At 40.5% G+C, this 522,259-nt stretch overlaps 2 protein-coding genes, 1 long non-coding RNA gene and 1 pseudogene across 6 annotated transcripts; 2 read left to right on the top strand and 2 right to left on the bottom strand.

The window, feature by feature from the left end:
* Window positions 1-60,228: 60,228 nt before the first annotated feature.
* Window positions 60,229-151,520, bottom strand: RPGRIP1L (RPGRIP1 like). 4 transcript variants are annotated; one of them, XM_031458434.2, is made up of 26 exons: window positions 151,456-151,520; window positions 148,774-148,865; window positions 147,020-147,164; window positions 143,586-143,884; window positions 140,335-140,437; window positions 138,870-139,013; window positions 129,840-129,945; window positions 127,683-127,829; window positions 126,299-126,372; window positions 120,789-120,928; window positions 115,876-115,982; window positions 115,604-115,654; window positions 114,753-114,932; window positions 114,094-114,211; window positions 108,576-109,028; window positions 106,102-106,253; window positions 103,049-103,427; window positions 99,650-99,840; window positions 99,453-99,533; window positions 95,988-96,089; window positions 95,397-95,559; window positions 94,303-94,373; window positions 78,366-78,549; window positions 71,930-72,014; window positions 66,975-67,108; window positions 60,229-64,714 (listed from the first exon to the last, which is right to left on the bottom strand). In XM_031458434.2, the coding sequence occupies exons 2-26, from the start codon at window positions 148,856-148,858 to the stop codon at window positions 64,602-64,604; spliced, it is 3,807 nt and encodes a 1,268-aa protein (XP_031314294.1). In that variant the 5' UTR covers window positions 148,859-148,865; window positions 151,456-151,520; the 3' UTR covers window positions 60,229-64,601. The 4 variants fall into 4 exon arrangements, with proteins under 4 accessions (XP_031314294.1, XP_031314295.1, XP_064345232.1 ...); XM_031458435.2 differs by having other exon boundaries at window positions 95,397-95,469; XM_064489162.1 differs by having other exon boundaries at window positions 95,397-95,463.
* Window positions 151,521-151,689: 169 nt separating this feature from the next.
* On the top strand, window positions 151,690-497,147 carry FTO (FTO alpha-ketoglutarate dependent dioxygenase). The gene is made up of 9 exons (XM_010990070.3): window positions 151,690-151,880; window positions 241,005-241,082; window positions 251,747-252,374; window positions 267,103-267,246; window positions 287,862-287,941; window positions 295,506-295,649; window positions 302,924-303,043; window positions 343,506-343,630; window positions 494,767-497,147. The coding sequence occupies exons 1-9, from the start codon at window positions 151,836-151,838 to the stop codon at window positions 494,918-494,920; spliced, it is 1,518 nt and encodes a 505-aa protein (XP_010988372.1). The 5' UTR covers window positions 151,690-151,835; the 3' UTR covers window positions 494,921-497,147.
* LOC105097535 (large ribosomal subunit protein eL34-like) lies at window positions 264,877-265,790 on the top strand (annotated as a pseudogene).
* On the bottom strand, window positions 403,765-404,901 carry LOC116154871 (uncharacterized). The gene is made up of 3 exons (XR_004138927.2): window positions 404,884-404,901; window positions 404,410-404,507; window positions 403,765-403,824 (listed from the first exon to the last, which is right to left on the bottom strand). It is a non-coding gene; the product is annotated as an uncharacterized LOC116154871 (long non-coding RNA).
* Window positions 497,148-522,259: the final 25,112 nt, after the last annotated feature.

The raw sequence follows: 522,259 nt of genomic DNA, 5'->3' as shown, positions 1-522,259 counted from the left end.
ACTAAAGCTACCCTGAAAGAAATCTTAAAGGTTCTTCTCTAAGTGGAAAAGGAGCGGCTATAACAAGAAGTATCTATAGGAAAGGAAAAACCCACCAGTAAGGGGAAATATGCAGTAAAGATCAACCCCTTAAATAAGCTAGTACAAAGACTGAAAGACAAATAATTGTAACGTCAACTCTAACTACAATAATCAGTGAAGGGATAAGTGTGAAGATGCAAAATACGACATCAAAAACACAAAATGTGGGGGAAGGGAGTAAAAATGTAGATTTTTAAAAGAATGTGCTTGAATTTAAAAGACTACCAGTTTAAAACAAGTAGATATAATTTTAGGTCAATAGGAACCCCATGGTAACCCCAAATGAAAAACCTAAGAGAGATACACAAACATTAAAGAGAAAGTAACACATACCACTAAGAAAATCATCAGGCCACAAGGGAAGAAACTAGAAGAAGAAAAGAACAGAGAAGAACTATAAAAACAGCCAGAAAACAAGTAAGAAAATGGGTAATAAGTACATACCTAACAGTAATCACTTAAGTGTCAATGGAATAAATGCTCCAATCAAAAGACAGGGTGGCTGATCGGACTAAAAAGCCAAGACCCATCTATGTGCTGCTTACAGAGAGACTCACTTCAGAGCTAAAGACACACACACTGAAAGAGAGGGGATGGAAAAAGACATTTTATGCAAACAGAAATAAGACCATGGGGACAGCAATACACAGACAAAATGGGCTTTAAAACAGAGATGGTCATTATATAATGATAAATGAATAAATACAAGAAGAGGATATAACATTCATCAACAAACATGCACCTAATACAGGAGCACCTAAATATATAAAGCAAACATTAACAGTCATAAAGGGAGAAATTGACAGTAATGCAAAAAAGTAGGGGACTTTAACATTCCACTTACATCAATGGACAGATGATTCAGACAAAGACAATATGGACACAGTGGTCTTAAATGAAACATTAGACCAATTGGACTTCATAGACATCTACAGGACATTCCATCCCCAAACAGCAGAACACACATCCTTTTCACGGGAACATGGAATTTTCTGCAGGAGAGATCTCATACTAAGCCACAAAATGAGTCTCAACAAATTTAAGAGGATAGAAATTATATCAGCATTTTTTCTGACCACAATAGTAAGAAACTAGACATCAATTACAGGAAGAAAAATGAGAAAAACACAAACATGTGGAGACGAAATGACTAAACAACATGCTATTACAAAAAAAAAAAAAAGTCAATGAAGAAATCAAAGGGGAAATCAGAAAATACCCAAATGAAATGAAATAAATGAGAAATGAATGAATGAATGACTGACAAATGAAGATGGGAACACAACTTTTCAAAATCTGTGGGATGCAACAAACACAGTTCTAAGAGGAAAGTTTACAGCAGGCCTACCTCAGGAAACAAGAAAAATCTCAAACAACTTAATCTACCATCTCAAGAATTAGGAAAAGAAAAACAAACAAATCCCAAAGTCAGCAGAAGGAAACAACAAAGATCAGAGAGGAAATACACAGAGGTCCCTCCCTCCCCTCAAAGACAGTAGAAACGATCAGTGACACCAAGAGCTGATGTTTCGAAAAGATAAACAAAAACGATAAACTGGTAGCCAGGCTCATCAAGAAGAAAAGAGAGAGGACCGAAATAAACAAAATAAGAAAGAGGAGAAATAACAACCAATATCACAAAGGTACAAAAAAGTCATGAGAATACTATGAACAGTTATATGCCAACAAATTGGGCAACCTAAAAGAAATGGAAAAATTTCCAGAAATATAGTCTTCTAAGACTTAATCAGGAAGAAATAGACAATCTGAACAAACCAATCAGTAGTAATGAAACTGAATTTGTAATTTAAAAAACTCGCAGCAAACAGAAGTCTGCAACTGGACAATTTCATAGAGTAATTCTACCAAACATATTAAGAAGAGTTAATATTACCATATGACCCAGCAATTCCACTCCTGGGTATATAGTTGAAGAAAATGAAACCACTAATTTGAAAAGATACATATATGCCAATGTTCACAGCAGCATTATTTACAATAGCCAAGACATAGAAGCAACCCAAATGCCCATCAACAGATGGATGGATAAAGAAGATATGGTATTCATATGCAGTGGAATATTACTCAGCCATAAAAAAGAATGAAATTCTGCCACTTGCAATGGTGCAGATGGATCTAGGGGGTATTATGCTTAGTGAAATACATATGACAGAGAAAGACAAATACTGTATGATATCACTTATATGCGGAACCTAAGAAATAAAACAAATGAATGAATATCACAAAACAGAAACAGACTCACAGATCTAGAGACCAAACTAATGGTTACCACAGGGGAGAGGGAAGTTGGGGGGGGTGTGCAAAATAAGGGGATGGGATTAAGAGATACAAACTACTATGTATAAAATAAAGAACAAGGATATACTGCACAGCACAGAGAAATACATCCATTACTTTGTATTAAGTTTAAGTGGAGTATAATCTATAAAAATGTTGAATAACTTTGTTGTGCACCTGAAACTTTTATATTATAAATCAATTATACTTCAATTAAACAAAAAAGTTATGATCATCATGAACTACAGTCCAAGATACCTCAGCATGTATCTCCTAAGGTCTAGGACATTCCCTTACATACCTACCAAGCCACAATCACACTTGAGAAAATGCTCTGAATTCCTAGTCTCATTGAAAGATCTAATTCTTACACATCATAAAAAAGCTTTTATAGTTATTATTTTCCTAAGCCAGGATCCAGTCAAGATTCATTCATTACATTTGGTTGTTATGTCTCTTTAGTCTTTATTACAGAACAATCCTTTCCCCTGCCCCACTAATGTGGACCATTTGAACACATTCTTGTGATGTTGTTTAGCTTGATCCTCTGTCCCTGTGTTTCTTGGATACAGTAAGTTCTGAACACTTGATTGGATTCGGCATTTCTGGTAGGAGTAATTTGTGGGGGAGGAGCTTATTTTGACTCTTTGGACTGTTGGATTAGAATTGCATCTTAATGATTATGCATGAACAATTAAAGCAGAAATATTGTCTGGGCTGACACAAGGTCCTTGAGTCTCTGGCACTGTGAAGAGTAGTAAATTTCGAAGTTTCCAGCTGGATAGTTTGGCCATTCCTACTCCCCACTGATTTACTGTCAATGACTCTGTTCTCACAAATGACAAACCATAAATTAGACTCACTATTGTGGTCACTTGCTGGCTACTTGATGCCAGTTAAGTGGAATCCAGTTGAAAAAGAAACTGAACGTGGTTCAGAAGACACTAGGTGGCGAAGGGTGGTTGCTGTACTAGCAAATGTTAGTAAGGGGAAGCAGGGAGGTCTTACGGACGATGTTCATGCATTTCACACTTGAACATTTTGCTACATTCCACCAAGCCCCTGCTTCAAGTTCCCGCTAACGGGTACAATGTAAACCTTAAGAACACTCACTTATTGCTCTTTCTCTGATGTGACAAGGTAGCAAACATTCCTTCATGTGGAGAAATGAGAAAATAAAGACTTCTTGGAGGAATTCTAAAGCCCGGTGCACTGCTGCTTTCTTTGGGGATGTGACTCTAAAGAAAGCTGGCCGCACAGACCATGACTGTATACCCTAATGGGCTCGTGTGAATGTACTTGTATTTCCCCCAGTACCAGGCAGCAGTTTCTCCTGACACCATTTAAATGGCCCTTCCCTTTCAATTACACTAGCTGGCAAACCTTGCCCTGCTGGGCTGATGCAGCTCCAAGCCCCCGAAGGCGCTGGGTGAGCAAATAACCCAAGGGGAGTCGACCTTAACGCTTCCTGTTGGAGGGTCGAGTGCCCTCTGGTGGGCAATGGGAAGAATGCATGCAGCAAAGCAGGAATGAATTGACCTAAGGATGTTGTTCATAGAGAATATCATATGTACATTTTTAACAAACCCATGCTCTTTAAATCCTGTGCCTATTTCTGTGTTCCTGAAAAAATTCACAGCTAAGAGAGTTATATTTCCCTTACACAAAGTGCTTAATAGTCTCAAGCAGGGAAGCACCGCCAGCAGAGGGGTTCAACTATTCAGAGACATGTTTACTGAACATTTCCTCTAAGGTGCCTTTAAACACCCTGTAAGTGTCATGAAGCCATTCCCCAGGGCTGCCCCCACCCACCAAGAAAGTTCATGCCTTTGACCCCCAGCGTCTCCTCATTGGTATTTCTGCACTTGGCTTGATCCTTCTACGACCAACTCCTCCCACCGCCATCAAAACCAGAACTTGGACTCTACATTTCCTAAAACGTGAATGAGTAATGAAAGTTTAACCCTTCACACTCTAGGACCCAATGGACGAAACTAAAGAGATGAAACGTAGCCCCGAGCACAGAGAGGGATTCTACCTTCCGTTGGAGATGGTCTGGGGAATGAGGGGAGGCGGGGGTGGGGTGGGGCAGGATGAGAAGGTGGTCTCTGCATCGCCTCCCCAGGGCTCCACACTCAGCGGCTAGAGGGCTAGAGGGCTGCAACATTGCCTAGGAAAGCGCCAGCCCCAAATATACCCACGTGTCTAAGGACGAGGTTGACTCACCTGGGTGCAGGCAGTATCTCTGACCAAGTTTGTGTTTGGGTGGCAACGCGGGGGCAGAGGTGTCCCCAGGGAGGTGCAGCACCCCAGGTGATACGAGTCACTCAAGAGTTAGGCCATCACCCGAGAGGACAAGTATTTACATGAATCACTGACGGAGGAAAAGCTGCTCTGGTTGTACTGGTCTGGTGGTATCTGCAGGCTCCTTCCAGAAAGTAGGTTAAGCCGGATGAGGAGCCCTCGGAGTCAGCTGGGGAAGTCCCAGCTTCCCAGGGGGTCTGGGAGAAAACCCGCAGCCCCAAACCGGTGAAGGACACAGACCAATCTCTGGGTAAATGAAGAAGGGCCGCAGCTGTTGGGATGGATAAAGACCGGCTGGAACCAGCTGAAACCAAGGTGGCTCCGAGAATCGGCTGGTCATGACCTTTAGCTCCTGACACCCTCAGTGTAACAGTAAAAATCACTCCCCTTTATGTCAGGACAGTTCTGAGAAAGACCATAAAAGGCCAGAAAATCAGCAGTGGCACAATTCCTGGGAAATCCCCACCCTTTCCTGAAATAGCAAGAATATCCCTCCCACTCATTAGCCTGTGAAATGAGACAAATCATAAAACCTGGGACCCCCTGCCCTAGGCTGCTCTCACTTTCTGCCTGTGGAATGTGTGTCTATTTTACTTTTTTTTTTTTTTTTTTTTAATGATGGTACTGGGATTGAACCCAGGACCTCCTGTGTGCTAAGAATGCACTCTACCACTGAGCGACATCCTCCCCCTGGAATGTGTTTCTCTAAACTTGCTTTTCCCTTTACTATGGCTCCCTCTTGAGTTCTTTCCGGCTCAAAGCCAAGGACCCTCACTTGGCGGTCCATCGTAAGGACTCCGGCAGGTCCCAGGATGTGACATGTCCCTCTTCTGCAACAAAAGGAGTCTTCCTACCTCAAAGCACAGCGTGGGGTGCGGCGGGAGGCCTCCCCTTCCCCGTCCCTGCTAAGAGCCACAGAGACTTAACACTTAGCCACTTGTGCCAAGTGCAGCTCTTTGGGCACTCAGCTGAGTAGAGGGCGTGTTCTATTGCTTCTTGACCAGAAATAACACAATAGCTCTCAGCGGTGAGATGCAAAGTCTCACACACACAGAGAGGAAGGCAAACAAAGACTTAGGCCAAAAAAAAGAAAAAAGAAAAAAAAAAAAAGCCAAAAAAACAGGATAATCCGTACATCATTCATATACCCCCACCATGACCTCTGACCTCTCACCTGGATGACACCACCAGCCTCCCCGCTGGGCTCTGGCTTCCCCTGCCTCCTCTCAGTCTGTTCTCAACATCACAGGTAGAGTGAGCACGTTAAGCCTCAAGTCAGGCCACATCACTCTGCTGAAACCCGCCAGTGATTTCCCATCTCTTGTAGACTAAAGGCCTAAGAGATCCTGCCTCATCTAGCTGCTGCCACCCATTCACCTGTCCCCACCTCCTTCCCTGGCCAGCCTCACCCCCTAGTACATCTCCCCTCTTCACCCCACCCCAGCCTTGATGGACTGTGCTGTTCCTGGAACATTCCAGGCATGTGCCTGCCTCAGGGCCTTTGCACTTGCTGTTTCCCCTCTACCTGGAATGCTCTTCCCCCAAATATTCATACAGTTCACTCTCTAACCACTTCAATTTTCCCCCCATCCATATATGGTATTTATTACATTGTGGGCTTTCAGTGCTGATACAGGGAGAATGGTACAGCTAGTTATCTTGTTCTTAAACGTTATCAAGAGTTGTGCTAAAATCTGCCCACTCTCAGCTGATACAAAAATACTACAGGTACAAAAGTATAATTATTTTTGCAGTGCTAGATTTCCCTTTATGATGATAAAATGCTTAGCCAGCCAAGACATAATTGTGAGTGACTGGATTTCTGTTTTTCAGTGCAAGATTCATTATACTGGGGAACTAGAAGATGGTATATTAAAAGTAAAATTTCTATGAACACATATGGAGGAAATGTCATTCTCTGATTTGTTTTTTCTTTATAGGACATGGTTTCCCTTTTTAAAAGAATCACTCTAGTTTAGAAATGTGCCCTGTTCATATTTAAGTGCTACAGAAATGTTTTTACTATAGTGCAAGCTCTGGAAAGGAAGGGATTTCTGAGAGTAACTGGCATAGAGTAGGCACGTAATAAAAACTTGTCAATTAACTAAAAAAAATTTAAAAATCACTTCACTGAGGTATGATCAACACTTAAAAAGCTGTACATATTTAATGTGCACAACTTGATGAGTTTGGAGGTAAGTGTACATCTGTGAATCCATCACCACAATACAAATTTTATACCTAAAAATATATTGTATCATTAACTGTGGACTGTATTGTGCAGTAGATCTCTAGGACTTATTCATCTTGAATAACTGAAACTTTGTACCCTTTGACCAACACCGCCTTACTCCCCCTCTGCCAGCTCCTGGTAAATATCAGATTCTAAGAATTTGACTATCTTAGACTCGTAATATTGTGGTATCGTGTGGTGTTTGCTCTTCTGTGTCTGGCTTATTTCACTTAGCACAATGTCTTCTAGGTTCATCCATGTTGTTGCAAATGGCAGGATTTCCTTCTTTTATGGCTGAATTGTATTTAAATACGTATGGCTCCATTGTATTTAAATACCATATTTTCTTTACTCATTCACCTGTCACCAGGCATTTAAATTTCTTCTGAGTCTTGGCTATTGTGTATAATGCTCCAGTGAACATGGCAGTGCAGGTATCTCTTTGAGATTCTGATTTCAATTCCTTTGGACCTCTACCCAGAAGTGGGATTGCTGGACCATCTTTTGAGGAACCTCTGTATTGTTTTCTGTAGTGGCTGCACCAATTTACTGGTGCCTCGGGGAGGCCCCCGTCCACCAGGGTCTGCTGGCTGGGTAGGTCACCGCTCTTCTGTCTGCTTACACGGGAGATGGCTGTTGGCGTGTTGTGACGAGGGAGCATGAAGCAGATGGATTTCTGCACAAGACAGTGGTACAGTAAGGCCCTGGGTGGCCCCAGGTTTGGTTTGATGGCCACAGGGACCGTGCGAGGATGTTTCGCTGACAGCCAGCACGTCTGCTCGTCCCCTCCCTTTTGCTAACTACACACCTAGGAAGTCCACCTAACAGCGGAGGGAAGGGCAGGGCCGCGCATCAAAGGAGCAGCCCCGCCTGAAAAAGGATGACGCACACTCTGGCTCCGGGGAGAGACAGGCCAAGGGTCAGGAACGACTTCTGCATTATTTAGGCCAGGTTGTGGCTTTGGCTGGGTGGTGCCAAGGGTTATTAACTTTGCAGCTTGAACTCCTGCAGAGTGGGGACTCTAGGCCCAGGGGTGCTTCCTGGCACACCCGCGCTGGCAGGAGCCTGGCCGAGTTGGAGCCATGCTTCCCATTCTTCCATGGTCACGCCCTTTGTGAAAGCGCACACAGCCACCTACATCCTCACGTGTCATTTGTATTATTTTCCAAGACACGCTGCATCTTATTCGTGTTTCTTCACCCAACCCATCGCTCCGGGGCAACAACTGGACACCTGACAACGTGGTCACTTGCCTGAGGGTTCCCAGAGAAAAGTGTTTCTACAACTTAAAGTCTTTCTGCTCCTGAGAAAGAGAAGAATAACCCCAGGCTACAGGAAAGGGGGGCGGGGTGGGTGGTGGTTGTGGCGCTGTGGTCAAGAAGTCCACTTCCAATCACGGGCTGGCCATGATTGCTACGATCAGCTGGGACGCGGGTCCCATCTCTTGCAGGAAGAGCCCCGGCTTCCCACACTGTGAAGCCAGGAGATTGGTTTCAATTCCTTCGCCCCTTCCAGCTCTCAACTTGTCAGTGTTAAAGATCTCCAGTTAGAAAGGTCTTTAGAGATAAAATAGTGTGATCCTCTGATTTTGCAAAAGAAATGGAGACCTAGGAAGGGGAAGTGAGGTTCACCATCTCACAGCTAGTCAGCTGCACGTGTGGTGGTGTGGGGGCCCGGGTGTGCGTGCACGTGTGCATGTGTGTGTGCAGGGAAGGGTCAGAGGGGGCGGGAGGTGGACAGCCCAGCGCAGAGAAAACATCTCTTTCCCTGCACAGACCACCCCAGAGATTTCCCTGACTTTACAGATGGAACTGAAGATAAATGGATTAGCCAGGTGAATAAAACTGTATTAAAAACTATCTGAAAATCAATTTGAGAGAGAAGATTTGGGAAAATAAAATATGATCAACTGTGTCAGGTAGCTGGAATAAATCGATGCCTGCAAGCCTGGTAAGCAATTTCTGATCTATGGCCCCCATGGTCTCCTCACTGGTGATAGTTACCTCAGTAATTGGACCGTGGGATGAGGCCAGGCCAGAATGAAAGGCATTAAAAATGATGTTTCTTCAAGTGAAAATTAATTTATTTGCTGACCAACAAAGACCAAAGTAATTTCAGGATTTTAAGGATGGTGAGACATCGTAAGATTGTTTACACCTTTCACCCCCTCCTTCAATTAGACGTAGAACTCGCATGGAAATGAAAAAGAAATGGAAAAACCTCTCCATCCCCATGCGTGATATTCCAAGCACCGGGGCAAAGGGCTAATGTTTAGAGGAGCGTCTGACAGCTCTGGGAGCAGAGGTGGGGGTGGGGGTGGGCAGCATTTCACACCTGGCGACACTGAACCAGTGTCCCTGCATGTGGCAGGAGGGAAATCAATATGGCAAGTCAGAAAGGGCGTTCTCTCCTGCTCTGGACTTTCTCTGCACAGTAGTTGAAGATAAGTCACTTTTGGGCCCTGGAATGAATCAGCCTACAAAAAAAAAAAAAAGAAAGAAAGAAAGAAAGAAAGAAAGAAAGAAAGAAAGAAAGAAAGAAAGAAAGAAAGAAAGAAAGAAAGAAAGAAAGAAAGAAAGAAAGAAAGAAAGAAAGAAAGAAAGAAAGAAAGAAAGAAAGAAAGAAAGAAAGAAAGAAAGAAAGAAAGAAAGAAAGAAAGAAAGAAATCCACTGTCGAAATAAAATTAAGACCTAAGGCTTTGGTGTGCACCTTAGCAGAAAAAGAAGATGGGATCTAAGAAGGAAATGCCGAGGAGTGATACTGTTGGCCCTGAAGGTGATGCAGGCAGGTTTCAAAAAACCCAAAAGGTCCACACAGCAGCCAGAATAATCTCCTTGATGTGATTCCAAGCATCTCATTCTCCAGCTTAAACCTGTGCTGTGCTACACAAACTACAACACATGAAATAGATAAACAGCAAGGTCTTGCTGTAGAGCACAGGGAACTACATTTAGAACCTTGTAATAACCTACAATGAAAAAGAATATGAAAAGGAATATATATATGTGTATAACTGAATCACTCTGCGGTACACAAGACACTAACACAATATTGTAAACCAACTATACTTCAATTAAAAAAAAAGACAAATCCCCAAAATGCCAGTGGTGCGCAGGAGCACCCTCGTCCCAGCCCAGAATGTTTCATTTTGTAAAATGCCCTATAATGTGTGAGCAGAATACTTTCAGTAAAATAAACCCTGAGACACAAAGAGCCACCATTTTCACCCAGCGGATGGTCTTTGGTGCACGGCCCCGGGTTCGGTGACCTCACTCTAGCAGTAGAGACTGGTTATGTTGGGAGCGTTTCCACCACTGAAATCCGCCGACACTGCAAATCAGCCCCCACGCCCAGCCGACGGCTGCATGTTTACTAGCACATCATTGCTTAAAACCTTCCTTATGCTTTAAACTGCCACTAAAGACAACCCAATCCTTCAGGGTGGCCTCAGGGCTGACCTCTCCATCATCAGTTGGTGTTTCTCCCCCTTTCGCCTACTCTGCACCAGCCCACGTGCCTTACACCAGCTCCTCTCTGCTCCCTTGGAAAGCCTGTCCCTCCTGCCTAGGGAGCTCCTATCCCAGACGCTGGCGTGACTGTCTTCCTTCTCCTTCAGGCCTTCGCTAAGATGTCACCTCCCCAGCGGCCTCCTCTGACCTCCTCCTCTTCACGCACTGTTACGGCATCCTGTTTTATTTTCTCCACAGGGTTCACTACTCCCTGAAATCCTCATTTGTTTGCTTGGTTGTCATCAGGCCCCTGCTAGGACATAAGCTTCCTGGAGAGTGATGGTTCTAACTTTGCCCTTTCCTCAGAGTCCAGCCCAGGGCCTGGCACAGCCCAGGCTCTCAGCCAATAGCGGCTGAGTTGAATGAATGAATTAATGAATGAAGAGCACAGCACCTCAGACACCACCGTGGACCAGACACCCCTTTGGGGGAAGCATGGCTCCTCCATTTCTGTTCTGAAAGCAAATAATTTCAGGAACACTCCCACTTCCAGTCACTACAACTCTTGAGGGAGTAAGTTTCTTAATTTATTTCCTCCTGGGCAGAGGGGCCCAGAATAGCTTAGGCTGTTGGAAGAGGCCAAGCCAAGAAAAAGGCATCAGATACAGACTTTGCTCATGTAATTCATCTGCTGAGCGCCATTTCCGGCTGCCGTGCTGAGAGGCACGGGCAATCCCACCTGTAATAAGACAAATGCAAATGCAAATGCAAAACTCCATTTTTAAAAACTCTAACATTGGCGAGGATCAAATAACTGGGTTACAGACTGGGTTGGAAAATGTTTCAAAATAGACACTCTCATGTATGGCTTGTGGGAGCTTAGACTGGTACCACCTTTGGCAATATCTATTTCAAAATCCAAATGCACGTGCCCTTTGACCTAACAGTTTTACATCCAGGAAGTTATCCAACAGATTTACGTTCACATGGGTGCACAATTCCAAGTGCACGAGGTTATTAGTTGTGGCAAAAGATTGGAAACAACGTAAAAGTCCCTCACTGACGGCCCAGTTAAGCAAATGACATTACCCCTGGAAAATGAAATACGACAGAAACAAAAAAGAATGAGGAAGTTCTTTATGTGCTAATGTGGAACAATCTTCAGGATATAGTAAATGAAGACCCGCAGGCCTATGATACCATGTGTGTAAAAACGGGCAAAGGGACAAGTGTGGATACAGACAGACACACAGATGCTCACATATGCGGAGAGCCTCTCTGAAAGGATGTATGAGAAACTGGGGCCTTGGCTGACTCTGGGTCAGAGTCAAGTGGACAAGGGTAAGAGGAACAATTTTCGAGCTTGGAATCTGCAGATACTAACTACTATTTACAAAATAAATAATCCACAAGGTCCTACCATATAGCACAGGGAACTATATTCAGTAATCTTGTAATAGCTTAAAGCAAAAAAGAATGTGGACAGGAATATATATATACACATACATACACACACATACATATATACACGTATAAATGAATCACTTTGCTGTACGCCAGAAATTAACACATTGTAAACCAACTATACTTCAATTAACAAAAAAAGTTTAAGCTATAGATTTGACACCAGAACAATTAAAAGATAGAAAGCCCTGGATTTCAGTCATGTTAATAAGTCAACAGAGGTTTCACACCCAACTTTCCTCCCTGTAAAAGATGAACCAGATGTGGAACATCTTCTTTGCTGGTTTCTCCAGGTGTCCTTGGCCTCAGGTCCAGGACCTCTTCTCTTTCCTTCTACACCCACTTGCTTAGTGACCCCATCCGGCTGACACACTGAAGGCTCCCAATCTGAGTCTCCAGCCTGGACCTCTTGCTTGAACTCCAGACTCCCATCACCAACTGCTTCCGTTAAATTGTACACTTTAATGGGAGGGTGGTATGGTATGTGAATTACAGCTCAATAAAGGTATTTAAAAATAGAAAGGTTGGTGGCACATCCATGGAAGATTCACAATACACCACGGTGACTTGCCCACCAAAAACCACAGCCTGAAGGCATGCTCAGGCAGGAAGGTTGGGCTGGACTATGGGGCAGGGTGGGAGCGAGGAGGGTGGGGGTGATGGATGAGAAGTTCCCTTGATGACCCCCACTAGGATCTGTGAGAAGCACACCAGCCCCTTTGGCACACCACAGGAGGGAAGGATGGGGAAACAGAGACATTGGCAGCATCCTCCCCTGCAGGGCGACCCCCTCACCCCAGCCCCTCCACAGCAACCGTGGTGGCTCTGTCTTCCACAAACGTGCTTCTGTCTCATAAACTCAGGTTAGCACCCAAGACAAAATGTGTGCATTTAGACTTAAGGCCCTTTTAATATGAGAGATTAGGGGGATCAGCTGAGAGGAGAGGGAGGAGGGCACAAAGGCTCCTTCTCTCCTTGCAGGCGGGCTTGAAGCCTGAGGACGGGCATCAGAGTGGCTGTGGGGGTTGTGCGTGGTCTGGCTGGGGGGCCCAGCTTAGCCAGGACTGATGTGAGGTCGGGACCTACTGGGTCTATGTCCAAGCACGGATGCTTTTCAACGAAGAGCAGAGAAAGGGTGTTGGAGTCCTGGGCCTCAGACCTTCAAGTGTTACTGACTGAGGCCATGGCACGCACTCTCCTTGGGGCTCATCTACACCTGGCTTCCTTGAACACTGGACCTTCTTGGAGGGCAAAGAAAGCCTGGGTCCTGGGTGGCAGCCCAGGAAGAAGACCTTGGTCCCAGAGCTGCAGCTGGTGGCTGCCTTTCTCCCAGCACCGCCTTGCCCTGGGGCCTCCTCCTGGCACACCTCCTTCTTTTGCTCCCCTTGGGCTAGACCTGGTGCTTCCAGAGCCTTCATCATCGCAGCCGCCTTACATCTCCGACTCTTCATTTTTTTATCAGCAGGACAGATATGCTGCTTTTCCCAGGTGGCGTCTTCACCACCGTTTAATGAGCAGATTCACAAGAAGCACCAACCATAGGGGCTCAAGGAGCCCTTGGCCTTGTCAGGCTGCTGTGGGAACTTCGCTCCCACCTAAACATTATACTGGGCATGAGCACCTGCAGAGGGGAATGTGGTACTGGAGATGAGAGCCGCCCATGCGACGGGGCTCTAACTAAGTCAATAAAGCTGCCCAATGCTTGTTTTGTGCTCCATGAAAATGGTGTCCTTTGTGGGAATACCAATGCATAGGCACAAGCAACTTGAAATCTAACGTTGCTTTCTCCCCTGCCACAGCCTGGCAGCCCTGGCTCCTGGGCGGGGAACAGGGCAACCCCCAGCCCAACATCAAGTCACTCCATGACTTTGGCAGGGGGCATCTTCCTTGTAAGCCTCCCTCGGCCAGCCACCGGGTCCCCAATGCGTCCCTCCAGCAAGGGGCTCCCGCTCAGGGCAGATGCCCAGGGGACTTGGAGTGCAGTCCCAGGCTCCACTCTGCCTAGACACCCCTCTCTCTATACATGCCCAGCTGGGTGTCTGGCCACCACCGAGGCGATCAGGGAGTACTAAGGCTGTGCGCTTCCCTTTCCAACCCAAATAATCACCGGGAGCCCCTTTGATTTGCAAGGAGATCGGGGCTTCTTAATGCACTTGCTGTCAGGCCGGCCCTTTGAACAAGCTCACTCCATAATTTAGAGTTTGAATCTCGTTTTAAATGGCAGTTAAAAATTGTATGTGGCAGTTCACAATGAAATTTGGCTTGACAGCTTGGACATAAAACTAAAAATAAATGACTTCACATCCAAATAATAAGTAATAACAATGTTAGCCTGCATAAGAATAGCAGGGCTGGATTCAAATACAATATTAATTTTAGGAATATGAGTGACTGGGGAGAGACAGAGGCAAAGAAACAAATCCTTCATATAGCAATCGTCTGCTCTTATCCCCCAGGCAACGGGCTGCCTTTCACCTCCGCGGCACAGCAATTATGTGGTGTAATGGAGGCAGCGCAAATAAGCAGAAAGATTTTATTAAACCAAATGAGCAAATCATCTGCGTATTATTGCGATTTGATTGACACTGACAAGTGTCGAGCAGACGCGGATGTGAATATGATAAAGAAGCTTGCAGCAAAGCTCTCGATAATGTAACTCTTGATAAAGTTGCCCGGCCACCCTCTCTAAGTAAATAAAGGGGCGAGGAATATGACGCATATTAATTCTCCCAGTTTGCAGCCGACAGGAGGACGAGAGGGGGGGAAAAGTTGCACTGGGTTCAGCGTATGGCATTTTCTATGAATACCAAAATTGCATTCATGATTCGCATAGACTTTATGATAATATATTAATATTAAAACTAAAGGTCATTCCACATAACAGTTAAGCTGCCTGAGCTTCAACCTTTATACCAATAACAGAATCTGGAAAGTAAGTGAGAGATATTTGAATACTCTAAAAAAAAATTTTTTTTTTTATTTGGGAGGATTGCCGGCTAACATTAGCTCAGGTGGCCCCTCACCCACCTGCCTTCTCCGGGGACAATTAAAGGGCTACCCGGAGGATGGCTGCATCTGAGACAGCTGGTGCTGCTGGGGAGGAGAGGTGATTAATTGCCACAGGCCTTCGGGCCCTCGCAGTCGGCCGCGTTTCACTAATGATTCCCTTATGAGCTGGCGGTGCCCGCTGCCACCGTCGGGGCTCCACGGAGTCAGCACAAAACTTTAGTCGGCTGCTCAGGGCGCCTGGAGCCAACGGCCCGGCATGAGGCAGGCTCTGTCGAGGACGATTTATGGGAGACCTGCCTGGAGGCAGGGGGCTGGCCGACATGACCTGGGAAGCGCCCTCCAGGGGCTAGTGTGCTCTAATTCTGTCAGCCAGGCTGGTTCTGGCAAGAGCATCCTGGCTGGCTGGGTGCATGGACGGACTCTGAAGTTCTCCTCCAGGAGAAGAAAATGGACAACTCCTAAATGAAGGGGCTGTCCTCATGGGGTAGAGCGCCATTTCCATAAAGTAAGCTAAACAAACTGTTTTCCAGAGAAGGGAATGTTTGTTGCTGGGAGGTTTAGCTTGTTCTCGGTCACGTGGGCAGGTGCACAGGTCTGGTCGGCGAAGACAGGAGGACAGAGACCCTGATGGCCCAACCTCACCGGCAGCTTGAAATTGGTCACTGTTGGGAGTGTTTCCACCACAAAAACTGGCAAATGCTGTACACCGGGGCTCCCCCTCCACCAGCCAGTTTGCAGGCGTTTCAGCTGTGCTCCACTAGCTGACTCAGGGCAACAGACGAGGGCGCTTTCCCTTCCCCCGAGAAGCTGGGTTGTTGCCATGTTTACTGGCTCAGATGGGCACAGAACACAGTTTCTTTTTTTGTAGAAAATCCATCTGGGGTCTTCTTGAATCCCCATTTGGTGCAAAGCAAGAGGTGGGGAAAAGACTAGATTAAACCCCTCCAAACATGACAATTCTAAAAACTTCTCTAGATGATTTTCTGCCTCTTTTGAGTAATTAGTTCAAGCTCCCTGGCTTCTTCGTCTTCCACCGAACCAGCGGGCTCCTCTCCCAGGCGGCGCTTGAGTGAATGGCAGGGGCTATGATAGGAGTCCCAAGTGCTTCTCTGAAAGGGTCTTTTCCCTTGACCATTGGCTCCTGTTCACCTGGCTGGCATTTGAAAAAACTTCATTGAAGTGTAGTTGATTTACAGTGTTAGGTTCAGGTGTACAGCAAAGTGATTCAGTTACACGTATACGTACCGATATATTTTCTTTCCAGATTCTTTTCCGTTACATGTTTTTACAAGAAACTGAATATAGTTCCCTGTGCTCTACAGTAGGTCCTTGTTCTGGCTGGCATTTTAAGTGTTGGAACTGGAGGTCTGGTCTCCCTCGGCCTGGTCAGTCTCCCCGACAGCCTCGTCTTTGGCAGGTGGAATCCCCTCCCACCCGCCACCTTCTGGCCTAGGTGGGCCTCTCATCTTCTGCTGTGGTGCCGCCTTGCCGCTCCCGGATGAGGGAATTCCTGGTGCATCCACTCCAGCAGGGACTGGAACGAAAGGCAGCTCTGGACAACCGTGCTCCTCTGCCTGGCCGCATCCTTTCCGCCTTCCCTTGCGGCCTCGTCCAGATTGGTTCAGTGGCATGTGATTGATTTCTAGGGTTCTAAGGAGAGCTGAGCTGGGGCAGAACTACCTCTCCCTGTGTCCCCATCCCTCCTTCCCCTCTCCAGGCCGAAGTATGGAGTGAGGACAGAAGGACGCACATCTGACAGCTTCCCCACTGCCGTCTCTCCACTTTCCTCTTCCTCCCGCGCCTGCCAAGACCAGTGCCTCTACCTCAGCGCTCTCCAAACCGTGAGTCATGGCCCACCGGAGGGGATGAAATAAAGGAAGTGGGTCATGACCAGTATTCATTAAAAAAAAAAAAAAAAAACAAAAACCATAATTTTAAAACTGAGAAAATACCATATATAACAAAGAAAAATAGTGCTCTCTGGAATTGGATTATCGCTGCGTGCGCATGCGCACGAGCGCCCCTGGGTGTTTCTCAATTAAAAGGTAAAATGAAGGTGTTGGGGGTCACGGAAGAAGGTGTTGGGGGTCACGGAAGAACGTGTTTGGAAACCAAAGCTCTGCTTCCTATTCTCCTGTCCTAGAGCAACAGGCGCACACCCTAAGGACCAGAGAGGGATGTCCTTCCCACACCAGGAGATCTCCAAGCACTGCCGCTTTCAAGCTTGGCTCTCTGTACACTAACCGGAGATAAAATAACCCAGAAAAATGTTCCAGAGACAAGTCTGGCTTTCCAGGCAAAACCAGTTTTGAATGTCAAACCCTGAGCATAAATTCTTTCTCTTGAATATTTCTGTAAACAGCGGTGACCTCTTCTCCCTCCCCTAGGGAAGGTTGATGCCTCCAGCCCACTGGGAAGAAAACACATCGTGAAAGGCCAAAGAAAAGAGGGGACGCGTATTTCCAGAGACATTTCTCCTGTTGCATGCTAATTGTCCAAGGTTCTATTTTGCCGAACCCTGCCTCCCTACCCCAACCTACTGGACCCTCCTCTCTTAGCCGGCCCTAAGCTACACACTTTCTCAAGAGTTACTCAGAGCTAAACTGATCTGCTGGTGAGAAACCTCTGTGATTCACCCTGGTTTTGGATGCCTAGTGAGCCACACTTGGCTTCGATGAGCAAGTCCATGTGAGATTATGAAAAAGCCAAACAAACCTCATCAAAGGTCTTGGAGGTCCTTCCACAGGGACTAGTCCGGGGCTGCCCGTGCCATTACTGCAGACAGAGCTTCTGGAGGGCAGAGAACATCCCTGCTCTACCCACTGCTGCTCCCTGGTCCTAGCAAAGTATCCGAGGCACCAGGCTGGCCCGTGGTTAAACTGTGTGGAATAAATGAGAGTGGACTTACGTGGGAGAAGTGCCAAACTTCCTCTCTTGTTTTCTCTTCTTCTTTTTTAAACAGAGATTCTTTTAAGTAATTGGTGCATTTCATCTAAGTTATCAAATTTGTGGGCAGAGTTGTTTGTATCACTTTACTATCATTTTAATGTCAATAGTAATGGCCCTTATTTACTTCTGTCTTAGTATTTTGTGTCTTCTCTCTTCTTTTTAAATTCTTATCTTTTATTGAAGTGTAGTTGACTTACAATGTTAGTTTCCTGTGTACGGCAAAGCGATTCAGTTAGACATGTACATACATATGTATTTTTTTCAGATTCTGTTCCATTACAGCTCATTACAAGAAATTGAATGTAGTTCCCTGTGCTACACAGCAGGTCCTTGCTGTTTATGTCTTTTTTTTTTTTTTTTTTAAAGTATCTCCATCACAGTTTCCAGGGAATATTGTTCGTGGGCTGCTCCAAACGTGTCACCTCACTGCCCTAAGTCACCAGAAACACCTTTTGTGTATTCTTTTATGGATTTGCAAATCAGGCAGAAACCTTAGAGACAAATGAAGTGATTTCTGGTTTGTCTATTAATCTCTTAATAAAACATTATCACTGTTGTTTGTTGTTGCTTTGCAAGAGTCAATTCTAAGAGCTCACCACTTAAAATAAGTGTACAGCTCACAGTGTGACACACCAGAGTACTGCGTGCACATTCTTTATGTCCTTACACACGTACTGTTACTGCTAGTAAAAATGAGATACACACCCATCAGTGTATTTTATGCCCTTCCGTTTATGAACACACACAATGACAGAATCATTCCCTATTTAATTTTGAATACTGGTCTGAGGGTAAAATAAAACAAGGCTATACATATTTTTTGGAGTAATAAGTCTTTAAATTCTTAGAAGTTTCAAGGGCTAAACATCAATTAGATCTATCTTAATTGTTAACTACCATTTCCCTGCGTTCTTCTGTTAACAGCAGTGGAATTCACTGCTGTAGGGTATTTCATGTCTGTAAGATGTATGCGTACCAATCCCTGCTTTCTTTACAGCCCATGGTAACCAGAACTTTATTTTGAGTGAACAGAATTTTTCCAAGTTACCACTTTCATCACGATTTTCCCAGTGCCTACCCCCAGAGCAAACTTTTAACCTGGCACTCAAGCCTGATGTAAGTTGAAACTACAAGACTCTCCCAATCTTATTTTTTTTTAAATGTAGTTGGTTTACAATGTTGTGTTAATTTCTGGTGTACAGCATAGTAATTCATATATTTTTTTTGTTTTCTTTTTCATATTATTTATAGGCTATTACAAGGTATTGAATATAGTTCCCTGTGCTACACAGTAGGGCCTTGCTGTTTATTTTATGTATAGTAGTTAGTATCTGCAAATCCCAATCTTATTTACTCATTCATACAATCATTCCATCAGAAAATGCCTAGAAAGTACCAGAATATGTGCTAAGACTTTGGCAAGACAGACAAAGCCTTTCTCTTCCAAGAATTTATACTCCAGTAGAGGAGAGAAAAAAAGTAAATGAACAAATAATGCTAGATTGTGAGAGAGAATATAAATGAAGTACACAGGGAGGAGGGTAGATGAGGGGGTGACTTTAGGTGGAGGTGTCAGGGAGGGCCTCCAGGAAGGGGGCACTGGATCTGACAGCCAGTTATGGGAGGGCCAGGTAAAAGTGAAGAGGACAGAGAGGCCTTTGGGAGGAGAGCACCTGGCCTACAGACAGCTCAGGTGAGCAGGTGGGAGCATCCTGAGACAAGGTGGGAGCGGACAGCCAGCTCACCCAAGGCCCAAGGGTCACAGTGAGAAATCCATGTTATGTTAAGAGTCTTTTGGAGTCAAAGATCACTCTTCTTGGCTTTATTCATAATTGCCCCCAAATAGGGGAAAACTCACATGTTCCTCAGCTACTAAATGGATAAATGACAGCACATCCATTTAAAGCTGTGCTACTCAGCAATACAAAGGAACAAAAGGCCAACTCGTGCAGCAAGGTGGGTTGTTTAAGACACATACCGAGTGTATCTGTTATCTACTGCTGCATAACAAATTATCCCCAAACCTAGCAGGGGCAGGGAGGTACAATCTTACCACATATCTGAAAGGAAAATTGGAAAAGTGAATGAGTGGGACAACAGCCAGTTGTAGAAGCTGTAGCTTTGCTGTTTCACTTCCAGAGAGGAAGAGGAAGTTCTATCACTCTTCACAAATGAGGCTGCAGTGGTCGAGACAGAACCATGAAATTCACAGTTCTCATCAGTGGAAGCAAAATGCACTATTTTGTTGGGTCAGCTGGAAGAAGAGAACGTCCCATGACATGACACAGCTGGGATACGCATGAGACAGCGTGCGACTGATATGATCTGTGGCAGCAGGTACACAGCCAGGGAGCCCAGTGCTGGTTCCCCACTGACACCTGTGGGACCCCAGACCCTTAGTGCTTCAGAGCCTCAGTTGCCCTCACCTGCAGAAGCTATGGCTGGGACCCAATCTCTAAGGGCTTCTTCCTTCTGTAAGTTCTTAGCCATCATTCTGTGATTTAACGACATGCTGCTTCACGTGTGATGCTCTCTCCCGCGTTTCCAGGCAGAGCAGAGGGCTTCTGCACCCTTTTGAGGACATCCATGAGATTTCCTGGGGCCATTTGGAGACCACCTGCACGATTCCTGCCACATTTGCTGGCCACCTGCTCTACTGTTTACTTAATCTTTTCCATCAGATAAGCTGCTTTTTAAAAACTTAAATTTGAGTACGTTTATTTTGAAAGTCAAATTTCTGTTACAATGGCAAATAAACAAAAAATCGGAGAGACTAGTCAGAAGCCAACTGTAAAGTAAATACACCAAAGGCAAAGTGATGTTGCCAACTGCAGCTGGAAACTTGAATCTATGTCTGCTTTTTTTTTTTTTTAAAGGGGATGTCTCTGTATGCTTAGTTTTTAAAGTGATTTAAGAGAGGCGTTAAAGACCTGCTAGCACCAAACTGAGACATCCTCCGTGCTTTATCTAAAGGCTTAAAAGATAATTGAAAAGGGAATGACTTTGTCCTTTGGTGATTCAGTGTTATTTAATGCCATGTCTATGTGCCATCTAATACCATTTCCCATCGCACACCAGTATGTCCCCTGTATTTTGGGAAGTGTTGAAACTGGCAGGCATTATAATTATTTCAGAGTTGGTTCCCTTGCTTCTCTTGACTGAGCTCCCAGAGACCAGGCGGGTTCTGGCTTATCCATCTCTTCATCCCTACAAGTCATCCCCTGTTACCTCCACCAGAGGGCTTATGGCAGCTGGCACAGGTCAAGCCCTGAGGAGGTGTGAAAAGAGACAGCGAGAGAATGAGATGAAGGCAGCCACCATCATCAGTGAGGGATGGTACTTGGGTCCCGGTTACTGTTGTTACTACATCAAGAGCTTTGTCTGAGGTTCTAAAGAGGGGAAATTAGCACACCAAAGGAGGAGTTGGCCCAAGTTCAGGTACTGTTTTGAAGTGACTTTCAGACAAATGTTGAGTCTCCAAGTGGGTTAAAGGCTGCAAAACAATAGCTACACAGAACACACACTTAAAAGCAGCAAACATTTTGGAGAGGAAATTTGTTTAAGTGAAAAGACATGGAGTTTAGAGTTTCCAGTTTTTTTTTTCATGAAAAATTAGAGCTGAGCCTCCCCTGTAGTGGGACAACACTAGGTAAGAGGTGCCTTAAAAGACTTGAAGGTCCACACGATAACTTGTACACATGTGCTCATGGCAGCACCATTCATCACAGCCAAGAAATGGAGGTGACTCAAATGACCATCACCTGATGAACAGGCAAACAAACTGTGGTCTGTCCATACACTAGAATATTATTCAGCCATAAAAAGGAATGAAGCACTGAAACACCCTACAATGTGGACAAACCTTGAACACACTGTGTTAAAGAAGTCAGACACAAAAGGTCACACATTGTATGATTCCATTTATATGAAGTGTCCATAAGAGACAAATTCATAGAGACAGAAAGCAGATTAGTGGTTGCCAGGGGCTGGGAGGAGATAACAGGACTGAAGGATGATGGGGTTTCCTTAGAAGGTGATCAACATGTTCTAAAATTAATGTGGTATGTGAATGATATGACAATAAAGCAGTTACCCCCACCCCCCAAAAAAAGTTTGGAGAAGCACAGATTTGAAACCAGCTGGGAGGGCAATGGGTGAGGCCTGCTGATGAGTTTGCCTACAGCAGTGGTCCTCAGCTAGTCCTCAGCCCTACTGCCCGTGAACATCACTGGGGAAGCCTTAGAAACGACGGGTGCCGGTCCCACCTGGACTGCCCACGTCAGAAGCTCTGGGGATACAAACTGTCTTCATAGCTTTGAAGTCTCTCCAGGTGATTCTGATCGGCAGCAGAGGCTGGGAACACTGGCTCAGGAAATAGGCAAATAAAAGAGGTAGACTTGGCCCAGATGCATGCCCTTGCTCATTACCAGATTGGCCCCCTTTGTCCTGAATAATGTCCTGTCCTCCTCAAAACCTCTTCTCCATTTTGTGACCTTTAAAAATGAGTCCACTATGCAAGGAGCTACATGTTCAACGTTCATTAGTCACCAGGAAAACACAAATCAAAACCACAATGAGATACCACCTCACACCCATTAGGATGGCTATTATCAAAGATGAAATTGTAAATCAACTACAATTTTTTAAAAAAGGACAAAAAATGTTGGTGGAAATGCAGAGAAATTGGAATCCTTGTGTACACTATTGGCAGGAATGGATGGTGCAACCACTGTGGAAAACAGTATTGAGGCTCCTCAAAAAGTTAAACTTAGATTCCTATATATCCTCACAATTCCACTCCTTGGCATAGATCCAAAAGAATTGAAAACAGTTACTCAAGCACATACACGTATACACATGTTCATAGCAGCCTTACTCACAATAAGCAAGAGATAGAAGGAACCCAATTGTCTACCAACAATGAACAGTTGAACAAAATGTAGCTTACACATACAATGGACTATGATTCAGCCATAAAAAGGAACGAGATTCTGACACCTGCTACAACACAGATGGACCTTGAGGACATTATACTAAGTGAAATAAGCCAGACATAAGAGGGTAAATATTGTATGATTTCACTTATAAGAGATACTCAGAAGAAGCAACTTCATGGAGACGGAAAATAGAACAAGTTACCAAAGGCTGGGGGAAGGAGTGAATAGGGGGTTATCTCTGAATGGTTACAGAATTTCTGTTTGGGATGATGAACAAGTTCTTGAGAGAGATAGTGGTGATGGTTGCACAAAAATGTGAATGTACAAAATGCCACTGAATTGTATACTTTAAAATGGTTACAATGATAACTTTTGTGTTACATGTATTTTACTACAATTTAAAAGACTGAGAACTGAAAAAAACAGTCAGCTACCGTAGCAGGCACAGGGAGACCTTTCTGAATTCCATAGGGAACAGACCCATCAGAAGCAGTGGAGGGAAAGGGCATGCGCCCCACTGCGGTCGGACCCCGTGGTGGTAGGCTGCTACCTCCATCTCTCGGCATCTGGCTCCCTCATCAACAATAAGGGCCGCCTGTTTGGGGGTGGGGCGCACATTGAATAGAGTAATAGGTAAAGCACCGAGCCCAGCGGCTGGCATACACGAAGTGCTCAGTGATTGCTGCTGGTGTCACCACCACCACCACCATCGTCATCATTATCCAGACCCACACTGGTGTGTCTACCTTGAGTCTGACCTCCATTCAAAAGGCAGAGTCAGGGGAGGGTACAGCTCAGTGGAGGAGGGTGTGCTTAGCATGCACGAGGTCCTGGGTTCAATTCCCAGTACCTCCATCAAATAAATAAACCTAATTAGCCTGTTTAAAAAAAGGCAGAGTGTATTTTGGGGGTGACAAAAATGTTCTAGAATTAGATAGTGGTGATGGTTGCACAATCTTGTGAATATACTAAAAACCACTAAATTGTACACCGTAAAATGGTGATTTTACAGAATGTAAATTATATATATATAATATATATATAAAACAGAGCAGGGTATATATAAGCATGTAGTAACCTAGATACACGATTGAGCCTAAGAAATAGGTGTTTGCTGAGCGGCGAAGTCGGGACCACAAGGCAGAGAGATATCTGAGCTGCGTTTGGTAAGAGACCCCTCCCTGCTATCAGTGACCAGCTGGGGCTAGACCTTGGGACCGTGGTCACCTCTGTTCTCTCTGGAGCTGCCCTGCCACAGCCTCGGGGCCAGCCAGCTCCTGAGAGGCACACTGAGAGGAAGGGAGAAGTCTGGACCTTCCATGGCAAATCCAAGGCAGAACCCCCCGGGGAATGGAGCTCGTGCTGAAATAGACTCAGGTTCACTGACATCCCGAATCCACATCCGCCCCATCCCATGTCTGGAAGCTCTCCTTACCTGAGTCATCGGGACAAACCTGCAGGGCAGAAGGGATGGAGGAAGGTGGAGATAATAGCCCTTCCAGCCTCGGTCTCCTCGTTCCTGACCAGAGGCTAACAGCATTGGCCTTGAAAGCCTGTCAGGAGGAGGAGGGATGACAGAGATCGCTGGGAGAGGGCTGCAGGCCCCAGGTATAAGCTCAGAAGTGGCAACTGCTTCTTGATGTTAAGTGGGCAGCACCTGCTTGGGCAGCGTGTCTCCCGGGGCCGCGTCTGCACAGTCAGCACCTCCACCCCAGCGAATGCTGGGCAGATAATTCCCACCTGGGAGACTCAGCAGCCCAAACCCAGGATCTGAGAGCCCAGCGGGGGCGTTGGGTGTGGAATCAAGCACCTGGCAGGTTGTGGGAAGAGGGGAGCTGGAAGTAGAGGGCGGATTCTCGGGTTTCGGGAAACTCAGACTCTGGAACTCCACCAACGGGCTCGAACAATTTCCTTCTAGCAGTGATGATTGTGTGATAAGGTGGAAACTTAGCAACACCCACCCTGATTCCACCCAGGGAGCAGCTGATGGAAAATGTGCAAACTATAGTAACAAAACAAATATGTGGGGTCTCAGGAGAGAGGACGAGAAAGAACAGCCAACAGTCTGTTCAGTCTGGAGGATGACCTCTGAGGCCCAAATACAGGAATGAGGGAAGATTATCCAAAGCAATGAAAAGTTCAACGTCACTGTGATGATTTAGGAAAGATACGGAAGTATGCTTTAAATATGCACAGTTTATTGTATGCCTATCATGTCGCAATAAGGCAGTTGAACTTCAAAAGGTAAGCTATGGTAAGTCACCTAACCCTTGTAGTTTCCCTATCAGGCCTCATTTCCTTCTCGAAGCAGGGTGAAGGGGCAGGGATAATCTGCACCTGAGGGCTGAGGCTCACGGTGTTCAGGTGATCTGCTGAAGCTCAAACAGCCAGAGTGGTGGAGCTGGGCCTCTAATTCCAGCCCCTATGAAGTTTCCACAAATATTCATGAACCTTTTGTTGGCCAGATGGTGGTGAAAGTGTTGGGAAAAATTACAGGGAGTGTTTCCATTTGGGGTTTGTCCCAAACTTGCTGTGTAACTGACCAGCTGATGTATCTTTTTCGTGGGCCCCTGTACAATTTCCACATCTGTAAAATGGGGCCAGGAAAGAGGCTCTCTAAGCCCCACTTCTGCTCTGAGAACCCAACAGAGGTTTGTGAATAGTTTTTCTAATTCAAAAGCAATGTAGCTTCTCTTTCCCACCTAAGTCCTGGGAAGAAAGACTCAGCTGTTTCCCGAGTTATGTGGCACCTCCCCCACCCAGAGAACTTTGATTCTGCCCTAAATCAGCTCCCTACTTCTCTTATTCAGGACCCCAAAGTTATGAATTTTCTAATTCCAATGTCTTGGCTATTTAAGTGTTAGAGAATTATATTTATATGAACCAAAGCAGGCTTTTGGCTTTAAGACTAAAAGGTTTGAATATCCGTTGTTTTTTTTTATAAAGAAAAATGACGGATATCAGCCCTTAGAAAAATCAGCTCACTTCGAGACCTCCGTAGCATTATTGCCTCCTTTAATATTGCTGACAGTCTCTTGCAAATGTATCACAAGCTGGCATTTATTAGTGCGAGGCACAAGTAAGGGGCATGTTATTTGATTTGAATAACAGCTCGGAGCTACAGTTTGAGTCCAGAAATATATTAGTCAGAAACAATCTCATTTAATAACACAGAAACTAATAAAAGAAAAGTATTCCAACTGATTCAGAATTGAATTTATGAATATTGCTTTAGCAGGATTAATGATCAAAACCCCAACCTGTTTGTCACGTTATAACTGACTTTTCCATTTAAATGCAAAACCCGAAGTCAATGAGTCCGAAGGATTGTATATTGCTTTGAAGAAAACCAGTTCATTTTACATGTAAGCTTCCAAATTGGCAATAAACTTTAATTACAGGGTCAGATAATCAAATTATAATCAAATAGCCTCACATAAAAATCTATGTTGGAAATTAATGAGATACAAGGCTGCCACTCAGTATCCGTGCACCTCTGTAACTTACTAACAGACATTTCATTTTCATTTAAAAGTCACCTTAAGGACTTTCTCCTCAATTTTCACCGTGTAGCTTAATTTGATTTGGAAAACATTTCATTCTTAGCCCATACGGTCCTTTGGATTTTCATACTCACCTCTGCATTTCCCCTCCTCCTCTCACCTCCCGGGAGGTCTGTTGTATAATTGACAATAGGATTTCCAAATTGGCGCTGTTGTAAACCTTTCCAGTTGCGGGGTGAGGACATATCTATCTGTGTTGGGAAGAACCCTGCCCTGGTGTCAGGTGTCATCTGACAGAGGCAGCTTCTACACCAGGGGGCTGGGTGGCCCCAGAAATTTTGCCAGAGGAAAAAAATGTGTTTAGCTTAGAAATACTTATTTTGAATACAGCCAATCCATTGGCAGGTGAATAGCATTAACACTCATACCTGCCTGTCTCATTAGCTATGAAAAAGCAGAATGTAAAGTTGGGCTCTGTATTTTATCTTTAAAAGTGATTTCTTTGTCTTCATCAGTAACAGGAGCGGTTTTTTTTTTTTTTTTTTTTTTCTGTCAGAATGATGAGGAGCCAGCTGCTGGGGCTTCTTCCTGGCAAGCAGGCGAGTTGGGACCAAGGAAAAAGACTGATGTGCTGAGAGGCGCAGAGAGAAAGACGCAGAATGGACAGCCTTCTACCACTGACATGCTTTCTCATTCTAAAAATTAGACTTTTCTTAAATGCTCAATATCGCTGATTATCAGAGAGATGCAAATCAAAACTACAATGAGGTATCACCTCACACCAGTCAGGATGGCCATCACTCAAATGTCCACAAAGGATAAATGCTGGAGAGGGTGTAGAGAAAAGGCAACCCTGCTACACTGCTGGTGGGAATAGAGTTTGGTGCAGTCATTATGGAAAACAGTATGGAGAGTCCACAAAAAGCTAAAAATAAACTTACCATGTGACCCAGCAACCCCACTCCCGGGCATATAAATGGAGGGAACTCTAATTCGAAAAGATACATGCACCCCAAAGTTCATAGCAGCACTACTTATAATAACCAAGACATGGAAACAACCTAACTGTCCTTTAACAGAGGACTGGATAAAGAAGCTGTGGTAGGGGGCAGGATATAGCTCAAGTGGTAGAGCTCCTGCTTAGCATGTACGAGATCCTGGATTCAATCCCAAGGACCTCCTCCAAATATAAATAAATAAATAAACCTCATTACCTCCCCCTCATTAAAAAAAAAAAAAAAGAAGCCATTGTACATTTATACAATGGAATACTACTCAGCCATAAAAAATAATAAAACAATGCCATTTGTAGCAACATGGATGAATCTGGAGATTGTCATTCTAAGTGAAGTAAGCCAGAAAGAGAAAAAAATACCATATGATATCACTCACATGTGGAATCTAAAAAAATGAAAAGACACTAATGAACTCATCTACAAAACAGAAACAGACTCACAGACATAGTAAACAAACATAGTTACTGGAGGGAAAGGAGGTGGGAAGGGATAAATTGGGAGTTTGAAATGTGTAAATATTAACTACTATATATAAAATAAAAAAAATTTCTTCTGTATAGCACAGGGAACTATATTCAATATCTTATAATAACCTATAATGAAAAAGAATATGAAAATGAATATATGTATGTATATGTATGACTGAGCATTATGCTATACACCAGAAATTGATGGTTGTAATTGACTATACTTCAATAAAAAAGAATTCGACTTTTCTTGAGCTTTTCCATATTATATAATAAATGGGGTGCATAGCATCTAACCCCTTTGCCAGATAAAGATAAATTTTTAGTATAAATATATTCCAAATATTGCATGGGACATACTTATGCTAAAAAGAAATCATTCCTTATTTCTCTGAAATTCAAATTTAACTGGACATCGTTTTTTTTTTTTACTTGCATTCTTTTTTATTAAAATATAGTCAGTTTACAATGTTGTGTCAATTTCTGGTGTACAGCATAATCTTGTATTTTTATTTGCTAATGCTGGCGATCCTAGTCTGTAGTAATAAATGATAATAAACTTTAGTGTCTTGTAAACCATTAAAATGATTTGATGGGGGCTCCCTCAGCATTGCCCAAACTTGCTTGATCACCCAATCACAAGAATCAGCTGGGAATTTTTTTTAAAAACTAGAGTTTCCCAGGCCCATCCTAGAACTGCTGACTAAGTCAGTCCAGGGTTTGGCCTGGGAGTTTTGTATCTTGACAAGTTTCCTAGGTGATTGTTGGCATCAAACAAGTTTGGAAAATACTGCAAATATCTCTTGTCACCATATCCCCGAGAAGCAGGTGGTGATGGAGTACAGGAGGTCAGGCAAAATTCTTCACCTTCATTTCCAGCTGGGGAAATCATGACCCAGGAAAATACAGGGAGTCCTCAGCTGTCTTCAGAACCTTGGACCTATTGAAATGCCAGCCTCAAAATATTTTAATTCATTGTTTCATAAAGTAAGGTTATTTGGCTTCGAGATGAACAGGGAGACAATATGTGATTGTGTAAGTCAGTTCCATCAATGTAATTATGACCTTTGCTGTTTTGTCTGGCACGCTTGAGGGTCCTACTGTGAGCTACTGAAGTGTGGGGCATTGATCAGGTCCGCCCTGGGTTTCTTTTAACTGTAATCAGAACATCCTCCCCGCCTCAAGCCTCCCCTATGGTTTCACCACTGGGACAAAAAACAAAGAGAGAAATGAACGGAAAGCCTGTGAGAAGCTCCATCCGTCAGGGCCCAGCCCCAGTGTGAGCGCAGAGTGGGGCACCAGGCAGGTGAGCAGCTCTGCCCCTCAGGTGCCCCTCTATCCCCTGCTCCACTGCATGCCATGGGGACACAGGGAAGATGCTGGCTGACATTGCAGTGCAGGGAGAAGACCATTTCAGTGTGAACCAGAGCCCCTGCCTCACCCCCACTCTGCATGGCACACGTGCATTAGAGGGAAAATGTAGGGATGTCTAGGCGATGAGAACATTCAGTAAAACAGAGAGGTCCTTGGGTCACACTTATGCTGCCCTGCTCTGCACAGTTACCTCCAGGGCAGGAACTGTGGGTTTGAGGTCAACCACTCATCTCCTCCTCCTGTTTGCCAGCAGAACTATGAGTCAACGCAAAACAGCAAGGTCCGGTTTCTCGTGCTCCTGGCTCCCCTTTTCCACCTCCCCTTTTGGGTGTCTTCTTGCTCCCCAAGAACTAAGGCAGTTACATTTCACTTGCATAGTAAAAGCACCCTCTTTTGGTCAACACGGAATGACCACTGGGCCAGCAAACAGAAGGGGAGGTCTCTACCTGGTCTCCCACCATGCCTGTGACCTTGGGCAACCTTTGTCTCTGCCTCACCTTCCACTCAGGTTACAATTTGTTCTAACGTTCCGGAGTTCTCTGTTGCATCTTCCCTTTTTGGTGACTGCTGAGAGAGAGTCAATTAGGCAACCTCTAAGATCAAAGAAACAAAATTTAGTTTCTCCTTTTCACTTGAAGCTGATTATTTCTGCCCATTCTCTTTTCCAAATTGACCCCCAAGTGACTTTTCCTGTGCACCCTTGTCTTGTAAGATCTGCTTTTCACCATCCCTCAAATTGTTTCCACCCTGTATGAACCCCACAACTCACGGGATAGTAAGGAAAACGTTTCAATTCTAAAGAAAATGGTCACTGACACTGCAGATCACACCGTACATTTGAGAGGTGCCAGGATTTTTCCAAAGACCTGATGAATGTAGTTGCCTCTTACACTGTTCTGTCTCCAGAGGAATCTGGCTCAACATTATAAGACGTGCAGGACAAGGCAGAGCACCTTCAGGAATAAACTGTGGACAGGATGTGGGAGAAGGAAAAACAAACCAGGGGTGATACTAATCATGGCAAGTGGTTGGGTTTGGGTGATGATGAGGACTTAAATGATCCTCTATGCCTAGTCTGAGCCTTTGGTAACGCTCTACCTGTTACCAGGTCTGAAACGTGTCTTGCTGCCTGCCTTCTGGAGGCATCTCAGTCTACATCACCCATGAGGTAAAGAATTTATTGAAAACTTCTGAACCATTCTCACTCCCTGCAACTGTGACACTTGGCAAAACCCCCCTTAACACCGGGAAGCACCACTCACCATCACACCAAGCTCTTTCTGGAATGCTCAACACTCAGGGCCCCTAAAGTTAGATTTTGGTTCAGATGTGATGTGGAATTCTAGGAGGATGACGCCGGATGGGTCTCAGAGGCCTTGAAGGCACACACCCTCTTCCATCCAGAAGTTCCATGGCTAGGGGTTCATCTTAGGGGATATGTGTATAAAGCTTATAATTATGAAAAATTGGGAATCTTGCATGGAGTAAATTATGGTTCATTCCTATGAAAGAACACCCTGCAGCCATTCAAAAATCACATGTAAGAACACACAGTGACACTGTTGGTGGGAATGTAGTTTGGTGCAGCCGTTATGGATAACAGCATGGAGATTCCTCAAAAGACTAAAAATAGGCTTATCATATGATCCAGCAATTCCGCTCCTGGGCATATATCCAGAGGGAAGCTTAATTCAAAGAGATACATGCACCCCAATGTTCATAGCAGCACTGTTTACAATAGCCAAGACATGGAAGCAACTTAAATGTCCATCGACAGGTGACTGGATAAAGAAGTTGTGGTATATTTATATAATGGAATACTACTCAGCTATGAAAAATAATAAAATAATGCCATTTCCAGCAACATGGATGGACCTGGAGATTTTCATTCTAAGTGAAATAAACCAGAAAGAGAAAGAAAAATACTATATAATATCACTTACATGTGGAATCAAAAAAAAAAGACAAATGAACTTATTTGCAAAACTGAAACAGACTCTCAGACATAGAGAACCAATTGTGATTACTGGCGGGGAGGGGGGTGGGAGGGGATAAATTGGGAGTTAGAGATTTGCATATACTAATATATATAGAATAGATAAACAAGTTTATACTATATGGCACATGGAACTATATCGATATCTTGTAGCTTATGGTGAAAAAGAATATGAAAACAAATATATGTATATTCACGTATGACTGAAGCATTGTACTGTACACCAGAAAATGACACAATGTTGTAAACTGACTATACTTCTGTGTACATATATACACAGAAAAAAAAGAACACACAGTGACATGGGAGAATGTTCGTCTCCTCTGGGTTAGTGACAATTCAGTACCAGTTTTAAAAAGAAAAATAGTGCAGGGCCACTTTAAACAGTTAACAATGGTTATCTTTGGTTGATGGGACTATGAACACCTTAGATTTTTAAATTTCTTTTTGTCTTATTTTCCAAGTTTTCTGCACAAAACTAATAGTTATTTTTGTATTTTTTTAAATTAGGAAAAAGTTAGGCACTTCTGAGAGGAAAAAAAAAATAGAACAAAACAAAATCTTACTGACGTGATGGAACTGACTTCCAGCCTCCATTTTGTCATGAGTCAAAGGATTTTATATTCCCTGTGTATCAAAGTTGTTCCAAGCTCTACATCCACTGGTGACCTTGGACTTTCTCCTTTCCTCTTTCTTGATCTGTGTGGAAACATCCTGGCCAACAAGAGGAAGTAGCAAAAGTTCTCTCTGATGAGTCAGTTATGTGATGCATTCAGACCTGACTTATCCTTGTGTTTGTCACGGAACCAACATGGGAGGCGCTGACTGTTTGTTGAATGAATGAAAGAAAATGCGATCTTGCTACTTTGAGGGCTTTTATTTGTTTCATGGTTAAAATGGGGGGAATGGGGGAACCCCAATTAACTCAATTCAAAACAAACAGTGGTTTAAAATAGAAACTCCAAGCCAATTTTGGCTGAAAGGTTTCTAGAATAATCTGAGCAGCTGCTGTTGGAGACGCAGCCTGAAATAAATAACTTCCAGCTAGTTCCAGGTCTGCGCTGAATAAACGCACAGACAGGGGAAAGGGCTTTATTAGCACTAATTGCAGTGAGCTGGGGAAGCTGGTGGGCTGGCTGTGGCTCCTAGAGAAATCTCGGGCGATGGTCCTTCCGCAGGCTGTAGATGGAGCCATAACATTACTAAATAGCCTCCCAGTGCACGGGGTGGGGGTTTTGTGCCGTCAGAGCCAGATATTTGGAACTTTTTCGGCTTTCGTTTCTGAGTGTGAACAACCAGCACACGCAGGCCTTCTAATTTTCTCTGGAGCTGACTGCGATTATAGAAGCCAAGTTACCAGCTTTGGGGTGGATTCAGCTTCCATCCTCCCGGCAATTATCACCTACCCACACCTCCCTCCCTGACGATCTCTCTGCTCCAGGGCGTCCCGGGGCTGTCAGTCCCACCTGGGCTGGTGAATTCATTTAGAAATCAGACCCAGTTCTGCTCTTTGCAATCTCTTGCCTTCTTTTCACAAGAGCCACTCACCCAAGGGGCCCGGGCCTCACCTGGCCTCACCTAGCATCCTGGCCAGAGCGGGGCTCAGGGCGGTTTCATACTCACAGACAGGGCCTTGGTGAGCTGGCTGGGTGCCACCTCCCCTTTCCTACCAAGGAGCCCAGACTTAATGAACTGGAGGACCCCTGAATCGTCTGGCTTCCAAAGCCTCTCTAACTTGGTTGATCTCTCAGATTTCTTATTCTTCTGACTCCTGTCTTCCCTCTGTTGATTTCTTCTCCCCCATGTCTTCTTTTCCCCTCCTCTTTTCTCCATCCCACCTTGCCTTTCTCCGCTCTCCTCTTTCCCACCTTCTCTCTCTACACACAAATCTTTGAAGCCAGAGTCTCAAGACAAAGGCCATTTCACATTCATCGCACAATGTCGTCCCACTGGCCTGCCACATCTTATCATGTCACTTCTTTCCTCCCAAATATTCCATGGCCCCCGCCCCATTGTCATTCTGGGAAGTCCCACCTGGGCCCAACATTCCCAGGAGTATCGATCTCCTTGCCTGAGCGCCCTAAGCACAGGCCATGGGAGGGAGGCGGGCCGCCCCGGGCTGCCCCCATGCACCTGCCTTGATTCACAGCCCCCCTCCACTGGCTGGGATTCCACTCCTCCCTCCAGGCCCACGTCGTGTGCTCCCACCTTTCATGCAGCCTCCTTTGCTTGCCTCCAATGAGCATTTATCTGATTTCTGTGGAAGGACTTCACAATGGCACATATGAGATTTGCCTTGGATTCTGGCTACTGGGGTGTGCGTCTCTGTGATAAGATAATCCTTTAAAGGGTTTTCTGGTATTTCCTTGTATACTCTTTCCAGGCTCATTGCTGCAAGAGAAGGAGGGCTGCCTACCAGGGTCATAAGCTGCCAAGGTGACTTCCTATCCCCTGTAGGGGGTGGAGAACTCCCTGGTAAAAACAACAGCTTCAGGTCACTACCTTTTGGGAAAGAGGGCATCTTCATGTCCCTGAGGTGAGATGGTGGGTCCTCTGGCCAGGTAGGCGGAGGGCAGAGGAAGAGGTGAAGAAAATGGGAGTTAGAAGCTGGCGGGTCCTTGAGAAGGGGCGTGTTCCCCAGGCAGCTCTGTTGGATGTGAGAACAGAGGGCCCCTGAGCTTGGCTTCCGGGGTGAGCTTGGAGAGCCTAGTGGCAACCCAGCTACAGGATGGGTGTGGGCAGAAAAGGCGTTAGATAGCCTTGCAGAGTCTCCAGTCTCCCAGCCTGGCACAGCAGAGGCTCGGCGACACAGAGGCAGGCCGTGAAGCAGAATCAGTGGGTGCCCCCCGGCCTCTGTGGCCCTTGGTACCTCCTCCTTGCTTGCTGGCCTGTCAGCTGCCAGCCCATACGTCTCTTTGCCAGGATTTTTCTGGTTGCTCTGCCCATGCATATGGCAAGTCAAAGTGCAGGGAGATTGACACTATAGAAGCCCTGGCCTCGTGACTAGTGGAGTTGGTGTATCAATACCCCAGCTCCCTTGTCCCTCACGTGGGATCACTCTACACTGTTTCCCAGAGTTCTCCAGCCAGGCTGAGCCCCACCTGCCCAACAGGTACAGGTGATAATACGCTGTGTGGCAGCTTCCCTCCCTTCCCTGTCTCACTCCTGTGCCCCCAGACTGGTTTGGGGGATCGCCTCCAAATAAGCTACCTTGTGGTTTGATTCTAGAGGAACCCAAATAATACAAACTCGAAACAGGCTCTTAGGAAGGACCAGAGAATGATACAGTTGGAAGCCACAGGGACTGACACCAGCGTGGGAGTGGAACTCCCCCAGATGATTCCATCACATGCAGGTAACACCCTGGGCCAGATATGCCCCCCTTTCCCAGAGCCTGTGTCTCATTAGGCCCCTCTCCCCTTCAAAAAATTCAGGACAACCAGGAAGAAAAGGAGTGGGGGTTTGTGTTGTCAATGAAATTGATTTGTTGAAAGAGGAAAATTGCACATTCTTTTCATCTGAGCTTGTGAGTGCCTCCTCCACCTGTGTCCCTCTTCGTCTGCCTCCCTCTCTGTTTCAGCTGCTTGAAGGCAGGGAATGCACCTTACTTGGCTTGTGGCATCCCATCCACCAGTGTCTCCCACCAGGGAGGCTTGTTGAGCAGATTCTGTTCACCTGGCAATACGACAAGAAAGGCAGGTGGCCTTAAGGAGCTGAGCGCAGCCCCCAGCTGATGGCCGGCAAGGAGACAGGGACCTCAGCCCTACACTCGCAAGGAACTGAATTCTGCCAACTGAATGAGCTTGGGAGAGGATGCTTCTCAAAGTCTCCAGGTGAGAACCCAGGCCGGTCGATACCTTGACTTTGGTCTTGGGAAACTTGGAGCAGACGACCCTAATCAAGCCTACCTGGAGTTGTGATTTCACTACAACTATGAGACAATAAGTTGGGATGGTTTTAAGTCACTACGTTGGAGTAATCTGCTATAGGAGCAATAGGAAACTAATAGCTGGATTATTACGGCCAGTGAGTGCTACTGTTTGTGGCAACTTTGAGTGAAATGTTGAAATGCACTCTCTATAGAAATGCCCTTTGTGCCCTGTCCATCCTACAAAGCCTGTAGGTCGCACATGGAGAATCTCCTATCACGATGCTTGTTAAGGATAATAAGTGAATGAAGAAAGTTGTAGGTTCCTTTGGGTCTTAAGAGGGGAGACATGGATATGTATTTGGGGTGGCTTTGATATGATGTGGGGTTGAGGTGGGACATGAGGCGACCTCTGGGGTGGCCTTTGCATCACGGAGCTTGATGGCCCTTTTCTGACTTTACTGACTTCCTCGGGGCTTGGGGGTTGATACAGCCTTGGACTCTGCCGGGAAGTCTGATTGTGTGCTTGTAAGAAGTGGCCCGTGGGCAAGACTGACAGCACCCTGGCCGTTCACCTCTCTGTCCAGGGGGGATGATGCCCCGAGGTTTCCCTTCAGGTTTACCTAGGGTTTACTTTTGCTCCTCCTCATCCATGAAAAGGCACTGGGAGGTAGGGCTGGAATTTTCTTTTCCTTCCCAATTAAACTTCTCTGTTTCAACAGGTTTTAAGCTAGTAGTTGGTACAGCTGCTAACTGGACCGTTCATGTATGTCTGGGGGTTGTGGTAGGGACGGGAGTTACACTCTGATCTCTGCAAAGAGCACAGACAGCATTTTCAGCCCCCAAATGGAGGAAGAGGGAGCTGGTTTCCTGCCTTAATCACGGAGCTCTGTGGAATCAACTTCCTGTCTGGGATGGAAACCCCTTGTCCTTTTGACTTGACTGTCATGTCTCTTCTTTCTCAATATAGAAGGACTATGACCTAGGGAAGTAACAAAGTGTGTTCTGTAAAACCACCTCTCGTGAGGTTCAGGGGAGGCTGATCGCGAGGCGGGAGACCTGGACTCCAGTTTGGACCCGGCCTCACACTCATTTGCCCTCTCCGGCCCTCAGCTCCCTCACAGGCGAAAACACTGGACCTCCTTAGAGAGCTTCTAAAGTTCTTTTTGACTTTCAAATTCTAGGATTGAAAAAAAAATCCAGTAGAACAGACACCAGCTGTTTTATAGCAGTAATCTCTGGGTGGGGATGGGGGATAGGATTTCTATAATACATTTTCAAGAAATATTTTATTACACTAATAGTGCTCTGAAACCAATTCATAAAATTTGCAAGAGGAGTTCAAAAAAGTAAGCTCAGCAGTATTTGGGGGCTTCAAAAACTGATGATGCAACTGACCTACTGGAGACAAAAGCAGGAGACGACTAGCTTTCCCAGTCAAATATTTTTTATAATTTTTGGATATTATGCAACAAAAATATGCTAATTTTTTATTGTGGCCTTATTGTTTTCCTTTCTAAAAATACTTTGTTATGGAAAATTTCAAACATGTATGAGTAGAGAATATGGGATAATAAACTCCCACATACACATCACTCAGCTTCAACTGTGATCAGCTCATAGCCAGTCTTGTTTCATATATATCCCCACCTACTCTCCCACCTTCTGTCTTATTTTAAAGCAAATCCAAGATATTATATCATTTCATTCAGTACTGCATGTGTCACTTTTGTAATTAGAAATAAAAAAAATTACCTGAGTCATTCTGAAACTAAATACCCCATAGTCTCCTGGAGAAGCACCACAATAATTGGCTGGAAATAAAATGTATATCTTAGTCTTTGGGGGATTTGGAAGAAATGTGTTCTTCACCCATGATTGTTAACTATGTTTAATCCAAAGGAAAGAATCTCTAACGGTGGAATTTCACATGTCTGTGGGAATGGCTATACTGAGGGGAAGGGAATAGAGGAATATTGTCAGCTACTCCACTGTGTGGTGCCAGTCCTGGGAGGGAAATTGCTGTCCATTATTTTCCCCAACACTTCTTGCACCATATACATCAAATCCCATAGTAAGTACTGAGAAAATTATCTTAAATGATCTCTCAGCACCAGCCTCTGTCTTCCCATCAGACAATGGGAAGTTTTGGAATTCCTGCAGCTACAGTATACCATCATCTTCATCAGATTGTGCTCATTAAGTGTCCACTGGGGCTCACAGCCCTACTGTCGCCCCCTGAGATCTCTCTTTAACTTAATTTCAGGGGTGAGTTGTTCTCCTGCTTTGTTCATTTGGATTAGAAACCCCGTGACATTCAACCTGGCTTACATTTTTCCTTTTCTTTTTCGAAACAATAAAAACATTTCGCAGGGATTCTGGACTAGATTAGCTGATCATTTTCAATTTTCATGCGAGACATATGGAAAGACTCACCTCCACTTACAGCTTATTCTCTGAGACGGTCTAACCCATGGCCGACACTACAAAATGAAAAAGACCTTCCAGGCAGTCAGTGTTTAAGCGCATTTCCCGCCCTCGTCCTGCACTGACCTCAGCTCAAGTCAAAACTTACAGGAACGCTGGACTTTGATGATCTGGGCCATGGAAATTTTCAGTCCTGGAGCGTCCCCCTTCCTCACTGACGCCGTGGCTCCCAAAACTCTTCAAGTGAGACTGGGTCTGAGCCACGGGTGGGGAGTAGGGTGGTACAGGTGTTTCTTTTCTTTTCTTTTTTTCTTTCATTTTCTTTGGTAGAGGGAGAAAGACCAGTAGGACTTGCATATGGTTGGTGGTGCTTCCTTTTTGCCTGCTTGAGTTAATGGAGAAAAGCCATAAAGTGCTGTCTGCTGGGCTAGTTGTTTTCCTTGCAAATACAAATGTAAATTGCTCTAGCACAGAGATCTTCAATGGCTCAGTAAATGACTGACCTTCGGTAAGTTTCCAGAACTAAGGTGCATCATTAAAAAACGTGCTTGCACATGACAGGTGAGGGGGTGACAGCAGTGAAGACAGGCAAGGTCACTCACATCAGACGGGAGTCACGAGGTGGGAGCTGGAAAATTCGGTGCTTGCGGTCAAGGCTCTTGAGCCTTTTGATATGGGGATTAGACTTAGCTGCAGAAGCAGCCCGTAATAGGGAGATTTTAAAGGAAAGATTCTTCTGGTGGAAGGAAAGACTGGATCCGTGGAAGCAGATCTGGCGAGGTAGGGGGAGAGGTTTTGAGAGTGGAGAGAGGAGAAAGAAGAGACTTAAGGCAGTTTTGGTGTGTGGGGACTTGGCCGGGGATGGGAGGAGAGATAGAGGAATGAGTAGCGGGAAGTTTTGCTGTGGGTAAGCCTGGAATCTCTTCGGCCGTTTTCCTGGGGGCTCCGATGAAGATTTTACTTTCTTCTCAATCGCTCTCGGTTGTTGCACATGATACAGATGGGCTGTGATACTGATGGCAGCCTGGGGCCTCAGGTGGTCCTGATCTGTTTGGGTCACAGAAGCTGTGATGGTGCATCCTCTCGGGAAGAGGAGGGGAGGAAAACAGAGTGCATCCTGGGAGACCACAGAGCCCGGCTTTCACCAAGAAGTGAGCCGTGGCCTCTGGTTGGAAGACTAGACCTCTCTGTCCTTTCTGAGAAGGAGCAGGTCACGGGATGGCTGCTTGGATCCAGGACCATCCAGTGTGTTCCCAGCAACATGCGGAGAAGGGGCATTGCAGGAAACCAGCGGTCCACTGGAGCAGCTCTCCCAGGCTTATGTTAGGAGCTGCGTGAACTCAGCCAGCTCTGCTGAGCTGCGGTGCTCAGTGCAGGCAGGGAGGGTGGGAGAGCCGAGCAAGGCAGGACAAAGACACATGTCAGCAAGTCCTCCATCCCGCAGTCCTGGGGACTTGGCAGGCCAGCTGGAGTTTCCTGGCATTTGGATCTGGGGTAGGTGAGGCCAGCTGGCTCCAGCGAGTTTTGTAGGGCTTATGTCAGCCTGCATCTTGAGGTCCTGTTTGCTGCCTGGGAGGTGATGGTGCTGGCTGGCTGAGTCCCAGCTGTTCCTTTGGGGGCCCATGTGGAGGCTCTGGACTCTGATATAATCTTTCAAGCCAATGGGGGGCAGGAAGGTAGGGCTGGGGATAGAACATGGGGTGGATTGAACAGCCGGAGCTGGTCGCCAGGGCTTAAGCAAGTCAAAGAATTCTCACTGAGCTGGAGGACGGACACGGAGTGGTCCCCCTTTCCCTCCTACTGCGAAGTATTCTGCAGGAACCCAGCCCTCCCGGGGGGGCACTCTTCCGTTGGGGTGGGAGGCATGCTTTGAAAAGGCATTCTTGACCCAGCACACCCACAAAGTTTTTTTCTCTGGAAACAAACAGAAAAATGTTCTAAAGCCCAAGTTTTATGCAAACACTTAAGAAGGCAGGCTCTCTGCCTCTTTGCATTACTATCACTAGACAGACTCCATTCCAGGCCCAGCCTGCGGGAGGGAGTTTGGGGTTTGCCTCTGAAGGCAGAGATCTGTTTCAAGTGATGTGCGTGCACACTTGACTCCCACTGCTCCGTCCTTAAAGGTCATTTACACTTGAAAACCTCAAGATTCTTCTTCTCTGGAGCAGAAGGATCTTTTTGTCCAGGGGCCTCCCCATCCCTTCAGTGCTGCTGGAAATGGAGAGGCCCGTGCAACCAAGGGGGAAAGGGAGAGCACCCCCAGCCGAGGGTCTCAGGCACACTAAGCTGCCTTGTTACCCTGAAAAACAAGCCCACCCCAGGCCAGGAGGTAACGGGAGTGGCTGACGTGCCCTGAGTGCTGACCCGTGTGCCCCGCGGTCCTGAGCGCTTAGCGTGGGGCAGCTCGTTTAAGCCCCAAGGCAATGACGAGCAGAGGTCGTACTATTTATGATCCTCACTCTGCAGAGGAGGAACTGAGGCCTGGGGAGACGGTGAAACGGGCACCTGTCATGCAGCCAGAGCTCAGGGGGAACTGGGATTCGGAGCCAGGCTCGCGTGGCTTCTCCCCTGACCTGCGCAGACTCGGGGCTTTGACTTTGTGCTGTGGAATCAGGAGATAAGCATCTTCTGCGGAGGAGACTTGATGTGCTGGGGAGGGCAGGGCTGGGGCACAGCGATACTCAGGGGGGAGGGTGTGGAACTAGATTCTTCCTGGAAGGCCCTGGGGACTCTGGAACTGAAGAGCTCACAGAATGAGCATCATGGCAGCCGCGGGCTTGGGCCTAATTTCCCACTCCCCCTGGGCGCCCCAGCACCGGTGGGCGTGTCAGCTCTGAGCACCTTCATCCTGCGTTTGCCCCGTGCCAGGCCCAGCTGGGGGAGCTGAGGACAGAGATGAAAAAGACACAGCCCTCAGTACCACAGCTGACTCTCAGACCTGTGCACAGGCCATTCAATCCTGTATTTGATGGGGAGGGATAAAAGAAGGGTGGTGTAAAAGTTGCTGCAGTTGCAGTTGGTCCTTTGGGAGAATCCCACACAGAGGGAAAATGCTTCTGGTATTTGGAGAGACCCCCTTTCACGGGCCTGCTCCAATGGGAAAGGCATATGCCTCCGGGGCATGGCCTAGATGAGGAGGTTTAGAAAGAAGAGTTCACCTGCGCACCCTAGACAGGTGAAAGCGTTTATGGAGTGATCTGCTGAGATCGTGAGGAGTTTGGGGTCCTGGAAAAACAGCCCCCAATAATGTCTTATGTTGCTAGGACCTGTGGAGGGTCTGTGGCAGGCAATGGCTGATGAGACGGAGGAAAACTGAGGACTAGAAGCTTCCAGTTTAGGGTTTTCTGCCAGTGCAGTAATTATTAACTGTGATTCCCTGCTGCCTCCCTGATCCTCTCTCCCCAAGACCTTAAAGTAAGCAAAAGTTGGCCACATACAAATAGCATGCTGGGGAAATGCCGGTGGCGAATCCAGGCAGTGACGTGCACGAGGGGTCCGAGGCTGGGCCAGAGGGACAGGAGGAGGTGAGTAACAACAGAAGGACTGGCTGCGGGCCCACTGACCAACCCTGTCTTCCTCCACCATCTGGGAAAGGTGACTCTTGAAAGCGTGGAGGGTGGATGGGAGGCCCGTCCTGTTACTGCAGAGCGTGGGGCTCACGGCTGGGACAGGGCGAGGAGAGCGAGGCACCACCTCAGGCACATTTCAGGTGCACCTCCAAACTCAGCCATCCAGATAAATCATGTTTTAATGCAACATTAAAAAAATCAAAATACCAAAATCTATGATGAACAAAATATCAAACATTTAAGTAAAGACAGAGCCAGTATATTACTGATTATTCCTTTTTGCCTCAGGAATATGAACAATGCATTCCTGTGGGTCTTGCCTTTATTTAAAATGTTGATAGTTTATTCATCATGGATTTTCTTTTGCATTAATTCATGATTCTTAAAACATGGCATTAAAATAGGACTGATCTTGATGGCTGAGTTTTTGGCACAGCCTGAAACGCTGTGCCCAGGGCGAGTCCCTCCCTCACCTTGGTCCTAGCCCTGCCTGGGGGCTCAGGATATTTTATTTGGTTTTAAAGAAAAGAGTAATCCACAAACCTGTGGTTTCCGAGGAGAGGGCCGCACCTGGGTGATCCACTCCAGCAGGGTACCTTCAGAGACTCCGGTTCACCTTTGATAAACATCTCTCCTCCCGGCTGAGACTGATGTCAAATGACAAAAATTAAACAACTCAGTAATGAGTGTGATGTCCTTTATTCATGGGAAAGTAGTCCATGGATTGAGAGGAGGGTGGTGTCTTACCAGCACTCCTTGCAAGGGATTCTGGGCAACAGGGAGTTTTCTGGATATTAGAAGAGGTGACGTGGAGACAGGGCATGACTGACTAGGACGTCTGGGGTTTCCTCATAAGGCGAGCGGGTCCTATTTTGCAGGGTAGAGTGAGCTAGCTGCAGCCAGGCTGGAGGACCCTGACCGGTGCACATTAGGTTTCCTGAGACAGCGAGGCGTGTTCTGGGCCACTGGGGCAGCCTCTGTTCTGTGGGTCTCGGTATACGAATGAGCTTTATCAGTGCCCTGACTGGGACAAGCCCATGTTCACACATCACTGCAGGCAGCAGGGCAGGAGCCTCCCTGGGCACGGATGGTGGGCACAGAGCCAAGGGGCCCAGTGGTCCAAGAGGGAAGTGTTGCGGGGAGAGTGTGTGGGTTGATTTTATTTTGTCTCAATGGGAACTTTCTTTGAATCTCTCTTCCCCGACTTCACTGCACATTTCAAAACAACATTCTTTTATGAACAAGCATCAGGACATCAAATACTTCCACACCCTTTGCTAGAAGTGCTTCAGGCCATGTTGCTCTTTTTCTTTTAAATAGTTCCATGTAAAATCAGATGTTAACTCTCTCTGAATAAACCCAAGTGGAAAGGCTTTTTTTTTTTTCTTTAATAACACCAGTGACAGAACAGGTGGAAGGAATATGCGCCCCTTAACTGTAGAGCATGATGGTTTAGAAAGGAAAATGCTAAATTGTTACATCTGTAACAAACAATTCTTATTTATTGATGGCGAGAAAAATGAACAACAAAGCTTCCAGGGAAAGAATAGCAGGAAATATATTAGCAGGAAGAATGATTTATGTCCTTGAATGGGGCCCATTTCTTTTATAAATGGACTTTGTTTTGCATCTTGGTCAACACCAGCTCCGCTCCACTTTTTAATTATTAAAGACTGTGTGGGGTCCATCACAAATGGCAGCTTTTTGAAACTTCTCTTCAGCCAGCAAACCATGAAATAGACAGAATTCCAGGATTTGCAACCCAAGCGGTATGTTTGTATGTCTCAGGGTCCTGAAATTACAGATCGCTGGAGCTGGATGGGGTCTTGGAGGTTGACAAGTGCAATGTTATAAGCCCTGCTTTGGCCACTCCACACCCCCTCCATTTACTGTGAGGAAAATGGGACTCAGGCAGAATCACACAGCTGGTGGTGGAAATGAATTATTATCTAAGAGATTCTTTGTGGGAAGACTCAAGTCCTAGAATTCTCGACTTGGTTTCTTTTCGTTGTTTCCTAAAGTGCTGAGTGAAAGATCGTGGTTAATTGGTCTTGAGTATTGCGTAGTTGGTTTTGACAATAACCTGTAAAATACTCAGGAGCACCCAAATCTTTGTTTCCTCCCAGGTTAGTGTTGCCTTATGTTTTCAAACACTTGAACTTCATGCAGAGGGCTGGAGGGAACCTTAAGAAGAAGTGTCAAATTGAGTGTTAAATGCTGTGAGCCACTAAAAGGCAAGCTAAGTAGGATGATCTTTCTGTCCACAGGTCTGGGCCTGACAGAGCTCCACAAACGTTTGTCTTGAACATTGTTGAATCTTGAAAACGTCATGCTCAGAGACTGGTAGTGACACACGTTCTCTCTGTAGATACACAGAACTGGAGAAGGAAAGTCCCCACCTGCATCCTCCCAGAATGCTCCCATGCTTGGAGGGTGGTGTGCCTTTTTCCCAGATAGCATTCATTTGGTTCCTGACTTTTCAGACTTGCTCCCTTCCAACCTTCTGTTTGTGTCGTTGTTGCATGTTTATTTGTTTCTTTTTTTTTTTTTTGCTGTTTAATTTTTATTTTTTTAATTCTTTTTTTTCAATTGAAGTGTGGTCGATTTACAATGTTAGTTTCCAGTATACAGCAAAGCAATTCAGTTATATATATACATACATATGTATTTTTTCAGATTCTTTTCCATTACAGCTCAGTACAAGAAATTGAATATTAAAAAAAAATTGAATATTGTTCCCTGTGCTATACCATAGGTCCTTGTTACCTATTTTATATAGTGATGTGTAACTGTTACGTTTAGTCTTAAAGCTTTTATTTCACAAATACTATGGATTCATTTTAGAAGAATGAAAAAGTACAGATAAAATAAAAAAGAAATAGACACCACCCATGCCTTAGAGGTAGCCAACCACTGATATTTTAAAATATGCATCTCTAGACTTTTCGTATAAATAATTATATCTTCTTAAGAACAAAGGTGGGATTACACAGTATATGCCACTATACTGCTTGTTCTTTTCACACGATGTATCATTGTTTTGGAACCTGCCAGTGTTGGCGATGACTCTTCTCTCGGGGGTTGGCTCTTATTTTAATTCTTTTCAATATAGAGAAAAGAAGTTTCAAGGTTATCAGAGTTGAGCATTTGTCAAGTGGATTTTCTTCTGCCCTTCATTCTCTGCTCATGACAATCCTAAGCATTGCTTTTAGTCTTTTGTTGGAAGTGGGGTTATTTCCAATTTCAAGCAGCCATAGATGGTCCCACAGTCCTGGATGCCTACCTGCCTCTGCTTTGTTGGTGTTAGCGGAAAGCACAGGGTGGTTTGCCCACCGCCCACAGCCACACTCCACGCCCACGACTGGGCAAATGATCCGAGGGTGCAGTTGTAGTGCCTCTTTTTGTTAACAGTCAGAATGGGTTGATTTCTGCTGCGATAACAAAAGCCCAAATCTCAGTGTCTTTAAAAAAAAGTTTATTTCTCATATCTGTCAGGTTCCACATACTCTCACTGCTAGGATGTGCTGACAGCACAACCACTATCTTAAAAATTATCTGCTGGTTTCCGTGTTGCAAGGAAAAAGAGTTTTCACTGGATAAATTATCTGCCTTCCAAGTGATCACAGGTGACAATTTATACCATGTTTTGCCACTGCAAGTCATATCACTCCACATCAGCCTTCCAGGCACTAAGAGAACAGTTTCTGTACATTTGAATCCCTGTCCATAAGCCAGTGCTGTGTATTTTATTTTGTGTTGTTAACATTTTTTAGGTACTAATTTCTGTATTAGTCAGGATAGGCTAGGTTATGCTGTGGTAACACACAACCCCCAAAATCTCATTCATACTCTATATCCATTGAAGGGTGGCTGGGGTCTATGCCATCTCTGTGTTTTTACGATTGCTAGGGCTGGGAAAAGAGAACATGAGGCAAATTGTGCACTTTGATAAAGTTTCTGCCATGTGTTGTGAACTAAAGCAAGTTATATGACCACAGCCAACTTCAATAAGTGGAATGGGCAATTCTTCTATGTGCCTAAAAGGAGGAAAAGCAGAAATATTTGGTGAAAAGCAGAAATATTTGGTGAAAAGCACCAATGATTATGTAATATTTTATTACCTCCATGACGGTGATGTTTGGTTATAAGTCTTTTACATTATTGGCAGTTTTAATGGAGACTTTCTATACAGTATTGTTTTCCCTCCAGCCCAAAGAACTTCCAGTAGGATTCTTTGTAGTGCAGGTCTGCTGATAGCAAATTCTCTAACCTTTTATTTATTGAAAATATTTTCATTTTGCCTTACTCTTGAAGGATATTTGTAGATACAGAATTATGAGTTGGCAAGTTTTCCCTCAGCATTTTAAAGATGTGCTTCCCCTGTTCTCTGGCCTCCATTTTGTCTAATGATAAGCCAGAGATCATTGGTAACATTGTTCACTGATATGTAGTATGCCACTTATCTTTGGCTGCTCAAGATTTTCTCCGAATTTTTGGTTTTCAGCAGATTAACTACGATAACACCCAGGTGTAGTTTACTTTTATGTGTCCTATTTTGGTTTCTTCAAATATTTTTTCCATTTTTGTCTCTCCTCTCTGTTTAGGATTCCAATTACATGTATACTAGATTCTTTTTTCATATTTTCCCACAGATCACTGAAGCTCTGTTCACTTTTGAAATCTTTTTCCTCTGGGATCCTTAGATGAGATTGTTTCTATTGATATATTTTTAATCTAACTCTTTCGTTATCTACAATCAGCTGTGCATTTTATTTTTTGTTTTTTAAATTGAAGTATTGTTGATTTACAATGTTGTGTTAGTTTCTGGTGTACAACATAGTGATTCAGTTATATATATGATATATATGTATATCAGATATATGTATATTCCTTTTCATATTCTTTTTCATTATAGGTTATTACAAGATATTGAATATAGTTCCCTGTGCTACACAGCAGGACCTTGTTGTTTATCTGTTCTGTATATAGTAGTTTGTATCTGCTAATCCCGAACTCCCAATTTATCCCTCCCCACCAGCTGAGCATTTAAAATTTCAGGTTTCAATTTTTGGTTCTAGAATTTCCACTTGGGACTTTTTCATTGTTTCTATTTGTCTGCCTGGATTTCCTATTCGTTCCTTTATCACACGCATGTCTTTCTTTACACTACTGAGAATAGTTATAATAGCTGCTTTAAAATCCTGTCTGAGAATCTCAGCTTCTGAGTCATCTTGGGGTTAGTGTCTCCACTGGTTACCTTCTCTCTTAAGTATGGATCACATTTTCTCGTGTCTTTGTATGTCTAGTAATTTTGGATAATATCCTGAATATTATGAATGATATTTTGTAAAGACCCTGGATTCATTATATTCCTCTGAAGATTCTTGATTTTGTTTGCTTTGTTTGTTTGTCTGTTTAATGAGCAGTTAATTGGGTGAATTCAAACTCCAAACTCTCTTTTGTGGTGGGCAGCAACTGAAATCTCAGTTCTTTTATCCTTAGTTGGACTGCTTGAAATCTGCCCATGGGTAGGTCAGAGGCAGCCAGAGATTTGGGCAAAGTTTATACACTGAATTTAGGACTCCCCTGCTGTGGAGCTCTTCTTTTTAAGATGTTCCCCCAAACTTCCTGCTTTCTAGCTGCTCTGGTTATCCTAAACTCCTCTGATTATTCATGCCTCTTAGGCTGAGGGTTTGAGTTGTAGCCAGCTGTGTGGTAGCTAAGGCCTGCCCTCAGGCAAAAAGTTCTGTGTGTGTGTGTGTGTGTGTGTGTGACAAAGAGAGAGAGGGAGAGGGAGAGAGAGAGAGGGAGAGAGAGAAAGAGAGGTTTCTCTTGCTTTTACCTGCTTTGGGACTTTCTCCAGTGCATTCAGATTTTTGCTTTTTATGTTTTATCCAGAGGTTTCAGTTGTTATTCTGCCATCAACACAGTGTAATCCTCTTTTTAACCTTTTAAGAAAATAAAATCTGATCAACGTTCACAGTTCTTTTTCCTTCTATTTCATGATCTTCTCTGTGTCTCTCGTGTTCTAGCTGTGTCCCTTCGGAATATCTGTACTGAATCATTCGATTCTTCCTTTATTGGGGAGAAATCTGTGCTTGAGATCCTCACTGTGTAAGTCACAACAGATCTTCTGTCAGCCCCAAATCTCTCCTCCGTGAAGGACAGAGTGCTGCCAAGTTCGCTGGCTGATGTCTCTCTCTGGTCCTGCAACATCTTTCCTCTTACTTATCCAGTACAAGTACCTGCCTGGCTTCCAGAGTTAATCTCTCTCTAGATTAATTGGGTCCAGTGAGGCAGTGGCCTTGAAACTTTACCATTTTTGACCATGGAAATAAAAAATGGAAAATAAAAATGAAAGAATCACAATTTCAATGTGCAGGTGATTTTAGAACCATCAAGTCCAATATGCTCATATTCAGATTGAGGTGAAAGGTCCAAGGAAGTTGGCCTGATTATGGACATGTGGTCAGTTAGTAGCAAAAGTGGTGAACCTCACTCAGTGGACTCAGCTGTCTCCATTTTCATGTAGTTGTAAGCTATACATTTCTACTGTCATCCAAAATTCTTATATGAAAGAGCTTCTTAATATCTAAACAGCTCCAGGGTTTCAAAGAAGCAGAAGGTGAGGAAAAAAATGTAAGGCTCTTCTGTAGTTTTAAAAATAGACTTTATTTTTTAGAGCAGTTTTGGGTTCATAGCAAAATTGAGTGGAAAGTACATAATTCTCTTGTCTTCCCCCATCCCCCCAACGCCTTGCACATGCAGTCTCCCCTCCCTATCAACATTCAGCCCTTGAGTGGTACATTTGTTGCTTGGTAAACTTACATCCACACATCATTAAGTCCATAGTTTACATTAGGGTTCACTCTTGCTGCTGTACATTCTATGGATTTGGACAAATGTATAATGACATGTGTCCACCATTCTAGTATCATACAGAATAGAGTCACTGCCCTTACAATCCTCTACATGCCACCTATTCATCCTTCCCGCCTCTCTTATCTCCTGGTAACTTCTGATCTTTTCACTTTCTCCACAGTTTTGCCTTTTATAGGGTATCACATAGTTGGAATCATACAGTATGCAGCCTTACAGGTCGGCTTCTTTCGCTTAGTAATATGCATTTAAGTTTCCTTTTGTGTCTTTTCATGGCTTTCACGATTCATTGCTTTTTTGTACTGAGTAACTTCCCATTGTCTGAATGCACCACATTGAAGGGCACCTACTGAAGGGCATCTTGGTTCCAAGTTTTGGCATTTATGGGTAAAGCTCCTATAAACATCTGTATGCAGGTTTTAGCGTGGGCATGTTTTCAACTCATTTGGGTGAATATCAAGGAGCTTGATTACTGGATCGTATGGTAAGAATATGTTCAGCTTTGTAATAAACTGCCAGACTGTCTTCCAAAGTAGCTGTACCATTTTGCATTCGCAACAGGAACATTTGAGAGTTGCTGTCGTGTCATTCTTGTCAGCGTTGGTGCTGTCAGTATTCCAGATATTGGCCATTCTAATAAGAGTATAGTGGTATCTTGTTTTAATTTGTGATTCCATAATAACGTATGATGTAGAGCATCTTTTCATATGCTTACTTTCCATCTGTCTATCCTCTTTGGTGAGAGGTCTTTTCAGATCTTTGTTCCATTTAAAGATTTTTTTATTTCCTTATTGTTGAGTTTTAAGAGTTCTTTGTATATTTTGGATAATAGTCCTTTATCAGATATCTCTTCAGCAAATATTTTCTCCCAGCCTGTGGTTTAGCTTCTCATTCTCTTGACAGTGTCTTTTACAGAGCAGAAGTTTTAAATTTTAATGAAGTCCAGCTTATCAATTATTTCTTTCATGGATCAGGACTTTGATGTGTCACTGGTTTTAATAACAAAAACAACGACCATAACAAGGCTAACCCAAAGTGGGCTGTTAATTGCCATGTAGACAATGATTTTGTATCCACTAAAGCTCCACGGTAATGTTTTGTTTGGCATTTGAGGATGCTTCCGTGCAAATCATTCCCATGGACATGTACCAGGAAAACATGTATTTACAGTTACTTTGTAAATAGCCTATTTATTTCAAGTGAGACGTCTGCAGTAGGAACAGATCAGGCTGCACGTATGAGTCCTGACTTGGTATTAGTAGGTGGCAACCACCCTCTGAGCTGTTGTTCCTGACATTTTGCTTGAACTGAAAGCCAGGTATTATCATCAGAGGTGTCTCTCTGTTCCCTGGAAACTAGTAATAGTGTTCCATGGGACAGTGCCCTCCGTCACCGCTCCCAGCAGCAGAGACCAAAGCTGCTAAAGACATGCTACACATCAGGACTTGTACTAGGAGTTGCCGTGGCAAGAAACGGTGATGACAGTGACAAGATAGTCACATTCCAAGGAGTTGGACTCCAGTGAAATACGTGTCAGGGACAACTCTGGGGAAAGAGATTGGCATTCCTGATCTAACAGATACCACAGTCTGTGAGTTTACCAGCCAATGAGCTCAGATGATAGGTAAGTGACAAACTCCTCAGAGGAACTGGGGGACTTATTAAAGGCGACATCAGGCACCACCATCGCATCATGGTCGCTGTATTCTCTTGGTGAAGCAGTCACAGGCACGGCCCGGATTCAAAGAGTTGGTAAAATAGATCCTATCTTTATGGGGGGAGTTTGTGGCCACCGTTAATCCACCACATATAGTTATTTCTTTTTACCCCCCCCCCCCCCCCCGCCTATTAGTCCATGGGCATGAGGAGCCCATTATTTTGGGCTCTTCAATGGGACTCTTAATGGGTTCCCTTGGGTGAAATGGTTCCCCTCTCAGGAACCAGGACCTTACAGGACCTAAGACTGTGGGGATGGGAAACACATATTCTGCAAGGGGGTTACTGGGAGTGGTGGTGAAGGGGGCACCTCTACGTCTACCTTTTGGTTTCTGGATCTGCCTATTTTAGCTCCTGGGGACAAAGCACCATACCAGCTGGAGAATCAGTACATAATTTATATCCTGGAAGACAGTACCTCAACTAGCTCAGTTGTCTCTAAGCAGGCACTTCAGCTGGGCCCAGGATAGGTCCTTCCTTCATTCTATGAGGACGGCTGCTTCTGGGCACTCCAGTACTTGGTAGAAACAGTCACATATTCTCTTCTATAGAAGGAACCCCTTGAGCTGAGGCAATGTATGTGGGATCTCATTTGGTAAATCAGACTTTGTTATCCCTCCAGTGGTGGTATTGGTGGAGGCATTGTGGACAGAGAAAACAAATACATATCCAGAGGAAGTATTAATTCCAGTAAGAATAAATTCTTGCCCCCTCTGAAAGTAGGAGTCCAATGTAATCAAGTTGCCATCAGTGCATGACTGGCCTCCTTGAGACATGGAACCATCTGGTAATGGGTCTAATTGGCCCAACACAATAATGGCAATACTTTCCTCACTTCCTAGGTTACTTCCCTTGAGGCTAGAGGTAGCCATGTGACCCAGTTTTGGCTAATGAGATGTTAGTGGAAGTTAGCTGCGTGGGGCTTCCTGGAAAAGTTTAGCTGACTCATCTGCCCTTTGCTCTTCTTCCTGCCTACAATGTGCATATGATGCCTGTAGGTGCCACGGGCATCTTGTGCCTTGCAGTGATAAACCAACACATTAAAGATGGTAGAGAAGACATATAGAAAGGATCTGGGTCTTTCAGGGCCGTACTGAGCTATTGAACCAATGCTAGGAACTGTCTACATTCAGACTACCAATCGTGGAAGAAAAATAAACCCCTATTTGTTTGAACCACTGTTAGTCTGCTTTACTGTCACCTTGCATGCAAAAGCATTTATAATTTATACAAGTCGCATCTGCATGCACACACACAAATTTTTTAGTCTTCAATTTATAAATGTATGATCATATTATATATATCTTTCTCTTACTTTATGGTATCATGCTTTAGATCCTTCTTAATACATACCAGAAATCTCTCCAAGTCAATGGGTATAGCTCTAATTTATTATTTAACAATATCTTATTAATTCTTTTGGACAAGTAATACTAGCACATGGTTCAAAATTCAAAAGGTATAAATAGAAAATGGTGCAGCCCCTTCTGAAAACTGGAAGTTCCTCAAAAAGTTAAACAGAATTGCCATATAACCAAGAAATTCCACAGCTAGGTATATACCCAAGAGTAATGAAAACATACATCCATGGAAAAACGGGTACACAAATGTTCATAGTAGCATTATTCATAATTTCCTCAGTGGAAAAAGACCTAAATGTCTATCAACTGACGAACGAATAAATAAAATGTGGTATATTCATACAATGGAATATTATTTAGCAACAAAAATGAATGAAATACTCATGCACACTACAATGTGAATGAACCTCAAAAAAATTTTGCTATTTAGTGGAAGTAGCCAGTCAGAAAACCACATATTATGTGATTCCGTGTATGTGAAATGTATATTTCTGTGAAATGTATAGGCAAATCCAGAGAGACAGAAAGTAGATTAGTGGTCACCTGGGGCCGAGGGCAGGGAAGCTGGGAATGGAGAATGATTGCTCTGTATGTGTGTTTTCTTTGTGGAGTGCTGAAAATGTTCTAAAATTTGATTTTGGTGATGGTTGTAGAACACTGTAATATATTAAAAAGCACTTAACTGTACACTTTAAATGGATGAATTTAATGGTATGTGAAATATATCTTAATATAGCTGTAAATAATATACAAATGTAAATACAGTAAAAAGTAAGTTTTTCTTCTACATCTTCTCCTAGCTGCCAGTTCACTTTCCCAGAAGCTACCATTACCAACGTTTTAAGCATAGTTTCAAGGTATTTTATTTACATTCAAACACATGTACATGTATGTTTTTACATAATTTACTGCATAAACCACACACTATGCTCACTTTACCTTTTCACTTGAAAATGTATTTTGGAGACACAGACACAGAGAGGAGAATGCCCTGTGAAGACAGAGGTAGACTGGAGTGATGGGTCTAGAAACTAAGGAATGCCAAAGACTTACCAGTGACCACCAGAGGCCAGGAGACAGGCCTGGATCAGATTCTTCCTGGAGCCTTCAGAGGGACTATGGCTCTGCTGACACCTTGGTTTCACACTTCTAGCCTCTGAATAAATTTCTGTTGTTTTAAGGCCAAAATCAAACAAAAATCTATCTTGGAAATTATTCCATATAAGTCAGCTAAGGTTGACTTCTTTTAAACAGTAGCAGAATATTCAATTTCATGAGCATAACATAGTTTATTGGGTGAATTTCCAACTGGATAATCAGGGTGTTTCCCATTTTTGCTTTCTTAACCAATGATGAAATAAATAACCTCGTCCATACATTATTTCTTACATTTGCAAGGACATCTTTGGGATAAAGTCTTAGAAGTGGAATTATTAGATTGTAAGATAAGTGTATTTTACATTTTGATAGAACTGCCAAATTGATCACCATAAGGTTTGCAGGAATTACCCTCCCACCAGCAACGTGTGAGTGTGCCTGCTTCCCACAGCCCTGCTGGCACCGTGAATGATAAAATTTTTGCTCTTGTCAATCTGTTAGTTGAAAACTTTTATCTCATTGTGGTTTCAATTTGCATTTTGCATTTTTGTTATTATGAGCAGGTTGAGCATCTTTTCCACGTTTGATACCATCATCAATATCATCACATTCAATAGCATGAATGTTGTATTCACGTCATTAAGCCAGTTGAATTTTCTTTTCTGTAAATTGTTTATAACCTTTACCCATTTTATTACGGTTGCTTTTCTTATTGTTTTTAGGAGCTCTTCATGTATTAAAGAAATCAGCTGTTTACCCCATTTTTAGCAAATATTTTCCTAAGTTTTTCATTTGCCTTTTGATTTTATGATATTTGCCATGAAGAAAATTTTATTTTTTGCGTAGTCAAATTCATTACTTTTTTTTTTCCCCATAGCTTCTGGATTTTGTGTCATACTTACAGAGGCTATCCCCACTTGAGATTTTAGCTAAAAATAATTATTTGTTTACTTCTAGTGCATTTATGGTTTCATTTTTTTACATGTAAATATTTATAGAGTTTATTTTGGTTCAAGGTATGAGTAGGGATCCGATTAATTTTCTACTTCATGCCTTTTTAGTGGCTCCAACATCATTACTGAGTAGTCCACTTGTCTCCAATAATTTGATATGCTACCTTAATTTGTATGTATTTGGGTCTGTTTCTAGACATTGTGAGCCTCATTGCATTCCTGAAATAAACGTCTCTTGATCATAAATTGTAATAAATATTATAGATATCATAAATATATATATATATGTATAAAATGTGGTGCTCAGTTCTATTTGCTGATATTTTTCTTAGGATTTTTGCTTCAATATTCCTAAGTGAGATTAGCCTCTAGTTTTCTTTTGAGTATGTGCGTGCAGTGTTTTTTTTGGTTTGTGAAACAATGATATATTCACTTCTTTAAAAGAGTATGGAAGTTTTCCTCTTTACCTCTCTAAAGCAGTTTGAGTAGCATTAAAATGATCTAGTCTGTGAAGACCCACAAAACCTTCTGGGCCTAGTGCTTTTGGGGATTAGCTCCTTAATAACTGTATTTCCTCTATGGAAATTGATCTTTTAAACTTTCTATCTCTACAAGGTAAATTCTGGTAAGTTGCATTTTCTAGAAAATTATCCATTTCATCTAGGTTTTCAAATGTATTTGCACAGAATTGTTCAACTCAGATTCCTGGTATCTTAGAATAACCACTGATTCAATAGTTCATCTCCATTCATCATGTTTCAATTTGTATTTGTGCTTTCTCTCTTTTGTAATGATTAGATTTGTTTTGTTAATTTTTTTTCAAAGAAAGATCTTTTTATTAGTTCTCCAGTTTGGTTTTTTAAAATCAATTATTTGTGCTTGTATCTTGCTATTTCCTTCTCTCAACTTTCATTAGTTTTCCTTTTTGTTCCTTTTCTAAGTTTTGAGACAGATATTTAATTCGTTTATTGTTACACTTTCAATTCTTATAAATATTTAATCATGCACTCTCCTTTCAATCTTTGCTTTAATTTTATCTCAGAGACTTGCTATATAGTGTTTTCATAATCATCATTTTTAAAAGAAATTATTCAATTTCAATTTATATTTCCCCTTTGACTAGAGAATTTTTTTAATACTTTAAAATTTCCAGATGGAGAAGACCTCATGCCTTTTGATTTTATTTATTTTCAGTCTTCCTGCACTGTGTTAAGACAATGTTGTTGGTTTGCATTATTTTTACTTAAAAAAACTTATTGAAGTTTCCTTAGTGACCTCACATATGGTTAGTTTTCATGAATGTTCCATGTGTATTTGAAAAGAGGAAATAATCTCTTGAGTAAGGGTGAAGAGTATGAATAAGATCTACCTTGGGATTCTGTTGTTTAGATTTGCTATATTCTTATTTATTTAATTAGCCCGTTTGCTCTGTGTTGAGTGAAGAGTAGATCTTACAATTCTCTTCTAAATGTATCTCCATGTATTTCTCTTCTATATGCTCTATGAAGTTTGCTGCTATGTTATCTGATCATAGTTATTAATAACTTTTATATCTCCACTGTGAATTATGGCCTTTAGTATCATAGAGAGTCCTTTGTCTCATTAAGTCCTATTTCCTTCACAAATTTCATCTTGTCAGATATCAAGTTCACAATCTCTGATTTTTTTTCTTTGAGTATCTCTTACAGTATAGAGTTGAATTTTGCCTTGTAAGACAATCTTAAATTCTTTTCTCATAAGTTAGTTAAGATCATTTACATTTATTGTTGCAACTTAAATGCTAGATCTTAGCTCTGTCCTATTATTTTATATTTACTATATGTTTTTCATTCTCTGGTCTGTTTTCTTTGCTTCTTAGTTAAAAAAATGTTGGTGATTAGAATTATTTGTGGGTTTTGTTTTAGTAATCATCTTTTCACTACTATCTTTATATAATGCCTGCTTTCTTTTTTTAGGCCTCTACTACCTGATTTGTCTGCTTTAAATGATATCTTTGACTCTGACCCATAACCCATGTGAAACCAAAATGAACTTGTTCTACTTTCTCATTTCTATTTATCTTTTCCTCTCATTAAAAAAAAAAAGGTGTTATATCTACTTTCTTAGAGCACATCACATCTATGTACTAGTCTTCCGTCTTGTCCTCACTTTTGGTTGGTCTAATCTCTATAGTTAAATATAGTCAGTGCTTACCACGAGGCTTTTAAACAGTTTCCTCATTCATCTGTTAGTTGGATGAAGGTGGTCTTCTAATAGATTCCTCATGAAGGACTCATTGGTACAATACTCCCTGAATTCTTGTCTAAAATTGTTTTTCTATAAACAAGCACATGAAAAGATGTTCAACATCACTAGTCATTAGGGAAATACAAATCAAAACCATAATGAGATATCACCTCACACTCACAAGAATGACTATTAAAAATTTAATATTTGAAATCCTTGCAAGTTTTGCAAAGTTGTGGAGAAATTGGAAACCTTGAATATTGCCAATGGAAATGTAAGATGGTTCAATTGCTGTGAAAAACAGTTTGTCAGCTCCTCAAAAAGTTATATAGAATTGTCACATGACCCAGCAATCGCACTTCTGCTATATATATACCCCCAAAGAGCTGACAACAGGTACTCAAACATTTGTATCATAATGTTCATAGCAGCAATGTTCACATTAACCAAAAGGTAGAAACAACACAAATGTCCATCAATGGATAAATGGACAAACAAGTCATGGTTATTCATACAATGGAATATTATTTAGCCACAAAAAGGACTGAAACACTGATACATGCTACAAAATGGACAGACCTCAAAAACACTATGCTAAATGAAAAAACCCAGACACAAAAGGTCACATATTGTATGATTTCATTTATATGAAACATCCCAAATAGGTAAATCCATAGAAACAGAGAGCAGATAAGCAGTTGCCAAGGGCTGGGGAGAGGGTAATAGGTTATAAATGCTTAATGTATTCAGAGTTTTATTTTGGAGTGATGGAAGTATTTTGAAACTAGAAAGAGGTCATGGTTGTCCAGCATTTTCAATGTACTAAATGCCACTGAATTGTTCACTTTAAAATAGTTAATTTTATGTTATGTGAATTTCACCACAATAAAAACTGGTTTGCTATATAACCTTCATATTTGAAGTACAGCTGAGTTGGAAAAAAAAAATCCATGGTTCACACTTTGAGTTTTTTGATGAGTATTTCACTACTGTCCTGCTTTGTAAGTTGCTCTTGAGAAATCTAATGTCAACTATATTTTGTTTTCTTTATAAATGCCTTTTTTTTTTGGTTTGGAGAACCAGAGGGTATTTTTTCTTTAACTTTAATGCCTAGTTGTTTTATTAGGATATGTTTTAGAGTTGACAGTTTTGAAGCAATTTTCATACATGGTGGACACTTTCAATACGTAGAATCAGTTCTTCTATTCCAGGAAAGCTTACTTATGTTTGCCTAGCTATCATAGCTAATATTTTCTCATGGATTCTTTCTACCTCTTTATTTTCTTGGCTTCTTTCATTTCTGTCCACTATCTTCCTTAGTCTACTTTCAGTCATATTTATTTTTTCTTAAGTACATTATAATTTAGTCATTTCAAAGTTAATTTTTTTTTCTTTTTTTCCAATTTCTTTCCTAACATCATTTCCCATTGTAAGTTCCACTTTGCCTATGGTGAGTTTTTAAATTCCTGATCTGTTTTTTTCCCTATCTGCAATTGCTTTTTAAGTGATATTTAATTCATGTTGGAATACTGTGTAACATTTTCTTTTGAATCAGGGCTGGTTTTCTTTATTTCTTCTGTAGTTTTTCATCTACTGAAAAGGTTTTCTTAAATAAAAAAAAAGTGAAATATAACAAATTCAGAAAAGTAAATAGCTGATAACCATGTTTCACTTTTTCCCTACCATCTTAATCCACCGTCAAGAAACTGACTTTGACACAACACTGTAAACTGACCGTACTTCAACAACAACAAAAAATTTATCATGTGTGTATCTTAATTCACCATCATTAAGATCTATCACGTGCTAGGGTTTCTCACAACACCACTTACCATAAATAATGTCATCCTTTTTGCCATCTGATTAGTGAGTAAACCAGTTTCAGAATCCCATCCTGATGTTCTGATTTCTAGGGCCATTCCTGGTATCTACTCTTAGATACCAGGGATTCCCTCACAGCGGGGTCTGAAACAAGAGCTTACATGCAGGTACTTTATTTGGGAAAAGATCCCAGAGAGAGGAGGGAGGGTCTGGGAGGAGCAAAATAGAAGGAAAAGCAGATGCAAAGTTGTATTAGCAAGTTGTTCATCTCTATGAGTGATGGGGCTTACTCTTGCTGGAACCCTATAGGATGCACCTCAGGGTTGTCCATCAGAGGGATGAAAAGGGGGAGTATTTATTTATTCACTGGCTCCTGACTCTTGCTGGTCAAGAGTTTTCCTGGGGAGTTAACTTCCTTGTTTGTGAATAAAAGATGGGGAAGGAGAATGTGAGGTAGGGCCCTAGAAGTGTTTTATACTATTTCTAATGGCTTCCTCTGCTTCAGTTAAGAAGTCAGCTCTCATCTTAGTATTGTTCTTGTCTCTGAATTTAAAAATTTTCTCTTTGTCTTTGGTTTTCAACAGTTTTTCTATGGCATGCTTTAAGTAATTTTCTTTGTTTTTCCAGCTTGGGCATGCAGCATTAATTCATTCTTATCACTGTGCCTTTTCTGTATTCTGGAAAATTCTTAGCCATATCTTTTGGAATATTGATTCTTATTCTCTTAGAACTTGGACTTCAATTATGCTTACAGGTCTACCTAGTTTTATGCACTTTGATTTATTGTGCTTTGCAGATTTTTTTTTTTTTTTACAAATTGAAGCTTTGTGGCAACCCTATATTAAGTAAGCCCATCAATGCCATTTTTCCAACAGCATTGTCTCACTTCGTGTCTCTGTATCACATTTTGGTAATTCTCATAGTATTTCAGGCTTTTTCATTATTATTCTATTTGTTATGGTGATTTGTGATCAGTGATCTTTGGTGTTACTATTGCAGAGAGATGACTCACTGAAAGCTCAAATGATGGTTAGTATTTTTAAGTAGTAAAGTGTTTTAAATTAAGATATGTAAATTTTTTTAAGATAATGCTATCACACACTTAATAGACTACAGTGTACTGTGAACATTAACTTTCATATGCACTGGGAAAAAAAATTCATGTGACTTGCTTTATTATGATGTTCGATTTACTGTGATGGTCTGGAACCAAACTTGCAATATCTCAGTGTGTATAACTTTCCACACAATCCCTAGTCTATTAACCACCCTGCCCTTTTTCCTTCAGTATTTTCCAGTTTTCCTTCCATGCATTTTAATGAGTATGTTCTTGATTTTTATATTTACAGTTCCCTAAGTCTCTCTTCATTTGTGTCTGATTTGTGGTTGGATAACCACATAATGTATTCTTAATTTCAGTTACTTTAATTTTCATTTATAAAACTTCCAGTTGGTTCTTTTTCAAATAATATCCAATTCTATGTCAAAATTCTCAAGATTGTCTTTTAACTCTACTAACATATTAAACATTTTTTTGATTATAGGTGATAATTCTATTTTCTGAATTACTTACAGGTGTTTCATCTGTCTGTTGTCTTAGTCTTTCAGTCATGTGGTTTTGTCTCCTTATGTGCATAGTTAATTTTATATGTGTACCAAACAGTGTACATAAAAAACACAGGAATAATTTGAGCCTGGGGGATTTACTGGGGCTCCCAGTCTTCAGTGGACCCTAAATTACAGTTTCTGTTCTTCAAAGCCCTATGAATCTGTCGGAAGATCTGTTCAGCTTCTGAGCCTCTTATCGATGCTTTCAGATTGGCAGCTGCATCTAGGAGAAAATCGGCCTTCAGGACTGACGCATCTTCCGGCTTTCCTGTTTCCAGATCTTGTTCCTGTAATTTCTTACAGCTGAGATAAAATTAGTTTTCCAAGTTGTTCTTAATAGGAAGGGTGGTCCAAACCATCAAATTCACCATTACTGGGGTAGAACTCCATCCTGCTGAAAAGTTTTCTCATTTTGTTTTCTTACAGAAAATGGATCCAGGATTCTCTTTTTAAATTAAAAGTTGTTTTAGATTTTCCTGGACGAGCCAGGGCAGGAAGTCACATGGGTGGGGCGGGGGTTTGGGTGGCTTATAAGGTTTGTTAGCTCAAGAGTGTCCTCCGTTGCTGCTTCAGTCAAGTGTAGTTTCTTTAATGAATAACTGTGTATTGATATTGACACCATTTAACGATAGTACCTGGTTTCTCTGGGGCCCACAGTTTCAGCTGGTTCCTTGTTTCATTTCATTATTATGCCTCCAAGGGAGATCTCCTCCTTCCAAAATGCCCCTTTCTCTTCCGGAAGAGGTATCTTTCCAAGGCTGCTACCTCTGGTCCTCTGCATTTCCAAGCCTCTTCCTTTCCCTGTCCCAGTAGCCAATACTCTGATCCACCAGGCCTCAGACCCGTCCTTAGTACTTCCTCAATCTGGGACAATCTTAGTTGATATTATCTGTGTTGTGCCGCCACTAAAGTCCTGTCACAGGCTCCTCTCTTGCGCTTAAACCTTGCCTTGCTCCCTGCTCTGGTGTGGGCTCCGGAGCTGATGTCTGTTTTCCCCACTTACACGTAAAGTGAAGTTTGCAGAATTTTCTGTCTCCTAGTTATGCTGGAGGAGTGGGTTATTTCTTGTCCTGTTAGAACTCAGAATAATAGTAACAACAGATATTTTTAACTTTTAGATAAAATTATTTTTTAGCTAGCCTTTTATCACTGATTTCTAATTTCATTGCATCGTGCTCACAGAAACACACCCATAAGATTTTGATTCTTTGGAAACTGAGACTTCCTTTGTGGTTGAGAACATGGTTAATTTTTTTGTTGAATGTTCTTCATGCATGCTGTATTCATTTCAGTTTAGTAATGATCTTAAGCAAATCTTCTAGACTTTCTCTTGTTTTTTGATCTATAACTCTCTAAGAATTAAATTCTATCTTTTCTTGTCCCTTGTTTTCCACCTTGGATTCTATGTAGTCTGATATTAAAATTACCACCCTCCCTTAACACTTACATATTCAATACATCTATTATTTTACTACTATTTTATAGCATGTCTTTCCTCTCTTGGTTAGAAAAGTCTTCCTAACCTCTAGGTTGTATGCAGTCTTTTAAGTTTTCTTCCAAAATTTCTCTTATTTTTCCCTGTTGTTAAAGACATGTGTAACTATGACAAAACACACTTACACCAAATACAGCTTGATTTTAATGACATATTTCCTTAACATTTCTTACAAACTCATAATGCTTCAGCTCCTTACCAGTGGTTCCTGCGAGCTCTGAGTTTCAGCCTCTGTTAGTTACTTCACCATAAAAAGGTACAAGAAGCACCAGACACAGAAATTATCTTGCTGTTTCCTTAGTTTCCTGATGGCTAAAAGTGCCCCTGTCATGTTACATTAAGAAAAGCCTTAACGCAAAGGAACATTTTGGGGAAGGCCACTGGAAATGTCAAAGATGCTGCTCTCTAAAGAAGTGGCCATAGCACCAAGAGGAGGGAAAAATGTGTGCTCTGATTAACTGAAAATGAGGAGGGGACAGACAGGTGGGAGGAGATGCTGCCGCTGAACACAGGTGTGAGGAGAACAGATGACAGAAACATAAAGATCAAGATGTAAATCTGATTTAAAAAGAAATCATGATGATGTTCAATGAAGGGAGATGTGATGCTGGGACGGGGATGAGAAAGGCAAACTCAATAAAGAGTGAGAAAGGGCAAAAAGCAGAGGAACAGCCCAAAGGCACCTACCAAAGAAAAGAGGGCATGTTCTGAGTCTGAGGGAACCAGATCTGACTTCAGAAAAACTGAAGGAGAAATGCGGCTGAAATGTATTAGTCAATGTTATACAGAAAAGGAAAGGGCAAGAACAAAAGGTGTAACGACACCAGGAACACGGGCCCAATTTTGCAGGAGGTCAGACTGCAAGGTGCAGTCCACTGGTGCTGCTTTGAAATGGAAGTGAGTGTTCTATCTTGCAAGATAAAAGAGGTTGGGATGAGGAGATGTTTTCTAATTCTATATTTCCAGTTTCTAAAACACTTGTTTCTATAGCTTTGATTTTTTTTTTTTAGCTTTCTGGCTGACCTGGGGGTTGTTTTTGTTCTGAACAAAGGGGATGTAAAGCTGCGTTTGCTCCCATTCATGGATCTAATTAGGCAGGTTGCCCAATCTGTAATAAATCATGGGTTTGGTTTTCCTTTGTTAAGGTAGTCACAGGCCTTCAGGCATGAGTGACTTATTAAAATGTCCTCTCATAGTTGGGGATGAATGACCATCCTGGTATTGTCAATCACGCAGTAATTTTATATCCCCAAAGCTCTCCCTTGGTTGTTCTGTGCTACCCGAAGACGGTATTTTATTCTCATATTTGCTCACAGACATGATGCACATTTTGCTGTCTAGAGCATAAGGAAATCATTCTAAATTCAGCAATAGTGCCAGTTTGACTAAAAAAACCCTTATTTTCCACATCCACAAAAATGTTAATCAGATTCTTGTTAGAACATGTGTAAGAAGTGGTTTTCATTGTCACAGCTCTTGATGCCAGATTACTAAAATAATTTATGTTTTGTTGTGGGAACATGGGTGCACACAGAACCTCCCCAATCACAAGACCACTTCTCAGCCCACACTTCTTCATAATACGTAGAAATTATTTGTGTTTTGTGGTAACGAGTGAATGGCAGGAACAGCAGAATGTCAATGTGGCTGTTCTTTATTTGATTAAATATATTCTCTATTTATTCTTAAAAAAACTAATTTAAGTTAAATGGCAATAAACCGTGATAATTTAGAAAACATGTTGAAACTGAGAGTGAAGAGAAATGTTCTCTACGTAAACCACACTGTAAACCATAAAACTTATTTTTGTCAACTGCTTCTCATGACAGTGGCTAGGAATTTGACATTTCTACTACAGTAGGCAAAAAAACATGTAAAATACACTCTCCCGCACACCACATCACATCTCTATTTATACTCCCAAACTAAAAGCATTACAACCCCGAAAGTGCTGAGTGTACTGTGTTCATTTACACCAAGAGTGGTAAGTTCACACAGGCTTTACCTAAAGCTGGTGTATCTGGGTGGCAGGGCCACTGTTGGCACCCCCTACCCTCAAACCGTACTTAATGGCTCAGGCTTGGGTCACCAAGAGCAAACCACTGCTCTGTATCCTGAAAGGTACTGACCTTTTTAATGAAGTCTGGTCAACACAAGACAGAAAAAAAAAACCTATTCTCAGACAGATTATGAAACCCATTTGAAGCATCCAATACCACTTACCCACTTCAGAATGTGTCAAGCAGCTATTTAACTTCTTATGAGGAGTTTTGTGAAAATTCATGTAGTTTGAAGCTCAGTATTTTAAAACTAGAAGAGGAATATTTAATAATCTGTTATGATACACATGAAAGTCACAGAAAGACGGCTAATTCTCCAATGTAATCTGAGGTACACATTCCACACAGTTGACTAGATCTCAGAAGTTTTCTAATAAAAACTTCCCCTTTCCACTTAAAGATCATAAGAAGTCAGCACAATCCGGTCTTCCCTGCAGAAAGGGTCTTTAGTTTGGGATGTAACGTTTTAAAACAATAATACAAACCTCTTGGGAGAATACCACAATAAATGTCTTAAAAACCACTCAGTTAATCCCAGGGTATAATCCGGCTGTTTTAAATTAGTGCAGGGAATATTATGGGCCTTAATGACACTGTAACTGCTTAAAGCCAAAGAAAGCTAGAAAGAGGGGCCAAAAAGATGAGCTCAGAGCCAGCTGAAGTGACAACAAACATGTGGCTGTTTACTAGGGTTGGAGAGGTTTAGTCCACAGATGTTTGTGGTCTCTAGAAGGTTCCAGAGGAATGAGTTGTTATGAAGATTCTCAGAGTTTGAAGAGAGCAAGATTCTTCTTGGAGATGGCAGGCCCCAGACAGGGAGGCCCAATGGTAGAGACAGAATTTATAGATTTCTGCGGTCAGATCATACTCTACTGGTCCCACAATGTACATCAACAAATTAATATTGTACGGATGTCATTTCAAAGCCTCCTAAAGACGAGAGTCATTATTGAAGCCATTAGAGCACAGATGGTTCAAACTATATGCAGATATTCATACTTGCATTTTTGCATTATGGCTGCTTTTTTTTTTTCTGTTGAACTGTAATGAATTGTCTCATAATCTATTCCATCTTCTTGCCATTAGCAGGCTTTGAATGTTCACAAATAGGAGCAAAGAACTCATTTTCCAGAGCTTTAATCACACAAAGAGGGAATGCCTAATTCTCTAAATGAAATGGTCTGTGATCACTGAAGCAGAGATTTAATATATCACGGCAAATTAGGTAGATTTTAATAAATTACTTATCTCCCTGAATACTTTACATATGCTTAAGAAGGAACATAGCCTGTTTGCAAACAGTGAAAACCCACAGCCTATAAAAATCCTTTGAAGAAAATGACAAATAAAAAAGTAAATTAAAAAATGAAATGCATTATATCCCAGACCTCTAGAGACAATTCCTTTGCAGCATTGATTCACAGCTCCATTAAAAATATCAATTAAATCCTTCAGTGAGATTGAGTAAAAGCTAGAAAATTAACTTTCTGAGCTGCTTTTCGAGGATCTGGTTATCCAGATACACCCTAGCATTGTACCAGCTTGATGCAAATTTTAAAAAAAGATAAAAAGATACTCCTTTCAGGTCTAACTAAGCGTATCAGAATTTGAGCCACATTTTTAGTATTTTCTTTCTATGTCATAAGCTAAGTTTTCGAAGTGTGAATTTCATATACATCTATGTATCTATCTCTTTACCTACACACAGCCCTGGGTCCTATATTACCATCACAAACACATGAAAATCATACAAATAAGAACTGTAATGTTTAAGAAGAAAAACAAAAAAACTTGCAGTAATTTAATAAGTTGGTGCCAAGTCTCATTCTTTATATTTAATTGATAGAAATGGCATGCATCAAAGAAAATGCATACTGAGCTTTAATGTGCATAAAGTGGATATTAGCATTTTAAAGAGGAAGATTAACACATTAATCCAAGTAATTTTCATATATTGCTTCTAATAAAATCTTCACAGTATAAAACTCTTAATGAGGCTAATCATAGGCGTTCCATTTAGTGGGACAATTAGGGATAACATAAAAGTATTTCTTTTTCATAGGTTTTCTAAGATTAATGCTTTTTGCTTATTAAAAATAAAAATGGGAATTGCATTTCAGTTCTTCATAAGAAAATGTTGAAAATGCAAATAGACTTTCTCATGCTATCGTGTAGATATAAATTATTGAGAAGGTGTTGCCCACTGTGGAGAACTTAAGTCCTGAGGGGTGGCAGTCATGGGAAGGAGGGAATAGAAAAATAAACAAATGAAAAAGTATACAAAACTTGAACACTTTAAACCCAGGCCTCCTCCTTTCCCCCAGCCTCCCATGAATTATAGATTATATACACCAGAGTAATTACAGAGATCTCATCTAAGTGCTTTCATGTATGTGAGCATTTACTCAGGAGTAGGAGATGCCTCTGGAGCGGTTTCTTTCAAGCCTCCAAGTCATCTCTGTATTGCTCGTAGACAGACCGTAGGGCATGGAGTGCTTCCACTGTTACCCTGAGCTTGCCAATACTTCCACCATCTGCTCGTGTGTCAAAAACTAGGGAGAAAATAGCGGAAAAGTGTTAGTATCACTCAACAGATTTTTCTTCAGATAGGCTAGCTGACACAGTAGTTGAAAAGATGAAAACAGCTCTCTAAAAGTCCAAAATTTACTGGCAGCTTAGACATCTAAAAATTAAGCTTGTCTTGTGTGTATGAAGATATGCATTTTAGATGTATTGCATGTATACATACACATTGCTTGTGGAGTTAAACTAAAGATTTAATTCTGACATTTACCTAGTGGAAAGGATATAGGATAATGATTCCCACACAGAATCAGAATTTCTTAGTAAGAAACAAAAGATCTAAAAAGGATCAATATCTGACAACGAAGAATTAGTTCTAACATACAGTGTTAGTAACAGATATCAGAATGGCAACCCACAGTAAAGAAGCTACATAATCATAACTTGCAATGTTATTTATCTTTCTAAGGAAAGCATTCCATTTAAAATAGATTATGTGTGAGATTAGAAATACTTAAAATGGCAGAGCCTGAATCTTAAGGTCTATGGACTGGATTTGAGGGTCGATGAACTGATGCTGTAGGAAGGCAGATATAAAATTCTGAGTGTCTGTGCATTTTTCTGGGAAAGGGACACAGCTTTCAGTGATAATTCTCTGAGCTCAGTGGTGGGGGCCAAAGGGGATGCTGATTCAGTACCTGTGACCCCATCGCTCTGTGGACGGTGATACTAGTAACTCAAGGCCAGAATTTTGGACTTTGTAAGTTTGATGGCACTTACATAGTTTCCTGTTTACTTTCCTTGTGGTTTTACTTGAACTTTCACTATGTGTGTGTGTTTAATTCCAAGAAAATCTGTAAAGAAATCTTCAAATAAAACTTAGTATACAAAGACTTAAGGTGGAGAAATGAGCAGGCAGGGAGATTGCAGGGGCACAAGGGGTCCCCAGATCATGCCCCAGTCTTCCCCTCTTCTTTGGGACTTCTCACTTCCATGCCTGGCATGGAGCAAAGCATTAAAAACCTGCCCTGATCAGTGTTTAATTTTCTGACTCTTTCCCAGCTCAAGGCCACAAGAGCTGTTTGTATCAGATCAGTATGCTCATATGTGGTCTTGCAGAATGAGGAGATGGGTTGGTTGTGAAACAGAATGGATTGGAGAAAAGATTAACAATGAAAAGCACAGATAATTTTGGTCATTTTTGTCAGGCTTTCTTGGTTCCGGGTGTCTTTAATGGGATTTAGGTTGGTATTTTAATCCTTCTATCTTTTTCTTCTGTGCCTGCTAAACAAAGTTGTGATTTGTATAGTTTATAACATTTCCCAGAATAGGTTTCTAATTTGGTTACCTGGGCTGATTTGGTTAATCACTTGGCTTGATCCTGACTTTCGAGCACCTGACACATACCCAGGACAAGCAGCTTGACATACGAACCCCAGCTGAACTGTGGTGTAAGCAGAGTGCCTGGCACTTAAGAGGTGCTCAATTAAGTGCTTGTTTAATGCACGAATAAATGAGTGAACAGACTCTGTACATGTTCCCAATGGTGGCCCTGCTACCTTAACAGATGAGACAAGGATTCAGCCTCATTCCTCCATTTACTATGTATAGCCCAGGCCATGCCTGATTATGATTAAAGAAAAGTCTTGGTTTCATAAAGCATGATTCCTTCAGCATGTTCTAAATTTGTGACACAAGGATAAAGGGTAGAAATAAGGCCTCGTGGGGACTCCACCTGGTGAGCTGAAAATCTAGGAGAGCATCTCTTGTCAAGAATTCCTAACTCCTGCCTGAATCCTGATGGGAAACAAGTGATCAAAACGACTCAGGGTTATTTGCAGTGACTGTATCACTGAACTGCAACACTGAATCAGAGAGAAACCTTGCAAAAGACATGACAATGATCACCCAGAGTAACATGCCTTAGCTGAAATAAGGCTTGACCGCATGAGCCTTCCATAAACAACATTAAAAAAAATCCAATAGCCAAAAATCCAATTTTTATCACACCATCCCCCAATACGAACAAAATGGAAATTTTTTTGTGAAATGCAAGTAATTATTTTTAAATTTCTGTTGATTCAAAGGAAGGCAGAAGGAGAGGGTAAGGAGGGTGGGGGAATGCAGGGAGGGGATTCCAGATTCAACAAAAGAGTCAGCTTGAGCTGCAAAGGATCCCACTAATGTGTGACTCAACGTCTTTGCAGCCAGCAAAAAGAAGGTTTTAATAAAGAACTTGGATTTCAGCAGTTGCTGGTTGTACAGATTGAGCAATACTTCCACTCGTACCGTCAATATTTTGCTCGATGATGTCTCTCCCTTCCTGAAACATGTCAGCGAGGTCAACGTCAGCGATGCCGATGTCCTCGCACTCCAGATCCTGCTCATCCTCCGGAGGGTCACTGACCACAGTGAAGCGAACACTGAGGAGGGAGGGGACAGAGAACATCACTGCAAAGGGAGAAAAAAATCACCGCGAAACAAAACTCCCATCATGGGCTTTTATCACTAACTGTTAAATCTCGAAGTTTCCAATTATTCCAATAGAAAGAAAATTATATTAGGTGAGATAAGTTATTACATGAACTGTTAGAATTATTATAGTGCACCCAGCCTTCACATGAACACTAATCCACTTTTCTAAGCCCTGATGGGCATTTACCTCTAGAATCTGAGAAAATTACTAGGCGAAGAGAAGAACCAGATGTCCACTCTATTATACACTATCTGATCATATTTTGACACGTCTACTTTTAAGGCTAAAAGGATCAAGTGAATAAAGACCCTAGAGGTTAGGGCAGTATTTCAAGTAGAAATGCAAGCTTTTCTATAGAAATGCACAACTTTGGAATTGCTACTAAGCAATTCAAACAACTGTGTTCTATATATTCTGAATTATGTCAGATAAATGTTGTAGCTCTGCCCAACAGCTATATGAAATGTTTGTATTACTTCAGCAATCTTTTAACCTACAATCATAACATCCAAGTTTTATTTTACTTTTAGACATATAATTATAGGGTTCTGATGGAACTGATTTGAATTAGTGGCTTGTGCTGAGGCCAAACACACTTGGACTGACCAAATGACAGAAATTTACAGTTAAGAACTCTTTTGATATGTCTTGGCAGCACAGCTTAAACCATGAATGCTTGTAAACTACCATTTTAACCATTTTCAAAAGGTATCCATTCCAAATCAGAAACAAAACAAGAAATCTTGTTTTTTCAGATAACATGCTTAGATAAAAATCTAAGTCTCTGAGACATCATGCCTTGAACAATATGCACAAATAAAATTCTTTCCAAATGCTTACAGGTAAACATGACAATATTTTTAAATAATTAGCTAAAAATAAGTATTCAACATTTCATTCCTTTACTAAGTCCTGTTTTTAGCTAGCAATACATTTTGATTAGAAAATAGAAATCCTTTAAGTTGAAACCAAAGGTAGTATCTATTCACACAATAATTACATAATTGTGAAGAGTGCAGATCCTGGTCTGCAAGTGGATAAGATGGATATTTTATACGATGCATAAAACAGAGGGATTAAGATGGAGTGGTTAAGGGCATCCATTCTGGGTTCAAATTTCTGCTTTCCGACTTATTAGCTGTGTAACCTTGTACAAGTTACTTAACCTCTCTGATCTCAGTTTCCTTATATGTAGACTAAGAATAATTATACCTATCTCGTAGGGCTCTTGTGAGGATCAAATGAGATGATACATGTAAACAGTGCCTGGAACATAGTAAGCACTGAGTAAATGTTTGCTCTTTTATTATTACTGTTTTTAATCTAGATAGAGCTCCTTAAGCTTCTACATTTCTAAGGGGAGAGAAAAAGAAGGCATGGGAAAGGCTTGCTTCAATTGAAAACTGAGACACTCAAATTATACAAGGACTATATCACTCAAATAAGAACGATGATGAAAGAAATTGTCTTAAAATGAATATGTTTAGATGAGCAGGAATTAGAAGTGATATTTGATGCACATTTTATACTCACAAGACTTACAGAAAAGACAGAAGGTTTCAGATTGTAATGTTAAGTGTTATCCTTATATAATGTCTCATATCTAAGGATCATATTTATATCACTTTACAAATGCAGACTATTGCCTGCACTGAATATGTGGGAACTAAGACAAAAAGGAAAAAAAAAAAGCCCTTCTAAGTGCCAGAGAAAGCGCTAAAAACAAAAAATGCAATATTCTGGCTTTAAATTCTATAAAGAGCAAAATGAGATGTCAAATATAAAATTAAGAAATTAAAGTTAAGCAGAAAAGGGAGGAAGACATACTAAAATAATTTAAAAACTATAGCTTGGCTTAAGCTAAACTGTATGTACACATACATGGAAACACAGACACACCTTACCTTATCTTGAACAAAGAGGTGAAACCTTGCTTTATGTGCTGAAGAGGCTGACAGTCTAGTCTGAGGACCTGGATATACACACAGGTGGATGCCAAGGACCCAAGGGAGTTCCAAACAGGAAGTCCCACATGGGCTGCTCCTGCCTCCTCTTCCCTTCTCTCCCTCCTGCAAATGTCCCTTGCCAGGTCCTAAAAACACACCTCTATCTTCCTTCATGTCTGGAATTCCCTCTGCCTGGAACCATCTTCCTTGGGCTGCTCACGACTTGACTGGGTCCCCTCATTCTTCACTAACCAGCTTAAATGTCACCTCCTCGGGTTTTCCTGCACTGTTCTTTTCTATTTTAGCAGCTCGTTCAGCTTTTTCTTAGTACTTATGGTAACATGGAATTGGTTTCTTGGTTTACTCGTTGACCATCCTGCTCAGTGGGATGTAAACTCCATGAGAGAAGAGACTTCCCCTTGCTCACCATTTTAGCTCCTGATACGTACGTAGGGATCATAAATATTTGTTGGATGACTATGTGAACTGCAGCACTGAAGTCCTAATTGAAGGCTGGCTCATTTGGGGAAGGTTTACTGCCGAAGGCAGGCCTTGGGCTGGGTCTCAAGATTTAGACCTCAAACGTCACTTGCTGTAGTTTAGGAAATCACAAGGCACTAAAACTCCTTAGCTCATTTAACATTTTTGACTCTTGCCTCATTCTGGAACACTTCATTTTTATATGAAACAGGACAGAAGAGTCTAAGGGTCACCTCTGGGTCTTACGTGTTGGAATGCTGATGGTTCTCTTGGATCTGCACAACAGAACATGGTTAAAGAAACAAAAAAGGAACCTTAAGTCGGTGTCAAAACTGTGACGTCCAATAAATACTTTTCAAATTCCCATTTCAGTGTGTTGCCTCCCCTTTAAGGAGACACTTGTATATTTGCAAATTCAGCCTGGGTCAGAATGCAAAGGTACTGTATGTAATTCATGATATAATATACATAATTTTATGCAAGTCAGGGAAGATTTCTCAGACTTCTCTAACTGTGGCTCTATAAGTTATCACCAATATTCAACAGGGCTGCTGTCTGAGAAAATTAATTCTTATAAACTAGCAGGTACTTTAAGTAATGTGACCTCAGAGTATTTTAAAAAGGTAAGAACATTCACTGGAGTAACAACTGCCTTTTGGCCATGGAAAAATGTAAATGTAAACTCTCTCTCTCTCTTTTTTTTTCCTTAAGAAAGAGATACTTTTGAGGGAGAGAAGTGGGTCAGGGCATTCTCTCCCGCGACGGCCCCGTCCCTCCCGTGGCAGTCAGAGGAGCGCGCAGCCGGCACTCCAAGCCCTCCCTCGGCTGCCATCATCCCTGTGTCAGTCACTCTGCACCTGCACTACCTCTCTCAGTTTTTCTCCTAAATGACAAGAACATCTGTGTCTCTGTGGAGCGTTGAGAGATTTTTTTAGGGAAACAACGATGGGAGAGTGGCAGTCATGACAGTTATTGTGGACTTTTTTATTTTTTATTTTTAAGACTCAGTCCTGGCCAGTGATGACCCAACTTGTTAACCGCAGAGAGCAGACGACATGGCCAGTGCTGTTTAAACTAGTGGGATACCCCTTGAAAGAAACTGAAGTATACAAAGTAAGCAAGTAAAACTTGAGTGATTATCTACTGTCCTGGGAAAAACAGAACCTGAGGGTAATTAACAGGGTTTTCTCATTCTTTCTTCAGAATTAAGATCCAAAGAAATAACACATGTATTTCAAGGAACCAATGAAAAAGCTACTATCAGATCCTAGGAGCTAAGAATTCCAGTCTCCTTTCATGAAACAGAAGATTAGTTGCTAACTGGAAGCTCTTTTGAAAAATATCATGTCTTTTTCATTCACTTCATGATCTCTAGGAAAGAGAAAAATTTGAGTCTTTCTCAGATGGCAAGGTAAGCTCCATTTTTGAGGCAGTAAGACGTTGTTATCCATGGGCCATAAAGGCAAGGAGAAGAGGACAACGGAGAGATAAAGGGTCCACCCAGGCCAAGGGGGACGAGCCAGCAAAGGGGCGCTGGCGAAGCCCAGCTCAGGGGTTAACAGGCAACACTTAGATAACACCTCCGCCTGCACAAATGGGAGCTCACTCAAAAGCACAAACTTACTAAGATCAGGTTTTCTTCCCTCTCAAAAGGGTATAATTTCTCTACTGACCCAAATTGCAAAATGTCCTCTTCAAATTTGCCCCAAAAAGCATAAAAAAAAAAAACCAAACAGGAAATGATGAATTATTAAACAGTGACAGTAAGGTAAAAATTAGTCTGAAAGGCTGATGAGCTATTACAAATAATAATATTAATATTACTAGTACTTACAATGACCGCAATGAGTACTCACTGTGCACTTACTATGTGTCAGATGCTATTCTATCCATCTTACATGTATCATATCATTTAATGCTCACAACAACCCCATATGGTATTATTATCTCCATTTTACAGATGCAGAAAGTGAGGCACAGGGTGGCTGTCTGAAGTCAGACAGCTAGTAAGTGATGGAATGAGAATTTATACTCCAGCCATCGAGTCCAGAGTACATCTTCCTTGCAACCACTGTTAAGCGCTTTACAGTTAGAATTGAACGTCAATGGGATACTCCATATACTACAATATAGTCTTTTGGTTTGCGAAGCACTATAGGATCTTTACAGTTACTGTGTATGAGAGGCAAGGAGGAAAGAGACCCAGAGATCACATACTCATGCAAGAACATAGAGTGAACTGGAGAAGTCAGGTGTTCCGCTTCCTCATCTTGTAACTTTTTTCACCACGCCATGCTACAGAGATCGGCTTTATATAAACCATTCAGAACACTTAAATGTACCTTCTATTGGGCATCTCTTGTTTTAGTAGTATCGCTTTTAAGATGTCTCTCTTTGCTTGGTTGTTTTCTTTATCCACATAGATCACTAAACCAAAAAAAAAAAAAAAAAAATCCACAAAAAGAAGCCACTCAGGAATAGGCTACATTTAGTACCATTCTGTATTTGTATAAATACCTATTTTTAGAGACGCAAGTCATGCCATCTCACTTGTACGCCTGGGAAAAGAGCGCAGCGCTGGAAACCAGAATCAAATCTGAATAGTCATGTGATCTAATGTCATGTCACTGGCAGGTTTATGTGCACACTGTCAGAAAAGATACAAGCAACATCTAAGAGTGCCACATCGCTGTCACTGCCTGTTAATGGCAGTGGCAGTCATGACAGTAAAAGCCAGCGGTCTTTATTGCTTTGTATTTGAGGGATTTACTGCATTTTCTCTCACCCAAGAAGCAAGTGATAATGATAATGTATGGCAGAGAGCTTGTCCTTCCTGACAGCCCCGGTAATTTAATCCTTCTCTCCTGCCACAACATGCAATAAAAGAGGCATCCTAGTGCACTGGGCTGAGGCAATCCACAGGCTGACATTTGCTGGTGTTTGGGTGGTGGGTACGGGAGAGAAATGTGGAGGAAGGGAGAGAGAGGCTTTTCAGGGTGTGAAGTCTGTCTTTGGTTTTTAAAGCTACACGTTGGCAAGCAGGAATGTGGCTAGACTTTACTTAGCTGAAATACAAGATTAGATAACTGATCTAAAGTCCCACCAGGAAGGTGGTGAACACCTGAAACTGTAAATAAGTGTCTGCACTTTGGGAAAATGGCATCTCAGAGTGCAAACACTCCAATTTTCATCCTGGTTATTTTTTCTCAGCTCGGCAGCCTTTCAGCCATGCCTTAGCTTCTGAAGACACTTCTTTTTCAGATGTCATTTTGGAGTTGAAGCCTCTCCTTTGACCAGATCTCAATTTAGAGATTATCCCTGATTAAAAAAGTATACAAAGGGTGAAAGATACCATGACAATTCTAAAGCCAGACTCCTCTGGGAACAAACATATTTTCTACTGAGAATGCTTCCCTGGAAAATGAGTTCAATCTCAAATTACGATGCTATGAACTCATTTAATTGTTGGCTCAGTTGAGCAAATATTAACTGAAGGCCAAAAAGGCACATGCCAGGCACCAAATTAGGCATACATGGTAAGAGACACAAAGCTCTGTAGGAGTGGACTTGTGGTTTAAAAAAAGGAAGAACCAAGGTCAAACAGCAACTCTAAGCTTACTGCTCCTTGGACAATACCATATTAGTAAATGTGACCAATTATATAGATTACTGAAATTCATAGGAATCAAAAAAGACAGAGTTCTTGTAAATTTTGTAAAAATAGTGTTTTACTTATCAGTGCTAAAAAGTCATGCTTTTCCACCAATGCTGAGAGATGGGACCTCATTTTGGCTACCAGTATACCACGCTAAATTTGAAAAATTTTTTCCCAAATGGAAATTTTTTGTTTTTGCTGTTAATCACTGATTAAAGATACTATAGATCATATCCTTTTTGACTTTGGAGTTCTACAGCTTTTAAGCCATAGTGGTCTACATTCTCTTTGCGATAATTTTTTGATAATTCTTCCCAGTTTTATTGAGATATAACTGACATATAACATTGTGTAAGTATTAGGTGTACAGCATAGTGATTTGATGTACGTATGTACTGGAAAATGTTTATCACAGCAAGTTAACATCACCTCACATGGTTTTAATTTTTTTCTTTATTCTCTTAGCAGCTTTCAAATATACAATACAGTGTTAACACTGCTTGAAAACAAGGGTAAACTCAGTGATTTGAAAAAAAAAAAAAGACAATTCAAAGTCTAACATCCAGATAGTCTTTCAATTAAATGAGACCAGTTCTGATGAATCTCAATAGCTTGGACATTTTTTTTTAATGTGGTAAAATATACTTAACATAAAATTTACCATTTTAATAATTTTTAAACATAAAGTTCAGTGGCATTAAGTACATTCACACAGTTTTGCAACCATCTCCGCTATCCATCTCCAGAATTTTATCATTATCTCTAACTGAAAGTGTAGTTTGAGATTAACAAATCTACATTACTATATATAAAGTAGATAAATAGCAAAGACCTACTGTATAGCAGAAGGAATTTTTTAAATATCTTATAATAAATCATAATGGAAAAGTATATGAAAAAGAATATATATATGTACAACTGAATCACTTTGCTGTACACCAGAAACTAACACAACACTGTAAATCAAATATACTTCAATAAAAAACAACAAATAAATAAAATAAAGCTAAATTTGAAAAAAAAAAACCTTATCAAAAAAACTCAAGCTACTTACCAATGAATTTGGTTCTCCAAAAGTGTACCGAGTTAGAACGACAGCTCTCCTGCTTGCACAAACAAGGCCTAGAGTGGGCATCTCAGTGTAGCCTAATGGTTGCTGGTCTTTAATGTGCATCAGAATCCCTGGAGGGCTTGTTAAAATGCAGGTTACTGAGCTCACCTTCAATTTCTAATTCAGTAGGTCTGAGGTAGGGCCTGCGAATTTGCATTTCTAACATCTTCCCAGCTGCTGATCTGTTGGTCAGGATACCACTGAGAACATGTTTAGTCCAACATTCCTTTGCCTGATTTTTGAATAAGATCAGGAACTAGTGAACATTTTTGTGTTAATCATGTGGGAGATAGGGCCACTCTGGCCACCTATAATGAGGTCATGATCCTAAGGACATCCACTTGGTGTTCTGAAATCAGATCGTTAAAAATAAATCTACACTTTAATCAAAACTTCAAATATACCCTTTAAAAAGTAATTCTGGTGATTATGAAAAGTATCAGAACTCTCCAGAAGTCAACCTATTTAGCTTTCATTCTTGTTGGAAATCACATTTGTTTAGGACTTGCCAGATCTTGACATAATATACTGGAAGTTTATGTCTCAAAAAAGATACAGACCAGAGTCCAAATACTTGAATTGATCTCGAATTGCCTACCATTAAAAACATATCCCTCACTTCTGCAGGCTGGAGAAACCCTTATATTCTTTATCAATGTCATTTGGCAGAAGTGAGAAATGCAGATGGTTTAATTATATAAAGGGTTGATAGCCTTGAATCTCAGATAACTGTTGTGTTAAAGTGTTATCATCCCCCCAGTCCTTATGTTTGCCACGTTTTTCCTCCCATTAGTAACAAAATCTAAAGCTCTGCATCCTTTTCATCTCCTGAATTAAACTTTGATCCGAAAGATAGACTCTTTAATGCTCAGAGTTAGTAAAGGCTTAGATCTGTATAGGTTTCATAAAAACTTTGGGCGATTTCATTAATCTTTTTTCTTCCCACTGTCAATTCCCTAGAAGATTTTATTCAGCTCAAACAACATTCTTTAGACCTACCATTAATCTTACTTTTCCCCCAAACTATTTTCTTGCTTTCTCAGCATTCTCCGAGCAAAATTTTCAAGCCCAATAAAATACAAATGTTTTGTTCTTGCTACCAATGTCTAGAAGTAAATTTAACTTTGTTTTTTTCAGTGTTAGTAGTCCTAAGAAGGTATATATTTTGTGTAGGTGAAACTGATATTAACACTTCTTAATAAAGACTGAATTAAGCAATGAAAAATCCTGGGGATCACTAGTCTAGATCTCTCATTTTATGTACCTCATTTAGGCCTCAGCATTGAAATCCCTTTTGAATAGGTTCAAGTCGTATTCAGGGTAAAAATCATTGTGAGGTTCAGTCAACCTCTCAACTGGAATGGTGTTCAAATAGGAGACAGCACTAATCGTCCTTTAAATTTTCTGTGTGAACTGAAAAGTCAGTTTGGAAATAAAGTTAACTTTCATTAACATGTAATAAGATTTGGAAGACGTAAGGCTACACTATATTGACCTTTTATATCAAGTAACAAGTGAATAGTAAATCATTACACTAATTAGATGAGATAGTTACTTATCAACTAAAGATTCAAGGAGATTCCCCTGCAATGAAGGAGATGCAAACATAATAATTTTAAAATAAACATTTTCAATATGTCCTACTTAAGTGAAAAATACCAGGTTAATATGAATTATTTTTCAAATTTGCTGATGACTTAGGACTTCACTTTTTCAGATGCAGTAGATATAAAACAGCAGTATTTTGCTTCGAAGCACAAAGTACATTCCTCTCCCTTCCCACCAGATAAATATCCTTAAAATCCTTTTCAATTAACCTTGAAAATTCTACATAGTTAAGTCTCAATATGTAGAAAAAGAAACTTCAGAAAGATATAGTAAATACTTCCAATGAATTCAATTCTAATAGGTTATTGGTTTTCTTGTTGCTGTCAAATGACTAATTCAATCAGAAACATAAACAACTCTTAAAATACCAATTAAATAGTAGGGTATCTTGCAGTAAAAGGAAAAAAAGTTAAAAATAAAAAAACCCAAATCAATGCCAACCAACCAGCAAAAAGCCTCCAAAAGACCTAGGTCATTATGTGAGAATGTACAAAATTCAGGATGCTTCAGCATGTATCACAGGTTTCATCCAAAGTATGATGTGCATTGCTCCTTAAGCAAATGGAAACATCTGTTCTGCTGCATGGCCAAGTTCTCAATGCGCAACCAATTTCTAAAAGACAACTTTGTTGTCAGTTCAACCAAACATTCTACTGCTGACCTTCACAGCAAATAAAACAAAAGCCAGAAGAGCTTGCCTCTTTTCTTGGGGTATCTTCATTAAAATTAGTTGACTAAATATTTCTTTCATTACTAATAATATTGTAATTATGGCTTACTTTTCTGATACTTTGCAATTAAAAGGTCTCTAGGAAGCTTGAGAAAATAGTTTTGGAAATGTTCTATTAGATCAAATCAGTGAAAGGAAGGAGGAATCAGACTCTTGTCCTGACCACACTACTTATTTCCCATGTGATTTCTCAGTCTGCCTGTTATTACAGAATTATAGAATTTGAGCTGGAGGGTTCTTAGTACCTTATTCAATAGATAAAACATGGAATCATGAAATTTAAACACCTTGCCCAAGTTCCCATAACTAGCAAAGAATTGTGGATACAGGGAAGACTAGATCAGCTATCTAGGTACTAATGATTACTGTCTCAAGAAATGAACATATTTCTAAAAATGCCAGTTGCAAAACAAAGTAACCATTAGCATTTCTAATCCTACTGGTACAAAAGAATGATTATACATGTTGATTAAAATGCAACTTATAAAACTGGTGAGAAAAAATATTGGTGTTCAACTAGCATGGGATGGCCTGTTTTGATAAAGATAATGTAACACTCCATCCTTATAGTTTGTTTTAATATAGGGATTTGGGAGAACTTAATAAGCAGTTTTAACTTAGGGTCATGGCAGCTTGATAGGATTTTTTTTACTCCTCTCTAATTATACACTGATGCATACTATTCTTAAACATGTCTTAAAGGTGGTTGATCTAAGAATTTACAGGGTGCCTATTGGGTTTGTACTGGTCCAGCAGACTTTCATGTCAACTAGTTGATAGGTAGTGTTTCCAAAGAGAAAACCTGTCTGCTGCTATGAAGGGATGTGTGGGCTAAAAAATGAAAAGGTATTGTAAGAACTTGTATCACTCGATTAAAATCCTGAACATCTTGACACTGGGAGAGATAATACACATATATTGTAAAAAAAAAAATCTATGATGACATTGAGCAGAAACGTAGAAAAAACTAGGCCGTTAAATTGTTCGAATCATGTAATTAAAAAAAAACAAGTATTTTTATTCCCCTTGAAATATCGTATTATTCAATTAAATTCAATTGCAGACCTAGGTGGCATTTTTCTACTGATAGCAGGAACATCTAGAAACGTTGTTTTCTCACTGTTTTTGCTCTCTTTTAATTTTAGCATTACAGTTGTCCCTCAGTATCAGAAGGGGATTGGTTCCAGGACCCCTGCAGATATCAAAATCTGAGGATGCTCAAGTCCCTTATATAAAATGACACAGTATTTGCATATAACCTGTGCACATCCTCCTGTATATTTTAAATCACCTCTGGATTACTTGTAAAAACCTAATACAATGTAAATACTATGTAAATAGATGTAGATGAAATGTAAATGCTATGTAAATAGTTGCTGATGCACGGCAAATATAAGTTTTGCTTCTTGGAATTTTCTGGAATCTTTACCCCAAGTATTTTCTATCCGCATTTAGTTGAATCCGAACATGTGGAACCTGTGGATACAGGTGGCCAAATGTGCTTTAAATTCTTAATCCTTATGCTATAGGTTTGAGTTTTATTAATCTATTCTGACAATACTGGATGATTTACATGAACATTACAGATTTGTATGTTCTCCTTGTTCCTTTGGCTTCCTTCATAGATGAGAAAGACAAAAATAAGTCCATTTAAAACAAATGACTCATACATACCATTGCTATAGTTGTAGTAGACCCACTGCCCACTCTTGGGTTTTGGCAGTGACACAGGTGTCTCTTCAGCAGGAAGACTGTAGAATCTGCACTCAACGAACAGCCGTTGGATAGTGTCATCTGCAGTTACTCGAGAATCATTAAGGCTCAGAGCTATGATCTCAATTCGAATTTTTTCTGATGGCTGTTTAAAGCACAAAAACGAAAAACAATAAAGAAACAAAACGAACAAAAAAATCCTTTACTCTTTTTCACTATCAATTTTAAATAAAACATGAAGGCATTGGCCTTCATTGATTTCTTTTTTGGAAGGCACTGAATACTACTGTATATTTACACATGATAGATTATTCTCGACAGACAGAGGGAGAATGAGCTTCTAATGCCCCAGGGTGTGAAGTTAACAGCGTCACGGCAATAGTCTCCTGATTTACATTTGAGGCTATAAATACCGCACTAGCAGTCTATCAGGAGTGAAGATTATGAGATCTTCATCTCCGATTGTTTTCAGAATGACATGTATCAATTGGCCTTGTTTCAAACTATGTAATGAAATACATGTTTTTCACTGCTTTTATTTTATCATAGGTACCTGAGAAAGTTTTGGTTATTCAGAGATCAAAGCCTGTTGAATACTTTATAGCTATTATGCTAATATATGTAGCTATATGAATCCGTATTAACTGGGGCAGAAACTACAGCTCATTCTCTTTATATATTCTGCCATAATATATTTCATTCAGTAAGTAAAAAGTTTTCAGACAAAAGAAACAAAAATTTTATCTAATTTAACACATAGTTTCATCTCATTTTTACAGAATTAACACCTAAAAAATGCATTTGTTTGTGTAATTTTTATCTCAATCCTTTTCTAATAGATTTTGGTGCCACAGACATTATATGAGTCACATATGTTTCCTTGAGTAATAATTTAAAACAAATAATAGACTATGACTTAAACTTAGATCACACCAAAATAACTCCTCAGTCAAATGTCTGCATTTACAATTTTAAATTTGTTCTTTATTCTCCCTTTCTAAATCCCTCTTTATGAAATTCAGAGGCATGCTACTGTAAATTAATAACTCAAAATAATTAAAAATCCTGATGCTGACATGTTTATATGAACAACTTTAAGGAATTCATTGTTAAAAATAAATCAGTGTGTAAATTCACCATAGTGACTACTACTTAGATATTTCAAAGTACATAATTAATCAAATTGAAAAGCATAAGTACCCCATTGTAAAAATATCTCCATAAAGAACGATTTCCATTGCTGTCAAACCCCCTCAATATTTGATGAAGTAATTTTGCCCCCTTCTTTCAAAAGACATTTTCTTTTATTATGTATTCTAAGACACTTTAACTAAAAACCCAAATCTGAATATTTCAATAAGGTTATTTTATTATTCAGTAGATTCATGGAAATTTTACTAGGATGACAGAGAAAATTCCACACCATTCTGTCTCCACTAATACAGGTACAAGGCTGCAGCTGGCAATATTACTAGGATTAGCATAGTATGATGAAATATTTAAAGGAAAATTTTTTCTAAAACCTAATAAATCAAATGACTGCCAAATGTCATTAAAGTGATGGTCTTTGACTTGAATATGCTTTTCATATTCAAATTTGAAAAGAAAGAGATGAAAGCTTGGAAAGGTTACTCGGTTTCAACTAATAACCTCAAGCCCTCTCCGTTCACGTGCATAAAAAATGAAGTTGGCTCTATTGTCTAATCTCACTTCAGAAAAGCCCTTCTCTGCTTGCTGAAGACTAACACGTAAAGAAAATATTTTAAACGATATTATTTTTTCCTTAAAATGTACTGTGGTTGTAAAAATGCCACACACACATATTTTATAATTCTGGTTCAGATGCAGCACAATTCATAATTAAGTCTTTTACATAACTTGCAATTTGACAAACTTAGAATTGTTATGACAATAACATAAAACATTCTTGCTTTTGCACAAAAGAATTAAAAGAAAATAGCTATAAAAAGGCAAAAGAGGAATATATGATTATTTCTACATTGTGAAGAGAGGAATTTAAAATTTATCACAGAATCCAGTGAAGAGACAAATGAACTTTTAAATAGCAGGGGAATCAAATTTATTTAAGTGGTTTTTTAAATTAATAATATATTAACTATACAATCCCCATATGAAAACTTGCATTATTATAAGAACAAAATTAGGGTGTCAAATAAGACTATATACAAAAATATAGTTCTAATTAAATGTAGATACTTAGATCACAAATGAACAAAATACCAAAACCAAATAAACCAAAAGAAAACCCAGTATATTAACCTAAAAAAAAAAAAAAAGAGCTTTAAAATTCTTTTAAATGATGTGTGTCTTCTTTCTGGGTTTTTGGGGGGTGGGGGGGTGGTTATTCCTTCCCACCAGCCTCATTACTTCTCATATGTCCTTTTTAATTCTCTAACTTAACTGAGTTATCAGTTATCACTTCTTTATTCCTTTAATGCTATATGAAACAATTTAAAATAAATCCCCAAAGGGATAAGTTCCAAATAGTATATATCTAGGGAAGCATGCCCTGAATAAAGAATTTTCCAAATACTATAAGTTTTGACTAATGGGGCTAACCAACTTATTTTTCAACATTGGAACAATTCTGATTGTGTTCATACCTCTGTGAATCAAAAGTTCAACTAGATTATTTAAGATTTTGAAGATTAAGAAGCACATCAACTACATAGCAGACAACTCCAACTTAGTGTCAGAAATGAACTCATGACGCCTCCTCTTTCCTCCCCCCACCCCCAATCTCATTCATCCTCTGATATTTGCTATCTCATGTGATATCACCATCCACCTGGTCACCAACAACCCGGGGACCTTGGAGCTATTCTTGGAGTCTCCATTTCACACCCACCGTGTAGATCACCCATTCCTCTTAATTTTACTTCCTAACTATTTCAATGGTTCACTGAATTATTGAAAGCTTATGATATTTCAACATTGTGTCAACTATTGGGGATAAAAAGACAGTACAAGACATGGTTTCTTTTCTCATTTTTATCTCTAGAGAAACTTCTTTAGTTTCTCATCTGATCTCATCCAAACTAATCCAACAGCCTCCTAGCATTAGAAAGTAGTCTGATAGAATAAGGAGGGAGAAATCAGAAGGAATCATAGAAGATAACTGGTTGGCAGAACTGTGAGCAGACATGGGTGGTATGAGACTGAGTTCAGTGATAGAGGGACTATTATCTTACTTGTTGTATCACTTGTGTGGTATGCAGTATACACTCAAAAAATAAGTGGTTCTATTCTCATGGCTGTAAGGGAGGTGAGGCACTCCTGCCCCTAATCCCTTGCCTGCAGCCTCAACTATTCTTCTGGTGGCAGAATTCTCTCCCTAAAAACAAATCAGTTATCACCTTTCTACCTGAAAACCTATTAACCTACAGTCGAGCCATTTCCCCAGACTGGTGGTGTTCTGTTTATATAGCTCAGCTTTGCATCTGAAATCTCTACTAGACAAAGTCCACTGATCTGGGCCCTGGGCCATGCATGCTCTCCTTTCATGAGAGCATTACTGATCTCCAAGAGTGAGTTGGTTCCTCCTCTGGGCCCTCACTGCACTTCTCAGTCACATTGTATTGCATGGGTTTGTTTACATACCTGCCTCTGTAGACTGTGAGTTCCTGGAGGCCAGGACCATATCTTATTCATCCTCTGCTATTTAACATCCTTTCCAGGGTCTGGCATGTAGGAGGCTCTCAATAAATACTAAATGATACAGAGTCAAGGGAGGCTGAATATCTTCCATATATTTAGACTATCTTTTATAAATTGCCAGAAGTACGTGAAGCTGCAATTATTAGTGTTTTCTCCTTCAACAAATATTTATTGTGTTGACTATGTTTTGGGAAGTTGGTAATTATTAACTGTTGAAAAATACAGAGAAACCTTGCCCATTCTAGATTTTAACTGAATAATACTATTTCAAAGACAGGTCAATACTGTAGAATCTAGGTGGTAAGGTACTGTTATTTCAACTTTTCTATATGTTTGAAAATTTTCATAAGAGAATAATAAAAAAAGAGGACACTAATGAACTCATGTACAAAACAGAAACAGACATAGTAAACAATCTTATAGTTATTGGGGGAAAGGGGAATGGAAGGGACAAATTTGGGAGTTTGAGATTTGCAAATATAAGCCACCATATACAAAAATAGATAAAACCCCCTGAATTTCTTCTGTATAGCACAGGGAACTATATTCAATATCTTGTGATAACCTTTAATGAAAAATAATGTGAAAACAAATATATGTATATGCATATGCATGACTGGGACATTGTGCTGTATACCAGAAACTGACACATTGTAACTGACTATACTTCAATTAAAAAAAAGAGAAAACAATGAAAAAAAAGTTCAATTAGGAGAACTGGAAGGGGTAACAATACACTGATTCAAACGCCAATGACCGAAGCAAAGCCTTTCAGACGCATGCAGAATAATACCTGTTCAGAATTACTAGAGCAACATAACCAGTCATACCCCTGTATTAGCGCCCTGTACACTTGGTAAATTGACCAGCAGGTACCATAGCTTTAGGCTTTCCCTGTTTTGTTTCTTGTCTGTATGTGTGAACATTTGTTAGGTATGCTGCTAATTCTCAGTAATTTTTTGTCTTGTTCACCAGCTGCCCTAGTTAGGAAGATATTGGCACCAGCATATAAAAAGAGGATTCAGTAGTTATGACTGTGGTGAACAGCAGTAATAGAAGTCTCTCGAGTAAGAACTGTATACAACTTCCTTTTAGCTGTCTGTATAGATGGACACTATACTTTATGTGACTGAATGATCTAGAAATGTGACGACAGCTTGTATTACTCTCAGAGAAAAAAAAAAGAATTCTCGTGATTTTGGCTCAATTCCACTACTGCTTCCTGGCTGATGCTATAATTTACATTTTAGGCCGTATTTTTCTATAGTATTTACTTGGGCTTTTATTGGCATGCTTAAATTTTTTATGTTTTACTTCAGAAGATCATGCTGAATTCTTCTCCTGGTTTTAACCATCATAACAGCCACACTGGGGTTGGGCTGTTAGGCTTCTAAAAGCTAATGCAACCTGACAGCCCTTAAACATGATGTTGCTTAACTGAGAATGGCCTCTGATAAAGATTTGGAACTTGTTTCAGTCAGTTAGATTTAAATCTCACTATGGTGAGATTGCATGTGAGTTTAATTTCATTCTCGATTCTACAGTGAATAAGCATTTCTTTAACTTTTCAAACTATAAAGTATAGATAATAATTTGGCATATTCAAGTACTCAACATCTTAAACAGATGTTACCAGTTTGCTGTATCTGATTCAAATCTTTTTGTTGTTATTGTGGAAGAAATAAAATATTTCAGATACAGGTAAAACCCCCACCTCCCAGTTTCTCTCCCCTCCTTCCTCATTCTCCCAGAGGTAATCACTATCCTAAAGTTGGTGTACATTATTCCCAAACATGCTTTTATATTTTCTAATATATATGTGTATATGTGTATATATATATATATATATATCTCCATAAACAACACATTGTTTTCTGTTTTAGGTTTTACACCAGTGGTATCATCCTCTATTAATCGTTCTGCAATTTTTTTCACTCAATACTATACTTTTGAGATTTATAAATATTTATAATTAAAATCTAATTTGTTAACATTAACTGTTATATAAATTTCATTTATACTGTATATATATAATCTACAGACCATTTATTTATTTCTCTATTCATGAACAATTAAGTTGTTTACAATTTTTTGTTATTATAAACAATGTTGCATTGAATATCTTTTTATGTTTTCTTGTGTATGTGAGTGGTTCTCTTAGAAATGCTGGGTGTTAGGTATGAGAAATTCAGCTTCAGAGGATTATCAAGTTACTTTCCAAATGGCTATATGAATTTACATGAGTATTATTTTTAGCACCATAAAATGTTCATATATGTATACATGTATGTGTGTATAAGTACAAATAAAACCTACCTATAGGAGCCACACTATGTAAAACTTGGTACTTTATAGCAAAAATAGTAGAAACAAAATGGAAATGGAAGGTGATGATCTAAGTCTATGCCCTTTAAGAACAAAAGTTTAATTGGGGTGAGCTCTAAGACAAACTCAAAATAGGTGGTTCAAAAATTCAAACTCACCATTGGCACTGACAGGTAGGAATACATATGGTGGTGTATTACAACTTCCCTTCTTCAGGGTAGGAGTGGGCAGGTTCATCTCAAAGACTCAAAAAAAGTCCCCTAGACCTCACACGAGGCTCCAGAGCTTCCTCTTATTAGGAGTTATGTCCACTCTTCATATAAGTTTTGACTGAGAAATCTTTGATTTTTTAAAAACAATAGCTCTTTGAGAGAAGTAACAGTAAAGAGAAACTCAAATTGTTGAGGCAATAATGTTTTTTAACAACAAAACACCGTAAACCCAACCCACTTTTTATCAGTGGGCAGTAACCTTTTTTTTCTCATATGTTCTGTTAAAAGGTACTACGTTGAACAAATAATATAAATAGTGAAAATTCAGTGATAGAGATCAAAATGGTGCTAGGGTTAACAGTGCTTATTTTCAGAACATTGTCTTCCTTATATACAACGTAAATTACTGCATCTGTAATGGTAAGCAAATTATAGAAGCTTGTTACCACATGTTCGAAAGCAATGGTCGGAATATTTTTTCCTGTCCTAGTACACCTGAGGGATATGACACATTTCTATCATTAACTGTAGCTTCCTGTGAAGGAAGGAGAGAATTTTAAAAATGACCCTCAATTTCAGGTGATTTTGATATGCTATTCCACTTCCACCATCATTGAGAACAGATGTTATAGTACAGTGGTTCTCAATTTTGTCTGCACATTAGTATCACTGGGGGAGCTTTAAACAAAATTCTGATTTAATTGATCTGAGTGGAGCCTGGGCCCTGGCATTTAAAAAAGTTCCCTAGGTGATTCAAATGTGCAGCCACAGTGAGAAGTACTGACTTTCCCTAAAGTTGTGGTTCTTAGACTTTAGCATACCCTAGAATGACCAGAAAGGCTTGACAACATACAGATGGCTAGCCTCCAGTCTCAGAGTTTCTGGTTCATTAGGTTCAGCATGGGGCTCAAGAATTCACATCTCTCACAAATTCTCAAGTGATGCTGCTGCTGCTGGTCTGAGGACCACACTTTGAGAACCACCGTTCTGAACCAAAAAGGATTCACCCCATGTTTGTTGACCCTTTCTAAGATATTTATAGAAAAGCTTCTACAGTTTGTATTAAACTGTTCTTTAGTTATTATCTAACATTTTAGTACAGAATTAGCTAACAAATTATTTCTTTTTTAGACGCAATCTATTCATCACTAAAAATAATCCAATAATATAAATCCTAAAAAGTAAATATAAAAGTTCCTTGTTTCCTCCCATTCCCTAACTCAGAGGTTAGCCAGATAGCAAAATTTTTTTTCTGTAAAGGCCAGATAGCAAATATTTTTTGCATTGCAGAATATCTGGTTTCTGTTGCAAGTACTTAACTCTGCTCTTGTAGAGTGAAGTGGCCACAGACAACATGTAAATGATGGGTGTGGTATGTTCCAATAAGACATTATTTATAAAAATGGGTAGAGGGCTGGATTTAGCACACGAGCCATAGTTTGCTGACCCTTGTCCTGACCCATGATCCCGAAGTACGCACTGTTAACAGTGTTTGTATTACATACTTCCAGAGATTTTTCTTTGGTTACATAAACCTAAATGTTATGTCTGTAAGTTCACATAAAAATACACATGTATGCATTATGAATGTACTATTTATGTACAAATATATCTTTTTGTTTGCTTCTTTTTAAATGGAATCATCAATGAGATATAATTTCTTATCTATTTGTTTGGCAAAAAGTGTGATGTGAAGAAACAGTAATTTCCACATATTGTTATGTAGAAAAACATTTCAACTGGAAATGTTTGTATTAGCAAAACCTGATAGAAACTAAAGGGTCCTCCAAAAAGTGCTTCTTAAAATAAATATGGTACATCTATATGATGTAATATTATGCATATGCTAAAAGAAATATACTGTTATGAAAGGATGTCCATGGTATATTAGTAAGAGATAATTTGCAAAATAATGTAATAATAATGTAAAGTAATAAAATGTAATTTAACATTTCTGGTTATCTAACATCTAGTATCTGGCTCCCATATGTAAAACAGTGGGAGCGGCTTACTTTACCTACCAAGAGGCTATCATATTTGATTCTGAAGTGATTTGATAACTTTTATTACATGAATGCTAAAAGTAGCATGTTGCTTTATGCATTTGCCTTTCAAAACTTTAAAGCATATTTTCCTGAACATCATTACTGTGATCACCTGGGAATGTCAGCTCATGTTGTTCAAGGGAACCTGGCTTCCAGGTGGAATTGTATTTCGTCCAATTGAACATGGCAGCTTTTACAAAACTGCTATTAGTAGGGACAGAGAAAGAGAAAGATGTAAACATGCACTGACCATCACTTTTCCAGCTTGTGGTTGCCCACTCTCACCTGCGGGCACACTTTTAAGAAATCTGTGAGTTGAAGGCAATATATTTAGTTGTGAAAACTGAAAGCTTCATTGCTTAAATGGTAAAATTAGAAATAATCTGAGAGAAGGATTGATCATTCTTTTTTTTTAATGCCATGGCAGATGCAAATTTTCGGTTTTGATGTCTATTTTTGAGGACCTAAAACAAGGCTTTAATCAATGTATTATACATCAAAATTGATACTGTTAACTTCTGATCATTCAAATTAATAAAATATTCATAGAGTAATGTCCAAAGTTTTACATTTCTCAGACCCTCCCCCCCCCCATTAATTATCATGCCTAGAAGCTTTTTAGTAAAAGCAGCAGTCATCAGGCTGACGGAATCTGACAGGCCAGCAAGGCCCAATTACACTGGTGTTCTGTGGCACTTTGATGTCCTGGAAACGAAGAGAGATAGGGGCAAATTGGGTAGCACATTATGTTAATGACTTGATTTAATCCAGCCACTAAACTTTATGTAGCCTGTTAAAAAAGATGCTAACACTAATTATACCACTTTGGAAAGGAAAGGAGGGGACAAGCATTTCACTCTGACAAAGTGAAGCTCATAAATGTTGTAAATGAAATGAAACAAAATGAAGTAATCTATGATTAATTATACATCACAGACATGAAGAAAAGAAGAAGACCCAAGTAATATGCCTAAGTCTTGGGAAATCTGTTAGATTCCTTTTAAGGATCAACATTTCTAAGAAGTAACTAGGAGCTGTCAGATTTTGTAACATGAAAAAAAGAAACTGAATGATCTTAAATTGCTTACATACTGTAGCAGATAATTCAAATTCATAGTGTAATTGGCATAAATGATGTTTATCTAGGACACTACTTCCCGTCTCAAGTTGTGACATTATGGCTATAGGTAAAGGAAAATTTAAAAATATCTACAAAGTGGAGATAACCACAGAGTAGGGTTATTTAATTACTTTTTACCTAGTCTCTGTGGTTTTAATCTATTCTTTACATTATTGATAGCATGATTTTTAAAAATGTGATTCAAGAGTGTAAACTCCATAAGAGCAAGAGACATTTCTCTTATTCACTGCTAATTCCCAATCCCTAGAACAAGGCTCAGAACACAGTAAATGCTCACCAAATACTTGTTTAATGAATGACTGATCTTCTCTCCCCTCCCTTAAAAATCCTCACTGGCTGTTTAAAGAACTTCAAGGTAGACTTCAACCTCACAGATGATACAGAGAGTCCTCCATGCTCCGGACAGGCCTATTTTTCCAGCATAACCTCTGAGGCTCCCCATGTGTGCCACAGGCTTGGCCCATCCTGATACCATTCTGATTCCCAGAGCAAGTCATGCTCCACATTCTCTCAAATTCTCGTGCTTTTGTTCCTTTGGCCTATAATGACCCCACTTCTGCTTTCACTAACTCTTAGCCATCTTCGACACTTGGCTCAAGCTTCACTGAGTCTAGGAACTCACCCTTGATGAGGGGCCCTCAGGCTGAGTGAGGCACCCCTCCTGAATGCTCCCACAGCACCCTGTGCATTCCCTTCTCCTAGCTCTGACCACTGCACTGTAACTGTTTCCCCGAAACTGAATTCTTTGAGGCTGGGTTTTGCTTCTCGTATGACACAGAGCAGATGCTGATGAGTGAAGAATTATTGTGAGAACTAAAGGAGATATTACATAGGATGTGCTTAGCAAATACTGGCCATTCAGAAATGCTTCCCCTTCCAATGAAAGCCATGCATTACTGTCTTGAGATTTCTACCTGAAGTAGTTCTTAAAGAGGAGACAGAAGGAGAAACTAATGAGCCACAAATATTTTTATGCTTAAAAAGTTAACATCAACAGTCAGACAAAATGACATCCTGGGCCTCCTGGTGTCATACACTGAAAAGTACAGAGCATTGCTCCTGTAGGATTCCTACTGAAAGCAGGAACCTGAATCTAACATGGGGATGAATCACACAAATCCAAATTGAAGGATATTCTATAATATAAATGGCCTGCATTCTTAAAAAATGTTAATGTTATGAATGCAATGAAAGGCTGAGGAATCATTATGGATTAAAGGAGTCTAAACAGACATGAATGCAGTGTGCGATCTGGATTTGATCCTGTAAAAGAACAAATAAAATGCTATAAATGAAAATACTGGGAACGTGGCAAAATTTTAATGAGAACTATAGAATAGATAATAGCATTATATTATTATTGTGAAGTATTCAGGGGTAAAGGGGCATGGTTTCTGCAAATCTCAAATGATTCATTATAATTATGCATGTAAGAATGTGTGTATATAAATACATATATATTGCACATATATAGGGGAGAGAATAGATTTGACTAAAAAAAAACAAACAAATATAGCAAATGTTAACAACTGATGAATCTGAGTGTATTCAGGAGTACTTTGCACCACTTTTACAATCTTTGTAGAAAAAGGTTCCATGACATATTAAATGATTTGCAAAAGTAGCACACAGGAAAACTGGTACACTTGAAAATGTTATATTTCCCCATTATGATGATCCCTTGAGTTTTGTTCCTATGCTTACAGATTATGCTATTTTACTATATTTGTTATAAAATTGAACAAAACTAAATTTCACCTATTAACATAAGAAGATACTGGTCAGTACCTTCTGCTAAAAGCAGCATTTTAAAAAGCATATGGGAACAGATTAATGGCTACCAAGGAATAAAGCAATGCTTAGAATAGTTGCTTGCTTTAAGTGATATTCACACTTTTGAGATGGCATCTAAAACTGTTCTAAGAAATCACATTTTGGAATGGGAGTGAAGGCTGTATTTCAGCAAAGTAACACAAATTACTTTCCTGGAAATAATAAGGGAAAAAAACCCAGTTTACTCCAAAGGAAAAATATATGTGTATATTAGAGTTAGTTGAACATTTTAGAGGAATAGTTCTTTCACTAGACTTTGTTAAATCAAAGTCCTTTATTCTTAGTTAAGAGCATCTCCACTGAGATGCCAGCAATGTTGTCAATATACACATGATTCTGCTGAAGGTCTGATACAGGATTTCTCAACCTCAGCACTATTGTCTTTGGGTGGAACAGTTCTTTGTTATGGGTCCTGTGCTTTGTAGCGTGTTTAGCAGCAACCCTGACTTCTATCCACTAGATGCCAGTAGCAGTCCCTCCCAGTGTGACAACCAAAAATGCCTCCAGACTGCCAAATGTCCCCTGAGGGACAAAACTGCCCAAGTTAAAAATCAGGAGTCTAAGCTGATATAATTTAGATAACACTTTCCCATGCTTTGAAAGTTACTTTTAGATGATGAATACAGTCTTTAGACAATAAAATTATTTACTGCAACGTCTCCTTAGTATCTGTTGGATAAAATCCAAAACATTTAGTCTTCTCCATTGTACCTGAAGCCTTCTATCCCTTTATACAGAAAAGCTGCTCTAGTTAGTGTATTCTTGACTCCTGAGACGTAACGAGCATCCCTGCTAGTCCTAGAAGTGTACGTGCAGGGCTGCCATACAGCCTCCTCTTTGAGATGTCACAGTTAAAGCAGGACACTCCTTTTTACTTCATGACTGGCCACAGCTAAATGGATCAAGGGTGCACAACTGATAAAGATGGACCCAATCCAGAGGCTAGATGTGGCTGATCAGATCTTTCTCCTTGGGGCTGTGCATTTTTCTGTGGCTATCTTTGGGCAATAAGCAAGTGAAACAAGAAAAAGTCAGTTTAAAATGAGAAAACAGACATGAAGCTCATGAGAAAGGGCAGGGGTGGGGGTGGGGGTGAGCCAGCTCATTCCATGAAGTCTATTAAAAAAAAATCTCTCCAAATTTCTCTTTCCTCTGAACTTCCTTAATGAGCAGCACGATTGTCAGCAAGTCAATTTAAGATCGCAGTTTACTCATTTAGAAAATGAGGAGGATGGGCCCCAGTTTTACACTTCAGCTCAAATACCTGACTGTTAGTTATTGGTACTGTCTCTTGACATTGTTTTATATTGTAATTTAACTGCTGAATTACTACTTGACTTTTCATGAACACATCTTCCCAATTAATGTAATGTTCCCTGAGGTCAGGGCCAGAACACTGTATTTACCTCCTTAGGGAGGAGTGATCACAAACTGCAGATGGTAAATCCCTGGGAATCTCTGAGTTAGAACAAGAGAGATGAGTGCTGGCTCACACAGGCACTCTCGTCTGTGTGGCCCGCTGTTGTCTATGGAAGTGTAACCTAATAAACTTCTTTTCTAGTCCCATCCTTTGCCTTTGGTAAATTCTTTTACCAACCCGCGTCACTGGCTCACCGACCGCTGTCGTGTCCCACAACAACAATGAAGTTACCTGAGCTACTAGGCCCTGGGTGGATGCTGCAGTGTGCCGCCTGGATCCCCGGAGCTCGGGCATTCAGTCTCCCAGCTGCTTTGAAAGTTGCTGACTACTCATTTTCCTTGCCTGTCAGAACTAAGGCTCCTGCCCAGGTGGAGGATGGAATGATGTGTTGACCCCAGTTACTTCAATTAACTAAAGCTTGGACTCTGTTGACCTCGGTCCTAATTCTATGCTGAATTCTCCTCTGCTCAAGCCTCCCCATGGATATGCATGTATCCTAAGCTTAAAAATTCCCCAGTTTTGCTGTTGGGGGGACACTGCTTTGGGAAAGATCCCCAGCCAGTGTTCCCCTTACTTTCTTCAAGTAATAAATCCTTCCATTTTTTTTTAAAAGAGAGAGAGATGAGTGTTGTTTGTAGACTGACTAGATAAATATATCCCTTGGTATCAGTCCTTGGGTCTAAGGGGGAGATCTCATGGTGTCCCTTAGACCCTTGGACTGATTCAGTATCTCATTTTTCATATTTTTATGTTCAAAAGGCTAAGTGATACAAGGTTTCCAGAGATCCTGATGAAGTAAGCAAAGTCTTGCAGAAGAACTATTGAGGAAGAAATGTGAACTCTGTGAGAAAGAAACACCTGAATTAAGCTTGCAGGCTTACTACTCTTGATGTAATGAATGGAGTGTTCTTAGTAAAATGATATGATGGTTAATTTTATGTGTCAACTTCATTGGGCCTTGAGGTACCCAGACATTTGGTCAAACATTATTCTGGGTAAGTCCGTGAAGGTGTCTCTGGATGAGCTTAACATCTGAATGGGCAGACTTGAGGAAAGCCGATTATACTCCCTAATGTGGGTGGGGCTTCGTCCAATCAATTGAAGACCTGAATAGGACAAAAAGGCTAAGTAAGGGGGAACTTCTGCCTGACTGCCTTGGGTTGCGACATTGATCTTTTCCTGCCTTTGGACTGAACTGAAACAACTACTCTTCAGGTCTCCTGCCTGCCTGCTTTCAGACTGGAACTTACACCATGGGCTCTCCTAGTTCTGAGGTCTGACGCAGACTGGAACGAAGCCGTTGACCCTCCTGGGTCTCCAACTTCATACTCTTGACAGTCATGTAACCCAACCCCCTATAATAAATCTCTTTCTTTTTATATATATCTTATTGGTTCTGTTTCTTTGGAAAACTCTAATACAAATGGCTAGAGAGCTAAATCCCACACAAGCAGCTCATTTTCCCATCAATTCCCACTATCAACATTTTCTAACAGAGGGTAGAGAATTTCTATTCATGGAAATAAATTTGATTTATTCTGATAAAAATAATGTAACAACTCTCAGATTTGACAAAGCAAAAGGATTAAACTGGATTGAACTAAGTGCTATAAATAAAAGTCTTCAGGCAACCATATGCAAGATTCCTTCCTTGATTTATCAATTTTGAACAATAAAGATTCCATGAATCAGGAGGCTATAGGTTAGATGATGTTGTTATAATTAATAATTATATTATAATAATGATAATAAAACTTTGGATAGATGAAATGTTCTGTTTGTATTTATCAAGCACAGAAACTATGGATTTCTCTATTTTATGGAGGTATCTCAAAACTGAAATTTGCTGTGGGTTTGTTCTGCAAAGAGGTCAAGCTAAGAATGTGAGTTTTTTTTTTTTTAAGTTAACTTTTTTTAAATTGTCTTAAAATTTATTGGTGGTAGTTCTTCAAAACATTTCTGTACCTTATAAACACACAGTTCCAATTTAAGGTTAAGAAAGTTATTATCATGTTCTCTCTATAGTTTGTCTTTTTGCACACACCCTCTTTAATCGCCTGAAATTGTTTTTTCTTTCTATTGAACTACAGTTGATTTACAGTATTATGTTAGTTTCAGGTATACAGCAAAGTGATTCAGTTATACATATATATTCCTTTTCAGATTCTTTCCCATTATAGGTATTACAAGATATTGAATATAATTCCCTGTAGTATAACAGTAAATCTTTGTTGTTTATCTATTATATATATTGGTGTATACTTGTTAATCTCATACGCTAAATTTATCCCTCCCAAGAATGTGAGATTTTAAGAGTTGAAATAAGTATTGCAATTTTTACAAATACAGTAGAAATTCTAAAAAAAGATTACAATTAATCATTTCGGGAAAATTAATGTAGATGAATAGAAGAAATTAGGGCTTTTTATTTTACTTACATTTTCTTTACAAAAACTTTTCCCACCCTCACAATGAAAAATGCTCTGGTAAGTGGTACCTATGTAAATTAAAGTATAATTTTCTTTTCAAAATTTCAGTTTACATACTACTTTTCAGCAATGTGCTACAAAACAAGAAAGCACACCTATATGAAATTAATTACCTTCTAAGAAGATTTAATTTTTTTGGCACAATGAAGTAACTTTAACAGCTTACCACTGGACATATTTAGATATGAAGAGTCTTTGAATTCACATATGTAAATTATTATAGTTTTAGATGCAATCTCACATTTTTGAATTCTTTAAAGCTCAAGTGATTTAACACATCTTTGTATAATGGTTCTGAGGATGAGATAAGTCAACTGGTTTCCACAAATGTCTACTGAAGCTACTGATGTTAGGTACTCTTAACACGTTAGCATTATTTTTGCAAAATGCTTTTAGTAGAAACAAAGAAAATAAAAACATAGCTTGTTCTAGCATGAAATTAAAAAAAAATTTTTTAAAGAGAATAACATGGTAATGTTTTCTGACAGCCTAACCAATACTATTGTGTAAAAATCAAGTTAAAAGCATTAAAAAAATTTTTGCAAAAATAATGCTTACATGTTACAGCCCATTACATAACGAAACTGTAAGCCAAATGTCCTTGTACTAGATGATTCCTTGGATAAGATTATGATGATGTATTAAAAATTTTCCAGAAATATTTTGCTTTAAGATCTTCATATATGAAGACTGATATACTATGAATGAAAACAACCTTATTTCAGAACATTTCTAGTTGATATAAGGTTACAGACCTGTTTGATACTGGAGATAGGACCTGGAATAATACACTCATCACTGTCAGAAGCTGATCTGTCTTCTACATCTGTTAAAAAATACAATTTTATTGGTTTAAATCTGTTAAACCAATTATATTTGTGCCTTGTGAAATGGAGAGAAATAAGCTTACATTATAAGGATAACCTTTAAAGAACAATATGATAATCATGTTTGTATTCTTTTTAGCAGCAAAGATATTTACATTTACATTACATTTTAGAAAAGAGGAAAAACTGACCAAAAATTCTGAGTTTAGTTTTAGTAGAAACAAAGAAAATAAAAATATAGCTTGTTCAAGCATGAAATTAAAAAAATTTTTTCTAAAGAGAATAACATGGTAATAATGTTTTCTGACAGCCTAACCAATACTATTATGTAAAAATCAAGTTAAAAACATTAAAAAAATTTTACAGCTTTATTGCAGTAATATTCCCAAATAATAAACCACACAAATTTAAAGTACAAAATTCATAATTACAATATGAGAATACATATTTTGACAAATATCTAATTCTGTGAAACTGTCACCACAATTAAGATAGTGAACATCGCCCCCAAAAGTTTCCTCCTGCTCCTTGCAATCTCTTTCCTTCTGCATCTTTCTATTCCCATCCGTTCTTCCCTAGGCAACCACTTAAATGCTTTCTGTCACTATAGATTAGTTTGCCTTTTCTAGATATTTATATACATTAAATCATGTTGTTAGTTGCCTTCTTTTTGGGTGGGGGGGTCTGAGTTCTTAGTTTTAATTTTTAAAAAGTCAAGTCCTGTAGAATAACCCAGATAACAGTTCTGAACCCAAAGAGAATATAAAGCCATTTAAAGTATCAATTGGAACATGGCCAGCAATAATACTTGCATTCTGTGGTGCTGCTCCAAGTTGAAATAAGGAGATATGCAACAATTCCACCTGACATAGCTGACCAGACTGAACTATATCCCATCATTTCTGTCAAGAAACAGCTATCATTAAATAGAGTCGCTATTAAATGAAGATGCTCTATGAGGCATGCGTGCTCAGACAGATTAAGTAAAGGAGAGTTGAATATAATTTTAAAAAGAAAGTCACCTTCTGGTTCCAGTTCTTCAGTTATTTCTGTTTCATCTTCAGAAGAAGTCAAACTTCGTTCTGCAAGCTGACCCTCAGATAGTAAAGACACATCATCATTTTTCCCTTGTTGCATTATCTCAGTGTTTTCCTTTACCTTACCTACACTGCTTTCCTGAAAAACCTGAAGAAACACGAGCACACTGATATATTATGCTTGGATCACATTTATAGCATTCTTACACCTGAATGATAGTGAAGCATGTAAATATACAGACATGCAATATACATATGATTCATTAGAAAGTAATCCTTCAACTGGCAAATAAAAATTTGCAGATAAATTAAAATCTGATTATAAACTAAGAATTAAAAGGCATTAATCTCAAAATGAATTTTACATTATACTTTAATTCACATATGTATTTACTACTACTACTGCCTGCATAATTGTAGCTGTTACACTTGCCATATTTTTGACCTTTCTATTCCAAGGACATCATATATAAAAATAGGATAAATGATATGATTTCTTGACCCATGTCAGAGCAAAGACAAAGTCTTTAAAAAACAAATTATACCTTTCAAAATAATTTTAATACAAGCACATACCTCAGGAATATGTGAAATAGTTGGCATATTAATTTCTGTTTCTGGCATATGTTCCACTTCTGGTGAAATTTCCTTTGTATCTTCAGCAGGAATAGAGATCTCCTTATATTAATGTGAAAACATGCATGTATGTTATTTTGTATTTATTATTAAATCCCAAATCATCCTAAGACTTTTACACACACACACACATTTACTAATAAAAATTAGGAGCAAATATAGCAGTTACTTATATGACACTGAATTTAGTTGGTACATTTCAGTAACATGGTTGCTACTCTTTATGGTATATACATGCAATTGAAGAACTGCAAACATAGTTCACTGAAGCATTGTTTATAATCACAAAAAAAGTAAAAACAATACAATGTCCAACAAGAGGGAGTTAGTTAAATAAAACAGGGTACATCCAAACACCTGAGTTCTCTGTAACCATGAAAAATAATGTAGACCTGTATTTACTGACACTGAAGAGAATATACAATATACTGCTGAGTAAAAATGCTAGTTATAGAACAATATATGTAGTTGCATACTGTTTATTAAAAACAAACATGGAAATAAACAAACATTTGTATGTACATTTCCATGGGAAAAAGTACATAAGAAAATTCACCAAATTTCTGTCTCTGATATAGAGACTTGGGGAAATTTTATTGTTTTATTTTTATTTGTTGCTTATTTTTATTTTTTAATATTTCCATGATGATTATGCATTATTTATGTAGTTTTAAAAATTTCAAACACTTGAATAGGCTTGTACTTTCCTATAATCAAAATTGTCTTTTTACTGTGTCAATTTATAGTTAACCAATTTTCCAGGGCTCATAAACTGATGTTTATTTTTAAAATATAGTTTATCATTTTTGCTATTTTAAAAGTAAACATGCCTAAGACAGAAAATATGAAAGACAAATAACAAAACATAAATGAATACACATCAGTATATTTCCATAACCCAGTAATAATATCAGTTAATAAACAGTTAGATTTTATTTCTTTATAATTAATTTTTAATACAAATAAAATGTTTTGGTTACACGGTGGAAATTATATTGTAAATACAACATATCCTGTTACATTAAAAAAAACATAAAATTTTCTCTTGATAAAAAGCTTTGGGTAAACATTTTTAATGACAACATATTACAATGAGTGGATGTATCATTATTGACTGAATCATTTTACTAGTGTTGAACGGTTTAACTAGTTCATAATTTTTAGCTATTATGACCAATATTACAACAAACATCTCTATGTATATGCCTTTTTATATTAATGATCATTTACTTAGGATCAGGCTATCTGTGTCCGAATCCCAAATGTAATATTTTGATCTTGAGCAAGTTACTTAACCTCAGCAAACATTACAGGAAAGTAGTGTTTACTTTAAATGGGAATAATTCTAGTATGAACTACAGTAAGGTTGTTGTAAAGATTAAATGAGTTCAATGGATATAAAGCATTTAGCTCAGGGCCTGGCACATAATAAACATTCAATAAATGCTAGCTGTAAAACACTGTCTAAATAATAACTACTGATTTATTAATTTAGCACACATATTAAATGCTCTGTATATACCAGGTATTATTTTGAGTCATGGGGAGCAAGAATATTTTGATCTGGGTGGTTACATAGGTGTATACGTGTAAAGATTCATTGAGCTATGTGCTTAAGATTTGTGTCCTTTACTATACAGAAGTTATATCTCGATTACAAAGAAAATATATTTATTTTTAGAGTCCACAAGATGATGGTGACGAGTGATAACAGTGGAGATGATCTGAAAGTGTAGTTGACAGGTTTTATGAATGAACTGGATGGGAGAAAAAGAGGAATCGAGGAGATACCTTCAAAGTTTCACGTCTGTGCAAAGTGGGTGAATGACTGTCATATACTGAGAATGAGAGAAAATGAAGAGAGAATAATTTTGAAAAAGGGTCGGTGAAGTCAGGTTTGGTTTTGGACATACTAGGTTTAGACTCCTATGAGACATCCAGTGCACATGAAATAAGCAGTAAGAAAATAAATATGGGATTCAGTAGTAAGACCAAGACTGGAGACTATTAATATGAGAGAGTCAGCATATAGATGCTTTTTAAAACAAGGGGATTTGATTAGGTATTTTCTTTCAGTTTTGTTGAGATACAATTGACATACAGCACTGTATATAAGTTTAAGATATACAGCATGATGATCTGACTGACATATCTCTTGAAATGATTACCACACAAGTTTAGTGAACATCCATCATCTCATATAGATACAGAATTACAGAAATGGAAGAAAATATAGTTTTCCTTGTGATGAGAACACTTGGGATTACTCTCTAAACAATTTTCATATATAACATATAGCACTGTTAATTATGTTTATCATGTTGGACCTTACATTCCTAGTACTTATTTATCTCTTAACTGGAAGTTTGTTACCTTTTGACCACCTTCATCAAACTCTCCCTCCCTGATGCCCTGCTTCTGGTAACCAGAAGTCTGACCTCTTTATCTCTGAGTTTGTTTGGTTCTGAAGGATAACTGACCTATAACACTACGTTAGTCCTTGTTATACAACACAGTGATTCTATATTTCTATATATTTCAAAATGGTCACCACAGTAAGTCTAGTTATACTATGTCACCATACAAAGATACTATATAATTACGGACTCCATACATTTCATACCCCTGACCCATTTATTTTGCAACTGGAAGTTTGTACCTCCTACCTCTTTCACCTGTTTCTTTCCTCCTCCCACCCCTCTCTCCTCTGGCAACCATGTTTGTTCTTTGTATCTATAAGTCTATTTCTGTTTTGTTATGTTTCTTCATTTGTTTTGTTTTTTGGATAAGATCTCTTTGCGTACATATAGATAGAGAAGAAAAGAGGTCCAGTTCTGAAGTTTGACTGCTGAGGTAGTTCAACATTTAGAGATATGGTCCAGGAGAATGAGAAGAATAACTGGTAAAGTTGGAGGAAAATCAGTAAGGCATGGTGTCCTAGAGGCCAAGAGAAAAAGGAGCAAGCACTCCACTGTGTCAAAACTTACTAGGAGATTAAGATGGAGACTGAGAGTTGATTACTGGATATTGCAAAGTGAAAGTCATTGTGACCTTAGCAAAAGTAGTTTTAATGAGGAAAAGCTTTACTACAGTGGGCAATAAACATTATGAGGAAAGGGAGACAGAATTACGACAACTTTTTGAACAGTTTTGTTTTGCTTTTTGGTAAATGGGGCAGAAGATTAGGGCAGTAACTGGAGAGAAATATGGGGCCAAAGGAAGGTTTAAATTCAGAATTAAGAACATTTAACACTTAGCACAGTGCCAAATTACAAAGCTAATATTTTAAAGGAAGAAGTATTTTATTTATCTGTTTCCATTTAAATCAGGTAGGATATACTATACCATTTATTTCAAATACTTGTTATGAGAAAAAAATCAGTATTTTGAGTGTTTACTACTTACAGAATCCTGATGTTGTGTGATATCCACAAATGATACCTTCTTATCTTTAGGTGTTAAACGTCTTGGTTTAGGTGTTGGTGCCTAAAATAAACCAATAGGTCAAACTGAGTACAGTGAACATACCTTTTAGATATTTTTTCTCTTTTATTTGACTGTCTTTTAAGTTTTATAGGAAATTCAAAGTCACTGTTACTTACTACAACTAATGTGCTAGCAGAGGATGCTGGAGGTAGCCTTTGAACAACTTCTGACTCTTCTTTCTGTATGAGATTTCCTAAGCCTTCAGTTGTGATGGATCCACTTGGAGGAAGGTAAGCAAATTTCCATTTCAATATTACATGGATGGTTCCTGCAGGATGCTTTTTGTGATCTGTTAACTCAAATATTCCTGTCAAATTACAAAAATAATTGCAATTAATGCTAGAAGCAAGCTTCATTGCCATACGAATTAGAAAAGAGCAAAGAACTACACACAACTTTAAAAATAAGTTTGGCTTTTACTCACAACTCAAATGACTCAAGAGAATGAAATAAAGACAAAAGGATCTATAACGGGTTCATCTCTCAAGCAGAGAGATTGAGGCCTTAAAGGTAATACTGATTCAAAGAGGAGAAAACTGACTTATAAATATTTTAATCACTGAAATTAAATTCAGAAATTCTTCAGAATTCTTAGCTTTCCTCTAAGATATTATCTTGGTTATAGCTCAAATAACAACCTTCATTTGGATTTGATATTCTTGCCAAAATTAGTCTCTGTAGAAAAATATATTAAAACTTCAAAATTTCAAATAACTTATATATCTAAAGGAGTCTTTTTATTACTATACAATTCTATTATAATTTTAAATATACTTTACTGAGACTTGCTAAATTACTCCAAATTAATAGTAGCTCAGCAAAAAATGTCCATAAAATAAACAAACCACCCAAAACATATAATAGTGACAAAAAGTATCACCAAGCTGAATCTATAATATTGAGTCATGCATTTTAATCATCACATTAGATTTTTCAGTATGAAAATCCCTGACTTGAAAAAAAACAAACCTATATTGCAAGCATAACTTTTGTTTAGGGGTATCCTTTACTTAGTTCTCAAGTGTTGGACACTTCTTTTAATGGCTGGCTGGGAAAGAAAAAACTAAAGAACTCTAGACTTCAGGTAGAAAAAAGATATAGGTGGAATAGAGGGAGGTGAAAAACTTCTATTATAGGCACAGGTGGGATTTACAGAACAGCTGACTGAAGAGCCAGTAAATCTTTACCACAAAAAGCAATGATAAAACTGAATAAAATGATAAAAAATAACCATTTAAGAACTCTGGAAATTGATCGAAGGTGTACAACAAATTGAAAACCATTTACTCAAGAGAATCAGCTGAGCCTCAGTAAGAACAAAAGGACTCAGAAAAATCCCTAATAAGCAACTTGCCCTGACTGAATATGAGATTTGTAGATTGTCTGAACTTTGAATGTGTTACCCAAGCCATACACTGACCCATAGGCAAAGGGTGGAAGCCTGCCAGCTCCAGGTGTTTAAATCCAACTTTCAACTAACCATTGACTGACCACTAAACTATGCTCATGCTTAACATTAAAACAGAATAAAACAAACAGAAACTTAGCAGAGACATCAGTGGCTACAGTGAGGGAAAAAGACTATAGAACTAGTCCAGGCAAGTCACCAAACAAACCACAACAGCAACAGTAACCACCCTGCGAAGGGCTGGAATCTAGAGTTGCTATGATATGATGTCCCAAATGTCAAGTTTTAAATAACGACAAAAATTCATGAGATATGCAAAGAAACAAGAGAATGTTGAGCTACATATACAGAAAAAGGTCATCCATAGATACTTTCTGAGGGCATACAGATATTAGACTCAGCAGATAAAGATCTCAGAGCAGCTATTACAAATATGTTCAAAGAGCTAAAAAAACCCATATTTAAAGAATTAAAGGAAAGTGTGATGACAATGACTTATAAAACAGAATATAATAAAGAGCTATAAATTATAAAATGGGAACTAGAATATATTGTACAACATATATATTTCATAATAACTATAAATGGAGTATAGCCCTTAAAAATTGTGAATCATTATGTTGTTCACCTGTAATATATAATATTGTATATCAACTGTACAATAAAAAGCAAAAACTAAATAGGAATTCTGGAGTTGAAAAGTACAATCACTGAAATGAAAAAATTCAATAAAGGGGCTCAATAGGAAATTTGAGCTGGCAGAAGAAAGAATCAATAAACGTGAAGATTGATCAATACAGACTGTCCAATTTGAAGAGGAATAATGAAGAAAAATGAATAGAGCCTCAGAGACCTGTAGGACACCACTAAATATACAAACGTATATGTAGTGGGAGTCTGAGAAGGGGGAGAAAGGGCAGAATAAACAACTGAAGAAATAATGGCAGAAAACTTCCCAAATTTCGTACATAATGGTCCCCTACACATAAAGAAGCTCAACAAGTTCCAAGTAACATAAGCACAAAGGGATCCACACCTAGACATGTCATAGTTGAAATGTTGAAAGCCAAAAAGAAAAAGAAAAAAGAAAAAAAGGAAATCTTGAAAACAATATCATATACAAGGGAACCATAATGAGATTAACAGATGACTTCTCATTAGAAACAATGATGCCAGAGTCAGTTGTCTGATGTACTCAAACCGACTAAAGAAAATAAACCTGAAAACTAAGAATATCATATCCAGCAAGACTACCCTTCAGAAAATAAAAGCTAAATAAAGACATTCCCAGATAACAATGATTAAGTGAATTCATTGCCAGCAGACCTGACTTACAAGATGTAGTAAAGAATTTGAGGCTAAAAGGAAGTGACACCAGATGGTGACTCTGATCACTATGAAGGAATAGAGACAAATAAAGGTAATTACATAGGTAATTATAAAAGACAGCATAAATATATGTTTTTCCTCATTTCTTGTCTTAACTGATTTAAAAGACAGTTGCATAAAACAATAATTATAAAATTATAATGTTGTACTTACAAGATAAAATACGACAATAATAGCACAAAAGAAGGGGAGGAAATGGAGCTAAGAAAATGACACCAGAGAGTAACTCAAATCCGTATGAAGAAAAAAGAATTCCAGAGATGGTAAATATATAAGTTAATATAAGTCTTCTATAATTACATATATATTCTCCCTTCTCTTAAAAGAGATAAAGTTACATAAAGCAATAATTACAACACTGTGTTGTTGGGTTATAACATATACAGGCATACTATGTACATATATATGGCAATAATATTACAAAGGAGGGGGAGAGAATGGAATTATGTTGGAGCAGACTTTCTAAATTTTAATAGAGTTGTTAGTCTTAAATTCAAGTTGACTGAGGTAAGTTAAGATGCATATTATAATCTCTACAACAACAACTAAGAAAATAACTGAAAAAATATAATATTATACACCCAAAGTTTAAGATTACCTAAGAAGGCTAGGAAGATTAGTTATAAACAGATCACATCCAAAATGCTGAGGTATAATTTTGTTGTTGTTGTTGTTGTTTGCTTTTTTACAATTTCATGGATTCAAGAAATATGCTTACCTGAAATACACTTGTCATGTGCCAGTGAAATCAGAGGCACATTGACTTTTCCTATGTAAATATTCTCCTGGGTATCACTATCATCAAACACATAAAAACTCAGAGACTCTGACTTAAGGTATCGATCCAAATCCATATTCATTGGCACTGGGAAACACATGTGATCATCAAACTGTGGATCATTGCTACTGGGAATGATGGCTGTATCATGGTCTGCAAAATCAAAAAACTTGTACACAACATATGGGTGTGGCTGCAGGTGGCTTGCTCGGGACTGCAGGTGGTTGCAGCATCTTACTGTAATATGAAGTTCATTTAAGTTGCCATCTGCGGAATCAGTAGAACTGAGCTGAGCAGTTTTGGGTGCTTGCTGACTTAACTGGAAAAACATACATATTTATATTATAGTAATAATACAATGAAAAGATAAAAAGCAGCTGCCAACCCCCAAACAAAATAGTTTCACAAATGAACAAAAAGCTGCATATTTTTATTTCATAGTGAACTTCTCACTTAAGGACTCTTAACTCGTATTCAAAACCAATATTCTCTAGAACATGTGTACAGATGTTATTAGCAGCAAACATCAAGACTGAGCAAACATGTAGAGGTTGCTGTTAAAACCAAATAAAGCCAAGAAAATAGCTAATCTCATGTTATTTAATTCTATTTAATAATAAACAGGTAAAGTGTTAAAAGATGGGTCCAAAGACAAATGTCTCCTGGTTCACAATTTTATTTAGAGCTAATCCTTCAACCATTCCAGTTATTCCTATCATATCCCATTCTTAGGTGAGAATCCAATGAATTTGATGGTACCCATCCACAAAGATGATTTTGTTATATTTGGGTTGGCCCTCATCCTGAACCAATGGGGTTTGGGGGAACAGATACCTGAGGCCAAGGTTAGCTAGTATATCAGATTTCAACTGCTATATAAGAACAAGGGAACAGAGTGAGAGATAAACCCTGCAGAGGTAAAACCTTGGCTTGGGAGGACATTTCAGAAGAGAGATGAGCAAAGGGAGTTATCAGGCAGAGTCAGAAACTACTTCATGGCCCTTTCTTGAACTATTACTCAGGTAGCCGGTGCACAAGTATCACAGCAAACACCCACACTGACTAACTGCTAAGTGCACCACGGCTGACGTGATCTGGGACCAGGAATGCAGTGTTGCAGGGCCTTGTGGTGTCAGAGAATTCTCCACCTTCCACAAGGGGACCACTCTTTCACTGAATTTTTGATACTGGATTCAACATCTGGAACGTCTGACTCTAGAGAACTTTATTGGAGAAGGAAAAACAGAACTATAGTCATAATCTCCTTAGTGGAGACATCTGGTGGTGTGGAGAGGGGAAATCTGAGAAGGGAATCATAATACTGCTTTCCCAGGGCTAGTCTGCATCTGGCAATAGAAAGCTGAGTGGAATGATTTACAAAGTACCTTCTCCACTTCTCTTCCCAAGTCTACCCACAAAAGGTGAAATTCCAACAGTAAGTGACTTATTCAAGCCATGAACTGGGAGTCCAAAACCCTTTAAACTACAAAACCAAATAAATACAGTGGTTTCTCTATTTCTAATTTCCTTTTCTGTAACAGCATTTCCCAAAGCATGTTCTGAAGAATATTTGTCCAGAAAGTTCCCTCTGGGGAATGGGTGCCATTCTTGAAGTTTGGGAAATCAGTGTTATATTAGTCACGGTTCTTTAATTGGAAGTCATAGAAACTAATTCCAGTCAGCAAATACAATGAAATGAGACTTTAATATAAGGTTATCGGGTTATTTCGTAGAACTACATAGCAGAAATGTGATTCAGTCTTAGGAAGGTGATGGGACTGGAAAGCTACCAGAATTTACTCTCCATCTAGTTTCCAGTTTTCTCCCCTAGTCCCATTTTCTTCCTTTGCCATTTAACATGGTAGCAGATGGCTGCCCCACAGCTCCCAACCTTACATGTTCCAGGCATGGAAAGTTGTGCTTTCTCTTGCTCTCAAGAAGCAGAATCTGATTGGCTCAGCTGGGGGCAGGTGGACATTCCTGAATCATTAGCTATAATTGGGAGGAGTGGGAGAGAGCAAGACGAACAAACGTAAAGCTGGCCCAGTCCCACGGATCAGGAGAGAGGGTAGCTCCAAACGAAAAAAGAGAAACATGACTTGAGCAGACATTCCAAAATGTTTCTACTATATTCTATCCCTTTATTACTCAACATAAGTGTATACTTTATGCTTCCTCTTGAGATTCATGTTATACATGAGAAGTCCTAAAGGATCCCATTTAATTTTGCTCAATTCAGTGTTTTCTACATTTATTGGATCATGGAATTCTTTTGGAAATACGGCTATTAAGACTCCATGAAACAAAGTTTGGGAAATGCCTGAGGGGTTGCACTTTAACTTCCAGTTCTCATGTAAAAGAACATTCATTTTATATTCTACTTTGCATTTCAGAAACCTAACAGTTTCTGAGACAGCTGGAAAGAAGGAGAATAACTGAGGGTCCAATAATAGTTATTAATTCCCTTAACAGGAGAAATTGCAATGAAAGTCACTTGATGTGTAATAGTAGTACTGCAATTCTATTTCTCAAAAATGTCCTGGCTAGCACAAGGGAGTTCCTTTGTGGTGACAGACCAATTCTGTATCTTGATTGTGGTGGCAGTTACATGATTATATATACATGATAAAACTGCACAGAACTCTGCCTCCTCCTATACACACACACAAAAGTGCAAGTAAAATGTACAAAATCTGAATAAAGTCTGTAGCTTAGCTGATAGTGTTGTACCAATGTCAATTTCCTGGTTTTGATATCATACTATAGTTATATAAAATGTTACAATTGGGAGAAGCTTGGGTAAAGGCTACACAGGACCTCTGGACTACTTTTGCTACTTCCTGTAAGTCTATGATTATTTCAAAATAAAAAGTTTAAAAAAAAGCCACTTGATGGCTGTGAAAGAAAATAATTCCAGTTTAAAGCATGATAATATAAAAAAACACTATAAAATTTCTGTGTCATAAAAGGGTCTTAAAGTCAAACAAGCTTACCTGCTGCATTTGCTCTGGCCCCTTAAAATTTGATGTTATGTATCCCAAAGCCTTTGCCCGCTCTCGATAAAGTCGAATTGCTTGATCCATGGGAACTCTTAATCGGAACCAGTATTCCACTGTGCCAAAATTTGGGATGTCTCCTTTAGTTCCTACAAACCAATACGTATCTCACTGTTAAAATAGTCCCATAAATCAAAATATATACCAGTAAAAATACATCAATGGTATTATGCATGGAAACAATACATTTTATACTGAGTAAAAAAATACATGACTTGCACAAATGATGTGTGATTGGCAAATAACAGAGATAAAGAAAATAAAGTTACTCCTGCAAGTATGAGTTTCACTGTGTGTTAAATATGATTAAATAACTATATCAAACTAGGTTTGAGAGAGTCAAATTTACTCTATTTCAATCCTTCTAAAATAGAAAGAAAAATCTAAACATTGAATCAAATACTCCACAGATTCTTTCTGATGCTATGGTATTTTTTTTTTTTTTTTACTAGTTGTACTCAGTGTAGTCTGACACATACCATATGAAACCTCAACTTATAAATGTGATATTCCACATTATAGTTCAACTTTCAAGAAATCTTTGACACCTTCCCATTTTTGTACTGTGCCATAAGCACGGGGAAAAGCACCATAGCTCTGTCATATATAAACGTTATGTAATACCCACTTGCGTGTTTGCCCTGCACACCTTCAGAACTCCTTACAACTCAGCAGCTCAATTCTCTCCCTCTGTGAAGACTGCCTCTATGGCTTCTAGGAGCAATCGTTAAGAAAAAGGTCCTAAAAGAATGTTGACACACACATATATTTGTTTGTATATGCATAAAATTCTTTTGGAAGAACGCACAGCCTTTGGTGAGGGAACCCAGGGTAGGTGGGGGACAGGGGTGGGAGACAGACATTTTAACGTATAAACTTGTGTTTTTCGAATCATGGGAATGTACTGCCTATGCGATCAATAAAATAAAATTCCTCTCCAGAACCTAAGTCACTCTCCTTCCTTCTTGAAATGGTTTCTTCACTTTGCCCTAGGATATTATATGCTCTTGGTTTGTCTCCCACTTCACTGGCCACTCCTCAGTCTCCTTTGTTAGTTCTTCCTCTTCTTCCTGAACTCTAAATTTTGTAGTTTCTCAAGGCTCAGTCCTTGGCTACCTTCTCTTCTTCACGTATGTTCACTCTGTATGTGAAATTATCATAGGTCCAAGGCTTAAAATATATTGTATGCTAATGACTCCCACTCTCTTATTTCTGTCCCTGACCTTCAGAGCAGTGCATCCAACTGCTGAGGTGACATTTCCGCTTGGCTGTCTAACAGGCAGATCGATCTAACTTGTTCAAACACCATTTTTAGTTTTCTTCTTGAAATCTGTTCCTTTTCCAGGTCTATCTCAATAAATGGCCTCAGCATTCTCCTAGTTACTCACACCAGAAATTCTCACCTCCTCTTTTCCCTCATCACCTTACATTCAACTGATGAGCAAGTCTTCAAGGAATAGTTAATTAAATAGAGACTGAATATAACCACTTCTTGTCACCACTTTCATTACCATCTAAATCTGAGCCACCACCATCTTTTCACAGATTAATGCAACAGCCTGATAATGGTCCTATTTTCCCTCTTGGTTCCTATAGACTCTTCTTCCCACAGCACCCAGGGTGGTTTTCTAAAAGCTATGTGTGATCGTGTGGCTACCCTCCTCAAAATTGTCCAATGACATGCATCAAGCAGAGGAAAAAAAAGTCCACACTCCTCACCAAGGCTCTGTGGTGTGATCTGGTCCCAGTCTACTGCTTTGGTCTCATCTCTGCTCTAGCCACTGGCCTCCCTGCTGACTCTCCAACATGTCAGGTTTGTTCTTCCCTTGGGCCTTTGAACTTGCTGTTCCCTCTGCCTGAGACATTCCTCCCCTGGGTCCTGGCACGGATCTTTATTCAGGTCTTTACCAGTGTCACCCCCTCAAGGAAGCCTTTATCTAATTAGCAACCTTCCATCTCTCTCTTTAACCTCTTGCCTTGATCATTTTTCTTCGTATCTGATGATATGGATGTTTGTTTTATGGCTTGTCTTCCCCTCTAGAAGGAACACTAAATGGGGGCTGGGGCTTTGTCTGTCTTGTTTATCACTGATCACTGTATTCCCAGTGCCTAGTGAGTGCTAACATGATAAGCTCTTAAAAAACATTTGATAAATGTACTATAATTAATGTTTAATCAAACAAAGTATAAATACAGTGAATAAACATTGCACTAATAAGCTTTAAAAATTAATAGCCACTGTATTGACATTATCAATGACACTGAAGATAGTCCAAACAACTGTGGGCAACTCAGAGAACGCTGTCCTTACCGTAAAGGCACGTGGAATCAGTAAGAGACGATACTAATGTGGAACGCCATATAAACTCACCAGTAATTCAAACATTCTAAGCTTATAAGACTGTACTCACCAACTAAACTTGCTGTGCAAAATATCCGACCGCTTTTTTCTAGAATTTCATGGAATCTCAATTGACATGCTGCAATTGTTTCATAATCTGTGCTGTAAGCTTGGTGGACCTCTAGAGTGATAGCATTTTTCTGAATATATTGTAAGAATAAGTCGTTAACATGAACAAGATATTGAGAAGTAAAGTTATATTCCGGATGAAGGCCCCGCACTATGGGAGTTGCCTGTAGTTCAAAATCATAGAAAGCGTAAGTACAGAAGGTGACAGGCTCCTTATCTCCAGATGCCTGTAAAACTTCGGAAGAAAAGGTTACTTTGCTGATGTGGATTTCAAATAGGTTTTCGCCTCGTTCTAAGTGAATGGTTTCATCAATTTCATCAACAGAGTCATCTGGCATGATTTCCGGTTTAAATTTGTACTGCTTGGTGCCATAGGCAATATCCTTTAATTGGGCTGCAAGAGAAGACACACAGTTTAGAGGTTTTAAACCACTGACGTATAAAGACACAAGTTGGCTTTTAAAGTGGTAGAAAGTCTGAGTGCTTTTGGTGAGTAGTCTCAATCTAAAATTCTGTGACTACACTATTTTTTCTGTAAACAATATTGCATTATAAAGAAATTCATCATTTATTTTGACATCACTTGTTAAACAAGAAAATCACAACTTAAGTGGTAATACAGGCTAAACTAGGGAAAAGAAAAAAGAAAAAAAGAGAAAAAAGGCCTTTGAATGAACAGTTGAGGTAAATATTTAGACTCCACCTGCCCCTTCGGCTCTCTGCTCCTATTATATTCTCTCCTGTAAAGTCAATTTCTCTTTCCACTGGCTCCTTCCCTTCAGCTCATTAAAGTACATATATTTTTCTGCTTTGGGGGAATAATGGATATGTTTATTATCTTGATTACGGTGATGGTTTCACAGGTATACACATAGGTCAAATCTCACCAAATTGTGCACTTTAAATACGTGCAGTTTAAAGTATGTTAACTGTATTTCTACAAAGCTGCTTTTTAAAAAAGGTATCTCTTTTTAGATTAGAACATTCCCTCACACCATATACAAAAATTAACTCAAAATGGTTTAAAGACCTAAATGTAAGACCAGAAACCATAAAACTCCTAGAAGAGAACATTAGCAGAACACACTTTGACATAAATTGTAGCAATATTTTTTTGGATTTGTCTCCTAAGGCAAAAGAAATAAAAGCCAAAATAAACAAATTGGACCTAATTAAACTTAAGAGCATTTGCACAGCAAAGAAAATCATCAACAGAATGAAAAGACAACCTACTGAATGGGAGAAGATATTTGCAAATGATGTGACCGACAAGGGATTAATATTCAAAATCTATAAACAGCTCATAAGACTCGATATACAAAAAAAAATAACCTCGATCAAAAAATGGGCAGAAGGCCTAAACAGACATGTTTTCAAAGATGACATACAGATGGCTAACAGGCACATGAAAAGATGCTCAACATTGCTAATTATTAGAGAAATGCAAGTCAAAACCATAATAAGATATTACCTCACACCTGTCAGAATGGCTATCGTCAAAAAGTCTACAAACAACAAATGCTAGAGAGGAGGTGTAGAAAAGGGAACCTTTGTACACTTTCACTGGGCATATAAATTGGTGCAGCCACTGTGGAAAATAGTATGGAGGTTCCTCAAAAAATTAAAAATAAAACTACCATATAATCCAGCAATTCCACTCCTGGGTATATATCTGGAAAAAATGAAAACGCTAATTTGAAAAGATACATGCACCCCAATATTCATAACATCACTAATTACAACAGCCAATACATGGAAGCAACCCAGGTGTCTATCAACAGCTGAATGAATAAAGATGTGGTATACCTACACAATAGAATATTACTTAGTCATGAAAAGAACGAAATTCTGCCATTTGAAGCAACTAGAGAATATTATACTTAATGAAATAAGTCAGAGAAAGACAAATAGTGTATGGTGTCATTTACATGTGGAATCAAAAAATGATATGGTATCATTTACATGTGGAATCAAAAAATGATACAAATGAATGTACACACAAAACAGAAACAAACTCACAGATACAGAAAACAAATTTGTGGTTACTGAAGGGGAGAGGGAAGGAGGGAGGGACAAATTAGGAGTATGAGGTTGGCAGATACAAAGTATGTATAAAATAGATAAGCAACAAGGATATACTGTATAGCACAGGTAATTATAGCCATTATCATGTAATAACTTACAATAGAGTATAATCTGCAAAAATACTGAATCACTATGCTGTAGACCCAAAACTAATATAATGTTGTAAATCAACTATACTTCAATAAAAAATAGACAAAAAGATATTATCTCTTTCTAGATACACATTTCCCACCATGTGACATCCAAATTTCTATAAAGAGTAACATATACTTGTGTCTCCAATTCCTCATCTAACAGACCCTCCAAACTTTATTCATGGAACTACTCCAGGAAAGGTCACCTTTGCTATCTGCTAGATCGAATGGACTTTGGTCTTTGTATTACTTGATTTCTTTGCTTAATTGACCCGGATGACTTCTTTGCTTAATTGACACTCCTCTTTTGTGAACTTCTGTCCTGACTTGGCTTCCATGACATTGTCTGCCCTGCTTCTCCTCCTACCTCTCTTCTCATTCTTTAAGGGTTTCTCTTTTTCTGCCAGCTTGCTGGGGTTCTTTTTATCCTCTTTTTAGTCTACATATTCTCAGAGGTAATCTCATCCTCTTTTATGACTTCTGTTACTATCAATATACTGAAAACTCATATTTCTTTTCATTTTTTAAAAGAATACACACACACACAAATATATATATAACGGAGGTACTGGGAATTGAACCCAGGACCTCACGCATGCTGAGTATGCACTTTAGCACTGAGCTATACCCGCATCCCTTCATATTCCTATTTTTAATTTAGATTTCTTTCCTGAATTCCAGACCCACACATCTAGTGGCTTACTGAGCCCTCTGTCTAGATAGCCCCTAGGCTCATCAAACTCAGTATATCCAAAGCAGAATGTATCATATTCTCTCCTAGTTATTTCTGTATTTTGAATTTCAAGTGATGTTGTTAGCATTCATCCAGTTGCCTAAGCTACACACCACAGAGTCATCCTAGTTTCCTCTTTTTCTTTTATTCTCCCCACATCTGTAGTGTAACTGTTATTCAAAACCATTTCCTAAGTCTTTATCCATTTGTCCCTGTCCTCTGTATCTCCACTGATGCTACCTTACTTATACTCTGAGTGTTTACTACCCAGTTTATTAATGGAATCCAAACTGCTTCCTTCTTCCAAATTTTACTCATTTTCCCCAATACCTCTAGCAGAATCTCCAAAATGCAGTTTTGGGTGTACTACTCCCTACCTTAAAAATTCCTTGGTGCTTCTCTAGGTTAATAAGGTTCAAACTCATCAGGGTGGCACACAGGGCCTTCAAGACTTGGTTCTCTCCAGCCTTATTTCTAGCTTCTCCTCCCTTTACTAATCCTGAATTCCAAATAGATGGATCCACAGGCAGCTTTACAAATGAATGGCAGTGTTTTACAGTTAGGGCATTTTTACAGGGCTTCATCTACTGCCTGGGGAGCCTTTCATTGCTTTTACTCAGTGGTGAATTCTGTCATCTTTAAAGACTCCAAACCTGCTCTGTGCAGTCTTCCCTGAACCTTCAGGAATAAACAGACATTCTCTCCTCAAAGTTTCCATGGTAGCTCTTGCATTTTCCTGGCCTCACACCCTTCACAGTAAAGTGTGATTGTCTACTTACTTGTTCACATCGCACGAGTTTCCGGAGAGGGTGCCTGAGCTTTTTTCCTATTTGTATTCTCACTGCCTAGCACTTTGCGTAGGATGCATTAGGAACTTGAGCATGTTTACGGAATGAATCAATGAATTTAGGAGATACATAAAATATATTGGTAAAGATTTAGTGGGACTTCAAAGGAATGAAGTCTCAAACTATGTGATCGCCTTGTTATTCAGGAAAATTACATTAAGCAAATTTTTATTGAGTACTACTTGAAATAAAAGGAACACACTGCTCTTTAACTCTGGAAAACCTTGTTCAGTCAGATAAAGATGTTTTTAAACCCTTCTGCTTAGAGTAATGGTTCTCAAAGTGTGGTCCGGGAACCCCTGAAGGTCCCTAAAACTATTCTGGAGGTCTGTGAGGTCAAAACTATTTTTAAAATAATACTAAGATGTTATACATCTTTTTCATTTTTATTCTCTTACAAGTATATAATATAGTTTCCTAGAACCTATATGATGTGTGATTTCATTACAGATTGACTGCAGAAGCAGCTATAAAAACCCAGCTGTTTTCTATTAAGTTGAGACACTAAAAAGATTTGCAAAAAGGTTAAACAATTAAAAAAATTTAGAACAATAGCACTCTTGTCACTTTTGTTTTGTATGGAAAATACAGCTTTTAAAAAATAAATACTGCAATCTGTGTTAACATGTAAAGTGCTTAGTATTATTTTAATATGACAAATATTGTTTAAATTTCTCACTTTTAATTTCTAATATGATAAATATAAATATAATCTATATAAACAAAAGGCCTTTTGGGTTCTCAGTGATTTTTAAGAGTGTAAAATTACTGCTGGCGTAGTTCATTGAATTCAGGTACTGCATGGCAGAGAACATGAAGAGAGACAAAGTACTTATCACTGTAGAACTTATAATGTCGTCACAGAGAACATACAAAACTCCGACAGTGAAAAACACTTAAATAATAAAACCCTGAAATATATTTTTTGATTACATGAGAGTATCAGTGGTAAGTGCTAAGGTAGTGTTTTTCAAAGTACAATCTTGCACTTGCATCTGAATTGCTTGGAGTTGTTGCAAAACACACAGAATCAAGGGCCCCAAGATCTCCAGGGGTAGAACCCAGGAAGCTACCTCTGAAACAAGTTTCCCATGTAATTTTCATACTTGCTAAAATCTGAAAATCACTGTAACGGCATTTCAAGTAGAGGGACGGATAGAGTAATTGGAGCCAGATTCCTGGCACAGGTGCACATTTATGTAGAATTCATAGCAGGGAAGGGTGTATCTTGGAGCCAAGGTAGAAAGGAGGTTCAGGTGGAACAGACAAAGGCCTGGTGGTGGGACTGAGCAAGATGAATCTGACAAAGAGCAAGCAGATTAATTTAACTGAGATGCACAGTTTGCTGAGAGGAGAAGTTAGAAATGCTGAGAGGAGAAGTTAGAAATGACGTGGTTACGTTTAGTCTGTAGTACTGTATAAAGTACTTTGAAATCTTGCCTGCAACACCGAATTCAATAAGTAGCAGGGAATTACTAAAAATTTTTGAGTAGAAAATTATCAGATAAAAGCAGCCTTTCTGATAAATTATTATTATAGTTAATAAACTGGAAAAAAAAGAGCAAAAAGAAATTGTGAGTGTACATTTGGATGATATTTTCAACTCTTATAAATATCATTCCTCTAGTAACTGTGGACAAAGAATTGTGCACATTGTACCTTCTAGTTTCTGGATGCGTGCAGCTCTGATATCAAGAAGATGAACATACTGTTCCACTTTGAGTTCATAATCTTGCTGCAAATTTTCCATCTTCTGGGTCACTGACTCAACTTCCATCTAAAAAAATAGAGATAACAAGTTTCATTACTTACAATTAGTTCCACTTTCATTTTTTAAAGCAACTAAGATTCAAGCATTTTCTAGATCCTAGGCATACCAGGAGCTGTAAGCCATCGTTTCCTGACTTCAAAGAGCTTACAGTTTAGAAAATTATACTTGGCAATGGTCATAAATCAGAAGTAAAATCAACAAAACTCTGGATTCCTTTTTAAGGAGGTAATATTCCCATTTGTTAAAAGCTAATATAACATGTGGTTGTGGCAGGACTTCAGGAGAACTATAACCCATTTGCAGAATGAGCTAACACTAGTCGTAAAGGGGGAATTCATTGCCACTATTCATTCTCTAAAACCAAGGACTCAAAAAAAAAAAATTTGTTTTTAAACTATTTAGTCTAAGTATCTAGCTACAAGGCTAAACTCCAGGCATGTGGTAATATATGATAACAGATTGAGAATACATGATACTGTTGAGAAATATCAATCATTAGTAGAAAATTATAAAAAACCTACCCTCCCAATTTAGCGTATTACATTACCTGATAATCTTTATTAATTTTATGTTGCATGATTAGCATGTTTCTTGTCTTTTCCAGTTCTTGCACTGTTTCTGCATGAGCCGCTTGCAGCTCTTTCATGGAACGCTCTAGATCTTTATTAATTTTACTGTCTACTTTCTCTAAAAAAGAAAGGTCTCCATTTTTTTGTGATTTTTGAGCCTAAAATAAAAACATGTTTTATTACCAAGAGTTCTAAAATGTAATTGTGAATTAATACGGATGTAGCAAGAAAACAATCATTAATTGAAAACAGATATATTTCCATTTCCTATCAGGAATAAAATAGTCCTGATGTAGAATATATGTTTGGGGAGATATTTGGAACAACTACAGAGAAATAAAAAAGTTTATTACTTCATGACTTAAAGAATCATGAACACTTATTCCTATTTTTTCATTTGATTAAAATCTACACTGTGATAATCTAAAAGGAAAGATATATATTTTCTTGTGTCTTTTTGTAAATAACAGAATATCCCAGAACTGGAAAATTTCTTCTGGTGACATATATAATTCAATATTTTACTTAAGATAATAGGGTGCACCAAGGTGTCTCAGGAAAGAAAATTGTTGATTAGTTTTACAGTGGGGCACATAAAAGTAAAATGTTTGTTACACTTGGAGAAAGTGCTTTAAATAAGAGTTTTTGAGGTCTACTTTAATGTAATTTTGATGTCATTATGAAATATGTATATGCTGTAACTAAATGTCACCTGACCACTTTCCTGAATAATTCATTCTCTCAGTATAAAGGTTACAGATAAGGGTCAGCATTATGCTGAAACAGTTATATGCAGACATGAAAATCATAGTGACGTTCAGAAAGTTACCTTTATAAGCAGGAGAGCTTCACTCAATTCATCAGCATTAATATCACTCTCCTGCAAAAGACACAGTCAGTAAAAGCTCACGATATTAATGGAAAGTACAAGAGATATTCCAACTATGCAGATCACCCTCATGGAACATAAGCTGCCATAGCATGAATTAATCAACTAAGTAATATATTTGTATTCTTTTGCTTTGTGGTATAGTGTTTTCTTTACACAAAATATTTAGATAAAAATTTGGAGTTCATTTCCTAAATAAGAAAATAGTTCACCTGGTTGTAAAACTTCATGCGGTTTTTAAGTTCATCAAGTTGTTGCTTTTGTTCCAGGTACTGTAACTGCAGTTCTCTATTTTCTTGAATAACTTTCTCATTTTGGTCTTAAAAATAAAGTTGACACAATTAGGAAGGTAAGTGAGAATGAGGTATAGGAACACATTTTAAATTAACTTAATTCATGACACACACCAAGCTCGATCCAGCATTGTCCTGGCCGCAGGGGAAATTGAGCTAGCACCTAGACAAAGGCAGCAGGGGAGTGAGGAACAAAGGAACACTATCATGTGTCCACCATATGATTCACTTGCTTATCAAAAACTTAAGACTTAGGTTCACAGTATTAATATAAGGAAATTGTGGCCTCTGGGACTTCAAAGGAACATTCTATCTAAAATACCTAAGAAAATATGTTTCTAAATCTATGATTTCTACTTACTTATTAAGGGTCCTGAAAGGCATGCAAAAAAAATTTTTGTCTTTTAGTTTTTTTAAAATTGACTTCCTTGAATTTTCTTTTCCCAATTTAGCATAAAGTCTTTTTGTTAAAGCAAGATAATTTCTCTGGTAATTACTCTGGATCCATAATTTTCATCAACCCTGCTTTTAATAAATCCGTTAAGGTAGGAGAAGTGGATTCTCAACCAGTGCATGGTAGAATCAATAATAATTCACACGTGTTCTTTATTCATTGCGTTCATGTTATTAATTAGAACGTGGACTCAGAGCTATCATTAAGGAATGGAGACGGGTTACGTTTGCCTACGTGCTCATTCGCCATGACCCATGAGCAGGGGTACAGGGTAGAGCTACAGAAGACAGCAAATCCATAAAGAGACTAATTTTTCACTCCCTGCATTAAATATGCTTAACTTAAAAAAAAAAGCATAATAGCTAGCTAACAAATCAGTTCTTTGGTCCCACGTTCTTAAGTATACCCTTCACTAGAGTTCACTGTGGTGGTCAAGTGTTCCCCTTTGCTGGTTCCCTATGGACTAACTCTAAACCATGTCATCCCAAGTGTCTTTACTAATTTCATCCTGCTCACAAAAGATTTATGATTATCTTAAGTCCTCAATTCAAGTTGTACATTTTTGTTTCCTTTTCTTAAAAAAAGGGGTATCAACATATTTGCCAAGAATTCTTTACATGAATACATTTGCACACTGACTGCATTTTATACAAAAATGTCTCTGGCTTTTATAAAGCTTTGTGTTCCCAAGCCACAAATACTACATGTAAGTAAAAACTGTAAATTACACACAGTTAAGAAGACATGGACTAAATGTGAATATTTTTAATATCACATATTTCCTGGCAACCTGAAAAGTTAAAAAAAAAAGTAACCCTAGGGAATGTATAGCCATTTTAATATCAAATACGTAAATATTTTTCTTATTGATGAAAGGTTAAAAGGTTATCCTAGAGTATAAATATTAAGTGAACTAAATGAAAGAATTTCCAAATGTGAACAATACTTAGAAATTTAAAGGTCAAATATTTGTCTCTAAACTAAAACTTAGGATAACAATAAATATGAATTCTTACGAGATAAATTTGCTCTTTTGGTTAGAGAGTAGAATAAGTATGTAGAATCCTTTGTTTTATGTTGATTAGGTTAAAACAACATCCAGATAGAATGATTAGGTAACAAAAAAGAAGGTAAATATGGTCAGAAAGATGTGAAATCAAGGTCCCGAGGATAAAGTAATTTCCTTCTCTGGTCAGTGAAACTTTTAGGGGTTCTGAGGGGACCTAAAGTGTAAAGATGACTGCTCCATCTTCAGACACAGCATATTCTGCCTATTATTTCTGTGCTCTAGTTTTTCTATTCTTTCAATTTTTCAGAGCAGGGTCCTAAGAATAATGTACTACTGGTATAAATAAGCTTATTCAAATATTTCTTCCTTTACTGATTTTTGTTTCAATTTCTATGTTCCCACTTCACTGATATTTTTAAAACTAGGGCTTTATTAGTGGGAAAATAACTTATTAGTGGGAGAAGAAAGATATTACTGAATATCAGTAACTCTCCCACTGAATTTTATGTAGAATTATCTCCTATATTTTTCATTTCTTATACTGTTAATTGGGGATATAACTCCTGGGTCTTTAAAAAGTACGGAGACGCTACAGTTCAGAGAGGAAATAGACTTGCTGAATTATAATATGAAAAATCAAAGCACCCTGTACAAGATGAAAAATAACCTCTTTACGGAATGATTTGACAAAAAGCAGGTTAAGCTAAACAGCATTTTATCCAAATGAGATAACATTTCACTCTTTTAAAATTATGTTCTTCAAGCACACCATTAATAAGCAGAGTGCAGAGAACAATTCAACTAAACAATTTTCAGAGCTCCTTTGTGCTAATATCTTCAGCTGTGATCAATATAACCATATGCATTATGCTGAATTATGCATTTCAGCTAAAGATAGAAAGGAACGTTCAAAAGCAGGCCCTTAAACACATGCAGTTAATTTAAGCATTAACCAAATGCAAACTGCATTTACATATCCTTCCCCCACATATTCACACAATCTGAAACTAATTTGTACCTTGAATAAAGAGGTGAGTATTCTTTAAAAATAATTTGCCAGTTAGATGAATGACTACAAGAAGCCAGGGAAACATCTTCTGGCAAAGAACACTTGATACATGAAAAGGTAAATGTGTGAAGAGACTTCAAAGTAAAATTAAATAATTTCAAAATCTGTAATACAAAAAGGAACTTTCTAAATATTAAAAGATTTCCTTAAATAGACAGTTTCAGTTTTTTGTTTAGCATTTCCCTGGGGAAAAAAAAAAACTGGTTTAGAGGCTGTGCTATTTTTCTTATAATCTATTGTAACATTTTCACAAAGAAAACTTAAATTATCAGACCTGTAAATTTCAGGTATTCAAGCAAAAATAACTAGAATCACAGTTGCATTAAAAATAAAGATTCAGTTCTAGCAATTTTTCTTAAGAAAATAATTGGATAGAAGCATAAAGATCTGTGTAGAAAGATGTTCATGATATTTAAAAAAACTGAAGCTATTTAAAAATTCATCAATAGAAGATTGTAAAACAACCTATGGTACATCCTCACACTGGAAAACTATGACAGCCATTATAAATGATGACGTTGTGAATTTATATTTGTACTCAAGGAACAATTTCATAATAAATAAAAAAGCACATTATAAAATTATATGTATACATACAGAAACAACTCTGGAAGGATACACATAATAATATTAATTGTGATTATCTCGAGGGTTGTGGGATTGAGTGATTTTTCAGAATTTTTTTGTTTACTGGACTCTTTAAAAAAAGGGTACATGAGTTATTTTTATTACTCAAACAATCTGAAAAAGACATAAAAAAAGTAAAAAAAACAAGATGAGGAATGGACTAGTTGCATTAAAATAACTTAGCAACTGTAGTTTCAGTAATTTAAAAGAACCCCCAGAATTAATCCAACAGCAATAAACAGGTTATGTAAAAAAACACTGCCAAGAGTCTATCGTCTTACAAGTTTCTTTCCAGAGACCAATTCAAATGTCTAAAGATAAGAGTTTTGGAATTCTTGATACCTAGGGAAGTACAGAAAGCACAGAAACAAGAAAAGTTTATTTCATTTCTCTTTTCTTTAGAAAGAGAGAGGAAATATCGAGCAATTCCACTTCAGTGAAAGAATTTATTGAGCAACTACTAAATAAGGCACTCTGTTAAGTAATCAATACTACACATTAAAATCAGGACGATGGATCTTTGACATAAAAACTTTTAAACATCTACCCAGTCAGAAATCATGTCACCATTTTATTCTCACAGTCTTCTAGAGAAAAATTCATAAACCATCTGTCATCAAATTTAGGCACTTGGTAAATAAATATTGCACACATATTTCATTGAAATTAAGACTATCGATTATTAGATGCATTCCAATTTCAGACTTCTTAAAATGTTGAAAAAAAAGTCAGACCATAATTTAAAAAATGTTATCAATTATAAGATGCCTCCCAATTTCAGAGTCTGCATTAAACTTTTACATGTTCTCATGCAACTGTTGGGAATGTTCAAAAGGAGCAACCTTATTATTGTATCACTGGATTTATCTAGTGGATGAGCAAACAGATACAACCCTTGGAGCAAATAATTCATGTCCCTGGTTGTGCATTTGTGTGTATGTGAGTGTATGACAGAGTAAAGCAGACATCTACTTTAATTATAACTATTTTACTTCAATGAGACAAGAGGGGTGAGATCTGGGATTCATGACCTGAAACTTATTAATGATTATTATTTTAGCTGGGGAATCTTGACAAGGCTTCCTGGTATTTAAGTTCTCTGTCACAGAGTAGAATTAGACATCTCACTGTCAGAGAGATCTTCCCTGTTTGCCAGATCAAAAACATCCAAGCAACGATTTCTACCACTTTCTGTTGTCTTACATTGCCTTTTTTCCCCCTTTTAACCCACTGCACTTGCCACCACCTGATGTATCACATATTTATATAATTATTGTCAGTTTCTCCCTATTGAATGTATGCTGCATGAGGACAAGGTTTTTGTTTTACTCACTGCTGTATCCCCAGAACTTAAAACAGTGCCTAGCATGAACTGGTACTCACTTGTTGACTGTTGAATAAATTTAGGGAAATTAAACAAATTAAAGACAACCTGAACAGGATTAACTCAGAAAAAACAATTCCTTTGGCACATATGCTAAACTGAGTAAAGAGAAATTCTGAGCAATCAATAAACTCCTAAGAGTGGATGGCTGTTAACACAGGCTGTGTCCCCCGTACGTAGCAAGGTGCCCAGCAGAACAGTAGGCGCCAAAGTACTTATCGAGTCAGTGACTAACAGGGAATAACACGCATGTCTGAAATGAATAAGTCAGTAGTCATTTTACATGTACCTCTTTCAGTTTTTAATCTGTCAAGGATTTCAGTTTTGTCTGTTAAATCAGATTTCAGAGCAGTCTCCAGTTGAGCAATCTGTACTCTCAGCTGCTGTTCCTTTAACTTCCATTGCTCTTCATGGGCAGCACTGAAGGCACTGCAAAACACACGTGACATGCAAGGAAAGCTTGGAAATCAGCTTCAACCGAAAATAATAAAGAGAAAAGCTTTTAGTGGCACAGAGACCACTGTCATCATGTCTTAGGAATTAAGTAAACATATGCTGGTCTGCTGCTGTTGAAACCAAGGCGCCTTTCTCAGGCTGCGGTTAGGGAACATGAAAGAGTTTGTGGGATGAGCAAAGGAACTGGCCTTAATTTAGAGCTCTAAAGTCAGAAAAGTTGGCAGTGAGCAGCTTTTGTGGGACTAGTAAAGGAATTCAGATACCGTACATACTCCAGAGGAATCCGCAATTTCAAACCTCAGCAGTAGACATCGGACAAAACCATTCTCTCCCACGAATAAACCCACTTAATGTGGAGAAATGGAACTCTCCACCTGATCTCTAAGTCTAGAATCTGAAACTTTTAAAGAGTCTGTGATAATAACAAAGTTACAAAATACTGGCCACAAAATGACAGCATATTGAACTGTAAGACGGCAATTCTGATTATCAAGAAGCAGTGATAATGCAGTTTTTGTCCTAAAAAGCAAAGAGCAATAGGCTAAGCACAAATAGTTTTACTTTAACACATGGTTGGGGTGAAAACCAAGTAAGAACACCTTAATAAGAATGATGTAGACAGAATTATTGTTCCTTAATAAAAGTGGAGCAGTTTAAACTATGATTAAAATCTACTAATGGTCAGGACCAGCATATTGAAAGAACCAGCTGCAAATAACTAAATGATATGCAGGAGGTATACAGTAAACATTTGTTTAGGCCAGTAGGTTCCTGAATGCTGAATGCTGGTCTAAATGAGACACTGGTGCTAGATTAAAAACGAAGGTCCTGGGGCCCAGGAATTCATAGTTTTATAAAGCCCCCAGGTGATAGCCAGGTTTTAGAAAAACTGGTCTCGATCTGAACTTCAGCAGAAAACTATTATCTGTGAAGCTTGATATGACTGAATAATTATCAGCAGCTTTGACCCTACTACTTATTTTAAACCCAGTAAATGAAGCAGAAATATACAAAACCTGGTTTTGTACTGATGAAGTAAATGGAAAAGAAGCTTGTTATTGAAAATTGCCCTTCATGTTGCTTGCAGCTAGTCTGAGGTTTTATTGCAAAAGAGATACTTTTCTGGGAGGCACAGCTTTCAAAAGAATAAAGCTGTGTATTTATTTTATAGTTTGAATGTTTTTATTGCATTTAGAATAATATGTTCTTAAAAATAAATGGAATTATAGAAGTTTCTCTAAATATGACATCTGTTTCTTCTATCAATGTTCTCATTTCACATATGGATACGGAACCTTAAAAAATGCATGAATCTGATATACCAATATTTAAAGTTAATTTTATCAAAGGTGGAATTACCTAGGTTTAAATGAAATCCAAATAAAATATGTACTTTAAATACTAAAGAATATTCCCTTCCATTTTCATTTTTTAATAAAGAACAAACATATTTCCATGCCTGGTCAAATTATATACACCAAATACATACATATATATGCATATTTGTGAGTGTATATGTGTGTATGCATGTGTGTGTCTCATATTATTAAAAACATGTACTACCTGGAAAAAAAAATTAGCATGATGAAATAGGCACAACCATACATTATATCAGCCACCAAAAATTAGAAACAGTAGTGTTCCAATAGCATTAGTACCAGCAAAAAGATCACCAACAGTTAATCTGGCAGAAACATCAGAAGCTGTATGTGTTTAAATTAAGAACAATTTAGCAGCCTGGTTTTTCCAAACCCACAAAATACTAGTGTAAATCAGCATAAGTCACTCTGAATTTAGTCCACTGCTATCTTCCCTCTAAATTTAGGATTACATTCCACTGGAGTTTCATGAGGAATTCCTTTTGAATTTACTGTATTCCTCTATGCTTGGAGCCATCTGTGTAACTATAAATGGTAAACCACATCTGGCTCCATTTTCTTTGTAGAGGCTGTGTACATGATTAAATCTGCATATGAAAACAGTCTTTGAGAACCTTTTATTCATGAAAATGTTTTTGTATATTGCCTACAGTGACAACTGAGCGGGGAATCATAGTTGGTCTTTGTGCACAATTCATTGTTGTATTATGTTGCAGGAGTGATAAAGTTATCAGCCTACGGTGGAATGCCCACCATGGTCAGCATACTGTAAACACACACCCTTGGTCAACAACATGATAAGACTGAAAAAAAGAGCTGAAGAATTCATCTCCATCCTAAGATCTTTTTGCAGAGAGTCTATGGGTGGTCAGTAATGCTCCCTTAAACTTTGATAATAGATGACTATCACACTGTAAAGACTTGAATCACCCAATTCCTAAAACAGTTAATATCATCTTCAAAAACTGGACCAACTCTTCTTTTAAATAGGCATTAGATTAGTATCTCTCAGGGATTTAATATTTTAAAAATCACTGAATTCAAACTCTGAGTCTCTGAATTCAAACTCAAGTTGACTGAATCTGAACGGGATGGTATCGGGGGTTGGGGGAGGGCAGGTGTGGAAGTTTCACAGGAGTGGTGACACCTACATTTTCCGGGCTACTGATCTACATCACAGTTGAAGGACTATTACATTCATCAGCTAAAACTATATTGTTCATCATCCTATAACCATATTAACTTCAAAAATGGGACACAACATAAATATATTATAGTATAGAATGTCTCTCTGATCAAATAGATTTAATTGCAAAAATTTTATTCTGAATTTTTTAAATGAACATTCCTTAAAGTTATACTTATTTCTTGGCATTGTATCAAAAATATTTTAATACATTAAAAACAGTTCATACCAAATACTTACATGAGGATTTTATCTTACCAGATGATTCTCTAATATGTCATATGTCAAGTAATAAACAATTTCAAAATATCACTTGAAAAAGGAAGATGAGAATGCAATCTGCAAATCACATTTTTCTCCTGAAAACTTGCCAATTTTGAATAACAAACAAATGCTTTCCTTTAAAAACATGCTATCACTATGACTAACCAAGCAAGGAATAAGTGTAATTTGTGATGAGCATTAGTTATTGGTAATGATGAAAAACATCGCCATGAAATACAAGAGCTGTAAAGAATCTTAGGGAGGATGTTGATTTTTGTAAAGTTTTTCCAACCATGCTTCTGAAAACATATTATATATGAAAAAAATTGTGTCAGAGAATTTTATAGTTCTATTTACTATCATGTGTGCTTGCTGGGTTTTGTGCCTAAGTGACTTTTTTTGACACAAATGTTTTGACACTTATTATACACATTTACTTCCAAACACCTCACACAAAATTCAAGTATAAGCAGCATAATGAAGTCTGTTTTTAATGTGACAGGAAAAAAAGGTTGCTCAAGCATAAAACATTAAAAAAAAACAACCCTTCAAAGTCAGATTTACACTCTTAGATCATCTTCTAATATGGAAAGATAAAGTTTCATGGTGATAAACTACATATGAGAAAAACATGTCTTTCTTAAAATTTCATTTATGCACCATTGCTAGCTAAGTTTAATGTTTTTAATTACAAGAAAGTATGTTCAGTAAATCCTCAAATTGGGGGTAAGTAGAAAATGTATAAGTAATGATTAAATGGCACTTATTTTCATATATTAAGACCATGTTAAATTATTTGAAATTACAAGATGTTGAAGATAAATATAAATGAATAAAAATATGTGAATTTATGACAGTTGTTATTCCATGAATGTTTCCCTTTCTCATACACAATTTTCCATTGCAATCAAAAATCAGAGGGATAGTAAGGTGCAGGGAAAAAAAATTCAAGTTTTAGAGTCAAAAGAAATAAGTTTTAGTACTGTGCTAGACTCTCAGCAAATGCCACATGACTGTCAAGTCTCCTAATTTTTCTTGAGTCTCAGTTCCCTCGTTTATAAGAGATGGGGATAACATCATTTTCTCTGTTATATATAATGTGGTGGCTGTGTGATTTGTACACTGAAATTTAAAATTTTCAAACACGTAACTACCAAATACTTAAGTACATAACAATATAAACCTATGTGTTGTTCTATAGAGATGGAAATACTGTAAAACAGGAGGTGTAAGAAATGCTTTTGGTAAAATTAACCAAGGCTGATGAGAGATGGACCAGAACAAAGCACGAGGGCCAAATCACCTGGAAGGGGGTCCAAGGCAAATCCCACCTAAAGATTTTCAGTCAGTCTAGCCTTGCTGGAGAGCCCCAGGTGTTACTTTAAGTGATGTCTGAACCTGCTGTTAGCCACCCTTAATATAATGAGCCACTCTGCAGAGATAATTAACACTAGTACAAGCGACATAGATGATGCATACCACTGGAATGAGATGTAACACTAATTTAGGTGTCTTTTCAAAGTCAACCAAAATCAGAGCCTCCCCTTACACTTTTTAGGTATGATTTCTTTAATTTACCAAAACTAAATTTAGTTTATAAAACATATCAAACATAAAACATAGACAATTAAAAAGTTAAAGGTATATCTGTAGATCAGATGGCTATTTTCTGGTGTTTCAAATATGATCCATGAGAAGTAACTGCTGAACACCAGCTCTAACATATATATTTCAATATATATAAAGTTTACTTTCATGTAAACTGATATGTATCATTTATCAGCATCATACACTGAAAAGACTTAAAAATACACACAGGCACACATCTGTATCACTTAACTAAATTTAACTGTGAAGCCGAATTTTATTGCTAACTTTATCAGAAGGGATTAATTTTTAAAATACCATAATTATGAAGCAGATTTAAAAAAGTGAAGCAGCTTTTTAACATTTATCTTAAGATAAAGATGCTTGTGTTTCTCTTTATAAGACACAGAAATAACTGTAAGTGAACACCTCTGCTTTTCCACCAACAGAATCACTCTCAGCTAATAGGCTGGACAGCCCAGTGGAGGAAACACAGGCTTGGAGAGACCAAAAGAGGTTCAAATACAAGCTTCATCACTTCCTAGCTTTAAGAACATAGGCAGATTTACTTAATCCTGTTTTCCTTTCATTGTCTGCAAAATGGACATTTATAAAATCTGCATTTCCAGGTTGTTGTGAGAAAGTTACAACAACTTATGTATTTAGCTTACAGTTTGTGTTCAATAAATGACAGTAGTTGTTACTGGCAACAAAGGGATATGGTTTTCTTAGTAACAGACTGCCACTCAGGTTAAAGAACTTACTACTAGGGCCTAAAAAAGCTTATTTTTCTTTTATAACATATATAGATTTCCTGCAATCATCTGTTGCTAATTGTTTGGTCAATATGAGGTATTCTGACATCCAATGCTTTGACAGAAAGATCTCAAACAAGAGAAGGAGAGAGCACATGGAATCATGGTTTACCTGTTATAAAGTTTATCATAGTTTTCCTTTAAAAGTTCCCGTTCCTTTTCCAAGTCATGAATTCTATCCTGAAGCTAAAATGAAAAAAAAAAATTACACATTAGGTGGTTATCATATAAAACCATGTGGGGGTTAAAAAAAAATGCAAGGAAGCTAACATGTTTCAGTCTTGATTTCTAACTTGCAGCTGCGAACTAGCCCACTTATATTGTCTGTATTTAATTTAGCACTAATTTTTTCCAAGTTGTTAAGTAAACATGAAATTAATATTTCTGTTTTAATTTAGTAGGAACGTATGCACTGCTTTATAGCAACATGTGCCAAAACTCAATAAAGAACGTGTTAAAAGCTTGCTGTTAAGTCTGAGGAAACATAATATTTTTTACTTTCCTCTCCAATGAATTTCATCATTACATTCATTTTGTATTTATTTCCATTTGGCCCCTCAAAATAAAAGGATGAAGTTTTCTTTTGGCTCATGGTTCAAAGTGTGTCAATTGCTATTTACTCTGAAGATACAATTTCTCATTTCACCTAGAATTTATTAAGAGCCAGTAGCACATCTTTTAAATGAACGAATAAATAAAATTGTACACCTTGTTTCATCCCGATGAATAATAGTTCTAGAAATAAAATCAGGGTAATAATTATATCTTTATGACTAAAAGGTAGCTTTCTGTATTTATTTCTAGTATTTAAGTTTCATTCACCAGTATATTTTACTGTTACAACCTTTTCCCATGGATCAGAGTACTCTTAAAATTCATTCCATTTTCAGAATTCTCTTTTGATGCTAGTATACGACACCATAAAAGATTCTTCCAAGACGAGAACAGAAGGTAGGCATCTTATTTCATTTCCATTCTCTTTAAGAACAAGTTTAACAGCCTACAGAAAAAGATTGTGCTGGCTGGGAGACATGAGAAGCAACACGAATAGGAAGATGAGTTTTTAAACAACTTCCTAGAAAAAAAAACAATTTCACAAACTTGCTGATGCTGGGAAGAACATCCTTCTCCTTAGAAACAGACATATTCCTATAATTGTTCTGATATCTCCAATGACTAATAAGTTGTTAAGGCTGAGAAAGTTAAGTTCCACAGGTAATCCTGCAACCATTTAAAAATGTTATGGGTTTCTTTTCCCTCAAGGATCCTTAATCCTTTAGATAAATAGTGGGTCTCAGCACACTTGCAAGGATTTTTAAGCACCAATTTGCCATGCACGTAATATACTGACTATATTTTGCTGTGCTCAGAGTGTCATGCATGTAATTTAGGATTTTAAAGCCAATGTAATATTTGAAATGTCTCTATTTTACTTTTCCAAAACAGTTCCAGAGAAGTTTTAATGCAATGGATGGCTAAACTCTTTCAGAGCTTACCTCCTCTATTCTCCTTTCAGAAAACGTTATGGATCGCAATTGTTTCTCAAGACTGCAGCATTTTAAACGCTGCTCTTTAAGTTGCATATTTAGCTCATCTCCATTTGCCATCAAGGCATCATGGCTGATCCTGAGAGTTTTTTGCTTCTGAAAAAGAAAAAGGAAATCCTTTCAAAATTATTTTCAGATTCTGCTTTGAATGAACGATTACCATTCCATAAATGAATTTACTCCTGAAGTTCATGTTACACAGTTTATCTCGACCTCACAATGTATATATGTTACTGTCTTAATATGCTATTATACAGTGTACAGTTTCTCCGTAAAAGGCACTCTTGACCAAAGTGTATCATGAGGAAGAAAATAGTTTAGCACAGAGTCATACTATGCAAACTGTTTTTGTCTTTGTTTTATTTCCTACTCGTTTTTTGACTTGTTAATAGTGACTACTGAGTAAATTAGTTTTAGTAATTAATTTTTTTTTCTTTTTGCTGCGCTCAGAGTGGCTGGACATGCTGTCTAAAAATGTTGCTGCATGGGTTAAAAATAAATGCTGACCACAGATATTCAAACTGAAAAGATTTGTCACACCATAAAAACAGCCAGCTTCTAATTTTAATACACTTAAGTCAAAAATTTCAATTCAGTAAAATAGTTACTGAAGTCTCCTTAACTTTTAAAATTGACTTGGAGGGGAAGGATATAGCTCAACTGGTAGAGCGCATACTTAGCATGTGTGAGGTTCTGGGTTCAATCCTGGTACCTCCTCTTAAAAAAGTAAATAAATAAGCCTAATTACTCCCCCTTCAATTGACTTATTTATGAATATGTCTTAAATTCAATTTTATATACTTAAATGCCACATACTTTTTTTTTTTACAAATAAAAAGGTGATTATACTAAAGTATTTTCAGAGTCCATATGACCATAACATATAATATCTCATCTGCTAATTAAAATCACTAAACTACTGAAGTTCTTCAATTATTTAAAAGAAACATGGGTGTTGAGCCACTTAACTGCTATTTTTGTTACTCTTGGTATGATTATAGAATACTACCTTTAACTAGCTTTCTCTGGGCTTTCTGCCTTATTGAAGCTGTTGGTCTGAACTTCTCAAATCTTTACCCACTGTCAATCCCAAAAGAGGTACCTGTGCTATCGAAGACACTTGCTATTCATGGTATTTAAACAAATACCTTGAGTCACTGTTAAATGGAAAGCAAAACAGTTGAAGTGATAAAAGAATGCAAAAATCACTTTTTAATTCCCTTCTTTTTAGATTTATTTCAACTATCTGTATTTTTAATCTTTTTCCTGCAAGGATGGAAAACACGACCCAGAGCACGGTTTAAAAATATTTATCTCATTCAATAGTGAATTTAGGCTTCAGATGACCTTATGCTTTGCAACACTTTACTGCTTTCCTTGTTTCAGTACTTCAAAGAAAGTACTGCTTAATATGAATTCTGCTCATCTGGAATGTTTTGGAGTTCATTAATTCCAGAACCCATGTTAATTATGCAGTGCTAATAAATAGGAGCTCTCTGATGGCACATTCCTGTGGGGCCACAGTTCTTGTTAAAACAACCATGGGGATAAAAGTCCTAAGTATTGTCAACCTGAAAGGTTAGGATTAAAAAAAATAATAACACTAACAGTTGTCAAGATGGGTATTCAAACATTTTCTGATACTGGTAGTGACAAAACAAAACACCACATATCAAAAAAGATTTAACAAAACCTGATTACTGACCTACTCATTACCTGGATCTATCTTGGATATTTCAGAAATGCTTAGAACTGAAGATATATGCAAATACATCTAAACCTTCAGTGCTATGTGCCCACAGGATTTCAGTCAAAAGGAGTTAAAAATAACTTTTCTGGACATGAGATGATTTATGATAAATGTGCTTATTATTTTAAGATGACACAGCTATTTATAAAAAATCCAAGCAGTTAGTTATTTCTTTAGTTACTAAGTAATAAATAACTAACAATATATGAAGTGAAATTATACACACTCGAGAATAAGAAGGGCAATCTTTAAAAGTTACTTTTTAGTGTTATGACCATTCTACTTAAAAAAAAACCATGAACTCTATTTTTGAAACTTTGCATCTATGTATCACCATAATAAAATAATCACAGTACCTCTTGAAGCTGAATAAATTTTCCTTCCATTACTGAAAGAGCATTGCTTTTCTCCACTAGCTGCTTATGAAGCTTAATCATTTCTACGTTGTCCCGAATGTTTGACCTTCAAACGATGTATTTAAGAAAAAGAGAGAGAATAAAAAATGTAAGACAGAAGGAAAATAGTCTGTCGTGGGACTACAATTTTTCACTGTACGTTACCTAGAAAAAAATTTACACTTGCATTATCAGTCACTGAGGTTTTTAGCTTATTACACCTTCTAAGGATAGATTTATTGTTTAAAACCAACCAAGAATCATTCTTGAACTTTCCTTAATTCATAGACTCTCAGAGTTTGAAGGGAGCCCCAAATTTAATGACTTCTATCACCTCTACAACAAGGGATAATACGAATTTAAAATCATTTTCCAGTGTCCTGAAAGATGGCGCAAAAGGCCATCGGTCTTTAGCACAGCCATTGTTCCACCACCAAACTGCTTATTTTAAGGACGACTATCATACCACTTTTCACTAAATGAAAACGTGCAATACAGCCACTCATCTTCCCACCACTCCCTCAAAACAAATGGTATCATAAGATTACCATTTATTGGCGTTTCCTCCTGGAGTTCAGACTTTCCAAAATATTTCCAAAAAAAGTGACTTAGCATTTTATACTAATAATGCCCAAAGCTGGCATTTAAATATGTTGCAGATGTGCCTTTAGCTGTAAGAGATCATTTAACGTCCACAGGGTATATAGAAACTCTATATCCTGCAATACTAGTTTGTATTTTTCCTACTGAGATTAAAGCAAATGTAGAATTTAACAGGAAGATCTTGTTAAAGGTTAATCATAGATCTAAATGAGTCCCTGTTTTCAAAAGGCATTTATTTTCCTGACAGAGAAAGGTTCCTTAATTTCATATGTTTTACATTCAAAAGTATTTTAAAAATTGTGAAGCTTGGTTTTAGACTTCATCTTTTAAGAAAAAATAAACATAAAAATTTTAAGTTCAGAAAATTATTTCAGTATTTAAAGTGAGCAATTTTACTTCCAAAACTTACTAGTATACACATATTGGAAAAATTGTCACAATGCCCTATTGGAGCCAGAAAATGGACTACAAAGCTCACACATCTGTAAACCAGCTGAGGACTTGAAATACTTAATTTTCCTCTTTGATATTTGAAAGTTCATTGTATTTTGGCATCGGACAGTTAGTTGTCTTCACACAGAAGATAAACAAGTCCAAGAACCTGGATCTTGCCCAGGGTACAGTCTTAACACAATGTTAAAATAATTGTGTGTCTAAAACATGTTATCTAGTAGTTCTGAGCACACAGTCAACAGTGCACTCACTAACATTCCCTCAGTATTATTTTTACTCACTAAAAAAACTATGAAGGGAAAATATATTGTGAATAGGAAGAAAATATTCATATTTTTCTATATTAAAAAGTCAAAATAGAATTTATCTGTCTTCCCCAGAACTACTTGGTTTGACTAATCCACAGAGTGACATTTATTGATACAAAAGGACAGAATACTATTCAAGTAATTTCAACTCTTATATTTTCAGCAGTATCTGATATTTTATTATACTTGTTTTTAGCATGTAAATATTTTCAAGAAGATATATATATAAATGAGATATGTTTGAATAATAACTATTACTTGATGATAGTAACAAAAAAGCCCCAATAACCCATCTGCCACATAGGGTCATAGAAATAGCAGGTTTTCATTTTGAATTTTCTTTGTAAGGCAAAGGCTAGTAAGTATCTTTCAAAAATTTTCACTGGTCTAATTGGTGGATACTTTCTTAAATATTTTCCTAAAGTCTCTGGAGTTTAAACTTTTCAAAATATTGCCAAGAAAGCTGACTTAGTATTTTATACTAATGAGGCCCAACAAGTGGGCACAAATACAACAGAAGTTGTATTTAGGAAACAGCAATAATAATGCGGTACTTTAAAAAAAAAAAGTCAGTTTGCTAGATTGCACCTATTCTGGGTCAATACAACACTTGAAAGTCTTTAAGTGCTGTAAAGTGTCAGTTTTAGGGGCTTTATAGATAATAGCCATTATTATGATTTTTGATGGAACAATGAGAAGAAAAGGATAACTTGCTGTTAAGCTGAAAGTGCTGAGTCAATGATACAAAGTACATTAAAGTTAAAAGCAACAGTGTGAAGAATGTGGTTTGGTCTTCAGGAAGGTGTACAAAGAAAAATGATCTGAAGCCTGCCAATCAATATTTTACATAAATGAAATGGTGAAAGAATGAGGGTGGATGTGAGAGAGGAAAGAGGGAAGGAGATGTCAGAGAAAGCTGACAAGGAGCGTGAGAAGGATGCTGGAGGCAAGAAGGGGCTAGAGTCATTGCTAAGTGGCCCATCCTAGATCTCTCCGCATGTAGAGGAAGGCCTCCAGCTGGTTTTCTTTGAAGGACAGAGACAGGGCGAATTTTACGAGCAATATTTCAAGTGATTGCCACATAAGATTTTCCTGCCCTGTTCCACGCACTATGAAGGGAACATCAAATCTTCAGGATGAAGACATTTGAACAGCAAGAACAATGCATAGTAAAAACAGTCAGATGAACTCTGACAGTCATGCACCAAATCATACATGCTGCATTACACATGGTGAAATGATCTGCAAACAGATATCAAGCATACTAATTAAATACCTTGTAAAAATAAATTTCTTCTATTTTTCAACAAAGATTTTGAAAAAATTATGAACATTAAGTTGGAAAGTATAGTTTCTTTTCTTTCTTTTTCTTTTTTTAAAAGACATATTATTTAGAATCATAATCATATCTTCTTAAAACTATGAGAAGAGCTGTTGGCCCATCTCTAAGATTAAAAACAAACTGAAATAAATTAGATTTTATGTTGAAAAAGTAATCCAGCTCAAAAACCTATGTGCCAAGTTTCTCTCACATAATTTGAAACAGTCAAGTAATAAACTCTGAAAGAGGAATTTCTAATGGAAGCCTTGAAAACACTTGACTCCGGCTTTGCTACTGGGTGCCATAATAAATCCAGAAACTTAAAACCTCAGATACACTGGAGAAGGAAAAACTTTCAGTGCTGCTATGTAATGTATAGTCTAATATGAAAGCTTAAGAAGCCAAAATCTTTTGCTCCAGTGAAAGTTTCTTATACTTCATTTCCCAGGCATAAAACTCTCCCCAGGCCCCCAGTCAGAATTTCATTCTTTGCTGCAGTACAGATTATGAATGCTAAAAAAAGGCTTCTTGATTTTTTTGAGGCAAAATATTATAATGTAGTACTTAACACCATTTAGAAGAGAGGGCTTTAGAATACAAAAACTAGGCTATGAGATTCTGGAAAGTTGTTAGGTAAGATATTTATAAGACAGAACGAAGAGGTCCTTTTCGAGTAACAGTTTTAGGCTGACTAAGTTTAGGGCATAAGGCTGAAACAATCTAAGGATTAAGGAATCCTATACGGTTTTTTTTTTTTTTTTTTAATAGTGGCAGACATTCTGCAAGTGTATTGTTGAAAGAAGTGTCAGTCATTCATAGCTCTTACTAGGGATACACAGATAACAATCAAGGTATCACTTCTGAATAGGATTGCAGGAGGTTGCTAGTAAATTAAATGGAATAAGCTTCACTAAAATAGCTAAGAAGTCTATTTGAAAGGTAATGACTTTGCTCAAAACTGTTACTTTAGTTCCTAGATGAAAATAATGCTCTCTGATTTAAGATTGTGTAAAGGAAAAAATTTGTCTCTATGTTTATTTGCCTCTGGATTATATCTTTCTTGTGCTGTTGGCTAAAAATATAAATCAGAACTCAGTATTTTCTTATTGTCAACCTCCCCCAGCTCCAAGGAATGGAGGGGAACAGTTATGCAGAGCTTTCTACATATATATAATTACACTCTTCTGAAAATTGAGGGAGCACTCCCAAGGACAAGTTGGGAACAGGAAGAACCCAAATCCTGGCTCATCTTCTCAAGGGGATCATTTTGAAGATCAAGTTTAATGGATTCCAACTAGAAATGGGAATCTGAGAATTATATTCAATATATCAAAAAGCCCAACGGGAAATGTAGATTTACTGGCAATTAAGTTACAAAAGTGAACTCAAGGTTTATATTGTTTTTATTTTTTGACAGAATTATACCAAATCAGTGCAGTAACACAGGCTACTTCTCAATTATCAGAAGCAATGATTGGCATCATACAGGTCTTGGATGAAAAAAAGAAGTACAAACTGACTGAATTAATACAAACTGCTTATTTAGCAGACAAATCTTTCAGAATCACAGGTCCCTGGAGATAAAAGCTGCTGTTTGTTTAAAGGGTAAGGAACCATTTAGTCATTTCAATCTCTTCATTTCACAGTTGAGGTAGCTAACTGAGGCTTAGAGAAGGAAAGAATTTGGCTAGAGTCCTTATGGGAGGGAGCCAGGCCTAACAGAGAAATTCTTCCCACTCCTTTGAGTTGCTTCCTTCCTCCAAGATGTTCCTAAGTTTTAGCTTTCTCTCCACTCTCACATACACAGTAATACTTTAGTTTCTATTAAATGTGATAATTTCTGTGGTTTAAATAAAGTGCTTGGAAAATATGCCAGGCAACTATCACACACACAAAAATCTTAGATAACATTAATAATAAAAAAAATAGGATAAAAGAAATAGTATTTGAATGTGATATTTTTCATTAGGCAAATTCGAAGGTATTCAAAACAACAGTAAGAACTTGAATATATTTTTTTTAAATGACAGATCACTTCCTTGTGTAATAATAATGTTTGCATGGTTATCCCTGGCCCCAGTTATCCTTCTATCCGAGAACCAGATGTGCCCTCTAAATTAGGGGGCTGGGCAATCAGACAAATCCAAACTGAGGGGCATTCAGCAAACAACTATCAATGGGCTGAAAAAGACGGGGGAACCACTCTAGAATAAGGGAAACCTAAAAGACACAATAATTAAATACAATACATGACACATGATTGTATATGAGACCAAAACAAAGCAAAACAAAATAAAAATAGCTGTTTAAAAAAAAGCTATAAAGGCCATTATTGGGACAATTGGGAAATTTGAATATGGTCTGTGTAGTTAGATGATCCTACTGTTTCATTCCTTGTTAAATGTCCTGAATGTGTGATAGTTGTACTGTGGTTATGTAGGAGGATGTCCTTGTTCCTAGAAGATGCTTTGAAGTGTAGAGAAGCAGATGTGATAAATGCGCCTAACTCTGAGAGAGAGAAAGAGAGAGAGACTGAGAGAAAGAGGAGGAAGTGTGAGGGAGGGAGATGGGCTTGTGCCTGAGCTGGCAGAATGCAGAGCAGGCTGTGTCATTCACAGACATGCCAAGGGGTGAAAGGTATGTGAGTCTTCATGCTACTGTTCTTACAACTTTGCTGTAGGTTTGCCATTTTTCAAAATGAAAAGTTGGGGAGGAACTCAGAGCGCCAGGAAGTAATCCACGTCTGTGCACAGCTGGAAAGATGGAGCCCCTAAAGCCAAGCTGCTTCTTATGCTGTGTGGCTGCAAAAGGCCTCTGTGTCTTAAGATTTGACAGTGTGCTGTCAACCAAAGGGAATAGGGCAAGTCAGTGCCTGAAATATTTATGGGTTAAATTTCCTCCATTGGGACATTATGGCACTTACATGATTTTTAATTAAGAAGGTAAACATCCTAACATTTACTTTAAAAAAAAATAACCACTTAGCACAAACTAGTTACACATTTGGTAAGAGTATAAATATTTTTGGAGTTGAAAAAGTCAATAAAAGGTAAAATCATCCTGATTTTAATGTTCATGTACATGTGTTCACTGGTTACTGCTTTGCATTTAATTTAAGACGGCCTTTCTAATAAGCAGAAAATGTGCATTTTTATATTGTTTAAATTTTAATATGGATTTTTGTTCAAAACAGCACAGACATTCAGGCTACTTGTAAATGATACAAGATTTTTTGCTAATGAGGCATTATGTAGAACATATGCAAAAATCACAACTCAGTCTTCCAAAATAGACCACAATAACAGGAAAAAACATGATTTTAATAAAAAAGAGCAGCACTAGGCTTTTACTTCAAAGCAATTAAGGGCTTTGGATAACCAAAAGTTTATGTCAAGCCGATGCCAAACCAAACTGGTCTATTAAACACATGCTACGAAGAGTTTCTGTAATATTCTGTGAAAAGGCTCTTTGCCATAAATATCCAGCACCGCACTCTGAAGACTACAACTACGTTAGGTTCATGTTTGAGAACAAGGAGTCCAACATTCAGATCAGACTTCTAGAGTTTCAAATCTGAAATAATGTATCCATGAAAGAGAAGTTTAAATATGTTTTCCATTTTGTGATTTTTCTCTACAGTAAATTATATCAAGTTTTATACTCTCCCCAACATTTTTCAACAGGTTTCCATTAGTCTCAAAAAAATTGCTGTTACACATAAAATTTTGAGCTATGTGTAAACATATAAGAAAAAAAGACTTGAAGGCCCTAATTTGAAGTCATTCCTTCAGTTTTCAACAACTGCATTTCACGAAACAATATGTTATTCACCACTGGTACTGTCCTTCTAAGCAAATAACCTGTAGTTTTCAATTTTATAAAATCTGTGAGGTAGGGTACAAATTGGTTTATTTCTTTGGTCTCTGCAACAAAAGTTTCTTTACCTGTAATACTCATTTTGTCTCTACTTCTAATTTTTGATGTGACAAAAAATAGACTACTATGGAGTGAATAATATAGTCCCCTCTGTAAGGCCTCAGTTTAATTTTTTTCTTTTTTTGTGTGGGGGAGGGGGAGATAATTAGGTTTATTTATTTATTTGTTTATTTTTAATGGAGGTACTGGGGATTGAACCCAGGACCTCCTGCATTCTAAGCATGCACTCTACCACTTGAACTATACACTCCCTTTGGCCTCAGTTTAATTTTTAAGGTAAACCCTTCTATGTGTATATATGTTGATGTCTCTTGCTGACAATATTTACAGTTTAAAATATGTGGGCCCTTCTATCACTCTATTTCTTCTGCTGTTCGAGTCCTAGGATTGAAGGCCTTTTGGATCTCCCTTTTAACTAACACTGAAAACTCTAGTTCTCAGATGATCATACCCCTTTGAAAGAAGGAATGGCCAACCCAAGGTCCATCTTACTCTTTGGGAATTTAAGAAATAAACAGAGAAAGTAGTCTGATAACTGTACTCAGCTGTTGAGGAATGGGCTCCAAGCTTGGACTTGGCTTAAGTACAGAATTTTTATCTTCAGATAATATTTTAAATACAGGCTATTGGCAATTTACTAATAAGATCACCATATTCAGTGTAGGGTCTGGTCCTTCAGTACTGTTCCTCACAAGAAACCATTTCTGAGTTTTTCCAAGAAGGCTAACTTTAAATCAGTTCTTCTTAGGGGAATATGGATAATTTCTAGGTATTTAAAACCCTGGTTCAAAACCAGCATTCAAATTATATCCCCTAATACAAGTATAATTCTCAAAATTCATTTTTTTGTCTTGCACTTAGAAGGGTATATAAATGTCACTAAATATATAGAATTTCATTACATAATTTAATTTTACACATAACTTTTTTAGGAACAGAAATTATTAGAGATAATATTAACCTTTTAAATCTCTGAAATATAAAGCTTTATATATATTTTTAGCCCTTTTTTTTTTTAAAACAAACCTTCTATTATGCATCTTTTCTTAGCTTTTTAAAGTACTACCATGTAAGGTTAGCTTGTTGAAGGTGAATTAAACTCTTTTTTCAGAAGTGAAAAAGTGGAAAATCATACTTGGTTTTTCTAAATGGGAATCTAGCCACATGAGCCTGATATCCCTTGGAAAGGGAAAAAACAAATTAAGGATCTAGGTCTGGTTTTAAGAAATAGTAAGAGAGAAATAAAAGACACGTAAAAGAACAGTCAAATGCAACGTGCAGACCTCATTTGGATTCCAATTCAAACAAACAATAGAAATATATCTTCAGAGAAGTCTGACTATAAACAAGTTATTAGCTGATATTAAGGAATTGCTGTTAATTTCATGAGGCGTGATAAAGGCATGGTGGTTATGTTAAAAAATTCCTTATCAGACATATATATATATATATAATATATATAAAAATAAATATAGATACTGAAGCATTTACAGGTGTGATGACATGATATGTGGCAGGGGCTAATTAATTTAAGAAAAGGAAGGTGAAGGGATTGATGAAACAAGATTGGTTAACATGTTGGTAATTGTTAAAGCTGAGTGATGGGTACATGGGATTTCAATACACTACTCTCTCTACTTTTGGGTATGCTTGGCCCAAACAAAGAAACAAAAAGAAAAGAAAAGGGCTGCAAAGGAAGAAAATAATTCAAGAAAGAATATGGTAGAAAGATAGTCTTGTTGGAAGTACAAGGTGGAAGTACAAAATGAGAGAAGAGGTATCAGGAACCAAAAAACAACAAGGAAGGATGGGAAAGAAAATATTGTATGTTATCTCACATCAAAAATGAAGAGGCAGCAAGGAGACTGCGGAAGGGCCCCACTGTCTCCCTAACGATCAGCAGAATTCAATGCAAACTTTGAATATTAGGAGAGCTGATATCTTTACAGGATGTAAAAAAAAAACATGTACTGTATTATGGAATTTATTACCTTTTAAGGTTGAAAAAAAATTTACTATCTTATTAAGGTTTAGTAAGGCTGGACTTCTTCACAAGGTATGCCAACAACTAAGTCTTTGTCACACACATTTTTCTTGGTAGGTGCAATCAAATGGTATCAGAACTTCCTACAGGCTTGGCAAATGGAGCAAATGAGCAGAGGAAACAAGATGAGGCAGAGTGGGTTAGGGAAAAATGTCCTTACACTTGAGTTGCTGATAGTAGTTAGCAGGTCCTGAGCAGGCTTATATGAAGAATGTTAAGGAAAAACATGATTTTTAAGTAGACTAGACTTATCCTTCTATGGCACATGATAAAGTATTTTAAACTAATTTTGACCTTATCAAAGTGATATTTCTGTTTTAACATACCTTTGATCTGTAGCCTGCTGTTCTCGAAGCTGAAGAAGAGATAACTCAATTTCATTTTCTTTCCTCCTCAACTGAGTTTTCAGGATCTCAGCCAAGTGCTCTAACTCTTCTATCTGGCCTCTCTGTGACTGAATAACATTTTCTCTGAAATAAAGAATCTTTACAAGAATTTGTAGTTTGAGGAAAAATCTGCAGTATGTAAGATCAGTACAAAGAAAGTGTTTCATAATAAAAAGCAAGCATAAGTTAAAAATTTTAGCTTAAGTGCCTCTGGACATGGTGAAATAGTAGCAGATTAAATGTGATGATCTGGAAGTATATACAGAAGAATTCTACGTGTTGCTCTGTATAAGATAATGTCCTAGGTAACGGACTGGACTTCAGTTCAATTCAATTCAGTATTTATTGGCCACCTGCAATGTGCTCTATGACCTGGTCATCTTCAGATAATTCATATGCCTTTGTTCTTTCAGTATGACCACACAAATGAACTAAATGAACAGAACCAGTTATACCACGCAAATAAACACTTCACAGAGAGATGGCAAGAAATTTGCAAAACACAACTAGCTTAGTGGTCTCTGGCTTCTATTTCATTTCTACCATGCCTGGCAGCATCCCAGTGTAATGAGCCTCAAAAAACTGGTCTGAAATCTGGCTTTTCAGCTAACTAACCAGTAACATAATTAGGTCTAGCCTTTTAATTTTATTCTCTTACAGGTTAATCATGATTATACCTGGTATTTAAAATATTCAAAAGAAAAAAAATTCAAGCCTATTTTATTCCCAAGCAGCTATTCAAAGTAGGATACTCTTTGTCTCATGTTTTCTTTCCTCGCTCAGAATTGTGACTTTTTGATGATCCAGGCAAAGGCCTGTAGATAAGGTAGAACCTTATCTTCATTTGTGTGACTTACGGACACTGAAATCATCATAAGGCTTTGATTAACTGGAAAAGTAAGCTCAATGTGGCAGAAGTAACTTTTCTGAAACCACAATATGATGAAGAATGCAGTACCGTAGAATCATAGTGAAACAAAATCTGAAATCCATATGTATTTGATAGCTCCAAACTTTTAAGCCACTCCCAATTTTTTTAAACACAAAAAGGCCAATTAATTTGTGATCTAAAAAAAAAAAATTACCTGCAATTCTTCTGAGAATGAAAATGTTGCCTCTAAAGCTTATATACTATGCTAATGACTGGGCTTTATGCCATTCCTTTGGGGGTAAAATTATAATAAAGAGAACTATTCTCTAAAGGCGTCCATTGATGCAGTAGGTTACGTTGTTCATTTTCCTCATTTTACTGGAAACATGTTATGTAATATCTGTTCTTACCCCACAGATCTAGCTGTACTTCAATGGAGCAAATTATCTGTACATAAACCAATTTCGTTTAAAACAAAGGGAAGGGAGGGATCAATAGGCAATGTTCTATAAAGACCACAAAAAGAATACGTACAAATTTCGTATTTCTCCTCTGGCTTCTTCAAGTAAACTGTTGCCATATTTTGTAGGCATGGGTTGCAGAGTTTCTGCTACATCTTTTTCTTGGAATTTAATACCTGAAGATAATAAGATTACAGAAGTGAAGTTAGAAAGGAAAGACCCTTGATTTGCTATCATAAGGACATGTGTAACATAATAAAGTCTCTTAAGTACTGTGAGATATGTACTCTATTTAGTACAGAGAATCAGACATATGTTGCCAAAGGAACTGTTAGATCTCAGGCACCAGCTGGCGTTAAATAAAACATAGCAGCAAGTATTGGCCACTTAACAAATTCTACTGTAGAAACCAAATTACCCAGAAATAGGTTCACTTACCTCAGATTTAGGACTCCTGAAGTAAATTCTGAAAGAACTAAAGTTTTAACTTTAGGTCTTTATAATATAAACTGAGGTGTGAAAGAAAAAGTTTTCAAAAACTTAATCTTTTTTTTATTATTTATGATAAAGGTTTTTTTTGATTTTTAAATTACTCACTCACACCCCTTGAACGTACATTTTGAACCTTATTTTCATTTGTGTGATTCATAGATACTGCGAGTGTTAAGTCAAAATGTCTCCTGTACTTTGATTTATTCTAACTCAATAAGGAAATCCATATTTAAACAAAGGTAATTTGAGAAAGGATCATCAATAGGATTCCTTTAAATAAAACATTTTGCTGTTGCACTTAAAATGTAATTTTTCCTATAAAAATAGTTACATGCAATTTTATAAGCCTGGTCCCATTGTTAAAAATGAGACATACTTTTATTTATAGGAGTTACTTTACACTTAGAAGATAACGGAATTACTAGCTTGAGGTAAATAAAATATGACACATAATTTAGATTTTTTTAAATGTAGAATATAAAGGTCAGAAAAAAATTCATTCTCTTAAGAAAAGTTTACTTTTTAAAAATGAAAACTGTAATTAGGAATGATGGAACTGTTATTTGCTATTTCCAAAACTTTCAATGTTTATTGCTATAATCCAGTCTAAAGAACAGAACAGCCTTTGCCTAAAACATTACAGTAGCTTACTGTGTTAAAATTCGCCAATTATATTATTTTGGCAGTAATAGTCATTCTTAAGCTTTTCTACATAAATCATGGAAACACTGAACATCACTACTGGAATTAAAAAAAAACACTATACTCAAAAAATTGCTTAGAATTTATAGTATCATGGTGATTTTCCAATAGTTACACTTTAAAATGTATACACTTTGTACAAATCTTTCTATTGGTTCTTCACAATAAGAATTGTTTCTACATTACATTGATCACATCTTAAGCGAGTATTTCCTGTTTATCCTATTTATCCCAAGAAGCACAAGCAGGAAAGGACATTTGCACAGCAGCTTTAGGGGTAAGGCTGCTTGTGGCCCAAGAGGGTCTGGGTTCTCATCCAGCCCCTAGTTCTGACAAGTCTGGCCTAATTCCCAGCCCCAAAGGTGATTTTGAAGAGTCTATTAAGGCTACTAAGATATCAACCTTGATAATGATGCCTCAAGTTTACCCAGAAAGACAGTACTTAGGAAAGTGTTCATCACTATTTAGTGCTTTGTGCAACTTGTATGTCCTGGACTCCGTACCAAACAGTGAAAAAGGTCCGAATTACTAAGAGTGTAAACACGAGGAGAAATTTAATCTACACAGTCACATTTTAAGAACTCTCTTGTTCTGTGGCTCTTCTATAGGCAGGAACTTCCATCAAACTCTCCTGTTTAAACAGCAACCCACAGCCCTAGTTAGCTGGCCATGCTCATCTCATATTTGGGCATCGCTTTTATTTAGCATAAAAGACCCTGCAGACCGCAGAGGTCATCTTTATCAACAACAGTCAAAGATGATAAAACTAAAGTTCAGAGACGATAAACGACTTTTAAAAGGTAAAATATATTTTTGTACGTTACTGTGGACCTACCATCTCCTGCCCTTTTTTCTAATCTGGTGTTATCACTCCATTTTACAGACAAGGAAGATGAGGCTCTGGGAAGTCAAGTGCTCCCTTCCATGTAGAAAGTTAATTAGTGGCAGAATGTATTTTCTGATTTATAATTCACTATGATTACTTTGGTTATATTCAAAGTCCATTGCCAATCTCACATAGCTGGGAGTTGCCAAGCCCTTTCATCCTGCAGCTGCCTCCTGCCTGCGTGGAGGCCTTATTGACTTCAAAGGGACTCTGTCTAGGGAACAGATAGTGTTAACATTTTGGCTTGGAAAAAAAAAAATAGAACAAATTTTTCTTTCTGTTCAGATGGTGTTTTTTGTTCTCTCAATGAACTGAAAGTTTTACATGATTTTTTTATTTCCTTAGAAATGTTTGGTTTTTATGTGAAGCATATTCCAAACGAAGATGAATTAGAGCTAAAATCTTATTTCCTTCCCTCGTAGTGGAAATGAAAAAAACTTACTTAAAAATATTTATTGACTTTTGCTTCATTATAAATAAAGTTTGTGTGTGGATGGAGAGGATCAGGAATTTTTATTAGAAATATTTAGGTTCTGTCTATAGTATTGAGTCTTCTCTATGCAACTGAATTGCTTTGTAAGATGGGTAGATTTTAGGTGATTCATTTTCAAGATGAGGAAAGGGACCTACGATCATTTTTTGGAGATGGAAGAGAACTTTATGGTCACTTGCTTAAATCCTTTTATTTTCACATGTAAAGAAAACTCAAGTTCAGAATGATTAGGCTTGTCCAAGGTCACCAGATAGTAAGTAGAGGAGCAAGAACCCAACTTTTTAAAACCTTAATTGTGTGCACATTCCACTGTCAAGCTGCCTCCACACAATGAGAAAGATTTAAATAATTCTGTAAAATTTATAGAAGGCGTTTGGATGAAGAACTTAAGTGTGATCATTCAGAACAATACTGTGATCATGTAACTAGCTAGTGGTTTCTCCATTTGCCTAAGTCAATATGATTTACACCCATAATATAAAAAAAAAACTTCAACTCAATTCATATTTTAGGTAGCTTCATACATGCCTCTTCTATGAATTAGGATGAATTGTTATGTTCAATGTTTTAACTAGACAAACTTGAGCATGATCCAGTGACTCTTAACATGATTTTATCAAAGTCAAAAAAACCAATTTTTCTGTCCCTTTCTAAAGACACTTACAAACATGAATAATACAGCAACAAATCTGTGTGTGCAAAACAACCTGTGAAAACTTAAATTTAGGACTTAATGTAAGCTTTGCTTTACCTTTCCTGGGGCATTCCTGTAAGCCTGCATTTTCATTCGCTTTTCTACGCCCAGTGTTAACACGAGATTGCACATAACTGTATGGAGTTTGCCTGTAACCCTGGATCTGAAGTTGCTGTTTGGCTGAAATTAATCTGTTTTTGAGGGCTTCATTTTGTCTTTCAAGCTCATGAACTTTCTCTTGCAGCTGCTCAATCATTTCTTCCATTTCCACATCTCTTCCCAGCCGCTTGGGGCCGCCACCAACCCGCTCATATCTTTTCTTGTCATTAACTAGCCGTATTAACTTGGTGGCCATTCTAGGGAAATAATAAAAAGATGAAAAGGAATGTGAGAAGTCAGCATAAAATGCATTCTGTTGAAAGGAACATAATCACTGTGAAGACTTCAGTGCTGAACCTGAATAATAAATTTCAGGTTTTGATGTAACTATTACTGCCTGTGAAGAATCCTTTGATGATAATTGAAACCACTGGGCAACAATCTGCTTTATAGCACTGACAAATAACAGTTTCCTAAGGCTTATCATTTAAGGTTAGTAAAGAGAGGACACATATTTACTCCATATGTTTCTCAAATGCAATTTTTAACGCATGACCTTATGTAGGAATGCTGTATGCACTTAAATGTAGCTACAGATTGTGGATGTGGTGGGTTATATTTGCAAGCCACAATAAGTTAAAACTTTTCAAAAGTGTATTAAGGCTATGCAGCATTTAGGTGATACACTGTTTTCAGTTTCTCCAGGATTAAGATATATTACAAATACAAAAATATTAAGAGTGCATAGATAGATACGCACATATTAAAAGCCCAATGAAAAATTCAAAAGAAACCAAAATGCACCATTAAATGTTGCTTAGAGCTCGAGAAACATGCGAGTTTAATGGTAGAAAATAATTAGATACAAAAAGTATTATTTCAACGTTACTTTTAAATTTAGACGTACATTGTGCTTTTGACATCTCAGAGGTTTATACCTTTGATTCTTTTAAGTTTTGATAAAAACTGGTTAGACAGAACAAAAGACAGAAAGGGCACATGGGGGTGATGTAATATACATGTAAGGAAAACATGCTTGACAGTGAATGGAAAAATCTTGGCAGTACAAGAAAGAAAAGGTGGCTTTGATGAGAGACACAAGTTCAAGACTTTACAAAATTGGTCGCACATCTTCAATAGCTGATTCTAGTTTACAGTGAATCTATTTTTATAAAGACCCAGACAGGAGATTGAAAATAAAAACACACTTCATTTTTCTTTAAACGGGGTTTGCTTTATTTTAGCATGGTTATGGACAGAAGCTTTTACTTAAGAGAACAAAAGTGAAATAAAAAAAAATCCTTAATAGCTTTGGGATGTCATAGAACAACCTTTTCTTGCCCTAAGCAGAGTCCTCTGTAAAAGCGGTAGTCATACACGTCTATCTACACTTCTGGCTGTTCGGCCTCCAGCATGTGGCATCAGGGAGAGCTATGCATAACATAATCAGTTAAGATTGTTTTCTCTTTCCCTTGAGGCACATGCATTAAACATGCTTTATAAGGGATATAGGATAATAAAAACCAAGATCCAAGAGTACCACAAACACTCTAGTAAAATAATCAGTGGATTAGTTCCTCTTCCACCTAATCCAGACAATGATATATCATTGGGATATCTGGGCAGGTATCATAGCCCAACAGAGCCACACACTTACCTAGACCTTTAATGAGTTTAGGACCCTGAGCCCCTCCAAATGGCTTATCCAGAGAAATACGGTAGCCAACTAAATAAGATGTCAAGCTAAATATCTGACTCTTCTGTTACAGAAAAGACTTTCACAGAGATTACATTCAGAAGAAAGACACAGATTTAGAGCAGTCAACATCTAGAGAAAAATAAACAACCCCAATTTTTAAGGAAAGAAGAAGCACATCAATAGAGAGGCTTAAAATTCCTTCAAAGATATTCAAGTAAACTTTGTCAGGAAATATAAGATTGCATCTGTTTGTCCAGCAATAATTTTCATTTGATTATTTTATGATATTAATGAAATAAGTGATTGGGTAAAGTTTGAGTACTTAATTAGAAAGGTGTTTTATGAAATCTACATTTGTACTAAAGTAAGTGATTCTAATTATATCCTAAGGATAAATTTAAAGGCAATCCTTCCCATGTATCTAGGTAGTGTCAGTGGTGTGAAATTGAGAAGGAATTTAGAGCTTTGGGTCATAGTGGTCATTGGATCACTACTCTCAGGGCTGAGCTGAATAAAATCCCAGGAGGTTAAACAGCTTGAACATACCATAGGCTAGTGGCAGAGAGATAAAAGATCACATGCACACAACTTGACTCCTAGCCTAGTCCTTTTTCCATTAAACTACGTAGCTCATTATGATTTTCTGTTTTTTGGCTAGGACGAATTACTAATGAGGTCAAGGTTGTGAATTCAACTCTTTTACTCACCAATTAGGTTTACAACAAAAAGAATTGTTTAGTGGTCACAGACTAAATGTCTCATTCTGACAGGGTGATGGGCATGTTACTGGTCAGAAAAGGAACTGGGCAAGTTGAGTCACATGTCTTGAAAAAAGCCAGCATCATGACTCAAAATCCAACTCAAAGGAGAAGCCCTACACAAAGCAGGTCAGTGGGTCCTTGAAACAAAGTCCACAGAGTAGAAACTGACTAGAATCACTCCTTTAGAGGCTAAGTTCTAAGCAGAGAAAAACCCCTATCTTCTTTCTTCAGTGGCTACCTCACCTTTTCATTGAACCTAGAACAGGAATATAAGTCCCGACCTGTTCATGCTTATAAATGAGAATGAACTTTCAGTGCCACACATTCAGTAGATAGTCATAGTGTTTCTGAACAAGAAAGAATTAAAAATATCTATTCCTAATAAATAATCCCTGCAGAATTTTTTTGCATACAAAAGTGACACTATTAGTTCAGGAGCAGTAGACTCATCAAAATAAATACAGATTCTAGACTAATCCAAGGAAAGTTAAATATGTTCCAGATAGTGAAATGATGTTTTCATTAGGAAACCCCAAATCTTAAAGGAATATGCATTCTAACAAGTTAGAATAGCTAATTAGTTTTTAAAAGTTTCATTTCAAAATCAAGACTTGTAAAAAACAGATGTTTTGGCCATTTGCTTATTAAACTATAAATATTAAAGCAAAAGTTATTTAGAGATATGATACACTCATGGCACAACTATTAGCGCTTTCTCCAAATAGCAACTTCAGACATAATAAACACTCATAATCTTTTTGGTTTATGATTCTAGTTTGTAAGATTTTCCATTTTTAAAAATTGTATTTATTTACAACCTGCCTTGCTCCAAAAAAGATTCAAGGTGGGGTTTCCAATTAAGTTTATAGAAAAGCATATCCTCCAAACTTTACAGAGTCAGGAAAAAAAAGCTAAAAGCTTTTTATCATAACCTTTTAATTTTATCCTCTTGCTTGCGGGCATGTTGTTTAAGTAAAATGTTCTCATCATGCAAACGTAAAAATCTGTCTTCCAGTTCCTCACGACTGATACGTGACACTGCTTGGCGAGACTTCATTGTCGGTGTTGTTGAAGTTTCTGCAAAAATGCCAAGGTAATTAATAGTAGGATTACTTAAAATAGTCCCTAAAAATGATAACTGTTGATATTAACATAATCTTTGATGTACTCATCTCATATATTTTTCCTTTGTGACCTACAATTAAGACTGCTTTAGAAAATGTTATAGCATTGCTCATTTCACCAATTGGAGGTAAGAATAAAAATCCTTACTATTAATACTTTTATGCAATATTAAGGATTTGAGCAACAATAGTATCCAATCAAAAATGTATTCAAATAACCATCTTTAAGAATGTAAGATGGAACTCTGATTCCAAGAGTACTTTTCAGTTTATATGCTGAATGTTGAAAATACTAAAACTAAAAGTCAGGGTTTCTAAAAGTACTTTTTTTCCTCAGAAGGTAAGAGTTGTAACAATAACAGTATGATGAATATATTTTCCTGAGCTATGGGTGCTGGGTTATAGAAAATAAACTATAAAATCTGCAAGACCAAATAAACAAACAAAAACCTTCATAAATCATTCATAAGCTATTATATGTTTTTAAAGAACTTTTACACCTTTTAGCATGTATGTGATATTTTTTTACATATGCCTAAATTTAGTTTTTTCCTGTGAAGCTGGTCAATTTTCAACAATCCTCCAAAAGAAACAAAGAATCAATGGTCAAAGATTAAAGCCCTATGAGGGGGTTACAGAGGGTAAGAACTGAACTTAGGGTATCAAAGCCCAATAAATAGCTCTACACACTTAAAATTTATTTGTACTTGAATCCCTGATACTCCACCAAAGATCTGAAGCAAAGCTTATACATTCTTTTTTACTTTCAACAGTAAAAGCTCTGTAGTTAAATTTGTCTTTTTCAATGACCAACACTTTGACCACCCTTCTGTGGTAGTCAGGGCGGCTGCTCACCGTGTTTTAACAAGGGTCGGAAGAAGTCTTAGTGGAATGTATTTTACATCACACCCTTCTCAATGACAAATGCTATGGCATGACAGCATGGCTGACATGCTGGACACACAAAGAAAAACACAGCTCTACACTCTAAATTATTCCTTAAAGCTATACTTCTCTTTCTTAATTTGAAAGTGCTTTTCAGCTCTGCAGCAACGACCAAGTGATAAAAGGACAAAGAAAACCTTTAATGTGTATTAATTTGATAAAACAAAGTCAATATCACTTGGATAAACAAACCATTTTGAGATACTCTACTTGAAAGGCAAAAAATTTTTAAATATGGCATTTCCTCCCATATAAAATTTAAGCATAAAGAAACATTTTAATGGTGAATGTGATTTAAACCAGGCAATTCGGTTTGGAGGCTTGGATACTCTCTGTGTAGTTTCTACTGATGTGCGGAATTTTAAAAAGATGATTTATAACAATTCTTTATCAGAACAGAGGGGGATTTTACATTTTCTATGAGCTGTTGATAATTGATGCGTGCAGTAAAATACCATATGTTGGTCTAAATTCTCCATCTTCTTGTTTAGTCCAATCAAGAGCTATATAGTTACTTAAATGGCTTTGTTTGTATGAATATCAGAAATACTTTAAATTAAAAGTAAAGAAGTTACTGATCAAAGTTCATAACTGTAATAAATAACAGCTGGCCGTACCTTGTAACCCTCCCACTCCAAAGAGATTCAGACCTATATCTTTCACAGGCAGGTCTCCTGCAGTCTCATCAGCTGGACCAGACATTGCCTATCTGCGGAGAAAAGAAAATTCAAATAAAATCTTTCCAGGTTGTAACATTAACTATGCAATGGAATGAACCAAATAAAATGAGTAAGTCACTAGAACGTTAATGGACATCTTATTGCCCACATGTGCTGCTCAAAGAAGATGAAAGCGTCTATTTTAAAAGTAATACTACATTCAATCATGGAGCCAGTGTTCCTTTCAACAGTATATTTCCTATAGTTTGCTTAGGAAATGAGGTAAGATTAGCATTCTTCCTTCTCTCTTCTTCTAATACTCTATCTGAAACAAAAACCAACTCCCTCAGATTTAAGAAATACCTCCTCTCCATCCTCCATCCCCTTCTTTGCTCCCCAAAGAAAGCAGGTATCTTGGAAAAAGCTCACGTCAGGAACTTGATTCAAATGTTTGTTCTACTACTTACTGGCTGGTCAAGTCACCTTGAAGGAGTTTCAGTTCCTTCACTTTAAAAATGGAGAAAACAATACTTATCTCAGTTATTTTAAACATAATAGAGATTAAAAGCATTTAGCACATTTGCCTGGGATGTCAATATTACGTGAATATTAATTTTCAGCTTGATGCACAAAGAAATGGGTGGTTCCAGGTTCTGTGAAAGAGGTTTCATAAATTCAACAGCTGGGTTTGTTTTTGTTGTGTCCTGTCTTTGTTGCCATGAGGCCCAGGTCCCAGGGCTTCCTACCTCCACAGACAGGCTCTCCAGCTAATTCTGGCATTTTTAGTTTCTGTTCTTTACAGAAATGCACCACAGTAAATTAGTTTTACATGTGGATGTGAGCGGCCCATGCAAAGCCTAGTATTGCAAAAAAAAAATTATATTCTCATTTCAATCTACCCAGAAAGTCAAATGCAAATTACCAATGAAGATGCCCTGCAGCAGAGGTTCGCAATCTCTAGCATGTTGGTCCTAGAATGTAAAGTCTGAGAGTAGCAAGCTGCTTTGTCTTGTCCACCTCTGCAGTCTCAGAGGCTGGCACAGAGCTGGGTACATAGCCGGCATTCACTAAACAGTTGTTGAGTGAATGACTGGAGTCCTTGGGGCTTCAGGGTCCATGGATCCAGAGATGGCTTTCAGAATCTTGTATGCATATGTATATATGCATTCTCTTTTAGGGAGAGGGTTAATAACTTTTATTATAAGTCATCAAAGGTTGCAAACTGTTGCATTTCACTGTGACATGAACAGCTAACAGACATACGACTGGGAGATCATCTACTCCTTTTGGAAACATTGCTACAGGAAAGGTCAACTTAGGAAAATTAGCAAGAAGTTTAGACACAGAACACTTGTGAAAATGACATCTTTTCCATGAGTTATGGTAGCTTTTATAATAACAACAACAATGATGATGATGGTGTTAACATTTATTGAATGCTTACTAAACTGTGCCAGGGGACTCTTCTAAGTGCTCTACTTATATGGATTAATTAAATATCTCACAATATCCTCGTGAGGTTGTTACTCAAATGGTTCCTGCTTTACGAATGAAGAAACTGAGATGCAGCTTAGGTAACTTGGCCAAGGTCACACATCTAAGTAGTTGTCTGGTCCTATTTTTAATTGTCACAGCTGGGAAGCAGGGGGGCAGGGTTACTGGCATCTAGAGGCCAGAGATGATGCTCAACATCCTACAGGGCACAGGAACCACAACAAAGAATTATCTGGCCCCAAATGTTAACAGTGCCCGGGCTGAGAAACCCTGCGTAGTGCTGCAGTGCCTCCCCAGGAACTGTCTGTGCGATCCCTCCTTGCTCACTATGAGCCGCACACACTGTTCTCCTTTAGGTTCTTCAAATCCACGGTACCCTTGTCTTGTTCAAGGCCTTTGCATTAGCTGCCACCTCATTCTTTGGGACTCCGCTCAACTGTCACTTCCAGAGAGGCCTTCCCTGATCGTCCTATGTTAGCATATTCTTCCTCCCAACTTCAGCACTGTTTATTTCTTTTATAGCTATCATCTCGATCTGAAATTATCTTATTTACTAGTTCATTACTGCTTCACCTTTACTAATAAACTATAAGCATCTCGAGAGCGTTATCAGTCCTGTTCATAGCTGGTCGGCAACAGTGTTTGGTACGGGGTGGGCACCAATACTAAGGTTAATTGGATGAATAAATGAATACTGGCACTGAGACTAAAAAGGTAAACAAAGTCTCCACCTTCATGGAGTTAATAGGCTACGGGGTAATCACGATAAACAAATAATTGTAAATAATTAAGCAAACAATAGGTTACTCAGGAGGCTTAGGGTTTCCCAACCAACTCCTAACCCGGGGCAAACGAGCAAACTGTTTATGTGACCCTCTACTTGAAGAAGGACTTGGACAGGCACGGCAGTTACTCTCATCAGCTAGGGTTTAGGGCTGGGATGGAAAATTTCAAACCGGAGTGGGGATAATGGGCGGGCTCTGAGTCAGGCCTGAGGAGGTGGAAGTGTCTCGTGCTGGGCTGCTCTTCACGCGAGCAGAACTCCAGGGCCTTCTCCAGGCCGTAGAGCAGACCCCGGGACCCCGGCCCGTGCTGCAGGTAGAGGGTCGACCACCTGCACCCCCTCTTCTCCCCCGGAGTACTCACCGCCACTCTCTCCCCGCCGCTAGCTACCGTTGCTATAGCGCCGACGGCGTGTGGGGCGGCTGGCCGAGAGGAGCACGGGAAAAACATGGCAGGCCCCGTTGCCTCCTGGGAAGTGTAGTTCTCTTTGCGCCCTAGCCAGTCAGCTTGCTGCGCCGCGGACTACGCTCATCCAGCTGTTGGACCTGGGACATTCTCTTGCTCCAAAGCCCGAGGCTCATTTCGGCGTCGCCGCACTGCATTCTGGGAGTGGTAGTTGTCGGAGCTCGAAGGAGAATGGCACCAGGCGGGAGCAGGACGCGGAGAGAACTACATGCAGGAGGCGGGGTTCAGGGCAAAGAATCTACGCGTCTAGCAGTGGCGAAGGCAACTACAGCAGCAGCATGAAGCGAACCCCGACCGCGGAGGAACGAGAGCGCGAAGCTAAGGTATGTCGGGCTCTCCGGAATCTGGGATCTTTCGTGCGCTTGTAGCTGGGGGCTGGGAACCGGAAGGGCTTAGTTGGACCGCGAGCGGACCCACGGTCTTAAGCCAAGGGATGACAAGGCCTTGTCAGTAAGGGAGCTGGAGACTTGGAGGTTATAAATTCGTGCAGCTCGGAATGCAGGCCTAGTCCTGTTGGATCAACTCACCTAAGAATCAAGACACATTTCATTGCCCTGCTATCTGCACCCAATTCCTTGGTTAAACTTGTAGCTACCCTTGTGCCTCAGTTTACCGGACTCTAAGCTGCCTGTGATTAGACCAGTTGTGCTGTCCTCTTCGGTAATGGCTTTTGACGACTGTGACCGGTTTAGGTGAAATATCTGTGCGGTCAGATGTGTTTATTTGGAACAGTTGTCTATATTGTGCAACGGATATGGACCTTTAACTACAATCCTATTTCCTACTTTTGAGTTTTCATCCTCTCGCAGTTGCCATTCCATGGGATGACAGTAATCATAGAAATAGCGTGTTTGTGTGTGTGTGTGTGTGTGTGTGTGTGTTAGCATTTATTATGTCAGGCTCTGCGTTAAGTTCGTAACATTTATATTATTTCATATGCTTATCACAGCAGATTGTAAGATAAGATATTTCACAGATGGAGTATTAACAGTACTGTTAAACCGATGAAGACTTGAGGCTCAGAAGAATTGAGTGTTTCCTTTTTTCCCCAAATCAAATCCTATTGATTTGTCTAAATACATTGGTACTCTGTTCACTTTTTTCCATCTTCACCACCTTGGCCAAGCTACCATTCCCTTTTTAGTGAACCATTCCAGTAGTCTCCTTATTGGTCTGTATTCAGTCTACGCCCTAATACACCTTGCTCCCCTTATGTCCCTCCTCCCGCACAACCAGTCTCTTCTCCACACTGCTGTGTGTGAGCTTTTCAAAATGCAGGTCTCATCATGGCCCTTTCCTTTCTACCTCCTCTGCCAAACACCTGTTTAAAAATCTTCCATGGCTTTCTGTTGCTCTCAGAGAAAGACAAAACTTCACGTGGCCTACGGTGTTTTGCATGGTCTAGACCCTCCCTGCATTATCCACAGTCTCAGTGGACATGACTGCTTCCCTGCTCTGCCCATCAGCCACTTTGGCCTTCTTAGAAGTCCCTCTTTACTGTGCTTTATCTGGTTACAGGGCCTTTACACATGCTGTTTGTTGACTGCTCTGTATTAGGCAGTTATTGGAAGTGGGAACTATTGGTGAATGAAACAGACATAGTTTGTGCTCTCATAGAATCTTTAGTCCTACAAGTGAGTTTGTCTTAGGGCAATACCTCTATGGATTTAAAACATAAAATGTGCTCTCTTTGACCCGAGTTATAACAAAGTTTCACCAGGGACCTGGAGTTTCCATGGTTGCATCTGTATTTGATAAGGGCAATGTATATATACATATATATTTTTAAAATTTTAATTTTTTTACTAAAGAATTATTGACTTATAATATTGCAGTAGTTTCTGATGTACACCAGAGTGATTCAGTTATACATATACATACATATTCTTTTTCATATTCTCTTCCATTATGGTTTATTACAAGATATTGAGTATAGTTCCCTGTGTTATAGATTAGGACCTTGTTGTTTATGTATTTTATACATAGTAGTTTGTATCTGCTAATCCCAAACTCCTAATTTATCTCTTCCCTACTTTCCCCTTTGGTAACCATAAGTTTGTTTTCTATATCTGTGAGTCTTTCTGCTTCATAAAGAAGTTCATTTGTGCCCCATTTTGGATTCCACATATAAGTGGTATCATATTGTATTTGTCTTTCTCTTTCTGGTTTACTTCACTTATTGTGACAGTATCTAGGTCCACCCATGTTGCTACAAATGGCATTATTTCATTCTTTTTTATGGTTGAGTAGAATTCCATTGTATATACATACCACATCTTCTTTATCCGTTCATCTGTTGATGGACATTTAGGTTGCTTCCATGTCTTGGCTATTGTAAATAATGCTATTATGAACATTGGGGTGTATGTATCTTTTTGAATTAGAGTTTTCTACAGATATATGCCCAAGAGTGGGATTCCTGGATCGTATGGCAACTCTATTTGGAGTTTTTCAAGGAACCTTCATACTGTTTTCCACAGTGGCTGCAAACTACATTCCTACCAACAGTATAGGAGGGTTCCCTTTTTTCCACACCCTCTCCAGCATTTGTTATTTGTAGACTTTTTAATGATGGCCATTCTGACTGGTGTGAGGTGATACCTCATTGTACTTTTGACTTGCATTTCTCTAATAATTAATGATGAAGGACAGTGTATAAAGATGGGTACAAAGATCCTTCTGCATCAGTCTACAGTGGTACAAAAACAAGTATCACACAGTGGTATTGTGCCTGATGTCATTATCTTTTGAGTTGACATTTAAAGTTACTCATTTATTCTATAAAGATTTATTTAGCGCCTGTTGTTTGCCAGACACTGGAATTATAATTTTGGCTAAGGTAGAATCCCTGCACAAAGGCGCTTTTGCTCTACTGAGACTATAACCATTGTTTATGAGGTAGTTGTTAATGTCATCTGCATTTGGTGGATGTTGAAACCGAGGCATGTAGAAGTTACAACTTGCCCGAGGCCACTTGGTTGCTATGTGGAACTAGGGCCCAGAACCAGGTCTTCTGATTCCAAGCTTTTTTCCATTTTCTGCTTGTGAAACTTGTTGAATTGATAGAGCAAGTTGTCTGCCTGTTTACTTAGAAAAATTTCTTTGATCTTTATTTAAATTTTGTTTATTTATGAAATACTACTAGTTAGAACAAAGTATAGGGAATTAAGTTTTTAATCTTAAATATAAAAGATTCATTTGCTCATGGATTATTTTACCTTTTTCTAATTAACTTTACTGAGGTGTAATTTACATACAATAATTTGCACCATTTATAATGTATGGTTTGATGAGTTTTGACAGATGTATATACACCTGTGAACCACCACCGCCGTTGATATAGAGAACATTTCAGTCCCGCCGTTGATACAGAGAACATTTCAGTTTTCTCCTGCTGATTTACAGTCAGTCTGTTCATCCACTTTGGATCCCCAGCACCACGGATAGATTTTCTATCACTGTATTTTCTAGAATTTCATATAAATGGAAGTATACTATATGTACTCTTGGGTCTGTCTGCTTTCACTCAGTATAATGATTTTTGAGATTTATTTATGTTGTCTGTATCAATAGTTCCTTCCTTTTTATTGCTAATTAATAGTCTACTATGTAGATCTACCTCATTTGTTTATTCATTGACTTGTTGTTGAACATTTGGATTGTTTCTGGTTTTGGGCTATTATGAAAAACTGCTATGACCATTCGTGTGTAAGTCTGTGTTTCCATTTCTTTTGGATAAATACCCAGGAGTCCAGTTGGTGAGTCATATGATTGCCCTATGTTTAACCTTGTAAGAAGTTCCTAAACAATTTTCCAAAGTGATTCTTCCATTTGTATTAGTTTTCTAGGGCTGCTGCCACAAGTTGCCACAAACTTGGTGTCTTAAAACAAGGCAAATTTATTCCCTCACAGTTCTAGAGATGAGTCTGAAATCCAGGTATTGACAGGGCCTGTGAAAGCTCTAGGGAGAGTCCTTCCTTGCCTCTTCCCACTTTGGGTGACTCTTGGCGTTCCTTGCCTTGGGCTTTATAACTTCAGTCTCTGCTCCTTTCTTTCCTTGGCTGCCTTCTCTGTGTTTCTGTGTCTTACAGCTCTCTCTCTTTCCTCTTGTAAGGACACCAGTCATTGCATTGAGGGCCTACCCTAAATCCAGGATGATCTTAATTTCATGATCCTTAGCTTAATTACATTGGCAAAGACCCTTTTCCCAAGTAGGATCACATTTACAGGCACCAGTGTTTAAGACTTGGACATATCTTTTTGAAGGATACCATTCAAACCCACTATACTACTTTACATTTTCATCAGCTGTGTATGAGAGTTCTAGTTGCTCCATATTCTCACCAATACTTGTTATTGTCCATCTTTTAAATTTTAGCCATTAAATTTTAGTGGACATGTAGCAGTATCTCATTGTGGTTTTAATTTGTATTTCAGTGATGACTAATGTGGGTGAGTATCTCTTTTAAAAGCTTTTTTCCGGGTTGTAGCATGTATCAGTACTTTGTTCTTTTTTATTACAAAATAGTATTCCCATGTCTGAATGTACCAATTTTTTTTTTCCAGTTTGTTTTCAAATTCTAGGCATTGGTTTTTATTTTATTTACTAGTTTCATGTTTTTTAAAAAAATTTTTTAAAACAACTTTATTGTGGTATAATTTCTGTGCAGTAAACTACACATATTTCAGATGAGAATGTACCACATTTTGTTTAATTCATTCACCAGTTGATAGATACTTGGGTTATTTCCACTATTTGGCTATTATGAATAATGCTGCTATGAACATTTGTGTTCTACTTTTTATAAGTATATATTTAAAAATTTCTTTTAAGTAGAGATCTAGGAGTGGAATTGCTGGGTCATATGGTAAATCTCTGTTTAACTTGTTAAGAAACTGCTGCACTGTTTATTATGGTCTGAGTGTTTGTGACCATCCCCCACCTTCAAATTCTTATGTTGAAATTCTAACCCCCAAGGTCATAGTCTTGGGAGGTAGAGCCTTTTGGAAGTGATTAAGTAGTTAGGAATGGAATTAGTCTCCTTTAAAAGAGGCCTGAGAGAGCCCCCCACCCCTTCTGCCATGTGAGGATACAACAATATGTTGGGAGTCTGCACCCGGAAGAGGCCCTCACCGGAGCCCGATGGTGCTGGCACCCAGACCTCAGACTTCCAGCCTCCAGACTGTGAGCAATAAATTTCTGCTGTTTATAAACCACCTAATCTAGTATTTCGTTATAGCAGCTTACATGGACTAAGACATTGTTTCCAGTGTGGATGCACCATTTAATACTCATGTTTGAGGGTTCCAGTTTCTTCCCATTTTTTCATCACTTGTTATTATTGTCCATCTTTTTGATTCTGTATCCTAGCGGGTGTCTCATTTTGGTTTTGACTTTTATTTCCCTAATGTCTAATGATGCTGAGCTATTTCTCATTTGTTTATTGACCAGGTATAGATCTTCTCTTGTGAAGTATCTGTTAAAATCTTCTGTCCATTTTCCTTTTTGTTGGGTTATTTGTGCTCATAATGTTAAATATTATGAGTTCTTTATATTTTCTAGATATAAGTCCTTTGTCAGCGATATGTATTGTGAGTACTGTGTCTCATTCTTTTCATTTACTTACTGCTCCTTCGAAGAACAAAAGTATCTAATTTTGATAAAGGTCCAAATTATTGATATTTCTTTTTATGATTCATGCTTTTTGTTTCATATCTATGAAGTATTTGCCTATTCCAAGGTTACAAAGATTTCTTGTTTGCCTTTTAAATTAAACTTTGTTATCCCCATAATGGGTAATTGCTTTTGGTTTTCCTTTTCTCTTTGATATAACTTAGATTATATATTCTTCTTGTGATTGCTTATGTCATAGACTTTAATACAGTTTCCAAGTCTGGAGGTTGAATAAAAAGGTTGGAGTAAATAGCTTTTCATTTGTGTTAACTTAATTTGTGTTAAAACATAAGTGGGTACCAAAGTGTATTTATGCATTTTTAAAATGAAAAATTTTTAATAAGGCATATAGTGGAATAGTGCAGATTAACATTTAATAGGCTGAGTTAGAACCTTGGCATCTCAAATTTTTTTTGCTGCCTGGACAGAGAGTTGGCATCCTATGCCTCAGTTTCTCCAGCCAGTGGAGAAATGGGAGTTGAGAATAGCTGATTAAGTTTGGCCGCTGTGCCAGGGACAGAATAGCTATGGCCTTGATGGAGTTTGGTTGCCCAAAGAATCCTTTGCTGACATAGGGCTGCACCCATGCTTTATTTTTTTTCAAGATGACATAATTTAATTTTTGGAATGATTTAAAATTTGTAGAAGAGCTGCAAGAATAGAATAAAAAGCCATTACTGCCTATCATCCAGATTAAAGACATACTAACATCTTGCTACATTTGTTTTATAGCTCTTGCCCTCTCTTCCCTTATTTATATACACAAGCTATTATTTTTTATGAACTGTTACAGAGTAAATTGGAGACATTAATTGTCTTTATCCCCAAACACTTCAGTATATAATTCCTAAGAACAAGGACACTCTCTTATATATAAACATAGCCAATTATCAATTTCAGAAAAGCTAACATTGATAAAATACTCTTATTTAATCCAAAGTCCATATTTAAATTTTGCTCATATTCCTAATAATACCTTTTATAGGATTTTTATTTTTCCTAGTCCAGGTTTCAATCCTGGGTCATACATTACCTTTAATTGTCATGTCTCTGGTTACTTTTAATCTCCTTTAAGTTGGTTTCTCATCCTTTCTTTGTCTTTTAAGACACTGACATTTGTGATGAGGACAGGCTATTTGTTTTGTAGAATGTCCCTGTATTCTTATTTGTCTGATATTTCCTTAGGATTAGATTCAGATTATGCATTTTTGGCGTGTATATTTTTGAGGAAAGATAGGGGCCACTAGAGATCACAAATTTACAACTTGCATATTCATCCTGCCTATAAATGTGTTTTGTTTGGCCCAAACGAAGTATGTTTGAAAGTTTCTGAATTATTTTCTAATATTTAAAGGTTGAGAGACTTTACATAAAAATCTGGATGGCTGGCATTCTTGAAAAACTAGATGAGCTGGTAACACTGGACATGCATTTCACTAACTAGAGCTGAGTTGTGGCTGCCCCTTTAGATGAGAATGTACTTTCCCTTCTGCCACACTCAGCTTTGCTCCGTTAGTCACAGTACCTCAGTTTAGAGTGTGGGGCTTCAGAGGCAGATCCCGAAATTGAATCCTGCTCCATCACTTGCTTTAAGCAACGTAAATTCTCTGTGCTTCAGTTTCCTCATCTGTAAAATTGTGGTGATATTTATGATTGTGATGAAGGTTAACTGAGATATAAAGCACCTAGAACATTCCTGGCACATAGTAAAAATAAATACTGTTATTATCACCGTCATCTCATTGTCATCATCATCACCTGCCTGATACCAGTAGCTGTTAAGTCTATATTCAGGATATTCATTCTGCAAACTTGAATTGAGTGTCTGATCCGACAGATTTTCTCAGTTGGGGTTCCACTAACTTCTCGCTCATTCATCCCAAATGGTACTAGTTATGTACCTACCACCAAAATGGTACTAGTTATGTACCTACCACCCATTGAGAAAATGGTGTCAAACCATTTTCTGTGTTCCTTGATTCAGATGAGGATCCTGGTTAAGTGCCACATCGGGTACTCAGCACTGGAGACATATAGGTAAAGATGGTAGATTTGGTTCCATGAAACTGGCTGCCTTTCCATGGAAGGTAGGATAATTAAGCAAGTACCAGCAGTAGAGTAGTGAGTTTTATCATAGGAACAGGACATGGGAGCAAGGAGGATCTAATGTGGTATAGGGGTCATGGAATTCCTTCCTCAGGAAGATCTATTTAACTTGGACTATGGGTCATGGAATTCCTTCCTAAGATCTCTTTCAGAGTGTATCCTTATGAGAGGCCCAACCTGTAACTCCTTTAGGGGTTGTTCATAAATATTAGAACTGTTCTTCAGTCCTGGAATGAAAAGATGTGGATATTGAATTCCAAGCTAGCTTCAAAGGTTCTTAGGCTGGCTTGAGTTGCATCATCTTTTTTAAAATTATTGAAAATGGATACAGTTTAAATTTATTGCTGAGAGGGTTATATACTTAATAGGAACATAATTATTTTGTTTAAGAAGTGTACATTTTTATCAGTGAAGGAATATATCCAGAATAGATAAACCTGTTGTTTCAAAAATCATTTTAAAAGTTTTCTGTTTTTGACAGCAATTGTCTTACTATCATTTAACACCCTAAACTTTAAGTTATAAGAGCTAATGAGTTATAAATAAAATAACTCAATAAAAGGAAGTTTGTTATTTATGTATGTTCCCACTGGTGCTCTTTACCTCAGTTTATTTTATTTTTTGCAGTTTGGCACTTTAGTGAAGTTCTGAGAAGGTTCTTTTGGCCCCTATCTGCATCATGAGCCTCCTGGATTATTTCTCTAGTATATCTGAAGGTAATTTAAGAAACTAAATGTAGGTCATTCTTGGTGGTGGGCCAATGACCAGGGGACTTAAAAAATTAAAACTTTACCTGACAAATTCTACTGTGTGTATTTTCCCCCCAAATCCATCTTTATCTTTTTGCTTGATCTCTCTTTCAGTGTATAGGTCAGCCTTTAATCATTATTTAGTAGTTTTGATTGCCTTCTTTAGATAGAAGAAGGGCTAGTTTATTTGCTCATAGCTTCCAAACTGCTATAAGTACCTTCCTTGAAAATTAACAAGTTAAACCATTGAGTTCTTTTTACTTTCTATTATTGCCAGTATTTCCAGATCTGTTTCTTTTTCTTTCTTTCTTTTTTTTAACTGACATATAGTTGATTTACAGTGTAGTGATAGTTTCAGGTGTATCCAGGTCTGTTTCTTAACCATCTTAGTGTCCGTTTTGGAAACTGAATTTGCCATTGGAAAGAAGTCTTAGACACTTTAAGCAACCATTAGTTTTTTTGATGACAGCATTGCTGTCTAATTCATCCTTCTGTCTTTCCGGTGTACCTGCTGGAGGGCCTTGCACAGGAAAGAAATTTGTAGGTATCTCTTGAAAGATTGAATGGTTGAGAGTCTCCAGCATCTGATACATGTTACACATGACCCTTAATAATTATCATACTGGCTCCCTGACTGTTGATTGGATTTGTTGTTGGTGAGTTTAGCAATACAGGTTTTGGCATTTAGACTGTATGCATCAAGAAAGTTTGAGACCGTGTCTTTTTAGTTTTGTTATCACTATTTTACCCCTAGGACTTAACATGGTACCAGGCACATGGTAGATATTCCATAAATATTTATCAAATGGATGAATGGATTCCCAAGAGTATCACTTGTTATTGGCTGTTAGGCTTTCTAGTAGTGAGAGATGGAACCAGAACCTAAATGAAATAATGGAAAATGGTTAAATATTTATGGATTTCAAATTAACTAACATCCACCATAAATATAGGTATTAATTTTGAGACACAAGACTCTTCTCTTCAACACATACTTTAGCAACTGTCAAGAATTGTTTTCTAGTGTTCTCTTTCCAATTTAAAATGCTAGCTTACCTTCCAGGTTTAGTGTATTTTGTTGGGGTCAGCTTATTATGGTAGATTTCTTGGTTAAAGTTATATTTAGAGTGTGACTTTCTAACTTCTAGAAGGAAAAAGCTTTATAGTTGAGATGGTACTTTTGGAACCTTAAAAAAAAAAAAAGGCACGGGTTGGAGAAGTTGAATTTAGAGTTCTGTTAACCTCATTTACTTAACCTTCTGTTATAAACTGATTTTGTATTATCTTACAAGATTGTTTCACCAGTTGATTTTCCACTGTAAGCTGGAAAGAATCTTGAGGACTGTTGGGTTGGGTCAGGACGTGTTCAGAAGATTAAGATTTGCATCGGTAGGAACTTGTCTCCAAGCATTTGTCCTTGGCATCGTGTTTTTCTCCAAGACCAGCACCTGTTTGAAAGCTGAACCCTGAGTGGGTGCTATACAGGCTTGCATTTTCATGGATGCTACAAGCATCTGTCCTGTTGCCATGCTCATCAGGTATTTGCCCTGTAGTTTTGGAAGTGACCTGCTTGTAAAGCAATGTGCCTTCCTTTCTGTCAAAGAACCGCCTTGTGGAGAAGTGTTCCAGTTGAGACTTTTATAGCTGGTAGAAACCACGTAGAAAACTCAGTTTGCAGGCCCAAATTATCTTGCATCTGGGCTGCGGAGGAGATTTGTTGCCAGCGTGTGAGTGTTTTCATAACTGCTTGTGATCAGAAAATTCAGAGCTCTGATTTCTGCATTAGCCTTAAGTCTGCCCTTTGGCATCTTCATTTAGCGACTGGATCATTCAAGGCTGTGCCTCAAGGGCCAGCATTTCTCCAGTAATAATATAAAATGGGCTGATGTGGCTGCTTTAACCCACTCTGCTGAATTGGGCATGATTAAAGTCTCAAGGCTGCATTAATATGGATTTTCTGTTTCTAGGTACTGCAGTCGATTATCTCACTGTTTCCCAGTTTGCCGTTTTTTGAAAACAGAGATGGAAAATTTTGCCGCTGAATTTTTTTTTTAATTGGCATGAACGTTCTGCCTTTTTTTTTTTTTTAATGCTTGAAAATAGCAGCAGGCAAATGAAGGCAGACCTTACAGTTTCCACGGACTCCAGACTGTCGTCATGTCAATCTCGTTATTTAAGTAAATAGTGTGCAATTTTTCGCCGACTCAGCAGCCAGTATGCTACGAGCCATTTTTATTTTAGTCACATTATTGGCTGGTAACACTATTAATGAGACAAATAATTGGGAAATCGTAGTCATTGTTCTCATAAAACATGATCCTGGCGTTGGAACGAGCCAGGCAGAGGAGTTGCATATGCAGCCCGAAAGGAAAGGATGGGTAGCCAGGGTGCCCAGCTTTTAAATTCATCAGACCCCCGCTGCTTAAATTGCCCCAGCTGTTAATGCTGGGACCATTACGGTAATGGACTCGGCAAATGAAGGGGAACGAAGACACGCACTCTTTATTACCAGAGGGGCAATTTTCTTTTCATCTGTAATAGCAGCGGTGCCTCATATTGATCAGCCCATCAAGATACTAATCCTCTGTAAAATTACTTGTTATAACTGAAAATGTGTTAATCCAAATCAGTCTGTGTCCCGACTGTCTACTTACTATTGAATACAGACGATCAGATGGTTTATTTTTCATGATTTAAAGCCTCTGCCCTGAAAATGGTTGGCGTTTCCCTTGCAACACTGAGTGCTTAATCTTAGCTCTAGCCCAGGGTTGTCTTTTTGTTTTAAACAGAACATCACCCACTTAATTAAGGAGTGAGTGTCTGTCTTGCTGTCTGAGTTATGCTGGTGTTTTATGTGCTTCTGGATTTATTAAGCATCTTGTTTTACATTCAGCCTGTGGTGTGTGCTGTAAATAAAAATAGACCCATCTCGCACATATTAGAAATTTGCAGGTAGCAAACGTCAATAAGTAGCAGGGATGGAAGGTCCTTTGATTTATATTTCAGGCGCCAGGTTGTGCTTCGTCGATTGAACCCATAGGCAGGATGCATCCTGGTGTCTTCTGTGCAGCAGATGTGTTTTTGCATCGTTGTCTGAGAAAGTTTATGGTTATTTCTGCATCCTTGGTTCGGTAGATTGCTTTTTAGACAATGAGGCATATCTACTCCCCACCTTGTGTTTTGTGAGAAATGACTCTAGCTAGATATTACTATATTAGAAGAACTGTTAAAAACTGAGTTCTATCTTCCTTAGCATTCAGAAATTTAGGAATTACTCCTTAAAACTTTCATTTTTTATTCCCTCTAGTCTCCATATATGTTATATATTTATTTGTACACAGGCTCAGTTGCCCTCTTGGCATTATTTTTATTTATTCCAATATATTGCTATTGCTCAAAGCATTTGTGTGGCATTCTTCATAGAGTTACTTCAGATATACTTAATTAGTCATTTTTTGTTCTGGGGACTGTGTTAGGGACTGGAGACTGAAGGATGAAAAAGATAGCAGTCTTTGCTGTTGAGGATCTTAGTCCGGTAAGAAGATAGGCAGGTGCACGAATGATTACAATAATGCAGCATAGTAAATGTTAAAATCCACTTGTGAATGTAGTTCCTGGGAGCAGATACGAGTTATGGGCATAATAGCAAAATCAGCTCATTGATTTTTCTTGCTGTGTTACCGAAAGCAGAATTGGGCAGTTTAATCACACTTTAAGACCTACATCTGAATGATTCCCAGCTGTTTGAAAGAAATCTCATCTTTCCCACGGGAGACTTGTTTACTGCCCCCTGAGGACAGTCAAAAAGATTTCCAAAAATGTTATGATCAGTGACCACATCTTTGGATATGTATAGAGTTTCCCATGGAGGCTGCTTTAAAGAGGGTAGTGCTATTTGATTGCTTATGTGCTGGCATTAGATTGTGAGTCAGTCTTGGTACTTTAGTTTAAGAGAGACTGTAGCTTGTCCTGGTTAAGAGAGTATGGATTTTGGCCAGGCCGCCTTGTTTTTCTCCTAGCTTTCCTTACTAGCTAAGTAGTCTTGGGTGAGTCACCTAATCTTCCTGAGCCTCAGTCTTCGTCTGTAAAATGGGGATAATAATAGTCATGAGAATTAAATGATTTAATATATACGTAAAGCATTTAGAATAGTGATGGGCGTATGTTAGTACTGTGTATATAAGCATTAGCTATTATTACTATGGATGTACCTATAGGTAATGAAATTATTTTCCACATGTGGCTTATGAGAGGCAACTTTATAAATGTCTGACCACAATATGTATAGCATATAAGATAGTGAAGCATTTCTTATTTAAAATATTGTTCCTGATTACATTATTTGTTATTTTAGAAAAATTAAAAAATACAGAAAAATACCAAGCAGGGAGAAAAAAAATCTCATATAATCCTCCAGAGATAACCACTGTGTTACTTACTGTATTGGTGTATTGCTTAGAATATTATTATTATGCCTATTATATATGTAATATATGCAGTATGATCCTAATTTTATCTAAAACATGTTTATGATACATATTTATACAAAAGGTATTTTATAGAAAAATTCGAATCATAATATGCATATTTTGTATTCTGCTCTTTTTCAGTATCCAGTATATTGTGAATATTTTTCCATGTTATTACAATTATAGTATAATATTTCATCATATGGATTTTTTTCTCTGCTATTATAAATTATGCTTCAGTGACCATCCTTGCACATAAATCTCTGTGCAAATCTGTGGTATTTTCCATAGTGTAAATTAAAAGAAGGTGACTTGTTGGGTTAACATGTGTAATGATTTTTGGTTTGCATTGTCAGATTGCCACCCAGTTTCTACTCTGACAGGCAGTGCATGAGGATGCATGTTGGTACATCCTCTCCAACACTGGGAATTGTCATGAGATAAAAATATTTGCCAGTTTGGAAGAGATGAGTAGGAGCTCATTGTAGAACTAATTTGTATTTTCATAATTACGAAGTACTATGTGCTTGAATTTCCTCCTACCGTGTTTATTGGCCAGTTATAGTTCTTTTGTGATATGTTTATTCATCTAGCCTTCGTTCATTTTACTAATGTATGTCTTTTCTTATTGATTTGTAAGTATACATCATAGATGAGGGATATTATTATTTGTTAATCACGTGCGGGAAGTATTTTTCCTACTTTGTTTACTGCCTGCCTTTTACTTTTGTATTTTTGTTATTCAGAAGTTTCCCTTTATCTATAGAGAGACTTTTCTCACTTAAATATTAGATAAATGGTCACTTATGTGTCCTTCTGATTATTTTATATTTTGATTTTTTCATATAATTCTTGTACTGCATCTAGAATTTAGTTGGTGTGGGATATGGGGTAGATGTCTAATTCCTCGCAAATGGTTAACCAGTTGTCCCTGCTGACTAGTTTGAATGGCAAAATACTTGGATCTGCTTTTTACTCTCTTTTTTTTGTTTTGTCTGTAATTCTTTTGACACATCATTTTAATTAACAGAATTTTATGATGACTTTCAGTATCTGGCAGTAGTCTCCCATGATGATTCTCTGTTTCAGAAGGTCCTTGGCTCTTGCACTGAGAAGACAACTTAAAATTTTTTCCAGAGAAACTTAAAAATATCATTTTTTCAAGGTCTCCTGTGTATTCCACCAACCTTTGGTATTTTAATTGTTACCGCATTAAATTTATTACTTAATTTGGAAAGAACTGTATATTTATGGAAAATAAATATTCTAGTTCAGTAGAGTTATCTGTCTTTATGTTTATTTAGGCTTTCTTTTATGACCCGTTGAAAGTTTTGTGATTTTCCATTAGGTACTGTTTATTACCTTTTGTATTTATTTCTGAGTATTTTATATATTATATTACTATTTTTGGTTACCGTTGCAAATGGGATATTTTAAATTATATTTTTTAAGTGGCATGTGAGACTCTTTTTGTGTGCTATTTCTGTAATTGGCTGCCATATAGAATGCATCCTATCATTCTAACCTTTTTTTGGTTGATTTTCTTGGGTTTTCTAGATATTTACTAGATAATTACCATTTGCGAATATAATTTGGTCTCCCCCCTTTCAGTAATTATACCCTCCTCTCCTTTTTTTCTCTTGTGTTATTACGTTGTCTGCAACCTCTCAATAGTGGTGATAGTGGATAGTCATGCCTTTACTAGTGATGCTTTGGGATTCCTGTATTATGTATAATGATAGTTGTTGACAATAATAATCTTTGATTCTTAGTTTACTTTTTTTTCTCCCCTAAGGACTGATGTTGACTTTTTATTGAATTTTTTGACATCTATTTAGATGATAATACCTTAGTTCTTCTACTGCTAGGGTATAGTCTTTTAATACAGTTTCTAATATTGGTTCCTTGCAATAAATCCTGCTTGCTCACATTATATTGGCCTTTTAGCATGCTACTGAATTCAACCTTCTTGTATTTCAATTAGGAAAGTAAGATGGGTCTGTAGCAGTGATTACCAAGGAATCTAGAGAGTAGTACCCCTAGAGGGTATGTCAGAATCTTCAGTGAGGCATATTTAATATATATGTTAAGGTCATAATTCATACTAGTGTTAATAAAACTTAAATCTCTTTTCGCTAATGTAGAAGGAGGTAAAATGGGTAAAAATATTGAGAAATATTCCTTCTTGTGCTTTGTTTTGTCAAGTTTTGATACATACGTAAACCTGTGTCATAAAATGAATTGCACCACTTTCTTCCTTCTGTCCATTTACAGAACATCAGCGTTATTTGTCCCTGGAAGTTTGAACTAAATTAACTTGTAAAACTCTTTATGTGATGTTGGGGAAGATAATTTTTGGATAACTTTTTTCAATGTCTCTCTGGTTAATGGTCTATTTAGTTTTCTTCTTTAGTAAATTTTGGTTATTGTGTTTTCTCAGAAAATGAGGTTTCAAATTTATTGGCATGGCATTGAGCATAACATTCTCTGGTTTATTAAGATAGAGTTGTGCATAGTTTCATAATAAAAAATTCCATATTCACTTTTTGTATCTCCTTTTAAATTATTACTTTCTGTATACATGAATTCTCATCAGAAATTGACTCTATTTACCTGTTTTAAAACTAACTCTTGAATTTGTTTATGGTAATTCATTTATCTCTACCTCTGTCTTTATTGTTTCCTTCCTTCTGCTTTGCTTAAAACTTCTTTTGTTTTTATTTTGCTAAGTTCTTGAAATGAATACTTAGTTCATTTACTTTAATTTTTTTTAATATGGAAAGCACGTAAAAAATCTTAAAAATAATTTTCTGTGTTCCTGTAGCAATTTGTGCATATTTTTGTAGCACTTACCATTCAGTGTTTTTTTTTTTTAATATGTGTATTTTTATTGAAGTATAGTCAGTTTATAATGTTATATCAATTTCTGGTATACAGTATAATAGTTCAGTCATATGTGAACATACATATATTTGTTTTCATATTCTTTTTCACTGTAGGTTACTATAAGATATTGAATATAGTTCCCCGTGCCATATATAGTATGAATTTGTTGTTTATATCATTCAGTGTTAGAATGATTTCTTTGTTAATCTTTTTCTCCCCTCAGTTATACAGACATTTTATTTATCTTTTTACATCAGCGCATGTAGAGTCTTGAACACAATATGCACTAAATAATGTTACCTGAATGAATATCAACTTCTCTGATCACACATGCACCTCTCATATAGGAATTAACCAACCCCTAAACTTTTCATTGTGTTGTGTAGACTTCTGTGGCTCTTTACGTGCCGTGATAGCTGCTATAGTGAAAGAAGCACTTTACTGATAGTCAGGAGGCTAAACTTCTGGTCTTACATCTGTCACTTACTAGATGTTCATTACCCACTATGAGTCCCTCAAACTCAGTGATGTTTCCTCATCTGTATAATGGGTATAATCATCAGCTTCCCTCTCTGCTTTGTCAGAGTTATTGTCAAAAGAAAAGGAATGTAAAAGAACTAAAAAAAGTTTTTTAGGTATGAATATGATTTAAAGTTAAAGGGTTTTAGTATTCTTGTCTTATCTACCACTCCACTAGCTCTACTCCCCAGTATAGAAATTATCAAGTTTTTTGGAGCAGAAACTATTAAAAAAATATAAATATACATACATACTGTGTCCTCTGAAATATCTACCACGGAATTTTGTGGACAGATACACAGTAAATATTTGTTGATTGAATTCTTTCTGAGACTCACTTTTCAAATGATCATTACATTGACTAAGACCTAGGAGCCCTGTACCCAACCATGGAATTTCTAGTTTACTGTGGAAAAAAAAAGCTTCTGGTTTACTTGGGGTGACCTTGACAGCTACATCAACACACAGTGAAATGGGTGTGCATCCTTTGAGGACATAAACCTGGTACAATCCTGTTTCCTCTGCAGAAGAAAGCTGGAGACATACTCTCTTTCCAAAATACAGACTGAAAAGCTCACATAATTTACATAAATTGATAACAAACGGTAAAACAGATAAAGATTCTTTTTGATTTTCATAAGTCTGAGAGCAACTTTTTAAAAAAGTTCTTATTTGAAGGAAAAATAAATATATGATTATTCATTCCCTTTCAGTTAGTGTTGCATTACAATTTCATTGCTTCCCTTGCACTGAGATTTATTTTTATTTTTAACTTACTTTGTTTATTGCTTTGGCTGGGTAATATTGTATTATTGTCTCTTTTCCTTAAGACTTTACATGTTTTTTGAGGAAATGGATGCCATCTAATAAGTCAGTGTTAGATTGACAGTTGCTTTTCAATTGCTAAACGCCATCCAAATACAGAATTGTAGTACTTTTTCTGTGTAATTGTTAAATATTCCCTTTCAGAACAGTACTCACTGACGGGCTTCGCATAACCACTGACATTTTGGTATCATGGCTTCTGGTAGAGCATGTGAGTGTGCGGTACCCATCCTGTGCCCCCCACTCCTCTTTTTTTTTTTTTTTTTAACAGTTCATTACAGCTAGAAAAGGTTGGTATAACTTTAAAAACACAGATACCCTTTAGGCTACTTTTAAAGATTCCTGTGAAACTTTATATCTCAAATAATTAATGGCAAATTCTATTTGGTTGTTTCAAAGCTCAAACTATGAGGATTTACCAAAAAAAGTTTCATCTCAGAGAACGAAAAACTAATGCGATGATGTTGTGTTAGATACGCCAATCCCTGTGGAATTGTTTGACTCCCCTCTCTTCCATGAAACTTTTGAGGATTATTCCTTTCATCTCTTTCCTTACTGTCATTGTTTCCTATGTCCAAGGATACGGTAACAACGGTAAGTGTGGTTATGGTACCCTACATGCAAATGTGACATTTGGTCATATTAAATTTAGCGTTTTATTACTGTTTATAACTATTAGTGTTTTATCTAATGATCTTTTCCCTAGGGAGGTTATAAATGCCCTCTGGCCAAGAACCATGTGACAAATTTGTTTTATGAATCTAATAAGACACTAAAGATAGGGTTGGCTTTCAACATTTCCAGTCAAATAGAAGCTTATATAGACTGGAAGGTGAAGGTTTTTTTTTTTTTTTTTTTTTTTAACTTTACAGAGCATTTATTTATCTTTAACTCTTGATTTGTCCTCCATCAACAATTGAAAATATTTTGCTTAGAAATGTTTCGTGCAAAACCATATAAAAAGAAAAGATCTCAGGAAATTGCATTTGGGGACCACAGGAAAATCTTAGAGTTTGGTGGCCCTTTACCTATCACTGTGTTTTTTAAGAGTTATATCTGACCCGCCTGTGTGTCCCGATTCATTTTGCCGTTCCATCTACTGCTCTTCCTCCTGTTTTTATTTAAGACTATAAAGTTACTTTAGTGTAACTGCTGCTGTCACCTTTGCCCTTAGCTAATCAAATAGTTTACCTTGAGGGAAACATTTATCTCCCACTTTCATTATTATTATTTTTGTAGCTGTAAAGATATATATTTTATGTCTGCAGAAGGCTGTAACAGTGAAACGAGGTATTGATCTGCTGTATTTAGCAATTTCTTTCCACCTTGCCATCAATAGCATGTCAGCATCCGTCTGTACCGTGGTTGACCTCACAAATAGCTCTTTATGCTCCCATTGGATTCAAATGATATAGTATGCTGAAAAAGAAATCAATGAATGATTATAAAGTTTTTAGTATTATTTCATGACCTAGAGGCAACTGGTGCTCCTAGCAGAGTACAGTTCAGTGTACAATGAATATGGTCAAGTGAAGGTGTCTGGCTTTTATTCAGCCGAAGGGAGGAAAGCAGGGCACCAGCTTGTGTTAGCTCATCTTCCAAACTGATGATCTCAAAGCACTTAGGCTCTTCAGCGAAGCACCTTGTCTTACAGCATCAGGCATGGGGGAGAGCGGTCCCTCCATTTAGAAAAATACCCCGCTCACTCCCCGCCCCGGCATATAGCAATGTTTCTAAAATCATTTGAGCTTTCAGCATGCAGGCGTTCACTTTCATTTACAAAAGAAAGCTAAAATGAAATGCTGTGTCACTATGTCATTGAGGACCTAAGAAAAAAGGCACATAGTCCGAGGAGGGAGAATAAGCTTAGTCTAGGTCTGATGGGACTCTGGGCTGCTATCAGCACCTGGAATGAGTGTCGGGATGCTGCTGTCGAGGCCACATTCTTCAACCCTCATCCTACTTGTGGGAGTTGTGCTTACCTTCACCGATCTCTGAAACTTTGAAATAGCAGAAGTCACTCATTTGACTGCCTGTGAAAGCTGCTGAATCCAGTAACGTTTAAAAAAATCTTGCAAACCATTTATGTGTGTGTGTGTGTGTGTATGAAAGAACTCTTTAGATACCAAAATTTGGGATATATGAAGAAAGGTAGAGGGGTTAATAGGGAGCAAATGGGGAAAGTGGAACACAGCATTTGTCCTCAAGAGATCAGGGTGTGTTCCTCTCCAAGAAAATGCCATTTTGGTGCATTCCTTTGTCTGTCAACCCATGAAATTTTGACAAGGAGTATTGAGGAATTAATTTATTCATGTATTCCTTAGGCATTTATTGAGTAGCTACTACGTTCTGGACTAGAGAGATTGACTGTGAGCGCGAGTCCTGCTTCTTGTATGTCCGTGAAAGTCTGTCATGCTCAGCTTTATCAAAACCAAAATGTGTCTACCTGTCTTATCCCTCCCAACTTCCCTTATTCCCCCTCTCCCCATAAGATACTTGAAGAGGGGAAATAAATGATGAGCTTTATGACCACAGATTGATAGCCTTTGTGTCACTGCATAATAGTGGGAACCCCTTCATGCAATGTCACAGAGCAGGAAGGCCTGAGGAGGGAATTTAGCTTAGCCCTCTGAATCTGGGGTTGACAATGACAAATTAAGGCATTACACTTTTTTTTCCCTCTAGTATTGACTTTGCTGATATTAATAATTTGAGCATTGGGCTTACCCACGTAAAGTTTTTCTTGGGATCTGCTAAATTCTTCATTTACTTTTGCTGCAGTTATGAATCTGTGACTGATTTAATCAGCCAATCTGTTTTTGAAGCCATTTAAATTTTTGTTCTGTATTATCCCATAAGTATATGAGTGCCATTAATTGATGCTGTCGTATTTAAAGGGGTAGTTCCTTTTATTTGTTCTGTACCAGTTCACAATCAACTTTGGGGTTTGCAACCCAGGTCTAAAATAAAAGGATTTGGGGAAGAAGTTTCCATCTCTGAATTCAGTTTTGGTGATTTTGAGTACCATACATGCCTGAATGTGAAGTAAGGAATTTTCCCCTTAAAATTAACCCTCAGGAAAGAGAAGTCATTTCACACTCAGATGCTTATCAAGTCTCTTGTATTACAGAATGTTCACTTGGTACTTTATTTTGAACAGTGGTATGTGAATAGGTACTTGGGGCTTGAGATCTTTTTCTTGATCAGAACTGCATATAGTAATCTAAGTCTGTACACCATAATTTCTGGTTTTGCCTGGGCATACATTACTTAAAATAACTTACATTTGGTTGTCTGCATCTCTGTATGAGATGAGCTATGTTCTTGTTGCTAGAGCAAATGGTGATTAGTTGACCTCTCTGTCTGTACAAGCTTTAACAATGAGATGTCTTTGTTAGCTCTGCCTCTTAGAGTTATAGGTTATCTCTTCTCCCCAGGTTTACTTAAGGAAGGGTGGGTAATAGTGATCAGGGCTTAAAGAGTGATTTTAGTGCCTCAGTTGGTGTAGACCAACGCCTTTATTAAGGTTCATTTTCAAGTTCATACCTCTAAGGCTGTCTTTGATGACGCCCACTTATGGCTCTCTTTGTGGATAGAAATCCTATTGTTGGTGAAAAGGGCGTAAGAAGACCTGTCCAACTTAATTTTCAGTCCTAGCGAGTCACTTTTAGTGACAGTCATATGGCTTCTAAATAAATTGAGACGTTTCTTTTTTACTCAATAAAGATAAAGAAGAAAACCCCTTTTTAATATATGTTAATACACACATCTGAGTGGGATCATGTAATTCCATTCTGTAAAAAAGCTATAAAATCTCAAACTTAGAATTGTAGGATGTATTTATATCGTATGCTAAACTCTGAGTCATTTGTGAACAATATTCTTGTAACAAACTCAAAAAATTGTAAAATGTATTGATAAGTTACTGTGTGCTTAAAATTATAGTGCTTTCATTAAGTAAAATTCTCTGTATATACAGTTACATTCTTGTACTCTCAAAGTAATATGATATTAAGATGAAATTAGTTCCCTTTTAAGATTGTTTTCTTTTGTAGACACTTAGGAACTTCCCTAGATAACTGACATCTGGGTTCTTCTGTGCCATTTTGAATGATATACTTTATTAGAAACTCCCTAAAGAAGAATACATTAATTTTGCATTTCTTTTCCTTTTTTTTAGGCTCTGAGAATGTGTATGTGTCTGAGTCTACATAGGTGTCTAAAAGCCCAGCATGCTTAAAACCATGGCTGAAGAGTTAGGCGTAACTGTATACTTTGCATGCATTTGTGATTTGAAATAGGAAAAAAAAGTCCAATCGGAGACAGCTTGAATGGCATGCTGTCAGTTTGGAGCTTCATGAATTGGCAATGGTCTCATTTAGGACCTTCAGATGTGTCTCTGCCTGGACAGAATGAGAACATTTTGCATGTTCTGGAGGAGACAGCCACTCCTTGCTGCTTCAGAGTAGGCAGTGGTGCATGACAGTTGCCCTTCATCGCTGGCTTCTTGGAGCTTAACCTCTGACCCTCCACTTAGTCGCTGTGCAGCAGTTGGAGCAGGTTGGAGATGCTGGTGAATGACGGGCATTGGCCTGCAACGTGCTTGTCATTATTTGACTGTCAAAAGGAGCCTGCCATTGGTTTCCATCAAGGTTTGAAACCTCTGTGCAGCAGTCCATATTACTTAACTTCCAAGGCTGTCAACAGCATGATCAAATGTGCATAAAAAATCAGAGTGCTGAATATATCTTCAATCAGAAGATAGGAAGTTTTTTCCCTCTTCTTTTCTCTCTCTCTCTCTCTCTCTCGCTCTTTCTCTTTTTTCGTTTTTCTTTTGGTTAAATATATTCAGATGACTTTCACAGGGCCAGGAGGTTGAATCTGTTGCCACGGTGAAAAAAGTGAACTGTTGTCTCATGTGGTCTGAGTTTCAAATAGCACAACGTGGATCTGAGCAGCTCTGCCAGCTAAACTCTCCGACTTGTCTTGCATATTCTATCAGCTTCCGGCCATTGGTTTAAGGGACTAGATGCCAGCCCAGTGGTACCTGGGGTTCGCTGACAGGATGAAATGTTTACTTTGGTGTTTATGTAATTTTGCTAAGGGATGGAGAGGTCGGTTTGTGTGATTTGTAAAGTGGAAATTGAAATTTAAAATAAATAACAGAGAGGGGAGATTGAGGGTGCATGATTATTATTCTCATTTAAGACATTCTTTTTCCCCCGTGGTGAAGAGCTTCAAACACCAGGAGTTGAATTGGCTATGATCAAGTCTTAGAAACTTCAGAGCTCGGTCTTAGGCAAGATGTTTCTTAGACAGAGGAAAAATATGGTGGTAAAATCCATCTTTTCTGATAAATCTGGGATGCAATTAAAAAGTATTCTGAGGTGGAAATGGGGGAGGCAAAGCCTAACTGTATTCTTAAAGCAGAGGAAAAACTTCTGGTGACTGAACCTGGTTTGCTTCTAGTGTTGTGTAGTCGATAGGGTAGGAATTTTTAGTTTTGTTTCTGCCATACTCAGCTGGGTCACCTTGGGTACCAGTTAACCCTTTAGTCTCAGTTTCCTCATGCATAGAAATAGGGATACTATGTCCGGTGAGGATGGAGGGAGATTCTGTTTGAAAAGCACTTGCTTTTGTGCAGTGCTCCAGGCCCTCCACAGGTACCTCCTCATTTCCTCTTTGTCGTTTTCTTAGCAGGAAAGACTTAACTAAATAGTGTTCAGGCAGTGCTTGGGCAGATAACAGACTCTCAAACTGAAGACAGGTAATCTTTGTGTTTCGGCTCCCTGCCACCTCTCCGCCCCATAGTACTGGTTTTAGTTTATAACATCATGCGTTAGTCAAGCACTTAAACCAGAAATCTGAGTGGCCTGCCCACCTGCCTTTTCCCTCCTTCTCTCCTTCACTCACTCCGCAAATATTTTTTGAGCTCTTACGTGTTCTGAGTTCTGGAACACAGACATGAACCAAACAGACAGGTCGTACCTGCCTTCATGGAGCTCGGACTCCGCAAGGAGAGAGAAAATAAACAAGTAAGCAAGCAACGACTCTTTGGTAGTTCGAAATGCTATGAAGAAAAATAAAGCAGGATAAGAGGAGAAAGGGCTACTGGGTGGTCAGGGAGGAGCTCTCAGTGGATTCTTTGTGGCAGAGAACTGACCTGGGGAGGGAGAGAGCCCTGGGAGAACGCAGGAGGGGCTTCCAGATGAAAGGGGGCCGCACTTCTCTCTCCTCAGCCAGTTGGTCACCAAGTACTAGCTCTGTCCTTGTCTGTCTTTCATCTCTTCATCTTCATGCCGCTCCTGTGTGCACACCTTTTTTTATTTCCTCAGGCTCCCAGCCTGCAGTCTCCCTTCCATCAAGTTCTTTCTTGCCGTCTTTAGACATGGAAAGTGACCACATGACTACACTCTTTACAATTTCTTAGAGATTTGCCACTGGCTGCAGGTTAAAAATGCAGACCCCTGGGCTTGCCATCTGAGGTCTCTCTTATTCATTATCTGTGGCTGACCCCTTACCCCCACCTGCTCCCCGCAACAACTCACACCTGATACTCCTGCTATAAGAACATGGGGCCTCCCTGAGCAGATGTAGGCCTCTGTGCCTTTCTCTCCCTGGACTCTTCTCCCACCTCACTGGCACCTAGAGAATGAGAAAATGACATAGCTTACAAGTCTCCTCAAATGCCAGCTCTTCTGAGACTTCTCTGGTTCTGCCGCCCTCAGTGTTTCACGCACTTCCTTAGCTTTTACCTCACTGTACCTGTTCATCCATTCACGTGACTAGTCTGTGAGCTGCGTGAAGACAAGGGCTGAGTTTTCATTTGTCTCGTGTATTTTTCATTATCTGGCACAGTGTCTGGAACAAAACAGACCCTCGGTAAGCTGCCACCTGTTGTGGCATAGTCTACAGAAATATTTAGGGACAGATTTATCATGGAGTTTAAATATAATCAGAGTGGATCTATGTCTTTTGAAGACATCTTAGGTCAAAATATTCCATTATTGTTAGTGGGATGTCTTCCCTTAGGCCTACCTCAAATAGCTAGCATCATGTTAAAGGGAAAGGACGGTGGAACATGAACACATTAGAAAAGAGAATATTATAGCAACTTCCCAATGATTATAGTAATACTAGGGTATAGTGTCAGTTAAGTTCAGATAAACTTTTATGTTGCCTTTTTAAATAAACCAACCTACTATGTGTCTTTTGCTAAAGTAAATAGAACTAAATTTTGTATCCGATTCAGGTAGTAAGTAAATTTTATAATTTGTCTCTCCATCCATTTATCTTTACGTTTCCAGATGGTACTGTATAGAGTTACCACTAGTTTTTGCATTTTTTATTATATTAGAAACATTTTAGTACCAAAGCACAGTCAGCCCATCAGATAGCTATAATAATTAATTAAACAGTTCCTTATTGTTGACCATTTAACTTGTTTCATTTATTTTTATTAGTATAAATAATGCTGTATTGACTAGTTTATTAACAGACATCTTTATGTGTGTGCGTGCTTGCTTGCTTTGTTTGTTTGTTTATTTACAATGAATAAATTCCTAGAAATGGAACAAATCAGTCAAAAGATAGGACTATTTTTTAAGGCTCTCTGATGCACATTGCCAAATTCCCTTCTGGAAAAGGAATATAAATCTTTGTCAAGATAGGTTGTAAAAAAGTACCTTGTTTTATTTTATAGTGTGTTTCTTAGATTACCTGCAGGTGAACTGGGGACTCTCATTAGGGGTTTTAAGTTTAGGAGGTGATCGAGAGGAGAGTTCAATATGGCCATTAAGAGAAGAAAAAAAGAAAATAGAATGAAAGAATGGACAACAACATCTCAAGTTTTGCCCTTTTCAAAATGGTGTGTAGGCTCTGGTGCACTGATTTGCAGACTGTGCCCTGGGCACTCCTGCTGCAGGAGGTGGGGGCCTGTGAATAGCCTGACTTATTTTTATGTATTTTATATGTTTATACTTTTGGCTAAGATTACTTTCGAATTAATGGTTTAAAACTTAAAAAAGTATGAAAGCTACGGATTAGTGGATCTCTAAGTTCACTAGTACTGTTTTCAGACACATGATCCAGAATGGATCTTGTTCCTGCCTCTGCTTTTTTATCTGTCAAGTCAGTGTCCTGATTCATTGTTGCTTTCTTAAAGGAACCATCTTGCTCACCTGAATGAGAGAGGGATAACCTCTTCAGTTAGGTGTCCGACCTGTGCTTTACCTGGTTGAGATCTGTGTGGTTAAGGCAATGTGGTGTCAAATCACTTTCCACTTCCAACTCCAGTGGAGGAACTGTGAAATAGCTGTTTTCGGTAAGGTGGAATTTAAGGCACCTTAAGGGCAGCGACTTCATATCTTGCTTTTATTAGCAGTGGTGTCAGCATGCACTAAAATGCGATGACCTACCCTCCTTTCTGATAAAAGGAAAATGACCTGCCTGGCATGGATGGATGGAGAGGTGCCTGAGGGAGATCACATTGTCACCTCTCATAATAACAGCAGGCATTAAAAAAACAAAACAAAACAAAACAAAACAAAAAGGCTTGCAGATTTCTGTCTACCCATGGAAATGTTTGACATTTTTGGCTTCTGATGAAATGTGCTTGGTCTAGGGGAAGAGGGAACATCGTGATGGCGGAAGAAGTGAATGAATAAGGAAAGAAGAGAGTTGAGCTTTGTAAGAGAGATTTGTAGACTCAAAGGGGCTTAAATCACAACCGGGTAACAGTCTGTTGGCAGAGTCCTAAGACCTCAAACTCTAGAGGGAGCTCCTCTTTCAGTCTGTGTTTTATTTAACCTTCATTTATTTAGAGCCAAGATCTCTAACATGGATGGCTTGGCTGACTTCTCTAAAGGTGAACTCAATACAGGGTTACCTGTAGAGTTTACAGTCCTGGAGGAGATGCCCCTATGGAAAACTAGAGAGCAAATTACCCACTCTTCAATGATGGAGGATTTTCCCCTCAGTTAAATGTGTTTTCTTACTAGGGTTTGAGGACAGAGTCTGAGAACTCTTGGAAAAAGTTGTTATTTTGAGATGTTTGATGTAATTGAAGGCTTTTTAAAGACAGTCGTTGTGTGATTTAACCTGTCATCTTGAAATACAAATTATATGAAGATAACATAAAAAGTTATATGTGACAGTTCTAAGCGTCTTGGAAAAAGGTTGAGTTGGTCTCCCGTCTACCATGGCAACACTCCTGAGGTATTACTCAGAATGTTATATAAGGATTTCCTCTAGAACTTTAAATCTTACAATGAAACTTACTTTAGCTAAGAAAACAGTTCTATATTAATAGGAGACTGATTGGAAAGAAGGTAGGAAACACGTAACAATAACAACAATAAAACAAACAGTAGTTAAGCCACGTAATACCAATACACAGATTCTACAAATTGAAGATATTTTTGGAAATTTGTTCAATTCCCTCATTTGAATCAGCTCATGACAAACCATTTGTTAAAAAGTGTACAACATGGAGAAGTAGTAAAAAAAAAAAAAGCATTTTGGTGTAGTGGTGTTACCAGGTCAAATCTAACAATGAAGTTCCCTGCTGGACCTTTTCTTTTTAAGATTTTGGAGTTTTGCACTTGTTAACATCATTTGCAAATAGTAAAAAAGCTGAATAATACCACAGCCTCAGATTCTTCAGATTTCTTCGGATTTCTGGTCTATTTATTTAGGTTTCTAGTGAATATGAGATCCAATCTCTTTTTTTTTTAAAAGGAAGTAATTTCTATTCCCAGAATTGTCTATTCTTTTCTGCATGTTATGAACCCTTCATACAAAATCTAAGAGGAAGAGACATTCTGTGGTGATGTAGAGATTCTCTATTGTTTCCAAAATGATAGTTCTCTTCCGCTAGAATAGATAAGTATGGTGTTCACTTGACTGCAACTCCTGAATGTCTACAACCCAGGTTGGGTGGCCAATATCACATTAGAGTAGAAGCACATTAATGAGTTTTGTGCATTTGCTCAGAATGAATTTGAAAAACATTGGCTGCAAGTAACAGAATTCCCACTGAACAGTTGATTAAACATGACTTTTCTCACATCTTAAGTGGTCTGAAAGGAGGAAGCTCATCTGGAGCAATGGCTAAATAATATAACCAAGGATGCTGGTGCTTTCTAGTTTTCTGCTCTCTGTCTTTGGCACATGGACTTTTTGGTCTGTTGGCTTAACCCAGTGATCACAAGATGGTTGCAGTAGCACCACGCATCATGTCCTCATGTAACTGTTCAAGGCAGGAAGAGGGTAGGAAGATCAAAGGTAGTTTTTATATTAGGAAGAAAGTATTCCCCACAAAGCTCCTAGCAGACTCTTCATTATGTCCTATTGGCCAGATCTGGATTGCTTGGCCATTCCTGGTTGCAGGGTAGGCTGGGAACTCTAGGGTCTGACAAAGGGGAATGTATCTCCATGTTGAAACCCTAACCTTCAATATGATGGTATTTAGAGATGGGGTTTTGGGGAGGTAACTAAGGTCAGATGAGGTCATAAAAATTGGGCTTCACTCGTATCAGAACAGAGACTAAGACTCATGACGCACACAGGAAACAAAGAGATTTTCTTACTGCACGATAGCCTCCAGAGGGCTTCCCGTCCCTTTACGGGTAGCTGGTCCAACCAAACAGCCAATTGTCCAATCTCATCTGCTACTAGAGAATCAACTCAACTTAGAATACCAGTTGCCCAGTCCAGTTCTCTAGACAGAGGTCTGGCTCAAGCCAGACGGCTAGCATCCTGTCCCTTAAACAGCCAGCCCCTACAACCAACATCAGCTTTAACCTTCCCCTCCCAGCTCTGCCTCCCTTCTTCCAGGCCCATCTATTTACTATTTATTTTGTCAGAGATACCTCCTTCAACTTCGCTTCATCCATCCAACCCACTGTCCTCCCCGCTCCCCACAGTTCATCTAGGGGAAAATCCACTCCTTCTCAAGAGTTTGAAAGTCTCTGCCTCTGCAAATCCTTCCTTCCATCATGCCCACTTATCAGTCCAGTTTCTGATCACTTTGCACTTCACCATTTCATTGGTCTAGTTGGTGGCTCTTTGATGGTGAGTCCCTGGAAAGCAGGAACCCTGTCTGCATGTCTACAGAGCACAGTGCAATTTCTGCCAATGGAAGGGCTATCCTGATACTTAGGGAAGGGTTGGTATGATGTCCTGAGAATATATTTTTAATTTTGCATAATGGATATACATTACTTATTTCTCTGTGTGAGGGAGATTCGTATGTGTGTACACACACACACACACACGCGTGTGTGTGAGGGTGCTTCTTGTCACCCAGCAGCAGGATGACCCTTCACTTACTTTTTCTGTGTGATACCTAGTAGGGAACATAGATTGGTTCTCTTAGGTTGACTTTATGAGGAAAGAGTGTGTCTTTAGTAATGTCTGTACAGTTTTGCATGTACTTTTTCTAATAATCATTTCTATTTTTCCATCATATTAATAACATTCACATGTTAAATATAATCACATTGTACAAAGGAATTATGATGGAAAAAAACAACTCTCCCCCATAGTCCTCCCCAACTTCCCCACTTAGAGATGACTGTTCTTTTTTTCTAAAAAGAAATTCATTGAGTTATGATTTGCATGCATACAGTTTACCCATTTAAAGTACACAACTCAGTGTTATTTTTTTTTTTGATGTGTTCACAAAGTCGTACAACCATCACCACTGAAATCTAATTCTAGAACATTTTCTTCTCCTCTGAAAGAAAGCGTGGACTCATTAGCTGTCATCCCCTATTCTCTCTTACCAACCGCTCACCCCTAGCCCTCAGCAACTACTAATCTACTTTCTGTGTTTAGACATTTGCCTGTTACAGACGTTTCATATAAATGGAATCATATAATATGTGGTCTCTTGTGATTGGCTTCTTTTACTTAGCATAATCTAAATGTTTTCACAGTTCATCCATGTTGCAGAATTGTATACGTACTTCATTTCTTTTTACAGCTGAATGATACTCCGTTATATGGATGTACCACATTTTGTTTACATATTCATCACTCGAGGGACATTTGTTGTTTTCTTTTTTTGGCTACTGTGAACAATGCTGCTGTAGACATTTGTGAACAAGTTTTCGTAGAGACATGTTTTCATTTCCCTTGGGCATATATCTAGGAGTGGAATTACTGAGTTATATGGTAACTCTATGTTTAACTTTTTGAGAAACGACTAAACTGTTTTCCAAAGTAACTGTACCATATTACATCCCCACAACAATGTACAAAAGGTTCCAATTTCTTTACATCCTTGCCAACAGTTGTTATTGTCCATTGTTTATATCTCTCATTTAATTCCCATAGTTCTATGAGTTAGCCAAAGAAAAGGGTTCTTCCTATTATTTTATACATGAAAACTCCAAGTCAGAGGACAGATGAAATGAGATGCTTAGTATGTGTGTGCATGGAGGGGAAGAAGAAGGAGAGTTCAAACCAGCAAATCATCCAAAACTAATTTAAAAGTTTTTGAATTAGATACTTACATTGGCGATTATATTTCCCACTCCCACATTTTCTTTTATCAGTATGGTTGTATTTCTTTTGCCTGTATTAAAAAAAAATAGGGGTATAATTTACCTAACACAAAAATTCACAATTTTAACATGTATGAGATGACAGTTCTTATTCATGCCTATTTCTTAGTGCTTCTGGTAGTTGTATGGTCTAGAAAAATATTTACATATGCTTAAAAATACCTTTTTCTGTATTAAAAAGAGAGAGAGAGAGAGAGAGAAATATAAAGGTGGATCTCCAGGGGGCTATCCTAGATGTGCAGAAGGAATGAGAATAGAAGGACCAGAAGGCAAACAAGTCACCTGCTTTGGAGTCATTAAGATAATTATGTTGACTTTCTTCCGTACTTTAGGGAGAGCCTTTTCAAAATTAGAGAGAGATGCCTGCCTTGTATTCAGACATGAATATTTAGCAGTGTCATCTCTAACCCTAGGATCATCTGGTAAATGTTAACAAGAAACACCAGAACTGGTGTTTTCCCTGTCTTACTGTTTTTCTACAGGAATGGTGACAGCTAGAATGGCTTTATGACATGGTGCCTACAGAGCTGACTGTTACATGTGTATTTACCTGGGTAGGTGTAGAATGTATTCTTTTAAGAGCCGGGCATAGTGACTGGATGTCATCAGTTACATCTGTTTTATAATCCTGAAGAATTTCACCAAAATTGCAAAGAAGAATTTTATTGTAAATTGTATTTCCATGTTATATTTCTGTAAAGTGAATAGAATATTTTCAGAAAATATGAAACGTCTAATGTACACATAGGATTGAAGAAATGCTTTATGTTGTATTTCCAGGTTTTTCTTGTGTTTCTTTTTGGGGGGGCTGGCAAAGAATTTCTTTGATTGAAGCATAGTTGATTTACAGTGTTGTGTTAGTTTCAGGTGTACAGCGAAGTGATTCAGTTATACACACACAGACACACACACACATATATATATTCTTTTTCAGATTCTTTTTCATTATAGGTTGTTACAAGATATTGAATACAGTTCTCTGTGCTATCCAGGTAGGTCCTTATTGATTCTTGTGTTTCTACTCAGTGTGGTACAGTTTTATTTTTTGTGGGAACACATGCACATTTCACAGTAGTTCCCTCAGTCTGTCTCAATTCTCCATTTCATATCACTTGTTTACAAATAGATACATGGTTTCTGTCCACTTTGGAGAATCATTAGGGCCACTGAAAATGTTTTCTCTGGCTTAGCTGACAGTTTTTATTGTATTACTTTTTCAGTGCATTTCCAATTCCCAGTGTCCCCCAAGAAACTTTTTCTTCCTTCCTGTGCCCACCTCAAATGAACAAAATTTCACTGCATGTTCTGATTATAAAATACATGCTCGTATATTCAGACAATGGTGAGAAGTTTCAAGAAGAAAGTAAGAAGGTCTTCCTCAGTATTACTTCCCAGGCAAGCACAGTCACTGTGATGGTTTTGTTCCATAATAGAGGTTAGTCAACTGCAGTCTTTGGGCCAAATCTGGCCTGTTTTTGTACGGCCCCTGAGTTAACAATGGTATTTACATCTTTAAATAGTTGGAAAAAAAAATCAAAAGAAGAATAATATTTTGTTACATATGAAAATAATATGAAATTTAAAATTTCGTTTCCATAAATAAAGCCTTCTTGGAACATAGCCATGCTCATTCGTGCCCATATTGTTTCTGTCTGCTCTCGTGCTCCGGCAGAGTTGAGTTGTTGTGACAAACCCGTGGCCTCCAAAGCCTGGAGTATTTACCATCTGGCGCTTTATGGAAAAACATTTGCTGACCTCTGGTCTATAACCTTCAAGGCTTTTTGTCCTGTGCGTTTGCGTGAGTATTTGTGTGTCTGTGTGTCTTTTTTAAACAATGGGGTCATTCTGTGTCCTTTTGTAATCTACACTTCTGACAGAATACTGTGTTGACCAGTACCTTCTGTTGAGTTCTTTTTTTTGTTTGTTTATTCCACTGAATTAAACTCTTGAGAACCACTACTTTTCTTTTTATGTTTGTATTATGTAAACCCATTAGATGTTACCTGGGAACAGCCATAACAATAATAGTACTTATTGTATCACTGAGAATCGATTTAGATTGTTTAATGACAGAAAGGTTTATTTTTCTGGCCTGAATTAGGAGATGGGTGGTGGAGGAGCTGCCCTTGAAAGTGCCCGAGCACCCAGCATCTTTTAGCGCCCTGTTCTGCCATTCTCACCAGATAATTCCATTGAAAGATGGTGAAGAGGCTCTGTCATTGCCATGTGACCGATTACCACAAAGCTTAACAACTTGAAGCAACAAATATTTCCTACCTTACAGTTATATTTCCGTGGGTTAGGAACCCAGGCCCAGCTTAGCCGTGTGCCTCAGACTCAGAGTCTCTTCTAAGGTGTCACTCAAGGTGTTGGGCGGGGCTGCAGTTATTTTCAGACTTGACTCGGGGCGGAGGGGGATCTGTTTCCAAGCTCAGCCTTGTGGCCGTGGAAAGGCTGCAGTTCCTCACTGGCTGTTGGCTGGAGGAGGTGTCACTTCCTTGCCACATGGGTCTCTCCATAGGGCAGCTTACAACATGGCAGTTTGCTGCCCCCAGAGTGTCTCTGAGACAGACAGATGGACACACACACACACACACACACAAGAAGTTACAGTCTTTTTGTAACCTAATCTTGGAAGTGCCACCCCATCACTTCCGTAGTATTCTGTTTAGTAGAAGTGAGTCACTAGGCCCGGTCTACACTCAAGGGGCGGGATTACAGGAGGTAGAGGAGCAGGAGGCAGGGATTATTAGGGGCCTTCATAGAGGATGCTCACCTCATTCTGCATGAGGTTTCCTTTAAAGGTGGTGGGTAGACCATCAGGCTTTGGTCCAGGCTGGAAGGGGAGGGGAGAAAGGCTTTTTTTTTTTTTTTTAATTAAGAAAAAAATAAATGAAAAAATTAAAATCAAGAGTAGACTTGCACCTCAGTGTTATCAACTAGGACAGTGCAACATGGCTACTCCTGCTGCAGGGAAGTCCGGGAAAGCAAGCCTTTTGGGTGCACCCAAGGTTGCCCCGGTCGAAATCAGGATTTTGTCAACAAGAAAAATGGTCAGAATCGATACTGGGTGGGCAAAAGATGGTATCTACTATGCCTGCTTTCTAATGTAGTTTCAAGGGTTCAGTGAGGTAACAACCCAGCACTTGTCTGGTTTATAATATACACTCACTTAAACAGTAGCTATGGTTATTGTTACTTTATAAGTTATATAATATAGTTCTAGAAGCTAGCTTGTTGGTATAACAGGATCTTTGTGCATTGCTACTAAAAGAGGTAGCATACAAAGAAGAAAACATTTATTGAGTACCTAGTATGTGACAGGCATTTTATTAATATGTTACCTAGTTTAATCTTCATAATAAACCTGTGAAATAGGTATTATTTGCCCCATTTTAGAGATGAGGAAACAAAGACCCATTAATATTAAGTAGATTGTTTAAGGAGTACATCCCACTGATGTGCCTTGAATGAGTTATCGATTGTGGAGATAATGGTCCTCTTAGCTCTTGGAATGGGCAGGTGGGTCCTCTTTCAACTCTGGCCCCAGCAGCCTCTTCTGGTTACTCAAATGTACCTTGCAAATATCACAATTTTCTACATGCTTCGCGACTTGGAAAAGCTTAGAAAGTATTGCTCGATCAACGAGTTGGTGACAGAGTTTGAATCTGAACCCAGGTGTGTTTAACTCCAGAAACCTGTCTTCTTTCCACAACCGAGCCCTTCCCAATGTATAGAAGCAGTGAATTTTATTCTGAAATAGGAGTTTAAAATGCAGCTTTGTTTAACACGTGAAGTATTATATTTCTTTTATACTTAACATTTCTCTCTCTATTGCTTTTAATTGACATATCACATGCTAAAAAGAGGTCTTCTTGGCTTGTAAGGTTATTTGACATTACTTGCTGTTTTACTATAGTCTGAGTGCAGGTTTACTAGCTTACTTGGCCACTAGGTGTCTCCTTTTGGTTCTGTCTGTTCTCTTGTTGCCACACTCTTAGAAGGAATCTGAAATGGATGTAAGGAGGATTAGGCAACAGGGAAATTAAGAAATGAATGGGACCAGCAGTCTGCTGGCCCCAGGCGCCTTTTTTACCCTTTCCTCTCTACTTCTGTTCCTCCTTGCTCACACGCTGATGTTTAGGTAATAGGTTAATTCTCTGGAAGCCGAGATGAGTCTTTGATATCTCTTTCTCATTTTGACAGTGGTAAAATGAGGGGGAGGAGAACTGTGCTCATCTTAGATATGTTCAATAATAAAATAATTGTAAGATGTTTGCAGAGAATTTTAGGAACAATTTTAGTATCATGGGAATACTTGTGTTACTAGGCAAATAATAATTGTATTAATAATAGTAATTGCCCTGTTCTTTAATGTAATCATCCTGGCTATCATTTACATGTATTATCTTCTGTAATTCTCACAGGAACCCTACGTGGTTGCCATTCTCCCCTGATTTTAGAGATGAGGACATTGAAGCTTAGAAAGATCGGTTAATGTGCTCCAAGTTTAATAGAGCTTGCTTACTCTCAGGTTTTTTTCCCCCTCCATTTGTGAAACGGGGCAAGACCCTGTCAGGCCATCCTGGGTATGAATCCTTTGCATGTCCTCCACTTCTTGTTTGTAGGAAATAGGCTTTATTCAGCCTCCTTGACCTCTCCTGAGTTCCAAAGGACAGATTCAAACAGTTGCTTATTAGCTGCAGACATGAAGGAGGAACAGTCAAGAAACAATAGTGCAGCCATGGGGCAGGGTCCTGGTTCCTCAAGGAATATACATAACAATACCTTTGAGGTCTTTTGTAGGAACTAAGACCCTCACCCAAGTGGAGGATGATAACTTCAGGCTGAGCACAAGATTTCTGGAATACCGCCTTTTTACCTCACCACCAATCAATTAGAAGAAAGTCTGCCCACAGTGGAAGATAACGAAGACTGTGATCCCCTCATTAAATAATTGTCCCTTTAAGAACTTTCATGGTCGAGCAGACTCTTTGGAATTGGGTTTTGGACACGAGTCCGCCTTCTCCCCAGGCTGCCAGCCTCTTGACTAAAGCAGCCTTTCCTTTCCAACCAACACTCGTCTCTCGAGTATTGGCTTTCGAGCAGCAAGCAGCCGAACCTGAGTTTGGTAACGTTTGAAAGTTGTTTATTCATCTTAGAGATGGGGAGAGCTTGACTTAAGTACTACAATTTAAACTTCCTATAAGATAATTCAGAAGAAAGCCCTTCTCAATCCGTGGCTTGGTTGTTAGGGCAGAAATCCATTTTCTGCAGTTATAGAATCGAACCGTGTCCTCTGGATGTGGGCTCCCTTCAGGAAGGCTACAGGCTCTTTGCAGAATTACAAATTGCGTACACTCAGGGATCACTTCCTTTCAGTTGCCCTACATGTGCATGACCCATTATCAGAGAAATGACGTGGCATTTGACAGCTCAGATTCAGACCTGGAGCTTCGTAGGATGAGATGTTCCTCTTATTCAGTTAGGGGCACACCAAAAAGATGGGGATGCAGCTAGGCCTAGGGTTGTCTTTGAGACTGCTGGCTGATAGGCTCTCTTTTACCTGAATTTAGATTCTGCACTAATTTCCAGATTTCTCCAATTGTCTTTAAGAAAAATCAGCTCCTGCTAGGTTTCCTGTAGTCTCAAATAATTTAATTGTGCGTAGTATCTCTCCAGTTGACTCCCCAGTTGTGGTGGTGATTTCTGCAGACCACGGGAAAATGTATAACAAATGTGAGATGAGAGAGCCTTGTCAGGCAGGGAGCACTCTTTCTGGGACGTTGGAGCCTGGAGTGGGAGCGGTCCCCAGCACTAACAGGCACACCCCCAAGAGCTGCCTCCAACACTGTCAGGCCTCTCGCTTTGTTCCCTTTCCCGACTCACTTTCTGCCAGGGATTTGTGACATATTCCAAGCAGATCAAATGAGCCCCTGACACCTGATTGCCGAGTGCTTCTTGTTTACAGTTGCTTCCCAAGGACACCTAGACAAGATGGAAAGCTTAACGCACGGTAATTAAATTTGCATCTGCTCTGTGACAGGACTCAAAGGAGTTTTTTCCCCCTCCACATATGAATCTCATTGTAGAGCTCCTACTGTCTTTGACCATACAGTATCGAAAAAGGCGAGATGTGGACAGGTAAACAAACACTGGTTCAGTCTACTGCCTGTCATTATAATGATGAATGTTAAATACGATCGCAATTATCCTTTTCTTACTTGACTTTCTACTCTTCACCTACTTATTTAGCCAGATTTATAACTTGTCTTAAATATAAGAACTGTGGCTTGGAGGTGATTTCTTTTTTTTAAAATGTTTTTAAAGGAAAACAAACATTGCTAAACAATCTGGATTGGTTTAACACCCTTTGGATTGTACATTGCTCACAAATGCTAATGAATAATTCAGCAAGGCCAAACACAATCTGCTGGTGGTATCTAGTGTTATTCACACTTGCTAATGAATAATTCCTTTTGGCTTTTACAGAGCAGCTCTAAGGAGTGACTTCTGAGACCCAGATGGGTTATTATTGGGCTATTTGTCAGTGTCCTTGGGGCATTGTGAGCCCAAGTCCAACTTGACTACCCAGTCCACATACCTTCTCTGATTCTTCTGGGAAAGATGCAGCTCTTTCTGTCCCAGCCTTTTAGCCCTCCAGTGTTGCTTTGAAAGAGGCCATGCTGTAACCAGATTCAGCTCCACTATGATTTCATTGACTCAGTTCCTTCAGTGTTTCATTCAAATAAAGAAGTGTTTATTGAGCCCCTTACTCAATACAAAGTACTGAGCATGCCATTATGTATATATTGAGGTAAGGTAGATTTTTATGTGATATGTTCTTAAAGAGAATATAAGATACATAGGAGAGGCGTGGGGTCCTGCAAAAGATGCTCTGTGTCTTTTTTTCAAAATGATCAGTTACCATTTTCTCATCATGTTCTCAGGTATGCATTTCAATGCATATTTGCTATTGATGGTCTTGGGTGAGGTTTATATTGCTTTGGATAAGCCTAAAATTTGCTTCACCTTAGAAGTGCTTACAGGATATGCCCTATAACCTGACCCCAGAAACAAACTGAGTATGTGACTCTAGTTCATTTCTGCTGCACTGAAGTCACAAATGTGTTATGACCCGGCTTTACTAGCATGGAGAGTTTGAGGGTGGTGAGTGGAGGTTTATTTGTGCCTGAGTAGTCTATATACCATACCTTAGCAATCATGCTGCGTAATGCATAACTGTGAGATCAGTGAGGCACATCCAGCCATCGTGAGGTTGTTGCTGGCATCCTATATCTGCTTCAGCTTTTATAGTCAACTCCTAGTTTTTGTTCTTCTTCCTAAGGGCACTGGAAGGTCACAACTCCCAGCTTCCTTGCAGTTAGATGGTGTTACATGATTAGTTTAAGCCAATGAAATGGAAGTGGCAGTGATAGGTATCGTTTCCTGGTCAAGACGTTGAAGAGCTGGTGTGCTACTTGTGTGCTTTCTCTTGCCCTGCCACGGAGCCCGTGGGGGCTGTGTGTTCCAGATGGTGGGCTCTGCATTAAGCTGGGTCCATGGGTGACTGTAGAGCCCTCATTGGCCCATACTGGACAGGGAACTGGAGCAAGAAGGAGATTTCAGTATGAAGTCCCTGAGATTTGGGAGTTTATTCACGGTGTAGCCTAAACCATTCTCACTACTACAGAGGGATTAGTGTAAGAAGAGATGTGTTTGTGTGTGTGTGTGTGTTTGTGTGTGTTATCTAGGGTCTGGTATTCAACAAGATGTCAGCTAGCTCTGCAAAATGCAGTTTCAGTTGAGAATTGAAGGATAGACCTAATTTCGGGACAGAAAAGAAGTTCATTTCATCAGTTACCAAGGCATCTGTAAGAGAAAAAACATTGTTATCAACAGAGTCATGGAAATAAAGAAGAATTAGTGAGAGGAACCAGAGTTGAGCTGAGGCTATTATAACTCATATAAATGAATTTTAAATTGTATCCAGCATGTTTAATTGGTAAGATAGTGAACCTGTAATTTTTCCCTTTGCTCATAGTTTGTACCAGGGGCTGGCTCTTGAGCTAAGAATGGTTTTTTACATTTTTAAAGGATTTTTAACAAGAGAAAAAAGAAAAAAAATAAGAAAAGAAAAATGAGAATATTCAGTAGGGGCCACATGTGGCCTACAAAGCCTGAGATATTTACTGTCTGGCCGTTTATGGAAAAAGTTTACTCTCCCTTGGTTTATACCCTTAAAATCTCTGCATACTATTACCAAAAAGTATCACACTCATTGAAATGTGAATTCCTAGAGAATGAGAACTCAAGGGTTTTATTACTCCCTGTGTCTTTCGGGCCTAGCAGGGTGCATGGAATGTAGTACAAGCTCAGAACAAGTTTCCTTTATTGACTTGTACCCAAACCCTGGGAGTTCAGACATTTCAGAGGATGAGGATTGAGAAGAAATCGTGGAAGGCTGTAGATCTAAAGGAATAGAACTTCATCTTCTCTATTCACCTGGCTGGTGACATTTCTGGATTTGTTTAAACCTAAGGTGTATAGACATTTATTTAATCTTCATACTCATTTTCAAATAAATGCCATCTTACTTAAAATGTCATTGTAAAGATACTGACTTGTACTCTGACAACAAAGTATTGTTAGAGTCTTCTTGTTAATCTGTGAAGTGTCAGTGTTGTGTTTTCTTCCTTGGGCAATACTCACATTAAAAAAAAAATTTCTTACACACGTTTCTGTAAGTTCACTCACCTTTTCACTCGTTTGTTCACTCATAGATACATTCTCAAAGAAATGAAAACGTATGTCCACACAAAAACCTGTACAAAATTCTCATGGTACCATTGTTCATAATAGCCCCAAAATAGAAACCACCCCAAATGATCCTCCACTGATGAATAGATCAACAAAATATGTGTAGTTACATGGAATACTATTCTGCAATAAAAAAGGATGAAAGTACTGATATATTCTACAACATTGGTGAACCTTGAAAGCATTATGTTAAGTGAAAGCTAAACGCAAAAAAACTACGTATTATGTGATTCCATTTATATAAAATGTCTACAGTTGGCAAATCTATAAAGAACAGAAAACAGGTTAGCAATTGCCTCGGGCTACGAATGTGGTGAGATGGGAGTTGGGAGTGACTGCTAATGGGTACGGGGGTACGGGGTTTCTTCTTAGTATGATGACAACGTTCTAAACTTAGATTGTAATGACTGTTGCAAAATTTTGTGCATATACTAAAAACCATTGAATTGTGCATTCTAAATGGGTGAATTTTATGTATGTGAATTATATCTCAATAAAGATATTAAGACAAATTATTATGCAGCAGACTGCTCATTATCTAATAATGCTGCTGATTAGAGACCCTCTTTATTAAAGCAACAGTCAGGATTTCCATCTCTTACATTTTATCTTCTTGAATTAAAATCTTCTGGAAACAAGATTTATTTATATTCAAATCCCCTCTGACCCAAATGTTCTACTTACATGAATTGATTCCACTTTGTTTACTGGCACGTGTGTACAAAGACTTATGTACAAGACTATTCATTATTTGCTATTTGTAGTGGTAACACTTAAGAAACAACCTAAAGGTCCATCAGTAGAGGACGCATTAAAAGTATTAAAGAAGATGTACTACTCTCATACCATTAAGAAGAGACAGTTCTGTATGTACCAATATGAAGTAGTCTTTAACATATTTAAGTAAAAAAGACAAGGTGCAGAATACTTGTAACTCTTTGTATAAAATGCTTATGTAAAGATAGAATATCTTTGGAAGGACTCACAATAGTTATCTCTTTAAGAGGGAAAGTTTGGGCTTCCAAGTAATAGGAGAAAGATAGCCTTTTGCAGCGTTACACTTTTTTTATATACTTTTTTTCCCCCTATAGCAGCATTATTCATAATCACCAAAAAGTGGAAACAAGACAAAGTCCATCAGTGATGAATGGATAAACAAAAATGTGGTCTATCCATATAGGTGTGTCAACAGAAGAGCTGGGTCAAAGGGGATTTGAATATAAATCAGTTTTGTTTCTAGAAATTGTAACTCAAGAGGGTAGTGTTCAAATAGTACCGTAACATTTTTTAAGAAGTTGATTTCTATACTGTAACTCAGCAGCCAGTCTTGCATCTGTCAACATCCTTTTTCAATCCATGTGGAATAATTTGTTTTAAGACTCATCCCCCCAACCCCCTCCCCCCAGCCACTAATGATGGAGCAATTATGTGGTTCCACAGTACTTTTAACACCATCTTGTAACCCAGCTGTGTGGTAGCAGTGTATCTGCCGGGCGGGAATGTGGCTTGCAAGGGACAATATTAGATTGCCCACAATTATTTTAATGTCTCCTGTGAAATGATAAATGAAGTTTACAGTTATAATAAAAGTAAGCCCAGTTCCCCCCAAGATTCCAAGAGTTTGCAAGCAAAATTCACATAGTCAGATAAGACCTTTTTTTTTCTTTTATTTTAAGGTATCCTTCATTGAAGGCTTTTAAAAACACAAACCCAAAAAACCCGGGGATAGGTTTTCAATGTAAGCATTTATTTGATGAAGCCCAGTAAAGATGAATAAAGTATGAAAATGTTGTGAGATTTATAGCTGCTCCTCTTGGAACTTACACTTTTTTGTTGTTGGTATAATTGAAAAAAATTCTTCCGAGTTTTGTATCTGTGCGCATGCTTTATAATGCTCACTTCATGTAATTTACAAAATATTTGTGTGGATTTTGCCTGGTTCTCAGAGGCCCCATAATTTGGCTGTAACTCCTGCTTTTATTATTTGGTGCTGCCACTTGGGTTTGTGTCTTTCCCAGTCACTGTAAATCCTCCGCGGGCCCCACATGTACTTGGTAAGACTGCCATCTTGAGAGGTGAGCGGTTTCCGTTCACAGTCGTGTTTGACACAGTGCCCACGACTGTAATTTAGATGTCTCTTTGAAAGGGAGTGTGTTGGGCTCAATCTCACCATTTCCTCAGCTGGGAAGTGTGGCTTTGTAGAAGCAACCCCCCCCCCCCCCCAACGTCGAACGCTTTCTGCTCTCACATAAAGCTAGGGTTTCCATGCTGGCTTTCCAACTGTAGGAGATCTGGCTGCTGAGTTTTTATTTGAAAAACACTCCACTTTGTTCATGTTCCTGCTGCTAGCTACCTCCTGACCCACAGCTAGATGCTACTCCTGCTGTCGTTTATCCATTTGCATGATAGGGCACCTGCCTTTATGCCACTGATGTCTTCGTTTAATTTTTACATCATGTTTGTATTAGTGAACTGGGTTTGGAAGTGTCCATGACTTAAAGAAACTCTGCTGTGAATCCTCTTATCAAATCCCTCTTTCAGGTGGGTACTATTGATGAATTTTATGTTTAGATAATTGTTATTCTATTATTATTAAGTGATATCACTTTATATGGGTTTATACAAACCCACCCATGTGTACTGTGACTCTCTGAAGAACCACATGGCTTTTTTGAGTCAGACTTCCTCATAGTTCAGCTGAGGCCCAGTGAAGCTCAGAAAGTTTGTTGGCTTCTTCAGGATTACAAAGCTGCTTAATTACCGAGCTGAGTCTGTAGTTAAAAATTCCAGGTCTTTTCCCACTAACTAGACTGACTGACAGTTTCAAAGGTACCTTGAATTTAAGGGGGAATCTAGAAATTAATGGTGAATTAGGACAAACAGCACCCCAAAACACCTCAACAACGAAATAACTTCTGAACAAAAGAAGAATGCTTAAGTAAAATTTTATTTACCTTCATTATAATCAAAGGAAGTAACCAATCTTATAAAAATATTTCTGATGGTGTTTAAATCCTCTTCCAGGTACTTCTACAACTTACAGACGGCCTGACAATATTGCTGATAGTGGGTCTTTCTTTTGATATCATTGTCAGATAAGACTCGGGCTGGAGCAGTTGTACAGACATCATTTCAGATGGCTGTAGGCAAGCCAGGGGCCGCATCTTTCCTGGGTGAAAAGGGCTGACGCGTTACTACTGCTAGTTGGTGTGTACAACATGCGTTAGAAGAAGTAATTATTTTTAGCCGACTGACTATGACCAAGATTAATAGCTCTTGAAAGGGCTATAATGAAAGTCTGCCCTAACTGGCTTCTACATTATTCTTTATTTATCCTGCTCTCATCCCTGTCACCTTTGGGCATCAGCCAAATGTCATTTGTGTGAGATTTGCCCCTTGGATGTGAAAGGCCTCTCTTTCTTAATGATGGGAGGTGATTGGGCTGCAAGGCTGAGGAACCTGGGCAGTTACCACGACCCAGAGGAGAGTCTTCCAGGTCCGTGGGAGTCACAGGAACGCTCACTCCTGGGGGAGAAAGCACAGGAGAGTATTCAGTTGTCTGCTCCAGACCCTTGAGGTGTGCTTGAAAGATCATAGCAAGTCATTCAAGGGCTCCGTTGTCAAGTCTGTATATTTTAGTGACTCTTCTGTTTGGAGCATTTGCAAATTTCTTATTCTGAAGAAGATTTTTTTGCCTAACATCAACTATTTTTAGTTTTATAAAACTAGGAGCTCTCTTTGCTGTAGAGACTGCAAGTTAACTTCGAAATTCCTTCTTGCCTCCTTCTGTCATGGGCTTTTCAGGGCAATTAGCTCCCCAGAGTACAGACTGCCTTTCCCAGCCTCCCCTGCAGCTGGGTGTGGCCATGTGACCAGGAGGACGTAGCCTAGGGTAGTTTCTGGGATGCTTCCATGAGAGAAAGCTGCTGTATGTCCTTTGCCCTTTTCTTCTTAGGTCCTTCCTTTTATCCTGCTGCCTGGAATGGAAATGCTGCATTTGGATCTTGAGATGAGGGCCAGTCCTTAGGGGTAGCAGAGGGATGAGCTGGAAGGGGGCTTGAGTCTCTGCGGACAGCATGAGACCCACCATACCAACCTGGTGACGCCACTGTCATTTTGGATTTTCTGTCACTTGCAGCCAGACCTCATCCTAGATAATAACATGGTTTCTACATGTTGCAGAAGAGGAAAATAAACCCCAAGTCCTTAGATTTCCTTCTGTCTTGAGGTAGCAACCGCTTATGTGGGCTCAGGCTTTCCTGACTCTATTTATTTTATGGTGGGGGGGGTAGGTAATTAGGTTTATTTATTTATTTATTTTTAGAGGAGGTACTGGGCATTGAACCCAGGACCTCATGCATGCTGAGCATGTGCTCTAGCGCTTGACCTATATCCTCCCTGGCTAGGCGTCCTTCTGTCATCCTGAAAATTAATCTCAAAATTGAGTTTCCTCACTCTTCTTTTTTTTCAACGCCTTCAAATTAAAACAGCCTACAACAATGATAATGCATTAATTTATTTAAGAACTAAAGAATAAATGAGAGATATACTAGTATGAGAGATACATGAGAGATAGGTTAGCAAGAAGGCTGGAACAGAATATGACTCATTTAGGAAAATGATCTTAATGGTCTTCTGTAAGAGTCAGGTCAGGGAGCCCTCACCACCTTCCAGTGTTGGTGGCAGCAAGAGCTTCTTTCTTTAAATTGTTAGAGGGTCTTAGGGGTGCAGCTCCATCTGCTTTCTGAAGGACTTGGGGAGCTTTTTAAAATTTCATGTTGCAAATGCCAAGTCTGTTCAGCACTTCCAGCTCCTTTGCGTGATACCGCTGTTTATATTTTACCTAACTCATTGGTTTTCGGCCACAATATTTGCAGGTAGCCATGCTTTCTCTAATAGTATCTATATTAGATAACGTGTACTATATTTGCTACTGTGGGTTGTGAATTATTATTAATACAACTCTTGTAAAATAGATGCCGATATGGGTAATTATTTTTTCACGATTTTTTAAAACTTTTGGAGGAGAAACTATTTGGTTCACTTGTCCTCATTAGCATTTGTAAAGTGAACCCAGAGAGAGGTTTTTCTGTGCCATGTTTTTCCTTGCTGTTTCTTGCCTTTTCATTGGAAGAATAGCAGGAGCTTGTCTTTTGTTCACACAAGTAAAAGTCCATTCAGCTGGAAAACGGAACAGTGTGCTCTTTGTGCACTCAGAGCATTTGAATGCTTTTGGTCACACACTAGTTGCTGTTTAACTACAATAAAATTGTGACCAAAGGAGATAAACATTTAAAGGATAAATGACAGGGCTGTTAATCCAAAAGCGAGTTTTGTAGCATTGTTGTTTTTAGCTAATAGGTAGATAGGCAGGAGTCATGGGCATGACTTTTAAGTCTGACACTGAATCAAGCCTGTTTGCCAACCAGTTAAAAAAAAAAGAATATCGCTGGATATTTTTAATGGCTGATCATCTTGTGTTTTAAAAAGTCATTTGAACACATCTAAACTGTCTTTGGACACTTCTGGGAATTTTCCTGATGTGTTTGCTAAGCTTGGTCATGACATTCATACCATATAAAATATTACATATTCATATATAATATGACATATTTTCTCTCTCTCTCTCTCTATATATAAGTAATACCAAGTATATTATCTAGGAAGAGACTTTAGGGCTTTTATAAGTCTATGAATTCAAAACTTGACCTATCTTTACCCCTATAGAACAGGATTTGCTGCCCTTTGGTGGAAGACAAGTGTTTTTGAGAATTTCCTTTCCCTTTTGGAATGCATGGGACAAATCTCTGTTCTTTTCTCTCAAGCCTCTGTCTCTCTCATCACTTCTCTCTCCTTCCCTTCCCTTTCTGTCTTTCTCTCTTCCCTTCTCCCATCTCTCTCTCTCTTCCTCTCTCATGCTGCTGAAACCCGGGTATGTGACCCTTTGTGAAGGGCTGACTTTGGGAGTGGTGAGGGCACTCAGATGTTGGCGTGAGGTGTATTGTCTAAGGTACGAAACAGACAAAGTTCCACCTGTCTGTTGAGTGCTGGGCTCTAGTTTGTCCTATCTTACTGTTGTTCCATTGGATTATCCAGCCCTTTGCCAGGATACCCTGAAAGAAAATAAATAAAAGTATATTTTACAAATGTATTTTCCTTTTATGTAGTCACATCTCATTAGAGCAGGAAACTTAACCTTGACCTCCCTAGGAGCAGACAGCAGGGACTGGTGGTGCCAGTGGTGAAATAAGAAGTACACCTACCACCTAAAGGGGCCACCTGCCTGGAACTTAGCTTCACAGTGTGAATGTGGGTCTGGTGTTTGCAGATACTCTGATTTTTTAAAAGAACCTGAAAGTGTGGGGTTTTATTTGAAAACTCTTTATTGTAAAGAGCAGTCTGCTCATTAAAATTTAAAACCTATATGGTCCAAATATACCAAATTTACCTCCCCCCACTGAAAACATCTGAGGGTCTGCCCTTTGTGATCTCTGTTATTTAGAGAGATTATTTAACTAATGTAACCAGAGAAGGAAGTGTGAGGATTCCTCTTCAAAGAAGTTGATCAACCCAAAGAAAAATAAATAGGTTGACTTGTGGGGAAATCTAAAGAGGCCAGGTTTCCATCGTACTACCCTACAGTGAGGCCCATCAGTTGATAAACTCAGTTTCTGCACATAGAGCTTCCAATCTCATTGTAGTGCCTCACTTGAAGTTATGAATTGATAGGCAAAGATCACCAAACATTGGGGAATCCTCCAACAAGAATGAGGGAATGAAGACCAAACAATGAAACAAAACAAAACAAAAACACACAAAAAAACAAAAAATAGAAGGAAAGGAACCCAGAGAAGTAGGACAATGTGGAGAAGACAAAACTTCAAAATAAATAATGGTTATTATTCTTAAGGAGATGAGGAAAGATATCCCATACATGAAACAGGAACCAGATGTTAATAAAAAGGAACATTCCTGTTGTTAATTTTGTTAGTTGTGATAATGTGTTATAATTATATTTTTTAAAAAAGGTTATCCTTAGGCATTAGAGATACATACCAGAGAATTACAATTGAAATATAATGCCAGAGGTTTGTTTTGAAGTCATTCAGAAGAGAAGGCAGGATAAGGCAATGGACGGGTTAAGATTAGCAAAATGTTGATAATTGTTGAAGCCTTGTAATGAGCACGTGAGGGCTTGTTATATAGTTCTGTCTACTTTTGTGTGTTTGAAAAAGGGGCGCGTTAGAGAACAAGAAAGAGCTCTTGGAAATTAAAAATACAATAGTAAAAATAAAAATTTCCATAGGATTAGAAAATAAAGTAGAACTCAGAAAGTACAATGCAAAGACAAGACACTGGAAAATTAGAGAGGAAAGATGCAAAATTAGAGGATCAGTCCATGTGGTCCAATATCTAACTCTATGAGTTGTAGAGTAAGAACCAAAATACCACAAGGGAATAATACAAGGTGATTTTCTTGATCTAAAAGACATGAGTTTGTTGTTGTTTTTTTTTTTTTAAAACATGAGTTTTGTAATCAAAAAGGCCAAGCACAAGAGCTGAAGAATGACCCCACCAAGGCACTTCTTCATGAAATTACGGGACCCTGGAGAAAAAGAGAAGGTCCTAAGAACTGACTTGCAGCACTCACTTCTGCTCACAGCTGGCCTGGGAACTCCAGGCTCCAGAACTCCCTGGGCCACCTGCTTTCAGACAGTAAACCATCTTTTGCTTGATCAAGGCTATGCTGGTTGTCTGATGGTTGGGACTGAGAGAAAGGATGTGTTGTCCAACCTCTTTTTGTGGACTTCTAACCCGGCTTCCTGTTTTCAGCTCCACTAGTGAAATGCACCTGCTGCCAGAGGTACCTGGTTTCTGTACTTCCTGAGCCTTTCTGGAGATGGTGGCATGAAGCAGCTCATCCGTCTTCCCCGTTCCTTCCTCAGCCCCTGCCCTGCCAGTAGGCTTCAGCTTTTCCTGTTCTGTTACAGTAGTTAACACTCCCTTTTCATCTTCCAGTATGTGGGATTGACATCTTTCTGCTGTTATCTTTTCTCTCATTTTGTTTGTCCTTGAAGATTGATGTGTGTGTTTTTGTTGCTGTTACTGTTTTAGTTTTTTGACTCATTTTAATTTCTTTACAGGCGTGTTAGTGAGGTTTTGGGAGAGAGCTAAGTGCGTGTTTTGTATCTGCCCTTGTTTAACCGGAAGTTAATTTGTGTGTTGATCATTCATTTGGGTATCAGAGTTTCTTTTCCTAAGGTTTATTTGGAAATCAACTTAAGAAAACAAAATTTAATATGTAGAAAATTGTTCCTTCCTTAAGGTCTTCCTTGACTACTGTCACTCAGATTCGCTTGTCTACCTTCTCTGAAATATGGTGGTCCCTGAAGACTCCCACTCAATTTTGCAATGCATTTTGTACTGATTTGGGTCTTCGTCTATGTACTCAGTGTGTGCTTTGTCACCCAACTAGGTTTTGTAGCCTGTGAGCACAGGACAATGTTGAAACCTGCTTATGTTTTCCCTCTGGCTCCTGATGAATTTGAATTCAGTACTTGCTGATCGAAGTATATATACTCAATATTTTATTACTTTGCTTTTGCCTGAATTTTATGGGATTCTGTCTCAGTGTCTTCTCAACTTTTTTGCTCAGAGATCAGTAGGAAAGAATAAGTGTAATGAGTAGACTTTGAGAGTAGTATCATTAAGTTAAAAATGTCATTGGCCTACAGCTTCAAAAGGACTTGACTGAAATTGCAAATTTTCAGTTGTATTTAGAAAGAGGAGAAATGGAGACCCTGACTAGTCATTATACTGCAGAAGTGGAAATCTGGGACTTGAGTTCTGATTTTAGACTTCTATTAGTAGTCTGTTTCACAGTGTGTTTGCGTAATGACTGTTACCTGTAACCAGGTACTTCTGCTCATTGTAAGCCCTTGCCTCTTAGCCTGGGGTAGCTTCAGCTATTGAGGGTATGCCCCTCTGGTGTAAGTAACAATGCTGTCATTTTCTCTAAAGTCACCTTTTTTATTAAAGAAACTTTTTAATAGCTCCACATATTCCGTAGTTATGCATTTCCACGAGTGCTTACCGACCCCAGCACAGTGTTTAATAAATTATTGAACTTTGAAGAACCTTTGAGAAGCAAGGGCTTTATGTGACTGAGCAGCAGACATGAAAAACCGCTATCCTCCAGAGTATCTAACAGACAGAAATAGAGGCTTGATCAGACAATATAAGCATCGGATGAATGATGGTAATACCATGAAATATTTACACCCGGAGAGCGTGCGAGTGTGGGAAGGAGGGTGTGTGGGTTTTTATCATTTGGGGTTGAACCTGATGCCATACAACTCACCACTCTTATGATCTTAGAAGCAAAACAGAAAGGAAAAAAAAAAAGAGAGAGAGAGAAAGAAACGAAGAAAGGAAAAGGAAAATAAAGATGGGAAAGAAGAGTTATTGATCTGGTGCTGTATTGTTGTTTGCAGTAGCTTTTCACAAAAGCAAGCCTCCTTTTGTAAACAGAACCTCACAAAAAGCCAAGTTTTAATCAGTCCGTGAAAGAGACTAAAAAGTCCTGGTTTCTTGCCACCACAGGCTTAAAGTTTTGATCAATATCTCACGATTTAATACGCCTTAAAAGCCCTCATTTTATTATCTGTAAAAAATAGAGATTTGAATAGCCAAGAACCAATGAGCCTCATATGTTCTTATTTTCAAACACAATATGTGATTTACTTATTTTTTTAATGCAGTGCTATTTTAAATTGCCTTGTGTTGTATTTATTTAATATTGATCCACAGAGAAAATTAATAAAATGGAGGAAGTGTCTGGATTACTTAGGAAAGGTTTGGAAGATATTTATCTGAGCTGATGTATTGAGAAGATTTCAGATATCTCCCAGTATAGAAAAGGGCTAAAACGAACATGCCAGACTAATTTGTTTTGTCCCTCTGTGGTATTTTGTCTGTAAATTTTTTTATAGTGAGAAATGTTTTTCAATTTCATGGGATTATATGGGTATTATTGAAAATGTTTACTGTTGATAACTAAAAGTTGACAAGAAATAATTTGATTTATTAAATTTAATTTTACTCATGATTTATGTAATAAAAAAAAAACCCTCACTGATTGTATTGGGAGCTATTTAAAGTAGTGTTTTCGCTTTTGCTTTTTGTTGTTGTTTTAAGGGGGGTGATTAGGTTTATTCATTTATTTATTTTGAAGTGGCAATACTGGGGATTGAACTCAGGACCTCATGCATGCTAAGCATGTGCTCTACCACCGAGCTTTACCCTCCCCTGCTTTTGCTTTTTAGCAATGGTATAAAGAATCAAATTATGTATTAATAAGGAAGCTCAGATTGACCACAGACATTGACCTTTCAAGGGATCATCTGGCTTTTCAGAATTTGTTGTCTGTCATGAGCTATGCTAAACTAAATCATGTGTCCCCATGATCACATCAACCTAGACTGACAAACTTCTGTCACTTGTAAAGTGGAAGTAATAATGTTGGAAGGGAAACTTTGGTGAGACTCTCCTTTGGAACTGTTATATCTTGTCTGTAGATTATAAGTAAGGGAACTTTTAGAGGGTTTACTGTTTGTAATGAGGGAACCCACTGCATTCACAAAAGTTCGTAGTCTAAGGACAAGATTATCAGTGAAATGTGATATAGAATCTGTGGTGAAAAGGTGTATTAATCCCCAAATGGAAACAGTAGAAGTAAGATAATATTGGAATGTTCATTATTTTTGTTGCTAAAATGATGACTTGGCAAGAATTGGGGCTTTAGAGTTTGCATGATGTGGACTTCAATCCTGCCTCTGCCACTTACTTGTTTGACTGGCAAGTCACGGGCCTAAGACTCAGTCTTCCCATCTCCAGAAGTGAGGCTGAAGATAATTTATGTCTTAGTGAAAAAGCTTCTAAGCATTTAGCACAGTAGTACGTGAGAGATACTCCACAAATATTAGCTTTTTTTCTCTTCCTCTTCAGTTAGACCACAAAGGTTTTATTTAGAAAGTGAGACTTTTAGAATCTCGTGATTGATGGAGGAGAGAAGTGATGAGACAGAAGGGCAACTACATGAGATTGTTGAGAAGCGTCTGTATGTGTGTTTGTGTGTTGTGATGGACAGATTGGGAAAGGAAGGATTGAATGCACTGCTTGTAGAGGCCAATGTGATATTGGCGATTTGGGACATCATCTGAACTTCCACTGTCATTATTTGCTGTTCAAAGTTGGGCTAGAGAGCATGTGCACAGCTGAGAATTTATTTCTTCTCGCTTCTTGAACTTCTCACTCTTTCAGACACAAGATGTTCAAAATGTCTGATCCGACGTAGGGCCAGTCAGAGGTCTATCTGTTCTTAAATTCTGTCTCTGACCATATATGCTCAGTGCTGTACTGTACTCTGAGGGGTTCAGGGGTGCCAGGCAGAACCAAGCCCCTCCTCTTGTGGAGGTTAACATTCTGTTAGAGGAAGAAAGGCAGTAAACAATATTTAAGATGATAATAAATAAGACCATATTTAAGAGGTGGCTAGTATGGTTCAGTGACTGATGGGAGGGGCCTACTGTGGAGAAAGTGGTGGCTTTTGATGTGAGATTTAAGGATAAGGAGGGTTTTCATTTCTAGCTGTGGGGATGTGACTGAGCCAAGTAGGCGGAACTCAGAAGCTCAGTGGCCAGACCTTAAGGAGACAGAGACAAAAGGAAGAAGGAATGAGGCCTCTAGGCTGTGGTAAAGATTTGAGTTTTATGCCAAGCCTGATGGGAACCCATTGGTGGGTTTGACGATGGAGAGCGTGAGTGTGCGGCGTGGCCGCATTTGCTCTGCATTTTGTAAGGATCACTCTGACTGCCATGTGGGGGATACTGGAGAAGAATCAGTGGGAGAACTCAGCTGATAGCTTGGCCCAGGTAGTGATTATGGAGGTGGAGAAGAGCAGGAAGGGTTTGGAATACATTGTAGAGGCAAAGCCAACAGGATTTGAAAGAGTTTGGAAAGCAAAGAGAAATCAGGGATAAATTCCGCCTTTGTAGCTTGATGGACTGGATCGTGACCATTTACTGAGATCAGAAGACTGGGGAAGAGGCCGTCGTGGATATGAAATCTGGTGTTCTCCTTTGGATGTTGACTCATTGGGGGCCATCACTTACTGTGGGGAGAATCAGGAGGTCAGGGCTGGATTTAGAAATTTTGAGAGTCAACAGCACAGAGTTTACACCTTGGAACGCCTCTCGTCGTGAATCCTTGTTCTTCCTTAGGTTGTGATGAATTTTGAGGCCCAGCTGTCCTCACCTTTCCTGTCTCTGGGTTGTGGTGCCGGACAGTCTCCAAGTCTCCAAATGCATTCCTCCCAGGCAAAAACAGAAGATGACACACATCGTGAACCAGATTTTCCATAACAGACTTGTAAGGAACAAGATAATCTCATTGTTCCTCCTGCTACTTAAAATAAAGGTAATACTGATTTCAGAGTATCAGTTCAGGTTCTAAGACATGATATTGGTTAGGAGTCTGATGAGAATTTGCAGGGCAGCCTTCCAGACCTGCGGCTACAGGGCATCTCCACTGGGTCGAGCCTCCATGCTGACCTCTGCTGTTACAAGTGGTGTTTTTCTTAGGAATTCTTGGCCCTGTTTAGTCTAGGCACTGTCCAGAGGCATTTATTTTACCTGATGGATGGCTCAATCCAGCCTGTCTCTTACCTTAATCTGACCTTAAAGATGGGAACTCCTTTGTTCTTAGTAAAAGTGAAGACTAATTTTGACACTGTTTAGAATTATTTTCTTATCAGTAGATTTCATGTTGAATCTTTGGCTGTGAAACTTCCCATTAAAATGCTATAATCTGACTTTCCTCTTTTTTTTTTTTTGAATGCTACTTTGGAGCAAGGCTCTCTTTATCTTTAAGGATTTTTTTTTTTTCAAACAGGAGAAGGTACCCCTTTTAAAGGTGCATTATTAAGCCCATGAGACTCTTCAATTTTAATGTTGCATTGAGGAAAGTAATTTCCATGAGATTACTGTGATGTGATGCATTCAACACACTCCGTTTACAGGTTGGGTTTTATGCTACTTACAAGTCAGTTTCTGAGGATATTTTGAACAATTTAATAACAAGGGGTAAGTTGTTTACTGGCCTAAAGGATATGAAGAATCCCCAGAAGTCATCCAAAAATAACAGTTGCATATAAAAAATTTTGATTCTCTACTGCAGTAAGACATGTATTTTCCTCCTGTGTCTGGAAATTCTGGCTGAATTGTTCAATTGAGGTTGCTTTGAGGTTTAAGTGAGTTAATACAGGCTAAGGCACTTAGTATGGTGCCTGACACATAGTGAATGCTCAATTGATATTAGTTATCATTAGCTGCTACGATGAGATGTTAGCTGCAAAGTCCGTTTCTGTTACCCACAGTACCCGGTACAGGCCTAGGCGCACAGAACAATATTTAGGTAGATGCTCAGTGACTGACTAATGTCTGCAACAGGTAGGCTTCCCTTCCACACTTGCAGTGTCGTAGACAATCTCATGTCTTTTCCAAGATGCTCTAAGTACCTGACATCCTTGGATCCTTCACGTGGTTACTCACCAAAACCGCTGCATGGATCGTGACCATTTCCATATTTGCCTGTCTTCTTTGTTAGCTGCCAGATAGAGCTCAGGTTTTAAATTCTTTGCAATTTATAGAGATACAGATACAGCAATAGGTTAGATATAGATACAGATATAGAGAGGTAGTAAATGTTAACATTTTGAGCTTAGTACTTGGCACAGCATGGGTAAAGCCATTTGACTTAGCATCATAGCTCCTGGTCAGTCCTGCCTTTAGGGAGACAATGCTGAGATGTGGGGTTGTGGCTCCTTCTGAGGTGGAAGGTGAGATAATTCTTTCTTATCCTGTTAGTTGGCACCCAGGGGATCTTGCACATCTTTTAAATTCTCTGGTTGTTGCACAAAGGGGCAACTCTGTGTATCAGAACCTTGGCAGAATGGACAGGCAGCTTCCTAAGTGGAGAAATGGCCTCTGTTTGGCTCCTGAGTACAGAGTCATTTGGGGGGTGGTTCATGAGTCATCTGAAATATGTGTTTAATCTAGACTTGTGGCCTGCTGGTGAGGCTGCTGCTTTTTTACAATCTCAAATGTCTTGTCCCTGTCAAAACTTGCCTTGTTTCTTTGTTTACTTTGAATCGGCAAAGCGTTTGCAACCACATGCGGAATTCCTCCTCAAGTGTGCATTTGGTCCCATCACCACTGGCTGCCACCAGGACATGACTGTTTATTTTGGATGTCCTTTTCTGATGTTCAGCTCATTTAACCCACAGTGAAGTTAATCCTTGCTTCTTTGGAAAAGTACAGCTTTACTTATTAGCTGCTTTCGGAGACATTTGCATTTTTGTGCAAGTGAACATATAACTCCACTGACTTTTGGACCCATCTGCTCACATAGGCAGTGGATGCCTTTTTAAAGTCAGGATTTAGAGAGAGCAAATTGTAACTGTCCTGAGTTACCTGAAGTTCTTTTGAAGGTTAATAATGAACATACAGATGGGACAGACATGGAGAGGTCGTGTTGAATATTTTGTTATGTCCATTTATCTTGCCTTGTTGGGCATCTAGAGAAGAAAATCAAACTATGTTGGAATTCAAGTTTTTACCTCTTTCTTCATGTTTATAGCATTCTGACTAAGGGCACGGATGCTACTTCCTTGCAAGCTGGGCTTGAGTGCTGGCTCTGCCACTTACTAGTTGTGTAACCTTGGGCATGTTATTTAATTTCTTCTGACCTCAGTTTCATTATCTGTCAAGTGAGGATAATTGCAGTAACTACCACGAAGGTTGTTATGAGGATCAAATGAGTTAATTTATGTAAAGCATTTAGAACCGAACCTAATGCATAGTAACTATTATCCAGTGTTAGCTGTTACTTTTATTAGGAATTAATAATTGCGCAAATAAAAAAGATGAAGGGATAAATCACTAAACAGGGCCATTTACCTATGGGACACTATAGGCAATGCGTCTACCCTTGTGGATTTATATTAGTTTGGGTAGGTTACTGCTGTAACAAAAATTGTATCATAATACTGTATAGTGGCTTGAACAGAATACAGATTTATTTCTTGCTTATATAACAGTAATGAGTAGGAAAGGAGGTTGGTGGGATGGCTTCCTCCATGTGTTCATTTTGGGGTGCAAACTGTAGGAGGTTCTGCCATCTTCTGAAGCAGAAGAGAAGATGCAGAAAAGTGCTTTGGAGTTTTGTATGGGCCAGACCTGGAAGTGGCACTCATCGCTTCTGCTCACAGCCCATTCGCCAGAACTCAGCATCTCCCAGTCTTGGCCCCAGAGGTTTTCAGGGGTCTATAAAAAGGTACAAGACTTGAAAATAATGTGTTGACTCCAGATTCCAAACATTATATGGCAGAATTGAAATGAATCAATGTTTAGTTCAGTATTTAGAAAATGTAGCCTTATTTCAGCTCTGTAAGTTGTTACTTTTTAGTATTCATCAAATATTATTAGATTTGAAATTAATTTATAGGTTGGGTTTTCTGATTGCTCAAGAATTCCCAAGTACACCCAATGAGAAATTATAGCCAATCATAAATGGGCTTCTCAAAATCCAATAAATTCAAATGGAAAGTGCCAAAAATCCACTTGTCGTTTTCTATTGCAAAGAAACTTTAATGTGACACAACTTAATATGTTTATTTCGATGTTGTGTGGGGCCTTCAGAAGTAGCAGTGACCATGGCTTCCATGATTCTGTTGTTGAGTCTTAGTGCCTGTAGACACATTTTGGTTGCTTTGAAAAGATGTGTGATGGGGATGACTAGACACATTCTGAACTCGTGCTTTCTCCCTCCAGCTCTTTTTTCCCCATCTCCCCTCTTCATTTCTAATTAAGTATTTGCTGGTATGATATCGAAGAACATAAATTTCCCTGCATTTCACGACCCAGGTTTTTGGTCTTGGAGATGCCAGAGAGGAAGAGTGCCCTCTCTTTTCGCCTGCCATGTTTGAAGGCAAGAGTTGGATTGGTCTTCCTTTTGAGTTATCCCTGGCCTCTTGGACCATGGCTTCCTCTTCCTGAATTTTCCTGTTCTTCTAAAGTGAGGCACTTTTGAATGGGCATTCAGGAGATAGAGTTTCAAAAACTGCTTCTCATGATAGAGCTTGTCAAGGGTGATTGCATTCTATTAGCTTTTGTTTCTTTTGGGTTTTTTGCTCAGCTCTGTCAGTTGGAATTTGATTTGTTGATTACAAAAGCAGAATGTCCAGAATAGCTCTGGACCTTTGATGTAGGTTGGGGCTGTGGTATCTTGAAAGAGATAGGCAAAATAAGAAATATGGCTGTTGATTCAATCAGGCCTTGCAGGGACCCCCTGAGAGTGGAGTGTGGGGGGACCCCCTGAGAGTGGAGTGTGGGGGGAACTCCAGAGCTGGAAGGGAATGAGGAGGGAACTCATATTTATTCTTCCTTCCACAGTCATCTCCACTTTAGTACAGGGCACTTCCATCCTGGATCAGGCCAGAAATCTCAGAGACATCCTTGACTCTTCTTTTCACATTCCACATCTTATCTGTTAGCAAATTGTCATCTCTATCTTCAAAATGTATTTAGAATCCAACCACTTCTCACAACCCCTCCTTTTGCCAGTCTTCTCCAAGCTACTGGCATCTCTCCCCTGGATCACTGCCATGTCTTCCTAACTAGTCTCCCTGTGTCTTTCCTTGCCTCTCTCTATGGGCAGCAGCCGAAACAGATATTAAAAAAAAAAAAAGTTCACATCCTATCACTGTTTTGCTCAGTCCTTCTAATGGTTCCTCATAACATTATAGTTACTATCTAATCGAACAATTCCACTCCTAGTTACTTACCCAAGAGAAATGAAGACATATGCCCATACAAAACTTGCACATGAAGGTTCATAGCAGCATTATCCATAACAGCCAAAAAGGGGAAACAACCCATATGTCCATCCAATGATGAATGGATAATCAAAATGTGTTGTATCCACACAGTGGAGTATTTGGCAGTAAAAAGGATAACATACTGATACATGCTGCAACATAGGTGAATTTTGAAGACGTTATGCTAAATAAAAGAAACCAGTGATGAAAGGTCACATATGATAGGATTTCATATCCAGAATAAGCAAATCCATAGAGACAGAAAGTAGATTAGTGGTTGCCAGGAGCTGGGGAGGGGGAGGAATGAGGAATGAGAAGTGACTGCTAATGGGGACAGGGTTTCTCTTTGGTGTAATGACAATGTTCTGAAATTAAGTTATGGAGATGATTGCATAAGTCTGTACATATACATTCTGAATTGTAAACTCTAAAGGGGCAAATTATATGGTATGTGAATTATATCTCAATGAAGCTGCTATTTAAAAAAAAAAAAAACCAAGAGTGAAACCCTTCTGACTTTCTGTCTGATCTGTCTTTCCATTCTGTTGTCAGACAAGGCAACTGCTTCTTGCCTCAGGGCCTTTGTACTTGCTGCTCTCTTTTAGAACTTTCTTCCCCTAGATATCTGCATGGCAGGTTCCCTTACACCCTTTAGGTCTGTATTTAAACGTTACTGTCTCAGGAGGCTTTCTCTGATTACTCTAAAATACCCTAAAATACCTAAAATTACCCATTGCCTGCTGGCCTTCTCTGTTCCCTTTACCTCGTCTTATTTTTCTCGATGTCCCATACCATCATCTCATTTACTATATATTTTCTTGTTTGCTTTTTGTCTCTCTTCCTCTATTAGAGTGTGAACTCCAGGAGACAGTGACTTTGCTTTTTGCTCATTATTGTATCTGCAGCAGTTTAGTTCTGATCTCTTTTCACCAAACCATTAGCAGGAGAAGGACATGGATATCTGTGGCACCGGTGTGCTGTTTTGGGAATCCACTATATTTGTATGGAGTGTTCAGTGTATCTATCTGGTACAGCAGTAAAAATTAACAGCCTGGAGACAGGCTCTATGGGAAAATTTTGGTTCATAGGGTGGAATGGAACTTGTCAAAGTTACTGCTCTTGCTATAGATTGGTGAGTTTATCTACCTTAAAAAAAACCATTTGCATTATGCTAATATATTCTGTAGAATATGCTAATATTCGTATATGCCTATGGATTCAAAGCCTTTGGTTCTATTTCGTTTTAATTTACTACCCGTCTGCTATCTGTTCCTACCTTGGACGTTCTTAAGTTTTAACTCTGAAGACGTTCTTCTGCCAAAAGATGCTTGGCAAAATAAAATATATTTCTGAAATGTATAACTGATTAGTTTGGGGCTTTGGCTTGGTTTTAGATGAGTTTTTGTTGAGATATACCTGCTTTGTGGTTATTTTTAGGAATACAAAGGTGGGGGAAAAGAAAGGAGTATCTGTATTTTTTTAAAAAGCGAGTATTTCCATTGAGTAGCCCTCCAAATTCCGTTTCTTCTACTCCTGTTTCCTTTTCTTACGTCTGAGCTTAGGTTAAAGATAAGGCCCCTTGCCCTAAGTCTGTTGGCTAAAAGGCACACGTCACTGTCACTAGGTGGCACTGAAGCATCGCGTTTCACCCAGCAGAGCCCTGGAACACTTGTGTTCTCTTGCTCAGCTGACTGGCATGCTAGGTGTCAGGGAAATTGTTTTATTGGTAGAGGGCATAGTGTAATATATTCATCTCCACCCTAGGCAGCTATTTAATGCCCTGAAACATGGCCCTCTTGTGGCCATGGCCTGTTAACTATGCTTATTTGGTGTAATAATTAGCAGAATTTCTCACTAACAGGGGTACTTACCAACACCTCACCTCTTCCCTGTGCTTTGGTACGTGATGGATTGTACATTCTGCAGAAAAAGTTGAGAAGGTCAAAGCTTAACCTCTTTCTAACAGGGCTACTTTCTGCACATTTGCTCCAAATAGGTTTATATTAACTTGCTTTTGAGCTTCTTCAAACCAGAGTTGTGAGGAAGGTAAACATATTGGAGCTTTTATGTAATAGCCCAGTGAAGGTTTGTAAACACAACACTGTTAATTTTCCAACTCTTAGCATGATGGGAAAATAAATGAATAGCTGCCTGAATAATTGGATGCCACTTGCTACCCAGACTGTGTGTATTGGAAGTGTGTCATAGGAACAGTGGGTCTGCCACAGGCAGCACATTTTAGGTTAAAATTGGAGAAGAAAATTACACATGGGATTTTAATTTTTTCCATGGTTGTAAGTTAGGCCCCATTTAAGCCTCTGTGGTTTTACAAGCCCTCTCAGTCTCCTAATATTTCCACACCAACAATTTTAACATTTACTTTAGAACGTGGTTAGGGTTAACTGACAGAAGACCGAATGGGAGAAAATAGGTTTGAAGCAGGAAATACTTTAGTTGGACCATTGACTCACCACCTCCGTGACCTTCAGCAGATTGTTTACCTTCTCTGTGCTTTGGTTCTCTCATTTCTTAAAATTAAGTTAGTGTTACCCACCCCTTTGGTATCCTGTGCCAGGTAAAATCAAGCGAGAACTCTTCAATATACCTTTGCTCAGAGTCAAAGCTCCAGATAAATGTAGGATGTTGTCATAATTACTTACGAAAGCTAAGAGGATTTTTCTTTGTTGATTCCAAAGATGAGTTGTGGGAATTTTAGAGACAGGATTAACATAGTCTGGGGTCTCTGACTGCTGCCTCTGTGCAGATAATTCCTATTTTCTATGCTCTGCCTGGCTTTGTTCCCAAGTTTTACTTACATTCTTTTAAACACACATCAAACATTTTCTCTCAGTGGTTCTGCCTTTATTTAAACCCACTTATGTATCTGCATTTAGTGAGAGGCAGGAAACAGAAACTATGTCAGATAGGGAAGTCAATTCTTAACAGTCATTAGGAGGACCAGAGAAATGGGCTCAAGGCTGAGCCTCTAGAGGTGCACTTCTGAAACAGACCAGCTTGCCAGGTGGGCTGCAAATCTGTCACACTCCGGAAGGCCAGGAATCAGGAAGCCATGACTAGAACTGTCAATATTGAAGAACACACCACTGTCGCTGCAATCCCGGGGACAGGAAGGCACCACCGTTCTAACGGGCGTTGGATAACCTCACAGCTAATGGCCAGATCCTGGAATGTTACTGCAGAAGTCTTCAATGTTTCCATGACTATATTGCCTATAGAAAAAGTCAAAACAGCAAGAAGATGGCCTCCATTTGATTTCTGCCTCCTGAATCTCAAATGGAGCTGTTTAATTGGCACAGCCATATCCTCACCCAGAACCTTAGCTGCAAAGAGGTCTGGGAAATGTAATTTTGGGCTTTCCATTCCTCTGCTGGGTAGAAAGGCACCATAGTAGGAGATGAGAAGGAAGCTGAGTGCCAGTCCGTCATATCCACCCCTCTGTCTCAATGTATTTAAGATCACGTATCTTTACCTCCAGATCAGTCTTCAGATCAGTATTTCATTTACAGCCTAGCACAGCAAGAAGCTTAGTAGGCCTTCAGCAGATGTGTTGTTAATGACCTTGACTTCTTCATTTCTGTGTATGGTCCTACTTTTTTTTTTTTTTTTTTACAGTCTTGGCACCAGGTTAGATTCCAGATCTACCTGCCTTGGTGTAGCTCTTGGTACTTTTTCATTTCCATCACCATCTCCCTGTTCAATCCCAGCTCATGTCTGTCCCCGCTTTTTAGTCTCCTTATCTGGCCCCCTGGCCTCTAGTCTTGGTTTCTCTTAACTTGACCCTATTATTAATAGACTAGTGTGTGAAAAACAAAACAGCAAATAACACATAGCACTCTTCCCCTGTGTTCCTGTCCTTCTCAAAAGCCTTTTGTGGCTCCTCATTACATGTAGGACAGACTCTAGACTGCTTAGCTTGAGTTTCAGGGCCTCTCATAATCAGGGTCCGATCTATCTTTCTAACGTCATCTTCCATTTTCCCACCTGTTGAAACTGAACTTTAGCCAGAAGTTCCAATCACTGATGTCTGAGAATGTCTCGTCTTTTACTAATTTTTCAGCTTTGCTACTTTTACTACCTGCATGTAATTTTCTACTTTCTTCTTCCCATTTATTCATGCCCTTGGTCATGTTGGTGCTTTAAAAAATTTTTTTTATCCTTTCTTCATACTGTTTACTCGGGCATTTTTGTTTTTTACCTGTATTCTTAGTTTTCTTTTTGTGGCTATATATATCCTCTTTTTTCACGCAGACTGTATAAATATTTGTTATGGATTGATTGACTTGTTGATTCTTCATGGTTTAGACATTTGCTTGCTTCGGGAAAGGGGGATGGTGAAGGGTTAGTGTTGGGGGCTGAAGCAATGCTCTAGCTGTGTGATTTTGTCCTTTTGATTTCTAGTGAAAGGACAAATTAACTATTTGCTTTGAGCTGACTAATGCGGTGTTTTGTGGATTTAGTGTTTGAAAAGGGCCCTTGGCTGGCAAGCCCTGGAGCTGAACTCCTTCGCCCTGTTTGCCAGGCTGGATGAGCTCCATGTCTATACCACCGCATCGCAGTTTGCTCAAGAGGGGGTTGTGAAATAGCAGTGGAATTTATTTGTGGTTTCTTGCCTGAGAGGAGGAGGAAGAAAGGATTCTGAGTAAATCAGACATGCAAATTAGCAAGGCCCATGGGCCTTAAGTAAATTGCACAATAGAGTCCAAAGAAATTCAGTTTGTCTTCTTTCTGCTTTTCCTTTGTGCAGGGTGTGTGTGAAGAAGGCAGCCATTATATATTTGCTCTAACTTACTGGCTTCAGGACTTTCCTAGACTTATACAGTCATCCCTCAGTATCTATGGGGGATTGGCTCCAGGGCCCCCTGCAGATTCCAAAATCCAAGGATGCTCAAGTCCTTGTATAAAATGGGGTGGGTTTTGTATATAACCTACACATATCCTCCTGTATTCTTTAAATCTTCTCTAGATTACTTATAATAACTAATGCAATGTAAGTGCTATGTAAATAGCTGTAAATACAGTATAAATGCTATGTAATTAATTGCTGGCATGTGGTAAATTCAAGTTTTGCTTTTTGGAACTTTCTGGAATCCTGTCCCCAATATTTTTGAACCATGATTGGTTGAATCCACAGATGCAGAACCTGTGGGTATGGAGGACTGACTTTACTGCTATAAGTTATTGAGGACTCCAAAATGCTTTTGTTTGTATGGGCTATATCTATTAATATTTAGCATATTAGGAACTAAAATTGAAAAACATAGAAATACTTATTAATTCATTAAGAAGAGCAAAAAAATTCACCACATGTTAACATAAATGATCTTTTTATGAAAAATAGCTATTTTTAATACAAAAAAATTAGCAAGAAGAGTGGCATTGTTTTATATTTTTGCAGATTTCTTTAATGTCTAGCTTAATAGAAGCTGGCTTCTCTTTAAGTGTGTTTTGTTGCTGTGTGTTGGTTTGGTTGCAGTATATGAACAAAATCCAGCCCTACACAGACACTAATAGAAAAGGGATGTATTTTAATTGCTTCTTCAGCTATGAAATGTAAAGAATTCTTCTTTGATATTACACCAAAATTCAACAAGTCATAGTTTCTGAAAGATTAGTGGCAGTGTAGAATCTGAGACCATATTAATTATCTTCTCCTGTTCACTTCTGTTGTCTTTTGATCTGTTTTAGACTTTGGATGGCTCTCTTACTCATATACATGATTTTGTAACATCAGGCTTTAGTCATTTGGAAAATTATCGGTTCACTGATTTGTGCAGCCACATGCCTTGTGGACATATTTCATTATACAGTATCAAAAATCACATTCATTAATATCACCGCTGATCCTATCAGAAAAGTCTTTCACTGTTAGGAAACTGTCCAGTGCAAGGTGGCAAATACAGATTTTCAAAGTTGCCAGTTTTTGCTTGAAAACTCAGATTTCATCATTGGCAGCAGATATGGCCAGTGGAAATGGCAGGCTCACTTCATTAATTTTTGAGATGCCTGCCACATGGCAACGCCTGACTCAGCATGTTTTGCTTGTCAGTCAGTTCCACAAGTAAAAATGGTGTGCCAAGAAAACAGTGGCTAGTTTAGTCCACGAGGCAAATAATCACACACATGCTCTCTTCTTTAAGACAACCATTTTATTTTGAAGGGCCTTATGTATACTTCCCGTTGTGTCACACAGAGCACTAAAATGACACCTTACTTAACATTCGAGATTTAATAAAATTACTATTTGTTACTGCTTCATCAGGGCGTTCTTTTCAATTTTTTCTTTTCTTTTTTTAATAGAAGTATAGCTGGTTTACAATGTTGAACTCATTTCTGGTGTACAGCATAGTGATTCTGTTATACATATATACAGATATATTCCTTTTCATATTCTTTTTCATTATAGGCTATTACAGGCATCCAGGGGTATTCTTAAGTGAAACTAACTTTTTTTTCTTTTTTGTTTTTTCACTGGACTGCCTGGTGTAAAGAATACAGTGACTGCTTGCACCATTTGGTGCCACTGGCTTGATCTATGCCAAGGTACCTGCGACCCTACCCACCATTCTTTTGAACCATTAGTGCAAACGTCAACCCAGTTGAAAGAGCAAATAATCGTATCATAGTGAAAACCGTATTGATCCTGCGGACCCTTGGTTGAACCACCGCACTAGAGCAATTAGGAAGATTTGAATGGTTAAAAATTCAAAGAACGGAAAAAGAGTTTCATTCATTTTAGCTTCAAGGGTAATTTCTTCTCCACTCTGGAGCTCTGCCTGAGTGAGGCAAGGCAGAGGAGAAAATTCCTCTCCTATCCTGGGCTTGCTCTCTGCTGAGGGTCTGATGCCTGGGGCTTGAGTTTTTTGAGTTTAGGAAGCTCAGGGAGATTCTTTGCTGGCGTTCGGTGATGATTAACATTTAACTTTAATTGACTGATGATGATTTTCATTGTTGTTAAAAAAAAGTATAAAAAGTGCTGTTTTTGAGATGGCTGAGATAACCATAGGACTGCTTGTTGGGGACATTTTTGAGGAAAGGCTTCTCTCAGAAGAGCCTGTTTAAAATTATTTCAGTCATTTGGCCTCATTGACAAGCTCCCGACTGTTTCATTAGTTAGCTTGCTTGTGTCTTTTTTAATTTATTTTTTTCATCCTTGGAAGGTAATCTTCATGCTTCTTGAATCTCTGTCAGACTGTCAGATCTCCCAAAGAGCATCATCCCATCGCTGGGATGAATATGGCCTGGACTTGAGACGGCAATGAACCGATCCTGTAATAGAAGAATCCCAATTTTCCAGTTTTTTCTTTCTTTCTTTCTTTTTTTTTTAACTTCTTGGGTGGTTGGGGCACATTATTGAAACAATTATTACATTTACTCAAGAGTTTGTCTTTTCGATGAAAAAAAATTCCATCTAAGTGCCTCCCGGTGAAGAGAAGGAGATTGTGTAACCGGAGTCTCCTCTTAACTGGTCTTTATTGTTGAAGAAGACTGATCCCTTTGTGTTTCTGCTTGGCACACAGCAACGGTTTTAATTTAACAGTCCAGCTCCTTTAACAGATCAATTCTCCATTGTGTTTTAAACTTGGTGCATTCCCAGCGTACTCTGAGCTGTGGGCTCCTTTGGGGGAATTGGGGTGGGGGTGACAGAGAGACTTCGTCACTTGAGATCTGATTTCTAGTTTTATCCCAAACCGCTTATGAATTATTGTTAGACAAGGAAGGTAATTAATGTTTGTAAATGCCTGCTGTGGGTCAGATACTCTCCTAGGTGTTTGTCCATCCTTGTCTAATCCTCCTGGGGGCCCTCTGATCCATCCTGAGCCCATGCACTTTCTTCCCCTCTGTTACTACTGCCGTTGGCCCTTTATCTCTTGCCTGGACTTCAAATTGCTCTCCTTGCTTCAACTTTTCACAGCCCCCTCCTTCTTATAGTCCTTTCTCCACACATTGGTTGGACTCGGCCTTTAAAAATGTGTCACCTTCCTACTTATAGCCTGTCGATGACTCTGCGTCTCACACAGAATGAACCCTGTGCTCTGGCCGGCAAGGCCCCACAGGGTCTGTCTTCTGCCTCTCTGAGAACTCATCTCCCGCACTCCCCAAAATCGTCCACTGTGCTCAGACCTGCTGGCCTTCTTTCTGTCCCTGGAAGCCACCAGGCAGGTTCTTCCTCAGGCCCTTTGTACCAACTGTTCTTCCTGCTTGGAATGCACTCTTTAGATCTTTACTCTGGCCTGGCTGCTGCTTGTGATTTGTGTCTTACCTAAAATGACACCTGCTGTTTCCCTGACCAGGCAAGCTCCCTCTGTTGCACCATGCATTTTACTTTCATGAATTTACTTGGTGTAGAGTGAGGTTCTGCTGTCAGATTGTCTGGGCTTCAATCTTAGTTGGCCCTGCCACTTACTGGCTGTGTGACTTTGGGGCAATTACTTAACCTTTTGGCTCTTTAGTTTTCTCCTCTGTAAAATAGATATAGTAATCTTATGCCCTTCCATTATGAGAATTAAATAAGTGAATAATTATCTCCCAATAGATTTATGACACATTGTATATGCCCAAGAACTGGTAGCTATTATTATTTTAATGTGATTAGTATTATTAAAATGATTTCATATTTTTTTTTGAGTAAAGGTAGATTTATGTAGAGATACATACTACATAGAGCATAAGGCAAGAGAGGTGGCCACGAGATGTGGTGTTGCCAGTTTTCATGGGCTCAGTAGTTCCATGCCTACAAATGGGAGCACTATTCCAGCTACTCTGAGGAAGATTTTGTAGTTTCTTATTTATTTATTTGGCTATTTGTCTCTTCCATCTAGACTGTAAGCTTTATGAACGAAGGAACCTTATCTGTTACATTCACAAATGTACCCCTAAAGCCTGGAACAGTGCATAGCATGAGTAGGAACCCACTGAAAGTTTGTTGCTTATTAAAATCTGAAATATCAGTATCTCTATTTTAGGAATTGTGTCACCAGGGTTCAGAGAGCTAAAGCAGCTTACCCAAGGTTACACCGTTACTAAATAGCAATCCTGGGATTTAGACTGAATCCTGATTCCACAGACCACGTTCTTTCTTACACCACAGTACATAAGTGTATATGTCTTTAGTCCAAATTCTGTCAGATTTGATACGTGATTTTCAAGTTGCCTTTTTATATACATCCTGATATGAGTCATGAGATGGAAACAGCCACTTGTGTGAATATGACGGGTCAAGGCCAAGAGTTAAACCCAGAGGAAAGTTCAGAAAGTGAGATGTATCCAAACCCACCGCATTCAAGGGGTGGGAAAAATGTTACCCCGATGCCTGCCTTGGGAATGTGCATGACAGTGACCTTGGGACTGGGCTGTTTGAGGAGACTCACATGCTTTGACCTCTTTAGGGAAAGACTCTGAAGTCATAAACCTTTACTTTGGGCCCTTGTACCCCTTCCATCATCTTATCCTCGTAGGGTGGAGGCAGAAGTTGAGAAATGGGAATCTTGGCTCCTGCAGCCTATAGGAAATAGTGGGTTTGACTCTGCCTTTGTCCATGACAGCACATGATGCGGGGGCTTCACTGACTTATTCTTTTAAACAGTCTTTTCCTATTTGTTTTATTTTTATTTTTAGTAAGCTCTGAAAACAGTGTGGGAGTGCATGACATGCAGGAGAAAATGCAGCCTTGGGAGACTGGCAGATCAGGGTGCAGATTTCTTTGGGGCCACTTCTTGGCTGTGTCTTGGCACCTGAACTTCTCTAAACCTCAGTTTCCTATTTTATACAATGGGGTTCGTACGACAAGTCAAAGAGACACTTGCCTCAAGTGTCTTGTGTCGTGTCTCTAGTTTGAATCATTGACCCTTCTGAGAATTTAGTACAAGCTGTGGACTCTCTCCTTAGAAATGTGCCCATACACCCCAATTTTGGCATTTAATTTGATTGGGTTCGTGGAGCCTTTGAAACCCAGCTTAAGCATCTCTGCACCGAACCAAGGTCCTTATGGTTATGGGAAGAGCCTCTGTGTGTGTGTGTGTGTGTGTGTGTGTGTGTGTGTGTGTGTGTTCCTTAGGAACTACACCAGTGCTTCCTGCAGTATCTTATTAATGTTTGTTGAATGAGGGAGTTTAACTAATTTCTGGATTCCTTAATCATCTTGGGCTTGATCTATGGTTTCCTTTGCCCTGGGGCATGTGACAGTGCCAACTTCATACCTTTGTCCGGGCATGCCTGTAGCCATCGCATTGTGGCAAGAAATATCCGAGCCGGTGGTTTTGCCTTACGTAAACTGTAGGGGTGGACTCAATGAAACTCTTGGAAAATATTTTCAGTTTGTAATAACGTGTGAACGTCACGAACCAACCATTGAAGGATGGTACCTCTAAGCATTTGGACGCTAAACTGGACATGACCATCACAGGATGTGAAGTTTTGCTCATGCAGCTTTACTAATAGAATATAAAATCTTAGGGCTAGAAAGTCTTAGAGATCATTAAATATAGTTCCTCCAGCTTGGTTAAGTAATTTGTCCTATGTCACTCAACTGGTGTGGTGACAGAGCTCAGGGCAGGTAACTTTCAACCTCTCCTCCTCCTCTGACCCCCGTCAAGTGGGTGTTCTTCAACTCCTCTGAAGTCAGTAACTTCCACTGATTGTCTTGTGGTTTGACAACCTTTGATACTCATTGCAGCCATTTTAATGCTGAATAACATCACTTTCAGAAACTGGCTTATTTATGAATGTTTATTTTCTGTCTCTTTCTCCTTCCGCCCCAAATGTAAACCCCACATGGACAGGAGTCTTGTCTATCTTACTCAGTTCAGTATCCTTAGAGCCTTACATACGTAGGAGATGTGTAATAAATTTTGCTTGAATGAACAAAGGAGGAGGAGTTTCCCCGGCAGTTCTTTTAATGATGTCAGAAGAGGTGGGATTTCACCTCATTTTCATCAGTAGTTTAGCAAACATCGATTGAACCTCCTGTATATCAGCACTATACTGGGCACAGAAATGAATGAGATACGGGGTCTAGCTTCAAGAAGTTATAATCTGAATACAAAAATAGCAAATTTGAAAGCAGGAGACCAAATTTGGCCCACAGTAGGTTTTTTTTTTCCTAATATAATTTGAATGCATACTCCATTACTCCCTGTGTCTTTCACTCACCTGCCTTGTTTATTCAACTGTCTGGCTTCTGGTGGTATTTGAGTTCAGGTTTTAGGTTCTGTAGATCAGTAGTTTCTAAGGATGGTTGATCATCACATTACCTCAGAAACAGTATATACACATATACATCCATACCCTACCCCTGGAGGTTCAGAATCAGTAGGGCCGGGCTGGGCCATCAGAAGCTGTATGGAAACACAGTAACTCCGTAGGCAGTTGAAATAAGCGGCCAGTCTAGCTAGATACCTCTGTGTTATAGGAGGTATTGAACGTGACTACTTGGTCTTAGAATCCGGACCCAATATTCTACATTAATAGCATTTCCTTTTCCTCAAAGATTTTTATGCTCTTTTCAGTACATGCTTCTGTTCCAAGGGGCTCTAGAACAGCCCAGTAGTGTATTTGCTGTCTTTGTACTTGCACTCTGAAAACTCCTTGAAATCAGGTAGACAAATGAATGTAAAACATCAGACAGATAATACCTGCACTGGTTAGAACCCCATCTGACTCTCCTTGTGTCTTCTCATGTGCGTTGGGTATCTCTGAGACTAGATGCTGGCATGTAAATTGAGTATGCGTTGGTTACCTGGTAACTTTCAAGAGTGAATACTTTTTTGTGGAACAAGGGAGCTGGATTTGTGGTTTTCCAGGATTCCTCTTCTTGGCTTGGCAGGAAGATAGCCAGGCATATCTCAGCAGACCTCAAAAGAGGTAAGCTGTCAAGGTGTTGGCAGTGATGGGTCCCTCTGGGTGGAACTCAGGGCATCCCACCAGCCAAGAAGAGAGGAGGCTTAAGTGATTCCACATTAGGGCTTTACTTATTATAATTGCTTGAAGCGCTAAATTGGGTGTGACACATCTAACAAGTAATTGCCAAGGATGTTTCATTACCAGCCATTCAGTAGATAAATGAGGTTACTTATGTTAAAAAAAAAAACCAAACTAAAGAAAAAAAATTAGACTATATCTGGAGTTGGAATTCAGAAATTGTAGATATGTTCACATATATCAAAACTGTTTCAGAACTGTCAGTTGACTGGTTCACTTGTCTCTGTTAGAGCAGGGGAGTGCAGACTGGGGAGAAGGGCAGAGGGGTTGTGATTTATGAGAAACTATGAAAGGTTAGGAATCGTAAGCAAAGTTTTTTTCTTGTAGGATTGGTACACGTTAAGCACATTGGGATAGCACTCAGCTCTAAACACCTGTGTTAAAGCTAGGATTTTTGACACATTGACTGTATTTTGCTTATATATATATATATATGTGATCAGTCTGAATAGATTTCATTCATTAGTAACTTGATTAGTTTAATGAGAATATTTTTAAGAGGCATAGTGAAGCACAGCAGTGAAACTTGAGGATCACATCACTGCTATGTGTCATTCATTCGATAAATATTTGTTGATCACTCATGTTATCCTGGGGATACAGTGAGGAACAGGGCAGGATGGCAGCACATAAGGAAAGAGATTTTTGCCTCATTGGTTTACGACATCCTAGTAACCTAGCCTTGCACAAAATAGACACAAAATAATTACAGATGGTCCCTGACTTATGATGATTCAGTTTAGGATTTTTTTGACTTGACGATGGTGCGAAAGCCATATGCATTCAGTAGAAACTCTACTTTGAATTTTGAATTTGGATCTTTTCCCAGTCTAGGCATATGTGAGATGGTCCTGTCTTGTGATGCTGGACAGTGGCAGCGAGTCCCAGCTCCCAGCCAGCCACTCTATTACAAGGGTACACAACTGATACATTTACAACCATCCTGTACCTAGACAGCCACTCAGTTTTTCACTTTCAGTACAATACTCAATACATTACATGAGATACTCAACACTTCATTATAAAATAGGCTTTGCATCAGGTGGTTTTGCCCAACTGTAGGCTAATGGGTTTTCTGAGCACATTTAAGGTGGGTTAGACTAAACTATGGTGTTTGGTAGGTTAGGTGTATTCAATGCAGTTTTGACATGATATTTTCAGTTTCTAATGAGTTTATCAGGAAGTACTCCCATCAGAAGCCAAGGAAGAACTGTACTGAATGAGAGAAGAGAGGAAGAGATACTTAAATCTCTGCTTTCATGGAGCTCACAGTCTAGTGGGACAGACAAAAAAAAAAAAAAGCACAAATAGATAAACAGAATATATGATACATAGTGCCTGGAGCAAGGATGTGGTTTTTGCTAGGATGGCCAGGGTTGGGCTGGTTTGGGAATAGACGGATGAGAAAGAGACTGTCTTGCAAAGCAGGGGAGGACAAGTGTTTAAGGAACAGGGAGAAGACCTGCTTGACTGGAGAATAGTGAATGAGGGAAGGCTTGCTGTGGCTTGGAAAGATAGGCAGGGGCTGGATCACAATAAGGAGTTCGGATTTTGTTCTGTGTGCAGTTGGAGCCCGTTAGGAAGGTAGAAGTTTTTAACCAAGGGAATGACATGATCCGATCTCCTTTTTAAAAGAGGTTGCTCGGACTGCTGTTGGAGGATAGACCATAGGCAGGGAACAAGAGGACGATCAGGAGGAAGCTGTTGGAGTTTGAGTGGTGAGAAGTGATGATGGCTTGCTCCGAGGGTGTAGCAATGGAAATGGAGAGAAGTGGATGGATTTGGCATGTATTTTGCAATAGACAGTATTGTATAGTGGTCTCAGAGAGTTGCACACACACATACACATTTTCTCTTCATGATGAACATTCTTTGAAAAGAGTTTGTTGGATTATGAGATTATTGGCCGTAAGTGAGAAAACTACTGTTTCTGAAGTACGGGAGTAATAGGAGAGGGGAACGTGAACTGTGTGTGTTGCTCAGGGTGGTACAGGGCGACAGTTCTGCAGTTCCAGCCATTTCTGACAGTGCGGCTTCAAGGCAGAATGGCAACACAGCCTGTGTATCTTTTGGCAGATCAGAGCGTAATGAAAATAAAATCAGAAAATTCAACGCTGGCTCTTGAAGGAAATAGGATTCAGAAGAGATTATCTCAAATCTAGTTTATGAGATAATGTGCTTTCTTATAAACACAGACATTGGTTATGCATTTCGAATGTCTGATTTATTATTCTGGATTCCTTTTGACGGCTGTGAATTCAGTGATCCACTTGGATAGTCTCTGTTACTGTGAAGTTTTAATAGGTAACAGTCAGAAACGAAGGGGCTGAACATAAAAGCAAACTGAATTGCTAATAGCTGGCACTCTGCAGCTATTAACTTTAAGCCGGTGATTCCTGACCTAATGTCGCAACATAAGATGGCAGGGAGGCTGCGTGTAACTTGGGCGTGGGTTCTTTAGAAACATCATCCTCATAAAAAACAGGCACTTTCAGTTTCCAGGGCAGCAGCATTTACTTTACAACCTGCATGTCTTTGGGCTTGCAATCCACACCATCAGTCTAGGGATCAAAGGGTAAAGGTGAAAACGGCCCTAATGTTGTTGGAAGAGGCGAAGCAAGACTAGGGGTTCGTCTTAATGGAAAACGCAGCCACTATTTGCTAGCTTGTTTTGATTTGAGCGGTCATAATATCACCCTGGAAGGGTCCCTAGTTAGATGCCATCTACTATTACACATTTCACAGATAAGGAAACTAAAGGTTTGCCTGACATTAACCATCTAGTAGAAATGCACCCATTGGCCCAAGGAAAATCGAGCAAGTAGAATTTTAAAAATGGAATTAATTTTCTTTTGTGTTAGGTTTCAGAACAGCTGTTGTCAGTAAGAGAAACCTGGCTGTTCATTTCAGGCTGAGGCATGTAGCCTCAGCAGATTCAGTGTGAGACTTAGTGTTGAACAGAAAGGGAAAGGACATTGGTAAAGATGGATGAAATTAATGCTCTGATGGCAGGTGAAAATGTTTTCTAAGCTCTTGAGTTTTTCTTTTCCTCTCTGTTTTAGTTCATCTGCAAATCTGGTATGCTAGCTAGCCATATAAACATCTTTCATCTTAGACTGTATCGTGTGTCCGTAGCAGAGTTGGTGAGTCAAGTGAAATTATAGTTCCATCAAGCCAAAAATTATATTAGAGAGAGGGCAAATGAGTCGAGACTCCATAGTTGAGTTGTGGAGGTTCAGACCAGTCAAGGACACTGAATTATTCATTGCTGCCGGTTTATGATGGAGCAAATCCAGAGATGTTTTACGCTGATTCCATGTGATTGGATAATTCTAGGGCCGGCCCCTATACTTCCTGTCCCACTCAAGTCTCCTTGCCTCCCTTAACCATGAATTGCGGGTATTCAGAAATGCCATGCTTTTGTTTAGAGTCTCAGGATTGGTGTGACGATTAACAGGAAGCAAAGTAGCTCACATTTTTTTCCCACCATGGATGCTCTGTCAACATTTATAGAATACGTGCACTGAATTAGGAGTAAACTATGCAGATTCCTGAGTTTTGGAAATTATAATCTGATGGGTGTTCTTCAGATTTAAACCTTAACTAAAGTTTGTAAATTCTGCCTTTTTTTAATCTGTGGGCTTTCTTTACTCTTGACCTCCTTTTCACCTCTTTGACCATGCGCTATTCTGTTTTTAATACAAAACTGACCTTATTTGTGCTCACCCTCTACCTCTGTTTCTTTGTCTTCTTGGAAAATACTTGTCACAATGCTTCTATAGTCTCTTGGGGACAGTTACCTCCTGAGGAGTCGGGAGAGCGTGGCCATGTGTCTCTGACTTGCATATATACTGTGCTGTCTCTCAGTAAGTGTGCATGTACATTGTATTTTCCTATTCAAGCATATTGAGTAAGTAATAAGAACCAGGTGCTTGAATAAATTAATCACATGCCAAATTTCATTTTGAAAATGAAATATTTTAGTTCAAGACTAGTACATTTGTAAAAGCTCTAATATATTGCAGTGATGTAATCTTATTAAAATCTGTTATAGCAGTGCACCTTAAAATTATGTATTATTACCTGTGTTTTGTGTGTATGTGTGTGTGTGCTTATTTACATACATATAGATACATGAGTATGTATATACTCATTTACATACTACAGATAAAAAGATAGTCTCTGAGCCAGGACTTTGTGTGCCAGGTTTTAAGCCTGAATTGAATTTTATGGATGAGAAAGATACCCTGAAAATGGAACCATTAGCATAACCTTGTGTATAATCCTACTCACAGGCAGAGCTGTAATGATTTGCAACATGAACTCAATCTACAAAATATATGAGAACGCAAGCAAAAGCATTTTGTTTTTCCTCTTCATGAGCTAAGTTGTTCTCCAAAAGCAACAAGTACTACTTGTCTTTTCAGAGAGCTGTGATGGAGCCCTAAGCCTCTTTGTGGTTTAACTTAATGTGAGTAAGATTCCTCTGCACCCTCAGCCTAGCAAAACTTTATAGTGCTGTTGGAATTTGAGGAAAGTTTCCTAACTTTGAAGCTTGAGAAGGCTCTCATTTCTGATTAGGCAATTGTTCACTTTTTTTCCCCTCTGGCTTAATTCCATGATGCCCAAACATCATATGCGGTTGCTCTATTTGGAGAACAGTATGTGGCTTCAGATGCTTAAGATCAGATCCAATTTAGAAATCATGTCAACTGCGAATGTGTGTTTTTGGTCTTTTCTCCTCAGCCTTCCTGAACTTTTTGATTTCTTCACATTCTCCGTGTTTGATTTTTTTTCTTTTTTTTCTTTCTGACCTTTACTCATACCGTTCATTGTGTCAGGAACACTTTTAAAAAATTGTGGTTAAAATACACATAACATAAAAGTAACCATCTAAACCATTTTTAAGTATACAGTTCAGTGGCGTTAAGTACATCCGCATGATTGTGCAACCATCATCACCATCCATCTCCTGGACTTTTTCATCATCCCATACAGAAGCTCTGTACCATTAAATGCTAACCGTTTCCCCTCTTCCTTGGCCCTGGAAACCACCATTCTACTTTCTGTCTCTATGAATTGGACTCTTCTAGGTACCTCATCTAAGTAGAACCATACAATAGTTGTCTTTTTCAAATGATTTATTTCCCTTAGCATAGTGTTCCTTAAGGGTCATTCATGTTATAGTATGTATCAGAATTCCCTACCTTTTAAGGATAAATAATCTGTTATATGAATATGCCACATTTTGTTTATCCATTCATCTATTGATGGACGCTTGGGTTGCTTCCATCTTTTGGCTGTTTTGCATAATGCTGCTATGAGAATGGGTATGCATATATCTCTTGGAAACCCAGTTTTCAGTTCTTCTGGGTGTATACCCAGGAATGGAATTGCTGGATAACATAGTTATTATATTTTTAATTTTTTGAAGAATGACCAAACTCTTTTCCATCATGACTGCACCATTTTACATTCCTACCAATAGTGTACAAGGGTTTGAGTTTCTCCACATTCATGCCAACACTTGTTACTGTCTGTTTTTTTTTTTTTTTTGGCAATAGCCTTTATCTCTGGAACACTTTTGACTCCATTTCTTGCTGCTTGGCTAACACCTACTGCTGTTTGGTTTCTCAGCTCTGTTGTCACTTCTGGAAAGCCTTCCCCGAGAGCTCCGTATCCTGTCTTTTAAGTTAAGTGCTGCAGTCTTTGCTTTCTGCATCATAGAACTTCCTGCCTTTGAGTATAGTTTGCTTGTTTTATTGTCTAATGCTTCTACCATTTGCTGACTTCCATGAAGGCAGGAATATCTGTCTTGATATATCCGTCATGGTCGCTCTTGTCTCCTTGGGACCTGGGAGGGGTAATGGTTGGAATGTGCACCTTTATGTTTAAATAAATATTCCCAGGGTACTGTATTGTGCAACCTGGGTTTAGTAGATAAACCATGTGAATTCAAATCCCAGCTCTAACTTTTATGAGCTTCAAGATTTTGAACCAGGTATTTTATTTCACTAAGTTTTGGTTTTCACTTCTTTAAAAATGGGGAAAATGACATCTGCTTCATCCTCATAAGATTTTTGTAATGATTAGGAGTTAGCGTAGATACAAGTATCTGCTACAGTCAGTAAATTTGATCAAGTGGGTGAGGAGAAGCAGGGGAGCAGAACTCCCAGATTTTCAGTCTGGTTGGTGATGCCATTTAATGAAAAACAGGAGACACAGACTTCAGAAAGTTGAGAAAGGAAAATGTTGACTTTGATTTGGGGCTTACTGCATCTCGGGGTGCTGGTGGGGACTTTCATATTGTGAGATCCTGGAGATAGTTTAGATGTAGGTTTGGGTTAGAGATGAGGATTTGAATGTTGTCTGTCATGGACGCATTCTAAGAAGGTGAGATTGCCTAAAGGAAGAACGTTTTGTAGAGGAGGAAGAGGAGGTAGGGTAGGGAATATCTGCTGTTAGGGGCAGATGAAGAAAGACCTGAAGCAGAGACTGAGAAGGAGGGAGCCTAGGCTAGAGGAATGAAAGGGAGAGGATGCTGTAGAAACCAAGGGAAAAGAGGATTTTGAGAAAGAGACGCAGGTACCTAACTATGCCCAGTGCTTACCAACTGACCGAGAGGATGATGCTGTGTTTCGGCAAGTAGAGTTGGTCACCGACCTTGGGAGGAATTGTCTTACTAGAAGGGAAGTGGTAGAAGCCCATTAATAATGGAGGTCAGGGCAAAATAAGACCGTGGGAATTTGGGTCATTTAAATGGTTCTTTAGGATATTTGGTAGGGAAAGAAAGGATGCATTGGGATTGTAGCTGGAATGGGAAGTAGGAAAAGCCAAAGATGAGCTTAATTAATTAATCTCAAGTCTGAGATTATGTCAGCACAAAGAATGAAGAGAAGAGACCTGTGGCGAGGAAGAGGTTGCTTGATGTAAAATGGAGCTGTGATGACTGGTACATGACCCCAAGACAGGAAGGAATGGGACTGGGAGGACAAGCAAAATTGTTGGTCTTTTTAGTCTATTTTAAAATTTTTATTGACACAAATAATGAAATAGAATATATTAAACACTTATATAGTATTTGTTTTGTAAAAGGAATTGCACACACATTTGTTTCTTTACAAATATAACTCATTTAACTTAATCTTCATAACAGTCTTGTGAAGTAGATGCAATTACTGTATCTATTTTATAGATGGGGGAAATAGATGCACAGAGAGGTTAGGTAACTTTACTCAAAGTCACACAGCTAGTTACTGTCAGGGGCAAGATTTGAACCGATAATGTCTGGAGCCTCTACTCCTAGCCGTTATTTTTAGGCTATGCTTCCTGCCGTTTTGTCTTATGCTTGGAGGGTGTTTAAAGAAATATCTAAATGTCTGAAATTAAAGTCTGAATAAGTGGGAAGAGTGGCCTTCTGCTTATTACATCTCAGATTGGAGTTTTACATTTTGTAGCATAATGAAATTACATATGTGATGGATAGGTTAGGCTGCAAGCCATAACATTTTGAAGAAGAAGAACTTCATTAGAATTATTATTTACTTTTTATCAGACACAGCAGCAATGATAATTTTTCATTAGTGGCAAAATTGCAAAGGGCAACTTGCAAACATAAAAGCACATACTGAAATAAGATTAAATACATGCTGATGTAGTTAACAGAGTTTTGCTCAATGCCTCAATCAAGAAATTTTGATAATAAAGAGTGTGTATTGACTTTCCAGAATCCTGGGGATGGATAAATGAAAACAAAAAGAAATATCTACTTTGTGTCATAAACCTCTAAAGTAGTTATTAGATAACTTACTCTTTCAGGTATTTTTTTCTTTTAACTTTTCATCACTGCTAGCAAAACTAATAGTTGATATAGCTGTGTCAGCAGGTAAGGGATTTTTATTGTTGTTGTTAAAGTGATATATCATGTCTTTTATAATTCAGTTGTGGTTACACAAGGGGAAGTGTTTAATGTTTGATTATGCGGCACTTGCTCTGGAAACAGCGGAGAGCGAGGCAGGGACAGTGGAGAGCGAAGGAGAGCGAAGGATTATTAAATGGACAGTCACTGAGGTCACTTACTGATGTCTTTACTGCAGCACCATGTACATTTTGCTTTCCCATGGCAGGTTGTTTGATCACGGTTTAATGGTTAAAGCTTTGTAAAATTACAGGGAAGCCAGAAATCCTGTGGGTCTCAAGTGTTATTATTTACAATTGGACTGCTGGCAGGAAAGTGCTTCGTTTGATCAGACCAGTGCTAAGCTGGGTAAGACACGTGGTAAAATCTCACAGAGCTCTCTTCTGTGGCTTTGGAGTAGACTGTTAAGGTATCAAATTTCCAGGTGGAAAGTTCCCCAAAGATTGAAATATGATTGAGAGAATTTGACTTTTTCAGTTCAACAGGTGTGGCCAAGAGGAGCGTTTTTTTCCCTCCTCTTGGAAATGTAAGAGGTTCATTATTAAGTCCTTGGAGCTAGAATGTGGGCACAATGGCAGTGAAGGAGTTTTAATTAGTCTGTTATCGCTCTTTTATGGTTTGGAATGGTATTGCCCTTGCTCTTGTATTCAGTTACAAAATTATGAGCAGTATTTTGATTGTGGATAAGAATCTTGGGTAAGTGATTATCTCTGTGTTCAGTAGAATATTTGGAGGTGGATCAAGGAAATTATAGTTTATAAGGCAGTTACTCCAAATGAAGTGAAAAAGAAGTTAGAATTCTTCCAATTCATTATTCTTGAGTAAAGAACCCAACCTTTTGTTAAAGGTACTTACTGCTTTGATATTAATATTATATTCTTCAGATGTGTAAACTGCCCTTCCCCTAAAGTTCCAGTCCTTTTCCTCAATCAATCTCCAACCTTGATTTCTTTTTAGATCCTGTTGAGCCACTTCTTATCGTAGAAATCTTTCTCTTCTGGAACCTTTCTTTCTCTTTAAAATGTTTTTAAAATTTTATTTTTTTGAAGTACTGTCAGTTACAATGTGTCAATTTCTGATGTACAGTCCAATATCCTGGTCATGTATATACATAGATATATTCATTTTTCTTTCCTTTTTGAAATTTGGGCTACAGTCTTAAAATTGATAATTGTTGTGGAAACTTAAGATCAAGTGGGTGAGGGAGATAGATCTTGATATTCACGTTATTATGTGAGGAGCTAAAGACTGTATTTTGTACCTGTAGTTTTACTTATTTAAAAATATGTCCCTTGAAACAGTAATTTATGAGATCAAGGAAGGCTAGCTTCATGGGATACTTGGAAAAGTGTGAGGTGTAGGGAAAGAAGAACATTTTAAAAGTCTAGAAAGTGTAGTGTTTGACAGCTTGGTATAAGAGAGGTGAACTCCACTAGTAACTAAATAATTTGTTAGAAAGTTGCTCATAATATAATAATGAAGGAAAATGAATTTTTACTAATCAACTTGCATAAAACCCCAGATGCATTGTCTTTACATGGACACAAAGTATAGATTCTTAGATTTCGAACAGCAAAAACAAAAACAAAACAAAACAAAAAGGACAAAAGACATGGACAAGCATTTCACAAAAGAGCTACTGTAAATGGCAACTAATGTATGAAAAGTTATTCAACCTGATTAACAACCAAAGAAATAGAAATTAGAATGAACTTGTTTTTTCATTTATCAACTTGCTAAAGATTTAAAAGTTTGATAATAATTGGTATTTGAATATATGAAGAAATGGTTAGTGTCTATTGATGGGATGAAACGGATACCGTTTTCCTGGAGGGCAATTTCACAGTCTGAATCAAGAGACTTCAAAAGAGCATACCGTTTGACCTACTGAATCTCTTGCTGTTTTTATCATGAAGAAATCATCTGTGCCTTCTTGTTAAATGGAGCAGTTAAGCTCGTAGTTTGTGTATGCCTTCTGCTCCAAACACTTGTCACAATGACAGATAACACATTAAAAGAATAAAAGGTAAGACAGGAGTCATAGCTGGGCTTACAGGGAAGATATTGTTGTGGACCAGAAACCAGAAAGAGAACAAAACATGAAGGGATCAGCTGGATTGAAACTATGATCCTGCAAGGGCTTCAGATGTGGAAATAAAAAGTGAGTTTATGTCCTATGGGGTAATAGGGACTAAGGTTTACCACTTGATATGGGACCAGAACTGAGCTTACTGTGTGAAGCCAGGGCTGGAGGTGAAGTTGTACTTCCCATAAAAGGAGACTGAAAAAAGATCACCATGTAAGGGAAGTAGCTTATATGGAGCTATGGGTTTTGAGGGGCAGGAGAAGATAGCTAAACCTTCAATGCAGAAACTGAATCAGACTGATGGCTTGTGGAGTAATAGGGTAGAGAATGTGGTGCTCCAAATCACCATCATAGAAGGCTTGGCCCTGGATTGGTAGTATCGGGATCGGAGTGGAGGCAGCTGCTGAACCACGTGGAGGGAGAGGTGAGCACATATGTAGTGAGAGAGAAGGGGGAAGAAAGCAGAGACAAAAAAGCCACCTACTTAGGATTAGCCTTCAAAACAAAGTAACAAAATACTTGAAGAAAACAGGTGCCATTAGAATCAACAATGTGAATAAAAATTTATTCCAGATGAGATTAATTTTATTAAAAAAAAAAAAGTCAGGCACAGACTGAAATAATTATGTCCAAGAAGTTCAAAGGGGTAAGAAAAGTCATCACATTGATAAAAGTGAAATTTAGAAATTCCCCCTAAGATGCAGAAATGGAACAGGAGCAGCTTTACATGAAAAAGAGCCAGTTACCAATCTTGGAAATGAAAAGTAGAGTCATAGAAATAATAAACTCAGTAGAAGGGGTGACTTTTAGACCTCATACAATTGCAAAGAGAATTGGCGAACTGGAGGAGGGTACTGAGGAATTCACCCAGTATGTAGCATAATGAGACAAAAGATTGAAAAAAAGAGCAGTTAGGTGACTTGGAGGATAGATTGAGAGGTTCCAACAGATGTCTAATAGAGCATTACAGGAAAAGAGAATGAAGATTGTGATGGAGAAGCAACATCTGAAGAGCCAAGAGTTGAGAATTTTTCTTAGTTAAAGAAAGACCTGAATCCTCAGATACTTTGAGGAGTACTGTCATGTTGAAACTAGAATATAAGGGATATGAAGGAAAAAATTCCTTAAGAGATTCACACTCCCAAAATCCAGTTTATATACGAAAGACAGGTTTTAATTGGCAACAGGTTTTAATTGGCAACAGTGGATGCAAGAATTCAGGGTAATAAAATCTTCCAAGCACAAAGGGAAGTTTATAGTTAATTTAAATTTTTGAAACCTAGTAGTCTGTGATTCAAAAGTGAGAAGAAATAGATACTTTCAGCCATAAAAAAGACTAGGAGAGTTACTTTCCATGGACTCTCACTAGGAAAACTGTTAAATGTTGCAGTTTAGCAAGAAGACAGTGAACCCAGAGGGAAGGTTTTTAATACAAGAAGGATGAACATAGAAATTGATGGAATGTTTTGGAAAATTCACCTAATTATTGGTTTAAAACACTACTTTTCTGTTTTAAAATATATACAAAACTAAACTGTAGATAATTAATGAGAATATGAGGAAGGAGGAAGTAAATCATGTGACCCAAGATTTGGGACTCAAAAGAGGACGCATTACTGGTATTACTAAGAGTAATAAAACATTTGAGAACTAACTTAGAGGAAATAGATACATATCTAGAAAAAATACATTACTTAATACAGCACTAGCTATGGTGTTAGCTGTATGGTTTTCATAGATTCCTTTATCTGGCTGAGGAAGTAACCTAGTTTGCTGAGTGCATTTAGCAGGACTGATGTTGGGTGTCATCTAATGTTCTTACTGCATCGATTCCGATTACCGTGTGGTTTTTCTCTCTTAGCCTGATAATATGATGATTATGTCCATTTTCTAATGTTACACCACCTTGGCATTTCTGGGATAATAGTTGGTCATGATGTATTATCCTTTTTATGTGTTATTGGATTCAGTTTGCTAAAATCTTGTTAATAATTTGTGTTTTCATATTTCTGAGGGATATTGGTCTATAATTTTATTGTAATAATTCTGTTTGGTTTTGGGGTTGAATTTCATTAATTTTCTGGATGAGTTTGTATTGAATTGACATTACTTCTTTCTGAAATGTGTGGTAGAATTTAACAGTGAAAGTTCTGGTCTTGGAGTTTCCTTTGTAGGAAGTTTTTAAACTACAAATTCAACTTCGTTGTTAGATATAGGGCTTTTCAGGTTATCCTCTTGAATCTACACTGGTAATTTGTGACTTTCAAGGAATTTTTCTGTTTTTTTCAAGTTCTAAAATTTATTGGCATAAAGTTCATAATACTTCCTTATTATTCTTTTAATTGATTTGTTGAAATGTCAGGTTTTTTTTCCTTATCAATCTGGCTAGAGATTTTAAATTTTCTCCAAGAAATAGGTTCTGGCTTCCTTCATTTTCTTTACTTTTCTGTTTTCTATTTCATTGATTTCTTCTCTGATCTTTTATAATTTTCTCTCTCTGCCTACTTTGGGTTTCATATATTCTTCTTTTTCTATTTTTCTCTGGGAAGAAGCTGAGGGCATTGATTTGAAACCATTTTTCTTTTTAAGTGTAGGTCTTCAATGTTGTAAATTTCCCTCTAAATATTGCAGTTACTGCATCCTGTATGTTTTGAAATATTTTGTTTTCATTTTTATTCAGTTAAAAATACTTTCTAATTTCTTGTTTGGTTTCTTCTTTGACCCATGGATTATTTGTAAGTTGGTTATTTAGTTTCCAAATAGTTGGGGATTTCTAGATATGTTTCTGTTACTAATCTTTAATTTAATTCCATTTTGTCAGAGAACAATCCCCATTCCCCCAACCCTCAACTTTATTGAGATATAATCAACAAATAACATTGTGTACATTTAAGGTATAAAATCTGATGATTTAGTACATGAATATATTGTGAAATGATTATCACAATAGAGTTAGTTAACACTTCCATCATCTTATGTAATTACTTTTTTAAAAAAAGGTATGTTTGTGGTGACAATATTTAAGGTCTACTCCTTTAGCAAGTTTCAGTATTGTTAACTGTGGTTATCATGCTTTACATTGGATCTCTAGAACTCATTCATCTTATAACTTGAAGTTAGTTTTCTTTGACCAACGTCTTCCCATTTTTCCCACCCACAGCTCCTGGCACCCACCATGCTATTCTCTGTTTCTATAGTTAGGCTGTTTTAGATAGCACACATAAGTGAGATCATACAGTGTTTATCTTTATCTTTTGGACTTATTTCACTTATCATAATGCCCTCAGGGTCCATCCATGTTGTCCCAAATGGCAGGATTTCTTTTCTATGGCTGAATAATATTCCAATTTGTATATATATACACCACATCTTCTTTATCCATTCATCTCTAGATGGACACTTAGGTTGTTTCCATATCTTGGTTATTGTGAATAGTAGCTGCAGTGAACATGGGAGTGCAGATACCTCTTTGAAATCTTGATTTCATTTCTTTTGGACATATATCTAGAAGTGGGATTGCTTGATCATATAGTACTTTTATTTTTAATTGTTTCAGGAACTTCCATGCTATTTTCCTATAGTGTCTCTACCAATATACATTCCTACTGAAAGGGCACGAGTTCTTTTTTCTACACTTTCTCACCAACGTTTGTTATCTCTTCTCTTTTTGACAATAGCCATTCTAACAGATATGAGGTTATATCTCACTGTGGATTTGATTTTCATTCCCCTGATGATTTGTGATGTTGAGCACCATTTTATGTAACTGGCCGTTTGTATGCCTTTAGAATAATGTCTATTGAGGTCCTCTGCCCTTTTAAAAACCAGATTGTTTGTTTAGCTATTGAATTGTATGAGTTCCTTATACATTTTGGAAAATAACCTCCTATCAGATAGATGGTTTGCAAATACTTTCTCCCATTTCATAGATTGACTTTTCATGTTTCATTATGAAGCTTTTTAGTTTGATATAGTCCTTCTTATTTATTTTTGCTGTTGATGCTTGTACTTTTGTTGTCATCAATAAATTGTTGCCAAGATCAATGTCGAGGAGCTTTTTCCCTGTTTTTTTCTTCTAGGAGTTTTACAACTTCAGGTCTTATGTTCAAGTCTTTAATCCAGTTCAAGTTAGCTTTTGTGAATAATGTATAATAGGGGTCTGATTGTATTTTTCTACATGTGATTATCTAGTTTTTCTAGCATGTTTAAGTTGGAGTGACTATCCTTTCCCCATTGAGTATTCTTGACTACTTTGTCAAATATTAGTTGACCATATATGAAGAGTTTGTTCTGTGTGTCAGTTTTGTTCCAATGTCTATATATCTATTTTAATGCCAATACTATACTGTTTTCTTTATTTTAGCTTTGTAAAGTAGTTTAAAATTAGGAATTGTAGTGCTCCCAGCTTTGTTCTTTTTTCTCAGGATCATTTTGGCTATTTGGGTATTTTTGGTGGTGGTTTGCAAGTTTTAGGATTTGTTTTCCACTTTGGTGAAAAATGCCATTGAAATGTTGATAGGTATTGCATTGACTCTATAGATGACTTTGGATAGTATTGACATTTTAGCAATATTAATTTTTTGATCTATGAACACAGAATACTTTTTCATTTATTTCTGTATTCCTCAATTTGGCTTACCTAAGTTTTATAGTTTTCAGTGTGCAGATCTTTTATGTCCTTGGTTCCATTTATACCTAAGTATTTTATTGTTTATGATGCTATTATAAATGGGATTGTTTTCTTTATTTTTTCCCAGAGATTTCACTGTTAATGTAGAGAAACACTGCAGATTTCTGTGTGTTGATTTTGTATCCTGCAGCCTTTCAGAATTTATTTAATAGTTCCAGCGGTTTTTTGGTGGAGTGTTTAGTATCTTCTGTATGTAAGATCATATCATCTGCAGAGACAGCTTTACTTCTTCCTTTTCAAGTTGGATGTCTGTTACTTCTTTTTCTTGCCTAATTGCTTTGGCTAAGACTTTCAGTATCATGTTTTCAATAGGAGTGGTAAAAGTGTGTACCCTTGTCATGATCTTAGAGGAAAAGCTTTGGACCTTTAATATGTTTTTAGTTGTGGGCTTGGCCTATATGGCCTTTATTCTATTGAGGTACATTTCTTTTATACCCAGTTTTTTAAAGAGTTTTTATAATGCGAAGATGTGTATTGTCAAATGCTTTTTCAGCAGCTACTGAGATGATCATATAATTTTTTATCTTTCATTCTGTTAATGTGATGCATTGCATTTATTGATTTGAGTATGCTGAACCATTCTTGCATTCCAGAGGTAAGTCTTCCTTGATCATAGTTTATGATCTTTTTGATGTGCTGTTAAATCCGGTTTGTTCATAATGAGTTTGAGAGTATTTTTTTCTCTTTAATGTTTTGGAAGAGTTTGAGAAGGACTGACATTAATTCTTCTTTAAATTAGTTTAGTAGAATTCACCAGTGAAACCATCTTTTTTGGGAGGTTTTTGTTTATTCATTCAGTCTCTTTACTTGTTATGAGTCTGTTCAGATTTTCTATTTCTTTATGATTCAATCTTGGTAGATGAATGTTTCTAGAAATTTGTCCACTTCTGTGTTATTCAGTTTGTTGGCATATAATTGTTTTTAGTAGTTCTATGACCCTTTGTATTTCTGTCATATCAGTTATGATTTCTATTCTTTTATTTATAATTTTATTTGAGTCTTCTTTATTTTTGTCTTAGTATGCTTAAAGTCTGTCAATTTAGCTTATCTTTAAAAAATAGCTCTTAGTTTTGTTGATTTAAAGGTTTTTTTTTCTGGACTTGCATTTATTTCTGTTCTGATCTTGGTTATTTCCTTTCTGCTAAATTGGGCTTTTATTTTTCTTTTTTCTAGTTCCTTTGTGGGTAAAGTTACTTTGTTTATTGGAGATCTTTCTGCTTTCTTGGTTTGACTTTTCAAGATTCTATTTTATCTCCCTTGTTTGCTTGTCTCCATAACTCTTTGTTGTTATTTTATGGTTATTGTAGGGTTTCTAGTATCTATCTTTATCTTAATAGATTCTTTCTTTTTCCTTTTTTTTTTTTTTTGAAGTATAGTCAGTTACAGTCAATTTTGACGTACAAAACAATGCCCAGTCATGCATATGCATACACATATATTCGTTGAAATAATACTGTTGCACTTTACATGTAGTTTAAGAGTTTTATGATATACTCCCATTTCTTTTTGGCCATTGTGCTATTGTTACACATTTCATTTCTACATATATTATAAACTCAGTAATGTGCTATTATTTTTGCTTTAAATAGTTGTCTTTTATAAAGATTTAAATAGTGAGAGATAAGTCTTTTATATTTCCAGTGTAGTTACTATGATTGACACTTTTCATTCCCTTGTGAAGACTGAGATTTATCAAGTGTCATTTTCTTTATAACTAATGGTCTTCATTTATGATTTCTTATAGTTAAGCTATGCTGGTGCTGAATTTTGACTTTTCTATGTGTGAAAAAGTATTTATTTCATTTTTGTTTTTGGAAGATAATTTGGCTTGGGGTAGAAACTTAGTCTGACAATTTTTTATTCTTAAAGTTCTTTGAAAATGTTTCTTCACTGTCTTCTGAGTAACATTCTTTCAATGAGGTATTTCATGTTATGATTTGTTCCTGTGTACATACTGTTTTTCTCTGACTGCTTTTAAGATTTTCTTTTTTTTTCACTGATTTTAAGTAATATGATTATATTGTGCCTTAGTGTTATTTCCTTATGTTTATGTGTATGTGTGTGTGTGTGTGTGTGTGTGTGTGTGTGTGTGTGTGTGTAGTTCTTTGAGCAACTTGAATCTGTGGATTTATAGTTTTCATCAAATATAGAAAATTCTTGGCCAGTATTTTTCTTTCTCCCATTCTTCTCTTCTTTGGTGACTCTAATCATATGTATTAAACTGCTTAAAGTAATCCTACAACTCACTGATACTCTGATAATTTTTTTTTTTGCTTGTGTTTCCTTTTGGATAGTTTCTATTGCTATGGGTTCATGTTCACTATTCTTTTCTTCCATGATATCTAATCTGCTTTGAATCTTATCTAATATATATTTCATTTCAGATATTGTGGTTTTCCTGTCTGGAAGCTTGATTTAATTTTACTTCTTTTTCTTTATTTACCATGTTCAGTCTTTTCTCAATTTCTTGAACTTATAAACTACAATTATATCACTGTTTTTAATGTGCTTGTCTGCTAATTCTGTCATCTGTGCTATTATGGGACCAATTCCAACTGATTGATTTTTCTCTTCATTATCAGTCATATTACCTTGCCGTATATTCTTGTCTTTCTTTCTGTGTCTTGTAACTTTTGATTGGTTTGATCCTTTCAGTCTTACTTTTAAGCCTTGTTATGAAGGAATAGAATGGTAGTCCAGGGCTAATTTTATACCACTATTGAGGCAAAGTCCTCCTGAGAATTCTTCCTGATTTGTGGATTATGAGGTTTTTTGCTCTGGCTGGATTTTTGGTCTACTGCTGCATAGGCTCCCATTATTAGAAACTGAAAAAAAAATGCTTAAAAAGAATTCTTGAGAGCATTGTAGAGCTACCAAAGTAGCCAGGACTTGAGGGTACAAAAGAACTGGTTAGAAGCATTGGTTTTAAATTTTTAAAATGGTATTGATTTTAATTAAAATTATTATAAATTTTGCATTTGTATGTTTTTTTTTCCAGTGGAAAATTGAACAATTCTTGAAAGAAAATTTCTCTTCCCTTAGGGTTGATATGATGAAGTGTAGTGGAAATGATCTTATACTTAGGCAATGAGATTATTAGTTGTGAATGGTAGTGTAATTTCTTGCCAGTCACTTTGTGTCTCTGGATAGGTCTTTGTTTTTTCATCTGTTCTAAAATTTTATGACAATTTTAATTTTTATCACCAGTGTAGTTAATTGAGGCATTTTATATATATATAAACTTTTATGGAGAGTTTTTATATAGTTCTGTTGTAGTTCACCCAGGCAAACTAATATCTAAATTTCTCATGTAGCATTAATCTATGGCATAAAATATAATTTGATGGGTTATACATAGGATTGCTTATAGGTGATTTATAACTAGAAAATAAAATTGTCCTTCTCAGAAATGAGTAACCGTAACAGTGAGTGCTTGCCAGTGTATTGAGGGTTTTTTGTGAGACATTGTTCTTAGATCTCTGTATATTACAGGTAGATAAGAAACTAGTCCTAAATCATATACCTAGACTGAGAGAACTGGTGTTAGAACTAACAGTTAGATTTCTTACCTGATGATTTGTTATAGATCCGTCCCAACATTTGAATGCCATTTCCCTAATATCTGCATAGCTTATAATTTATAAAATGCAATAATATATGTGATTAATTTTATTTCATATTCACAACAGCCTGTGAGACAGGGTTCTATAGGTGAGTAAACAGATTTGGAAAGGTTGATTCAGGCGTGGTACCACAGCTAGGAAGTGGTAGAGTTGGGAATCAAATTCTACTCTTTCCTCCAAATTCTATTTATTTTTACTGTGCCATATTTTCAGTGAGCACAGGAAAACAGATGCTGTTTGTTGAGATACTTTTTTTCTTTTTAAAGCAAATATGGCATATGTATATATGAAGTATTTCTTTTTACTTCTTTTGGCTTAGCTACTTCTCACTCACCTTTCTGGTTTTGGTTTGGCTTCCTCAGGGAGGTTTTTCTTACTCATTCATGCCCTGCTTAAGGACTAGGTCAATTTTCCTGCTAATTATTTGGAGCCCTCAGAAGATCAGGTGGTTATTTTTATACTGAACATCCAGAAGCCCATATTTGTGATTGTATTTTGAAGACAGACAGCAAAATTCAATTTTTATAGAAGCTGAGAAAATATGATTCATAATTTAAAAATTACGTGGAAACTGAAAAATGGATACAGAAGAGCTGTAGGCATAATCTCACGAGGCAGAAGAGACATCAGTGGGACAGAACATTTTTGTACGTGAGATGCACCCTCACCTTATGAGCCGTAATCCAGTTAATCTTTGTGTGTAATTATAGTGAGATTCTCTATATCTCTATTTGGCAGGATATGGAAGCTCAGATCGAGGTTAACTTTTCAGAGAAGCTTATTAGGGTTAATGTTTCTGACATCCAACTTGAGACCGTGGTTTGGAGCTTCAGTGTGTTTTTACTTAAGGTTTTGTATTCGGGTCCTTCACCTGCCAGAGCTGTGGAAGTGGGTGTAGCCCTCATGGATGCTTCTCCTGCAGGTGGGAGAGCCGAGGCTTTGCACTTGCTCTGGCTTTCTGTGTGCCATTTGTGAGCAGCTTGATGTATTTGACACCAGTGTGAAGCTGAGAAGTATGTAGGCAGAGCCATGTGCTGTAGGGTCTGGCTGCGTGGATTTATCTGTACGTCAGGCCAAGGAGCGACCGTTAGCCAGATCTGACAGATACAAGCGCCTTCTCCCTCCACTCCAGAGTGCATTTTAACATTGTGTGTTATTTACCGACTGGTTGACACTTGACACAAAGAAATTGTCAGAGCTCCTTTTTCCCCCTTCACTCTTTTTTTTTAAATTTAAATTTATTTTTATTTTTTATTAAGTTTTTTTTCCATCACCAAGCTGTTAGTTTATTCTGGTAATATTATTTTCACCTAAAAATATAATTTGGAGGGTTTTTTTAATTTTTAATTTTTTTAATTAAAAATTTTTTTGCATTTTTTTGGGGGAGGGAGGTGGTTATTAGATTTATTTATTTATTTTTTACTAGAAGTACTGGGGATTGAACCCAGGACCTCGTGCCTGCTAAGCACTCATTCTACCACTGAGCTATACTCTCCCGCCTTCTCTCTTTAGTGTGCTAATCTGCAGTAGTCTCTCCCCACAGTATTTTATCAGACATCACAAAAGTATGGACTTTATAAAATAAAGCCAAAGATCATGCTGTCTTCATCTTTATATTGAATTCCCTTTTAGTAATTAATAGGTAATATACTTGAGTTGGTAATAGGTAATATGTTGAATAGACAGTATGTTTACCTAGTTCAAAAGTCAAAACAATATAAACTGGAATATTTTGAATAGTCTGGCGCCTTCCTGGCGTTTCCCACCTCTACCACTGAGAGAGAACCCCTTGAATAGTTTGTCACATATCCTTTATGTTTCCGTAGGCAAATACAAGTGGATGTTCTTCCTTTGCCTTTTATTTCCTGAAATACCCTGGAGAGCAGTTAATTTCATTAAAGGGAGCCTCTTCATTCTTGTTCACTGTTGTGTTGTATTTCATTGTGTGGCTGTACCAGCATTTATTTAACCATCTTCTGTGGATAGACACTTGCGTTGTCTCTTTTTTTTTAGTTGGGATATAATTCACACACCATAAAATTGTTTTCTATGTCTGTGAGTCTGTTTCTGTTTTGTAAATGAGTTCAGTTGTATTATTGCTTTTGTTTTTTTGTTTCCACATGTAAGTGATACATAATATTTGTCTTTTTCTGTCTGACTTACTGCACTTAGTATCATAATCTCTAGGTGCATCCTGGTTGCTATTTTTTTATTCCCTTTTTTCTATATTCAGTTTGGATAATTATATGAAAGATCCAGGAAGAACTTGAGTTCTGCCCAAAAGGGTGTTTGCTCTGGACTACTTTGTGATGGGTTAGTGAGAGAAGGCTGCTTTCTTGAGATGGGGGAGGATAATACTCAGGGCCACCATGTCTGGTTGAGCAGGTTGTGCTCTGCATAGAGACACTGCTCTTTGGAGCAAGGAGGGGCTGAAATCCAGTTTGGGTTTTCTAAGTCATGCTGTAGGGAGTAGGGCTGCATCAACCCAGAGCAAGGCCCACCATTTTCTCATTCTTATAAAAAAGGGCCTCAGTGGCTGATCACAGCCTGAATTGCAGTTTTTGGTTTTTTTTTTGAAAGTCAATTGTTTCTGCCTTTTCTGCTTTTTTTTTTTTCTTTCAGAAAATTGCTGTGATACATAGATAATTTCCCTATGTGTGTCTGTGTACACTTACATATATGCCATTTATATGCCATGGACAAACACACACACATCATATATGCTGGAATATAAGGTCAGACATTCTTTGAAAAAAATCCCTCAGAAGGAGAGGGTCACCTTATATATGTTTGATTCCTTATAAAGAACTTTATAATATGGGGTCCTCTCTTAACTGCTTTGTTTGAACAGCATGGTACTGTTTGGGAAGATGTAGTATCTTGAAATGGCCTCAGGCAATGCTGGTTGTGGATGCTTAAAAGGGTTTCTTCATAAAATTAGAAAAGACAAAATAAAAAGGAAAAAATAGAAGAAAACAAACAAAAAATTAGGAAAGAAGAAAAGATGCTTAACACAGATTTAGTGATTATTCTAGAGATGAAAGATCACTTGAAAAAGTAATATGTAAGTGTATGTGATGTCAAATAAATGTTTACAGGATGAATAAATACCCCAAATATTCTGACGTTACACGAACGGGTATTTGTGGCTTGGTTTGGTATTTCCAGTGATAGTATCATAGAAGGATTCAAAAACTGCTGTGTCTCAAGCAGATTATACAGACAGGAAGATTTGTTCTGGAAAACTGTATTTGATGACTCAAAAGGTGACTCTAACTGATGACAAAAATGACCCTGATACTAAAGATACATGTCAAGAGTGAAGCAAATTGCTTCAAGAAATGTGAGAGTGAATAAAATCATTATTTCTAAATTAGTGTTTAATACATTTGGTGTAATTTAAATGTAATTAAATTAACACATTTTATAAGTGACTTTTGACTAATGTCTCTAAAAGTTCATACTTTCAAGTTGGCTAAATTTGAGGGGGTATGTCCTCTTACTGGAAAACTAAAAGATGGTCTTACATTTGGGGTCACTTTATATTCAGTCACCTATAATCATTATTATTTTTAAACAGAAACTGAGGCTTCTGGAAGAGCTTGAAGACACTTGGCTTCCTTATCTGACCCCCAAAGATGATGAATTCTATCAGCAGGTAAGGTCTTTTAATATTTTTATCAATTTGCATTCTTTTTTTTTTCTGATCTACTTTATTTTTACCTGTGAAGCAGCTGTGGTCTCGAGAGGTTATATGGGAGGTGAAGTGGTCTGACTTGGTCATCCAATGACTCCTCATGACCCCAGAACGTATCAGTTCCCGTACAGTCTGCTTCCTGTTGTGAGCTGAGTGCTGTAGCGTAGTGGACTGTCTTTTCTTCCCCAAACGTTCTGTGTTCTTCCCTACTTTCTTGCCTCTGCTCATCCTGTTTCTTCTGCAGAGAATGTTCTTTTGCCCCTTATCCTGTCACCAAGATGGCTAAGACTTCACTTAAACATCACCTCCTTTGTGAAAGTTTCTTCGACTTACCTACGGATAGAATTGATTGCAGTCTTCACTGTGTGACTTAATGCTTTATAAATACCTCGGTGGTACCTGTCACATGGTATTGCAGTTAGGGGATTCTGTGTCTCTCTCCTGGAAGTACTCAGCACTCTTTCTTTCTTTCTTTTTTAAAATATATTTTTATTGAAATACAGTCAGTTTACAGGGAGCACTCTTTCAATTACAAGTGACAAAATTGCAAACTCATTGAGGCCAAAAAGGGAATGTGTTGACTCACTTAACTTTGATGTCAAGGAGTACATGGCTGAATCCAGTTTCTCAGAAGATGTCATCTGATCCCTGTTTTTCTCTGTTTCTTGGCTTGCCTTTTCTCTGTGTGACTTCATGCTAGATACGTTCTCACCTGATGGTATGGGGGACTCTGACAGCCTAGGGGAGATTTGGTCTTAAGCCTATAGAGGGTCTTAGAAGAGGCAGTGATTTCTTTTTTCCTGGGTCTGTCTAATTCCTCTGGGCATGATCTTGTTGGCCTGGTCTCACGTGCCTATTCCTGAATCAGTCATTGGGTTCAGGGAGATGAGATGCTTCTGTCTGCCTGGCCTAGTTCTGCACCCACTCTTGGAGTAGGGTTGGAATATGACCAGTCTCACTCAACACTGCGTGGACTGTGAGTTGGAGGTGGATGGTTTTCCCATAGGAAAATTGGAGCCCTGCTCCAAAGGAGGAGAGGAAGGCCTGCTGGGCAGTAAAATAGTACATTTTCACTTCTTTCCTACTAGAATGTAGGCTCTTGGGGTGTAAGAACTGGGCCACATCTAGCTTGGTTTCTCCAGCACTTCGCACATGCTTGTCGTGCATGGAGCCGATTCTTAGTAACTGTGGAAGGAAGAGAGGAAAGGGCGAGTTTGCCGATCTGGAATCCAGGTCTCCTGACTTCCGGTGCACTCTGGGTACCAGGATATCATCTGTCATCTCCACTGTCATTAGAACTTCGTGACCTTTCTCCTGATCAGCCCTTTTATGGATGGCCCTAGTTTTCTTCTTTGCCCCTCTTTCTCAATGATGGGGAAAAAAAAATTGCAGTACTTTTTTTTTTTTTTAAACCAAAACATAAATCTGAGCATATCATTCTCCTGCTTTGGATCCCACAATGGCTGCCTGTTACCCGGCTCCTGCATTTGCATTCTCATCTTTCTGACCCTTTCACCTTTTTACCCACCCTGGGTTTCTGTGGTACCTCAGACTAGCTATGTAGCTTTATATTTGGGCCTTTGTGGCACATCGTCTCCATCTCCCTTCCTCGGTGAGCTTCTGTGTTCCCTGTTAGTAACAGCTCACGTGTCATCTTCTATAGGATGCTTCCCTGACACCTCTGTGTTCCAGAGGGTCATTTCTACTCCCTCTTGTGTGCACCTGTGGTACTTCATGCGTACCTTAATTATCTCAGGTTATTATTTTTTATTCTTAGGTTATTGTAATGATTTCTTCATATGCTCCTCTCCCTCCTCCTCTGTACTTTATACGGGGCCTGGCACCTAGTAGGTATTTAATCAGTTTGCTTGAATGGATAGATAAATGAATGCATCATTAGTTAGTTTAAAAAGCAACACATATAATAATATTTGGTGTAATTTGAATTTGGTTTTGCATACATACACTTCTCCCCGGGGAGGCGGCATCTGGAACAATCTGCAGGGCCTGTACAGAAATGTTACATCCCAAACTGGTAGAGTTTTCTCCTTCAGTCTTTTCTCGTTTTCCAGCTTATCTCAATGAACATGTACTCTTTTGTAATTAGGAAAGAGATAATTTTTAAAAAGTACCCTTAAAACAGGTAACCTCCCCAGATGCAATCAGTTCTTAAATCCTTGCTAATATTTTCATAGATGTAAGTTTTCTGGTCTGTGATAACGCACATTGTTATAAAGCAACTGCTGAGCCGTGTCAGCTTTTTCTGGCTAAAGCAGTGCGTGAAGAATTCACCACTGAGGTTATCCCAGGTGCTCACGCTGAGGCACGAGACTCCAAGGCAAACAGAACAATCAGGGCTTCTCTTTTGTCTTGCTAAGACCCACAACAAACCTGATACCAATATCTAATCACGTTAAGTGCACCTTATAATAAGGGAGCGCTTGGACCAAGCCTTCGTAAAGTAAATCTAGTCCCTTAAAAGATGAAGTGAAAATAATTTTTAAGGACATGAATAAATAGAAAGTTCAGACCTGACATTGAGTCCCTTAAGCAGGTCCTCGCCACAGGAATGCCAGCCCAGATGCCAGTCATAAACATGAGGCTTTTTGCAGCCTCCGTACTGGGTCAGTTTATTGCCTCTTACGCTGCGCCTGGGACTGTGCTCAGTGTTTTTTATGAGTGCTTCACACTTCATCCTCCCACACAGCGGCCGCATTCATTCATCCCACAAATACGTACTCAGCTGCCACTCTTCTTTAGGCTTGGGGTGTTTGCGGTGGATACCGTCATTCCTGTTCTAGAGCTCAGGAGAGACTAAGTTCTGTATCTGAGTGGCAGAACCGGAGTTCAAGCCCATATTTTTCTGAGTCCGAAGACCCAGGCTCTTTCTGCCATAACATACGCCTCCCAGTGTCCCATGCTCAGATTCACAATGCTGCAGAGTCGTTTCTTGGTTTCTTCTAGTAAGACTGTAGAGAAAACCAATGAAAGAAAACACCAACAGCAGCAAACTCAAAGCAGAAGAGCAGAGAGAACCTGTCTTGGTTCACCACAGAGCACAAGGAAGTGAATTCGTGTCAGAACACAAACTTGGGACTCCTGCCCTGTTACCCAGAGACAGTGCCACCCTCCTCCGTGTCCCCCTTGCTTTCAGTTTTTCCCTGCTTTCTGTGTGGCAGCTTACTCTCAGTGCTTTACCTGTCTTTGCTCACTTAAATCTTACCACAACCTTCTGAGGCAGGTTTTTTAAAAACCCCATTTTAGAGGTGAGGCTCAGAAGCTCAGAGAGGTTTAAAACTTGGTTCAAAATTTATAAGCACAAAATGTCAAAGGCCAGATTCGAGCCCAGGCTTTTTGGCTCCTGGGTCTGACTCATAAGTGCTCTCCTACTGTATCTCTTGGAACTTCTGGGATTGCTTGGATTTTATCCCGATGATCCCAAACTTCTGTCTCCATCGTGTTCTCCCTTGTGACCTGCCGTACTCCAACTCCAACTGGCTATGAGTGGCTCTGCCTGAAGGTCTTGCAGGTACATCTAACTCAACGCGATCCATGTTCATTCATTACTTACTTAATTAAACACATGTATTTAACCCCCTGATTCTGTGCCAGGTGATGTTTTAGACATTAAAGATGAGGTTGTGAAAACCGACAGAAGATTCTTGCCTTCTTTGAGCTTATTTCTTGTGAAGTACGGTAAGGTCAGGGGGTGGGAGGGAGGGAATAGAGATTAAAATAAAAAAACCTAAAAGATAAATATCAGAAGGGAAAAATGGTATGGAGATAAATAGAGCAGGTAAGGGGGGCAGAGACTGTAGGGGGGGATTGCAACTACGATGGTCACGGAAGTTTAGTGACATTTGAACAAAGACCTTTTGGGGGTACAGGAGCAAGCCATGGAGATACTTGCAGGAAGGAAGAATGTTCTGGACATAGGAAACAGCAAAGCTCTAAGATCTGTTAGAGGAAAGGTGTCTGGGGGAGTACGAGCTGAGGGCGGAGAGCGGGAACTCGATTCCGCGGCAGCTTGAGGTCTGCAGTGAGAACGCTGGCTGTGACCCTGCGTGAGATGAGAAGGTAGGCGGGGGTTTGGAGCACAAGAATGACAGGATATGACAGGCTTTTTCCTGGGATCCTGCCTTCCATTCCCTTCTCTAGCGACCTGTCCCTGTGGGTCCCCCTTGTCCTGTTCTTCCAGCCAGAGCCTTGACGTCCTCAAGGTTGCTCCTGGCCCTTGTGGACTTGTGGGGCCTCGGCTTTTCTACCTCTTCAGAACCTCTCAAGTTGTTTCCTCTTTTCCAGTCCCGCCGACACGGTCTTAGTTCAGGTCCCCATTTGTCATCTCCCACCAGCACACTTGCAGCAGCCTCCTGGTCGCTGCTGCTCGTGCCTCCCCAGTTCCATCAGGCTCGTGTTCCTATAAATCTGCCAGACTTGTCACTCCCAGCTTTATACATTTCGTTAAGTCTCTCTTGCCTCTGGAGCAAAGTTCAGACTCCCCCGGGTATCTGGCAAGACCACTGACTACATGGGCCCCAAACTACTGCTCTGGTCTGGTCTTTACTCACTGCTGAGCATAACGTCCAGGCCCAGATTCCTGTGATGCAGAGTTTCTTGGCTCTGCTGTGGCCTCTCCTCCTTTCATGCATTAGTGCCTCTTCTCTGGGGCTAGAGTGCCCGCATCCCCTCTTCTGTCTGGTGAGCATCTACTCACCTTTAAAGACCTCGCTTAAATTCTATCTCTTCTGAGAAGATACCAGGAAATCCCGCTTGTTTAACTTTCAGAGAATGTTTCCGATCTGACAGCTTCTCCCTACCTCTGCTGTGTACACCGTGGCCAAAGCTCCCACCGTCTCTTTCTCAGATGGTTGTGGTAGCCTCCTATCTCCTTCTCCTGCCCCCACCTGCAGTCCACTTCAACACCCTGTTGGTGGTGGTGCTTGTCTTTAAACAGCCATCAGCTCTTTTAGACTTTCTTGCTCCAAGCCCCTTGCTGGCTTCCCATCTTGTTCAGAGTAAAAGCCTGGACACTCACAGTCACTGCCAAAGCGGGGGACTGGACGCTCACAGTCACTGCCAAAGCGGGGGACTGGACGCTCACGGTCACTGCCAGAGTGGGGGACTGGATGCTCACGGTCACTGCCACAGCGGGGGCCTGGACGCTCACGGTCACTGCCACAGCGGGGGCCTGGACGCTCACGGTCACTGCCACAGCGGGGGCCTGGACGCTCACGGTCACTGCCAAAGCGGGGGCCTGGACGCTCACGGTCACTGCCAGAGCGGGGGCCTGGACGCTCACGGTCACTGCCACAGCGGGGGCCTGGATGCTCACGGTCACTGCCAAAGCGGTGCAAGACCTGGCTCCTGCCTGCTTCTCTCACCTCCTCTCCTGCTTCTCCCCGCCCCGTCCTCCTCCCACTCCGACATTTGTGCTCTTCCAGGAATAAACCAGGCACACGCTGGCCCCAAGGCCTTTGCACTTAATGTTCCCTCAGCCTGGAACTCTCTTCCTCCCCTAGGTATCTGTAGGGCTTGTAGGCTCATTTCTTGCATTCCTCTGCTCAGATGTCACCTTATCAGAGGCCTCCTCTGACTGTCCTGTGTAAATTCACCCCTGGCACTCTGATCCTATTTACCTGGCTTTGTTTCTCTCCATAGCACAGGTCACAATCTAAAATACTATATATTTTACTCAGTAAATAAGTAAAATACTATGTACATATAATGAGCTATATATACTGTATCTTTATACATTATACACATAAATATGAGCTCCCAGAGAACATACAGAAGTTTTGCTTTCACTGTATTCCCAGCACCTAGTGCTTTGCAAATTTCATGTGCTCAGTAAATACGTATTCAGGAAATGAGAATTTTCCAGACTGCCTCCCTAATCATTGATTCCCTGCTCCCATGGAAGTATATTCATACTTCTACTGTGGTAAGTCTTAGATCTCAAACTCTTGCTTCCTATTTCTGTTTATACTGTTAAACTATGAGATGCTAAAATTTGTTTTTATCCTTGTATTTATGACACTTCATACAGTGTTTGATACAAATGGATAGTCAATGCATTTTACATAAACAAAAAATGAACTTTTGAATGAATGAATGAACAAACACTTTGTGTCACCTTGTGCCACATGTTATCACAAGACTCCTTGTGGTAGCTGCAGCAAGGCCTGGGCAGTGACTTTAGAAGAGTGCCTGCCTCCTTTGGAGTCAGCTTAGCATCTTGCAGCTGGAGGCTGGGCCACATAAGTGTCTCGCCCATTTGTCTTGGATGGCTGCCAAGTCATGAGCAACTTACAATGAAAATTATATAGAAAATATTAGGACTGACATAGTGTGAATTTCTACAGTGTGCAAAATATAAAGTGTTAACCTGCAAAATCTATTAACAGCTCAATTAAAAAGATAAATATCATATGATACCACTTATATGTGGGATCTAAAAAAATATACAAATTTTATTTACAAACCAGAGACAGATTCACAGATACAGAAAACAAACTATGATTCTAAAAGGGAAAGGAAGGGAGGGATAAATTAGGAGTTTGGGATTAACAGACCTCCTCTGTGTGATGAAATTCTTTCGGAACCATCCCTTGATATATAAGAGGAAGAGGTAAAATTTATATACAATAGTTTAAAATAGGTAGAAAATAAAGCCTATTTTTCAGGGAACCTAACATTCCGTATCTTTCAGCCATTGACAAAGGCCTGCATATTGGCAATTTATATCTAAAATACCTTTGCAATTTACAAAAGAGAAATAGACTCATAGATGTAGAAAACAAACTTATAGTTACCAAAGGGAAAAGGATTGGAAATGGAATAAATTAGAAGTTTGGGATGAACAGATACACACTACAGTATATAAAATAGGTAAACAATAAGGACCTACTATGTAATAGCACAGGGAACTATATTCAATATCTTGTAATAACATATTATGGGAAAGAATCTGAAAAAGAATATATATATATGAATAACCGAATCACTTTGCTGTACACCTGAAACTAACACAACATGGTAAATCAACTATATACTTCAATAAAAAATGCTTTCCCAAATACTTATTAAACTTATTGTCATTTATGTCATAGAATGTTTTATAGATCTTGAGAACTACATTATGGGACCAGACAACTACTAGTATAATTGCATGACTGCATATTCCCTGGAAAACTTTTATAAGATTAAACAAAACAAAACAAAAATTCTAACATATTTGAAAGTGTGCCAACAGCTGTTCCAAATTATTGTGTGATGTCTGATGTTCTACATGTACCCATCCAAAATGGAAAGTGAACCTATTTGTTTGATCAAATGAATTAATATTAAATTATTTAATATTCATTTCTTTCCCAGAGTTCCTTGTTGTTGTCTTTAAAGAAAATTTTAACAAACACTCTCTGGCACTTTTATATGTCAGGTACTAATCTGATTATTTTATACATAATAAGAGAGGGAATCTAGGTTTGCAGATTTTTCTCTCTGGCAATTTTTGGAGAAAATGATAAAATTAGCCAATTATTATGGTAAGATCAAAAATTTCTAGAGCACTGAGGAACATTCCAAGTCAGATTTAAACAATACCAGAAGTTATCTTGAAAATTTTTGAAAATTTAGGGTCATCAAAAATAATCTCCTGGCACATAAAAGAAATATTGTTAAATTAAGAGTTTTTGAATGTAACCTTTTTTTTTTCTGATTTAAAAAGTATTTTACATTTATTTTGGGAAATTTCAAAAACATACAGATGTCTAAAGAAGAAAATTAAAATTACACCCGAGTTTATTACTGAGAAACAACTGCCATAAACTCTTGGCTATATTTTTGTTTCCAGATCTTCTTTTCTGTGAATATTTACATGTATACTTTTTTTTTTTTTAAATGAAACTACAATCCAATTGTCTAAATATCATATTACTGGTTTCTTATATAGCACTAGTTTGTTACTTAACGTTTTTAATAAAACAATATAAAAATACTTCTAAAGTGTGTTACTTTAGTATGTCATCACATGAATGTGCCATTTTCCCCTCTTATTTCTATTGGGCATGTTGGTAGTTTTCAGCTTTTAATTATTGTAAATAACAGTATGATGAATATCCTTATAGTCTTGGTACATTTCTCTACTTATTTCCCTATGACAAATTCTTAGAAGTAGAATAACTAGATGAAAAGAAATGAACATGATAGATTTTGTCCAGTTGGCCTTAAGCAAGCTTGTAATAATTTGCATTCCTAATTGCAGACTATCAGAATATTTGATTTTCCTTTTACCAACAATGTGTATTACTATGATCAAATTTTATTCTTTGCAAGTGGGGTAGGTTAAACTAAATATAATATAATACAAATATAATGTTAATCTGTATTTTTTCTGACTTGGTGCAGTTAAATTTTTTCTGTGTTTAATTGAGAGCCTTCTCTATTAATTTATGTGTGAATTTTTCTATTGATATAAATATATATTTACATCACAGAAATCAGGAAAACACTAAAAATCAAGGCTGATTTTTTTTTTTCCCCCTCAAAGAGCCAGTTGCTAAACATTTAGGAGGACTCTTCCATCCTTCCTGAAACCTTCCTCTCTTTTGGCCTCTGCATTACTACACTCTCCTGATTTTCCATCTCAAAGATCTTCTTTGCTGAGCCTTCTTCCTCCGTGACTCAGGATATGGCTTTGGGCTTCCTTCTGTGTTTGTACTGTTCCCCTAGGAGATCTCATTTCTTTCCATGTCTTTAAAAAACAGATGGGTGCTGACAACTCCCACCTTGATTTCCCTCGCCCCATTGTCTCCTTTGAGCGCCAGGTGTGTCTGTCCAGTTTCCCCCTTACTATTTCCACATGAGGATTTCATTGCCATCTTCATGGCTCCAGCTTCAAAATGGAGCTCCTCATTCCTTTCTCTTCTTCTGCATGTTTTGTTTTGTCCTAGTCTTTCTTATTTAAAAAAATAGGGGTAGCAGGGCAGCTTAGTATTAGAGCACATGCTTAGCGTGACAGGGTCCTGGGTCCAATCCCTAGTCCTTCCATTAAAAAAATACATAATTAAACCTAATTACCCCCACAAACAAAAACAAACAAATGAAAAAAAAAATAGTAAATTTTTCATTTGGTCATTAAGTCCAGAAATCTGGAACGTTTTTCCTTTCTTCATCCCTCACATCTGATCCCAAGCACGTCCTTTGGGTCTGCCTATAAAATATGTATTTCATCTGTCCGTTTATGTCTCTCTCTCATTCAGACCATCATCACTTCTCTCCTGGACGGTGGTAATAGCACACACCAGGATTTTCCATTGGACATTTGCCTCTTTCCAATCCATGCCCAATATTTTCACTAAGAGTGATTCTTATAAAATGTCAATCAAATTGCTTTTCTCCCCTTGAAGTCCTCCTCTGCACTTCACAGTCACATCCAGATCCCTCACCTGGACCTCCCAGGCTCTATATGTTGAATTAAAAAAAATGGATAGTGGAATAAGTGGTCTTGCCCTGTTTATCATATAAATGGTAATTACTGAATGAAGATAAAGGAGAAAAATGTCAAAGATCATAGGCAGCACAAGACTAGAAGGAGCCAATCAGATTACATTTTATAGGGGTAAATGTAAAATTCTGTGCTTTGGTTTTTTAAAAAAGTCAGTTTCACTGTGTAGAATCAGGGAACTCTGGCTTGATGCCAGTTCATCTGTTAGAGCCAGACATGGTGGCTGAAAAGGTCTGAACTCCTAAACTGCATCAGTAAATCCATGCATTTCCGTATTAGAGGAGGGCGTTATCTTATAGTTCTCCTTCCCCAGGGACACCGGTAGAATTATTACAGCTTTGTAAATTGCAGTGGGATACCTCATTCGTTCATTCACTCATTCATTCAGCATTTACTGAGGGCATTAGTATTACAGTTGTGAACAAAATTGTCATGGCTTGTGTTCACGGGACTCCGTGTCTAACTCACAAAGAGACGTGATTTCTCATTAATCGAGAGGCTGTGTGATCTCGTGGTTAAGATCTCATGCTCTGCAGCCCGACTGTGGAGCCCCATGGTTTCAAATTCCAGTTCTGATACTTATCAGCTGTGTATGACTTTGGGCAAGTTTTTAGAACGTCTCTCTGCCTCAGGATTCTTATCTGTGAACCAGAGAAAATAATAGCACCACCACATAAAATTGCAAGAAGTAAATGAGTTAGTGTGTATAGATCATTAAGAATAGTACACAGCACTTAATAAGCACTTAAAAAAATAGATGTCAAGCAGTTAATTAATTAGATTGTGTTTTCTGGAGGGCCAAAGGCTAGAAGACGGATTGAGGCTAAGGAGAGGTGGTTGTAGAGGGAGCCTGGGAGACCAAAGCCCAAATTATTCTTTTGTTTACAACGATTGTCTGTAATTGTTTGAGCTTGGACTTGACACTCTTGACTGGAGACTCGATGACATTTGTTTTATTTACTTTTCTATTTTAGGCTAGAGAGGTATGAATACTGTTTAGAAATACCCCGACAGTCTTTTTTCGTTTTTTCCTCCTAAAGTTTACGAAGAAACACACTTTTGGAAACAATAAAATGATAGCTCTCCATAAATGCATACTTCTGCTTTGGTTTTGTTTTAGTGGCAGCTGAAATACCCCAAACTAATTCTCCGAGAAGCGGGCAGCGTCCCTGAGGAGCTCCATAAAGAGGTTCAAGAAGCTTTTCTCACGCTGCACAAGCACGGCTGCTTGTTTCGGGACCTGGTGAGGATCCAAGGCAAAGATGTGCTCACTCCAGTATCTCGCATCCTCATCGGGAACCCCGGCTGCACCTACAAGTACCTCAACACCAGGCTCTTTACCGTACCCTGGCCGGTGAAGGGCTCTGACGCAAAGTACAGCGAGGCGGAAATAGCTGCCGCCTGTCAAACCTTCCTCAAGCTCAACGACTACCTGCAGATCGAGACCATCCAGGCTTTGGAAGAACTTGCTGCCAGAGACAAAGCCAATATCGATGCCGTGCCGGTGTGTATCGGTCCAGATTTCCCCCGGGTCGGCCTGGGGTCATCCTTTGATGGACAGGACGAGGTGGACTTTAAGAACAGGGCCGCGTACAACGTAACTCTGTTGAATTTCATGGATCCCCAGAAGATGCCGTACCTGAAAGAGGAACCGTATTTTGGCATGGGGAAAATGGCTGTGAGCTGGCATCATGATGAAAATCTGGTGGAAAGGTCAGCGGTGGCAGTGTACAGTTATAGCTGTGAAGGTACAGTCTGCTCCTTGAAGAGGCAGCCCGAGTGCAACATGACCCGAGCCGTGCAGGCTCTGGAGATACACATGATCGTGTGTGCGTGCGTGCGTGTGTGTATAGGTGTCGTGTGTCCCATCTAAGTCTGGCCACACCTTTATATCTGCAGAATGTACCTCTTTCTCGCCCATGTGCCGTCCGGCTCTTCATTGTACTGTACTCAGAATATTTTCATGTGTAAGCACGGCTGTCATTTGTCTCTCCCATGTTCAGGAGAGCAGCATCTTGGCTTCATACAGCCAACTGCCTTTCTCTAAAGCTCAGAGTAGATCGTACAATTGCTATAATTAACTTGCTGATAAAAGGCTGGGAAAAACAAAAATCTGTCAAGTCTTCCCAGGTTCCCACAGATGCACATTTCCAGTCTTGCCAAAATATTTTATTACATTTGACATCACTGTCTTGAAGGGACTGATTTGTCAAGTATGGGATTGTTCTTGGCTTCCCACAGTTCTGACTACTGTCCTTCCTCACCAGAAGTAGCTGAGGTGGGTTTTATAAGCCGACAGTCCTCTATTTTTAGGAAACTCTCCAGTCCCCCCATCAGTTGTGCAGTTTTATACCTGAGAGGGTTTGCTGTGGCCAACTTGTTCTCGCGGTTTCTGAAATCTGATGCCCCTAGAACAGAGACCATAGGCTACCTTTTTTAGCCAAATTTTCCTTCTTCGGTTGTTCAGGTTCTATGTGTTTAGGGTCCCCGTTGCTTTTCTGAACAGGGTTATAAAAAACGTAGGTGGCTGTATTGCTGACTTTCTCTGCCTGATCATTTAGCAAAAATATAAGACATAGCATTAGCTCTTTTGCCTGTTTATCTCTTCTTGTTTACTGAAAGATGCTCAGAAAACCAGAGCTCTAGATATCCCATCAGGGAACCAACTGGAACTTTTAAGGGTCATCATTTTCCGAAAGCTAGTTTTTCAATCAGACTTTTGTTGTTATTTGATTCTTATTTACTAAAAATGTGTGTTTTGGGAAAGAGATTTAAAAAGAAACTCTTGTGGCTCTCTCTAGGTATCTTACCATTTCCCAGCCTAAGAAATGTCCCCAGGATAGCTAAAATGTTTTCCAGCTTCACCTATGTCTTCGGCCGGAGACAAGGAACTAGTTTAGCGGTTGGAAATTTCACTAGTTTCCCTGGCATCTCAAATAGTTATGTTGCCCTAAGAAAATTGCTTGAAGGGCATTCGATGCTGCCCTAATGGAAAGAACCGCAATCCTCTGATCTGTAGTAAGGTCTTGCCAGGGATTTAAGAACTTTCACGTCCAAGAACTCCGATGTGAACGAACAATGGAGTTTGTTAGCTCCTTCCTTCGGGAGGCACCTCTCTGAAACCGAGGCAGTGGTATGTGATAGCTCAGCGGCTACAAAGATGTCTTTGTGCTCCCGCAGACTCCCAGCCCTTCGCTTTAATAGTCCTATTGTGCTCCCAGAGCGTGGGTGACCAAGTCGTTTTTGAAACCTAGACTATCTTGCAGAAAGGAATTAAAAATTTTCAGGGATAGTTTCTGTGGTTGGGAGTGGTTAAAGTTGATAAAGCATACAAATATACATAAATATATAAAGGTTTAGCCTCTCCATTATCACTGAGACAAGGGAACTGTAGCATTTGAATCTATCTGTAAGAGCAGTGTAATGCCTTTGTTCTGTTAACCCCTGAGACTCCCAGAACTCTCTCAAATAAGAATAGCAAAACAGGGAGCTCTTAATTTTTGAGCACCTACTATGTGCCAGGCACTGGGAGAAACATTTTACATGTATGAACCTGTTTTATTTTTTTTGTGACAACCCTAGGAACGAAGTACTACTGTTATCCTCATTTTACAGATGAGGAAACTGAGACAGAGAAGGATGATGAACCTTTCCACGGTTATACAGCTGTGAGTTAACAGAGCTAGGATTTGAGCCCAAACATTCTGGCTTCTGCGTCCTAACAGCTAAGGCTAAATGCCTCTTGAGCAGGTGTTTGCTCCCCATGAAGTACAGCTACTTGGGATTTTGGTTTTTAAAATGTCCCCCTCTGGAAAGGTTAAGGGAATGTCCTCCTTGCTCTTGTTTGCAGGTCCTGATCCCCCCCGCCCCCATTCTCCCCACTACCTCACTGCTCTCTCCCCACATCTGCTGTCACTTTCTGTACATCCTCTCAGATGATCACGATGCATTCGACTAGCTTATTCTAGAAAAGGGAACCTGTCTCCAGGTTTCTGGCTGTGTGTGTGATGTTGGGCCAGATAGTTTACAAAGTAAGTGCCTTGAGCCTTTTTGGTTTGTGCATTTCTTCCAGGTGATAAGTGATAACGTTTGTCTCCCTGGCCTCTGTATAGTCCTGCCAGTGGTATGGTAAGGATGGACTTGAAGGGGACCATTTGGGTTGAAATCATGTTTGGGATTGGGAAGGGCCTAAAAAGGGCACAGAGAGTGGACATTTCAGACAATTGTACTGTCTTCTGCATCCTTGAACATGTCTGTTGAACAGTTGCTAAGGGAGGTTCAAGAAGCTTTTCTGGACAGTATGGAGACTCCAAAGGTAAATCAAATGCCCTTCCTGCCTTAAAAGGATAGTAAAGTGAGGTGTGCTCTAGTGATTATAATTATAAAATGATGAATTGTCAGATCTGGGAGGGACTTTTGAAATCACCTAGTTCAAGCCTCTCATTTTATAGACACAAACACGAAGGCAGGGAGAATGGAAGTGACTTGTCGAAGGTCACATGGTTACTTAGTGACAGCAGAGTGTTACAGCCACAGAAGATGTTCATGTAAAATGGGTTGGGCGTTCAGAAACAAAAGTGATTACTTCCTGCTGACGTTAAATTCAGTTGAAGCTTAAGATCTTTCAGGACTTTGCTCTCAGTACCTTTTCCCAGTGAAATCTTCCTGTCAGTTTATAATGAACCAATTATCCCTTGTTGGTTTACTTCCGAGAGTAGAGGTCATTGAGAAGTAATTTGTGAAGGATACATGTAATTATACACTAAATTCATTGGCTTTCCAAGCAGGGCTAGTTAACAGATATCTCCAGTAGGAAGATTGAAGTGGTGCAGTTTTTAATCAGGAATGGCTTTAGGGGACTATGTGTAAATAGGCAGAGTATTTGATTTTCCTAGTCTAGCTTTGTTTGCAATTGCTTGTTCCTCCTAGAAAAACAAATTCAGTAGAGAAGACATTAACAACCCCGGGTTTAATATAGTCCTACACCTTGTTCTCTGATTGGAACACCTTCAAGAGCATCACCTAAACAGTAACTACGATGACCATTTTTGTTTGTAGGGAAGGAAATATTTTCTATGACATTGTCTTTATAGAAAAAAACAATTCTTAGGAATTTTAACTAGTGCAAGTATTGCAGATTCTTGGTATAATTTCCCAGGTTTTCCATGAAGGGCAAAGGAGGAAAAGGAAGAGGCCCATGGCTCCCGTTGGGCATGTGATAGGCTAGAAAGCAGCGCTTTGCAGGAGTTTTCTTGGAATCCTAGGGTTCCCATGTGCATCTCTGACTCCAGAACAGTTAACTCCACTGAAGGATGGAAATTTGTTCCCGTGATTCTTAACTCCGTATTTCGAAATGAGTAGCTTTATATTTCTTAGCTGTCTTTAATACCGTGAAAAGCTTGATTGTAATTGCAGCTAGGACTTCTGGAGCATTCATAATTAAAAAAAATGCTTTTTAATGTTTTCCTTAGCCTCCCAGCATACCTGTCTAAGGTCTCAAAGCTCATTTGATCGCGTTTGTTTCAGTGTGTCAGGCCTCATCTTTTGAAGCTATTTTTGAAGTCACTTGTACTGCTTAGTAAAATTTGTTTGATCTTATAAGTCACTTTTTTTTTTAACCCCCCCATGCAATTACTCAGTTAACACTAAGCATTCACTGTTTGCCAGGCACTCTTCTACATGCTGAGTGTGTAACAATGAGCAAAACCCCCTGCCCTCACGGAGCTTCTGTTTTAGCAAGGAGAGACAGGAAGGAAACAATTCAGATTGTATAACAAGGGTGAGGCACAGGCTTAAGGTTTTAAATAGGAAAGCCAGGCTTCCTGAAGGTGGTAACGTTTGATTACAGACTGGGAGGAGCAGGTGGGCGCCAGGAGAGAGCAGTCTAGGTAGAGGGAAAATCGAAGGCCCGGAGGCAGAACAGGATGTTGGGATGTTTCAGAAGCCACGAGAGTGGTTGGAATAGAGTAAGAGAAGAGGAAAAGTCCTGTGAGGACACACAGGAGAGATGAGTGGTGGGGCGTGGCTGAAGATAAGCCTTCTAATATTGTGCATTCGTCCCCCCTTATCTATAGGGGCTGAGTTCCAAGACCCCCTTGTAGATGCCTGAAACCGCAGATAGTTCCAAATCCTATAGAGACCTTTTTCTGTGCAAGCCATACCTATGATAAAGTTGTATTTATCAGTTAGGCACAGTAAGAGATTAACAATAATAACTAATAATAAAATAGAACAGGTGTAACAGTATACTCTAGTAATAAAGTTATGTGGATGTGGTCTCTCTCAGAATATCTCCTGGTACAGATTTAGTGCCTTGTCTGTCTTAACTCAGCACTTAACACGCACTTTTGCTGTCACTTTTGCAGTTTGAGGGTGTGACAGCAAAACTAGCACGAATTTCTTTCTCCTTCTTCACAATTTCATGGAGAGAAGATTCGTTCTTGCCATAGATGTTAGGCGCCTCCGCGTACGATTCTTTTTCTTTCCATATTGAGTCAAGAACTTTCACCTTTTCACTTAAAGGAAGTACTTTCCGGTGGCTTCTCTTTGGCAGATCTGAATTGCCAGCATCACTACGCTTGTGCTCTGGGGCCATAACTAAGTAAATTTAGGGTTCCTTGAACACCAGTACAGTCGATGTGGGAACCAGAGGGCTGCTAAGCGACTACTGGCCGACAGTAGGCAAAGGGATGCGTTAACTCCTAGGTGGGACAGAGCAAGATGGGGCAAAATTTCATCATGCTGCTCAAAAAGGTGCACAATTTAAAACTTAGGAATGGTTTATTTCTGGAATTTTCCATGTAATATTTTCAAAGTGCGGGTAACTGAAACCTCAGAAAGCGAAACAGTAGATCGGGGGTGGGGTCACTGTCATTACAAAGTACTGGGCTTGTACCTGGAGTGAGAGGGGGCACCGCTGCAGTTTGGGTAGAAGGGAGGCAGCACTGGAAGCAGGAGAGCGACAGGAGGCTGCTGGAGTGATCCAGACTGGGGATGGTGGGCCGGCTTAGAAGAGGCAGAGGTGATGTGTATATAGAGTCCCATGTCTTTTCACCAGAAAAGAGTGGCAGCGTCAGTGCCCATGAGAAAAGAAGGCCCGCAGTGACATCTCCCCGTTGTCAAGAGAAGGCTAGCGCAACGAGCATGGCTGAATTCTTTCCCCTCTCTCCATAACTCTATTGAGGTGTAATTTACAAGCAGTAAACTGCACATATTTAAAGTCTACAAATTTATAAAGGATGGGATGGGAAGTTTGAGGTGGCTCATCAGTAAAGATCAGCCCAGATCGCCCATCTCATGATATCAAGCCCTTCATTGTAATCCAGTCTCCTGTGTTGGAGTTTCGGATTCCTGCATCACCTATCTTTCTCTTTCCTGATTTGTTTCTTTATTTTGATGGAGTGTTTCCTTTAACAGTTAGAAGGTAAATTTTTGAGACCTTGAATGTCTTAAATTATCTTTATTCTACATGGACATGTATAGATACTTTAGGTATGGAAATCTTGGCAGGAAATAATTTTCCTTCAGGATTTGGAGGGCATTGTACCAATGTCTTTCATCTTCTAGTGGTCATGTTGAGAGCTGTTTTTTTGTTTATCCTCTATGTGACTTTTTTGATAGAATTTTCCCTAGTGTTTTATAATTTTACAGTGATATTTATAATTTTACAGTGGCATTTAGTAGGTCCTTTCAATCTGGAAACCCACATCCTTCAATGAGGGATATTTTCATGAATTACTTTGTTAATTATTTCTTCCTTTCCAGTTTTCTCTCTAGAATTCATTTGGTTTGATCATTGAACCTTCTGGACTGTTCCTCTAGTTTTCTTATTTATTCTCTTATTTTAAAAATGTTTTTATATTTTAAAAAATATACTGTCGGAGATGTCCTTAACTTTATCTTCCAACCAATCTATTGAAGTTTTTATTTTGAATTATTGAAATATTACAAATATCATAAACACATAGTTTGGTAAATTGTCACAGAGTGAACGTATCTATGTAACTAGCACCCAGATCAAGAAATAAAACATCTTAGTACTCCAGAAATACTCCCTTCCAGTGTATTCTTTCCCCCCAACAGTAACCACTGTTTTGACTTCTAAGGCCATACAATAGTTTTGCACGTATTTGAATTAGAATTGTAAGCTCTTTGATGTCATGGTTTGTGTCTTGATCCTTCTTTCTGCGTATAATGCAAAATCGGTAAGGTTTTTCTTTTTTTTTTTTTTTTTTGCCCCAAATCAGTAGATATCTTTTATTCTTGAGTAGTTTGTGCTGTTCAACTACATTGTGGCCACTGTAAGACCAGTCTCACTGACTTCAAGTGGACCTTGTTTCGACAATAATAGTCAGTTTCCAACTTCTTCCCCTCCACATTTGTCTCCTTTGAGCTTTCTTCTCTTGAGGCGGACGGACTTCTCATGGCCCTGAAGTGATTGCATCTGGCATTTGTGACCACCCTCTTTCTTTTTCAGGAGCTTTGGGAAGGAGAGAAACTAGGTCTTGGACGTGTATTTTGAACCCTGGATAAATAAAGCTTTGCCTAAAGCTATGTGAAATAATTATTCTCTTTTAATTAATCCAGTTTGGTTCTGGTCGTCTGTGCTATTTACAACATCAGGGTTTCCTGTAAGTCTCCATGGCTCTCTCTGTATTTTCCTGAGGTTGCCCACAGAATTGCAGCCTCTATTGTTCAACACTCTGGTTCGGAGAATGTCTTATTCGAGGAGCATCTCTGCTTCGTCTCCTCATTTCATATTTTATTTCAGATAATGTCGTGGTCTTGAAGCTGTAGCCAAGAGCCCCCAGAGCAGTTTTTCTCTCCCTTTCTCACTTTTCCTTTTTTCCCTCAAGTCCATGAAACACGATATAATGAGGTTCTCCTATGGATGTGAGTATTTATATCTTAAAAAAATTTTTTTTCAAATGCTTAATCTGAAAGCTGACAGAGCCAGACATCATGTTGAAAGGCTTTAGATTTTTTTTTCAGTAAAGAGTTTTCAATATTTCCCCTGAAATCCCAGAAGACTTACAATTAATTGTATAATTTGTCTGTGTCAGGGGACTACATTTGTCCTGAATGGCTTATCTCAAGGCATCTAAGATCAGCTTCTTGTTATAGATTCTGAGCTGAGACTGATTAGGACAATTTTTTTTCCTTCAAACTTCCATATTCTTCATTTCTTCGGACCACTCACTCCCTAGGGGCTGAGGAGTGTGCTCTGTGTCAGCAGCCAGCCTGACTCCTTGTTCATCACAGCCAGTCAAAGAAAGTAGTGCTAAATGGTAGAGCTCCTTGGCTAACCTTTCTTTCCGTGGGATGGAGTCCTTCAGGAGTGTTACCCAGATGTTCTCTGGCTTATGCCATTTGCAACTTACTTTGGAAGCCTATCCAGAAAAATTATCCAAACTCTGCACATAGACGTGTCTGCCTTCCAGAGGAATCATTCTGAAAAACAGGTCTGACCTATGAAAAAGCCATCTTCAGTGTCTACCATTGTCCCCAGTGTAAGTTTAGATTCCTCACCACGGTTCACCACACCCTCCGTGTCCTGGCCTCTCCCCACCTCTCTGGCCTCTCCTCCTTCATATCCCTGTCCTTCGTGTAATACTCTTACCACTCAGAATCAGTTATGTTCTTATATACCCACCATGCCGTGTCCTTCTAGAATGTGTCTTCTCATATGTTCCCCTTTCCCCTTCCTTCTCTCTTCATTAAAAAAAAAAAAAAAAAAGAAAAGAAGGTTTCCTTGTCCCAGACACTGGAATGTTATTGACCAGTGCTGGCCAGAGAGCATCATTAGGCTCCATATGCCAGCTGACCACCTGCAACTTCCGGGTTTCTCCTGCCTCAAGAGATCTATGACATGGATAGAAAGGGCTGCTTAAGCCCCTCTAAGTTTGGGGTTAAGGCAACTGAGAAAATAGTTGCCAGGGCCAGAGTCTTAGAAATTTTAACACTTGGCTGAGGGAATAGGGAATAGGTAATAGGGCTGTTTTTTAATGTGTGGTGGTGATGACTGTATACTTACATAGCATTGAAATATTATTGACTTACAGTATTAATGGTATATGCTATTAAATATGGCAGAAAATTTCAAGTGATATATCCTTCCTTCACGCTCAGGCTTCTGTCTTTGTTTTCTGCGTAACAGTGGTTGCATACAGCTTTAAGAATGCAAACCAAACATTTCACGGCATTTATCTTTTATTAAATGGAATAAATTTTCTCTCAAGAACTAGTTAGTAGAAATAAATCAAATTGGTTAATTTGCAGGGGCAGGGGGGAGTTTTGGACATTTTAAAGTTGATGTTTAAACTTAGGTGTTCTTTGGTATTTTGTCACATCTTCTACTTTTTGTAAAAAAAAAGTGTTTGGTTAGTGGAGCTGGGAATGCAGCAAACACACTGAGACACTTAAAATCCTTGCAGTGTTACTGAGGTTTAAGGGCAAATAGGAGCCGATTGCCTCTGCTTGTTTCCATAATAACACGGGGCAACAGTAATCAGTTGCAGTTGCTATAGATCATTACAAGTTGATTTTATTGAGAAAGCAAGCAATGCTGTATTTATGCAATAAAAATCTTATCAGACATGCAGGTTCCCTCCTTCATAACCAGCCCACGGGGGAAACAAACCTTCAACAAAATATTATTTTAATGAGCACATTTCAAAGATGCTGGATATATGGGAGCCATCAGGAAACACTGATTGCAATTACTGTCTCTGTTTGTCGGTCAGAACTTTATTGGTGCCATATTGAGAAGAGTGTGAGGATGAAAGTTCGAGGGGAAAGCAGTCAACCTGCCTGTGAGCCTATAAAGATGATGGCTTATTGGAACATCCATATTCCGTGGCGTTAAAACTGCCTGAACGTTGTTGTCTTTGTAGCTTAAACATCATTTCTTTTTAAAGTGACGTTGTGGGTGATTTGACCAGAGAGACATGAAAAACCTCCTTAAAATGTTTCTGTTCTTTTTTCCTTGGGGCGTTTTCTCTCTCCATTATCATTAAGATCCTCTAGAATGAAGCAGCCTGAAGCTTTGGAGTATCACAGATATGAACATATGATTTCTTATAGCAATATGCTTTTGCGGGCGGGAGCTGCTTATCAAATAATTTAGCATTAATTATTTTATTATGTTCTTTGCTGGTATTAGTCACATGACTTTACTAGGTATTAGTCACATGACATCATGATTATTTTATTCCGCTTGGGTCCTCACTAATATGTGCCCCAGGCATCTCTATCAGATCACAGACATCAAGACTCTAGAGCAGGGGTTGGCAAATATTTTCTGTATAAAGACCCAGAGAATAAAGACTTTCAGCTTCAAGGGCCTCCTGGCCTGTGTCTTAGCTATTCAGCCTTGTTGTTATGTGTGAAAGCAGCCGTGGACAAGATGTGAATGATGATCCTGACTGTGTTCCAGGTAAACTTTGTAAGAGCAGGTGATAGGTCTGACTTGCTTGTGGGCCAGAGCAAGGTTCATGGGCTTAAATGCCTGTAGGAGACAGGGAGAGCCCGCTAAGGAGTCAGGTGGCCGACTGGGCACTGCCACTGGCCGAGAGCATGTGCCCTGTCTAAAAGAGGCAGCGACTTCTTACCTGCAGCCACTTGTGAGTGGCCCAGTGATACCCGATCTTGTAATTCAAGAGTGGGGGGAAATTGGTATCTTTACGCAAGGCACTTTTATCAGCTGGCAACTAATTTAGATTTGTTTAGAAAATGTCTTGGTGGTCAAGTTATTTACCTTTGTGAGCTCTTTTCTGGTCTACAGGATCTAGTTTGGCAAATTCTGCTGTTTTCAGCTCCAACTTTGTATTATGTATAAATAAGAACTTCCTGGAGATTGTCATCAAACATGGATAGCAAATATCTAATTCTAGTGGTGCTAACTACCTCTTCCGGTGCCTGCGACAGACACCAGTAATCAATCAGACCACTCTTGCCTGCTGAACCTGGAGAAAATTTTGGAGTAATTTTCCACCTGGGCTCAAAAAAACCCACCACCAATGAGTTAGTTGTGTCCTCTGGTATGTACATTATTTGTCATCCCTATTCCAGAGGATTCTCTTTAAAATATTTTTGGGATTAAGGTAGGAAATGGCTTTAGACTTTTTAATTCTATGACTTTATTCTTAAAGAAATCTAGCTAAAAATTTCTCTTCACTAAAAAGTACTTGAAAGAATATATATCAGAAATTACAGCACATAGGACAGAATGTGAGATTCTGTTCCTATGGCAGTATCAGATTTTAGATTCAAATGTAGGGTATCGAAGACTGTCCACACTTGGATGTGTCCTGAAAGGTTTTAGTAGCATTCCTTCTTTGAAGACACCATGAACTTGGATTTCCGGTCTGTTGGTTTTTTTTTTTTTTTTTTTGCCACCATACCTGTGCAGAGTAATGGAAATGAATGATTATCACGGGGAATTCCGTTTTTTCTTTCTCTTACTGCCTCTAATCCTGGTGCACAGTTACTGCTGAGTAAGATGTTCAGAATTTAGGGACTCCGTATGGATGGGTGCCACCTGGGATTATGTCCTTTTGGATCATATATGTGACATGCACGTGATGGAGCCCAAGGAAAACACGCTTTATTGTCTATTTTGATCGCATCAAACTTAAAAAGTTTTTTTAACTGAAGTACTGTCAGTTACAATGTGTCACTTTCTGGTATACAGCACAATGTCCCAGTCAGGAGTATACATACATATATTTGTAAAACTTTACATCTTTCATACTCTACCCTCTGAGTCTAAACTGTACTTGTTTCAAGTTTGATCATCTCCGAGAATTCTGCTCTATCCATTCTAGCCCTCGGTGAACCTGTCTCTTCTCTAGACTTCTTTAATATTGAGAACTGTACTAATTTAGCAGTTGTGCTTTACATCATTTGATTTAATTGGCATTTGTTTCTTTTCCCCTCTTTCATTAATTCTCTTCCCACCATCTAGCACAGTGAGGACCGCGAGTGGTGTGAACTGAAAGGACATTTTCCCTGTAAGCAAGCAGTTTAGTCCACGTGTTCATTGGGTGCCTTTTATGTGCCAGTTACTAGGATGCTAAGTGTGAGTGGACAGAAAAACGGACCCAGCCCTTGAAGACCAGAGTCTAGTGGATTAAAGTCTAATGGAATTTAAAACGTTCCCCTTTTTAGTAATCAATAATGAACATTTACAACTCCACTGGCAGAGAAGTTTCACTGGGCATAGCTCTTTGTTTCATTCATTGGTATATATCAAGTGCCTAGGTCAGTGCCTAGTATACAGTAAGTGCTCAATAAATATTTCTTAAATGAGCTTTTAAGGTTTGATATGGGCACAGGACTGTTAGTGAAGTATAGTGTGTGCCTTTCCTGCCAGAAATATTATATGCACATATGCACACATGTGTGTATGTGTTTGTATTTTTTACACAAATTATAATCTCCTCCTTTCTCTTAAAAATATAACAGCTAGTTCTGTATCAGTGTATACTCATATTACTTTAAGTGACTATATAGTGTTTTATTGCCTGGACATTTCATAATTTACTTAACCAGAAACTTCTTGATGGATATTTAGGTTGTTCTAATCTTTTGCTCTTATAAGCAGTGCTACCATAAATATCCGTGCTCATTTGCAACTTCTGCAATTTGGAATTTTAGAGTACATTCCTAAAAGTGGTATTGTGGAATTCCTCTAAGTTCAAAGGCTTTATGCATTTGTAATTTTGATGAGTATTGCCAGATAGTCCTCTACAGAGAGTGTGAGTGTGCCATTTTGCTACACTCTTAAGTGACACTGTATTTTATCAAAGTGTTTGATTTTTTTCTGATAGGTAAAAAATATCTATTGTGGCTTTAATTTGTATTTCTCTTACATGAATATGTTTAAACATCTTTTTATATGTTTACATACTTTTATTTCATTTCATGTGTTCTGTCTTTATAACTTCTGCCCTTTTTTTCTAATTGTTGATCTTTATCTTATTGATATGTGGAAACTCTTTATATAGTTAAATTCCCTGGCTATGCTTGCTTGTTTTATATTTCTATATGAATTGTAGAATTAGCTTGTCTAGTGGCCAGCCCCATTCACTTAAAAATCAATCCTCTTGATATTTTTATTGTGTTTGTGTCAAATTTATAGATGATTTAGGGAGAACTGACATGTCCATGATGTTTTGTCTTGTTTCCCAAAAACCTAACATGTCTTCACATTTGTTTACATGAGTCATTGGGGTTATAAAGGGCATTGTCTTAACTTTGGGAATGTTTCTAATGCTTCACTGTTAAAATATGCTGGCCTTTGCTCCTCCAGGTTTTATATCTAGAGGCATTCAGAATGGTCCAGCATTTGACATACTGTCGCAGGCTGTCCTACAATACAGCCTCTAACAAAACTGGGTTGTCCTGAGCCCCTGGTAATAGAATTGTTTACCTTTATACCAAGAAAGTTGGGAGAGCACCAAAATCCGCATGTGGCGTGAGCCCAGGCCGACTTCGAGGAGTTCACACTGAGACCTAAAGTTCTCATGAGACTGTCTAAAACAAAACGACATGTCAGCTGGGCTCATGGTGGTTCCATGTGTGCTGAATGTCTGTGACAGGATCAAGCGTGCTTTTCTTATTGAGGAGCAGAAAATCGTGAAAGTATTGGAAGCACAAGCACAGATTCAGAAAGCAAATAAAACATGAGGCTTTTTTAAGTAATAAGCGAAAAACCTTAAAAAATGTGCTGGCTTTGGGATTCAGATAGATCTGTAGTGTATCATGTTAAGGAACTAGCCACCTATTGCTATCTTATTGAGGTGTTTTTTTTTTTTTTATAATGAAAGAATTTTTTTTTAAGTTTTACTTTATTTATTGGGGGGAGGTAATTAGGTTCATTGATTTATTTTAATGGAGGTAGTGGAGAATGAACCCAGGACCTCATGCATGCTAAGCATGTGCTCTGCTACTGAGCTATACCTGCCCCTCAAAAGGATGTATTTTATCAGACACTTTCGTGTATCTCTGGTTACTCATGAATTTCTTGTTTGTATTCATCTATGAATGTGATGGATTTTAAGTACAGGTTTTTGCATATTGAACTATCCTTGTATTCATGGAATAAGTGCTCCTTGATCATAGAATGCTATTCTTTTAATATGCTGCTGGATTTGGATTCTATTTCCTTAAGCAGGTCTTCCTCAACTTACAGTGGGGTTACCTCCCAATAAACCCATTGTAAAGCTGAAAAATATCATAAGTCAAACTGCATTTAATACACCTAATCTGCTGAACATCATAGCTTAGCCTAGCCTGCCTCAGGTGTGCTCAGAACACTTTTATTAGCCTACTTTTGAGCAAAATCATCTAACATGAAGTCTGTTTTGTAATAAAATATTGACTATCTCATGTAATTCACTGAGTGCTGTATTGAAAGTGAAAATTAGAATGGTTGTGTGGGTACAGAATGGTTATCAGTGCATTGGTTCTTCACCCTCATGATTGTGTGGCTGCTCAAGAGCTACCCCTGCCTAGCATCACAGGACAGACACTATTGTCCTGCGTATCGCTGGCCCAGGGTTGGATCAAAACTCAAAGTATGTTTTTGACTGAATACATACTGCTTTCACACCATCATAAAGCTGAAAAATTGTCAAGTCAAACCATCATTCTGGGAACCCTCTATATTATATTTAGGAATTAAGCATTAATTTTCAGATGTGAGACTGGGGTATGTGTGTGTGTGTGTGTGTGTTGGACTTTGATTCATATTCTAGCTTTATGAAAAGAATTTGGACACTTGTCTATGCACTTAAATAATTTACACCATATTGAAATTACCCACTTTTTAACTGTTTGATAGAGTTCTCCTCTGCAACTCTCTAGGTCTGTGATTTCCTGCGAGAGAGTTCTTTGACAGCTTTCTTTATACCTTCTGTGACTTGTTTAGCTTTCTGCATCTTCTGGGGTCGATTTTGGTCGATAATATTTTCCTAAAAAACTATCCATTTAATCTGGATTTTCTAATTTAGCTACACGGACTTGAAGCAAAATAATTTTCTTTCATTTTCATTGGTACCTGTGGTTATTTCCTTTCCATTTTTAGATTTTTTTTTGATTAAAAATAAATGACATGTTACAAATATTCTAAGTAATTTTTTAAAATGACATAAAAGGATTGTATAGTTCATTTATCCATATTTTATTAAAAGTTCAGTTATTCCTAAGATAACTATTATGAAACCGAGAACTTTTATTGTTTTTTTAATTCTTATTTTTTACTGAAGTGTAGTCGATTTACAATGCTAGTTTTGGGTGTACAGCAAAGCGATTCAGTGACACATATACATATATATATTTTCAGATTCTTTTCCATTACAGCTCATTACAAGACATTGAATATCGTTCCCTGTGCTATACAGTCGGTCCTTGTTGTGAAACCGAGAACTTTAGATGAAACATTTCCTTGCTGATTACTCTTTGCTCTTTTGACAGGTCCTGAAGAGGAAAGCGAGGATGATCCTCAACTCGAAGGCAGAGACCCTGATATCTGGCATGTTGGTTTCAAGATCTCGTGGGACATAGAGACACCTGGTTTGGCAATACCCCTTCACCAAGGAGACTGCTACTTTATGCTTGGTAATTGGGAGGATCAAAGCTTTGTTGATGCTCTGGTGTCTAAGTTTTAGATTATTGGGTACAGACTTCGAATATGTCTTTTGAAATACATTTTTCAAGTATTTTGTAGTGATAATGAAACTTCTATCTGTAACAATTTTTTTTAAAGCTACTGCTCATTTTAAAAGTTGCTTTTCTTTTCATTCTCAGTGTTTATGGAGTTCCCCAAATGTGCTAAACAGCTTTCAAGATTTTTCATTAGAGCTACCAGATCATCTAAGTCAACTGATCTGTGTGAAGTTTTCAAAAGATGTCCCTGCCCATATAGGTTTTTAGTGAAAGTCTTTTTTTGCTGTGAATTTAGTTTCTTCTCAGGAACAGCTGACCTGACAGCGCAGCCTTTCCCTCCCCTCATTGAGTTCTCTCATTTCCCTCATTTAGTTCTTTGAGAGGCAGTGTTTCAGCTGTGGTCAGGCTAAGTGAAGCTGTAGAGCTTTGTGTTTTGCTTCTGTGCTCTGAGTTTTTTGTTTTATTTTTAGATTTTCTATTTGCTTTCTGATGCACAGTGTGCGAACAATATCTGTTTTCCCTCACAAAGCCTCTCAGGGTTTGTTCTGTCCTTGGCTCTGACTCCGGATTATTTAGGGGTGATCTCACTCTTACCTGCCTGGGGGAGTAATCTCCCCACGTGTTTGGTTTTAGAGCTAGGAAGCGCCAAGGCTTAAACTCAGTATTTATAATAAGAATTATTTCCCAATCAACAGAGTGTTTGTAGAGGGCCCAGTGTTCTACGTGCTGCATAAGGTTCTGGAGGAGAGAGTGGAGATGGCTAAAACTTGGTCCTTGCCTTCTAGGAATTAAGAATTTGGAGTAGCCCTTGAGGCCATTAGCTCAGTAAATGTTTTCCAGGTGTCAATCATTCTCACATCGGTGTCCAGGTTCTTGCCAGGTCCACGTGCTCCCTGTACTGTTATTACTTACGTAATATTTCTCTCTAGATGAAATCACTTTTTTTCTTTCACTGAAATGAATTTATTTTAGGAGATTTTATATCGCTATCTTAAATGGAAAACCAGCTTCCCTTGGCATAATTAGAGGAATTGTATGAAGAGAGAGAGAAAGGAAAACAGTATTAAGTGCCCTCTACTTTTGTTTGCTGCAGGTCCCAAGCCCGAGTCCTGGTCTGTCTTCTGTAACTGTTACAGACAGGTGTTAGCTGCATAACAGTGCCAGTCTCAGACTTTCCCCTCCATGTCAGCGGGGAGATCGGAAGAGCATTGTGTAGGGAATTACTTTCTCATGGTGTGATTCCGTGGTAAATTCTTAAATTCTTCTCATGGATGATTCCTGCATTTGTGAAACACGGATCTAACTAAGCCCTAAATCTCTCGCCTGCCGTTTGCACGTCGCTTTACAGTTTACAAATCAGTTTCACATAAGCAGTCTCATTCAGTCTCCAAACAACCTTATGAGGGAGACGGTGCAGGGGTTGTTCTGTTCTTAAGTAATTTGCCCATGGTCCCTCAGTTCGAGTGAGGCAGAACAGGGACCAGTGTGGGTTGCAGGCTTCATAGACAGTGCTTATCTCACTCTAAAAGGGACCGTTTAGATTTGACCGTGATTCACTGAAATCTCTATGTGGAAATGCTTTTAGGGTTAAGGCCATCTCTTCACCCACCCCTCCCCTCCTTGCCTCAGGAACTAAGTTGGTTTTCTGAAGTCTTTGCCCCATCACTGAGCATCATTTGTAGGTAAAACAGACTATTAATTCATTTTTTAATATACCACCCAGATGTGGCTATTTACCATGAGTATAAGTGGGTGATCATTTCAACCAATAAACCACTTTGCTTTTGGACAGTTTGTTCAAGAGTTTCTGTTAGCATTTGGCATCTTTAAAAGAGATGAGAACCAGAATGGTGCTATTTTTAATAGCTTTATTAATTTTCTGTATATAAAAGTAGTGCATACACATTGTCAAGATTTAGCTATTTTCTATTTATTTAGTAACATCTGATTGAAAAGGTAATACATGCTCATTGTAGGGAAAAGAAGTTCAGAAAAGTATAAAATGAAAGAAGAATAAAATAAAAATCAGGTTCATGCCTATTTTAGTACATTCCTTTTCAGCCTTTTCCCTAGATGCACATATAGCTGTATCTGGAATAACAGTGGTATATGAATAACAGCTACATTTATTGGGGGATTAATGACACATCAGACCTTCTTTTAATCTTCTCAATAACCCGGAGAAGTAGATGTTAGCTATATTGAGAATGAAAATATTAAGCTTAGACTGATGTAGTGCCTTAGCCATGGTTACACAGCTGGTAAGAAGCATGGATTGGAACTTGTCCTTTTATCCCACTTGGGCTCTGACACCCATGTCCAGCTCCCCCACCCCCATACATGGATGCCCTCCTCACCCCACGATGCTTCTGCCTCACCTCAAGGACTAAATTGTTCAGAAGAGAAGAGGAGAATGTGACGATGGTGGTTATCTGCTTCTTTCTTTTCCATTTCTTATTCAATGTATTTTTCCATATGTTTTTCTTGGCTCAGAAATACATTAATAGTGAAAGCATTAAATAATTACATTGTCCTTTTGACTTATGTATTATAATGAATATACTTTTAAAAATCTACTGTGTTTTCCTTTAGCTATTGGAGGTGATACACAGAAGGGAGTGTTACTGTTTTATAGGAGCTGATATCCAAGACATAACATGTAGTCCTGACTTCCAACTCCTGCCTTCAGATCTCAGTGAAATAACCGACAACCTACTGAGCAGGGCCAAGCCTAGCACACTGTACCCAGAGTTTGTATATAGGATATATTTTCTTATTAAGATGTCATATTCGAGTTCTAAAATGAATTTTCCTCCCTCTCCTCTTAGACAGAACAAAACAAAAATAAAAGCAACCATGGTCCAAAGCTACCTTTTTCTCTTTATGTTTTAAAACCCGGATACTATACAGAGCCCTGTGGAGGGACCTCAGCCCTGTACTGATATCTGAAATCTGAACTTCATAGCACTTATGAAAAGGAAACAGTTTAGCTCAATTTATAATAATATATTGGTCTGCAGAGGAAGTGCAGACTGAACCCTGCTGTCTCAAGTAAATACTCCAGGGGTGTCTGATGGGGAACGTGTCGGGTGCCTGTAATAAATCCAATGCCTGTGGAATTGAGTGAAGGCCCTGCTGGCAGTGCCTGAGGACACGCTTAACTGGGGTTGTCACGGTTTTACTTTTAAATTGGAATCTTTGCCCTAATCTCAGAGTTAGACATGACCAGATTTGCAAGCAGATTTACAATTTTCACTAATTTTCCAACCAGGACTTCAAAATACACTTAGAGTAAAAAAAAAAAAAAGTACACTCTGGTCTTTCTCAGAGTAGGATGATTTACTTTGCCACAGATGTTTTCCATAGACTGAATGCAACCAGGGAGCTAGGGACCTAAAAGTGGCTTGGAGGCAATTTTGGGTTTGCTCTTTTTGTGGAACAGATTATACAGTTCAAGGGACATCAGCCAAATTATGTTCATTAACCAGGAGCCGAGGGTGGAGGGTGGGATGTTTCAGGACAAAGGTGAGTGCTAGGTAAACATTTCGGGCAAACCTCCTTTTTTCTCCCCACTTAATTTATTATTATTATTATTTTTTACGTGTCACTCTTCATGACTCTGTTCTGTCTGATCGCTTTCCTTTTGTTTCATTAACTCCAACTACATCTCATTTGCATATATCTATCATTACAATAACAATCAAGCTATTTCAAAGCTTCAGTTGCCAAGTAAAAATTCCACAGCCAATAACGAAAACAGCAATATAAAGTGCAATGCACAGTGTATCCTTTTTGGTTTGGCTTTCCCTCACCAACACTGTAGGGTAGAATCATGAAAGGCCGTTTCTGGTCAGGTGACCACGTTCCAGACTCCCCTCTTGTCCGCTGGTGATGCACTGTAAACACCCCTCTGAGCCTTGGCCTCCCCTGTAAAACTTCACAATGCCTGCCGCCCAGGCTTATTGTGAGGCCAAATCAGAAAGTATACGAGAAAGTGCTTTGCAAGCCCCAACTTGAAGGTGGAGACTCATTCTGAAGACTGGGAGCTGGGCCCTGGTCCACGGGAGAACCAGCGAGGGAGGGCCTGACACCGGAGTGCCGAGTGTTGTCTTCTTTCCCTGCTTCGTGCCCTGAGTCTTGCCAGCCTGGCACCTGCCCATTTCAGGTGTGTATTTCTGTAGCCACAAGAAGGAACTACAAGAAAGGGACATCTCAACAGTAGATTCCTGAGGATGAGGAGAATGGACGTCTGGCCGTTGTTGGCCCAGGGCCCTGCGGTAACCGCCATCTTACCTTGGGGGAGGCTGTTTCCTTACAGAGCCTGGCCTCTGGCTTTTCATCCACTAGGTTCCCCTTCTCTGAAATATCTGTGGCTCAGAGCAGCAAGACCCAGTACACTGTGGACGCTTGATGTGGTGCACCCTGAAAGCGTGCCCTGCTTCTGTCTGTGCAGTCAACACGAGCTCTCTAGTTTGAGTTTGTAGCTCTGTGAGCAGGAAGAGCTGAGGCCTCCGGGACTTTAAAGTCGCTTAACTGGTGCTCCTCTGGGACTTCCCTTGGCGACTGTGGCAGCTTTGTTAATCCTCCAGGGGTCCCTCCCGCCCGCCCTGATTTAGACGTTGCATTCAAAGGAAAAGGCTTGTGTTATTTCTCCCTCTGACCCCGTTCCCTTCCTCCCTCAACCTCTGACTGACCACTGGAGTAGAAAGTACCGATAATATATAGCTTAATCATAAATTCTAAATAATTGTACTTTATTACCTCTCATGGGTCTTGAAAGGTAGGTTCTGTGTTGTGCTCTCTGCCGAGGCGAGGGAATAATACAGCAGCGGTAGTAAATTATAACTCCAGGCTGCGTCGGTAAGCTTGAGGAACTGCCATTTAAGTGGAAAGTGCTTGAACAGCCAAATGAGCACCTGCCATATTTATTTTCAGTTTGAAAAGTAGGAACATGACAGTATAGTTCCAGCTGCTTGTCCGACGTGAGCTCACCCTGTTCTTACCTGCTCAGCAACTGCGGTATTTGCTTCTCGCTGTTCACTTTTTGTGGAGTGGAGGTGTCTCTCCTCCTGAAACTTTTGCTCTAAAATATGCCCCTAAATGCTGACATTTTCAAACTTGGGCTTTTTGACTTCATACCCGATTTATTGGTATTGAGTCAAATTGGGGAGAGGGCATGGCTTGTGTAATAGGCTCTGAGGACGGGACCTGCGTGTATTCCTAGGTACTTGGAAGGATTTGCCAATCTCTTACACTTTCGTATCATATCCGGCCTTTTTGCTGATTTCTGTATTATTTATAAGGTTGTGAACTTGACTTGAAATGCATGTGATGAGTACGACTGTGGGCTGAGGCTTTGGTATATTTTATCTGTTTCTCATAACAAGCCTATCAGGTAGGTAGTTGTCCATTTCTGATCACCATTGTTTCCCAGAGAAGAAAATTGATGGGGATTGACTGCTCATGGGTACGTGCTGTCTTTAGGGATATGAAAAGACTCTGAAATCTGTTTGTGGTGATGGTTGCACAATCCTGTGGCCATACTAAAGCGCAGTGAGTTGTATATTTTCTGTGAATTGTTTGGTATGTGAATTATATCTCAATAAAGTTCTCTTTAAAAAAGGAAATTGAGGCTCAGAGATGTAAAAGGCGGGGAGGGTGTAGCTCAGTTGTAGAGTGTGTGCTTAGCATGCACGAGGTCTTTGGTGTAATCCCCAGTATCTCCATTAAAATAAATAACTGAATAAATAAACCTAATTATCCCCCCACCAAATCATTCAAAATAAACTAAAAAAAATTAAAAACAAACAAAAAGTAAATAAATAAAAATTAAAAAAAAGAGATGTAAAATAACTTGTTCAAGGTCATATCCCTAATGAAGCTTGTGTTTAAATCCAGGTTTTTCTCAGACCAAAGCTATTCTTTTTCTTACTGAACTATGCCGTCTCTACTAATGATGTAGTCATGGAATCCTTTTCCTTTAAAAATGTGGAAAAAATATTAATTGAACAATTAATAAATGAATATATGTATATTCCCATTGTAAAGGATTCAGACAATGTGGAACTATGTAGAATAAAATGCGGAAGTACTTTTTACCTTCCTCTATCAGGTAGTTTTGTAAGCATTAACATAAATATAATTATGTCAACATATTAGCATATATGTTAATTAATATAATTAATATATTAACATATATGTTGCTTCTGCTTTTTTAAAAAACACAAATGGAACTTTCTTATATATATTACTATAGTACTTGCTTTTTTAAAACTTAATATGTTCTGGATATCTTTTCCTGTCAGTACCTCATTTATATTATTGTTAGTATTAAAATAAAAATGTACTAAATAATAAAATTGTAGCTATAATAAAATATGTACCAAATCAAAATGTATGTATTAGGAAATAAAAATTCAAACAGTTGAGGTTGATCTGAAATGGAAAGTAAAAACATTTTACACTTCCTCCCAAATTCCGTTTCTTAGAAATAACTACTTTTCACTGTATTTATATTTTATTCTTTAAGTGATTGTCTCCTTCTTAACTCTTAAATACTTCTTAAAAGCCCTTAAAAACTCATTTTTCTTAAAAACTCTTAATACTTCTATATTTTCATCCAACAACTTGAAGCACTATCAATTTTTTCACGAAGAAAAAGGTGGAGTCGGCTGTCTTACGCTCTCTCTCACTCTCGCTTACTTTTTTTGTTGGGTAACATCTACTTTTAGTTTTTCTCTTTTAATTGGTTACTTTTATACCAATATATAGATGCTCTCTCTTAACTTCCAGTATTTCAGCCATATCATTACTTTCACATTTTTGAAGCTTGTAACGTTTACATACTGATCTGTAATTGTGATGAGATGACCATGCCTTCTTTGCATATTGACTCTGAAATTTGAAAACCAGTACCTACCAGTGCTTATGTAGTTGTTATTAATTGTAGAACCAGAGTGACTGAATTCGTAAATAGAAGATGTCATCCACTGTCATCACTAAACTGGCGTCAGTTGAAAGGGTATATTGTAAATGTCAGGTCAAGATTTTATACCTCATCAGACTCTCAGAATCGTGCTACATTATTTAGCTGGCTTTGTATTTGAACCATGACTTTCTTGTGTAGCCCTCGCTCTCCCCCTGGAATTCATAATTGCCTTTCTTTGTTCTTACTGATAGAAGACCCATGCTAAAGTGATAGCTCTATGTCACTAGGTGTTTTGTCCTACTACTTACTTAATGTTTTGATAAATATTGGCTTCTGCAAACCCACCTGGCTCAGTTATCATACTGAGATTTCTTCTCATTTGCACTCCTTTGCAAATTGCATTTTTACTTGGGTCTGTGGCTTTGTCGTTTCTGGAACTTTCTAAAAATGCCTTCTACCTACTATATTTTAGATCCCTAAAAATGTGTAACCTCTACACTACCTAACACAGTACTTTGAACATGGTAGGCCCTTTAAAAAATAATTATTGAATCAATGAGTGAGTGAACGTACCAAGGATTGGCTCCCTCCCCATCCCCACCCCATTTCATGGCACTATGTCTTGGCCATATAGGCAAAAGGAAATATTTATTCTATCCCTGAAAGCTCCTGGCTGGAAAAGGTTTTGAAGCCAGGTTTTGAAGTCCCTCCTCAAAACAGATGGCCATTTACCTAATGTTCTGGGATCTCCAGAGTCAGCTTTTAGAATCTTCCATAGCATTCTGTTCCTTCAGTGATCCATGCTTTACTTCCTCATATCTAGTCCCAATAATGTGACATCATGGAATTTTCCAAAATGACACAGTGTCTGGATCAATCTGTACTTTCTCTGCCAAATTTTTGATAAGACCATAAAAAATGTATTGTTTTTTTGTTTTTGTCTTTTGTTAAGCTGAGGATGGATGTGTTGTTATGAATTGTGAGGTCCTTTTATTCTCCTGTGTTTCATTCAGTCAGTCATGCTGTATTGAGGTAATTCTACATCTGGGTTGGGTGGGTGGAATTTTCCCCTTTGGCTGGCAGTCTTAATATGCCCTCTTTGACTGTCTGTCTCTGTAACATAACTCCTAAAAGCAAGAGCTATGGCAAGGAATTTTTCAGGCTTTTAATTTGATTGTGTATCCTGTGTGGTTCTTTGCCACTTCTGTAAAGACAGTGGAAGAATGACCATGAATGAAGCCTTTACAAATTTTACTTATTTTTTAATTGATTTTTGTCGACTGAGCGAGCTCAGGACTGGACCAGGAGTGAGCTTGACTCTCCTAAATCAGCCAGTCCTACATCAGATTTCAAGGCCAGACTGTATACCCCATGATGAAAGAAGATTCACTAAACTCTTTCTGCTGAATAGTTCTTCTAGGCCCAGTAAACATTTAAAAAATTTTAAAAGATATTAATTATAGTCCTTGGGCAATTCGTTATAGTGGCTTTGTCCTGAAAATCTGCCCTAAAATTGGTCCTTGCACAAACCTTTCTCCTTATATTTGTTCGTACTGTTCCCTCCACCTTGTCATGTTTTTCCCTTCATCTAGGTACAGGTATAATTCACATACTTAGGAGTGACATTAAAAAAATTTAATACTCACAGTGGCAGGGCCACTGACCAAACAGTGTGGATGCTGTGACTCTCCTTCACCTCCGGACTAGAGCTAAACTTTTTCAGAGCCAGTATTATACGTATCCTTGTACACACAGCACTTACTGCCTTAGACATGATAGGGACTTAGCCAAGTATCTAGAGAGAACAGCCTTTTTTCTCCCTAGGTATTAGGCAGAAACCATAGCCATCTTCCTCCATTGCCAATGGAAAACCATATGTAAGATAGCAGCGAATAAAAAGGGAAATCGGAAGGTATGTGAAGGAGCAGAACTTACAGGTTTAAGTGGCTGCTTCTGTTTCATTCATTAACTTTATTTGGGATGTTCTGGTCCCCACAGTTCACTGGACCAGTGGGCAGATGTCATGGCTCTGTGTATCCAAAGGGGGAAAAGAAGAAAACTACTTAATTCAAGTTTTCTGTTGACCTAACCTCTGTCCCTTCTCATCTCTCCATTTCTGCAATTCCTTCTGCCCTCCAGCCTTTTGAGAAGAGTTGCAACTTGGAAGAGTAAAGGCAGCCCTGACCAAAGTGGGATTAAAGTTCCTTTTGCCTATTTAGAAAGCAAAAAGGAATTATTAGCCTCAAGAATCTATTCTCTTCACAGCCCAACAGCAAACCAAGCATTCCATAAAAGTTAATTTAAAAAAAAAGAGGGAGAAAGGTGTGTACCCTGAGGTCATCTTTACCTCTGTACTTGTTTTTATGAAAGAGTTTTCAGTCTCCATGGAAAATTGTATTGGGGAAGATTTATGAAACTAACCAAAGCTCTTCTCGCCTTCACTGATTGCAGTGTTCCACCGTTTTTATTTGGGGGACGAACCCCTCTTTTCTGAGGACCTCTTCATTGAACATTTCCCTATGAGTCTTTTAAAAATAATCATACTTATTGTTTTATTTTTTATTGCTAAGTACAAAAGTAATAATATATGTCATCTAGTCAAAGATGCTATCAATTTTAAGATGTATTCCAATTTCAGAGATGTTAAATATGAAGAAAAAAATGTGTACCTTAGAACTCATGCTCATTGTAGAGAATTTACAAGCTATAGGAAAGTATAAATTGAATAACAAAAATACATCATGAGGGAGTGGGTGTAGCTCAGTGGTAGAACCCATGCTTAGCATGCTTGAGGGTCCTGGGTTCAGTCCCAGTACCCCCACTAAAAAAAATAAATAAATAAACCTAATTACCCACCCCTCAAACAAAAACAGTAAATAATTTTAAAAAATACATCTTCATATCACCACACAGAGATAATATCATTCATAACTATTTGGTCTAATTCTTCTCATGGTTTTTTCTCTACTTGAAAATATATGTTTACTTTGTCTTTTTTAGAAAATTCATATCATGTTAGATATAATGTTTTGTGTCATATTTTTTCCCTGATACCTTTATATCTTGAACATTTTTCCTTATGAAATATTTCTTGAAAATGTGATTTTAAAAAACAGCTTAAATAAGAATCCCCTACTTTTGTCATGTAATTCATTTCCAGTGTTTTGATATCACATACATCCCTGCAGTGAACATTGTTGTACATACATCTTTGTCTCATCTCTGATTATTTCTGTAGGAAAAATTACTAGACGTGGAATACATGGATAAGGGATGAGCATGTCGGTATTTGAAAACTGTACATATCATATTGTCAGACTGTTAATCAGAAAGATTGTCTTCAGTTTACATTCCCACCTACAGTGTATGAAATGTGGTTACTTCCACCAGCCTACTTTATCTCACCCTACGCAGTACTGGGCATTACAATTTAAAATATTTTTGCCAGTTTAATGAGTGAAAATAACATGCTATTTTAAATTGCATTTCTTTACGGAGGAGGTTGAGCATTTTCCATGTTTCTTGGCCATTTGTATGCTTCTTTCAATTACTGTTCATTGACTGGTCATCTTTTACCCATTTTTCTGTTGATGTGTGAGTGTTTTTCTTGACATTTACTTTGTTCAATCCTTCTGCCTAGTTGCCAGGTATTTTTTTTTAATGTACTCTTAGATTTTTTGAGTTAGATTTTTAATATAGAAATTTTTTTAGATGAAGCATCTCTTCTTTCAGATAGTATTTTTATATTTGCATTAAATGAAATAAGCCTATTTGAAATTATTTAACTACTTCTACATTCACTGCTAATCTTTTTTATATCATGGTTTTAATTTAATTTAATCACTGTCTTGGTCAGCTAAAGTATAGGTTCTAACCATTTTTTCATGAAAGCTAATGTTAGGGGAATGGTGGTAGCATAATTCTCTGAATCTCTGCATTATTTGAGAGTGATTTTCTGTGCCTTCACGTATCAGTATCTCCTTGAATGGCTGTAGGATTCTTGAGTAACAAGCTCTCCACCTTAAAACCGTACAGCTGGGTCCCTTGACCTCTGATATTTGATGTTAGGGAGATGTTTGAGACCATTTCATTTTGGTTCTATTGTAGTAAATTGTGTTTTTGCTTTGGACATCTGTCGTATTTTGTATTTAATTTTTGAACAGAATTTGTTTATGTACTTGGTTGACCATTTTGTAATACAGACTCAGGCCTTGTCACAACTTTGGAAAATATTCTTCTGTTATTTCTTTGTTCTGTCATCTCTGCTTTCTGCTTTCTTTCTAAGATTCCTGTTATATCTGTTTCTAAGATTCTTGATATAGCTTATATCTGTTATATAAGCTTCCAGACTCTGCCCCTCATGTCTTATTTTTTCTGTCAGTAATTTTGTTTTCCCTCTGAGTTCTGGGGGAATTTCTTGACTTCTCATCCACCTCAGTAATGCCATTTTTCTGCAGCGTGCATTCTGTTGTTCCCTCCATCTGTTATCATTTCAAATGAAGCAATACCTGTTTCAAAAAAATCACCTCCAAGCGGCCTTTCATGATCTCATCCTGTTCCATCCTCATGATTGCCTTCCCCATTCTCACGGATGCAGTGCCTTCTTGAGTGAAGCAGCTTCTTGAAATATTGAGAACTTTATAACCATTTTTGCCTGTCAGTTTGAGTAACACTTTTTCGGAAGAGACAGTTTCGGTTGAACTGGTTCCTTCCCTTAGAAATGTAGTCTTTTGCATGAGCCTGGTGATTTGTCCTGCTTTTCCTGTCTGTGTTTCATTCTAGAAAGAGGACTGGCACTGGCTGGCAGGTAGGTATTAAGATTGTTTCTGTGAAAGCTTAGTATAGATTCACTTGAAAGAGGAACGGAGAAAATGTATATGGCCAGATGGCAGACTTGGTAGACTGGTGTGTACTGAGTAACTCGTTTTTGTCTTAGGTGGTGTAGATGCTGGCAGTACAAGCAAACCGTGGGAGCTGGACGGCCCGTCACTGGCATACCTGCTTGATCCAGTTTCCACCCTCAGCGATGCCTGGTTCTCTTCTCAAAGTGGTGCTTGTGCCTGAAACACGTCTGGGGTCTGTGGGTCCCACAGGTTGTGTGCACTTAAGGCTGCCCTGCAGACACGAGAAGCCTGCCCTCTGGGTGCCCCTTAGCCTTTCCTGCCCCGCCTGCTCTTCACCTTCTGAGCTAGAGAGTGAGTGCTTCTCTGAAGATCTACTTGATACATTGATCAGGATGCTGCCCTTGCATAATCTTACCCCACTTACACTGTATCTAACACAGTTCCTCATAATGCCTGGCATATTGAGCACCTTTCCCTAATACTTGCACTGAAAGAAGTCCTGATCTCTTTTAATATTCCATCGATCGTCTCTTTGGAAATCTAGGAAGGGGTCAGTGGAGGCTGGGGTCTCTACTGTTCATCTTGCCAGGAAGCCTCCCCTCCCCCTTTCATTGGCTATTAAATTCTGAAAATGTTCTCGGTCATGGATGTCCCCACATCTAAGAAAAATAAGGTCATAAATATTAAGATTGAGGGATGAGAATGGACAGGTGAGTAAGAATGAAAAGCTTCAGTGCTTGTGTGAAAGTGGGAAGATTGGATTTCAGTATTGGGCTCATTTAGCTCAGGAGTGCCTTTAGCAAAGCTCCTGATTGTTACTTTAAGAAATTTGGGATGCAATAGCCCTGGTGACACACTGGACAACAAAACCAAGGAAAGAAGGGCTGGGTTAAATTTAGGGTGACCAGCTGTCCCAGTTTGTCTGGGGTGGTGGGGGTGGGGGTCTCAGGATTTGGGACTTCAGTGTTAAAACCAGGAAAGTCCTGGGCATGAATTTAGTCACCCTAGCGTAAATTATGCCTTTGCATTTGTGGTCTCTTATATATGAGATGAGATTTCATGCTACAGTGAGTGTCTGGAGTTCTCTTCACCCACCGATAGAGCACGCAGCATTTAGCCTGCGAAGAGTGAGAGCTTCTTTTCCATTTGTTTTGTTGAATAAATTCTACAAACTCTGATTTCCACCTGAATACAGAGTCAGTCAATTTTTAGCTATTTTCTGAGATAGCTCTGGCAAAGGGATATTCTTTAAAATGCTTTCTTTTAAAAATTATTAGTATTAGTCTTTTTTTTTTTCAGTATTAGTCTTTCAAGCTAGGAATGTCTTTAGAATATCCTTTGAGATGTACAGTCCATGAAGCTTGAGCTGCTTTTACAGACATAGAGTTTTAGATAAATTAGAAGCTCTTCAATGAAAATTACAGGGTTCTTTCTAAAAGTCATGAAGGATTAGAGACAATTGGGAGCAATTTCAAAACAGTGGTTTGATTAGAGAGTTGCCAAGGATTTCAATGAAGGTACCAGCCCCAGAGCATTTACTTCTAATGTTGTTTGTCACTTGGCCTGCCTTGGATTGGTTGCCCCTCGCTGAAACAAAAGCACTTAGCAAATATGTTCATGAAGATGATTTTTTTTCCTCCTTTTAATATTTTTAGATCCTTATTAATAATAGCCTAGGAGTAGTGAGGCTTTTGTTTGGGTAGATGAGAATGGTATCTACATGTTTCTTAGAAATGGTTTCAACCCTTTATGGGAGTCTGGCCTGGGCAAACTCCTCCTACCTCTGCATTTTTGTTTGTTTGTTTGTTTGTTTGTTTGTTTGTTTGTTAGTTTAGCTTTAAATCCCCCTTTGGGCAAAATAGTTCAGATCGACTAGAAATTCTCAGATGTGTCCTTAACCAGAGTTCTCAGAGACGGCAAAGTGGAAGAGAGAATGGACGTGCGGTCTTCTTCAGGCCTAAAGCCACACTCCTAAACCCAAGTCAGCAGAGGCCAGGTCTAACTTCTTCCTCTGTGTTAGCTTTCCTTGTTGTCTTCGTATTTGCCGTTAATGCTCCAAATGTACCACTGCCATTTTCTCCTCACCTTTCATTGTGTTTTGTGCTATTGTTCATATAGTGTCCTGTTGGTCTGTGACTTACTCATCTTCAGTTTGTTGTTGTTCCTGTGAAAACCCCAAAAATTGTTCTCAATTTCACTGTATCACTCTGCTTCCCCAGTCCATTAGCAGGTCCTATTATTTTCCTCGAAAACTGCTGAATCTGATCACTGCTCACCATCTCCTCTGCTGTGACCAAGTCACGGTCAACTCCTGCATGGAAGGCTGCAGCAGTTTCCTGATTGCTTCAAATCTTGTTCCCTTTTTTAGTCTTCTCTTTTTTTCTAGAAAGCCACCAGAGTGGTTTATTCCAACTTAGATCCTCTCTACCTTTTTTCCCTCTCTGATAAATTTTCTAAAGATTTCCCATTGTATTGAGAATAAAACCCCCATTTCTTACCATGACCAACAGAGACCTCCTTAATCCGTTCCAGGCCCCACCCCACCTCCACCGTGCTCACTGGTCTGCAGTCTCCCTGGCCGGTCTTCGTCCTCACTGTCTAGCAAGCTCATGCCCACTAAGTGCCCTGGCCCTTGCCCTTTCCTCTGCCTGGAATTCTCTCATCCCAGACCTTGGCATTGTAGGCTCCTCATTATTCAGATCTCATCTTGGCTTAAATGTCACCAGTGAAGGTTCCATACCAGGTACTGCACTATTTCCCTGGAACCCCACTAATTCTTAAGCTCATTAAATTATCCTTTATTCTCTCCAGGGCACTTCCCATCTGAATTTCTTGCTTATTATCTGTCTTTTCTAGCATCATGTAACCTCCATGAGAGCTGGGACTTTGTTTTGTTCACTGGATCTGGAATAGTACTCATCACGTAATAGTTGCTAACCCAAGAATTAAATGAAGTAATGCAAATAAGGGTTTTCCTCTGCCCGGAGAACTCTGGGGGAATTACTTCATATAGTATATATCTGTGTGTATTATGAGTCTCAAGATGATGAACCAGGCATTCTTAAAGAATTTTCCAAAGACTTTTCAGTTGATAATTTAAAAAAAAAAGTTTATTTTTTAGAGCAGTTGTAGGTTCACAGCACAATTGAGTGACAGGTATAGAGTTCCCATATAGCCATGCCCCCAAACATACATAGCCTTTCCCACTATCAACATCCTGTACCACAGTGGTACATTTGTTATGGTCAGTTAACCTACATTGTCACCTAACGTCCATATTTTACATTGGAGTTCATTCTTGGTATTGTATATTTTATAGATTTTTTAAAAAAATGTATTATGACATGGTCCAGCATTATAGTACCATACAGAAAAGTTTCACTGCCCTAAAAATCCTGTGTAATTCTCCTATTTGTCCTTTCCTCCCACCTCAACTCCTGACAACTTTTTACTGTCTCTATAGTTTTGCCTTTTCCAGAATGTTCTAGAGTTGAAATCATACAGTATGTAACCATTTCAGATTAGGTTCTGTCACTTAACAGTAGTCATTTGTAAGTTTCCTCATGTCTTTTCATGGCTTCATAGCACTTCTCTTTTTAGTGCTGAATAATATTCCATTATCTAAATGTGCCACAGTTTATCCACTCACCTACTGAATGACACTTTGGTTGCTTCCAAGTTTTGACAATTATGGGTAAAGCTGCTATAAACATCCATTTTCAGGTTTTTTTGTATGGGCATGTTTTCAACTCATTTGGGTGAATATCATGCAGTGCAGTTACTGGGTCTGGGAGTAAGAGCGTGTTTAGTTTTGTAAAAAACTGCCAGACTGTCTTCCAATGTGACTGTACCATTTTGCATTCCCATCAGCAATGATTGTGAGTTCCTGTTGCTTCATATCCTCACTAATATTTGGTGATGTCAGTGTTCTGGATTTTGGCTATTCTCATAGGTGTATAGTGGGTATTTGTTTTAATTTACAATCCCATGACAAATGTAGTGAAGCATCTTTTTATATGCTTATTACAATTTGTATATCTTCTTTGGTGAGCTATCTGTTCAGGTCTTTTGCTCATTTTTTTTTTAATACAGTTGTTTTGTTTTCTTATTGTTGAGTTTTAAGGGATCTTTGTATATTTTAGATAGATCTTTTACTGAGCATGTCTTTTGCCAATATTTTGTCCCAGTCTGAGGCTTGTCTTCTTATTCTCTTGATAGTGTTTTTCACAGAACAGTTTTTAATTTTTATGAAGTCCTGTGTATCTGTTCTTTCTTTCATGGATTGTGCTTTTGGTGGCACGTAAAGAGTCATAACCACACCCAAAGTCATCCAGATTTCCTCCTATGTTATTGTCTATGAGTTTTATACATACACATTTTACATTTAGATCTATGATCTATTTTGAGTTGATTTTTATGAAAACTGTAAGGTCTGTCCAGATTCATTTCTGGAGCTCTCTATTTTGAAAGGCTATTAATTATTGATTCAATTACTATAGCAGATATAGGCCTATTCAGTTTGTCTATTTCTATTTGTGTGAGTTTTGGCAGATTGTATCTTTCAAGGAATTGATCCATTTCATCTAGTTTATCAATTTGTGGGCAGAGAGCTGTTCATAGTATTACTTTATTATCTCCTTGACATCCATAGGTTCTGTAGTGATGTCTTCTTTTTCATCCCTTGTATTAGCCTTTGTGTGTTCTCTTTTTTTTTCTTTTTCTTAGCTTGCTTAGAGACTTATTGATTTTATTCATCTTTTCAAAGAACCAGCTTTGTTTCAATGATTTTCTCTATTGATTTCCTATTTTTGATTTTATTAATTTATGCCTTAATTTTTATTATTTTTAAAATTCTGCTTCCTTTAAATTTAATTTGCTATACTTTTTCTAATTTCTTAAGATGGGAGCTTATATTATTGATTTTAAAGCTTTCTACTTTTCTAACATATACATTCAATGCTATAAATTTGTCTCATAGCACTGCTTTTGCTGCAGCACACAAATTTTGATAAGTTGTATTTTTATTTTCACCTAGTTAAAAATATTTTTAAAATATTTCTTGTGATTTCTTCTTTGATTATATGTTATTTAGAAGTGTGTTGTGTAATCTCTAAGTATTTTGAGATTTCCCAGTCATCTTTCTGTTACTGGTTTCTAGTTTAATTCCTTTGTGGGCTGAGAGCAGACATTGTATAACTTCTTTTTTTTTTAAAACTTTGCTAAGGTGTGCTTTTTGTTCAAGAATGTGGTCTATTTTCAAATGCTGGAGAGGCTGTGGAGAAAGGGGAACCCTCCTACACTGCTGGTGGGAATGCAGTTTGGTGCAGCCACTGTGGAAAACAGTATGGCGATTCCTCAAAAGACTAGGAATAGACTTACCGTATGACCCAGGAATCCCACTCCTGGGCATATATCCAGAAGGAACCCTACTTCAGGATGACACCTGCACCCCAATGTTCATAGCAGCACTATTTACAATAGCCAAGACATGGAAACAGCCTAAATGTCCATCAACAGATGACTGGATAAAGAAGATGTAGTATATTTGTACAATGGAATACTATTCAGCCATAAAAATCGACAACATAATGCCATTTGCAGCAACATGGATGCTCCTAGAGAATGTCATTATAAGTGAAGCAAGCCAGAAAGAGAAAGAAAAATACCATATGAGATTGCCCATGTGTGGAATCTAAAAAACAAAAACAAAAACAAAAAACAAAGCATATATACAAAACAGAAATAGACTCATAGACATAGAATACAAACTTGTGGTTTCCAAGGGGGCAGAGGGTGGGAAGGGATAGATGGGATTTCAAAATTTGTAGAATAGATAAACAAGATTATACTGTATAGCACAGGGAAATATATACAAGATCTTATGGTAGCTGACAGAGAAAAAAATGTGACAATGAATATATACATGTTCATGTATAACTGAAAAATTGTGCTCTACACTGGAATTTGACACAACATTGTAAAATGATTATAAATCAATAAAAAATGTTAAAAAAAAGAAAAAAAAAGAATGTGGTCTATTTTGATGAATGTTCTACATGAGCTAGAAAAGAATGTGTAGTCTGCTGTTGTTGTATGAAGTAGTCTATAGATGTCAGTTAAGTTGATGGTGCTCTTGAGTTTAACTGTGTCCTTACTGATTTTCTGCCTGAGGGATTTATTCTGTGAGGGGATGTTAAAATCTCTAACTGTAATAGTGGATTTATCTGTTTCTCCTTGCTGTTCTGTTTGTTTTTGCCTCACATATATTGATGCTTTATTATAAGGCACATACACCTTAAGGATTGTTTCATATTCTTGGAGAACTGACCCTTTATCATTATGTAATGCCCCTCTATATCCCTGATAATTTTCCTTTTTTTGAAGTGTGCTTTATCTGAAATTCCTATAGGTACTCCAGCTTTGTTTTTGATTAGTGTTTCTATGATATATCTTTCTCTATCCCTTTCCTTCTAATTATATGTGTCTTTATATTTAAAGTGAATTTCTTGTAGACTACATATAGTTGCATATTGTTTTTTTCATCTGCTCTGACAATCTCTGTCTTTTAATTGGTGTATTTAGGCCATTGGCATTTAAAGTGATTAATGATACAGTTGGGTTAATATTAATCTTATTTGTTAATATTTTCTATTTGTCACTCTTGTTCTTTGTTCTTACTTTTCTTTTTGGCCAACATTAACAAATTATTTTTTCTGTATTCTCCCTCCTCTGAGACTCTAATTACATTTATGTTAAACTGCTTAATATTGTCTCATAGGGCATTGATGCTCTTTCATTTTTTTTTATAGTGTTTTTTTCCTCTGTGTTTTTGGGTAGTTTCTGTGCATTCTACTTCACTTACCTTTTCTTCTTCAGTGTCTTAGGTGCTGTTCATCTCATTCAATGGAATTTTTAATGTTAGTCACTCTATTTTTTGTGTTTTGAAGCTTCATTTTATCTCTTCATACATATATGTAAGATATGTATATATGAAGGGAAAGAAAGATATGTATATATCTTACATGTCAATGTCATATGTATCGTACATCTTTTATTTCTCTGTTATTTTTTGAATGAATGCTGGATATGGCCAGTTTTATCTGTTGATGCCTGATTTTGTTATATGCTTTTAAATAGTGTTGGATTTCACTCTAGTGAGTAATTGAATTATATGGAATAGGTTGGATCCTTTTGAGACTTGCTGTTAAGCTTTTTGATGGACCTTGGGCAGCCTTTAATATAGGGCTTATTTAACTTTCCTTCTAAGATGATACTTTTCTAAAGATTCTATCCATTATCTCAGTAGGAGCCATTCTGGCTGCTGAGAGCACAAAGTACTCCTGGCCCTGTATGAGGTCTGAGATTCGTTCAGCCTACAGCTTTCTGGTGCTGCTTTGTATTCTTACGTGCACAGATCAGAGCTTACCTAAAGACTTGAAGGAACCCTGCCTGCTGCAGATGTCTGCTTGCTCTCTCCCTGTGCAGGTTCTTCTCTGGCAGTGTTCTGCCCTACACATCTCTGCTGCCTCGGCCTTCCTAAACTCTAGTCTGTCTTCACAGCTCAGCAAGAGGGGAAACTGAAAACTCAAGTTCTGACTTCTCCCTCCCTACTCTGTGGTTTTGAAACTGTTCCCAGGTAGTAAGCTAGGGCAATTGTAGGGCTTACCTATTTTCTTTCTCTTATCTTTGGGGTAATATCATGCTCTGCTTTCTTGTATCAAAAACCTTTGTTTCCTGTTTTTGGTCTGTCTTATGGTTGTTAAGGTAAAAGGGTAAACCTCATCCTGGTTACTCTGTAATGTCCGTCAGCAGGAGTCATGCAATTGGCATTTTGTATTTCCGTTTATGTTTAGAGATAATACTATAGGTTGTTTTTGCTAACACCTACGGGGTATAGTGGTCTTTGCCTTCTAGTTTACGTCATTGTCTTTCTTGGTATCTTGCTAAGAAGCCTCTGCTGCTTATGTCGGAAATCATGTGTTGGTGGGAACAGTTCTATTCAGTTCTCTTCTTTGTAATAGAAGGAGCAATGTCCTAAGCAAAAGTGATACAGATTCTGCCTCACATATGGCATCATTTCTTAGAATACACAACAACTTGGCCTTTGGTTTTCCTCCTGCTGTATGTGGTTTTAGGCGTGTTCTTAAGCTGATGAATCCACCGCCTACTCCATGCTTGGGTCATGAATCTGTAGGCTTGAATTCTGTTCTGTGAGCCAGAGCTTCGCAACATGCTGAGTTGGTTGGTTTGCTGCCTGGAAAATTGTTAGGGCAAAATTGATACTTTGATTAGGGAGAGAGAGAGAGAGAGTGAGGCCGATTTTCAGATGAAAGATGTTCAACTCCAAGTAATATGAAAGAATTTTGGCCAATTCTAAAGGTGGTGAGAGGGTATCACAAGACTACAAATAAGTAAGGTAACCCTATGTCCTGTTAGCAGAGGACAATCCTGGTTTGCACTTGTTGTCCTGGAATAATTATTGGTAACATCCCCTTTCACTACTAAAAGCATCATGGTTTTTGATGGTTTTACACCATTAGTGGTTTTATACCATATGACTTATATATATATAGTGTCATCCTACTTACAAAGAATGGTTTAAAGAATACAGGATAACTGTCAATTCCTTGGTTATTGTCATTTTTCTTGAATAATGAATTTACTATTTACTTTGTATTTTAGTTAAATAATATCGAGTGACTAATAAGTCTGTGTCAGGTGATTTTCTTTCCTTCTCTCTTTCTTTCTTTTTTTGTTTTTTTTTTTTTTTTAATTTTTGGTATTTGTTTCTGCAGATGATCTCAATGCCACCCACCAACACTGTGTTTTGGCTGGCTTACCACCTCGGTTTAGTTCCACTCACCGAGTGGCAGAGGTAAGTGTAAATAAAAATGTGACTCAAACTTAATTGGATATGACAGAAGTGGTTGAATGAGCAATTTATCATAGAACTTTGGAAGAATATTTGATAGGAAAATTGCTTCCATCTAACTCGACTTTAGCCTCTATTTACTTGCTTTTTTAGCTTTGAGTTGTGTTGGATCCAGTGTTCACAGCATGGGATAAGTCAATTTTGCTTCTTGGGGTTATGTTTCTTGGACAAGGTGCCGGTGAGAGGGCATCTTGGCAGGTATTGCTGGTTAGAGATTTTCTGAGGGGTTTGTATCTGTCAAGGTCAAGGGCAGGAGACGGCCAGAACAAAATAGGGTAGATTTGTGTGTGTGCTTGTGCATGTGTTAACTGTGACTGGGCTCAGATGGTTGAGAATTTACATTTCCCTTAACTTTTGGGTCAGGCTTCTGGGCATGTGAATGTAAATTTCAGAGAAAGTCACAGCGGTGCCAAGGAATTTCTCAGCTCCCCAGTTGTGTTCCTAACCCGGACTTTATTGCTAAATTCTGCCACTACTTGCAGTGGCTGCTAGTCAGCTGATTAGACTAGTTCAGAATGGAAACCTAAGAGATGAGGAAAGCCCTAAGTAGTCACCCTCGAGTATTTTGTGCTCAGCTAAGAAGAGTTCCAGGGCGCAGGGGAATGATCACGAGAAGGATTACAAGTTGACCTCGTATCCAAGCTTGTTATCTGTGCTTTGCTTTTATAGCTTGACTTTTCATCGTACCACAGGGGGACCAGTGTGAGAGAGTTGGGCAGAAGGGATACATAAAGTGTCAGGGACACACAGGCACAAGACCTTTTCAGTCCTGAGACTGTGAGTCCACGAGGCAGCGTCGTACCTTTTGGTATTTAAGTAGCTCTTTTCTAGTAAGCTGGTCCTGTCATGCTGCTGGGTGATAGAGAGGGCGTGAGTGTCTGAATCAAGATGCCAGCAAACCCATCAAGCATTCCTTCCCCCCTTTTCTCCTTATCTCCCTTCTTCTCCCTTCCTTCCTTCCTTCATCTAAATGTCTGAGTGTCTGTTACGTGTCCCGCAGCACTAGAGGCTTGAGAGAGAGCGAGCCATCAACATGACAATTATGGCCACTAGCTTTGGTGAACTTCCCTTTTCGTTTGAGAGACAAATATTAGATAGATAAAAACACAAATCATTATCTTGGAGACCTAAAAGTAAGTTCTGTTAGAAAGGAAGGAAGAAGGGAGGGAGGCAGGCAAAAAGGAGTGAGCAAGCATTTATAAAGCATCTCACATGTGCTTTGTATTGTACAAAATAGACTCAATTTTTGTGTAATACAGGATGATATGGGGAGGGTATAGCCCAGTGGTAGAGTGCATGCTTAGCATGAGGGAGGTCCTGGGTTCAATCCTCAGTGCCTCCACTTAAAAAAAAAAAGGATATAGACATCTGTCTTTCTAGCTAGAACTCTCTCAAGAATCCTTCTGAGTGTGTGGCTACTTTTTCTGTGCATCCTGGCGTCTTTCCTGGTCCAAGCTGGTAAGATTAGTGCTGAGCTCAGAGGTACAAAAGGATGAATTAGAAGTGTGGGAAAATGTGTTTGATGAGAGTAATAATCATACCTAGTTCATAGGGTTCTTGTGAGGATTAAATGAATTAATACATGTAAGTTTTTTAGAAGAGTGACTGGTATTGAGAGAGTATGCATTCAAAGACTGTTAGTCACTATTACTATTATTAAATTACTACTCGTACTACTACCACTACTACTACCACCACCACCACCACCACCACCACCACTACCACCACTACCGCCACCACCAGCACCACCACCACTACCACCACCACTACTACCACTACTGTCTTTTCATTTGTCCTGATGAAAAGCCATTGAAGACAGGAACGACCAAAGCTCTTTGTGTGGAAGGCTCTTCTGTCTCCACTTACACGCTTGAGTGTTTCATAATAAAGCAAGAGACATTATGTCATCAGTGAGTCTTAACTGGAAGAATTGCTATTGATTGAAAGCTGCTATTCAAAAGGAGGGAGGTGATTTTAGTTCATTCATCCATTCTGGAAACTTTCGTTCAACTTTCCAGTGTTCAAGGTTTTCTTTTAGGCACTTGTGAACAGGAATGGTGGACAGCTTGATATCTTCGAGATGCCTACAGTCTAACAAAGTAGTTTTGGTGCAGAACAGAGAGTAGCAAACAGCATCTCCTCATGAGTGAGGAGACTTGTAGGACTTGAACAAGTAGGGATTAGGGGATTTTAGGACATTTTAGGACAGCTAGTGGAATGAGGACCCAGGTGGAGATGTTGGGATGGGATGGGCTGGGGACACAGAGGGAATATTGAGTGGCTGTGCTGTGAATCCCAGGATGCCAGAAAAGGAGTGTTTGCAGATAAATGCTGATTCCTGAGTGGGACCAGATTATGAAGGGTCTTGTATATCAGATGAGGTGTGTTTTAACTTAAGTTGTTGGCAGGTGGGGGTTATTGATGATTTATTTATCGTTGTGGTGACATCCTGGAGATACCTTTAGGAAGATGAAAATGATGGAGATATCAACTAAACCTGTTGGTCTGAAGTAAGATAGTGGTAACGGGAGAAGAAGAAGTTCCCTTGACTGATGTAGTAGACATGGTGTCAGACTTGGCAACTGACCTATTGAGGTGGATGGAAGGATGTAAGAGTGAGTGAATGGATGGATGAACAAACGAATGAATGAATCAAGTAACTAACTAGTTCTTTATTGGATGCTTGTCACATGCCAGGCTCTTGGATGATTCTGAGGTTTCAAGCCTGGGTGAGCTGGAGATGACTTTACCATGATGGAAACAGGGATCTAAGACATTAGGGGAAGACAGTAGTTTGTTCAGTTCTGAACTGGCTGAGTTGGAGCTGCCAAATGGAAATTTTGGACGAAAGCTTGTGAGAGATCAGGAGACTTTTCCTTCTCCACCTCCTACAATAGATACAGGCATACGTGGAAGTTCCCAAAAGGAGCCCTTTGGAATGCAGTTTGAAAAGTACCCCTCTGGCCTTATTGCCTTTTTTAATTTTTAACAAGTGAACCAGCTTCACTAGAGTAGCAGTGCTTTCAAAATATCCTGAGGTTTAGGTTTCTGTGCTTAGTCATAGCTGTATTTGTAGCTTCTAATTCTTAGGCAGAATTTTGAGCATTAATTATCTTTTAATAAAGCGGTGGATATGTATAGCGGTGCTGTTAGAAGAAACACATTATCCCAAATCTGTGTCTTTTATATTATGTCCGCTTCAATTCAAGCTACGTGATGTTTTGCTAATTAGGCACATGTAATGTGAGAGATGTGACCATCCTGCTTTCTATATTGTAGATCAGGGTCAGAGAAAATTCTGTAGCTTGTGGGCCAGTCAGCTGCTTTTGTAAATAAAGTTTTATTGGAACACAGCCATGCTCATTTGCTTGCCTGTTGTTTATGGCTGCTTTGGAGCTCCAGTGGCAGAGCTGAGTAGTTAAACACAGACCTTGTGGCCTGCAAGCCTGAAATATTTACTATCAAGCCTAAAGGAAAAAGTTTGCTGGCTCTGTTATACATGATCCTGTGTATACAGGCTTTAAAAATTACTTTAAATCTAAAAATATTTTTTTTAAAAAATCATTGTTTTAAGGTTAACTTTTTATTTCTTCCAAAATATTTTTACCAGAAGTCAAAAATGATAATTTTCATTGCTGGTTAAGTTACCATGAAATGGTACCTTCATACATTTCTGGTAGTTTTTCCTAATTGGTATATTTTTTGGAAAGCTATGTGGGGATATGTAAAAAGCATCATAAAAATACTCCTGTCTTTGATTGCACAACACTGTTTTTAGGAATCAAACCTAGGAAATAATTCAAAAGTATATATAAAAGGATATTTATCTCATATGATAATAGTAGTGAAAAGTTGGACAGAACCTTAATGCCTTTATATTATGTGATTAGCTAATTAAATTATTAGTATCACCTCAGTGAGAAACATTGAAAATGGTAGTTTTGAATACTTATTTATAAACAGTGAAAAACAGCATATACACTGATATGCATGTACTGATTACAACTGTGTGTGGACAAAGAATCACGTGCAATAAAAATAATTAAAATAAGGTAAGGTGGCAGGATTATGTTTTTATCCTATTTAAAACTTTTTAATTTCGTCTTACATTTTCAGTAATAGAAGAAGGAAAAGATTTTTTGCCCAGCACTATAGTTAGCATTATTATTTCCCTCAGTACAGAGAGAAAAAGATTCGTGCAACTTTATACTCACTTGTTCTACAAATGTCCTTTCCTTCACACAGTATTAAATTAGACATCTTTTTTGTGCCAAACAAAATGATTTGCTATTTTCTGCCTATTCACAGTATGTAGGAAACAGATTGTCTTAAGGAAATGATGTTCTGAAATTCATTTTGGTTATCAGGGAAAAATATCTATCTAGTTTTTGGTTTCATGTGAGTAAATTATGTCTGATGACTCTCGACCTGTGTTTGATTTTAGTTTTTGTCTGATTGTGACAGAATATTCTTGGGGTTCAGTACAGAATGTCTGTTTTTTGTAAATTTAAATGTTATGTACAGTTATGTCTTAAATAGGTAGTTATTCTAATGATTCAAAATTCAAAAAGTACCTAAGAGTTTCCAGTTAAAGTCTCTTTCTCCTTGTGCCAACCACCTTCTCCTCCCAGAGGCAACCAGTGTTATCAGATTTTTGTTATTCCTTTCAGTGACATTTAATACATATATAAGCAAATACATGTGTAATTAAATTTTTAATATAAATGGTAGCCTCCTCTACACCCTATTCTGCACTTTTTGTTCCATTTTGGTAAACCTTGTTGATAATTACTTATCAGTATTTTGTCAAGATATTACTTATCAATTCTTAAGAGTTGGAAATTTTTTTTAGATATGAAACCAAAAGTAAGTAAGCAAAGAAAACAACAGATAAATTGGACTTGATCAAAGTTGCAAACTTATATGCTTCAAAGGATACCATCAAGAAAGTGAAAAGACGAACTATAACAGAATGAGAGAAAATATTTACAAACCGTGTATCTCACAAGGTGCCCATATTTAGAACACATAAAGAACTCTTACAACTCAGTGATTAAGAAGGTAGATAATCCAGCGCATGTTTAATCACTAAAACAAAAAATAAACATAAGGAGCCATCACTGCCATTAGTTAATTAATTAATAAAAAAAGATAATCCAACTTTTTTAAAAGGTAAAGGATTTGAATAGGCATGGCTCAGAGGAGATATACCAATGGCCAGTAAACACACGGAAAGATAGTCAGCATCATTAGCCATCAGGGAAATGCAGATCAAAACCGCAATGACATACCACTTTATACCCGCTGTCCTTAAAACTACAGTGACAAGTGTTGGTGAGGATTTGCAGAAATCAGAGCCCTCATGCACTGCTGGAGGGAATGCAAAATGGTGCAGCCACTTTGGAAAACAGTCTGGCACTTCCTCAGAAGGTTAAATACAGAGTTCCCGTACTGCCTAGCAATTCCATGCCTAGGTATATACCCAAGAGAAGTGAAAACTTGTGCATGAATGTTCATAGTCGCTTAATTCGTTAAGAGCCAAGAAGAGGAGCCTAAATGAATGGATAAACAAAGGGCAGTGTATCCATACAATTGAATGATTATTTGGCAATAAACAGGAATGGGGGACTGACACAAGGTACAGCATGGACGAACCTCAAAAATATACTAAGTAAAGGAAGCCAATCACAAGAGACCACATATTGTATGATTTCATTTATATGAAGTGTCCAGAGTAGTTAAATCTGTAGACACAGAAGGTCGATTAGTGGTTGCTTAGGGCTGGAAAGGCTAGTAGAAGTAGGAGAGGGTGACTGCTCAAAGGTATGGGATAAAAATGTTCTAAAATTAGTTGTAGTGATGGTTGCACAACTCTGTGGATATACAAAAAGCATTGAATTGTATCTTTAAGTGGGTAAATTGACATGTGAACTATATATCTCAATAAAATTGTTACCATCACCACCACCCCTCAAAAAACTAGGCCTGATTATAGGTTCTTTACATCAGCTAAAACTCTAATCACCCAGGGTGGGGGAAATAACTAACTAACTAACTAACTAACTAACTAAATATATTCCCTCCTCCTTTTTTTTTTTTTTTTTTTGGCTGCCAGTATAAATAGCTCCATCATAGTTCATTTAACTGGTCCCTTATTGATGGGAAATTTTGTGTTGTTTTTAATCTTTTGTTAGAGTAGATGGCATTTCAGTTAATTACCTCTGATGTAGGTTACTCCATACTTGGGAGAGTAAAGGTGCAGTTAGAACACGTTTATAGACAGAATGTCATTAAAAATATGTTGTAGGGGTGGCTGTGGGACAAAAGTGAGTGGTAATTGAATTCCATTTTCTGTTTTTCCCTTTGTAGCAGATTGGAGCTGCTGCCCTTCTGTTCCCAGCACTTTGGGATCATCATATTCAGATACATATTAGTCAAGTTTCTGATTTTTTGCACAGAAACTTTGTTTTTTTTTTTCCTAGGCATGCCCAGGTCACATTGTATCAAGTGGCAGTAACTGTGCAAAGAATTTTTGTACTAAGGGATTAGCCTTCAAGGTTATTTCTAAGGGATCCGTTTAAATTATAGCTGTTAAAATAAAAATATATTGAGTACTACATTTCCCTCATTGGGTCTAAAGGATATTTATAGCTTGCTTTTTTATCATTCTAGGAAATCATGTCATTATCAAAACAAACGGATGCACACTCCACCTGCATCCTCTTCTTTTCTGACACATGCTCATTCAAAGAAGGAGTTAGTCCATTTGACCTCTGTTTTGCTCCCACAGACTCCAAGAGGGATGGACTAAGTTATCTGTGCCTTTGCTGATAGCCAGGTACTGAGTGACGCCTTTAAACTTGCCTTAGAGGCATGAACAACATACTCTCTGTGATTTAAAGAATCTCTTCTGCGAAGGACTTGTGACTGCCTAGTGTATGCTTTTTGCAGAAAAGGAAAATGAGTCCTTTGCCCAGTGTTTATAACCTCAGGGTTTTTTTTTTTTGTTTTTTTTTTTCTCCTGCCACTGCTGTTGTATTCTGTGTGCTTTTGAACCAGTTGGACAGTCTGGTTACCTGTCTTTCCCATCGTTAGGTTCAGGGCACTTGAAATAAAGGCAGTGTCCTTAACTTCTTGGTGAATTAGTTATTTGTCCAATATCTACTTAGTAAGTTTCTTGTACATTTAGGACTCATTTCTAGGTTCTGCAGTGTATGTAAGATGTATATAGAGAGAAACAGGGCTACAGCCTGGGGGAGCCTACTCTTTAGAGATGTGAGGCCTGTGTAGTAAAAGAGAAGCAGCAGGATGTGTGGCCAAGTGAGGCCAAGCTGGCTGCACGGATCCCAGTGGGAAAGCTGCCCTAGTCATTCTGAAGTTAAGGAGCCCATGCTGAGCTGTGAGGGCAACAGGTGATTGCACAGAAGTGGGACAGACATCCTAGGAACAGAGGGATGGTACACCTGGAGTTTGCTGATCATCTCAGTGGCTGCTTCTGTCTCCGCAGTGCTCGACGGGGACCTTGGATTATATCTTACAGCGCTGCCAGTTGGCTCTGCAGAATGTCCGCAATGAGGCAGACAATGGTGAATTCTCTCTGAAATCCTTAGAGCCTGCTGTCTTGAAACAAGGTGAAGAAATCCACAACGAGGTAAGGACTTTCAGGGACTGTGAATATTCTATCCTACTTGCAAGCTGACAAGTTCATCAGCCACAGTTTGCTGTGAATGTGAGACATGAGACTCCTGGGCCAGAGACAAAGGACAGGTCATTACTTACAATGTAGCAGTAGCCAGAGCATCGGTGTTATTGTGCCAATTCTCCAACCTGCTTCCACAGGGTCACGCAGATGGGCCGGGGTGCATGGGCACCCCGAGGGGTTGCGTCCCGGGAGAGGAGCCTGAGTGGAGGGAACCGGAATCTTCTGTGATGGGTAGTGCGCATGCCTGTCCTTTGCGCCAGATCAAGACACGTCTTTATCCTCCCAGTCTGTTAGCAAACCTGCCCTTTATTCTGGAGGGAGAAACTGTATTTTCCAAGGGTGTTCACTAAACAGACATCCTTGCAATGAGAGTCTGAAGCAAACGGCAGTCAGTGCCTTGCTCACAGACAGGCAGAGATACAAGACACCCATGAAGGACAGTCTTCCAACAGGGGCTGTTGAGAACGGAGGGTGGACCGTCCTGGCAGGTGTCAATGCCTTGCCCTTTGTTTATGAAATTAGGCATGATTCTGCAGTCTCTCAGGCCAGCAGGTCTGGATCCCATGAGTCAATGTTTCATAAACTTTGTTATTTTCATTAATATCCTTTCAATTTTTGCTTTATCTTTGGACTACGTTTATTGTTATCTTTTCAACACTTTTTAAAGAATCTACTCATTTTTTTAATGTAAATATATTTTTTTTTAAAAGGAAGCTTTCTATTACCACTTTAAATGGAAAGCCAGTATGAGTAGCCAAAAGAAAAAAATAACCAGAAAACTCTGGCCAGTGAGATCAGGAATGCTGTTCTATTCCAGATGCTCTTGGCTGGAGAAGGCTCTGAGCCTGATGTCTCTGTTCTTCACGTTGAAAAGGGAGATTCTTGGACAACATCATACACTTTCTAAAAGTCATTGAATTCTACACTTTAAAATGGGTGAATTTTGTTGTGGGTAAATTACACCTCAAAAAAAAAAAGCTAAAAGGAAAAAAGAGATTACCAAGTGGTAGAGAATTGGGGTTTTTGTTTTTTGTTTTTTGAGAATTGTTGAAGATTATCATCCATCAAAGATGTTTTCTTTGATGTAATTAGAAAGATTGGTAGAGAGTTTGGAATACAAAAATTTTCTCAGTCATCCTTTCAATAAATAATTACTGAGCATGTGCAGGGCACTCTTCTGGGTGCTTTCAGATACATTGGTAAATAAAATTGATATTCTACTGCAGGGAGATGACAATAAATAATAAACACACTACATCAGTTAAATGTGTAGCATGTTAGAAATTTGATAAGTCTAGAGAAAAAACCAAACAGAGCAAGGCAATGGAGATTGAGATAAGTGGAGAACATCCCCACTGAGAAGATGTCCTTTGAGCAGAGACTTGAAGGAGGTAAGGGAGGGAGCCACGTGGATATCTGGGCATCAGGGTTGCGGGCAGAGGGCAAAACCACTGCCAGGTCTGTGTGTGGGGAGAAGGTCTGGTGTTCATGGACTAGTTATGGGACAGTCTGGTGGGAATGGAGGGAGTGAGTCTGTAAGGCACAGGAGATGGAGACAAGGTCTTGGAGATGGTGTCCGGGGACTGGGGAACTGCAGATTGTAGGTGGTCATCAGAGGTGTCTGTAAGGGCAAGGACGTTCCTTTTTACTCTCAGGGAAATGGGGAGCCATTGAAGGCTTTTGAGCGGAGGAGAAACAGTGTTCCCACAATGTCATGTAATATCTTTAAAAAGATACTTAATTTTTTAGGAGCTACTCCACACTTAGTGAAACGTTGCCATGATCTCCAGAACCAAAGGCAAAGAAATTCTGCCTTCCAGAGAGATAATAACCACTCTGAGGTGAAGCTGAACCCAGGACTGCCTTTCTTACCTGCTTGTGCCTGATAAGTGTCCTGTGTTCTCTCTCATCTGTCCTTGCTGGAGACATCGCTGAGAGCTAGAGCTTCTGGAAAGATAAGCATTTATGGGCCTGGTGACCTCACTCAATTAGCCTTGGGAGCAAAGTTATGTCTTACTCTGTATTGCTGTCTGGATAAACCTTGCAGTTTTAGGAGCCAGGCTGGCAGGATGGGCTCACTCTTTAAGTGTACATGGGCTAACCACTCCCCCGCCCGCCCCATCCTCTCTGGGCTTCTATGAATGACTCCGATATTTTGTTCTCATTGATATGTGAGGGCTATCTGTAAAATGCTGTTTATCTAACAGGAAAGTATTGTCATCTGAACCCATCTGCTTCAGTGGCTGGTTCCTTATGACATTGTGTATGTTAGCAGCTGGGGAAGAGATGTGTCAGAAACCTTAGACCCTTGAGGCTTGCCTAGGCTTGAATGGAGAGATCTTGAATTAAATAGTGTGCCAGTCTTCTCTGTCCCCTCAATCTTTGATTCTTCAAGGTCATCTCCTTACTTTAAGAGTGAATTCCATATGTCAGGGCGCATCATCAGAAACTGTTCTTTCATTGTACAAGTTGGTGCACTCACTCTCTACTGTGTCCTGTTGTTAAACGAGAGCATGAATGTCCATAATATTTACCCTGGTTCTTATTGTTTGCTTTCCTCTTTCTTAAAGGCCATGTGCCTTTGCTGGACTCATTATAGGATAAAGCCCTTGGTTTTAGATGCTACAGACTGTCAGGCTGTGTGAGTTTTGAAGTGACTGGCTTTCCTTGTCTTAGATAGCTTCTAACCAAGCAATTTGGAGACTTTGGGGATTGGAACTGAGTATCTTAAGAATTTAATTTTTTTTCCAATTTCTTAAAAAGGGTTTTGATCACTTATAAGCAGAATCTCCTGCTTTGTTATTGAATGGTCTGTTTTCTTTCTTAGAAGGAAATTGTAAAATGTGGAATTCGGTCTCAATACCTAGTAAATTTCCCCTGGGGAAATGCACTATTTGATGTCTTCATTTGGTCCTCATCTTGTTCTGGTCAGACCTGCATCTTCCTTCGAGCTACTGTGAAAGGGCCTTCATAGGGTAGCTCTTTGTAGATTGAACCTTAGCATCTGTCTCTGGTCTAATGTCTTTCTTGGTGAAATAACTTATTTCAGTTATTACTGAAATTAGTTACTGTGATTACTGAGTAATTACTGAAATTACTGAGACATTGACTCCATTGGGCATGTGTCCACATCTCATGAGGGAAATGCATACACTGACCTGGGACCAAATCAAGGACCCAAACTAACTTGGCAGAAGAAGAGCATGTGACTTTTGCTTACCTGTCAGAGTGATGGAAACGATTTCCAACTAAATGGTGATATTGTAGCTCTGATGGTCTTGGAATCTTACAAACTTTGCTCCCCAATGTCTTAAGTGCGCAGTGACCAAGGTTCAGGTAGGTGGGTGGATTCTGTTTGTTTTTCCCCTTCAGAGTTTTTTAAGACATTTCCAGGAGAAAAGCTTTTCTATTTTTTCTTTCATTGGAAAGAAATAAATATTTAATAACTGATGGTGGAAAGATTAGTTGGATGTCTGTATGGAAAAAGAAATTAAATCCACTTTGCATGTGATAAAAGAATATAAAAATAAAAAGACTACAGTTCTCATCCCAATAGTACAAAGGAACTTTATAACAATTGAAAAACATTATTGACAAGATAGATGAGATCAAGGAAAGTAAAACTGAAAATTATATCCAAAATAGGAAGAAGACAAAAGAAGAAGAAATGTAATAAATAAAATTATTTGCATTATACATGAATAAAGTGTATAATTTGAGAAAATCTTTTTTTTTTAATTGAAGCATTGTTAGTTTACAATCTGTTAACTTCTGGTGTACAGCATCATGTTTCAGTCATACATACACATGCATATATTTGTTGTCATATTCTTTTTCATAACAGATTACTACAAGATATTGAATATAGTTCCCTGTGCTGATTGACTCCTTTGACTATTCCGTAGAGAAGGCCAGTGCTGGTGAATTAGAGGGGTTATAGTGATGTTGTCCCAGGTCACAGCTAGGTAACTAACACTGTTGTGAACATGTTTTCAGTTTTCTCTGATGGTCCAGAAGGCACTTCAAGATCCTACAAATTCTCCAGGCTGTCAATTTGCCTTCTGATACCTGTGGGCATTACTTATCTTTGTATTGTAGTTTTGCCCAAAAGATTGAATAATAGTGAATTTTCATTAAGTGCAAGTCCGAAATCTGGGAGTTTGGTTTAAAAGCATCACGAACACTGAGAGCGCCTCAGGAAAGCTCAGGTACCTGGGAGCGTCCCTGGAGGGACTCCAGGAGAGGGGATGAAGATTCTCCTCCGTGGATGCTGGAGCGTTGTCAATCAATATGGCGAGACTCTGATTTTTTTTTTTTTTTTAAACATTGAAGCAACAAGGCTTCTATTCTAAGTCCTAGCCCTTTGGTTTTTGTACAGCATCCACCCTGTAGCTTTCCTTTCTCATCTCCAGAGTTTGGGGCCAGGATGGGGTGGGGTGGGGTGCAGGAAACACCTTACTTTTTTGGTAACTCAAACTGAATCAAGCAGCTGGAACTATTTTTTGCTTCCTTAATTAATTTTAAGGAAGGAGCCAACTGCTTCTCTTGGCAATGGGATAACTGGTGGGGGAGGCATTTGATTAAAATCCTGTGGTATTTTTTTTTGCCCACAACATCTCAATGAAAAAGTCAGGTTACAGAGCTGAAGAAAATGCCTGCCAGTGGGTTTGATGCCCACAAAGATTGTTCCTCATGGGCAAGACTTCAATGCATGGGAAAAAAAAACAAAAAAAACAAAACACCTCTGTTAAGAATAAGTCTTGAAGATTGAACTTTCCTGATTGGCCTCAATGGAAGGGGGTGAGCATGAATTGACATGGTTGCTAAAAACTTTCCTCGCTCAGAAAATTTCATAGGATTGTGAGATCCTTGAGGACAGTAAGTGCTGGGCCTTGGGGCCTCATTCAGTCCGTATTCTTAGCATCTAGCAAGTGCCTGGCATATGGTCGGCTGTTCATTATTAACCCACTTAATCCTCACCACAAACCTTTGTGGTTATTATGTAATTATCCGTATTTTACGGATGACAGAGCTCTTCAGTAGTGGAGCCCAGTTCTGAACTGACTTCAGAGCCCGTGTTCTTAACCATTATACTGTCTGCCTCACAAGACAGTTGAGCATCTGAGGAGGAAGATGAAGTCATTATTTAATAAAACGGACAGGGTCTTTCTTTGTTCTCTGGTCCAATAGCAGAGTTCCAGGTATGCCCCTCTCCTTGCTTCTGAGTTTTAATTTGCTGAAATCCAGACTCTAGTGTACCTTTATAGACTGAGTGAACTAATTACCTATGGTAATCAGTTTTATTTCCTGGGATGTCATGGTTGACAAGGCTTATATGTTTTGTTCTTGTAATGGAAATAACCAGCCCAAAGACAGAAAAACCTTTTCAACTCTCCCTAACCTAGGGCTTGGTGCTTTGCTGCTAGGCTGTTCTGTAGTGTGAACAAATTTCATGTGAAATCTAAAAAGAACTCTTTTTCCCCCTTGTAATAAATAATGTTGTTAAACCTGTATCTTCAGAGAACTTGAATTACACTTGTATTCATTTCCCTTTCAAAGAAGTCAAGTTTACCTCTGTTAGCCACTGTCTTTTAATACTACACATAAAGTTTAGCAACAATTGTCTGAATATTGTCCACATTCCTTTTTTTGTTTGTTTTGTTTAAACAGCTTTAACTGAAATCAGTTCTACATATCAAACAAACGTTTAGTTAATGTAAACTAAAACCTTTTCATATGACTTGGTGTTCTCAAGTTAGTTACTTGAGCCATTTTCACCATTGTTAAATCTTCACAAGTTGCTTTTGTTTGCCTCATGAAAGTTCAATATGGATAAACAAACAAAAAAAATTCTTTGTGGTGAAGATTATAATAGCTCTGTGCCTGTATATGGAACATGATTATCTTAGCAAAGCCAGACAACCCAACATTAAGCTGTGAAAGTTCTACATTTCTTCAGAGGGCAGAGGTAAAAAGGGCTTAGGGGATGAATGAAATTGTACTTTAATGGTAATATTTGATTCTTAAGTTGAAGATGAGTGATAGAAAATAGATAAGAAATAATTTCTTATTCTTTCAAAGCTTTACTTAGCCTCTCATGTTTATACGTTGGGATTACTTCATTTGCAGGAAACAGAAGACTCAACTGAACTGGTTTCAGCAAAAAGGGCTTCAGGAATAGCTTGTTCAAGAGTCAGTTGATGTCACCAAGACCTGGTTTTTATCTGCTCATTTTGCAGCTGCTTCCTCCTGGGTTGCCTCCGTTCTTCCCATTCTGCAAAAAAGTTGCAGAATCCTCTTCCTGTATCTTCTGACAGTCTCAAGATTTATTCTGATTAAACATATGTCTGTTTCCCCCAAACCCAACTCAGTGACTAGAGAAATGTGGTGGGCTGATTGACTCAGAGTGGATCGCACATTCTACCTCTGGTATTAGAGTTGGCTTTCTACCCAGACCACATGGGCTGAGACTGGAGAAAGGAGTGGGTTACCAAATGAATAGTGGGGCTTGGTTAGAACAGAAGGAGAAATGCTAAGGAGGCTTATAATAGAAGTTTACCATCGTAGGTTTGTAGGAAGGAAAAGAAGTGATTAGTGTCTTTATGTCCTATTTACCTATTGTTGTTGGCTCTGACTGGATTGAAAGTGACAATCTGAATGGCTCTGGAGGTTCAATGTGTTCCTCCATAATTAGCCTTATATTGTTTAATTATATGAGTTGATAGTACTGCCAGCTCCTCTTGGCTCATGGGTAAATTCTATATTTATTTTTGATCTAAGAAACCTAAAATTGATATTTTCTGATATGTATCTGTGTTTTGCTCTTAATAATAGTCTTTAATACAGATGTTCAATGAAAACACATCTTGTTAGATTCTGTCTTTCCCATCACACACAGTATAGGCTGCTGTATACTTGAGGGTCTCAGGATTTGTTGTTGATTGACTTATAGTTTCCTCACGTCTGAGTGACGATATGTGACTGAAAATCCACAGCCTGACCTGGGTTGTCTCACTAAGCTTTAAGACTGCTCTCCTTCTTGACTTTGCAGAAAGGCTCTGGAGACCCCAAGCTATATTGGGAACTGGTTAAGCTGAGCTTTTCTCACCTTTTCTCACCCTGTGGCTTGTGAAGTTACTGGAGAATGGAGTGACGAAGTTTATTGTCCTTGATTGTCCATCCCAGGGGCATCCTAACCACGGCCTTGTCTTTATGATCCCCAGGTCGAATTTGAGTGGCTGAGACAGTTTTGGTTTCAAGGCAATCGATACAAAAAGTGCACCAATTGGTGGTGTCAACCCATGACTCAGCTGGAGGAGCTGTGGAAGAAGATGGAAGGTGTGGTAAGTACCACAGGTCTGGGACCGGATTTTCTGGGATGCTGTGCTCTACTAATCCTCGGCTGCCTTGTTTGCATAGGTAATGCATATTTAATTATTCTAAATAGTGAGTTAAGTTACTCTTGGTAAGGTAATGGGAGCAGCCAGGGTTTTTTCAGTACGAGCTCAGTGCAGTGCAATGAGCACGTATGGAGCATTTCCTACATGTAAGGCGCTGTGTTACACATACGCTAAGGAAGTGAAGATGAGAACAATACAACAATAATTCCTAACTTCATTTGCATTTTTATATGCATCGTGCACTCTTCTAAGGGTTTTTCCCTATATTAACTTTTCAAACAACAGTCCTATGAAGTGCAGAAACTGTTATGAACTTTAATTTATAGATGTGAAAACCGAGGCCTAGAGAAATTAAATGCGTCCCCCAAGGTCACAGAGCAAGTGGCGGAGCAAGACTGAAGCCCAGGCAGAGTGGCTCTGTGGCTCGTGCGCTTAACCACTCCATTCAGTTTAACAAGGAGAGAAGCGTGAATATAGCCAGGTGTTACATTAGCTAAAATGAAATCCTGTAATAGAGATTAAAAAAAAAAAATCAAGAGTCCAGAGGAAGGAGTATTACATTCAGACCGCTGGAGCTGGGCATGTTGTGAAACAGCAGATGTGGCTTTTTGAGGACCTTGGGTGGGGAAATGTAGGGTCAGATAAGGCATTTTGACAGAAGCATGAGGCTCCAGAAACTGTAAAAACACAGTCAGAAGTGGAGACATAAAAATTCAGGGGCTATGTAGTAGGAAATGGAGCTAGAAGGCAAGTTGAGGCCACTTGGAGGTCTTGACTTAAGTCTAAATTTAAATAATAGTAATAATAGCAAATGCTTATATGATATTTATTAAGTACTAGACACTATTTGAAGTGTTGTATACATAATTTATTTAGCTTTTAGGACAATCCTATAAAGTAGGAATTTTTTCCCCTCCATTTTACACACAAGGAGACTGAAACACAAGAGATTTACCTAACTTCCTCAAGGTCATACAGTTAAAGGGGGGAGCTGGGGTTTGAACTCAGGAAGACTGGCTCTAGGGTAATGCCCCACGCCCCCTCACTGTTCTGCCTCCAAATAATCGACTTTGGAATGTAGTGGAAAAGCGATAAAAGGCTGCTAAACTCCTGAGATGTGGTACCACTGCACAGACTTTGAGATGTGCTGGAAACTGAACTAATTTGCAAAAACGGGGAGCTGTCACTACTCCCTATTTTATAATAGTGGAAACGGCAAGTCATGAGGTCCCAGTCTGAAAGTCTGGGTCAGAACCCAGAAGGCCCTGCTTTCCAGACACTTCCTCAGATTTTTAAACCATGCTTTTTCATGGATATACGTCGGACAGAGGAATGTTATAATCCTTTTAGTGTACTAATAATATCACAAAAATGGATTTCTCCAAAGACGTGAATCGATGCAAAACTGAGCATTGTAAAACTGGGCTGAAAGTGATGAAGTTAGTGCCTAAATTTCCTCAGTTCTGTTCCTAAAATTAGCCTGTGTAGAGCACGCTCTGTTTTTATGGACTGTGTATGTAAAGGCAGCTTCGGTTCAGGGAGTTCCTTTTTCACTGTGTAATTCTGGTTTTGTCCATTTACATCTGAGTTAGAATTTCTCTTCTTGCTGAATCTTGACACTAAGACATCAGCTTGACTTCGGGATGGTGATTTGGCAAATCTTTGCATAAGAATTGGCAAACGAATAAGAAAGGAATTCACTGGTTTTGTTTTTAAAAAAAAGTGTTTTTGAATTGCTTTTGTTCAAGGGTTGTATTTTTTAAGTGAGATCTTTGGTTTCTTGAGCTTACCAATGTTGCTCTTATGAATTCACTTAAAAGATTTAGTTATATGTATTTTTTTAAGTTTGGTGGCAATAGCATGTTAGATGAGAACATCTCTTTATAACTCTCATGTAAAAATACTAAAAAGGAGAGCAGTCTTGGGAATTCTCCAGCATGAGTTCCCTTGCAGTCCGTGTGGCGTTACTAAGGGTTCGGAGTAAAATCAATGGCCTCAGTGTCTCTCAGGAAGTTTCAGGATGATCATTATCAGCAGAGCAAGGTTTGGGCCAAGATAAAAGGAATTGTACTTCTAAATTAAATTTAAGCCTTACCTCAAGCCATTTTTTTTAAATGACTTTTAACAAATTCATAATAATTTACTTTTGCCATTGGAAGAGACAGAAGAGAATAATGATTGGAAAAGCCTACGGCTCTGTGGCTCTGACAGTGCAGTCCCACCCGGCATCTGTGTACTGGGGGGTGAACTGGCACTGGCTGTTTAAATTCCTACTTTGTGCCAGACCACCTCGGAATTTTTACATTGTAAGCAGTAGGGGGCAATGTTGAGCCACCAGTGTGAGGCCCCCAGATGCTAAGCCTTTCAGGAAAATGCATACAAATGTACCATTAACTGTCAAGAATTATCCGTGTTGCTTCAAGTTAGCTGTAATCTCCAAGATTCCATAACACAGGAAATCAGTTGTGGGTTAACAAATTCAACAGCAATTTAACATAAAAAGTGCAGTGTTTGGTGCACATTTGGATTCTATAGAACTAGACTAATCCAAACGGTATTTCTGAATGTAGTCACTTTGCTTCCAGGAAATATATTCCTCAAAATGATTATCCACAATTATCAAGACAAATGATTCTATGATTCTTCTTTATCTTTATGGGTTTTTTTTTTTGAATTGTAAAATCACGTGTGTGTTGTGAAACTCTAATTAATGTATTTTTGTCTGTTCTGCAATAAAGCATCGATCTCTTTGGGCGAGAAAATAAAACAAAAAACCTCAGGCAATATGTACATTACTTTTCACCTTTTGCTTATGATTAAAGCAACCTCTGACAGCTCTTGTACCAGGGAAGAGACTTGTGTTGTAATTTCTCTGTGTTTTTGTGTTCATTTTTTCCTTTTGTGGTTGGAAGGTGGAGTCTCAGAGAGGATATAGAAGAACAGAAAATGAGCTTTGAAATCACGTTTCTTCTATTAGTTGTAATAGCTTCACGTGTCATAACCAGTCACATATTTTTAAAAGTTTGGTCAGCTGTCTCTCAAACTCCCCTCACCTCTGCTGCCTGTCCCCTGTTCCAGCAAGTACCATTTTTTTTTTAAATCACATTATTTATTCTTGCCCTTTCCCTCCCCGAGGATAGTTTTACTCTGGGCATGCTCTTGTGATGTCAATGTTAAACCTTATATTTGAATGACATTCTGATAAAATACCACATTTTCCCTGACTCTTACCTCATGAATTGATGAGCCATTAAGCCCCAAGCGACAGAACCCTTTCTTCTAACCCAGGAATTTAGCCTAGCCTTTCCTCTCTTTTGGCAGTTCAGGAAGGTATTATAACACTCTCCCACTATTCAAATATTTGTATTTTATTTTATTTTACTTTTAACCAGACCACCACCCCACATCCAAGATTAGTGTATTATGAAAAGATTCTTCAGGATAAAAGAGAGTTACCATTTGAAAGAAACTGTACAAGCTTGGCTTTCTGGGTAAAAAATATGAAAAGCCGAACTCTCCTGTGAGGGAAGGAAGTCTTGCTGTAGCCAGAGATTCAACGGATAGGCCATTTGTCTCTTAGGGCCTGGTATCGCGCCTTGCAAAACTGACATTTATTTTACCTATAAAAATGTTTTAACACGATCAAATTCACAGTGATGCGGAGAAGAATGCTAGGTGTGATGTGTTCTAAATTGATGACATTTATTCATTTCCTTTTGACCTTAAAAAAAAAAAAAGGTCAATTTGGAATAATCCAATAGAAATACTCTAGAATGGTTTCCCGAGTAAACATTTTCAGAAGCACGGATGATTTATATACTGGAGAGAAATTTCCTCTTCCTTTTTTCGTTGCTTTTTTTCTTCCAGAAGAGAAGGGTGGATCCTGATCATTTTGAATGTTTTGAATTGCATTTCCTGGCTTGACGGTTCCTCGGTTCCTCGCGCTGGGATAGCAATGCCTTTAAATGGCAGTTGGCCTTAATAACCTTTATTGACTTAGTGGGTAGCAGCCAAGACTGGATTATTTTAATGTATCCGTTTTGAAACAGTGTGAAACACAACATATAATTATGTTCAGTAAGCTATCGGCTACATTGAATTCTACCCATTTATGTTCAAATTTGGCACCAGAGAGCAGAGAGATGTGGAAAATGAGTAGGTGTTTTCTTTGTTTGTTTTTTTTTTAAATACTCTTACCAGTTTCTTGTTGTTAAAGTTTGAAGAGAGAAAGGCACTGAAGAATGTAAAGGTTGTCCTTTACAAGTTCCTTATAATAGTTTGATTTCAAGATGAGTCATGCCTTTTTCCGTGTCATCCTGGCCTGTGCAAATCATCTGGGAAAGCTCAGGCCAGGAGCCCGTCCGATGCTGTCTGGCTGAGCCCTTCTTGGTGTGGGTTACAGGAAGGTGGGGGATGATTGAGCCAAGGAGCAGCTTGTTTGTTTTTGGAGAGATTAATGAAGCTATCATCACAGTGCTTGAGATTAAATTCTTTGTAACTGAATAGAGGAACAGGGCTGCTTTCTCATATACTGAAATATATACTGTGTGTATGAGTTTTTGCTATCATAATTCAGTTAGCCTAGTTCATTTTAGTTCATTTAGTTCATTTCTCCTGGGATTAAAGATTTTTGGGGGTGTGAGGAAGAAAGTGATGTAAATATAAATATTAATTTTTGTACATATTAATGGCGAAGTCACCAACTTTTACATATATATGTGTATGTATCTGTATATTTATCTGTCCTCTTTATTGTTACTGTGTATACTTTAAGTTATATTGGCTAAGGTAATCTTGTCTTCCATTTTTCAAAGGTAGCATTTCTGATATAGGAGCAGAATATATTATAGTAATTTAGGATTTGGTGTGAGATCTCTAGTGGTTTTAAATGAAAAAATTAAATTCCCTTTTCCCCTTTTTGGCTGGTTCAGTGCTGAGTGGCTCAGGATAAACACAGGTAAACAGGTAAGGGAAACAGGGAGGCAGGTGAACCGTCACAAGCACCCCCACAATTCAAATTATGTGTGTAGACACTGAGCTCTGGGGCCCCCTAATCACTGACGGGTGGGTCTGTCATACCTCCCTCCCCACCCCGACTCCAATCCCACACCACTGTATTATTATATTAAGAGTAAAATTTCTGGGACAAAATTGTACATGTAATTTAACAGTGAATTTTAAACAGGTTTTGATTCTTTTGATTGCCTTCTGGATTTCTCTCAGGTTTTTTCCAGTGTTTTCCCTTCGTTGCTGCGGACTTAATAATGAATTAAGGAAAAAAAAATGTTGTGAATCTTGTCTTTTTGGGAAGAAATTTACAATTCCACGAGAATTCAGGCTTAAGCCTTAGAAACAGAATGTGCATGGAAAGCACAAAGGACTCTGTTTATGATTCTCTTTGAAGTGTTTTTGCAACTGGATAAGGAAAATTTTAGAAACCGTCTGATAGTGTTCAGGGTAAATACTTAAACCCCTTTAGAGAATTTCACACACAGATACTGTGCAGCAGAAAAAAGGGATACTTATGTTTCTTTAAGCTGCTACAGCCTACAGCTTTGTACTTAAAGACAGAGGTGTTGAATTGAATAGAATTCTACTGAGGATACATCCAGTGACAATATCTCCAGGAACATCAGAGCCAACCAGTGGGTAGGACTTTCTGTTTTTAACCCTTCCAGGAGCTGTGTGAGAGTTGCGCTTTCTTGGTACCAAGTACTAGGATGTGCCTGTTACCTTCCAGGAATGTTAAGAGGCTTATTCCAATGCCTGTGCTCTGCACACAAGGAGAACAGGGCTAAAAATGCTGAAGATGGTGAGACAGGGCGACAGGGACTAGGAAATTCCAGGTGAAAAGCCTTGCCATCTTTCTTAACTCTTATTAGTGTGCAGAGAGAAAGCTAAAATAAACAGCCGAGGTTTCTATTTTAGCGTTGGTTTCATAGCTAAATTTTGCTAGCCTGTGTTAATAGACTCACACACACACATTTCACACACATTCCACGTTTTTTAAAAATGGACAAATTCTATTGTTTTATGTAATTTTAACTACACTGGAATTCAGATTGATGTAAAGGTGTGACGAGCCCACCAGTTTTCCCTGGGGAGCTATTGCAACCTTGGCTGCTGGAATTTATTTTGGATTGCTTTGATGAGCAGACCATCTTAGCATTTCAGATGCGAATTCAGAAACCTTCCTGCCAGATTAGGGTGGTAGGAATTTCCACTTTTCCTCGAAAAGATATAGCATAAAACAAAGGTATGCTTTATTTATTTCCTCTGGGTTTTTTTGGGGGGGGGGACATTAAATTCAACTCTAGTCTGTCATTTATCTTATTATAAATATCTGAAATATGCTAGAAAAATCGCAGTCTAGAAGACTGAAATCATGTGGGGTTTTTTGTTTTTTTTAAAGACAGACCTGTAGTTTTGAAAGGGAAACAAAACTTCCAAAGGATGTGTGCCAGTTGTTGGGAACATTATCAAGATCTTAGCATCTTATTCCCCAAGTTGGTTATTGATTGGTCGCTAAACCTGTTACCTTCTGAAGAAAAGTGTTTTGATGATTAAATGAGAGAGTTTGTAAAATATAAAAATACTGTAGACACGCAAGTTGTCACCAGTCGTGATTTCAGAAGGAAGTGTAAGCAGCCCTCAGTTTCGGACCCCTTACCTAGAGGCCATTTGACTGCGTATCCCTTAATGCCGGCATCCCTCCGCTTTTCTCATTACCCTTCCTCTAGGGCTGGGGTCAGTCCTGAAGCTAAAGCGACTTACAGTGACTTGGAGCTCAGGGCTGGTAATATTTCTCCCTTAATGTGGGCTAAATACTTTGGGAGGCTGGGCTGGGAATCTTTCCATATTTTGCAAAAATGTCTCTATGGAGAAATGTGCTCACAGTGCCAAAACCTGACTTATCAGTGAGCTCTGGAAACTCATTAAGTTGACTCTTCCGTGCATTAAGGGTAACGTAACCATCACCCTGCTCCCTTCTCATCGACATCTGCAAAAGAATGACCTTTTTATTTTTTTCTAAACCAAAGGAAACTGAGATGTTGCCTTTTCAGTCTTCCTGCAAGTGTCTCTGTGATCATTTGTAGATGATATTTTTGGCACTGTCTTTTCCCTAACGTGTAAATTATGATCAACTTTTTTTTGTATTTCCTTACATGATCTCAACGCATCTGGAACCACCGGTGATAATCTCATTTGTAAATTTTTCCTTGATGTGTCTAAAAACCTCAGATAATCTCCACCTTGTTTTTGATTGATTGACAAAATTAGGCTTCAAATAAAAATCTGGAATCTTTTGGCAAAGTTGAAAATTAATTTCTAGTGTTTGAGGCAGACCTGCCTTGGTTATAAAGACCTGGAACAGGTGGTAGCTTGATAATATATATCCTTCTGACTTAAATATTATTAATTTAAGTGAGCAATTATGAAATGCCCAGAATTATGCATCAGAGCTCCTTTAACAGATGTTGGGGGATTCAGAGGGTTGTATGTTATTTAATGTCATAAACTTTTCATGCAGGTAACAATGAATTTTTTTAATGGGTAAAAGTGGTGGGATATACCAGTGCCTGTAACAAATTAGGATTTTCTTGGTACTGGGATCTATCTTAGGGCACCTGAACAGTAGTGTGCCTTCATCAACCATCTAGTAATAAGTATCCCGAACCAAACTTTTGATTCCCACAATTCCCTCCAGCCTTTCTCCCAGTCTTGCACAGTTCAATAATTTGCACCCTCCCATTGCCCAAACCCAAAACCTTGGAGTTCTCTTACTTTGCCTCTGGACTTACCAGTGAATCTAGTTAGCTCTGTTTTCAAAATAGGTTCATGATCTGACCACCCTCCCCCACCCTCTCTGCTCCCACCTTGGTCCAAGGGCCATGGCCGCGAGTGGAAACAACCTCCCTGCTTCTACCACTCATGTTCACCCCTGTCAGTGCCCCTTTAAAATATGGCAGGTTATTTCTCTCCCCTAGCCCAAACTCTCCATCCTGTTCAGGACCTCAGCTTCCTTGCGAGGGCTCTTGTGCGTCCCCCTCCCCTCAACACAGTCTCCCCCACCCTGCCCCCTTCTCCACTAGCCTTCTAACTGTATTTTTTTTTGTTGTTGTTCCTTATATATTCTTTTTTTTAAGTGTTTTTATTTATTTATTTATTTTTATTGACGTCTAGTCACTTTACAATGTGTCAATTTCTGATGTACAGCCTCATGTTTCAGTCATACATAGACATATGTATATTCATTTTCATATTCTTTTTCATTATAGGTTACTACAAGATACTGAATATGGTTCCCTGTGCTATACGGTAGACTTGTGGTTTATCTATCTTATATATAGTAGTTAGTATCTGCAAATCCTGAGCTCCCAATTTATACCTCCCCACCCCTTTCCCCTACACCCTGTAACCGTTAAGTTTGTTTTCTATGTCTGTGAGTCTGTTTCTGTTTTGTAAGTGAGTTCATTTGTGTCTTCTGGGGGGGATTCCACATATAAGTGTTATCATGTGGTATTTTTCTTTCTCTTTCTCGCTTACTTGACTTAGAATGACATTCTCCAGGGCCATCCATGTTGCTGCAAATGGCATTATGTTATTCTTTTTTATGGCTGAGTAGTATCTCATTGTGTGTGTGTATGTGATATATATAAAATATATATAAAATCACAACTTCTCTATTTCCTTACTGCCCTTAGAATGAGCCCGACTTCCTCCTGCCCCAGGACCTTTGCATTTACTGTTGCCTGTGTCTGCCATATTCTTCCCTCTGTTATTTGCGTGGCTCACTCGCTCGCTCACTGAGATCTGAGATCCTTCAGGTCTCTCTGCTCCTGTCCCTCTTTGGAGAGCATTTCTCTGACCAAGCTCTCTCTGCTGTACTTTGCCCGCTGCTGCTTTCCCCCATCTGCCATGATACCATGTGTGTTTCCAGTCGGCCTCTACTTATATAATCCTCATGGGGACAGAGGCTTTGTTTTACTCACTCTTACTGCCCCAGCTCCTAGAACAGTGCCTGATACGTATCAGGCCTTCGACACTTGTTAAAGAAATGAATTCATGTTTGGTCAGGGTTCCAGCCCTGCTATTTCCTCACACGCAGGCTAAACAGCACGACCTTCAATGTATTCTTTCTAACTGTGCATTTTCCTCAAACCTTAGGCCCTGCCTCACAGGAATATTTTGGGGTTAGTTTTATTTTTAAACAAACATGACCCTCCCAGCAATGCCCCCTAAAACATCTTTCTCATTAAAAATCCTAAGACGGTCAAGAGCACAGAGGATGCGCGAGAGGGTCCTGTTTTATGCCTTTGGCATTTACGCTGAGAAGATGGAGCAATCACTGGTGAACAACTTATGCAAATAGGAAAACTTTTTTTTCCAAATGAGAGACGTAAGTAGGTTATTAAGTTTCTCCGAGTAGCAGTGCTGCTAAAACTCAGAATCGTGGTGGTTTTGTCTCATTTGTTGGCATCCTTCGTGTTTTTAGATTTCCCTGTTCTTGAAAAACTTAATACAGTAAAATTGTCATAAAATTCAATGAGTTCTCCAACAAAGCTTGGACTGTTTATGATTAATTTCCCAAGTTTGAGAGGGAAGGCAGCTCGGACTGGACAGGTTTGGGGCACAGAACCAGGGAAATCTCTGAGGAGTAAACTGACTTCCGCTAGACAAGCTGAAAACTGATTAAAATATTTATCATCCTTTGGGTATGCAATCGCTTTTGATGATGGAAGGCATATTAATATTCATCTTTGATGCTTGTCTACACTTCAGACAGATCCCAGGAAAGGATGTTCAGATGACCAGTTTTCTCTCCTCACCAGGAGTCCTTGAGACCCAGTACGGCTTGGAACCGAGAAACGCCTTGTGATGTGATGAGCTTTTCCCCTGGGGCTGGGGATGCAGGGAATACAAACCAGGAGAGACCTTTGGACTGGAAAGCTTTAAAGGATTACTGCTTTCTCACAGGAAGTCTTTTGCTAGAACAAAGGGGAAAGTTTGGACATAATTTTATAAGCAGCAGAGCTGCTGTTGCCAAGTCCATGAGGCTGACTTGGCTCCTTGGGTGAGGCTTTTGGGGTGAATGCCATTGGGGAGCTGAAGACTCCCCGCTCCTCCTTCCTCCTTTGCTAATTTTGTTTGCCGCTGATGCCCAGTCTTCTTACTGGTTGTTCTGGAGTGTTCCATCTCCTCATCTCAAGCCAGAGTAAATATAGATGGTGTCCACATAGCCAGGCATATGCAGCACAGGATGGCCTGCTGGGATCTTTTAATTTTTTTTTCTTTAATGGGAGAAAGAATCTGCCGTAATTATTTCAGTTAATTATGCAGTGTTGTTTTCTGTCTTGACTGGAATAGCCTTGATTATATTTTTGAGGGCAAACAAGAGCTGTGAGAGGACCTGGCCTTTTTATCGAGTGGTCTGAAGAACGTGGCAGTGCAGTCAAATGTTCTCATTAACAGGGCAACACGCAAAGACACAGTTTCTACCTTTTAAATCTGAAAATTCAGCATCTTCCCCTTTTTGCATTTTAGTCCCTATTATACTCCATGCTGAGATATTTTTAGGAAAGATACCTCAGAAAACTGGACAGTGATGCTATATTTGAAAATGCTTTTCAAAGAGTGAAAGAGAAATGTTTTTTCTTTGTCCCAGTCATTTACTCATTCATCTGCTCCACTTTGTGCCCACGGGGTGAAGTTACACAGAAAGCGAGGACTCAGGTCTCCCAGGTCGAGAAGGCACAAGGCAGTAAGAAATCCAGGGGGAGGAAAAACAAAGGAGAAAAGTGGGTTCTGATGGGGGCCTTCGGGAATACAAAGGATTTTGAGAGCTTGAGCCGGGTGGAGGGTGTTCCGAGATGGCGGGAGCTGAGACATGGCGGGAGCCGAGACATGGCGGTGGGAAATCTGCTCACAAACTTGTTTGGACCGGAGGGAGTGTGCTTTGGTGCGTCCAGGAGGGAGAGAGCAGATGAGGAAGACTGGCAAGGACCTCCTTTTTCTGATGCGTTTCTCTGGAAGGTGCAGCACCTTTACCCCTTAGTGACTGGCTTCCTCTCAAAGTCAGAGGAAGCAGAGTGCTAAACAGGCACAACTGAAAATAAAACGAAACCGCCTTATGACTTCGCACTTGCTGAGATCTCACTTGGGAAACAGTCCCAGATTGGATCATTTACACTAACCTCAAGACCTGTCTACCTCCTGACTGCAGCCAAAAAGCAGCACTACATTTTTAGGAGAATTAGAAGTGAGTTGTGGCATTTTCTGATAAAGGTCTTTTTTTTTTTTCCTCTCAAAAAATTGAATAGCAGCCTAATAATTTTGGACTTTGGTCAGAGGCAAGTCTTCCCTTGTGTGAACCACTTGGGATTCTCTTCCGTGTTTAGGAAAGTTAGATCTAGTCTTTGTTCTTTCTGTTTGTTTGTTTTTGTGGAATTGTGGATGTTGGAATTGTGGTTTGGAGGAAGTGACATCTCCACTGCCTCTTGTAGAGGCGACAGTCTTGAGGACTTCAGAACTTGCATTAAAGTACTTTGAAATATAGCCAAAGTATCATTCATGAGTTACTTGGTTTGGTTCAGGATAGCAGGTGTAGGAATCTGTCATTTCCGCTACTGAAAAAGAGCATTTTCTTTCCCATGCGTGTCTCCCCATCCTTTGGCTAACAGCCTCGCCTCAGCGGTTGTGCCCTCCACGCCGTCCTGGACTTGCCGTTGCGCTTTGGCACGTCAGTCACACCACTTACGAGGCTGAGGGAGTGCTCGGAATGTAAGTGGTGGCTGTGCATCCTGGTCTCTCTCACATTTATGTATAGATTTCTGCTGGACGCTCGCTTCTTCCCTCTAGGTGATGTTATCATTCTCTGGTGACTGGTTTTATTACTTCCAAGGCACAAGGTGTTAATTCTTGAGTGATTAATAACTCTCTGTGAGTTCGCTCTTCACACACGGGCTTCTGCAAGATTGCCTTTGCTTTGACTCTGTTCGAGGCTACCTCCTTTATTAGTGAGATGGAGACGTGATATTATGGGGCTACTGTTTCATGTTGCCGGAGAACCTTATGAGAGAGTCACACCCAGGTGGTGCTTCCCTGGAGAACTATACACTTCGTGCTTTTTAGAATGCCTTCTCCTTTGTTATCTCTATTCCTCACAATGCCAGCGAAATGGGGCATTTGTCCCGGGCTCCTTATTTATTGACTGTACCAGTGGTACCCCCAGTGCTAGGCTCCGACAAGCTGAGGTCCAGCTGCCGTGCAATCCTGGAACATCAGAGTTGAAATGTGGTCACCACATTCTTTTCCTTTTGGCAAAGGAAGGGCCCCGAAGGTACAAATGCTTGTCTGGGGGCAACAGAGCCAAATACTGGTGGACAGAGAACCCAAATTTCCCAATTCCCAGTTCAGTATTTTCCACCATTCCCTAAGTCTCCCAGTGACTGTGCCTTCTCTGATGTATTCACCACCTTTCAGTTGGATGCTAGAGGCAAAATATGAAATGAATGTTTCTCTGGGGTCTTTCCTGTGCCCTGTGTCTGGGCCTGGCATATCAACATTAGGCTCTTTCATGCTGAGCTGGACAGTTGTCTCTGTTCATCCAGCATCCGATCCTCCTTCACAGCCTCTGGATGTTCTCTGAGGGACCAGCTTCCTTTAGCGGCTACAGCGGGAGGTGCATTGCCTTAGTCTGGCTCCTTCATGAGCTTGTGACCTGAGCTAGGTCTTTCAGATCAGCTCTCCCAGGACTATTCGCTGACACACACACACGGTGCAGAATTCAAAAAGTATAAAAGCATATACAGGGCAAGGTCAGACTGTCCCCTTACTCACTCTCCCAGCCACCCATCTCCCTTCCCCAAAGGTTTGCCCTATTCGCAATTTCTTTATGTGCCTTTCCAGAGATATTCTGTACTCTTACTTATATGTGCTGTTTTTCTGATTCAGTAAACACTGTATGTTAGAGACCTTTTCATATTTGTACATTTATTCAAATGACTGCATAGTTTTCATTGTATGGTTTCATAATATATTTAACAAGTCTCCTACTGTCTTTAGTCTTCTGATTTTACAAATAATGTTATAATGAATATCCTAATATAGGCATACCTTAGAGATATTATGGGCTCGATTCTAGACCACTGCAATAAAATGAGATTTGCAGTAAAGTTAGTCACTTAAATTTTTTGGTTTCCCAGTGCATGTGAAAGTTGTGTTTACACTATACTGTAGTCTATTAAGTGCATGATAGAATTAGGTCTAAAAAATGTACATACCTTATTTAAAAAAGACTTTAATGCTAGAAACTGCTGACCATCATCTGACCCTTGGTTAGTCATAATATTTTTGCAGTAGTAACATCAAAGATCGCAGATCACCATAACAAATACGATAATAATGGAAAAGTTTGAAATATTGCGAGAATCACCAAAACGTGCCACAGAGACGCAAAGTGAGCAAGTGCTATTGGATACTTGATGTAGGATTGGCACAAACCTTTAATTTGTTAAAAATGCCAATATCGGCAAAATGCAGTAAAATGAAGTGCAGTAAAATGACGTCTGTCTGTACATAAGGTTTTTTTTGTTTTTTTTTAATTGAAGTATAGTCAGTTTACAATGTTGTGTCAATTTCTGGTATACAACACAATGCTTCAGTCATACATGAATATACATATATTCGTTTCTATATTCTTTTTCACTGTAAGCTACTACAAGATATCAAATATAGTTCCCTGTGCTATACAGTATAAACTTGTTTATCTATTTTATATACACCAGTAAGTATCTGTAAATCTCAAACTCTCAATTTATCCCTTCCTACCCCCTTTCCTGCTGGTAACCATATGTTTGTTTTCTACGTCTGTGAGTCTATTTCTGTTTTATAAGTAAGTTCATCTGTCTCTTTTTTTTTTTTTTTTTTTTAGATTCCACATATGAGCAATCTCATATGGTATTTTTCTTTCTCTTTCTGGCTTACTTCTCTTAGAATGGCATTCTCCAGGGCCATTCATGTTGCTGCAAATGGCATTTTATCATTTTTTATGGCTGAGTAGTATTCCTGTAGTGTAGTACCACAATTTCTTTATCCAGTCATCTGTCAATGGACATTTAGGTTGTTTCCATGCCTGTACATAAGATTTTCACATATAATATTTGTGGTGATACCTAGGAGTAGAACTGTTGGATCAAAGACTATGTGCATCTTTAATTTTAAGAGAAATGGTCAAATTGCCTTCCAGAGATAGAGTCTGTGGCAGAGTTTATATGTGTGTGTGTATTTATGTACACGTATATGGATTCACACGTAGCGTTTATGTGAGGCAGTGCCTGCTTTCTCCGCATCCTCACCAGTGCAGTTCATTAATAGACTTTTTGACTTTTTTCAGATATGATTAGTGAGGAGTGGTTCCTGTTTTGCATAGGAAGAAACTGAGGCTCAGAGAGGTTAAGTGACTTTGTTAAGGTCACAGAAGTAGTGGGTGACAGAGCTGAGCTTTGCAGCCTAGCAAGAGATAACACAGCAAGAGATGTGATCCAGCTGGGCCCAGAGTGGTAGAGGGGTCCCCACCCAACTCCTGAGAATTAGAGTCTGTCAACACAAGTTTACAGAGAGGTCAAAGGAAAGCTCTCCAACCCCTTCATCCTTGCTTTAAATAAAATCCCTACCACTCCACAGTCATCTCAATCCTCCCCGAAGTGGGGAGTACTCTTACCTAGGAACTGTGTGTGCAGAGGAAGGGCCTGAACTCACAGTTCCATGGCCAAGCAGAAAAAGGCCCAGAACAGACAATGTCACTGTTTCAATGACCCAGTGATGACCCAATGATGCCAATGAAGGTGGGGGAAGAATAAAGGTAAGTAGGATAGGCCAGGGAGGCTCCTCATAGTGGAACACAACAGCTGAAGCTCAGACTGGAATAGACTCCAACAGGAATGTAACTTTAAACAGAAAATCGGGCAACATGCCGAGTTTCCAGGGGCAGGGAGACCCCCCTCCCCTTCACCTTCCATTGACAACAGCAGCTATAGCGTTGGGCTGTACGACTCGGCAGGGTAAAGGGTCATCTACTTCCCATATAAAACTCAATTCCACTACGTAATGACATCACAGGATGTCAGAGTAACTGCTCTCACCACCTGGACTGGTTCAGCTGATTTGGCAGACAGGTCCATGGTGAAAGAACGATTTCCTACATTTACCAGCCCAGGAAACAGGAGGGTTCCTTGCTGAAACCTCTCAATCTGTCAGGATTCTTTGGTTGTAAGTAACCGAATGCAGCTTTGTGGGTACAGGCTCTCTCCGAGTTGCCTCTTTTTATGCCTGTGGTGCTTTGTATGTGATATTTGTGGAATGGCCTGCTGTCCCTTCGTCTTAGTTCAATCCATTTAACAAACTCCCTTGTTTAAAGATATTCAGTGATTGTCTATTACCAGCTGCAGAAATCTTATCTTTTCAGCCTTGTCTGGAATATGATTTCTCTGCATTCGAGGCATTCAGCGTTAAGTTGTATATGAGAGGCATCTGGGCAACTTTTTAAAGACACCAGCATCATCTCTAGGAACTTGATTTCAGACGCTATCACTTTCAATCTTGGCTATATCTAAGATTAACTTTTAAAAAGTATCACGTGAGTTCCATCTCCAGGCATACTAATTTAATTGGTCTCACCTGTGGCGCCCAGTTGATTCCAGTGTAGTGCCAAGTTGCAGTGGGTGGAAAAGCCTCACAGGTGATTCTGATATGTGTTCAGGGCTGAGAACTGCTGTTCAACAGGTATCTGACCTCTCACCAAATTAGATTTGAGTGAACGGATGAATACGTGAACATACGAGCAAATTAGCAGGAGAGCTCTCTCAGTTTAAACCAATATAAATGTACTGAGTGCCTGCTGCGTTTCCTAAAATCTGTGGAGGACTCAGGAGGGGAACAGCTACCTTTGTAATTCATAAATCAGGTGGACAAGGATGTTGATCAAAGGTACAGACAAAACTATGAAAGCTTGGAAGATGGTGGGTACATCTGGATGGCTAGTAGTGATTTTAGAAGGTTTCTTGGGTAGCAGGGACTTCTGAATTGAGTCTTTATAGAATGGGGAGAACTCTGGCAGATGGTACTGGGGATGGGAAGGGGGTAGACATTTCCCATGGAGGAAGTGGCATGCAAAATGGTAGTGGCCGGGAAATGCATGTGATAGTCAAGCTGAAGTGGGGCTGGCTGTCCCCAAGAGCTCATCTCCTTCCAGCGTTCTCTAACTCAGGAAATGGTACCCCTTTTGTTCACGCAAGAAGTCAAGGAATCATCCCTGAGACTTCCCCCTTCCCACCCAACATATCCAATCTGAGAACTTCTCACACCTGAAATATCCACTTGTTCACATCTCTGCTGCTACGAGGCTGGCCCAGGACACCATCATCGCTCCCCTAGCTGCTGTCTGGTCTCCTGTGTGCTTTACAAGGCACTCCGGGCAGTGTTTCCCAGCGCAAATCAAATCGTGCCCCTTCCTATGTAAACTGTTCATGGGTTCGGGTTGCTCTTAGGGTAAAGATGAAAATGTCTTATCCTCAGCCCCTCCTCTCCCACCTTACCTTCCCTCCAGCCTCTTCGCTCTCCAGGTTGGCATTTTCTCAACGAATCCAATGCACCTTGCTCCCTTTTCTTTGAGTCCTTTGCACACATTGTTTCCTCTTCCTGCAATGTCTTCTCTCACCAAACATAGATATAGATGGTTTCTAATCAGTTTTCAGATCTCAGATCAATTTGTCACTTCCTCAGGAAACACTCCCTTGACCTGCCCAGCTAGTCTGGGCCCTGTGCTCCCCTTTCCTGTCACCCCCACGTAGGCCATGCCTGGACGCTCAGGCTTTATCCTGGAGGCACTGAGTATTTATGGCAGATAGAATTTGGGAGCACGTGTCTGTTTCATGACGAGCCAGGGCTGCTAGAGGCATTAAAATGGCTGAAGTGATTTTGGGGAATTAATTTGTGAATCTCATTAACCATCCCTTGACAAAGAACTGGGAATTGTTGATCATATTGTAAAATAGAATGTGAATGGCCTGGCAGTTTCTTTGTACAGATTCCTTCCAATTATTGGAATACAAGCCAACTCCATTGTATTAATTTGGGTACTGTTCTCTGCAATAATAAGATAGCTTTTGTCAAATTTTCTCTGTGAGAGGCAAGTCCAAAATGTACAACCATTCCAGATCAGCCTCACGGTGAAGCCGCTGTCCAATCCTCAACCAGTTTTGAGCAGATGGGCGAATTGAGGAGGATAAACAGAGGACAAGGTGCTGCTGGTTGAACCTCAGTTAAACCCTCTGTAATGTTCCTTTCCTCATTTCAGCATCTTCCAAACGTCATTCACCTTAGACTTTAAGAAAGGCCAGGGTTCCTGGGGTGGTCACATTTTTCTCTCCCTTCCTGGACATAAGCAGCCCCAGGAACCTTGGCCACCATCCTTTTCATGGCAGGAAGGTCAGGAACCATCGTCCCTGGGACTGCCCATACTTGACTAGGTTGAGAGTCATGTGACAACTCAGAAGACATCAAGAGCCCATATATTTTGGCACCTGGGAGCCATGCAGAATCTGGACAGCGGTTTCAGATGTGTCCCTTATTTAGATGCTGTTCCTTCTTATTCTTCTTGCATTGATGCCCAGAGACACTGTCTAGCTTGAAGGCACCAGGAGGTTCTCTGGCCCAGGGTATTCTTGGCACAGGTACAAGAATCCTCATGCTGACTGAGTTGGAATCTCCTGGTGAGAAGTGATTTGTTGTCCTGATTAGAATGTAAACACTTGCTGAAGTTGAGTTTTGTCTCTCATGTGAGTTTTATTATAGCCTTCTGTGTTTATAAACATGTCTTGAGCACGAGGGAGAAATGTGATAACCTTTGAGCCCCCAAGAGAGTATCCGTGTGTTTTCTCTATGGGCTGAAATTAAGATAACTCAGCATCGTTCCTGGAGAGCCCCGCATCCCTGTTGCTTTGACCGGCTGGTCTGGGATGGTGCCCAGATGGCCGTTTCCTTCTGTGCTGTCCTCTTCTAGCAGAGTCCACGAAACCTTTTGACAAAGTACGTTGTGTATTCAGCTGGCATCTACTAGAGGGGCACAGAATCCAGGAAAGACTTTAATCAGTCCAGCAGATACTGAACTTTTTTTTTTTTTTAAGATATAATGTGTCAAGTGTTGGAGAAAATGGAGAGTTGCTAGACCGTGGAGCTTACACGCATGTTAGAGAAACAGACACATAAATGAAGCCCGATGCGGAATGTCAAAGGAGAGGCAGAGACGAAATGGAGTGAGAGTGCCCCAGGGACATGTGCCAGACTGAGAAAGCTGGGGAAGGCTTCGTGGAAGAGGAGGTGCCTTTTAATTGTACCTTGAAGAGTGAACTGACTTTTAATAGGCAGAGTTTTCGCAGGTGAAGAGGAAGGATAGCCCCCCACCCCCGTCAGGCAGGACCCACAGCAGGCACGAGGGCACAGCTCTGGAATACTCGGCCAGGCTCATAGACACGACACAGTGCCTTGTAACCAGTGCTTCGGTACCTGTTCGGGGAGGAGTGGAAGAGAGAAGGGGCAGGCATTAGGAGCTAGAGATCGACTGAGAAGAGTGTGGGGCCAACTTATGAAGCGCCTTGGGCGTGCTGAGAAATTTGGCCTTTACCTTGGAGATCATGGTGGGGGTTGGTTTCAAAGATGTTTGAATAGGAAAGTGGTACAGTCAGATCAGTTTTTCCAAATTGTAATGGGCAGCAGCACAGTGGACAGATTGGACAGAGGAGAGGCTGGGGACACGAAGACCTATTGCAGGTGTTCTGGTGAGCAATGATGAGCTTGTGAACCAGGGCGGTAATAGAATAAGAAGAAGGGGTGAATTCCAGAATTTTGCTTTGTTTTTCAAGAGGTTCAGAGAACTTCCTAATTGGGTGTTAGGGGTGAGAGATGAGGAGGAGTCACAGGTGGTTATACAGGAATCTAGTCTTAGTTACTGGATGGATGGTGATACCATTGACCATGCTGAGAGGAACAGAAGAGGAGGACGTTTAGGGCCGTATTGAGTTTGAGGAGCCAGTAGAGTACCTAAGAAGACCTGGAAATCTGATCAGGAGCTTGGTAGGGATGTCAGAGCCGGGTGGAGATGTGGAAGTTGGATTCACGTCTTCAGTGAGCGTCCCTTCCGTGACTCATGTGCCGGGCCGTGTTCTCTTGGATGTTCATCCGTGCTTGAGAGCACTTACCGTCTGGCCGCCATCTACATGGAGACGTAGCCGAAGTGAGTGAGAGAGAATATGTGAAAGAGCCAAGGGCATCGCAGATGGCGTGTGGGGTGATCCACCGTCAAGGATGAGCACAGGAGAGCCACTGAAACAACGGGAGACGGCAGTCAGAGAGGTCCAGGGAAAACCAGGAGTAGGTGATGGAACTGAAGGAGATGTATGGTGTCCAGCCCTGTGGAGAAGTCAGTGGGGTCAAGGGCAACACTGCTTTTGAATTGAGTGTGAAAAGTTCCAGTAGGTCATTAAGGACAGAAGGACAAGGAAGAAGACAGATGGACCTATCTGCACATTGTTGTGATCTGACCTGAGAGGAAGTTTTTCAGAGCAGTTCCGTCCACCAGGGATGTTTATAGGTCCACTTGAGGGGTGTGAGAAGAGTCATGTTTTAACCAGATGGGGACATCGCGGTTAGCTTTCTTCTGAGTTCCTCCAGCAATCTGCCTGTAGACATTCAGTTGTCTGGTAGTTGACTAAATAAATGCTGACTTAAAGCCATAAGCATTTTAATTTGCAAAAACCACTGTTGTATTAAATCACAAACGAGAGGCAAGTTAGCAGTTCATCTCCAAAATTGCACTGGGCACTGGCTGTGGCTTTTGTAACTTATGTTGCAAACGAACATTGAACTCTGTGGCATAAAAAACCAGATTGTTGATTGTGTTATTAATTTGGTCTCTAAGGCCAAGGAAACTGTTAATGCTGTCTATCAGCTATAAAGGTGGGGCAGTATTTGGTGCGCAAAATGAAAAATCAATACAGGATCGCTCTCTTAAAATCCAAGGTGTGTTTGGTTGCAAATTGCACGGAAGAAACTGACCCCCAAAGGGACAAACATGCCTTCGTTATTGCAGAAGTGTGTGTTTTGGAAAAGGCAAGGAAAATGGTTGGGTATTATTAGAGTGTAGCTGGGGGTACCAGGAGAAGGATCAAATTGTAGCAACTTTGAGTAAAACCACACTTACAATTATGTGTGTCCAAAGGCAACCTCAAGTGGCAACCTCTAGAAGGTGGTGCAGCCAGAAGCCAGGACACCTGGGTTATACTCTAGCCTCTGCCGATCACGTGCTGCTGTTAGACAAGTCTCTGCCCCCTCCCTGGTGTTTTCTGTGGTTTTGTGTGTTAGGACTTCAGAGATGCATCGACATACTGGAGTGGGAAAGGAGTGTCTTCCATTAGCATCGTTATGAATAAGATACCCAAGGGGCCTGTTTACGTGTCCCATTCCTCGAAGTGGGAATACACTTCTTTTCTGTTAAACCCGTGCATTTAGGGAGTGTGCGGCGGATTCCTTTTTGTATTTTGCCTTCTGTTTTGGCAAAAGCGAATGATCCTGGCTTGCCCAGGCAAAAGAATCATCACCACCAGACTAAATCAGACACACAGAATGTGGAGGGTAGAACCTTTAGTTGATAGAGGGGAGGGTTGAGAACCAGGAAATGACCTGCTCATGGGTCCAAACGTTGGCGACAGTGCCTTGATGGAAGGAAGACATCTCAACACGGAGGCAGAGTCGTTCTGTGATCCTATCAGTCCTTCTCCTGAGTCGAGCTGGAATTGATCAAGTATGATGTGTGATCCAGTTGAAATTTACTGCCAGCTTCGTGGCCTAGGACATTGTAAAGTTCTGTCATTGCAGATGAGATCTCACTTTTAGGTCAGGAGAATGAGATCCAGCTTAAAGAAAGGCAAGTTCATGGAAATGCTCAGAGCTCCTTCCAGTGAACTAACTGTACCTCACGTGGCCCTTTTAAACCCCTTCTGTTCTACGTGACTTACCACTGTTTGCGCACCAGGGTTTGCGGTGGGCTTGCCTCGATGTACGGGCCGAGGTGATGATTTGTTTCTTTTCCCATCTACTTTGCTTCTCCTCATTTCAACTTAAGAAATGAATTGTGTGGTCTTTTATAATACAGAGATTAGCACAGCCATGTTTAAGTCCCCCCCTTTTTTTGTGATCTCTCTTAGGAGCTGACTCTTTGCAAGAGAAACACTTCTGTCTTGTCAGAATGACAGTGATTACCCCACAGTTTGGATCCTCTCCAGCAGCTTTGTTCCCTGAAAACGAACCTGATTTGATGAATAAAAGTTGGGTGTATCTGATGAGTCAGAGGGCAGGAGAATGTCCTTGTCTCTGATGAGCCTCTTACAATCCGACACAGGGAACACAGGGATAAAATAAACCTTAATCTCCAAAGGAAAAACCCTGGAGCATGAAACTGTTCCCACTAGAAATGCTGTAAATCTCACAAGCCATGTAGATTTTCTGTTTGGGGCAACATCAAAGCCCTGGTGACTCTAGAGATTAAAGTGTGTTTGACAAACAAAACTTTCCCCATGCCCCCGCTCTGTACGAGATTTGGCCTGTCTCTTCCCTTTGTTTCACCTCCTTAGGATTTCCTTTCTTCTCGAGAAGTGGGACGTCTCACCTCTTCAAATCTGGAGCAGGCTGCTATGGTTTGTGCCTTTAAAGGCTGTGGTAGGCCCTGACTTGAGCCCCCGTCTTTCCAGCCTTGTCCCGGCCCACTGGTGGACAGCAACTTCCCACTGTCACTTGCCAGGGACCCTCTTATTTGTGGAAGAGTCTCAGAGCCTTTTGCTGACTCTAAGAAGATCAAACAGCAGGAAGACAGTGGTTTCCCTCAGCTGAGACAAAGGAGTTAGTCTTTTACCTCAGAATTTCTGTTTCTTTTAAGACCGTCTTCTCAGCTGTCTCAGAAAAAAATGCTTGTGTTCTTTGTTTTTTCTTTACCTGTTTCTTTGTTGGGGACATCTCAGGGCTTCCTCTTGCGCAGATTGGAAATAAGTGAGTGCAAAATAAGTGATATTTGTTCAAATAAAGAAAAGTACTTTTCAGATAAATTAGCGCTTAACAGAAGAAAAACTTTTCTTCAGTAACATCTTTTTTGGAAAGTAAAGTATGATAAGATTTTGCTTTAAAAAAAAGAAAACCACCCTACTATTTTCAAAGAATTGGGTTCTCTGAAGTCAAACATTCTGGCCTCCTGCCAAGTCCCCTGTAAGATCTGGCCTGTGGTTTCTTCTCAGGGTGGTCAGATAGCAAGTGGAGGACAGATTGAGGCGGGGGCAAATGGCTCTAAGGGTAAACCCCGCAGCGTAAAATCTCATTACTGGAAAAGCCCTTTGTGGTTAAGGCAAGGTACTCCCAAGTGGAAGGATGGTGATGGTGAATGGTTACGGGACTCACTAAAATATCTTAAATTGTTTCCGTTAAACATGTAGCATCCTTAGAGGTCAGGCAGAGCTGAAACTTGAACAGCTGTACAACAAGCATCTGAGATTGTTTTTAATTGTGTCCCCTTTCTCGAACAGCAGTAATTCTTGTTGATATTGTCAAGAACCTTTCCACCGAGCACAAGCACACCATACTTGAAGGTCAAATGCTTAACCCTTCTGCATGGTTACAATGAAAATGGACCCTTTTGTTTTCATTAATGTCTCCCCCAGCCGCGCACTCAGGGAGGATGGGGGCCTCCAGCGCTCACCCAGCTGAAGTGACTTATTGTCAGAGTACCACAAAGAGAGCATATTTTCGTTTTCACACAACAGTTAGTTGCTTGGCTTTTGCCTGTGCACCCAACCACAGGCAGTATGGCCATTTATCAATGGGCAGAATTTTTGGGTACCATTTTGTTTCTTTGACCTGTGTTTCTTTTTACTGACCTGACCAAATTGCTTAAAAATTTTCCCTTTCTGCTGTCAATGTTTAAAGCTGCTTAATGTCTCTGAAGTGATCCCCCTTCCACTCCCCCCACCTTTTTTTTTTTAACACTTTACATTCCTGTTTACCACAGCACCTGTTACTGTAGCAAACCATGAAATCACAAGTGTTATGCGGCTCTCAGTGACTGATGATGCTTTATTAAATATAAATAGAGCATCTCCTGACTTCGGGGTGGCGTACAGAGGTAAGCAGGCCAGTGCACGTGTGTTCCTAGACACATGTATATTTATTTGTTGCAGGTCAATCAGGGAAGTATTGTTAGTGTGTTTATTTGTTTGTTAGGCAAGAAATCTTTCTTTTTCTGCTCCTTAAGAGTTAACCAAAATGAAAGGGGGCCAGTTCAGCAAACATTAAATATGAGCCTCAAACATGAAGGCTTCTTTGTTACTGAAACAAAAATGCCGCAGCAGGTGGTAGACTTGAACAGGAGGGAGGAGGAGGTTCAGTTGTTGCCCATTTTTCTAATCCTTTCAGAAAACCCATTGTGTAAACCCCAAAGTTAAAGTGTCCCTGCTCAGTCTCATGGAGACAGTTTCAGCATGAAAGGACTGTGCCCATCACGGGCTTTCTACAATGGTTTAATCTTTGGGTATGGAATGTATAACCATTAAACAAGGCAGGAGAGGCAATTATCTCTATAAGATGAGCCAATAATATCTGCTTATCAAAGCATAAAACCGTTCTGAGCACAGCCAGTTGGAGTTAAGTAAGAATTCATGCCAACAGCAATAGTATTAACAGGTTTTAGATCGTATCCCTCCAGACAGAAATGTGGTTTTTGTTGTCCTTGGGGCTCTCAAAGCAACATCTGTGGTGACCACATTACATTTTCAAAGCTAAGGTCAACTCTCACATGGTCTGTACCTGTTTATAGCAAGGTGCTTCATTGAGGGTATAGCTTTTCAAAGGTATTCATAATTGAAGTTGGAATAATCACTTTCTTTCCCTAACAATGAATGAAATGTCATTTACAGCCCTAGAACTTAAGCGTTCTATAAATGGGAGGCATTGAAAGATGAGTGAAAGGGCAAAGGCGGACCACTGGGCAGATGCCCATTACTGCTTATGCTGACAGGTACCAGATACCCTACTCGTGTGCTGAGCCCCTCTGTGTTCTCGTGGGGTTGTCCTTTGTTTCTTTTAGTCCAAATCGCAGTTGGAATGATTTAAGGAAATGAATGCAGTGTGGTGATAGTTTCCCTCTATAAATTCCTGAGAAGTCTGGAGTCGAAAATCTCATTTCCATAAACTTCGCATACAAATTCTGCTAAATCTGTAGATGTTCTTTCAGTCACATTCTAAAACTAAATGCTTATGTGAACAGTAGGTATACTCCTGACCAGAAGGAAGCGACACTTCTATTGCTTAAGCCTCATATAAGATCTGATGATGGCTGCTGTCAGTGGCACTAAACATATAAACAGGGTAGCATCTGCCAAACTCAGCGACTCTTGTAACTTTCTGGATAATGCTAGCATTCAGAAATCAGTGGTTCCGCCTGACGCTCGTATTCCTTTCAGATGTAATATTCATAAATGTGAGAAAGGGTGAAAAAAATCCTAAACGATATTGTCATTTTCAACCATGATTTGGACATTATAGCTAGGAAGGATCCGAGATATCTGAAGAGCCTCGGTGGACAGGAGGCTCACCAAGCATCTGGTGTTGTCTTCTGTATTCCAAAAATCGTACTAGTCCCCGTGACCTCAGGTCTTCTGTTTGTGTGTCCACATGGGACTCCAGGCATCCGGAAGTGAACAAGCCATTCTTTCTTCCACAAGTAGAGACCATCTCCGAGCCCTCATCTGCACTGAAATCACTGCCAAGAACTTAATACCGTTTACCTCAGTTCTACTAGTCATTCTTACTCTGCCGCCCACCGGCAGTGAGACCCTGGGCCAGTTATTAAGCACTTGTAAAATGAGTTTGTTAGTGATACCAACCAATTTTGTGGGGTTGTTGGAAGGATTAAATGAGATGCTGTAACCCCACCTCATAGAAGGTGTTCCTGAGTCATTACATAGTTTAATGCGTGAGGGAGTGACCTCTGCTACCAGACTGCCTAGGTTTGCATCCTGACCCCACCTCTTACCAGTGGTGGGATCTGAGACGAGGTACTTAATATTTTTGTACCTTGATTTTCTTATCAATAAATTGAGATAATAATGAAACCTGCTTCATTGAACTGTTGTGAGGATTTAATGAGGAAAACATGAAAAGTGATCAGGACAGAGCTTGGTTCGTGGTAGTCGTTCAACTAGTGATGGTTTTTGTTACTGTTTTTGTTATTGGTATTAGTACTGGCCTGATTATATTTTATATAGCCACCGAAATGTGTTTTTCTTTTCATAGCTACTATTTAAAAATGTTTATTTTGCCTTTTTTTTTTTTTAAACTGAAGTAGAGTCGGTTTACAATGTTGCATTAATTTCTGGTGTACAGCATAGTGATTCAGTTATATATATATATATATTCTCATAGCTACTATCAATGCATTAGTAATATATACTTAAATTGCTGGTTTAATAGGCACTTAAATAGGTCCTGAATTCCTATTTGAGAACTGTATCCCCAAATTGTGTGTGTGTGTGTCTTTTCTGAATAGATATGTGCCGAGTAGTAAGTAATGCTGACATTGAAGACTTGGCAGACAGTGGTGTTTCCAGAGAGTGGCCCAGCAGGGACTGCATTTGTCTTAGGTAGATGTTATCTGGGGACAAGTGCAGCAGCTCTGCCCACGTGACTTTCACTGAATTATCTTTCCCTACCAGATTGTTACTTCATTTAGAGTTTTAATAGTCACATTGTCAATAGCATGAGCTTCTTCACTACAGCGAGACTCAACTCTGACCTCAGGAATCTTAAGAAAAATAAGACTTTTTTAAGGGTGGGCAGGCGTAGGTGGTGAAATTTATTAGCTGTATCTTTGTTCTTACAGGTCTGCATTTTAGTTTTCATTGCATCAAAATGAAAAGGACAAGAGTACTTAGCAGATCAGGATTAGATGAGAATGTTAAGGTTATGCGAGGCCATGAACAGGACATTCTAGTCGAGTAACTGTTTTATAAATCAAAATCAATTCCAAGAGCTTTATTGCATTCAGCAGTTAATTTATGTAACCTCCTTGGTCACGCTTCACCCTGTGTATGTATTTTACTTCCCTACCTAGATCATAAGCTCCTGGTGGCCAGGTACCGTGGCCTCACAAATGACCACCTTATAGCTGAGGCTCAGGCTGACTGATTTATCATACGGGCATTTGCCTTCAGTAGTGTCTGTTCTATGTGTTCTGTGTGTATAAAGCGTGCTGGGCCTGGGGCTGGCACACCTGCCTTCCGGTCGTAGCTTGACTCCTATACTAATTTTGATATTGGGTGAGTTATTTAATGTAGCCAAGCCTCAGAGCCCTTGTCTGTAGTAATGTGGTGCATAATACTCGGTCTGCGCAACTCACATAGTTTTTATGAGAATTGCATGAGATCGTGCTCGTGAAAGCCCTTTGTAAAGTGTGAATCGGTTCACCTGTATGTTAGCTTTGGTCCCTGGAGTCTGATGCCTGCGTTAGATTTGGCTCAATTGCTTACTGATGGTGTAAAATTTGGCCGATGGCTTAACCTTTCTACATCTCAGTTATTTTTTTTTAATCTGCAAAATCTCCATTCCTCAGTTTCCTCATTATCTCATAGACTTAATTTTAGGATTCAGTGATACCATGCCCGTGAACAGCACTGGGCAGGTAGTGAGTGTTCAGTCATGTTAGCTGCTACATCATCACCATCATCACCAGCCAGAAGGCATCCACGTTAGAGATGTCAGCTTAACTGCTACAGACGCTCAACACTGAATGGGGAGAGAGGGAAAAAGAAAGGCTGAGGTAGTAGATGAATGATGATCAAATTTAGTAGCTTTCCTGTGGCTCTCAGTGATTCGTACTCAAAAGTAGCTAATACCTAACCCCTGCTTACCATGTGTCAGGCACTATTCTGGAAGGGCCTGACGTGTAAAAAATTGAATCCTGTCCATCCTTTGAAGTAGGTGCTAGATGTCCCCTCATTTTACAGGTGAGGAGACTGAGGTTCAGAAAGGGGAAGTCACCTGCCCGTGGCCAGCTTAGCAATGAATGCAGTCGGACTCCAGACCCTGTGTTCTGTCTCCCCATCCTAAAACCCACACGGACAGGAAGAAAGCCCTCCTGCCCCGCCCGCCATAACCTTCTCTTCATTACCTGCCCCATCAGCTCCGCTTAAATTTCAGTTCTGTGCTGTCCTGTTCCCAACTCAGATACAGAGACATTTTTTTTGTGAGTATTGTTTTCTTAGTAGTTTTTTTTTTAATTTTTTAAAAATATTTTTATTGAAGTATAGTCAGTTTACAATGTTGTGTCAATTTCTGGTTACAGGGACATTTAAAGTGCAGAATGGTGTGTGTATGCACGTGCATGTGTGTGTGTGTGTGTGTGTGTGTGTGTGTGTGTGTGTTTGTGTGTGTGTGTGTGATTTCCCCAGATCTTCAGGTCTGACTTACACTTCCTCTCCTACCTCAGACCCCTGTCTGCTGCATGTCCCACAGCATTTCCAGCTTCACGTGTCTAAAACCAAACTTCTTTCTTCCTTTGGGGAGTTACTTGCTCTCTCCATGCCTCAGTTTCCTCATTTAAAAAATAGAGGTGCCGCATATACGGTTATTTTCTCAACGACGTGAGATCATATTGATAAAGTGCTCGTGGCGATATCTGGCACATAGTAAGCACTAAATAAATGGACCCCGTGCTGTGACTGCTACTTTGGGGGGAGCAGTTTTCTAGGCCTGGGGATAGTAGAAGGGTCTCAACTGGACCTTCTGGTCTCACTCTCCCGAGCAGTTAAAATGTCCACCAGGGACTTGGTTTGAATGTTACTGTGAAGGGGGGGGTGGGCAGAAGCAGGGGTGGGGGAGGCGATATATACAAAGGAGTGAATTATAACAAAGAGCCTTTTCTGCTTCAGTTCTTGTGGAGAAAACATATGTTCAGTGATGCAGGCAGCAGTTGGGTTAAAGACACACTGTAGGGCTGCAGACAAAAGGCCCCCACTCCTCCCGCATCCACAAGGTTTCCAAACATATTCACTTGTCTCACTTGTTAGGGACTGAGCTGTCAGCTGGAGCCTCTCGCAAGTGTGATTTCTCTTTCCCGTTCCCTTTCAAAGGCCTCCCCTGCCCCTCCCTCCCCCCCCCAATGTTTTACACTTCATGTAATCCAGTGTGCATGACAGACCACTTCAGCCTTTGTGCTCCTGATGTTGGGGGGAAGGAGGGAGCTGCCGACCTGATGGAGAGCTCGGGTAACTTCTCACTTGCCCAAGGATTGGGAGATGCTAAGCCACTTTTCAACCAGACATCATCCAAGTTTCAGTTACTTAGCGCTTGGTGTAGCTCGCCATCCCTCACCTTTAATTAACGGGCTCCGACAACAGCCAGATGAGTGCAGGGAGATTCTTCCAAGTGGTGGCGGGGAATTGGGGGCAGGCATGTGCCATGGTGGCATTGGGAGAATTCTGGCTTTTTATGTATAGAGTGAATAGTTTGTGATGAAAAGACAAAGATGAGGCGAGGCACTGCTAAAGTAACTGGAGAGAAGTCAGCTGTCATTCTAGGATTCATTACGTGAAATGTATACATACGTCCTTACTTAATTCTAGACCCAGGTGGTACTGCTTTGTGTCGTGGCTGTCATTTAAACCTTTCTATTTTCTTTACCAAAGATTTTGCAGCTATGGTAGGTTTATTTCCATGGATGAGGCTTCAGAAAGGTACTTTTATGTGTATTACTTTTTATTAGGTGTGTGTATATAACATAAAGCAGAATACACAATACTTTTGTGTATTATCTATTACATAATTAACATACATCTCCCATCATAGTGAACAGTCAGCAAGGAATGTAAAGATTAGCATGCTTGCGCTTCTGCTACTGCTGTGTATTTACTCTTGGGCATTTCACCTTCCCAATCTCAGTTTTCCCATCTATGAAATGGGAATCACATTCTCATCGTACCTTATGGAGCATACTCTAATAAAACAAAATCACTCTCTAGAAGATAGTGGTCAGTGACAACACTCTCTTGTCTTTGTAGGAGTCTTGTGTTGGGTCTTTGTTGCCACATCACTGAGTCACACTCAAGACCTTTGCCTCTTCTTTCTTCCAAGAGTCTTGCTCATGCTGTCTGTTTGGTGAGACTGTTTTTCAGTCAATTCACTCATCCTAGAAAGTACCAGCAGCTTCCGAGGAAGGCGAGGCAGCAGGGAGGCAGGGTATTTCCCATTGGCTCGAGCTCTAAATGTGCTGTTAGCTCATTTCAGCGGTAGAAGCAATTACAGCCCTGCTAATGAATAGGCAGTCAAGTGGAATTTCCCATATATGGTGTCTTCTGGAGTGAGGATAATTTCAACACCTAAAAATTCCGAGACGGGAAGCATTATATAAATATTTTCTAGTGAAAGGTGCCAACAAAGCCTCCCCCGCCAACACATGTCAGAACTGACAAAGGAAGCTACTGATGGTATTACCATTTTTAGTGCTGTCATTTGAAAATCCTTGAAAGGAAAACATTGTGGCAATGTGTATCTGTTCCCCTTAGACTGAAAGTAACAGTCTGCTAAGATTTTAGTAATGGATAAAGCTAGGAGACTGTTAAGTTGGATAGAATTGCTCCTGAAGTGACATCTTCCCCATTTGCCTGGACCGGAGTGTCACTCAGACAGTGGAACAACTGGAAAATAAGGGGACATTCTTCCCTGAATCGAATGGCTTCATTTCAGAGTGATGGGAAAGGGAGGTGAGGGTAGTAAAAGTATGTCTGTAAGGCTTTCCCCACTACTGTATAGATTTCAGGGTGTTTTTTTTTTCTTTGTCTTTAAAGAAGGTGAATGCTCAGAAGCTAGAATGATTCCTGGGTGCTTTTGGCAAGAATAATTATTCCGTTTCTTTCACCTCTGAATGAATCAGCTTTATTACATAGACTGCATGGAACAGTGACGAAGTGTGGACTCTCCTGAAACAAACGAATCTATTACGCTACTTGGGAAACGTGGGGGGAGAAAGAACAATGATTTTGTAAACTCCATAAAGGTCAAGAAAAGGCTTTCAGTAAGTATGCAGAGGCTAGAAATCAAATCCCATTTCCTATCATAAGAAGCCCGTTGTTTTAGCCCCAGTAGTTAATGTACTGTATGTGAAAGATTTAAGACTGGTTGGAAAGCTTTGCTTCTGTTTTATTAGGCTGCTATTGAAAAGCCAACAGCATAACTTCGACTAGGTGCTTTGAGATTTCTTAATGGGCTGTCAGGGGCAAGACACCAGGGCTGTGCTATACTAGCTCTTTCCTGTACATTAAAACAACAGGGGCCAAGCGATCACATGCAGAAGTATGAATTACTTGATGCTTTCTCTGTTCCATATGGCCAGCCATGTCTTTGGCAATTAATCATGTACAAAATCAGTCGAGTGCTCTCTGAAGCATTGAAGTCAACATTTAGTTGTACCTGTGCCAGTGGGGGCAGTGGGGTTGCGAGCGTCAAATAGCGGGATGAGGGGCTGCTGGCGCCAAGACCCAAGCAGCTGGCTTTTATAAACAACACTTTTTTTCCCCTCTTCACCTTTTTTCCTCCCTTTCTCTCTCTTTCTTTTCTTTTCTTTCTTCTCTTTCTTCCTTCTTTTTTTCTCTTTCTTGCTTCCTTTTCTCTCTTCCCTCCCCTTTCCTCTTTCTTTTGAATCTCTCTCTCTTTTCTCCTCTTCTTCCCTTTTTCTCTTTCTTCTCTTTTTTCTTCCCTTTTCCCTTTGACTTCTTTCTTTCTTTCTTTCTTTCTTTCTTTCTTTCTTTCTTTCTTTCTTTCTTTCTTTCTTTCTTTCTTTCTTTCTTCCTTCCTTCCTTCCTTCCTTCCTTCCTTCCTTCCTTCCTTCCTTCCTTCCTTCCTTCCTTCCTTCCTATCTCTCTCTCCTTCTTTCCTTGACAAACACATGGATCACTTTGTGTTTCCACAAAAGTTGCCACCTGGGTTCTGAGGTCTGGCTTTGACTCACTGCCCCAAGACCCCAGGTTCCACAACTGGGACAGGCTTTCTTGTCCCCCAGCAGCCCGGGCATCCCAGCGGTCACCCACACAACTGTCCTGAGAGTTATGTGATCCCAGGCAGGCTGCTGTGGTTCTGTAGCTTTTAGTGAAACAAATAAAATAGAGTGATTTCTATACTAGTAGGAGGAGGAAAAAATGGGAACTACTGTGAAAGTGCTTTGGGAAAAATATTAAGTAATTATTCAAATTCATGACTGTGGTATTTTAGGATTAAAAAAAATCAGTATCCATTATCTTCTGTGATCTTTTTTCCTGATTTTTAAAACACATAATGCTGCCGATGACAGCAATAACAATTTCTGATATCTGTCAAGCATTTTATATGTGCCAAGCCCTGGGCAACGTGCTTTAGATGGATGGTCTTATGTAATCGTCTCAAGCACTCTAGGTGCTGTTACATACACCCCTTTACAGATGAGGAAACGGATCAAAGAAGCATTTTCCCTGAATTCTTTCCCTGCAGACATTCTTGATCACTCTCAGCTCCCTCATCTCAATAGCACATAATGGAAGAATGCCAAAATCTGTCTTCTGGGGACATTTTTGAGGATTCATTTGGTCAACTCGGCTGAGATGTTCATTCAAATCAGTGGGTCTTTGAGATGAACTGAACCAAGTGCATCTTTAGGTGGGAATAAAAGGCCGCTTTGTTGGCAGCCTCTTGGAGACTCCTGCCTTTGTGCCTGCCTTTCAAGACAGTCTAGCTTATCTCCTGCTTTCCTTGGTCAGGCTGTGAGGGGTGGGGGAGGGGAGGGACGGGATGAAGACGGCAGCCTTAAGTGGTCCAGTAGACGTGGCACCGGGTGGTGACTTGGTGTTATCTCTCAGCCGAGGTCATCCAGGATGTGTTTTCTCAAATTCAGGAAACAGGGGGAAGAAAGTTTGAACGTTGTGTAAACATTAGCACCCCCAAACCCTCTTGTTCCCGGAGAGGGAGATAAAGTAGGCAAAAAGGCTGAGAGGAATGTTTATTTGTTCTGCCGGGCTGTGGATCCGAGCACGCTGAAAATCTTCGGTGGTGCCTAGTCCAGTTTAGAAAATGTGAAGGCGTCACTCAGCATCGAGCCACAGAGGCCTCACAAAAGAGCCATCTTACACTGACAATCAGTAAATGAAGGAAGACCCGAGATCGACCTCTCTTTGATGGGACCAAGGCTATCTCAGTGGGTTCTGTGCCTTTCTTCTTCTTCTTCTTCTTTTTTTTTTTTTTAAAAGGGGGGTGATGGGGAGGGGGAAGAAAGACAGGGAAAAAAAAAATGTTCCTGGACTTTTGAAGAGGAGAGCCCTGGTTGGGTTTTTGACAGCCCGTGGCAATGTTGATGTGAGGAAATAGCTTTCCCAGCTGATAACATCTTAAACCAAGTTTCTTCACAAGTTGAACCTTTAGCCCTCATTATCAGGCAGAGCATATCTCTGTAATTTGTGTGTGCAGAGGGGAAATACAACCCTCACATGAGGCGGCTATGTATATAAAACGTGTTAGGAATGGCATTTTTCCCATCACAGCGGTGGGACTTTTTTGGTGGTGGCGGCGAGGGTAGGGAGATGGGAAGGCAGGAAAGGCATGCGCTTGTGGCATCCTGGGGCTTACATGGCTTTTGAAATTGGCAAAACAGCAGCAGATTTCTTTCTTTCTTTTTTTTTTTTTTTTTAATGAACTAAGCAGAGGGATCACCCGCCATATTTATAGAAGGCCTCCTGTTTCCGGGCATTTCCGTAGACCAAGTTTTCTGATTTGTGGGAAGGATGGATTAAATGTAGGTTTTGGAGTTGAAGGCCTATCAGAAGCTGTTACTTCAGATCAGAAAGGAACCAAAAGAATTAAAGGCTGATACACAATTATTAGTAATGAGTGAATACCATAATTCTCCTTTTAACTCCCAGAGTGGTTCCTGTCTGAAACCCTTATATGCGGCCAATTCTGCATATTGCACGTATGTCCACAGTCCTTCCCTCGTGCTATCCTATAGCCAGGACGGACTAAAAGTTACTGAGTGTGAGAATATAGCCAACAAGAATCAGGTGAGTTGCTCAGTTTTAACTGAATAAATTCAGAATTGGGAGACTTTTTCCCGGAAAGATGTGAAACTTAAGCCTAAAATTCAAGGCTTCTTAGAGCCTTACAGTTTTGGTTTTTCTTTTCTCATTCTCCATCAGTCAGTCAGTTAATCTCTCTCTCTCTGGGTGTGGATTTTTTACTTAATCTTTTATGTGTAAAGTTTTCAGCCAGGAGCAGCTAAAGCCACTGCGGAATTCTTGGAGGTCCTTAGAACTCTATGGGTTACCAGAGTAGTTTTCTCCACGGACATGGAGAGAGTGAGACTTCTTTTAGCTTATTGGGAGGGTGCGCGTGAGTTAAATGTGGTCATAATGTAGTAAAAGCATGTGTTTTTTTGGTACAGCTATCCAAATAAATACGGCCCTTCTAGGTAGTCACCTAGGGATTACATGTACTTGTTTTTCTTGATGGCTGTTGTTTAAACATAGGTTTTATAACTTTTTTCTTAGAATTATCTTCGTGAATAGTTTGAATCAAACCAAAGCTTGTTTCGCATATAGTTTTGATCCTGAATAGTACTCTGTTCATCTCATTCACGAGACATGCCCTGACGTGTCATTGGCTTCTTTTGTTCAACCTGCATCTGTCAGGAGTCTACTTTCATGACATGGCACCTAACCAGGCACCTTGGAGAATATGAAGAAAAAAGGGGTAGAGACCCTTCCTGCTGTAATAGCGCTCACAGTCCGGAGGAGGAAACGTCCTGTGAATACATATTTGCAATGGAATAAGACGTGGTTTGTGAGATGCTCAGAGGCGGCGCATAAGAAGGGGTGATCCACTCTGCTTGATTTGGTGGAAGGATGTGGTTCATGGAGGACTTCACAGAGGAGGTGTTATTTGAGATGTGTCTTGAAGAATTAGTAGTTACTGGTAAGTTATACAACCAGATACAGGTGAATGTGTAGTATAGAATAGGCATGTATTTTCAGAGAATTGCACTTACTTTATATGGAATAGAAGACAGAAGGAGCTAAGACTTGAGAAGTAAGTGGGGCCTATATTAAAATGAGGTGGGGTTTTATTTTTTATTATTTTTTTTTTTGCTTTTGCTTTTTTTTCAGGTTAAGGAATGTGGGCTTTAAAAAATATATGTTGTTTTGTATCTCTCAAATGCCAGTAGCTGAAGGATGCATGAACAGAGCTGCTCTGGTTTAGGTGGGTCTTGGAGGCTAAAGCTCTTGAGTTCCTTTGGCCTTGATATACCCCTCCTTTAGGAGGAAAATTCATGAAAGGGGCAAGATTGACCGAGAGACGCTCTTTGGGCACCATTTCACGGCCCAGATGAGAGATGGCCTGGACTAAGCCTATGGCAGTGGAGAATAAATTAATCGGAGTGAGACTGAACAGAGAGGAGTGACAGGAGGTAATGTTCAAGGGTAGGGAGTGCAGAGAAAGGAAAGGGAGGAGACGAGGGTGATTCGTGGATATCTCGTTTGGTGATGGCGTTGACAGTGGTATCATTGTCCGTTCTAGGGAAATACAGGAGGAGAAGCATGTTGATGAAGAGGAAAGACAGTGGCGAGCAAAAATTGTAGTTCAGATGTGGACACGTTGAGGTTGAGGTGCCATGTCTGAGGTGTGCGTTGAAGGAGAGAGAGCCAGTTGCGGGCTCTCTGGGGCTGGAGCTCAACAGAGAGGTCTGTTTGGAGGTAGATGTCTGCTTGAAGCCATTAGCCTATAGGGACTGTAAGGGGAGGTTGGAGGGGAGGTCACCTACAGAGGGAGCAAGCAGGAGACATGAGAGGGATACTGAGGGCAGAGCTCTGGGCTCACCACAGTTGAGGATCTCAGAATGAGAGGAGGCTAAGCAGGACAGGACAGGTATTGGGTGGGGGCCTAGAGGGAAGGGTCTACTAATGGAGAGAAGTCCAATAAAAGCATGACTGATTCTAAAAATAAAACCCACCCTCAAAGGATAAACATTTGCTCGCGCTGAGAATATGCAAAAGAAGATGCCTCTGGCTTCTGGTAGAAGCTCCTCATGGTTGTGACTGTTCAGTAGTTGCCTGATTTCCTTTTGAAATCTTTCATTTCAAGTTATAGATACTTGTAGGAATCCTCTTGTTAAAATAGCACAACTTAGCACAAGGTCGATGGGTGCGTTTAAGATGAAATCACAGTAGCATGGTACCTGGGCAGCTGGTCCTCCCCAGGCCCCCAGGGAGGTTCCTCTCCATTCTGCAGTTGTGAAGAAGGCCCACAGCTAGGCGGTGACAGCTGGGATTTGAGCAGCCAGCACTCTTAGGAATATTCTTAGTCTTTTCCTGATAGGCCAGCATTTCCATAGATTTCTCTTCAAAGAGAATCACTAATGACATGAAATTTAACCTCCAGAGCATGGTTCCTAAACCTGTGGTTTACTTCTCCTGTATTTTGGGAAGCAGATACGGAGAATGTGTTTTTGGTAATAAGAGACTGTTGAAAAATTGGTACTTGTTTGAAGACGGTTCTACATTACTACTGATGGGAAAATGGGCTATTAACATCTCCTGTGTAAAGTCCACCCCTGCGGAGCCAACACTTACAAGGTGAAAAGTATCACTGTTCATTTTTGTAAGAAGAATGCTCTTTGGCACTCTGAAATTTCCTTCTGTGCAAGGACTTATTTCCACCCGAAATTTTATGAAATACTGTATTTTAGGGTCTGAATGCTCAAGCTAAGTTCACCCATCCTTTCCCAATATCTTAAAAAAATTTTTTTTTGTAACAGAATCTGTTTTATAATCCAGATATGTTTCTCTGTATTTTTACTAGTGTCTTAATCTTTCAGGTGTATTTATATGCTGTCTTGTTCCCTGCATTTTCTCTTGTCCTAAAAATGTGATAGAAATGAACTTTAAAAATTAAATCGTATAAAACTTCCGTGCGATGAGATCGACTTTGGGGATATACAATTCTATGATTTTTAATGTGTGTATAAACTCCTATAACCACCACCACAATCAGGAGACAGAATGGTCCCGTCATTCCAGAAATTCCCTCACTGGTTTGCTCTCTGTCCCTAAAATTTGCCTTTTTCAGAATGTCAAATAAATGGAATCAGTCAGTGTTTATTCTTTGGAGACAAGCCTCTTTCACTCAGCGTGATGAGTTTGAGATTCATCCAAGTGGCTGCCTGTATCAAGTACCCATCTTTTTTATTTGTTGAGCAGTATTCCTCTGTATGGATGTATCATGGTATTTATCCATTTACCTTTTGAAGGACATTTAGGTTATTTCCCATTTTTGGCAGTTACAAATAAAGCTGTTGTCAACATCTGTCTGCATGTTTCTGTGTGAACATAAGTTTTTATTTCTATAGGTAAATCGCTACAAATGAGATTGCTGGTGATATATTAAGTGTATGTATGTAACTTTATAAGAAACTGCCAGAATTTTTACCAGAATGTCACTCTTTTGCGTTCCCACCAGCAATGTATAAACGTTTAAAAACTTGAGTGCCATCTTAGACACCATTGGCTTGAGGTTGGCAAATGTTCCTTGGGGTTTTGAAGAGATGCCCTGGGACAAAGGGAGAACCTTCAGGTCTAACATACCTTCAAAGCTTCAAAGAGAACTGCTCCAGTTTGTTTCATATCTTGAGTTTCACATAAGAATATGTTTCAAGAGAAAAGAGGTTTATCTGTGAAGTGTTGGAAAACCATTGCAGTAGGGCGGGGCACCCAGAGTGTGGGGTGTGAACCACGGTGTTACCCAGGGTGATGCTAGGTGGTGCTCCAGGTCTCTGCACATAGTGAGGACCACGCGGAGAAAGTGAGTTCCCCTTCTGCTCCTTTTCAACCCCTGTATCCCTGTGATTGTGTCTCTAACATTCTCCTACACTTGTTAATGGCCTCTTTTACAAAGAGGAAGCAGGCTTTAGTCTCAGAGCCTTCAGCAAGCAACAGTATCCATCTTGAATGAAATAAACACATAACTTTGTTTTTAATATATTATTTTTATGATTATCTTCTCATTTATGACAAGTAGCACTGGCTTTTCATTTTTATTTTGAAGGGAATTCATTTTATATTTTATGATACAGGTCAATTTAAATAAAAATATTAAATATTACATAACTTATACACAAATACAGCAGGAATTATGAGACTGTGCTAGAATGACTACAGTTTGGGAAACTCTGAACTAAGGGAGCTAGTTATTTAAATAGGCCTGCAAGTGAATCCTTTTGTGAAGTGAAGAGAGCTCCTTGGTAGAGCACATCACTAATTCTTAGTTTACCTATTTTTTAAGTTTTAAGTCTATATAAAAGTAATTTCTTAAAAGGAGACAGTCTTCCTTTGCTCTTTGTTTTTGCAATGTTTGTTTTTTGAGTTCCTGTTTTTATTACCTATTTGACAAATATTTATTAAAAGTCATTAGGCGAGCAGCAGGGATACAGTGGTGAACTAAACAGATGCAGTTCCCTGCCCTCCTGAGACCCCCTTTCTTACATCCTTCCTTCTCTCCCCCCCTTAGAGGCTGTTCAGAATCCACCGGAAACAAGGGCTTCTGGATCAAATTTAAATGATGCAAAGGCAAAGAAGAGATACATGACTTCTTTAAAAAAGTGATTTTAACACAGTCCAATGTGTTAAATGGCCAATAAAAATAATTTTATTTTCCTCCTGTCTTTGGAGCCATCTGGGTGTATACTTTGTTTTCTATTTGAAGCATTTTTGGTAAAATGTACCTGTAGACATAGTGATAAACTATATGACTTTTTGAGGTTCCTTCCAACTTTAAGTACATGAAGTAGAGAATCACAGACAAGGAGCAGTGCTGTTGTTAGAACACCCATTGATGCCAGGACCTCTCTGAAATTAGACATCTTTCATGCTAGGGGTCACAGATTGGCAGCTGCCCGAGATCTGTTTAGCCATCGTTGTTTCTTGTTTGGCCCACGTGGTACTTAAAATAAATTTTTTAAAAATTAGTTTCCAACATTTTAAAATCAGCAGTCTTCACATTAAAAAAAAAACGAAACAGATTTCTTGTTTATTTTGAAAATTCACGAATCTGGCACCACCGAAACTGCTTTCCTGAATGGCCGAGTTGGCTGGTGCTGAATAGCGGCTGTCTTTATAGACAGAGCATGTGCTCTCTTCCGGTAACCTGGCTTAACTCATTCATGTTACCTTCCTGGCCCTCGTGGGTATCTGAATCTGCAACGCCTGCTTTAGCCATATGGAGCTTGGGCTTCATGCAGTAGAATTGCCTGGAGAAACCCAGCATTCTGCCCTGTGCTGGAGGGCCGAAAATGTTGTTGCCCCAGAAGCTCCTTGAGTGTCCAGCTGGGTAGATCACCAGTATAGTAGCTGTAATTCTGGGCCGAGGAGGCAGGGAGCAGGGTCCTTTTCCTGGCTGATGCTAGTCAGGTTTATGTTGGATCCTCTATGGTGAAGATGCTATTTCCTGTTTTATCTGTTTGTATCAGTTAAGGTGTTTGATTGTAAGCAACAGAAGCAGATTCTGATGAATGTAAACAAAACGGGACTTTGTTGAATGGATATTGGGTAACCCAAGATATCAGAAGAAAGAGTGATGTGGACTCAGAAAGTTCAGGAAACCAGGAATACTTTGAGGACCATGGGTAGTAAGAACTAAGGAAATAGATTAGTTGCCTCCACATTTTTTCCCTTTCTTTGTCATTCTTAAGTGTCCTCGAAAAGAGGATCAAGTTGGCCTACATTGTTGATAGGGGCGAGCAGAACACTTTGGTTGACAGCTTCTATAAGCTCACATACAATAAAAGACTTCCCAGCAGGAGATCTGGGTGCTATTACAGGAAAGGGGGACTGGGTATGTATGGAAGGCAACAAGAACAGCAAATGGTCACCACGCTTCTTCTCGGGGTGTCGTGAAGATATTAAACATGCACTGTAAAATGTTATAGGGGGCAAATAAGTAGTAGTTCAGGATAAATGAGAATCAAATTTTGAGTGTGCTCCTCAAGTAAACGCAGGTATTGACATCAGTTAAATGAGAAAGACTCTGAGTGATCAGAACAGAGAAAGTGGCAATTTTATCCCTTTTAGCAATTGTTTTGGTTATAACATCTCCAAAGAAGCCCCGCTAACTTTAAATGAAAAACATTTACAAATCCTAGAGGTTTCTGCTGCAGTTGTAGGAAGATAAATACTTGTGATGAAAGGTTCTGTGATTAAAACTTGAAAGGCATCTGCTCCCTCAAATTTCAACCAGTAGAATACCTTCCATTGTTTTCTTAATTGTTTTTCTAGTGTTACATAAATTGGCATGTTTAAAATACATATAAAAAGAGCCTACAGGGGTGAGTGGTGGTAGATAAAGTTGAAATGACAGTTTCAAATTTGAGCTATGATGTAATGCTACTTGTTAGAGAGAGCAGGGTTTGACGTGCTTGCGTTTCAACTGCTTCTGAAAAGCAGCGTGTGACCTTCCCAAATGCTAGGGAGAAGCCTGGGTGTTGTTGTAGTTTTTTTTTTTTTTTTAAGACTATAGCCATAACCATAGGATAAACGATTCTTCCCCCAAACCCTCAGTCTGCTGTGCATTAGAATCCTTGGACCTATTATTTGAAATATGTAGTGGATCTTCAAAGCTGGAAAGATACTCATGGAGATATACTATTTGATTTTTGTGCTCTTAATGTTCCTTTCTTTGCAAGCTTTTGATTTGCAACAAGCAAGGAAAATGAGGGAAGCAAAAGCAAAAAAAAAAAAAAAAAAAGACGAAGAAAAAGAAAAATGCCCGGCATGGCTGGAAGTAGAAATTAATGATTCAAATAAGAAGAGGCAGTGTAGTAAGCCTCAGCTGGGCGGCGGGAAACAGACAGAGGGAAAGCCAGGGACTGCTCTGTTTTAAAAGGCCAAACAAACAACTCATAGTGAAGTGGACGTGAAAATCATTTCTATTAATAGCTCATGGTAGGCAGTTCCCAGGGAGAAAAAAAAAAAGTCTGTGCACTGAGAAAATTAGAGCGAGAATGCGCAGTATCTTGATGTGTTACTCAAGGCAATGGAGCTTTAGAGTTTCCCTTATGTGCCATGTACATTGATTAAATACAAAATATATGCTGGCCATTTTTGACCATCATTTACTGTATTGATTTGTTAGCAGGGGAACTATAATAAAAAAGCCATTGATTTACTGTCCTTATTTGCTTATGGGCTTTTTTTTTTTCATTATTAATTTTTCACTTCTTCTTTCTCTTTTTGGGCATCATTTCTTCTAGACAAATGCTGTGCTTCATGAAGTTAGAAGAGAGGGGGCCCCAGTGGAACAAAGGAACAAAATCTTGACCGCCATTCTCGCTGTGCTCACCACCCGCCAGAACCTGAGGAGGGAATGGCACGCCAGGTTAGTTCGTTACAGAACGGGATGTGTGGTCCCTGGAAAATAAGAGCTTTCTTTGGCTAAAGCCCTTCCTGAGGGCTGGTCTCATCCCTCTCGTGTGAGGCGCCATGGAAAAGAAGCAAGTTACAGATGCTTTCAGCCGAAGTTAGGTTTGCGGCACACGGTACCTACATTCTGTCGTGATGCATGATGTCATCTGTATGCGTATGTGATTTATCCCTGAGTGTAACATTTAGCATAAATGTTTGCGTCTTGAGCATAATGTAATATAAGTCCCTGATGCTGAAGAACCCTTTTAATCAACAGTCTAAAAGAGCAGCATTGCTGTTGAGTCAGGGCAGATGTCTGGGAAATCCACATAGTGCTCCTACATCCCTTGGGAGGCAGATCGCTTGCAGGTAGACTCTTCATCAAGCCCATTTTTAGAATTGACCAAGTAGAAATGACTTTGGCTTCAACCTAGTTTCTTTGCACATGGACTTACCTGTGGTTAGAAGGCTGTTACTGGCAGAAAGTTTCCACAAATCATCAGTTTTACTGAATTGATGCTTGCATGCTAAATAACGTGTTATCCTGCTCTTCTTTGAAAAACAGTCAATGGGTTGGAGGCTTTAGATGTGTAATTTGTGTTGTTGAATTACCATCTGTCTCTAAGCAAGAGGGAGAGGAATCAGGAAAATTATGCTAGATTTTGTGTCAGAGTCTCATTTGATACTTAAAAATTCTGTGTGCCTGGGAGTCAAGAACATTTATTGATAGCCATAATATTCTCCAAATGAGTTCATGCAACAGGATTTACAATAATTGATGGCTTTACTAGTAACAATTATCATAAAAATAGATTTTTCTGAACAAGGCTGAAGATGAGCATTTTCCAAGAAAGGAGACAATTAAGAGTATGAACTATCCATTCTTTTTTTTTTTTTTTTAATGGCGTTACTAGGGATTGAGCCCAGGACCTCGTGCATGCTAGGCATGCACTCTACCACCGAGCTGAGCTATACCAAACAATCCATTCTGATTGGATATCAGAAAGCTGCTTTTTAAAATTTGTGCATTATCCCTATATTCAGACTTGGATTGAAATCATAATTTTAAAATCCTCAGTGACATTCTCCCCTTCTTCCCTATTTTGCAGTGTGGTCAGAGTAAATGACAGCTTCAGTGACAGTAATGAAATGATTTTCAATCTAAGTTTCAATAATTAATGTTTAAATTTTCTTTGTATTACAATTTAAGTCTGTATATTCATTAAAGTATGCATATTTTATTAAATCATGGAATATCCATGAGAGGGCACCTAGGAGGTTTCTCTCTCTCTGTTTGACCTTTTATATCGTTTCCCCTGGTGATTCTTATTAAACAGGAAAGGGAGAGAGAAAGAAAGAAGGGAAAAATTCCCTTGCAAACTCCCTCCCATCCCCCTAGCCCCTCCAAAGACAGCGCAGCTCAGAGACGAGATGACGAGAATGGACGTCTTCTGGGCAGTGCATTTGGTTTGTTAACAATAACTTCCTAATACACCGACTCATCAGACAGCATGGCCAAAACGGCCTGTTTCAAAGGAGTCTGGTTTCAGCATTTCTGGCCCTTAACTGCTAACAATTTAATCAGGAGCTGGAGCCAGTGCTGAAGTTGATGTAGTCTAGCATCTGAAACGAAACTTCCCAAGCCCTTTGTGGTAGGGGAGGAGGAAAGAAAGGGCTTAGCAGCTGACACGATGCAGACCCCCTTAAAACTAAACACCTGAAAGAAAATTTCAAGGGGGTGGTGGCTTGAGAACTCAGAAGGGAAAAGTGTCCTCAGAGTATTAAATAACCGTAATCCTTGCCCCCACCCCTTCTCCACCCCCATCTGATGTTTCCCATCCTGGTGACCGATCTGAAAGACTCATCCATATGATCTGTATAAACAGACGGTTACCATACACCTTTCTTTTTCCTCATCAAAGCTTCATCTGGCCGTCTGGAATTGGGCCTCGCCCCGCGTAGCCATCAGGCGCGTGGTGGTGAAAGTTACAAAGCATCCAGTGCCGCGCTCGCCCAGCGGCCTGTGTTTTCAGAGCTGGGCCCATTGTGTGCTTTGGAATTACACGAGGCAAAATGTGCTTTGACAGCTAATAATTAGCGCTCGCCGAAGGCCAAGCAATGGACTACAGTATTTTACTTTCATCAAAGCTATCAGGGGATCAGTTAGATTAGATAATAGACATTTTTTTTTCCTCTGCAAGTTAAATACAGATGACTCTAATTACCTTATATTGCACGTTTGAGAACGTGTTGGGAAGAGTTCAACTTCGAGAAATTGAGGTCGCCTGAGACCCCCGCAGCTGGCGGTAACTTCGGCAGAAGTCTGTTGTGATAAAGCCCCCCCCCCCCCGCCTTCCAGGAGGTTCGTTTATGTTAATGATGTTAGGGAGAATATATTAAGCGAAACTTGTAACTTGGTTTTTAAAATATTTGTCTCTCTCTCTCAGGCCAGGAGCCGAGCCATTGTTTGGGACTCACTGAAGTCTCTTAAACTGAAAGCATATGTTCCCTGTAATTTAGCTTTTGGAGGAAAGTGTCAATTCTGCATGACTCGGGGTAACCGAGTTTGTCACAGTGTCACACAACCCTGGGATTCTAGAGGCACATCTGAGTGCTGTGGGTTTCCTTCCCCAAGCCCGGTAATCCCATAAACAACCCTCTCCAAATAGGCTTATTAGGGCTGTCTATTCACTTCCCTGGAGTTGAATGATCCAAAGTACATCGGGAGAAGCCGTGTGAATGCAGGGTAAGTGTTAACAGAAGTGGTACAGAATTTCTGAAGATTTGGCTTTGTTTATACAGTCCACTCTGCCTGATGGACAGCTTGTTATAGCTTTTAAAGAACTGGGCAAGCCCTCTGATCTGACCCCTGCTCGACCTCTGCGGCCCAAAGGTCAGTCTGCAGCTAATAAACTCGAAGGTTCTTAGGGCCTACTGTAGGGAAAGGCAGAAAAAGAGCAGCTGCAGAGGGCTGGGTGTCCCAGGATAGGCTGCTTTCGGGTCACTCTCTGATAATGAAAATGATTACCAAATTATATGGAAGTTTAACCGCAGTCGTGAGTGAGAGGAGGGTAGAGCCCAGTGTATTAGGTTTGATAAATGAACTGTGAAGAGGCCCATCTGGCCCTCAACATCTTTTCTCCCCCCCTTTCCCTACCAAGGGGAAACATTTTAAAATAACAGCCCGAACATATAGACTCAATGACCCATGCAAGGAGCTGGAATGGATTAAGATTTAATGGTGACAGTGGAAGAAATTATCATTTGAAAAGTGCACTAAAGAAAAGGTACAGTCTGAGGTCCAGGCCCGAGTTGTTTTTCTAAATTAAAAAAATAGTAAAACTCAGGGCCTTTGTTTATTTTACACAAATCCCTAGTGGCTTTCCTCGGTTGCAGAAAATTTTGAGGGCGTGTTTGTCATGGAATAATTATTTGTAGTCAGCTTAAGGAAAGCAGTGGGCTTCCTTTGCCCCGAACATGTCAGAATGGGAAGCAAATTATTTTTTTCCTGCCTGCATGCTTAGTCTAGAGAATGTAGCTGAATCACATGTTAGAGAAAGTGCTTCGCAAAAAAATTGTGATCCATTTCACCATCTGGCCGCTGAACATTGTGCTTTTTTTTGATACTAAATATACACGTGACTCTTGCACACCATTTCACTGCTACTTGGCAGTTTTTCTGTAAAAATAAGACAGCACTTTTCTTGTTAATTGAGTAGATATATGTGTTCCTTTGTTTATTCCATTTTCAAAGAAACATCTTGGTGATGCTAATCAGTGCCAACAGTAGGTAGGTCACAAGCTCTGCACTCATTAATTGCTAAGAGTGATCTGTTTAAAGCTTTCTCCCAGCTTCCTGTGGACAGAGTGTCCCGGTTTCTGGCCAGTGACATTGGCGTTCACAGAGTCCCACACTCTTCTGCAGAGACTGCTGACGGCACATCCCATGTGTCTGCATTCGGAAAAGAGAAGGATTTTATTCATGAAGCATTTTTGTGTATTTTGTATGCCTGCTGTAAACCAAGTACGGTGTGAGGTGCTGTACACGAGATAAAATGTGCTCGGGAGCCAATTTAAGAATTGATCTGGGGATGAGAATTTAGCAGGTTCCTAGAAAGAGGCTGTGGAAGGCAGTGGAAAGGGAAGTGAGTGGTGGAGCCATCGTTACCACAACAGAGAGGCCCGCTGCTCTGGCCCTCCCAGGAAAGTATTTAATTGTCGATGTTTCGAGGTCTAGAATTGCTGTACTATTGAAAACCCCTGGTATTGAACTACATTGCCTACAGAAGAGAAGCCTCACCCAGACAGTACTTATGTTTAAAATAGAATTACAGCCCTTCTGAACATTACCTAAAGTGAGTATAGTTGTTGTCTTGACTGTATATGTCCAAGGGGATTTACAGCGAGCAGAAAGCCAGGTGAAGTATAACTCAGGGGTTTGAGGAACGCTTTAAGCGTTAACTATGCTTTTTAACTTTAAAGCTCTCCCTTTAAATTTTTGCTAAGTAAGGTGCAACTACAAACAATCAGACGAAAGCCAGGCCAAAGGATTTTTTAAACCGAGGTATAATTCATGTAACATAAAATTAGTCATTTGAAAGTGTACAGTTCAGTGATTTTTTTTTAAAGTATAGTCACAAGATGGTGCGGCTGTGACCATTACCCAATTCCAGAGCATTTCCATCACCCCAGACAGCAGCCTGAACCTGTGAACACCCACTCCCAATTTCCCCTTCTCCCCACAGTCCTTGACAACTGTCTGTCTAACCTACTTTCTGTTTCTATAGACTTGCCTCTTCTGAACATTTCATAGAAATGGAATCATACAGGACTTTTGTGTCTGGCTTCTTTCATTTAGCATAATGATTTCAAGGTTCATCCATGTTGTAGCCTGTATCAGTTCTTCGTTCCTTTTGGTTGCCAAAAACTAATCCTATTTTGTGGCTGTACCACATTTTGTTTATCCATTCATCAGCTGAGAGATGCTTGGGTTGACTTTCTGGCTCTCACGCATAAGGCTACTGTGTACATTCATGTGCAAGTTTTTGAGTGACATGTCTTCAGTCCCTTTGAGTAAAAACCTAGGCATGGAATTGTTGAGTCACAATGGTAACTTGATGTTTAACTTTTTGAGGAGCTGCCTGGCCCTTTTCCCCAACTCCTGTGCCGTTTTGCATTCCCAGCAGTGGCACACAGAGGTTTCGATTTTTTCCACCGTCTTGCCAGCACTTGTTCTTGTCCTCTTTTTGGATTCGAGACATCCCAGTGTTATCTCATTGTGGTTTTGATCTACATGTCCCCGATGACTAATGATGTTGAGCATCTTTCCATGGGCTTATTGAAGACCATTAGTTTTTTATTAGGAGATTTTAAAACATGGCAGACTTAACGACTTACCCCTAAGTGGTAAAGAGGTCACAAGCCTGTTAGGGGTATTTGGCTTATTGGATGGATAGAGTTCCAAACGAGGCTGTCACAAGTACGCAGCTGTGCCCGGTTCCCACTTACCACGGCCCTTTCTTTACCGCATGTGGCCCACATGCGTATTTACTTGTTTCTCTAGGTCGCCTCCCGCTTCCCTCTACCATCCTCTTACATGTCTGTCATTACAGAATCTCTGAACATTGCACGCTGGATAGGACTGTAGCCTAAGTAAATGGAAACTCTGTTCTCCTAAGCCCCTCAGCTTCTAGGCTCAAACAGGACTTACGATAGCCCCATCGCAGACAACTTCATTTGGGTCCACGGAGCCTTAAAATGGTTACTGAGAACAGTTTTTTAAAATGCTTATGGCATGTTCTTTAGAAAAGCTTTTAGAACTACTTACTTCCAGTTAAAAGTAACTCTCCAGACCTAGATGTTTTTATACTCGTCTTCTCCATATTGGGTTTGGTATCTAAAAAGGCTGCCAAGTTAGCATTTTTTTCTAGACTCCTGAAACAACCGGATGTCTTATTATAGACGGTCCTCCTGTCCTCCGCAGCACCCCCCATCACCACGTACTTCCAGGAGGGATCCACTTTGGACACCTTTGTTGGGGGTCCACAATCCAGTGGTTATAACCTAGATCTTATCATGGGTAGGACTTCCCTTTCTAAGCCAGTCAGCTTCAGAACTCTAATCTGGGTGCCACAAGTAAGCCAGCTGGCGTGACTCGCTTGTGTGGACGGACTCCGGTTTTAAGACTGGCACGTTACGGTTTTCTCCATGGTGGTCTGGTCTCTCCTCTTGCCTGATGGCAGGCCAGGTTCTACTCAAAGCTAACAGGTTGGCCCAGTCCAGTTTAGCAATTATAAACTATTATTTACTACATGCTTATCAAGTACAAGTCACTGCACTCGACACCGTGGGAAACGGCAGGATGAATATGAAACAGTCTCGACTCTGAAATAATTTATAGTCTCATGTCGGGGAGGGGCGGGGGAGGTTCATAAAGGCACACAGGTGACAGATTCCTGTTCTCCTTCGCGTGGGGCACTCTGGGACGCAGAAGGATGACTGCGCAATGGAGTCTACACCAAGGAAACTTAGAGAAGAAGTAACCCAGCATGTACTATATAAGTAGTTGATTATGTTTATATTTTTTGTCTCTCTCACTAGAATGTAAACCTCATGAGGGCGGGGATCTGTCTTGTCTGTTCACCAACTGTAAAACCCGAGCCCCAGATCGCCGTCCCTAGCCTTGAAGATGGGCTGTGGGATGATGAGGACAGTATAGTTCTCTTCTGAGATAACACGTGACTGAGTCACCTGACCATGCCAGGTACTGTCACCCATGCTCAAGACAGCGGCTGCTGCTTTTGGCCGAATTAGTTGGGAACTTGAAGTTGTGGCATCTCCAGTTCAGTAACTGTCCCCTGCAATGAGCTGAATTTGTGTGCAGCGTTCGGGGTGCATGTGAGGAGTAAAGGAAGAGAATTCCGGGGAGCGGCAGGGAGGCACTGGCCAGCTAGCTGCCATCCGCGTCTTTCTTTCTAAAGCATCTGTCCCATCTCTTTTAATAATTGCAGTTTCTGCTTTCTGCCGCCGTTAGCAGAAGAATGTCCTTTGTGTCTCTGAACCAGATTACTCCATAAAACCCGATAACTCCATAAAACCTCCTCATAAATGTGTAGGAATTGAAACATTGTATAAATTTAGAGCAAGGATTAAATGAGTCTAGAGATAGGGCTACCTTTTCTCCAAGATACAGCAACTTGTCTTAAGGAGGCAAGTGTGGTTAACGTTATTACCATTGTTACTGTCTTGCTTGGAACAGTTTTACGGGGGACAGAAGCCAATTGACTTCCGCGCATCTTATTTATAAAATCAACACATAGGCTTCAGGATGAGCCCCGCTCCTGGCTGCCTTCTGACCGTGACTGGTTGCTGGCTGCTTCTTAGAGGCAGGGCTTCTTCCACTTTTTGAGAAAACATGGATTCATTTATTTATTTATGCAGCAAATACTTATTAAGTACCAGCTATTCTTCAAGTGCTGTTCCAGGGTACTGGAAACACAGCAGGGATGTGAACTGATGGGAACTCTTCTCTCATGGAGCGTATATCCTAAGGGCAATGACAGCTAAAAAATGTCTTCCTAAGTGCAACTCTGAACATGTCTTTTCAAAAATGTATGTAGTGGTCACACCCTACGTATTCAGTGACTCTCAGCAGAGCCAAAATATCGTCATTCTGTTTGAGATAAGGACAAAATTTTCTCTTCCGATCTTCATCGTAAAATAATCACTTGTTATAAAACTTGCAGCTCTCGTTCTAGTGAGTCAGACTGGTGAGCTGTTCATGGAATATCAGTGTTCTGAGGATCTCCATCCGAGGGAGGCCATCGCATTCCTTTCTCCTTTGATCGTCTGCACCCTGGTTCCCAGTGACTTTAAAACGAACGATGCGTCACCTTAAAGGTCTTCCCTTTAAGGAAGGCTTAAATTCAGGCCATGTTACATTCACAGGTATCTCTTCAGAGAGAACAGGAGAAGTTGTGCATGTCTCATAGGCGCTGGGGGGATGACATGGGTAATGCGCTCCAGCGCTTAATAAGTGGTGGTTATGGTTACTGGGAGTGAGCTGTCAGTTATGTATTGATTCAGCAAATATTTGTCGAGTGCCTCCCTGATCCCAGGCACTACCGTCGGCCCTGAGGTTATAGAGATGAGCAACACTGCTTGGGGGAAGTGCAGTATACAGTATGGGGTAAGAATGCTGTGAAGGAGGTGAAGTCAGGATCCTGGGGAAACCCTTGTCCCAGGGATGAAAGGGACAGGCTCTCCAGAAGTGTCTGTGTGTGACTCGTTATATGCCAGGCTGTCGTGAGGAGCGCTGCTCTGTTGTGAAATTGTGTCGGTGCAAGTGGCTGAGAGCTGTTTGTCTCCAGGTATGAGCGAGAAATAGGAGAGAACTCTATATGTGATTATGGGTCACAGAATAAAACCTGGGCTGCCTTCTCTCCAGAGAGACCAAGCTCTCAGTGGTGAATGGTGGGGGAAATGGTTTCTTTCAAAGAACATTTTATGAACATGGTATAGAGGCTGGGAGCATGGATTCTGAGTCAGATTGCCTGGGTTTAAATCTTGGATCCACTTCTATGATTCCAGACGAGTTATAATTAACCCAAGTTACTCAACCCCTCTGAACCTCCATTTTCTCATTTGTAACTTGCCTGAGGGGGTAATAAGAGAAGCTGTTTCATGGGGCGGACCAAGGGATCCCACGTAGAACACCTAGAGACACATGCTAGGTGTTCAATAAAAATTACCCCTCACCTTCAGATCAAAACCAAAAAAGGAAGAACAGTCCCAGCCAAATTCACCCAGCCTGGCCTCTCCTTTGGGAGGGTGCCTCCAGGTACAATCCTAGCCTCCCGATGGGGGCCCAACGTTGCTGAGTTGGTGTGGGGAGGCACACTGGACAGAGCTCATCCCATGTCAGGCCCTGCACGAGGTAAGGACTGCCACATAGAACTGACAGGCGGAGGCCTGAACTCCAGTTTGAATCCTGTCTCCAGCTGGCTGTGGACTCTTAAGCAAGTCACAGACACCAGAGCTCAGCAACTTCGTCTACAGAAGAGGTGGCTTCTTCCGGTGACCTCGAAGGCATCTTCCAGCTCTGACAAGGCTAGAGCCCAGGGAGCAACTAACGGAAGGGCAGGTGTTACTCCTGTGGCTTCACTTTCTACCTCCACCAGCCTTGAAATCAGCCTGCAGTTGTCCTGAGTTTAGCAATACTAGCCGCTACCATTTACTGAGAACTCGCTAACTGCCGGACAGCTTTAAACACTTTAGGAGGTGAGAAAAGGGAGGCATAGAGATGGAGAGTCGTTGCCCAAGGCAGCACCGCTAAGTAGTGGAGATGGAATTTAAGCCAAGACAGCGCAGCTCGGGCCACCGCTGTGTGGATGCAGCTGGAGCAGGTACAAGGCTTTCCTCTTTGTCATCCACTCAGCTGTTCACGTAGTGCTTGACCTGGGTCTCACAGTGTGGGGGTTAGAGGCCTTCCAGGATCCTTCCCAGAGTGGAGATGGGTGGGCGTGTATCTGTAAATGTTTGTTTCCTCTGGTACCTAAAGACGTTTCCCACTTCTTAGTTGTGGGTGCCTCTGTGTCTCTGTGAGGGAGTGGTTTCCAGCTCATCCTTTATACATCTCCCTCCCGTAAGTCTTTTAAAGGAAAAAGTTATTACCTTTATAGCTATGTCATCTCTTTTATGCTGGTTACAATCTTCTAGAAGGTGAGAGAGTCGGGGCACAGATGAGAACATCAAAGTTTAGCCTCCAAGAATCTGTAAATCCTCTAAGTGGAGTAATTTCGGAGCTGGGTTAGTCAAGGCTGATTTGAGTAGCTTCCCTTAGGGCAAACAGGTAGCATTTATCTTCTCTGTAATGGGTTAATCACCGCTGTACAGTATGTTTATATCTGGGAAACAATTTACCGCACATGAAGAGCAGTAATTTTATTTTATCTCAGGGGTGTCCCTAGTGTATTTTACAAATTTACTCTGTAATGTATATTCCAGGTTATAGATAAAAGTTTGACTCTGGCTTTCAGTTGAGGAAGTAATGGGGGGGTGGGGGTGGGGTAAAGTATAGCTCCGTTGGCCTGTAGGGGACACTGTTGCGTCATTTATCGGAATGATTTTCAGTCTCTTGTCCCAGGACAAAAACAAAACAAAACAAATCAAACAACAAAAATAGGTCAGTCACCTTCACATTGTGTGTTGAAATTATTTGAACAATTCCAGTATGTTTAGAATATTCCGTGTTTGGTGCGTATTGATCAGGCTGTTGGTATCCACACAGGAAAGGAAGAGTTTAGTGTTTCTTTCCAAGAGGGGAGTGGCTGACAGGCCTTTTCTGATTAGCTTTCTCTCCATCCTCTCCACTGGACAGAGTGCTACTTTGTAGTTTAAGAAACCTCAGGTTTAGTGGGCCATCTTAATTTTTCACAAGGAGATGCCCATGTTAAGTGGAAACGCTTCAGTTCTGTTGTATTCTGAGTCAGTCAGTCCTGGAAAGGCGTTCTAGAGGTTCTGACTCCCTTCCTTTCATCCTTATCTTTGTCTTCACTGAAAAGATGCATTTTACAGAGAAGAAAATGAAGTCGTGTCTACCAGGCAGGCTTGTGGAGGGCTGGGTCTGAGCTCCGGGAAACACCCTGCCAGATGCTCGGCCCGCTCTCGGTATATCCGGCCTCTCTTCCCAGCCTGCCGGCAGCCTCTGCATCCCTCCAGGTGCCCCGTGGCCTTGCCAGCAAAATCTCCACCCCACTGGCCAGCTCGGGCCTCCTCCCCACCAGAACAGGGGCCCTGGAAGGTGATTGTAATTAACCCCTGGAAAGCATAGGCTTTGCTAAGGCAGCATGTGCCGTAATGATACCATGAGCTCGCTTTCTTTCCAGTTTCACCATCAATTATGCCATGTGTTTCATCCAGTTGGTGCTACCCTCCCAGTGTTAATTATAACCTACAAGACTGTTACAGTTAATTTTATGGCAAGCATATTGTCTCTTCAAGGCTCCGGAGCAGCTCATAAATTATCTTGAAGGTAAAATGTAACTTGGGGAACTAGTTATGAAAATTCCATCCATCTCGCTTAGGAGCTGCAGCTGCTACTGTCAGCTGCCTCGCTGCTGTGTTGTGAAGGAATTACGGTGGGTCAAGTTTAAGAGGGGAGGCCCAGGCTGTCATGGAGGAGGAAGGCTGCCCTGGCCCTGTCAGACAAGTACCTTCTGCCAGTCCCTGGTGGTTTCACTTTGCAGGCGGGAAGAGGCAGGCTGCACAGGTGGACGGTCCCCAAGCTGTCTGTATTCATTACTTTACAGAAACTTGTTGTAGGCAGGCAGGTCCAGAGACCTTGCCTCTTCTCTGTTGTCATGATGTAAGGCATCATCTGCAAAGTCTGAGAGAGATAACTCTATAACTAACTCTGGGCTCGGTTCAGGGGACTCCGGGAGGAGCAGGACGGAAGTAATCCGTGGCCATGCCTCCCAGCAGACCCATGCATGTCTCTCTGGGTGATTCCCGCTTCGCAAAAGCCCTTGGCTGAAATAGGCATTGTGTTTGCGCTGGTTATTTTTCATCTAATCTGCTCAAGTGAGATTTCGCTGTGAACGAACGTCCTCTTAAAAATTGCCTCTTAAAGAAATGAGCAGGTTATCTTATTGGGATAATAAACACACTTCTTTTCTGTTTCCTCACACGAAGTAGAAGCTTTACATTTCCGCCCTCGGGGCTTTGGCATTATTATTTTTAATGACTGAACACAAGTCTTTCATTTAGCTTGTTTGTATAGTTACTGTAAATGATCTTTCTGCTGTCGGTTCTTCATTTGAAATTCTGCATGTTATGCTCGCTTTAAAAGCTTTGAGGGGGCCTCTGAGAATAGGGAGCCGTGTGAAGCACAGCATCTTCCAGCAGCTGCCCTGGAAACAGGCTGTGGCAGAAAAGTCAGAGAGGATGTGTTAAGAAAGTACAGCCTGCATGGAGAAATCTGCGGGCGAGTTTGAGTGAAGCAAACACAAAGAGGGGCGGCCCGGCTCAGGGTGACAACTCTGCATGGTAAGTAAGGTGGGCCTTCCCTGAGCTGGGGATTTCTCCCTGTGTATTTTGGGGCGTGTTTTGTGCGTTCACACAAGTTCTAGCCTTTGTCCCAAGGGCCCCGAAGACCATTATGCCTGGCTATGTGACTGAGAGAATGGGACCTGGTTTTTTGTTTTGTTGGGGTTTTTTTCTTCTTCTTCTTTTTTAAGGTACTGTGATTTTTTTTTTTAATTGAATTATAGTTGATTACAATGTCGTGTTAGTTTCAGGGGGTACAGGAAACTGATTCAGTTATTTTTATATCTATATATCTGTATATAGATAGATGTATAGATCTGTCTATCTATATGTTCTTTTTCAGATTCTTTTCCATTATAGGTTACAAGATACTGACTGTAGTTCCCTGTGCTCTACAGTAGGGCCTTGTTATCTGTTTTATGTATAGTAGTGTATGTTAATCCCAAACTCCTAATTTATCCCTCCCCTATCTTACCCCTTTGGTAACCATAAATTTGTTTTCTATGTCTGAGTGTCTATTTCTGTTTTGTTAATAAGTTCTTTGTATCATTTTTTTAGATTCCACACCTAAGTTACATCATATGATATTTGTTGTTCTCTGACTGACTTCACTTAGTATGATAATCTCTAGGTCCTTCCATGTTACTGCAAATGGTTTTTTCCTTTTTATGGCTGAGTAGTATTCCATACTACATCTTCTTTATCCAGTCATCTGTTGATGGACATTTAGGTTGGTTCATGTCTCGGCTATTGTAAATAGTGCTGCTACGAACAATGGGGTGCATGTATCTTTTCAAATTAGAGTTTCCATATTTTCTGGAGAGAGCTGGTTTTGAGGGGTTAGGAGGGCACATGAAGTGGTGAAATCGTGCCCGAAGAGGCATCAGGCTTTCTCAAGGAAGTGCTCTTCTGAGCTCTTGATGAGAGCAGCTTGGTACTTGGGTACTTGTGAGTTTTCTAGTGGATTCAGACAAGAGAATGCAAACTAAAATGTCTCCAGGGCCTGGCAGATAGTCTGGGTGAATGAAGGCAGAGATGTGAGACTGGGGTGAACAGGGAAGTTCCTGCCCTGTCTGAAGTGGGTAGCAAGGAGGCTGAATCTGTGTTACTGTGGGGTCGCCTACATTTTCAAGAGAAGGGGAAAATTCAGATTGTGTATGCAGGCTTGTGAAGTCTAACTATTTGAATGGTAGCAATAATTCAGATATTATTCAGGCTAATCAATACATGTCTGCAAATTGGATGGTGTGGGTAGGATTCTGATATGGAATGTGCGTCCTGCCTGCTCAGAGTGAAAACTCTTCTCAGCCTTCTCATACTTCCTGGGAACAGCGGCACTGACTTTGGCCTGGAGACGAGGATGCAGTCTGGGTGCTGCCTTCCATGACCTTGTAGTATTACTCTGTTCTATGTTGGTTCTCGCTTGGAGGAAATATTTGTGTGTGTATATATATATTTTTGCCTTTAACTTGGCAGTCTTTCATCTTTCCTTTTACAGAGTTTTCAAAAGTGAATGAAGTGTATATGGCACTCATTGTCACCATAAAAAGGGCGTCTGCAAAAATGTTGGCAGTTTTGAATCCGATGAAGGTTTTGGTTCTCAGGAAGGAAGGACGGGGACTCCATTGCTGGTGATCACCATTTCTCCTATTACACCCTCGAGTTTATGCCATATTTCCAGCTCTGCCATGGGGGAACCCAGCTGTTCTTTCATGGCCCGAAGATGTCATGTGATCAGACTCATCTTTCAATCTTGTCTCTGAGGCTGATGGTCATATGGAGGTGTGGTCTGGGAAGTTGTTAAATACATGTGGGTTTGATCTTCTGGAGAAGAGGAAAATATAAAAACTATGTCTTTCCTTTAATAAAAAGAAAAAGGTAAGCTTGAACCTTGGCTGCCGCAAAAGTCAGCTGTTACGCGTGCGTGGTTCAGTTTCATCGTAAATATTTCATAAGGGTTATTACAATGGAGCCCGGTTGACATCACAGCCCCCAACTGTACCAGAGGAACCATTTCACTGAAATAAGCCAACATTTCTAAAGAAACATGAATTTCTAATGTAAAGTTAACATCGGGTCAGAAAACCCGCTGGAAGAAATGTCTGTATCAATGTTTATAATCTCTGCATTTATGGATTTGCAGTTTGTGCAGAAAACTCCCAAAGAGACTCTATTTTGGTTAAATAAGACTAGCTTGTGAAATAGTCTGTATATCCAAATCCATCTTAACCCAGTATCTTGGCAGCCTTTTGTATAAATAATGTCTTTTCCAAAATGTGTGTATTTGAAAAAGGAAGAGGAAAATTAAGTGGCAAACTGTGTCTCTGGGTTGCCATAAACTGACAGAATCCTAGAAACAGAAAGCAAAGACTGACAGCTCATTCATTCTTTGAGCAAATTACAGAGCTGTACATTAATTTATGGATTTTATTGATGCATGGAAGGTTGCAGTGAAGAGCAAAATGTTTATCCTAATTCCTTTCCTCTTTTTTTTTGTTTTTGGAGTAAAAGTTTATTTAAGCTTTTTTTTTTTTTTCCTTCGGTGTGGGGTATGTCACACAAATTATGTATGAGGTTTAGAGGCATTTGTCACAAAAAAAAAAAATGAAAGGATATTCACGTTTTGTAAAAACTTAATCCATGTTCACAGATGGCTGTGTTCAGGTGCTATTTTAATTATGAGGTAAAGAACAGCCCCACACAGTAGGAAGTCATCTTAATAAATGGAGAGAGGCTTTTGTCTTCAAGCATCAAAGAGGCTTGTTACCGAGAAATTTAAAGACTTGGTGTTACAGGGGAGAGTCTCAAAATGACCAAGATACTTGGAGAAGGCGAAAGGGTGGACTCTTCTAAAGATCAAAGGAATACACTAGACATGGTTTACAACTGTGTAGCTTTGAACATTCTTAATGCTGGTCATTTTAGCAATGGCTTTTCCAGTGATAAATATTCACCATAGATATGTTATGTTATCAGAGGGTAAATAAGCAGAACAAATTGCAAATATATTTTTTAAATTTTAATCCCAAGTGGAAGTATTTCTTTACTTCGGCTCAAAGGGGTGCTTTGCCCTTCAAGATAGAGTGCCCAGAAGAGCTAATAATAATTCAAATGCTGCTGTAACTTACAGCTTGCATTAATAACACACAAATAGAGCAGTCTTCTTATTAAATATTAGTAATATATTATAATAATGTTTTACTGTCTTTCCCTTAGTGGGGAATTATGAGGACCTCATGTTAGGACCTCAGTGTCCTGACACAGTTAATTATCCATGGATAATGGTTTTCAGCCATCGCTGTTCGCAGGGATGCAGCTTTGTGGCTGAGGCCTTATTAAGTGTTTGGCAGACTCAGGTGCAGTGCACCTATGCACTTTCCTACAGAAGCAAACAGCTGCGTTTTCTTTACCATATTATACATCACATAGAGCATCTCATTTATTATAGCCGAGCTAATGGTGCCAGTGCAGACCTCTGTGTCTCGTTCTATACAGCGATAATATATTTGCTGTAGGGACTTTCGCTTGTTTTTCCTAAGTAATTAATCTCTTCTTGTACCAAATGTATCACATGAAAATGGGTTAGTGCAGGGGTCAAAATACATTTAATCCAGTCTGCAGAGATGGGATGAGTCCTCCAGATACAGTGTCTTTTTTTTTTTCCCACAAGGGCCTCTCCAGTCTGCGTCTACCCACCAGCACAATGCTCGCATTACTAGGAACTTAGGCTAATGAAAGGGAACTCCTTTCAGTCCTTTAGCACTGAGACTGGATTCAGAGCTGAATGTGTGCTGTGTGAAGGAAGCTTACTGACAGTCATCCACGCTCAGTCCCTTGACAAGGTTGTGTATTTATTGTCCACATGGATAGTGGTGGTGGGTTTCTGCCAAATGTCAAATGTCTCCCAGTTCTTACACAGGTTGGGCCCTTCTGAAATGTGCCAAGGCCTCGCTCAGAGGCTCCTGAATTGTCACACAACAGTGCTCTGGTGGCACACCAGGTGATTTTGTAATACGCCAAAGAATACTTTTTAATTTTCAAAGTTAGGTGTTTTGCTTTAGATTGGAAAGGCATAATTGGCACATGGATCCATGGTTCCCCAGTAATGTTGTTGAGGACAGGACTAAAGTCACTCTTTAAATGTTGTTGCTGTTTTAAGTTGACTTAAAAAGGCTGAAAATACAATCCTCATCACTAAAAATCATGCTGGTGGATCACACCATCAAAATTTAGGAAGTGCTGGCCTTACAAACTGAAGGGATTCAGAAACGTGCGTCTTAATCATAATTCTGCTATTAACTACGAAGAAGGTGATGGTGATCATCGTCATAGTAATAGCAGCTCACTTCTGATGAATCTTTACCATCTGCCCGGTACTGTTCTAAGTGTTTTCCTCTTATTTCCTTCCTTCCTTTTCATGCCAACCCAGTGAAGGAAGTGCTGCTTCCATCTCTGTTTCGTGGACTTACCATAAAGCTCAGGAGATACCTCAGCGACGGTAACTAAGACCCAGAAAGGCTAGGGAATTTACCCGAGATAACACAGGTTGTAAGTGGCCAAACCAAGACTTGAGGCCAGGCAGTGAAGTTCTGGTGTCTTCTTTTTAATCATTGCATTTTCCTAATCTTCATGTGTTATGAAATATTACCCTCTGTTCTCTAAAGAAGAAAGGTAGAGAAACATGAACGCATGCAACACTGTACGTAATTGTATATGTAAGTAATATTTAATGTGTCTAATTATTTACATATACTATGTGTATGCATTATATATGTAATATAATAATGCAGTAGTCACCCATGTTTTGTGAAGTCTCTGACCTGTGCTGCTGATTGGGGCATGCTATGCTGATATTCCGAGCCCTTGGCTCAGATAGCATCCTGGGTGCTAGAACAGATGCCTTAGAATATGAAATTCTTTATTTGAGTGAATGAAAAGGGAGGGCAGGGACATTATAACCCTGTTTTTTTCAGTTACTGCCATAGAACCCTCTGAATATGTACTATTAGGGGATAAGTGACACTTAACTCTTACCAAACATGGGCCTCCGGAGCGAAAGAACCTTCTGCAACTTCTCATATTTCCATACTTAGGAAAGCGTTGTAATTCTTTCACCCATTCACCTCAAATATAGAGGAACAATGTCTCATCTTGTCTGAAGCTTAGAGTGGAACTCTTCAGCAAATAGCAAGGTTAGAGTCCCAGGAAGAAAAGACAGAGCAAGGTAACCTGTGAAAATTTATGGCGACTCTTCACAAATGCATGGAAATGAATAGAAGATCAAGCCCTCAGGACCAAGATCTAGGTAGAAAATAGGTCTCTTAGGTTCCTGGGAAAGACGGAATGCACACATTTGAAGTTCTTTTGTGACTCTTGGTTTCTCTTGATTTAAAGTTCCAGAAGAATGCTCAAACAAGCACCAGTTCTCATCTGTCTTTGTCATCTGATAGTTTTCAGAGTCAGAATGCTTTGGGGTTTTTTATTTTTTGGTTTTTGTTTTTTGTTTCTTCAGTAGTATTTATGCACAAGGAAACTTGACTTAGGTGAGGCGTTCAGGCATGGAGAAATGGGTAATTGGGCCACTTAGAAAACTGTCCAGTAAATGCTTCCAAGCCCACCTCCCCAAAGGCCCGGAGTCATCATGAACAATTATTTGAGAATCGTGAGGTGCTCAAAGAGGAAAATTGCAGAGCAAAATGGGGGTTGGAAGGATGCATACTTTTGTCATTTCAAGTTAAAGCCGGGGGCTAAAACTCATGTCCTGCACCATTGTAATCTACAACCATTAATTTGCTAACAAGACTTAACTGATCGGGGATCGGCAGCCTCCAGCCTCCAGCCTCCAGGATAATCAAAACAAGAAGCGTTTGGCTCCGGAGAGTAAACGCTGTCGATCTTTTATTGTCCAGCCCCACCATTTTCTTTCTGGCAGGCTGAGATGAAACAGAAAGCTGATATTTGGAGCCACTGGAATTGCAGGCCTTGTAATTTAGAAATATCCATTTTATCCCATGTAATTTCTTCCCTAAGATTCCTCAGTCTAAATCTGATACAGGTAGGAGCCAAGACAAACAGTAACCATTTATAGTCATCCAGACCAGTTTGAATTTCACTCTAATGTAAAGCAAAGAGAGTTTTTGGCTTTGTTTCAGGTGTGTAACAGGGGTAGAAAATGCATTTAAAATTTCGCAGCAAATGTTACCATATGTTTCCATAACAACTGCAAACTCTGATGTTAGAAAAGCAATAATATAAACACATAGGAATCTTGGAACAGTAAACGATTAATTTACCCAATATAAAAAATCCAGCATGAAGGGGCTTTTATAGCCACAGAAGCCACGAGGGGGCCCAGCATCCTGTGAATTTCTCCATTATGTGGCCGAAAATGCTGCCGGTTGGTTTAAATGAGCAAATCTTTCAAAATTATGGGTACAGTGTCAATTCTCCACTGTGCATTTTCCTGAAACAGTGTGTGATGGTGCCAGCTATGGCTGATTTCTTTGACCATATTGAGCTAGTGAAATACCCTTTAGTAGCTGCCCCCAACGCACATCTGTAAAATAACTGCATTTTTTCCTGACACCCAGAGCATCAAACTCCATAACGAAGGCCCAGGTCCTGTAGAAAGTGCCGGGGCCCAGGAGCTGGCGCTCATGCTTGTCAAGACAAGGGGGTTCGTAGATTGTTGATATATATGAAGAAGGTCCACAGCTTTCTCTCTTCCCCATTTTGAAGTGAAGAGACAAGGGAGAAAGGGAGAAAATGTGGGTCTACGTGATCATATCTTAAGAATAAGGAGTTAGTAATCAGAGTTGTTGAAATCCCCACAAAGAGAAATTCAGAGTTCTCTGATTTCTCTGTGGGGCAAAGAAATCCCTTCTTTTAAGGGATGTGGTAGAAACATGGCAGAAACATGCCAACATGTGGGTGGGTTTTTCATTTGAAAAGAAGCATTTTTTTTTTTTCCCCTGAACCTACCTCAGAGTGTGTGGATAGGGTTTTTGAATCTTTTCCTGGAACAGAATCACGTTATCTTGTCATTTAAGGTAAGATGATGCAGTTTGCCCAGCCCTGAAAACTCATGGTAATGAAAGAACAAACTATCACTGAACATGCTGATCAATGAAGGTTAAAGTCAAAGAGGAAAGAAGGTCAGAAGGAGGCAGGCTGCCCTAAAAACAAAGTACAGAACTGCAGCGAGGGTGTGCGTCCAGGATGGGCCTTGGTAAGGGATTAGAGAAGGGGCTAAAATTCTCAAAATTTTAGAAGGTGGAATAAAGAGACTCGACTGATTTAGCTGGGGTGGGATGTGCGGCTTGGCCTCCCTGCAGCCTTCCCAGTGGAGCTCGCGGGCTGCTGAGGCGCCTGGGTTACAGCAAGGCTCACAGTGTTGTTACCTGGCCAAGGGGAAAACGCATGCTGATGTTTAAGGAGCTGAAGAGACTCGGCCAAGCAGGAGTAAGAGTGAGAGGCGTGACCGAGGGGAGAAGGATGGGAGACAGAGAGGCAGGAGGGCTCAGATCTTAGGGATGGGGTGTAAAGGTTTCTTTCCATCATGGTGTTTGCTGTTTCCGAATAAAAATGAAGCCAGATTCCACTTACAGAGCATTTTGAAAGTTTCTGCTCTGTGTCCAGTGCAGTGCTAGGTCCTCTTAGCGAGGCTTAATGTCGTTGTCAGAAAGCAGACTTAATGGAGCGTGAGATGAATGCTAAATTAAATGGCATCAACTATGAGAAAATGGTGAGCTCTTTGAAATAAGCGTCATTGTGGGCAGGGAAGGTTTGTAGGGGAAGAAAGAGGGAGTCAAATGGAGCTCAGGAGGTACTGAGCCCCTCTGTGTGTTGATACTTTAGTGGTATTTTCATGTTTATTCCTCACAGTCCTCATACAAAGGGAGGGTACCACCGTCTCCGTTTTACAGATGATGCAACTGAATTCAGAGAAAATGAAATCAAGACGGTTATTGACAGAACTTCAACTCAAACCAATTTAACATGTTAGAAGAACATCAGAACCTGAAAATCACTAATCACTACCTAACGCTGTGCCGGGTTTTTGAACAGCCCTAGGATATATTCATTCTCTCACTCGCTCGCTCACTCTCTCTCTCTCACTGTCGATGTGCTAAAATGTCAAAACAAAAGGATCTGTGTGTTTGTTTTTAGGGATGTGAGGGAAAAAGAGGACTCTCGGGAGATGGTGGCCGATGATGAAGCCAGTCTCTGGGAGAAAATCGTCTCAAACAGAGTAGGCAGTGGCAGCTACTAAGTGGCAAGAAAAGCAGACCTAGTCCCCAGAGGAGGAAAGGAGAGTTAATGGAAGAAGGAGGTGTCAGGTGTGACCTTGTAGGGTTGAGGAGCTCACCGGGGTGGAAAGACCCTGAAGACATTGGAGTGTAGAACACATTATCGCTGGTGTTATTTCCTGGAGGCAAGCAGAAATGCCATAAAAGGAGGCCTAATATAGCCGTGAATCACCAACATTTTCCTCTTTGGTCTAAGCATCCCTAAACAACCCTATTTGAAAAGTTGTTTCTAGACTAAGTAGATGTTTGCTTCAGGGGTTCTGGCCTTAGGTTGTCTTTAGAGGGACGGCCCTGGGTGTATATAGGTCAACCTTAAGGTGATCTTTTTTCAACTGAGGCCACGGCCCAATAAAAGTTCCCTTCTCCCCTGGCTTCAGCTAGGCTGGCATTTCTGACAGACGTGGAAGCAGATGCCAGCATTGTTGCTAATGACAGGTGATTATACGAGGCATGGGGGCCGAGGCAATTAAACCATGACTTGACAGGAACATTTGGCAACGTAATATTTCAGCATAAGAAATCTCTTCGCCACGTGCTTTTCCCCCCACTTGGTTTGGTGAATAGAGTTCATTTTTATCTTTCAGAGCATGGTGCTGCGAGATCTGAAACCGTCTTGTCGGAATTCTTCCTGGTTCATCGTAGGGCTCCAGAAAGTGGTCACATTGGGCTGTGTGGGAATCTAGTCGGGGTCTGAGGCTCTAGCCAAGGTCTGCTCTAGGGCAGTGATGGGAACAGGGTCTGTGACTCCATTGCTGGAGTTGTGCCTTACATGTTCTTGTGTTCAGTGTGACAGTGGTAAATAATGGCTTTGGAGAGAAACAAGAGGTTCTGTTTGTTTTTTTTTTGTTTTTTTTTAATACCGCTATCATTTCAGCTTCTCTCCCTCTTGCCAGGATTTACCTGCTGTTGCTCCCATAAAAGATCAAAAGACAGAGTCTTCAGTTCCTGTGCCCGCTCAGTTCCCACTACTGGAAGTAGGGGAAAAATCTGGCATCACCCACCACTAACCTGTTGTTACAAGAAATGGTTTTAGAGCAAGTCATCAAGATATGGAATTTGTCCATTTATTCATTAGATTTAAATGTAATATTTTTTTTAAAAAAAGCCCATTGCATTCTTTTTTGCTGTCGAGATGCTTGGCAATGCCTGTATAGACACTTAGAGACTGCCTCCTACTAACTGCCGATGGCTTCTAGCTCGCGATTATATGTTGGCGGGAACCTTGTCTTCTGCTGGGTAAATAGCAGACCTTCATAAGCGTAATATTTATAGTTTTCACTGCTGGACTAACTTTCTGAGTCTTCAGTAAATGTTTTCTTCTAATAAATAACAGCCAACATTTAGATACAAACCTCTAGGTACAGAATAGATAAACAACAAGGTCCTACTGTGTAGCACGGGGGACTATATTCAATGGCTTATATTAACCTGTAATGAAAAAGAATATGAAAACGACTATGTATTTTTAATGTGGAAAATTATATGTCACTTTATTAACCTAATGTCTTCCACTCTGCTTCTTAATTGTAATCATCATTCAATACATTATATATATATATATATATATCTGATTTTATATGTATATATATATCTGAATCACCATGCTGTATACCAGAAACTGATACAACATTTTAAATCAAATATATTTCAATTTTTTTAAATGTTAAAAAAAAATTAACAGCCAACATTTACATTCACTATGGTCCTGGCTTTGTCTAAAGTGGGAACTTTCCTCAAGCAGGTAGCTCACTCCTTTGCTGTAAAACCAGCCCTTTGACACTCTGGGTGTTGTGCAGACCTGGCTGTTTTAGATCAGTGAAACAGGCCACTCAGAGAAAGGTGAGCTACTGGCAGGAGGCATCGGTTTCTTTTCCTCAGCCGGTTTTGATTTTCTCCAGGGAGGGACTAGGAGGAGCTGAACTGGTGAACACAGTTTGGTTGCTGCCAGAGGAGAGCCGAGGGGCCGTGCCTCTTTGTGGGTTTGCCCCCTCCAGCGTGGCAAGCTCGCAGCCAGCTTTTACATTCTGCTTCAGGCTGCAGTCAGTCTCTAAGCAGAAGCTTTTTTCAAGCTTTGTCAGATAGGTTAAAAGGTGTCCCACCTCCGGTGTATTAAAAGAGAGAGAGAGATTAAACTCACTAAGCCTGCCATGTTCCCTGTAAAATATCAAGTCAAAATGATTTTTAAATCCAAAGTTACTAGGCTTAGGGGTGCGACCTTTAGTGAAAGCGGCCTCCAAACCAGGGAGGAAAGATCTGTGCAAAAGACAATTGGCCCACAGGCTGGCGGCCTCAGCAGAGCTGCCAAAGCCAAAATGAATCGTCTTGTTTCTCTACCTTCGGCCGACAGAACACCACCCCCAAATAAATACCCCACCAGCCTCCGAGGCCTCTGGATTCACTGCAGTTCCAGGTAGCAAAGCCTGGACTGAGCTCCCAGGGGTTTCAGAGATGAATAAGGCAGGGCTCTGCCCACAGGAGACTTAAAATCACACGAACACTACAGCCAGTGATAGCTTGGATTGAACTCCTGCTCCAGTATCCAAGTGCTTTAAATATGCCAGTCACCCGTTTAATCCTAAATAATAATACTATCTAGTTCTTGTCGAGTGCTTCCCTGTACCAGGCATGACATTTTTAAGTGCTTTACTATTCACAGCAGTCAGTATTTTTTTTTTTTAGCATCCCTAACTTTAACAAGGGCACATCAAGGCAAAAGGAAGTTAAGTAACTTTCCCGGGGACGCAGGGCTGGGGGGCAGAGGAGCTGGGATGCCAGGGCGGGAAGTCAGGTCACCAGGGGCCAGTGTCCCCAGAAGCAGCATCAGGATCACCTTGTGAGCGTGTGAAACAGACCGCAGGCCCTTTCTGGGCGGGGCTTGAGCGTTTGCATTTCTAACACAGTTTCCGATGCTGCTGGTGCCCGCAGCTCTATGCCAAGTGGAAGAGAGCAGTGGAAACCAGTTACTACAGAGCAAAGAGAAATGAGCCATTGCATTACTAATATAAACAGGGTGCTTTGAGGCTAGCAGTAATATTACTATTGTTGTTGTTGTTTTTATTATCATTGCAATTATTATTGGTATTAAAACAGGCATTTATCAAGTGCTTGCTCTTTCCCAGGCACTGTTTTGAAACCACGTAAGCATTGTAACTGTTAATAGGGGCCCCCTCATTTAATCCTCACAGCAACCATATGAGGTAGACACTACTGTTCACCCCATTCTACGGCCGAGGAAACTGAGGCACAGTGTACCAACTTGCTTAAGTGCCAGAATGAGGGTTCAGACTACCCCAGTGTCATTCTAGAGCCCAAGTTCTTAACCACGAAGAAGGCAACGAACAGCTAAGAGGCTCGAGCCACATCCACAGAACAGGTAACCCATACGCAGGGCCCTGAAGGGGGAGGGAGTGGACGAAAGGCTTCCCGGATGGAATGAAAATGTGCAAAGGCCCAGAGACCTTAAAGTGCAAGATGTGATGAGGAATGGGTAACAGGGAGGCTGCTGTGTCGGCGGCATGGGAAAAAATGCGGCATGGGAAGGCGGGAAGAGTAGGTTGAAGTCTTTGAAAATGGGGAGCCCGTGGTACTCCAGGGTGGACACGGAGCTTCTGAGCAACTGTCAGGGGCATCCTCTTCCTCAGAACTCATCCCAAGACTTCCAGACAGAGTGATGGAGTCGTTCTTTGTTCAGGCTGCTGCCGGGCCATCCCGTCTGTGCCTCTTTGTAGTTTGAGAGTATCGCAATATGTCCCGAGAAGAGTTTGATTTCTAGGTTAGCGATCCCTTGACCATGACTCTTGTCCTGCCGAGGGACCAGTGAGTTTTGCACGCCAGCCACATCAAAGTGGGCGCGCACGCGCTCGGCTGCATGTGTCAGCAAGTAAGTCCACGAAGCACCCTTAGATAACGCCCACCGTGGCACTGCTGCAGTGGTTACCGCCGGAGCTGCCAACTTGTTTTATTTCTGGTCTCGCCTGGCAGCCCCTGAAGGAGGGGAAAGTAAGAATTTTTATCTCCCATTGAGTAGACTTTCATTACATTGTGCTTACAGACCCAGTGTCAGCACATAAAATGTTAAACGTCACTGGCCTGAAAGAGGCTCCATTGTCTTCCCTCTGGTGCTGGGGGAATCTTGCCAGCCTGGCCGCAGTGGTTCTGTCAGTGTAATACGACATGAAGCATTTCCCAGTAATGACAGACATTGAATATGAGTGACAGGAACTCTGACCGCGTGGAATGGGTTCAATTACCAGAGACCAGGAGTTACCTGAGATAAAACCAAAGGGCCCAATTGTGCTTGGGTTTCCACCCCTTGCCTCCCAGATCCAGAGCCGCCAAGACAAATGGCTGATTAACCAGCCCCTAACCCTCCTTTTTCTGTGATAAATGTGTTTGGATTTCCCTGTCCCAAAAAAAAAAAAAAAAAAAAAAAAAAAAATCTATGGAATGGGGTGTGTTTCTAAAGGAAATATGATCAGAAAACAGTAGGGCTTGTTTGCTTGGTCCGTTTTGTCTCTTGCTGGCATACAACCGACAAGTGTCATTCTATCTCAGAAGGGATCTAGGACACGGTGTCCAGAAATCAATACAAGATCAATGATCGCTTGCTCTCTTCACCGCGCCTTTCTCCTGCTGCAGCAGCTACACTGCCCCGGCTCACCTGTAGTCAACCTGACGCCGGTGTCGGTGAGCGATCCTGCCATCGGCAGCCCTCCTTTCCTCTCCTCCTGCAGGCTGCTTGGCTCAGCATCGGGCGCCGAATTGTGCTTGTTTATAGGCTACTGCTTATGGCCCCCAGATAGAGTTCTAGCGAGCAGCCCAATTAAACTGTCGCAGGCCGCCCTCCCTTGCCTCACTTTGCAGAGTCATTTAGCCAACAGACATTCCTGACTATTAAAGCTAGTAGCAGCATGTCTCCTGAGCTGGAGATAAAATGAATGAAATTTGTTATCCCGGCCTGACACTTGATCCCAGCTGTTGAACTAATGCTGTTGCACCTGAAGTTTTTCTTTATGGTAATTGTCGTCTGTGTTATTATTTCATATAGTAAATTGGAGAAAATTGCAACAGGTATTAAATTCTTTGAGCTAATTCATGGGAGTGCTATTGTGCATTCTTCCAAGGTAGATTCCAACTTCTGTTCAAGGCTGGGAAGACGGCTTTTGCTGGCCAGATGCCCTGGCTTGTGTTTCATTATTATCAGAGACATTCCAGTTTTAGGTCTGGTCAGGCATTTATCAGCTTTACCCGAAATCCGTTTTTCAATCTACTTTTGCTATTAATTCAGTCAGCCTATGTTGGGACGGGCCCTGGGGAATGCAGTTACGATGACCGGTATTGACAGTGATTTGCACCATTCTGATCCATGGCACATCGTCTTGGTGGTATCATTAAGTCTCTTGCATCATGTACGCTTAGGTAAAGGACTGTGTGAAGTAAGACCTCCCATGGGGCACTTTGGGAATCCACTACTCTAACTGGTGGTTCTTGAACACCTCAAGTAGTACCACTTCCACGAGAACTCATTGGAACAAGGATGCTGAAGGTATGATGCCTGTCAGCCCCCCAAAGCATCTGCATCACCGGTCCTCACTACCCTTTGATGTTCAGTCTCTTTATTTCTGTTAGCCTCTTTCACTAGGTCTCTTTCCAGAGTTGGGGGAAATCATTTATGTGTAGACTTGCCATGGGGGTGTGGCATAGCCCAGTGGCAGAGCCCATGCCTAGCATGCATAAGGTCCTGGGTTCAATCCCCAGTACCCCCATTACAAAATTTAAAAAAAAATATAGACTTGCCATAATAATGTATGAACCATATTCAGACTTTTGGGCAATCTCTGAGGCCTCTGTTTTCTGCAGTCGATAGCATAGGAGACCATGTCTTTTATAGCATTTACTTGTTTGCTTAGCTTGTGATCAGAGCTCATGGTGAAGGCGCCATCAGATCCAAAATGAGAATTTGCATTCAGTTAGTCATAAAAGTACTGTGCTTGCCTTCAGGTTAATGCTTGGTGAGGGGGGAAGACAGAAAGCCTGCTAATGTTGTCACTTTAATTTCTCTCCGAAGATCCTGACATAGCAGGGCTCCTTCAATTTCAGGAACATATTCACATCTTTAGAATCCAAAGGCTTTGTCACTGTCCCCACTAGGAAGCAGAAGACAGGCTCCACTCCGTATTTTGATTAGAGGCAAAGGGGAGAAGCTTGAACTCAAAGTAAGGGAAGGTAGACAAAGGGCTTTGTGATGATCATGATCCTGCTTCATCACTCTACCCCCCAGTTCCTAGGGAGAGTATGCAGACTAGTTCATGGATCCCCTGACACAAGGATACCTGGGAGGCCCATAAAAACTCATCCGAAAGGCCTATCCAGTGCTTTCTCTCCCGATGTAGACATTGTACTTGGACTGCTGATAGCTAGTATCAGGCTGTTTATGATGGAGGATTTATGTGGCAAATGCAAGTCCGTTTAGCTCATAGGATCTCAAACGTACTGCGTGTATGGTTTCAGATAGAAGCTTTGTTTAAATAAGCTGTTTTACAAATTCAGATCTGCTGAGATTGAGTCACTATAATTTACAGCAGAGTTCACCATGTATTTTCTTTCCCCCTCTGAGAAAATGAAAAAAGTCAGTCTTTCATTTGTATATGAAATGTATGGAATGGGTATAGAATATTAAGTGTAGAATATATTTTTTTTAATCCTGGGAGATTTATTTTCTCACCCTCAAATACAGTAGGAAAAGCGGGCATTTTCAACTAAACTAAACCAAACCAAGACTAATCTTTGTTGTAGCTTCTTAAATTACCAGACATACAACAATTTGGGGCATTTTTAAGCAATATATTAACAGACACACATTGACTTGCTCCCAGAGATCCTTTCGATGCACAGTTATTCTTGTCTTTGGTATTTGAGGATCCTAATGATGCCACAGGAACGTAAGTAAAAGTTGTTATGTAATAGCTGCACGTGTGCATTTCAGATCCAGAACTAATTCTTTCCCATATTTCTGTCTCTGTTTCTCTGCATCTCACTAACATGGGTGATTAGCTCATCTCTGCAGATCTTACCTGAACTGATATTTCTATATATTTGGAATTACTGTTGGGGCCTAGATTGTGTGACCCGTTTTGTGTGGATTGCATGGTGGCGACCTCCGCCAATGAGCTGACATAAGAGCTCATCGGACAGTTGGTTGTTAGAGCAGTGTATGTGAAACAAGAGTCGGAATTTGAAAGACTCCTGAGATGAGGGCAGCAGGCAGGACGACTGAGATCAGGGCCCTCAAAAGGCAAAATTAAAGGAAAACAAAGCCCCTTCTCTCTAGAATTAGAAATCCAGATACCTCTAGACGGGTCACTGGAGTGAAAAGATTCTCAAGATGGCAAATATTTGGATGAGGTGAGAGAAGCGCATACAAGGGAAGGACTCTTGAGAGTTTATCGTGCGAATCCTGAAATAATTCCTGTCCTCTTCTCCCGTACTCTCAGTTTGGAGAGCCTCAGACCTGGCGTTCACTCTACAGTTCACTGCACTCACATTAATTCAGAGAGGTTTTTCCTCACTTTACCAGTGAAGAAGTGGGGTGTCTGAAAGCTAAAGTAATGATTCCCACTTAACCTTTTTAAAGTGATTTTAGAAGGTGGGACTCAAACCTGGCTCTGTTGCTTCTGAAGCCGTAATCACCAGTTTTGTGTCTCTATGAGATGAATCGCTCTGATCTTAGAAAGCAGTAGAACTTTCAGCAAGGAATTTCAAGCGGGACTGAAATTCCTTGTCATTGTCCCTGATGATAATGCCAACTCAGTGCTGGGCTTTTAGTCACTGCCATGAACACTTACCCCTGCCAGGATAGAAAATAAAGTGCATTTCTTCAAATTTGGACTGTAAACCAGTTTTCATAAGGGCGAGTTATATAGAATTGGTTATTTAGAATCCTTGCCGTGTGGATCACAGTAGGTCTTTGTCAAGGCCAGGGACTGGCATATTTTTTTTCTGTTAAGAACTCAGATAGTGACTGTTTTTAGGCCCCGTGGGCCACGTGGTCTCTGTCAGTTGCCCTCCTCTGCTGCTGTAGCACAAAAGCAGCCCTCGACCATATACGAGTGAGTATGTGAGGCTGTGTCCCCGTAACTCTTCATTTACTAAAACAGGTGGCAGGATTTGGTCCATGGGCCATAGTTTGCTAACCCTTGGCCTCAGCCTTGAGGAAGACGTATGTTTAAGGGAACCAGAACACAACACATGCTTTATTCTCTGTTCCTTTATTAGTTGATAATGTAGATTGCTGGTGAGAGAGATGTCCTCTCAGCATAATTTGAAACCCTTTCCGTTGGCTTGGATTTTAAAGTTGTTTTCTTTCTTTTCTTTTTCTTATTTTTTTTTAAATCTCTTGTTTAAGCACATATTAAATGTGTCCATGTTCTTTCCATTAAATATTTTGGTTGCCTTCCCAGACTTCAAATTGCAGTGAATTTATCCCCAAAGGATGTTTGGTATCAATTCTCAAGATGCAATTTGAATGCAGTCTGTTTCTATAATGGAAGCAGGATTCCAAATCTTCATTATTTAAGTTTCGTAGAAAATAATGAATCATTGAAATGGCTATTACTCAGCACTGTTAAGGTATACTGAATCCATTGTTTTCTTGTCATATAGCTTTATACCAGCTCAAAGGATAAAATAGTATAAAGATTTAATTTTAGGGCTGCATATAAGGCATTAGATTATGATTTCTAGCTAAGCCATGCTGAACTCAGATTATGTTACCATGAAACCTTTTTAACTAAGCGTTTTCAATAAGGTAAAACTAAAACAACAACCAAAAAAACCAGTTTATGAGTCCCAGAATCATTTACCCTAACAATTATAATAGTTTCCTTGTTTTTACTCCATTCCTGTAATAATGACGCCCTTTGATAAAACATCCCATTATGTTGACACCGTATAATAAGGATTACTGGCATCAACTTCTTTTACAAAGAGGGAATTTGGAGTGGTACTAGTGAGAGCAGCTGTATTATTTAACTGATGGCATGCTTGGGTAGTTAGCTTTTCTCTTTGAAACCCCTGATAAAGGCACCAGTGGTGTCCTCGTCTTCCCCACCCAAGGACAGCTGCGCTGGGGAGGAGGGACGGTATTAGCAGGAACTGCATCTCAACACCTCAGCGTCTTACTACCTGCCTGAAGTGCATGCCTGTTGACCCCTCCTCTTATGGTAAAGTGAGGTATTTGTGTTCTGATTTATCCAGCAACAGACGTGTGAAATATTCAGTTACCCTCATTCTGTCTCTCCTCTGTGTTTTCTGGAATAACAGCACAGGGCAGTGGGAAAGTGTGAACTTTGCTGTCAGAAACCCTATCATCTTGGATGAGCCATCTATCTAACTTGTCTGACCTTCAGCGTCCTCCTAGGTAAAATCAGAAGAATAATATCACCCTTATAGAGTAATTTAGAAACTTGGTGAGGAAGCATAAGTGCTTTGGAAATTGTACGTATCACTGTGAGTTATTTTTACTGTTTGACTAGCTATCTGGCCCTGCTTTGTTCAGGAGGCTCCTCTACCATCATTAAAATAGCTAGGTCCATAACCCTCTTTCATCTTGGAACATACTGTGTGGAGTTGCCCATGTGAGAGGCAGCTTAATTGCAAATCTACCAGGGTTGTTCATGACTGAATGCCAGGGGGCACTGTTCCCGTTGTGTTGAGTAAATGGAACCCCCAGACACACAATTTCAGTACTAAAATCAACAAGTAAAATTCCAAACACCTGCCTTTGTAACTTCTGATTTGGAGCTCATATTTGAAACTACTGTTTGTTTTCTCAGCATAACAACATTCTAATACACACAGCAGGTCTCTATTAGCAAACTTCAAGATCGTTTGTTGATCTCAGTCTCTGTCTCTCTGGAGAACAGCTGCCTTCCAAAACTCCCTAAAGTAAATTTTGTTTACGCCCTTCGTCCGTATTTAGAGTTGGACCAAACCAAGAATAACCTCTAAGTTTGGTGACCATCTCTGCTTTCATTAACACGTGATGTAATCACAAACAGAAAGAAACTTAAATTTATGTATGTTGACGTGAGGGAACAGGTGGATATGAACGTAAGACTCTAGTACCTTCTGCCCATGTCAGATGAGCTAAACCCTTCCCAAAAAGCCAGCCGGGAAAACATATGATACCATTTGCAGTGGTAGAATGTTGCATGCTGTTCTTGTGTAATTATAATGGCCTGATCCATGTGGGCTGGGTGAGTCTTGCTTAACAGTCATTAATCTACTGAGTCTTCATATCAGCAGCTCATCCCGAGGAGCAGCAGTACTTGGCTGGATGATCCGGGCTTTGATTTCATCATAATAAGGATACCTTTGTTAAAATTCTGCTGCGTGGTGGTGCCCAAGGATGCTGGGAAGAGAAGGTCTTTCTTTTTCTTTTTTTTTTTTTTTTCTCTCTTTTCTTTTTTTGCGTGGTGGGGATGAATTGTTTCTGTCTCTTCCATCCCCTAGGTTACTATTTATGCTCTCCCTTGATCTCCTGCTTGTCCCTTTATTTCCCCCACCTTGTGAAAGTTTCTTTCTGTGTGACCAGGAGTCTGTTTAGCAGACCATATTGTGAGTGAAGGGCCAGCGTTTGTTGCCTGATTTTGGCAATACTGGGCAGTCAGCTGGGATGTAATTAAGACTCTGAGAACAGGCTGTCTTCTCCACGGGAAGGGCATGTTAGATGGTGCTGGGATTTGGGGCTGTCAGTTTGGCCAAGGCTGGAGACAGAGAGCTAGGGACAGAGATATTTCCTTTCATTTATAATCCCTTTATGTACAGTGTATGCACTTGGCGAAGTTTACATATAACCTAGTGGCTGGAGCTTACGAGCCAGTGCAGTGGAATTAGCATATGTTACATGTATATTTTAGTAATATTTTAAAGCAAGTGCATATTTCCAAAGTGAATTATGCATGGATGACAGCAATAGGGTTGTGTTGCACTGGGTGTCAAATCCCACAACTTTTTGTCGAGACCGTGGGTTTTACACTAAAAAGGCAGAAAGACTAAACGAAGTAAAATAGTTTTAATTTTTAACAGTTTGGTTCGGCCCAAGGAGCCAGGCTGTGACAGATATAACTGACATTTGAATAATTGGATTAATTTAGAGAAGGGCAAATCCGGTTTTGACGGTTGTGCTTGTGTGTATGTCTTTTTTTTTTTTTTTTTTTTTTTTTTTTGCAGGAGTGGCGTTGTGTGGCTTAGATATGCACTTTGTGTGATGCCAAGCAAAGCTGGAGGAAACTCCACAAAATGATTAAGATTGTCACTTAATTAGTTTGCTTTCATACACATGTGTATGTGTGTCTGTGGGCATCCTGCATGTATTGTATAAAGAAATCCACGGTATGTACTTTATCAGCCCTACAGCGGCATCTGTATATACATATTGAATATGTAGGCAAGTTATATGTGCTCTTGGGAACTTAGGAAATCTAGTTTGAGGAAAATGTACACCACTTCAGGGGCTGTGTAGAAAATATGCAGACAAGGAAACCCACTATGACATTGGCAAGCCCTTTTCCTCCCTCAATCCTTGTGCTGTAAACCATCACAATGCAGCAGAACAAAAGCCTAATTTGGGATCTGGGGTATCAGTAGCCAGATTCCACATGGTTAAGTCCTCAGCCCTAAAGTCCTTCGGATTTATGTAGCTTTTTTAGCTTCTTGTATGAAGATAATCTCAGCAACTCGAAACCAACTACAGCCCCCTAACACATCTCCACCCCACCCCCGCCCCTGCTGTTAATGAAATACGCCGTCTGAAATCAGCACGCCGAGATGAGAACTTGTGGCAGGCAGTCTTGAATTGTGGCTCTGGGCTGGCTCTAAGAGCCTTTTCCCCAGCAGGACATTAATAGACATTAACACCCGGGCAAGAAGTGTTGATGTGTGGTTTATAATGTTAGCACCCAGTTAGGCAGTCCTAGCACATGCTGTAGGAATCTTGTACCAACACATGTGTGTGGAGTCAGATTAATGAGAACCGTAGAAGGAGAGACACTGCACTCAAGCTGGGGACCTCATCTCAGCCTCCTTCTACCAAGCGAACCTGGTGCTCAGCTGGGTGGAAGTGGCCCGGTTGAACGTGTTGGGTATTAGCATAAAGAGGAGGTTTGAAAGTTGTGGTTCGCTCTCTTGCTGTGTGATCACCGAGCCCCAACGTGTTAGTCGCTACGTCACGTCACAACCCCTTCTCATCCAGTGCGAATTCAGGCGGAGAGGAAAGGAAACCGTTCCCGAGATTCACACCCCGACTGCAAGGCAAACATTATTATTTTCCTCCTTCGACTTTCCCCAGCTCTTCTTCAAGTCTTTCTGAATGGTTCGGAGACCCTTTCTGGTTTACTTTGTAAATGGGGCAATGAAGCATTCTTGTCTCCTGCCTAGCTCTCCTTAGAGGATTCTCAAAGCCTTTTAAAATTGTGTGTTTTTCTGGGGCAGCCTTGAAAGTCCCAGGAGTGAAGTTGCCATCTGTCCTTTATATTAAAAGAATCTTCTGTATTGTATACCTGATGTGCTTGTCCCAGAGATAGATGTTGTTAATTAAAGGACAGCATTTGTCCTTTATCTGAAATAAATCTCTCTCGCCTGAAGAACGGTTTTCCAAGCTTTAGGAAACAGTTAAGGACATTCCACCTGGAGTCCTGGTGTTTGCTAAGGGTCCTCGGTCTAGAATCAGTCCCTCAGCTTTCATTTGATCAGACATGTAGGATGGTGAAGTACTTTTTTTTTTTTTTTTGCCTTGTTTTCTAGTTAATTTACCTACTAAGATTATAGCTTTGGCAGAGGCTTGTATAAATGAGTGTAACATATAGTGTTAGTGGTATTTTGTGACTTTTTGCTGGAAACTTACGAACAGCAAGCTCCCAGACGTTCTCATTACACTCTATCTTTATGCAGTAGACGTGATGGTACCTACATCTTCCAATGCCACCTCTCCGTGTTGCAACTACACAGGCTTTGCTCCTATCCCCTCTGCCCCTGGGAAAAGGAAGATGCCAACATCTGCCCACAGCAAAAAGAGCCAGAGTTCTATCACATCACAGCTCCAGTATGTATGGGGAGAAAGAATGCATCTTCTTTAACCTGCTGCCTCTCTGTCTCAGGAAGCTCAGAAAATAATTTGGATTTGCAATACAGAGAAGCAGCTCAGGCAGGTGTTTACTGCTGTCTAAAGTGTGTTAGCCTCTGTAGTCCTGTTAAGCTCGGAGAAGGGTCTTGCAGGGAACTAGCTTCAAGGAAAAAAGACCAATTGCAGCAGCAGAGACATTGCCTGAGGAACATGGCCAGCATCAAGAAACAAGATGGGTCCAGCTGTCCTATTGTTGGTAAGAAAGACCCCAAGATCGCCTGTACCGTGATGAGGAGAGTAGTGGACTGGACCGTGATTTTCTGGTGATGCAATGGTCCAACCGATGCTCAAGCTTAGTATACAGTAATTCACCTTTAACCTAACTACTGTATATAAAATAGATAAACAGTAAGGTCCCACTGTAGAGCACAGGGAATTGTATCCAATATCTTGTGATAGCCTATACTGAAAAAGATATAAAAAGGAATATATATATGTATAACTGAATCACTATGCTGTACACTAGAAATTAACACAACATTGTAAACCAACTATACTTCAATTTATACACAAAAAATGGGGGAGGGATTCAAGTTAGGTACCATTTTTCAACATCTGTTTTTTGTTTGGTTTGGTTTTTTTTCTCTTAATCATACAGACTGGGAATTGGGCAGGTGACATGATAGAGTGAAGCCGGCCTGGGTGAAAAGATAAACAGGAGTTGGAGCAGCCCGGACGAACAGGCCAGCACTCACACTGTTTGCAAGGGCCACTCCCTTCTTAACTCCAGCCAGTTGTTCCCTTGCGGGGATGTGAAGAGGCCTCAGGTTTTCAGTAGAAGCTGTAGATGTGAAACTGCCTGAGTTTCCAATACGGCCGACAATTCAGTTTTTCAAAACAGCACAGGCCAGATAACATTCATCTGTAGTAAGGTGTGCTTTCTGGGCTGCTAGCTTACACATGCTGATAATACATGATACAGTAACCTTATCAAAGTGGGGAATATCCTAAATAATAAACTGACCGCATAGAAACATTTGTTTTTTTAAATAGAAGGAAATTCAACCACAAATAACTACTAATGTTTTGGGGGTATTTCCCTTGAGTCTTTGTCTACTGCAGATGCATTTTATGTGCATGTTTTAAAATAGTTGTAACCGCAGGAGCCTGCGTTTTTTTCACTTACACTGTGATTATAGTCAGTTTCCTTATATGGCGACAGGATATTCCATCAAGGAAATGTATTGAATATGCAAAATCACTCCCCTATTATTGGACTTTTAAGTTGCTTTTGACTTGACACCACTATAAGTAATGTTGCAATTACGTATTTACTCATACTGCTTTTTCCTTATTTTGGATTAGTTCCTGAGAATCGGAAAGGAGGATTGCTTAATCAAAAGATATGAATGTTTTAATGGCTTTCAGTACATATTGCCAAATTGCCTTCCAAAAGTGTTGCACCAATTTGCACTGCAATCAGCGAAATAGGAGTGTATGAGTTTTCAGTATATCCTTGCCAGCATTATTATATTTTCGAGATTCTGCTCCCACCCCAGATTGGTAGGTGAAAATTAGACCTCACTGCTGCTTGAATTTGCATTTATTTGAGATTTTCCCCAAAACCTGTTGACTGATTGTATTTGTTCTCGCAACATCTGTATTTTCCAAGACTAAATTTTGTTGAGGTTTTGTTTGCTTTTGTGTGTGTGTTTTAAAGTTGTCTCTGTTAACAGTTGAGAAGTAATTTGGGAAGAGCCTCTGCGGCAAGGCCCTCCTCCAGGGCGCCCCCGTATCTCAGCACTGGTGCAGCTGCTGCTTTTAGCCGTGCGTTAACTTGGAGTCCAGCCAGGGCCCAAGCAGGATCCCCTTCCTGAAGAGGGGCTCTTGTGTGTCTGGTGAACTGCAAGCTCAGGGCTGTATCTGCCAATAGGTTTCTGGCAGAGCTGTCTAATAAAATCCCATCCACCACTCTTGGACGATGATTACCTGATGCCCTTTTTTTGGTAACAGCTAATCTCCAAGTCTTAGATGGTTTTTGTCCATTGCTTCCCTGCTTCCGTCCTTCTCCACTGGGCTCTGTGCGTGTTCTGACTTCAGTATAGGTGATGTATAATCTGAGTTTCTCATAGCATGGTCTAATGGAAAGGGCCCTGAGCCAGTAAGGAGATGGGGGTTCTGTTATTGGCTCTACTTTTTGTTTAATAATAGCTTAACAGCAACAATTGATTGAGTGCTGAAATTCTTTTCAGTGTTCTTCATATTGTTTTGAATCTTCATAACAATCCTGCTAGGTAGGAAATATTATTATCCCCATAGGGGTGAGGAAACTAAGGCTCAGAGAGATGAAATATTTGTCCAGTATCAGACTTCATTTTTCTGAACAAAAGTGAGGTTTTTTATCACTCAGGATCTCAGTCTCCTCATCTGCAGAGTGGAAGTGCTTCTCTTTACCTCATAGTGATGGCATGGGACCAAAACGAAGTCCTGTTTGTTATTAAAGTGACATTGAGTATTGAAACCCAGGATGTGTAATAAATTGTAGTTATTAACTAGTTCACCTCTCAGACCCTCAGCTTCTTCATTTATAAAGGGTAGGTGCTGGACCAGATTATTTTCATTGGTTACTTTCAGCAGTAGCACCTCCTCATTGGCTACAGACTCAAATCTTGGTGGGGGATAAAAAAAACCTACACGGTTCCCCGGGGCTGTGCTTATTACTGCATCCGAAGTCAGCTCTGCATTCCAGGGCTGTCCATCCCTCCAAGCCACTTTTCTCAGAAGCAAGTACAAACTTTTAGGAAGGAGGAATCTCACTCTTTGGTGTGCACAGAGAGTCCAAGAAAATTCTCATACTGAGGTAGTTGAAATAACCAGTGTCCGCTGGTGACTTTAAAGCCATGTGAGACTGCTTACTTTGGCTCTGTGACCTCTCAAATATACAAGTGGGAATTAACTTGTGTCTCTTTTTAGTCATACTTTACCCTCAGGTGGGAACTTAACCAGAATACTTAATGGAGAAAGTAACGCACTGGGTCAACACCACACAGAAATGCATTCAGGCTTAATTTCGTGCATATTGAGTGTTTTAAAATAGGGGTTCAGGATCCCATATGGCCCTTAGCCTCCTCAACAAAGATCATCAGCCCTAGACTAGAAGCAGGTGGCCTGGCACAGGGAGCAGAGGTTATTTTTGCTTCTGGGTTCCTGCCATTTCGGAGTTTAACCGTGGCAGGGCTGCACCGCAGGAGGCTGACCCCAGATGCTCTTCCTTCGGTGGGGATGGAACAGGCCCATTGCCACGGCCAGGAGTAAACTTGCTCAAATCTAGGTCACAGTAGCCATCCCAGAAAAGTCTCCGTCTAAACTTAATCCCTTTTGCTGCTTAATTGCTGCTTCCAAACCTGATTCATTCCAAGTGAAGTAATAGCCTTAATTGTTCTCCCATCTCACGTGTTTCTCTAATGCTGGCAATGATGACATCTTGGCATTTTCTTTCAGGTCAGCTCTTGGGCAACAGGTAGAGAGGGCTTAGTCTGGAGGCTGGTGTTAGAGATAGAAGTTTGGGAACCTGGCTTTTCCTTCTGGCTCTGCCTCACCTTAGGGTTCAGTTTCCCTGTCTGGAATCTGAAAAGATTTGAAGTAGGTCAGGAATTTCCAGTTCAAATGCTGATGGGTGAGTAACAAACATGAGTGAGGAGGGAAGTCACTGGGAAGGGGCAGGAGGGTCCTTGGGGGAATGGGGTGGGCAGGGATACTTTGGGTGATGGTTACGCAGGCATACACATTTTTCAGAACGCATTGAACTTATTACTTAAGATCTATACATTTTCCTTTAGGTAAAATAAGTGTAAAATGAGTGAACTGGACTACCTAGTGAACTGTGGAACACACGGTTTATTTAAAGGGAGCAGTGATGAGCTCCAGTCACTCTCTTCTCTACAGAGTGTGGACCCAGTGTGGGTACATTTTCAAGAAAAGTCAGAGACTTAGATTTTTTTAATAAAAATCTCAGGACATGTAGATTTAAGGGCCCTGTTTGGTCAAACAGAATATCAGTTTGTGCTCCCTGAACTAGATACAGGCTTCTTAATTTACCTGAGGGTCATTTGAGCTCCAGCACTGAATGATTCCAGCTTGCTATGAGGCCTTGAACAAAAAAGTTAAGCCTTAAATTAAAAAATGAAAATTCAACTTCAGTTTTCCTCACCCATGAAACGTTGATCATTTTTGGCTAACCTTACAGGGAGCTGATGAAGAGCATATGAGATACCTTGTCCAAAACCTCCTTGCAGCATGAGTGTGTAGCATATAAATCTGAGTCACTGTGACCTTTAGTATTATTATAAGGAATTATGTAAATTTTTAGACTTGCTATTGTTCAGAGTTGAAACACTGAGCTTTTTCAAGACGGCTCAGAAAAACCTCAAGAAGTCGCCACGAGCCAATCACTTACCTGCAAATGAACATGCAGACTTTTCATTATCCTCGGAGGGGAATGTTTCTGTGGGGTGTGACCAAAAGAGAAGGCTTTCACTTGGACAGCTGCTCATATAAATTGCAAAAACTCTGGGAGCTGAAGTCAAGGTGCAGCAGTAGCATATAAGACAGTGCAGTTGATGCTGTCTTAAAGATCCCTGTCGTAGGCTCCCACTGCCCAGGAATTGGAATGCTCGAGTCTTGTCGCTGACATTTTGTGAACAAGCAGCCTGTATTGGATGATGATAAATGGATTATCTTAAATGTCATTCTGCACTGTTTTAGAGTTGCAAGGAGAGTTTTGATATTGAGTTGTTGGTTAGTATATTCTATACCAATCCTTTATGATGAAATAAGCTCCTCAAGTTACATCCAGAAATGTCAAAGTTGCTTATTTCTTCAATCACCTGTAGCAATGTTTCCATTATGAGATATGCAGAGAAGATTGTGTAATAATGTCAAACTATTTATAGAAACGTTTCCTAGGAGTCTCTCCTCTCCTTGAGTTGTTTGTGTATTTAATACTAGAGATTTGTTTTTATATTTATGTATATTCTTCTGTTTCTAAATTGACTTCAGCTGAGGTTGTTTCACTAGTTTTTATAAAGTGCCTTTAAAAATTGACAATAGCATTCAAAAACTAAAACTGAGGCCAGTCTGACCTTTTTAAAATATAAAGATTTATTTTACATGGTTGCAAATACTGTAATATTCTGATGTGTGTGTGTTACAGCTGTGTCCTAAGTGTCATATGGATGTTATAATCGTAACATTTAAAACATGCTGTTTATTTAGGATAAAGTAGTATGTGATGCTTTGGCAAAAGAAATTTCATTATTTATTTTATGCTAATTTATGCATTATTTTATTTTTAATATTTCTTTGAAATTCCAGGTTTAATAAAATTATTACTATGACACAGAATACAGTCATTTGTATAAAGATTTGGTCCAGCGGATTTATATGTTATATGTGCTAAGTAGATTTCGAAAGCACGTCTCAAGTTTTAGTTGGCAAAGTTATTTCTAAATATTGGCTTTCTTCTCTAAAGATAAGATCTTTCTACACAGAGATACTGAAATTATTTAATATGTCTGTATGTAGTAACTCCAGGGCCAGCCCCTCTACACTAATCTGCTCTACAGTCCTTAAACAAGAGCATGTAATGCATATTTAAAAGAATCAAAAATTACAAATAATAATGTCAAGTTGAACCATATAAAATTATAATTTTTGTAGATCAAAACAGCCGCGTATCAACGTTATACAGCTCCCCCCAACCACCAGTACTTACGTTGTGTTTGCTGTGTGCCAGACATGTGCGTGATGTATATAATTCATTTATTGACTATAGTAATCCTATAAGGAGGTACTAGTATTACCCCATCTTACAGCTGAAATAGCTGAGGCACAGATTGATTTAAATGACTAATGACTGTTAGAACCAGGCAGCCTGCCTCCAAACGTCTGCATGGAAGCATTGCTCCATGCTGCCTCTCCAGAGAAGCAGACTTCCTTCGACTCGCCTCCCAAATGTATTGATTTCCCTGCAAGAAGTCATGTAGTCGGCTTGGTCTGTATCCTTTTAGATCTGCCTCTTAGGTGCTTTCACACATTTATGAAGGTACCAATAGAAAATACATGGTATTATTTTATTCTTTCCATTTTTTTCTTTTTTTCCTCCCCATGCAGTGTCTGTCTTCATTTCTTCCTTTCCTCATTCATTCCTTCTTGCCCTCTTTCGTTTTTTATTTTTTACAAAACGGTATATACCATAGAGTTCTACAACTTGTGTTGGTTACTGTAAACCAACTTAGAACCATTCATGTCAGTACATAGAAATCTCATTCCTTTTGACTGCTGCAGAATGTTCCATAGTATAGATGGTATCTCCTGCCTTATTTAACTGTCTTGCATTGATGATACATGAATTTTTTTCTTTGAGTAATAGGTTAAAGTGTGCATACACTTAAAACTTAATAACTGTTAAACTGTCTCTAAAAGAGCTGTACCAATTCCTGTTGCTATCAGTTTGTCAATCTTGATTATTTTATTCCTGCCACTTGGATGGGTGAAAAATTCTGTCTTGTGGTTTTAATTTGTATTTTCCTGATCACTGGGGAGCATCTTTTCAAATTATTATTAAGCATTTTAATTTTTCTTCTCATATTGCCTGTTCATACTGTTGGTGAATTCTTCTATTGTTTTATCTTTCTCATTTATTTGTAGTTCTCTATATGTTCTGTATATTAATTCTCTTCTGTTTATGTTACAAATCTGTTCTCTCAATCTGTCACTTGTTATTTAATTTTAAAAATTGAATTGTGATGTTTTTAATCTTACATGTGTCTTAATATATGTTATTCTTTTCAGATATTCTTGTCACATTTATTACTTTTTCCCTTTATAGCTTTTGCGTATTACATATTTCTTAAGACCACCTTTCTTACTCCATGTTTTTAAATAAGTTTACTTTTACTGTATTCTGGTGCTTTTATAGTTTTTTTTTTTTTAATGTTTACCTTTTAGGTAGGGGTTAACTTTATTTTTTTTTTAATGGAGAAGCCAATTGGCACAATAACATTTTTAGAATAAACCATTGTTGTCTCTATTAATTTGAATAGACACTTGTCATATACTAAATTCCCATAAATGTATATGTCTGTTTCTGCGCTATCAATTCTGTTTGATTTATATTTTTGCCTAGTTACCAAAATTTTATGTTTTGACATATTATGGGGCCTGCTTCCCCCTATTTTTAAAATAATTTTGTTGCTATTCTCATGCCTTTTTCTTCCAGATGAATTTTAGGATCAAATTCCATTTAAAAGCATCCTATTTGCATTTTTATTATGAATGCATTGAATTTATAGATTTATATGTTAGAAAACTTTAAAAAAATTAAATTTCCTCACCCATTAAGATGATGTATCTCTTATTTATGTAATCATCTTTTGTGTCCTTAAGTAGAGTTTTACAATTTTTCTTCACATTTTCCTAAGTTAATTTCCAGATATATCATAGTGTTTATTGCTATTGTGATAGAATTACATGTATGATAGCTGTTGTTTTTTATATTTATTTAGTTACCTTATTAAACTCCTTTATTAGTTCTCGTAGTTTTTCAGTTGATTCCCTTGGAATTTCTAGATAAGGAATTAGATAATCTAAAATAATGATGATGTTGCCTTTTTCTTTCCAACAGATACTTTTTAAATTTGTCTTTCTTCCTGTCTTAGCTGAGATTTCCAGAATAATGTTGAATAGCAGAAGGGCCAGTAGGCATCTTTGTGTTTTTCCTGTTGCTAATAAGAGTAGTTCTAATGTTTTACAAGTGAGTTTGAGATTTGCCAAGATTTCTGGTAAACAGTCTTTATCCACTAAAGGAACTTTTGTTCTCCTTAATGGATATTGCATTTAACTGGATCCTGTTTTTTTTTTTTTAGGAAGATCCTGTTGTCTATTGAGATGATCATTTTTTTTCCTTTAATTTGTAAATGTGGTATAGTACATTATGAGATTTTTATATTGTTGAACCATCCTTGCACTCCTGGAATAGACCTTATTTGATCCTGATGTGAGTACAGATGGACTTGATTGGCTGTTATTTTATTTACTATTTTTACATCCAATTTTCATAAATGAGATTTCCCTGTAGATGTCTTTTTCCTGTGGACACCCTAGTAAACAGGTCACAGTAGAACTCATTCATTCCTAACCTTTCTGTGAAGTGAACCGTTTTTAAGTTTGTCCAGGGCTTGATTTGCTCTTGGCTATTTTCAGCATTAAGGCTCTTGCATGCAGCTTCCCTCATGTCTTTGAACCTTATTTCTATTTATAGCTTTTTAAAGGAAAAGCATGAGTTTGCTCTTTCATCTTTTTTTTGCTGTTGCCTTCCAGCTTCTTTCTGGAGAGAGAATATAAGTATTTCACTGAAGCATGATGCTGCACCTTTGTGAAATATTTCATTGCCCCTTTTTAGTTGGAAAGTATAACTTTTTCTTTTCTTTGTTGTTAAAGCTATAGTTTTCTTTATTCCTAATTTATAGCAAATGCTTCCCTAGCAATAAACACTTCTTATTTTATAGTGACAAACACTTGGTTTGGAGAGGATGATAATATATAGTTTTTTGCTCCTTCTTCTCCTGCCTGTGGCAGGACATCACTGATCTTAATGCAGGCTTTCCTCCTGAGCTTTTCAGCACAACATGTGGAACAATTACTGCTGGCACTTGTAATTTAGATGACACCTATTTGCAATCCCTAGTGTCATGGAAATGGCATAGATTGGAAGGCAGGAGTCCTAGGCTTTTAGTGTCTAACTTGCAGTGCGGGATCAAGCCATTGCAATACTTAATCTTCATCCCTACTACTGTACAATGAAGACATTAAACTGAGTGATCTCTAATGGATCCTCTGGGGTTTTTAAAATTTTTTTCTTTTCTTTTATTTCATTTTATTTTATTTTTCATTGAAGTACCATCAGTTACAATGTGTCAATTTCTGGTGTATAGCAGTGTCCCAGTCACGCATATACATACATATATTCAAGATCTTCTGTTTTGAACATTTTCTGATGCCATTTACATGTGCTCCTTCAACACTGTTTCAGGGTCCCAAGTGTAGGTATCTTGAAGATTTGTAAATCTTCACCAAAATGTACATTTGTAATTTCGATGTCACCATTTTGCTGTTTTCTTTTTCTGTTATATGTTTTTGAGATTGTAAATACATCTTAGTACTTACTACTACTTTTAAAATTAATAAATGCCCATTGTAGAAATTTTGAAAAATATAGGAAAACACAGGAAGAAAATTAAAATCACCCATACTCCTACCATCTGGAACTGTTAACATTTGGTGTATGATTAGGAATGTTTCTTTTTTTTAAATTTGTGTGCCCCTTGTTTCTTATGGAAAACAAATATTGTTATTTTTTCATTATTGCACTTCAATCAAAAATAGTTTCCCTCAAAATACACAGTAATTTATTTAAACATATCTTTCATTTTTCACTTTTAAACATTGTGATAGACATCCTCTTACAGAAATCTTTGATCCTTTATTGAACAGATTTCTAGATACGGAATTACAAGGTGGAAGGGAATGTACATTTTAAGTTCCTAACAAATCACAGGTACTCCATAAATATGTGTGCAATGAATTTTCAAATAAAACATTACCAATTTGATTTCCAGAAAGAGGTACCAATTTACCTTTTCATCAGCAGTTTTCGAGATTGCCTCTCCCTTCTCATGTTTGGGAGCATGAAATAGTGCCATTAAAAAAATTTTTTTTTGCCAATTTTATGGGCAAAAGTAACATTTTATTTCATTTCTTCAGTGCAACTGTGGTTGAAATATATATATATATATACACACACAACTGAATCAGTATGCTGTACACCAGAAACTAACACAACATTGTAAATCGAAACATACCTGTGATGGCTGTGAACTCATTATCAGGGTACTGCTACAAAATTTACAATTGATGCTGATTGTAGCAGGGAGATTCCAATATGGAGGTAAAGAAGAGAACTAAAAATCTCTACATCTGGTAAGACCTTACTGTCGCTAAAGAGTAGTTCTGTAATTAAGAAGTGCTAGTCCCCCCAGCCAACTCTTGGTCGGTTTGGAAGCTCCTTCCACGCTCGCTCCCTTCTGGGTGCCCATCACTTTGCTCTCTCCTTGGGTGCTTACTGTTCCACAGGAAGCGTTAAGCCAAAGCGTGTTGCCTCACAAAGTCTGCGCTCAGGACCTTAAACCCGGGCTTCCAAGTGCCTGATGCTCACCAGTAGAATTTCGCTGGTGGCCCTTTGTGCCACTGAAAGAATGGTACCTGCTGCTCTCAGCGGGGTGTGTCCTTTATGAGTCAAAATGTGAAGACGACAGAACCAGTCCCGCCCTTATGTCACGAAGAACTGGCTAGTCATGAAGTGAAAGCACATGACTTTGCTCTTTGCTGTTGTGTCTCCTGATTTTTTTCTGACTAGAATCCCTTGGTTTATTCCTCATTCTTCTAACTTGGTGCCCTTGGGGTCCCTCTACCAAATAGTACTGAACCTGCCACTGACTTTTGCTTTGTGGTGAGATTATTTGGCAGAGACTTTTGCTACCTGGAACCCGGCGTGGCTGAAGAGAGACCTGTTTATTCATTTTCCATGTTCAATACTAGGCAAACGGGGTGGACATACAGGCTCTCAGCAAAGCGGGGCTGACATGAGGGGAGAGGGGCTGAAATCCCTGGCACACTGCCCTCTCCAGACTGGGGTTCGTTTGCCCACAGGGGCCGCCGTTTTCTGATTTGCCCGAAGGTGCTACCAAAGCTTGCCGAGGCCCTCTCAATGGTTTGTACAACTTACAGAAGGGCCTCTCCTTCCAAGCAAGTTAGAATCCAAGAAACTGTCAGTAAAACCTTTTGTTTGTAAAACCAAGAAGTGACTTAAGCAGCCACCGCCAGTACGGTCTGTTGAGGACATACTTTTGCTCTAGGATTTAGGTTTGCTCTTATCAATAAATCTAGATAGAAAGTTCTTTGTGTGTGTGTGTTTGTGTAGTTTTTACTGAAGTATGGTGGGTTTACAACGTGTTAATTTCTGGTGTACAGCACAACGCTTCAGTCATACATGAACATACATATATTTGTTTTCATATTCTTTTTCACCATAAGTTACTACAACATACTGAATATAGTTCCCTGTGCTATACATTATAAACTTGTTGTTTATCTATTTTATATATATATATACACACACACATATATGTTAGTTAGTATCTGCAAATCTTGAACTCCCAATTTATCCCTTCCCGCTTCCTTCCTCTCCTGGTAACCATTAGTTTGTTTTCTATGTCTGTGAGTCTGTTTCTGTTTTGTAAATAAGTTCATTTGTCTCTCTCTCTCTTTTTTTTTTTTAGATTTCACATATGAGTGACATCATATGGTATTTTTCTGTCTGTGTCTGGTTTACTTCACTTAGAGTGACATTCTCCAGGTCCATCCATGTTGCTGTAAATGGCATTATCATTTTTTATGGCTGAGTAGTATTCCATTGTAAAAATATACCATAACTTCTTTATCCAGGCATCTGTCGATAGACGTTTAAGTTGCTTCCGTGTCTTGGCTACTGTAAATAGTGCTGCTCTGAACATTGGAGTGCGTGTATCTTTTTGAATGAAGGTCCCCTCTGGATATATGGCCAGGAGTGGGATTGCTGGATCATATGGTAATCTGTTTTTAGTCTTTTGCGGAATCTTCATACTGTTTTCCGTAACAGCTGCACCAAACTGCATTCCCAACAACAGTATAGAAGAGTTCTCTCTTCTCTACAGCCTCTCCAGAATTTTAGATAAAAAATTCTTGAGTAGAGAAACTTGTGTATTTAAACAGCTCAATATACCACTGGTATATTTTTTCTATTGCAACATTAGTGTTTGTTGTTTGTTTGTTTGTTTCCTGAAATGACCATAGCTAACACAAGATTAGATGCAAAAACCATTTTCTGATGTCACTTGGAATGATAAAATTTTCAATTCCCACAGACTTATGTTATACACACGTAGCCCGTTTTCCTCACAGTGAGCCAGCAGGGTTCCCCATGGTACTCTGGGCCTCACAAGCTGCTATTAAATTTGGAGGTAAAGGTCTCAAGGCAGCTACAGGTGAAGGCCCATATCCCCTTGTGTTCCCCAACTCATTGCACCAAAAAAATGAAGCCATTTTCCTCCGAGTTATGACAGTAGACACGAAGGAAAACCTGAAGCCTTCCTGCTTTTAAGAGCCATTCTGAGCTTAATTTCAGTATCTCAATCCTGAACCTCATGAAGAAGTTAAACGAAGGCTCGCCGCACCACACTCGGTGATTAGAAATCATGACGGAAGAGGCATCGGGGTTCATCTTAGTCTTACTGTTGATGAAGGCTGAAGGTCGTGCTCTTGTGAAAGGGCACGGCCCACCTCAGGTGCAACTTTTTTCCTTTTGCCTGCCCAGTTTTGTGAATACGATGGAGCAGAGTGCTTTATGTGGGAGTTGTAGTTTCCTTTTTCGTGGGGGAAATGACATTTTAAGTAATTTTTATTAGACCTTTTGTTCAAGTACCATAACCAACGAGCAGATGAAGGATAATTTATCTTGATGATAGTCACGTGCTCTCGTGTCATAATCAGAAGGGTCTCAGTGAAAAAGCTTGCCTTTAGGGGTCAGGAGGCTTCGTCCTCTCCCACACCACATCCAGAAGCTACCATCACAGCACCTGCTTTTGAGAACGTGTTCATCCTCACTGGTACAGATTCCCGTCTTCAAGTGACTGAAGCTCAGAAATATTGTTCTCTTGGAAGCCGTGCCCAGGAAACAGAGTTTTCTAACTGGGCTTTGCAGCTGTGGAAAACTTCCTCACCTTTCACCTGAATTTCTGCTATGTTTTGCAAATGAGGAGACTGTGAGAAAAATATGCAGCTCGGAGCTGGCAAGGTTTTAAGTGGGTAAAGCTTGTAGTGTTTAGATCATAGCCCCAAATTACTTAAGGCTTCTGCTAACATGGAAATCAGACTCTTTGCTGCTGAGAGATTGGATATTCAGTTGGATTTTTTTATGAAGGAAATAAATATTTCAACATGCAAACACTACCCAAGCGGGGAGTGATGCTTCAAAACAGGGTCAGAGGTCAGGTTTTTTTCCTGTTTGTTTTGGGGGATGGCTCCAAGTTTAAAGGTATTGCACATTACTCCCTACCCTGAGCCTCACATGGTAAAGTAATTACTGCTAGCTAGTGCAAAATATGTACATTCATTTCTCTATCCAAAGATCCTGAGATTTCTCCCTGCGTTTTTTTTTCTTGTGGTCCTCATTATGAAAAATAGATCATGAGGAATGATCGAGTTTTCTCCATCATAACTCTAAACGAGTCAGGCTGAAAATGCACGTCGGATAGTTCAACTTTTCACAAACTTAATTTCAGAGTAATAAGTAAGAACGAATAAGAAGACAGTGCCTTTTTTCCTTTAGAGTCTAGTATGGTTCATTTTCACGATTTGCCTTTAAAACATGCACCAGAGCCCTAGGGTCCTGGATGCTTTTTCGAGGAGCTGCTGACCTCATGGTCAGCCAGTCGGAGTGGATCGGGGCCCAGGATGCCTTCAGGCGAGCATGAGGGGTTGTGGCACGTTGTTCTGAAACTCAAACACTGACTCAGTGGAGTGGAATTTTGGTCACAGTCAGAATGGCTCGATAGGACTTTGAGCTTCTGAAATCCTTTTTTCACTGCCTTCAAGTAGGGAAAAGTATTATTTGCTGGGCAGTTAATTCGCAGTCACACGAAACAGAAAAAATCCTATGCTCAGATCCATACGGAGCCCGCAGGGAGTGGCAGTGGGTGAAGCAGGCTGGGTGCAGTGCAACACCTTTGTTGAGGGGACAAGACAGAGCCAGGAAGCACACCTTCGGTTGAAAAAGGATAAGCAGCCATCGTGCAGGAACGGGGACCCACTGTTGTGGACCCGTCAGATTTCTGTTTTCCAAAGGAAGCCAGAAATCCAGATTTGTATACGAAATGTCCTTACATAAAAAGTTTGGTTGGGGGAGGAGAGGTATAGCTCAGGGGTAGAGTGTGTGCTTAGCACGCACAGGGCCCTGGGTTCAATCGCCAGTGGCTCCATAAAAAATAAACAAAGAAACGTGATTACCTCCAAAAAAATTTTTTTTGGCGACTGAGTTTTAAAAAAATCTTTTTAAAAGTGTTGAAGGCTAGAATTGGCCTACAAGCCACATGTCTGTGACTTAAGCTTTCAAAACTTGCAAAAGGTGGCAACATCTGGTCCTTCTAGGAAGTGTTTATAGGCTGGTATATTCTGAACGGTTACTGCACTGTGGCATCAAACCTGACTGCGAAGACCGGGGAGGTTCTCCGAAATTGAGAGCAGCCTGTCACATTTGTATCATTTCTTTTTAGTGACATAGATCTTTTGTCAAGGCTGACCGAAGGGAATAAGAGTTCCAGAAATGTTTATAGGCCAGAGCCGCCCTCCGCTTTCTTTTCTTACTGACTTTTAACCCATCACAACGTAATTACTTTCTCTCCTCCTCCTGCACGTCAACCTTTGGAATGTGGTTATTCTTCAGAGTCCATTCGGAGGCAGGACATGATTCACATTTCCTTTTCCAGAGCCACTAAGCATCAACAGAAGATAATGTTTGTACCGCAGTCAAACAGATAAATCATCACTTAACGTGTGCTTTTGAGTAATGACTGGTTTAGTAATGATCAGATAGGCAAGAAAAGATCTTGGCTCCGTCAGTGATATTGTGACATAGTTATTTTCATATTGTTTCTTTTGGTTTCTTTTGGGGTATCGAGCTGTCACCTTTTCTCCTGGTATCTGAGTTTTCTTAGGCAGAGAGCCTCATGATGGAAATATGTTTGTTTTTCAGGGCAGAGAGGAGTGGTGGTAAGCAAAGAAATTACAGTATGTCCTCAGCTGCCACTGATGTCCTTCCAAATAGATGGAGTTTAGTTTAAAACCCGCCATTAATTCTTGGCCTCTGGCAAACATGGTACAAGGTTGCTTGTTTGTTCCAGTGGGCGTATGAGGGGGCAGAGGGGGGAAAGGGCAGCAATTAGTCAATGACATTTATGACCGATTTATAAAATACAAATGAAATAATTGGTTACAAAATCATGACAAGCCTTCACTTGCCTTTTGCAAACTTGTTCTCAACACATTGTGAAACTTGATGAACACCCTTTGCAGAAAGCAAACAGCAGCCCAGCCCAAAAAGATCCAGCCGTTGCACTCAACCTGGACAACAGCTATGGGATGGGCAGATTCTCCAATCATGTTTCCTGTCCTCTCCCCGAATACACCTCACTGTTATTTTAGATCCAGAGACAGTCTCAGGCAGGGGGTCCACCACACTTTTGGTGCAGCAGGCCTACCTAGGGAAAAGAAAAAGAATATCTAAATCTTTCCCATTAAAGATTAAATGCACGGGAGCCCTTTTAAGTCCTTGCTGAGGTTCCAGTACAGCGCAGGCACTTGGAGCAGAAGAGTGGGTGAGAGACAGTATGCATGTTCGAAGCCCTTTCTTCACCCACTAAAATGTGTGAGGTGGCGCTGGGGAAATAAATGCCAAGGCTGACACCAAATGTTGGCCCCCGGGGTGATTTTTCTCTTATTCAAATATCCTTTCAGTTCCTCACCTCTAACCCTCAGTCTGCTCATCCTTTCCCACCTCTTGAGAGAAGACATTTGCTGAATAAAATGAAAAAAAGGACACTACGAACTCATCTGCATAACAGAAACAGACTCATAGACATAGTAAACAATCTTACGGTTACTGGGGAAAAGGGGTGGGAAGGGATAAATTTAGGAGTTTGAGATTTACAAATGTTGGCCACTGTATATAAAAATAGATTTTAAAAAAGTTTCTTTTGTAAGCACAGGGAACTCCGTTCAGTATCTTGTAATAACCTTTAATGGAAAAGAATATGAAAACGAATATATGTATGTATATGCATGGCTGGGACATTGTGCTGTACAGCAGAAACTGACACATTGTAACTGACTGTACTTCAATTAAAAAACAAAAAAGAAAGAAAAAGAGGGAGCCAGAATCTAATTATGTGTTCAAAGTCAGGTATATTAGAGTATAATTTGAAGCTCATTTTAAAAAGAATTTGTCCATGTCTTTGATAACGAAGTTCTCAGCTTAAAGCACATAACCTTCAATTTTAGCAGAGATGTTCCAGTTAGGTTTTTTTTTGTTGTTTTTTTTTTTAATTCTTCTTAAACATTTTAGACTCATGATCAAAAGGGCTGTCTGGATCTAAGTAATTTATTTTCTATATTCCTGAGCAAAATTCAGAAAAACTGGCTGGTCTAGTTTAGAGAAGAAAGTCAGTGGGGGGAGTATTTTCAAAATGCAGTCCTACTCGAAATCCTTTGCTTTTAGTGAGAGAGTGTTCTAATTTTGAAACAAGTTTATACTGCTCAGTTTTCCCCTCCGACTACTTAAAATAACAACCATCATCTCCAAACGCCTGAAATTCACTTTAGTTCAAATGTGACTGAAATTGAAAAGGAAAAGCTAGGAATGGACATTACGCCGCAAATCTAGGTTAAACCGGTTTGAGTTTTTCCAGAGTCCAGTGTTTAGGATTTCAGCCTTCCTGGACCGGCACATGGTGTTTCCTCTGCTTCTTTATGAAGACGCACGGTGTGTTCCCTTCCCTGTACTCCAAAGGTGAATATCATCCCCAGTGCTCTGGATCCTTCTGCTGAGCCTTTGTGGGGGCACACAGGAAGGAATGGGTCATGAATATGCAATGACTGATATGTCATGTTGTCTTCTGCTAAAAATATAAAAAGGGCGCTCTGATCAAGTTGGGAGCTGATTTCTGGTTTCAGCCTAGACAGGTCCGCCTAAAACTATAATCAAGCTGATTGTATTGCCCTGGAATTCTAAATTCCAATTTAAGGTTTTGCTATATAATCTCTAGTAGAGTGTGTCTAATCTTCATGAAACCCGGAGTCTTTATAAAAACTCGATGGATTTTCTTCGATGGGTCCAGGCTAGGCTGAGCTGTAGAGACATTAAATTACTGAGTAAATGAAGGCAGCATTGTTATGTCACTGTCTTTTTGAAAGACCAACGCAAATTCTATATGCTGTAGCTTTGATCCTTTTCATTTAATTCTAAGTACACTTGTTATTATAGTAACTGTTGTTTGTATGTTATTTTAGCTTTTTACTTAAGTAGCTATTTAGCAATTTAAATGAAAATGTAATTAGGTTACATCTGTTTTACATGCATGTAATACCACGCAGATGTAAACTTCTATTAAAGCCATACTTTCTTTTTGGCAAGAAAAGGCAAAAACAAAATTGCACCAATCATTGGAGTAAAGAGTCTTGCTCTTAAAATAAAAAAAAAAAAATAGTATATACAAAGCGCTAGGCCATTATTTATATGGTGGGGACAGTACATCACTTCAATTTTTTTTTTTAAAGTAAAAGAACAAACAAATGCCTTCTAATTTATCTGGATACAGAGTTTAAAATGACAGTATCACTTCCCCCCCATTGTGTGGGTTTGTGCAGACAGAGATGCACCCATCTCCACATTATAAACACTGGCCCTTGTAACTCCACGCACTGTGGACAAAATCAGGGAGCCGCACGTGTCTGTCTTAGCTCTGCTTTAACTGCCTCTGGTGAAACCTCTTTACCCTTCCCTGTGCTTAAAAAAATTTAAAAAAACCCAAGAGTCATAATATTTGCTCAACCTGCCTTATAGGCTTGTTGTGAGAACCAAGGGAGATAATGAGTGTACAGGTATTTTGAAAAGTATGAAGTGTAATCTTTAGAGAGCATTATTGGCTTATTAGTCTGAAAACATCATTAACAATAGCCCATTCCTCCTCTCCACTCCCCCCACATTTTTGTGTGCACAATGGGGATTGAACTCAGAAATTAATTCTCCTGTTTGGGGAGCCATTGCCTCCCTTACAGCCCGTTAATAGGATTTATAAAACATCATTTCAGACAGTCATTTATCTTATTTGCTAACGAGACACAAAATTTGGACTGTCTGGAACCAGGTAATATTTTAAGAGTTGCCCATTTGTTCCATACACCTTCAGCTTTTCAATGCAGTCATTTTTAATGGTGGTTTTTATAGCATCAATAAAAATATTTTCATATAATTCTTCCTTGTAAATATGGTTAAACTTTTAGCTTTCTGCTACTTGGTGACCTGTTAAATAACTTAATGTACTTTCAAACTGATTGTTCAGTGCCAAGACAAGAAGAAGCCGAGAGGAGCCAGCTTTATGGCGCTGCCCTTTTATGTTGGGGCCCTAAGCTGAGCTCTGAAAGAAAAGAATTCTAGCAGAGTTTGCAATATCCAACTTGGTATAGTTTTTTTCATCTCTAATTCTGAAAGAGGGAGTGTGGGCTAAATTGCTAACTTCTCTCTCATGCCTATTTTAAGAAGTTAGTGTTTTCTTTTTTCTTTCTTTTTTTTTTTTAATGGAAGTATTGTCGGTTTATAATGTTGTGTTAATTTCTGGTGTACAGCATAGTGATTCAGTTAGCCATATATATATTCTTTTTCATATTCTTTTTCATTATAGGCTATTACAAGGTATTGAATATAGTTCCCTGTGCTGTGCAGTATCTACTTTATATATAGTAGTTGGTATCTGCAAATCCAGAACTCCCAATTTATCCCTCTATGCCCCACCTTTCCCCACTGGTAACCACAAGTTTGTTTTCTATGCCTGTGAGTCTATTTCCGTTTTGTAAATAAGTTCATTTGTCTTGTTTTTTTAGATTCCACCTATAAGTGATGATATTTTTCTTTCTCTGTCTGATTTATTTCACTTAGTATGACAATCTCCAGGTCCATCCATGTTGCTGCAAATGACATTATTTTATTCTTTTTTATGGCTGAGTAGTATTCCATAGTATATATGTATATACCATGTCTTCTTTTATCCAATCATCTGTCAGTGGACATTTAGGCTGTTCCCATGTCTTAGCTATTGTATATAGTGCTGCTGCGAACACTGGGGTGCATGTGTCTTTTTGAATTATGGCTTCCTCTGGATATATGCCCAGAAATGGAATTGCTGGATCAACAACGCCCAAGACTTATGAATAGTCCGTACTGTTAACTGTTCAGCTGCCACTGGTAGTGGCTGATCTCGCAGCGTTTGTGTTGTGACAGCTCCTTTTAGTATTTTAAGGACTCTCTATACTGTTTTCCATAATGGCTGCCCCAAACTGCTTTCCCACCAACAGCGTACAAGGGTTCCCTTTTCTCCACACCCTCTCCAGCATTTATCATTTGTGGACTTTTTAATGATGGCCATTCCGACCGATGTGAGGTGATACTTCATTGTAGTTTTGATTTGCATTTCTCTAGTAGTTAGCGATACTGAGCTTTTTTTGTTCATGTGCCTGTTGGCCATCTGTACATCTTCATTGGCAGAAGTTACTATTTTAGGTGGTACGGAAAGGAGATATTCCATCCATGTAATGATCTCTGGGCCACTTTTTGAGCACTTACTGTGCTCAGTGCTATTTCAAACGCTTCGTATGTTGTTTAATCCTTTACAGCAAACTCATGCAGGAGTTACTGTTGTCACCCCTCATTTTTGAGGTGAAGAAGTTTTGAAGTCTAGAGAAATTGAGACTCTCTCCCAAAGGTTATATAGCTAATAAACAGTGGAGCTAGGATTTCAACCTTGGCAGTCTGGCACCAAGGCGTAGATTTTGCCCACTGTGCTTCGCCACACTTCATGTACTACTAAGGGTTTTGTTGTTACTGTTATTTCTTTGCTTTTATTGGTTGTATCATCTGAATCAAGCATCTGTGACCTGGAAAGACCCTTAAGACAGTCTTCCTGCCCGCACCCCCCTTCTCCCAGTTTAGAGAGTCATATCACATTTAGAAGACTTCGATGCCACAGAAATAAAAATAAATAAGACATGGTGCTCACAGTACTTACAGTTTAGTTCATGAGGAGTTTGCGTATGTGATCTGGATAAACAGAATGCCAAGGAGAGAAATACAATTTCTATTGCCATGAACATTCTTCAGGGCACACCCAGAGGGACACAGCTACCTTTGCTATACCCAAAAGGCTGGAAACGTGAATGTCTAATTTGACTCGCTAGCACAGGAAGGCCACCTAAAATGTACCCTCTTCTGTCACTTAACTCTCAGTGTGTGTCCTCTTTTTCTCCTTTTCAATGTGCCCAAGTTAAGCTATTAAGTAGCTAAAATGACGCTAAGCCCAGATCACAGTGTTTGGGAAAACAACGCCCAGGACTGGTGAATAGTCCGCACTGTTAATTGTTCAGCTGCTGCTGCCGGTGGCTGACCTGGCAGCGTCGGTGTTGTGACAGCTCGTTTGCATTGATGAGGTACATGAGTATCAGCAGCGATGGCAGGAGTTGGGGACGAGGCTGGGAAGCCTGGAGACAGTATCAGATCACGTTTCACCAAGAGAACAAGATTGATTTATTGGGTTACACGAGGGTGCAGGGGACCCGGCACCACAGCACCACATGCTTTTTTTATTCCCTCGTCTGCTAAGTATGCAAGTACAAACAGCTTTAACACAATTTTTTTACCTAGAAAGGAGCCTGGGGCTGCATCCAAGTACATTTAACATATGAAAATTGAGCTGCTTTGAACTTGTATGTTTTTGATAACTGCTTGGTATGCTTCCTGGAGGACCACCTGTAGGCTTTTCTTTCCAAATCCTAATCCCTTTGATTGAGTGCCAGGACAGATAACTCTCATTGAATCACTCCAGTCTCATAATTCTTCCTTCATTCAGAGTTGAAAGGGAACAGCTCCAGATTCAGTAGGCAAATCCTGAGATTTAGCTAAAGTAATTCAAACACTTTAAAACTGAAATTGTCTTGTCCTAAAATAGGCTTCAGGTGGGCTACCGAATGTTTACGCCAGCCAGTTACTTCCACGCACTGCAGGGCGGGGCCGAGAAACCCCCTTTTCTCCACCTCCTCCTCCTCCTCCCGCCACCAGCCCCCCCACCTGTCTCTGTGACCAAAAAGGATGCAGAGGAGGACAACTTGGAGAGTTTGGGGTTTCAAAGCAAAATGGCATGATTGTTTTTAACCACGGGCCCAAGAACAAGCTGGGCTCCCCTTGTTTCCTCTCCTCCCCGAGACCAGACCGAACATTCTGGTCCTCTCCTCCCAGCCCCCTTTGGGAGGAAGAAAAACAACCATGTTCTTTTTATCTTTACAAATGTGCCTGGTGGGGACTAATCTAAACCAGTTCAAGATGCTTTTATTTAAAACTGTTTAGAGGAGCAGAAGGTGCTGCTGTATTAGAAATAAAATGGCATCTGGGCCTCTTTGCCGCCCTGCCCCTGAGCTGCCGTCTGTCTCTGTCTCTCTCTCTCTTTTGGCACCAACGTGGATTTCTGCTGCGATCTCTGTGTCAAGTCTTTTCAGAGATCATGTTTACTAGAAGATGGTTCCTTTCACTGAACTTCCTGTGTCTGTCCCACTTGGCCGGAGAGGGCTTCTGTTGGGGAGAGCCATCTTCTTTCCCATTGTGCCCAGTGCCCCATTTCAAAAGGAAGCCTGGGAAGTCCTTTCCGCATTCTGTGTGTGACGGGGCCCCACTCAGCTTACTTGAGTGAATGTTCTCTCTTGGGTGAACAAGCCTTACCCTCCTCTTGGCCGCCAGATGGAGAGATAGACTGTAACCCTATTTTCAGAGCACTGGGGATCTGAATGCCCCACTCAGGTTGAACTTGAGGCAAGACTGGATTTATTCTCCCCTGGCTAGTTTCCTACTTATAAAAATGGGGCTACTTCACTAATCGTGGACACCAAAGCTTAGTCAAGAATGTAGCATATTCGTAAAGTAAAAGATGTTATGTGATGGAAAAGGCTCAAGACTGGAATGTACCCCACAGGGGAGGACACAGAGTGCTTCAGCAGTGGTCCATACACTCTCATCTGAATGCGTTTTACAGCCTCCTGCTGGACTGCAAGTTCCCTCGAGACCTGTGCTAGGATTCGACCCTGCCTAGCTCGTGAATTTGGACCCATCGACGGTATAAGTTTATTAACAGCCTAGTTCATTAAATCCTTCCCTGGTTTCTCCTTTTCTGTTTCTCTCCCTGCAAGGTTTTGTTTTTTTTTTCTTTATGACATTGGAATCATTTATAATTTTAAAATGCCTCTAATAATGCCTAAAAACAGCGCTTGATTTTAATGCGTGCCGCCTACCCGTGGAAGGATCGTGTCTTCATCACTGTTGATTCTTACAGCGATACTTTGGACTGAAAGGAGAAAGTTTATGACACGTTTTATTATATCCCTAAATGTGAAAGAGGATTCTAATTTCAAAATAAGTGGCTATACTTTTTAATTCTTATTTAGCCGCTATAGCTGTTTTAATATCCCTTTTATGGTCGACTGGTCGATGTTTTAAAACAAGTTCTTCGGGGACTCCATGCCCATTAGTCCCTGGCAATAAAACCTGAACTTTACTAAAATAAAACATGGTGCCACGGAGCAATTAAGAGGAGAACTTTCAGAGATGACTATGAATGTGAAATGCGGTGATTTATTTTATTAATGGATTTGGGGGAAACCAGCCTACCTCTTTTAAGCTCAGCTATGTGTGTTTGGGGGGTTTTATATTTTTAATTTATTTCTTTGTTTCTCTCAGGGCAATAGGGGGTTTTGCATAGTGGGCTCTTAAGGTATAGCAATCCTTTTGTAACCTCCTACTTCTGAATTGGAACCTTTATTTTTTTTCATTTTATATGGAAAATGGGGGTGATGTCACTGAGGAAAGCATTTTTCCCCAAAGTGGTTTTGGGAACCAGAATCTGCTGATGTGTTATTTAAAAAAAAAAAAAAAAGCGACAGTGCAGTAAAGCTAGGCTTTGTGCTTTTAAATAATTGCAGGATTTTGGGGATCTATCCCTAACCTGTGCGGTTTTACAGCAGCACAAAATACAGGTTTTTCATTTCATCAGAGTTTCTTAAAAAACTTCGGGACGCAGTTGACAGTGAGTTCTCTAACATTATAATCACTTCTTTGTTTACGAAACATAGTTTGTAATAATTTAGGAGTGCTGCGATTTAGTAGCTGTTTCATTTGCAAATGGGATTGGCCCGGCTAACCTTTGCAGGAAAGAGTGACTTTTAAGGCTTTAAGACTTTCGTTGACTCTCCGTTGTGAACTGAAGGACAAAGTAGGTTCAGGTTGTAAAAAGCTCCAGCCTCCTCTCTGTTTCCCCTGCTACCCGCCCCCACTCCCAATGGTAGGTCGGCTCCGGAGCGTTTACTGTGTCCCAGGTCTTCCATCTACTGTACTTTCAGGTTTCCATCCCTCTGCTCATGTCTTCTCTCCGTGGACTCCATTTTTACCTTGTCTCATCTCCCCGCACCGGCCCCGCAAACTACACTGTTCCTTTGCCCCCGATGCAGATGTTTTCTCCTTTAAGACGCCTTTTGGACACAGCATCCAGGGCTTCCTCCTGCACCCACGCGTCATGTGTAAAACACAGCCGGCCAGCTGTGTGCCGCCGCCCTGTCGCCTCCTTCCCCAGCCCAGCAAACTGACCTCCCTTTTCCAGTCCGTGCCACTTTCAACAGATTATTGCTCTTATGTATCATGTTAAGCTTAGTTATCTGTGTAAATATTTTGTCTTGTTCACCCCAAAGTGAGCCTCTTGAGGGCAGAGGTTGTCCTATCTCTGAGACCCAACCAGCCACAAGGGCACAATAACTCTCAAATGAATGTGTGAACAGATGTTTTCTTGCCTTAAGAAATGTCAGGAGATGCCCAGCACCACTAAAAAAAAGCTTCTGTTCACCTAAGTTCTTAAAAGTCTTTTTTTTTTTCTGTTTTAAAAGTCATTAATCAGCCCACATGACCCTACTGAGGAAACCTCATATTAGAGCTAATGAACATTGACTCAGATCATGAGGAGCTGGCCAAGAACCCAGGGTTGGCCAGTGGGAAACCTCAGCCTGGAAACTTGACTCTTTGGGTTTCACAGCCAGTACCCTGGCAGCTGTACCGGCGTTACTCTGCCAGGCACACCTCGTCGCCTGTCCAAGAGCCAGTCACCTCTCCTGCCTTGTTTCTTTACCCCACTAAGAGAATCAAATTTTGTTCCGCTGGTGGATAGGGGGCCCTTGATTTCAGGAAAGTCAGCTCCTCGGCCAGTCCCGGGGTGGGGTCAGTCAGAGTTGGGTTAATCAAGTCATGGCCATACTATCCCTCCCTTGCAAATGGGGGGACCATGCGACAAGTTCTAACCTACGAGATGGAAGGCAAGGTCTGCTAGGGCTTCAGGGAAGGATTTCCTTCCTGGGAAAAAGGCAGAGCCATATCCTCTGGCCTTTCAGAGGCCTTGGTACCCAGCAAGAGGACAGGATGCTGGAGCCATAGCAGCCAGCTTTCAAAGATGAGAGGACAGGTATGAGGACAGAAGGCTGTTACAGTAATACTGGTGGAACAGATGTACAGAGAGAGCCTGGATCCCTGATGCCCAACGTCAAAACCTCCCACCTCCAGACTTCTGAAATAAATAAGTATCCTGGTGGTTTCAGCTTTTGAGAGTTAGTTTTCTGCTATTTGGGGCATAGCACACCATACCTGATTGCTTTTAGGGGGGAAAAAATTAAAGTGGTGACAGCATCCTAAGAGGAAACATAAGTGACTGGATGAAATACACAGAAGTCATGACAACACAGTAGTCAACACGGCAACAAGAAATTTGGTGGGTGACTTGTATACGTTTGTTAAGTGGCAGGGGAGACTCACCAAGAAGGTCCGGAACATTCGTCACACAAGGAACATTGGAAAGCATTATCTTTGGTGTTCCCAGCACTGTGCAGGATGTTGAGGATGCAGAAATAGAAGACGATGTCTATCCTTAAGGAACTTGTAGTCTGGTGAGGGAGACTGGTGAGTAAGCGGCAGTTAACTAAGAATGTGATCATTGCTGTCTTTTGATAGGAGTGCACTCAGGGAACTCTGGGAATTCAGAGGAGGACCATGGAATCGTGGCCGGCTGGGGAATAGGCGGGGTCTGGAAAGACTTCTTGGAGGTATTAATATCTGAGTCTTGAAGGTGGAATAGGATTTTGTCAAGTGAAGAATGGTGGGGAAAGGCGAGAAGGGGCACTCGAGACAGAAGGGACGTGTGCCAAGGTGAGAAATGGAGAATTTGAAAACTGCAAGTCTTCTGCCCTATTTGATCGAGATCTTTTTCAGTAGAATTTGGCAAAACTGGTGTAGCTACAAGTGTTCTGTACATTTCTGGTATTTAAAAATATTTTATAATGATTTCTAAGTGGATAAATGGGAGGTGAGAGAGGAATGCAAAGCGTATAAAGCAGCATTTCGCAGTGCATGTCCCTCAGAGCTCTAGGTCCTTGGGATGCTGAACACTTGTAGGCGGAGTAAAAGAGGAGGGAGTGGTTTCTCCGGTCAAATCAATTTGGGAAGTGTTGCGTTAAATAAAACTGAAGAGTTTTCATTCCTGCAAGAATTCCCAGAGCCCTTACTACCCTCATGTTAACTGTCACTGTCCAAAAGGAGGCTACCACCTGGAACATTTCCCAAAATGTAGTTGACCATACGCTCCTTTTTATGTAACCGTCTGCAGAACTGAGGCTTTGGGAAGGACTGGTGATACGCTCTTCCTTCGGGTAGCTTGACTGAAAAAGACAGTATAGTTACAGGGTGGCAACTAGGGTGCGGTCGCATAAAGGGAGACATCTCGTAAGATGGGAGAGTCAAGAGCATGTGTATATGCCAAGGGCGGAAAGCAGTGGTGAGGGAGGCTAAAGACACCAGAGCCGGGGTTCGTGATTGGGAGGGCAAACAGGCTATTTGAGATGACAGGAGAGACAGAATCTTCAAGGACTTCTGCCAGCATCTCTGTTCAAGATGTCAAGATTGCCATAGTACTGTTTCCATGTTCTAGGAGCAGGTTGGACTCTAGATCAGAGACTTAGTATACATACACCAGAGTCTACTTAACTGAATTTAGGTATCAATATTCAACAAGTCACAAAAGACAGAAACCCCAACCCAAATTGACTTAAGTAGGAGTTTAGTGGTTGTTGTCATTGAGAAGTACATGGTAAGTAGCTTCAGGCATAGCTTAATTCAGAGATTAACCATGTTATCAGGACCTATCACTCACCTCGTAGGTTCTTCTTAGTTGGTTGCACTCTTAGGTTCCTCATAGCTCTTGGCAGCTTTGGCCTCTTCTGGTTGCAAGAAGGTTGCAGCTCCAGCCTTCACATCAACCATCACACTACTAATTCTATGAAAGAAGAAAAACTTCCCTTTCTCAAAAGCCCTGGCTCCTTACCGTGCCTCCTTAGTCTGAATGAATTATGTGTTCATCCCTGAATCAATCCCTGTAACCAGGAGGTAAGGCATATGCTTAAATCAGTCAGTGTGCAGGCCTCCCCTCTCCCATGAATGGTGGTAATTCCCAAAGGAAAACCAAGGATTCTGTGTCTCAAGAGTGGGATATGTAAAGAAGGTAACTCCCTCCCATCTCCAGAGAAAGGAAATTCCCAAAACAGGCCCTTAGATTTTACCCAAGATGGTTTGAAACCCTCAGTGTTGGAATGCTGGGGATCCCAGATGTGACAACGTGAATGAGATCCCTCCGTTTGCCGCACCTACAGAAACAAAGGGCGCTGACAGCCGTCGTGGGGAATGCTGACTGATGCTTACTGAAGAAGCCCTGCAGTAAATCCTCTTTAGAAATAAACAAAAAGCAGTTTTGGGAGACCCAGCATTCACCAAAGACCAGAACCTGTCAGCTACAGGCAGAAGTCATTAGCGGGATTTATTCGTGCCCATTGCCAGCATGGAGTCCAGGGGGAGATCCGCAAAGGGGCCCTCTCTCTCCCGGAAACCTAGCAGAGGCGTGAGGAAGACTTTCTGGGTAAAGTTTCAGAGAACCTAATGCATAAATCCCCTTAACAAACACTGGGATTTGGGTTTGTAACTCATCCCGCTCAGCTTAGGTCCCGTGGAGGCAAGCTGCCGTGGGGCCAACACGACCAAAGCAGGGGAGAAAGGGGTAGAATTTATGATGACAATAGGGAAACTGCTTAAAGTGATGACTTTTTCACAACGTGGCATCGTGCACGTTTTTCCTTTCAAGGTAGTCCCTGAGCTGTTGCTAAATATCCCATGAAAACAGCCAGTTGCTGGCTGGTAGGTGTTGTCCCCTTCCTTTGATTTACAACTTCACTAACCTTCATTTCTCCTCTGATGGAAGCCGTGCCGTAAATGGGCTGGATTCTCCCAAACTCCATGGCAAGTTAGAATGGGAAAGTCTAGGTTCTCTCCATGTCTGAATCATAGAGGATATCATTAGTTTGCTGTTTCTGCTTCACCAGGAAATTTTTAAAAACAGACATGCATTACTATATGTAATAGATGAACAACAAGGACCTCCTGTCTAGCACAGGGAACTATATTCAGTTTCTCGTGCTAACATACAATGGACAAGAATCTGAAAAGGAAAACAAAAAGTGTGTGTGTATATGTGTGTAAGTGAGTCACTTTGCTGTACACTTGAAACTAACATTGTAAATCAACTACACTTCAATAAAAAATAATTGAAAAAAACAGAAACAAAAACAAAACAACAACAAAACAACACACACACTTCCCTACCCTGCCCCACCCCCCCAGCCCCCACTGACAGACATTCTTCCGAGAGGTACCTCTGGCTTGGAGAAAAGTAGCCAGAGTTTACATCCAGACAGCGAGCCGTGATCTCTCTTTACCTATTTGTTGCATTAGCTGCAAAGTCAGAGCAAATGGTGAGTCTCAGAGGAAAAGATGCAGAATGCAGCCTGCTGAATAAAAGAACAGGAATGAGCTCATGTGATGAATGCTCTGCTCTATTAGTGCTTTGGCCGTGGATTTGGCCGCCATTCAGCAGCCTCCACGGCCAGCGTTCTCCCTGCTTTTTCTTTTCCTCCTCCTGTTTGGTTGCAAACTTATTTTGACTGAGGATTTACTTGTCACCTCATGTTGACATTTCAAGTTATTGCATTAAGAAAAACACAGGAGAAAGCAAACAAGCAAGTACCAGGTCACCAGGCATAGAAGTCATACTCAAATTTCAAAGAAAAGGAAGGGGGTGGAGGTGGAGAATGGAGGACAGATATATTTACAAGGGGGAAAGAAAAAATCCTCCTAGCTTTTTGGGCCCAAGACAGATCCTAGAATCTGGATATTTTTCTCAGCTACTGGGACGGCTAAGAGGGGAGATTCTGGTCCCAACTGAAGTTGCCAGGTAATTCTGCAGAATCATGCTACCATTCTGATGTCTCTGATTATAAGTGACTGCAACAACAAAGTGAATAAGTCTGCTTTAAGAACTGTGTCTCTAGGGGACAGCTTTGCTTTGGTCTGTGAATTCCCCAAAGGCAAGCTGAGACTATGTAAATTAAAGAAACAGAGCCTGTGACAACCAGCTCTGTGGTTTTATTTGATTTTTCCAAAACACATGTCCGTCAGCATGTTGTAGACACCACCATATGATTAAAGCACAGCAATAATCACCCCTATATTGCATTTTAATTGGTATAATGTGTGATGACTGGTCCAGTTGGAACCACTAGGTATACTTTTACCTTTGAGCAATTTCTTTGATTCATCAGACTTTCTAACAACGTAAACAGGGAGTCAGGAAGTCTGCACTCCGGGCAGGGCTTGGCCACTCATCAGCCTGGTGAACTTGGATAAGTCACTAAATATCTTTGGATCCCATTTTCCTCAGCTATAAAGTGAAGGATTTATGCTAGATAGAATCTGCCTAGTCTTCCATTTCTGCAAAAGCCCAAAGCCTTTTCTGGTCTCTGGAATTTCATTACTGAATTCAGAGATTGGAAATCTCTTTAGCAATTGAGTCTCTTCCCTTGTCATCTGTGACAAAGATGACTTTTGTCTAAACTGTGGGTTTCTGGAACACGTTTCAGTGAATGGCATCATACACGTCTTTAATTAGCTTACATTAAACAAGAGAGGGAGGAAAAAACAGCAATAGCAATATAAATAGTTCTTCCTCTGCCATTCCATTCCACAAGCACTTGCCCTGGAGTAAATGTGAGACAGGAGTCAGGAATCTGCGTCGTCCTCTCAGAGGATGAACATCTTCCTGTTTTGAGTGTGATCCTAACACCTTAAAGATATATATTGTTTTTGCACAACATGGCCCCCAAACATAAGGCAACTCTGTTGCCTAACTGAACGTTTGGCACTTAACTGATGTACTGTATCTGTTCCAATGATGGAGGGATCACCTGGCTGTGTTGGACTTACTGAAAAAGGGTATATTGACCTACAAGTGACAGGTCAATATTTAAGTTCAACTTTGAGGGATTGTTGAGTGTAATGTTGACTCTTCACAATTTTTGCTTTCTCTGATGACTTTAGAGTCTGATAACCCTGCCCTTTCCCCTGTTCCCACAGCTGAAGAAAAGACTTATCTGTAAAGACCAGTAGATTTCATATTTTATCTCTGCTTCCATTTGGTTTGTGAAATGATGAGAGTGGAGTTAGGGACGGGAAAGCATGTTAATCCAACCCACTGTACTTTATGGCTTTTAAGGCTACTGAACTAGCCTCTCAAGACTTATTCTTTCTCATTGTCCCCTGGGAACTTGCCTTTCAGCCTGTGATCACCAGGTTGGGCTCTCAGACAACATGTAAGCCACCAGCTTCATGGCCAGCCTTGGAATCCTAGTAGGATTTGAGCTCAGAGAGCGCTTCCTTTGGGCCATATGATTGGTAACATCTTATTCCAAACACTTCCAGAAAAAGGCAACAGATTTCTACTTGAATGAGTCCTTTTTAACGAACTAAAAGCAAATGAGTGGAAAAAGATTAGGAAGAGACACCAACAGGAGTATTAGAGCCTCTTTATCTGGTTATGAAGCTACATTTTTAACAAATTCTAAGCACATATATTCCACTTAAACCTCTTCATCCTTCTCTTCCATTGGAGGCAGGTTCACAGAAAGAGATTTCTGCTTCTCCTGATAGTCACTTTACCCTCCACAACTCCAGAAGCACTTCAGATCTTCAAAGCTCTTAATAAACAGTGACTTTTACAATTATTTATAAAGCAGTGATACTTTAAAAAAATTGTTTTGCTCTCTTAAAAATGTATGTCATCGTAAAGACAATAATGACAGATGTTGATGACAATAAGGAAACATTAGAACCCTTATATGTTGCTGGAGCGGGTGTGGATATAAAATGGTGTAGCCACTTTGGAAAACAGACTAGAAATTCTTAAAATTGTTAAACATAGAATTACCATCCGATTCAGCAGTTTCACGCCTAGTTGTCCAAAAGAAACAAAAACATGTATCTCTACAAAACTTATATACAAACGTTCAGAGGAGCGTTATTCATAAAGGCTAAAGATGGAAACAACCCAAATGTCCCTCGAGTAATCAATGGATACTCAAAATGTGGTCTGTCCGTACAATGGAATACGATTCAGCGAGTTTAGAAAATGAAGTACTAATACATGCCACAATGTGGATGAATTTTGAAAACATGCTAAATGAAAGAAGCCAGTTACAAAATGCCATGCAGTATGTCCCCGTTTATATGAAATGTCCAGAATAGGCTAACCTGTAAGAGACAGAGAGTGGATTACTGGTTGTCTAATGGGGCTGGAGTGGGCAGAAAGGAATATACTAAAAATCACTGATGTATATACTCTTTACCTGGGTAAATCATCCAGGATGTGAATTATATTCAAGAAATACAATTAAGAAATAGGCTCAGAAAATGTTTAATTATCATTACTTAGCATGTTACATCTTTTGGGGAAAAGACTGTATTAAAAATTTTGCAACTAAAAGCAGCAGAATTCCCCATGTTTGGTTATTCTTTGGATATAACTGTCTTCCAAATCAAATTCAAGTTGATGTTTGCTCATTGTTACCATGCGCTGAGCTGTGGCATGGACGTAGGGTGTGGCCATCCAGTAACGAGGAAACACCCGTGTCAGGCATCGCATGCCGTTTAAGGGGTTTGTGTCCTTAACAAAAGAGGACAGGTACAAAGCGGGATATGTCACACTTACACATGAGAATTCTCCCGTAGGCCAGGTGAACACTCTTACGGTTTTGATACGAGGCACCAACTCTAATGTGATGAAGCTGTATACCCTGATGACCTGGAAATTCAGTGGAATGCCTTAGTATTATGGGTTACCTCCAGGCAGAACCAGATTTCTTGTCTTCACATCAAAGTAGATGTAAAAGGGAGGAAAGCCTATATATAATATGTATATATGCTATGTATGTAATTATTACATTGTTATTATTATATTAATGCACTAGTAGCTGTATAACGTGGCTGTTTCCCAAGCACTGTGCTGATATATGTAGTGCATACTACTTTTTATGTACTCATTTAATCCTCATGGGAATCCTTTGAGGAAGATATTACTACCATTTTGCAGTTGAGAAAACCTGAAGAGAATAGAAGTTAAGTAACTTGTCCTGCTTACCCAGCCAGTTCTCATTCAGGATTCATGAGGCATTTATCAAGCAACTACTAAGTACGGACATTAAAGATACAAAGAAGGATCAAACACAGCCCCTGCCTTCAAAGAACTTAGAGAACTGCGCCAGGGCAGAGTTTAGTTAAGTCATTTCAAAGGTAATGGAACTCAGATTGGGGGATTTTTCTGGCGCCTGTCTTAGAACTATATGGCCAAGATGAACGCGATATATGGATATAAACAGCAGGGTTCTAATGGGAGGAGGTGTCCTGGAGAAAACGTTATTAACTGCGTCTAGGACTCTTGGGAGCCACTCGTTTATTATTAAGTTCTTTGATGACACAGACCATTGCTCAGGAATCTCTTCCCAAGGCAGTTTATAAACATCAAATAATTTTTATGGTGGGTAGTTCCAGAAAGGGTTAAAGTTAGCTTCCCTGGGACACAAAATGGGAAGGTAGCTGAACATGATTTCAAAGGGATTTTTTAGGAGAGAATTCCAATTACAGAGAAGTAATTTCCCTTTCTAGCTTACTAAGCTCTATTTCAGACTAATGCAGTTTCAAGATTCATATCCCTTCTCCCCTTATTTCAACAGATATTTTGAATATGAAAATCTTATGTCAAAACTTAGCCAAAGCCTTCATCAGGCTTTTGAAAGGCTAAGTAAGAATTCTGTTTCTAGGAATAAAAAGATTCAGATCAGAAAGATTCTTTGCCAGCTAGAGTTCTTTTTTGGATGGTAGTTCAAGCAGCCTTTAATCATATTTTTGTTGATTATTTATTAGTTTCCCTGGGAAATCAAAGACTCGGTAACGTAAAATGTGTTTTCCCTAAGATATTTTATGAATCAGAATCCCCAGTAAAGAAATAATGGAAAATACATTGCCTTTGCTGATATGGACTAATTAGTAATTAAAACACCTTTCTCTAGGCAGTGCCCCACGTGGAAATGCTAAATGACCCAACTGGCCCGATTGTACCAACCACGGTTTCCATACAGCCAGACAAACACAATTTGTCTCTACCACCCAGACGAAACTCTTACGCCCTTACTAGATAAAGAGAGTGCTTTGTCAGTAAATCAAAACTGTAGAGAACTAGAACTAATGTAAGTGAAAGGACAGGCTCCAAGCCAGCTGTGTGGGTAAACCCACACTGAACCAAATGTTGGAACTAATGAAACTTAATACATGTGTATTCCAGCCATCAGCCCGGAGTCTGTGGGACGCAAGCTTGCGGTTGTTTGTCAGTGTGAGAAGTGTGAAGGCTGACTTCCATTCGCAGCCGTGTCGGGCTGCCAGCCCGTGGCAGTTTTGGCCAATACCGAGCTTGCTCTTGGGGAGCCAGACCTTGGCTAGCTTCCTAATGGAGGTGAGGGGAATTGTGAAATATGTTTACTTATCCAGATCATCCTGATCAAGTGAAATCAAAGGGCACTGGGGAAAAAAAAAAAAATCTGCCGAAGTAAAACACAACAGAAAGATGATGCATTGTATGCCTTTGAGGCCAGTATAGTTTGGGGGGAATACAAGATGAATGTCCATGAAAAATGTGAAGACAATTAGGGGTAATAAAATATATCTGTGTGACGGAGGCAAGTAGACCACGGTGTTAAAAGAGCAGACGCTGGAGCCAGATGGTCTGAGTCAGAGCCCACTGTGCCACTTACTAGGGATGAGACCCAGAGCACATGGCTCACCTCTCCTCTGCTTGGATCGTCGTCTGTAAAGGGGAGGTGATAAGAGTACCCACCTTGTAAGGTTGTTGTGAGTTAATACATATAAAAGGTGTTGAGAATGGTATCTGGCATGTGATAAGCACAACATAGGTTGGTTATTGTTATTATAGATCAGAAATCACAAACTCAAATGCTTACAATGCCCAGGGGTACCAGCCCAGTCATCACTGGCAACAGAGACGTGGCCTCCGGCGTGGAGACAATAGAGAGTGGTAGGGACAGTGGCAAACTATTCTCCAGTACAGCCACCCCTCTGCTCTGCACTGGATGTGGCCCTTTGGGAGCTGGTCCCGTGTTGCATCCGTATCTTCTGATATTTCAGAAGAAGCTGGAAATGAATCTGGATTTTTAAAAATCTCCCAGCTCCTTTAAATGTTGTCAGTTTATCTTAAAACCCTGTACAAGTCAAGCAAAGCACCGTCTGCAGGCTGGGGGCCACCATCTAATGACCTCTTTGGTCTAATAATGAAACATTTAAACGTAGCTTATGGAAATCCATCTGATGAACTTACTGTCACACTGTGAAACAGATTCGTTTCGATTCCAGAAATATTCATCGGGTTCCTGCTAAGTGTCAGACCCTGTGCTGGTGCCGAGGCCACAGTAGAGGCCAAAGCAGGCAATCCGAGGAACCCACTCCCTTTACAAGATTTTGTACAGAAAAACAACACCTGGCACTTGGTAGATACTCAATAAATGTAGGTTCCCAGCTCCTTCCATTACCTCTGCTAAGTCTAGACCTGATCCAGTGAGTGTTTGGGAGCTAATTAAGGTTCCTGGGCAGCAATCATGTGATGCATTTATAAAGTCGATCGCCGAAGTACCTACTTACCGGCTTGGGCTTGCAAAAATGTTTTGCAATTATTTGCATATAACTTCACAAATTTTTCTAGTTTCTTCTTTGAGAGTACGAGCTTCCTTCAAGCTTCCAAAGAGTGTTCCGTGGGGCACCAATCCTGTGAGCTAATCTAATGTCTTTGGGAAATAAGGAATATTCTATAGCCTTCCCCCTTTCTTGGAGATTCACAAAGCCCATTAGCAGAGCCCAGTAAAGGCTCTGAGGGAAGACTGGAATTTAGGAAACTACTTGATGAGCATTGCCTCAATGAATATTTCCCAAGTATACTTGACCAAGGAACCCTTCCTCCTTTTTCCCCCTAGTTAATGCATCTGAATATGCCCAGTTACTGATACTGTTTGACCCATTTGAGGAAATGCTGGATTGCCAAATTATAGTTCCTGCCAGGAACTGTAGTTGCCTCCAGTTTCTTCCCCATGCCAGCATCCACAGATGAAGCTATCTCCAAAGGCTCAGACTTCATTTTCAAATTTGAATGTGACAGTGGCCATCTTGTTGGTACCTAACAACTGAATTGTAAGTTCCTGGAGGAAAGAGACTGTCATTCTTGTCCTCTCCCAGCACGAAACTCGGGGTCATTCCACCATGGGTGTTTAGTAAACACACATTGATTGCTATGAGATTCCTTTTGCCACTGTGGTGTTTTAACCCACAAGTAAATGACCCCAGCAAAAAAAAAAAAAAAAAAAAAAAAAAAAAAAGGCAGGAAATGTTAACAAAGGATAAATTTGGATAAAGAGTAGATGGACGTATGGGGGTACTATTCTTGTAACTTTTCTGCACCTTTAAAGTGATTTGCAAAAAAAGAAAAAGAAAAACAATGATTTCCAAATTTTAAAATTCCTCTCAGTTCATCAAACTGTGCTCTTAGATGGTGTAAATTATTCCTCAGTTAAAAAAAAAAAAAAACATTGCAAAGTGACTGACAGAAGCAAGAAAGGAAACTGAAGGATGTCCATAAACAGGTCAAGAAAAAAGGGTGGAAATTTACTGGGAAGAAGAACAAGTGAGCAATAAAATCAGCAGTTGGAGTTTTCCCAAAGATCAGTACCTGATACTGGTTTCAAGATGGTATCTCCCAGGAGCCCAGTTCCCAGGCTGCATTCCACCTTGGATCTGTCTGCCCAGACCTCCCAGCAAGCCTTGTGCCAGTGGTACCTGCCAGTACGTTCTGCCTTCACAAGTTGCCGACTCCCCCACTACCACACTGTCCTCTCCCCCCACTGACAGCTGCCTTCTACGTACACATCTGGCCTTTCTGCTATGAATCCAGCCCAGTAATCTCCTCCAGCGTCAGGTAGCTTTCTCCATGACTCACCCCACCCAGCCACACGCTCTGTGCTTCATGGCAAGATTCAACTTGACCCTTCTTTGGAGAAAGAGGAGTTCGTGTCACAGTTGAGGGTTCAGCTGTAAAATGATACTGCCCACACTCATAAGCCATTGAGGAACTTGAATTTATTTCTGACTGTCACTTTGAGCTTTGCACAGACCCCAACAAACAGGGAAACACTGAGCTAAGGTACCTGTCCTTCTAAGCCTCAGTGGCTCTAATGTGTCTTTTTGGTTGTGGGCAGAGTATTCATTCTTTGACTTTAATACAATTCCTTCCCTCCTAGCTCTTCGCATTTGTAAATCTTCATTAAAATGTCTGGGAAATTCATGTGACATGCCCCAACCCAGTTGTAATGGTCAGAGGAAGCCCATCCCAGCCTTTAAAATCAGTCCTGTTGACACTGCTATTTTTACCCCCAGTCCCTGCCCCCTCTTCACCACCTCCTGAATTTTATGAACGCGCGAGCAATTTAGGACAGTGAGAGTCACAGGATTTTAAATAACTTCATTCCTAGGTGTGTTTGGTATGGAAACAAAGATAACCCTGTTCAAGAGTGAATTTGTGCCTCTGGGTGAATGGCCAGGTGTTCTTTTAACTGAACTGTGAGACTAATTTCTTCCTGGCCTCTGGAAACCAGCTGAAGCAGTGGGCCAGCTGGTGTATCTTCAATCTTGCATACCAACATCTTTCTCTGATTCACAGATTTCCTTTATCCCCAGCACTTCCTCTGGTATGTGCATCCCCGACAGTAAGCGATATCTCATTGGATTTAGGCATTTTGAAGTCGTGAGTCTTGGAGGGGAGGGGCGGGGGAAGGAAGGAGGGTGGATGGTTACATTAGACTATTTCCAGAGGAAACCTCCTCTTAATCTCACTCACCTCTGACTCTTGTGCGTCAGGTGATCGCCATACTCACAGGAAAAGAGACTGAGGTAACTGAGGATGTCATTAGGAACATGATTTTTCAATATTTAAATGATCTCAGAGAAAACAAAGTTAATTTTACATCCAGTTGTTGTAATATCCATGACTAGGTGTATAAAACAATAAGAAAGCTATGGAGATTGTTACCTAAAGGAGAAGTTTCTTTTGGAAGATTTCAGATAACTTGCAGTTGCAAAGCACAGCTTTTTCGTTTTAATTGACTCACTTTCGATGGTTTGAGATTTGGAGAAGCCCGGAGGTTTACCTGGTGAGCCCACAGAGTAAAACTTGATATTAGGAAACAGAAGCCTGTACCTGACAGTCTATGGTTCTTATACCAGATCATCCCCGTAATTTATTTTCCCAAATAGCTGTGACATATAAGATTCTCCATGCACTCGAAAGGGTATTTGAAAGTCACGAGCAAGTGATAGAGGACCCGTGGTGACTTGAAGCATGTCCACTTTCGGCAGTGTACGCCTGTTGACGCTTCTAGTATAATCTGTATCCTGTCTCACTCACAAGTGTTTGAAAGGAAATGCATTTTTCTTTGCTAGTGATAGATGGGCTTTGGTTTTCAGAAGCCTGCAGCACTTCGGTTGAAGCTCTGTCTTTTTCAGAGAGGAAATGTACAGCCCCCCCCCCCCAATGAGAGTTGCACCAGGAGGCAAACTGGGGAGCCTCCTTTGGTCTGGTGTGTGGAAGAATTTTGGTCGACCGAACCAAGTAATCACTCCCACGGCTCAGCTGGAGAGCGCCGTTCTCACGTCACTGGCCCAGGTCTAGCTTGCCTGAAGTCTGTGCTGTTAAGATGTGCATGGATTTTCAGGCTTTTTTAAATGGAGAGAGATGTCCTGGATATTTCAACTGCAGACACCCTTCAACTGGATGTTGTCAGATATTTCCATATAACAGAAACAGTTATGTTTCATGTAAAATCTTATAGCAACTTTCACTCCTAAGACTGTGCATCCCCTGTACTGTTTACACTCAGAGTTGTGTGTTAACAGCAGTTCTTTGCATTTGGTGACAGTTGTAATCATTGAAGTAGCACCTCAGAAAACAACAGAGAGGGGTGGGAGTGTAGCTCAGTGGTAGAGCGCATGCTTGGCGTAGGTCCTGGGTTCAATCCCCAGTGCCTCCGTTAAGGGGAAAGATAGACAGACAGACAGACAGACAAAGAAAGAGAGAAAGAAAGAAGGAGGGAAGGAAAAGAAAGAAAAAAAGAAAGAAAGAAAGTCAATATCACTTTAAAAAAAAAACCCAAAAGAATAATCTTAAAAAGGGAATTTCCCATGGTTAATAACTAACAATAAAATAATAAAACTATGCCCACAGCAGAAGGGACTCTGGGACAAGAGCAGAAAGTTTGGACCAACTTTTTAAAAAAGATTTTAAAATGTGAAGACTTCTGAAAAATTCAACTTAAAAAAGAACATGAATAATGACTATTCATATTTCTTTTTTTATATCTTTCACTTTTATTTTTATTTACTTATTTTTAACTGAAGTATAGTGGATTTACAATGTTGTGTTAATTACTGGTGCACAGCCTAGTGATTCATTTTCATATATATATATATATATATCTCCTTTTTCATATTCTTTTTCATTATAGGCCATTACAAAGTGTTGAATATAGTTCCCCGTGCTCTACGTGTTTATTTATTCATATTTCTTAACTGTTTACTGAACGTATGCCAGATACTCTGCTGCATGCTTAGGGAGATTTCTAAACTTCATCCTCACAACACTCTATAAAGCAGGCACTTCGTTATCCCTAGTTGCCAGATGAGAAGGCCGAGCCTTCATCAAGTGACTTAGGGTCAGACAGCCTCCAGCAAGTAGGGAGAACAGAATTCCAACTCACGTGCTTGACCTCAGAGCCATTGCTCTTGGCCATGTTTCTGTCTTACCTCACATTCCATTTCTTTCTACAACAGAGGTCACAATCTAAGAGCCAGGAGGCCAGATCCAGCCTCAGGTAACAGTGGTAGCTATTGAGCAATTACGATGTGTCAGGATGATTTTATGCACCTTCCTTTATTCCTCCGTTTCATCCTCAAAACAACTCTATGAAGTGGGGGGCACTCTCCCCATTTACCTGTGAGGAAGACTGACATTCAGATTAAGTGATGTGTCCTTAATGCAGGCAGTCTGATCCCAAAATCCATTCTCTTAACCATTATGTTAAAAATGTAGTTGTTTCCCAACATTTATTTTTTGAGGGGAGGGGGTGGTTTGCTTTTTGTTTTCTTGACATTTTTAAAATTAAAGTATAGTCAGTGTACAATGTGGTGTCAATTTCCGATGTACAGCATAATGTTTCAGTCAGACATATACATACATATATTCATTTTCATATTCTTCGTTATATTACAAGATATTGAATATAGTTCCCTGTGCTATATAGAAGAAATTTGTTGTTCATTTATTTTATATGTAGTAGTTAGTATCTGCAAATCTCAAACCCCCAATTTATCCCTTCCCACCCCCTGTCCCCCCAGTAGCCATAAGTTTGTTTTCTATGTCTGTGAGTCCATTTCTGATTTATAAATAAGTTCGTGTCTTTTTTTTTTTTTAAGATTCCACATATGAGTGATATTATATGGTATTTTTCTTTCACTTTCTGGTTTCCATCACTTAGAATGATGATCTCTAGGACCATCCATGTTGCTGCAAATGGCATTATTTTATTTTTTATGGCTGAGTAATGTTCCATCGTATAAATATACCACAACTTCTTTATCCAGTCATCTGTTGATGGACATTTAAGTTGTTTCCATGTCTTTGGCTATTGTAAGTAGTGCTGCTATGAACATTAGGGTGCATGTATCTATTTGAATTAGAATTCCCTCATTTTAAAACCTGGATATTTCACATACAAGTGAAGATGTCTGACTTCTCTTGGGAAAAAAAGAAGACTGAACAATACCGGTCCCCTTCCACCTGGCCACAATCACTCGGCAGCAATGGGTAGCTGCTGGTTTTACAGGGAATAGCTCTTCCCTGGTCACCACTACCCCTCATTTTCATTGTGTTTCCTCTTTGGTTGCCCACCTGGACTTTGGAGGCATTTTATTTTGCAATCCCAGTCTACGGTCTCCCTGGTACTGGAGCTGCCTCTGCTACAGCTGAAGCGTCTTTTATTGTAACACAAGATGTTCCGTGCATTTCTCCCAAATAACAGCAAATTCTTCCTCCCTGTCCTCTTCCCCCAGAGAAGGGCGACCCTGCAGGTCTAGTGTTGGTGCCCAGCCAGGTGGGGAGCATGTGAGGTTTATAACCTTTTCTCTCTACCTGGTTGATGGCACTCTGGTGGCGCTTGGTGGCATTAACCAAGGTAATAACAGCATCTCCAGCACTGGCATACAGATTGGTAGGCTGTTTTGTGACACAGAGATACCCAGCCTCTGTACATGTCAGAGGAAAATACGACTGTAACATCCAGACAAGGAGAGAAAGATTTTGGCCGGTACATGCTTCCTTCTCAAGCTAAAGATTTAAATATTTTAAAAGGGCTTTTCCAAGAACTCAGTCTTGATTATGTGTTCCATGTTGGGCCAAACCAATGCATTATTGGTAAGATAATGAGTGGCATTCACCCAAGGGTAATCCTTTCAGGGATTTTGATGATGCAGTAAATCATGAGCGTAAAGCCTGAGTGGTTTATGCCATTAAAACCTCAAGATAGAATTAGACTTGTAATCACCACTTGCCCATGTTTTGTCATTTATGATAATTACAGTAGTAATAATCCGTGTATTGTTGAGAAGTAGCAGTCAGAAGCATCCATCAATTTTTTATCGACACCAAATCAAGTTGATACTTCATCTTTCCTGCAAAAATGTAGATTGCTCCAATTAGTCTAAAGAAATTGGGCAGTCATTAGCAATGAAGTAAGCAGTTAATCTACAGAACATTTCTGGTCCCTCTGATGCCAACCATCCCTCTTAATTATGGGGAATATCGTGAGCTGCTTTGGGACTCTGTCAATAGTGCCATTGTTGGCTTAGATTAGAAGAAGCATCAACGTCCCTGCTTTTATTTAAAAGAATGCCCTAATACCCCCCCAACCCCCACCTTGTACCCCCTCTGCGCTTCCAGGCAAATTTATTCTGGAGCAGAACGCTTGAATCAAAGCAGTTGGCATCTTCTTTCTCTTATTTAGAAATAGGAATTTTCCCCAATGGCTTCTTCAAGTGATGGTGTGTTAGCTCACCATCCTATGCTTGTTAACTATTCTTGTTTGCCTTACCCAAATCCTGGGATAATCATCTCCTTAAAAAGAAAAATAAAACAAAATAAAAAGAAAGAAAGAAAAAGGGTGGGGGTGGAGAGAAAAGTCTGAATTTAAAGGAAAAAAATCCAACTAGTTGTGAAGAAATCCTGGTGCTAATGAGCTTTCTGTATCTGCCTCCAGTCTTTTCCCCAGGCTAGCCTGGTCTCCCTCTCCAGACATTTTCAATCAGCACTGCCCACAAATTCCACTGAGCAGCTGAATAATGCAGGGTGAACATTTCAAATATCTGTATCTGTATATATTTTCTATTTAGGAACTTTGGAAATGAAAGAACTGGAAAAAGTAACTCACCCCTCATCTCCCACCATGACTCTCAACTCTGTAACCATTTTTTGGTAGATTTTATTCCAAGCTCTTAAACACACACACATCAAGTTTTGTTGTGGTCTTAGTGTTACTGTTATTATAACCTTTTCCTGTTCACTTGTCCTAATTATTTTTCACTTTACTAATAGTTTTAATCATCATTTTTAATGGATGCATAATACTCTATTAAATATGGAGTATATATTTCTTTGTGGTTTGGGTTCTTTCCCTGAGGTGTATTGTGCAAAGTGAAATGCTGGATTAAAATTTATAAACCTCTTTATAACTGTTGATACATATTGACAATCCCCTCTCCGAAAGGATTATACCAATTTTAAAAACTCCACCAGTAATATATGCAGATACCAGTTTAGTTTCAGTGAATGAGATTTAAATTCAGCTGTGTTGTTGTGCTTGTAGCTAGGCTGAAAATGTCAATGCTACCCTTCCATAATGAACAAATGGGTACAGTATCAAATTGTGCTCTGACTCAGATTGGCTTAAACAAGGGCAATTATCGTCTCACATTACAGGAACTTCAGAAGTAGGACAGCTGTAGGTTGATCTGATCAGAGGCCCAATGGTGTCATTGAATACCTGGATTCTTCTCTCTTCAGCTCTGCCATTGTAACCTTTACCCTTATGCTGGCTTCCTTCATGTTTCAAATGGCTGCAGTGGCTCCAGCCATCACATCCAGATGTAGAAGCAACAGCAATGGAAAGAGAGCAACTCTTCTAGTGTCTCCCTCTCAAAAGTGAGAAAATCCTTCATAGGAACTCCCACTTGACCTTCCCTCTGGTCTCATTGCCCAGATCTGGGTCAGATGTCTACTCCGAAGCCAAAGACTGACGAGAGGAAGTGGGAACACCATCATTGGCTTATTAACCAAGACCTTCCTCCTGAACTGACAGTGGAGTCCATTTCCCCTGAGTGTTGAATACCTGAAAAAAATAGAGGTTCTGTTAGCAAGGGAGAAGGAGGAAGTGGTTGTTGGGGAGGTAACCAAAGTACCTCCCACAGGCACCATAATTTTCTTTCTTCATTCTCTGGCACACTCTCAAAACCATTTAAAATTTTTTAGTAATAATTTATGCATTTAACATATGCAAATTATATGCAAGTACTGGGCTTTGGCCAGTACTGGGCAGTACTTGTAAGGTCCTCCTGTACACCGATCATGCTCTGTATTTCCTTTAGATTTTCCTAAAAACTGACCTCAGTCCTGGGTCCCTTAAGACAGAAACTAGGAACTCATCTACTTTTATATACCTTTGGTGCCTGGGTTTCCTTTGGGGAAGAGGTAGAAATTGGAGAATGTCCTGTTTGGTAGAGAAATTTGACATCTAGTAATGCCATTGTCAGGGCTTTTGCCGGGACCGAAGGTTTCCAGTCTGATGAAACAAGTCTCGCTGTCCAGTCTCAGTCACTCTGTGCATCTTATTCCGCTGCACAGCCCAGCATGCTGAACATTTCACTGCTCATTAGCACCTCCAGGGAAGGAGAGGGGGATTGAGGAATTCAGGTCAGTCACATACTTCTGGTTTTATCTCAGAGAAATGGCTGAAATTCCTGCCTCAGTGAGTATTTTGAAAAGCCTGTAGTTTATTTCTACATGTATTTCCCCACTAATGGAACATGCTATGTTTTATTGTAAAATAAATTAAAAAAAAATTTTTAAAGCAACAACAGAAGAAAACATGTCCCTGGGTTGAAGAAACCAGTCTCAATGCTGTATGTCTCAGAAATCCGGTAGTATTTTGCATTTCATGTATACAGCTGGATCATAGGATACAGATGTTGTCTCTGTATCGATACCTGGCTTGCAGTACTATGTGGCACCAAGGATGTCAAGGTGATCTTGGACCAAAGCTGCCCATTCCTTTACCCAAGTAGATGAGAGCCCAAAAGGTACCCATTTCTTACCACACAGTGATGGAGTCATTGCTTCAGTTGTTTTTCTGGGTGGAGACCAGGAAAAAAAGAAAAAAGAAAAAAAAAAAACCCCACCTACTATACTTGTGTACTTTTTGTTTTACAGTTTCATTAGGGTTTTTACAACATAATTACATGTTCTAATAATGAGATTACATATGTTTACACCACTTATGTAATCAAGTGTCATTGTACTGACTCCTTGAACAGACAATGGTAGAAAGTACTGGAAACAAACATGACACAACAAAATACTATTTCAGGAAGGCTGTTGGAGTGGATGCACCACAGCCCGCCAGAATAGGTGGCTCGAGATGAATGTAATAGCCTTCAAGTAGCTCTTAGGGTTTGTGTAGGTTATCACACCAAGGATGACTTGCATCATTTGGTAGCAATACTATAGATAGCTGTGCGAAAGCTGGTCCGGTTCTGGTTTGGTCTCTTTTCTTGCCCTCACCTTCTCTCCCTCCTTACCTCGGTACTTACTTCCCCTCCACCCTCTCCAGCATGCCTCCTCTCCTCCTCCCTACCCGCTTCCTTTCTTTTACGGGCCAGGAGAAGCGTTTACAACAGTAGGCTGATGGGGAGAAATGGCAGAGATTCCTGGGACTTTATCTCCCACTAAAGTGACCTGTGAATGGAAATGTTTGAAGGCAGCTGGCTTAGAAGAGTGAATGTGGTCCTCAAAATTTTCTAACTTACTCCTCAGAGGGTAGACTGGGTATAAAGTCAAGGTTCAGTGGGTTTCGCAGCCCTTTTGTAGCGTGGTGTCCTTGTGATATAGAAAAAAGGGAGAGAGAGGAAGGTAAAAAACTACAATGTATATAAAATTAGGAGCCTTTAAAATGAAGAATGATATTACAGACATTTCCTTAGAAACAGCATGTTAGTTTATTGTCATTGTTTCTTCCATGACTGAAAAACAAAATGTATTGAAAGGGTGATTTTTTTTCCAAGTCAACTCCTTTCCCTTAGGTTTTTTTTTTTCCCCCAAGAAAAAAAAATTAAGCAAGAGTTTTTTTAGTAGATTTTTTTTTTCGGGCTACTGTTACATTATTAGGGTTCTTCCAGAACCTTTCCATCATGTCACCTATTGAGTTTTTCTGTATTAAAAAAATAAAATAAAATTCCTAATCACCTGTCCTAAGTTTATGGTTGAGAACAGTTTGGGGGGACTAGTTAGTCATGTTCTCCTAAGGACAGTATCTCTTAGGTGTGCTGCTCGTGGTCCATATGGAGCAAATTAGAGAGTGAAAGAATGGAGTTGCCACTGTTTCTGATTGGTTACGGTAGTATTAAAAAAAAAAAATTTGACTTGCCCCGCTCTGGAGAAGAAAGATGGATAAAATGCTCTTTGAACACACTAGGCTTTTTTTTTTTTTTTAATGTCGGTACAGAAGGGTTGCATTTATATTTGGCTTTCCAGACCTGTCTCTTGACCTTCTAATTACTTTATTTGAAACAGCACTGAGGGTATAATAAACCTGGAGGTTGCCTCTCCTTTGCTTTATCATAAATTAAAGCTGCCGGTTTGTTGAGGTGAAAGTGGAGGCAGAATGTTCATTACCGCTCAAGTGACGGCTTGTCAATAGCAGTGCTTTTTAGTTTGTTCTAGTCAGCACTTGCTGTGCATTTTGTTGGACCACTGGGAAATAAATACAACAAGATTATACATTTGGAATACCACAAGAGTTCACGGGGAAAAAAAAACACACAAATGATAAATTATACACTCGGTAGAAAGTGACATGCTATCTTGTGCTATTAACAACCACAGATAATTGCAACGAATTGTAATTGCAGTTTGCAACTTAGAGTACAGTGTGTCCGACATCAATCTTAATAGTGAACAAAGCAATTTATATTAAAACTTAATTCGCTTGGTAACTTTCGGCTGTATTCACGGGAGCTAACAGATGTAGCTTTTCAGAAAGTTCAAAGGCATGTGAAACATGGCAAGAAATGCTAATGCAGTAAGCCTTGGAGAAATATTGCATTACTACTTGTAATGAAAACAAATGTATGTCATTATCTCCTAGTTTGTGTTTATTTAATAAAATATGCAGTTTGCGCATTGGTGAATTCAGTGTTTCTGAATGGATAGAGAATGATGTTCTCTTTGGAATCGGCGGCCAGACAGGACTAGTAATTATGCATCTAGTATAAACAGGCTGCTTTACTATTTTAGTAGCATGCCCCTTAATGCTTCAGTGGGTTTTGTACGAGGTGTAACAGCAAACTGGCGTTCACTTTATTCATGACTTTCCTTAGATTGGATGTCTTTGAAGCAAGAAAGGGAGATCTCCTGGAATTACTTAAGAGAACAAGCATATTTGTTTTGTGAGCTTGACTGATGGCCAGTAGAGCAGTTGAGTGAAATCTCTAAACTGATTAGGGCTTTAGTTCAAATAATCTTCTACCTTTTTCATTAATTTATTCCTTAATGCTATTTTGCTGCTCTTCTACCAAGGATAATAATCTCACACTCGCTGACCTCCATGAGTGGATGACCTGGAGCCCATAACTAATCTTATTTACCCTCCTGACCAGCCGAACCTCATTTACCTTGACTGGATAAAGAGCCTTGTGTTGCTAAGCTGCCCCTCCTTCGGAGCATTCTGGTTAATCTACAGTGAAGGGGCGACAGTAGGCTTTCCCAGTCAAGATCCAGAGGCATCCGGGGTGCTGGGGAGACTTCGTGCCAATTCTCTTCCTTTCTCGAAAGCACTTTTCCTGTGTCATTTTTCACTCTGAGATTTTGAAAATGACAGAGAAAAACTGGGGGTGGGACTTAGCCCTAGTCCCACCCTCCCAACGCAACTATGTTCATTTTGAATGTTAGTTTCCAGCCAGGAGCCATGTGAATTCAGTGTCTAATGTGGGCATCGTTGTCAAATATGTGTACCTTTGTATTCTCCTTTTTTATTTAACACCAGTGTTTCCCAGTGTTTCCCTTTATAATTTAATAGTTATGCATTTCAATGACAATAATAATCCATTAAGATTAAAGAGTTCATTTTATTTAATCATTCCTCAGTATTGAAAAGTTGGGTTACTTCCACTAGTTTCACTATTATGAATAATAATACTGCAAAAAAAAATCTCTTTAGGTGTTTCCTTCATTTAGACTGTTTCTCTGGAATATATTATTAGAAGTGGAATGATTAAGTAAAAGGTATAAACATTTGTGTGACTTTTTGCCTTACATTACCAAAATAGGTTCGTGGACTAGTTATAATAGTTTATACTGCCATCAGCACTGTAGGAGGAATATATGATTTTGTCACAGTAGTATTGAGATTTACCCTGGTTCTTCCCTTTCAAAACAGAATGACACTGGGCAAGTTACCTAACCTCTCAGCCTCACCTGAACATCTTTATTCCTTATTGGAATAAAGGGGAGAATCATAATGCTTCATAGATTATACCTCATAGATTAATAATAATAATTAATAATAACCATATAGATTATTATGAGTAATATATTACTTTATGTATTTAAAGTTTTGGGATCAGGAAGCACTCATAAAGGTTACGTTTTATTAGTATTACTGTTAATATTACTAAAATTATGTTTTTCTCCTAATTTAGTATCACCGGCTACATAAGCCACATTTTTTAAAGGAAATGTTGTAGTAGTGCATTGGAGCTAAGTAGTCAGTAGACTCCATAATCAGCAGCTTCTGTCCGTATTCAATGAAAATTTTAAATTGCTTTAACTATGAGCCATTAGGAAGAACTTTGTAGTAATGAGTATTCTGTCTATAAAGTAGAGGCTTTTGGAAGCTCCTTCTCTTAATTTATCACAATCAAATACCTCTTATTCCAGAGCACTGTAAACGGGCCTTGAAGCCTTAGGATTAGGGCGCACTGATTCTGCAAGTCTTAGATTTACTGAGAACCCAAGCTCCCTCCTTTGAGGTATCGGGCTTTGCATTAAATAATGTCAGATGTCTGTTGGTTTCTAAGTCACACAAAGAGCTGGTTTCCTGGGTCCCTTAATTTTGGAAATTTGATTTCAAATTCATTATTTCTCAAAGAATAACCAGAATGAATTTTACTATTCCATTGGAGGACTTCAATGCAGCGCATCTGCTGTGTGTTACTGAGACAAGCACGGCGCCTTCCGAAGCAGGGAGGCAGAGCAGTCTGCCCTGCGTGACCACAGAGCCCTGCTCAGACTCTGCCCTCGGCTGGGCGTCACCTGCCCAAGGCAGAGGCTGGACGTTACTTTCTCAAGACCTTCTTTTAAACAAATGGAACGTGGCTGCCTTATCATTCCCTTCTGATGATCATTTCTTGAGTTAGAATCTTTTGGTTGCAAGCAACAGAAACAAATGCTGGCTAACTTAAGCAAAACAGAAAACAAACAAACAAACAAAAGACAACAACAACAACAAAAAGAAAAACCCAACAACCAACCAGGAGAGAAAGGTTCTTTTTTTGAAAGGTTCTGGAGTGGTTTACAATACCTATGAAAAATAAACTCAGACGGGAGAGGAAGCACCGTTGCTCCTAGGATCCAGGCAGCTGGAAAGTGTGTACTCCTCAGGAAGGAACAAGCCTTACTCCACTCCAGAGCCAGAGTCTAACAGGGCCCGGCCTGGGCCTTGTGCCTGCTTCTGGGCTGGGGGAGGCCACAGCACCTTGATGACAGTCCCACTAAGACTGGCCACTACTGGGGGAAGGAGTTTCCCGGAAGAGAAAGGGAGTCCTATTACTAGAAGTCATAAGAAGAGGAAATAGAGGTCGGGCAGCTAGAAATAACAAAGGTATACTGAACTTTTTAACAGTTACTGTAGTAATTTCTCAACTAATGATTAGAAAGGCAACTGAATGATTACGGACACCATGACATATTTGGACCCACTCAGTGGCCGTTGCCTGTGACATTAGCCCTAAGGATAAGCATAACTCATTTTTTATTAGTCATTATGACCTTGAGGACTCACGTAATCAGGCCTTTCATGGAAGAAATGTCTCACATTTGGCTGCAAATATTACAGACCAGAAAGACAGTGACTTAAACCACATAGAGATTTATGTTTCCTTCAGGTGAGAAATCCACAAAGAATGGGGCCATTATGGAAGGTCCCCAACATCACCCGTGTTCCTGGCTCCTTCAGTCTTTCTGCTCTGCCGGACTTTTGTCATGGCTTCTAGTTTCAGGTTTTTTTCATGTCACAAGAGCCCTGCTCCAGCTCCTAATATCTCATCGACAATAGATGGGAAGAAGGAAGACAGAGGGGAAAGCAGATGTGCCTGGCAGTAGAGTTACCCCTGCCCCCCTTGTAAGGAGCTGCCCTGGCAGCCCTTACCTGACAGTGTCCCCCAAGACTCCACCAGCCAAACCTTGGTCACTCAGTCACATCTATCGACACAGGAAACAAACTATTTTTCAGCTGAGTACAGTGCTGCTCCCAACAAAACCAGGATTCTGACTAGCAGTTTCGGGCACAGCCCCCTCGTGGGAGTAGACACTCCTCAGCTCTGCCCGGGGAAGTCACTGTGGTCACCAGGACCATCGACCAGAAGCCCAGGAGAGTTAGGAGGAAGCATTTTCTCGGGTAGAGAGACAAGGAAGTGGATTGAATGATAAACGCTTTTAGGTCATTCAATAAAGTTCCAACATTTCCTTCTTGCCCAAAACATTCACAACAAACTCCATGCAGTAGGAATTGAAGGTAAATGTGCCGGGCCATTTTTCTTCAGCCCTTTTGCAATGCAACAGGACAATCAATACAAATCTTTGCAGTAATCATATATTGATTTTCCTAGAATATAACTCCATTTAAAGCACTTTTATCCCCAAGAGTGGAAACAGTGGAGGCTATCAAAGGAGGAAGTAGGTTTCCTTGACCCCATCTGCAGTGCACAATTGATTAACAGAGGGTAGTTATGAGAGAGAGAGACAAACGGAGAGAGAGAGGAGGGAAGTCACTGAGAGGTTAATACTAGCTAAAGAGAAACATGATTATAGGACATTAGGCTTTTGGAAAAATCATAAGGTCAGGCTAAGATAATGATACTGTCTAAAATCACACGTGATTTCGAGTACTTAGCATCCTCTTACTCTGTACCTCCCGTTCCCCCAGCAACAACCACAGCTGAATTTGGGGAATTGGAAGGGCCGTGAACGGACAGGGGCTGATTGATGACGTTTAGGTACAGGGTTGGGATGAGCTGGGTTGATAAGGGCAGAGATAACATTGTAGCTTTTCCTGAGTCATTTAGTTGTTAAGTACTAAACTGAGACGTTAGCCTATATCATCCTGGAGGTTTCCTTGGCCTCAGACAAAGCTAAAAGCAAAAGAGAGAAAAATATTCAAAAACACTCATCTGAATCCCTTTTCTTAAGAAAACAAAACACAAAAGTACTAGTTCAGTCCCTCCTCCTCCTCATCACTTCAGTCCCTAACAGTAGCAATGACCAAACAACCCACTTCCTGAAAATCCCAAGAGTTTGGGCCTGCTGAATACTCTGTGCACAAATACCTTCATCTCAGAGACAAGGGGAATCATTGCGTGGTAACGTTGACAAAGGCATGCAAGTTCTGCTCCGCCTCTGGCCTGGGTAACTGGGATGTCACCAACTGAGGGTTGGTAGTTCCTAGTTCTGACATACTCCTTGCTGAAAAGACAAGAGGCACCCTGGGGTGCTCTCTTGTTCGCAGTGTATTGTTCCCAGTGTATTTCTCTCCCTTAATCCCTCTTGTTCTTTGTATCCAGGCTGGGTTCTCACAAACAAGCTCTTTATTCAATTAAAAGGTGCACCTTAGCCTCATGATCCTTCTCAATGTGCTGTACTTGATATCTTGATACTGTTTATTTTACTAGCAACTTCAGGAGTTTGTGTTTTCTTTTGCCTCTGTGTGTGTGTTTTGTTTTTCTGGGTTTTTTTTTTTTTTTTTTTTTTTTTTTGCTTCAGGCAAAGCAACTAGTACACATTGTCAGATAAAGTATCTTATCTGTCAGCAGCACCCTTGTGAATTAATCATAATTCAATAGGCTTACTAATCAAGATTTGAGATGAATGTTTTGATAGAGCAATCGGATTTGTCTAATCTATCATTAGTTGACAGTAGCTTCAAGCAGAGTGTGAACTTAGCAGTAGTAGACCTGTTTCTGATCCCTTTGGCTTGGCCCACCAGTTGGGTAGCATGGCTGAGCCTAGCAGTGGACCCAGACATCACAGCTAATGAAGTTCTGCTTCTCACTGCCCCCTCTTCCCCTCCCTCTCCTCCCACCGGTTTTCAGAATACATGGGTGGAGTTCGGCTCCAGTGAACTTCCTGTTTGTATGCTCAACAGATTTGGGGAGGTGGTGTTCCCTTTGTCATTTTCACCTGGTAACAAAGCTGTGCCAAGCCAAGTGACAAACCTCAAGGGTGATTGATGGTGTCACTTACAAAGAGTGGTCAGAGAAAAAAATAAATGCAATCTATTGTTACCCTTTACTGATTACAACCCTTGTCATGTCATGTGTCACTAAAATCTGTACCCTGTTTTTGACTGAGTTGTACTTTCTTGGGGGGTGAATTACAGCATAGCTTGGATGTTTGTTCAGTTTGATAGTAGAAATGAAAGCTTTCATTGTGGATTAATACTTTATTGTATACAGTGCTTTAAAAGATCTGAAATACAATCCAGAAGTCGTAAGTTACACTGTGTGTATTACATGGGAGTCGTTAATAACATTACTGTGGGAAAATTAGGGCCAGGATCATTTTGTGGAGGAGCCTCTGACTGATTTTTCTTTTCCTCCCTACATTTTTATTAGCATAAAGATAATAGTTCCTCGTTATAAAATGTTTGGAAAATTCCAGAAAAGTCTAAGGAAACAAAATTTAAATTTCTCATAATTCCATCAACAAAGAGTTAATGTTAACAATATATGATCCTATTAAATTAAATGACAATACAAATACTGCAGTGAGTGATGGCCCGACACTATCATCAATAAAATGTCATTTTCCCTGGCATACTGTTCTGGAGTCTGTGACCAGAAGAAAATCCAAAGGCATCCAGGAAGATGCAGCTTTCCTTCAAGGTTTCAGTTTCTGGACGAAAGGCACATGGGAAAATTCATGTAAGCTATTAGGGTATCTAACATGTTGAAAGTGACAACTCTTCGATTTCACAGGCATGTCCCAAGCCTTATGAAAGCAAGGCTAACCACACTTTGAGACAGCATAGCTTGGGTGATTTGGACTAGGGATGGGAGACAGTTACCTACTTAGACTCCAGGTGCAACTATGTAAGGCATTCCCAGCAGCAGTGTGCTGTGTATTAATTAACTTTCATGCTGAACCTGTAGGAGTACCTGAACAAAGAGCAATTCATGGAGGAAGAAAAGCTTCCTCACTTCGCCCTACTTTTAGTTATTGTCTCTCTAAAGCTACCTTCCCTGTTCCCTTTGGTCAGCTGAGACAGCAGGCAGTAGGGCAGGACTATTCTGCAACAAGTTCATCATTTATCTCCATATCTCCCTTCCTGCTTTCTTCCATAGTCTTAGGATTCTTCAGAATGATTGTCCACAAAGTAAAATGTGTCTGTATTTATTTATGTATTTATCTGTTACCGGTTTGTAAAATCCAAGCGATTTCCCCCCTTTACCTTCTCCTCTTCATGGAACTGCACAGGTCTCTTTCTGTGACAAGTGGCAGTCACTGACCCACAGGATTAGTTCACGTCCCATCAACAGCCTTGAGCCATGGTCCTCCTCGGTCGATCCCATTCCTGTCTCCAGGCAACAACAACGGGAAAGACATTGGTTAAAGAATACTCTCTCTTCTAGGAAAGTCATCCACAGCTTCATTTGTGCTGGCCTGTGCTGTCGAGTGCGGCCAGTTCTTAACTAACGCGATAAAGTACACTTTGTAAATCCATATAAATCACCTCTACATACGTGCATGAGAAAGGATTTCAGGTAATCAATGAAGCGCTGCACATGGATGGTGGTCAATTAATTTTCCACTGCTCTTGCCGTTCTCAAGTGGGGAAATCCCACTTGGAGGTTCTCTGCTCCTTCTAATCGCGCCTCCTTGACATCCCCCTCTGGCTTCATTTTGCTCCTAATGAAGTCTATAGGGTGAGGGTGACACACAGGACCACCCTGTTCATATGGGAGATGAATGGGTACCGCTAGCATTCACTCTACAATAGCATGAAATTAACACAGATTAAGGATTTACCAGAAATGTTAATAGGTCAGATTCAACACCTTTTTTTTTTTTTTATTCTAGTACCTCTTACCAGTTAGGGGAAAGAAATGTTTCAGTTTTACTTAGGGCTAATAAATGGTCTTGATTTTTATTGTCTTATTGGAAGAAAGGAATAATGAAAACCTTTGTTGTATAAAAAGCATTATCAGGGGGCCCTGTGACTGTTTGGGAAATGTTTCTAAGCAGTGCAGCCCTGGTGCAGCTGAGGCCCACTCACATTTGGACACTTTGAGTACTCCCTTTCCATAGTTTTTGGATGGATATCTAGTGAAACTGTGTCCTCATTATTCTGGTCCCCAACAGCCTCCCGTGTGGACCAGATCAGGCCCTCCTAGTTAAAACCAGAGCAAACAGTTTTGACCAAGCACTTGCTCTTTGCAAGATTATGTTCGGTGCATCAGGAATCCAAAGAAGTCTAAGACGTAATCCCTGTCCCCAGAGAGTTTACCATCTGTTTGGGAAGATAAGGCATAGAAACATGAAAAGTAAACTCTAATAAAGGATTTAAATAACAGTTCAAGACAACACCAGGGAAGATGTGTCACGTGACAATACATGATTGTCAGATGGCGTTTACACATTTCCCTTAGAAGAAAAATGTTCTTAGACCCTTCTAATGGTAGAAGTTCATAGATACCAGTTGTGAATCCCTGAAATATTAAGAAAAGAAGTATTACTCGGAAAAAAATGCTTTTCAATTTCAAAATTTCAGTACTAAAAAGAAATCTGATCTCTGTAACTGGTAAAATATTTATTTTAGGTTATCACCAAAATGAAGGCATAATATTTTAAAATTGTCATAAAACTCCCAGACCTCTGAGAAAATGCCAGTGGGCCTCAGATCCAAGAGATAGGTAGTCATTTCATTGGTGAGGTCCAGGTTCAAATGGTGGGTTCATTTCAAACTTACGTAAGTAAGATTTTTGGCAAAGATGACTTTCAAGTTGTCTGCAAAGATGTAGACAGATGGGAGGAGGTCATTCCAATGACACAGAGCTCATTAGGAGGGTCAGGATAAGACGGTACAAACCAGGTGCAGCTTGCTGGGCTACCTGGCTGAAATAGAAAGTTCAAGAAACTTAGGCCAAATATGTAGTGGATGCTAAGGGAGGGCTGAGTCCTGGGAAGCCTTCAAAGCTTTTCAAGGGCGAGAGTGACTGATGCTGGTGATATTTTAGGAAGATTAGTTTGATGGCAGGGTGTACAATGGATTTGGGTTTGAGGGGGTGTATTTGGAGTAAAGCAGTGTTCTTGAAATAAGGTGATGTGGGCATTCACTAGGCAGAGCAGTGATTAAAAAAAAAGAGAAATATGAATTTCAAAGGACTTCTAATGTGAGAGAACTTCATAACCAACTAGTTATGGAGATGAAGAAGAGGACAGAGTCAAGGGTGTTTCTCGATTTCAAACTTGGAAGTAAACAGACATTCGGAGGAGGGGGTCGTGTGCTCCAGCACTTGTTTAAGCATAGGGAGAAATTTTCAGGATACAGCCGTGTAAATAGCTACTGGTAAGACCTAAAGCGCAAAGAAAGTGCACTGCCTTGACATTCTCCTCGTTGAGAAAATTGTGAAATTATCCCACAAAGGATTGCTTTAATCATTGTGTCAACTCAGTGACCTGAGATGTAAGAATACTTAAGGTACAAAGCCAGCAATGGAGAGAGAACAGATTTCTGAATATTTTTGTGATTTTGATATTTTATGGCCAGTTAGTAATCACCTGAACTGTCTTCTTACAGGGCTTGTGATTAAGGGTTTGTTGATGCCATTACCAGCTGACGGCCAGATTCCCTCTTCTTTCCTGTTTAGGTTAAAAGATTTTCATATCACCTTGGTTTTCAGAAACTTGACAGATCGGCCAATGGCCTGTCAATTTCCAACTGACTTTTTTTTTTTCACCTGCTTGCAGAGATACTGTTGTCTCTGAAGAACCAGCGACTTTCTTCAGTGATATGACTAAACCTATGTAGAATCAGCCGCTTTCTGTCTAACAGAGACAAAGTTGAGGCTGTGAGGCTGGGAAATCTCTGGGGCATCACCCTCAAGTTTGAAAAGTGAGGAGAAATGATACAGAAAACCCCTGTACCCCGTGCCAAGCCCGTTGGCTCAACCTAGGAGTCTGGATCTGAGTGAAAGGTTGAGATGAGTGCGGACAGTTGTCTAGTATAAAACTTGTCTTTATGAAACTTGCACTCATCCTGTTCCAGGGAATAGGAAAAGTTCCACATTGGTCAGAAATGTCTGAGTCCCGTAAGCCCCCTAGCAGTGTGACTTTTTAATAAGTGACTCACTTTTAAAGTCCTTACAACTTTCCAGGTGTCTAACTTATGATGTGTTCAGTATTGTATTGCCTTGTCCACATCTTAGCCACCTCAGCCTCACTTCTGACTGGTGAAGGTAAAAGGTGTTCCACAGGGGGCCCCTGGCAATTTGAGGGGGCATAGCAGTGCTCGCCAAATTCTGAAACCATTTAAAAATCTGACAATAAAAAAAATTAAAAGTGGTTATTTCCTTTATTACTGAATGGTATATGTGAACTCACCTTTTTAAATAGACTTTACAATAACCATTTGCTTTCCTCTCTCTGGGAAGGCAGATGCTTGTGTAATAAGGAAATAAAGCCACTCTTCAACAGCACTTTTCTAATAAAAGATCCCATTGCTTTTCCATCTTAAAACCAGAGTTTAAGAACTTTATGAATCTAAAAGGAAAAGAATTCCCTGGCTATATAAGAAAAAGAAAGAGTGATGGAAAATTTTTGCCAAAAAAAAAAAAAAAAAAAAAAAAGTGCCTCACTTTGCCGTCTCAGTGTAGCCCGTTGGCCTGAGTATGTTGGGAGGAGGAAGCTTTTATTAGGAAATAATCGTTTCCAGTTCTGTTACAGTCATTATCCCCAAAGTTTCCCAAATGCTATGCTGTGTCTCACACTCTGCCTTGGAACCTGTTTAGCTGTAGGTGGGAAGTGAACTGAGCTTTTGAGACCAGTAGGATGGTGTGAACATAAGACCAGGTCACTGAGCTGTTTTAGGAGTTACACGATCTTGAAAAAGATCATTAATGCTTTCAAGCCACTCAGGTTTCTTTAATTCTTCTGTACCTTTATTTACCAGCATATTTCACATTTTCACATAAATTGGCATGAAATAACCTTCGATAATAAGCTGATGCTGGTAGCTATGCCTATTAGGTTCTCAGCCCCCTGTGGCAGTGTGTGCTTAGGAAGTAAAGCACAGTGAGTCACCAGCAAAACAAAATTGGACAAGTATATTCCTTCCAAAAGAAGCTGTGGTGTATTTATACAATGGAATACTAGTCAGCCATAAAAAAGAATAAAATAATGCCATTTGCAGCAACATGGATGGACTGGGAGATCGTGATTCTAAGTGAAGTAAGCCAGAAAGAGAAAAAAGTACCGTATCATATCACTCATGTGGAATCTAAAAAAAAAGAAGACACTAATGAACGTATCTACAAAACAGAAACAGACTCACAGACATAGTAAACAAACTTATGGTTACTAGGGGAAAGGAGATGGAAAGGGATAAATTGGGAGTTCGAGATTTGCAAATATTAACTACTATATATAAAATAAACAGGTTTATACTATATAGCACAAGGAACTATATTCAATAGCTTGTAATCTATAATGAAAAAGAATATAAAAACGAATATAGTATGTCTATGTGTGACTGAAACATGATGCTGTCCACCAGAAGTTAACACATTGTAAGCTGACTATACTTGAATTAAAAAAAAATAGTATATGATCACCACTCTAAATACACAGAGTTTGGGATCATCCACTTGGTATCATTTTTGTGTGTTACATCTTGTATGTAACCACTGAGTTCAGAAAATGCAGAGTTGATTCCAAGTTTTTCCTTGTGGTTTGAAAGAAATCCACCCATCTCTCAAAGTGACTGATAATCATCAGGAAGGGCCTTATTGATAGAACTGGGTCTGATTTGTCAATTTTGTTATTTTTGCTGTAAAATAGACATTCTTTTTGATCAAAGCCTCTCCTTTTACTTTAAGGTATTCCTGAATACAAACTTGAGAGATTAACTCGCCACATAAGTAACTTATAGGTATACACATTACAGCACCAAAAAAAAAACAGGTGTTGTTTCCAAGACCATGTAGCTATTCACATCCAGAAATGAAATGAGATTCTCCCCTCCCCCCTCAAGAGGCCTCTTCTTGCTTTTGATGGGGCCACTGTGGTTTTGGCCCTTCAGTCTGGCTTAAAGTAACATGAAGGGGGCATCTCAGCTGAATGCATAGTCTTCATTAGATGTCCTGTAACTGCGTCTACACGTGACTTCACAAAGATCTCTTAACCAGACACTGGCTGTAACAGCCCCTCCCCTGGGAGAAAAGGGTCTTTAAGGTATTTTGAGGGGAGGAGAAGGGTTAAGAGGTCTAATCCATAACTCTAAATCCCCATGCTTGGGGGAGCTCATTGACATGGTAGGTTTTAAGGGCTCCCTTGGAGCCATTATGGCTTGTCATGCTGAGACCCGCTGGAGAACACTTAATTGTCCATCATTGTCCCCATGTGTTACAAGGGCTTTTCAGGGTCTTTGATGAAGCAGCTTCCTGTCACTTATGGGAAACCTTGGGAAAGTTTTGATGCAGTCTTGAGGTTTGTGCGTTTAAATTAAACAGCTGGAATGGTCAGATGCTTTTGTATATTTCCCTCACTTCCTCCATCTTTAAATCAAACCTCAGTTGTCTGTAGATCCCTGGGTACTGGATATATGTCGAGTCCCTTTCTCTCCCTTTCCAGTTTCTTTGTTTTTGAGGTTGGGATTTTTGGTGGTGGTGCTGGTGGTGGTGATAGAGACAGTGTAATGAACAAACACAATTATCACATCCAGGGGCTGCAAAGCTTTACTTCAGAAACGTAATAGAGATCGCGTTGTTTCATATGGAACCAATTCCTCCTTGCCTCCTTCCCCCCAAGGAATGAAGGAAGTATCTCTGGTATACGGTTAAATACCTGGTAGATTAGAACTTTAGATAGATGGGTGGATTAAGGCAAAGCACAAAAACGGCTCATGTTTTCAGCTGTCTATCCTATTTTAAGGCTCCAATTGCCCCTCAATATTCTGAATTTTTCACATTAGTCCTAATCTAATATTTAGCTCTTTAATGTTTTAAACATTCTGGCTGGACTCAGTTCCCAGCTTCCATGTTGCTTATCTCTGTTAGCATCTCTGCATGCATAAGAGGGCATTCATCAGGGCTGGACTGAGGGAAAACCACCAAAAGACCAGAGCCCATTTCTTGAGGCCGGGAATCCAAGTCCCTAGCATTGAAAGCAGAGTGAATGGAGAGGATCCCTGGTTCATAAAGATAGATCCAAGGATCGAAACTAAAAACCTGGAGCCTCTTTTTACCCAGAACTCCAAGCTCATTGAGAAATGAGTTTGTGTCTGCAAACCCTGAAGTGTTGAGAGTTCTAGCTCCTTCTCATGGTTTCCCACACTGTAAAACAGAAGTTAAGCTAGAAGGCAAGAAATAATTAACAAATGGAGTTTCTGTGCAAAGCAAGAGTCCATGGACCGAGCTCTGGCTCAGCAGGTACATTTCTGTGGTATTTGGGTTTTTACAAGCTCGTGACCTCCATTCCTCTTCTACAGATGGAGCAAATAATACTGCTTTGTTTCTTTCTTTTAAAATTACCAAGAGGTCTTCAGAGGTATAGTAGTACCGAGGACCCTTAATGAAGACTGTTAATGATGAGTCCTTTTTGCCAGGTGAGATTTAAGGGACAGGGTTGTTTTGATAAAGCTTAGTCACGGATACAGACTGTCTCATCAAACCTGATCTTAGGAGTAGAGTGGGAGGTTTCTGTCTTTGATTTCTGCATCTCCCTGCATCTCGGCTTGCTCCCTTCTTTCGGCATACCAACTTCCACTGTATCTCTGTCCACGTGGCTGAATGGTGGCCACCACTTCTGGAACAGTCAACTCTGGCTTGAGGGGTGAGGCCACCCTGAACAACATGGTGGCCAGGATCCCACCACTCAACGGCCAAGCATGGTGGAGGGGTCTTTTCCCATAAAGGGGGAACAAGGGACACAACCCAGTGTATTTCCCCTGTTCCCCCGACCTCTAAGGAGTCAGTTAAAGTGCCTATATTTCCTTATATTCCTCAGAATAAAGTTGCTTTAAGGAATGGACATAAAATTTTAGAGCAGGAAAGAATTTTAAAGTTCACTCAACCCTACTCTCTATGTCTCATTGAGGAAACCAAGGCAAAGGGAAAGTGATGCATTTCCCAGAGGTCCTAAGGCTGGTGAGCAGTTTCCAGTGCTCAGGCTTTTAGGGAAAAGTGTCTGACACAGCCTCCCTTGAATTTTCTTCTGCCCTATCCCAGCTGCACGTATTTCAGATGTTATTTTTTTCCTATTGCCCAGAAGTTTCTGAATTACAAGGGATTTATATTTATAGTCCCTTATTTAATAGATGGTTTCTTTTAGGTTTTATAGGCTCGTCTCCTGTAGAAAAACAGAGGTAATGTTTATGAAGACAACCTGGAAACATGGAGAGATGCTTGTGATGTCCCGTTAAGTGAGAACAGCAAGTGAATGATGATCTAAGTCTTCATGGTCAAAACCATGTGAAAATGTGCATGTGAATGTAAAGTAGGTTTGTTCGAATGATGGTATTGTGTATAACTGAAAATCATCCTTAAGACGGGCAGTAAGTTATTTTTAGGATTTTAGAATGCGTGTTTAATGAGAATGTACCCTCCTCTACTTCTCACCTTAGAGCTTCCTGAGCCTATATACCTGATGTTCTTGCTTGTGGAAGCCAACTTTCCCCAATGGAAGGCCTGTTTTTCTTTTCTTTTTTTTTTTTTTTTTTGCACAACTGTAACCTTTATTCCAGTAGTGAACACATCGAATATGAAATCCTCGTCGCTATGGCTACAGCTGCATAAAATCAGGGTCTAAGCAGAAACTTGGCCCCAAAAAGATGACCCACCAGAAGCAATCAGAGGATAAGATGTTTTCAGGCACGAATCGAATCAGAATCTAGGCGTCGGGAAGAAGCTCACTTCGTGTAACTTGACTCCTGAGACGGAAACGTGGAACACTGCAGGTCTGGAGAGGCACAGGCTTGGTTAAACTCCAGGTCGAGGACTCTCGGTGCAGTGGGCTCTCGGAGAAGTGCTTTCCACAGAGATATCAGATGAGTCAAGGAAGAGCCCTCCCCAGCCTCTCGGTTGCCCCCCCTCCCCCGCAAGCCTCGCTGTCTGCTTCTGACTGCAGAACTGTGGGAGGAAATCCAGGCCCTTAGACACCACCTGATTTTTCATCTGCCCTCGTGACAGTCCACATGTAAAGCAAGACAGGACAACAGGAGCATCCAACGGGGTTGTACGGGCAGGGGAGCCCACCTCAGAAAGGGGGGCCTTTTGCTTACACCGATTCTCTCCTTCCACTTGAAAAGGGCAAACTGGCTTTTCAAGGAGAGTGAGAAGTGGAGGGAAGAGATCAGAGCTGAGCTGACACATGTGCGCCACCTGCCAGGTGCCTTTAAGCCATGAGCTCCCAGACCCCAGGAACCCGCTCCTTCTCGCTTCTTACGCAGCACTAACGGGAGCACGGTGTGGTGGTGGCCGAATGAAGGTAATGCTTAAGGAATTTGCTGGGGAGGACAGGTTGTCAGGAGCAACCTCACAGGTGCCTCTGCTCGTCCAAAAGTAGGAGAATCTTTGTTTCAGAGCTGATACAGAGGTGTGGGGGAGAAGGAGAGATACTTGGCTTTCTGGAAAGAAAGCATGTAGAGTTCGAGGGAGAAACGTTTCCACCTCTCCAGGATTCTCTAGCATCTTAGCCCTACGGGAATGACCTGGCTCATTCATCCGCTGACTGATTGGTTCATTGGTTTAGGTTTTCCATTCAGCAAAGTTTTACACCTCCCACTGTGCTGAGTCCGGGAGCGACAGGGCCCCACCCTTGTGAAACTTACAAGGAAGACCTGTCCTCCAGACTCATCCCATTACGTGTATATCTTGAGTGCTTAATGTCTTTAATACCATTAGGAGCCACAGAGATGAACCAGACAGTGTCCTCAAAAAGTACAGGTGTCAGGGAAGTTGGATCCTAATGGTAATCTCTCTGGAGATCTTTAGTCACTTGGTCACTTGATTACGCCTCTCGCTTCCTGTAGGAAATTGTTTTCCAGGTCAGGTTCCTATCTGCCTGTTCTAATGTAAACTTCCTTTCTTCTGACCCTGGCCAGCACTCAGGGTGCAGGATTACCACTGGCACCTGCTGTTCGAGGCACAAGTGATCTGAGCCAGCAATTCTCACCTTGTCCACAGTTGCATTTAGCTGCTCCTCCCTGAAGCTGCATTTAACAGGGATTTCGTGGAGCCTCTACAAACCTCAATTCAAATCAGCGTTCAAACTTCACAACTGGTGGGTGAACTGCTTTAATACTAACAGTGAAAAAATTGACTTTAAAATAATCCTTTTAGGGACACAGGATGCAGTGGCTTGACCTTGTATTCAGATTTTCTTTCCACTAAGAACGGTTTCAGGTCAACATCTCTTTCAATTTGGTTAATTCCGGTAGGATCCCTCCAAAAGAGAGGTTCCATCAGCAGCTTTGAAACCCAAATGGGATGAAGAAAAATCATTTATATGGTAAAAAATTTCAGTTAAACTAACCAGATTAAAGACTTTCTGCTGAATTAACGAAAAATTGGACACATAGATTATTTGAAACTAATCGTTTAAGCACATAGAGAAATCTACCCTGAAGTTGTGTATTTCCAGTTTCTCTTGGAGCTTACACGTCAGTGGGAGAGACCCACATTAAACAAACACACATATACGACCACTGCAGATGGTGACTTAGGAAATGAAGGGTAGAAGTGTGGGTGATATTGGATAGAGAGGTTGGAGAGGTGACATTTAAGCTGAAGTCTGAAAGACAAGAAGGAGCTGGCCACGTGAAGACATGGAATTAGTCTTCCAGATGGAGGTAACAGAGCTTCTGAGGTAGAATTGGGCTTGATGTCTTAGAGGAACAGGAGGAGGGTAGGAGCAAGTTCAAGGGTGAGAGACGGGAGATGGGGATGCAGGGCCCCAGGAGGAAGTTTCGATTGTATATGAAGTCCGGAGAGTACTTTAGAAAGCTAAACGCAGACTTTTCTAAGCCATCAGGAAAGGGAGCATGTGCATGAGCTGTGTGTTTTGTTTACGAATAAAGAGGTTTCTCCCCTTTTCAAGCCTCCACATTGAGCTACACAAGTATCAGTAAAATTAAATAACAGCTATGAAAGCACTTTGAAATTTTCAAAGCACTCTCGATTTAAGGAGATTGTTATTACATAGCTTAACGTAACTGAAGATATCATTACTTTATTATCCTAGAAGCAAATTCTCCCTGTTAGACCCACCTGCAATTCCTTGAGGCCAGCGTTGCTCTGCAGACCCCACTGCCATCTTCCGTACTGCATGAAGGTTTCAGGGAGGAGAATTCCCACCAGTTAGACCCGCAGATGCTGGGGAGACCGCCCTGGTTTGGCGCGCCGCTCTGATCTGAGTCCAGGGGAACAAAGGTGAGGCTGTCCTGAGGCTGTGATGCCCCAGATGTTGCCACTTCTGGGGCCACATGAGCTAAATGGAAATTACGAAAATATCCAGGGCAAGGAGCTAATAAATGAGAAGTGACAGGCATCACATATTAGGGGATTACCACCTGCACCGACTCTCCTGCAAGACACACGAGAAAGGTGCAGGGCGTCTCCTCCTGCCCCGGTCACGTGCCGCCTGACGAGCTCTCTGTCCAAATGGAAGTCTGCTCTATCGGGCGAGCCCAGAAGATGGATGTCCCGAGGATGACCGTCCACTTTGACGTGCGATGCTCCTCAGAGCTTCTTTGTGACCTTGGGCTTCTAAAAGTCACCCTTGGCTGTGATCTCTGGAAAAGATAAAGGAGCGTGTTCCAAGTTTGCTCAGTGGTGCCAGGAATAAGGAAGCTAAGATGTGCACGACCGCATGGTGATTACCGTTCACCTCAGCCGTCCTCTGGGCCCGGACCCCTCCGTGGAAGTTCCTGGCCGGAATGCTGTCATCACATACTCCATGAAGGCCAAAGTCATTCTGATACCTTTTTACTAAGTCATGCTGCCAACACTGCCGAAGCTACAGGTGGGGCACAAGTTGATGGACCAAAAAAAAAAGGTGACTTGGGTTCAATTAGCACTTTCATTCTTCTGAGGATCAGAAAGAACAATTGGATGAAGATGGTTTCAGGAAGGAGAAAACAAGTGGATGACACTTATTGTTCGGGGTGAATGTTTTTAGAAGAAAGGGGGTGCCGTGTCATGAATAACTCTGGCATGCCACCCCGATTCTGGTCAGCCTGCTAGATTAAACCCAAGTTCTCTCTCATTATTCCAGCCGCCTTGGCTTCCCCTGCAGCCTGATATGTATTCCACGCACAGTCAAGCCTCTGAGTTGACATCTTCTTCTAAAATTGTTTGGCTGTAATAAATATAAAACTTTCACCACTGATGTAAAGCATTGCTGGTTGGCATCATTTCCTACCCCCTTTTAATTATTCCTGACACTGTGGAGAAACATCTAATATAAATCTGTAATGTGTACTGATGACAAACTACACGGTTGAAGGACCATGTAATTTCTCCACAATTAATTAAAGTGCATGGAGATCCCCCCCCCCCTTTCTTGCTTGCCTTCCTTTTTTTTCCCCCAGCAGCCAGATGCCACCGACGGGCTCAAATAACACTGCTGTCAACTGTAAAAAATTAAGATCCAAACCGTAAGAAAGGTACTTAGATAAAGAAACCAGATGCCGGGTTATTTGTGATACCCAAGTACATCTTGATATAAGCAACCATTGTTCAGCGTCTGTAGGTCCGCAGCCTTAATTATGTACTTAACTCCGCAAGTCTGTCAGCAGTTTATTTCCACAAGTAGTGTCACTTTGGTAAATCTTTTATTAAAAATTGAACGGTGCCAATCAGCCAAGGGAAGGGAGACAGTAGAAGACCTCATGCAAAAAGAGGGGGCCGCCAGTGTACGTCCTTAACGCCTGCTGGTGTTTATGGGCACGTGTGTGTGGTCACTCAGAGAGTGGGAGGGGGAAAAAAAAAACACGCCCTGCTACCATTTCAGGCTGATCTGCCACCTGGAATTGATCAAAAGCAAATTAATTTTCATTTCCAATTAGGAATACAATTAAATCCAAAGTGGTGAGGGGGGAAATTGTAATGTTTACATATAGCACGTGTGGCGGGAGGGCTGGAGGAAATACCAGATGACATGAAATACACGTCTTTGTATCTTGGCGGTTAATTCACTCAAGTGTTAAGGGGGTGGCTCGGGCTGCTGCTGCTACTGCATTTTACTTCCCCGGGAGCTGCCCCTCCTTCCCCTGAAGCAGAATTTTCAGGAAAGGGCAGAGGGTACGGACTGGAAGAGGTCCCTTCGTGGGGCCCTGCCCTCTTGCTCAGTCGGCTCTTTTCCCAGGATTCTGCAGTGCGTCAAGGACATGGGTGTTTTCATGAAGAGCCTGAATTAGGAAACAGGAATTTGGCTGTGCAGTCTGCCTCCAGCTTGCTGTCTCTCAGCATCCAAGCGGTACCTGGCAAACGGATCCCCCGCTACCTGGCTAAGTCTGGCCATCATCAGAGATATTGAGTGATTGTGTGAAAGCAATCTGGCTGCTGAATGCCTCGTGTCACAGGATCCCGGCTCTTTTCACTTGACTTTTTCTCAACATTCAACTGCTGCCTTTTGTGGGAGTAACTGAGCGGGGGCCTGCAGGGCGGACAGGATTCCTCCCGGCTGCCTGGGGAACAGTTGGCCCAGTGTGTTCATCACCAAGGGTGGTCAGTGGGGGAGCTTTGACCCTGATTTGAAGGTAAAGTCAATTATTTGTCAATTATGAGATCTAGAAATCCAGATAGGAAGACCCTGGTTAAATGCTTGGCTCTCTGGTTTGAGGACGGACAACCGGGGATTGGTGACTATGAAGCAGAAGTTTCCTCCCAGGGGCCACCCCTCACTCCCAGGGCGGTCACATGCTGCAGTGCTGATAACAGTCTCCTGAGGACCCATCGCAGAGATCGGCCTCTTTGAAAAAAGCAGAGTGGGTGATAAATATTTTGTCACATGAATAACAATGAAGATAGCTTTAGATAATAGCTGACGTCTTTCTAAAATCCTCCGGCTGATGGATTAAGAGGAAGAGAAGGTTCTGGGTCGTGGAAACAGCTGCTTTGGGTGAAAGGACAGTCACCACGAATTCCCAGTACTCCCTCCAGTCCAGATTTTACTTCGCACCACCCCCACCTCCCTGGTCCCAAAGCAGGGGTTTATGTTTCCTCCCTGCATGGTATTTGTGCTTTAAAAGAAGATTTTATTACTTCTGCTACAGTGGAATTTCTCTTTTTACTAGACAGTTGGCATGACCGCAGTCTGAAACCGCGATGGAGTTGTTAACATGCTGGGATCAGTTTGTTCCCCCTTTAAAGCTATTCTTTCCTTTGCTTTATTTTTTTAAAGGGGAAAAAAAAGTTCTAACAAATCAACAGAACTATTAACTTTCTGATTTATTTGCTATGGAGAGAAAAAAAAAAAGTCAATGCGAAGTGACAGCAACACCAGAACAGACAGCAGGAAAACATTCTCCGTGCAAGTTTCCAACTGAAATCACTGCACAAGCAGTGGGTTATCTGGAGATAGACATCTTCAATTTCCTGATTGCGTAACAGAAATGGGATTTCTTTTTCCTCTGAAAAAAGCCTGATCCGTAACGTTGACATAAAGTATTCTGTGCTTCGGGTCCCCCAAAACGCCCCCTCTCAAGAGCTGGTTTCTGTCTTCTCAGTTGCTAACAGTTTTCAGCACTTCTGTCGGGGCAGAGGTCAATGTTGCTAACATGATGAAAGCCCGAAGAAATCTTCACGGGAGCCCGGGAGATTAACTCTGCCCACCTGGCAGATAGCGTGGCATTTAGTAAATAGCTCGGTTCCTCCACCATAAAGCGAAATAGCACTACGAAAATTAATCTGGATGTGGATTGGTGATGATTCCTGCACACATCGCTTTGCAAGGACCTCAGGGTTAGGAGTTTCTAAGGACTTGAAACTGTGGTTGGGAGCCGTTCAGGACAGTTTGGACAGTTGTCCTGGCCGGGGTTGGTCTAGGCTTTGCAGTGAGCTGACCGGCCCTCCTCACCAGCTGGCACAGGTGACGTGTGGTCTTCAAACTTAACGCGTCTTCCCCAAGCAGCAGATTTCCTCGCCTCTGAGTTTCTGATGAGCCATTTCTGCGATGGAGAGTTCTTGGCGCTGGCCTCCAGCTTACATCACTTTTGCACTTAAAAGTGCCCATGATGTCAAAAGCAGCCCTCCTTTTTCAATCACTCTGTATATCAATACTTCATTTCATTTACTAGAATGTTTTAAAATTATATTTAAAAGGCAGCCTCTTTTGTCTCATGTGCCCTTGGCTGGAAAACAAAGGCAGCCTCTTAAGAGGTGTTTTACGTTTTATGGCGACTGAGGGAGAATGTAGTTCTTTAATAGGTAGATATGTAAGAGAGCCCCACGTTACAGGTTTTCAGAGATTTAAAGTTCTGGAACAAGGCTGTTTGATAACGTCTTGGGAGGGGGAAGGAGCAAAGAGAAACCTCAGGTTTGGATGCCAAAACAGAACACTCCCTCAACTTGGGGGCAACAGGAGCTTTTCTGAGATCATGTTTTTCTCACCGATAATAGCCTCCTGCCTTGACCGCGGTTGAGGGCTGTGGGAGATGGATCGTTCTCATCTTATACTTCATGGTTATGGGCATGTAATATGTTCTTCATTGAGCCGGCCAATTGACAGAGACGCCAGTGTGTTTAAGACTCGAGTCGACTGGAAATGAGATTTGCATTCTTGCCAGAAACGGACACTTTTCTGTGTCCACCACTATCGTACATCTTGATATATTTTTTTTAATCCTGACTCTTAAAACAATAATATCAAACAACTCCAAGGGGGAAAAAAAGTTAAATATTTCCATATGAAAAGCTGATTAAATTTGTATGGTTTTCTTTTCAGTAAAAATTGATACGTGATGAAACACAGTGCAGCTGGGTGGCTGGTTTGGGCTGATAGTCCCACGTCCCCTGATCTCTCCACCAGCTCTAAGGGCCTGGTGATCGCCGTGCTGTGGTTCTGAAATGCCTGTTCCCAGGGCATCTGGACTTAAAGCCACGAGCTTCTCCCCTGTCCATTCCTCTTCAAAGGGAAGGCGAAGGCCATGGGAGGCACTATGGTTGGCAGTGGGCTCTACCGGGCCTTTCAGTTGAAACTTGGGGAAAGAGCCTGACTGGGATGTGTGGGGAGGTCGTGGGGAAGACGATTTATCGGCTCATGTGTTTGAAAAGGTCAAGAATATCTGTAGGTATGTCCTTGGATTCAAGTGAGGTGGTCATGACCTGTGTTCTGCTTAGTGCTGTGGTCCCACTGCCAGCCTCTCCTCGCTTGATCACAAGATGGCGGCCAGCAGCCCTCGAGGCTCTGTGCTTCCTCAGTCATACCCCGAGGGGAAAGCCAGAGGCCTTGTCCTGGCGCTCCCAGCACAGGGTTTTATTTTCCTTGGCGGCAGCAAGGGAAGTGGGATGACTGCCCTAGAAGCCCTGGGACAAAGAGTCTGGAATGGAGAGCTTTCCGGAGGGAAGCTAGGATGAGGTTATAGACTGAGTTGATGACAAAAACAAGTCTCCCTCACCTGTGCCAAAGGCCATTCCACCAAGACAGCAAGACAGGGAAACAGATAGACCTCTTTGACCAGGAGACTTGAGTGCCGTCGGGGAATCATAGTCGCTGCTTCTGTTTCCAGTCCCTTTAAAATATGAATGAGAAGAGCAAAGGGCTTCTCCATTGCTCGTGTGGTTGCACAGGCTTGACTTTTGGTTTCCCCAGTGTTCGGAGTGGGTGGGCCTCTGCTGCTGCTGCCGTCCGTGGCCAAAGGTGACAGCAGTGTATTTTTGTTCGGTGGACTTGACCGAGATGAAACCATCTTGCCGCATCTGTGCTTATAAAGTGTGTCCGTCCTGCCCCTCGGTGGAGAGGATGTTGCCAGGCTCTGGCCAGCTTTGGCCCTTGCTGATCACATGTGCTGGAGGCTCTCCTTAGCCGCTCAGATAAGATAGCACCTGTTTCGTCTTAATTCTGATCCCTCCTATCTCTGGGCACCTTCCCCTTCTCTCTCCCGGAAGTCCGACACCTGTCACGGTTAATGTGACCAATTTTCCTCTTCTCCTCTGGGTTTTCAAAGATCCTCTCCTGCTGGATCTCAGCTCAGAGTGAACTTGGGGCTGTGGCCTCGCTACCAGAAGCAGAAGTGCCCTGAACCACCTCTGGTGGGAGTGAGGTCAGGCACTGGGAACACTGATTGGCAACGTGCCCTCTGGGGTTCCTCACCTATACCCTTCAGCCAAGGATTGGTAAAGGTCCCAGCCCGGAGACTGCAACTTTGTGACGGTAGAAAAAGACACATTTGACCCTCAGCATTGGTGAGGCTCCAGGGAAGTCGTGTGTGCAGCTGAGTTACTAGAGATCTCTGTTTGTCAGACAGAGTGTTTACCGCAGGCTCCCTTCCAGCCCTCCCCGCCTGCCCCTCCATCACACCAGGAACCAGTCTACAAACAAAGCACTTTACCCTCTGAGGATTTCTTTCTAATTAACATTTTACATATACCCCATAAACAAGGGCACGTTTGAAATGGAAATTTGTCATTTTCGTGAGCAACTTAAATCAGCTCCACCTACCTTGAGACTGGTTTCTCCTTCAGCACAAAGCGGAACATTCCTGGTTTCCCTTTAGTCTTCTGTAGCTCACACTCCCTGTCTACTTAGATCCTGGTGTGGGTTGTTGGGTTTTTTTTTTTCTTCCTTGAACACTTTCTGCAGTTTAGTTATTTGTTGTAATTATCAAGTTCATTTTTCTCTAATAGATGTGATTAAGTATATTTAGCACTGTGTAATGAGTTTTCTGCCTGGTTGCATCTTAGCTAATAAGGAATTCCTTAGCGGCATCTCTGACAGCTGCTGCGAATCCCAGGTCTGTGTGGCCACCAGAGACCCCGTCCATGAACTGCCAGCATTAGAGAAATTAACTCCATTACACTCACCATAAAATTGAGGCTGAAATTCGATTACGGATAGACCCTCAATTCGACTAGAAACTGTAGAAATCGGGTGGTGCCAGCGGGTAGGAAGGTGAGGGAGTGTGAAACGCCACTATCCACGTCTCCATCAGTGCCTGAGTTCAGCTATTTCCAGCCGTACTTTGGATTTATTTCCTGAGCAGGACCAGAGAACAGTGCCAGGCTGATGGGTTTATAACTGTGCGCTTTGGTGGGTATGAGACTGGAAGTCTTTGTTACTGCCAAGATGGTGGTACCTCGTTTTTAGTGCCTCTGTCTTCACTGAGCTCGGAAACCTCTCTTTTTTTTTGGTCATCGAAACTACTTGCCATTGTCGCAGGCAGTCCAGATTTGTAAGGCTGAAGTGCTGAGGACAATTAGTAGTTGGTGACTGGCTGCTATGATGTATAGTTGCTTAGCAACGGCCTCTGAATTAAGTCTCTGGATGGGGCATACAGGAAGAGGCAAGACAGGAAGATGAAATAGGTACCATTTCCATGTGTAGGTGAGTCGGTAATGAAAAAAGAGTAAAAGGTATTTGTAATCGTAGAGACGGCTGAGTGGAAAATTGGGGCTACAGGAAAGAAAAGATAGAACTCAGCTCCTCTCTTGCTAAATAAAATAAGCTTAAGTAGCAGTCGAACCAGTCCCATTAAAATAAAAGCTCCTCCTCTTTCTTCGGCACTTTACTATGATTCCACTGCAAGCAGAACTCAGGGAGCGTTATTTACCCAAAATGCAGCATGAAAGTTCACGGAAGGGAGAGCTGGAGACCCATCTCAGGAGTCGTGCCCGATTCTTGACGTCTTTAGGACGAGCTTAATTTCGCATTAGTTCACACCAGTGAACTAGGATTAACTGGGGGACAGGGCCCAGTTTTGCTTCAGCCCTGCTTGGGCACCAGGTGGAATCGGTGGTCTGGCATACAGAGATTCAGTCTTGATCCATCTGAAGTCAGGAAGTATCTTGAAGAAGCCAAGAACAGCATATCCATTTCATTAGAACTCGGCTGAGTTTAGAGACTCTCAGCGGACTGAGCTATCACCCTGAACTCTATGATTTAGTGAGCCCGTGTAGCCTCTGGAAGGCCAGATGAGCCAAAGAAAGTGGAAAAGCAGTAAAAGACCTTGATCCAGATCCAGAGCCTTGTTAAGGGGCGGCCTTATCTACACGAGGAGCTGTGTCTGGAGGTCTGCAGAGGTCCGGGGCTCATTACCGCCGGTGAGGGCCGTTTTGCAATTAGTGTTGAAACACTGAGATAACGAAAGGATATATAGGAATTAAAAACAGATAATGTAAACACTAACAAAGAGCCTTAATCCCCTCAGCTGAGTGTTTTGCATGTTTACCTCTGATCAGAATTCTTAATAATATCGAGTGAGTTGCAATTCAATGAAGATTCCCTAGGAAGAAAGAAGTCGATCCTTGGATTAAAAAACAAAGCAAGACAAGAAAAACAAACCACTCCACCCCACCTGCCCAAAAAAACCTTACACTCATGTCTTTCTACGACTTGAGAAATAAAAATTAACAACATTTCAAATTGTAAATAAATGATGCAGGAAGGCTTTGTTTTGGTTGAGCGGAGATCAGACCACCTACCAGGCACCATGCCATCCCCCGCGGTCTTAGTGATTAGAAGGGCACCTTTAGGGCTCAGAAGGCAGATTTTCTATCTCCACTGATGACTTGTTTTCCCTCTGAAGAATAAAGGTGTTTTGATATGAAGTTATTATTGTGCAATTGAGCCAGTCTCTGCCCTCCTGGCCTGAACTTCCTCGCTGGAGAGAGGAAGCTGATAACCATCTCTGAGTCTCGCCTGCTGCCTATTAAGTGATCACCCTCACTTAGAGTCAAGTGCTGTATTTTCAGGACAATGTATAATTATTTGGGAAGCAGCCAAAATGATGGCCAGGGCAGAATAATAGCATGTATAATAACACAAGTCTGTCTAATGGCCAAAGGTTACAGTTTAAATATCTTAAGCTAAGGGTGCCCTCTGCTCCTGCATTCCCACCCCTACCCACCACCACTTTCCCGCACGTAACACTCATATTCTAGTTGTTTAACACCCAGTTTTCCTACTGGATCGTAAACTCTGTGAGAGCAGGAGCCGTAACCTTGCTTTCCACTGACCGCTGTATCCCTCGCACCCAGCACATGGTCCGTCACGTGGAGGGAGCTCAATAAACATTGGTTGAATTCATCGTTATCTTAGACTCTCGCAGTGGGAGCCAGCCTCCAGGATGGCCCCAGTGATCCCCAGCTCCTGGTATTCTCAGCCTTATGTAATCCTCTCGCTTTCAGTGTGGGCTAGACTTGGTGGCTTGCTTCTGACAAACAGAATAAGGCAGGGAAATGAGGTCATTAAAGGCATCGTGGTCATTCGCAGTCTTTCTGTCTGGACCACTGACTCTGGCGGAAGCCAGCAGCCATGCAGTGAGTGGCGTTGTGGAGAAGCCCTCCTGGTAAGGAACTGAAGTCTCCAGCCAACAGCCAAGGCGTTGAGCTTAGAAGTGTATCTTCTAGGTCAAATCAAGCCTCAGAGGACTGTGGCACCCACTGATGCACTGACTGCATCCTTGTGAGAGACCCTGAACCAAATTCTTGATCCACAGAAACTCTGAGATAATAATGCTTATTGTTTTAAGCCTCTAACTTGGGGGCTGAGTACTTGTTGAATGCCAGCTCTGCAGGGACTGTACGAGATGCCAAGACAGATGAGGCAAGGGCCCTGCCTTCGAGGACTTACAGTCTAGGAGAGGGAGGTGGACATGTAAGCAGAGGGCATTGAGGTACCGCCCACCCAGCTGCAGCGGGGCCTACAAAGGAGAAAACTGGAACCAGGTGGGCGGGGCCCAGCCCTGAGACTGACACAGCTTGTCCCTCATACACACACAAGGACACCACAGGCAGCTGTACCTTAGCTTAGCCTAGCTTTAGACAGTTCCAGCAAACTTTGTTCAGCATTGGTCCATATAGCATTGAGTCATTAGGGAGCCAGTCAGCCACCACAGAAGGAGGGTCCTAAGTTCTGCGAGCATCCTGTGCTGAATCTGGCTCATTCTGAATGGTTCTTCCCAGTCTGTTCGTTTTTCTTATGTTTCCCTGATCTCTCTGTTACTAACACTCTATCATCTAGGGGTCTTTTGACGAGAAACAAATGGTTTGATTATTTTTAAAAGAATGAAAAACCATGAGATTATTTTAATGTTTTGCATATTTGCTGGTGTGTGCATGCAAGTTTCACTGGGGCTTGAGGCCAAGCGTGGCAGGAGGATGAGTCTTGCCTTGGGCCTACCAGCGGAATACGTCTAGAAAATGATGGGAGGATAAAGACATCAGCCAGGAAAGCCCTAATATATTGATGGTCTGTACTAAATCACAGTGCAAGGAACACAGCTCTAGAGGGACCCTGTGGTAATGGCCCTGATAACGGCTGATTCATTAGCAGACCCATTTCTAGGACCCCATCCTCTAGGCTAGACAGAGCTTGCCCTGTGCAGGGGTGGCATTGTGTGGCCAGCCTCAGGCCTGAGGATGAGTGACAGAGGTAGAAGGGAAAATTCACTTTGCAATAAAGAGGCAGTTCTGCTGGGCCTGGGTCCTCTACCATCTAGAGACTGGGGCCCAGGAACAAGAAGGAACAGGACCAGGCACCAGAGGTCAAGATGCCCCCAGGCTCAGAGATGACCCCAAGGAGGAAGAAAGCCGGCAGAGTCTTTTTCCATTTGCCGCAGCAGGAAAGCAGTAAAATGCTGATCCCACCCTCCTGCAGGTACAACTGATTTAAGTGGGGGCCGGGAGGCAGTCTAGGGAGAGGCACCAAAGATTACTTGGGTTTTTCCCACCTCGTGTGCATGAACAGGGGACTGACGGGACGATTGGTTGTGTTCAGGGCCTTTATTTGGATTTTTTTTTCCTCCCCTTTTAAAAAAGAAGTCTTCCTTTGTATGCCACGGCAGTGTCTGTTTTTGCTGTGGTGGTGGTTGTTTTAAATAGGGGAGCTTGTGAAGTGAGTCTGCATGAAAGATGGACGTGCTTTATATATGGGATATTGCCTGTCCTTCACATCTATGTGTCTCGCTTATGGAATGAACCAAAGTAGGAGAGATAAACTAATATTTTGTATAAGCTCAGCCAAGACAATACAGATGATAAAGATGTTTCATCTTCTTATGCATGCAGAAAATATGAAAAATCGTCGTTTACACATATTTGCTCAATTCAAGTGTAAAATTGGGCCCCTCGATTGCCCTGGGCCACAGTGGCTGTGTTAAGGGAGCTCGATTTACCTTGCAGCCGAGTGAAAAATGATCAGAATATTAGACTCATCTAGCCCACATTAAGGAGCCATTGCATTTCCCGACAATTTTATGCTATCTCAATATGAAAACAGAGCAATTTCAACTCATATCAGGTTATGATCGGCAATTACAGTTGCATAATTCACCTAGTCGCCTCTTTGCAGGGCCTTTATTTTCCCTCTTGGTGACATTCCTGAGAAAGTGCCTGATAAAAATGTCATATATCATCCCAGCTTTAGGACTCGTGAGGGGGTAATCTGCTATGCCTTGCTGAGCCCATATTCATCATTGGATTTTTGACTTGGAGGGGTCACGGCACTCATAATTTCCTGTTTGATATTGTCCTCAGCAGCTCTGACAAGGGCTGTAAAAGCTGGGTTGTAGGCAGTGGTTAAGCCCTGTTCCAGAGGGGCCTCATCACCACCAATAACAGTGCATTACTGTGGCTCGTGCTGTAGTTGGCCGTTTCGAAGATAATTAGATTTGATGTCAACATTTCTTTATCACCTGCATCCTTTTGTGCATCTGTGTGTCAAGTTGTTATTTCTGGATTTATTAGCACCCTCAGAGCTCCTCTCTATCTGTCAGCCTCTGTGCTGTTTGTGTTGACAGTTGTAAAGTTAATTACTAGTACTAATGAGCACCGGGCTTTTGGTGGACATGGCGTTTTGGACATTTAAAACTATAATTAGTTCCTTTTTTTTTTTTTTTCCTTGTGTAGTGCTTCAGTACAGAAGAAAGTGCTTAAAAAGAAAAAAAAGACCTTCGCTTCCATTTTGACATTCTGTGTGCAGTCAACTTACCTTTTATTCAAAGGCTCCAAAAATTCAGTTCTGTTTATTTTTAAAATAGACTTCCGTTCCATTGTAATTCCATGAATAATTTCTCTGGTTCCTTACTTCTCTCTCAAGTTAGTAATGTGACCATTTCAATAGGCCTTGAGAATCCAGGATAGTGATGGTGGAATGACCGAAAAACATTCTGGGAAGGTGATGTCTTCCACCCAATCAGTAGAGTGCAAATTTTCCCCTGGTAGCTCTCCTCTCTTCAAATCTTACTCTGGGTTCAAGTAAAAGATTTACTGATTAGAGAAGACTGGATAAAACTAAACAAGTAATAGCTAGGTCTCTGGGTGGCTGTTCCCTAACTGATAGCTAATTTTTTTGTAGTATTCGTCCTGTGCCCAAGAATCATGGTACAGAGTCCCTAGTTTCATCCTTGCAACAAACCTAAGAGGTCGCTACTATTATCTCCTTCTTACAGATAGGGAAACTAAGGTTGGAAAATGGTTAAGCAACTTACCCAAGGTCTCATGAAGTAGGAGGTCGTGCTGAGATTTGAATCCAATCAATGGAGCTGGTGCTCGCAACTGCCATTCTAAAGATACAAAGTATGCCTTCAAGAAAAATTAGCAGACTCCCGGGGCATGCATTCTAGAACAACAGAAAGCCATCACTTCCTGAATCAGATGGGCTCATTTGTATTTCACTCGCAGTCATCCAGATACTAGTTTGAGTGTAATAGCAATTATCTGTGGCGTGTACTTTATGGAGGCATTTTGTTTGGTCTGTTGTGGCGGCAAAGCACCACTCCCTTGCTGCTATTCATACTTACTTTCTATTCATCATTATCTGCCATTTTGCTAAATAACTATCCTTCCCGGACATAAATCATCTATAAAAATACTCTGGCTCAGAGAAAATTTCGCCCTGGCACTGCAGTGATGAGATAACTATTTTCATCTCTTGTTGAAGCATTGAGATTTATTGGCTTTCGATGGGCAGCGGACCAGGCATCACTCTCTGCTAAACAGACTCCCACTTGCATTTATTGTGATTGCATTTAGCGATTCAAAATGGAGCGCGCGGAATCCCTCGAGGGTCCATTCCCAGCCTGGGTGGGGTGTTATTACTTTATATTAGATAAGGGAAGGACACACAAAGAAACATGTGGCGATCCGGATGATTTTTTATTTCCGTTTAGCAGTGATGACAGAATGTCATAGTGAAATGACTTCAAAAGTCATTTTTCCCCACTGCCCTGGTTCTGCAGCCCTGTCCCTTGAGGGCTCTTCCATTGTACAGTGTTATTAATTCTGCTAACTTTCAGACTTCATTGCTGACAACAGGCCTCTTGGCTTTCGCAGCCTATTACATTAGATTCCCCATCAAACCATGTCAGCCTCTGAGGTCACAGATTTCGAGAGAAGCTTTAGATATTTTGCCATCTGACTTCACGGGCAGGTGTTTTCTAAATTGCTTTTAGGTTTGTTTCTCCAGTGTCAGAAATCAGCTTGAACCTATTTAAAAACAACCCAAGATGGTGAGCGCTCATCGGGGGGGAAGAACAAAGCGGAGCGCCCAGCACACCTGAACTGGCGCCTGCGTGCGGGTGTGCGCACGCGCCCGCCCGCCTGCACCGTGCACTTGTATTTCAGTTGACCTTTCAGTGGGAAAGCAAAGCCTTCCAACCAGACTGCATACCTGACCCCACCTGGTGAGTAGAGTGTCTTGCTGACAATTTTTTTTTAGCACCTACTGAAGCCCCCAAATAATAGTGTGCCCTGGCAAACAGAGCTGGGCTCCACTGACCTTGATTTCGGAGGGATCTGTGAAACCACTTGGTAGCATTAGAAGGTCACCCTGGGCAGGCCAGGGAAAGGACTGTGGACCTGATTTAGAACTAGCATGTCTTAATGTGGCATCCTCGAGCCAGTTCCCGGTGGCAATAAAAACTCCGTGTTCCCCCTCACTGCCTTAATTTTGGCATGCTGTTGTGGGATTAAAATCAAGGAAGAGCAGAAACCTTCCTTCCAACGAACATGGCCACAGGCACCACGTTGCTGTCAAAATTACATTCCGAAGGAAGCCTGTGGTGGAAAATGGAACCAGGGCTCCATTTCAAAACAGAAAAGAAATGAGATGTTATTTTGGAAGCAGTCAGCTCACGAAAATGATTACAAATCATTTGGCAACTCCTACGTACCCTGGAAGTTCTTATTTATTATTAGTTCCAGTTAATATTGCTGCTCTAAAAATGACAGCATTCGGATCTCAGCTTGCCGTTGTAGTTCAGATTTACAGGCTTGGCAAGTGAACAGTCCTGTGGTTCCTTAACTGTGTGCTGGGGAGGGTGGCAGAGTGACAGGCCTTGGGAGTTGAAGAGTTGGGGGTAGGGGGGCAGGATCCCCTCTCAGGCCTCTGCAGTGGTAGGTGTTAAACACATGGGTGCCTCACCTCGAGCAGGTGACAAGAGCCTGGGTGCCTTGCAGGCAGGGGTGAACGCTAGCCCTGCTCTCTTTGTTCTCTATAATTTTTAGAGACCACACAAGCCACTCTCCCCTGAACCCATCATTCACTAGCCCTCCCCGCAAGAGCAGGCACGGAACCAGACTTGGGCCGGAGCAGGATGAGTGGAGCGAGGTGGTGTCACTGCGTTTCCCCTGCTAGCAGCCATGAGGAGAGAGAATCATTTGTGGCACTCTAGGGACAGTTTTGTCACCCTGACAGTAATGCTGTTATGCGCTGGCTTGACACACAGGATGAATCCATAAAGACAGATAAGTAACTGTGAAAGTGGCTGGGGATCAGGCTGAGTGCCACCACTCACCTGCAGTGACAAATAGATAGTCAGGAAGGATTGGAAATCCTGCCCAACACGGAGATCTGTCAGCAGAGAGATGGACGGCAGCCCCGGTGACACAGGCGGCTGGAGTGACGCGTGCGCGTGCGCGTGCCCCTGCCCCTGCGGGGTGTGTGGGGAGGTGAACTTCAGAGCCTCACGGCAGGGGGTTTTTCCCAGAGGGGCATCTGTTGGTGCAGGTGGAGGCGGGGGAGAGGATTTCAACACTCCATCTGTATTCTTCTTTCTTGGCGAAATGGAACTGTGAACGTTGTGTCTTTTTATTGGTAAGTTCAGGCATATTTGGTGAAGAAGGCTGTGTTCTGTTTCCATTTTCCCTGGGATTTTTTTCAGACCAATAGGGGTCCCCATCTGCAAATCAAATGAATCCACGTTTTGCTAGTTAGCAAAATATGACTGCTTCAGGCGTCCGTGTCAGGGGCACCAGGCAAAGGGCAGGGGGAGGCAGAGGCCCTCAGATTTATCTTTTATGCGGGAGACGTTTGTTATTTCTGGTTGGGAATCTGTTTTTCTTCACTGGAAGAAAGTCTGAGGGAATCACTCAGAAAACCAGGCTCTAGGCGGCACCTGCCGTTTCCCAGTTGGGCTGGAGATCCGCCCAGCACGGCGATGTGCAGTCCTGAAGCCCACTGTCCTTACTGTGCGGGATACGCGGCCTTGTTTTAATTATTTTTGAGGTTGTGAATGCCTGGCTGTGCCCTGTAATCTTCCTGGAAAGTTACGAAATAGATTTCAAGGGAAAAATGAGCATATATGGTAAGAGTCAGAATCTCCTTGGGTCTCCATCAAGGGGTTGGGACAGAAGCTCTTTTCTTTCTTTTATCTAGAAAGACTGTTTTGATTCCAGGGATAAAACATAACCGTATTGGGGATCCAGAGGTTTCAGACAGAGAGGGTCGTGTGTCTCATGTGCAGTTTCGCAGGAGGCAGGAAGGAGAGAAAACCAGCGACCAAGCGTCTGTTTTCCGTGACAGCGATCAGATTGCCGGCGTTGGAAAGATGGCTGTATGCCGGGTACAGGGACTCACCTGTCAAGTCCTGGTTCTGCCTGTTTGAATGTAATAATTTTTTTAAAGAAAGGAATTAAAATAATTGTCTCCCCGTCCCCCCCCCCCCGCCCAAATGAATCCTTTTGCCGTATTCCTTTGCTGTTGTTTTTGCCACCTACCTTTATAGGTGCCTTGTCACAGGTGGAAATGTGCGGAATCTCTCACAACCATACCTACCCTGCTAATTTGACTTCTAGGAGCTTAATATACAGTCCTTGTCTTTCTGGAACCCTTGTTGCCTCAAAAACCTGTTTCATGTAGCTTAAACTATTACTACCATTAATGCTGCTGCTACTCTTCCTACTGTTACCACCTCTATTTGAGGTCTCTCTTATTTAAACATTTATTCTCCTGTCGAGTCAGACCCTGGCAACCAGATATTTCTTTAGAAAACCCTGGGGCCTGTTTGTTGCTTTTAAGATTCTTTATTTTAGTTTATAATCTGGGGAGGCTAAGAATGTTTTAAAGCCATTCAGCTATAATGAAAACATTTTTTTTTTTGACCCTAGGTTCTTAGGGTGACATGTTTTGACCCTCTCATTCTAACCATGATTTAAATTCTGAATTTCCAGAAGTCTTATTAAAGATGTCAATTTGGGCCCCAGAATGGTAAATGTTCCTGTGAACTTTGACTCCTAAAGGAAACTCTCTTTTAAAAGAATAAAAGATTTTCCTGATAAATATGTTCCTCATTTGGGGCTAATACTTTCAGTCTGAAATGCTGGAGTGGGGAAGGGCGAGCCCGTTCCCTGACCCCACTTGCTCCCTCATTCTGTGATCCAGTGCTGCTTTACAACCCAGGGCATTAGCTTTTTATTTTGCCAAGATCACTTCTGTAACGGGATATAAATCTCCCAGTGCACACCTGATTAAATAGGCCCGTCCGTAAATAAAAAAAGAGGGTGGGCCACTTGCCATCATGGGGCTACAGGTGAGCCTGCCAGATACCCGGGGCTCAGAAGACTGAAGGGAACTCTTGGCTCTTTTTATTAACTTGGGAGCCAAGGTCATGCTACTTCTCGGGGCCTTGGTGATAAAATGCAAGCCAGGGGCCTTTCCCTGGCTGTCCCTCTCCTCCCTCTCATTTGCACAGATTATCCTACCCAGCTGCTATCTAACCATTGGAAGGCCCATTCTCATTGGATGGCCACAGTGGCCACCGTCAGCAGGACACTGAGACCGGGGAGAGCTGAGTTGTGCTAACGCCTGTCCCATTACCCTTTCTATCCTCCTCTGTGTGTGTGCCAACTTCATGGTCAGGACACTGACTACCCAAATTTGCCCATAAAAATGTATCATATCATGCTCATTTCCTCAATTCTGCTCCACACCCAACTTCTCAAGGAGAGTGCTTTGGGGGAGAAATTCCTTCTGGAGAGTTTCACTTACCTTATCACTGGCTCTCCCCGTGTTCACCAGGCCAAACTGCTCACAGAGATAACTCAGCCAACTTCCATCCTTTCCCAGGAATCAGTTATTCTGGTATTAAGATATAATTTTTTTAAAGTGACGCACCCAGCTCATTTTGGCATCACGTCCCCTCAAACCCTCACACCACCACCCCAGTCTGAGTGATCGTGGGGGACCTTGGTGACTTCAGGACCCATGGACCAACTGCGCCTTTGGAAACTAGCAGGAGGAGGCCCGGTCCAAGAGCACAGGTCCTACACAGCAGTGCTCTTCAGAGATGGCTAACCACTTTTGCACACGTTATTCCTCTTGATCCTCATACGTGGTGAGGTGACTCGGCTATCACTTGGCCCTGCTTTACTACAGGAAAACTCAGAGATGGAGAGGTCCCACTCCTAAGTGGCTGGGCTAGAATTCACCAGAGCATTTTTGCTGTCCCGGGAGATTTGTGGGCAGTGTTTCCAAAGGTTCCAGGCAGGTCCTGATAGTAGCCCACGCAGTAGTTTGGACAGGTGATCACGACCCACTTTGCAGATGAGGAGGCTGAAGTCTGGGGAGGCTGGCTGGCTCTCTTAGGGACACAGCAGATGACAAGTGACACAGCTGGGAAACGTATCCCAAACCTTCCAACTCTTAAACAACACCCTTTCCATTACACCAGGATTAACACCACAATCAAGAAGATCTCAAGAGCAAAGCTACTCGTTAAGTCTCTGTAGAGCTTCACCCTTAATATGATTCCAAATTCCCATGTCAATCAAGCTGCAGTTCCCTGGGGGAGATCTCACAAGAAGATCTCCTTTGGCTGGCTGTTCAGACCAGGCCAGGGAGGGCTTCGCAGCATGTCCCACACCTAGGGCACGCTCACCAACCAGTTGGCATCAGAGATGCTGATGAGACCCACGTTCTGGCATTGGTCGCATTTTGCTGACTCCTGCCCTGAGTGATTGCAGAGTGCATGGGCTGGAACTCAAAGATGGCGTGACTGAATGGACGGAGAGTGTCAGGTGTTGCTATGGACTGGCAGTAAAGGTGTCCCTGTAGGTGGGGACAGAGAGCAGAGGCAACCGTCCCTCAGAGCAGACACTGAAGGCAGGAGAGCACACTGTGGAAACCTGCTTGGAACTTGGATCACACAGGAGAAGCTGCAGTGAGACAGAATGTACTTGCATTTGCAAAGGTCGGGCTTTAATTACATGCACAGTTAAATGGAAATGCTGTAGAGAGGTCACACTCATATTTCTTCGGCCTGCATTAATGTTATTGCTCCGTCACTTTTCTCTCTCCTTGGGTTTGTAAATGAAAGTTCCTTTTGTACATTTGAAAGGATTATTTATTTTTAATTGTTTTACCTCTGGAAGGAGAGGTTACTTTTTTTTTTTTTTTGGAACAGTTAAAAAAAAGAAACTTTGCCTATGCATTTCTTGCTAATTTATTTCAAACCCTGTGCTTTTTATAGTCTTATCTACTAATGCTTTTGATTAAAACACAAGCCAAAACCAGCCAACGTGAACAGGTTGAATGCCACATCTGTGCAGAAGATAGCAGTGCACTTATTTATGACTCCAAGAAATGGAGCCTAAATTAAGCTAGCTATTGCTGGAGAGTGGATAAGCGGCCATTACGAATTATCCTTAATTATAGCGATTTCCTAAACTAATAAACCTGCTAAATCTTTATTGCAAAGGTTAGTTTACGCAGCGCATATAAAATCCGCATGTGCTTCGCATCAGACACCAGCTGTCTGACAGTGTGTTCCTATTTCCGTGAGTGTTCACATAAATTTTATGTTGGTTATATTAACAGTCAGTCCATATCACTACCCACAGATGCCAGCAGACATAAAAATTGCTCTCCAGTGAGCCTAAATATCCCTAGAAGCTAGTTGTGTCTAATGTTCCATGTAGTATTTGCACGCGAAAGCACCAGATTGGAGGGTTATTTACAGATGAATATTTCAATCCAGTTAGTTCATATAGGCCTACTTAGCCTTCTTGGCTGGTTTATTTGTATGCTAAATAATTCACCAAAGGTTCTTGTTTACTTTCTATAGTAGTTTCTATGAAATGCAAACAAGGAAGCCAACTTTAGGTGTTCACAAGGGTAAGCCGCTCTGTGTTTAAATGCAGGTCAGAGCAGCAGCGAATGCAGCCTTGCCGGCGGGCTGTCACTCAGTTTTAGCCATTCTTCATCTTCGTCGTCTTCTTTTTTTTTTTTCCTTCCCCTTCCTCCTCCAGATATGACTGGAGCTTGCTGCTTTCATAGGAATTTTTGGCTGGGCTATCTTTAGTCTAAATTTATCTTTTTCAGTACCTGCTCTATAGGCTGCCTTCAGTTTACACAATTAAGTACCCAACGCCAGCAGCAAAGAACGCCTCCTTGGCTTTGAGAAGCGTCCCCGCAGTCCTCTGGGCTGACAAGAACAGGTCAGTCGTCGGCTGCTGAATGCCCTGTTTTCCTCCTCTTTTTCCTTTTCTTTTTTTCTTTTTTTTTTTTTCCCTCCCCTTTTTCTCCTCCATGATTTTTTTTCTGGTGCTTTTCCAAGTCTCAGGGTTTGAAAGGAGAGTAAGTAGCACCTTTCTCTTTTCCTGGAAAGCCCTGAGCCAGTCTGACCTCTGTCACCCTGAAGGACCGAGGAGCAAAGTCCAGCTGCAAATGACATGACCTTTAGTGGCCCTTGGAGTGCGTGTTCACCTGGCTGGGCAGGATCGCTGTCTTCCGAGGCGACAGTTACCTGGCCCTCTTGTTCAGATGTTCCCACTGCCCAGTTTCTATGTGAAAAGTATGTCTCTCCCCCCACATTTTGCAAATGTTCACGATCCTAAATATTTGCCCCTGAAGAGACTGGAAAATAGCCTCCTTCGTTTTCAGCCAGGCACTGCCAAGATCATGAGAGGGTTCAATAGCAGTGCTAACTTTTTATTTAATAATATTGATTTTATCATTTTTACTACTTACAGTGGGGGTTGGTCTGCCGAGAGTTATTTGACCTCCCTTTGTGCATGGCTGTGGAGTGCTTCGTTAAAGCTATCGACATACCTCCCTCTTCCCCCATCCTCTTCCAGCAGCCCATCTCGGCAGATAATATTGAGATGCAGTAACTGTTCCCTGATATTGATTTCAGACCGTGTTCATCACCCCCTTCCCGGGGCCGGGCGAAGAGCGGCAGCCCCCGTTCCGTAAACCCTTGCCTGCTGTAGGCTCAAGTGTCTTTTCCATCTTCTAGGCAAGAACAGCAACCATTTGTATTTCCAACCAAAAAATTCCCCCAGGAAAATGAAAGCATTTTTTGATCTTGATTATTTTTTCACTCATACATAATTAAACTGATCTCTTTCATTTTAGGTTGAGCTTTTGCTGTCTTTTTTTTTTTTTTTTTTTTTTTTTTTTTTAAGAAGAGCCGTAGGTCCCTGAGCTGGTAGGAGAAACTGATGACGTTTTAAGCTTCTGGGATTCAGGGTTTGGCGAGCTCGGGTCTCTCTGACCTTCGCTTCTTAGCCAGCTGGAGCTGTTCTCTGCACCTGGGCCTAAAAAAAACAAAACAAAAAGAAAGATTCTAAGTTTTGCATCTGTAGAGTCAGTAGAGATGACAGCTCATTTAAAAGAACCAGGGGGTCACACTCAGGGAGTGACCAACTTAATCCAGTGATTATAAACACAGCTATCCATAGGAAGAACACGACAGACATGCAGTCTGGGTGGGTTTATCTGTTCATTGAGAAAAACACCAAATACTGAACAAATAATACTGAAAATCCTATTTTATAGACCAAAAACAAAAAGGGGGGGGGGGCAAAAGAGAATTTGCGCCAAGAGCGATTGTATCTGGGTGCTGGCATTGTATTTAATTTTTCTTCTTTGGGCATTTCTCCATTTTCTAAATTTTCTTTGGGAATTAGAAAAGGAACCCTGCTCAGAAGTGTTATTTTTCAAAGTGGAAAGGTTAGTAGAAGGATTGGAACTCCAGAAGATTCCTGCCTGCCAAAGTGGCCGTGCTAGCCGAGGCTGAGGTTGACTGAGTGGCCGTGCTAATCTCTGTTCCAAGGGCAGCAGGACAGACGTGACTCATCGACATGCACCTGCCAGTTTGTATTTGGCGAATCCAGTGGGGTTTGAGCCAGCCTTTGCCGCTGAAGCGTAAGTGCAAAATGGTTAGGAAGAAGGGCTTTGGAGTCAGACAAGCCTGGGTTTGATTGTTGGTTCTGCCTCTTGCCAGCTATGACTTTGAGCAAGTTAACTTTCTCTGTACCTCAGTCCCCTCATCTGGAAAATGGGTTGTTCAGAGAATGAAGTGAGATTCTGTATGAAGCTCTTAACATAATGCCTGGCATCTAGTAGTCAGTCAATAAACTGTAATCGTCATTACTGTCATCTCTATAGCAATTTCCTTATCAAACCAGAGCCATAACGGAAATTAGCATCCTCACAGTCCACAGAGCAGTGATTTTTTTTTCCCCCTGAAACCCAATTAGGACTCAAATGAGATCTGTCCAGTGTCTAATACATATCAGATTTCCAGGACAAAACTGATTTCTTTGTTTAAAGGCAATTCATTTTTAAAAGCGTATCTAAATGAAGTCTGGTTTTTATGTTTTTGTTGGGATTTTTAAAGAAATAAACAGTCATATCAGGAAAAAAAGTTACGGGTCTTTACTAGTGGTTCTGAAAATATCACCATACTGATGGTTCTTTAGCATCTTTAGCATCGAATGTACCCCTCCCCCAAACACACACACACACACACACACACACACTCCTCTCTGAAGTAAGGATTCTTCCAGAAAAACACTAGATGAATGTAATTGGAACCCTTAGAATATCATCTCATTTTCGTCCTGGGGTCAGTTTGGCTATTCCATTTGTATGATCAGAAGCACTTTCTAATACCACGGATGCCATAGGAAGTCTTCCCTGCAGGCAGTCATCTTCAGGGCTGAAAGCTGAGTATAAAAAGCAGCTAAATTAGAGACTTTACACAGTTGCTGGAACCGGCTTAATGAGAGACAGCGAACATTTTGCAGGCTACTGAACTTCTGAAATGTGACAATCCAAGCAAATGAAATCATGGTACCTCTCATTGTAGTTTAATTGGACTCAAACTTGGCACGAGGGGCTGCTGAAAGCTGTATTCACGGAGAGAGACAGGAATCGTGCGTGCACCAACGAATTCAGCCCACACAACTCATCTTCCAACTGTCCGAGCTCCATGCTGCTCTCAGGGCTGACTCTTGTGGTCCAGAGAGAGAGAGAGAGAGAGCTACAGCGAATAAAAGCAAGAGATTATAAGGCAGGCCAAATCCTGGCCTGGTGGATGGCGTACCTGTCACCCCGAGTTATCCACTTGAAATAGCTCAGCCTCATGGCAGCCCGTACAGGCCAATTTATTTTAAAGAGGCAAAGAGAAGTGAAACAAACTTAGGCCCTCTCTTCTGCCTGTTAGGGTGTCAACATATCAGTGTCAAGGAGTCCTCTTAACAGAAGGGTGAGGATGAGTTGAGCATAAACACTAACAAGAGAAGAACTGAGCACGGACCTCCTGTTGAGTGGAGCTAAGTGGGAATCCCAGTCGAGTAACCCAAAAAGCAGAAAATTACCACAGCTGTCAGGAGTGGGACCAAAATCCTGTCAGGCAACATTACAGGGAATGGAAACTAAAGGGAAAGGTATGTTTTGAGGGGGAATGATCGGAAGAAGCAGATCGTTTTAGGATGTGCCTGTCCAGAGCCAGGAGGAAAGTTTAGAAGGGTCTCCCGGCATCCTTGTCTGGTCCCAGTATCCTTTGCCTTCTCGGGGTTGAAACTGATTGTCTAATCCCAGCCTTGTCCGATCTAACCATCCCACCCCACCACTGGAGTCCACGTTTCCTGTTATTATAGCTTTCGGTTTTAGCCAGTAAGGCTAGGAGAGTGGACAAATTGGGTGCCGGCATGTAACAGACCATCTTGGACATTGATTTTTGAAGGTTCATTAGATAAATGCTGACATCACAGATTGATGTCTCTTTAAACCAGTACCTAGTGCAGGACCGTTCAGGGAATCAGAAATATTGATGTAACATGTTTGAGCAGAAGGCCCACTGGAGAATTCCCCTGCCTAAGTGGGACCCATCAATTTAGGCTTTCTTTAATTATTCTAATTCTGTGCATCTCTGCGGAAGGGGAGTTTGTCTGCAGAACTGGTTTTTATGGGGAATGCTGCTCCTACTTTAGGGGCCAGGGAAGGCCAGACGGGGTGTGCAGGTCTATTTTTCATTGTTGTTTTGAGCTGCTGTTTTGTAATTAAAATTTTTGATCAGAGCCTAATTTTCCCATACAGTGTGGCCGTGGCATTGACAAGGGACTGATTAATGGGCCGACCCCGGGGCCAGGAGGCTGCTGGGTTGTTCTCTGGTGGAAGGCATGCCGGCAAAATAAAGTTGATGGTTTTGTTTGTGTTTAACCCTTCACCTTGGCACTATCAATAGATTGAAGACATCATTTGTATCTGCAAGTGTTTCTTTAATTAAGACCTTCTAAAAATCTTTCCTATTGATTCATTCCATTATCCTATTGATTAACTGCAGTGGATCATGTACTTGGTCTTCAGCGGAAGGCAACAGTCTGGGCCGTCTGTCATGACTACAGATGCAGACCACAGGCGGCTAGCATCCAGCGCCCAGGGCTGGCAGGAGTGTCTTGCGTTCTAATGAGGCATCGGCGGTGGCTCGGTGGGGCTCGCTGAACACCACGGAGAAAGCCAGTGGTCTCCTGCTGGAGGGGTGGCCAAGCATAAAGCATTCCTTCTAGTCATTTATACTGCAGCCGCTTAGCGAGCCAGGGGTGGGGAGGGGAGGGCAACTGGCTGGCTTGAATAGGGGGGAGGGGAAGACAGATTCTGCTCTGCATCTGAATTTGGAAATTTGAGCTTTGGAACAAAAGCAAACTCAGAAATCTTGGTGCGGGCGGGGCCTGGTTCAGAGATGGCTGTTCATGGTCCTGTGCCCAGGCTGTAGCTTTGTGCCCCCCACCCCCACCCCTTCCCCACGTTAATCAGCCTCCTCGCCAGACTGGCTGCAGGTGCCACAAGGGGTTTCCTGTTTTAGAGGAGCTCCCCAGCTCCTTAGTTCCAGAAGAAGAGCTGGCCACATTCACCATCTACCTGGACGGGGTCTAAACCATCCCCTAGTATTAAAAATGAAGAAACCTCTGCCTGAGCTTACATATTGTGTTTTGAAATATGCCTTAATATTCACAGTCCCAAGAAATAATATCCTGGCTGGAGTTTGAAGGGGGCAGGACTTTAGAAGGCTGGAGTTTGGTATGCTGTGATATGCAAAATCAAATGAGATAATACACAACTGAGATAAAGCACTCAGCACATAGTAGGCACTCCATCAATAAACCAGTCATCCCTCACCTGCCCCAGATTCATTTTTCTTCCTCTCATACAGATCCTATCCCATCCCTCATGCATTCTCTGCCTCCCCATCCTTCAAATGGATCTGAACAGATGGTCACCTCAAGGGTCAGGATCTCTTCCTTCCCGAATGGAATCCAGCAGAAAAGGAAAAAAATGTAGAAGAGACGGGAGGCAGATTAAGTTAGAAGAGATAAAAGAATGTCTCTCTGCTCTGACTCTTTTGTAAGCAAAATAATTAATTTTCACTCTCAGAGTGAAAAACCCTAAGACTTTGAAACATCTCACCTAAGCAAGGTCATAATGGTCTTTATGTTCATAGTCAAGCTTGGCCTAGGAGTTGAGTAATGTGTGTGTGGTCCCCAAGTTCATGCCAGTGGGTTTGTGGGCCCTGAGAAAGGAAGTCAGAAGGTCTGTGTGTGTGGAGAAGGTGGGGGTTGGGTGGTTGCTGGGAAGAAATCTTCTTTTGAATATGAGTATTTAAAATAATTTCCCCAATTACAGAATTTTAAGTGAAAATTAACTGCAAAGTCATTGCTTATTTGTGGTCCTCCTTTCAACTGTTACGGTAGCCAGTTGTGCCAAACCAAGTGCTCAATTTCCCTTGGCACCAAATGTTGCAGTTCGGGTGTCCTGCATTCTGTCCAGTGCATTAACATTGTGTAATGAACACTGTTTTCTCAGGCCTGGGGCCTGACCATCCTAAAGGCCACTTCCAACCTTGTCAGCTTTTTAAAATGCCTTATTTCCAAGTGTCTGTAAAATCTGCCATTGTGTGGATACCCCCAACTCTCCTCTAAAAACAGAAGAAACTTATTTAGATCTAAGTGTACTGTCTATAAAGTAAATTATTTTGAAAATAGGGTAGGAAACATTTTGAAATAAACCCAGTATTTCTGAGTTTGCATCTTCAATGAGCATGTTTTAAATTAACATGTAATCTGTGCTCAATGAAATAGTCTTTTGAACCCTTAAAGAAGTATAAAACAGAAAAGAGAAGTCTCTTTTAATCCCACCACCTTGAGATAACCACTCTGAATATTTTTTAATGTATTGTCTCCCCATTTTTTTTCAAAGTGTGCATCCATATATACGTGTATACTTTTCAAAGCAAAATTAGGATCTTTTCACTTACTAGAGCATCAGCAGTTTTTCATATCTTTAAATATTCCCTGGGAACATGATTGTTAATAGAAAGTAGAATTCCCTTGTATAGACACACCGTGTTTATTTAATTTTTCTCCTGTTGTTGAACATTTAGGTTGTTTCCTATTCTTTTCCTTATCATATAAAACACTGGGATGAGTATCCCTGTCTCAAAATTTTATGTGGATTTTATTACCCCGGGATAAATTCCTAGCAATTGAATTACCGAGTCCAAGAATATGCACATTGTAAAGGCTTCTGACACGTATTGCTAAAATATTCTTCCAAAAGGTCGAACCAATTGTATAGCCTCCCCCAGTAGTCTGTGAGCATGCCTGTTTTCCTGTACCTTTATCAGTACTGGTAATTTCGTGCATGCGTGTGTGTGTGCGCAAACTTTTTCAATTTGATGGATTAGGAAAAGGGTCTCCTTGACTTCATTTACATTCTTTTGATTACTAATGATGTAGAAGTATTTTCTTATATGGAAATGACTATTTATATTTCTTCTTTTGTGAAATATTTGTCCAGGTCTTTTGCCCATTTTTATCCAAATGTTTGGCTTTTTCTAATTGATTTGAAGAATTGTTTTCTTTTTAATTGAAAATTGTGGCCCCCTTTTCATAGATACTCAGGTGAGATTGTTACAGATAATCAGATCAGACTTTTCATGTAGACATTAAGCAGCGTTTGGAATACCTTGATAGTGGCCATGCTATTAGTGCCGTTTTAATTTTTTTTAAAAAAAATGACTGTTGGCCTCTGATAAAAAAGATATATGGAAAAGAATCTGACAGTGTCAATCCAGCTCGAGTTAAGTATCCCAGGACACTACCAGCATTTTATTACAGTTGTCAAAAAAAAAAAAAACCCAACAATTTTATTGTTTTGATTATTGAGATCCAGCCACAGATCAACTGAGCAATTAAAACCTCTAAATAATATTCTCTGAATTGTCAAACAAAGGATTCGTTCCCAGTGGAAAGGATTTTTTTTTTAAAGAAGATAGTTTTCTCTGTAATGTCTGTGCCAGTTAATGGTCGCACTAATTGGAATATACAGAAATATTTTACCAGTTTAACAATGCATGACATCCTAATAAGATTGTGATGACAAGCTTTTCTTTTTATGAAAGGTGATGTTACTGCATGCTTCTAATATACATGGGCTCGTGTGTCTTTTTATGACATGTTATAAATGAAACGTTTAGGAGAAATTAATCTGCTTTCCCAAATTTTTCCTGTGTATGAAATTTTTTCTTTTAAAGCAGGACCACAGAATCTCGATTTCTGTTGTTTTTCTTTTAAGTACTTGGAGTAATATATTTTAAAGCATCTTGGAATGGAATAGAAAAGGATCACGATTAAATGCATATTAAACTGCTTGTCCCAAATCCCACTAATCTGCCACTAGAACGTGTGAAGGCAGAGTCCCTGTCTTCCCCTAGCTCAGGTGGCTGGCTGAGTGCAGGCTTGGGACAGTTAATGACAATCTTCCAAGACAAGCAGGACTTAACATCAATATCCCCCTCTCCCTGATAATCTATATACTCTGGAGGTGGTGAGCTCTGGCAGGGTTTTGATGATTTTATGATGGCTTGTGTATATTTACAGTGTGTTTAAAATACTCTTTTTAATTATCATTTGAGTGACAGACCTTAATCTTTCGATCTTTATCTGCACCTCCTGCTGATGTATGTTTGTTAGGTAACTAAAACGCGGAAATTCACCAAAGCCCGAGCTTTATGCCAGTCATGAGACGGAGGAGTCAACAGATGATTAACCTGCCTTTCTCCTCTTTATGAGAATAAAGGAGTCACTTTATAAAATCTTTGAAGGCGGCCTAGATTTTTCAGAGCAGCATCCTAGAAACATCTAACAGCTATACAGAACTGGGCAATGTTTGAATTGCACCAAGCAAGTGTGTGTGGAAAAGAATATCAAAAAATCATTTGAATACTGTTCACACTGATATAAACTCCCCATTGAACCTGGGTCTTGTGCATTTCCTATATACATACACGTGTGTATGTCTGTGAATATGTGTGACAGATGTGTGTATCTATGCATGTATGTGCAAGATCTGTATTATATGTATATAAATTATCTGTGGCATTAAGCAGTATGTCTGATTGGATACTGATATTTTGTTAGATTTTAGGGGCTAACCAAATAGGATCCAGTCATCATTCAGCCTATCATCACTACACCTTAAAATGCTTCCTTTGTGTTATTTCATTTGAAATGGGATGAAAGGCTGAGGTCATTCTTCCTTGCTGCGGATGAGCAAAGGCATGTGTGTGAATAATGGAGGCCAAGGATTTAGAATTAAGTATTGAACCTCTGTATTGGTTTTCCAGAATGATGAGGCACAACCAGCACCCTTTTGGAAAGCTCTTGTTTCTTATAATAACAGGTCAAATTTTGAAGCGAAAGCAGGGGAAAGCAATCTCAGGTAACAGGCCAGTGTGGTTATTGACATGTGTGATTAGCCAAGGACGTTAATGAGCAGCCGCGGCTGCAGCTTGTATAAAGGAACTGCAGGCTACCCAAGATGCTGCTCAGAGAAATCTTAAAAATCATGGATTGATTTGCAGATTTAGTGGGATATTAAAAGCTGATGTTGTGCCCGAGTAAGATAAGCATTCTATATCAGACTGTACTGGAGAAAGCCCTCACGTGGCTAGGTGATTTTACTGACATCTCAGAACTGGAGACGATGAATTTTGCTCTCGGGCAGTATACTGTCCCAAGAAATGGACATCGTGAATGCCGGAGTCACCGTTAGAAGAGCAGTAGACATGGTGTGGGGTCAGATAAAGCATTAAATCCCAGACCCAGACCAACACCTGCAGCGTCGTCACCGCTTTCAGCCTCGATGTTGGTAACTTGGCTGCCATTTGTAAGCCAAAGGCACTCATTCCCACAAGCCGTGTGCCTCTAGCATCCCCGGTGAGTGGTGAGTCGTACTGAAGGCCAAGTGGGCATCCCTAGCTGCCCCTCCTCCACCCACGCCCCAGCTATTCACATCAGAATGATGCTTATCGTATGACTCCCACTTGGAGATCTGTGCAGCCAGGGGATACCCTGGAATCTGTGCCAAGAGTTCAGCTAAATGAGAGAGAAAGTTGACCGAGTCCCCTCAGTCAGGCAGGTGTTCATGTTCAGAGAAGTTGTGAAAGAGGAAGGATGGTGAGCTGGAAAAGCAGACAGCAAGGGCACAAGTTGGTGAGCGGTTTGGTTTGGGGACTGAGTCAGAAGGAAGAAGCAGGCAAGGTCTGGAGGCAGTTGGATCAAGAATCCAGATTTAGGGTTTGGGAAGAGACAATCAAAGATGCAGATCAAAGTTCTAGGCCAAAAGGGGCTCAGAAACTAGACCAGATATCTTAACCATGAAAAGCAGAAATCAGGTTAAGAAACGGGCAGTGATGTACCAAGGGTGGGCACAGTCCACCCCAACCCTCCCTCTCTTCCCCCTTCCTTGCTGGCAAGAAGGGGCTACGTTGTCTGTAGAAAATTTTAAAACAGTGATAAAGTGGGCAAGAAGCAGCCTGCTTTTCATTATCACCATTCTCTGTCGATTCTAAACAATAGCAGTGAATACTCTTCTCTAAAAAAAAAAATCTCGTATTGGCCTGACATCCATACAACTTCTGAATTACCCCTCAAGTTTCCTCATGTCCATCAGTCTCAAGTTAGCACATTTTAGTAATATGTCCTTTAATAAACACTGTAGTCCATGTAGACATCAATTCAGAGAATTCTCAGCTACGCAGCCTGCAGCTGACGCACAGAGGCGCTGCTGCACCTGTTCATCTCAAGAGTAAGTGCATTACCATTTGGAATTAACTAGGCCTCGCTTTAGGTGCGGCGTCTGTCTCCAGCCACCGTGGTGCCCCATGTTCCCGCATCTAAACGGTAGATTGGAAACAAACAGTGACAGACCATGATTAAGACAAAGAAAGGACCGTTGGCATCCTTCACCTCCACCATACCGTGTGGCCGCTTGGAGTTTTTATTTTTGTTTAAAATTTAGAACGATGCGACAGTTTACAAACTGCTCTGGGTAAGTGTTTTTATTTGGCAAATGAACATTTTAGTTCCCAACGTAAAATATTTGACTGAGTTTGAATAGCATTTCTAAGTTGAGATGTATTTTTAAAATTTTTTTTCATCTTTTTTTTTTTAATGGAGGTGCTGGGGATTGAACCCAGGACCTTGAGCATGCTAAGCATGCACTCTACCACTGAGCTCTACCCCTATTCTTTAATTGTTCATAGATCATTTTAAACTGAAGACTAAATTGAGAAAATTATGATTACTGATTATTATCTGATTGTTATTAGGAATAATTTTGTGATGTAGAGGTGAGGGGTGTGAAAAGGATCTGCTTCAGCTGTCAGATGTACTAAGTTATGTCCCTGGGGACGGGTGGTGTTTATGGGAGCCTAGTGAGTTCATTGCCTGCTGACATAATCAATGATCGTAGGCACAGGATGGCCAGACCAGGAATGAACTTGATTCTGGGCTTTATGATCTGATATCTCCCTATAACCTCTGGGTCCGAATTGGCCTCAAAGTGAAGCCAGGACTGACACCACAGATGGAATGACACCCATCAAGCTGAGAATGGACACAAATGATGGACAGACTGACAGTTGGTGGTCACCCTGGGAAAAGCATGTAGACACCACCAAGGAACCCCTGAGGAGTGGGGCCACTCAAGAGACAACCCTGCAGCTTTTCTGAACCAAGGCCCTTCCTAAGTGAAGCAAAATGGCAGCATCGTGGAAGAAGCCAAACAGTCGACTGACGGATGGCTAACGGCCCCAGGCACGGCTGGCTCTCTCTCAGCCCAGTGAACTGGAGCAGGACCTGGTAATAGAGATGAAGGAAGCAAGCCAAGCGCGGAGAGGCGGGATTGGTTTCAGCCTGGAGTGTGTGTGTCCGTCTAAAGGGGGCCGCCGCTCCTCAGTCCCCGCCAGTTACGATCCAGGCGGGGGGTGGTGGGGGGAGGGATATTGACCCAGATAAGCAGCCCTTTCGGTTTTTCAAGCAGAGCCAGAAATCTGGATTGTTGAGCAAAATCTCTAGATTTCTTTTCTTTTTTTTTTTTTAATAACGAATTCACTTTTTTTTTTTTTTTTTAAGTTACAAAAGCCAAGACTGGGCCAAAATAAATGTCTGGGAGCAAAATGTAGCCCCAGAGCCACCATTTTATCACCTCTACGCCAGGGCCTTGAACTGTGTTTCGGGTGACTCTCGCTACCAAGTCAGAGGGTGGTCTTCAGGCTCTGGAATTTTAGAGAAAGCTTAATCACCAGGCTTATAAGAAGAGTAGAGGCACTCTTGACTTCAGGACAATGCTGGAATGAGTGTCACAAAACCTGTCGCAGCTTGCAGCCACCAAGGGCCAGGGAAGATATTACAGCAATAATACCTGTCGTGGACGGAGTAGCTACCAGGCATGTGCCTGGCGTGTGCCAGGCATTATGTCCTGCCCTTGACGCCCGTGACCTCACTGAATCCTCACAGCCGCTCCAGGAAATAGATACGTGTATCCCCACTTACAGATAAAGACACTTAGCAAGATTCTCCCACGCTCAGTCGCACGTCGGGACTCCACCCCACGCCTCTGGAGGACTTCAGAGCTCGGGGAAGGGATTCTGTTGGCTTCACCAAGTCATCAGAGCTGGATTGCATTGAGTGTCGGTCTCTAAAAGGCCCACCACCCAGCAGCCTTGGCGGCCTCCCCAGCAACACAGAGGTAACAAGACTCGTTCGGTGGTTTTTGTTACCTGGCTGATAGTTATTGTTGGATCACCAGCGTTTGCCATCACCCTTGTCCCATTATGGAGAAGTCTCTTTAACAAAGCCCCTGGGGGGAAGGGACTGACTTAGGCGCAGTTTGGCCTGGAGCTCTTGCGTCAGTGTTCTCCTGCAGGGATCTACTTTGACTTACCCATTGCTTGCTTAATAGACCACAAAAGTCAACATCCCTCTGAAAGGACAACTCGTGCTTGGAGGCATCACAGGCTCCAAAAGATCCTGTTGAGGCAGGATGTTGTGTAAAACCCACAGGTGGAGCAGAACCCCATGTCTCCTAATTATAATGTTTAAGGCGCTTCAGAGACTGCCTCTGTGCTTCCTACCAAAAAAGGGGCTGGGAGCCCTTTTCCCCCTTTTGCTTTTCAGACCTGGAAGTGCATCAACATTTTTTTTTTCCAACAAAAGAATGTGTCTCTTGTCCCTGGGTAAGGGAAGGCTGCAAAGAAGAAGCCAGCTTGTAGAGGGGCAGGGGGAGGAGGTGACCGGCAGAAATCAGTACCCAGTGGAAAGAGACACAAGAACAGGGGTTTGTGGGGCCGTCCCATGCGCCCTCTTCCCAAAGGAGGCAATTAGATATTATTTCAGATAGTTTTCTCACTATGTCTTCATTCCATTTTCCAGGGACCCTATGTAAGGTCCCCAACATCTCTTGCCCTTCAGCCCAGTCTGGGGTTGGGCTCACGTGAGTGGCTGAGCCAGGTGTACAGACACAGAAATGAAATCCAATCTGACACCCAATCAGGACACACTGTTGAGCGGCTCTGTGGCCCCAGGGTGTCCCCTAGGCCCCCACTGGCTGCCTCTTGGGCACAGTGTATCCAGAAAAGCACTGACCAGGTTCAGTCCAGGCCACGCCCAGCCTTGGTGTCATAGCCAAAGAGGAATCAGATTTGAACCAAAAATAACAAGCACTATAAATCATCAAATGCCCCCCAGATGCTGCAGCCTTGTTTGGAGATTGTGGCATGGATCGGATAGTTAAGAGACATCTAATCAGAAACTCAGAATGAACAGCCTCGCCGAACAGATGGGCAAATGCTATGGACATTCCTCCCTTTGTGAGAGGAGGGGCCATTATTTAAATTTATATACAGCGGCGGAAGCTGGAACGCTTCCGATGATTAAATCTGGATGATCGCAACATTCGGACGCGTTAAACAGCGACCTTCTCAAATCAGACCTGAGCAGAGATGCCACGTGGCCCTGGCCAAGGACACAGGGTTCATTTCCTGGGCATGTTGGTTTTGGTGCTGGGTCAGTCAGAGACGCAGCAGGAAATAGACTGATTCCCACCAGCATCTTCGTGCCCCTCAACGCTGGGTAGCTCTTCAGCTTCAACCCACCCCCACTCCATGTATCTGAGAAATTACTGCAATCAGAGCCAGGCAATATCGAGGAAACAGACACAACATGTAGGGAACACAATCTGAGCTGCTGAGTCAAGGGTGGTGCCACTCCCGCCAAGCCAGCCAGCTCCTTTCAGTAAACCTGTAGAAAGACCACCAATGTTTCAAAAAGTCGGGCTCCCAGTGCCACTTAATTCTTGCTCCAGAGGCTGGGAACTTACAAGAGCAACTTCACATGGAAACTAACATTCCTACCAATAGAAAAGCTTTAGGTAGGAAACGGGACCTCTAAGAATCGCCACATGGAGTGAAACCGGGGGCGCTCGGGATGTCCAGCTCAGAATTCTGTCTCTGGTTGAAGTACAGGAGGTTAGGCACATACTCGACATGTCCTTGACATCACCCTTGGATGTGCTGTGGGTCACTCCTGTTCCATTAATTTATCATATTCTTTTGGAATTTCAGGATTCCCGTAGCCCAGAAGGGTAAACTTCTGATTACCTAGATTTAACAGGACTGGGGGCCCAGATTATTTCTCATACAATTTTAGGAATCCTTAAAAGTCAGTTGCTCACGGTCAGCAAATTTTAAGTTTAAAACCTTTACGAGGTGGGAGGAATCATTTTCAGGCTCAAGGACCCCTTTTGGTTGCAACTGACAAAAGAAAACCTTTAAAAGCAAACTTTATGAGAAGGGGGAAAGAGTTGTAGTTTGGGGCTTTTTTTTAAAAATTGAGTTTGCCTTCTTAGTTTTTACCTTAACTTAAAAACAAAACATGTCACATACGAGTATTTTCTTAATTGTAAAAAATAAATACCCTTAAATGTTTGTTTTTAATGTGATTACATTTCAGTGGTTTCTATGTACCATAGATTAGATTTTTATTAAGGGTTTTATTAAATAACTGGTGTTTCACCAACATCTAATTAAATCTTCTATCTAAATTGAACAGAAAATTATGGGTGAAAAGAAAGCATTTGTAGTAGACTTTATTACAGATAAGACTATTATTTGTTCATCTTAAGAATTTGAGATCAAATATACAAGCAGCATCCTCATCAAATTTCTTTTCTGGGCTGCTGAGCCCTGGCCCCTTGAAAGCAACCCATTATCTCCCCGCCTCCTTTTTATTATAGTGTCCTGGTTGTTGGCAACATGCCTGCTGTTTAAGGTTACTTTCATTAATTAACCGAAAGTTAATTTCTTTGCAAGCAAAATCTCTGATCTCATTATGTTGTCTTTAAAGCTGAAAGCTTCAGGTTTTCTGGTCTCCTTTGATGGCACAATAAAAAGCATGCTCTTTATCTTTAGGGAAACTGTCTCCAGGGTTTAATTTAATAGTCCTTGAAATAGTTACAGCACAGCCAGGCAGACTACAATAATATACCAGTTTTAGAAAACCTTGGCTTTGTCATGGTTCGAAAGCCCAGTGACTAGGGCAGCTGTGGACGGCGAGGCTCTGTGTCCATCTAAGTTCTGCTGTTTGACCTCTTTAAGTCCCATTTTTACACCCCCCATTATATGCCCTGTCTGAGAATGGAGCAAACGCCACCTCCAGCGTTCCTTCCCATGTGCTGTGGCCCAGCCGTCGCATTCTCTGGGATTTCAGAAATTTGGGGCGGTTGACATTTCAAAAAGTTTGTTTGCCTTTGCTGCATTTGGTTAGCTGTCTTTGTTTTTCTGGTGGAAACAAGGCAACATTGGGCGGTACCCAGAGTTTGGGGCAGTGGTCTGGAGCCTGGCGGGCCTGGATTTGAATCCCAGTCTTTTATTAGACCAGCTCAGTGTCCTTCGACCAATTCTTTAGCCTCTCTCTCTAAGTCCTCAGTTTCCTCATCCATAAACTTTGAATGACTATGCAGAGTTAAGAAAATTAAATTAACTAGTCCACAGCAGGTACTTCACCGTGAAGTCCCCTTCCCTCGACTGTCCTGTTCTAGTCTTTACCAGCTACAAATGTGGTTCTTGAGTTGGGGTTCATCCAGATATATGGGGACTGGCCTCCACCTGGTTACAGCAAAAGCAGCAGTTTGGGGAGATGGTCAGACCCCGCAGAGCGTGCCTGGTGTGTTCACCAGACGTGGAGTTGGCTCCAGAGAGTTGGGTTCTGCCTCGCCCCGGATGCTCTTTTAGAGATGTGGAGACATGAAGAGTGTATTTTCTTTGTCTCTCTGAGTTAGCTTCATCCTCAGTGATGAAATCTGGTGACTTTCTGGAGCATTAAATTCAGCGAGTTGAGAGGGGCCACAGTGCCGCCAGGTGTGGGTCACACAGAGGGAAGAGAACTTCAGGTGGCTCAAGTCTCAGGAGCCGTCCAGTTACACGGAGAAGCCATTTGTATTCCACCGAGTCCAGCGATGTGACGCACACGCGGCTGAGATTTGCAGAGGCTGGGAGGGAGGGCTGCGGAGAGCGGGGGGTGGCACGACCCGACCCGCTGCTTCAGATGCCTGGGAGACTGGGTCTGTGCCATTTGCATATGCCCTCAGTACCAGTTCCTGATGAAGGATGCAATTGACTCAACTCAAGCAGGTCAAAGTCACTTAGGCAGAAAATCCCAGGTCTTGGGAAGGAAAGTCCTGTGCCCCTGGGGCCCCAGGCAGAAGTCAGAGGTCCAAGGTAACGCGTCGGCAAGGATGCTGTGTGCCTTGGAGCCTTACTTACTGCTCCCCCATGCTTTTAGGCAGAAATATTGTCAATGCTATTGATTAGTTGATCTGATAATCCGGCAAGCTCCCTGATGTGTTAAATTTCCTACTTTTGGAGGGCTGTGAGTGTGGGCAGAGCGTGCGCTGCGCTTAGGGGGAGCTCTCAGTGGACCTTGCTTAGACACTGCTTCCGCCGTGAGCTCGCCACAGGCATGACAGTTCCGATTATTCTTTCGGCTGTCACACTTAACCCTTGCCAGAACAATTTTTCCCTAGTTATCCCTATTTTCTAGCTTTACTTTAGATTTGGGAAAACACTTTTGCCTTCTGCATTGGGCCTCTAGGATCTCTTGATTTATTAGCGTTTATTACTAGGGGTTTAAATTTTTATTTTTTCGTTTCCTTCTCTGTTGAGAGTGCACTTCATCCTCTGCATCTTCCCCTCCTTGGCACGCCCTCTGTGGCAAAAATCATACTTGCCTTTCTCCTCATCCCGTACCAATCTTTAAACATTCCTTTGGCCATATCCCTCATTTAAAAAAAAGTCCACAGCAACTTGATGAGATGTGTACAATACCCAGTGTGTAGGTATCAAAAGAAAGGGTGACCCTAGGTAAAGGCATTTTCTATAAGGAGCAGAGTGACGGTAAATAAGCTAGCCACGTTGTTGAAGTTTGTGAATTGTTTGTGTAGAGCCTGGTCTGGAAGAGCTAGAAACGTTCATACTCTATGATTTGTCTTTCTGTAGTTGTGATTCATTGACCCCCCCAGCCTCCCTGTGGCTTCTGTCTCCAAGCTCTTCAACCCTGTTTGAAAGGGCGTACAGGTACCCTTGGAAATCCAAACCACCACTTGGATAAATTACGCCTGCAGCTGTTGGGGTCTACGGTGCTATTTGTTCTACCTCCCAGCTTACCGGCCTTGACATCAATTACATTCCTTGCCTCACTACAAAGAGTGCAGGACGATGCCTTTAATCCCCTTTGCAAAATGATAATAATAACAACAACAAAAATAAGGCCTCTGAGCAGAGCACGCTAAGCCTAATTCAGATTTTTTAAAAGTGGAAAACGAATCATAAATACCTGAGAAATGAGGTTCATAATGGAAGCCCCAAGAAGCCCTTTAACCTGGGCGAAATCCTATAACACAATTATATACAATTTCACACTTGACTGGAGCTGTTATTTGAGCAAAAAATAACCATTTTTCTGCTTGCCCTAAATGAACCGCGAGAGCCCATATCCAGCTGCAGAAAAACGTGGGATTGCCTGTTCGGTCTGCATGTCATTGGCGGACTTGGTGGCAAGGGCACCGTAGGATCAAAAGAGTTCATCACTGGATCTGCCCACAGCAACCACACAATTAAGGGCAAGATTAGCAGAGATGAAAAATGTATTGTGAAAATGCAATGCCGGCCTGCAAAAAACAAAATGATTTCACCGAGCACTTGTTCTGTTGCCATAATCCTAATGATCAACTCTATTACACTAATAATAGGAGAAACACTAATTGCAGCGAGGACAGGACAAATCTTTTTTAATCTGCGTTGTCATCCCGACTAAGTCCCAACCCATTTGTATTAACCTCTGCTGACAGAGTCACATGATGGACATAATTTCTTATAATTTACCAGCTATGGATCTAACCTTTCTTCATCAAATATTCATAAAGGCAGGATTCTCAATGATTTTCTGTCTCTCTTCATATTTACAGCTTGTTGTCTTCTTCCTTTTTACAGTAATTTGGACACAATTGAAGTCAAACGGAATTAAAGTTAAATGCCTCTAGCAACTAAGGTGCCTAAAAGCATAGACTCTAGGGAGGGGTCGTGACCCGAAGGGGGAGAGTGTGTGTTCCCGAGACCCTTCACATCCCAGAGGAGTTCGAGTGGGCTGCTCTGACCCGCAAAGGGAAAACCAAAATCAGCCCGAGAGTAAAATACTGTCGCCGTCTCTTGGCCTGAGGAGCGCACGCTCTTGGGCCGTGGTCTGGGGATGCTCTGAGGCCAGACTCAGACTGGGAGCCCCAGGCCTTCCTCTGTGGGCAGGGCTGGCCGGACACCTCAGCTGCCGGGACCAGGCCCTGTCTGGGCATGTGTCCCCACAGGGGCCCGAGGAACACGCCAGCGCTGTAACGGTGGACAGGAAAAGTTAGGTGGTGCAGTCACTTAGAAAACAAACACGAATATCTGAAACCACACCTGAGAGCACTTTTGGTAGAAAAACATCTGTTTCCACTCTGTGTCTTGGTTGCTTTGACAGTTTTGTTAAGAGACATGTAGATGAAAGAAGTTTTATAAAGCGTAGGTGTTTACAGTGAGTACAGCCACCGGTCCTTTATTTTTACTCTCTCCCTGGCAAGGCCTCGGTTTCAGTGGGATGGCAGAAGTTTGGGGAAGACAAGATTGTCCACAGAGTTCCCTTTCTCTAGCCGATCCTCAGCTGACCCAACCTTTACTGCAACAATTAAGAATGTTGTAGGTAAATTCTCCCTTAAGATGCAAAGGAATTGTGTTACCTGGTTGACTTCAAATTCTGATACTGACTAAGCCAAGCATTTACTTCTTGATGAGTTCCCAGAATTCTGACTGGTAGAAAGGAAGTTAGAACTGAAGGTAGTCATATTCTTTAACAGCTGATTTGTATCCCCAGCTCTAAGGTATTTTGTTTTCTTCACCATCAGTTAGCATCTTGATCTGTTTTAAATTCCACAAGGAATACACAAATACATATACTTTATTTAAAAAAATGTGAAGTGCTCTTTGACTACTACCGCCAATCTCAGACCTTCTTGCCCTCCAAATATTTTTCCAGGCATGTATAGACATACAGATGTACTACAGACAAATGTGCTTTCTTTGTTGTACGTAAGTGATTACTACAAATAACCATTGGCTCTACAAGTCAATACCCAGCTTGCTTTGGTACTAACAATACATCTTAGGTTTGGAAATCTTCCCGTGTTAGAATATATAATATAAATCTGTTCTATTCTGTTTAATTGTTGCCAAAACGTTTATAGGTTGGATATACCATTGTTTAGCATTACTCCCACAGTGATGGACATTTAGGTTGTTTCTCGTTTTTCAAATTATAAGCAATTCTGCAAAACACCATTATCTGTTCGGAACCGAGATTGACCATATAATTATTTTAACAGCATGCCGGCTTTTGCAAATACAGTTTTGAGAATATTTATACTGATCTGATTGCTCAAAATAGTTTTAGTAATGTTTTCAGCCAAGATACAGTTCCTTTCTGATGGTAAGGACAAAAACAATTAAGAGGCATTTGGTATTGTAAGCGCCCCACAAATAAATAGACATTCCAATTGGCAGTGAATTAAATGTTTTCAATAGGGGAAGCAATGATAATCAGCTGTCAAAAATGCCCAAGTAAAGCTTGTTATGCAAAGAGACCATCGTTATGGTGAGCTTCTGGTTACACAGATGGAGTTATACCGAAGGTCAGACTATGTCCTCTGAGCTGCAGCTGCAGCTGCGTACTGGGAGATTCTCCCACATGGTACTACTAGGTTCTAGATTTGCCTTGTTTGCCAAGCCTCATGCTATAAAGAGGTGTCACCAAGTACATAAAGGACGACTTACCAGTTAGGATATGCATACTTGCATGGTCTTAACAAATCCAATAGAAGATGGCAGGAAATTCTTTTAAAGGACCAAAAATTTTTGCCAGAAGGTTGGAGGGGTAAGACCCATGAAAATTTTTACCAGGGATCTCAGATACTGTCATTCTCCTGGACTGGAATCGGGTGGGTGCTGAGATGCCCACCAGTCCCCTCTGGTTCAGTGGAAGAAGTAAGGCAGAAACAGTCAGGTAGTAGATGGTGATGCATTTGTAGAAGTGCAGAGTGGAAACTTCCCATCTGAGTGAGTGGAAAGATTCTCAATTGCCTTTTAAATAGTTCACATTAATTACTGTTAGGTTTAGAGAATAACTCAAAGTTGGGTTAACACTTTGCTTTGGTGAAAACCAACAAGTGACTTTAAGAACGGCACACAGATGGAGAAGGTCCTTCCAGAGTCTTTCATAAGCATTGGGTATCTCGTGTTCCTGCAGTTCCATTTCAGGTTTACTGGCTGAGTCTCTCATTCTATATTGGGCACTCTTATCCTTATCTCATGAAAGGGGGAGTTGAGAGATTCTGCCAAAAGTTTGTAGAACCTAAGGGAAAAATAGATAAATTCATCAAAAATTAAAAACTCTTGTGCATCAAAGCACTTTGTCAAGAACATGAAAAGACAGCCTACAGAACAGGAAAAAATATTGCAAATCATGTATCTGATAAAGGTTTAATATCCAGAATATGGAAAAAAACTCCTAAAATGCAATAACCAAAAGACAAACAACCCAATTAAAAAAAATGGGTGTTTTCCCATTCCTCACCCTCCTCCCAACCTCTGTGACCCTGGGCAAATCACATAACCGCTTAGTGCCTCGGTATTCCCATCTGTAACCTCATCGGGTTATTAGGGTTACCTGGAGAAAGCACTTAGAATGCTGTCCAGCACAAAGTAGACCCTCATAAAATGTTGACCGTCAATAATAACATTAAAAAAGAAAAAGCAAGGAAACACACTGGGAACTAAGGCTCCTGAGACCCGAATTCTCGTCTCCTAATTCTGCCACAAATGTGTCGAGCATGTCTGTTAACATCACCTTAAAACTAGAAGGAGGGAAGGAGCTGAGATTAGCTCCTAAGAACAGAGGTTCCGTCAAATTTGCAGTCTAGGAGAGCTCGCCGTGACTGTCAAAAATTACCTTGCTGAAAAATGAGACTTCCCTCCCTTTTAGGAGAGAGCTTCAGACTCTTTACAGCTGAACCTGTTCCTTCATCCTTCTGTACCCACTGTGGAGGCATAATTCACAGTCTCACAGGCTGCCTGTCCAAAGCCCTTTCTCCTGGGAAAGAACTTTATAAATCATTTTAAGTTAGTGGCCATAACTCCCAGGTGCTTACAGGAGACCAAGTGGAAAAGGACATTAACTTGGAACCAATTAAATTGCTTCTAGTCTGTATTTGCCGGCCTCCTGAACGAATCTTTCCCAGAAGGCTGTTCACGTGGTCAACCCTGGGTGAAACTGTAGAGAAGGTAAAATTGGGCCCCGGAGGACCACCCGCTCCCCCCAGGGAAGGCTGAGTTCCTGTGCTGCTCACGTCAGGAATCAGCACGATCTAGCCGAGAGGTGACTTAAAATATTCTCCTCCTTAGAAGCAATTGCGTTTGAAGATACTTTTCACCCTTTTTCCTCATACACTTGGAAAAAAAAAAAAGAATGAATGAGTGGTACACTTTCTTGGCATCGGTTCGAGGCCAGAGCAAGAACTGTTGGCAGAGAGAAGGCGGTCCTGGTATCTCTCCACGCACACCACGTGGGCAGGCCACTTGGCGATGGCCCTTCCACCTGTGACCCTGGCCCTGGAACTTAACTGGTGGGCGCCTTTGGGCACTAGGACCTGTGCGAGTCAGTCTCCAGCTAGAAAGACTGAATTTAAATGAAGAACAGCAAGTTTCTCTCCATCTCACTCGAGCTAACCTATCAGCTCGTGCTGCGGAAAAAAGCCTAATGGCCCCTCAGTCACTTAGTCTGGGCCAACTCCCAGGTGGCCTTGACTGCAGAAGCGTTCTTCCAAAAAGTGTAAATTCCGACTTAGCAGTCGGCTGAGGAGCCCAGCTCCCTGGCAGGCCGGCCATGGGGGCAGGAGGTGACAGCCGCTAATCAAGACCTGGCTGTGCTGTCCTGAGTCACCGCCGAGCCCTGGCCCGTTCCCAGCTGACCCCACTCCAGTAATGCTCAGTAAGGAGTCGCACTTCTCCATGAATCAGCCTGTTTGCAGGAGCTGGAAAGGTGACTAGTAACAGGCCTCTGGTTCCCAACCTCCTCCATAGTGACATTCTGCACAAGCCGAGTCGTCCTTTGATTCCTGGTGACCTCCTGAATTTTAGCAAATGAGAAAGCCCCCAGGATCAGCAGTGAGGGCCTCAGGTTGTCTTTCCTGCAAAGAGACACTCTTGTCTTCCATGCCCGCCTCCTCCCCCATCTCTCACTGGCACGAGGCAAGGACATGGCCTCACTCATTTTCCCCGGTGGAAAAAGCCTTCTTCCCGGAGCCGGGGGCTTTGAGACGAGGGGGCCGCTACTGGTCCACGCGTGAGTGTTTACCAGACGTGACTCCGGGGCTCTGTGGCTGTCTCGCCTTGACAGATGAGAAAACGCTGCTTCAGTGTCCTTCCCAAGGTCACCCCATGCAGACACTGGTGCTGGGAGAATACACTCGCCCCAGACAGGAAAGGAACTACAGACCCAAGCTTTCAAAGCTCTGAAGTGGGAGACTTTGCACCAGCTGGTGGAAGATGAGGGCGTACAAGACAGTTTAAGTGATAAATAGATAATGGCCAGCCTCTCTGCCTGCTCTGTCCTCTGAGATGCTTAGGTGGGAACATCGCGGCTGTGATGATTAATGAATCAACCCACTCAGTTAACCTGTGGTTTGGAAGCCACATGCAGCCCTAAGGCAGTCTCTGGGCAACTCATCCCTTCCTCTTCAAGGTGCCGATGGGTTTTTGTCCATGGGTGGCGTCGCCGGCAGCCCAGCAGAAACTTCAGTTGGAGGATTTCAGAATTTGGTCCGCTTTCGATTGAAGTGCAATTTTTTAAAACCTCCTTAGACATCCAGTCACTTGTGGAAGCAAGCCCCTCGCTGACTTGGGGACTGCACGGTCTCCTGTGGCCTCAGCATCTAGGATTACCCTTCCTCCTCGGCCCGAATCCACAGCCCCCAGATGGAAAAGAGCACATCAATTGGATGTGAGCTGCGTTCTGAAGATACACATCAGGTGAACTCAGGAATCGGGGCGGGGGGGCTTTGGCGGTATTTCTTCTTTTCTCTTCTAGCACAAAAGGGAACAGAGCGTCAAAGCTGGTGGGACGGTCAGGTTCATCGCCCACCCGCCCTCTCAGCCGGCGTGGGGAGAGCCCATCAGGCCAGGGAAGCGTCCTAAGTAGGGTATTTTCCTTCATCGGCTGAACACTGGGTGTAGGTTGAGCATAGAAGTTTACTCTTACGAAACGACCGAGTTCCTAAAGGAGGAAGAGGTTTTCTGCCAAGTGTGGGACTAGGTCTGATCACTCCTCTGCTTAAACTCTCCAGGGCTTTCCCATCTCGCTTAGAATAAAATCAGCCTGTATGGTGGCTTCCAAGACCCTGGCCCTCCCTAACCCAATCTCCCGCTCTTTGTCACCCTCCTTCGGCACAGTGGCCTCCTTGCGGCCCCTTGACTGCCTGACTCATTGACACCTAAAATCCTCTTCCCCCAGCTGGATGCCCATCGCGACCACGCCAGCCAGAGCCCTTCCCCATGCGCCTCCATTCACTCTCCTGTCCATTTCCTGTTTGATTTACTCCAGAGCATTTGTCTCTAGCAGAAATTATCTTAATATCTGCTTGCTTACATTGTGTGGCAGAGAATATTAGTTTCTCCTCCCGTTCCCAGTCTTTCCCTTTCTCTGAGTGTAGAATCATAGTTTTGATGGAGGAAAGAAGAGGGTAGCACATTCAGTTAAAAACCTATGCTTTCTAGCCCAGGGACCGAGTTCTGGTCAGTGAGATAGAGTTTGGTTGGCTGTCTTCCCTAGAAAGAGGAGGTGAGGGTGTACCTTACCCCCTCTCTCCTTTCTTCTGCTCCTGCCTGGGACTCCAGATACAGTGGCGAGACCACCTGGACCATAAGGTGACCTCAAGGATGGCAGCCATCAGCTCAGAGTGGCAGAGCCAAAAACTTGATGGAGCTGCCCGGGTCCTGGATGCCTGTAGATTGCTGTCATGTGACCTCCTCAGACTTCTTTAACGTGAAAGAAAAATAAACTTCCATTTCGTCAGCCACTGTGACTTTCTAGTCCCTCTTGCCGGGAGCTAAATGCAATTTATAACTAATACACATGGTTATTGTCTGTCTTCCTCCACCAGAATATAACTTCCTGAAACCTAGAACTTTGTCTAGTTCACCACCGTATCTCTGGATCCTCATACCTAGTAAATATTTGTTGAATGAATGAATGAACAAACAAATGAATACACACACACACACGCACACACACAGCAATAACTGAACCCTTTCTGCCCAAATCCTGGCTTTATCAGTAGCTCAGTAGGCAGGCACTTAGTAAGCTGCATTGAATTGTCATTCTTTTTTTTTTTTCATTGATGTATAGTTGATTTACAATATTGTGTTAGTTTCAGATGTACAGCAAAGTGATTCGGTTATTCATATGTATATGTATATATCTGTATTCTTTTAAAAAATTCTTTTCCACTATAATTTATTGAGTTGTCATCCTTCATGACCACTGAACCCAGTAACAGAGACATTTATGTGGGTAAAAGCAATTCTAATTCCTCAACGTTAGTCGCAGAAACAGTGTCATTCAGTTCCTAGGGGGACAAAATGCAGATTAGGTTTAGAGTTAAGACTAGGATGTTTCTGACATCTTTGGACTTGAGGGGCCTTGTTAGCACAGCAGTCTCGATGCCGTGGGTGCATGGACTTCCTGCCCTTCTCCTGAAGAGCCACACCGAAATACAATTTTGCTCCTATCCTGAAACATCCCTGGGCAAATGGAACCATTTATCATCTCTCATCTTGAAATGCAATGGCAGCTGAGAGAACCCATGGATTCTTGGGCTAGAGTAGACGAGTGATTGCCCCGTGGGGTCTGTGATCCACACGTGTTCACTCAGAGAGGTTAGAACTCGCCTGCAGAGAGGTTTTGAATCAGAGTAACAGTGACTGGTGGTACTTCCAGTTCTGCCACTAGGGGAAATATAGCTTAGTCAGAAAAAGGCTGGACTAGCAAATGACCTAAGTTTCGGTCCAAACTGTGTGACTTAGCAGCCGTGTGACCTGGAACAAGGCCTCGGCTTCCTAATCTCCCCAACTGGGACAACCCCTTTATTTTGTACCCCCATAGTGAGGGTCCCATGAGATAAAATCTGTGGAGGGAAGCCATAATATTTATATATACAACCCCAATGTTTTAAAGATGAGAAGAACCTTAGGGATTGTCTAACCCAATCCTTCATTTCACAGATCTGGGTACCAATGGTCAGAAAGTCAAGGTTTTGCCCAAGGTCACAGGGTAGGTTAGTGGCAGGACTGGGTCTTGGATTCCCAGATGAGTTTTCTTCCTACCATCTCATCCTCCTTGTCAGTGGGTAATAATGACACTATTATGATTCCTCCTTTGATTGTGCCTTGTACTTTTACTGTCATTGTCATAAAATTGGTTATATTGCAGAGAGACTGGTTCTATTTTAAGGAGGTACAGATGCAAGTTGCTTTCAATCATTTGTGCGTCCCACTGTGTTTATTGTGACTTCAATGTGCCAACTCAGCTCTAGGCTTGGAGGATGTAGCAGTGAGTAAAACAGACAGAAATCCTCGCCTTCTGGGAGCTTAGCTCACACACACACACACACACACACACACACACAAATAGTATCAAGTGTCGTGGAGAAAAGTAGTGCAGGAAAGGAAGCTGGGGAGCAGGGAGTACTGGGGTTGGGTGGGGAGGAAGGGGCGATGTAGTTGTCGTAAGCAGGACCAGCTAGGATTGGACCTCGCTGACTGGACCGCGTTCAAGCAGTATTGCCTGAAGGAAAGGGCGAGCAAGCCACGTGGATCTCTTAGGGGAAGAGTTTTCACGGCCGAAGACATAGCAGATACAAACACCCCAAGAGCACTCTTTGCCTGTTCAAGGAAGAGCAAATGAGGCAGTATAACGGGGGCAAAGGGAACAATGAACAAGTAGAAAGAGAGGTCAGGGAATAGGGGTGGGGAGGGGGGAGGTCGCATAGGGACCTGATGTCCATTATAAGAATTTTGACTTGGACTCAGCATTTAAACTGGTGCAGAGCATAAATTCATCAGAAGACTGGTATGTCCTGGAGAAACTGGCATTCTGTTTTGGCCCGCCATTTTTTTTTCATTCTGAGTTTTGGACTGCTCCCCACTCCCCACTGTGGGTTTGGGGCTCCATCAAGTTTTCTGTGTAAGTGCTCTTGACTTGTTAGTGAGTGTTCTTAAAGAAGAGAAGAGAAACAAAGGCCCAGTGGCCTCATGTTCTGTGTAAGGTTAAACTAAACTTGGGAGCTGTTCCTCGGCCTCCAAAAACCAATTAAGCAGGTTACACGGAAGTATTTCTAAAAACAGCAGCACAGTGGAAATAGACTGACAGGTGAGCAGATGGGAGAGGCATCAACTCAAATTTATTTCACAGCTTACAACTCAAATGAGCGTTCCAAAGTCAGAACAGCTGGCCTCTTATTCTGTAAGCCATTGTCCTTTGCTCTGCTCCTTTCTCAAGAGTGAGTAGATTCTGCTCCAACAACAGTCTATTGGTCTTTGACTTTGCAGGGGAAAGAAAAATTCTTGGTAGAAAACAAGCTCGTGATGTAAATCAGATTCCTCTATAAAGTCTGCTTCTTCTGCAGGTTATGAAGTTTCTAGATTCTGGAAATCGATGGCGTTGGCCTTTTAGCTTTCATCTTCCTAACTGTATCCGTTACCTCTGTGACCGCCGTTATCTGATTCTGAGTAAATGGAATTTAAGCAAATAGTCAAAAAGCAGAATCTTCAGGTGCGCAAGGAGAAATGTTTTTGAAAATGTGATAGTACATTTAAAAATCACAGCTGCCTTGAATTTCTGATCAGAAGTCATCCTGGAATCTTTCTGAAGTTTGAGATGGTCCCAGGCAAACTTCACTTCAGCTCCAAGCAACAGGCGAGCTATGAAATTTGGAAAGGGTTATCTTTTGTCAGTCATGGTCCTTTGTGGGATACTGTGCTGACAGAGGACAGTGGGGAGACCGGATTCTATGGCTGAAAGGAGGGCTTGATACTACCCAGTGGGGATTTTGTTCCAGTAATTGCATCAAATTGGACCCTCTGCCACGTCGCAGGTATGGCATTAATATCACTCATTAAGTCCTACGCCTGCACACTTTCCCTCCCAATGGCAAAGTCAGCGGCAGAATATATTTTCTTCCAAAGTGTTTGTTTTCATTGTTGCCCTTTAAAAATAATGAGTTCATTCTATTCCCTTGCAAGGAAAGTTACTCTAGACTGCTTTGAAATTGTATATCTTTTGTTGAGCGCATTTCTGCACTGGTTCCATAGCTTTGTGTGCCGAGGAACCCTACCCGGCCTCTCTTAAAACTCCCAACCAAGCCACCTCAGACTTGATTCATATAACCGTCCGGCCAATTTGACCTTTATATTGTTACCCCCGGCCAGGTAGAAGTCATGCAAGTTTCAGGTGACCCTATCATGTGACCAGAGATCAGAGGTCAGCAGCTCCTAAATGTTCAGCTGTCAAAGTAGCCCATTCATCGCTATCATTATGTAACTGACAAGCCGACAAATGAACCCGGGGATAAAATTGTTCTCAACCCTCCACCTCCTGGGCATACTACAGTGGTGGGCCAAGTCCTCTCACATATTAAGTGGTTCTGCAGGGCTGCCAGAGTCCTTGAAATAGGGGGAAGGACTCCAGGAGGCCTGTCCTATGTGCCGGACCCTGCAGAGTTACCAGTTGCCTACTTAGGGGGCGGAGTTGCAGATCTGCAAGGGCTGACCCTGAGTCTGGTGTCCTCTGAAATAGAGGTGAATTTAATGTGAGTTCTCTGTGGACCCAGAGACACACACGCATCCCCCCACCACAATCTGCCTTCAGCATCTTTGTGGTCTTTTGTGGCAGGTTAACATGGGGCAGTGTTTTCACAAACTGGCCTGATCCAGAGAACCACTTGTGAAAAATCAGATGGACAGGACCCTTCTCTGGAGAGTCTGGCTTGGGGCTAGGTGCCTTTGAAACACTATTGATAACAAGGACCCAAAATGATTCTTTTGATGTCTGTGTTTTGAAATAGTACAAAGGGGCATGAGATTTGGAGTCAGACAATTTTACCAAAATCCTGACCCCCTCCTTTCTTTAGCTGTGAAATCTTGGGCAAGTTTGTTAATCTTCTGGGCCTCAGTTTCCATTCGAGGGCATTTAATTAGAAGACTAGGGGGCAGGGTGTATCTCAGTGGCAGAGTGCATGCTTCGCATGCATGAGGTCCTAGCTTCAATCTCCAGTACCTCATCAAGTAAATAAATAAATAAATAACCCTAATTACATTCCCCCCTCAAAAAATAAAAATGAAAAAAAAAAAGGAAGACATATATAGGGCCTGACACTTATTTATTATTGGCTATTTTTTAATGTTTCTATTAGCATTATTACGATTTCTTTGGTCTAAGGGGAGATGTCAGCAGAGAAGCATTGGCGTGAGATAGAATTTCTTTATAGCATCTTCCAGAGCAACGGAAACCTCTGAAGAACTTACAAGGGCAGGGGGTAAGGAGATGTGAGGGTTGCACGGTGTAATCACATGGGTTGGGAAGATGCTCTGGAGGAGGCAGCAGATAGTCCAGTAGAAGGGAGGAGGGCGTGGCATTCCCCTGGACCCTGAAAGAGCAGAGACGCCTTTAAGCCATTCCGTTACCAGAAAGTGCCCCTGACTTTCATACCTGCAAGAGGTCTTCGGTTCTTGTCTCTTCATCCGTTGACCTCTTCGAGCTACTCTCGGAGCACCTGACCCCTCATCCCAGGGTCTTCTCTTCTTGGTGGAGCCGCTGCCATAGGTCAGAGGAGCTCTTAGCAGCGATCTGAAAGTGGGACGAAACCCTGGTTCCACACCAGGAGGACAGGAAGCCCTTATCAAAGGAAATTCCTTCTTGGATCCCAAGTTGGAACTCTAAATGTTCATTTTCATTAAAGACAAAACACACTGATATTCATGGTTACTGGGCTATATAGTATATTAATGCTATATTTCAGAGGAATTATAGGAAATAGTGGTGTCGAGGAGAACTGGGAACAATGAGAACCATTGTTTACATAGAAAATGTTGAGTTTCAGACAGATGTGGGGAACCCAGCTGTTTACAGCAGCCAGGCTTTGCCTGTGTTCCTGCCTTGTCCGCCCAGTGAGGGAGCAGCATAGACTCCCAGTAGACACTCCATTAATATGCTGATGGATTGACTCAGATCCAGACACTGGGTTATCCATGCTGAGCAGCACAATGATTCGCAAAACGGCTGGTGATCTGAGTACTGAATGGCGTGATCTTGGTGTTCAAAAGCATTTGCGGATATTTGGTTTTTAAAGCACCCAAGCAAGCTTCGTTCTAGTAAATTTCTTCCTTCTTCCCTGAAGTGGGGGGCCCCAAAGTAGATTCTTACGTTAACCAGAAGTTAAGTCTAGCTTCTCAAGTGGTCATGGCTGAAAAAATACTAACTGCTAAAAAGGTACATTGACCTGTGGGGGAAAAAAACTTAACCCAGGGGCTAAAGTGTGGCTTTTCCTCCCTCTGATGTGTGTTGACTTTACTGATCTGGAAACATTAACGTGGTACAGAGGCAAGAGGTTAAAAGCCTTTCGAAGAGAAAGTGAACATGTCCTTTGTTGGAACTCACTCAGGAGTTGGTTTTGCTTAGTGGTTCTGCAGTCGGTAAACTGAGTTATGCAGATTAAACAAGCTGATTTTATAAAAACCACTTTGTTGAAAGTGACCATCGTGATCGGTGTGACAGGCCAGCTCAGTCTCTGCAGAGTTGTCCACAGAGCCGTGGTGGCGGCAACACAAAGTCCAAGAAGACAAGTTATAAATTCATTCACTCACTGTTTTCAAAGGAGTTAGAGTGTCGGGGGGAGTTGATCATAAACAGGACTGCACACTCTTCTCACCTCTAAGACAGATTTTTGGAACAAAGCATAGTGAGGCCATGAAAAACGGTGCAAGGAAGGGGCCTCTCACTCAAGGTGGGATTTGAAATGTCATGTTTAAGGTAGATGTCAGAGAGAGTCGGAAGTCTTCATGAAATCCCTTAAATTGTGTGTAAAGTACTGTCAGGGATTTAGATCCCATGTAATATGAAAAATTACTTCTTTTTAAACCCTGGAATCACTCTGCTTGGCAAGATACTGCGACTCTACCAGACCTGGCGAAACTGAGAGCGGAGAGTGTTCAGGTCCCTTGTTGGTCGGGGGCTCCCTCCAGAGCACAGACGCCCACTCAGGAGGCTGTTGCCCCTGTATGTTGTCATTTCCCACTTCTTCCGTGCTGGTCCTGGCAGTTGGGTTTTACAGGTTGAACAGATTGGATGTGACACCACATCACGGTTTTCTACGTGAGTGAGGCCTCTTAACCCCGATGCTGGTTTACACTGTTGGAGGGGACGTAGTCCGATGTGGCCACCGCCCTCATACAGGCCCGCGTTTAACAGGAGCCAGAATGACTGTCCCCTCCTCACGGCACGTTAGACTTCCGGAAAAAACTGGGACTTGTAGAAGAGGGCTCTTTTTCAGTCCTAGGATATTTTCTGATGAATTTCTGAGGTTAAGCTGCTCTAGTGGTCAGAAGCTTGATGCCTTTCACACATGTTTTTTTAGTGCTACAAGCCCCCAACCAGCATTGCCTGATCAACTGTGTTTTAAACACAGAACTTGTGTCACATAGGAAAGGGCTACTGAGGCATAATTCTACGCTTGTGTGGTACTCTGCATATTTTAAAAGGCTTTTATATACATGTTTTAATTTTATCTTCACATAGTCCAGTGAAGGAGAGGAACATTAACTTCATGTAACAGTTGAAGAAACTAAGATGTCACCCCAGGAATACATTTGATCCCTAAACAAGTTTGAACTATGCAGGTCCCCTTATTTGTAGATTTTTTTTTTCAATAAATATATTGTTGACCCTCCGTATCTGTGGATGCAAAACCCAAGGAGGTGGAGGGTTGACTGAAGGGACTTGAGCATCTGCGGATGGAGGGTCCTGGAACCAATCCCCAGAGGATACCAAAGGATGAGTGTATAATTAGAAGTAGTTTATGCTCTCAAAAAATGAAGATGTATCTTTCATCTCTATAGACAATAGACGCTTATGCTACTGGAACCTCTAAAGTCATTAGAATGAGAAGAAGACAAAGTTTTGTCAGTCATGTGCCATAATGATTGTCCTAGAACTGTGAAAATAACATTTTGCTCCTTTCTTTCCCCTGAAATGGTTTGGAATCTCCTGAATGTCTAAATTTGGCAAGAATAGCTAAGTAATCAGGGGATAGGGCCCATTTGGGTCCAAATGGGAATCCATGAGAAAGATGGGAGCTGGTGGAAAGGGCCATCAGGCAGATGTCCAGGGTCTGCCCGCCCCCGCTGCCCCACCTGCCATTGGATTAACCTTGAGCAAGGCGGCCCTCACACAGAATGGGGATCAGACACCTACCTCCCCATCCCTCTCAGGTTACTGGGAAAATAGAATAAAACAGTGCTGCGTATTAAGATTCTTTGGGACGCTTAAGCAATATACAGAATGTATTTATTTTAATCAGGAGTTACTCTCTTCTTTCGCGTTAAAGAATTCTCTCTTAGGAGTTCATTTTTCTTGTCTCCTCGGTGGCCCATGCTTGCTAATATTTCTCCACCAAGTTCTAGTTTTTTGTACTCCTTTTTTTAAGCTTGCTTATCCCAGTGAATCTTCTAGCCGGAACCATTACTCCCAAAATCTGTATCATTTCATCACGAATAATGGAAATGTTACCTGTCCTTCTTTATTTGTTGTAAAATTTAGGGACCAGGAAGAAGACTGTATGTGTTTCCTTAAAATCAATGGCCAGCACATTACTGTAAAACCTATTGATTAAAAACACAAAGTATAATGTTAGTCATTTAGTCGGTGAAGTGATGCAATAAGGGAAGAAATTTATCCTTTGACTCTTGCATTAACCTTTTATTGACTGCTTGCATACCCATAATTAACACACACTTTAGCCAAAGTGGTTAATTTTAGCATGGCGACCAGTGTTCACTAATGTAGCTGCAATCCCGATCACCCAAACGTAAGTGCAGCCCTGGGGGAAGTCAGCGGGCAGTGGGGCCCTGCATGAGTTACACCTGTGGGAGGGGACGACCTGGGCCCTCTGGACAAGCTGCTAACGAGCCAGCCAATGTGACACCTTTCAGTTGCTTCCTGTTACATCACTAGGTCATTCAGGGAAAAACCATTCCTAAGTAGCAAGAGTTTTGAGGGTGGCTCACAGAGGCCTCTGGATTGAAATGATGTGAATTTGGAAGGCAGAGAGAGATGAAGTAGATATTATCATCCTTTCCTCCCCTTGTAACGCTTCGTTAGAGGAGCAGGGTTTTCTGAGTAGGTCTGAGTTTGTTTGCTAACCCAGAGCACTCAAAAGAGGATTTTTCTTTAGGATGGGAGCAGAGAGGACAAGGTTGAAAGGGGAAACTGTAACTTTCTTACTGTTTCGCTGGGTTCAGAATGATCTGCTATCCTTGGGAATACTGAGTTTAGGGAAATGTTTTGTTTTGTTTTGTTTTGTTTAACTTTCTTTAGAAAGATCCTGCAGCTCCAGCCATTAACACTGGCTTCTTTTCACGCAAAGTCCAGTGTAGATGACACCAGTACTCTCTTATTTTCTGGGTAGAAATTTGTCCCAAATGGAAATATTATTTGAATCAAAAATGAAAGCCAGGGTTTTCATGCCTTCGTGTGCAGACGATCTCTGTGCACACTACACTGTATCAGCAGCAGCATCTCTGTTTGGAGGGAGGACCATCAGCATCCATAGGGCAGGCAGGGCCACGGCAGTGGATGCTGTAAAAGGCTGCAGGTCACTGAGAGGTGAGATGCATGGCCAGTATATCAGCCAGGACTCTTTGGGTTGCAGGTGACAGAAAAACCTAACTCAAATAATAACAATGGAACTGAAAAAGTCTAAGCAAACCTAGCCTCAGGTGAGGCTTGATCCAGCTTCTCAAACCATATCACCCAGGACCCAGCCCCTTGCTGCATGGTAGCAAAATGACTCTGGTGGTTCCAGATCACACATCCTAATAGTTCATAGACCAGGAGATGAGAAAGTCTTTTTTCCCTTCGCTCCCAGGACAGTCCTCTGATTTCCTCTCTCACTATAGCCCCAGACTGGGTCATGTGCCTCCCCTGAACCACTCCCTGTGGCTGGGAGAAGGGGGTGCGCTGATTAAGTTAAACTAGTCAAGGCTCTCTCCTTGCTGTAGAGATGGAACCAGTCCCACTCAAACCACATGGCGAAGCATGGGGACTGGATGGATTCCCCACAGGAAAATCTGAATCCTCTTTGTGGGAAAGATGGGAATAGACGCAAGACAGCAAATGTCCTCCCCCTTCAGGATTCCTAAAACATTTCTGAAGAGAACTTGGGCTCCCCTTATTGTGCAAGAACTACAGAGTACATGTGCTGAGAAACAGTCCGGGTTGCTTTCCTTTAAATGCCAAATCAATCCGAAACAACCGCCACTCAGAAAGTCCAACCACAGCGCCTTTTGTGAATTCTGGGTCTTCAGGAAGAACGGCTAAGTCTGCTTCTGTATCTCCAGAGCTTCTCCTAGAAAGAGCCAATCCAGAAGCCACCCAGTTAGTGGGTAGGGAGGATTGACGCAAGACCGGCAGGCAGCCCTCTCGGGGGCATGTCCCATGTCACTGGTACTCGTAGTAGAAGTAATGACAGTAGTAGTTAATAATCATTGAGTACTGCGCGCCAGAGAGTGTTCTAAGCACTTCGTATGTATTAATTCATTGAACCCTCACAACAAGCCCGTCAGTAAGGTACTGTCAACGTCACCATCATCATCATCACCATCATCATCATTATTCCCACCTGACTGACAAGAAACTGAGGCTCAGCGAGGTGAAGAAACTCACCCGAGATGTCATGCGCCGGGGAAGCAGTGGCTCCCGGTGTCCAGAGAGCATCTTCTCACTGTGCTGCCCCATCCTAGGAAATCAAGGCAGAAGAGAGGCAGGATGAGTGATTTGAGCAGGAGAAATAAAAACCCAAAGGGGGCTACACCTTGAAGCCACTCTCAGTCCTTTCTTTTTCAGTCCCACCATCAGGCATGATGTTGACTCAGACAGTATAATTTGAGTTGGGGATGACTGTCCCTTCTCGTAGGTGAATACATGACCTCAACAGCAAGCTCTCTCCTGGGCCCAGTGGCTCCCATTGAGAAACTGGCAAGGAGCACTGGGCATGAAAGGGAGAGTTTTTAAGTGACCTTGATCACTTCTCGGCCTTTTGGTTAAGATCAAATTTAAAGTGACCTTGAAAGAGCGGAATTGGGGCCCTGGAAAAACCCAACAAGGGCTCTACCTCTAGCCTGGAGGGAGCCTGTGGATAGACACAGCTCCCAGCCTCTCAGGGCCTGCGTGAGATGCAGGTGGTCCCCACATCAGCTGGGCCTTCCCGGCTGAAAAGAACAATAGCAGAAGATCAGAGCAACTTGCCCCAAAAGAAAACTGAGTGGGCTTGGGGACGTGTGCCATACGGTTGTGCAATACAGTGTCAGCGAACTTCTGCAGCAGGTGTTAACATTTTTAATACTTTCTCCAAATGAGGGGGCAAAACCCATTTGACAGGTGAAGAAGCATCTCTATTGACTTTTTACAAACCTTATGATATTCGAGGTGGATCAACACTTATCATAGCCCTTTAATCTGCCAAGCAGGATAATGTGTGCACAGATAATTTATCCGCCGCGAGATTGAAATGCTCAATTTGGAATAACTCTCCCTACCTGGTAAATCGAGCATCACTCTCCAATTCCGAGGCAGAGAGAAAGCACAATTTAAAAAGCTTTGCCGAGTTCCTTTGTAATTAGTCGCAGCTTCCCCTGAATATTAATTTCCGCCCATCCTTTTCATGTGATTTAGAGACTGTCTCCAGCACTACAGAGAATGCTCCCTCAGAACCAGGACCGCGAGCAGCAGTGTCTCAAACACCTATCATTATTAAGTAGTCTGCAGAACGCACCCTCTGTTCTTCAGTGCTGTGTGGGCTTATCAGTGCAAACAGTTTAATATTTATGCTAAGAGGATTGTCAAAAGCAGCTTCTGTTGCTTTAATTCTTGTTTTAAATAAATAATGAGAACATTTAAACACATTACTCTTCTTGGGGCCCTGAGGTCAGCTAATCTTATTATTTATGAAGTGATGTGCTACATAATAGTACTTAGTGCATGTTAACAGACGCTATTATCAGGGCCCGATGCAGAGAGCTGAAGATATATTGGAATGTTATGTGTAATGTACGACGGATTGAGTGCACAGGATGCCGGTAGAGCAATTAACCACGCGAGAAAATAGGTGTAAAGTTGAAGTATGTTTTCCCGTGGGGATCCCCACACCATTAATAATTCCCCAGAGAAGAAGATGTCTCTGTTAGTTAGGACCTTCTCTACCATCAGGCTTGGAAGCAGGGCCAGGATATTCCATTCGTTGACCTCTTCCTAGTGAGTCCTACCCAGAAGACAGATGGTGGGCATGACCACTTTTTAATTGATTCAGAGAACAGCGCAGGGGAAGGACCACGCAACTCTTCCAAATATACACAGAGTATTTCTATCTCGGTGCACACGCTGTCACCACCATGTGCTCCAAGAGAGGAGAGAAGTGGCTCACTCCTTCCTGCCGTTTGTGTTGTCTTCTCTCTGAGCCTCATTTTTCAGATAAATAAAGCCAAAGCCACTGAGCTTTCCCAGACCGTCTTCCAATAAGCTGGTCTCTCTGAGAGGTCAACGCCTGCCAAGGTGTGATGGTGTTGCCCCAACTTTTTTTCTCCGGGGCTATAATTTCGTGGCATATGATAATTAATTTCTCCACTATTGATGAATAATCCATTTAATAAAAACCGTGATTTAAGTGTTTTCCTTAGGGAGTAACTCTTGCTAGCCTCTTAATTTAATTTTGTGAAAGTTTTCCCCACCTATTCATCAGTGGAAATGATTATTAACCTCTATTTGCATATATCCTTACAAATCGGTCTCTCCTTGGAGTGCCTTTTCCTGAGCACAGCAAGCTGGGACACTTGTAAATCTCCAGGATCTCCAGAGTCAATCCCGGTCTGTAATATTGTTTAATCTATTCTTGGACGTTTTAATGCAGTAAATTCAATTTAATCTTTCCCAGTAATCTAGTAATACATGGAAATCCCACAAACATTTAAATCTGATAATGGCTTAATCACACACTTTAAATAACAGTTGAGATAATGAAAAAAATAATTCACCGTTTTAAAGGCAGAGTAACTGAATTTCCCTGATGATTGGCTTTTACAAAGCCATTAGAGTTCATACAGAGCTGGGAATTGAAAAAGAAAGAAGTTCCAGCACCGGAAAGAATTCTTCCTTCTTCTAAACACATCTGCTTTCTGCCTCCCAACCTCATTCTCCCATATCAGCACCGCCGCCACGGAGGAGCGCCACCGGGGCGTCTGGCAGTGTGGCTCCAGGTTGCCCGCCATGGGTCTGGGTCTTCCGGGCATTTCCTCCCAGGGATCAACTGCCTCTTCTTACTCTTCCAGGTGCCAGTGCCGAATTGCCCGATCTCTCCCCGCGGACCAGAAGCCAGAATGCCGGCCATATTGGGAGAAGGATGATCCTTCGATGCCTCTGCCGTTTGAGCTCACAGACATCGTTTCAGAACTCAGAGGTCTGCTTCTGGAAGCCAAACCCTAGAGAAAGGGCACAAGTCTTGGGTGGAGGAGGAACGGATATTTCTGGCTTCTCTCCTCCAACCTTGTCGTGGGCTCAGTCCAGGGCAGGGTGGGTAGACTTGGCCTTGAGATCCTAGAACCTGGGTCCCAGTGGGAAACAGCTAGGGAAAGGAGCCCATGAATATTAAAGTGGTTAAAAATGATACAGTCTTATAGCGAGTTGGTAAATTAAACAAGAACCTCCCCCCCAAAATGCTTCCCCACTTGGATTTTTTAACGCAAGCCATTCGTCTCCCAAGGCCTGGGAAGTGACAGGAGTAAGCCCGGCCTGTGGCGGAGCCTAACCTCCTTTCCTCTTGCCCGAGCCTTTTCACAGACCCTGCAGGGGATGACTCAAAAGTCATCTGGGCGAAGACCGAATTTAGAGGTGTTTAGCCCATTTTCTCACCGCACCCTTTAGAGGTTATGCTGTCCAATATGGTAGCCACTAGGCAGATGTGGCTTCTTAAATTTCAGTTCAGTTTCAGCTGTAATTAACAATTCAGCTCCTCAGTTGCACTAACCACATTTCAAGTGCTTAATAGCCATGTGTGGCTAGTGACTACGATACTGGACGGCATAGACTCAGAACATTTTCATCACTGTAGAGGGTCCTCCTGGACAATACTTCTATCAAAAGTTTGAGAGCGGGAGATTCTGTTTTCCGATTCTGTGTAGCCACTCTCTGTACAGGCGCAATAAATTAAAAGAGAAATGCCTCCTTGAAGAGTAGCCTCCTTCCCTTCTCTAAGACAGCCCTCAGGAAAAGCCTGGGTTATGAGTCTTGTACTCTGCACACAGGAATGGAGAGACATTGAAAATTAAAGTAGACATCCCGTCTTCAGGAAGTTTCCCTGATCTAATGAAAGGGTCACCGCCCTACTTGCATTGCTTCATGGCTGTAGCCAGCAAACTACATATTTTTCTACAATTCCCCCATTCGCACATAGTGATTAATGGAACTGAGGCTTGAAGAACCCTAGTGCCCCATCCTGATGATGTTGGAGCAGCAGAGAGATGATACAGAGGTTGAAACTTGGGCTTTGGTTTTTGAGTGCCTAGATCAAAACACCCACTAGCTTGTGACCTTTGGTGTGTTACTGTGCCTCAGTTTCCTCATCTGTATAATGGGCATACTAAAGGCACCAAATCACGAGGTGAAGATGAAATGAAATGACCAAGCTATAGACTTAGTACAATTTCTGACCCATAGTGAAATATCCAGTAAATATTAGTATTATCATATATCAGTAAGCTGACCTGCTGTAGGCGTGTTCCTGTCCCTCCCTCAAGCCTTGTGCCAGCTCTGTCTCGTGATGCCATTAACACATCTCTCCCTTTTGGGCCTGGCTCCCACCCTTTGGTGACCCTGGAAATCACAAAAATAGTTAGCCTCTCTCCCCAGCCTGTGACCGTCTCTGTACTTGTTTGCAGTAGTCCGGAGAGCTTTTTGGCCCCTCAAGAGGCACACTGGGAACCAGGCTCTCTCCCACCATCAGAATCTCAGTGGTTCAAGGTGTGGGTTCTTTCACACAGAATTAACCACAGAGAGACCACAGTACACAAAGCAGCTGGGGTTTCATCATCTTGAAACTCCAATCTCATAGCCCTTAGATGAATTCCCTGATGTCCTCGAGCCTCCATCCCCTCGTCAGTGAAAGATGAAGCGCTGCTTCGCTGGGTTGTGGGAGGGGTGAAGTGAAATCTCGTAGGTAAGGAGTGTGGGGCAAATAGACGTCACCAACGGGGCAGCCTTGGGGCCATCTCGCCTAGTGTTTTTATTTAGCTCCACGATGTCCATCCCTTCTTATAGTTCATTAGGTGCCGACATTTAAAATTGGGAGATTTCTTATAAAATAAAAATGTGTGCATTCTCTTTAGAATTCAGAACACCTGCAGCCCTAGCCTCCATTCTCGCATGGCAAAGAGCTAGGTAGCATCCTGCCCCTCTTAGGTGAGCCATGAACCCTCCGTGGTCTCCATGGCTCCCTCTTACCATTTATTGTGAACCTGACCGGCTTTACCCCTTCATGTCAGCACCCTCCAGACCTGCTTGCCTGCACCCCTAGAGTAGAAATAAATGTTTAGTGCCTACCCCAATATCTTTGTATTACTCTCGAGCTGTGTTTTTGGACTGCTTGTACTAATATGTCGTGTGCATCGTGCAACATTCATGAACAATAAAAGTATTAAAAGGATGAGATCAGAAACGAAGAGAGGTCCTGCTCTTTTCTCCTGACGCCCCAGCAGGTGGACCTGCTTCCTTGGCCTGGGTGGGTGGGGCCCAGGCAGAGAGAGTTCTCAGAGTCAGTCCTCCAGGTGGGGGTCCAGCCAGGGTGGGAGAAACCACTCCCTGGAGTGAACACAAAAGGTAAGATGACATCTTCTCAGAAGTGGTGGCTTTCAGTGAGCATGAGTTCAGGGTGCTTGAGGGTCACGTACGCTCTCCCAGGAGGTTTCAGGAGAATAGAAGGAAGAGGGGCAAGAGAGGATAAAAAGTGGGGGCACCCCGGGTTGCTGACAACCAACTCAGTTCCTACAGGACCCAGGGGATGCCTGCTCCTCCCCTGTGAACTAGTGAAGGACTTTCTGGGAGACACGGGCCATGTGTGTGTTGTGGAGAAGCAGGGAAGCTTTGCCCTTGAACCCACCTTGAGTCAGTGGTCCCCACTGCTACCTGCAAGTCTTCCGCACCCCGTGGTCCCAATGATCTTGAGAAAAGTGATCTGAGTAGATAGATCCCTTTGTGTTGAGGTGCTTCTGGCTTCCCCTCCCTCCTCGCTCCCTCCCACAAACTTTCCTTGACCACCTACTGCAGCTCAGTGGTGTGGTGAGCCCTGGGCATCCAAGGACAGGTCCCTGCCTTCCACCGGCTCCCGTGTGCCCGCCCCCTGGGTGCCTGGGTATGTAGTGACCAGTAGGTACTTAGCTCTCTAGTGGGGAGACACACAACAAACCAGCAAATAAGCAGATGGTTTCAGATTGTTGTAAGTGCCAGGAAGGCAACCCACTGGGTGAGGGGACAGAGCGTAGCTGGGGACTGATGAAGGGTGGCTTGGATCAGGAGCTCAGATGAGGAGGGGCTCCCCAGGAAAGGGAACAGTGGGTACAGAGGCCCCAAGGCTGGAAAGTGCTTAGAGTGGGGTGTTTAAGGAAGAAAAAGGGCTACTATGGATAAAGCAGAGAAACAAGAGGAGAATGAGGGAGATGCAGCTGGAAGGAAGCAGGACCAGTGTTTGGACGTGCTGTCAAGCTCCCTGCAAAACACCGGAGGGCTCTGTACGGGGAGGGGCGGAGTAACTGGATAGGAGATTTCTTGTGCTTTTCAATGAGCGCTCTGGCTGCCGTCTGGATTCCAAAGGGTCTCAGTCCACAGGCAGGGCTTTCTGACGGGGAATTTCCCCGCAGCCAGATCTTGAGATGGGGGAGATGTCCTGCCGGCCCCTCCACGGGCACAGGGCAGTACCCCATCTTCCTGTTGCTTCCCTTGCAGCAGCCTCCACAGCTCTGCCTCCACCCATCTTGCCTTACCGGCATCTGCAGCCCCGGGGTGTTCGCTAGACAGAAGAGAGGGGGGTCATGGCATTGCTCACGACACAATTTTAGTAATAAGCTTCCAAATCCATCATGAACCGAATTGAGGGACAGAAGGAATGAGATTCCATCGACCCTATTTAATGGACACCCCACATTCAGGAGGTTTTTGTGTGTGTTTCGAGGGAAGGTGTTTTCGAATGCAACTTTCTTCCCCCCCGGCTCTAGTTAAGGCTGATTTTTACCAGTGGGCAAATTGCATACATTTGGATCCATGCCACGCTAAATACTGTTTATTTTGGAGATCTGTCAGAGGCAAGCCCGTGGAAGACAGGGGGGATTCTTATTTGAAAAGGCAATTCCCATCCAAACAGATTGAGAAGGAGAGGAGCAGCGCGGATTAAAATGCACTGAAGTGGTAATGCCGTTTATCCCGTTTGCCTTTGTTACTTTGTGATTAAATGGTATTTTTAATTAAGTTTCATTGGGAGCCATAGGTATCGCGGTGGTGAAATCAATTTGACAGCCATAAAGGGGAAGGGAAGGCCCAGGAGTGTTGGAATGATTGCAGGCTGCAGAGCGAGCTGGGAGCTTTAAGAGGCTTGGGCACGGAAGGGGAGAGGCAGGAGAGGTGGCCAGGGATGTCTTCCGACAGGATGGCCATGGTGCCGGTGGCTGTCACTGCATCCGAGGTGCCGGTTTCAGGGGTTGTCAGGGAAAGGGATACACCTGGCTCTCTCGCTGACCCGAGAAACCCCAGTAGATTCCCAGGCTGCGTGGGAACTGAAGTGTCCAAAGAAACTGTTTCTCATTTCTCTCTTAATAACAAGGAGAAAGTGTGAGCGCCCCCAGACCCGGTGCTGCAGCCTGGAAGGACCAGACTTCACCCCAGCCTGTCTCTGCAACAGGGCTGCCCCACCATCCTTCATCGCTTCAGCTCCCGTTCTCACCAGACAGTCCCCCTTCCTATTCTCTCAGGACCCCGTCGAGGCAGAACCATCGTCCAGGCATCATGCCCAAACCTCCTCCCACAACTGAAAGCCAGTCCCGTTGACACCCCTGCTCTCTCTGTCCTTTCCCCATTGATCAGATTTTCAGAGTGTTCGGATTCCTGAGTGGCAGGAGAGGCTTTTGGCTTCCTGGTCCTGTGTGTGACCCTCAGGCCACCTTCCCTTTTAAACCTTTGTTTTCTTGTCTGCAAAATGGGAATAACAGGAGTGTACCGACCACCAAAGATTGTTCTGAAGATTAAATCGGTTGACGTGCATATAAAATGCCTCCAGCCGTGCCTGGCAGGTGCCCGTCTGCAGTGCAATACCAGCTCTAATGATTGTTATCCTGGTTTCCTGTGATAACAGTTGTAGCTCCGTGACTCCGGGCAAATCACTTGACCTCTCTGTGCTCCAGTCTTTGTTTATGTAATGCCTAGCTCGTTGGACTGTTCCGTCACCGCGATCATGCATATTAATGATTGCCATCGTGTCCCTACTTAGTACCAGAACAATATGTTACCCTCTCATGCTATCCCATTTGCTCCTCACAGCTTCCATTTTTCTCTAGGCGGATGGCATGTACCTTTTTATAAATGCGATGCTGTGAAAAATGACTCCTTCGTACTCCCCATTACTACAACAGGATTAGGTCTCCCCTTGCAATTTTAGATTTGCTTTAAAAATTCTTTGCCATCACCTTTTAATGGATGGTCTGTGTTCAACAATTGTTTATTGACTCTGAATGTCTAAGTACCAGGGTCAGTCTATTTCCAGGGGAAGGAAGCATTAATTAACTCCCAGCATTAGATTCAGTGATTCTTTCCCAATGATGCAGTTCGTGGCTTTGCTTGCATTTTCTTTTCATCAGTCCTGAAAAAAATCGAGGTAAAATAGTTCCTCTGCACATGTGTGTCAAGCTAAATGGATAACAGCAGATACAGATCTGTTTGCCTGTCTGCACTTGCCTTTAGACAAAATTCATCAATTTTACAAAAGCCACTGACTAAACATGGCACCAATACAAATAGGTGCTCCCAGCACGCGGGTTTCCCCGTTGTTTTTAATCTGGTAAAGTGCTGTAGCGTCCTGCTGAGAGATGGGGAGTGCTGGCTTGGGACAGCGCTGTGCCCCACAGATGGGGATGAAAAGGTCAAGGTCGTTCTATGGGAAGCTTATAAAAAGCTCAGTGGTTCCGGACCTTGTGTGCGTAGAGCACTCCTGACACGCTTGGTTGGTGACTGTCTGCAGGAAGCTCCTACACGGTCTCGTATTAAAAATCAAATAGAGACCACAGACTAGCCACCCTTAGTAGTTCCCATTTCAAAGATACCCTGCTTGCCCGTCCGAGCTTCCGAGACACAGAGAGAGAGAGAGGGTCTGCAAGCTGGCTGAAACTCACAGGAAAGACACCAGCACCGAGCAAACAGCAGCACTTCTCCTGACGGGCATGCCTTTGGGAGGACTTCGCAAATCCCAGGAAGGAGGATTATTATTATTTATTTTGTGAAACCGGTTTCACATGAGTAGCTAATAGAAGAGTTTGCGGACGTGTATCACTTCCGATTGGACGAGGCCGGTCTGACGCTCAGTGACTTCCGCCTCCCTTTTGAGGCCACAGCAGGCAGCCAGGGCGTGGGGAAGGGCAAACGCCTCTTGCACAAGAATCATCTCAAAGATTATCCATCAGGCCTCTTTTTACATTCTTGCAGACACCATGCACCCCTCAAAAACGTCTTTCCCGAGCAGAGGAATGTTCAGCCCTTGCTAAAATAATTCTGGGGCCTCAGGACACATGGAAACAGGGAGCAGGCGTTCATTTGTCTCTTTGCTAAATTGCTGTCCATCCCCAGCTAAAAACCCTTTTGAGCCTTTCAAATAGGGCATTCAGTTTTTCACTTTGGAGCAAGTGCAGTTAACCTACCAACCCCGGAGCCCGGAAAGGCCTGAGTCAATTTCTCTGGGCAGCTAAAGCCCCTGCTCGTAACTCATCCAACACAGAAAACGGTACCTCTGGTCACCCTCCCGCCCCCACCCCCCCCCCCACCCCAGCTCTTCAGACAGAGATTTCCAGTTGATTACGCCTTGATTAGAGTCGGGCCAGAAGCAAGCCAGGTATATAGGATTCCCATTGTCCTCCCCTCCTCTGCTCCCAGCCAGGGTCAGGCTGAGAGGGCGCTCGGTGAGCATTGAACAATCAAGCCCTGTTTACCATGGACGTTTAGTTTTCTTTTCTCAAAATCAAAACAGAGGTTAGTATGCAGCGTATTTCATACATGCCTCTTGATCAATGGAATGATCTGTCAGAAGCCATTAAAGCCCCCATTAGCTTGAATGCATTCAAAGCTAAACTATTGGATCATTGAAGGGCCACGGTGATTGTTTTTAATATACTGTACATTGATTTCTCCCTGTGAGCAGCAACATAAGTTTGAAACTAACTGTGTATGACTAAGGCTTCATTTGCTGTCTCCAGTCCTCTGTGAAAAGCATGGTTTCACTTCGACCAGAAATGTCTGTGTATAGTTTTTAAAGAGATGCAGACCCTGGTAGATTTCCCAAGGTTTAGACGGGGTTGGGTTGTTATTTTTTTCCCCGAGCTTTCTCCCATTTCTTTGTGCCCATTAAGTGAGCTGTGTGTGCAGAATGGCAGAGGCATCCCTGCCAAGGACCTCAAGTGAAAGGCGGTGGGGGAAATTTTTCTGAAAGCATGAAGCCTCAGCGGAGGCCAAAGCTGAAGTGCATTTGACAGCCTTGGGCCGGCAGAACTCTGTGTCCAGCACAAAGCAACAGAAGTGTAGCTGTGTCAGGGGTATCCTTGCTGGGGCATAGTTTGTTGAGTGGAATGGGGAAGAGCCAACCTTTGGCTGCCATATATTACCATCTCTTGGTGGGTTGCCCCTTCTGTGCCTTAGCCCAAGTGGGTTCTTCTAATAGACACTCACCAATTCCTTTGTAATAGGAACACAAGGTTCTTGTCCTCAAAGTCCTGTTCTTAACCACCATTTCTGGTCTCAGCCCCCTTGCTCACTTTGATACAGAGCCTGAGAATAAGACAGTTTTTTGGCAAAGAAGCAATAGTTACCATATTTACGAAGACATGAATCCCAAAGAAAAATTTTTATATGTTGCACCCATTTTACAGATGGGGCAATTAAAGCCTGGGTGAGAGAAATTAAGAATTATAGAAATTGGTTTTCAAGTTTGGGGTATATGTTGAGATTTGGGAAGATTATAAACATTCTTGAACCCACCTCCAAAATAAACCTAAAATGTGTTGAAGAAAATGGTTCCAAATTGCTTACAAGTACAAGAAACGCTTGCCCCTCTAACTGCAGCCCATGAGGGAGAAATTTTGTCAGTTTGTACACCATTAATTCTTTTTCTCTTGGACCATAACGACCTACAAAATTTTGGTGATTCTAACGAAACGAGCCATTGCAACTTATGGTGCAGAGTACTAAAATCGGAGGGCAAGATTCTTCATCCCAAACACTGGTAGGTCAAGCTAAAGTCAACAATGGTAAAATCTAGAGCAGGAGTCAGCAAACAATGACCCACAGCCAAATCTGGCCCACCATGTTTTTTTGTTTGTTTGTTTGTTTGTTTGTTTTTTAAATGGAGGTACTGGGGATTGAACCCAGGACCTCGTGCATGCTAAGCACACACTCTACCACTGAACTATACCCATCCCTGCTGTTTTTATAAATAAAGTTTTATTGGAACACAGACATACTTGTTTGTTTACATATTATCCATGACTGCTTTTGCACATCCAGGGCGGAGTTGAGTTGTTGTGACAGAGACACAAAGGCTGAAATATTTACCATCTGGCCCTATGCAGAAAAGATTTGCTGACCCCTAGCCTAGCTCAGGGGGTTGCTGCATCACCTACCTTCCTTCACATTAAGAGAGTCACACCACGTCTAGTACTTAGTCATTACTCAGCACACATACAAGATGATTACAGGTCTGGTGATGGTTTCACAACCGAAACACTCATGCCAGGACCACTCTCTAGACAGCAGCATTCAAGGGCAACATCATTAAGGGGCAAAATAGAATAGGAGCAAAACTATGGTTCTTCCTGAATTAAAGGAGCCCGAGGGATGCAGTGGGGCGACCAGGCGAAGCCATCCCGAGAGGCAGGAACTGCTGCCTACCTTTCAGGTTCCGGCATCTCGTCTCAACAGAGGGCAGGTCTGCAGGGGAGTGAGCTGCCCCCGGTCTTCCCTGCAGACCTGCTGAGCAGACGGGTGAAGACTCTCTTCTGAGCGCTCCCAAGCCCTCCCTCTCCTGGAACAGTGCTAAGATTATTCTAAGACCTCATTAGGAGAGGTGGTGATCTGGTCTGTGATTTTTTTTTCCCAGAGATGGGTGGTTGGGTTGAGGGGGTGGTGTCTGTGCTTTGTAACTTACAGGGCCGACTTAACGTGTCATTATAAAGGGCCAATGAAATACAGCTGCTGCTTATTCTGTGGTTGGCTTATCACCCTGAAGGCTCTGGCTCTTAGAGTTTCTATTCAAGAATTCCTAATCGCTCATTTAAGTTCAGACGTTACAACTGTTTTTTTTTTTAAATTGAAGTATGGTCGATTTACAATGTTGTGATACTTTCTGGGGTACAGCATAGTGATTCATTTGTACGTATATATATTCTTTTTCATTATAAGGCATTACCAAGTATTGAATATAGTTCCCTGTGCTCTACAGTAGGGCCCTGTTGTTTATTTTATGTGCAGTAGTTTGTATCTACAAATCTCAAACTCCCAATTTATCCCTCCCCACCCCCTTCCCCCCTGGTAACCGTAAGTTTGCTTTCTCTCTGTGACAGACGTTCTAATTGTAACGAAGTTGCAAGGTGAGCCTGGCTGTTCTTTGGTTTCTCCTCCGTCCAGCAGTGTGCCATCCGGTTTTTCTTGCCTCCATAAAGCTTCTGCATTTTGCCCCTGCCATCCCAACCCTCCAGGAGTGCCTTGGGTCTTTACTGTCGCACGGCCTCTCTTACCACATGAATCCCTGAGGCACTTGCAAGTCACTCTATTTTCATTTGTTCTGTCACCAGAGTGTTGATAAATACCATTTTTCTTGTCAAATTCGGTTTCCATATTGGACTAGGAAAAAAACCAGAAGGCGGAGATCACAGGATCCAAGTTTTATTTCCATTTTATTATATTCCATAAAACTCAGAATAACACTTCATAGCCCCCAAATCATTTAATTTGTATTACTATCAATCCAGCTAACTGTTATCTGACACATAATTAGTACTCTGAATATCTGTGGCTGGCTGTTTGCTGGAGCGAAAATCTCCCCACAGCATCCCCTGCTTTAAACTGTGAACAAATGTCAAAAGGTGAATAGTTAAATGTCAGTACATCCATACCATGGAATATTTCTAAGCAATAAAAAAGGAATAAACTATTGATACATACAACAACTTGGATGGATCTCCAGGGAATTATGCCGAGCACAAAACCCTCCAATCGCAAATGGTTTTATGCTGAAAACATATGTAAACAAATGAGTCCATTTCTTATATAACCTTCTTGCATTAATAGATGTAGACCTGAGGACAGACCGGCGGTTACCAGCGGTCAGGGATGGGGAGCAGCTGTCAAGGAGCTCAAGGGAGAGTCGTGGTGATGGACCAGTTCTGTAGCTTGACTGTGGGATGCCTGAATCTAACGCAGGATAAAATACTGTAGAACTGTTCACACACACACACAACTATTGAAATCTGAATCAGCTCTATGGACTGTAGCAATGTCAGCTTCGTGGTTTTGATATCATAGGACAATTGGTGTTATATTATATATAACACATATGTTAGATGTTATAATACCAAGAAAATGGCTGAGGAGCCCAGCGGACCTTCATGAACATTTTAGGGGCAACTTCCCATGAATCTGTAATTATTCCCAAATAAAGGTTTTTTTTTTTTTTTTTTTTAAAAGTGGCCAGGCTGGAGACAGTAAAAGCTAGTGTGCCCATTTCCAGCGTGCCATCACCCTGGGGGACCCTCAAGGGTAATTGTCACTGTACATGATTTCATGCACATAAGATGAGACTCCACTCTGGAAACCCAAAGCACGCTGTGCCTGTTCCCTAGAATGACGCTCATCCCGGGACCCGGCATCCCTTGGGCACTGCTACCATGTCTTCATGAATCCTGCTGGAAGGAGACCTCCTCCCCAGTCATTTGATGAGAATCTTTCAGACAAGGTCATGGGCACCTCTAGTCATCTGAAATGACCTTTTAACCAAACATATTTAGGATACACTGACCTAGACTGTGCTCCTACGTGTCCTTTGAAACTCAAGGACAGAAACGATAACTACAATACAGTTCTAAAGACTTCACATGACTGTCGCACTATTTTTCCAGGTGAGGAAATTTAGGCACAGAGAGGCTACATGACTTGCCCCAGATCTCACAGCTAGTAGCTGGCAGAGGCAAGATTCGAACCCAGGGACTCTGGCTCCAGAGCCTGAGCACTTACCTCCTCTTTGCCAGCTTGACCTTAGCACCATTTTCAATTCCATCCAAGTTATTGGTTCCACCAAACATAGAAGATAGCAGATCTGGTAAAGGCGAGAGACAGAGCCACTTCTAGCCACTGCCACATAAGAGCAATGTGTTACAGTGGAGTGGTTAGCTACCTGGGCTAAATAAATAAATCATAGCTAGATTCCAGTCCCAGCAGACCTTCCCTACACACACAAACACAGACACACAGAGCTGTGTGATCATGGGCAAATTGCTTAACCTCTCTGTGCCTCTGCTTCCCTTCTGTTCAGTGGGTCTACTAACAGCACCTGTGACATAGGATTGTTTGAGGGTTAAGAAAAGAAAGTACACAAAGGTCTTAGCATGGAGCAAGACTCAGAATAATTGCTCAAAAAAGAGAAACCTAGCTTTTTGAGGGAGAAACTTTGCTCTTTGGTCCTGGGGGGTAACCAGGAAAGGGGGGCAGGTTTGCCATGAGCATTATTATACAAAAGAGCAATTTCTGATCCCTGATGGCAAAACAAAGGCACCATCTCAAGGAATCTGCAGTTTGAAAGCAGTCCAAGCACTTCATAGCGGGGAGGTGGTCTAATGAACATGTCCTGTCTGAACGACCCGGAGTCGGCAACTGCTTTGAGTGGGACCATCTGCAAAGATGGCAGGGATGCTAGGGTAAACAGATTCTTAAACTATTCTAGAAGCTACCAAGGTAGAGTTTGGATTTGGAAGTGATGAGTAACCATCTCCTAAATTAAAAAAAAAAAAAGAAAAAAATATATATATACACTTATTATTCTTAAATACTCTAAAAATTTTTGTTCAACTTCATAGAAAACTGGCGGAAACTTATTTTTGCTGTCACCTCATTGCTCTAATTTCCTGTGACCCTTTTCACCCCAACTCGCACCCCTGCTTAGCTCTCTTTGCATCATTTACTCTGGATTCTCTGTACCAAGTACTCACTCACCCCAGGGCCTTTGCACTTGCTCTTTGTGCTCTCAGAGCCCTCTTCTTCCAAATACCCACACAGCTCCCTCACCTTCTTTAGGTCCTTCCTCACCTGTCACCTTCAAAGTGAGACCTTTCTTGACCAATTGATTATTACAGAATTGACTATTAGGATTTTCAACATTAAGTCCAAAATAACATTTTAAAATAATAGCTTTATGGAGATATATTTCACATATTATACTATAACCAATATAACAGTTAATGGATGCTCATCTTTACCTCATCTACTTTTATGAGCTGTACTGTGTGAATTCTAAAATGCCTTTTTTTTCAGTTTTCACGTCTCTGACATGAAGATCCACCTTGCAATGACAGCATGTCATAGTTTAATTAGCAGCATTTTATTTGTTCTCTTGTAGCAATACATAAAATAATGATGTAGCTGATAATCAAGAGCATCTTTGCCTTGATGAAATATGGCATCTAAAGCTTCCATCACTATTTACTCCCAAGAGCTCGAAGTACAGGCTTCAGCTGGACTGTTGATAAAGATGTAAAGTACATTATTACACAGCAATAAAAAGAGATTCCATCTGGGGTTCGATAACATCATTGGGGTGGGGGCATCGATTCCACAGTTGCCTCTAAGTTCATCTGTGCTGGAGGGTGGGAAATGCTTTTGTTAATTTATGAGTCTTGCTCTTCTATTTAGAGCCTTTTCCTTGTTTCCCCTCCTGTTTCTCTCTCTCTCTCTCTCTCTCTCTAATGCTTGCCGGGGGATTTCTTTTCTTTTGAGAATGTTAAAAACAATCATAATGAAAAACCTTCACTGTGACTCAGTCTTTGAAAACCGACATCAAGGTGAATGTCTAGTGGAAATTTGGGGCTTGCTGGGCTGCCATGGGCCGTTTGCATTTAAACAAGTTGTGACTTTGATTTAAGGATTTGACTTGATGGGTAATATATCCAAAGCAGGAGATGATGTATATACTGTTTCCATCAGAAATATCAAGTTCTGTGTGTGATGTGTTTATTTCTCTGAGTGGTTATGTATTTAATAAATAATGTGTTTCAGTGGGTATTATTTTCATTTCAGTCTTTAATACCTCCACAATATGTCTCAGATTCGGGGGTGAATGACACCTCATAAATTATGAGCTGTTATTAGCTGCTTTCTCGTTGCATCTTAATTATTAGGCTGAAAAGAGAGGGCAGACTTTTATAAGTATTCATATTTTCTGTTTACAAGGCTTTTACTGACGTCTAATAAATTTAATTACCTCTAATAAGAAGAGGAAATGAAGTTCTATTTAGCAAATTCATAGCTTTGAAATGCATCTTGTAGCTTTATGAGCATGGCAAGCTCCAGGAAGGTGAATGCCATTTAAGAAGCCGTTGCTGGGTTAAACTAACTGCAAAACTGTTAAATTATTTTTGTTTCCATTTTATTGCTTAACCTCCAGGGTAAACTTCAGGCTACCTGATAAAGCAGCCACTCAGGAACTTTAAACTTTACATGCCTCGCCCCACATGGCCGAAGCCAACTCCTGTATTAAAGGTACATTTTTCAAACATAATTTCAGATTTGGAAATTGATTGTGTCTTGACCTACTTATTTCCAAGAGCTGTTCATTCGCGACTCCTTTGTTTTGCTCATTTTAGAAATCTATTGTTCTTTCGGGAGGGCTCCCAGCTGGTAAGGGGGTGGAGGGAGGGATCTGTGCGGTGAAGACCGGGTTCATCCTGTCAGCAATGCTATCATTTGAATTGAATCCACAATTCACTGGACTCGGGCGGCAGGAAAGACATGCTGTGATCTCTGATCTACCACTTCCTACGGAAGGTGGGAGCAGGGCCGACTGCTGGCTTATAAAGACTCTGTTTGAACGAAGAGGGATCCTATAAAATATTTAAAGACTTATTTTATACAGCATTGGATAGTTAATTTGGATTTCTTTTTTGGTCGGCTGTCTTCCCAAATAACACTTTTAAGTGTCTAGATGCTCATTTATTGTAGCATGTTGGCAGACAGACCCTTGGAAAAACCCCACTACTTCGTGATAATGCTTTCTTTTCTTGGTCTTTCTTCAAAATTTAAAAACAATCCGGGGGTTAATAAGAAGGCCTCATGAATGAATGTGACTCTTAAAGGTGCCCTCCGGCCTGGAGTCTCTCTCTCTGTGACTTGGCTATGCTGCTCTGACAGCCCCTGGGGCTTGGCCTCAGCTCCTTCTTGATCCTCACCCCACACTCTCCATCCCTCCATTCGATGAGTCCTCAGCCTCATAACAGCCTGAGTGCTGTCACCTCATTGCTCTACTGAATTCCTTTTCTTTCCTCAAAAGAATTTTTTTTTTAATGTGGCAAAACACACATAACATGAAATTTATCAGTTTAACTATTTTTCAGTTCGGTAGCATTAAGTACATCCACATTCATGTCCAACCATCACGGCTGTCCATCTGCAGAACTTTTTAATCTTCTTATACTGAAATTTTGTACCCGTCTAGCGCTAGCTCTCTATTTCCCACCCCCAGGCCTTGATAACCACTCTTCTATGCTAAGTCTCTCTTATAAGTGGTATCATGTAGCCTTTGTCATTTTGCAACTGGCTTATGTCACTTAGTATAATGTCCTCAAGGTTCGTCCATGTTGGAGCATGTGTCAGAATTTCCTTCCTTTTCAAGGCTGAATAATATTTTGTTTATCCATTCATCCACTGATGGACACTTGAGTTGTTTCCAACTTTTGGCTGTTGTGAATAATGCTGCTATGAACATTGGTACACGAATATCCGTTCCAGTCCCTGCTTCTAATTATTCTGAGTATATACCACTAAATGGAGTTGCTGGATCATATGATAGTTCTATTTTTAACTCTTTGAGGAATTGCCATGCTGTTTTGCGCAGAAGCTGCACCATTTTATATTCCCGCTAGCAACGAACAAGGGTCCCATTCCTCCACACCCATGCTGACGCACTGTTTTCTGAGTTTTTTTTTTTAACATTGGCCATCCTAACGGGTGTGAAGTGGTAGCTCACTGTTGTCCCCATTTCTTCTTGACCCATTCTTTGCCACAGTAGAATGAAGCCATAGTCGTCGTTGTCTCTGCAGATCAGAAAAAATGTATTCAGCTTGGCTCGAAATGTGAAGGCAGCCCTTAGCAAAACTTCGACACGGCTGATTTCAGTCCTTTATCCCTGTTCTTCCTGTGTCTTATGCCCCTTTCCAAATGCCCCTTCTGACAATCCCTCATCCCCACCAGAGCACTCGTGTACACTAACAAGAGAGGGAGACCTCCCAGGAGTATTTGCTGTTTAAACACAGGGAAATGCACTGCTGATGGCACAAGTACAAAATTCAGTGAGAAAAATATTTGGGGGTGGAGCGCCCCTAAAAGTAAATCACCCAGACAAGAATGCCTCACACAAAGGATGCTCCGTTCCCACAAGCCACATCCTGAGCCATGGCTACATCTGGTCACTGTGCTGCTGTTTTGCTTACTGTATTTGGAGTTAGGCTCTCTCGGATGTACGCTTTAAGTGACAGGATGGTTACATGATTTTACCCAGAAGATTCCCCGTGGGCATGTAAAACTCAGCATCTTGGGGTGTGGGTAGAGCTCACTGGTAGAGCACATGCTTAGGATGTGCAAGGTCCTGGGTTCAATCCCCCTCCATTAAAAAAAAAAATCCCTCAGCATCTTTATTGGAACTAAGCCTTTCATTGGCCTGAAATGGAGTCTTCACATTCTGAGATGTTCTTCAGACTCTGCCAAGTGATGGGTCTGTACAGAATCTTTGAGAACTGAGGTGGGCACTGTGGGGCTAAGGCTCTATGATGGAGACCCAGGCTGAGGGTGTCCGGTCCACCAGGACTGTCAGATTCCATCTTCAGATGTGACCTCCATTGGCTCTGACAGTGCTCCAGAGTGACAACCAGAGGGGCAAGGATACCTTTAGACCTGAACACTGGGGATGCTGCCTCCTGCCACCACTGGGAGGTCCAGGGTGTGGCGCTGTAGCCAGGGAAACTGGGGCCACAGGAAGGTTGGTTACTTTTGCCTTCTGTTTGAAAGCCAGTTACAGGAGATACTCCTGCCAGAGCTGGGGATCTGATGAGCGGAAAACAGTGTGGGCTGCCTTCTGTAGCACCGTCGGCTACTGGGATAGGCAGCCCCCTCACCGCCCCTTTTCCTCTAGGGTATCTGTGCGCAAGAGCCATGCTAACTGTGGCCTCGCCCCCACCCCCCGCCTCCACTCCACTCTGAACGCCTCTCCCTTTGCTCCTGGGCACCTCCTGAGGTTCCAAGGCTTCATCTTCTCCTGCCCCAAGAGGAGCCATCAGGTGAAAACAGGAGCTCAGGCTCTTACAGTGACTCCCACCGCCTTCCTGAGCTCGGATGGTTAGCACATGCACCCTTCTCGAGCTTAAGTCTGACTGTGATCCTTGCAGTCACTGCTGATGAGATTTTTTTGAATTGAGAGCTAATTCACATCCCATAGAATGCACCCTCTTAGAGTGCACAATTCACTGATTCTTAGTACATTCTCAAAGTTATGCAACTATCACCACTCGCATTAGAACATTTTCATTAGTCGCAAAAGAAACCATTAGAAGTCACACCTGTTCTCCCCTTTCCCCAGTCCCTGGCAACCACTAATCTACTTTCTGTCTCTATGGATTTTATATAAATGAAATATTACAATATGTGCAAGGCATGGCCTTTGGGCTTGGCATCTTTCACTTAGCATGATGTTTTCAAGGTTCATTTGTGTCGTAGGGTGTATCAGCAGTTCTTTCCTTTTTATGGTTTAATAATACTCCACGGTACGGGACGGACCATATATTACTTATTTATATATTATATCTATATAATATCTATGATATATATATATTAATAATTATTCATTAATTCATGGATATTTTCGTTGTTTCCACTCTGGGTCTCTTATGAATGACTATGTTATGAACATTTGCGTGCAAGTTTCCGTGTGGGTGAGTTTCTGCTTCTCCCACATATAAACCTAGGAGTAGAATTGCTGTTCATATATTAACTTTATGTTCCACTTTTTTGAGGAACTGCTGAACTGTTTTCCAAAGCAACTACACCATTTTCTGTTCCCATTGGAAGTGTACGTGGATTCCAACTTCTCCACATCTTCACCAACACGTAGCATTGTCCATCTTTTTGATGATGGCTGTCCTAGTAGTATGAAGTAGTATCTCATTGTGGTTTTAATTTAATTTTCCTTAACAGCTAATGGTGTTGAGCATGTTTCTGTGTGCTTATTTACCATTCGTATATTGTTTTGGAAAAATGACTGTTCCAAGCCTTTGCTCATCTTTTGACTTATTTCTGTTTTTATTGTTGACTCGTAAGGGTTCTTTATATATTCTGGGTACTAGCCCTTTCTCAGATACTGACTTACAGTTATTCTCTCATTCTGTGTGTTGTCTTCCACCTTCTTGAGAATGCCTTTCAAAGAACAAATTTTTAATTTTGATGAAGTCCAATTTATATATTTTTTTCTGTGATGGCGTATATTTTTGGTGTCCTATCTGTCCAAAGGCTCTTAAGAACACCTTTAATGTCTTGTCCAAGACAATACTGAGCAACATTCAGATGGTAGTGGCCCATCTCTGCTTTGAGGTGTGATCTTTTCCTGTTTGAGCTGGCCAGGGCTCTCTCTCAAAACGCTATTGAGGAAGGACATGGAGGGCTTGCACCATGGACACAACTGGGACACTGCTTCCAAAGATAGGTTGAGAGATGTTCAAGGAATAAATTGTGGGCCAGGGTGATCTCTGGTTACAGCTCTCTTTCACTTCACTTGAGAGGAGCAACTCATTCTTACTTGCTTTAAAACTCTTTAAAATATAGGCAGAGACAGATACTGAGTTCTTCTCTGTGAGCTTCTTCAAACCTTCCCTTGGCCTCTTGGCTTTCACTCAAGGTCAATCTGAGTGACATATTCTCCCCACCAAGATCAGGCAGAGAGCCCTCACGATGTGGCCTTGAATCCAGTTCTGTGGTAGACGCCACTAATCTTAATGCCTTAGGGGCATCCCTTCTGTCCTGCTCTCTGCCGGGCAGATGGTGTGAGCCACAGCAGTCCTTGTCTCTTTGAAGACCAGTTATGGGTTTTGCCCTCTGAAAGGCTTGTGATTCTGACAAAGCCTGCCTCTGGGCTCTGATGGAATTCACTCACAGAGCTACCTGGAGTCTTCAAAAGGTCCTTCGGAAACCCAGTCTGTCTCAGAGCAGGAAGGATCCAACCAGGAGTCCTGGGCAGATGGTGGTGCTCTGAAACTTGGGACATGCCCGTGGTCTACTCAGGGACGCCGTCTTGCTCTCCTCATTTGACAAAGACCCCTGACATCTGATGTGTGGGGTCTCAAGTCAGACTGGCACTTTCCTCCGTCTCTGCTGGCCCACCTCCCCTCCGCCAGCTTCCAACCAGCAGCCCAGGCACAGCCAGAGTTCCAGATCTGCAATGGGAATAAACCAAGGAAGGCCTTCAGGGAGGGACCCCTGGTATTTTTCAAGTGAAGCCATTTAAGCCCACCTCCCTGTGGTTCGGCCAGTGGGTGTGCCCTTGAATAGATCGTAGTGACAGAGAGACGAGGCCGGGGTGGGCTGAGAAGCACTTCGAGTGGAGACGGAAGGTGTGATGAATTCGCCGCCTAATGAGATGGATCTGTCATGCTCCCAGCCCCACGGTCGCGTCCCCGGGATGGATCATGCAAGGGATAAGCGGGAGATGAAACACTCTGCCTCCTTGGAGAAAATGTATCTGATTTGGCGCTCTCTGGGGTCACCTTGGGCTCGAGTCCTTTTTAGCTGGGAGGTGGAGGGTCTGGAAAGGTTAGCAGCGAGCTCAGAGGCTCAGGAAGGGCAGGGCGGGGGGAACCACAACATTAGGGAATGAAGTTTGCCGTCTGACCCCACCAGCCATGAAGGTTAAGGAGCTGGTGACAACTGATTTCTCAAGTGCGTTTTGTTTGCAGATGGCTTTCTGGCGATTTAGGTGGGTCGTTAGTGGATCAATACTTTTCTCAGGAGTCACTGAAATCTCTGGCTGCTTGATAGTCAGGCCGAGGCAATTATTTCTAATGAACAATTGTGCCCATTGGCGGGGGAGCCTCTTTGCTATTTGTAGCTCTACCACCTGACGGCCTACTATGTGCTACGTAGTGCCCTGTGTTTTGTGAGTTTGTGTTACTTGTTTGGGTCATTGTGTAGATGAGTTACATGAGACGCAGAAGAACTGAGTATTTTTTTAATTAAAAAAATTTTTTTACATATATTTATTTTTATTTAATTTATTATTTTTAAAGTTTTCCCCTTAATGAAGGCACTGGGGACTGAACCCAGGACCTTGTGCATGCCAAGCACGTGCTCTACCACTGAGCTATACCCCTCCTCCCTGCCCCGGATTAAGCATCTTGACCATAGTCATTTAATCACACTGCCTGAGCTGGAATATTCTCTCTCTCTGTCTGGGAGCTTATACATTGCACTCATCCTAAGCCTCAGTTTCCTTCCCTGTCAAAAGAGAACACACGCTAAGTCCACGGCTGGGTGTCTGGTGTGTAGTCAGTGCTCCGTGAATGACAGCCGACGTGCAGACCCTGCCTACCAGCTTCAGAGATCAGGTTTTGTTTTTTGTTTTTTTTTTTTTTTTTTTTTCATAACATCGCAGGGATCTTGGGACAGGAAAGAAGAAATGTGGCTGGATTTTGAAAACGTGTTTAAATTCTTGGAAGGTGCATTGATGGGTGGCATTATTTCTGGTGGATGACTTGGGAGCGCCCCACAGGCTGCTGGTCTGGTCAGGATAACGCAGTAGGTCGGTGCCCAGTCTCTAGAGCCAGGCTACCTGGGCTCAAATCCCTGCTCCACCAGTCACTAGCTGTGCCTCTGAGTCTTTGCCAGAAAAAGGAGATTGAAAGAAGGAGATGAAATGAGTTAATACACGCAAGTGCTCAAGGATGGTACCATCCTTTTATAGACTGGGAGTGGAGTCATGGCCATTTCCTTTACCAGATTCTTAATAGGTCAGTGGTTGAGTTCATGGGGCTATAAGCTGGCTGCTTGAGGGCTATATATTAGGCATCGGAAAAAAGTTTCTGATCTCAGTGGATGTTAAACGCAGGAACAAGTAAGGAAAGGAGACTAAAGTAAAGGTCTTCACAAGGAGGAGAGGAGGTGTGACAGAGGGGAAAGCACTGATTGGATGGGATTGGGAGATCGGGGATCATCTTCAGGTGTTGCCACCTGCTAACTAGGGGCAGTGGGCGCCCAGCCAGGCACAGACTCTCTGAGATTCAGATCCTGGTTCCTTCATCCATACAATAGAAGGTTGACTAAAGGCATTCTGTTTATTTAGATATTATTCAAATATTTATCAAGCACCCATAAGCCAGGTGCTGGGGGTACAACAGAGAAGATGATTGTCCCGTCTCTCATGGGGTTTACATTCTAGTCTGTGGAGTGTAGGGGGCAAACAGAAAGAAAATAAAGCAACAAACACAATAATTGTAAGTGGTGATGAGAGCTGCCTAGAGTTGGGAGAGAGAAGGAGCTGGTCAGGGGAGGTCTCTCTGAGCCAGTGATGTTTGTACCAATTCCTGGAGAGATGGACAGATCTGGGGAAGAACATTCCAGGCAGAGATCTGGGGACAATAAAAGAATGGGTGTGTTTGAGGAAGAGAGAGGAGGCCCAGGTGGCAGATGGCAGGGCACATGACAGGGACACATATGAGTTGCAGGGAAGAGATGGGGAGAGCTTGGGCACACAGAGCCTGGGGGCAGAGCAAGGAGGTTGACTTTTCTTGTAAAAACGATGAGACATCTTGGAAGGGGGTTTAAGCATGGGGATGGCATCATCTGACTTTCATTGCTTGAAAAATAGCCCAGCTGCTGAGTGAAGAAAGGATGGGAGCAGAGAGAGAAGGCAAACTGGGAGCGGAGTGCTCAGTGGTCCAGGAGCCAGAGGATGGAGGTGTTGGCAGCAAAGATGGAGAAAAGTAGATGGATGTGAGACAGAGTTGTGGTTGAGATGGCAGGACTTGGTCCAGATGCAATGTGGACACTGAGGGAAAGAAGGCAATCAGGGACAACCCCTCAGCTGGGGGCCTGAATTCTTCTGATTTTACTGAGTTATGCTGCAGTAACAAACAGCCCGAGAATCTCGATAGCTTACAAAACAGTTTTATCTCTCACTTAGGCCGCATGTCCACTGAAGGTCACTGTAGGTTGTTGAATCTGCTTCACACACATCTATTTCGTTGTAAGGATCCAGCGTGAAGGGGCAGCCTCTCTTCTGGATAGATAGGGAGGAAGAGAATAAGCAGAAACACGCAAAGGCTTGGAAAGCTTCCACCTCCCTCCCATCTTCTCACGTGCCATTGGCTAAAACAAGTCACGTGGCCAAGCCAATGTCAAGGGCGGGGTTGTCTACTCCTCCCACAGGATGCACTGCAAGTCTCAGTGGGGAGCAGGACCACGGGACCCTTTCACAGCAGGGAACTGACTATTTGGAAGCAAAACAAAATCTACCGCAAGGCCCAGGCTACCAGCCAGTGGCATTTACTGAGAGCAGGGTGGGCAGTGATGGGAGGAGGGAGCTGCAAGTTCAGGGGGACAACATACTACTGTCCCTTCACCTCTCATCCTCTGAGTTCCCAGCGGGGGCTTCTATCCCATGTTAATTGAATGAGTTGGATACGAACTAGCCTGGGAGAGTGCCTGCCTTTGAGACGGCGCTGAGCTGTTTCAGAGAAGACAGACTGGATATTCGAGAGACCAGAGGGCATCCAGGTTAAGTTCCCTCAAGAAAAAGGGCGGTAACCCAAGCCCTTCTGCTTTGTTCAGTCACTCATTTCAGCCCGACCACCGAGTTCTCGGGGGTGAGTCGGGGCCCCCCCCCCCTTTGTTCTCTCTTCTCTACTCCGGGCTCAGGGTTTCCAGGGCCTCTGGGGAGGTCAAGTGCTGGTTCCCTGCCCTCCTTTTCAGAGATCAAAAACTGGTTCCCTGGTCGAACAATGGCCCGACCATCTGCGATATGTTAACTGCATAATGGAATGTAACTCGAAGGGCTTTTAAAAACACGAAGAGAGATTTTATTGTAACTAATCGTGATGGATGGTGAGTCCGGTCACACTAGGAACATAAATCTCTGTGCCCAGCCTTGAACTAAAAAGCCAACTAACTCCATAGTTTAGAGAGCCTTGCCTCAGCCACAGGCAAGTCACATGGGAGAGGTTTGGAACCCTCATCTGCATTAAGAGGGCAGACACTCTCCCTCCCTGGGGCCCCTTCCCACCCATTTCCAGGCCCCTCCGCAGTGAAATCACTCTGACTGCCTTCGCTTGAGTGATGAGCGGCTGCCCTCCGCATCTTCAGCAGCTCCCGTGAGTGGACTGGGAAGGGATAGGGAGGGTGCTGGGGTGGCTCCCACCAGTCTCCCGTTTAATTAACGAGAAGAATGAGTCAAAGAGCAGGGCAAGCTCTCAACAGAAGAGTTCACATGTAATAGCTGCTCCTCTTGGTTCTGTTCACTCCTTTAGAACCAGCTCAGCGCCCATGAATGTGGCCAAAGCTCTTCCCTCATAAAGTTTATTACTCAGGTCAAAGTTTTATGGTCATTGGTGAAGGACTTAGAGTCAGAAGTTCTGGACTCAAGAGTCAGCTCCATCACTCCATGACTCCGAGCAAACCACTTAATTTCTCTGGGCCTCAATTTTTCCATAGATCATCCATTAAATGGGCATAATTATTTCTGGGCTACCAAATTAAAAGGGTCAGTATGAGGGGCAAGTGAAATGATTTATGTCTCAAAGCACTTTGTAAAACACTAGACTGTATGATTTTTACTCAATGAATTTGAAAAACAACTCAAAAAGCATGCCTAGATATTTATTTTTCTTGGAAAAACAAACAAACAAAAAAGAAAATGAGAAAACTGGGTTGACTTCACTTTCAAAATGGAGATATGGTTTGATTTTCCATTCCCATTCCCACCTCCCACCTCCAACTCTTTTTAAAAATTTCTAAACTCAGGACTTTGGAATCTGAGAATGAAGATGCTGCATTTTTTATCCGGGGACTGTGACAAATTCATGCTTTGAAAAAAATATTACACAGTGATGACTTTTCTGTGGGTCTTTACCACCCAATACTTTGATTTGCCTACAGGGCAAGGGGCCAGAGCCCAGGGGCCACAGGGAGCCCCTGAGACCAAGAAGAAGACATCAATTTCACCACATCACTGGAAGAGGCTGAACTGTCTTAAGAATCTTAAAGAGGACTGTGCTCGGATGCCTCGTCGGCCACTCCTGGGCCGTCCTCATCCTGAAAGCTGCCCTTATGGTATTAGAGGTCCTCCCGGACCCCTTGAGTGTTGAGATTCTTCTCAGGGTTCCTCCACACCTGCCATTAAAGGCAGGCTCTTTGTCACTGATTGGAGTATCTTTCACTTCTATTTCTGCAGCTTCTGGAAGTTCTTTAAAACTTGAGTCCATCAGTCCATTGAGTTGCATTCTTCTCAGTTTCCTAGGACAGCTATAGATTGTCCCTTATTCTTAGGTGTTTTTCAAAAATTTCTACAGAATCTTGGAAATGAAGGGGAGATCATTGTTGGGCTTATTCTTAGTCTGCAAACTATACACATTTTTTTGAATTGATGAAGGTCATCCTTGGAAATTAAAAGATAATTCTTGCAAATATTCTATGGAAAATTTAAAATAAGATTGTCTTCCTTTGTAGGGAGTACAATTTTTTGTTATGTATGTATTAAATCAACCTTATTATATTTTTCAAAAATTTTATATCCTTATTTAATATTCTTAAATCCTTTTGTTTTAGGATTATCTAATTAAATAGCACTTTTTTTTTTACTCTGAGAATCTCTGAATTTAACAGAGTTGACTCATTTATCTGATTTTGTATTTAATAGCTAATCTATTTATATATTATGACTAATGTTTGGTTTTCTGTTATTTTGGGGTTTTTTAGGCTAATTTGATTTTCCCATCCTTTTTATAAAAAAATGTTTAATTTCTTCTTATTATTAAAACATTTAGGACATACCCCATTTTTGTTCTATTAGTGGCAGTCTTGAAGTTTTTCAAATACATCTTTGATCATTTTTCTCTGTCAGTATAAATCGGTCTCTCTCAAACTTTCCCATGTGTATAATAGAAAATGTCTTGAATTTGTCTTTTACCTCATTAAATTGATTTTCTGCAGTATCCAACCTGCTGTTCAGATGATGGTTTTTAATTAATCAATTGTGTTTTCTCTCCATTCACTCTTCCCTTATCTCAGATAGTTTCTTTGTCATCTTGCTTGCTCTAGTTCCTGGATTCACTGTCCTCTGAATATTGTTGAAAAAGCAAATCAGAAATTTTCCATATGGCAAGAGATGGGTTTCTAATGCCCTTCAGGTGGCCGTTTTCTCAGCCCTGAAGGAGCTTCTAAAGTGTGCGGAGCCCTCTCTGCCCATTAGCAGGAGGCCAGCCCTTCCTGCCCTCTCCCCTCCAAGCAAGGACAGTTGTGTGGGCTTTTGTCAAGGTTTCCTCCACTTCCCTCCTAGGCAGCCTCTCCAAAATGGGAAGAGGGATGAAGAACTGATCTCCCGGGCCCCTCCCCCATGTTTATAGTCATCGTTATGGAGAAACAAAATAAAACCGTAAGCCATCACTCAACCAACGTTGGGCCTGTCCCCAGCCCATGGGTGTTCTCTGATCTCATAGAGTTAAGGATAACGGGTTTCTTTCAGTGACAAGTGTGATCTTTTTTTTTTAATAAGTACCTTAGTAGATGCGGCATCTCCTGTTCTTGAAATTGATTCGTCAGCAATCATTACGGCTGTGTTCAAAGATTCAGTCCAGGATGCTGAATACACTGTGGTCTTAACATTACCCTATAACTGGAAGAGGTCCAAAAATAAAGGACTGCTTGATTGATTGATTAAAGCTTGGTGATGCAGCCCTTAAATATAATGCAGGGATATTTAATGACATGGTAATATTTTCATTGTTTAGCAAGTAAAAAGTCACAAAACCTTGCTTGATCTCATTTTTGTCAAAGTAGAATATATAAGTGCATGTGTGTAAGAGAGAAGAAGGAAAGAGAAATAACTGAATGATAATATACCAATATGTTAATCTCTGGGTAAAGTAATTACAGAGATTTTTTGCTTTTCCGAATTCACCTGCATTCTCCTCAATGCTCATATAGTTCTTTGGAATTAAATGAAAAAAGACATGTAAAAAAATCAGTTCATTGGAGGACTTCTGGAAACCCTTACAAACATTGTCTCCATATTAGATGATTTTGCTAATGTCTTGCTTTTTTTCCCTCTAACAGAACAAAATGGGAAAAGCTGGGTATTCTAAACATCCTGTTAATGAGAAATCATATTGATATTCATTATAACCCTGTTATACTGGAGGTTTTGAAATAATTTCTGAATTATCAGAACAGAAAGGTATAGTTCTCTTCTTGTGTATGTGCATTTAAAAATTGTTCTTATTCCTTCTCTGAAAGCTGGTGAGCCATTTCTATATGTTACATTCGTAAAGTAATGGAATTCTTGAACTAGAAGGGATCTTAGGGGCAGTGGTCAGCTAGATCTGGCTGGAGGTGGCTTGAGGCATCTCATCCCAACTCTGCAGTCAGTAACGTCAAACTGGCAGCTTGAAATCAGCAACAGCGGGAGTATTGACACCATGGGAACTGGCAAACACTACCAGTCCAGGGCCTTCCCCCGCCCACAGCTGCTTGTTTATCAGGACACCATTACTTTAGGGATGATCTAACCCACGAAGGAACCCGTGCCAGGAGAAGTCAAGTGATCTGCCCAAGGTCATGTGACAACTTGAGGCCAGAGCTGCCTTGACAGCTGGGCGTCCCAATTCCCTCCGGTTTCCACTTGTCACAAGGGTCCTGCTAAAAACAGCACAACTCAGGTTCTGCCAGGGCTAAAGAGAAGCGTGTTCATTTCATTCAGGAGCAGGGAGAGGTCTCACTCCTAGAGTCTAAAGAAAAATGAGCGGGGAGCCCCTAACCATTATTTTACTTTATGCGGATTCACAGAGAGACTTGGAGTGATAACTAAAGACAATTAATCTAAACAGGAAACTAAGCACTTATCAGATAATTGTTAAAAAAAAAAAAGCTTAAATCCCTGTATTAGACAACACAACATTCTCACCATTTGTGCGATGATTTGTTAATTAAATTGCTGCTAAAACAATATTTATTTTTCACCTTAAAAATCAGCTGAATATCAATCTGCAATCAATACAATGTTGCCTGAAGGCATCTCCTGCTTCAAATTTGCTTCACAAATCTGCTGCAGGTAATTTATACCCAGTCAATAAGACATGTTTCAAAAGCCACTTTTCCCTCCCAACAGGCAGCCCTGGTCTAATTTACAATTGGATAAGAACGAGCAAACTATACACACCTGAGTTAAAAGTAATTTGTAATAGGATTTTTTTTTTTTAAGCAGTAGTGAAAGATTTGATTTCGTCTGCTCGGTATGCAAGTAATCTTTGGCTATTTCTGGGACGATAACTGGAAAACATAAATTGCTTTTGTTTCCCTTTCAGGCATAATTTTTTTGTTGTTGTTATTTGGGTGGGGAGGGGGGACCTTCAGGGACAAGCGAACATCATAATTGCCCTCTCTAGTACACGTTTGCAGAATGCACGGGTAAGAATTTGAAAGGCGATATGATTGTTTGGATTTATTTTATAAGGAAAGGAATTCTTTATTCCAAGACAGATCCTCCCCCTTGTTCTCTTATATTTTGGAGGAGGCAGAGGCAAAGTAAGAGCTGTCAAATTTTGGCTGAACGAAAGACTTACAAATTAATCCCAGGGCTTGAGATCTCGAAAAAGGTTGCAGTCTATAATTAGTGTTAGAAAACTGCAATTAACTTATTCGGCAGCACTGGTGCAGTTTGGGGACACCTTCTGCCGCGGGTGGGAACCATCATTAGAAACGTTCTCTAGAAGTGGGTCTCTTAGCTCTCACCCCTCCATTTCATCCCTCCAGCTGCCAATTTGATTGGTTAAGTAGTTTGGACTGCACAATCCTCTCTTTTTCTTTTGGATTGATGTGTTTATTACTTTTTGTGACAGTGGTTCCCAAGGCAGATGTTCAATAAAGAAAAAAAAAAATCTGATACAGACCCCAAGTCAAGAGAGAAGCGGTGGAGATTGCAGAAAATTGGGAAAGTTATAAGCATGGAGCCGTTATTGGCGATTTTGCTCCCAGCGTTTGTAGCCGTTGTGTTATTTACTCTTCTGCAGCCGGAAA

Source organism: Camelus dromedarius, chromosome 9 (genome assembly GCF_036321535.1).
Source record: "Camelus dromedarius isolate mCamDro1 chromosome 9, mCamDro1.pat, whole genome shotgun sequence".
Classification (NCBI taxonomy): Eukaryota; Metazoa; Chordata; class Mammalia; order Artiodactyla; family Camelidae; genus Camelus; species Camelus dromedarius.
This window is presented reverse-complemented; position numbering and strand designations above follow the sequence as displayed.

Bases quoted from the DNA above. Each gene is read 5' to 3' on its own strand.
- FTO (XM_010990070.3), top strand. From the start codon at position 151,836: ATGAAGCGAACCCCGACCGCGGAGGAACGAGAGCGCGAAGCTAAG. The intron at 287,942-295,505 runs GTAAGTGTAAAT...CTGTCTCCGCAG, and splicing joins CCACTCACCGAGTGGCAGAG to TGCTCGACGGGGACCTTGGA. The intron at 343,631-494,766 runs GTTAGTTCGTTA...TTACTCTTCCAG, and splicing joins AGGAGGGAATGGCACGCCAG to GTGCCAGTGCCGAATTGCCC.
- RPGRIP1L (XM_031458434.2), bottom strand. From the start codon at position 148,858: ATGTCTGGTCCAGCTGATGAGACTGCAGGAGACCTGCCTGTGAAAGAT. The intron at 99,534-99,649 runs GTAAGTAACAGT...GGTTTATTTTAG, and splicing joins CTGCTAGCACATTAGTTGTA to GCACCAACACCTAAACCAAG. The intron at 96,090-99,452 runs GTAAGTAGTAAA...CATTAATATAAG, and splicing joins TCACACAACATCAGGATTCT to GAGATCTCTATTCCTGCTGA.